We start from the raw sequence: 560,632 nt of genomic DNA, 5'->3' as shown, positions 1-560,632 counted from the left end.
AATCTGCTTTTCTTGTACCTGCAGTGGGACAATATCAGGACCAGTTCTTGAAGACAGACCCAACCTGGCTATGAAGACAACTCATGCAGCCTACGTGGATCCGGTGCAACCTGCTTGTCTCGTACCTGCAGTGGGACAACATCAGGACCTGTTCTTGAAGACAGGCCCAACCTGGCTATGAAGACAACTCATGCAGCCTATGCGGATCTGGTGCAACCTGCTTGTTTTGTACCTGCAGTGGGACAATATCAGGACCAGCTCTTGTAGACAGACCGTACCTGGCTATGAAGACAACTTATGCAGCCTACGTGGACCTGTTGCAACGTGCTTGTCTCGTACCTGCAGTAGGACAATATCAGGAACTGTTCTTGAAGACAGACCCAACATGGCTATGAAGACAACTCATGCAGCCTACGTGGACCTGGTGAAACCTGCCTGTCTTGTTGTACCTGCAGTGGGACAACATCAGGACCTGTTCTTGAAGACAGACCCAACCTGGCTATGAAGACAACTCATGCAGCCTACATGGACATGGTGCAACCTGCTTGTCTCGTACCTGCAGTGGGACAACATCAGGACCTGTTCTTGAAGACAGACCCAACCAGACTATGAAGACAACTCATGCAGCCTACATGGACATGGTGCAACCTGCTTGTCTCGTACCTGCAGTGGGACAACATCAGGACCTGGTCTTGAAGACAGACCCAACATGGCTATGAAGACAACTCATGCAGCCTACATGGACCTGGTGCAACCTGCTTGTCTCGTACCTGCAGTGGGACAACATCAGGACCTGGTCTTGAAGACAGACCCAACATGGCTATGAAGACAACTCATGCAGCCTACATGGACCTGGTGCAGCCTGCTTGTCCTGTACCTGCAGTGGGACATTATCTTCTATCTCGGCACTGTACTCTTGAAGAAAGGCCTAATAACTGTATATGGCAACTCCAGTCGCCTGGGCAAAGAGGTGGCTCATGTGCCTGAGCTGAAGTTTTTCATGTACAATAGGACCATTCTGCCTTTAGCTAGACCTTCTGACCCATGAACATTAACCTCTGGTGTCAGGTTATCCTTGTCCCATGTTGTCTTCCTAGTTGGGACACTGTCTCAGATTACTCTTGCTCCAACGTTGTCTTCCTAGTTCTGACAATGTCTCAGATGATCCTTGATCATGGATACAGCACCGTCTTAAATAAGCACGAGTTGCTGATTTACATCTCATCCAAATCAGTGTTTAGAGGCAAAGCACATTGCTGGCTGTATACTGGTGGTACCATAGCTCAAGCTAATTCAGACTGAGTCTCTTGTTCAATTGTGCCTGCAACGGGAGCCTACTCAGGTGGTGACAATTGTCCCGATTGTGACAACAGTCCTGGTTGTGACAACTGTCCTACAATTGGATACAAAGCTACCCCTGCTCTGCACACGGAAACTTGCGATGTCCCCTCTCTGGGACTTTTACCTCCTGCACATCTCCCCGTGTGTCTGCGGGGCATTGGAAAGGAAACAGCTGGGGAATTAAGGAAATCAAGAGGTATGTGGCTTTTCTATGTTTTTATTCTAGTGGAGTTTTGCGTAGTCCAATAATTACATGTACATGGGAATACATGTATCTGATGACAATCTAATTATCCGATAACAAAAAATATGAAAAAAGTAGAAATTTTGGCAATAGGGCCTGTTTACGTCATATCGTGCGATAGATGATACCCTTTCACTAATAACCGATTAGAGAACTTCAACTAAGATTTCAGCAAACTAATTAGTATGCTACATGTTGCGATGTACAAGCATAAGTTGAGGCAAAATTATTGAGGCAAAACTAGACCAATAAAGATGGACTAATTTGGAAAGTAATCAACCACACCGATTAGGAGAATTCTCTTGAGAAGAGAAATGCTCATTTGAAAATTACTCTAGTGTGAATCTTCGAGGATAACGCAATAGACAGAAAGATGTATAGTTTGTCATAGATGAATATAAAGAATATCACAATATATACTAAGAATGCACTAAAATACAAATATATAGTGATCATGATGACATCAAAGGTGGAGGGTCTCGAGATGATGCCGGCACTAATTCAGCCTAGCACTAATCCATAGCCAGTTCAGAGGGTGGTTCCCTGATGTATTGGAGAATGCAGACAAATGCTCTATAACCCATTTATTCATATTTCAGGATGTATACATTGTATATGCAGCACCATCTCACGGCGACGGTGTAATCATCATGACCGCTATCTAGGCATCAACTCAAAAAGTCCACCTTCAAAGTGATCACGGGTTTATGAAGAATGTCAATGAGAAACAAAATAAAAGATGGTCAACTTCCTCAGGCAACGAATGAGACCACCAGTCTTGTTCTTGCAATCCACAGTGTTCTAGCAGCGAATTCATATTTGGGACGGACGCACCTTATACTTCCAACTGCACTTCATTATATTCTTTAATCAGTCAAACATTAAAATGAACATACATAGAGTGAAAACAGCCTGTGCTTAGACTCGAAGGACTAATTTGACTGGACTGCATTTCAGACAGCAAACTGACAAGAATCATTCTTAAACAGGTGAAAGACTTTTAATTTTCATATCCCCGAGTGGGTTGTTTTAGGAAGGATTAAAGATATATCACACAGAAATATCAATTACAATACATAGGTAATGCCCAGTAGGCCCTAAACATGTAGGGCCAAATTCATAAAGGGTGTTTAGCTTAAAACAGCGTTTAACTACTGAATAGACAGATTCTGGCCCTTCATGTGAATCTTCACAGAATATGAATAGGCCCTGAAACTGATTAGAGAGAAGTTGTACATGTCTAACCCTTAAACGCCCTTTATGAATTTGGGCCATTGTGTGTTACTTAGACTATCCTAGTCAGTCTTTTTAATCACAGCTTACTGTACAAGGCAAGAGAAAAAACTACCTTTTCTTCAAAATACCACACGTTTTTTTCAAGTTGACAAAAACATAACAAGTTTTTTTCCACATATACCACTGAGATCATCATAAATTTGTTCAAATCAATTCTAATTGTAAGGATGTTCGTTATGATATGATTGGTTTTATTGAAGAGCCAATCACACGTGTTCAGTTTCTAAACTAGCCCTTTGTCAATGAGTGATGAAATATTAAAAACAACCACCTGGGAAGTTAAGACTGGACACTATCATAGTATTAACCGCTATTATTGGATGCGGGTAGTCAACTTACAATGTATCCAAGTCTAATTTTAGACAAACAAATAACTTGAATTGTAACAACAAAAAACTGTAGTACACATAAATTCTCGTAAGCACCGGTACTCTAAATAATTTTCAACCGAAAATGAAAACAAACAATTAGACAGACACATACGATAGAGTAATGGAGAAGAGCATCGAGTCAAAAATGTTAATCATTAAAGTAACGAGCAGTTTACGATTGATTTAAACATTATTATTCATTACACGCATGGAAGTTTGACAATGATCATTTTTTGGCAATATTCAGATTAATCCATTACATATTACATTTACTGTTCATTACATATTAATTATCATAGGCCTTCGTAGAATGTTTACACCGGTGGTTCTAGTAAGACTCTGGATAGAAATACTGGTCAAAGCTTACACCCATCCAGCTAATTTCAAAGAAATCTTTAATACAAAGCACAAACATATATAAGGCACCATCATTCAGAAGGTGTAACATGCTGATGGTTGAACGTATAAACATTGAAATTCAATCACAAAATTCCCTAGACCTTTTATTGATATATGCTTCTAATCCCGGCCTACGATACTGATAAGAATGGCCTTGTAGTCACCACTCGTGTCACCCTCAATCATTTTCCATAGGGTTTTTTTGTACTTTGAGAGGAAAACTTGCTTGATGTTCTTTAGATCGATCTGCAAAGGAAAAGAGAGATTCAAAGTAACGATGCTCGACCTAGACCTCATGTCTCATCATTGAGGCTTTAGGTCTGCCCTAAGTCAAAACAACTTCTGCTTTAGATCTGCATGTAAGGCAATAGCATGCACAACTGCAATTCCTTGCGCGTAGGTATAGGCAAAATGTCTAAAATTTTGTGATCGCGTTTTTTATGATTTGAGTCCACAGTATGTTATGTGTTTGAATCTTGAGGCATGCATTGGCATAGGCACTCAACTACTAGGAATATCATCTACAGCTTTTCTGGAGGACTGTGGAGAGCCACAAATAACAAATCAACGATGGTAATCAAGACATCCAAATCTGTGTTCTCATGGATTATAACCTGGGCAAAAAGTTTGGGCAGATATTGACAATGTCTTACCTCAGAGCGAGACACTACGATTCTGATCAAAGATGAGTCATCTGTACCGGCACCAATCATGGCTTTGTAGAGACGATCAGCAAAATACTCTGGACGACTCCTCTGGCTCATCACTTGAAAATGAGACAATTTCATCAAAAAGACTGTAAAAATATTCTGAAAGCATCTTTGAGGGTTCATTTTTAGAGTATGATATTAGAAGTATGTCATAGGCACGATAAGTGCAATATATCCTCCCTCCCAACACACATAGAACTATCAGAAAATACAGAAGTTTATTTTGAATAGTTTCAAAATTGCCCCAGTCCTTACCAAGTGCTTCGAATCCATGCTGCAAGTCAGATGACATTTCTCTCTTGATGGAATTCAATATGTCACGGCCGCTGATCTGAAAGTGTTGTTGATATGTCTTAGTTTTGTGCAAATGCCTTATTTCTCAAATAATCGCTCCCAGGCAGTAGTGTATGGGTTAACTTGTGCGCACCATTAACATTTTGGTCCACAACAAGTTTATATCAATCAGTCCTGGATCTCTAGTTCATGTTATGGCTCAATCAGAAGCAGATATCGATATTTGATATTATTTTATTCGAAAGGCCAATGAAGGACTGGAATATTTGTTCTTTGAAAACCACAGTGAATCATCAAAGTCTGGGTTAGAAATGTATGCTTTAATGCAGAGTAGACCAAAGGTTTTACTGATGGCACGCAGCCCCTTGCATGACTCGAAACATTTTAAGATCAAACTGCCCACCTTTGTGTATTCCTCAAATGTCGCCTTGAGTTGATAGCAATGTCGGAGTGCCATGATTCTTAGGAAGGTTGCCTCATCGGTGCCAAGCTTCTTCTCTCCGGCCTGGTAGAGCTCCTGTGCTTCCTTTTGAGCTTTGGCTCGATCCACGACAGCCTCGGGGCCTTGTTTGAAGAAGCGCTCCCATTGTTCATTGGTCAGCTCTTGACGGTTTGCCTGCAGGAAATGAACTAGTTGTATGAATCGCTGATTGAAAACCGGTTGATTCTTCTTCTGTGCTTGCTCCTAGGCATTTGACACATCAGTGCAAAACTAACAGGGTATTACATGAATGAAATATACCAAATAGCTCACAAAATCAGCTGGATGTATTGGAGGATTAGATACCAAACCAGGTTTTGTATCATACAGTGTGAGATCTTTCGTAGTGTGCAATGGCATGAGTACCCAGGAGAAGCATGCGATCCAAATGATAGTTCTCCATGGTTGACAGAGATGTCAGCTTACAGACAGTCTGCACATACTGCGTCCAACTTACCTGACAGCATGATATCAAAAGTCGCTTGAAGTGACCGCTTGTATCACCCTCGATATCTTTTTCTAGGTCGCGCATGTAATCTGAAAAGTTAATAAAAACTCATGAGAGAATATTCTACATTACAAGTATAACTCAACACGATATCCATAGTTCCGTGCAGAGAACCAATGGTATGGTCTCAGCAAAACATTACACAGTGATCCTCAGTAAGAACACCCCTGATCTTTGGACTGACAGAATTTGCTTGTATCAGTACAACTGGTACCATGTGTCACTGAAGTCTCCAGCACGGTGCCATAGCAATCCAGAAACATCAACTTCAACCTATTTTATCTTCAAAGGAGGTTACTTTGTATCCAATCCCCTATGTGGGATACTTCGCTTACTGCTGTATAGACAACGATAAAATCTCATGAGGGACAATGTCCCATGTTGTCATCCCAAGTACGCAGACTTACTTTCTTTGTAGCTCCTCTTGATCTCCCTGATCTCTGAATTCGTCCTGGTGCACAAGATTTCTATGAGGACCAATTCATCTGTCCCAGCACCCTACAAGAGAATATCATGCTTTTATTCTTTTTTTCCCCAAAAATATAATAATCCTTCTGCCGCCAGCCAGGTTTGAACCCAAAAACCGAAAATAGGCCCGATATATACAAAGCTTGCTATTATCCTCAATCATTATCATGGTACTGTATTGAGTGATCACATAAGATGAGAACAAAGAGGCCATCATAGCTGCAACCACTCACCTTTATAGCCTTTCTCAAGGAATATGCGTCATAGAATGTTGTCTCCCTAAACAAGGCAATCATACACTCCTCAAAGTTGCCACTCAGTTCTCCTCGCAACTCCTTTATCAGATCCTGCAGAAAAAGACACAGAAGACATAGAAAGCAATAAGTATTTGTTTACTAGAGGTAACAATGGCCGACTTGAATTAGACCTCAAGTTGAACGCAAGTCCCTGGAATCACTAAGTGCAAAATCCACCCTTGTAGCTGAACTTTGCAAGCAATATGGCAGCATGATTACCATGGTGCTACCTGGCACGACCAAACCTCACTGCTCCGAGGCTTGGTCGCGTAGCAAACAAAAATCGCAGCAGTCCTGTGCCTACCTTGCCGACCATGGTTTTGAAAAAGCTTAGAATCTGCTGTCTTTGGTGGTTTGATCGATTTGCAACGATATCTATGATGGCCTTCTCATCTGTGCCTGAAACAAAATAGATGGAAGACACATTACGTCTATATTAAGCACTAGATGGATGACTTGCAGACACAGTGGTGGACAACAAAGGAAACAAAAAGGTCACGTTTCGTTTGACGTTTGGTGCGAGACTTTCTCATTTCTTGATAACTCAAAATGTCGGACATGGCTTTTACTGGATTTTTTGACCAAATTCTTAAAACATTGATCTCACCAGCTCCTCTCATAGCTTTACGCAACTTCATGACGTCTTCTTCCTCATTGAAGTAAGCAGCAGGTTTCATGGTTCCTTCGTAGCGCTCCATGCCACCGTAGACCTTCAGCTTGCCCAGAGCTGCAGCTAGGTCAGGATCCAGACCGGCGATGTCACCTCCTGTTGGTACTGGGCCCTGAAATCGAACAGTAACCATTGATGAAAATGAAGCCTAGTTATCCAGGCACATGCTTGAGCTCCCTAGCCAAGATTATGAGATTCTGCACTTTAGAATATCACTGAATTGTGTACAGGATGAATGTGACCACCAGGTGGAACATGTTTTATTTCAACTCAGTAGCCAAGTTCCCTTGAAAAGATGATTCCCTTCCTGTAGGATGACATAATCTAAGCTTACACTTGGCTGAGTAGGCTGGTGTGATGGTGGTGGAGGTCTTTGTGGCTGTGATGGAGGTTGTTGTTGGGCTGCCGCAGGGTGAGCCACTGCTGGCGGTGTACTGTACTCTTGACCTAAAACAAAAACAACCTGTATGTGATAGAATAGGGACAAATATGGTAGGCCTATAGCCAGCAGATGTGGCCTTTAAGGAAGAACATAGTCTGTACATGTTGTTAAGCTTTCAACCATTCCAGGCCTGATTCTGGCAATCAATTTGACCATTAGGCCAGTGTGGTGTCTGGCTCAGTCTTGAGTTTCAGGGCAATCTGCCTCCATGTCCCACCACTGAAATGTGATAATGAACACTGTCGAAGTTGACGAAATCAAGCCAGTCTGGACCAACCAGTGGTATACAGAGGATGACCATAGGATGCAACCCAATTGGTCACAGGCACAGATTTAAGAATCTGATGCTGTCCTTAAGGGCTGAGAAGACAAATCCAGGCTGAAAGATGTATCAAAGAACTTACCTGGGGTACCTTGCACGTATGGGCTAACGTTTGTCTGAGGGGGTTGCTGGGCTGGCTGCTGATATGCACTGGTTGGAGGTTGTGCTCCATACGATGGTTGGCCCCCAGGTGCACCATACCCTGTCTGTGCCCCAGGTGCACCATACCCTGGCTGTGCTCCCGGTGCACCATAGCCTGGCTGTGCTCCAGGTGCACCATAGCCTGGCTGGCCTCCGGGCGCTCCATAGCCTGGCTGGGCTCCGGGTGCTCCATAGCCAGCTGGCTGCGATCCATAGGAGGGTGTTGCTGAATTGTAAGGCGAGGCTGGGTAGGGTGTGGACCCAGATCCTGGGGCAGAGCCTCCTACACCGCCAAATCCTATATCTGCAGAGCCCCCATAGCCTCCTGGTTGTCCGCCATATGGTGGCTGAGAAGGATAGGAAGGATCAGCTGAAATGAAAAATGGAAGCAATTTTGTCAAAATTCAACTGTCTGGAATTCGAAAACTGAACAAGATTGGCTGAAATCACCGATGTCTCTTTTCTAGGTCTCTCAAGCTCTTGATCATGAACGTTCGGTTTTCAGGGTCAGAGAACTTTGCTCCGAGTGCCAAAATCTGTCTTGTCCAGTGTCAGGTGGTTACACCACATACCTTGGCTTTCCTTCCGTCCCCAGGTATGCTACCAGAGAACTATAACCGGTGTGACATAACTGACAGTCACCACCTGGCCCAGAGTCCAGAGACCACGCAGTGGCATTTGACATGATATGTTGCAACCTGCGGATTCTGCTCCAAGAGGGACTTCGTTGTCACTGGAGGCAGGACTATGGTCGCAGTCCAAAACAATACTGGTGCTTTCAGTCGTAAAATGAAATGGGACCGATAGCTCAGCATTTTAATGGATTTCTACAAGGGAGATATCTAATCGACAGTGGTCAAAGTCTCTCATCCTTCAACCTTCTGCGTGAAATGATGTTTCTAGTGCATATAGATAGAGCTCCATGCTGTAGCAAGGGTCAATGTCGAAAGTCATTTGGAGACACAAAAGACCCTATGATAGATAAGGTTCTCATCTTGCATCATATTTAGGAAAAACCAAATAACTACCATTGAGATGTCAAAATAAATTTATTAATCATGATTTCCCAACATAAAAAATGACCTTAGTAACTTCTAACGTAGATCAGTATAAACCTCGAAGCCATCAACCGTCACATACCATCGTGGTTCAACTAACAGTCACATCAGTGCTTCTAGCCACGGCTTGAAAAAGTTGCAGAACCTTTTTTTATACATGAACATTATAAACAAACTAACAAATCAAATTTAGAAATATCTAATATTGCACTCGCTACAATAACAGCAGAGTAATAACAACACCTGCCATAAATTTATTCCAAGATCATGTAAACTTTCTTTAAGTCTCTAAATAAGCATACGATGTGTTCAACTATGTCCCGTGGACAGTTTGTAACATGATAACATGGTCCTCATTATGAGGACCCAGGACCCAGCTATCATGTTACAAACTGTCCAAATTACATTATAATTTGCATAGCAAGAGTCTTATGTTGATATCAATAATGTCAGTAACATCATCAAGCAGTTAGTATCAAGCTTGTTAATATCAAAGTGTCCTAAATTATAGAATTGTTTGGCATAGCAGCAGTTAGCAGTTTCACAGTCCAATAAATTTGAAAGATTTTAGTCTAGTGTTTAGTGCAGTAGAAAGTGCCCGCATCTCACTGCCCCGTCTAGTACATACGTGGGCCAGGGGGCGGGGGATCTGAAAGGAATAAGACAAGTCTTTTAGATAATTGTCTTAAGGGGGACCGCAAGCTCCGTGCCCACACCTGGATTAAAAATCATGCTGCCTAATCGACTGGCCAATCTGGAGTGGGGAATATAGTGAGGTAACAATAGGCCCACCCAATCTTTTGTGGCCGACGAGTTGAGGGGTAGAAGGAGTGCAACATACCCCCTCCCCCCAGAATTTGTTTAAGAAAAGATTCAGGTAAGTCTATTGTGGACTGGCCCGCAATCGGTCATTCAATTGGGCAGGTGAAATGCTGGGAAAATGTTTTGGTGAGGTCAATTTACAGAGGTAGTTCATAGCTTAACATTTTCATATCGAATTCAGGTGTTAATTTTCTATCTGACGTTCGCTTGTTTGGCAGCCAGACTTCTTGTCTTATTTTCCTTTCAGATTTTTATCATGGGACGGTCCAACTTGTTGTCCGATGAGGCAGTCTGATCGATTGACCAGTTGAGTTCCAACCCGCATCAGTCAACCGTTTCCGAAACCGGCAGATGATTTGGAAAGCCATTATACACAATCAACTGTCAGTACATATTTGGAAAACTGACAAGTACTGCGAGATACAGTCTGCATCTGCGAACTAAACTTGATATATGTTTGCTGGAGGACAGTTTTTCTATTTAAGTAAGGATGTCCAAATACTCCTGAATTTAACATATTCTTGTGTGCCTTATTTTGGTGAAATGAACTAGCTTAAAGCATTTTGGGAAAGCAGCGGATTATGATACATTTACCTGCAAAAGGAATTCTCAAGCAAGCAGAAAGAAGAAAAATGCGCAAGCCCTACCTACCACTACCGTAACGGGTCATTAATGCTTGTAAAAGGTACCGAAATCTGCACTTCATGTTTTGGAAAGGTAAATAATTGAATATGTTCCAAATTGCAACCGAAATAATCGCACTATGAGTAAATAAAAAGCTTTGGCAACCATTTGATTCAGAGACAACTCCCGCATTCAAATAAGAAGTTGATCTGAATAAACAAGCTGCCAAATCTTAAGTCTCAACTGAAGCAGACTTTTCAAGATGTGAGGAAAGAAAACCAAATACTACAGCTGGACTTTTAGTGTTTGTTAGTATTCTAGACAATGAAATGAAAGCAGACATCTACGTATCATCGTATACTTACAGCCTGGGTAACCAGGTCCTGGGGGTTGTTGGCCCGGATAGCCACCAGGTTGGCCAGGCATCGTGAAGGCAGGCGCTCCACCCGATGGTGCACCTAGAAGAAAAAATGAGTTCAAGATAAGGAGATGATGGGATGATTAACGTTTAGTGTCCGCTTCTCACACATCTGACAAGAGAAGCATGCTCATTTCAGGTGCAAGGCATCATATAAGGTCAGACTACTGGAAGTATTAGTCTCTGATGATATTTCCCAACTATTCATTTTATTCATCTTCCCAGTTAGTTCTGTAACCACATATGGGCCAAGATTGAGGTAACAGCCTTGGCCAAGGAGGAGGAGTACATAACAGTCTACTCATCGATCACAAGCAATGTAGATTTGTGTCAGGTACATAGGGTATCAAACCAAACAGTTAAGCCTCCCACTAGACCACACAACCCATGTCTTGGTAATCAACACTAAATGACCTAACTACAGGCTTTAGGTAACATGCCACAGACTAGTACTAGGAGGCAAGCAAATTGAGAACAACCCTGGCACATTATTTTCTTTTCCACTTATATACAATACTATACAACAGATTATGTTTTTTCAACAAGCATAAATATTGCAGGAGAAGGTATCTAGGTCATGATGAACTGCTCTCTACTCGACTTTCTAAGGCAGGAATTCAAAACACAGATTTGGTAAACACCCACAGGTTTTAAAGTCGGAACCTTACGGCACTTTATCATTCATGAATAACTTGAAATAAGGGCAAGTGGTGTGTACAAGTGTGCCACATCTTCATGTATTTGCTCGATACAAACACCTGGTGGTTCAGTGTCAGTGGGGTTTATTGCTCTAATTTATTGTCTGAACACAAAACATAGATTTTTGAAATGATGAATACATAAAAGTGTTTTCGAGAACAAACGAAGCAGGGTTTCAGGAAAGAGCTTTTCCCTCATACCAACACAGAAAGCAGAGCTTGTATTTTTTTACATAATGCATGTACAGAGAACTAGGAAAGGATAACCAAAAGCATATGAACCGCAGACAGAGACACTTTCTCCAGGTCTCAGGTGGCAATTTGATACTACAGTACCTGGTCCTGGTCCCGGAGGGCAGACCTGAACTGGTGGCACTCCGTATCCGGGCTGGCCAGGGTAACCCGGTGCACCTCCTGGGTAGGGTGCTTGACCAGGCATGGCTCCTGGGTAAGCTCCGCCTTGTGCTTGACCAGGATAGTGGCCTTGCTAGAAAAAAGAGAACACTTGCTTGATTACATACCTCCAGGATACCCTGGTCCCCCTGGTGGTGCTCCGTAACCAGGCTGGGATGGGTAGCCAGGTGCACCACCATAGGGTGGTTGGCTGGCTGGGGCTCCTCCTGGATATCCTGGGTATGCTCCACCAGGAGGTGGGGCCTGTTGACCCATGGGGTAACCAGCCCCTGCTTGCTGCCCAGGGTAACCACCCTGCCCCGGCTGAAAAGAAAAAGAAAATACCTTTTTTCAATCATTTGTTTTATGACGTATGATGATAATCAAACTTTTATATGATACTGTATGCTCTCTCGTCATTGACATTGAGAAATGTTTTAACATGGAGCCCTAGTGTCATGGTCCTTATGGCTTTCACTGGTCTTCACATCTGCATTTGCACAAAGTGGAATTCATTTGCCTGATGATACAACTGCCAGTACCAGTCTCATGAACTCAAATGTTCGCTTCATAACACCACACTGACAGTAACAATGACTTGGGTATACATTCAAAACAGGCTATATTAACGATTATTGACCAACCTATTAAGATAACTATTGCACAAACCATGTCAGATTGTAATGACTATAGTTTTGCCAGCAATTCCTTGCTGGGCTCTGGTTGTGTGTGGGGGAAACACAGTGCATTTACTAGTATTAGGTCACACAACTTATTGATCCAATGATCACTGCATATGAAAACGATACAGTATATCTGTTGGTGTTAATCAACAGGAAAGATGGTTGCACTGTTGTATGCATGTGGGATACACTGACCACCCTGCCTACCTCATACCATCCCATCCCACCCCACCCAAATCCTCACGCTATGAAAAAAAAGAGGGCATTGTGACATCGTTTATCTATTGAAACATAAACACCGAAATGCCAAAAACATGCAGGAAACCGCTCCCTCCCTCCACAAGCCGGCACTGAACAGAGGCATTACCTCGGATAGGAACCACACCCACACCCATCTACCCAAGCCACCCACTTCCCACAAATGATTGACAATCCTGGCCATACTGAAATGGCAGTGCAGTACAGACATATACACACCATTACACACAGAGCTGATAGCAGGAAGAACACTGTAAAATCTCAGTAAATTATTTCATTCCCTGATCATGACATTGCAGAATAACAGGGAAAACTGAGTGTCATGAAATGGTCGACAAACCGTGACTTACTAGATTGTTATTGTAGCCGTAAGACATTTTTGAACAGGAATCAAGATGCCGGCACTATCCACTGCACTAGACCACTACAATGCACACCCAGGATAGCCTCAACACCAGATCTAGATCAATACATGGACTATAAATAAATGTTACCAATACAGTGTAGTATAGTAGTATGTATGGAACTGTTTGTACCCGTATGTTAAAACTGATAAAAATACACCTGGTTGTGTAGGCCTATTGCAAGCCAAGTGATTATATCATGAATATTAACTAGGTCAAATCAAGCCTAGGTCAAATCATACTCGGCCCACGAGATTAGAGGTGATGAGTAAAGTTCATTGGATTAGCATATAACTTTGTTAAATTGCACATGCTCGGCACCAGCCAAGGCTCACGGTGATTAGCATGCATGAGAAAATGTTTGTTATCCCAAGGACTGGTGGAATAGGAATTAGGTAAAGAGTTGCAACCATGACCGATGATAAAGAGTGATACTCCACGCAGCCATGCAAATTGTCCCACAAAAAACAGGAATCATATGAATCTCATCCACCACAGCCCTTTTTGTTACTAACTTACAACATATCCTTGATGACCACCAATGCCACCGTGTCCATGATGGCCACCATGATGACCATGATGGCTACCCTAGAAATAATGTCATGATGACATTATTTTTTCAAATCAAGAGCAGTATGCAGTATGTGCCCTCCACACCCAAGTGGGGAATGTCTGTTAGATTTTAGGGCATGCTGCTGAAACATATCCTGAAGAAAATAGCTTTGTCAAGAAGGTGATTTATGTAAAGCAGATATAATTTACAGACCGTGCCATTGACCCAGAGGACAGCGGGAGGAGAGGAGTTAAAACCATAACTCACTTTCTTTATCAATCTTCAAGTTACACTCATGCCACAGTGTTTGCAGTTGTCCGCAAGTCTCAATACCCACTATACTGATAATTCACATTTTGATGATCACAAAAAAACATACTAGGTAGAAACCACTTTTTTAAAGGGCAACAACGAACTTGACCTGCTGGCAGGAAAATTCTGCAGAAAACTATGAAACCCTCTGCTGGTTTTATACCTCACAATCACAGATACAGGGCTGAAATTTCACTACGACCATCATGGCAATAGCCATAGACAGCAGAGTTTGGGTGGTGATTCAATCTCCTTTGAATCTGGTTTTGGAGAATGATTTTCAGGCTTGACTGACAGCAGCATTTACTGATTTGAAGCAGTGGGTGTGGGCAGAGAGACTTCAGCAGGAGAATATGTCAACACTATAACCAGAATATCTCTAATGAAGACAATGTCACACATTGTGCACAGCCAAGACAGGTCAAGGCATGATTTTCAAGAGAAACCCGTCACCAACTTACATGTCCGTGATGACCACCATGACCCCCTGCATGGCCGCCTGCATGGCCAGTTGGATAACCCTAGAAATAGTGCAGATACGAGGACATGACAACATACAAACAGTAAAACAATGAGCATTCTAACAGCAGAATTACAATTACACACATAACATAGATGAAATCAGAAGGAAATGACATTATTCCCCCTGATAAAATACGGTTATAACAAACACATACATTTATGCACAAAAAACCATGCAACTCATTCAATTATTGACATCCTTTCAAAGTTTCAATATAATTCATCATCATTACCATGGGACTCATGATAGTTTTGTCAGTCTGAAAGTTTCTCAAAAAATCATCCATCCCAAACCAACTTTGCTGAATTCAAACAAAAGCAGGGTCATACAATTCAACCACAGTTCTTTTTATGAAAAAAAATTCCATTGGCATTGAGACAAATTTAAATCTCATACTTGCATCATACTGAAACTTGGAGTGGCTGTGAAACAACATTCAATAGATCAACTATAATAAATACTTTACCATTGGGTAAGCACCTGGCATGCCAGGCATACCAGGTTGCTGGACGGGATAACCCTGATGAATCAGAAACAAAACAATTTTCACAATTTTAGAAAAAGATAAATTTCGTCCAGTTTGGACTGATGGAGTTCACGCAGTCACATGAAAACCATACAGAACACTATTGAACGATCTTCTTGTCAAATTATTTGCTCTAAATCAACCACACAACATGTAATCTCCTTGAAAATCTAACTAGGCATCATTATCATGCATAACATGGTCACATGAAATGAAAGTTACCACATGGCAAAACTATAATATGTTTGTAATACAGATACAAGATTATTTCTTACCACCGACAGGTTCTGACACCACAACTCTGTGGCAAAGCTTCCATGACCAAACTGAGTAACTTATTCTTGGAGCCTGATATCAACTGCAAATTGGCATTGAAGGACCAACATGCAAAGAGAGGTAAAAAGTAGAAAAATTATAAAATTATCATTACCTTTTTCTGTAGTTTCTTCAGCTTTTTCTGTTCTTTCTTCCACCTTTTCTTTTCATCATCTGAGCTACTACTGCTGCTGCTACTTGATGAACTACTGGAACTACGACGATGCCCTCCATAAGCGTGCTTGTCCTTCTTTTTCTTGCCCATGATGATTCTATCATGAAAATGCGACAGCACGAGATATAAATATAGGGAATAGCCTAGTTGAAGCCTTCAGTTCCTAATTGGACCTTTTGCAATCCCCCGGCAAACCTTACCCGTTTGAGATATATATGTTACCAGTCATTGAAATCTTTCATATAATGTAGCAGGACTTAATTTAAATTGAGTACCGGTACGCTGAGTTCTAGTTAGTAGGCCTATAAGTAACATGCATCACCACGCCTGCGTAACTTGCAACGCAAGTCATGTAATGATGTTGCTTAGAAATAACAATGGCCAAGATGTTCTGCTCAGGTATGGTGGGATGCATGCCATATCGTGGGATGGGCTAGTGGTGGGAGAGTGGGCGTGGCACCAACAGAAAGTAAACAAATGCACATGCACCGTTGGTGTCACTGTCAGCATGGAATGGAAGTGATCAGCACGAAAAAACACATCATTTAAGTACAGACTTAGCATGAACGTAAGACTGAACAAGATATATACGGAAAAAGAGTGCTGGTGCACTTGTATACCACATATTTATTTATTTTAGTTTGATAATAAGCGTACCTGAGAAGTTTTGGATCTGGAAAATAACAGAATCAACTCTGCCCAAATGTTTAACAGTCGCTTGCGTAAATGACAGAAAAATAGCCTCAAAACTTTGTTATCCAAAATAACTATTCATAGTGCAAATTTACACTTTGTTGACATATTTTTATTTTAAATTGTATCAAAAAGACATTGAATTAATTTTTGCTCATGATTATTATCTTTAAAAGGTTTATATACATAAATTTGTGGCGTGTTTAAGAGTATCGCACCATGAAATGGAAAATGGCGGAAAGCATGCCACCCTCTTCATTTTTGCAGTCACAAATCACCCGAAAGCTTGCGATTGAAAAGCGATACGTCAGTGACAATTAGCTCTACACCAAAAACGGTTAACCGATATCATATGAGAAAAATATTGAGATGATCGCTGAAGAAGTCGAGATGTCAACAGCAGCTGAAGAACAGAATGGTGATCTTGAGGATCGTCAACTTCCTGTCTCATTTTGTGAAAAACGTCATGTGGAGAATATCGAGGGGACAAAATCCCAAGCACAGACTTGGAGAATGAAGGAACGGGTATGTCCCAGTTGTAGTATGGGCCGTAGTAATAGTAGTATGATCTGTTGGCATCAGTTTCAAACTTCAGATTCAGTCTTCAATCGACCTTTTCGAAGAAGTCGTTTGGGCGCCGACCAGTCAAGCATTTCACCTGGAACAAAGGGCCACAGTGGCTTATGGTATTGTCCGAATGTAATTCAATAGATCCACATACCTTGCTGTCACTTTTATTATATGTAGTATGTATGGGGCCGTGTTCATGCACCGGTATAATACTTGACTCGACTGCTATTATGTTGAGATCAAAGATGAGATGAGAATTGATACATCCAATATTTCAGATGAAGACAGTCAGTGTGGCCCTGGTTCTCTGCTTGAATGTTGGTGTTGACCCTCCAGATGTCGTTAAGACTTCTCCATGTGCGAGATTGGAATGTTGGATTGGTAAGCTAATGACTGAGCTTTCTAATTGTCTGTACCAACGGACTCATTGGCTCACCTCGTGAGCCTATGCAATGACATGGTTGACCACTGGTGGCGTAGTTCGCGCGGCACGATTCGTAATCACTTGAGGTCTGGACTTAAAACTGGACCATTTCATTTTAACAAACATAACATCTCAGGATTATGAGAGTTGGTTACTCTTGAGTAAAACAATACTCCTACTATTTGATTTATTTAGGTGTAGGGCCCCATAATGATATGGTTTCCTTGAGAAGATGCGTCTCAAATGTTTTGAATTTTTCATCTTGCACCAACATTTGATGGGTGTGTTCCTTTTGTGCAGCATTTGTTGATGATGAATGATATTTTTGTTTTAGATCCTCTGTCAATGAGTCCACAGAAGGCTCTAGAAACGATTGGGGCTAGCTTACAAAAACAATATGAGAGATGGCAGCCAAGGGCAAGATACAAGCAGAGTTTGGACCCAACTGTGGAAGAAGTGAAAAAACTATGCACCTCCCTGCGCAGAAATGCTAAGGTAAGGATATCTTATATGCCGTAATTTCTCTGGCAAAACCATATTCAGTTTGCCAAACGGTGCAAGATTTTCATTGCCACAGGCAGCTTCATGTATCATGTCCTCTGATGTTTGCCCCATATCCATTCATGCCATTCATGTATATGTATCTGTTCTATTTTTACAGGAAGAGAGAGTCCTTTTCCACTACACAGGACATGGTGTCCCCAAACCAACTGTGAATGGAGAGATCTGGGTATTCAACAAGGTTAGTACAAGAGCTCCTCCTAGCCTTTGTTAGTTCTGTGGATGTGGTCAAGTTGGGAGCTGTCAGTTCCCCACAGTTGGGCATTGGTGGCCCTATTGTCTGGTCAGGGTTTGGCTCTGCACAATCTCACATCAAGCAGAGTGAAGTCAGGAAAGATGGGTTGCAGGGGACAGAACAAATAGTGGTGTTTTTTGGTAGAAACATGGTTGATTTGGCCCATTTTTCTGATGGTGCTTCTTATTTTACACTAGTGCCTTTCCTTCAAGATGTGGATTAATATCCAGTTGCCATCACCAATTCCAGGATTGCTACTCAAAATTGCATCTTTATATTTTTCAGAGTTACACCCAATACATCCCACTGTCAATATATGATCTCCAGACATGGATGTCTAGTCCGTCTATCTATGTCTATGATTGTTCAAATGCCAGTATCATACTCGAGTCATTCAAACAGTTCCAAGTTCAACGAGAGCAAGAAATTGAGGTGGGTAAAAACGATATTGATAAAGGAATGGGGAGTGTGGTGGGGTAGTGGTAGTAGTATCCAACTGGTAGGTTGTTTGTTCAAATCCCAAAATTTTGATCATATTTGTTTGTACTGTCATCCAGTAGATGTCAGGTAAAATCAGTCGTCACTGATTGACAGAGGTTTATGGACCCTCTTGGCATTGCTATTGCCTGGCATATTCTTGACCAAAATCCTTCAATTGAAATTCTAATAGGTACTGCCAACTAAGTGTGTTTGCGTTACTAGTGCATTTGGCCAACTTTGAAACATGTGCTTTGCATGATGATCTGCTTCTGACTTAGTTCAAATATCCTTGGCTTTGCATTTCCAGCTTGCAGCCAAAAACCGGTCAAACAGCCAAGACACGCCTTTGGTATCCGTCAAGAACTGTATCCAGCTTGCAGCATGTGGTCCGAATGAACTCCTCCCGATGAACCCTGAACTTCCTGCTGACCTCTTCACATCCTGTCTCACGACGCCCATCAAAATAGCTCTCAGGTGGTAAGTATTTCAGTTTTATTGAATTGGAGGTGAATGAAGTCAAAATGCTTGTGGAATACGCTTCTTCACCAGTACAATGAACTTTTTCTCACTCTCATAAGATGTTTTTTTAGAACTTAATATTGATGTTTGCTCTTTTCAGGTATGTCCTCCAGAACAAGGGGAAACTTGTTCCAGCAGTGGACATAGAGCTGATTGACAAGTAAGTGGTGTTTGTGCCAAATGGGAAATACATCCAGTATTTCAAAAGAGAGGTCATGTCATATCCCAGTTGTTCTGGATGAGTCACCTTCTTGGCCATCTCAAACATAGAAATAACTAGCATTTAGGCAAGTTCATCCAGTAATCCCCACAGCTTGGCTTCTAGTTCCGCTCCTTGTGGGAATGTCTGTGTGAGGACTTTTGAGAAGTGGATCGTCTTCAGTTGATTCTACAAGAAAAAAGCATTGTCTTTATCATGTATTCGCCTTACCCAATTATGTATTTATTTCACCTCTAGGATTCCTGGCCAGCTTAATGATAGGCGAACCATGTTAGGAGAACTAAACTGGATCTTTACCGCTATCACTGACACTATAGCTTGGAATACATTGCCAAGAGGTAAGAGTAAGACTGGGTCTATTTTGGGAAACTTTGGGACCATTTCTGTGTGTGACATCTGGCAAATGATGAAAGCCATCAGTTCAGAAAAAAGTCAGGTTGTGGGCCAAAAAAACAGTTGGCTCAACTAAGTGTTATCTCCTTCAGTAATCGTAGCGTGACTCAACACCAACATTACTGCTAATGCCAATTGAGCCATTTGAGGAAAACGATGAAGTAATTGTTTTGCTTCTTCAGAGCTGTTTCAGAAACTGTTCCGGCAGGACTTGTTGGTAGCTAGTCTATTCCGCAACTTCCTTCTTGCCGAGCGCATCATGAGATCATACAACTGTACACCTCACTCGAGCCCGAAGCTGCCTCCAACCTATCAGCATCCCATGTGGTGAGTATGGCATCTGAGTAACTGTAACTCAGCTTCATGTTTACGTACACCCCAGGAGCATAGATCTCATCTTGGCTTGCTCAACCTGCTGTAAAAGATTCTCAAGGCTGACACCCACCACGATGTATAAGCCTCACTCTGTGGTAAGGTGTCAGTCTTGTTTCTGAGTAAAACTGTCTTCGGATGCTGTGCAGGTGCATCCTGATAAAGACGAGGAAATATTGATGTGGGGTTTCTTCTTACTTCAGGCAAGCATGGGATCTGACCCTCGACCTCTGTCTTTCACAAATGCCAGGCATACTGGAGGAAGGAGCAAGTTTCAAACACAGTCCATTCTTCGCTGAGCAGTTAACAGCCTTCCAAGTGTGGGTGTCTTATGGTTCAGATGTTCGAAGTCCACCGGAGCAACTTCCAATCGTACTGCAGGTGCTGCTCAGTCAAGTCCACCGATTGAGAGCCTTGGAACTGTTGGGTCGATTCCTTGACCTTGGACCATGGGCTGTTAGTTTGGTAAGTTGCTTCCATCTACCTCCTCAACCATTTTCCGGCTGCTTGATGAGACTGCTGCCTATGATATTCGTCTTTGGCTTTTTGAAGTGAAATGGTTCAGGTATTTGGGGGGGTCTGTCAGGCTCCTTGCATTCATGGTGCCGTCTTGTTTTTTGCCTCTCTTAGCCACCAGAATACACGTACAAGCATTGTCAGGCATTCAATTTCATATGGCAATTTTGGTACATTTTAGGCCCTGTCTGTAGGCATCTTCCCTTATGTCCTCAAGTTACTCCAGAGTTCAGCAAGAGAATTGAGAAATCTACTCGTCTTTATTTGGGCAAAGATCATGGCTGTGGACAGTGTGAGTATAGGAGAATGTTGTGTGCAGTGATTGATTGGTGAGGTAAATGCAAGGAAGACTCTTGCATAAAATGGTTTGGGTCAGTGTGTTCTAGATGCTCAATCATCTTTGTTTGTAACGTCTGCTACATTGAACTAAAGTGAAAAGGTTCAACTTTGTTGACAAACATGGGATTTCGCTGACATACTGCTGTTGGAAATGCTCCCGCTACCATTCTTTTCCTGTTGTAAGTTTTAGTTTTGATTTCTTCTTTTCTTTGCAGTCATGCCAGGCTGACCTGGTGAAAGATAATGGACACAAGTACTTCTTGTCAGTTCTCTCAGATTCCTATATGCCAGTAAGTATAAAACAGAGCCTTTACACTTCATCATCATCATCATCTGTGCCTGTGAACAGGATTGAATAAGATGTCACCTGGTGCTTTTGTGAGGTCACACAGAATACCTTGGAGGAAGATAATTAGCTTATAATGGACTCCTCTTCCTTGACCGAATATAGAGTAAAAGAAAAATGGCTACTTTGAGCTCACAATACACCATTTGAAGAAGAGTTAAATACTTCTTGTGTACACAAGGCAAAAGAGACAATTTCTCTATTCCTGATTACTTGTTTCAGGCCGAGCATCGGACGATGGCTGCATTTGTCCTCGCAATGATTGTCAACAACTATAAAATAGGACAGGAAGCGACTCTTCAGGGCAGCCTCATCGCGACCTGCTTAGACCAGTTGACTGATGAGCACGACTTACTGAGGCAGTGGCTTACATTATGTCTAGCAAAGGTAAGGACATTTCACAGAAATTATACGGAAACACATTGGCCATCATCTTGAGCATCTAAAATTGTGACATGATGTAGCTGCTTTTGAAGCTCATGCGGTGGTCCAAGTTAAAGTGATTACTTGTCAAAAGGGTTATATTTCAATAGTAGACCCCCATAGAGGATGGTGTTACATAACAGTCCATAGTGTTGGTGCCTAGAAGTTTGATGACCTCGGCCCCGCTGCTACTGAGACAATTCACAACTGTTGATTCACGGTTAAAGAGTTCAACTGTGCTCTCATTTCAGGTTTGGACCAAGTTCGATCCTGCCAAGTGGGTTGGCGTGCGGGACTGTGCCCATGAGAAAATGTACGAGTTATTACAAGACAATGTACCTGAGGTTCGGGCGTCTGCTGTCTTTGCTCTGGGTGCATTTGTCAACAACAGTTCAGAACGAGGTGACCATGCCAATAACATCGACCACAATGTGGGAATGAATCTGATATCAGTCGTCAGCGATGGAAGCCCTCTTGTCCGCCAGGTACGCATCGACATTTTCAACACTAGCAATGACGACCTTGTCCTTGCATTCTGATGCATCTCTCTAGGTGGCGCTGCAAGCATTTCAACTGTCAAATCAAAATACAGATTATCCTGATAATGTTGACAAGGTTTTGAGGCCTGACTAATGATTTCCATCAATACTCACATTTCAGGAGCTAGTTGTTGCCTTGGCTGGACTTGTGGCACAATTCGAGAACCAGTTTGCTGTCGTCGCCCACCAGTTCTTGGAGGAGGAACGGCAGCGCGACCAGAACAATCCAATGGTGGCAGCGGTGGCTCCAGGTGGGTGGAATGTTGTCACTAACGCTCCCCTAGGTGAGTGCTCCCATTAACTTTTACTCCTTTCTATCCGTTTTTTGAACCTTCTAGTAGCAAATGTACTGTAAACAGCCAGTTTATGTGGACGTTTTCTTCTTTCTGTACTTCTTTGTGTTCGACTGGTCAAACATTTACACTGTTGGTCCTCAAGAACGTGGCAGTGAGACGTTTTATTTTTGCAGATTTTGCAAATAACCCAATTCACAAAAATGGTAATCTCTTAAATTGGAAGAACTGAAATTATCTGCGAAGAAAAAATCAGGAAAATTAAAAAAATTCAGAAACTTTCGCAAAACACAAAAATAAGTGATGCAAAAATTGGCGGTTTGCAGTACATATTGCAAGTATCACTGTTGGAGTGACCAGATGACAAATGGAAGGGATTTAATCACTACTGTTGCTTTCCTCTACTACAGGCACCAGGGTCGAGTTTCTCAAAACATTTAACTCAGTAACTCATCAATATTGTCTTACATGAGTTTCCCAGGAAAATGTATGTTTCTGGTTTTCCACTTTGATTTCAGTTTTCTCACTGGTAAGAAAGTGTAATTGGTTGATAAATATTATGTAGAGAAAAGGAACTTTATTGTCATGAAATATAAGAGAGGAAAATGTTGTTATATTATGTCCCTTCAGTACTGGTAGAGCTAATGCTTTGTTGATAGAGATCGGTCCAGGCAGATTACATGCTGTCACATTTGCTAGAAAAGTAGATATGCCCAATGACCAGAGTATTGTTACCTGTTCAATGCCTTTTAAGTTCTGTGCGATAGAGAGACGCTTATTTCACCTACAGGTACCTTACCTTCCATTTGGGAGGTGTGGTCCCTGCTGAAATCCTGGTGTATAATACATGTATATTTCTTACTGTGGATGCTCAGTTTATTCATTATTGCGTGGAAAAGGAATTCTTTTAGATAAGTGAGGAGCGCTATCGGCCTGTGTCGATACTGTGAAGGCTTACAATGTATCTCCACTTGAGCATTTGATGATGCGTTTTGCAATTTCAACAGGCAATGGACTCAAGTCGAGCATAAATTGTTCAAGTGGAAAAAGGTCGTGATACCAAAAATCCATCGCCAATAAACTTAAACTGAGCACATGCACAATGCTTTTACTGTCTTAGCTATTGTCCTTCATTTCTTCCTTGCTTCATTGTACATAGGTGTACCCATGTTCTTGCTTCATTTCCAGACGTAACATTGAGTACTTTTACTTCCTCCGGCATGCGTAGAAGCTCATCTAAACCAAGTATCAAAGGAATGCTTTCACTGAGCCCTAGTATGTTTATTTATACGTTTTCGATAGACAAAATGTCCTATATTTGTGGCAAATCTTGTTTTATTTTGAATGATATTATACTGTAGTTTCTTCTGGTGAGGGCATCAAAGTTGCTTGTAAGCTGATTCATACAAATCATGCCGGAACTATTCCTAACCAGGCAATTTATACCTGCGATAATAAGTCTTGTGCAAAGGTCATATGATCCCACGCTACAAGTAACATAATATACATGTATGTATAAATTGTCCGGTGCAAAATGTCGGGTATGCATTGTGTGGGTCTTGTTGCTGACAAGACCTTTCCTCAAGGTCTGTTTTCTTGGCGATAAAATTGTATGATATCCCAGATGACTGTGACAATGTTGTTTTGCCCAAGCAGTAACTGTGTCTTTCACTTATTTTCAATGTTCACTAAGTGGTATGTCTATCTTATCATGTTCATTTTACAATTTTTGTCTTCCTTGTAATTCATGATCATAAATTTGCATAATGTCGCTTTCAGCCAATCAGATGCTTCTAACTAGTCCTGGTCTAAACTACAGCAGCGGCAGTGGAAGCAGTTTTGAAAGCTCTGGGAGCGGTACGGAAGCCACACCAGTACCGGTATTCGAGCGGATGAAACGTGTAGCATCAACGTCATCAATTACGGGAATGGTCGGCGGGAGCTATGGAAACGTCTACACAGCTGTGTGGAAGGCGTTGTTACAGTTGGTTGTGGACCCGCACCCAAAAGTGGCCGACTTAGCCAAGACTCTTGTCAATAGTATCAAGCTGAAGGCGACTGTGTCCGCCATTCCTAAGCAGGTTATACAGCGGGAATCAAACTCACACTCTGCCCCATCTAGTCCTTCTAATCGACCTGCTGTTGTTCTTCACTTAGGGTAGGTTCTGATTCAATTTATTTCATTTTTACCATGTTTACAGTACTAGTAGTGGAAAGCCCTTTCATTTTCCGGCTATTTGTGTAACTTTAGAGATATCCTCTCTAATGGTCTGCCAACATAAAAGAAGCTTTCATGAAGTGAAGTTTGTTGGAACTGATGAAGATATTATGACCATGTATATTCACAGTCCACTTCTTGAATTACAGCGAGAGCCCTCCCCCTCGGAATGACCATGTGCCAGAACTCCGCAAATTCCACAAGAAAACAAATCTGGATTCGAAAATTGACAAAGACTTCCTGAAACCAGAATTTCATCCTGAGATTCGGCGAGGTTCTTTACAGGTTTCATCAGCCAAACCCTACCTCAACAACCAGAGACGAGGATCTCAAGATTCAAGGACCAGTGTGCCTGACGGGGCATCCTTAGCGGAAGCTATGCAAGCAAATTCTGTCTTGCCTACTACATACTCAACACAGTTCTCTCGCTCAAGGAAGTTATTTGATAAGGGGCCTAGTGTGGTACGTATGTTTGTGAAATGGAGTGTTCCACAGGGTAGCTCCCAGGAATGTCATCTAAAATTTCCTTCCTTCATGGTTTAATCAATTGTGAAAGTAACTTGGCCGTCAACTTGTAGCTGTCATTCTTTGTGGAAATGTGGTAACATTTCAGTTGATATGGCAAGGTCCAAAACATGGCTCCAAGTTTGATTACCCTACAACCACTCTTATCATGCTCATGTATTTGTGCTTGCGTTTCATCCAAGGTTGCGGACGAAGAGCCACCTGTCTTACCCGACAAGAATGCACTCCCCGTCTCCACTGAGCTATTTGAATGGTGCTGTAAATACTTTGCTCAGCCAGTCATGCGAGTCCCAGCAGACCAGGATATCGAGAGCGCCCGCTATCATGAGAAGGAGTTTGGATTTCTACGGAATGCTCAGGTCCGCAAGAGTGCAACATATGCCCAAGATCGTGCTGGTGAGTTTGAGATATTTCCTGTAAAGAAGTTCTCCATTTCCTTTAATGCCGACATACGAGTCCAAAGATGTTTCAGTAATTGCTGTGGGTTTTGTTCTACAAGGGATTTAAACCACAGGTAGGGATGCATACCTCCAAAAGTTGTATAGAACCTTTTAACGATGTGGTTGAAAACTAAATCCTCCTGCCAAACACTCACTCCATCCAGTATTACTTTCACTTGGACAGTTTGAGACCTTCGTTACAGGCAATCACAGCCCAGTTCGGTGTACCGTTTTTCCATTTCAGGTTTTAGTCGTCTGGACGATCAAGTGTTCATCAACCGCAATACATGTGTGCCAACAGCTGTCAAGTTCCATCCGTACGAGCCTTATCTGGCCGTCTCCGATAGGGAAGGCATCAGTATATGGGAGCTTGGACAGGGAACGAGAATAGACTATTTTCAAAACCACAATCCCAAACACAGTCGCATTACCATGTTGGATTTCATCAATTCTCATGAAAAGGCAATGCTGCTGGTCGGATCAGGTAAGACTGGTTGAGTACATTAGGTTTAACCCATGAAGGGTTTCAGTGCCTCCCCCCCCCCCCAAAAAAAACCCGCAGAAATATTCAAAGGAATTAGTTTTGACGAGTCAGAAATCAGTTTTAATATTGTTCAACCTAAAGATTATCAAATAATCTGGGGTTTGGAATGTTTTCCCGCCACTCTTGGTCGCACATCGCATTTGCAAAACCTAGCTGAAGTCTTGGAAAGTGATAGGTTAATTTTTCATGTTGCAGATGATGGTGCTGTACGGATATGGAAGGATTACTGTAAAACAGGAGAGCGGCCAGAGCTGGTGACTTCATGGCAAGCTCTCTCGGACATGTTACCCTCAAATAGAGGTAGGTTGATAGTCCAAGGTTGGCACAATATTTCTTTAACATGTAATTATGTGCGCTTTTTCCCATCAGCCTGGTGCTGTGCAATCAATTGAGTTAATCTGATTGTCCTGCCCTATCTAAGTGGATATTGACTATGAAATGTTAACTTGGAAACAGTTTAACTTAACCCTTCGTCACTTTCAGGTTCAGGTCTAGTCGCCGACTGGGCCCAGCAGACCGGATCACTGCTGGTGTCCGGTGACGTCAGGACTATCAAAGTCTGGGATACCCAGCGAGAAACGAAAATTCAAGATATACCTACTGGTGCTGATAGCTGTGTGACGAGCCTTGCAAGTGATGCGGCTGGAAAATCTCTCGTTATAGCGGGCTGTGGGGATGGATCTGTACGCCTCTATGATAGGAGGCTGGCTCCTAACGAATGGTGAGTCCAGAAAGTGGTTTCAATCTATAACATCCTTCTTCTCTATGTCGCCAGCTTGTAGAAATCAACTATGATCTGAGTTTTAATTAAGCATCGGAACAACTATCCCAGTGACACCTTCTTTCCTTGAACTGTATGAAAGGCAGTTTAAGTTGGATTTGTTACTGATATGTTTCACTCTCTGTCTGATCTGTGTATTTCACTTCCAGTCGAGTGATGACCCTGCGGGAACACAGTGGCTGGGTGATAAACGTGCATCTCCAGAGGGGTGTCAATGGCAAGATCATTAGTGGAAGGTATGTGGCACGATAAGACATTGCAACTTTTCGACAGTCATCAGAATTCATGTTTGCCTTATTGATATAGTTTCCAAGTTTCATTTTGTAAATAGACTACATGTAGGAGCTTCCTCTGTGACTGGGCAGGGCAAAACATCTGGTCATTAGCAAGGATCCTGCCTAAGATTTATCTGACCACCCAATCTATCAGCAAGTGAATTTACATTGAGGATAACAACAGAACCAATTGTAGCATGTTTCATTGCATCCTCTTTCTGACTGTCTGCCTGATTCATTCATCTTTGTTGATTTCAGTGTTGGTGGTGATATACGCTTCTGGGATCCCCGGTTTACGGAATCGGTAAAAGTGATCAACACAGCTCAGCACCTGACCTCGTTTCAAGTCCATCCATATGCAGACGTACTTGCATGGTAAGGCATCACCTTATTGAGTTTTCCTTAGGGCAGTTATTCGATGCCTTTTTCAATTAGGCCTGTTGGTAAGATGCCAGCTAGGTAAATATCTGGTGCAAACTGCCTTTTCGCCAGGCACCTTATTTTAGAGCTGGGAGTTTGGGAGTGAGCAATTCTGGCTGGCCCTTTCATCGGAGAGCTGAAACAAACTTCATAACATCATTCATGCATTATCTTTCAGTGGCTACCTCAACCAAGTCATCAACGTGTTCAACCAATCCGGAGATAACCTCAGTACGATCAAATACCACGAGGGATTCATGGGTCAGAGGATAGGACCCATCAGCTGTATGTCGTTCCACCCTTATAAGGTAAGTCACTAAAGTAAACAAACCAATAAACAAAATGTGCCATCTGGGTTCATTGTCTGTGGTGGAACAGTCAGTCATTCAATCCTAACCTGTGTATGCCAAAATTGAAAGTCACTTGGAATAATATGTTGTTTCTATCCAAAAGTTCTCAAACTATTCATCTGATATGAACGAAGTTCAAAATTCACAAAAAGAAAATGCAACGAAAAATTAAATTTAATGAAATTGCATGTACTGGTGCAGTGTTATCAAAACACTAAATAAAAACTATGCCAAAGATCTAATTAACAAAACCATGAACTTTAATAGCCGCATATATTTCCCAGTTTGCATATCTAACTCCCTCCCCGTTTTCTGTTCTGTGTAGGTGAAGTTAGCAGCTGGCAGTACCGATGGGTTTATATCTGTCTACTCGACTCCGGACACAAGGAAGCGATGACGTCTTGAAAAACCGTAGGAACTACACAAAGCTGTACAGATTTCTGAGCATGTATTTATTGGATCTAATGGTGCCATGCTAGAGTTGTGAACTGAAATATTAAAGGGAGACTATAGGCAGGCACCAGGTGGGCCTGATTAGGTTGCCAATAGGTGTCTGTCTGATCCCACAGTAAACACTTTCATTTTAGTCACTTTGAGGCCACAAATTGGCCCCATTCTCTCAGCCTTTAGTACCTCTTTAAGTATATCAGTTCAAAGTGATGTTTTTTCGAGTGTTTGGCTTGCTGATTGTATGTATATGTTGTAAAAATGTAAATAAATGCATGAAAGGTGCTGCTCTGTTAGTGGAATGTTTCGAGGTGTTAGGGAAGGATGGCTCGTTGGGCATTTTAGCATTCGTTGGCATTGGGACAAAATGTGTGTGACCTCATATGTTATGTTTGATCATGTTACTGGTATACTTAATGTGAAACTATGTGTACAAAATGTTAATCATTTTGGGCATTCCTTAGGAAAATTTGGAAATTGTTGAGAATGTCGTCTTGAAGGTTAACGTGTTGTTGTCTAGTTATGTTGTGTTTGTGATGTTTTCATTAACATTCAATGATCTACTAGAAAATTGTGAACTTTGGATGCAATGTGACCAGTTTCATACAACAAGACCATCAGAAAGTCCGAGTAAGAGGTCAGTCTCTAAGTTTTAAAAGAAAGAGGGTGTCATTATCTGAAACAGTGAAAGCAAACATTTTCCCATTTCGTTCAAAATTATCTTTATTTAGATCCACAAATTGTAGCCATGACCTAAAGTATCCAAGTTACATATTTTTATCTAAGAGTTTATGGTAGTGTATGTATTATGTGTATGTGCAGGGAAATCTGTGTTCAATACCATTGGGAGCCCTGTCTTTCAATGTTATGTCAGATCGTAGAGAGACCTCGAAATGCTTGATCCTTATTCTTATGTAAAAGAGTTGTACATGGTGTAAATAAAGATTAACGATCTCAGTAAAATAGACTTTGTTATTCTTTCAATTGACGTCCCTGGTCAGAGACCCATCATTCCACAGTTTGGTATTCTGTCTTTGTTTTGGTGAAGCAGCTGTCTCCAACTGACATTAAGACGACAGTATCCTCCAAGTGAGAATCCTTACTTAAGGCAACTGTCTCCAACAGACATCAGGACAGTCACCTCCAAGGGGAATCCTTCCTTGAGGCAACTGTCTCCAACATACATCAGGACAGTCTCCTCCAAGTGGGAATCCTTACTTGAGGCAACTGTCTCCAACATACATAAGGACAGTCTCCTCCAAGGGGAATCCTTACTTGAGGCAACTGTCTCCAACAGACATCAGGACAGTCACCTCCAAGGGGAATCCTTCCTTGAGGCAACTGTCTCCAACATACATCAGGACAGTCTCCTCCAAGTGGGAATCCTTACTTGAGGCAACTGTCTCCAACAGACCTGAGGACAGTCTCCTCCAAGAGGGAATGTTTCCGAGAGGCAACTGTCTCCGTTTGAGGACAGCCTCCACCATGGGGAATCCTTCAATCCTAAAGGTAACAGTCTCCAACACACATCAGGGCAGTCTCCTCCAAGTGAGAATCCTGTCTCCAACAAACATTAGAACAGTCTCCTCCAAGTGGGAATGCTTCCTTGAGGCAACTGTCTCCAGCAGACATCAGGACAGCCTCCTCCAAGTGGGAAAGCTTCCTTCAGGCAACTGTCTCCAACAGACTTGAGGACAGTCTCCTCCAAGTGGGAAAGCTTCCTTCAGGCAACTGTCTCCAACAGACTTGAGGACAGTCTCCTCCAAGTGGGAATCCTTACTTGAGGCAACTGTCTCCAACAGATATCAGGACAGTCACCTCCAAGTGAGAATCCTTCCTTCAGGCAACTGTCTCCAACAGACATCAGGACAGTCTCCTCTCACAACATCGGAGACGTTCTCCAAAGTGAGAAGCGGTAAATTCTGCTTTGGATATGTATAGTATTTGTGCTACTGTATACTTCGCCAGCCCGTGGCCTATGCCATCAGTCACAACCTCACAGTGGAGACTAATGTCTCCAGGAAGTGTGCACAAATGGAGGAGGATCGGGAAGGCATAAGTGTCATTGGAAAGAGCTACTACATCTGTCTTTGAAAGGTAAGGGCCAAAACCATTTCCACATTGGGACCCCACCCCAGGAGGGGACTGTTCCACAGAAGTTGGATGAGGTGATACGCTTCCCCCTCTCTTCCCCCAAGTCGCTCTCAGGAAGGATTCCCGTTTGGAGGAGATTGCCTTCATATCCCGATGTCCATTGGAAACAGTGCCTCCAGGACGAATCACCACTTGGAGGAGATTGTCTATATGACAGGGTTCCCGCTTGAAGGAGACTGTCCTGATGTCTGTCTGAGACAGTTGGCTCGAGGAAGAATTACCACTTGGAGAAGACTGTCCTCATGTCTAATGGAGAGTACAGTTGCCTCGAGGAAGGATTCCCGCTTGAAGGAGACTGTCCTGGTGTCTGTCTGAGACAGATGGCTCAAGGAAGAATCACCACTTGGAAAAGACTGTCCTCATGTCTAATGGAGAGTACAGTTGCCTCGAGGATGGATTCTCGCTTGGAGGAGACTGTCATCATGTCTGTTGGAGACAGTTGCGGTCTATGTTGTTCTTTGTCTCTGTACGGAACACACTCATGTCTGTTGGAGAACGTTGTCTCGAGGAAAGACTCCCACTAGGAGGTGACTGCTGTCTGTTAGAGTACAGGAAGGATTCCCCTTCGAGGAGAATGCCCTCATGTCTGTTGGAGACAGTTGCTTAAAGGAAGGATTCCCCTTCGAGGAGATTATCTTGACGTCTGAGGAAGAATTCCCCTTGGAGAAGGGTGTCCTGATGTCTGTTGGAGACAGGTGGCTCAAGGAAGCATTCCCCTTGGAGGAGACTGTCCTCGTGTCTATTGGAGACTGTTGCCTCAAGGAAGGATTCCCCTTGGAGGAGACTGTTCTGATGTCTGTTGGAGACAGTTACCTCGAGGAAGCATTCCCCTTGGAGGAGACTGTTCTGATGTCTGTTGGAGACAGTTACCTCGAGGAAGCATTCCCCTTGGAAGTGACTGTCCTGATGTCTGTTTGAGACAGTTGCCTCAAGGGAGGATTCCCCTTGGAAGTGACTGTCCTGATGTCAGTTGGAGACAGTTGCCTCAAGAAAGGATTCCCCTTGGAGGAGACTGTTCTGATGTCTGTTTGAGACATTTGCCTCAAGGAAGGATTCCCCTTGGAAGTGACTGTCCTGATGTCAGTTGGAGACAGGTGCCTCAAGGAAGGATTCCCCTTGGAGGAGACTGTTCTAATGTCTGTTGGAGACAGTTGCCTCAAGGAAGGATTCCCACTTGGAGGAGACTGTTCTGATGTCTGTTGGAGAGAGTTGCCTCGAGGAAGCATTCCCCTTGGAGGAGACTGTTCTGATGTCTGTTGGAGACAGTTACCTCGAGGAAGGATTCCCACTTGGAGGAGACTGTCCTGATGTCTATTGGAGAGAGTTGCCTCAAGGAAGCATTCCCCTTGGAAGCGACTGTTCTGATGTCTGTTGGAGACAGTTGCCTCAAGGAAGCATTCTCTCTTGGAGGAGACTGTTCTGATGTCTGTTGGAGACAGTTGCCTCAAGGAAGCATTCTCACTTGGAGGAGACTGTCCTGATGTCTATTGGAGACAGTTGCCTCAAGGAAGCATTCCCCTCGGAGGAGACTGTCCTGGTGTCTGTTGGAGACAGTTGCCTCAAGGAAGCATTCCCCTTGGAGGAGACTGTTCTGATGTCTGTTGGAGACAGTTACCTCGAGGAAGCATTCCCCTTGGAGGAGACTGTCCTGATGTCTATTGGAGACAGTTGCCTCAAGGAAGGATTCCCCTTGGAAGTGACTGTCCTGATGTCAGTTGGAGACAGTTGCCTCAAGAAAGGATTCCCCTTGGAGGAGACTGTTCTGATGTCTGTTTGAGACATTTGCCTCAAGGAAGGATTCCCCTTGGAAGTGACTGTCCTGATGTCAGTTGGAGACAGGTGCCTCAAGGAAGGATTCCCCTTGGAGGAGACTGTTCTGATGTCTGTTGGAGACAGTTGCCTCAAGGAAGGATTCTCTCTTGAAGGAGACTGTTCTGATGTCTGTTGGAGACAGTTGCCTCGAGGAAGCATTCCCCTTGGAGGAGACTGTTCTGATGTCTGTTGGAGACAGTTACCTCGAGGAAGGATTCCCACTTGGAGGAGACTGTCCTGATGTCTATTGGAGACAGTTGCCTCAAGGAAGCATTCCCCTTGGAGGAGACTGTCCTGGTGTCTGTTGGAGACAGTTGCCTCAAGGAAGCATTCCCCTTGGAGGAGACTGTTCTGATGTCTGTTGGAGACAGTTAGCTCGAGGAAGCATTCCCCTTGGAGGAGACTGTCCTGATGTCTATTGGAGACAGTTACCTCGAGGAAGCATTCCCACTTGGAGATGACTCATCATGTCCGCTGAAGACAGTTGCCTTGATAAAGCAGTCCTAGTAGGAGGAGACTATCACGCTGTCTCTTAAATGCTATGCACTCATGGACAAAATAATACAACAGAAACAGTTTGACATGCTTTCCCTCATTTATTTCTCGACGGGTCCTCGAGTACTAATCATCATTTCATATTGCCAGCCCTCATATTGCCCAGTCATCTACTATATTTTCATAACTAAATAACTAGGTTCTAGGTAAGCCGGACATATTCAATATAGATTGCCAGTTATATGATACATATACAAGGTTTCCTCTTCTTCTCTGAGACAACACTTTTTAATTTTTCTCTCATTACCATATAACAGCTATAGTTACAGTACGTTGTATTTCAACCCTTTCTACCAAAAGCATCTTCAGGAACTCAAACAGTATTTGAAATAGATGTTTTCCTGGTCATCTTGGCATTAGGTACATGTGGATCATCCTCTCAACCTATCACCTTGCATAGTTCTTTACGTATTTTTATTCTCAGTATTTTACTTATTGTTCTGAAGTTTAGTAATGACACTGTATCAGTTTGAGATGACCATAACTTAAACAGTGCTGCTTTTGGGGTCACTGGACACTTTGTTTCAGCTAACATAGTTCAGTTATGTAATTGATCTGTGATTTCTGTTGGGCATGCCAAGGATTGGTCTTTTCTTGAGTAAACTGTTTTTCCGTCTGTATTTACAACTTTTATACTTATTCGTTCATATCTTTATAAGTTCAGATGCATAAGATCAATAAATTTTGTTATCTTATCTCAATCTGTTCCCTCAATATTTTGATCACAAGCTTTGAAGATGCTTCTGGAAAGAAGGGATTAAAACTGACTCTACTGTTTTAACATCACATAGTACAATATATATCACATTGTGATTATCAAGTTTTACAAGTCTGATCAATCTATACAGGAATCAACAACACTGGAAGAATAAATAACACTACAAACAAGTGTTGTCAACACCTGTGCTATAATCCATGTTACTCAAAGTTGAGAGTATCATAAGTTTGTGACAGCATAAATGCCTATATTCCCACTTGCTGTATGTGATTTAGAGAGCGTCTGACACCCAAGGTTGTTGATATTTCACGCCATGTTGTCTCCGAACACCTGTCTAGGCCAGGGTGCCTAATGCCCCATTAATCGTTATGCTTTTAGGCCTTAAAGTGCTTTTTGGCCGAAAGACAGTTCCTAACATACTTGTCGATTACTCTGAGAACACCATGTTCCCATAACACCATACAAAAGCTATTTAGGATCACAAAGAAACCTTTTCCTGCTCTCAACTCTGAGTGCAATGGACCAAAGCTAGGCATCACAACTGCTGGTAATCTATCCTGCTAGACCTATAGTCTTGTCGGTGGGCTGAATCAATAGGCATTATCATATATTGAACTGTTTGAAATTTAACTTCTTGAAATGGTCAAATGTTCTTTGCACAAACATAAATCAAGAGAAGTAGTTCAAATTCAGTCAATACGACATCACAAGTATTTAGTTTTTTCAATTTTTGGCTCATGACAGGAGAAGACTAAGTATGATTTTTCAATTTCGTTGATCTGATGAAATAACACAATTTTTATTAACGGATGGACTATAATGCTTCCTACTCAAGACGTATGAGCATCTACATTACACAGTGATCAAGGAATCTACCACACTTTACAGTGGACACCAACATAACCTGCACAGACCTGATAGTACATAGTTATAGGTCTCCATGTCTAAATCTACACACAAATCCGACCAAGTTATGATGCTGTCAACTGACTACATTATACTGCACTAGTATATGTAGGCCTACAACACCTTTATATGCTCACAAATTAAAAATATATTTCATTACTACCGTGCCAATTTGAATATTGAGCATTAAGTATCACATTTACCACCCTAAGGGACCTTACATGATACTAGACTACAAACTACTGATATTTACAAACTGAGTCTATGCATAGACAAGTATTGAGTATTCTTTCGTTATATTGTACACTGACATGTAGGGTACACTGATATGTAGGGTACACTGACATATAGTGTACACTAACCTGTCGTGTACACTGACATGTTGAATACACTGACTTTTAGAGTACACCGACCTCTCGAGTAGACTCATATGTATGCTAACAATATGATACATTTATACACATCCTGAACTGATTTTAACACCGAGTCATAAAAATAATCAATGCCTATTTAAAATCTATATAATCACTGAGGACATTATGCACTCACTACATAGAGGTTCCAAGAGTTACTCTTTGTAACGATGTCAGATTGATAAACAGAAGGGAACATCAATGGAGAAGGAGCTAGGTGCCACAGTTCAATAAAATCCAACAAGCAGTTAACCCTCTAGAGCCTGAAACGTTGCAAGCAAAACATTCACAAATGGATTGCTAGAACAATCTGTTTTCATATCATCGACTGCGTCAAACTTCAGAGGAAAAATACAACAACTCTCGCTGGAATTACCTTGCATCGAATACCCATAGTGGCCAGCTACTTCATGTTTACAGTCAAGTACCTCACAATATTAACTTTAAAGATGGTCGACGATCTGACATAAAGGTCTATGAATGCATAGTATTGTCAGTGATGACGTATCATGAACTGTATACTAGGGTCCATGAACCGCAGAGTAGATCCAGAGATGCAACCAAGAGAGATACAACTAAATATTTAGTCTGATATTTCTCTTGACACAACTTAGGTAGAACATCACTTTCCCAGTGTAAATCACCTGCCCCAGGTAGCAGATAATGGGATAGCCCGGTGCAAATGATATGTCCCAGTAGCAGATAATGGGATATCCCAGTGTAAATCACCTGCCCCAGGTAGCAGATAATGGAATAGCCCGGTGCAAATCATCTGTCCCAGAAGCAGATAATGGGATATCCCAGTGTAAATCACCTGCCCCAGGTAGCAGATAATGGAATAGCCCGGTGCAAATCATCTGTCCCAGTAGCAGATAATGGGATATCCCAGTGTAAATCACCTGCCCCAGGTAGCAGATAATGGAATAGCCCGGTGCAAATCATCTGTCTCAGTAGCAGATAATGGGATATCCCAGTGTAAATCATCTACCAAAGGAAGCAGATAATTCAAAAAAACTTTTTTCTGGATCAACTCGTGCGGTACAGATACAGACTGAGCAAGACTAGTATTGCTATTATTTACTTTGATAGACAAATCCAAAATTATGCTTAATGATGACATTAGGAATGCAAAAACATCATGATAGCACGTTGGCATCTATATTAGTAATCATTTTATAATTGGTTCTGTGATCACTCGACTAATTTTGGATGTATCCATCTATTGTCCTGCATAATCAACATACTGGTATTACTAAACATATACATGTATGCAAGAATTAGTTTTCTCAATCACCCAAGTCCTGTAAATCTAGGGTTGGGAGCACTCCGACATATTGGTATTATTGCCCATCGGTAAATATATGCATTCTATACTAAATACAATGAGTCCCTTAAGTTGTTCAAGAACCCAGGCTAATCTACTTCTTAATTCGTGTATATGAACAAAGTGACATGCATTTTTTTATCCACTTTTGTGGTCCTTTTGGTGTTACTTTACAAATTATCAACATTTTTTCATGACACGAGACAATTTTTACATCATAATAGTGATTATTATCTGTCTTTGTTTATACATTTGCCACAAGATTTCACCATGGATCACTCGACCTAGATCACATTGTATACATTGTATTGACGGTCACACATAACATTAATACATTTTCATATAAAAACATATTCTACTATGTACACGATTGTGACCACATGAGCTTTTTCTGTATTGATAACTCTTTGGAAATTTCACCATCCTATTGTATGGCCAGACCCTCTCCAAATGGCTGACAGCTTTTCCACCACAAATACGGAGCTAGTAGTTCACATTCCAGTTGAAGCCAGTCATGGGTAGAGTCTTTCAGTTGCATACTGTATGTGAAATCAGTGGTAGACATTTCATCAGATCATATCAAACAAATAAACCCAAGCACAGATTTCACAGACTTTGTTGCTTTCCTGAAAATATCTTCCACAAATTCAAATTTTAATGTTCCGCACTTGTTAAATGCGTATCTACTATTCACATTAAAGACACTTTCAGGAAAACACAATTTTTAAACAGCTATCATAGGTTATGCAAGAAAACTCTTGTGGGATGTATCTGCCCCGCTGGCTTACAAATCACGCATTTCTGGCGGTAGAAATGGGCATATGCTACAGATTCTTAAAATAATGCTCCATAATTCATCATTGTAAGGCTGTAGATGCAGCTTTAGACCGACCTTGGATTTTATCCAAAATCATACACTTATTGACTATGACCTAATAGGTAGACAACTGAGAAGTATTTAATATATTTAATAAAATCTGAGATCAACATACTGTTAAATAGAGCAATTGATAAATGATATGTCATAAGTAGAACAGTGCAAATAAAACAATAGAATACAAATTGATAAAATATAATTTGATCGCATTTTGATCGCATTTTGAAATGATATGTTTATATTCATGGTGGGGACTGGCGAGAGAGACGAGAATTAACTTTGCAAAGTATTTTCAAAAAATTTCCACATGATTACTTTCGATTTTATGCTCTGAAGTTGTAAAATACCTTCAGGTGCTTATTTTGATCAGTCACAGGTTCGAGAATTTGTTAAACAACTATTTGGAAATTGATTCAGAAACAGCACGGGGAGTGAAAAACATTCACATTTTCAGACAGTGGAACCTCCTTAGCGGACACCTCTCTAGTAAGGACACCTTCTCTATTAAGGACACCTTCTCTATTAAGGACATTGCTTTTGGTCCCAAGTTGGTTATATCCATTCCTCTCACCTTTGTGTTAAGGACACCTCTCAATTCAGGACAGCATTTATCAGTCCCATGGGTGACCTTACCAGCTACTCTACATGATGGAATGTCAATGATCCACTGCCAGGGAAATATCAGCCTCTGTGATATCTGAACTGTCAGTTCTTCATCAGTCTCTCTTTAAAGCCCAAGAAACAAAGTCTATTCACTGTCATAACATAACAATACAAGTAGTGAATATAACAACAAATAGTTCTAAACGCATATTTTCAAACAGATTTACATCGGTTAATGGTATCATCAGCAGATACATGTACATAAAGCCATCCATAATGTTTATGTCAGCATCATTATGGCATCTGTTCTGACATGACCTTTTAGCCTGCCCCGATTGACACACCAGTGATTTTTGTTTTTGCGACCTGCAGCAATTATTGCTGTAACAAGCGATAAAAATATCGCTCATCTGCGGGTAAAATCAATAATTGGTGGGTTTTAAATTGATTGCAAGTTGCAGGTTCACAGAGATCTTGTTTCTGTGTCGTCATGGAGTTGAGCTACAAAAACCGACATTACTGATATACAGGACTAGTTACCGTGACAACCACAGAAACAAGGTCTCTGACAAGTGATGACTACACATGGAATGTCAATCAAAAATGTCTCTGTTTTGATATGATTTGATTAAGAGCAATGATTATCACCAACCATGGCCACATGCATGACGACCACAGAACCATGTTTTCATCAAACAAATGGTCCCCCTCAAATTTTTTGACCATTTCTTCAAATCTGTCGGCTGCCCTCTGTACGGAAGGTGAAATCATCTATTATTTTTAACATTTTATACTGCATCAATGTGCCTAAGCCTATGGACATCTGATAAACATTGCCAATTGCCTCTTTTTACTGCCTTAAACACGTTGCTACAGTAAAGTAAGTCATATAACCAATAACATATCCAAGTTTACCAACATGGCCAAAAAACATAATCTGACATTTGGCTCAGCATACATGTAGGACACAAGTATAAGGAACAGTATCTTGAAATAATGCATGGCCGGCACAAATTTAATTTACTGCATTCCTGTACAAAGGGCAGGTCTTGTACAGATCTGTGCAAACACACAGCTATCCCTGGTGCCTCCTACCCAGAGACTCGATAAAAACTATGCAAGTGCCGCCAGCCAGCATTATCTCCAGAGACTCCTCATCATAAAACCGTCCATCTAAAACTATTAAACTGGTCAACATCTGCCAACGGTGTACATATAGACACATATTCATGGTACAAAACTAGTCACTGAACCAATGCAGCAATATTTGTCCGAAACGCATCGATTCAAAAACCTTGTTGCTCCTAACGTCAATATTCCGTTATAAGCCTGTCGTGTCTTCAAACTTCTTGTTGGGGGACTCATCATCCGGACTGGCGCCTGGAACAGACATGCGTTTCCGAGGCATATCATCGATCGGCGATCGGTCCCCATCCAGTAGGTCTTCCTGTGAAAATTTAAGCGCAGGGTTAATCTGTCCATTCGCCATTGAACCTTTCATGGAATTAAGAACTGTCATCTCACCCTCCTGTGGTTCTTTCAATGCCAGCGTTTCCTCAGGTATATTCACTATACACATGAATATGTCATATTTCTTTGGGAATATTCCTTCCTCGAAAGCATATTTCAACGGATAAGACACAGCTACTATAGTCCCGAAGCTGATTAACATACTCAACACCCGGAATGGGAATAGTTGTTCATTCGTTTCCTCGTTATACCAGGGATATTTTATTAGCGGTGGCATGTGAATTAAAGGCTCACCGCCCCCGAATCTGAAAAATATGCCTAAAATATATCCAGCAAGAGCACCGTAAGTGTTACTTCCTTGTAAGTAAACAACTGAAACGAGTTGGGGGAAGAGAATTACGAAGACGAGGTCGGCGCATAGGTACCACAATCCATATATGGTCGTGATCGTAATCCCCATGGCAGTGGCAAGAGCTCCAACAGCAAAGATGGCACCTCGCATGATCCAGATGATCTCTCTTTCAGATGCCTGCAAGAAAAGAAGTTCCAGTATTGTAACAACGAACATTACAAGAGCAGTCGGATTTCACTGCTAACTACTTACTGCTTAGACACTATCACTTGCACAGGGTCACTACTTGATTTGTATTTCAAGACCTTAGGGCCACATTTCCTCATGCAGTAAGGGGAACCTCTCTTAGTAGGCCACCTTCTCCAGGGACAGTGATATTGGTCGCAAATAGGTCATTTCTATATGATTTGACCTCTGTAATCAGGACACCTCTCTATCAAGGAGAGCATTCGTTAGCCCTAAGGGTGTCCTTAATAGAGAAATTCTATATCGTAAGATTCTCACCTTATTTCGGAACACACACTTGTAGACATTCCTGGCAAACATAGCACTGGCCGAGAGGACAGACGAGTCAGCTGATGACATGACGGCGGCAGACACAGCACCAAGGCCAATGAACGATACAACCTTTGGACACAAGTACTGCAGGACCATCGGCAGAACCAACTTGTAGTGTTCGTCTAACAGCGGGTACTCTTTATCCCAGTCAGTTTGATTCCAATCTGTAATACAGAACCTAATATCAAAATCTTTCATCGCAAATGTAGCAATGGTTTGCATGCAAAATACATAGCACCTCATTTTGGTGGCAGCATTTCAGTCCATTAACATTTTCTTAGTCAATTTGAAAAAATTTTCATCAAAGGGGGATTTGGATTGTTGTGTTTTAACAGAAGGTGAAACAGCTCACTGTAAGTTGGCTACCAGGTCTATAACGCTGGTGATATTATTCAATACATAGCTTGCCACGACTCTTCCAACTGCCAAATACCAAAAATACTGGCCATGATTTTGAGTCATAACAAGACTGACCTGTAGATGCTGCGACTGCACCAATAAGGACAGCTGGGATTGCCATAACAACACAGCCCACAGCTGCAACGTAAGAGAGAATCTGGGCACGGAAAGCTGTCTTGGATGAAAGGACCCTCTGGAAATACACCTGCAAAAAAACAAAGTCAGAACTACATGTATCAAAGTGTCTGTGACTGTATCTTCATCTTCTTTTTCTTTTATAACTACTCTTAGTGTTTAACAAGTTCAGTATCAAAGTTCTTAGTCTTGTTGATGAGACAAAATACGCTGTCACCCTCAGATCAGCATTCACTACCCAGTTTGGTCTTGGCATCGAATTTTGATGCTGAACTTGCGTTTTCATTCCCAAAAAGGCATAGGAGAATTCCACATTAAGGACTCATGCATCACTATTGGAGTTTCAATCCAAAGATATCACTTACCTGCCATGGAATGCCTCCAAATATAAGTACGAGACCAAAATCAATATATACACCACTGTAGGCAGGGTCAAGCGTGCCGACCCAAAGATGCGTCGTATTCATGATGGGCTGGACTGCAGGGTTTGTCATAGCAAATGGTACACACAACCACTGTAAATCAAATTATGTAAGAGTTAAAGTACGCTTTCCATCCATCACGAAAATGTACCTCCCTTCTCCTGTTCATTCATATAGTTTTCAAAACTCTGCCTCTGACATAGAAGTATGTTCAGTTAGATTGATATCTGCTGACAAGCTGAGCGATTACTGGTTTTACCACAGACAAAGATATCTTTTTCACACATAGTAGCGATTATAATCACAGGTCAGAGCAAACAGAAATCTTGTGTTTGCGAGGTACTATACTCACCAGACCAACGAGGATACAGAAGAGCTGGACCACGTCAGTGTAAGCGACAGAGTAGAGGCCTCCGAAGAGCGTATACGTGATAGCGATGCAGGCAGAAATGATGATTGCTGTGGTGTTGTTGAGGTCGATAATGACCGACAGGGTGGCGCCTGCAAATATTCAAAATCAAGTGTCATTTTTAAAATCACGAATGCTTAAGTTTCTTAATCAAATATCAGTTGGCAGAAGGATTGGCTTCAATCAAGAAACTGAACAGGAATGGTAACATGTAAGTAACACCAAAAACAGCTAAGAGGGTGAAAACATGGAATTTATTGGGTTGGGTATCTGATGTCATTTCCTAACTCACCGAGAGCAGAGAGGATGGCAGCAGACCAGAACACTTCGCCAAGGAGGGCAGGAATAAAGAGAAGACCTCCCATCCTCTCTCCGTACTTCCTCTGGAACGGATCCAACATTGTCACATAGCCCTCGGAGCGCATCTTGTTGGCGAAGAACAAACCACCTGAAATAAGAACCAGTAGGCCCTATGAACATTTGTAATGAGGCTGTTATCAACGTCAATTGGAAACAAAGCAATCATCAATGTTTTGGCATTTAAACTTGGTCTTCTGGAGAAAAAATTTCCAGGATTTTCAAGGTAGATCTGATCAGTTCTAAGCAAATTAGAATATAATTTTTGGTTTTTTTACAAAAGAAGGAGCGTATGTACTTACCAAACACCAAACTAAGGGCATAGCCAAATGGAGCTTGACACCACACAAGACCGTAGCCAGGTTTGGCGATCACTTCAGCTGTTCCATTGATGTATCCCCCTCCCACCCACGTCGCTAGAAAGAGACAAAGCAGAAAATGGGTTAATTATAAATACAGAGATTTCTCCTGATATTGCTGTAACTGAAACAGAACTGAACTAAAATTCAAATCATCTACCGAATTGACATGAAGGTCAACAGTAAATGGGGAGAAGCTTGCCTAATCCTAGCCCTATATGGCAAGTTTAAATGGTAGTGGGTTAATCTTATTTTACAGAGTTACTGAGAACCTTTTGACATTACAACTGTGTCAATTCAACCACCAATCGAATCGAAAATTCTCGAGTCGTATACAGATCAAACGACTGCAGCTTGCATTACATTCCATATCCACAGAGAGCTAATGATCACCTTTCACTGGCGATAACCCACAATATCATTTGCATATTGACGACACCATCTGTCACCATTCAGCGGAGATGATAACAGGAGTTTCTCCACCTTCGAACATCACCACCACCGCCATCTGAGGTCATGTGACCTGAACATCAATTTCACAGGACGACATGTTCAATTATTGGTGACACTTTAATTGCAGGAGAAGCCCGCCTGTAATTTGGAAAGGGAATTCTGCACTGGTGCTTTGACTAGAACTTGATACTATAGAAGTTTGAAAGCGTAGAAAGTGAAAGCCCCCCAAGTTTGCTATTGGTCATTTTTCTGTGATATTTGTGAGCGAAAGCAACATAAAAAGACTTCATGTTGATTTCTCCAATGGATTGGGTTGAGAGTTTCTTCATGTGATCTTTTGAATGTTTCCGTGTTATTTTCACACCCCCTTCCCCCTACCACTATCACCACCACCATCCCCATCCCCCACTCTTCTTGCATCACTCGGCTCCATTCTCGCACATCACGAATGCACAGACGTCACTGACGACTGCAACGTGACAGCCGTATGAATGATGGTACAGCCACTAATCCACCTCCGTTCATCAGACTCATTCAACCTGATTCGCTAAGCCAATTTACTCAAGTAGCATTAGTTCTCACCAATTTGCTTCATCTATATTCATCCACGATGTAAATAGCTTTGTCTATGCCTCTAATTGCCAGTTTCTCAGTACAGTTTTGCTTCTGTCTGCTTTTTACAACTTTTATGCTATTTCACTATCCAAGACCAAATGAAATCGCTGCTGCCTTCAATTCACATTCCTCTGGCACATCCCAAAATTGACATGCATTGGTGTTTTGCCATTTAGTCAATGGATTTCCATTACTCGCATAAACAGACTGATTCCGGCCCCCCCCCTTCTTGTCCTTGGCTAGAAGATGTCATCATATTACCATTCCAGAAACCAACATTTTGATTATGATTTTCTTGTACTTAATCAACATAAATCATTCACATCTGTGTTCACTGTCAATGAAACCAATAGAGAAAATCGAATCGGAGAAATACGCAGATCTGCGCAGCAAAAAACATTCAAAGTTGACAAAATCAATTCCTCTCTCCTGCACAATGTACTAAATCACCAAAATCAACAGCGTGTGGAGTCAGGAAATTCAATTCATCAGCATCAGATAAATATAGTGCATCTTAGATCAAACATTGGCTGATGTTTGAGCAGTGTGATCATCACGTTCCTGGCGTCCTGACACGGCAAAAGTCTTCCCGCCATTGATTTAATACATGGGGGATGATAGATGCAGTAACGACACCATCGACTCTTATCACGTACAACATCAGAATACTAATGAACAGGGATCATTCATTGTTCACGACGCGCAGACTCGACACACTTTCTACCCATCGTTTACATCTACCCATCTTCCATTTGGAAATACCACGCCTATTCTAATGAAATGGTCCAGGGACCATGTGCTCACCTTGGGTAATGTTAATGCATGTCATTTGCAGTGGATATGGGAGAACAGTTTTGGTCATTGATGTCAATTGCCGTCAGCTTTACAATAGGGACAACCAATCAGTTGCAAAGTGCAAGGCGAGGACCAAGTCCAAGGGGTACGATTTTCTTAGCCCACATTGATTATAGCGAGTAAATACTTAACAGATGCACTGATTTTTCAAATTTTCAAAGCAAAAATCTTTTGGGGCTGACGATGTTTCTTAATTTTGACGACGACGACCTCAAGTTGACAAATGTAAAATTCATGGACCGCACCCAGAACCCCTATTACGCTTGTGTGGTTCATGTTTGCAGCTAGAAATATACACAAACAACATGAAAGACGTTACTAAACACACACACCTTTGTGATACCTCAAGCAAGAGAAGCCTTTGTTCTGATACTTTATGAATGCAAATACTGTAAATCCTTGAGATTCTTCCATAATTGATCAGCAAATTTTGGCAGATCAATTCAACAAATAATCAATGATTTAAATAACCGATACACAATACAGAAATTGGATATTGTGATATGTGCAAATAAGATATTCTTCCTTTGTTTAGGTCCCACCAAATCCTGTTATCCCACTCATGCAAATAAAAGTTAATTGGCATGATGATCATATTTGTCATGGGGTTATTGATTGAACTCAAGGGGATGCATTGTTATAAGCAATGGATGATTCGACTCAAAGAGAGGATCAAACTACAAAAACCATTCATCGTCATGGCAATGAAGGCAGGAGAAAGGCATATGGGTGTCTGAAACTGGCATGGTGCTCAGTGTGCTCAGTGTGAAATGAACATCAACAGTCAAATCAAAAGTCTTCAATTGTTCAAAACTGAATGAAACATTGCAAGATAGAAATCGATTTTTCATAAAAGGAGCTACATGTAAGACTGCTCAGAAAGAAATTGATAAAACTGATTGAATGAAATCATTGATTGTGGGGGCAATTATGGACAAGCAGGGGATTCCATCTAAAATTTACATCGCACTCCATACAATATCCAGTTTCTTTATTGAGCCATCCCTGCAGACCATTTACATCAATGTCGAGATCAATATTATGCGCGCTATGTGTTGTGTCCCGACTTAAGGAAATCGCTCATGAATCTAGTTGGTTCAGATGGACTTAACCTTTTGAACTCAAAATGGAGACGTGGCATTGCATCATTTATTTGTCTTACAACTGTTACTGCTGTGGTGGCAAGCTATATTTCCAGCAACTACTGAAAGGTTGGGGAATGTTTAGACTCATCAGAGTTGTTCTCGGAGGTCTGTGGTGCCAGAAAATAGGCGATGACCAACCCACAACAGGGACGTCGGATGACAAATTCGTCGAATTTCTCATGTCATTTGGGCTGCCATGACATACTTTCTGAGCAATCTTATTCCTTCTAATCCACCCAAACACTAGCAGTCATGAATTCTACAAGCAGTGTATGACCGGTGATATACAGCTGATTCTACTGGTATTCTAATTATCCTACCCTGACAGAATCCAAAAACTTTTCCACAAAATCAGCCACGCTCTGCCATCGCATAGCCCCCCCCCTCTAAAGGCTGATGTACATACGTGGTACACTCAATAGAGTCCAATTCATCTTGTGAATCTACACCAGCCATAACCGCGCCAAGCCCCTTTGGGACTATCTCCATCTAGAAGCACTTGATTTGCCTATAGGTTTATCAATAAGAATCAATAAGACTTGCTCATAGCATGCTGGCCAGTTATTTGTACTCGTCATGTTTGACATCGGATAAAGGAAATCAAAGATGTTAACTTTACGTTCTCAGGGTGAAGATCAATCGTGGAACATGCACTTCAGTGTTAGTGGCCAATTCAAGATAACGAGACGTGGATTTATGAGCTGGGAGTCTGTAAATTGTAACTTTTTGGCAGACGTTAGACCTATCCTTTGTGAAGTTTTCCCTCAAAAAGTAGTACTGGTCGTCAAAAAAGATGTTGTTTTTTTTTAGGTACAACCACCAACCCAAGCTTGAATCAATGAAAAAATATTCTCAAGACATTTGAACAAATTCAAAATGGATGCCATGGCGGCAATGTTGAATAAGTTAAAGTGCACAATATGACAACTTATTCATTAAGACTTGTCCCTGAAGTCATTCTGGTCTGAACCGAAATCTGTGTTTGATGACTGAGCCATGACAATGACATGATCGCCATTTAACCTGATCGGGGATCGCTTTCCAACCACAAACATCATGTTGTCATGGTTCCATCGCAAGACACACCAACAAAACTTGTTTGCGTGGCCTATAAATCACAACCTTATTCTCATATCACACGTCAACACTTTTCAGGCCACAATACTCTCTACTATTGGAGAATAGTATTCCCAATCCCCATCTCCAAACCTGCTTAAACTGTTCTATAGCCCAGCAGCATTTATTGTCTACATGACCCCGTCAAGACCTGCTACCACACTGCACAATCGTATCAATCCCCAAGAGAGCCATGCAACGATCTAAAGTATCCGCAGCCTTTTTATCAGCGGCTCATCTCGCGAAGCATGCAAATAATACAGTGCGCTGTCAGAGTGGATCCAGTTTTCAAATTGTCTCCAATCAATTCTTGTCTGAGAGATCAGCAGAATCTAAAACTTGTCTTCCCTATTTGAATAATCAATAAAGCAAACCATTGCTTGTCTCCTTGGTGGAGAAATCGATATCTTTGCCGCTTGATTCCTCTTATGAATTGATGAAGAAAAGTCATGATCTGCGCTTATCTCTCTTGATGGAGATTTCAGCGTCATTACATCAGTGGTATCAGAATGAAAATTTGGCTTGAATAGCTTAACTGGGAAAATTTAATTAAGATTTGGGGAGAAAACGATGGCTAGTCACATTTTGTGATTTCTTGGATGTCAACTACGAAGAGGGAGGGGGGGAGGTGACCGTCTGGACACACGGTTATGAAAAAGGCCAGGCCCCAAATTAAGTTTGATTCTTCGGACAGACTGATGAAGAAGAATCATAATCTATGCTTACATCTATCATGATGGAGACAGTGTTGTTACGTCAATGGCACCAGAAGTATATCTGGATAATGGAAATTTAGCTTGCATCACTCAATCGGAAAATTACTATTAGAGACTTTGGGAAGAAATCATCCAATTTGAAATGGCAGGCTGGAGAGATACTGAGTTTAAGTGCACAGAGTTCGCCTTGATGAATACCTCAATATGGATCATTGAAGACCATTGGCAAGAAATCGAACAATTTGTACCAGAACATGATTATGAAAGTCAAGTGTTGAAGTTTCTTCAGTATTTTCAGTCGATTGCCTTTACTTGTTCTTTCAATGAGTAGTTCAGGAGATCTGGTTTCTGTGATAGTTGCCCCAGCGAGCTTTGCCTCCTCATTGGTTATAATTCTTTGCAGTGAATAGCCCTACACTGTGACTAACAAATGATGTCGTTAAGAATGGTAATGGCCTCGTCAACTCGAGGGGAGAATAGGGGAAACTTCCTGTGAGCCATCCTAACAGCGAGATGAACCGTAAATGTGAGAACCTTGAAGGAACTGTCCAAACTGCTTGAGTGGAAATCCTGGGTGTGGAAAGGTGTAGGAGTGAGTCACCACATCAAAAGTGCCAATCCAGGTTTGGCTGTTCAAGATACTGACCCTTAAACGCCTAGCACTTACAAAAGACATACAGTACTTTCTCCAGCAGGCTCATCCAGAAATTTTTCTGTAAAAACCAATATAGGTAGCCATTGTTTCCATGACAGTGAACAGACACAGAAGGCGTAAAGAGATACAATGTATCATTCATCATACCACTGTACAAGTTTATTGGAAAATGGATGCCTGTTTTTCACAATGTTCTCGCCTTTAGCACAACCGATATGGCTGTAAAAATAAACATTTGGGAACGTTACCGGGTCTACAGAAATCATCCAGGGATAGCAAACTATGAGCAGGTCATCCAATCTGAGAATATTTCATCTTGATAAACGAAGACAGCGTCTTGATCCATTGAAAGTGACACACAGCGAGATGCCAAGATTCCGGGCCACACGCCAATTCATTAACTGATACAGCCTGCAGATGTTAGCATATTCTTCTTGCAACCCGGACCTCTGCAAACATGGCGGCTCTGATCAAATAAGATCCGTCCTGTTTGGCGATTAACTGGTGTAGTCATGATCAGTATCGATTGGGAACACGGTTCACTTGTTATCGGCTGATAGAAAAGATTTTCATGGCTACCCCAACCAAACAACCAAATAAATAGCAGATGCACCAGATCTTCATGCAACGAAAACCACCACCCCATAACAGTGGGTCTGAGGACAACCTGTCTTTGGTAAAAGAGCCTCCATGGTGTTTGAATATAATTTCCATTTGTCCCACTACCAGCTGATAGCAGAGAAAAGTTCACTGTAATACCTATATTCTGCTAGTTCCTAAGGAGACCCTGTTCCTCACGACCAAAAAATCAACTTAATTCTACAAAGACTGCTCCAACAGTCCTATCCTAGTAACAAAGAGCCAGCCTGCCCCTTTAAGGCAACAAGAAAACATGACTCTGCAAGACATGATCATGACAGGCTTAGGATTTTAGCTCAAACCGACTCACTAATGCTAAGGGGATTTCCTCTAAGATTCTGATGCTTACAAGATATGACAGGGCAAATGCAGTAATATGATTTTGAAGCAATTACAGTCAATGGTATTGACATATGTAAACTGGGATCACTTAGAGGGGTGAGAGTCAATCAATTTGAGCCGTTACAAGGAATGGCTTCCAAAATTGTCACAATGCTGCTCTAATGCGTGTTTATCGTCACCGATGACTCAATCCCCAAAGGATTACCTATAAGAGGTGATTGATATGCTCGGTATCACCCACTGTAATTCCATGATCTCATCGGCTCACTTAAACTGGCAGTTATTGGCTGGAAGCAGTCTTAGTGAATTGCTAGGGCTGGAAAAAGGATTCTGTTGTCCCTTAAGGTTAGGTAGAGGTTGCCAATCATTGGTGTAATGATACTCACTGAATACGATAAAGAAAAATACAAGCAGAGGGTAACCAACATGGTGTTAAAACAATTCAACTGAAATACCAGTTGTATGTGCCACCAACTTGGGAGTGCCCCTGATTGTGGCTCATTCATGTGGCACTTCAGATATATTTCAAATGCGATTTCTTTCTTCAAATAATGGATTCGAGCTTATTGAGAGCTAGGATATTCGATAAAGCATAACTGGTATCAGGTGGAAGCTATTTCTGGAGATGGCATCTGATACAATCGCTGAATAGGTCTCGCTACCATTAGGACATAAACGAGTTGTGAATTAATCCCCACCAATGTGGCATCGTGTCATCAGAACCATCTTTTTCTTGATGAGTGACGGCGAATGGCTGGGGAAATCAGATGGTGATGTGATCAGTGGGATATTCGTGATAGTTCAGCCAAAGGAGGACATGTTCTGAAAATTGTCTTTTTAAAACGGAAGACAATGCCAGTCTGAGTACTGAACCAAGATTTGGGGTGAAAACATCAAAGTCTAGTTGATTGAGAGGGAATATTGTTTTCGTGATATTTTGAAGAATTACTGCCAAACCAGCATTGATATAAAATTTTTGCTTTAACATCTAGCAGATTATGTATCTATCATCAATATCCCGCACAGTTTGCGGATGCAGACCACTTCAAAAATACCTTGTACCCAGGTATAACAGGCTTTTCTGTCCTATACATTCATGCTCATGAATGGTCACATGGGCCCTGGATCCAAGGCCCCTTTTTGAGTTTGATGGCAGAATTTTGCCAAAATTTGCCATATTTTGGAAAAACCCTTGAAGCGGTTGGAATTTTGAGCTGATTTTTGCATGCAGCATCTGTACGACATCAACAACTGACATGTCTAGATATCAATTATAACAATATATCATTTTGGGATGGATTTTCAGGGCAAACACGAGCGACGCTAAGATGCTGAAAATCTTGGAACGTAATGATAGATACATATTCTGATTGATGCTAAAGCGAAATATCGATATCACAGCTAATTAACCATTTATTCTTCTAAATATCACGAAATGACGACTTGGACATGTTCTCAAAATATCAACATTTTTGAAAATTTTCTTTTGACACAGAAGATAATGTCAGTTTAACCCTTCAAGAAACAGGGATGGTTTGAAGAAATTCAGAAAAATCATGATTTGACGAAAAAGATACATGAGTGACTGCACCCCTAGAAGATATGATTAGCCACTTCCTCATTGCAACCTTTTTTCAAACCTTTTTGCGTCCTTTACCTAGCAATGCAATCATTACTCCATCAAGATTGGAGAAGACGTGACAAAGGATAAGCGAGACCTATCAGAGGATCGAGTCTTGCAGAATGATTTTCGAATCACCATGACAAAATGATTATAGACTAAGGTAATGAGTATCTCAAGGTTGATCACAGTAATGCCATTAACTGTTGATCAAGATTTCCAGAATCATTTCTCAAATATCGCACAAGCTGAGAGTGACGACACTAGAATTGCCTGAAGTTTATCCTTTGTTCATGAAAGTCACGTGCGTTGATTATCACAAGAAACATTCTCTGAAAGTCATCAACCCAAAACTAATGATACTGATTTGTGGACATGAAGGCAGGAGGACCCTGGCGGTCCAAATGGTGACTGAAATGCATAGTTTGGAAAGTGGGCCAGGTTTGAGTTGTGATAAAAGTATTCCACACCCAGTTGTGCAAAGTGATGATCGATTATGTACTTTGAGAGTAGAGACATCTATTGGTGACTTTGTGTAACTGATGATGACCAACCTAGTGTATGCTGTGTCCCTTTAAACTCATTTGGATTAGGTTAAAGATACCGGCTGCAAAAGATTCTGGGCTAGCCACTCGTGTAAGAATCAAATTCCAGATGAAGGCAAAAAAGCCCTGTATCTTTACAATCCAGCAATATGGTTTCAGACACATGGCCAAATTCTTCACTTTTTATCATTTAATACTGTGAGGAGGTATCCCTCACAATTATCTTGATGAGGTTCTGGAATCAAGGGTATCGTAATTACACCCAAGGGACCTCATAATGAAAGAGGAGCCACATCCGCTTCTCCCCTCATGAACAGTCACAACGCCCACATGACATCAGCTATACTTCCTCTTTCCAAGACAGCCATCACCAATTACGGAATGCTGAGTGGGAATTTCTTGACGTTTTTTTCCAGTGCATGTCATATTACGATGCGTCTTTTGTAACAGCCTACGGCAATTGAGTTACAAGCTGGAGTTTTTCAACCCTTGGGGCAGTAAACATTTCTTTTCCTATTCTGATCGACAAAGCATCCAAATGTTTTAACACTTTGGGGACCAATGTCTTCTTTCTACACTTCTGAGAAAGGTTACTTAACTGGCAGAAGTCGCTTCTTTTTAGATGCATCTTGAAATCCCAGTACATGTAGTACATGAGTGTGGTACTCAGTCTGTATTTTGCCCTAGGGCATATAACATTTGTGTTCAGATTAATAGTTTCATTCACATGCACCACTCTTACAGCAGTGGACACCCACATACGTTTCCTACCCACAAATGTTTCTTAAACGAGTAGCCAATTTCATGCAGTAAATCAACTCAAATCCCAAGGGCTTCACAGAAATATATCACTTCATCATGAAATATATACTGCGTGTCTCCATTACGATTCCGTGGAAACAAATGCGGACTCTGTCCCTGAAGATACAATCACCAATACATGAACGGTACAAGTGGTCTATAAGAGGCTACTGGAATGTCTTGTGAAGAGGGGGCAACCACGGTCTCACTGGCTCTGCATGCAAACTATAACATCCCACATTAGCTTTTCATAATGGAATTCTCTCTGGCAAACGGTTCATTTCCAAGAAGGGTGCTAGCTCAGGGATTGTAAGTAATATGGTTGTTGATAAAATGATGAGAAGGTCGAATCAGACTGAGCTAAGACACATATTCAATTTGATAGCACAAAATGAATCTCGTTTTCCGATGCATACTCCACTGCTTATACTGGTAGCTATAAATGCACCGAAGCACTCAATCGATTAACCTTCCAGGTCCAAACAAGCCACCAAGAAGTTAAACGTATGTGATTTTCCTATCCAAAAAACTGTTCTTGACTACTAGATTTGTCATTTTCATACCTGAAGTCAACCAAAAACATTGAAGATGAAGACATTTCAAAACCTACCTGTCATTGTGAACACCCCGACTAACAGGCCAATATTTCTGCCTGCCAACATCACATCTTCGCTGTCTGCGTTGGCCTCTGTTGACTTTGACTTCCTGGCAGCCCATATTCCAACGAATAATATCAACAAGTAGAAAACTATGATAGCGATCAACCCCCCAATGTTCAACATGGCTGGGGTAGGGTGGTGGCCTCAAATCTGGAAAGAGAAGAGAGAAAGGCCATGTAAGTTACAAGTATATCAACTGAGATAAAGACTGATGAAGGACACTTGGAGATGACATTGAGTTTATCTTTCCTTTCGGGATGGGCAATGAGACCTGCCATTCTCCTGCCAAAATATAGTGTTTTGAGGACACTAAAACGTCCAGTCAAAGTTTAGCTAGGCTTGTAGCCAACTGCTGTTGTCTTCAAAACATCATGAAATTATCTGTGGCGAATGAGGGAACTTCATACACCCACAAGCAGCATTTTCCTGTACAGCAAAAAAAAACGACATTTCACATTATAGGTCAACCCAACATTTTACCCACTAAGATATCGAAAGGCAACTACTATTATGCCATTCTACATTGACCATATCCGGGGCCGGCATTACCCCTTTAAGGACACATAGACAGTAACCATGTCTTGAGGGCAGTGTCTGGCTGTTGTCAAATTCTCCATCTGAAGCTGTTTTCAATCGATACGTGATAAAATTATTGTTAGATTCAATAACCAATTGGAGAAATAAAAGGAAATATCTGGTTATCAACTGGATTGCCCCGAGCTGAAAATAAAACCACGCGGAGGGAAATCGTCAAGAGAAGGGCTAGATGAATTGCATCTGAAAGTAATAAACTTTAAATTATCATGAAATACTGCCATCAGCAATGAATAAAGATGCCATCTTCAAATCGATATGATAATGATGATAATGGCAGTTTTTATGGAGTGCTTTTCACTGACCAGGGTCTGTACAAAGTGACTCACAACAATTGTCACTATTAAAGGTTGAATCTAATAGATGACCCTAACTGGAACCTGGCCTAACCCAAGCCTCTTTAATCAGGCAAAGACACCAATTCAATTGTCTCTTCATCAGACTAGGCAATCATGTGGTGCGATTGACTGTTAAGGCATCATTGACTAGGAACAGCATGTTACCATGGAAACGGCACTCATCATTTATGGAAATAAAGATAAAGTTCCGATTTTGCTCACATAGATACTATGCTCAACTGGGGATACAAATAACCATTTGGGCACAACCTTTCTGGCCACTAGATCTGCCTTACTATGAGGTAATTATAACCTAATTTCAAGCTATTAGATGCTGTTCATCTGCAATTATGAGTAAACAGCCCTGGGGATAGGAGAAAGGGATTATCAGTATCCTGTGGTAACATCTACCTGGAACATCTTTCAGCTAAGTCCAGACTCCCTGTCATCCCTCCACGAGACATCATTATCTTATCATCATCAACTCCACAAAGTTCATCACAGGAGCAGTCACAAAAGTGCGTACCAGGGAACATGAAACGGAGACATTGGAACACCACATCCATAAGTTCACAAGGGATAAGTCTATGGATCAGCAGCCTAAAAGACTTCGCCTGATTACCATAACAAGCAATGACTGATAGAATATGTTAGAAACTCAAACTACCTTACCTTAATAGAAAATAAGCTGGCTCAAAAACTGGATGTTGTTGTAAAAAGAACTCTTAAAATCTTTGTGAGAGCTCTTGTGTAGTGATAGTGGTTTATATTGCCAGAGAAAGGCGGTTTCACAGAATTACAAGAACAGGAAACCATCTAAAAATAAACCTTCAAATCATGTTCATTTTGCCAGTTATGATTCTAAGAAATCCTGAGATTAGCGAAATGAGCAGTTGTCATTCATCAGTGTTGGCTTCACACAAAGCAACCTTGAGATTAGCGAAATGAGCAGGGTACTTTTGCCAGTGTTGGCTTCAGACAAAGAATCCAACAGATTTGCGAAAAGAATATTCCCAGCTCTGAATAAAATATGGCCAATTACGTAAGGGGTGAGAATATGTTCTTGAGCATCAATGGTTATGCCATGGCTGGAGAATGAATTATAGATCTGGCTAATTGACCATGGTAGAGGCAGGGAAGGCATATGAGAATTGACAAGAATGCAAAGAAGAAAAATCCTTATCATAAACTTTCAAACCTGCTCTCGTTCAATTCTATAGGTAAAATTATCAATATCAGCACCTAAAGGGAGACAACAGCCAGGTTAGATTAAGTTATTTTAAGGGTCTCTCCTATGAGTTAATTGAAGACAACCAAGTAGGCCCCGAGCTCCTGCCTGTGGCCTTATTGGCCTTTTTGGTGTGAGATGCCCAATGGCCAGATTTTTGTCATTTAAGCATCAACATTTTAAAGCCACTATAGTGTATAGCCAATACAAAAATATTGTCAGAGTGGATTTCTTAACCCTGCATAACAAAGAATTATGATCAATTGACTCAACTCCTGGCAGCCTGTATAGCAGTGTGCTCTTGTAAACAGTGCACAACACCCTTAGAGTGAAAAACACTGATTGCGCTCACTTTCAAATGCGAAAAAAAAACTTATGAATTATCCAGTTTAATTTAAAGAGCATTTGAATGAAAAATCTCATCCGTCACAGACAGCCATCAAATTGTCAAAACGGAACCACAGGCAATATATTGCTTTGAATTGTAGCTTGGTAGGAGTTTTGATAAGATTGTTAATGTGGAAATTATTCATAGGAAGACTGCATGAGGGCAGGATTAATGTCAAAAATGAAAAATCAACAGAGAGGCTGGAGAATGGAAGATTTCAGTTTTTAGGTTCCATTGAATGCATGATAAGGTGTGAAGAGCCTACTTCTCGTTTATTCCTTTTTTGCTTCGTAGTCATGACAACCATTTTGTCAGCTAGGTGCAGAATCTCTAAAAAGTCAAGATTTTCAAGACAGTGTGGAGGTTTTTATGTGCTTGCGGCCCTAGTCCATACAAGCAGCGATTTTCACTGAAAATGCAATTCTCTGACAAATGTCAGGTTAATTTTTCTCCAGACAGTTGTCTCATCAGTCAACAGCTTCAACTGTCGCAGACAGAATACACAAAGAAAGTGCTAAATTCATCAAATTAGGCTCATTTTACGATTGAGTTTGACTAAATTTCCTTGATTACAGAACTGGTGCATGATTTGAAACCAGAAGAGCTGATCACATTCAAGTCTTTAGAATTTAAAAACCTACAGGTTTGTTCTGCACTGCAGCTTTTTGAATCATGGTACTCTTGTGGGGTGGGGAACATACCCAAAAATCTTAATTGGCGGCCATAACTCCAACAAGGCTATCAGTGGCATACAACGGCGTGGCAGTTAATCAATAATTCATATAGAAATGATGAGCCATGCGGAATATTATCAAAGCCACAACTCTTCCATGAGTTATGCAAAGGTTTTGGGTCAAAGAACACTAATTGTCTGTTTCCGAAGTGGAATGCATGAATGAAACTGGCGGTTCAAATAAGAATCAGAGGGGGAGGAAAATAATGAAGAGAGAATATGGTGATATGTGATCATCATAGTAGGTCACAGTGACAACATTTCTTGCATGCAGGCACTTTAGGGCCTTCAAAAGGTTTATGGTATACTGATAGTTTCAGTGCACATTATGGTATCAACTTGTTACCAGATCCTCTCCTGGGATTAACTCGCGTGATCGCAACCACTGCTATCTGGCACACCGAGAACCAGCAACAACCAACGTCAGCGTCAAGACTGGGAATCGAATCTGACATAATACACAAGTCCCCTGATATATTAAACCAATGAATGTGAGACGAATTCGAAGAAAACTGGCATCTTTAGTCGCATGTGGGAATCAGATTAGCCCAGTGACATCAGATAGCTACGGTCTGGTATTAATCGTAGTAATTCAATTTGAGAGTTTGCAATCGCATTACCTGCAAAGTGGAACACATAAACGTGTTCATTATCACAAATATAGATCTAGCAGGCACAGGATTGATGAAGGATTGATGGGGGCATAAGGCTACAAGCTTAATAGGTGTCGCTAGTTTGGAGAAGAATTTGAACCTTTTAGGAGTAAAGGTAACATTTCTTGCCATAGGGGAGACAGAAATTGCCCACAACGGAGCGACTCTTGATGATGGCAGTCCTGACTCTCAATGAAAGATAGGAAGATAGAGGGTAAAAAGTTAGCCTCAATAGGGAACAAGCAAAACAACGGCCACCATTATGTTGCAGTGTTGTCACTAGGGTATAGCATTGTTGTAAGATGACATCAACTTTGGTCAGAGTTCTGCTGCATTTTGACGCAAACCCTAGTGAAAATCAGAGTATTAATGAATAGCTGTAATGCTCTGTGCAGAAAATTCTTGGCAGACTATGTCAGACTCCCCAATTACCACAGAGCATATAACGAGAAAGATGATGAAAAAATGACCTGTCATTTCTGCGGGAGCGTGATCAATCACTCTGAACAGATGAATAGCAAGAATGAAGGAGGGAACTGGAAGTGATATCAAGAAACAGCGACCTGAATAATTTATGAGGGATAGCAATGGATCAGGAAAGATTTGGTCATGACCAGCATTTATCGGGGGCTTAAATAATACCCTCTCTGTCATGGGTTTCCAAGTCCCAAGTCATTGTGGACGACACGTGTTCACCGAAGACCTGGCACAAATGTGACCTGTGACCTTAATTTCGGTTTCCTTTTTGGTTTAGCAGTGAGCAAAATGTTTCATTATCCTAATGGTACCTTTGTCATCATCGACCCAAACTTTCTATGGCTAACCCTTACCAAAACCCATGCTGGGAGCATTTGTCAGGGATTCTGCAATCAAGCCAATCTGTGTAGTGGAACACATGTACAATTCCGAGCTCAATCTATTATTAAGTAGAACTACGATAGATTACACAATAATGTAAGGAGAAATTGACTTTCACTTCATTGGAAAAGAAATCCATTCCAATCAAGAATGGATGAATTATTTAGGAGGCACGGTCAATTTTATCCCTGTGATAATCCAAGTAGCATGTACAATGTAGTGCTATGTTTACACAGGAGGAATGTTAATGTCATCATTACAACACAACAGGGTGACTGAAGGATTGGCTTCCAGTTTCAATCAGTATGACAAGAGCAACAAGATTTAATAAACTCTCCATGAAGAGAAATTAAAATTGAACATACAGTGGAACCCCAGTAACACGACCACTCATGGGACCGAGGTTTAATGGTCGCGTTACCGGGGCGGTCGCGTTAGTAAAGTTGAAAATCTGGGGACAAGAGGCATATTAGGTTTTCCCACCATAATTGTAGACAAATTCTAGACGACTGCCTCAAAATTCCTATGGTTGATATACAATGTCATCGAATTTAGCATCAGCGTATTACAGAAATAAATGGCGCTCCCTCCCAACGCAGCCATACATCATGAACCGGTTCATTAAGCAAATCCAATCTTCTTGGGCTGTACTCTGCTGACGTTAGCTTCCAATGACCTATAATTTGTCTACGGGTGACTTGTTGCAAGGCCCCTCTGTCCAACATGCATGAGTTGGCTACTGCTGCATGATATGCTGTAAATATTTTACTGAATATTGTCATGAATGGATATTTTGAAGTCTGTGGACGATGGTCACTTATTCTTTCATATTCTTTCCATTTTCAGGGCGTCATCATGGATTGAGGCTGCAATGTGCGAGGTTGCATTGCTTAAAGAAGTGACGTAATGACGTGATGACTGCTTAATACTGTGTTGGACTGATGCAACTCATTGGCAGTAACCAGAATGCCTTGGTCAACAACACTAAAACAAGCCATCACCATTTGAAAGCTGATATGAGCAATTCCAGTCTCATCTGTCAAAGAAGGAGCTGAAATTAGAGTGTCTTGAATTCCGTCTCTTTGTGAAAAGTGTAGTGGTAATATCCTCATTTGATGAGAGCTCGCCGATGAAATGAATCAGATTGCTTTTTATCGAGTGTTTGAAGGAATGGAACAATAAAGAAATATTAATCAAAAAAAATGTGCTTATAACATTTGTTCAGTGTTTTCCCTTGCAGGCCATCAGGAATTAGCAAAGGCTGCTGGGCCAAGCGTGTCTCCCCCAGCTCATCTGATGACTCCCCGGATGAGCAGAATCCAAAGACAGCAACTAATGTGAACATCTCTCCTTCCAAGACACGTCATCCGAATACTGCGACAAGCCACTCTAATCAATGTGATTAAAATTCTGTCCACATCATCACTCGGCCACTATCAATGTACAACCAAATCTCGAGATTAGGTCCTGTTTTCATTTGAGATTCACACTTGCTGGTAATGCCCATGTTAAATCAATAGGTCACCATTGGAATTCTGATCAGGGGACAGGAATCAATAGAATCTGTCTGACTGGATCAAGGAGTTGAACACAGTGTCATCATGGACTTTTAACCTATCAAAGTGTCCACCAACACTTTTTCCAAATGACAAGCAATGTCACACAGAAAAAAAGGTGTTCCCTTCTAAAATTTATCATATTGATAGATTTGAATGATGGTATAAAAGGAAATTCAGAGATATCAGCTTGCAGATGCATTTCCTTCTAGCACTTACTTGACCAACCGTCAGATAGGGGTTCAATCAAGAGATCAAGAGAGTTCTAGATCCAATACTTTATGACCATGAACACCTAAACACACTCCAGGTGACTCGAGAGCATAGGGTACATTCCCTGAGCATTTCAAACCTATTTCATATGCTCACGAACTTCCAATTTACTTGTGGAGATTGTGTTGCCTCTTGGCGATCGCCTCAAATTGAATTATCATCATTTTCAATACAATCTAATAAAGTATGGTTGTTAAATTTCCATATATATGACCTTATACATGATGTACATCACCTTAGACAGAGCAGGTTAATGAGATTTTTTATCATGATTGTACAATATGACTGGGTGTTTCAAAAAATACTTGCAGCTTTTGACTTGTTCTCCTCAGATGAGTGGTTGGAGCAATTTACTCCCCTCAATGGTCGAATGACACCATGCTTTTAGCAGCTAAGATTGTGAAATCAGGGGAACATTCTGTGAGAACCTCATTTATCAATTTCATATGCCGCTTACGCTTCAGCAGGCTGCAGTGTTAAGCGATATTTTGGATTTGATGATATAGCTGTGAACAGGGAAATATTCCGATACTTTGTGGTAACAAGGAAACACTGTGCCTTGTTCTGGCTGCAGCGGTTACAGTTAGGCAACTTATGCTGTGCTTAGTGTTAGTCTTCACTAACACTATCACAACATCCCTTTCAAATAAAATCGTCACCCTGTCATCCTGAAACCAAATATACGCCTGATGAGACAGCTTTCCAAGAATCTATAACCGAGTTAAATGCCAAGTTTGATTTAGAACTCTTTGGTGTTACCCACTCTTTGAAGTCAAATTATACCCTCTGCACAGAACATGAAAGTGCGACTCTCCACACAGAATTTGATAGATCTTTGCAAGCTAATGTGACTACTGTATATACATACATGTTTGCTTGTACAATGATCAATACACAAGATACATAAATAAATGATGTACAAAAAAGTCACCTCTTTAGACTTGTGTATTTACAGAATGCCTATCCCTATTTCTGAAAACGAACTGGCAATTAATTGAACAATTTCCAAATGGAGGCTGAAATAATTTAATATTCTTATAAGATCATATTTTTTGATCATTTTATTGATGATTTTGATGATTTTGATGATTTCATACCATTCGACATTTCATTTCTTTCCTGGTTTCACCCGGAAATAAGCTACCAGCGCAGATATGAATCATATACAGTACCATAAACACATAATTTTTATTGATCAGGAATTTGCATGATGCACTGGAGTTTGTCGTATCTCAATTATAGAATATCACTCAGATACGCCATAGTGGAGATTTTTACACGCGCTGTTGAGATCTGGTGTATCATTGGTGTTGATATTTCATCAGAATTTTATGGGAGAGCATATATAGCAGAGGTGTTCATTTTTCAATCGAACTTAAGAAGCGGAGATGTAAATGTCACAATGAATTTCCACAATATTTGTGTAACATAGATTTTAATAGATATCACACTCTACTCAATCCTGGACTATTTTGAAATAAGCTGTGAGATAAAATGTAAAGGAATAGAATGATGCAAAAATGTTTCATGAATCTTTAAAACATCATTTAATCACCTCCCAACCTTCATATGTAGTAAAATAAACATGATTACAAACCTTTTACTGAGTTCATCCACAGCTCATTAAGTGTCTACAATCCCCACTGAAATCCTGGTAAAAATTGCACTTAGTTCTTATATCCAGTAATCGATGTATTTCAACTTGAGAAAACTTTCTGTAAGCAATATATTTCGACTATGTTTTGAATTGCTTCATCATCTCAACTGGTTATCATTAGGAGCAGACTACTAAACACCAAAGGCCTCATTGAGAAAATGGTGAATATTCGCACTTGGTACTTCAATCCTGTTAGCAATCTATTTTGACTTGTTTCATCACGGAACTGATGAGCAAACCACGAAACACCATGCAAGTGAAGAGAAAAGTCCATTACATGTCCAGAGTCATAACAATAATCAAATCAGGCAGAATTCCAGAGGCAATTGGACTCTCAAGAGACTTGCCAGCAGAACACAATACAAACACATTAATAAATCGTCTGCTTGTGAATGCTGGCACCACTCATCAATATTTCAAGCCAAGACACCAATCGTCTGCTATAAATAGCATTGGATGCTTACAAGCAAAACACTTTGTAATTAGACCAAGTGGACCACTTGGTCTAATTGATAATACTATCGATTATTTGTTATTAGACAATCGTCACCGCTACAACAAGGATATATATCATCGCCACCGATACAAGAGAAAGGTGTTTGATTAACTGGCTCCAACCCTAACTTTCACTCACAGAAAAAGCAACTCCGAGAAGATTACAACAGTCAAAACTGACAAATTTTCGCATTTCAGGTAACCCTCATATGACATCCAGTATCAAATTCGTCAAACTGCTGAACGCCAAAGATAAATCGTGTTGTTGGGTTAAAATGCAATTAATGAAAATACCCTTAGGATAACAACATACTTCTTGAAGAGAACAAAGCACTTTTTACTAATGAGAAACATAGAAAATTGGTCAACGAGATAATTTGATTTCCAGAGATTATATAATGATATGCAATGCTCAAGGGTGCAAATCGCTATTTGATGCCAATATGGTTATTCAGTCAGCAATAAACAAAACAACGGTGTCTATGAATTCATGGAGCAAATCAGTGGTGGATCCAGAGGGAGGTAGAGAGGGGTACATCCCCTTCTGAAATTCACCATGAATTTAGGTGAACATGCCCTAAAAGCGCCTCCATTTTTCTTTTACAGAGGCATCTTCCATTTTTCAGACTCTTGGATCCGCCCCTGTACATCGTTTACATGTCGCCAACTGGTAATCATTGCCACAGAGCAGTAACTAGACAACCTTACCCAGCTTGATAAAACTTAGGTGTAGTAACTTATATCGGTGTACACAAGAGCATGCTACATATTGGTGGCAAAATCGACAATTGCAGCTGAAAATACACTAACGAACAGAGTCATACATAGGATGAAAACACTTCTGGCACTTCCGGGAAAATCAATGCAACATAAATACTAAACATGTACAATTCTTGAGAGCATGTGCCCAAATACCAGAAGGTCACCACATGAATATTTAATACAGTCTCTTTGACACATGGTGGGGGTGAGGCTGAATCGATGGCTAATTCAAGCCTTGGACAAATAATTGGCACCTACAACAGATGGTCGATATGTGTGTGTAACACATATATTAGCATTGTAGCCTGTGCCAAACCAAATTTCTATCCAAAATCACAAAAAGTTGCTGAATGGTATCAGGAAAAGTTATAATGCCGAAAACCTTGGTGAGATGCCTCTGTTTTGGTCTAAATGTTTGCTTCATCCTCGCGGAATCTGGTGATCAAGTTTGAAATCAATTTTCTAAACAACGTAGACTAATAAAATGACCAAAGAAAGAAGCATTCACATGCCCAAAATAACAAATCAAGTACATACATTTTATGTTGGCGCTACTCTGATGTGATCCTAAGATAACCTCATCAGAAACAATCAAATCATACTTGTCTTTATTATCTGCATCGTAACCTCTCACTCACTTGCTGAAGACGCATAATGTTATGCGTGTGTGATCCTTTGCAAGATAAATTCAATTATTGAGAAATTTACCAGATAGTTGCCCATCAAAGTTAGTGTCATATTTCAAAATAATGGGAAGAAATTTCCACTCATATGCACTGTTTTCGCATTCTTCAAGACTGCCAACTCCATGCTCATCTCCCACGCAAAGGAACCTCCTGGCCGGTTCCGCCAGAAAAAGTCCTGGCACCACTTGATAGACAAACTGTGGGAAACCAAAAGCAACAAACCTGAAGACGATTGTGGTCTTTTAAAGCGGTCCTGTCGTGAGGCAGACAAAGGAATTTAAATAGCGATATGAATGAAATGTCATGTAACAAATACTATTGGATGTTCTGTGCCAGACATGATAGTGGCTGATCTTTTCGTTAAGATAAACTGTTGGCAAAAGAGGACAGTTTACCCAAAAGAGGACATTTTACCCCAAAAGACTATGCTTTTCAGCAATATATCAGAGCTGAGCGCACATTTTAGCAAGAATTGATAAAGACTTATCTCTTGATATCAGCCATGACAACGACAATGACTAAACTGAGTATGATAAGCAGTCACGACTCCCCCATCAAATCAACCTCCCAGCAGATGCAGCATGAAATCAGATTACCTTTTTATGTTTATCTTGCTGACAAGATGTTGTCAAATCAAATTGGCATATTGGATGAAAATTTCATGGAATGAAGTATTCTGTCATGCCTTGCCATTGCATGACTAAATCGTGATTGGAAATAATTGGATCAACAACTGCTGTGACATTTTATCCATACACTTTTCTTTGTTTTAAGTCAAAAAACAACGTTTTCAACCTAAACATCTTTGCACTGAAGTTACTGGACATATAGATTAGCCACTAACTCACATGCGATGTTCTTCCGGAAGTCATTTTCAATATATCGCATGTCATGAATAAATTAAGACAGAGTCAATGGTGTGAGGATTATTTGTCAAACAAGCCATAATTGGATTGTGTTTGCATCAAACTACAACTGATTGAGTGTATTTTATTATTTATTTATGTTATGTATAATAAATCATGACTTGGATAAATAAGGAAAGATTTCTACTACACTCCATAAGTCATTTTGTAATCAATCAAGAAGACACCATGTGTTCTGTTCAGCTGTGAAATCATTTCCAAGTTCTGACAATTTTCCTTAAAGAAGGGCAACTAATGATAGTTTTTCATTTATCAGATGTGGCTTCCAGCAGGACCCGTACTTATCTTGTAAAAATATCCACTGCCCTTTAACATTAAGTGTTAATGATGTTCATCTTGACATGTCTAGCAAACAAACATCTATTTCCATTGCTCTACCATCATCTAATGTTCACCAATTCAGCCACCAACTCTCTCCTCTGCGGTGTTACCAACACAGCAAAACTGCATACAACAAGGCGACAAATTTGTCCACAGATTGGCCAATTACATGCGAGACTGGCTCAGACCATACCCTGTGATGCTATTCCACGAAATGCCAGGCCTTTGGTTTGAAGACGAGTGCATTCATATTACTTGGGGTAGTCGCTCAGATAACTTCATTTCTCAGCAAGTTTATTTGATTTGATTCCTGTTCCAATGGATTGGCTGGTATTTGCGCTGATGGCACAAATTAGGTGACGGTGGCTGGGAAGCTGCATGTGTCAGTGCTATAGAGTCAGGATCCTAACATACAGCCAATATCATAGAACAAGAAATGGGTTCCCAAATTCAAATGCACTGGACATTTTCCTTTACAGTTCTTGGACATGCATGTGATCCATGAATCGCTAAGGAGTACAAATCTTTGCCTACTATAGCCCTGGGTCATGGGAGGTGAAACTGCCAGTTGGGGTAGAGGGTCTAAACATCAAAGCCAAATTGCAGCAACATGATGGTAATTTTCTGTAATCATGACAAAATGACCCTGAAAGATGGAAAATCATGTCGTGGCAGACTGGATCCAATCTGATGATAGTGCCACAGGAAGGCAGACATGACCAGTACGCTATATGGCTGATTAACACATTGAAGGCTAGAAGCCTTAAAAAAAACATTGCTTTGCCGATTTAGCGACCCCAAAGTAAAGCTGAGATGCCAGTGAAGATTCAAACCAGATATCTTTCCCATCGGTGTCATTGAGCCACTGCTGATGAATCAGACACCCCATCAAAGAATCATAAAGCACACAGGAACTGCTTTGACTAGTGGCTCAGAATCATGGCCATAGACACAGAATGATAGAGACCAAGAGTCCCGGGTTAAAATCCGACAGTTGTGTAAGATTTTTGGCAGGTCTCATTGTCTAATGATGACTAATTTTCCTTATGCCACAAAGGTGTATAAATGGGTACTGGTCAGAAATCCCCAGTTTGTAGCATTGAAGAAGCAGCTCATCTTAGTTCTTCTGAAAGGTTTCAGGATAGATTGGGGTTAAAGTGTGAAGCTGGATGACAACCTCCAACTAACCGTAGCCAACATTAAACAATAAATCTCAACTTCAACTTCAGAATATTCCTTTATTTGCTGACATTTTACCACCATTTAAAAACACAAAATTCAGTTGTCAATGAAAATGTAAACTCAAACTTATCAAAGAAACATTTCCATGTAATAACCTGATCTGCACATCTATCATTCCACGAGCAATGTCAACAATTAGCTTTATCAATTGATGTACTTTGAAGAGTAAGAATGAAACGTCTTGATGTTGTATGATACAGGCACTCAATCCTACATTCTCCCCAGGTATACTCTCTTTTATGTTCAATGTGGAGGAAGTGAATTTGAAAGCTAGACTTAAGGAAGAGACATCTTTGAAGAAATGGTTTTAGAGACAGACAAGTGAACTGGAATATCTGACATGGCAAGATGCATAAAACAGACAACATTTTATAATCCAAGAGATTAATTCAATCCATACAGAGAGACATGATGACATTTTCCTAATATCGGAAAAACCAGTTATCATCAACTTTGGTTTTGTCATAACTGCAATGATAAATGCCACGAGGACTCTAATAATGTGTATCTGTCCGCCTGTACTTTGTAATTCATTTACCGTTTATTCACAAGAGATTTAGCGGCACAGATTGAAGCCAATTTATTACCAATGGTATTTAGTGCTATTTTATCGCATGATAGCATAAAACCGGATGAAGAATGATGACGAGGTGGCTGAAGTTGCTCGACGAATGCTCCCAGAAGGGATGATTGATGCATGCTCCAGTCTGGTCTCTAAAGTGTGCCACAGAAAAGTGATTCTATTGCGGAGACACTAATTATTGCTCCGATGAGTGATAAAAGGACAGTCATCCTTGAGGGTGAAAATTATCGAAAGCATGGTGATGACCAATTCTAGTCCAAAGAAAAAAGGAAACCGTCAGTCACAAACAGACCTTCACTTCGTCTTATCAACTTGATAAACATGAAAGGGAAACAGAAGGCCCCGACAAAGTCAATGCTCTGACTATATGAGGACCATACTGAAATCAATGCTTTGAGTTCAATCCAGACACCGCTCACAGAGCCACCTCTTTGATTTCCCAGTCTTTTGTACCTGGGCAAAAAGGCAACCAAAGGGTCCAAGGATGAAACACATACACAATCAAGCCACCCTATATTCAAGAAGTAGGGCATTTATTTTGCCAAAAACTGGAACAAATATGTCTTCTTTGAAAACAACTTTTCAAACTGACTCTCTCTCTATCTGAATGCCTATCAACTGCCGGTCCCACACAGATAATTGATGAATAATATGCAGGAAATAGCCACCCCAAAAGGACATGAAGGTATTATTTTCTGAAATATCAGCCAACCATCCACTATAATGTCAGCGTTTAGTGGCCTCACCCTTCTCATAGCTGCAGGGGGAGTTCTTGCTGTACAGATCAATGGTCAGCCATTGTGTGATGTGTGCCCAATAATGATCAAGACATTCGTGACGAAATATGGCTTGTACATGGTTAGCCGTGGACATGATGAAGGACGTGTTCAGGAGTGAAGTGGTAAGCTGTGTTTGAAGAGAGCAATCAAGTACAAACCCCTTTACCAATAAGACGTTACCATTATATGACTCATTTCAAAGGAACCCTAACTCCAGAATTGTTGCTGTAATCCTATGACATCTAGTTTGATGTCTGACCAAACCCCAGAATTGCTGCTGTAATCCTATGACTTCTAGTTTGATATCGCCTATAGTGGACTTCATACCTCCGGCAAAAATCCAATAGGGTTACAACGCCGGTAATGATGACGATGATGATGATGATAATAATGATGATATCTGACCCAACCTCAGAACTGGTGTTGTAATCCTATGACTTCTAGTTTGATTTCTGACCCAACCCCAGAATTGTTGCTGTAATCCTATGACTTCTAGTTTGATATCCGACCCAACCTCAGAATTGGTGTTGTAATCCTATGACTTCTAGTTTGATATCTGACCCAACCCCAGAATTGTTGCTGTAATCCTACAACTTCTAGTTTGATATCCGACCCAACCTCAGAATTGGTGTTGTAATACTATGACTTCTAGTTTGATATCCAACCCAACCCCAGAATTAGTGTTGTAATCTTATGACTTCTAGTTTTTGCTTGCCATTTATACAACCTGATCTAACTTTTTATTCATTATCATAGCCAGATTCATATTTGCCCTGTCACACCCCAGCATTCACTCCCTAATGTGTCAATTTCCTGCTACAGAAAACATCGCCTTCCTGCAGCAAACACCACGATTCAATAATCCCTTTAGCAATGAATGCTAATTCTTGCTGGCGTACTGAGTGTAAATGTTCCCCGTAGCGAAATGACAGATCAAATAATATCCATAAGTAGCAGGAAGGATACAATCGAGTGTATATTGATTAGGAAAAATATGCACATATCCTTTCATTGGCAAAGAAATATCCTACCTTTTTCATTTACCTGTTTTTATTGTGGAGACGTTTCCTGAACAACAATGAACAGACGGTATTGTTGGGATACCGGACAATAGTGCTGTCAATCTATCACCAGGTCTTATGATACAGAGTGAAAGGTTACACTATACAACATCCCGCAATAATTGGATGAGGTGGCCATCGATGGAAACCTGTTGCCCAGTGTTAGTGTGGAGGTGAAGGTGTGGTTAGATAATATTGTCTTCTTCAGCATTGACACTTCAACATCAACTTCAGCTAAAATCAAAGAAGAAGACAAAAAGTCACAGAAAGAACATGTGCCATTAGCCAGTAAGACACACAGCCAAGAAGACAAGAACAGCAACAACATCATGCACTTCCCATGTGAACTTGAATTTGCACACCTCCACACAGGAAACACATTTGCTGAGATACATTACACAAATATTCTATAAAAATCCAAAGACATCAAAGTTGTGTCATGCATACATCCATTTTCACCACGTGGCAGGATCTGTCTTTTCATTAGTATACTTCACAGTTTGCATCACATGAGATGGATTTCAATGTTATTGATCCTTTTCTTTAAACACCATTATTCTGGCCTGAAACTCAATTAGTCTGAAGATCCTAAAGGAAAGTTACATTGTAATTAAAACAACCCAGCATCAGATTTTCTGGGACGATATTCTATGGCAAGATGAAAACCAATTATATTTCTCAAATTTCAATTCATCATGTTTCTTTGCCTGTCCCTCACAAAAACAATGCACTAAAGGGTAAGCTGCACTTGTTCATTGTATTCCAGGTAGGCTTATTGATTCTGTTCTAGTCTACTGTTCACTGAATAACTGAATATTTCAAGGACTCTATTTTGAGAAGTTATGGCCCTACTGGAAGCCATTTTCTTATGAACAACCAACATCTTTCAACCCGTCTTGTCCCTTTAACTTGTGTGTTTACTGCTGGAGACCGTCTAGCTTCCTTTTTGAGTAGGCATACGTGTTTATACATATCAACCACACCCCTTCAATATGCAACTAGCAACAATAACAAGAAAACTAAATATATGGCCTTCTCATCATGACATGCACCATCAAGCATCTGTCTCATGATAATGTGAAAGCAACATGAAACCAGTCATGCTTGTAAGGAAGTAATACCTCTTTAAATGTCATGGCGGTATCAGGCTACCTCACTATGATCATGATAACAATAGCGATGTATAAGACACCTGACATTGGGCTCCACAGGAAAAACGCCATGTACATCTATAGGTTGAGGGATCATCCTAAGTCTGTTATAATCTTTTGATAGTATAACCGATATGATGGAAAAATGTATGAGGAAGGTGACTTGAGCATCAAGAAAAAAAGAAGATTCAAGATGGGTAGAATGACATAATGTAGTCCTGTTTTGACCATGGCCCAAGACAATACGCAAGATGGCCAAGAGGCTAGCTCATTTGAAGGATCATCCTTAGTCTACTATCTGTTGTTGTTGAGATGAAGGAAAATGGTGAGGGAGACTTAAGTGGCTAGAAAAATTCGTATAGATATAAGGCCATACTCAGCTCTGCTTTTGATGAGGCTAGCTAGGTTCAAAGATAATCATTGGTCTACTATGCTCAGTTGATAGCATTATTGAGATAGTGGAAAATGAGAAGGGAGACTTAATTGTCCAGAAAAATCCAAGTCTATCAAAGGCCATCTACTTAGTCTTGTCTTCCCCGGGATAAATGAGGGTAGAGGTTAGCTCGGTAAAAGGATCATCTTTAGGTCTTCTGCTGTGACAGCACTGCGGGTAGTATTGCTATCACTGGAGATAAAAAGTTGAAATCAGGGAAAAGGCGACTTGAGTGTCTACGAAAAACATACTCATAGATCAAATACTGTACTCAGTTTTTCTATATACTCCTTCAGGCAAAGGCTGTTACCAAGTGTAGGAACAAGGACAGTGTGCCAAAAGTCACTAAGAATACTGTAAAAAGTTTTGATGGACAATTCTGGTGATATCAGATGTTTCATAACTGGTTACTCTTACAGGGTTACGATATAATTATAAATTATTTGAAATAATAGCCCATAAAGGGTCAATACAACACAGGATTTATTATATTCTTTACCCTAGTTCTAGAACGACGTCAACACAGGAGGATTAAAGGAAAAACATCCTGGTAACAACACCAGAGATTCTAGGTTGCTAGAGGGTGGATCATTGCTGGTCTGTCTGGCTGTACAACTACAAAGATATCAAAGGATATTTCACTGTGTATGTTTGCACGTCATCAATAAAGCACCTGCAGTGGAGTTTGCATGCATCTTTATCATGATTGTCAACATTGACTACAATAAGCAAGATGTCTTGCCACCCATACACAACCACTGCCAACATGCCATTTACCACCACAAAGAGAACATTGGTGTTCTTTTGACCAATAAAACACTAAGAATTGCTGGTAATAGACTAGTTTGGACATGAAAGACACTGCCAACGCATTGGGAACTGCCAGTGATTTTTTTAACATGCCAGTATTTTTCCTTGTAGAAGGCTAAATAAAAAGCTACCATGAGATGCTCTCCTTGCAAATAAAGAAACATTGGCGGAAGAATGTTGTGTGCTTGGAGTAGCCACAAGGAAATTAACACTCCAATACAAATGACAGTGGGTTGAGATGATCTCATTAGGTGTGTTCTCACAAAACCTGAAACTCAGCATCTTTTTGCACTTGCATCATACTGCTCAGAGAGAAAGGCCTTGAGTGCTTAGCAGGACTTCCTCAAGCCAGTAACATATAGGGTCCCTTTAGGTGTAAAGAAGCACAAAACACTAGACATGAAGTCCAATGCAGCCAGGATACTAAGTTTCAAGAAAAGTCCTTTACCATTTTCCATTCGACCCACATAGGACAGCTCATAGCTAAATTATACTTATACTTGTCTGCCAAGGTAATTTTTAGTGGATTTGGATATACCCAGTCTGTTTCCATATTTAAATACTCTCCCTCTCCCCATCTTCCCACCTCCGCCAGGCCCACACATAAAGGTATGATGCAAAGTGATGGGTAGATCTTAAACATCCACCATGCTGGCTGAGGAAGATTTTTTCACCAAAGTGAAATCTTTACTGTGATCATGAAAACAACAACCAACAAAGTCTCTGGGCTCTATTCTCAATATTCCCATTCTGCCTCCATTGGAAAAGCTCTATTGTCAGAAGCCCACACGTTATTGCTATTTTTATCATTATCAAACAATAATTGGAAATCAATTGGGCTTTTTTCCAATATGCTGCCAGACATATCCAGTTAAAACAAGTTTCAGGTACAACAACAATTTGAAATTTTTTTATTTGATTTTAATTCAATTTTAACTGCTGCAACAAATTCTATTGATATCGGCCTGAACATGGGTAGCTAAACAACAATTGGGTCTTTTTTTATTTTGGGCCTTATAACTACCAGTACTACTTTTAGTAAACTTCAATGTGAGCAGATATGATTTGATAACCACATCTATCACAAATTTTAGCACCAGTAGATACACCTCAAAATAGCAAGGAGAATACTTCTACTTATTTCAGTTATCATATTATGAGTCATATTTAAATAAGATCTGAATGGCGGTAATGTCAATTCTTGGATTGAGGAATTCACTCCAACACCCATCAAAGGGACCCCAAGGCAATACACTGCTTCATGATACGTGCAGAAAAAAAGTCCTTCCATTTTGTGTGCCCAAATGAGCCAAGGGCAATCACATACCAGAGCTGCATCAAATATCAGACCTGAGTTCAGAGGGTTTTGTGATAACTAAACTCTTTCCTTTTATCTCTACCCCAGGTGATATGATCACAAAAATCACCATTAGTGTAGGGTATCAGATCTGTAATAAACAAAACTGTAAATAAAACAGCATTCTGAATTGAGAGCTCTAGACCTTAGGCAAATCGGGAAATTGAGTAGTCAGTAATGCAACATAGGTGGAACTGACCAAAGTGGTCTGCAGGGTAACCCATAGCTCTCTCTATCACAATAATAAGCAGCAGAAGGAAGGGATCCCAGTGGATTTCATGAGATAGATAAGCTTTTCAAAACATCATTTCCTTGCTAAAAATACTGTATTCGATACATATTTTAATCCATACATTAGGTGTTTACCTTTAACAATTGAGTGCATCTTTCTTCTGTGCTATTTCACTCCATTGGAAAAACTATATTCATGGTCTTCTGACCTTTCTTGAAGCGCTAGACAACCCAGTTACTTAACTATAACATGACCAGGAAAAATGGCCCTGTTTGTACTGTGGCACTATGACAGGATTATCTAACAGTTTCTGTATCGTCACTAAGTTTGATAGGAGTAAATGCAAATGATTCAAACAATCACCATCATACCATACACATTAATTTGTTATTTTGGACAGAATTCTCTAAATCCTAATTACTCATCAAAATTAGATTCAAAATCCAAGTACAATGTGAAACTGGTCTTCCTGAGAGAGTCAAGTGTTGAACATTTCACCAGGTACATAATGCCCTGGAATTCGTGACAACCTGCATTTTATATTGATAATCTCTCCACTGGTATAACCCACCCTACGTTATTTGCATAGTGTCACCTTGAGTAACTAGTCCGGTTACTCCAAGGTGTCACACAATAACCATAGTGAAGCGCTACTGTGTAAAGAAATCTAACACCCATATAAAAATGAGAACACTTACTAGAATAAAACTGGGTCCCTAAACGAAAATTCTTCCCTCGTTTTGAGAATCCACGCTGGAATTTTAAAGAATAGAATAACAATCTGTGCTTATATTATCCTTTACGACTGACGAAAGATCTTCCCCTGAATCCTCGTAGACTGCGTATGCGGGAGAACGCTACCGTGCTGATAGCAGTGCTATGATGCTAACATCAAGATGAACGAAGAAACCTCGCCTAAGGTGTATATTGATCACTGGCAATTGTTATACGTATGTCTCTGCGCTGTATTTTAAACGCGGGAAAACGGATTAGATAGTATGGGGGTTTATGTGAAACGGTTGCTAAATGTACCTCATGACCACGTGGTAATAGGAGAAGTTCATCCTGGGATAGATGTTGGGTGAAGTGATCTCTATTCATTCCAAACTATCTGTGAACTGATGTAGTAAAGGGGGCATGCTATTTACGTACTTATGCCAGTTGTGATTCAACTACATGTATATCCGTTTACTTTTTCACAAACGCCAGGCGATGCCAATAATTATAGTCATTTAGAACGCATGCTGCAGGCTGGCGTTGTCAAGCTGGTGTAGCACAATTTTTCCGATCGCTGCATGTTTATTTATGGTATGTGTGCACTGGGATTGTCATATGAGAATATCATATCACGAATCTAACGACAACAGCAACTTCTCTCTGGTTGATTGGCCGTCTATCACTTTATCACTGCTTCCAACAAACAAATCACAGTGGGGGGAAACGGCAAAAATATGAATAGCCAGTATGCCAATAGAGTTTACTCTCCAAAAACAATTCTGTCCTCCCTCGCAGAAAGCATTAAAAATCTGCACACATCCCTGTCATCGACCGGCCTTCAGATTTGGAGAATATCGCACCATAAAAGTCACTTATAGATTGAGTATGCCAATAACGAGAGGTAATATTTTCCATTAGAGACTAAGATAGGAAAAGTAAGAGTCAGAGCAGATGTGTGAGTGGCGGCCAGCATCTGTATTGCTCTGTAAGTGCTACTTTATGGTCCACATCTTGCCATCTCTTCAACACATTCTGGAACCACATGATTTTAGGCTACAATATACAGGCTAGTTCTAATGGTATATTGTGGGTGATGCGGATGGTGACCTTTTCAGGCTGGTAACTGTCTAAGATTCGAAAACCACCTGCCTACTCATTAAGTACCATGCTACTCTATGGCATACATTTTGCCCTTTCATCTTTAACACGTTTAGGAACCAAAGGATTTCGGCTGACAACCATAAAAAATGGTTTAATGAGATTTATGCGAAGATGAACTAGGATGCTTCAACTGATAGAAATATAGCACAGCACAGAAAAGAATTTCATTTGTTATAATCTAGTTCTTTACCAAGCACAAAATAGCATACCAATTCTGATCCACTGAAATTTACTGATTTCGCAGATCACGTCATGAGAGAAAAGCCACCAGAAGTACTCCTATCCTTCACAATCTCACCAACCACTTTCCTGTGCATTACCCCGCGCTCACAGACAACTCACTCTTCTCTAATGAGCGTCCTAATGACAAAATAGGCACACAAGAAGATCACTGCTGTTGAAAACCAAGTGGTTAGATCTGAGAGTCGCTTTGAAGTTTTCTTTCTCTTCACATAGAAAAAGTTGTCTCACATTTTGTGACGAATTGGAAGCTTTGTTTCTGAGAAGGAGGAAATGGTTTTCATGGCAACATCCAGGGGCTTTAAGTAACACTCTGGCATGAATCTCATTCTGGCACCAGTGGTTTTCAATATTCTCCGCCTCTCGATATTCCAAACGAGGTAGGAGTATCAAAAACCTGAATCTCAGGATGCATGAATCTATGATTTTAGTCCAACGGAACTGGGCACTGCAAACCCACTTTAAGGGCAACCTCGGGTAAAAGCCAGACTCAAGTTACACGAGGTTGCCAATGTAAGTCTTTTATATCTCACTGCAGTACATCAGCACTATATATACTCACCCCTGTACGAAGAATCATTTTTTTATCACACAAATCAAACTAGACCCAGCTGCCTATTAACTGCGCATATTATTTTATTTGTCTCCCACATACCATCAATTTGCACCTTTTCCCTGATATATACAGTCCCCTTTTAGTTGGAAACATTGATCATAGACAGGAGGCAAGCTTTTAATGGTAATTTTGGGCCAACATTTGGTGTCCTTGTTACAGGAACTTGCATGAAATTGAAACAGCGCATTTATCATCTGAAACGAGGCGAGAAACATCCACTGAAAACCAGAATTATCTGGCATCTATGGCGAATCGGAAACCAGCCATTGTGATGTCAAACAACATATCAATCAGTAAATCAATCACATAATCAATACATAGGTGATGTGGTATTGATCAGGGGATGGATGAAGCTTTCCTGCTTGGAACAATTCATCGATGTTGTGATCACATGCTAAGATGTCGGAGTTAATTGCAGATACTTATAGGTTAGTTGTGGGAGTTACAAACATTATGGTCATTAGAACATTTTTCTGTTAGACCAGGCCAGTAGCATTAGAAGGGCAAAATCTCCCTTCCTCCCACGTACAGCAACTTACTCAACCAAAGTGTAATTTAGAAATGATCCAAAGACACCTGCTATTGAAGGATGCAATCGCCTCACCGTTGTCTGACAACACAATATCTTGCCGTTTTATTTCAGCGCCGACTCCTTCCATTAGCCATATAGGCAGATGGTCGAGGGTGTGCATTAACGGGAAGTTTTCCTCTGGCTAGGTGATTAAACAGAAGCACCTGCCGAGGAACACCCTTATTCCTTAATAGGTAAGGGAACACCTCGCACCTTGACAGCACTATATAGCAACCTTCTTTCGTTGACCCTCGCGATAAGACACCAGTCCCCATCTCTTATACTGACTGATTTCGACTCGTTCCGGACTGAACCTCCACAGTAACTCGTGCTTCTTCCTTCAACCACTCCTTATATTGACAGTATCTCCAGACAACCTGTCCATTCCAAGAACGAACCTTTGTATTGTATTGATTTATTGGTTGTTGTATGAGACTTTGAAATAAAGTGTGTAATCAGATTACAATAAATTCATAAGCCAAAGGTTGCTTAAGAGTTGCAGACCACTCCTTTTATTGACATTTACCACCTGAAATTCAGTACATGTATATTAATTACTGTATCGGTTATTCTGTTTCTTCTGATGTCTTTTTTTCGTATGAACTCATTTGGAGATGGGGCTCAAATAGCAGAGAGAAAAGTAGTAGACGTATCGGTGCAGAGAGTGCAGTGAAAAATTATCTATACTTCTTCCTATAAGCCACGGATATTGGAATATCTGAGAATTGCCTGACAATCCAAGGCTCTTCTTAAATCTTGCCATGGAGATATTTTCAGCTGAACGTATATTCCTGTACTCTTCCTTGTCTTCCCTTGAATAATTATAAGGAATCACCATCAGATAAACGCTGGTCATTTTTATGAGTCAATGCAACTCAACACGTCCGTCAAAACTTTACAACGTTTTTCCCTTCGTCTCCTCTCATGGTTCATCCTGGCACTCAATAATTCATTCGCCGCCATCTCAGTATACAGTGAACAGCCAATGGTGTGTCTTTATGAGACGATTGGTCCACGAAAGCGATCGCAATTCAGCTTGATTGATCTTAGTCTTGCATTCGGAAGTGGCGGCCATATAATCGAGGAGTTCGCTGTGCCAAACATGTCGAGAAAATCAATAGGAGACAATGGTGCACAAATATAGAATGGCTGAACTTATCAGAGGATTTAACCATCTGGAAACACATTCAAGACTCAACTTGCCAAAAGGGTGCAACTGCTAACTGACTATCTAGGTGTCACATTAAGATAACGAAAGGTCTGTGTCCTGTATTGCAAGGGATGTTACCAATGACAAGAACTGCTTCTTACCCCAGTATACCTTCTGTTTTGAATAATGAGTTCAATTGGGGGCTACATGTGAAGGTGTTTTACCACAAAAGTGTTTCACGTCAGATATCTGGCACGTTGCCTTAGCTATTTTATGTGACATTAACAGGGCTTATGTCTTCTAAATCTGTTTGTTAATCTCCAGTCATGGCGGCTGTATGTCTATTTAATGAGCAGGACTAAATATCTTGGCCACAAAAATCAATATAGAGTCTACTAATGAATACAAACTTTTCATTAGGACTTTCCCGGGTCTTCAATCAATCATAAACGACCCCAGACTCAAAGAGATCCTACTGCGGCTGGATGCTGTGTAGTATGCAGGAACTCGTCTTATTTGTTTTGTGTTACTTGTGTAAGATCACAATCAGTCTCCAATCCCACAATCAGAATGCACAATTTGGCACGCTCAAGAAATACTGTGCAGACAATAATTTCAAAACAACCAGTCTGCAGAAACTTCTGATGAACAAAACACGAGTTATAATTTGATAGAACTAGAAGCATGTGGGACCGACACTCAGCTGCTTAGTCTATAGCGTGTTACGTGTACTTGGTAATACTGAGCAAAATAACTTTTTTAACTGATTTTATTCATCTCGCAGGTCTAAAGAACTTGATTATTTCATTATCTTGCAGCAAGGGCTAAAGAAAGAAATAGTTTGCAAGCTGCCTTTGAAGGTCTACATTTTTCACTTAATGAATTTCTCAAATGCTGACTAAAAGGCGTACTTTAATAGCACAAACACTTCTACTCTAACAGACTTATAGAGCATACACAGTATTTAGTTTGTCACCAATTGAAAATTAGCACATTTTATGAACATTTTACGGTACCAGTGGGCCTACTATGAGTATACCGAAAACGATTTCACTAACGCAATGAACGAAGACATCCTAACAACTCCAAACCATGAGACAATCAGATAATAATTATTATAGTATACTCACTTATTTCAAAATATAAATCCTGAGATGAAAGTTCATGCGCTGAAGCCGATGTGAGAGATATCCTGCCAAGGCTATCCTCAAGTGTTATACCGTATCCTGAACGAAGCTAAGCGAAGAGTAAGAAACAGTTTGGTTTGGCCCCCCACCACAGACAACCATTCATGTATGGAGAACAAATCAAATATGTAATGAAATTCATCGCAGAATCCAACTCCGCACAAGCTCAAGTGCAGCCAATCAGTGACTAGGACGGAGAATACGTAATCAATCGAATCATGTTATGAGGCAATTTTGAAGAAATGAGCTATGGGATGGCGAAAATCGTGAGAAGATGCTGGCTCATGTCGGTTACAAAAGGAAGGAATCTACTCAGTCCTTGAGAAGCTAACATATAATATTATTGATCAGATTTCTCAAGTCCACATCTGATTACATCCATGCATTCATTTAACACTTGACATGTTTTTCACTGTGATGTAAAATCGGTTGTTCCCTGGAGACATTTACACAATGGCTTTACAGCTCGGAAGCTTATGTCATAGAAGAAAAAAGCTGCGCATTGCTACTTTTGTATTAATATATTAGTCATTTTAGAGAGAGGTTGTAACCTACTGCAGGATAACAGGAAGAACTGATGGAAAAATAGTAAATTAGCAAGTAGAACTGGTATCAATTGAAACCTATAGGGAAAGTTGCTGGCAAAATCTTTGATCGAACACAATTTTGCCAAAGAATGGTGTACATGTACTTGGGCTTACTGAAGTTACCAATTACTAAAAGGCAGCAGAAATGAAAATGAGTTTAAAGCAAAGACTGCTATTTCCAAACAAACCGTTGTTTTGACTGGTTAGGTCTCGAAAGAAAAACACAGAAGCAAGGACTAAAACCCTACAAGTTCAGAATTGACCAAATACAGGACACGGTTGAATAGTTCCCATGATAATCAACCAACTTCAGGCAAATTTCACCTACCTGAAAAGTGTCATCAAATGTAGGCCTACGTCGTCTATCGCACTGAACAAGGATTTTCACATTATGTACCAACACACCAAAACCTTTGACTGAATTGTGATAATGTTAAACAAGCCAATAGGCCCACAACCCATACAATCGAACCCGACTACAACAGTCCTTAACAAGTTCAAAGGAATGAGAAGAAGGTCTGGCCCATTAAATTTAGTTCAAGAGAAAAATTGAAAGTTTGTCATGATACATAGACCAACACAGATCATAGTTTTTGTAGTCTGTAGAAAGCCATGAATACCATGGACCTTTGTACAAAGGACTGGTGCTTCAAGGTCGTGATAGGCCTACCGGCAATGACCCGTAAACCAAACAGACAACGACAAGCAAATATAGTCGAGAATGACGTCACCAGGCGACCTCAGTTTACTGATGAATTTACTTTATGAATAAAATAGAGACAAGATTTTTAAAGGTTAAATCCAATGCCAAGTTGTATAGACGTATAAAGCTAGCATAATTGAAAATGGCGCAGTATTCAAATAGTTGAGCACCTGAAACATATTGCCATCTATCATTGATAGAATCATTTTCTAGACTTTGCTATCCTCAGAAATCAGGCGACTATAGGCCTACTGGCCAATGCTATATCATTCTGCTATCGAGTTGATATATCTATATGTTAGCATGCAATCCCTCTTCTTCTCAAACTAGTAAAACAAGTAAGAGAAAGTATCAAATGACTCGCATATCAGGCTGGCTGACGGCAACCACGTTCTTGTGACATCACAACCGCCGACTTCGTTATTCAGACTGTAAACATCTGCATAACAGATCAATCGGACAGCCCACAGTGGAATCTTACCGATTTGCATCATCGAATCGTCCCAGTGACGTCAGTGGGCCAACACCATATTAGGCGCGACTGCATGGATCCGCTTGATGAGGTGACAGGGATATCAAGGATGTTTATCAAGATCTCAGGATGATCAATTGGGATGGTCTCTTGAGATGGCTGGTGGAGCGCAACTTTCATATTATACAGGACTTGTGATGTGGTGTGTTTGAGACACACAGAGTCTCCTCCATACGAAGACCGCGAATCTTTGCATGCTATGTTGCATGCTGATAGAGTCAACCATGTCATTTTCTTCACCAGTATTATATATCATTCATGAAGTCTAGAAAATCGCCATTTATAGTACATAAGTCAAGTTTTGAGCTAAGAAGACCCAGAAAGAGCTTAGTGGACAGAATGTTTGAGTTTATGATTGTTTTCACACACATAGACTGAAAAAAGAAAGTTTCAAGTTCATCTTACATTCAGGAACCAAGATAGGACATCATGATTCACACACATAGACTGAAAATAGGAAGTTTCAAGTTCATCTTACATTCAGGAACCAAGATAGGACAACATGATGGCACGACAAAAGCCTTTCTGGACCATCAGGGGTACTCCGTCCGTTACCTCCTCGTGTATCGGCGGAGTGGATCCATAGTTTGAGGGTCAAGATGGACAAAGCTCACCAGCTTATCTATCAATAATGACCAATTCAACTGCCAATTTGCATTGGCTCAGACTTCAGATTTATAGTGACCCACTAATACATTGATCAGGTCTTTCCGATATTGTCGCCGATCACCCCAATCATTGGTAAACTGCTAAATCCTTAGGGGTACCCCTTACTGTCTATCTGAAGTAACGGTTGACGATCACGATCCATCATGGTTGAATGACAACGCAGAAAATCTCGGCTTTTAGGGCAACCTCTTAGTTGATCATCGCTGATGGGAATGCATGCTCAATAGACTGTGAAAGCAATAGCGCCAGTACTGAAAACAACCGTCCTCTGGTGGCAATATAGGGCTGACTGGCGTTCGGTGATATGGCGGCAATTTGCAACGCTAGGAATGAGGCAATTGAATTTGATGGTACACTGATTAACTGTACAGGCTGTTCGATGGTATCGGAGTCGCATTGCCATTTTCACCACTAAATTTCCTGATTTTTTACAAGGTGTTCAATGAGTAGGCCTATAACGGTTCCAGGGATGCTGACCTGACCCAAATGCACAGTGCATGTTGTATAGAAGAAGAGTAACCTGATCCTTAGGTTAGCACTATCAATTCAGGCCGTTAGCATTCAATTACTTTGTGTCGGGCAATTTGATTGGCCACCCGTGTATGATGGTGCGTGCGACGGATTTCCTGGCCCTTTTTGTCGGCGGTGAAAGGAGGAGACTTTAGGACTGATAGTCGGCATGCTTATTTGGTACTCGATGTTGCATTTTATTATCTGGGACTGTAGCTGGCATCGCTTAGCTAATCGTGTCGTATCTGGTACTGGAGGTGACATTGTCTTATCTTGGACTCCAGGCTACAGTGTCTTATTTGGTCAAACGAGGTGTAACTGTCTTATACGGGACTGTATCTAACAGTGTCATATCTGGAACTGTATCTGACAGTGTCTTATTCAATCCTGGGGGTGACAATGGGTGATATGAATAAAGACTACTGGCAAATGCTTTTATCTAAAGCTCCAATGTTCTCATTCACACTTGGCCTTTCTGTACAGTATTGAAGTAAAGGTATTTGCTAGTCTGTATTCATTTCGCCCCGTCTTTGAAGGTTTTGCAAGTTTTTGTATAAATATCATGGTAACAACCAAACTCGCTCCAGTGCCGAAATATAAAAATTCGTATGAAACGAAATCAGCGCCTCTAGTGTCAAGATGGCCAACTGGCAGAGCGAGGCTGGCTGGAGCGAAGCGACTGGGGGCGAAAAGGTCAGGAAGCGAAACAACTGCGAATCCCTCCGACATCCCTCGATGTGTATATCGCGGATGTAACAAATCGCAAATCCTCACAAGAGGGCGCCACTGAGGAATGGTCCTTGGAAACGGATGATGCTTTGCCTTTTTCCTGCAATTTTTAAACCGATTTTAGGTGCGATTTCCTCCCCAAATTCTACTCGATGCTGATATAATGCGTAGATCAATCATATAAGCATTTGATATGCTAAACCCATGGGTCATTTAGTCTCAAATTCAGAACATTCTAACATTGCTGACCAAGAAAGACGAAAGTCTACGACTGCGTAGCCTAATATTAGGCCTAGGCAGGGCTAGGCCAGGACCAGCATGCACCCATGCACTTTGACTTTACTTTAGGGCCTAGCGACTTTAGCACCAACCAGTACCGTCAGGCACTCCCCCTGCCACTACTGTAAATCAAATGAATCTACTTTCAGAATGCCTGCCAACGCCATAGTTTATGTCCATTATGGTCCATATGAAAGTTGTGGTGTTGTGGATCACAGGGAGTCCAGACTCGAGGGCTTAATGAGTAAGTATTGGGGAGGAAACTTAAATCTAATAAAACAGCAGCATGTGTCAGCCGTGTCCCACAAGAAAATCTATGCCCGTATCTGGTCAGACATTAAGTTCTCGCCTTTCGGAGGCGGAGGATTAAGGCTTTTGTAACCATAACAACTGTTTGGGAAATTATGAGTTAAAGGTTCTGATTGCTTTGTTATCATGCACTCGAATATGCCCTGATGCTTGTAGGTCGCTGATTTGTTGTTGACCGAATCATAATTTCACTCTTTCTCCTCAGCTGTTTTAAAGGCAGATGGACACAACCCTGAGCTGGTTAAGATGAATGACTGGAATGTAGTTGAGTTATGGGTAAATGGAGAACGAATATTCAGCTGTGATATCAGAGAATTAGATTATGGTAGGTTAAATTGTCAGCAGGCAAGCTTTCGTTGTATGGCCAAAAAATGAATAAGACTGTCTGCATTGTAATTCACTGAGTTCAATATTTTTCAGTATGGTCATTACAGAGTGACAGCCATGGTGATGTATTACCATCAAAATAATTCACGTTACAACTCCAGTGTCCACTGGTGAACACACATATCCAGTAGTTCCAAGAACAAAGGTTTTCAGAATGCACTGTAATTCTTTCAAAAACGTATAAATGGAAATATCTTGCAGCAAGGAGACAGAGTTGTTACAATCATTGGAAATCTAAGATGTCGACAAAATCGAAATGAGGTGTACTTTTCTTGTGGTATTGATCTTGAAAAAATAATAAAATGTTTCTGAAATGTATGTTTATCTTTTTCCCTCAGGTGGTGATGGTAAACTTGATGACATTTGCAGCAAAGCTTTGGAGGCAGTTGTGGAAGCATATTAAGGACCTTGATTTCAATTTAATGTTTACACAAATTTCATCTAAAATTGCTTATCTAAACATCACTTTGACATTGTTGCCACAAGTATGTAAACTGTACCACGTTGATATGTGAAGTACATGTACATTAAACTGTCTGCTTGCGTTAGAAAATATTTTTACATGTATGATCTTTTGATTTTCTTTTAATTCGGCCACAGTAGAACTTTCAATGTACTTTTGATATTGCTGCTATCTAAATGTTGTTTAGTAATGTACACTCAATATACCATGCAAATCAGGATTGTTATTTCATGCTATAATAACTGTAAGTTTGATAAAAGTTATTTGGTGCCTTTGTAGGAGGTTACCTTTAATCCTCAGTAAATTTGTGTCTTATTTTAATGATTTTGCACATACTCTCATGACTGTGATATGTCTTTCACGCACTAGGTACACTTACTAGGTTTCTACCAGCCATTTTCTGTATATTGTGTAAATAGCTTTTATTTTATGAATAAAGATGTCAGTGATCAACACAAAGCTTTTGGTTTTATGTATTTTTATCTTCTTGGTGAAAATATTTCACCTTCTGTCACCAATAAAAGAGCGTCTCAGCACAAGTGTAGTGCATGGGGTGGTCAACCAGTGAGCACATGCAGCAATGCTATAGAGGTTCTTCACGTGACGTCCTGACGCGACGTTTTGACGACCACCTGCCAATGCATTTCCTTTACGTCGTGACCACGTGAGACGGCCAATATGGCAGTGCAAAACATTTGGCAACGTCATCATGTGACGTCAGTGAAGAACCTCTATAAGCTGCTCTTGGCGCAGAACATCAATCAAACTCGGAAATGCATTAGACTCTAATATACAATTTTATTTGGTTCTATCTATATAAATGTATGATTTGGACAGCAACTAGTCAGGCAGTAGTTGTAAATAGTGTCTATAATGTGGTGTAAAATATCTGGAATCATCTAGAGTAACATGGGGATACAGATGAGGTGGATCGTGAATTACTGACAGCTAACAATTTCTTGGCTTGATGTTTTTGTACAAATTTGGAGTCCGCCAAAACTGGTCAACAGGATCTCTGTCGCCTTACACGAGTGAAGGCATTCAGTAAGTCAATCTACCTCTGCTTTTGGAGAGGGAAAGAAAGGGTGTGTGGTTTAAACCTTGGGAGAATTGACCACATCAAAATTTTCATGAGCATTTGTGTGATTCAAGAAATCACCATGTTCCGTTATTGTTTGAATTATCACTACCTTTATGAATAAACCTCTACAGTTACTGCTTCTCTCATTATATTTAATGTCAAGATACTCAACCAACCGATATCCATTTCATTTTGATAAAATCCATTTTAGAACTCTAATCTTCACTTGTTTTGTTCAGATGAGAAAGATTTCAATGAATCAAGAACTACAACTAAAATGACATCTAAAACCAATAATCACAATTGTAAACTACATGTACAATGAAAACAACAAATGTACCCAATGATAAATATTCTAAAGTTAACAGTAAACCAAATAAAACTAGCACTCAACATTTCAGCAATGTCACAAACCAACTAACATTATCATTTCTTACATCACAGCTGTTGTGCACTTGTACTCAATCCAACAACAGGTTCCATAAATAGCAGCATAGTTCATTAGTTGTTTGGTTATGAAAGGGAAACAAAGAACTACATCTCATAAATAGTGGGTCACTATATTTTTTTACAGCTGAAGTCCCTGGTGACCTGTCACAAATATCAATGATACCTACCCAACAACTTTGCTGTTACTCACATTTCTCTGGTGTTTTTATGTCAAGTGCAAGTTTTTCTAATGGAATTGATGTCATTCAGAAATAAACCTGTATCAGATTTTGTGCCAGATTTTGTGCTGTCTTCCCCTTGTTTCACACATGCACATTCATCTCCCGGCACCATAACAAGTCTGTCATCACTTCCCCACAACATATATCAGTGTCTCTTACTTACCTAATGTACAGCCCCCACGACAATCAAAGATGTGACAATATTTGTCAAATAATTCAACGAGTATTTCTGCGTATTCAACTAACTTTCTTCAAACCTTATATTTTCTTTCATCGTTACCCACTGGTAAATATGATAATGATGGTAAATTCCTTCATACACTAAAAGCAATTTTTTCCAATATACACTGGACTTCTATAACCAATTCAGTTCATTGTTGTAACATGCAACAGAAACAGTAAAACTAAAATCCCTTGGATGATATGGAATGATATTCTAATAAGCTTCAGGGAGAAGAAACCACCATAAAGCACCAAAACGATTCCATGTAATTTTCTTTGTACACTACGCCTGCGCTTCCCCAATAAGAAGCAACTATAAGCATATGCGCACTGTCATTTATTATGCAAAACTGTGAACCAAGTTTAAGGCACTAACAGAAAATTGCACCAGCCATTTCACCATTATGATCCATCAAGCCCCTTGCCTTACAGCTATCTTACTTTATACAACTCAATACAACTCTATCCACATAGCCAAGTGAGAAGAGTAAGACACTTAGCTGCCATGCAAAGTCAACAACTTGGCATTACTTCATTTTCCTTTAGAGAGCTACAGTACTGAAAGTTTGGCCCAAGTCAGGCTCTAAACCAAAGAATTAACTTCCCCGACTCACTAGACCTCCCATTCCATTTGAGAGGAATAGTGAAATGGAATGTGAATAAGATGAACATTGCATGCAGACAGTCTTTCTGACATAACTTAACCTGTGAATAACTAACTGTACCCTGCACACTATTATCCCTGATTGAATACACCAAATATTGTTTAACATCAAATATCAATATACAGATACAAACAAGGTAACCTATTATTGTGAGCATTTTTCATCAATTTAAAGTTGTATTATTGCTGGGTATCGTTGCTTCAAGTTTATGATGAAAGGCTCGAGCAACATACAAACAAGCAATTTAGAATTTTGTTTTTGTCATGGCGTGTCTTTGAACAGTCAACATTCGGTTTTTTTAGAATCGAGGAGTTTTAAAATCAATACGAAAAACGTTAGACATGTATGTTCTGTTCAGTTTGAATTATTGAACCAAATGAGTACCAGTTTTGATTCTAATTCTGAAACATCATGCAGCCAACATCACTTCAAACAAATATAGAACTTGAGTAATTTTGAACAGGGAAATGAGGATGCCATCTCAGAACAGTCATAAGATTGCATATGATTGCCAGCTTTGACGTTATGTTTCAACTGGCACCTCAGTAGCGGTAGATGAGGGCAGCAATTCCGCCTGCATAACCTTTTGATTGGTCTCTGCATTCATCTTGTTTTCATAATTTCTGATATCGTCAATGCTCATGCCTGGAAAGAAAATAAGATCAATCAACTTCGTTATAGGTTACTCCTTCAAAGTACTGATAACCTAGAAATATTCGTGGCCATTATATTTCACAGCTTTGACTGTTTGAGCAGTGTCCAACCCTAAATTGTAAACACTTTGCAAGACATGTAATCCAAGTATCTGCATAACGATCTGTATAGGAAAACATCTTCTCACGACAAAATCCCATCAAATCAAAACAAATGATACTCACCAAACCATTCATCGATCCAGGAAAACGCTTGTCTGTGTCCAACAAGTAGAATATCCCTAACAACACTGTGAGTGAAACCCTCAACTCTCGTTTGGAAACCCCAAAGCTCAAACTTCACTTCAACTGCTTTATATGAACACATTATCGGATCGGTGGCATCCTGAAACAAAACAAAGAAAGTTGACTCGGGTGACATATGATGAGTACATTGGTAAATCATTGGGCAAACATCATGTAAGAAACTTGAATAACACAGGGGTTTGAATAACACAATACATAACACCAACACTATGGAGCTGGGAAATAATGCAGAGAACTCAGCTGACAATCTTTTAAAATTTTACTGAGACAATTAAAGCTATTCTTTCAATGTCATCCCCTTTTGCCATGATGACCTACAGTTTGTTGTTTACAGCACAACTTTTCTCCAATTTATGCTTCATAAGTGACATCAAATTCTTACCCTCCAACCTGGTTCCAATGGTCCTCGTCCTGTTTTCACTGACTTGAATTTTTTACAGTCCTGAAAAATATAATGGATACAATGACACCGAATGTAGTTTAATTTATAAGGTATTGAAAAACCCTTTACAACTTCAACACCTTTTTAACATTTTCTCTTTTCTCCCGCACAACTCACGTATAACACAAATGACTTCAGATAGTTTTGTCAACTTTCCTGACAGTCATTCTCATATTGGAAGGACTTGATTGTATGGACAGAATACTTACTTCAGATTCTTTATAATGTTTCTCAGGGAATTCATCATAGGCAATATCAAGGTGAACCACCTCTCTCTCTAACTGATCCTCAGGTAAGTTCAAACACTGAAAAGTAAAGTAACCCTTTAGCACTGATTGAGGAGTGATACAATGTAAGCCCTGCATCTATAGTTCCTTTAAAGTCCTTTCGACAAATCATACCACAACAAGTTAGTTTCGTTATTCTGCAAAAACGAAACAAAACATAACTTACTTGCATGTTGTGTTTATTAGTGAGCTCACATCTATAATAGCCATAATTGCACAACAATCACCAATGCACATCACTACTAAGCAGGAAGTTGAAAATTACTATCAATTAGCACTTGGCAAAAGGCCCATCTGTTGTGCTATTCAATGTATGTACTTACATTTTCTGATGATCCATTGTTGTTTTCATAACATGACTTGATATGTATACTGAACCCAGGAACCACTGAACACTGAAAAAAAGAATTGTGTAACAACTGAATTGCACAGTTCACAAGAATAGATATTAGTCAACAACCAGTTTCAGTAAACATTTTTCTTGTGAACACATGATAGGGCCCTTATTAGTTTGACCAGAATCTGACAGATTTCCTGTGCTTAAGTTATAGAGGGACTTTCGTACAAGCGTTGTAAAAATGCAGGTACACTGTTCATCACCTCAATGTACTTGACAACCAATACAAGTCTCCACAAAAGCACTCTGTCTCCGGCTATGAATCGCTGCTATAGTATAAATACAGTGCATGACCAGACTAGATGGATTTGAACCCACAACACTTGGATTGTGGGTTGGATGAACTACCTAACTACCAAGCCACATTAACTTTGACCATGAATATATACTTACAGTATATTCTGTGATAGTAAATGGATAGTAGTTCCAGGCTTTTTCTGTTACATAACAGAACACTGGCAACATTGCTTTAATCCAACCAGGTAAACGACTGAAAATAAGATTTAACAAAGTTTATCTCATCATTGATCATACACAGGACTTTAAATAGATAAACTCACCCATTTTCTCCTGTAGTAAAGTGCAAGTTCACATCACATCAACAAGATGATATCATATTGTGCAAGAACACCTGTAACACATCGATTCCTGAAACCTTGTGGCCTGTTCTCGCTTCTGTAACACATCGTAGCTGTTATGAATTGACCGCCAATTGAAAATGAGCAAACTCGTCAACTTTCAGCATCATCACAAACGTTACACTGTTCACTTCAGGTACATAAGACTTACCTTAGTAAATGAATCCTTTTCTCTGTGTACTGGCCCTTGCCATGCACCGGATCTTCAGTAGGTTCATTCTTCACCACTTCCACACCATCACCTTTCTCGCTTTGCTCATTACTATGCTTCGCTATCATGTAAAGTTGACCTTTATGATACTGAAATTGAAGATAGATAAAATACATAGAAATTATTTTGTGGAGGGGATTTTACACAGGCAATTGAGTATCATGTGTCATGTTGCTGACATATGTCTATAGTTACAAGAAAGGCCCCTGGCCCTCCTCACTAGCCTATCCTCGCCTGTGTTCAGTGTTGTACCTCTGCATCGGCACACCTAGAGTCTGGACGTCCTGGTCCCGACCTGTACCGTTACCTGGACGTCCCTACCTGGTGTGGACAGCAGTATGAGTATGGTGGTGGTGCAAAATTACCAAAAAAGTCATCATGGCCTATTCCATCTCTTCCTCTTTGGCCATGGGATGAGCAGGCTCAACAATCAGCCAACAGAATAAAAAGCAGCTCGATGATAAGCTGGGCTGAAGTTAAAATTATCCGATAATAGGATCGATAATATATATAACAGTGGGATAATGTTCTATTCCCGGACAGTAAAAATCTGATAACAAGCACTAAATAATCACCTCTTCCACTGATATTGGCATACATATTCGATATTCTTTCAGAAGCATGGTGTAGGCTATTCATAACCAGTAAAACCTATGAAGTGAAAAATCGGTCCGTTATCACTTAAGGATAATTGATGAAAAATGTCACATTTTGCAAATTATTTTTGCTTGTTCGCTGATCATACTTGGTCCCCCAATTCTGTGGCGAGGCCTCGTTTTGGGATTTGTCGTAATACGTCATTAGAGCTGAAGTCTAATAATAGATGGGGATGACCACGGCGTACATCAGCTGCACATTGTGTACATAGTGCATGGTTGGTGTAAAGTGAAAGATAGTCCCTCAAATCATAGAGTCCTTCGCAAATATTTTGATTGTTCATTACTTCTCAGGACCTGTAGCATCTTGACGAGATAAACCATTCAATGTGAACTCCAATGATTGTGGCCATCTGAACTTGGCGATATGAATTCATAGTCATAATGGTGAAAAAACAAATTCAATGTGAAAGTGATTTATATTGATTTATACTGTTAACCATTAAATGTGAATTCAATGTAAACTATACAACGCTTGTGGTCATCTGATAGATTTGGATTCATACTAGTGATAACCCATTCAATTTATCACATGCTGAACACCCCATCATTGGGTCACTAGTTTGTTGCATGCATGTTAAATGCATGACAATATTTTAAACAATACTAGTTGAAGTGTCGGAGCACCACCAGGCAAGTAAAGAAGAAAAGCAAATTTAAATCATTTTCTTTTGCTGGGACATGTCAGGCATTCTTGCAGGCTGTAGTCAGAGTCACAACATGGTCTCATGTGGGACATTTCACAACATGGTCTAATGGGAATTTTTAATGTCAATTGTCACACATTCAGTTTCTTAACAAAATGATAGGACATTTCAGGCAAAGGATCATTTATCACTCTTCCGAGTCATAGGACATTCCAGGCCAAATACCATCAAAATGTCTTTATCAGACAACCCATAAAAACAAGCCAACTCGTTCTCTGTAATATATTTTATCATGTATTGTTTTACACACTGCATGATTACACGAGCACATGTTTCACTGAGCTCCGTCACAGCATTATATCATAAATTAAAAATTTAACTATCTACAGACAATCATAAATAACCTAAAAAAATGCTGTAGCTCTTTCACAAAATATAAAGTCCCAACCTCACACTTGTTGAATGGGTATAAAACTTGTTTCGGTACAAGAATAATTCTTGACCTATCTGATTATAATTTAGGCAATCTACTTTTTTGAAGCGTACAGAAGCCTATACAAACACAGGCACCCTCCATCAATCATCAGTCTTGATACTGCACCAGTAAACAATCCTTCTAATTCATCCCACATCCACTGTATTGTCACTTTCACAAGACTACGAATTATCTGGCAGGAGAGCACCTGACTCTGATGATCGCCTTGTAATCAAATACAAATAACACTTTTGTTTCCATGGTCCTCAAGGTGTATTTTGTGCAAAGTTATCATCGCTGTCAGGTTTTGGACTGTCGCCATCTGTGTCACTAGTGACTTCTAAGTAGGATTCCTTGATGTACTCAAATAAGTTCTTCTTCGGTTTCTTGAGTTTGGCAATGAGGTTAGCATATTGGATAATCAGGGCCCAACAATCACCTGAAATTACAAGGCGAACAGTTTAGCGATAAGCAAGGCCTCAGGCCAAAAATATAAGCAGCCTAATTGGTAAATGTTACAACTGCATTTAAAATTGAAGCCAAGGTGGTCGATTAAGAAGAATCTTGAAGCTGACTCCTTACCAACAGTGCAGTCCTTAGCCACCAGGAAAGTATGAATGTCGTAAATTTCATCCATGTGAACTGGATCTCCGAAGGTAAAATAACAGATATCGCGGCTGCTCTCAGCTGCTGCCATGATCTGAATGAGTGCTGAAAAAGGAAAAGTCCAAGATTGTATAACAGATATCCACCATTTATTTAGAGCATTTATATAAAGAACTTTGCAATTGCAATTTGAAAACAGCACCTGAGTTGCTGGCTTTGATATTTCATTGTATAATCACAACTTATTTTGAAGAAAGAATTCACCCTCAATATATTCATTCTGTAAGAAATTGTTTACTACACTAGAGGAATGCCCGCCTGAACCAACAATAAATGACAGACGCAAGTTATTCACCTTTTAACATCGCATCTCCCCCAAATGCACCACATCCCCACTTGCCGGTCGCAACGGCAGACCGGTTCTTCATTGGCACATCCGGCTCATGAAAGGCACAATAAGCCTGGAAAAAATTGGAATACAATGTTATCAATTATTTCAAGAGAGGCATGGACAATCTGCATGTCAGTCAGAAATGTTAATCAAGGCTGGAGGATTTCATCCACTGTGGCAGGGAGGGAGATGAAACTGGGTGGCCATTTCAGACTCTAATGACAGCCCACTTGTGGAATCAGCCACCCAGCTTTTGTGAATGCCTTACACCTTCCCTCATGGACATCTACATGTACTTACTTTGTTAAGTTCTCTTTTAAGGTTTGAAAGTTTGAACTGATCGCCATAGGTTCTAAATGGCAGGGCATCCATGGCAACGACGTCAACATACTTCCGCCCCCAGGAATCACTGAAAAAAGATGACATTTTCATTCCAACAATCAGATGTCCTCATTGTCACACCTTACATGTAGGTCATGACTTCAGAATGCAAATACCCCTTTTCAGTCCTTGTTTACATCTCATCAGGACTACCACTCTCATACAATGGCTAAAGTATAAATGTCAATAGCAAATTACGATACCTCTTTAAAGCTACAGGTATTCTCTTCAGGCAGATCAGCTGACATACCCCCATACTAAATGACAGTATACAGTACAGTAGAAACTCTGTGGCCCTTCCAAACACATTGTTCTGGCTAACTCAAGTGATTGGAACTGAAATAAAAGCCCCTGAGAAAGGTGTTTACTAACTCATAATTGAGGTTCCACTGACACTTCTTTCTACTCACCTCTCCGAAGGGTCCTTATAATTGCCTGTCCACTTGAACGAGTCGGCATATCCTTCGTACCGACTGAACTGCTCACATCCCGTCATGACAAGACATTCATTATCGTCCAACTCCTCTGTGAATAAACGAGTCAGTAACATCTCTGGGCAGACAACAAATCGTACTTCCTCCTGAACCAGACCTCTGCCAAGTGCACCACCTCCAATATATTTATTGGCAAAATCAGCCTGTCAACAAAAGACAAAGTAGAGCATGATCATAGAATAAGGCATCCTGGCCCTTCACTGTGCTGTCTCAGACTTCATTGTGCAACTCAATGTGCAGAGTAAGCTACAGAGGGAATATCTCTGCAAGTTTAGGATGATAATAAGGTTCCAAGTTCCGTTCTAGGTCAGAGTGCTTCCCTGTGCGATTGGGCAGGTTCCTTCTTTATAGTTGCATCACAAAATGTCCAAACCTACTCTACCGTAATTTCTTCAGCTCAACTTACATGTAGCTCAATCTTAAAATTGCTGCTGAGAACCTCACCCAGGTAGCTAATTTATAACTAAAGCGCGATCAGAATAACACAATGCCAATGGCATACAGTTTCTTATACCATCATCAGGTTCTTAAATTTGATAGAAACTGCAGTGATGAGTAGTTAGCTCGTATTGCCAGTTCACAACCATATTGTGAAAACCAACCTGAAGCATGCCAGTACCATTGCCCTCTATCGTACCATGTGCCGACACGTACAACCGTGTTAACTTCCTTACGCTTGCACTCCACTTGGGAGCATCCCTGAGCACCTTCCGTGTAAATGTGACAATTCCTTCTGGAGCTGTAAGCAAAAAGATACGTGGAAGGGATGTGGTGGTGTACTGATAGAGGCATCCCCAGGACTGTGAGATTTCTTCTCAAAGGGTCAGTTGGTCTAACTATGGGCATGGGTTTGAATCCTTCACCTGGTTTCTCCTCGCTGGTCATGCTCATGTGAGCATCAGACACACCATCTAAAAGAGCTATGAGTTTCTTCCTGGTGTTGAGGCCTGCATGAAGAAAACTTGCATCTAGCAAGTTGAACAACGCAAGCATTTCATGAACTACGTACATGTTCCGTTCCACAGAAGCTTACCTGTAGGCAATACTCTCTTGAAATAATTGAATATACATTTCAATTTCTCAACTTTCCGCCGACAGTAACCACTTTTCTGCCCCTGATATAACCTGGAATACAGAAAATGGGGACAGATAAGTGACTCACTAAAGAACAAAGAACTATCCTGTGAACAATCTCACAAGTTTTGTACACTAGTGTTCCCACCAATTTAGACACATCACATGGCATACAGCAGAGTTATAAGAAATCACTGCAAGCTATGATCTTCAACCATGCAATTACAGAGCATTGAGTAGCCCCAATACAGAAGCTCACTTTGGGAATGGGCAATGGTAGGTACCAAATGCACAACACCACAAGTTCAAGCAATGTGACATCCTCTGCCTACGTACCTAATGAACTGGCTTCACACTTACCTATTGAAGTTGATGTCTGGGAATGTTGAATACTCTGATTGTTTTTGTCTTGTGTTTCGACGAGGGAAGGTGCAGAAGAAAGCATTGGCAAGAAGGCAAGATACCTGCTCCTTTGACAATGATACACTTTTTGCACTTTGCTTCTTTAGCAATGGAAGTGGCTGAAATGTAAAATGTCCCGCACATATAAGCACCTATCATACGGTCTCTGCCATCCTGGTCTGTTCATTCTTGTGGAGGCAGCATAGTGGCGAAAAGTATAACTGAGACAAGAAGGTGTCATGACTTGTGTTTGAAACATATTTCTAATAGTTTCTTCTATTTTAAGAATTAACACAGCACTGGCGGATTCTCTCTTCTAAAATCAGAACTTGTAGCTAAAATGTTGGCTCTAACCAGAGGCACCTTAGCTGGACTACATTTGGGCCCATGCAACTGGATCATGCCATTCTATATCTCGACTGAAAAATCGAGACTGCTGTCGCGAACAACCAGACTGTTGATATTCTATCCTCTTACCTGCGTACAAATATTTGGTAGGCGAAGTGCCAGCTCCACCATTTTTGGAAATACTTGTTTGAAGAAGAAATTACTCTCCTCTGCCTCTAATAACTGAAATGATAACACATACATTTACTACTCTCAAGATTAGGATAGTCAAGGATCCCACCTTAATCAAAACAGTAACCACAGAGGTTATCAGTCCACACCCCCAATACATATGGCTTGTAATGAGGTCCTTGGAAGGGCGACATGAGTCAGCTTACGAGTTCTCGCAGTAAATTGTAGTTCAGGATTTTGTTCAACTCTTTCCCTCAAACATGACCGAATACAAGCATGTTTTTCAAGGAAATTGCACCTTAGAAGAAGATTTTTGAAGGGAATGAAATCTACATACCTCAGTGAAGAATGTATGTAAACCTGAGAAATCCCACTTATTTTCATATCTTGAATTGTATGCGATAATGGCTTCCTGGAAAAGAGAAAGAAGACTGTCAAAACAAGAAGACGGTCCTTATTTCTGCGTTTGCATTTTGTGTGGTCATGTGAGGAGTCCATCAAAGGCTCCTCACCTTTCTCACTTGATACAGGGTATTCATCTTTCTTGACAAAGGCTCCAGGTTTAAGGATTGTCTGACAACAAAATGAGTCACTCCTCCACTTTACAGCAATGGAAAAACCCAGACAAAAACAAGCCTTCTTCAAGTTTACCTAAGGTAACCTGAAAAGCCCTGATATCAGCTACAGCTTTTAAAAAGGAGTTTCAAGTTCGAGGTCATAGTGCATTACAGGGCAGGACTCACCTCCACATCATATGATGAAGTAATGTTGTCTAGTAATGCTGTTCGTATGAGGTCCCACCGGTTCTTAAGTTCTTTCTTCCCGTCCTGAAGTGATACAGAAACACATTTACAAACCGTGGATCGTTTCTTGTGACAGGCAATCAGTGCTAACCCAGTACCCCTCCTGGTCAAGGGTTACGACTAGTTTTGTTGAATTTTACATAATAGGGAAGCAATCTTTAGTTGCACAATGGAATCAATGCTTTAGGCGTTTTATCGAATTTTGTTCTCACCTTTAGGACCGGATAAATATTTTCATTTGAGCATGGCATCCGCACGTGATCAGCATCCCAACTATCTCTGTATGCATCAGGATACGGACGAGGAGGTCTACCAGCCTGGAGGTGAGGCTGCAAGAAGAGCAGCCGAGATAAGAATAGAAGTACCAAAGACAACTGATCAACTGGTACTGCGCAAATAAGAGAATATGGACATGGTATCTGTTTCGAAAAGCAATTTCATATTCTACAGGCTTATAGCTAAGCATCTCGAGGTTTAGGTTGGCGATGGAGATGACACCATATACCCACAAATACATGTACAACCCTGTCTTCAAAAGATGTAAGCAAGGTTTTTGCATGATTCAGGAATGCAAGGAAGATTTGGCTCTATATTAAGCATATGTTTACGATGGATTCATTCTAAGGTTGCCCCATCCCTTTTCACCATCACTCTTACACTCTCTGCCATAATCAAAACATAAGATTAAGAAATGTCAACTTCAATCTAACTTACCCTAAACAGAACTATATGAGATGCAGATGGTTGCAGGGGTGGTAAGGCCATGGAACAGGACGGAGTCACATTCATTTCAGTATATGGAAAACCCTGGAAATTGTGAGAATACATGAAGTTACATTCCTGTACATGAAGTTACATTCCTGAATTAGAAGAGAATGTTTCTCACTGAACCAAAGGCAAAAACATACTGTTTCAACATTGCCGTTACATGTCATGATAGACCTATATACAAATACTATAAATATCAAATTTAACCAAATTGGCATGCATGATAACTTCACTATGGCATTGTGTATAACTGCATTCCTATTTCCTTAGCCACCAGTACTAATAGGAATGGCGTTCACCTTCAACAAGAAAAAGTACCAAAACTGCTTACTGTTCCTTGCAAGTCTTCACCAGAAGTACTTGACTGTGTAGCACACTGCTGCCATGATCCAAGGGAGTTCTGGGAATCTTCTTGGTCAGTTGTCTCCGAGCTGAAACATAAGCATTGGACATTATACTAGTCAGTTGTCATGGACCTGCAAGTTCATCGAGAAATAAAGGAAATGTTTTCTGTTCAGTTGTTTGAAGCTGTAAGATACGAAAGTGGCTAACTTTATTCTCTTTATTTTGTATCATGACATAAAAGGTTGGCACATAGTGGCATATATTTTAAATGAAAGTGTTCTCAAGTCCATTCAGTTTTGTAGTTTCACCACGTCTGTGGTCTTGAGTAACAAGTGACTTACTCAGTGAATAACAAAGGTGATTCAGCATCATAAGCGAGCGTTGCACTACACTCTGATTGTACTGAATCCGACTTCGATAGTCCAGGGACAGGCAAGGCGGCAGCAGCAGCAGTCGCAGACCTTGTGCCATGCGAGGGGGAATCATTTGTTGTTGACTTGAGAGTCTTTTTCGGAGTCGTCACCGGGCTATACGTCTCCCTGGAAATATCAATTACAAAATTTCATAATATAATGTTGATGGAGAAACCAACAGATTACCCATTTTACCAACAATGGATTACTGGATTAATCCATTGTTGATTTTACCTATCGACAATTAAGAAGATAGCTTTCCTATGGTCCAACTCTAACACTAACACTGAGAAGACATCCAGAATTCGTTTACTTTTTCTTCATAACTGCATGTCGTAAAACTATAAAGCCGAATAAAGTAAAATATGTGCTTCAAGCAGCTAATGATGCGAGCTTTAGAGACCTCATGAACCCCTCTCATAACAATTTCAATCCATTGCAAAACAGACTATTCTGAATAATCTTACTCACATCTTTGCTCTTTTCTCAGCAGCCTTAGCTAACACATCTCTCTTCTCTGTATCTTCTTTATCCATAGTGCTTGGATCTTCACAACTATCACTGTCGAGATTTACCACATATTCTGAAAAAATTTCAAGGCAAAACTGCAAACAAAGTACAGTGGAACCCCGGTCGGCGACCACCTCAGTAACGCGACCACCCCGCGAACACGACCAAAATTCTCCGGTCCCGAATGGTTTTCTCTCTAATTCTCATTAACTGGCCCTCGCTAACACGACCACCCCGGTACCCAGACCGCGACCACCAGCTTGGTCGGTCCCAAACTGCAAATTAACCCCGCTAACGCGACCATGAGGCCTAATTGCCGTAATCAACCATGACCGCATCGTATCAATTGGCACCTTCTCGCAAATCCGTGTTGATAGTTAGCACCTCGAACACAATGACCATGGGAATCCATATGAAAATAAATGATGTGTAAGTGAGTTTGATCAAATGTAAGCGCAAATAAAATGAAGAATAAACTTTCTTTTCGACTCACGGTTTGTTTTTCATCATTTAGTATTAAATGATGTCAAGAGGCATGCACACGTAGTTTTTAGGACAAATAAATTATGTTGATTAGTAAGAGTACCGATACTCAAAGTAAAGAATGCTTACTACGTCGTAATATTGATAAAATACGTTTTTAAAAAGATGATTTAATCAGTACCAGTTCAAATTGGCTGAAGTTAAAGCAGGAAGACATCAGGAAGAATTCTCAACATCTTCTCACATCACCTCTCTCAATGTTAGCGGGAATATTAGCTTGACATCAAGAAGGGCAGCTGCCGATGGTGTGAATGACATGCTTGCTCTAATTAGCATGCTCAAATTTTAATGTAATGTTTGGTCTAATTAGCTCTCGTCAGTTTATTTACTCATTTACATAAGTTGTAAATTAAACGCAAAACACTCAAGAAAATGATTTTTTATTCGTGATATACACACAAATTATCGAATCACCCGGTGGCGTAGTCATTAATGCATGTCAATGTACACACAGCATATCTGCTAGGACGATGTTTTGGCGGGAAAACCTACTTATGATTCTTAAATTCACTAACGCGACCACCCCGGTAACACGACCACTTCGGCTTAGTCCCTTGGGAGGTCGTGTTACCGGGGTTCCACTGTATTAGATTCCAGCAACATCTTTCCTAGGAACAATTAAAGAACGGTGATAGAGGCCAACACACAATCTTCTCACGCCATGGCAATACAATATCGAGCAACGTTACATTTCACTGAATTTCAACTTGTAAACAAGAGTATGGCATAGGTGGCAACTTTGATAGTTTGTACCAGTTGGAGGAAGCTGTTGAGAGCCACAAGAAACCAGCTGCAAACAAAGACCATGTCCACATGTTTGCATAGCATGGTTCAAGCAATCTTTCATTCAAGTCAACAATCAAGACAACAACACCAACCTGATTCCTCTTTGACATCAATTTTCTTGTGAACGTTGAATGAAGCTAAGAGAGAAGACTGTTTTAATTTCTTCTTTGGTGGCTCACTCATTGTGCTAAGTGCTACATCCTTGGTCCATCAGGGGTGACTAGATTCTGAAAAGCAGAACCTTATAATAATTAGTAGGATGGAGTGAGAAGAGAAATATGATTATTATGCAGATGCTGCCCTGCCTGAAAGTGCCTTGGCAGTCGGTGCCCTCTTGTTCCGGCTCCAAAATCCCATGGCGTCTTGGCTTTGTTTGAGCCTCTCAAAAAGGCCAACGGTAACGCCAAACGGATATACGACACTTACACTACAGAGTTGGCCCGGAAGTTGTGATGGTACGCTTTAGGTAGACACTGGGAGACTGCTTAAATGTGGAATCGGGAATGATTGCATCCTCGCTTTACCAGTTAGGAGATTCCACATTTTTTAGGCTAGCAGTCTCCCATTGTCTAAACCGTGTGAAATGTTTTCGGCACTGTGCGAGTTTAAAACGTACCGTCGCCACTTCCAGGCCAACTTCTTAAGTGTCCTATTATTGTCTGAACATAGCCTACTGTCACAACTTCCGGGCCAACTTGATAAGTGTTGTATTCAAGGCCTGTGCTGTATCAGTGTATGTGCATGTGAATAGAGTATTATTGTGTGCATGTATATAGGGCCGTACAGTAGGACTAGGACTAGGAAAGGTAGGATGTAGGCGTACCATGATGGAGTAGGCCTACACAGTCTCCACTGCTGTCTACTCTAATGGATGGATTAGCCTACACGGCTAGGGCCTACTCGAGTTACCCACTCCTGACACCATGTTGGCATGTAAAATTGAAAAATTCCATTTGTAAAAATAAAATATGTGAAAAATCATGTTTTTACCGACAGTATTTTCACGAAAACAGATCGGATGGATTCCTCATTAGTTTGTGTATACTGTATGTGTCTGATTTATCTAAAATGGTATGACGTTGATATCAAAAAGGAGAATAGGACCCAAAATTCAACCTAAAGATAACCATTTATAAGACTGTAAGATGAACTTCGGATTACTTCCTGTCCGGGCTGCGCAATGGATTCCGAAAATGCAGACAATTGCGCATAAATGGATTGGGTCATACTAAAGAGCGTCAACCAAGTTCAGAAGCACAGTCCGACTGAACGTATCCCTGGCGGGCAGCATCTTCGCCGACCAGAGTTGGGCCTGGAAGAATTTCCGAGCCCAGTGGAAAGAGTCGCAGAACCCTTACCTAAGAGCAGCAACCCAATGAAGAGAAGCCGTTCAGAACAATGTATGTGGTCAGCTTATATTTCAAAAAGTTTAAAATTTCCCATGGTTTACATTTTGGACATTTAGATATTTTCTTGTAATGATACTCTTCTATGGTATGATATTTAGAAGTATATAAGAGAAGATTATGGGCGGTTTGGGCCACAGCAGCCTCGGCGCCACCACGCGGGGCCTAATGGTATTAAGATCAAGAGGTGAAGGCTTGAATAGCTCCTGGGTGAGTTTACAGTAGGGGCCTGCAAGTAGGTCCCACTGGTGCTGCCACATTAAAGGTTCAGACAGCTCCTAGATGAGTTTTCAGAAAGGGCCTGTAATCCATTTTTAACCTTTAAATAACATAGATAACGCCAACTTAAATTAGGTACTTTCTTAGTCTCCTCTTGGCTCCCCCAAGGAGGCCAATCAACAACAACAACGTCAATAATACAACAGGATGCCGCAGCCTTTATTAACTACTGCATCGTTACTAACTCAGCAGCCACAGGTTACAGGATATACAGCACCTTTGGCTGAAAACATGGATCATAGTACAAGAACCAAATTGAACCGGACAAATGCAACCGAAAAACGCACCTTGCGCCTAAAAAGCCCTTAACCTAATGAAAAAGAAGCCGTCTTTCAGACAAACAGCCAAGCCAAGATGAACAGCCAGTGCCACCCAACCCTAACTCCCGTTTTATTTTTTACTTATTTTAAGGGAGGGGGAGGTGGAGCAATACAAATGCACGTCCATAGGCGATTGCCACACCTCTCAGCTGCTCTGCAAAGACAACCAAATACAAATTTGAACATTTGTCCGGAGCAACATTAACCATAGCAAAAACTTACTAACACTAATATAGTACTATGGCTATAACCACAAACAAGGCAAATTGCCCAAATGCTATAAACATATTACTGAAGAAACTTGGTTGTGACTACGACGGCTGCTACGAAAAAACTGGCGCCACTGCACCGCCCACCAGCACTGATCACGTGCCGCACGCGCCTCCAAGGCAACTGCCCCGCGGAGACAACTATTTCCCGCTCCATGCTGTGCCGCGGGAAACATCAAAATTATACATTTTGTACTTCATTATTTACATCATACATTTTACATTTTATAAACAATATTTGATTGAGAAAAATGGGTGAGAAAAGTAATTGCCTTTGCTTACCCTTTTTATCACATTTGAATGTTTCAAACCTTTCAAGCCCAGTGCCCATTTAGAGCTGCTATTACCATTAAACTGTGCATTATGCTCACTGAGCCTCTGAGTTTTGAAATCTGATAACAAACTTTTCCCAAATAAAGCAAACAACTGGGTTCAAGCAAGTTTAAAACCAGTGATAAGATTGTATTTCAGCTTGGCCACAGTACCCTGAGTGTGTCATCTTCCTGGAGTTGAGATAAAGACCAGTGAGTGCCTAACCTTAGCTACGTTGCGCCTACACCTACTACACTCACTAGTCTCAATCATATCGCTAACAGCTACACTACAAGTGGCTACGGATGACGGCACTAACTGCCAGTCATGAAATAAACTAATGTTGTACTACTGCTATCAAAACCCTGTAGGCCTAACCCACCTCTAATCTAGCTATAATGACCAACATTTACCACTAAAGGAAAAAATTGTAATGCAAAAAAAATTCTCTGCAAAAATTTAAAAAAATTAAAAATGATAAAAGATGTGGGACAAAGGAAGATGACACAGTATTAAATGATAAAGTTATCAACATACTTTAGTGGCTTATTTGATTCACAGACTATCTGAGAACAGGAAGGCGCTCCCAAGAGCATTCAGGCTTGAAAGGTCTAAATTACATTAGTTTCAAGGGTGCAAAACACACTGGGCCACAGTGCAAGATTATGTGCAGTTACATACAGGTGATCTTCAAGCATGTAGGTAAATCACATTTTGGAACAAATCGTGGAAGTTGCAATTTGAAACAAATATGTGACCAGCCACGCAAAAAGGCCGGTAGGGACCAAATTCATGAAATTGAATTATTAGTGGATTGTAATACCTTATAACATGTAATTTCAGGATAACTTAGAATGTTTTGAAAATTTTTATTAATTAGCATGTTATGACATCATATCCAAGATTTCTCCGCTCGCCATTGTTCAAAAACTCTGTCAAATTTCACACTTTTCATGAAATAAAAGAAAATTTTGTGGACAATTCATATGCTACCACTCGAGTCAATAGGGGATTCCCTGTGATGTCAGCGCTCGAATTGGCACTTGCCTCAAACAAGAGCATCGAGGGGATTGTCCTGCTCTGTATCAACGTGCATGGATAGTTGTTTTATCAGGTTCGTTCCAAACAGTATTCCTTGTGTTGTAGCTGCAAAGAGAAACACTTGACACTTTCAAAACCAGTTTAGACAATCTCTGGAAAGATAAACGTTTATATTTTTACTACAAGTGAGACCACTTTCCCACCGTACTTTGTTTTTTTCGTCTTTTTATAAAGCGCCTGGTCTATTTGTGGTTTTCTGTGTAGGCACCATATTTTGATATACAAACAATAACAGAGAATGACCAGTTTGATAATGACTCTCAGTATAAAAGACAAGGAATGAGGATACCTCATTAAAGAATTGAGATGGAAAATAGACTGTATTGCACTGATCTTTCACAAACCTTATAAATTGAAGACCCAAAAGGGCTATAAAACTTCCACAATGATGGTGATGAAGTGATTTTTCTTCGTCAGTGGTTTTGCAGCGTATCCTCATCAAGGCAAGTCTTTCGAGACGATCTTTGATGGGTTCTCCTTTGAAGTCCTATGGAATGGGGATCTCAGTAATTCAGATGTGACCCTAGGCATTAAAATATTAGAATAAGAATGACGCGTTCAATTTGGAATAAAATCTCAAGCAAGACTTTTCAAAACTCCCTGGAAATCTCTCTCCTCTAGATCTTTACAGTGTTGTTGGAATCCTTTTTTGATGTTCTTGAATATATTAGATGGTTCAGCAGAAATGTATCATACACATATCACATAATATCTCAGTCATTGCTGTAAACTTCAATCTATGGCAATAAATTGCGGACTATCTACAACTTGGTGGACAAGGAATGAGGATATATTAAAGAATTGCCTCAGCATTGTCTGGGACTCCTACCTTCTCTTTTTTCGTTCTTGCCTGGCAATGCTGCAGGTCATCCTTCCTTCGATTGAAGAAGCTGCCTGATATGATACAAGCGTACAGTCACACACAATTGCAAAATAACCTACTGGTTAGCCAGATTTATGTTAATAAAAATCGGCAAAACGTGATCTGTGAGTGCTATTTTAAAGCTACGCATCTTTTGTCACTTTACAAACTAACATCTACATCATAATCTTACCTATCCTCGAAACTCGACTGCTTGAGCCATTTCCTGACCTCAGGCATTGTCTGGGATCGAGACTCCTACCTTCTCTTTCTTGATTCTTGCCTGGCAATGCTGGTCATCCATCCTTCGATTGAAGAAGCTGCCTGAAATGATACAAGCATACAACCACATACTACCTAGTGGTAGCCAGATTTATGTTAAAAATCTGTCAAAAGTGACCTGTGCAATGCTATTTTAAAGCGATGCTTGAAACCTACTGGTAGCCAGATTTATGTTAAAAATCTGCAAACAAGTGAACAGTGCATGCTATTTTAAAGCCAGCATCTTTCGTCACTTTACAAACTAACATCTAAATCTTACCTACCCTCGAAACTCGACTGCCTGAGCCATTTCCTGACCTCAGGCATTATCTGGGATCGAGACTCCTACCTTCTCTTTCTTGATTCTTGCCTGGCAATGCTGGTCATCCATCCTTCGATTGAAGAAGCTGCCTGAAATGATACAAGCATACAACCACATACCACCTAGTGGTAGCCAGATTTATGTTAAAAATCTGTCAAAAGTGACCTGTGCAATGCTATTTTAAAGCGATGCTTGAAACCTACTGGTAGCCAGATTTATGTCAAAAATCTGCAAACAAGTGAACAGTGCATGCTGTGTTAAAGCCAGCATCTTTCGTCACTTTACAAACTAACATCTAAATCTTACCTACTCTCGAAACTCGACTGCCTGAGCCATTTCCTGACCTCGGGCATTGTCTGGGATCGAGACTCCTACCTTCTCTTTCTTGATTCTTGCCTGGCAATGCTGGTCATCCATCCTTCGATTGAAGAAGCTGCCTGAAATGATACAAGCATACAACCACATACCACCTAGTGGTAGCCAGATTTATGTTAAAAATCTGTCAAAAGTGACCTGTGCAATGCTATTTTAAAGCGATGCTTGAAACCTACTGGTAGCCAGATTTGCAAACATGTGAACAGTGCATGCTATTTTAAAGCCAGCATCTTTCGTCACTCTACAAACTAACATCTAAATCTTACCTACCCTCGAAACTCGACTGCCTGAGCCATTTCCTGACCTCAGGCATTGTCTGTGATCGAGACTCCTACCTTCTCTTTCTTGATTCTTGCCTGGCAATGCTGGTCATCCATCCTTCGATTGAAGAAGCTGCCTGAAATGATACAAGCATACAACCACATACCACCTAGTGGTAACCAGATTTATGTTAAAAATCTGTCAAAAGTGACCTGTGCAATGCTATTTTAAAGCGATGCTTGAAACCTACTGGTAGCCAGATTTATGTCAAAAATCTGCAAACAAGTGAGCAGTGCATGCTATTTTAAAGCCAGCATCTTTCGTCACTTTACAAACTAACATCTAAATCTTACCTACCCTCGAAACTCGACTGCCTGAGCCATTTCCTGACCTCAGGCATTGTCTGTGATCGAGACTCCTACCTTCTCTTTCTTGATTCTTGCCTGGCAATGCTGGTCATCCATCCTTCGATTGAAGAAGCTGCCTGAAATGATACAAGCATACAACCACATACCACCTAGTGGTAACCAGATTTATGTTAAAAATCTGTCAAAAGTGACCTGTGCAATGCTATTTTAAAGCGATGCTTGAAACCTACTGGTAGCCAGATTTATGTCAAAAATCTGCAAACAAGTGAACAGTGCATGCTGTGTTAAAGCCAGCATCTTTCGTCACTTTACAAACTAACATCTAAATCTTACCTACTCTCGAAACTCGACTGCCTGAGCCATTTCCTGACCTCGGGCATTGTCTGGGATCGAGACTCCTACCTTCTCTTTCTTGATTCTTGCCTGGCAATGCTGGTCATCCATCCTTCGATTGAAGAAGCTGCCTGAAATGATACAAGCATACAACCACATACCACCTAGTGGTAGCCAGATTTATGTTAAAAATCTGTCAAAAGTGACCTGTGCAATGCTATTTTAAAGCGATGCTTGAAACCTACTGGTAGCCAGATTTGCAAACATGTGAACAGTGCATGCTATTTTAAAGCCAGCATCTTTCGTCACTCTACAAACTAACATCTAAATCTTACCTACCCTCGAAACTCGACTGCCTGAGCCATTTCCTGACCTCAGGCATTGTCTGTGATCGAGACTCCTACCTTCTCTTTCTTGATTCTTGCCAGGCAATGCTGGTCATCCATCCTTCGATTGAAGAAGCTGCCTGAAATGATACAAGCATACAACCACATACCACCTAGTGGTAACCAGATTTATGTTAAAAATCTGTCAAAAGTGACCTGTGCAATGCTATTTTAAAGCGATGCTTGAAACCTACTGGTAGCCAGATTTATGTTAAAAATCTGCAAACAAGTGAGCAGTGCATGCTATTTTAAAGCCAGCATCTTTCGTCACTTTACAAACTAACATCTAAATCTTACCTACCCTCGAAACTCGACTGCCTGAGCCATTTCCTGACCTCAGGCATTGTCTGTGATCGAGACTCCTACCTTCTCTTTCTTGATTCTTGCCTGGCAATGCTGGTCATCCATCCTTCGATTGAAGAAGCTGCCTGAAATGATACAAGCATACAACCACATACCACCTAGTGGTAACCAGATTTATGTTAAAAATCTGTCAAAAGTGACCTGTGCAATGCTATTTTAAAGCGATGCTTGAAACCTACTGGTAGCCAGATTTATGTTAAAAATCTGCAAACAAGTGAACAGTGCATGCTATTTTAAAGCCAGCATCTTTCGTCACTTTACAAACTAACATCTAAATCTTACCTACCCTCGAAACTCGACTGCCTGTGTAAGTTTCGGTCATTACGGCTCCTGAGTGAGTTGATAGTAAAGACAGTTTTAGTAGCGGCAGACATGGAATTCGTCAAACGACGACCACCCATCCGAAGAAAAGGCGTTGAAAAGTGTTTTACTAGGGCGATGAACATTTAGAATGTACAGTTAAAATCTTTGCTGTAGAATATGGAGAACACACGTGTAAAAGACACTGACGTTAGTTTGGGCTTCGATCCCCAGGGGGTGCCGTTCTCTCGCTATTCGAACATGGATTCTGGTGCCATGAGTCTTCCAAGTGGGGATGGGAGCTTCCGTTCGAACTGTAGTGACAAAAGTATTAAGCTGAAATTTCGTCAAAATAAAGCTGAATTGGAAATGAAGAGAGTGCAGTTAGAAGCAGCACACAGGAGACGTAGGGAGGAAATAGAGCTCGAAGAGCAAGAGAAATTGCTCGACATCCAGGTTAGGGCGTTGGAGAATCAGATGGCGCTAGAAATTGAATTCAACGATCAGGACTCTAGAGCAGGTGATTTTGAGTTCGAGAATACTAGTGTACCAACGAACGTCATGACTGCTGATGGGTTAGATCCCATGTGGGGAAATCAGGAGGGTCTGATTGACGAGCCAAATGTCAGGACTGCGCCGTCTCTGGAAATGGTTGGCAGTATGGTTCAACAACCGGACACTGTTACTGTAAACTTTGTAAATACGAGCTCTGATGGCGGGCCAAATGTCAAAACTGCGCTGTCTCAGGAAATGGTTGGCAGTATGGTTCAACCGGACCATGTTACTGTAAACTTTGTAAATACAAACTCTGATGGCGGGCCAAATGTCAACACTGCGCCGTCTCTTGAAATGTCTGGCAGTATGGTTCAACAACCAGACACTGTGAACTTCGTAAATATGAACTCTGATGGCGGGCCAAGTGTCCATGATAGAAAACTAGGACCTGTTGTACTGGGAGCGGTCGACAATATTGGCGAGCCAAATGCCACTGCGGTGGATGGATTACATGCAGTCGTAAATCATTTGAGGCTACTGCAAACTCGCCTAGAATTGCCTCGGCCTGAGTTGAAAGGTTTTTCTGGCGATCCCTTAGATTACCCAAGATTCAAAAGTTCTTTCCAAGCAAACATAGAAACCAGGACTCAGGATGATGGTGAGAAATATCAAAACTTGAGAAAGTATTGTTTCGGAAAGGCGAATGATGTGATTAAAAAGTACGATATGTTACCACCAGGGAAAGCTTTCGCAGAAGCAACGAATGAACTGTATAGACAATTTGGGCAGCCTCATCTTATCACTCAAGAGTTCCACAGGAAGCTGAAACAGGTTGTAGACATCAAGCCGGGAGAAAGGCATGAGTTGAGGTCATACTCGGAGTTGTTGGAGACAGCTCATCTCTCGATTTCAAGTGTCGGGAAGGAAACTGCATTGGATCATCCCAGCTACTTAGTTGACGCGGTGTCAAAGTTACCACTTCACGATCGCAGAGGATGGCTAAAGAAAGCATCGGATCTCAGGGAGAAAAAAGGCGAAGTTTGCTTCAAAGATGTTGTTGACTTTGTAAAGAAAATTTCTCTACAAGTAAATGACTCGGAGTTTTCGATACTACTTGATAACAAGAGAAGCCATACTCACAATAGCACAGGGGGCGCCAATGTCAAGAAGACAAGTCATGATCAGAGTGCATCGAAGTCTACCTATTTCGTGTCGAATGGTAACAAGAATAATGGTAATGGTAATGCCACAAGAAAGAATACTGGTAATGGTAATGGTGCAAGCAATGGTAATGGTAATGGTGCGTCATTGAAATGCTCAGTCTCGGGTTGTTCAAGTGAACACAAGATTTGGCAGTGTGATATCCTGAAGTCAAAGCCATGGAAGCAGCGGATGGAAGCTATAAAAGGCCAGAGATTATGCTTCAATTGTTTGAACTTGGATGATAAAGTACCCCACAGCTTGGTGTCTCAATGTCCGTTACCTAAAGAATGCAAAGTCAAGGGTTGCAAGGCAAGCAGGAAGCATCACACCATCCTACATTTTGATGAACAGACGAAGAAGGACGATGTTGATAATGCATGCACAACCACCAATGGCCATAATGTCTACTTCCCGGCATTTCCTGTCATCGTCAAATCACCAGTGACAGGAAAAGAAGTAAGAACGTGGGCTGGTATCGATTCTTACTCGAGCGCATGTTTTTGTGAAAAGTCTCTACTCAATGAACTGTCCTTGGAGTCGGCTGAACAGAAGATATCGTTGAATACGCTGCATGGATCTCAAGATGGCTATAGCACAGTAATTGAACTGGTTGTTGAAAGCTTGGCTGAAGGAGATCAGGAGCCTATTACGTTGAATGAAGTCTACTCTTGGGATCAGCTACCTATCGGTGAGAAACACATACCAGACAAGGCAGCATGGATGAAATATGACCATCTCAAAGATCTTCAAATCTCAACTGCACCTACTGAGAGAATCAAAGTTATAGTTGGCAGCAATGTACCAGAGGCTCATCAACAGCTTGAGTGGAGGCCGGGACCAAATCGAGGAGATCCTGTTGCTGTACGCTATAAAATGGGGATGGACCTTACTTGGTTGGATTCCTCATGGGAAACTAGACTGTAACTTCGTCTCAGTTGATAAACGCTATGAGGATTTAAACCAGAAACTGATACAGATGGCAGAATTTGAATATGCAGGAACCAGACACAATTTCAAGAAACCAATTTCTGCAGAGGATCTGAAGGCTAGGGATGTCTTGGAGGAAGGAACATATCTATGTGACGGACATTACTATGTACCTATTCCGTTGAAAGATTCCTATAGTACGATGTCAAACAACCGTGAGTTGGTGTACAAGAGATTAGTCAGTGAAGAAAAAACTGAAAGCAGGAAAATTGGTTGCAGAAAATAAAACTGAATACCAGGCATACTGTGACATTTTCGATGATTACCGTAGGAAGGGTTACGTAAGAAGAATACCAGAAGAGGAATGCGAGACTGATGATGTTATAAACTATGTTCCCTTTCATCGTGTACTACACCCAGCCAAGCCGGGCAGACTTAGGATTGTCTGGGATGCAGCTGCCAGATATGAAGGATCTTGTCTGAATGATCACATATATTTCGGGGAAGATAACATCAACTCACTGCTAGGAGTTCTTCTGAGATTTCGCACGGGCGGAGAAGTCGCCATTCAAGCTGACATAAATTGTATGTTCAATCAAGTTTTCATCAGTGACAATTTGAACTTATGTCGTTATCTATGGTTTGAAGACAACAATTTGGATGGTGAGGTAGTCGAGTTTCAACTTCTTCATAACTTCTTTGGAGGAACTCATGCACCAGGAAACGCCGGCTATGCACTGCAGAGAACCTGTACGGACAATGTTGATAAATATCACCCAGAAGTTATCAAAACAGGCTTATAGACCGGCAGCCCAGGGCCCTCGGGTTAGTTGAACTAGGTACCAATATCTGAGTGTGGGAGTGGGTAAAGGGTCATCTGAGATGAATAGATGTGGCAGTCTGCCGGGTACCACCCGTTGCATGTGGGTCTGGGGACCCCCTAAAAGGACCTAAAAATGGTCCCAAGATAGTTGACTGAGATACCACTTGTAACCAATAACACTCTGTGCTTACTACTAAACATACATCAAAAGTCCTAAAGACAGACATTTTTCGCGTCGCTAAGGGTCCGCCAGACCCCCCAAAAAGGGCCAAAAAAATGGGCTAGCATAGATGAGCGAGATACCAAGTAAAATTAATGCCAAATGATTAAGCACTGTCCACTGTGTGTAAAACAGGTTACTCCAGATAAATTGTCCGTTGCACAAGCAGTACCAGACACCCCCAAAAATTGACCCCTCGCCCCCAGAGTCCAACTAGGCTAGCTTAGATATTGTAGGTACCAACTGAAACCAGGTTTAAATGATCAATCACACCATTGGGAATACAGAATTATCAATGGCAGACAAAATGTCCATTGCTGTGACCCTGCCAGACCCCCCCAAATAGGCCCTGGGGTACAACTAGGCTAGCCCGGGTATTGCAGGTACCAGCTGAAACCAAGTTTAAATGATCAAGCACACCATAGGGAATACAAAATTATCAATGGCAGACAAAATGTCCATTGCTGTGACCCTGCCAGACCCCCCCCCCCCCCAAATAGGCCCTGGGGTACAGCTAGGCTAGCTTAGATATTGTAGGTACCAACTGAAACCAGGTTTAAATGATCAATCACACCATTGGGAATACAGAATTATCAATGGCAGACAAAATGTCCATTGCTCTGACCCTGCCAGACCCCCCAAATAGGCCCTGGGGTACAACTAGGCTAGCCCGGGTATTGCAGGTACCAGCTGAAACCAAGTTTAAATGATCAAGCACACCATAGGGAATGCAAAATTATCAACGGCAGGCAAAATGTCCATTGCTATGACCCTGCCAGACCCCCCCCCCCATAGGCCCTGGGGTACATCTTGGCTAGCCCAGATATTGTAGGTCGGATGTGGTCGTTAGATGTATACAAAACTACAAATATCTCAGACAAACTAAAACATATATTTTTTTCAAACATCTAGCTACATGATGGCAATGATGCAGGCAAGGTGATAAAAAAAGACATATTGAGAAGTATGATCTCATAAGGAGTTGTTCTTATGTCTCACTTTCTTTCAGCGATTGACTTAACACTGGAGCAAACCGTTAACAGGGATGCTGCTTCCCCGATGAAGGGAATTGTTGGATTCCAGAATTCGACCAGTGCAATTCGTCGTTGGTGCATTACCTCCACCCGACGAGGAATGTCTGTAACCGAGCTGAGGCGACTGACAGGACTCCTACCAGAAGAGCAACCGAGAACACAGCTTCGTCCAAGTCGAATTAAGAAGGATAACCGTCAGGCTCAAGTTCTTCTAGATGCAGTGACTGAATCCGGTGACCCATTCTCTGGACCTGCCTCCACGTCTGCAATCCTGCTGAACATTGCCACAGGAAAGGGAGCCTCTGCTACAACCCAAGAGTACCTCACAAAATCTTTGCCAACCGGTCATGGACTGCAGAAGAAGTTTAGGGAGGAGTGTGTTGAGGATAGCTCCAGATTATTGAAGCCAATAAAGCGGAGAAAAGTGAATAACTTTGCGAGTGAGAACACGAAGACCAAACGATCAGCTAGTTCTAAAGCCATTCCAGTAGTCAACAGTCAACGGGACAAGTTTATCCGGATGCTGGTCGTTATTTCTCAAGAGACCAACTTCGACCTGGAACATGTTGTTAGCTACCCCATCACCGATTTTCCACTAGCCATTGCTCAACCTGATGGTTCACTGCTCAAGACCACGAAAAGCAAGCTCTTGGACAAGCTGGAGTCGATGCAAGACGGAATGACAACACTGCCTCACATTGATGCCACATTGATTGATGGTGGACTGCTGCTTCACTCATATCTTTCAGCTGTTGGAAACATATCCTCATACGGGAATCTTGCAAGAGGTCTGTTGGGCCATGTTTGCTCAAGCATTGCGCATGGACAAGAAATTCATGTCTTGTTTGACAAGTATCTGCCTTCTTCCCTTGAAGAAAGTGAAAAAAAATTACGTGGGGTTGAAGATCAACCTTTCATCATAAGTGGTAGCGAGCAAGCTCCCTAACAGAGTTGCCAGAAGTTGCTGCAGAATGGCATTTTCAAGGATCAACTGGCCAAATTCTTGATGATTGAGTGGCAGAAGGACCAGTACGGGGCCATCCTTGGAAAGAAGACACTTCTCGTCTCGTATGGGGGTAACTGTCTTCGCATAGTATTCAGTCAAACCAGCTGCAAGATGACTGTCAACTCTCCAGACTCACTGCAAGGAAACCATGAGGAAGCAGATACCCTTATAGCATTCCATGCTGCCTCGGTCACTGGTAGTCTCCTCATTCGAGCCTCGGACACTGATGTCATCGTGATAATCTTGGGGCTGCTTGGGCGGAATATAATATGAGTGGGATACCACTGAAGTCGATCATCATGGACTGCGGTTCAGGCAACAGCCGCAGGTAAATTGACATAACAAGCATTGCCAATGCCTTAGAGTTGAAACAAGCCGGACTTTCAGCTGCACTGCCTGGCCTGCACGCCTTCACAGGCTGTGATTTCACGTCGTTGTTTTACAGCCCTACGAGCTGCTTGAGAACAACAACGATGGGAATTTGATCAAGTTGTTTAGCAGTATGTCATCCAGAGAAGAACCAAGCCAAAAGAAAGCGGAGGAGTATGTGTGTTCCCTGTATGGAATGAAGGACGTGAAGGAAGTGAATCGAGCAAGGCACAACAAACTGGTTCAAATGACAGGAAAAATTAATCAGGTGAGATGTTCTTCAGAAAATAATTGGAGAATACAATAGTAAGTTTACAGATCTATAAACCTTAAAGCCCCACCATTTCGAATCTCCTTTTATATGAGGCCTTTCCCCTTCAAGACTATGTCAGTACCGGTATAACCGGGTACCAAGGATATCCGTATCCTTCTCAATCGAAAAAATGTAATGTTCATCTACCAAAATCTATCATTGTCAATTCTGATATTTCAGGAAAACCCAATGGCCAATGTAAAAAAGGTTGACCGTGCGCTACTACTACCGTGTGGAAAAGCTCTGTCAAATAAGACTCGCCGTGCACATTATGTGTCTATTGTCTGGGATAATGCGGACTCTCCACAACCAGATCATGATTTGGACCCACTGCAGTACGGATGGAAGGATGAACATGGATATTACACACCTGATTGGTATCCTGGGCCTGCAGAACCTGACAACCTTTTTGGAGGTGATCGTAGGAGTGAGGGAGTTGACAATACTGATGAAGACGCCGGCGGGCAAACTGAAGACTTGTATGATGATGATACTGACAATGACACGGATTCTGGACCAGAATGGAGTGATGACTCAGACAGCGAAAGTGAGATATAAGAACAACTCTTAATGAGATCATACTTCTCAATATGTCTTTTTTTATCACCTTGCCTGCATCAGTGCCATCATGTAGCTAGATGTTTGAAAAAAATATATGTTTTAGTTTGTCTCAGATACTTGTAGTTTTGTATACATCTAACGACCACATCCGACCTACAATATCTGGGCTAGCCAAGATGTAACCCAGGGCCTATGGGGGGGGGGGTCTGGCAGGGTCATAGCAATGGACATTTTGTCTGCCGTTGATAATTTTGCATTCCCTATGGTGTGCTTGATCATTTAAACTTGGTTTCAGCTGGTACCTGCAATATCCGGGCTAGCCTAGTTGTACCCCAGGGCCTATTTGGGGGGTCTGGCAGGGTCAGAGCAATGGACATTTTGTCTGCCATTGATAATTCTGTATTCCCAATGGTGTGATTGATCATTTAAACCTGGTTTTAGCTGGTACCTACAATATCTAAGCTAGCCTAGCTGTACCCTAGGGCCTATTTGGGGGGGGGGGAGGTCTGGCAGGGTCACAGCAATGGACATTTTGTCTGCCATTTATAATTTTGTATTCCCTATGGTGTGCTTGATCATTTAAACTTGGTTTCAGCTGGTACCTGCAATATCCAGGCTAGCCTAGCTGTACCCCAGGGCCTATTTGGGGGGGGGTCTGGCAGGGTCACAGCAATGGACATTTTGTCTGCCATTGATAATTCTGTATTCCCAATGGTGTGATTGATCATTTAAACCTGGTTTCAGTTGGTACCTACAATATCTAAGCTAGCCTAGTTGGACTCTGGGGGCGAGGGGTCAATTTTTGGGGTGTCTGGTACTGCTTGTGCAACGGACAATTTATCTGGAGTAACCTGTTTTACACACAGTGGACAGTGCTTAATCATTTGGCATTAATTTTACTTGGTATCTCGCTCATCTATGCTAGCCCATTTTTTTGGCCCTTCTGGCGGACCCTTAGCGACACGAAAAATGTCTGTCTTTAGGACTTTTGATGTATGTTTAGTAGTAAGCACAGAGTGTTATTGGTTACAAGTGGTATCTCAGTCAACTATCTTGGGACCATTTTTAGGTCCTTTTGGGGGGTCCCCAGACCCACATGCAACGGGTGGTACCCGGCAGACTGCCACTATTCATCTCAGATGACCCTTTACCCACTCCCATGCTCAGATATTGGTACCTAGTTCAACCATCCCGAGGACCCTGGGCTGCCGGTCTATTACGTCACAGTTACGTTGATGACGTAATTAGGTCAATCGATAGGGAGACAGCATTAGAATCATTGTGGAGCAGATCTTCAAGCTGATGGAGGAAGGAGGCTTTGTACTTGCAAAATTTGTGACAAATGACTCAGAATTGCTTCAGCTAGTTGATCCTGAGAGGAGGGCTCCATCAATGCAAGACTTCGAATTTGAGCAAGCTACAGATCAAGATCACCATGAGAGAGTGCTAGGAGTTGGTTGGAATGTAACAGAGGATAGCCTTGTTTTCAAGACCAGGAATAAGGAGAGGCCTTTTAGGACACTGCGGAGAGTGCTGCTGAATGTAATCAAGGGACAAGTTACAACTGAGGATCAGCTAGCAACAGTTGTAGCTGAATGTGAACATTTGTACAATAGTCGTCCTCTATGTGCAAACAGCTCAAGCGCCAGAGATCCAGCACCAATCACGCCGAATCAAATTCTCAACCCTGAACCAGCTCATGCTCATCCACCAGGAGTCTTCTATGAAAGAGACTTGATTGTGAGAAATCGGTATCGCCAAGTGCAAGCACTCATAAATGCATTTTGGGCACGATTCCGAGTGGAATACTTGACATCACTGCAGGAGAGGACGAAAAGCATCACACCAATTAGAGACTTTGCTGTGAATGATTTGGTGATGTTGTGCGATGAGATAAAAATAGCTCATCGGGGACATTACCCACTTGGGATTATTGTTGCTGTGGAGCCATCCGACTATGGCAAGCCAAAGCGGAATTTATTCAAGACTTTAGAATTACCATTCAAGAAGTTAAATATAAGTTCAAGAAGGAAATATATGTTCAAGACTAAAATATGTTCAACCTTGAATCAAATATGTTCAACCTTGAATAAAATATGTCCAACCTTGAACAAAATATATTCAACCTTGAACAAAATATATTCAAGACTCACGTGACCATATTCAAGACGCACGTGACCACAAAATTGATGACGTAGAGCGTAGAATCTGTGGTACTTCTAATGCGTTCTGTTTCACGACATAATTGATTGCCTGTATAGTCTAAACACTCAAACATGTTAAAAGACAACGAGAATCTGATACAGTGGTGTCGGCCTTAAGAATGAAAGGTGAGAGGCATTGCGCATTTTGAACCTATAATTTGCCTGATATGTCTGTGAAACATGTATCGACTCTGACATTCACTCGGCATCCATGTCATGATGTGTAGGATTACAGTACATGTCAGGTGTAGGCGGCTAGGTACGTGTACAACCATGTGTCAAAACCTCTTGCGAACAATTCGAGCTCCAAAACGCAACACAAGTACCATGGGTTCGGGAAAGTCCGTAAAGCATCAAAACATGAGCAACTACGTCATCAATGTTGTGGTCACGTGCGTCTTGAATATGGTCACGTGAGTCTTGAATATATTTTGTTCAAGGTTGAATATATTTTGTTCAAGGTTGGACATATTTTATTCAAGGTTGAACATATTTTATTCAAGGTTGAACATATTTTATTCAAGGTTGAAAACATTTGATTCAGGGTTGAACATATTTTAGTCTTGAACATATATTTCCTTCTTGAACTTATATTTAACTTCTTGAATGGTAATTCTAAAGTCTTGAATAAATTCCGCTTTGGCTTGCCATATCCGACGCTGATGACATTGTGAGGAAGGTTTCTGTAAAGACAGCTACTGGTACATTTAAGCGACCAACCAACAAGATCTGCCTACTGGAAGCCGCAGAAGAACGGGAGACTCATATTCGTTAGGTTTGAGTCCACTAGCACTGGACATTCGTTAGGTTTGAGTTCACTAATACTGGACAGACGTTAGGTTTGAGTCCACTAGCACTGGACAATATGCAAGACTGAGGATGCGATAGGACGCTTGAGCTATCGTCTCCACTCTAAACTGTGGTTCTTTTGTTTTTAAGGCAATAGCTTACATTCTCATATCATAAAGGAATAAGGTCAAAAATGACTTCCTTACATTGTGATATCATAAATCAATGATGTCGGAAAGGGCGTTGTAAATTTGTGGTGTTGTCTGGATCCATCATACCATAAATTGATAACGTCTGATGATGAGCTTATTGGTTTATGGTTCTTTTTTGCGCGTTAGTGTACAATCAGCATAAAGTATGGAACTGTGTAGGGGCCAAAATAATGCCCGTTCCATAAAGTATTTGAATATGGAACTGTGTAGGGGCCAAAATAATGCCCGTTCCATTTTGATTAATATTTTTTGCCAATTTTTATGGCTTTGTGTTCAAAATTTGTTTTTTGAAACTTTTGTCTTAAAAATGAACATTCATTTGGACATTGTTGCCAAGTTGGCACATTAAGAGTAATTTGGACATTCCCTCCACTGCGAGGTTTGAAATAATCTATAGCTAGATGATTTGGGCGGAGTGTAAGTTTCGGTCATTACGGCTCCTGAGTGAGTTGATAGTAAAGACAGTTTTAGTAGCGGCAGACATGGAATTCGTCAAACGACGACCACCCATCCGCGCATTTGCCGCAACAAAATCCTTCCAATTTGACGTCGTCCAGAAATATCATCAAGAAAATCACGAAATATATAATGAAATGGTCCAGGGACCATGTGCTCACCTGTGTCAAAGGGGAGGCTATGGAGTCAGTGATTCTGACATTGGTAAAGCTGTATATATCATTTTATGGTCAGACCAGCAATTGTCAATGATCCCTGTATGGTGCACATGATGTGCATTTGTAAATACAAGGTCTAATTTGGTGTGGTAATCAGTTGTTTCTTCAGTGACTGGGTCAGGGGTGGGGTCAGGGGTGGGGTCAGGGGTAGGGTCAGGGGTGGGGTCAGGGGTGGGGTCAGGGGTGGTGTCAGGGGTGGGTGGGTCGGGGGGGGGGGGGTGAAAAGGGGCAGGTGAGCCAAAAAATGAATGCGGAGGATATATGATGTAACACTGCAAGAAGTACCTGCCATATTTTATTCAAATTTTTCAGACGTAGGCGAGTAATCGCATATTTTCATTGTTGACCTTTGGCCCCCTATTGGCCAAACCGTAAATCGTATGACGCCACGATTCAGTCTCTGAGTAAAGGTCACCCAAGGGTATATATGTACCAAGTTTGAGTTCAATAGCCTCAGCGGTTACAAAACGTGCCACCATTGACTAACAGTGGTGCCGTCGGCGAACTTTGACCTATCTTACCTTGAAAATTAGGTCAAATCAAAAACCCGGAGGATATGTGATGTCCCATTAGTAGAAGTACCTACCATATTTTTTTCAAATTTTTCGGACTAGTAATAAGGGAGAAAACGCATTTCTTCATTTTTTACCTTTGGCCCCCTGGTGGCCAAACCGTGAAACATATGAGACCGCGTTTTAGTCTCTGAGTAGTGGTCACCAAGGGGTACATGTGTACTAAGTTTCAGTTCAGTGGCTTTAGCGGTAACAAAACGTGCCACCCATGTCTAACGACGACGGACGACGACGACGGACGCTGCGTGATGGTAAAGGCTCACAGGTGAGCCAAAAAGCAAAGCCCTAGAGGCAATATAGATTTTAACCCTTGTAAGAGAAATACTCGAAGAATATAAAGACTTTGTTTATTCCGAAGAAAAGGCGTTGAAAAGTGTTTTACTAGGGCGATGAACATTTAGAATGTACAGCCTGAGCCATTTCCTGACCTCAGGCATTATCTGGGATCGAGACTCCTACCTTCTCTTTCTCGATTCTTGCCTGGCAATGCTGGTCATTCATCCTTCGATTATAGAAGCTGCCTGAAATGATACAAGCATACAACCACATACCACCTAGTGGTAGCCAGATTTATGTTAAAAATCTGTCAAAAGTGACCTGTGCAATGCTATTTTAAAGCGCTGCTTGAAACCTACTGGTAGCCAGATTTATGTTAAAAATCTGCAAACAAGTGAACAGTGCATGCTGTTTTAAAGCCAGCATCTTTCGTCACTTTACAAACTAACATCTAAATCTTACCTACCCTCGAAACTCGACTGCCTGCGCCATTTCCTGACCTCATTCATTGTCTCGGATCGAGACTCCTACCCTCTCTGTCTTCATTCTTGCCTGGCAATGCTGGTCATCCTTCCTTCGATTGAAGAAGCTGCCTTAAAAGATACAAGCATACAGTCGCACACAAATGCAAAAATAACCTACTGGTTAGCCAGATTTATGTTAAAAATCTGCAAAAAGTGATCTCTGCCTGTTATTTTAAAGCTACGCATCTTTTGTCACTTTACAAACTGACATCTACATCATAATCTTACCTATCCTCGAAACTCGACTGCCTGAGCCATTTCCTGACCTCAAGCATTGTCTGGGATCGAGACTCCTACCTTCTCTTTTTTCCTTCTTGCCTGGCAATGCTGGTCATCCATCCTTCAATTGAAGAAGCTGCCTTAAAAGATACAAGCATACAATCACATCTCATTCTCTTTACAAACTAACATCTAACCTTACCTTACCTTACCTTGAAGCAGGATCGAGAATACTACCTTGCTGTTCTCCCTTCTGTCCTTGGTTAGGGTTGATTGTCATCATTGGGATGAAACATCAGAGGAGAGGGGAAATCTGGCTCTGCACTCGAACTTTGTTTTTGATAAACAACTCTTTCATCATACGATACAATCAGGATTATATTCTTTAATGTGCCAGGATGGGGGTGGGCTGGGGTTGATGCATGGTGAATGCAGTTTTAGTGCACGGGAGGGAAGGTGTGTAAAGTGATGGTTGGTGCAGTGATAGTGCTGAAGGATAAAGGATATATTCCTGACGATATCAACAATGAAACAGTTGAAAAGATAATAAGGGAGTATGAGTGTGTACGAGTCATAACCCGAGCAGACCTGAAAAGAAGGCGTGAGTGGGTCAATTAAGGTGCCTAATATGTAGAGTAAGGGCACTGGGACATGTTTGATTTGGTACTAAATATATTCATAATGATTCATGTACACAATAAACTTTCTGTAATTTTGAGCATAGCCATGTAAATACAGTATTGGAATGTGAATAGCAAGAGTTGGCAGAAAGTGAATGGGGTTATACCTTTCATCTTGACCTTAGATTTTTGCTATACACCTACCTCGTTGACAAATATCATGGAGTATATTTTTAAACCACATGGTTCCGTCAGGATGTGGCATGAGGTGCAGGCACCCAGGTGCAATGAAAAGAAAAATAAATTTATTGGCCAAAACACAATCTTTGCATATAAGGCACGAAACACAAATACAAATGTACATTACTATCAAAATATCAAAACAATAAAATTTACAACATGACCACAATCCCACGTTGCTATCGTTACAGCACAGCTAATCAGAGGTCTAAAAGCGCTCTAGTTTTCTGAAGAAAACAGAGACATATGCGTTATGAAGACACAGTGACAGTAAACACACAAATAATGCGGCAACTGCATGTACATGTAATTTCAAACAAACCAAAAAATTGTAGTAACTGCTATGATTATTTACAGGACTAGAAATATTTAGGAACGTATTCAACATTTACGTTCCTAATTTTGAAAGCTTTGGTTATAAAATGTCCCAATGATGACACGACATGAAAATCTGTAGATGACATTGTTTTTATGAATTTTAAGTCATTGGGAAGATTGCAGTTAGGCAAGTTGAGTCGGGACCGTTGATGGTTGAAAAGATTACATTCAAACAGGAAATGAATCTCTGTTTCAACTTTATTGCAGTGGGGGCACAATCTTTCTGCAACCGGGGTGCCCGTGTATCTGCCAGACTCAATTTTTAATTTGTGATTACTTATCCTAAATCTAGTTAAATGAATTCGATCAATGGTCGGTAGCATCATTGATAGATAACTTTCATATGTGAAAGATGATTTGAATTGTCTGTAAAGACGGAGTTTGTTTTTCTGTGCAGGGTTCCTACGTACATCATTATACAATATGGAATGCCATTCCTGTTGGTACATATCCTTTAACCTCATATTAAACAGAGAAATATCAACATTTGACACCTGGAAGTGGAGGAGTGACTGCCAAATGTTCCCAAGGCCAGAAAGATTTAAAGACTTTTTCAGAGTGCCAATCCATGAAGATTTAGGATACCGTTTGACATTATCTAACTGAGATTTGAAGGCGAGTTTTAGGAGAAGATTATTGTTATCAACGTCAGTTACATGTTCACAAAAACATAAAATTCTAGTAAGAATAACAACCTTCAAAGGATATCTCCCAAGTTCCCCAAGCACAACAGCATTGGGAGCATATTTAGAGACACCTAAAACCTCTTTGCAAAATTTTAATTGCAGAGAATCAATACTGTTATTTGATTTTAACGACTCAAAACCCCATATCTCGCATCCATAAGATAATACTGGGAGAACCATTGCATCAAATAGCTTCATGGATAAATGCACATCTTGCGAGAGTGATACAGGTTGATCATGCTTCAATTTGAAAACTGCCTTCCTGGCTTTATGACATATATCCGTTGCAGAGAATGAACATTTGCCAGAGGCATGAAATTTGATACCGAGGTAAGTGTAACTGTCTGCTACCTCAATCACATAATTATTAAATAGATACGCGTTTACCATGTCACACCTTAATCGTGGACTTTTAAACTCAACTACCTTTGTTTTGGATCTGTTCACTGTCAGATTCCACATACCGCAGTACTGTTGAAGGCTGGCTCAAGTTTTATTCAAACCTTCAGCAGAGGAGGACAGTAAAACCAAGTCATCAGCATATAGTAAACAACATAATTTATAATAATCAAGTTCGACACAATCATCACTATTTGATAACAAATGGCTTGGCAGATCTGACAAAAATAAATTAAAAAGAGTTGGACTCAACGAACAACCTTGCCGGACACCTCTAGATGTTCCAATTTTGGGAAGGAGACCGTCTGCCAGTTTAATTTGTGTCGAGCTATTTGCAAACATCGACTGAATAATATTGTACATATTCCCTGTAACATTGCACTTTTGGAGCTTGTAGAGCAGACCAGGTCTCCAAACTGAGTCAAAAGCTTTGGAAAAACAAAAAACATGAGAAGAGACCTGTTTTTTCTTTAAATTTGTATTTGTCTTGAAGAGACTTAAGGATGAAGGCGTTGTCCGAGGTGCGAACATTTTTCCGAAACCCACCTTGCTCTGGCGGGATATGACCATTTGCATTTAAAAAACATGTCAGCCGAGTGTTGACTAATTTAGTGAATAATTTACCAAGACAACTCGAGAGGCTAATACCCCTATAATTATTCGGGTCTTTTTTGGTACCTTTTTTATGTAAAACAGTCATATAGTCATTCGCCCAACTGGAGGGAAAATTTCCGGACTCAAGAATGGTATTGAACAGCTTACTGAGCGGTTTGACTAACTTTGATTTTCACTTGAGCATCTCATTGAGAATATTGTCTGGACCACCAGCCTTACCATTTTTTAGTTGTTTCAACTCCAGAAGTATTTAATCTGAAGTTATTGGATAATCAAGTGGTTCTGGACCACTTTATAATTGCTCCTTTCAAGAGCTTCAAGTTGAGCAACAATATTTTTCCGGAAGGGGTTTAGTTCCAGTTCCACCGTGGGATCAGAGAGTATACCTTTAAAGTGGGTAAACCATGTATCTGGAAAAACATCATCTCCAGGTGACCTTTGTTTGGTTTCCAATTTTACCTTCTTTAAATAATCCCAAAATAATTTAGAATCTTTTGCCTCCAACTGGGATAAATCATTCTTCAACTGGTTCAGATTCGGCCTATGCCTTTTTCTTTTCTTTCCCATTTTCCTTCTTCTGTGACTAAGGCGGTGCCTTAAAATAATTTAATACATTGCGGACAATTTTGTTATGGAACCAGTTGAAGAGCATAATATTCTAAAAAAATTCTAAAAAAATTGTGTACCTTTTTTACCTATTTATGCCATTTGGTGTACCTTTATTTCCAGTACCTTTTTTCCGGTATCTTTATTTCCAGTACTTTTATTTTCTGTACTTTTATTTCCTGTACCTTTATTTCCGTACCTTTTTTTCCTGTACCTTTTTTTCCTGTACCTTTATTACATAGATTCCTTTGGTTCACACTCCATTGAGGCTAATTAGTTCCAAGGAGGACTGCCTAATTTTGTTTGTCAGCCAATGTTTACTTGGGTTCAGACTATGGATTCTCCTGACAATTTGGTTTAGCATGTCTCAGCCCAAACTACATGTATCTTGTAGAATAACATGAAAATACCTTAGATACAAAACCCAGGGATGAGCTGAATACGAAATCCAGGGATCTCAAAAATGAGCAGAAAGATTTTCTCTAAATGAAATGGCCAAGGGCCATTGTGCTCACCGATGAATCATTGGAGCACCTACCATAAAAATATCATCGATATTCTGCCGCGGCATGATTCAAAAGCCAAAGGTAAGCCAAAAACCAAGATGGCGGCTCGATCGGTCACGTCGGTGTACACTTCGCTACATCATCAATATTGATTTCGAAGTTTGAATAAAATTGGACGCTTTAGAACATGATATTAGGGCCTAAACAATCAAGAGAGACTTAAAACGGCAGATAAACAGTGAACATGGAACTTACATCAGATGAGCTTCGTCAAATTCCACGAAACCCACCTGTCCCTCATGAGAAATCGGGAGCGAATGAGTTCTGTGCTCTTTCAAAATTCGCAGTGACGTTGTATAGACATGCGCAAACGGTTAATGGTGACAGAGACATGCGCAAATTGTCAAAGAAAAGGATTACCAAACTCCCGGATCAAACCTCCCAAAGTTGTCGGCCTCTACGCGCAAGGGCAACTTTAGCCCAGAGCATAGCGCGTCGGACTGATATCGTTGCTAACTGTGCGTGGGTTCGAATCCTGGTGGGAGTGAGTTTTAAGATACTTACTTTTTGGCGTTTTTGGGCTCCGGCCGGTCAGTTAAGTTTTTCAGTATGTTGATTCATGGCTATGATGAAAAAACCTTGGTGGTTAAGACTATATAGCCATCAATGAACTAGACAATATTGCCAAGAGGCTTAACCCGTTGACTGCCAGCTACGAGTTTACTCGTAGTTGAAGGTCACCCTTGGTGGCCGACTACGAGTAAATTCGTAGTAAGACGTAGTACAGTAACTCCTCTTCATCGTTAATTTCACCCCATGGGACATTTTAACAGTATTTTTGCCCTTGTGTCAATAGTTTAGTGTATGGGCAATGAGAATAACAAATAATATCTCACGAAAACGATTTTTTATTAAAAAAATCAAGTTACAATATCGTCACCAGGAAGTCATGTTACAAGTAGTGACCATGAAGCCTGTTTGTCCCTGAAAGGCTGTTCATTTTCCTGAAAAAGTTCTTTACTAAAGAAATGGATGGAGAACCCTTTGCATAACATCATATATTCAACAAAGTATAATTCAAAAATAGTGCACATTCCCGTGCAGATTTTCGTCACCATGAAGGTTGGTGTCATCAAAGATTCCAAGTGTACGCGGTTCAAAAATATTGTGAAGGAAATTACTGTAAAATAACAAAATATTTTGAAACACTTTCAACATCTCGTACATCATGTACATAGGTAACTACTTTCTCCACTCTACCAACTTATGCCAGTCAAACAGTGTGAAAGTGCCTGAAACAAACATCCACACAGAGAGCCGGTTTGTCTTTACATTTTGGACAGAAGTACCTGGTTTCTTTTCTGATACCCCGTCGTGTGCAGACGCGGCAAGGTTTCGTTGATCGTTGTTTCTTCTCCGATGGTGGAATCGAATTCAAGTAGTGAAAGGGGTCCGCATCTGCAACTGCTACTGGTGGTCTCTCTATGCGTTCCATAACTTCTGGCCCAAGTAAGTGCTTGATGATGGTGTCGCGAAACTTGAGTTGGCGCATTGCGGTGCCAGTTTCAGCAGAATACAACATATGGGCATTCGACACCCAAATCTCAAGCAAGTAAAGCCCCATCTTCTTGTACTATCTAATGGTTTTGCGAAGAGCTGAGTAATATGACAGCATTTGATCAGATCTGTCCATACCAGACATGCCCTTATTGTAATCGCCTGTTAGGGCACTAACATTGGAATGGCCAAGACGGGGTCAGTCGTCCTTGATACGTGTCCTTGATATGCTACACAAGTGTCTTTGCTTTGGTTTGTCTTTATTTGCGGTAATAACCGCCCATAGAAGATGTCATAGTAGATATATCAAAAATATTTCTCATGTATCTAGATTTGAAAAGTTACATTGTCTTAATAAATTAAATGATTCTTTTGATGTGATTTTCTTGATATTTGTGCTTTAAACCTGGCCTGGTTGTGACCGTCTCATCTCTCTCACCATAACTATTGTCAACACGGTGGAGCAGCCAGGACTGATTCGGCCTGGCTGTGACTGTCTCATCTCTCTCACCATGTTGACAACTTGGCAGAGCAGCTAACAAGACTGGTGTGGCCGGGCTATGACTGTCTCATCTCTCTCATCATGTTGCCAACTTGGCAGAGCAGCAAAGCCTGATTTGGCCTGGCTGTGACCGTCTCATCTCTTTCAACGCGGTGGAGCAGCCATGGCCAGGGCTGATGTGGCATGGCTGTGACTGTCTCATCTCTCCCATCATGTTGTCATCACGGTGGAGCAGCCAGGACTAATTCGACCTGGCTGTGACCGTCCCATCTCTCTCATCATGCTGTCAACACAATGGAGCAGCCAGGACTGATTCGGCCTGGCTGTGACTGTCTCATCTCTCACCATGTTAACAACTTCGCAGAGCAGCCAACAAGACTGATGTTGCCGGGCTATGACTGTCTCTCTCATCTTGCCAACTTGGCAGAGCAGCCAAGACTGATTTGGCCTGGCGGTGACCGTCTCATCTCTCTCATCATGTTGTCAACACGGTGGAGCAGCCAGGGCTGATTCGGCCTGGCTGAGACTGCCTCATGTCTCTCACCATTTTGACAACTTGGCAGAGCAGCCAAGACTGATTTGGCCTGGCTGTGACCGTCTCATCTCTCTCGCCATGTTGTCAACACGGTGGAGCAGCCAGGACTGCTTCGGCCTGGCTGTGACTGCCTCATCTTTCTCACCATGTTGACAACTTGGCAGGGCAGCCAAGACTGATTTGGCATGGCTGTTACCGTCTCATCTCTCTCACCTTGTCAACACGGTCGAGCAGCCAGGACTGATTCGGCCTGACTGTGACTTTTTCATCTCTCTCACCATGTTGACTACTTGGTAGAGCAGCCAAGACTGATGTGGCCTGGCTGTGGCTGTCGTCAGGATGGGAAGACATTGACACAACCTTCAAAAGGCCCTTTAGCTGTACAAGACAACATTACACTTGCGTTCTAGATGGGTGATACAAGACAACTGATTTGGGATTTTGGACGGACAATGGAACAACCAACCTCTGCCAGCTGGTTATCTGATCTCACGAGACTGGTAGTACCGAATATCTACCTGACAACTCTTTAAGTACAACTTGAGTACTACTTGGCACCACAGTCATCTTAGCTCTTTCAGCCCTAGCCGATTTTGACGCAACAACTCCAAGATCCCAGCCGATTTTCATTAAAGACAGGCCCAAATTGCAGGAAAAAATGGTAACGACTGTCACGAAATCCGATTCAACACCCACGCCCCCTGTGGGCTTAAATTGAACCAAATATCGTCTGTGAATTTTTACTTGAAGCTCAGATGTCTATTAGTTTGAGTTACAACCTGAAGATGGCTCCCCAATCGCATTTGAGATAGCTGCTGTTGTCCCCAGTGCATTTGCGCTTATCTCTATTGCAAGGTGGTACATGTCTTCAAGAGAGCATCGAGACAGCAGCGCTATCCATTACAGGCACTGGTGTTGTCCCCAGTGGATGTGAGGTTGTTTCTTCATGATGAGATTGTGACATTCTTCAAGAGCATGCATTGAGTCAGGAGTCTTTCCATTGCAGAAGACCCTGCCGTTGTTCCCAGTGCAGGCAACGTAGTCTCTGCATGGACAGGTTGTGACTGTCTTCATGGCTGCATTGACAAAGCAGCTCTTTCTATTGCAGGACACCATTAGATTGTACCTAGTACCATGGATGTTGTCTCTATTGTTTTCTTCGAAACCAAGTCAAGACAGAAGCTATATCAATTACAGGGCACCTCTGCTGTCACCCGTTACACATAGACTTTGAGTACCTCATGTACCTGGGACAGCAGACAGACTCCTCAGACTCCTGAAGAGCTCCCGGTACTCTTAAAGACAGGCAGAACTAACAGACTTTCGTATGGTCCTACATGTACCTACCCAAGAAAGACACAGAGTACCTCATATACCTGGGGAGCATCAGGACTCTTCTGACTTTGGTAGGGCTCTATTGAAGACAGGCCCAAGTATCCCACTTGCCAACTCAAGTAGTTTACTTGGAGTAGCTCATGTAACTGAGGTACCTCAGGAACCAGCAGCAACCTTCAGGAGTAACTCAGTCCCAGTTCTCAAAGTTTATTTCAAGGGGTGTATCACATTAGTGATCAAAATAGGACAAGAGACAAGGTTATCATTTAATGCTTTATTTCCTTGCCAAAGTACATCATGGTGTTATTATACACTCATATACATGTATGTACTCGCACACTTCACATACAGGCCTAGTACTTTTTCAGGTTATCCAACTCAAATACATTAATACATTTGACCTGTACAACCATTAAGTTAAGTACAGATGATATTAGAACTCCAATTTACACATTGAAACACAAGACACATTATTCTGGTTTTCTTTGATGGTTCTAAGAAGCATTTTACATCTTGGCACTTTAAATTAATCACCATATTTTCATTTTCTAGAAAATATCATATTTCTCGCACACTACTTGACTGCACATGAAGACAAAAAACTTACAGTATCCCACCCTAGGCTTCCAAGACTTCTTACCAAACGGCTATCAACTAGCCTGTTATACAAGCCAAATTAGCACATTAGTTTATACATATTACTTATTCTTAATGGAGCTTTGCCCAACCTGACAGGTAGGGACTCAGTCAGGAATGAAAGATCCAAATGCAGATGTGTCTATAGATAGTCCCTGCTTGATGCTTGATGGATACCGCTGGGTATTTAAAGCAGAAGCTACTAATCTGTCAAAACTGCGAGGACATCTATTCACTGAAAATGCATACCAAAGAGCTTGTTCCCAAGTAACTGCTTCACGTTAGTACATGTACCTCAATAGATCAACAGAACAGCATTCTACAACGCCATCCTCTGGCAAATGGATTAATTTTTCCCTTATATAAAAGTTTCACCCGATACAGAATGGTCATTTGTCTATTAATGTCCAGGTAGTGGTTAAATATGTTCAACAAACATGTCTTGTATCTGCATAGCTATTCACTGGGCAACAACACTGTTAGACAATGCTATCAGCTAGCTTTACATGAACATTCAGACTACTCTTAAAGATTTTCTCAGGAGAGAAAGCCCTATCATGTGACAAGAATCAGTGATCGTGTCAATCAATATCAAACCTAGCAATTGGCGGTTTTACCACCAGACAAGATTTGTTTGTCACTACACATAGCAAAAAAATCGCTTGTTTGCCGGGCCCTTTAGGCTATGTCGATGTCAGGTGTGCCAAAACAAGCTTACTTTGTCTAGAATTCAATTCTCTGTCAATTGCATTTGGTCTCTAGATCCATGCACTTGATTGGGAACAAGGTTTACACAACGTAGTGTTGGCCATCGTCACGTCACCATGCATTTTTACATTACATGTAACGTGAAGTGGCGGATCTCTTCGTAAACGTGGTTCCCAATCAAGTGCATGGACCTATAGTAAGCGAGTTATGGGCAAAAATAGACACCGAGGCCAACTCCCGAACGCATCGCCCGCCTGGCGGGTGATGTGTTGCGAAGGGGTCAACGGACCCACTTAGCATCTGAAACATTAAATGTACAGAGCAATGCTTTCGACCATTGCTTAAGTTTACAACACATGGTTTTAACAATAACTGTAGCATTACTTACAAATATGTACACAACATTTATTTGGCGACCCATGAAAGCATTTGAGATTTCAACTCTGGTTCAGCCATGTTTTGACAACCAAGGGACCGCTAGCAAATACCAACTTTGTGTATCAGACTTCCAACACTCCATCTCGGTATCATTGTCCACTCTTTCTATTACACCAAATTAACACTGCACTGCCTGTTCAAGAATAACCCAATAAGTACAATAGGGTTGAGTATTATTAAAACTAGTCTATTGTCCCACACATATAATTTTGGCACTCGTTACATTTTCTTTCAGACAACAAATAAGATTACATTTACCATGGTCACTGGTATATATACAGTTTGTTTTCCCTTATTTCTAAAATTTGATTCTGATTAAAGCCCAGGCTTCAATGATATGGAAAAATGCAAATGTGGCATTTTCTTGTCTTGAGCAATGGTATTGTTCTTGTATCCCCCCGACTGAACACAGCAATTCTGACTGAGGCAATGAGGAACTTCTGTACTGAAAATGACACAAGTCAATAGCAGTTACTTTGTTAGAATGACATCTTGAAAGGCAATTTTCTTCAGATTGTCTCACATAAATGCTAGGAGATACGTATGTCTTCAGTGCGGCATAACACTACCAAAGAAGAGGTGCATTTCAAACGAACTCTGGGAACATTCCAACTTTTCCTCCTATAAGATGAGTACAAAGTGATTTCCAAATTCCAGGTCACCTAATGACAACCCACAGGATACAGCACTACAACATGAAGTAACACTGTCAGGCAACGTCAATACTACAGATAGGCAAAAACCGATCATTTCTCATACTGAAACAATTTGAAAGTTCCAGGAATCATTCATTCATTAATTTCATCAAACCTTCCCAAAATTCCTGCTAAATACATGTATCTAAAGTCCTTAAGCTTTGAACTAAAATTGCATCCATAATTTACGATGAGCTTTAAATGTGACCACTCATATCACAAAATTAAAGTGTTGTACTCGATGACATTAACTTACACATGCACTTACACACTGATAACATTTAAGTCTATCTTTTGGTCGCCAGGAATTTTACACTGTAATGATTAACTCTTTGCATACATTCATGTAATGTCCCAAAGTTTACACACATTATTCGATTATGTACAATTGGCTTCAAGCCAGAGGGTATAAGTTACGTAAATTCCTCAGAATTGACATCCATGGTTCGTTGATCCGACTGCCTCTGTCCTATTGCCTTATCACAACATCCTCATGACTGTTACTGGTGGCGTCCCCTCAGGCCGTTACGTTGACTTCTGACTGTTGTTGTAACCGTAATGAATTGAAACAACTCTGACATACTCGTACTGGCTTCAGGATACGTAATCGTCTGATCTCCGTTTCAAACCGACTGCATCTGTAAACAGAAAGTGTCACAGGTTAGTTAGACACTGATAGTCAGGGCAAAGAAGGATATTTTTGAAGACTGACGGCAACACAAACCATCAAACCTATAAGACGAGGGTCCATCCTGGTGTCTTCTAACCACCAGGCTAAGATGCCAGCCAAGAGGGATCCCCACCTAATCGGCTTTCACTGAACCTAAGTGTTTTTCCACTTACCTGGAACAGAACAACTGTCCACAATTGCGGCAATGGTGTCTCCTCTCCGAGAATGTGAACTTGACCCCGCAGGCAAGACAGCTATCACCTCCCTCATCCTTGACCCAGTGGTCAGCCACGACCCGGCCAGGTTGGTCCGTCACTGACCAGCTGTACACTCGACCCTTAGCATCACCCACATATACAGTTTTGTGGTCCCTGAAACATGATAGAGGTGATAGTAATCTTTGGTAGACTTTCACTCAAAAATGCATGTAAAACTGAGGCACCCACCTCAGCTTGAGATGAACTCCCCCCTAGCCAAAGACAGAATCACTAGCCTAATAAACTCAATTGGAGCCAAATAGTTGTGGCACACAATAAACGTTCACTACCATGAATGCAGAGAGACTGGTGCCACCTAAGATCAGCTACTCACCTTGATACAGCTATGGTAGTAACCGCTGCAGGTTCCTTGTTATCAGTTCGTTCAAAGGCAGTGTGCATTGTTAACTTACTACGGAATATCAACTGTCGTTGCCACTTGAAACCTGGAATGACAAGTCAGTTGACCTATTGTCTTAATCGCTGAAGAAGAACATCAGTGTCCCATAACATATTTACCAAATGTGGACATTAAATTTTCTTGCCAAGGAACCCTGAGCACTGGCAGGATGCATTAGTTTTTTTACAAATGCAAAGACAATTTCAAATACATAGTTCTACTATAAAATACTTAAATGAGGCGCTGGTCATCGTGTACTCACCATCCCGTAAATGATTCATTGTGTGTCTTGTCGGGTTGAACTTCTGGATCTGTTGTTCCATCGTCTTCTCTGCTTCCTTGACTTCCTTCTCAGAAACTATTTCAAATTCTGACGACGGCGTCACAGGGCCTGTAGAACTAGTCTCAAGATCAGGCACTATTATTTTCAGGTCACCACTCGCTGTGCTCATGCGATCAGAGTTTGTAGAATTGAGATTTTTACAATTTGGATCAAACACGTCAGTGTCTTCAAATTCTATCAACGCATCAATGGCGGTATCCACTGATACTGATGATGCACTTTTATTTACATTTAAACTGGGATTTTCGTCAAACGTCAACAAGTCGCCCAGATCTGTCCTTTTTTGTCCGAGCAGCGGCCCATCAGATATGAGACTACGTCTCCGGGTCAGAATGTCCGCATCAGCAGTGATTTTCTGTAAGTTTTCCGCATTACTGATCTCCTCATAACGTCTATCCAGAGTGCCTTCACTCTCCGCCGACGATCCCAACTCAACTTTTTGTGCTGCTAAGTATTCGTCCTTGTTGAATTCCTTCATCTGGGCTTTTAAGAGAGCGACCTCTATGGACAGAGGGCCAGTAGTAGCATTAATTTTGACGGGTGATGCATCTGGGATATCCACAAGCTTTTCCTCCTTTTCTTTAGGTTTTTCACCTTCTTCCTCAGGAACTTGAACGAACTCGACGCTCCACATCTGTAAAACAGAGATTGGTTGAGAATGTGATGAGATGAAAACAAATTTGTTTTTCATGGACAGCAGGAAAGAAAGAGGTCATACAAAGCTGATACTTTTAAGAACACAGAAGTTTTTATCTATTTTCATGAGGACCTGAATCTGTCGGACAATGACAACAAGAAACTAACCCGCACAACTCCATCGCTGCTCCCTGTCATTATCACATTGCGTACGTCCCACTCACTGATCTGTGACATGGCCACACATAAGATCTGTTGATTTCTGGCTGTGGCAGTGTTGACGTTAGCGATCTCCTCTCCGTTGATACTCCAGACGTAAAGATATGTTCCAGCACATGTGGCAATGACACCCTGGAAGAAGATAATTGAATTTTTTTTCATCGTACATTCTTGTCAATTGCCCCTTAGCTACTATTTCCACCTTTATCAAGTGATAAAGGAGCATTTTCCTCGAACACCTCCAAGCCATCACCTACTTCAATAAGCTAACTCATGGCCTTAGAAGTTGACTCCATATCAAAAGACCTTTGGTACGCTCTTTGTGATACTTATGGTGTGATATTAAAATAGCAAACCACATCTGGAAAATAACATGTTTGAGTATTCATCTTATCCCAGACCAAGAAGACGAAATTGAAATTTCTCATCAGCCACTTACAGTAAGTTCATTAATGGAGACCGCCGCAACAGGAGCGGCATGGCCGTGGAGCTGACGCACAAAGATCAGGCGACACATATCCCAGATGATGCACGTCCTGTCACGTGACCCGCTCACGATCATGTTGAAAGCCACTGAAGCTGCGAGACACGTCACAGGTTCCGTATGGCCGTACAGTGGCTGTTTTAGGATGAGTTGTCGCTTGTCTTTTCCATGGCCGATCTCCCAAACGTTTACGACAGTACTTGAACCACCTGTGATGAGCAATCTGGCACTTGGGCAGGCAGTGCAGAGGATGTCTCCATTGTCAACATTCTCAAAGACGAGGTTTGCCTGCAAGTGAACCAATGGGTTTGGTAAAAGGGGATACACAAGTGGACAGAATCTCCATTACCGCGGCTGTTTTGTTCAGCAGCTTTGCTACTGATGACCAGATCATCTATCAGCACCAACATTGCAGAAAAGGTCATCAAAATAGTCCTGGCTTCTTGGCTTAAAACAGTTGCAATAACATAGAACCTTTGTTTCACTTAGGGCTGAGGTGACATAAATCATCTTAATGAAGATTATCACGACTGGACCTACCTTGTCTGAATCATAGTTGCCAATCCTTATGCTGAGGTCAGCAAATCCCCAGGCAAGGTACCGGTTGTAGAGTGGCGGGATCAGGACCTTGTTTTGCTCCACTGCCAGGATTGTGCGGTCATTGTGCACAATCTGGCCAACTGCTCCTTTTAGCTCTGTGGAATAAAGAAGGAATCTTGCAATATCTTCATCAGATCTCAGATTACAACAGTGAGTCTAACCATGCCACTGCTGATGTTGGAAGACATCTCATCTGATGTACTAGGAGCAACCCTGTATAGTTCTAGCAATTGCTTATCGGGCTAATTTCAGTAGTAAACAAGTTTACTTGTCTAAACTACTTCCCAGACCACAAAACTTATAAATCACACCTTTGTCAAGAATGACACCCACATGTTTTGTTTAGGTAATGTTATATTCGACTATACAGTAACATACAATGTCACCAAGGACCTCTAGACCTACCTTTGATGGGTTGCATTGTTGGCTTGAGGTTGTCCAGGTTGTGGAAGAAGAGTTTGTCAGCAAAGCCTTGGATCAGTGGCCCCATGGTCGGTGCATCTAAGTTACGGACATTAAGCCGTTTCTGTGGATGTGGTTTTTTGAAAAGCTGAAATTGATGAATGAGAGATGCAGGAACCTTCAATATGTGAGGCAATAAGAGATGCGTGTAACTCTCATAGCCTGGCATTAGAAATAGGAGTGAAGAGCACCTTATCAGTCCATTTTTGTTGGCTGTGATTGGAGAATGGGACTATAAACAACACACTTCCCCAGAATCAATTTATACTTGAATCCAAAATTCCCAAAAACATCTTCAATTGGGCATGTTTACCATATCATATCGATGGATCCCTCATTACTTACCGCCTTTGGTATTTGTCCAAAGTTGTTGATGAATCCTATTGTTGCGTTTTTCTTCAGAGGATCATCAATGTTGTAGATGTCTACATTGCCCTCGTAGAAGAGGTGATGAAAAACATTTGTCGCCTCAACTGCGGGCGGACCCTGTTGTTTGTAGCCGAATATTAAATCAATCCACTCATGGAGGTGAGCGCTGACATAGTCACATTCTAGGGCCTGAAAGTGAAGGGATAAAAGTTTTATGAAATAGGAAGGATCCGTGACAATATTTACTGTATGCCCTAGCTCCTTAATATACATTTGAGAGTAATACCTGATGCTCCACACAGGTGAGAGATCATTTTATGGGCCTCATAGAGAATATTTGACAGTGAGGTCTCTGAAAACTGTATGTATAATAGTATGAGGTAATTTTCTTTCCCCCTAGCTCCTAAATAAACATTTGAGAGCTTACCTCCCGATGAGCCCTGATAAACTCTCTTGGGTCATCCTTGGCCCACAGAGGGAGCAACACGTTATCCAAAAGCACGCCACTCTGCTTAGCACCAAAATCAAAGTTATTTGAATTGACTAGAAACTGGGGAAGGTAGAAGAACTCTGGTATGAGTTCCTTGACATCTGCCATGTTGTGTTTGGAGGCAGAGAGCCAGCCTTCCTTGATACTGTGGAACATCCGATCTGCAAGGTCAAAGTGACCACCCTGGAAAGATATAAACCACAAGCATACTATAGACTCCATTGAGTTGGTGGAAACATCACTTGATGTACTCACTTGTACTCCTGGTACTCACCGAGTAGACGATGAGGAAGTATTAGAGTTACCATAATACACTTACAGCCAGGTCATCCTGAGAGGGGTGAATTTTAATATAGTTACTGCCCTTACAGCCCCAGACTATGTATGTATGTCATGGCATAACATCTATTAAGTAAGTCGCTGAGAACAACCCTATGTTTGGCAATACTACTGTATCTGTTGCCATATTGGAAATCAATACTTGCCTGTAACCGTAAGAAATGTTGAGTAAATGGCTCCATCCTGACTAGATATGAGGCGACGATCATCGCCGAAGAGTAGTGGGTACCATAGTGATATGGTGGAGTCTCGCCTGAAATGCAAACGCCAAAGTCAGATGACAATCAAAGATGAGAATCTTTCCATACACCAGTCAAATGATGTGAAGGGAACATCCAAACCAACACGTCTTAAGAAAGGTATCAGGTGTTTGCCATTGGGTTTGATCCCGAGGGACGCATTTGGTGAGGTGGTCCTTTGTATTCTTGATCAACTAATTATTGCATTTGCCATCATCAGGCATTTGAAATAGCAATGAATAACGGTGTTGTGCCTAATCGACGACATCTTTACAATGATTTGTTTTCATACCTTGCGGATCATCCCAATCATGGTACCTCTTCTGGAACTGTTTCAACCGGTCTGGAGTTTGAGCTCCCATAGGTTTAGACAAGTCCCTGAAGGTGGCAGCATTGTAGAGGTCAAGTTCCTGAAGTAAGGAGAGTAGAATAAGGTCCTCACTGCTTACTGAGTGAATGCTAAATCCCTAACATTCATTGAAAGGCAAGTCACTTTGCACACTAATGACGGAACGACCATCTATTGAATTTGCTGATGAAACCTAATTTAGTGTCAAAGAAAGCTTTTTCTGGACACACAATGCTGAGTATTAATTTCCTGCATGAGGGAAGTAAGTCTGTTGTCACAATCCTCGAGCTCAGCCCCTGTAAGAAGTTTAGAAATTGTGGGAAGATTATTGGAACCCTCACCTCTGAGGAATAGTCGGCCAGGATCCACGGGAAAACTGGATACTGCATAAGATCGTTATACGATCGGCCAGCCAACGTGTTCAAATGCATCAGGTATTGGAAATTGCTGATTTCCCCACGCTGAAAAAACGAGAACAATGTGTTTCAGACATTTTCTGATAAACGTCTCGTTTACTGTCACAAATTTCTCCATACAAGCTTCACCCTCACAAGATCAGAGCAGAAGTCAAAAAAAGTCCAGGTTATGACCAAGATTCAAACCTCTTGCCAATCCGATGTGAACATTAGACTTTCCTATTGCACTCTCATTACAGTCCACACATGGAATTATTACTACTTAGCATCCCAGTCTCAGCCAAGATTCTCTGGGATGACAAGAGGCAGCAATAAAGTGCAAAACAGGCCCTTGATCAGGGGACCAAGTTGTGACCTGTGAACAAAGTACCTCTTGATCATAGGCCTGACACTCTATGACAGCCATTTCCCCCCACTGTCTGCTGAGAAGGTGAAATATCTCCATGATGATGGGGGAGGGAGACATTGAGCACTTACCTCCCATCTCTGCGTAACTGATTTCTCTCCAATCAAACTACTGATCAAACCAGCACTGAAAAGGAATGGACACACATCAATACATGTCTTTCCCAACTAAATTTTCATCAGTCATCACTGGCTAGGATAAGATTCTAGGATATCCTCTTAAACTAGTCATTGATATTTCAAAATACCTGAAGTTCTGATGATACAGGACCCCACCAATGTCTTATCTAGCAAAACTCACTTGGTAGCAAAAAAAGCTCCTGACTGATATAGATAAGTGACTCGTCCATTCATATCATTCAAGTCAAATAAATGAACGAAAACAAACAGGCAGGAATTTCTGCATCGGCTACGCTTGGGGGTTCTATGTCGATAAGTGACTTTCAAATCACAACTTGAATCTTTTACAAAATTCAGTTCAGGTAAAACAGGATGTTTTCATATTGGATTCAGTATTAAGAACGTTTTCAGTTTTCAGTTTTGTTAGTACTTGAGAGCATATTGATATACTTTTTAAAGAAACAAATGACAAAGCAGTGCGTGTTTTACGGCCAATTACCATTTTCTGTGACACCCTGTGCACCTAACCCAGGTGCCCATTGTCAAAGCAAGTCAGCTGTGAAGAACACAAGGTCAAATATGACATGGATTTCTCGAGGGACACCTTCAGACCAATCACTTACCCCGGTTCTACTTTGGCATTCTGCCTCTGACCAGAGACAGATTGTTGGGCGTTATCAGTTATCGCTGTGGCAACACACATAAATCTGAAAATATAAATGAAAGACACAGAACTTATTGATGGGATGATATAATGTCAGAGCTTATCAAACATAGGAGAGCTATCGCTGACTTTCCCATTAGAGAAATGGGGATCATGTACTTGTCTGATTGATTGTCTAGATGTATCTAACATATTTTAGATCAAAACTTGATTTATCACCCATTTCTCTTCACTTGGTATGGGTGTAAGTATACATGTTCCGATTGAGTAAACCGGTCACCATTTCTTTCATCAGTTACATTTTAAGACATAGAAATCTGCCTCATGGTGTATACATGATAGTTTATAGTGAGAATAACGTATGTCTTCCCTGGTTGCTCTTTGATGCCAAAGAAACTGCGACATACCGTCTGCTTCTCCACACTTTATTACCATCCACCAAATCCTGGCAGACAATCATACAATTGGATATGGTTATGCCGGAGTCCATATATTCTTAACAAATTGTTTGAGAGAAAACATTGGAGCTTTATTGATGAACCCTCTGGGTGCTCAGTCATCCACTTATATTTGTTTAGGGGTGCTGCAGTGAAATGGCGCCAAAAACTGCATGGACATCACATGCTTCAGATGTCCTTAAATTCAAATGTCAGTTAAAGACCTGGCTGTACGCGAGGCACTTTGAGGAGGCAGCGCCTTGAGCACGATTTGTTCGGTGGAAAGGCGCCCCACACAAATTTTATAATGTATGTAATGTATGTATGTATGTATTATTATAGTATAGAAATCAAACAATCCTCGACGTTGTCACATTTCATGAGTCATGTGTCACAGTCCACTGAATCAATACTGAAATAGTTTTATACCTTCGATTTCTTTTTTCTGGACAGACTATAGCTTTTCATTCCAACTAAAAATCATCACCCATTCTCTCCAGCAGCAGACACTTCCGATTGGTTGCTGGGTATGAGGATGCTAGTGCAGGTGGACCAGGTGGGGAGGCGCAATTGTGGCGGAGCATCAGATATGCAGGATCGTTATAAGGATGACACATTGACCACATGAAGCAGGAAAAGGGTCACTAATTTGGGATATTGCACTGTCAAGTATAATAATCAAAAAACTACTGGCAATTTTATAAGTGTACCAATCAGTGTGATACTTTGAAAGACTTGTTCAATAGTTCCTCTCTGTGGCACTAGGATTCAGGTATGTGATATTGGACATGGATCAATGTTACTGGACCTAGAGGCAAATAAGTCTTAGGATTTATACCAGTCACTGGAGATAAATTGACTTATCATCGTTGTAATTATACAACTGTCCTCAGGCCGGACTGGATATTTGGAGATACTTTTTATGATAGGTGAGTGTCAATGTCTGACTGGTGATCAACTACAGCTATTGTTCAAACACCAGAAACCAACCAAATGAATGATGGAATCAAATAACAAAGCCATCCACACCAGAAAGACCCACGGGTAATGAGTTATTGTCATTGAGATCATTAATATGACCATGTAGCTCACTGATGAGAAATAGTTCCCTATCCATCTTCATCCCACAATCAGGTGCTAATTAGCCACACCAATAACATGCTCATTAACAGCGTCTAGTGTATCACCTGCATACAATCTACTCCTTTTGATATTTGTTGACTTGTTCATTCAAAACACAGAGAGATAATAATCTCTTCTGAGGTTTGGCCATGATCGGATTGGTGTGGGCAAGTATCCATACTTGGTGTGAGAGATAACCAAGAATGACTTTTCTGGGTGTAACTATTCGATATCATCTCACATCCTGGTATATAGTCTGATGAACCATAGAAGGCATTATTCAGGATGACTGACCACATTTTCCTTGCCAAAGGCACTTCGATAATGAACTCAATTCCTTCCCTTTCACCATAATCTAATCATGACCATATTTTGGTCAGGGGGAATAGGATCTTTGGAGGGGGCAGAACACCTGAAATTCTAGTTCATTGCCGATATATGTATGAGGATATTGGCTTGACAATAATATTTCTGAAATGCGTGGCAGCTCAACTGCCAATTTTAAATTTGATCCAAACCATGCCAAAACTTGTGCTCGACCATTATTCAGGCCAGCCTCCAGGGAAAGTAAGAAATTTTCTATCAAACTTTCCGATAGCGAGTTCAATCATACTAGAAATGTTCTGCGTTAATAACTGCATAATCACTTCACAGTCAAGTGCCGTGACTTGGTGATAAGATAGCTTAGACGCCAAAAGATGATACAAACAAAGTGGGAAGCATGCGATAAGTAAAAAGATAGAATTACAAAACACACCTTAAAGTGAGTTTTAACCAGAAGTCTTCGTTCCGGTTTACTTGTTGAACAGTCAGTAACCATCAAACGTATGTTAAAGGGATTTTTTTTCTTGTGTCTCAATATGAGGCCTTCCCTATTTCGTTTGGTATTATATAGATGTATACACCTATATCTATAGATTCTCAAGACTTGACACAACCAGAATCGAGAAAGCCTCCCGGAAATCATATATGCGTGTTAAAACTTATGAGCACTGACATTGTATTCATGCAAACTTACACGCCACCTTCAGGATATTAATACACACAATTCATTCCTGTGGACATTTTTTCGCATGTCTTAATGGACCAGTCTCATCGATGTGAGGCGTACATGTGTTGGTGTCAGTTACATTTTACCACCTGTGGTAATAACCTGTCACTATAGCTCAAGATTTGATGACCATAACAAAATCAATACTGTTCTGGATGCTGCCTTTTGCACGGGAGGAGTCTATTCCAGAGTAAATCTGGTGGTGTTCATTATATGGTTTTTTCTCCTTTCGCCATATTCTAATCATGACCGTATGTAAATCTTTGGGGGGGGGGGGGGAGGGCAAGACTCCACTTTACACATGCTTTTCAGAGGCATTTGGGGGGAGTTGCCCCATGCCAACTAAATACGGCCATGTGAATTGCAGACACTTAATCAAACATCACACCATCACATACAAACAGTCTCAAATATCGGTTACCAAATAACTGGTCATTAGTAATACCAATAAAAGTGGAAGCAGCAATTTTAGACTGTTCCCCAGAGAGGTGAGTGTCAGTCAAGTTTGATTCAGTGCAGGATGTAATATGGTTCTCCACAGTAAACAAGGGTACTTGACATCATGACCACCCCAAGGACTCTCATAAAAGCTTGCATTAGCTTTTTTTAGATGATCAGCCATTCAGAAAGGACAGCCACAGTTCAAATGTACTGAACTAGCAATGGTAAAATGGCGCTCAATTACAGCCACAAATTTACTACTTGCGTGTTTCTCAACCATCGCCTAGCATCTTTACAAATCTTGTGAATCAACATCATGATGACCTGAAGAACCGTTTTGAAATAGAACTGATATGAAGTAAACCTGACCAGTATTAGATCTGCAGTGATACCAGAAAAGTCAGGAATTTCCAATGAAAGCAACATTTAACCTCGCTATGTGTTGATATATGTGAAATCTTATTTCTAACAAGTACTAGAATGTTGAAAGAATGGGGATTGATGAGATTCTGGAGCAAGAATGCCGCCTTCACCGGGTCAGGTCAGAAACTATCACAGTATCAAGGCAATTGTGCTGGTGGAGAGCAAAAACAACATCATATGTAGCAAATGTTTCCAAATAACAGGCAGAACAGCTTTGCAAACATTTTTGAACATCCAGGCAACAAGGTCTACCATTCACATCAACTAACTTTCAGAAAGAGAAGAATGGTTTTTCATTACAATCCTTAACATCCTCTGACCAAGGCCATTTAGAATATCATTTTGATGAAGTCTGCCAAAGCAGAGTCTTTCTATACAATATATTGTATAGAAAGACTCTGGCCAAAGCAACTACGCAGCAGAACTATTTAATCAAAATCATGAAAATAATTGAACCTGAACTCCAGACTATACAATACTGATAGATTGAGCCAACCAGCTGAGACCTTGAAGGAGTAAGAGGCACCTCTTGCTCTAATGATGCCAATAGCCATTTCTCTTATCTTATCCCAGCAGCGGGTAAAACTTGAAGTCAGTGCATGTATACGAGGTCACTCCAGATAACACTTTACACAGAATCTTGATTCATTTGATTCCAAATTCATCGATATGTATCTGACCTTGAGGCAATCAATGTAAAAGCCAATGTTGATTAATTATTAAGATATTATTAAGAGCGTCAGTAATATGAAACCTGACTGCCTTTAACTTTTTTACGATTATCACCAATTAACACAAAACTTATAACTATTACTTATGACGTAGCAAACAATTTGCGTTTATCAAGAAGGAATCGTCTTTATTCATCTTGCTACTATTTTATCATGAATTAACAGCTATCTTTATCATTAGCGGGGATTCATTGTCATTCATTAACACCGCAATTATTCATCAACACATTTCACACTTTGAACGATAAATAAGCGTTCCTTTGTTCCACATAGAGGTGATCTTTCTACATGTGTAGGGTAATAGATTATTATCATTAACACCACTATTATTGATTATTACTAGTCTAAATCAATATTTAACATTTCACACTTTAGATGGCCTCCTTTTTGTCAAGATGCTTCCTATTTATCAGAGGTGATAGATTATTATCATTAACACCACTATTATTCATCAACACTTTTCTGGATAATCATTTAACACACTTCCCACCTTGCATGATATAAATATTTCTTCTCTTGTTCCAGGTCACCTTCCCTCAAAAGTCACCAAAGAGTATACAATCTTGGCAGCCTTCATTCGAAAGACCACCTTCCTGGACAAGGTACGAACATAACAACCGATGTTTTGATTGGATGTGAAATTCATGTTGTTTGCCAAAGATAACGAACTAACGATTGATTCTAGATATCACAAAGGACGAGGTACATGTAAGAACCAGGTCACCGTTAGTAACCAAAACACAGGAATCCCTGATCCGCCAGATACTTCATACAACATTCCAAGAACGCGAAAATCACACAGGACTTGTTTTTTCTCGAATTACACTTCTTGTGATACTGCAGAGTATCAATCAATTAAAAGAAATTAGAATCGACTTTGCCTCAGGATGAAATCCGGTACTGCCAGCAGGCATAGCGAAATAACTGACAGCCGTTTCCTTTGAAATTGAGATCCGATTGATAAGATTCTGTTGTACTGGAAGGTATCCGAAAATAAATGCGTAGCGAGGAATGGCCATTGGAGATATTCAATAAACTGAAATTAATGTGCACTTCTAAAAGGAAAATTATACTTTTAGATATCACAAAAGGATTATTGGCGAGTTGATGTATTTAGGTTGAAGTGTGTGTAGAAAGATGACGTTTTCACTATAGTTGGATTATAGTCTTCAATTCGGCATTTAAAGTCGTGTGACTTTCACCTGCATTCATAGTGGTATCAGAGTCTGTGTAAGGAATACCTGTACATATAGTTTGGATTGGTTTGACTCAGACAGTGTGGGAAAGACAAATCAGGAGCCAATTTTGAACTCATTTTTGATTCACAGTGATCTCGCAAATCATAAACTTGGAATTGTCACAGTCAGAATATAAGGTTAGTCATGAATCTTACAGTTAATACAAAACTCATGATGGTCATGATGAATACAACGGTCACCATGAGTACAGGTACAGAGGACAACAGAGGAAACTCAGTCACCAAACCATTCGATATATTTATATTGTTAGTGATATGTGTCTCTGGAGTGATAGGGAACATCTTGATCCTTGGTGCCATCCAAGTGGAAAAGGCCTTAAAGCACAACACTGCAAATGCCTTCGTCTGTAGCCTGGCTGTCTGTGATTTCATAATAACGGCGTATATTGTGCCATTTTTGCTGGCAAATGTTATCCAGGGGCGTGATGTTTTGGAAGACGTGTCCATCATGTGTACGATTAATAGTTTGCTTGTTATGGTCACCTGCGGGTTGTCCATTTATTCTATGGCAATGATAGCGCTGAATCGCTACTTGTTTATCTGCTGGCATACCAAAGCACGTTCCATTTACACCTGGAGGAATACGACAATAATGGTGGTACTGTTGTGGGTTCTCATACCACCCCTACCTCTAGTGCCAACGCTAGCTGGCTGGGGAAAACAACAATTCAACCAAAAGACACTGTACTGTCTCTTCGACCATTTGAACGTTGGTTACACAATTTATTTACTAGTGTTGGGCATTTATATCCCAACTATAGCTGCTGCTATATGCTATTTCAAAGTATACCGTAAAATCCGAGCGATTTCGATAAAGATGCAAAACCATCGAACTGAGACAAATAATGCCGCTTCCCGTCGAACTCGTGAAACACGGGTAATTCTAATGCTGTTCACATCCCTGATGTGTTTCCTTCTTTTCTGGGCCCCATATGGCATTTCTGCCTTTGCCGACATCGGCGGACACACCAACAGATATGTACTCAAATACTCTGCTTGGTTAGCGCTGAGCAATTCTTGCCTCAATACTGTAATCTACGGCGCAATGAACAAGAACTTTCGGAGTGGATACAAAAAGATTCTCTGTTTCTGGCGGAAGCATGATGCAGTGGACAATACTTCGTCTAATTCCATGAACAATGGTACCCAAAGGAATATGCAAAGTGATCAAACACAATCAAAACTTACTGCGACTGTCGAAACGAAAGCTTAGAAGAATTATCCGTAGCTGTTAACCGTGAAATTTAGGCGAAGAAAAAAGTTGATGTATAAGTGCATCTTTTTGGATGTAATACTAGCTTAGAAGTTTCAGACCAGGTACTAGAAATGTTGTAATCTCAGATGTTTTAATCTAAGCTGTCCGGTGCCTAACCAAATTATGTACCACAATTTAACACCGAGCCAACATGGACCATGATTTCACCCCTTATTTATCTATTTTTTTATCATTTGTGTCTTATCATATTACAATATAAACTGCATGCACATTCTCTTTCTGCTCTCTGTCCAAATACACTTGTCAATAAATTCATGATTTGCTCATGTCCAGCGTCATCTGTTTTGTTTGTGATATCCACTGTACCATTGATGATGTGAGTGCATCAACGAAGATATACAATAAACCCAAACCACAATTCCCTGCAAAAAAGGGAGCGCGGGGGGAGGGGGGAAGGTCAAAACTCCCTAGCTGCATGACCTCAGGGGGCCTGGCTCTCCAAAACAAGTTTGGTGGCCAACTTTGTGGAAGCACTATGATTGTTTACAACTCCTTCCGTCAGGACTGTAAGACCAGAAATCCCAATATAAAGTTAACACCAAGGTAGTGTCGACACTGTTTTGAACAATCAAGCCTGGAGAGAAAAGCCAAGAAGGACGGAAGGAATCTTACCGTGCATGAATCTTGTTGCGGACTTTCCTTGGGAAGGCGAGCAGGTAGTTACGTCCATCGGCTGAGAAGACCTCAATGGCGATTGGCTGGAGGAGATAACGCCGCTTGTGAACCTCTCGGATGTCTTCATATGCAAATTTACTGCATCTGAAAGGTTAGAAAATAGCAGCGTTTGACACTTCAGGCTTCAACAAGCAAGTCTGTGGACAAAAATGTCTTATTCATTTATACGTGGTCCTGAGAGCATCATACTGAAAAATACTGATGATGATGCAAAAATGACTCGGCAGCATATTTTGTAATCTTCACTTTCAGATCAAAACAACTTAGCCAGTTACATGACTGGCCGTCAACTTCGACGAGGAATCTCCAAAGACAAATTCCTACTTACAACCGCTTCTCCGTTTTTCCTGAGTTGGCAGTCCTTGGTATGATAGGATCATGGAGCCTAAAAAGAAGACAAGAGAGATCAAGCAAACAGGCCAACCACTACAAGATTGAAAACTGTACAAAATCTTCCGAACCATCACAATCATAAAATTTCAGATTTTTTGCAACTTACTCGGGTGGTAGATTGTCAATGTCTGTGATTTCCTTCGTTTGAAGCAACGTGAATCCATCAATGATATAGAAATGCTCCCTCCCGAACAGAAGCAACCCCTCACAGGTGTCCAGTCCCTGGATGCGAGCACACCGGTACATGTGACTGATTTTCTCTCCATCTTCCAATAACCTCATGACCGTCTGGTTGTCAGTCCGGTTTTCCGTCCGTTCCTCCGATCCTCGATCCTCTGGGTCTTTGTTATCAGGATTATTGTCCGGATTGGTATCCGTTTCAAAGACTTCATCATCTTCGTTGCCAGACTTATTGCTATTGACGCGCTTGTAGACGACTGACTCGAGACCGCTACTACCTGGCTCCACCTCCTCCAATTCCTCCATCTGGTCCCCTTCAGGAATGGTGTCCGAGATCTCTTCTCCGACCAGACTCCTTGCACGGCACCTTGCGTAGTACTCCTTACTATGGAGGCTGATTGCTACTTTGTACTTGGTGGGTTTCTAAACGAGGAAGAAAATATCATTCAAAGCATCAGTCAACATGAAAGTTTCATTGGCTGCCCAAATATTAATCAATGTTTTCATGTACATTTTGTACAATGCGAAATGAGGGAATGATTAGGGTTAGCCCCAAGAAATGCTGGTTTGTGCTGAGGAAAGATAAAGCGTTGCCTGTTCCTTACATTGCTGTCTGTTTCAGGCCTGAAAGGATAATGGCGGTAGAACAAGCTGTTTCTCATCATCTTCTTCCTCATGCGGAATGGCCCTTCCGTCATATCAAGTTGCCACTTGTCCAGCCTTGACCCATGTGGCGGGCCCCACAGCCCTCGCTCACGGAGCAGGTCCGTCTCGGTCTGTTCCCACTCCTCCAGCAGGTATTTCTGCATGTACTGGTGCCCCTGCTGGTACTGTTGGAACTGGAACTGGACTAGGTCCTTCACAATGGAGACATGCGTGAATGTCCACATATTACTGTCCTGAAACCAGATAATTTTAAAGCCATTAATGGCCAAGAAAGGAAAGGAGAACATGCAAGGTTGGTCAGATTAAACTACTCAAGTCGCTAATAGGGGTCTCACTCTTGTACTCACCCTTGTACAAGGAATAAATTCATCGCTAAATCAAGCATGACCCAATCCCCTGAGCATATTAGAAACAGGAAGACCACCAATCTGACCGCCTAGCACTTGCCTATAGTCCCCCTTTAATGGTGCATTATTTTCTAAAACTCCTGCATACCTGGACAGATGCTGGTGATGCTCTGATAGGTAGGTCCTTCTTGGGTTTCCTTGTGGCCAACCGTAGAACACCACTACCAACTTTCTGTAGTTTCTGTAAAGAGAAGACCAATGAGACCAATAATGAAGCCAATGCAACCAGGATTTTCTCCGTAATGACATAAAGTTTTCGTGTTCATTTATGAACATTGACGTGACAAATGGACTTACCCCACTGACAGATTGGATCTGCGACTTGATTATCTCACGTTCCGTGAATGTCGACTTGCGTTCACTTTCTACAAATGCCACCCACATCCTTGCAGCTGATTCGAAGATCAATGGTCTGACCAAATTGAGCTCAGGTGTGCTGATTTTGGGTGTGTCCGAGTTGGTGCTCAATGTCACTTTGAAGATTTCCTCAAGCGCCTGAAATTTGAGAAAAGTAATCATTCTACCAGTGAAAAATAAGAGTCCTGAAGAAGATACGGTAGTGTCACAAGGGACAGAGGAGGGGAAAATCTGTGAAGAAGTCATATTTAAGGGACTGTGTAGAGCAAGAAATATGACTTCCTGATCATGCCAACTCATACGGAGATGTAAATTCGAGTTCACTAAGGATTCATGCCGAGAACTATTGCTTTAAATGAAAGAGCATGTAACCCACTCAGTTATGTAGAGTGAAGCAACGTAATCAGTCAAAGAACACATACAGGTTTCTTGCAGACATACAGCTCCTCCCACACCCTGGTGGCAGCATTGGCTATCAGTTGTAGGCCTTCCTGTGTCCCTGTGCTCTCACCACTCTTGGTGATCTCAATCTCGTCCGCATCAGGATCGATATGCCACGTTGTCGTCCTCAAAGCCGAGGGAGATTCGATTGTATTTACAGTGCTGAAAGAAAACCATTAGTAAAGGTACATGAATTCCTTCTTGCCCTTGCCAGGATCTCTAACTTTGTAACAAGACCTACATGAGGCAACAAGGCCAAAGCATCATTAGCAAAATTGGATTGATGAAACGAAATCACCGCAGAATAAAGACCATCTTCTGACTTACCTTAAATTAGAAGGGTCATCAGTCAACTGCAGAAGGCAATAGCAGAGACATCCAATGAACTCTTGGTCATAGTTGCCGGGCCCGAACACCAGGCTTCTGTTACTGGTCAGCTTGTGTAACGAGTCCATGATGTTCATCTGCTCAGCGACATTGTACGTTGGCCGCGAAAGCTGGTAAAGGATGGTTCGGTTTAGGCATTTGTATATGGCATCAAGGGAGAGACCAGAAGCTGAAAGTTGACAAGAAAAAAACAAAATTAAACTGATGTTCCTCATACATTTCAAAGAAAGCAATGCAGTTATACCATGTTGATTCATCAAAGACTGACCATTCACGATCCTTCAAAATCACACCTCCCAGGAACTTAACATTATTGACTTACATTTTCTTTTGGCCTGTGATATGAGTTTACTGATGAAGTAGAACACTTCGTTGGCATCGCGTATGTAGGCGCCCTGCCACAATTTATCCACAACCCTGGCGCTGAAGTAGAAGATATTGGTGGCCATGTTTGCGTAACTGCCCCCAGTGGCAACGGGCAGAGCAGCCTGCTCCCCCATCAGGGCATCAGCAGCAAGGAGGTGGTCCATCAGACTTTTCATTATCTCCGTCTTGAATTCCTTCTGCTGAGCTCGGGTTGCATGATCTGGAGACGCCTGCAAGGAAATGCACTTGATTTTAAACTTGTGCAGAAGTAAAAACATCTTTTCTTTCAGTCATGTTCAGCATGAAAAAATGACTCACCAGTGTTTAACCACAAAGGAGCTGTTAATTTGCAACTGGGGTAAATGGTACAGTTAACAGCAATAGAAATGGAGATCATTGAATTACCTCGAGTAATATGTCAATAACTGGTGGCTGCTTGGTCATAGATAATGACAGACTGTCAACTACGATCATCCGTAGAAAGTCCATCACAAACTTCCTTGCCGGGTGCTGGGTAAGGTAGCCGGTTTGTCCACCTCTATCTGCAGACTTAACAAGAACCATGGTCTCGTCCGACCCAGGGAATGGCTTGAATTCGTCTATCGGCGACGACAACTCGCTGTTGTTCTCTGAGTTGATTCTGTAGGGGAACAACGTTGCAGCGAGGCCACAGAGGAACTCGCTGCTCATACAAAGCGGGACGAAGTCTGACTGATTGTGATAGAGGAAGAGGAGGAACTGCATCAAGGTGACAGGGTATTCTCGGAGCCAGGAGCCATGTTCTTCAGTCTGCCAGGCCTGGAAAGTAATCAAGAGATTCAGACTATAACTAAATCAAACTCATAAGGCATCTACGTGTCTGGTATGAAAAATACTGTGACCGAGGACAAGGTGATGTTGACTACTGCACAACAACAACTTCTTTTCCAACTAACATTTTAAGTTCCAACAAATAAAGGCCAAGTGGATCAACACCAGGTTACTTAACACACCTCATGCAACGTACTCCGAAATCTTGATTTATTTTGTTCAACATGGGCCAATCATTGCAAGAATGACTAGAAATGAACTACTTTTGTCTTACTTGGTTTAGCATGGAGCGAATCATAGCAAGAATGACAAGTGTTGCCTCTGGGCATATGTCAGGCTTCGCCTCCTTTCTGTTTCCAGTCATTGGCTGACTGGCGGGTACACCAAAGATGTACGTCCAGACTGAATCAAGGTCGAACTGAAAGCAAGAGAAAGGAAGATGAAAAACAAACTGGTAATAGGGTGAAGGCATCCCAACAGGGAGTGCTGACTTTCACGAGGGTTTGCGTCAAAACACTGACAGAATAGATGTCATCGCTCTGTCACAACAATACAGTACCTAGTGACAGCCCGTGACATGAACCGGCAGCCGTAGTTTTGCAGGTACCCTATATAACCGTCAGCTTATCTCTAGGAAAACTGCTCTGAATTAGATGCCAAGGAACGATGAGATCAATAACTGAGATAGGATTCTAAGGAACGGTCATCTTCCTCTGGTATGAGTATACGTAGGGTCTCTAAACATGCTAATCAAGAAGGGCCAGCGTCACCATCTTCTGCAACTAATAGTTATAAAATCTTGAAGAAGAGCAGGTGAGAAAGTGATGTCATTCGAGAAACATCAAATTTCGAGAAATGTAAAATATGGCAGATTTCCAAGAAGGTATTTTTTCAGACAACATTTTTTTCTCTTGAATACAAAATGCAGAGCGAATGCTGCAAGTGGAAGGTGCAGCAGAAGACAGTAATACAGAGGTAATAACATTTTTCTTGATTAAAAAGGCAAAGAATTAGATTTCAAAAAGGGAAAAGTTAAAAAAGATTCATTCTTGAAAAGAAATTTGAGCATGCCTTGCATCGAAATGAAATATTTGTTTGAGAATTTTATCCTGTCAGTTTTATTTATGAAGTGAAATGCCTAACAAAACTAGCAGACGATTTCAACATGCTTCAATCTACATTATACACAATGGGTTGTTAGTCATGTTAGTACGAAAAACGGCCTAAACAACAACCAACTGCAGATATCTATCAATAACAAAACAAATTTCATCATTTACTTTTCATTCTGAGCATCGGTACCATGCTGCTGGTATTAATAATCTAACCCACAAAATCCTTCTTGTCAAGCGACACTAATGAAGGTCAAGGAGGAAGTATAATTCAAATCTGAAATATACATCACTGATCAAAACATAACAAAGACTACTAAATGTATAAACTAAAATGCATCATCAAAATGTGGTTATCAGAGTCATCCTTTAAGAATTTTACACTGGTGCCCGCATCGAAATCAGCATGAACAAGAAGTACGAGATGCATACAGTTTGCCAGCTGAACATACAATGTAACATATAAAGTGAGTGCAGCCCCAAAGAATAATCATGAATTCAAATAAACTGCAAGAAAATAGGAGACACATCATAATTTGCCAAATCTGGATATCTTAACAGAGAGAAACTCTACAAATGCTATCCCAGTTGACATCAGTTGCTTTCAAATGTAACCAATGATCACTGAACGAGTGGAAACAAACAAAGTGATAATAACGCACCCCTACAAAACAATCGAAAAACCAGAATATGTATATTGTGATTGAGTGTATGATTAATACATTCATAATACTAATCTAACACGAAGTTCCAAAGTTGCGGACACTGATGGAAATAACAAATGCACAGTGCAAGGAAAATATAAGATTTGTTCTAACTACTCATATCAACAACTGTTCATTCACAAAGAATGATACGTAGTGCAAATCTAATTTGTTTCAGGTTGGTAATTTTTCATTGGCAAACTGGCGGGATCATCAAAATTTCACAAACATGAAATTCATCCCCTGGTTGAAGGTTTAGAGTAGCAGAAAGGAATCGTCAACATGCAATGAGACCTTCTCTAAGGTCTGATGTCTGACCATATCTTACAGCTGATATTCCTCAGTAAGTGCAGCACTTGACTTGGTTGAGCAACTTCAGTTAGAGTCAGTGTATATATTCTCATATTAAGAGCCACTTACTCTGCATTATTACATGTAAAGCGATCGAAGCAGACATCGTTTTAATAGAAGCCTGTAGCCACTAATGCAATTTCCATCAATGTTTTAACCTCGAAACTAGCTAACAGTATTCCACACAGTGCCAAACATTGAATTACCGGTATTTCTTTTTGACCAAGCTTTGAGCATGTTGTGGAGAAGTTAGCTGATCGAAATCCTCCGTTTACCTGCAGCATTCAAAGTGTTTATCTCAGGGGAGGTCCGTGATTGGGAACAGTTTGTACAAATAAGGCATCGAGCTACACACTAAATCATTTGCAGCCTTTTGCACTTAAGATTTAATTGCAGAATTGATAGATTATATACAATTGACTAGATACTTTCCGTCACTTCTCAGGTTGAAGAAATTGGCCCAGGGAAAGATACAGAAGAGCTCAAAGTTATTGTTTGAACATGTTGTTTCTTTCACGTTATTCATGCCAGTATAAAGCTTGGAGAGTAACTGAGCACAGATTCGTGTTGTCTCAGAAAAAGGGCACAGGGTTTTCAAGTTACTTTAGTTTAGGAGGGGTACAGGGAAGACGGAGAGGGGTATGCAATCCAAATAAAACGAAGAAGCTTTTCCAAAAAACAAGACCCAGTTGTGACACTCTCAATACCAAGATGTTTGAAATATGCCAATTAACCAAATTATTGCCAACCCCCCCCCCCCCCCCATCACTTGATGCCACTCCTTTGTGAACAAGACAACAGCAAAAAGTTGCTGCAGAAATAGAGTCCAATTATTAAGGGCAAGATAGGAAGAAAGCATACTGCATAGTACATATAACTGCAATTTCAATTTCCCGAAAATAAAATCACGATGCACTGGAATAACAGTTCACATTGTCAAACAGGGCGATGGACTGCCTGAGCATGGTAATAGACTGAGATGTCCTCAACAAACGACAATCATAAAATAATCATGAAATGATGACATGCACACTAATCTATGGGTTACCTGTTTGATCAGAGCATCCTGTGTGGAGTGAGAGGCACAGTGAGGGAAAAGGGAACAAATTTAGAATACACACAGGTGGACCTGATCCTTGGAATCTACTGTCACCATTAGGACTGGACCAGATTGTAGCTGGTCACCACTGGTCGTCCAGGAGTAAACTAGTTGTAGCATCCCCACTGCAGATCATACAAGAGTGCAACTGCTGATGCACCCTCTTGTCGACCCACAAATGTGACCGTACCAGTCAATCGTTGTGACAGCAAATTCCAAGCTCAACACATTGATCGAAATTGGAATTGGCAAAGATGAGGAGAAAAACTGAGGGCATTACAAGCATGTGGAGACTGTGTTTCGTTGTCACAAGGTTTAGTTTTCATTAGAAGAAATTCTATTTTGACTATGACTTCCCTCAGTTCTTCGGTGGCTAGTTATGTTTGTTTGAACAAGCCTGGCTAAAGCACTTGATTCGGGAGCCTATTTTACTAACAGATTGACCCTACTGGTTGGAATTGAAGGCGACACTGACCGTAGGACCCAACCAAAACATGGAGATGTTAAAAACTGGAATATGCACAGCTTGGGATATGTGTTACTGATACCTGTATAAGTCAAATACCAACCTGAACTTTCTCTGGCATCTCTTTCACTTGCTGTCCAAGCAGTAAAGCCATCAACAGGAAATACAGTTCTGGGACGTGGGCGTGTTTGGGGAGTAGCCACTGGAGTGCTGTAAAGCCAGGGATGTGACACACTTCTTGGTTCACTTCACGCTTCTGACCGCGAGGAATCTGGCTACCGATGTTGAAGCCAGCTGAAATAGAGGAGAGATCTTTTCACTACTGTTCTGTCAACGAGATGACTACGTTGGTCCAGATAACTTTGACTTGGTAGTCTATATCTGCTCATCCAAAATTTCAACTTTAGATTGTTTTCAATCTGCAATTGCTCTTAAATACTTGGAGCAAATAAGTGAAGTTTCTCTTTAGAACAATGCAATGCAGATACTCTGAAACTGACTGTCCTGAAATATCTTTCTTACCAAGCAACACCCCCATACGACTTTGCAAAATGCTCTCAGTGTCACACAGCCAGCCTCCACCACAGCTTCCATCACGGAACTTGGCCAAACCACTTGGCACACTGAGCATGACCAGGAGGATCCTGGTAGCAAGGACAACGCTTGAGGAATGAAGATGGCCCTGCATGAACAACAGTAACCAATCGTAGCCAAGCACTCGCAGGAGCTCCTCGCACACTCTGGAAAGAGAATGGAAGACATTGAGTTACCTCTTGAAAGAGCCTACACCAAAATTTGATCACCCTACTTCATATAAATCCAAGAATTTGCTGTATTGAATACCTAAGGCATCATCTAAATATCACTTTCACTGACCACGGCCTGCATTAAAGCACTTTACAACAACTGTCAGGTCTCCACAAAGGAACTACAGGATATCAGTAGAGTTGTTGGAAACAGTAGATTGACAAAATACACCCAAAGTACAGTACTTACTGTTGGTTGCCCAAGTTAGTCGATGAGTTTGTGACTAGCCTCAGAACCATATTAAGACATGTATTCCTCAGACGTATAGCTTGCGGTGAAACAAGTCCCGAGTAACTTGTTGGAACTGGAATGGTTATATCGTCTGGTTGCTGGTCGGTCGATGCTTTTTCTGGTTCTCTGCTCTCCGTTTCGTCAATGGAGATATTGACCTCACTCACAGAGAATGTGGGTAATGTCGACACAAGAAATTGACCAAATCTGAAAATAGCGATAAAAGAACTGAAATTTAAAAATTACTGGAAAACTTATAAAAGAGTGCCCATAGCTCAATGGTAGAGCAGTAGACTGGCCATCCAAAGACCTGTTGTTCACAAACCCCAGGCTAGGCAACTTGATCTTTCTGTGTTTCATTCATCAGGGAGTTAGAATGTTCTAATATAAACATGTTCATCCAAACTTAACGAAAAAGGACAAGAGCAAATCTACTGCCACCATACTACATACCGAAGTATAGATTTCTGGTCAGGGCAACTCGTCAGAAGGACCTGGAGCACACTGACAATGGTTTGGATGGTGATGGCCGATAACGTAGAATCCTTCAGGATATGCAGCAACTTGTTCACCAAGCCTACCTCTCTCATCAGCTTCAAATTACTCTGGAGCTCACTGAAAAGAAATTGATAATAAAAGTTTTATTTTGGCAGTCCATTCCTATCTGTCCAGCCAATCTACCAAATTATTACTTCTCACGACTAACTTCATCTTCTCTTCATTTGCAGCAGGGAGGCAAGCTAGTTCTGATCATGTGCCAGTCTTGCCCACACTTACACCAAAAACGCCAGCTTTCAAATAGTGCCAAATTTTGGGGTGATTACCTTGATTCTGTGAGAAGTTCAAAGAAGTGTTCATAGAGAGATCTCTGCAGATCACCAGGCGCCTCGTGCCAGACCTCTAAGTCACACAGAAGGTCCTCAAAGGCTATTCTGTTGGGAATGACGGTGCTCTCTCGGCCGCTGTCCACCGTTCCGACCAGCGAGAACGTCAGGTGAAGGATATGGCTGTTCATGAGGTGACGCTTCTTCTTGAATAACATGGCAAGGGTCTGAAAGGAAATTTTCTCAATTTGAACTATCACACCTTCCTGCAGTTATTTAGTAGACATGTACTACAAACCAATAATGCTGAGGTAGCTGACACTCTAAAATCATCTTGATGGTCAAACGATTCAGCATCCTTTTGTCACAGATTCACAGCTTTTCGATATGCAGAGGGTCAGAATCGGACTGTTCATTGGAAAGTCACCAGCCCTAGAGGGAAGTACTCTAAAGACATGGATTGAAAACAAAATATCTGTACCTGGTAGCCCCTGGTCCTGATCATCTCTCTCATGGCCGACTTGTTGTTGCGTACCACACAGACCAATGCCTTGACAGCTGCATACAGGCCTTCTACATCACCCGCCATGGCAATCAGGCCTAACAGGGCACTTGTGCCTCCAACATTCTCCAGCATCTTTGCAACTGGCTTCGGGCAGAAAGTACGGACACCTAAAAGAAAATACATCACAAGTTATTGTCTCAGATGCTCAGAGCGTATCAGGTTACACCTATCAGCTACCTGAAATTTAGGGCCATCATTAAAACTGAGGAAGATCCTACATTGTTCTATGGATGCATCAGCTTGGTTTATAACTTAATAGGCTCTTCTTCACTTGGACAATTCACAAACCTAAATATCCCATAAGTATAGCTCCAAGTGATCGTGCGGGTCCGCTAAGATGAGCCGCTGCATTATGGAGGATTCTGATTGGTGTAGCATTCTCATGGGCTGACATTGAGAGTTGCTTTGCTATTGATTTGCTGTCGATCTTGTTGTAGACTTTGCGTATCTTGGCGATTGTCATCAGTGACATGGTATGAGCATGAATTGAAAAGATGACTCGATCCTCCGATACGAGGGGGCTGACGGTATCACTATTGTCTGAAATCAAGAGAAACAACGTGTTATGACTAACGAACTAATCAGGGATGGTATCGTGACTGAATAAATCTAGCATTATTGAAAGTTACTGACACAGCAGAAACATTGGATTGTTTTGAAGGTGTGCTACAACTCCTTGACCTGTCACACAAATTAAATGTATCACTGCTATTCATAATAACAAGACCACACAACTCCAAACTTGACTGAAGATGTGATGCCAAATCATACTAATATGATTGAATGAAGAGCAGATACACTCAATGTCAAGTACCCTAACCAACAGACTCCTCCTGGCACTTACCAAAGACTGGAGCCTGGAAACAACCAATATAGTTTGGTCCAAGTCCATAGATATTCTTGAGGTTACTTGCTGAGAGGATTTCTTCAACAAGATGGCAAGGCCCCTGCCGCCAGATGAGCTTTGATTGTTTCCTGATCTGTGGTGGCGTACCGATGAAGGTGAAAACTGACGTAACCGCGGCAGCACTTGGATTACCACCGCCACCTATGTTTGGAGAGATGTAGTGAAGCTGGAAAGATAACGATCAAAAATGATTTCTTAACAAAGATAGTTCTACTCAAGTCAACAATACACCTGCAAAACCTGACTCGTAAACTTTCACCTTGTGCAAAGTTGATTCACCAGATGTATGTTTAAAATTTATAACCTATCAGAAATTATGATACTGAACTAAAAGTCTTTGATTCAATTTTGTTATAAGTGATAATGAAATATGGAAGATGGATGAAATTAAATGATGCCAAGAAAGATTTTGTAATGATATAAATCACTTTGTAACAAAATATTCAAAGCAATTAACCAAACTAATGAAAAGTGAAGCAAAATGGGCTACTAACAGCCTCTTTGAATTGACCAATATAAAATATACGTGACTTTAAAATGTGACTGTGAATGTTGAGCATGCAAGCAAAATCCGACCAAAACCAACTCTGTTTAAACTGATCACTTCTGGAACATGTATCAGGTTTTAAAGTTACATCCTCATGCCAAGTCCTGACCAATGTACACCAGATTTCGAGATGCTTTGAGAGGAAAGACAGACAACCAACCACCTGTTTTGATGATAATTAGAAGGAAAATAAGCCCAGCACCCTGGAATAGTTTTCGAGTATGGATGAAAAAGCTGGAGAAGAGCACATGTTAAGTTTTATGAGCTACACCGCAGCGGGCAATTATTATCATGCTATTTTCTTCGATACTATCGCTCTACCATCAAACGCAACAAGCCCCAGCCTTGATGAAGGAAAGGTGATATTAGGGCTGGAAGCATTAAGATAGTGCGTTCTAGAAAGTGTTCAGAAACAAATTACCGGCGAGGTGACTCCCTTGCCACTTCCGACATAGGTAGGTATGTAGAGTAACTGCAGGAACATTCAAAAATATTCATACTTGTTCTCTCCAGTAAAAATTTGGTAAAATTCTAGCCAATGGCCGATATGAATAAAGTCTTGCAAATGCTTTTACTCCAATTTTGGAGTAGAATGGCCTAGAGTAAATTTACATGGAGATTTATATAAAAGCATTTGCTAGTCTTTATTCAAATACCCATTACCACCTAATTTGTGTGGCCACAAATTTACTTCATTTAGTCGACCAAGCAGGTCCATTTCAAAGTCTTGAACTCAACCAAGTTCTTATACACCAACAAACCCTAAACGTTCGCCTCATGCCTTATATTGGTGCAGCTACTGCACAACTTAAAAGGACACAGTACCACGTGTCGTATTTACCTTCTGCGTGGCTATATGTTCTCCATCAATGTACACACTGATGCTGCTGTTCTTCATGATACCAGCTCGATGAAATATCAGTCCCAGGTGATGCCACTGCCCCTCCTGCGTCAACTCATGGCACCAGAATCGCACAGTATTCTCACTCAGGTTGGGATCTTGGAACTGCTCTGCAGCTACAAGAGATTTTTAAAAGGCTGTCAGAGTACTGGGTGAAGACACTTTTTTCTTTTAAGATCTATCATTTCTGGTACATATGACTCGTATAACTGGTCAGTAACTGTTGGTAAGCAAATATCTGCTGCATCAAGACTTAAAGTCATCTATGCCAAGATGAAAGTAAGCAAGACCCACCTTGTGTTAGCATCATAGTTTCCTGCGTCGATGCTATTAGTGCCCGGTCCCGGGGCGAAAGATACACCGACAGACAGACAAGATTTTCATCACGGCCTTGGATAGTCCGCACAATCGTTAGTAAGCGTACTGGATGAGCATCAGCAGGTTCTGAGAATTTATCCACGCAGATCCAAGTCGAGAAGGAAAAGCCATATTGAGGTGGGAAGACACGCTCACCTACAAACAAGGACACCAGATCAATAGTTTGTTACCTACAGTATCCCAAAATCCTGACTTGAGACTCAGAGGAGCAGTAAACTTCTGTTCTTAACTTTTGGTTTACAATGAATAAGGGGCCAGGTTCAAATAAGGGCATTCTCAACCCACGATGAACTGGCATAGATTCAGGAAAGTAATATAGCTGGCTCAGCGCAGTCCCTTGAGGAATCTGGCTGCCAGTACTGCACTACGTTACCAAGTGCTCAATGCTATATACTTACCAGTTCCAATTCCCCCAACGATGGAGGTGTCAAGGTTTCCAACCATGCCGACGCCGACCACAGACGGCGTGGGAGGACCCTGGGGAGCAATACTGGGCAAGTAGAGGCAACCAAATCCTTCTGCGTTCATATCAAATTCTACAAACGCAGGGGTCAAGGTCGTGCCATGGAGGCGAACATCTCTTGGAGTTGTCATGGATACCAAACATTTCACCCGCGTCAATGGGACTTGTCCCCCGTAGAGTTTGAAGTTGCGGCGATCATTGTTGTTTTCGATGTCTTCGGTGTCATTCCTGATGGCATCAAATCTTTCGTCCAAGTCGTTACAGGAAAGGGGAGAGCCCAGCCGAAGAAAGTCACTGATTAGAGAGAGAACATTTTATGAATCTGCCGAGCGGTATAACCTACACAGGCGACAAAGCTCCAGAAAAGCATCTGCGAGACACACTGGCAGATTTCTAAATATTAATATCTTGTGCTGGAGAGTTAGAAACAGGAAGACAGAACAGTGGAAAAGCTGACTTACACAAGATCCTTAGGTGTCAGAGACTGTGCCGCAAGCCTTTCAAAGACGTACTGCAGCGGTGGGTGAAGGGGGTGAGCTTCATTATACAGGGACACTTCACAGTAAGTAAGGAGTTCATGGGGGAGCCCGGCCTCGCACATCACTTGCTGGTTCCTCTCCTTCTTCATGAGGGACTTCAAGACCTCTGCCGTCTGCACTTGAAGCTCCAGTTCAAGCTGAAATGAGAAGTTTATACAATGAAACAATTGACATTATCAGGAAGATTGTGGGCTCTCACCGCGACAATCAAATGACCATGGACTATGATTAAAAGTTCTGGGCAATCTAGGATATTACCTGTTTCGCAGTTGGGCACTGTATCGCGGGCAGTAGATGAAGAATTGATGTGACAGCACCAGAGTGTACGATGATTGGATCAGGCTGCATAGCTGACAAGGTCAAGGTCAAACTCCCCGTGCTGTTCCTCTTGCCAGCATTGGAATTTGAACTTGCTGATAAGGAATTCTGTGAGACGTCCATTCCAGACACGACTCGTTTGACACCGGCTGGTTTTTGTGAGAGTGCTGGAGGTCTGAAATTGAAGTAGATATCACATCTCAGTTACGTGTTCATCGGAAAAATCAGAAGGCAAGCAAAAGACCCAACCATGTGAGAAACAGGAGTAGCTTGTGATGGACTTGCAATTACCCCCAACTGGCACTGGCACATAAAAAACTTTCATCTTGCCTTGGCTGAGGAATAATCCCAGGAGAATAACAACTCCAAGTGCACCGTGAATGTTGAAAAAGAAGAAGACCCTTACCTATCGAATGCATCCAAAGCCATGTCATAAAGATACCTCATCATACGGCAGGCAGACACCAAAGTTTTGGGGATATCTTGTGGAAGCCTGGGAAAAAAAAGATGAGAATACATCAACAGTGATACTCAGCAATCGGCCTGGAGATCCTGCCGCCAGGATGTGCCTACAACCACCAGCCGTCTGCCTTCCACCAGATGCCTGGAGATCCAGCCACCGGGTTTTTCCTACAACCATCAACCTTCTGCCATCCTCAAGATGCCTGGAGACCTGCCAACTTTGAGTGATACAGGTATACTTGTGCTGTACTGCACATGGTAAGTTTTTAACTACTAAATGTCATATTCAGGCAAAGCACTTTGATCAATTCTGATTTTCTTGCTACATCTAGAAATAGTCGAAACTCACCTGCTTTCCTTCATCAGGCAGAAGAATTCATCAAACGGTGGCTCGTCCATGAGAGTCCAGTTATCACTGCAATTTTTAATCTTTGAACACGTGGTGAAACAGCCCAACAACCTGACTGCCTCAGTTAGGCTTCCATATCTGACCTCTGTCGTGAAGAACCTTGCATTGGCTGGTTCATAACGCATTGCGATTGTCAAAGTGCTGAAGACTGATTTCAATAACATCAGGATGTCTTTTCTAGAAACTGCAAAGAAGATGATGGGAAATTTCTACCAACTTTTGATGCTGGAAAATATATTCTAATCGAATCTGCATGCACAGGCTTGTGAACCACTGTCACTTCTTTCCACTTACATAATTTTGCCAAGTGATAAAAACTTAGGCAGTTTTTAAAGGATTTAGTCCACAGCGCTTCAAAAACAAGTCTCAGTTAACTCATCATATTCCTGGACAGGAAACCCATTGTGCTAGGTCAGAAGAAATGGATCTGGATCTGACCTGGATTCAAACTCTACACATAATGGTTGAAAAAATCCATACTCACTGCCTTCCCAAGGAGACTTTGGTGGATCAGCAAGGCAACCCTCCATAGAGACCAGAACAGACATCACATACACAAATCCTCCAACCTTACGGAACACAGTTCTCGTACGATGGCTCTCCCTAAGACAGTTCAACAATGCCTGATGGTTGGAAATGATAAAACATTTCATAAAATTGAAATCTATAAAATTCATTCAATATATTGACAAATCCCAAGACGAGAGCTAGACATGAGACATTCTACGCAGCTATATGTACTAATGTCCACCGGCATTTCTTCCAAAATGTCAGGGAAAATTGAAATTGGCAATACCTTAGGTCAATTTCCAGAAATATGCATGATTTATCAGTAGGACAAAGACCCCCTTCTCTGTATGAACGTCATCACCTCCATTACATAAGCAACAGAACTTACCTTCAAGACATGGGTCTTAAGTTCCAGCGCCTCAGTTGGAGCAGTATGCATTAGTCCAAGTAACGTGCCCATGTCGTCATCACCACCGTTCGATAAGATCAGTTGTTGTATTATGCTTAGAGCTTGCTGGCGGCAGACGAGATAGGGTACCATGTTGTGAACACAACGGGCACCACCACATTCTCTGAAGACGACTGGAAAACAAGATGATGTGCTCAGTACAGTTTCCTGAACAAATTCATGAGTGTCTACAGTTATGCCTTCAACTGACAGTCACTCCTACCGTGATACTGAAATTTACTTGACTAGGTGATTGTACCGCATTTCTTCTTGACAGCAATACGATGAACACCTGAACATACTGATTCCAGGGTAATGTCACACTATCAGCATCCCGATCAAGGGCCTTGTTTTGTTATGAATACAACAATTTGTTGCACTCACCAGCATTACTTGAGTTTCCATTTAGTGTAAGAGAAAGACCATCCATCGCCAGGAAACCCATCTCCTGGTTTTCTGCTGAGATAGGCTCCACGTCTTCTGTAAGAAAGAACATACCATAACAGTTTAATTTAACCTTCAGATCCTACAGCAAGGCCAAACAGAAGAAGGTTCTTTCCAAAGTCTTAATTGCTCTAGGGTAAAACAATACTGTACCTTCATCGCTACTGACATCCTTGAGCAACGCAGCATACCGGTGGAGACAAGTAACCATGACCTCCAAGAGACCCACTTCCCGGAACACATCCTTGAAGATGCTGTGATGGCGCAGAATCCTCAGTAGTGTCTTCATGCAGTAGATATTTGTCTCAACAGACCTAGGAAAGGAACATAAAAGCTTTAGTCTTAATTTGAATCGCTTTGAAAACAAGACGTCTTTTCGGGCAACTGCTTTCGGAAAGATCGGTTCATTCCAAGACTCGACTAATTTCAGAGCTGCCAAAGGAATGAGAGGATGATATCTTTGGACATGAAAATTGGCCCTGTAACTTTATCTGAGGCCATCATAAAAATTTCAACTTACGTTTGTGTTTTGACAAGAATGCTGAGACTAATGAGCTCCTTACAAGGCACGAAATTCAAACTGAAAACCAGGAACTCGAGGATCTCAAAAAACTTTTGCTGTATTTCCGGAGGCTTAATGTGTATCTTTTCTGTGAACTGCGAGAGAGTATGCTGAGGTTCCAGGATGAAGTAATTTGCATTGTCCTGGTGGTAAATGCTGTTGATCACATCCAGTATGGTGCTGCACAGGTGCGTTGTGTTCGACTGAAAGCAAGAAGGAATTTCATTTACTTACTTACACCTTCAATAAATGCCTTTGGTGTTTAGTGGAACTGACACACAGTTAACTCTAGGTCCCGATAGTTTGGAATTTGAATGCAAAAACAGCTGTCCAAACTTGACACCACTTGATCACTTAACAATCACTGGCAGTCTTCATCTATCTAACTCATTTTTTTCATTGCTCTTCCACCAAGAAGAGGATCATCATCATCATGTCCCGCAGCCATGCGGCCATTGGGGTGACCCTAAGCTGTTAACGACGCAATACCACACGGTTCTGACAACCCTCCACCAACGAGAGGATAAGAATCGGAAGTAGAAGACGTTATGTCAATATTAAAGCAGACGTTTCACCTACCTTCAAGAAAACTGACTGAAGCACTTGAAATGCTTGGATGTTCCGTACACTCACTCCTAGAAAGAGGTAAACAGACACATCAATGGTTTCATTTCAAAGCAGAAAAACATTCAGATAACACTACTCATGACTGGTGGCCATCACATTAGTAGGTAAACCTTGGCTGAATGTCACCACAAGCCTGTGGTACAGTTGTCAAAGACATGCAATCTAGGGGCGATTAGAAAAAATGTGAACTAAAGACCACACCAAGTGATGCTGAAAACACACATTTGATCCGTAACTGAAAAAGGACCATTGACGGCATTCAAGTTTGCAATCATGATATTTCATTGCAATTTTAAAAGCACAATCAAAACACACAAAAACAATTCTAAGATAGGTCTCCCAGTTAGATGAGCACTTTTCAAACTTTGGTGATTCAATGGTGAATGCCTATGGGAAGGAAGGTTCTAGACTCCAGAGCAGAGGAATGGACCAAGGCACCGCAGCAGCAGTAGTAGGAAAGCTGAGGTCTGTAAGGTAGGAGTCGTTACAAATGGAATACCGTAACAGGATTAACAAGTTACCAACAGCTATTAGCCAGACAGTGTGAGTATTGCAGATGGAAACCATGTACCAGTGCTTTGAGGAAAACAGAAACATTGCACTGGTTGGACCACTTGGCAGATGGTTTATCATTATAAGTAAAACTGCAAAGATTCAGAGGCACCTTTAAATCTCAAACTTGGAAAATATGAATATTAGAAACTTCAAATTGGGAAATTTTGAATAGATATGCACAGGTGATAACAAAGTGCTCTAAGGAGGGGGAGTCAAACAAACTTTTAGCTGTGCAGAAAAAAACCCAAGATTATGCAGCGTGGAAGCCATTCTGATTCGGGAAGTACCAGGTTATGGTTATCACCTGACATACAAGGAGAACAAATCAGGATTACGAAATAAACTCACTAACTAGGATTCCTCCTTGAGATAGAAAATTACATTCATTACATTTTCAATGCTTGATCAAACATCATCAAAGAAGGTCAATCGGAAATGGCATGAGCATAAAACGCCCTGGAGAACAAGCAATTGGCTACCAGAGTTTGGTACAGCTGTCCTGAAGAATGGAGGGATGTTGTCCAGCTAAGTTAGAAGCTCTGAGTCAAATTACAAGAAAGTCATTTACAAAAACACCTTTTGCCCTCCATCCGAGTGGAATCAGGCCTTCAGCATATTTAGGATGTTTGTACACAGGGGTGCGTTTGAACCTTAGACTAGTTGGTCCATTAGCACCCTCAGGTAAGCCGGATTCAGGGAGAGCTGTGCCAATCTGCTAGCTAACTGCTCATTTCCTTGGGCATTGAACAGAAATATAAATGATTTTTCAAGTCAAAGTGCTGTAAACTCATCAACTACTTGCCTCTGCCGACTGTGCAATATGAAAACATTATTTAGAAAGAAGCAGTGTTAGGCTCGTTATAGTAAAGTGGGGTGGGCATGCAAGTGATCTCAACTAAGGACGATTTTCTGTGTTAAATCACAACGAATGTTACAAAATTTACACCGACCAAGTACACTCCATATATGTAAATTTGTTCGCCCAACACAATTAACTAGCCATGCCTTACAATTAGTTGTTAGGGAGGGAAGCTACATTTACATGCATGTCTCAGTGCAGGTTCTATCTAAATCTAGTAACTTAAATCTTGCCAATTTAGAAACAAACTGAGTAAGAGGTGTCTGAAATTGGAACAACTGAATTGAGTTCCAGCTGAGTTCTCTGGCAAGCCACACTGCATCTTTGTAGATAGCAAGCAGCTTAGGCAGAAGACAAAGTTAGAAGCAAGTGAAATTAAGTAAATACTCAATTAGGAAAATCCCGTTTACTTTGTGAGAATTTTACGCTTACAGTATTGCCAACACAGACACCTACATATTTACAACAAACAAACCAAATTCAATCTCTAGTTTAACTTTAAAGGAGCTTACCTTTGCCAGAGGGTTGTGGTAACGTGAAGCCCGGCATCTGGAATAATGACCCTGTACTGGCAGTGCCTGGCTTGAGCTCAATAAATCCACACGTTGTCAGCGAGCCAACAATTAGCACCAGGTTACGCAGAGCTTGTTTAGCTTCCTCTGCTTCGTCCTGCTCCAACCTGCAACAAGGTAATACGCTCAATCAGAAATTCTATAAGGAATCGTTTTCATCACCAAGCACTGCTACGTTTAAATTTGATGGCAAAAATTTAATATCAACGCATTTGGAATGGAAATTATGCCGGCAATGTCATTGGTCGTCTAATCAAAACTGCTCAGCTGTCAGGTACCTTAACTTATGTCCAAAACTCCTGGTTTGTGCCCCAGCAATCTTGATGAGACAACCAAGGACCACCAGCTCGGTATCAATTCCTTCAAACCTTATCTTTGCCTTTGCCAAATTTCTCACAGTTTTAAACAAGATTTTCATGCCATTTCACTTACCTCAAGAGGAATTCCGACAGAAATATATACCCATGACAAGCTCTGAAGTCATCAAGGAGAACCTGCGACACTTCACTCGAGTCTTTCAGGAAGCAAAATACTGTCACGAACATCTCCACGATTTCCAATGGTGAGAGTTCTTGTACTCTCTGCATGTTGTATATACATAGTGCCACACAGCCTTTCTCTGAAAAAGAGATGAATATTTCAGAAGCCAAGGTATCTCTTTCATCTATAAAGTTCAGATATGTAATCTGTCGATCATTTTTCCCAGTGATAAGCGACAGCTGCAATGACCTGTGATATCATTCCCATGCAATGTCGACAGCAACGCCAACTAGAGACATCACTTTACCAAATGAGGTGCAAAAATAGGCAAAAGCGTCATCCACAAAACTGGCCAACCAAGGCCAAGTGCAACATCAGCTTTTACTATAGCAAGGCTAGCTTATATTGCTATGCAGCCATTGCTTCCTGGGAGAAAAAACATATATTCTGTATGGCAAGATACTGTGCTCTGTTCTTTTGTTCCCAAATTCTGGTTCTAACAGAAATGATGACAACAATCAGTTTCGATTTTCACTGGGCTAAGAAGGCTCACCATGAATATATTGCACAACTGATGGAGTAAGACCATGCCGAGAAAGTGTCATGAGAACCTCAGCGGAGCTCTTCCGCCACGGCACATTATGCGGCGGACACCAACTGGTTATGGCACTGAACAGTAATGTGAGATCATCCTTCAAAGCAAGTTCTTCAGCCGGCGATGCATGGCTACACAGCCGGATCTGAACCTGGAAATGAAGACAATACGGATTAGAAACAAATGGACGGTATTAAAGACATCCACTTCCCTCCTGTTAGTGTTATCCTACACATCAAGTTCTTCAGCCTGTGATGGCATGCTTGCAAAGCCGAATTTGAACGAAGAAAGCAGTAGAGTTGGATGAGCACAAATGATAGAATATCTGCTCTTCCCTTCGCCTGAAGATCTCCCTTTCAACAAAAAGTTTCAGCTTTTTCTACAGACAACTTGATCGATCCTCCTTTTATTTAGCCTAAGCTGTTGCTGGCACCAATTTCTACCCACCTGCACAAACACTTTCTGCAGTAGGATTCTGCGCTCTCTGGGTGTGAAAGCACACTCCGGTGTCTGATTGGAGTCGATCACGTCAGGTAGGTCAAAGAATAGATAGAGACATTTGACAAGAGTCGAGGGTAGTGATGCAGCTGTCATGCAGTCGATCAGACTGGGGGAGCCGGTTGAGAGGAGGTTGATAACACTAAGTAACATCCAGCCATTGCTAGCTTCTTCTGTTGATTCGATTTCAAGAAATTTGACAATCGCGCAGCTTGCCATGTCTGAAAAGAATCGAATGTGCCAGATTAGATTTCTTGAAAATATTGGTGTAAATTAACTGTTCTTCACAAGTCAAGATCTCTCATGGCCTATCTGCATATAAGCATTTTATGCTGCATGTCACACACAAGTCATTTGTGCAAGGGTAACTCAACGTGAATTAACAGAGGCACTGTACTTGACATGAGACAAGAAACTCATTTGTGGCAACAGACAAAATTCATTCTTGGTTTCATACGCAAAGGGTTCCATCCCAGTTTCATACGCAAAGAGTTAAATCACTATCTAGCCAACCAACCAAGTCACAAGATGAATGACCAATATCGACAAAACAAACATGTGTATCTTTGATAATGGAAAACAAACGCATAATGGAGCCAAAGGCACGAATTAATCAGTTATGTACGATGCTGAAAGTGGTGAGCTGACTATCAATCAAACCTATCAGATGACGTTTCAATCACAAATCAATGAATATTGATGAGATTGTGTTGTCTGCATTGACTCCCAATGACGTTGTCGTGACATCAGATGACTCAGTAAACAAGGCATGATAGCCAAATCAACAAACAAGAGACGCTTACAGTAACGATGTGAGCATCTTAAGCAGTTCTTGAGAGAGTATTATATCCATCTCTACGTTGCTCTTCTACTCAATTATTGTCAGAGAAAACTGATCTTTTCGGATATGTTTTTTTGCAGACACTTTGAGAATGTAACACACTGATCATCTCAACCAAGGCCAGGTGCAGTAGAATTGATGGTCAGTTCTTTATTCTGAAGCTCATAAACCATGCCAAAAGCATATGGCACAGAAATATTTCTCCATTCCAGCATTGATCATTATGATAACAATAACATTAGTATAACAATGCATACTGGTAGGCATTATCAAATGATTTACTCAAGCATTACCTGTGGATTGATTGGAGGCGCGCCGTCTGATTTCGCTGACCATCAGTTTAGATACGTGGCTGCAGAACTGAAGTATATCGCTGAACTTCTCTGTCATATCACTGGAATGTGATGAGCCAAACACCTGCAAGAAAACAAACAATATGCATCAAGAGAAAAAGTACAAACTGAACTGGCTGTCAGAGGGGTGTCTCAGTGATGGTAGAAATTGCATTTTGTGACAATGATGACAAGACACAGATTTTCTCACTGTGTGGATCTTTAGCCAGCACTAGCATAGGCACTCAAGTTCTCGTACCTGGAATCTTTCATTCAAAGGACAGTTGGGGGGGGGGGGGGGGGGGTAGTCATCAAGTATTACATGTATACTGAGTCTAAAAAAGATTACTCACCTTGATGAAGAGAGGTAACATTGCATACAGCTTTTCCTCTTGCTCCTTCTGAGTGGTCCCGCCGGGAGGATGGCGGAACTCGTTAAAGAGTTTGCGGAGATGCATGAGACCAAGGACATTGTCATGACTCTGCGCAGCTGATTCCGTGACAGGACGGGTGTGACCACCCATTACTTTACGCATTATATTCATAACGACGTCTGATTTTCTGAAAGTAGAAATAACATTCGACATATTTACCCATGATGGAAATACATGCATGAGGAGCAAAATATGAATCAAAGAACGTTTGAGAGAGAAGCAACATTCAAGAGTTAAAGATCCTGTAATGCCAAAGATACAAGTTTCTGTACTTGTCAACATATTGACCTTTTTGTAAAATTGTTCAAGTACATGTAGCAGCAACATGCTGTAAGAAATCGCCTTGCAGCGCGAGATTCTGTGGTCCGATCCACGAGAGCTTGAGTTAGCTTGTACGTAGATGATATTGATTATTTTAACTGTTTCTGTCATTCACAGATCTTGTGTAATCCCTCGGTTATTAGCAGTCAAGCGACTCACTGCATTAAACAGGATGCAGAACACTATGGAAACCAATTAATTTATGATACTGTTCTTGCAGCCTCAAACTTTTATCCCGGACGTGTAAATTCTATTGGACTAGTTTGAAGTCCAACTCAAAACAGAGTGTGTGATGTTTAAGTTAGTGTCACAAATCATAATCATTACCAAAGGAGAGTTAAAATCAGCAAAACTAGGAAGTTCATACACCGTTTACAATAATGAGCCAGGCTCAGACTCGTGATATTGATACATATGACATGTTCCTCAATAAGTCAATTTGATAAAGACCAAGTATGTACAAGCTCTGTATGAACATGAACAACTTCTCACTGGACCATTAATCTACTTGCACAGGCAATGAATGACATCCATCTTGTTAAGTTATACAGTAACTGAGTAATGGCACAGAATAAATAACTTCTTGATACTGCGTTCTAGGAAATATCCTTTCCTTATGTTATCAAATTATTTCAAAGGGACATTCGACGGAAAGACTCGCACACACAAGATGTTGCAAGCTGATCAGGCGAAATCCAATAGCTATTCTGTCTCCATAACCACACATACTGGGCTATCCAGAGTTTATAACAAGAGAATAGTCTTTACTATCTTTTGACATTGCTGACATCACAAATTTGAAAAGAAATTTCCTCAGGAGAGATTTTTCAGAGAGCACAATCATAATATTAACCTGAGTTACATCAGAACTTGACACCCTGATTAAAAGGAATTGTAAAGTTGACAAGAGAAGAAAGAAAGACAACTCAAAATGTCAGAAATGGCATCAGGTTACAATGAAACATGGCACAGCTAGTTACAAACAATGCTTTGGGTCGAATTCAAAGTTAAGCTTGATGCAAAGACTTGATGATACTCATGATTGACTCAACCCAGAATTTGGGAGATTGCCAAAATTATGAATTAATGAAACGTCTTTTCACTCCAGAGATACTAACATTTGATCAATCCCAAAGAAACCAAATTGCTCAAAGAGGTAATGACATTGAAGACATCCAGACTGTTAAAATACCATCAGGCAGTATGATGATTGAAGTAGAATGGGACCAAGATCAATGTATTGATTGGAATCCAATGGGAGATACGATACAATCTAGCAGACCAGAAAATATGCGTCATTATTGGAATACCCATGCTGCTTACAATGCTATCTGCAGTCCTGACTTGTTTTGTATAAAATTCTGCTGGCAAGAAATATTTCTCAAGGTTGGGGTGGAAAGAGCCCAGAGGATGAGCACTCATGTGACTTATATCAAGAACTAATAAATAAGACTAGTCATTATTTATTGTTGATAACATGTACCACTTGCAATGACTGAGACCAGCCACCACAACAGTGATGTTGACAGATAGGGATACTCTATCACATAATGTAATTGAGTATAACAGTCAACGCAAACAGTAATGAGGAAGTGCCGTGCAAACAAGCAGTTTTTGTCACTGTGAACCTGCGATTATAATCGCTGCTATCTCATGAGCCTATGTGCAACTTAAGATCGCTTGTCCGCAGGCAAAACCAATAATTGCTACGTTTGATATTGCCCACACAGATTCTTGTCACAGGCACCTGCAATGACCACTGCAAGAAAGATTTTAGCGGCAAAATCATTTGATAGAGGAAACAAAAAACAGTATAGGCAATGATAAAGAGGGTGAAACATGAATATGCAACATCATGGCATGGCCATGTCAAGACTTTCATCAATCAAGAATGTGGGACTTCCACTCGGTGTCAGATCGATGACCAATCAACATAATCAAAGACTCTGTAAGCCCAATGGCCTGTGTTTTCTGATCCAAGAAAGCATGACTATTATCACAATAGGTGTGTGTTTTGACCTTTGTCAATAAGCTAGACAATGGGACAGTTAATGGCGCCAGAGCCATATTTGTCATGCGTCTTTGACCCTGTAGACCTACTGCAAAGACGTAGAGTTTTCCCAGTCCCAGGTAGTCTACATGCGCAGCGTGTACTATAGGCGTCTGGAAAAGGGCCTACCTGAATCAGCTGATCATAAGTCTTAAATTCCTGCTGTGTAGGAAAGTGATAATTGGTTTGACAATCTCATATCCGAGACTCTGGGTCTCTCGCGTGGTGGGGCATCCAGGCACAGTGCCCCGCAGTGGGAAAGTACTCAGAAGTTTCTCAATCCAACAGTAACAACATGGATAGTCACACTGACATTGTAGCAGATTGCTGACAACACTAACGTTGCGTGATAGTTGTATCACCAGTTTTGCGTTATAGGGGCCTACCGCCTTTCACGTCATGCCATTAATTCCCGTTAAAAAGTTGCGATAAAATACTCACTCCTCTCATGACATGGCAATACATATCGCGCAACATTACACAAATTTTCAGACAAATATAGAACCATCACCATGATGATGTATACTCACTACTCAGTCATGTCAGTATTAATTAGTAGCATTCTCTACTCTACATTCAAGAAGGCCCTAGTAGACTAAGACTAGGCCCTAGTGTTGAACTTGAAGTACTACAAAGCCAAAGGAAAAAAATATGCTCTAAATAATGGCTTAGACAACATACACACCCAACATACAACAGACTTACTGATAATATTACATGAAAAATCCATTTCATGGTGTGGGCTGTCAACCTCAGTGTCATGTCAATTCATTTCTCGTTGTATACATACATGCATGTAGGCCTACATTGCAATGCATTTGTAGTGCATTTTTCTTGAGAGCGACTGCTGATGAGGAGGGAAAAGGTCATCGTTTGTCATTCGCCGAGCTTTACTTGCAGTGCGAATGCCAAATTTGAAAAGGTCAAGACGTAATTACCTCAATACTTGATCATTAAAGATATATTTAGTCGCAAGGAATCCCTTTTATCTGTATTTTTGTCATCGTTTTTCACAAAAATAGAAAACTCCTCGGCCGAAGGCTGCCATATTTGTTGACTTCACGGCGCATGAGTGAATAGACATGACGTCATTCCCGCAATAATTTAAAGGGACACTCGGCTCATTTATTATGTGGATTACATTGTCACAGCATCACTATCGGATGAAACAATCTGAGATGAAGAAAATGTTGGCTCTGTTAGTTTGCTGCATTGCTGCATTCCTTATACTTTTTCAGGAGTGCTAGTTGGGTCATATAGTCGTTTGGTTACATCTTGGAGGAATTATACTTGACAAGTAATACTTGTCAAGTATAATACTTGAAGTTTAATTCCTCCAAGGTTACATAGTCACAAAAACGAGGAACCTAATACCATGATACTGTACTCACGTCACAACCAAGGACGGGTCTGAGCATCACATGAATAATCAAGATCATGTCATAACATTAATCTTATTTCAGGGCTGAAGTGATAATCTTCAGTTACAATCTCTGATAATTGTTTCACTGTATTGTTTAGAGATATCATCTGGGTGGTCCTTTAAATATGGGAGACAATTGTCAAAACTGTCTGTCAGAAGTAGCCTATGCTAGAAAACTGCTGGTTGGATGATCCAGGTCTTCGGCTCTTTTTGGCTATGAATGGACTCAATGACTAAAACAAGTGCATGGGAGGATATCAACCACAAAGTGCCCATGTATTGATACATCCTAGTCCAGTACGGGTGCCATGGCATTCCTCCCGCCTGCATAAGTGCCTTAAAAGATGGTCTTTGGAGGGAAGCTGTTGCAGCAAACATGCCTAAAGCAGTTGAGCTTTCATCTTTACATGGTGGCAGGATGGTCTTGGTCATTCCACGTGTTGTCTCCACCTCTTGTTGGACTGACACAATGGTCCTTAGATGTAGGAAGAAAATCCCAAAGAGCTTTTGTAGTCAACTCATCTCAACTTTCTGGATCCTTGGAACAAAAACTTCAAATCCTAGTTTCAATTAAAAGGTGTCTTTATTATCTTCACATTGCTGTCAATGGTTTGACAGGATATTTAGTCAATATAGTAGCACATACAGCCCTGTAGCACAATGTATAAAGCCGGGGAAGTCACAAAGTCATTGCATATATAGAAACTGTATTAGATGTCCAGATAACCCATTTAAGCTTTCATTAAGAACACACATTTTGCCTGGTGAGTAAAAGTTCAATTTTGTAAATCCATTTGAATGTTTATGACTTCATCTGAGACACAATGAGTATCACTTTTGTTTTTCCATTAATTTTCTCTGTTTCCTTGCGCGTTTTTCCATGACGGACGCCATCACTCCAGGCAATAAATTCCTCACATAAACAGCAATGCGGTGGGCAAATGGAGCTTGTAGGATATCAACCTGCTTTGTCCTCACAGCACTTAAGATACCAGCTGCAACATCCTCTGGTAACATTCCAGTCTTGGTACTTTCATCCATCACTGAAAGGTCAGCATTAAATTTTCAATTAAAGGAGGAATAGGAAGGGACTATAGGTTAAAACTGGTGGTTTGAGGTGACAGTGTCACAACCACGGTATTGCTGTTTAGACTGTTGACCATTGAGACACAATCATGGACAATGTCACAACCAGGTCAACTGATCAGATCCTGATTGACATCCATCACTAGTGTGTGACGGTACAGGATTGGGCTTGTTAAGGTAAGATGAGATGAAGTTACCAATTGATACTTACCTCCATAACTTGAGCCATCACCTGTCATGGCGTTCAACGATATATTTGTTTTGATGTATCCTGGGCTCACAATGCACACCTGGATATTGTGTTGAGCTGCTTCTGCACGAAGACAGTCAAAGAATGCTTGCATGGCATGCTTGGAAGCAGAATCTGTAATAAACATGAACCAGTGTATGCTGGCAATCATAAGCTTAACCTAAAACCACACATGAATAGTAAACTTTGGTGGCATAGTGGAAGAGGGTCCAACTAGTGATCGTAAGGTTGTGGGTTCAAGGCACGACCAGCTCTCAATACTTTCAACTGGCCTGAAATGGTCAAGTGAAGGAGCATGTGTGCTCATTGGTTTCTACACAAAGATTTCTAGATTATTAGTGTGGATTCTGACATCGAATTTGGTTTCAGTTATTTCTGATTTCTTAGTGTGTGGTCTACTTACATGCTGATCTGAATGGTATTGATAACTTCCCCTGAATACTGCTGACTGCCACAATATGACCCTCTCTCTGCTCTATCATGGACGGAAGAAGAGCTGAAAAAGACAGGTTGCCCATTTTAAGGTGAATACCCAGCAGACACAGATCAACGGTAACATGTTACGTCAAGAGAACTGTTTACAGCACACCCAAATAAGCACAGACATGATTTAGAACCATCGATTCAATAGTCTGTGTAAAAGCTCTTATGATAGAGGGAGACACTGTCTATCTGCTCTTGTAAACAACAATGTTTTTTTCTTCAAATATGCATTAATGTCCTGTGTGTTCTGAGCCCTTCAACTATAGAATATCTACTTCTATTTATCTAAAATCAGCAAGGAACTAAACAGCAACAGCAGATTCTAGAAGAGGGTATGACATTGACCACAATGAAAAATCCCATTACTACTCACTGCAACAGACAAACAAGACTACCCACCTTTTGTAAGTGCAACATGGCCAAAATAATTGACAGCCATCAATTTCTTTTGGACTTCCAAGCTTGTTTCCAAAATCTCCCCTCGGTAACTCATTCCTGCATTGTTGATGAGGATGTGTACATTTCCATGGCAACCAAGAGCTGCTTGTGCTGCTTTTGCTATGCTGTCAAAATCTGCCAGATCCAACTGAATTATATCAGGATCAAACAGTTTTTTATTCTGTAAGTGAACAAAAGAAATGTAAACTATTTCATAAAATACAAATTTAAATTAATATCAATTTAAAGCACAAAATTGGCAAATTTAAATGTACCCAACCCACTCAGAATCTGATAAGTCTACAAACTCACAAACATCGGGATTGCTTCAGAAGTTCAGAGTCTTAGAGAATAGCCGAACAACTCTTGGAAGATTGTCAATAAGATTTTGCTTTGAAACTGCTTACGAATCTGTGTTACAAAGTCCTTAGTCTCACAGAGCAAGAAGGAACATTTTAAACACACCACTCAATATACTTACAGGCACATCCAAGGCAAGAAGTTCTTGCTTGACTTTCTCCAGTGCATCAAGGTTTCTTGCAGCAAGAATGACTTTAGCACCAGCTTTGTAGAATATCACAGCACAGGCTGTAACAATGAAAAGAAAATTTACTACGCTTTCATAAAAAATTAAAGACTGAATATCTAAGTGTAGCCAGCAACAGACCTTGATAGCTAGTGACATCTCTACCAAGGACCGATTCTTCCTCCAAGATAAAAATAAACCAATGGCTAAAACTGCATGAACTGATCGCATCTGAATGAAGAACCCGTCATTGACACAGCATGCTTCTATCATTTAATGTGATTCATGATGAGCATTTTTACATACCTTTACCAAGGCCTGAGCTTGCACCAGTGATGAGCACCACTTTCCCACGGACATCCACTTTCACTTTACGCTGTCGAAAGTACCAGAACAACATGCACAGTGAACATGGAATGAGCACACTTGCAACAGTTGACACGACACTTGGCATCTGAAAAACAAGGAATCACATCAGTACACCAAGAACGCATGAGACGTTGTTCGATATTGTATCACAGCATTGTGAGAAGCATTGTGAAATGATGGCGATATAACTAACCCACGAAGTGGCGATACAATCATGCAATGTCGTTAAATGTATTACCTGGAATAACTGCATGCGTACGAATGATGCGACATTTGTCTTGAATCTTGCTTGGCGCTGCTACAGCTTAAAGTGCTGTGGTACAGCTTAGAAGCAGTGTCATCATTGGCGAAATGGACCAAAGTTTGCGAGGGGCTGAGTTTCGTCCAAAAATAGATCTGTTTACACACTACGGCAATGCCAATGCCAATGGCGTATTGCAGGTACACGTCAACGGGTCATTGATTGTCGGACGTCAGTTCGCCAAGAAAACCAAAGGAATCGAAGGATTCATTGAACTCATCAACACATCATTAGTTTTCAGTGAAGTGCAACTGTATTCCTAGGTAAATCACTTTGGTATATAGAGAGTAAGATTACAATTAACTCACGTTAAAGTTTGAGTTCCGGGGAGGTGGCGTTGTCAGTACGTTGGTTTAGGGGCGCAATAACCTAGCTTATAGCGAGCAATTAATACACTAAGATTTCAGTGATTAACATAATAGTTGCAAGTATTTGGCATTTTAGACTCATATTTCGTGCTATAATAACTACGTTGTAAACATAATGCTCAAAATTGATTCATGAAAAAGTTGTTAGGGCAATATCAAGCAAGCAGTAATGGAAAAAAGTGTAATTCCATTAACTGAATATTGTTTTTAGACACTATAACATTTTAGGCCTACTTTTCCGTAAACCACGAGAACAATGTATGTGAAAAAAACAACACATATAAGTGAGGCGCCGAGTATACAGTAATTGTAAGGTAAAGAAAAGCTCGGTCTCTAAAGTCTGGAGGTCCGAAGTCCGTAAACGTGGCGGTCACGAGAGTGGCTTGTCCTTACGGATAGATCGAGAGGGCGGTTTGGGGTTCCGCCGACGGTGCTCGCATGCATTTGTCGTATCCCCGAAACCTTTACAAAGACAACAAATCTGGTGGCATCCATGACGGTATAGGAATTGACGGTGAAGTTACAAAAAATCTGGTGGCATCCAATGACGGTATAGGAATTGACGGTGAAGTTTCAAAAAATCTGGTGGCATCGAATGACGGTATAGGAATTGACGGTGATGGATCTCGTGGCATATCGGATGCGCATCCGATGACGGTTAGTTTTATACTAGTATGTAAGTGCAAGCTCTAGTGAGCACACACAACTGTTGAAAGGCTGCTCCACCGTGCTGACAACATGATGAGAGAGATGAGACAGTCACAGATAGGCCAAATCAGTCTTGGCTGCTCTGCCAAGTTGTCAACATGGTGAGAGAGATAATGAAGTCACAGCCAGGCTGCATCAGTCTTCGCCGCACTGCCTAGTTGCTAATATGGTGAGAGAGATGAGACAGTCACAGCCAGGCCAAATCAGTCTTGGCTGCTCTGCCAAGTTGTCTACCTGGTGAGAGAGATGAGGAAGTCACAGCCAGGCCACATCAGTCTTCGCTGCACTGCCTAGTTGTTATTATGGTTAGAGAGATGAGACAGTCACAGCCAGGCCGAATCAGTCCTGGCTGCCCCACTGTTCACAGCATGATGGGAGAGATGAAACGGCCATAGCCAGGCCGAATTAGTACTGGCTGCTACACCGTGTTGACAACATGATGAGAGAGATAAGACAGTCACAGCCAGGCCAAATCAGTCTTAGCTGCTCTGCCTAGTTGTAAATATGGTGAGAGAGATGAGGAAGTCACAGCCAAGCCACATCAGTCTTCGCTGCACTGCTTAGTTGTTATTATGGTTAGAGAGATGAGACAGTCACAGCCAGGCCAAATCAGTCTTCGTCGCACTGCCTAGTTGTAAATATGGTGAGACAGTCACAGCCAGGCCAAATCAGTCTTGGCTGCTCTGCCAAGTTGTCAACATGGTGAGAGCGATGAGACAGTCACAGCCAGGCTGCGTCAGTCTTCGCCGCACTGCCTAGTTGCTAATATGGTGAGAGAGATGAGACAGTCACAGCCAGGCCAAATCAGTCTTGGCTGCTCTGCCAAGTTGTCTACCTGGTGAGAGAGATGAGGAAGTCTCAGCCAGGCCACATCAGTCTTCGCTGCACTGCCTAGTTGTTATTATGGTTAGAGAGATGAGACAGTCACAGCCAGGCCGAATCAGTCCTGGCTGCCCCACTGTGTTGACAACATGATGAGAGAGATGAGAGAGTCACAGGCAGGCCAAATCAGTGCAGTCTTGGCTGCTCTGCCAAGTTGTCTACATGGTGAGAGAGATGAGGAAGTCAAGGCCAGGCCACATCAGTCTTCGCTGCACTGCCTAGTTGTTATTATGGTTAGAGAGATGAGACAGTCACAGCCAGGCGGAATCAGTCCTGGCTGCCCCACTGTTCACAGCATGATGAGAGAGATGAAACGGCCATAGCCGGGCCGAATTAGTCCTGGCTGCTACACCGTGTTGACAACATGATGAGGGAGATTAGACAGTCACAGCCAGGCCAAATCAGTCTTGGCTGCTCTGCCTAGTTGTAAATATGGTGAGAGAGATGAGGAAGTCACAGCCAAGCCACATCAGTCTTTGCTGCACTGCTTAATTGTTATTATGGTTAGAGAGATGAGACAGTCACAGCCAGGCCAAATCAGTCTTCGTCGCACTACCTAGTTGTAAATATGGTGAGACAGTCACAGCCAGGCCAAATCAGTCTTGGCTGCTCTGCCAAGTTGTCAACATGGTGAGAGCGATGAGACAGTCACAGCCAGGCTGCATCAGTCTTCGCCGCACTGCCTAGTTGCTAATATGGTGAGAGAGATGAGACAGTCTGAGCCAGGCCAAATCAGTCTTGGCTGCTCTGCCAAGTTCTCTACATGGTGAGAGAGATGAGGAAGTCACAGCCAGGCCACATCAGTCTTCACTGCACTGCCTAGTTCTTATTATGGTTAGAGAGATGAGACAGTCACAGCCAGGCCGAATCAGTCCTGGCTGCCCCACCGTGTTGACAGCATGATGAGAGAGATGAAACGGCCAAAGCCAGGCCGAATTAGTCCTGGCTGCTACACCGTGATGACAACATGATGAGAGAGATGAGAGGGTCACAGGCAGGCCAAATCAGTCTTGGCTGCTCTACCAAGTTGTCTACATGGTGAGAGCGATGAGACAGTCACAGGCAGGCCGAATCAGTTCTGGCTACTCCACCGTGTCGACAATAATTATGGTGAGAGAGATGAGACAGTCACAGCCAGGCCAATATCAGTCTTGGCTGCTCTGCCAAGTTGTCTACCTGGTGAGAGAGATGAGGAAATCACAGCCAGGCCACATCAGTCTTCGCTGCACTGCCTAGTTGTTATTATGGTTAGAGAGATGAGACAGTCACAGCCAGGCCGAATCAGTCCTGGCTGCCCCACCGTGTTGACAGCATGATGAGAGAGATGAAACGGCCAAAGCCAGGCCGAATTAGTCCTGGCTGCTACACCGTGTTGACAACATGATGAGAGAGATGAGAGGGTCACAGGCAGGCCAAATCAGTCTTGGCTGCTCTACCAAGTTGTCTACATGGTGAGAGCGATGAGACAGTCACAGGCAGGCCGAATCAGTTCTGGCTACTCCACCGTGTCGACAATAATTATGGTGAGAGAGATGAGACAGTCACAGCCAGGCCAAATCAGTCTTGGCTGCTCTGCCAAGTTGTCTACCTGGTGAGAGAGATGAGGAAATCACAGCCAGGCCACATCAGTCTTCGCTGCACTGCCTAGTTGTTATTATGGTTAGAGAGATGAGACAGTCACAGCCAGGCTGCATCAGTCTTCGCCGCACTGCCTAGTTGCTAATATGGTGAGTGAAATGAGACAGTCACAGCCAGGCCAAATCAGTCTTGGCTGCTCTGCAAAGTTGTTTACATGGTGAGAGAGATGAGGCAGTCACAGCCAGGCCAAATCAGTCTTGGCTGCTCTGCCAAGTTGTCAACATGGTGAGAGAGATGAGACAGTCACAGCCAGGCTGCATCAGTCTTCGCCGCACTGCCTAGTTGCTAATATGGTGAGTGAAATGAGACAGTCACAGCCAGGCCAAATCAGTCTTGGCTGCTCTGCCAAGTTGTCTACATGGTGAGAGAGATGAGGCAGTCACAGCCAGGCCGAATCAGTCCTGGCTGCTCCACCGTGTTGACAACATGATGAGAGCGATGATGAGACAGTCACAGCCAGGCCGAATCAGTCCTGGCTGCTCCACCGTGTTGACAACATGATGAGAGCGATGAGACAGTCACAACCAGGCCAGGTTTAAAGGACAAATATCAGGAATATCACATCAAAAGAATCATTTGATTGATTAAGAAAATGTAACTTTTCAAATCTAGATACATGAGAATTTTTTTTGATATATCTACTATGACATCTTCACTTATATACTTCTAAATATCATACCATAGAAGAGGTTTCATTACAAGAAAATATCAGAATGTCCACAATGTAAACCATGGGAAATTTTTAACTTTTTTGAAATATATCCTGACCATGCACACTCGCTCCCCCGAAGTGATGTCACACTGCCTGAAGGGATTTGGGTCATATTTTCCCTAAACTGCTTCTCTTAATTGGGTTGCTTCTCTAAGGATTCTTCGACTCTTTACACTGGGCTTGGAAATTCTTCCAGGCCTGACACTGCTGGCCGCTAGGGTTCGAATTCCGTTGTTGGATGTCAGCTTATCGGCCGCGTCGGAAGGAAATAAAACCACTTCAGTGTGGTGGGCAAAAACTGGTCTTGTGACAGAGTTTACTACAGCGCACGACACAATGCAATGCATTACATCGTTCTTCATGTAACTCTCACTACAGATTGCCAGTGAAGTTAGACTGAGGCGAACTACAGACTTTAAAACCTGCCGGTTCCACCCATTAGGGCAGTGGAGCCAAGGGAGCGAAACGACTGGGGGCGAAAATGTCAGGGAGCGTAACAATCACAGCGGCCGTCTCAGCGTCACCAAGCGGAGGCTAATGGTATTAGGCTAGGCGGCGCTACCAGCAAAACGGAAACCATGCGCAATTTCGTTAGAATTTTGAACAATCGTGCGCAGATTCATTGTTGATTACTTTTTCTCACGTTTTGTCTTAATGTAGGAGATAAAATACCAAAAATACTCATTCCACAAGTCATGAACGGGTGTCCCCACTTGAGTGCGTTTAAAGCATCCAAGGGGACAGCCCCTTTCCGTATTATTCACTCTAATTTCGTCTTCTGCGCTACAAGCGAGACGAGAAAAAGGAAGGTGAGAGCGACGCACTGTCCTGACTCCTGTGAAGTGTGACTCATTTGACATTTCATTTTCAGTGCCAGTCTAATATATACGTACGTCATAGTCGTGCCAGTGGTTTTTGATTGTTGTTTTGTGTTTAGGAGGCTGTGCCTGTGCACTTCAGGCATGCAAGATGATCCCTCCCATCGCCGATGCCACTGCCGAGTGCCAAATACTGATATATATTATAGGCTTAACGCCGTAACGGCCTAAGAACTTGATAACAGTCTCTTAGTCTTAAACCACTTAATGCTGCAAAAAACATTTTCTTACCTTACTGCTCTGCTCGGCACTGATTCGTCTTCTTTGAATTTGTCTCTGGCAATGCACTGTTTGGATTGTGAGACACATTAAAGTCTATGGACAATCCCCTCACTGCACATTCTCACTTCTTCAGTAACAAGTCTCTATTCTTGATTTTCAGGCACGGATTTGTCTTTGTCACACTTGTCATGAAGTCAAACCTCGGCTCCACTCCTGCCTCTACTGTGTTTTCTTCGGATGTTATGGTGCTAAGCATATACATGAACATGCCAGAGCAAAGAAGCACAATCTTGGTTAGTGTTTTATCATATCATCATATATCATATCATATCATTACCCGACGGAGTCCACTATAGGCTACTGTCCACCTATGTAGGATCTTTTACTTGCCCTGGCATAGACACTCAGGTACAAGGGACCACGGCTTTTAGTCTCATCCGACAGACCCTCGAGTATTTCATACGTTAATGTACGTATTGTGAAGAGCCAGGAATTTTAGTTCCTTGAAAGCCACGCCGGTTCATCCAGAAATACAATCCTGGGTTCTCCCCGGGATCGAACCCGGGCCCTATTGCGTGGTAGCCAGCAGTGTTAACCACTAGGCTATGGGGCTCTACAAAGATTTAGATTTGTATGATGTCCTTAGTTACCACCTGATCCCTGTCTAGAGGAGTCAATTTTTGACTGCACACATAAAAACTATGTCAATCAATGGTCCTTAATAACTTTTCTGGTAATGATGATTATTGATTAACTAACCTAATTGTGCTAGTTTTGCCCTTATGCCAACTTCTTCCTGCTAATTCGTCTTCTGTGCCATCATGAAGTAACATTTGTTCTCACTAAAGATTTATTGTTTTCCAGCTCTTGATCTAACCTATGGTGCTGTATATTGTTTCTCCTGCAAGGACTATGTCTATGATCGAGAATTAGATGAAATGAACAAAGAACAGGAATCACTAGCTTCAAAATCACTTGGTAATATCCCTTACGTTCAGGTTTTTGATGCTAAGTGCCTTAGTATTGCACCAACTGCTCGTGTCACTGCATCCACTGCTACTGCAAAATCCAGATACATGTATGAACATGTGGAAATTATTCAGATTTAGTATACTAGAAAGCCTATTGTAGGGCAGCAATCCAAATCCAACAGACAACATTACATCTTTGAGCACTTTCCCTTCAGGCATCCACACAGAAAACCTTGAAATAGTGCGATGTGGTTGTGGTATCATTTTAAAGTTTAAATTTATATTTTCTTTAGGAGTTAAACTCTACCCGCTCACACCATGGGATCCAACTGAAACAGAAATAGAACTGCTGCATAGTCACAGAAAGAGGAGACGAGTCACTGGGCAATCAACTATAGGTAATGTCACTTGATTGAATGCTTTATATGGGGAATCCCATACTCAGATACTGTGTCAGACAAAGTCTTTGAAGAAGACCAGAGAACTGGCGTTTGTCTCTAATCCCAAGCTGTTTATCTACATACAGCATTCTGATCTGTGCTTGAATCCATCATTTTATTACCTGACTAAATTGGGGTATCGTTAACTGGGGGATTTCCTTGATGTCTGTAAGTCAGGTATTTGTAGGAATTGGGGTCAATAAGATTGCATTCCTTCATGACCGTACATGAAGATAGAACACAATGAGGACCTCAGATGGTACTCCAGTGTTTTCCTTCTCCGTGATTCTGTTCACTGACACTAATTCCGACTTGAATTATCTACTTCAGTTTCAGGGAATATTTTGTTGACTAACTCAATAGCTGCTTTGTACTTTCAGGTTTACGAGGATTGATAAATCTGGGAAACACATGCTTTATGAACTGTATTGTCCAAGCACTGGTTCACACACCATTGCTACGAGATTTCTTCTTAGCTGATCGCCACAACTGCCAAATGTCTGAAAGGTCACGACAATGTCTCGTTTGTGAAATGTCGAGACTGTTTCAGGAGGTGTGTACTGTGAAGGGCTAACATCCTTTTTGACAGTTTGGATATCTTTAATCAGTACTGCAAGTCATTTTGTGGTCTTTTAAGAACTCTGATGAATAATAGTGGCAATTCATTACCATAGAATATGGAAACTTCAAATTAGATTTGTTGGAAATGGAATTTTCCAACCTACACGAGCAAGTTTTGTATAAAAAAAAATGTATCACCCCACATGTATGTTCATTGACAATGTCAACTTATCTTCCATATAATTTCAGTTCTACTCAGGAGTTCGCACCCCTCATATTCCATATAGGTTACTGCATCTTGTTTGGACCCATGCCCGTCACTTGGCCGGATATGAGCAACAAGATGCACATGAATTTCTCATTGCGGCATTAGATGTACTTCATCAGCATTGTAAGGGTAGGCATAAACATGTCTCTGCCATCCATATCTGGATGCTTGGTGCAGACATGTGCCTGTTGCACTTCTATTTAGTAACCAATATATGTTGCCTTACATAAATGTTTGGTCTAATCTTTCATAACTGCTAACCTACTAAATTTTGGACTGCCTGCTCCTTTCTTGAATCCTAATGAGAAAAAGTGTAAGCCTTCAAAAACTGTTCAAATCCTGCAATTTTACCCCATTCCAGACTTGAGTTTGGATTTGGAAACGGAAATTGTTTAATGCTTTCATTATACCTGTCCTGCAGATTACTGGACTTCGTTAAATACCTCTGAATGCTGGGCTTGTGTTTGTACTTTCTTTGGTTTGTTGTATGATTCATCAAGTGAAGTATAATGTCTCCCAAGGCTCTCCCATCTTGTACAACTATTTGTATGAAATATGGGGCCTGTAAAGTGAAGAACTCCTTCTATCCAATTTGGAACTCAGTCTCGTGGTGTATGTATTCCAGATCAGATACACGTAACTTATTTATATTTCCTTTGGTGAACCTAACCATACATCTTTGATAATCTTTAGCTTATCACTGACCTGATATGGTGTAGCCACATAATGTGGCCACCCCAGAATATCATAAAAACTCACAGATAACAAATTAGTGTACACCTAACCATTCACACCCAGTACCATTGTAGATCTGATACTACACAGTTCCTCATACTGATAGTGGATCATAATTGTCTTCACAGTGATACATGTCTTTTTGGTTCAACTTCATCTTCATAGTACATCTTGAACAAGTTAGATGTTCATCTTGCTGATGAGTGATGAACCTTTGATTGCATGTGGTTGTAAAATAGCTTCTTTTATAAATAGTCAAAAAGTCTCGTACTTTGTTTTCAATACATTGGTTTGAGATAGGTTGCAGTCAAAATTTAAAACCGATTTTCCAAAAGCGGAGCCAAATTTGACATTGAAAAAAATGTGAGGCAACTACTGCAACAGGCATATTGTCTAATGGTATGCTTTCTGCAAGGTAAATATCATCGTAACTTTTGTGCAAGGTTAGTTGTATGTAGAAGACAGGAATGTATCAACAGATCCAACCTAGTTATTGCTTCAACCTGCACAGAAGTTTTTTTATTATCAGAAAAAAACATGCGCAACAACCTGATAGAAAGGCTGATAAAAAGGGCTGGGCTCGTTTGGGTTATCAGTCATGATAAAAAAAAGTTCATTCATTGTTCTCTCCATTTCTAGGGCAGAATGGCATATCTTCCAATAATCCACATCACTGTAACTGCATCATCGATCAAATCTTCACAGGTGGATTACAGTCCGATGTTACCTGTCAGTCTTGCAAGTAAGTACAAAGTCTCCCTCTGCAAGCCTCCATCAGGTTTAGGTTGACCAGATCTCGCAGCTCAGTAGAGGTGTCAGGTTTTTCCGCAGTCCTAAGCGTACGTGTCAGGTTGTATGGCACTAAGCGTTCCACGAGGTATGCTCGGGCCTGGTCGTGTAGGTTTTTGAACACTATGGTGAGAATCTTGGTATAGCCACAGAGAAAATCGAAGACTGAGAAGAAGTGAGAAAAAATATTAGACTGCAGGATTTGAGTATGTCTTTCTTGTATATTTTCAGTCACGTCTCCACCACCATCGATCCATTCTGGGACATCTCACTGGACCTTGGACCAACAGAAGCCATCCCCACAAACAGTAACTACACTGGCTCTGGGTCTGGTAAGAGCCAATGTATTGGTGGCTGTTGCAATGCAAGCTTAAATACTGTGGCTCTTGCTATGAACTTATCACATATTCGCATGTAGAAATTAGAAAATTTCCTTGCTGGTTCATGATCATGAAAAGACTGACAAGTCACACTTTTATTGCAATTATTACTTAGCTGATGCCTAGATGTATGCCAGGCTGTGATTTTTCAGCAGATCTACCTGGGTGATGTGAGCTTGTCTCAAATAACAGTTTCATTGATTTTACTGAAGGACACTGGTTCTGAACATTGCATGTCGGATTTGGACCATCATTGGGATGTTTTCTAATTTCTACTGGTGTGTTTGTGACGACATACATATATCTTCCTGCTTGTTTCTTGTTCTGTTCATGTAAATATCAACAAGTGTCTGCCATGCTGCTGGTATAGTATCGTGCAATACAGTATATTTACACATGAAATTTACACATTGACATCAGCATTGCATGCAGTTGTTGATGTATTTGTTTCAGTGTAAAGTACCCTACGTAATTTGAATGTGAAAACACTTGATAGTCCTGGTTGTAGGTTGGAGTTTTCTTAACTTTTTCTGTTCCCTCTGCTTTTACTATGCTTTTTGAGTGTAGTTCTGTGATTCATCTCATTCACATGGATGAAAGTTCCAGATCCAATAGTTTTTAACCAAAAGAAAAACATATCTTTTTAAGTAGGAAACACAGAATTAGAATATCAGTCTTGGATAGTCAAAAGTTTCAAATTGACAAAAAGTTTTTTCAAAACACTTTTGTGGTTATCAGAATTCTTTTGGCATAATTTTGTTTTCATTCCACTCATGCACATATGGTGATGATACTGTGTAGTAAAATGCATGCTGTCTATTCCTTGTGGCTGGTTGTTTGCCTTTGCTTTCTTAGTTTCGAGAATGGGAGATGTTATCAAGCAATCAGCTTGTGATGTACAATTTTTTCAGACAGGAGTTTTTTGGGGTTCTGAGATTTTTCTGATTACTGCAAAGTTTCAGGAAAATTACATACTTCAGGCGTTCTATAAACCTGCTGAATGTTTATCTTTACGCTAGCTTTAGCTGTCGACATGTAGACATTGGTCTTTCTATTGCTGCATTTTTACTCTTGAGGTCTGATTCCACTGGACCATATATTGCCACTGAGGTCGCTGCTGGGGTAAACTACATTAAGTCCTTGCGATCAGTCAGTGATGAAAAATAACCTACTGGTGACGACAGTGGGAAAATGCCCTTATGGATTGAGGCATTTAGACCCTGTGACCTAAACTTGTTTGCAATAATCTACTTATGATTTTATTTTGTTGTTTCAGATTCCAATGGAAGCTTTGCTAACCTTGATGAGCCTACCTCACTAACAATGTGCCTGAAAAGGTGAGAAAGCTTAGGAGTGCTGATTCTACACTGAAGATGCAATAAAGTCAACTTTTTCTAAAAGCATAAGGTTGGGAATGTGTCTGTCATTAAATGAATTTCTTGATTTGATGCTTGACACTGGTGACAGTGAGTGAGTGACATGTCACTTGTGACCATGGGCGAGTCACTTCACTCCTTTGCAAGATAAACCGGGGGTTCCATTTATTATGCTAAATAAAGATTTTACAACATTTTAGGTTTACAAGACCGGAACATCTTGGTAGTTCTTCCAAAATCAAATGTAGTAATTGCCATAGTTATCAGGAATCCACCAAACAGCTGACCATGAAGAAACTGCCAGTAGTTGCCTGCTTTCATTTAAAGGTACAGTGCCTCAAGTGATTGTTCTGTAGTCTTTAACTTGGATGAGAATGATCTGAATGAATTACTGCTGTTAGATTACATTAACAATTCATTAACCATTTTGAGTATACTAAAGTGTAAAGTGGTGTGATCTTCTCACTCCTTCATGGGCACTGACACAGTGGAACTGGGAGAACGTACAGTTTGTGATTGGAAGGTCATGCATTCAAGGCTCTACTAGTTCTAATTTGTACTCTAAACTGGCCAAAATTGGCCTAGTGTAGTGCAGTATGTGTGCTATTGGGTTTTAAAGAAAGCTTCTGGAGGAGGCTTGGGAGTGAATGTAAAGGTCTTTGAGACTTGTGGAGTATAAATTGCTTTATAAGAATTTACATTTTCGTTTCATTTTGGCTTTCCTTTTGATTGCAGCGTTTTGAGCATTCCACAGGATATCACAAAAAGATCTCAACTTTTGTATCTTTCCCTGAAGAACTCGATATGACACCGTTCATGTCTTCCTCGAGAAGTAACAACAACGGCTTTGTCAATCAGGTTATTCAGGAATCAGCCACAAGTCTTTCATCTGAAAATAAGTGAGTACCCGACTATATTTACCCAGTCACCTCAAGCGATTAGTGTACTAATTTCAACCATCTGATGCACAATCCAACTGTTGATTATTTATATCTCAAGTCTCTGTGCCACTATGTTTTCAAGATGATCTGAAGTGAGCCTGGTATATGACTATGAGCTACTCTCTTGGGTACTTTAGAGTACCTCAATTGAGACCTATGATGACACGGTTGTTGTAAAGTGCTTTGAGACAGACTTGGGCAGTGAAAATGTTAAGGCTTAGCGGCCAATGATGTTCCACTTAACTTTGATGTATGTTCTTTGATGTCACTTTCATTGCACAACTGACAGCATGTTACTGCCCTTTTGTTGTCCTGGTCACATTTCTCCCTTTTTGCCTGCAGGTATTCCCTCTTTGCCGTCGTGAATCACAGTGGAACGATTGAGTCTGGACATTATACTTGTTTCATCAGACAACACAAGGACATGTGGTTCAAGTGTGACGACCATCTGATCACAAAGGCAAATGGAATGGATGTGCTCAATAGTGAAGGGTAAGTCTTCTCTGTAGTTTAAATGTCTGAATGGCGATGTTTCTTTTCTGAGTTCCTGCTCAAATGACTTTGGAAACCGTGTTGCTTGGAGGCCTCGGCCTGGTCATTTGTTGGATAATGTTCAAGCTCTCCATAACTCAAACAATTGTATCTGAAAAAGATAATAATCCTCAATTTGTTTGTTGCAGGTATCTGTTATTTTATCATAAACAGATTCTCGAGTACGAGTGACGTCTGCGCATGTGCGCTGTTGCAGCTGTTGTTTGTGCAATCTTCTGTGATCAACTTCTTCAGTCAAGATGAACTTTTCACCGTACTTGAGGAGGGCATTGGAGGGATTGGTAACTCTACCTTGACTCACACAAGAAAGCTTTCAGGCAGTGTTCTTGCCTTCTCTTGTCCCTGTTTACCTCAAAACGATCTTCTACATGTGTTGGTAAAATTGGCAACTTGTACTGTCTATGTTGTTATTAAGGTACACTCAGTCAGCAAACTTTGAGATGGTGGCTAAATGAGTTTATCATTTTAATGTTGGAACAACAAAGGCGGACCCCATGAGTTGACCTTTTGCGTACTGTCCTTGCCTACAAGTATTCTATTTAGTACCAGAGTGCTTCCATTATTTTTATCTTTCATTTTTGTGTGGACTACCATCCTAAATTTTGCTTGACAGAACCAAGTCAAACATTTAACAGTCAGGTTGACGGATTTTGGTTCTACAGAATTTCTGCTGGAATTTCTACATAGAGTTGTTTGTACCTGTAGAACGGTGATATAATTGCCAGTGCTACATTCTAACTATGTTTGATTTGATCCTTGACTATGGTCTAGCCCTTCTGTTGGTCCAATCTTGCTATAAGGCTGTGAGGACATGGCATTGTGGGGTTCTCATTATGCTATGCAATCCAATTTTGCTATCCAAGAAGAATTCCATTGCTAATCCTCAACTGTGAAGAATGCTGGGCAGATACAATGTACATGTATGCCGCCTTCTAATTCAACAGAGAATTAAGACTAGAAAACAAATTTAAGTTTAATGTGATTCTTCCCTTGATGGGTATAGGGTTTTCTTTCCATCCAGTATTTCAAAAAGCTGAAACACATCACATTGTACATTTGGCTGACAGTTTCACTATTGATACATGTAGGAAAGGATGTCGGAATTTTGTCAATCCGATCTGATGAGGTGTTAGAGGTAGGCAAACATTTTCGCAAACATTTAACTAGACATTGTGATCCGATTTTTGCCTGTATTTTTGATTCGCAACTGCTCAAAATAACTATTTATGTCTATTTATTGTTGGTGCATAGTAGATGTCGATGTCTCAAAGTTTTTGTACTTGCTTGGTGATATATTTTGCTCTTTTGTCCGCGGGTTGGACACTAATGTATGGTTGTGCAAATTGCTAGCTTGTGATGATTACTATGTGAGTAGATATTGAGTAAGACAAGTGTATTAGGCTAGCATGAATGTTGTGACGTTTGTTCAGTTTAGCTGGATGATCATTGCCTTTGCCGTCACCTCTGTATGGTGATGGAGGGAGGGTTAATAGTAGTTGTGAAAGTTGTCTCTATTTCATTTTTTGATGGCTTGGTGGTTAAATTGTCTTCTTAGGAGAGATTTAAATGAGAGGTGGGAATGAAATCTGTATGAATATCTGTCGTGGTATCAGTCAGATTTTTGCCAGAACATGTTCTGCGCTTGCGGTAAAGGGCTCTACTGGTACTACATGTACATACTACATGTACATGTACATGTAGGTGGAGTATAACGTTTTTGAAAATTTATTTTGTTTTCAGTTGATATTTTTATGCTTTAGTTATTGTTATATGAAATGAGTAATCTACCTCATTTTGTATTGCTTTTATAACTAACCCTGGATAAAGCCTAAGAACTTGACAACTGCCTGTGCATACTGTCCGTATGTACATGTTTTTTTGAGTGATTTTGTTTGTATTTATCCCGTCAGATGTTTGTAATTCTCCATACTGGTTGGTTTTGGTTTTGTTGGTTTGAATCTGTTTTAAAATGCCAACACAAAGGATAACACTCATATTCGCTAAACAATTTAACTGTTCATATCAGTGAGAAATATGTCGTCATATTATTCTCAAACTAAATTTGAAAAACTAATCTAACATTCATTTTTGTTTTCTTTCCAAGTCTCGGATTGGAAAAGGGCACTGTTCCTGGTGTGTGAGCCATCTAAAGTGTGTAAAATCCAAGTGACAAATAGTATTTACATTATATTTCTAACCAAATTGTTCATATTTCTCTTTACTTCTGAAACATTGATGATTGAATGGCTGACAACTTTTGTCAAGGTTGAGTTGTCCCACCGATATTTAAAATTCTACCTTTGGCTATTAAAAATATACTTATAAATGTCTAAGTGCATGGATTTCTTGTATTCATGGTAGACTGTAGCTGTGAAGTTGAAAGGTTTAGTGAAATACATATCCTGCAGCTGTACATCTAAAGAAACACAGAGAACCTCACATATACATGTATTAACAATGGGATATTGGGGAGGCGGCTCTTCTCCTGTATCTGTATCCAAGAAGATACATTTATGTTCCTCTTGGACCTGGGTATAAATATTGATTGGGGTGTTGCTTACTGCTCCCAAATGCTTGGAAATTGAGCAGGGTTCATAATGGGTAGGTACACATGATTGTGTACCTACTGGGCCATTGTCAATAAATTTGCCACAAATTCGGTAGAGTTTCCCCGGCTGCAGAATAAAATGGACATGACACTGGTATTCACTTCAGATTGGTGGTTGGAATTATTGCAAATCTGCAAGTACAGGTAATGTAAGAAACCTGCATAGTTTGGAGGAACTATCACAGAATTGCCGAGGTACCAAAATAAAAGTTCTTTACCCGTCTGCTGATGCTCATTCGCAATGAATGAAACATTTGATGTCAATAAATGTATTCATATATAAACTTGTTTGTTATATGACTGAATTGAGACAGTACCCATACTGTTGCTGGGTGGTTGAAATATTGGGTACCATTAGGTCAATAGCTCTCAAATTGACCTGTCTCAAAGATGGATATTGTCCCCCCCATTAGACTGTTTCCCAGCAGAGCTCTGGAACTTATCTGTCTCAAGGATGGTTTGTTCCCCCCCCCCCAAATACACCATCGCCCAGAGCTGGCACTGATCTGTATTCCCCTGATACACCATCGCCCAGAGCTAGCACAACACTGATCTGTCTCTAAGATAGGTTTTTCCCCCCAACAAACCACCCTGAGCTAGCACCTATCTGTCCTCTTGTGGGCAGTGACTTGACCTCTCCTCACATACACGGCCAAACAAGAGGTGGTGCCCTAGAAGACTGCCACACCAAGTCGCCAAACCATCCTCAGTACATGAATACCAAGATCATGATGGAACAGGATAGGCCCATTCATATCCATGGAAACAGTGTGCGTCCAAAAACTAGATTTTTGGGGAGGATAAAAGGTATGGTGTATCCGAGGAAGAATCCATCATGAAGATCGATCAGTGCCAGGACTGGGTGATGGTGTACTAGGGGAAGAATACATCAGAAAAGGTGTCAATTTGCCAAAGTTTGCTATCAACTCTCCAGAGGAGTGGCATATCTGAATATGCCTCAATATGGCAGTGTAAATCCTTCCTCATCCTTGGGATTTCAAATGAATGTAAATGCAAAAGAATAATTGCTTCAAAAGTCTGAAGCCCAAAGAAACTTATTTCACATTCATTGGCTTCAGAACTGGTCACGAAGGAGAGAAGAGAAGAATCTTTTGTATTTTCTGTTATTTATATTTTACCACATTTTTTTACATTATAAAACAGAAATAGAGCTCCTTTTGTTTACTGAAAAAGAAGAAAGGGAGGCATTAGAGTTAGGTCGAATTACTGGAAAGGTTATCTGATTAAAACTAAAATGAGCCACAGCAGGAAAAATCACTTGAACATTCCGTATTAAATCTCTAAGACGTGGATCTTTAAGTTAGACAAAGTACAAACAACACAACAAAGAATGCATACTCGTGTAAAAACGTAGGGTTGAATCCACTGAGTATTGTAGGACACAGGTAAAACTTTTACATTGTACCACTCCATTACACGTTATTCCAACACTAGAAGTGAGCGAAGTTAACTGGTTTATGAATGTGTCATACCTTCTTGCCACCACCAACTTTAGCCTTGGCAATTCCCCGGACCTTCTTTTGCCTGTTCTTCTTTTCTTTTCTCTGTTTTCTTGGATTCTTAGCTTTATCATGGAGTCCATGCTGCAAAATAACCCAAAATTTATCTTGATTAGAAATGTGCACAATAACAATACCACATTCCACTTATTTCTCATGCGGGAAAAAAAGTCTCAACTGCGCATAAATTACTGATTTTGATAGAGTTTCCCCGCCGGGCCGTGACAGATCATATACCGATACAAGTTTTTAATGCAGATCTTTAAAAATCACGGGACCCAACTTTTTGGCTTGTTCAGAGACGCAATATTTTTTCATCTTTTTTTGGGTTTTTTTCAAGTTTTGAAATGGCTGAAACAAAGATATATGTGGTGGATGGATTTTTCTTAATTTTTCCTTTTGGTGGACGGACATTTGGAGTAGTGGATGGGCCCGACCACTGCTGACCACCATTGGCAGAACCCTGGTATTGGTTCTTGCTCTTCTTTAAGGTAGTTTACTTACTCTAGCCAATCGGAATTTAGGTTCGAACTTCTTGGCAAAATCCAAACTGTCATAGATGAGGGCAAAGCCAGAGGTCTTGCCGCCACCAAACTTTGTGCGGAATCCAAAGGAGAAGACTACATCTGCAGTGGTTTTGTACATGCGTGCCAGTTTTTCACGGACCTCGACTTTTGGGACTGTAGCCCGGCCAGGATGGAGAACATCGACCACCTGAAAAAGAGTATTCATTAAATTTGGTCAGCAGTCAGAACAAACACAAGAAATCCCAGCAATTGCTAAATGTTGTACGATCACATGGCCCAGAATAATCTATTAGTTGAGCTAGCATTTTGTCAACTATTAAATCTTGTACTGATGCCAACCCCGATTTTCTTCAGGCTGGACTTCCCCGGACTCTCACTCTCAGTCTCAGTTGCAATGCTTATCACCCAGCAGAGAGAGATCTGGGCTGAATTCGCACATTTCGGAAATGATGATCTCGATGAGTTTACTCTCTAAATCGAACTGGATACATACCATTTGCTTCCTGCTAAGCAGGCGATTGGTCATGAACTTTCTTGTTCGCAAAGTGACAACACCCTCACTCTGAAATGGTCCAAAAATGGATAGATTAGCATAATCATGTTCTTTGAGGTTCAGTCAGGTGGTTAGTTCACGAGTTGTTGGCTGCCAAGTGCTAGTGCTAGCATTATCATTATCTACATTTTCAGACTCGACTGGGCCTGGACCTGGCGAGCACAGGCAGTGAGGTGGAACGACATCACCATCGGGATATGCGGCAGGCAGAAAATGCATGCGGATCTCGGTCTGCAGACTGGGGATTCATACAATCAACATTCAACATACACTCACTACACGATCTACTACATGTACTACGTCAATGTACGCTGTGGGTTGCTGGATGAAACGTACGAGGGCTTTCGAAAATCACCATCAAATAAAGGGTCAATCGGACATTGAAAATCTACAATTTAAGTACAAAGATAAAGATAAATAAACACAGTTTTTATCTAAATGTGTTTTAAGGCCAGATGATTCTTAGATGGTGAAGATATAGACAGATTTGTATTGACATCTTGAAACGAACCATGTTGACGATCCAATATGGCTGATGAAAAGAACGAAAGCGAGGCTATATTAGGTTTTGCAAGCTTAGGTCTCGTTAGGGAGTTTTTCCCGAATGTACGCGATGATGACGTGTCCCAACAGGACGTAACATCTAACGTAACATGCTGCATAAGGTCTTTTGCAGTAACTTCTCCAAGACAAGGTCTTATTGAATCAAAACAGTTATGTTAGCGACACTCCTTTATTTCATATTATTTTTTGATTGAAAAATGAAGAAAAAAAAGACCAAAATAACCCCCTTTTCCTACACCCCCGACCCCCCCTAAAAATTCCCGGCGTTGGAACAGCTTTATTTTCTTATTCAGTGGCTTTTAGTGGAAATTATGACATTGTGTGCTAGCTAACTGCTTCTTCGGTCAACTGCCATGATGGCATCATCCTAACTAGACCCCCCACTGCGTTGGAACAGCTTTATTTTCTTATTCAATGGTTTGGTCTTTTCAGTTCCTACCTTGCCCTGAAGATGGCGATGGTGTAGTTCTTTCATGAAGTCCATGAGACTCCGATAACCAGCTCAAAGAGGGAGGATTTGGGCCACGCAGATCTTCGTGGTTCGGCGCTGAAGGTGTTAAACCATGCAGCCAGTGTAAATGGGTTAACTGTAAATTATCACTATGGTTATTACCACTCTTAAGAGTTCTGTTATGGAATACTTATATCAGGCTAAGGATATCAGTAAAAAGACGACGTTTAAATAAACATCTCAATACTTTTCGTTTGAAATATAATGTGGAAGTCCACGTAAGTGAAACCCCCAGGGACCCCATTGGAAAACATCCCAGAAACAATGTACATGTATATGTATAAACGTCAGCAGTCCACCTGAGATGCCGGTAGCCAACACCCCCTACATTTTCACAATCGACCATTCCTACTCCATTGGTGTTCTGGGCTGCTAGCATCATCAACGAGCAGGGGGCATCTGTTATTCTGGCCGTAAAATAACAGTGTTACGACCCCAATCCCTGGAAGGATATAGAGGAGACAGATATAAGAAGCAGTCACCTCTAGGAACAGGAACTTGCCGTTAGCAGGTCGAATTTTCGTCGAAAACTGATGCGGAACCGAGCTGAAGCATGACTCAAGAAGACAACCAGCCTCCATCGCAAAGCCCACCACTGACCAAGTCGTCTCAGGTTAGAATTAAATCATGTCATAATTCTTTACAGTAATTTTCCCGTATTCTGCTAACTCTTTGTAAAGAACAGAATCTCTCTAATTGTAGCCTAATTTCGTTAGTTATTTGTGCCAGTTTACCGAATGCAGGAATTAATTTTGCTAATGAGTGAATTTATTATTTCAACTTGGCGAGCTGTCCTAGCGTCTACTGCGGGAGTTTAAAAAAAACCGATAGCAAGTTATGTGTGCGGTATTTTGGAGTGGTTCTGCATTCATTTTGTCAGTAATATATAATGTTATTTATTGGTATGGATAGTTTGTTCAGAATACGAGTTGTTTGTAATGTATCATGGTTCAAAGTGAAACTCATAATTTGACGACCATGCTGCCACCTCCTGCTCCTCGAAATGTGGCCAGATCCAATAATTGGAGGGGTGTAACCAGGTAACCAGGTAATCAGTCAGTGTCCCACCTGAAAGGATGTCCTACCATATGTTATGATGGTGCATATTATGGAGAATGTTGATTAAGATCTTAATGGACCTGATAGAGAGTATCTTATTTTGGTCCCTCAACAACTCTTGGCTTGGCTTCACTTGAGGTCCGGACTTGACGACATCAGAAAGTTACATTGGGCCTGTGCCCCCTGAACATGAGTCAGTTAGGAAAGACTCCAGCAGTGAACTTGATCTGCATATGGCTTTGAATACGCAAGTCCTTTTAAGGATGTAGAGTAGAACTGAGTTGTGAAGGTTCCATCGATCCCAAAGTTCTGGTGAACCTACTGCAAGTGGGGAAGCAGGGAGAGTCACAACCCCACTATACCTTGCCATTCAGCCTAGTTTGCGCCCCATTATGATATCATGAGCGACGTATTCTCCAGTAGTCACTTACTTGACAATCATCATACTGGGAAGCTTTTTCAAAACAAGTAATTTGTGGACAAAAGCTATTTATACTGGCTGTATCTCATATAAACATAATGAATTCATAGAAACAACCACCTAATCAAGTTGCAGAACATGATTGCAGTAGAACCTCTTTATGAAGGACTCCCTTGGACTTGGACTTGCTGTCCTTTATGAAGAGGTGTCCTGATAATAGATTGGAAGTCAAATTGAGTGAAAAGACCAGCTTGGGACCAAACTTTAGTATCCTTTTACAATAGAGACGGTATCCTGCTTAATAAAGAGGTGTCCACTAAGGTTCTACTGTAGTTGTTTATGTTCTAGTATGCAATTTCGCCATTAAATTATGCATAAGCTGTTACTGTATTGAGATGATTTGGAAATGTGGACATGGTATTGATTTTGTCTGGCTAATACTGGGATGGGTGTGTACATTGCTACTGCTAGCAGCTAGCAGCTAGCAGCTTTGGGGTTGTGATGTGGAATTTGAGCGCAAGATGAAAAGTATGTTACATGGAATGTGTTTGTTGGTTTTCTGTAGGTCTCCTCAGCACAGGCCAACTCCTTTGTGAAATACTAGTCTGACAGAAAGCCAATTGGTCCCAAGGGAGAATCCAAAATACAATTTTCTGTTATGCAGCTTCAACTCAAATGTAAAACTTATCTCAAATTCCAATATTTTGATGATTATTGCAGATTATCATTTCCCCTTCCCTCCCCTTCTTCAGCCCTGCAGTTGACCCACTGTCACTTAATTTTTGTTCAATTAAATCTGAATGAGTTGAAAAGATTGTGCTGTTGCATTTTGTACCATGCCATAAGGGCCCTACTTGTGCCTTGGGTTGCGTAATGTGATGGATTTATATTGCTTTACTGCATGTGCCTTATGATACGGCACAAGCTGGTGTAATAAAGCTGATATATCGATGTAAATATTCCACCTATTACTAGGTTCCGGATAGTGAGTGGAATATTGAACGTGTAATCTACCTTAGATATGTTATCACTATTATCAGGCCTGTGCATTAGCTAGTAATAGTACAAGTAATTATGTGAGGCTTGATGCAGTGAAATCTAAAATGAAAAGCTCAAGCAGAGCCTGAGACAACCTGGTGGATTTGGACAACTGGAACTTCACTGAACTAGACTCTTGAGAGGCAACTAAAATTAGTAATAAGCACTATAGCCTTCCTCTTAATAGTCTTAAAACAAGGGCAGATTATGCTTCTTTGGGCAAACTTGCTTCTTATTTCTTGCTGGGAATCCTGTACATCTTATCCGAGAGTGTGTGATATGATGGGATACCTCATGTTTGCTATCTCAATACCCACAGCCGCCGCAATCATTTCTTACACTGTTTCATGTATTTCTTGTACCTGCTGCTACTGGTTTGCCTCCCACATCTTCCACCTTGGTGCATTGAATGTTCATACTGCGCAGCTAGAAGATGCAAGTCAACAGATTCTTTCCCAAGAGAGATGGCTTTCTTGAATATTCTGCCTGATTGAAGTATAATAGAAGTAATTGAAAATGCTGTGAAAATGGTCATGATGTCTGATGATACCTTGTAAGGAGAGGGTTGGAATTTGCCCTTTGGGAACAACTCCTCTGCTTTTGATGTGTTTTATAAAAGACTTATGAATTTCTGAAGTCAACAAATGTTGACAATACAAGTAAGTATCTTGATGATCAATTGCATCTTGGCATAAGTCTTTGAGATTGCAATTTCCTGCCGATGATCTTCACAGTCTATTCAAAGGACTGCATGCCTGTCTGGTTAGGTAGGATTGGACAAAAATGGAGAACAGTTACTAAATACTACACTATAGCAACCCTCGCAGGTGATGCTCGTAGCCTCTGTATTGGGAATCGAGGAAGAATGTGCATTGCATCTCTGGGTTGTAGAAGGTCTGAACATGGTTTTTCTCAAATCACTGGTGAAGTCTTTTAGCATAAAAAACAACCAATCTTCACTAGATGCAATACGTCGTTACACATTGCTTTAGCAAAGCAACACTCCTAAAGCTCGCCGATATTCCAATTGTCCATGGTCACACTAGCATCGTATACACAGTGTATGCATGGTGTATTGACCCAATGCTATGTTTAGCATTCCATCTACATCTTCAGCTATGATATTGATTTTGTATCAGACAATCCTCCATTGGCATTGAGGGGGGGGGGGGATTTCGCTCTTTGTCATGGGTGACTCATAGATCAGCATGAGGTGGTGACACCAGTCATTGTAACTCCAGTTCAGACAGTTCTCACATTCATCATTTATTGAATTTGCTTCCTGTTCTTTCGAATTACTAGACCCATTGTCTTCTGCAAGATCTGTTAACCCTTAGGAGGCAGCCTCCGGTTACTCATTGTACAAGATCAGTACAAAACATGCCATTGTGTCCATCTGAAAGCTGAAGAACCAATTCTGTTTCAAGTATGAGTGCATTCTCAAGAACTCCGTAGCTATTCCTGTATCCTATCACATGCTAGCTTTTGCATCTTATCCACTCCCTTTGCAAAAGATAGCGGACCGGTGTATGTGCTCGCGGCAAATAACAAGCACTTTATCGAACTGATTTTCAATAGACCTGTCTTGCCAGCCACACATTATCATGCTTCTCAAGAGTCAGATGCCGTCTCTGCAAATTAGGACGGTCTGAGGTCAGTTTCTCTAACGAAGGGCTGGTCAGATTACTATTTTAGAAGTGAAGAGTTGGTCTGCCCATGTCATGTTGGTCCACTCATGTCATGTTGTCCACCTCTGTCATCCGGTCACGTAAACATTGTGACCAGGGTTGACTTTCATCATTCATTGCAACTATACAGCACTGGAACCAAGTTATTCTTGTCATTCCTGGTTACCATGGCAACTGATTAGGTTTGATACTGCGAAATTCAGTTACATCTTTAGCGCTGATTCATGGGAGCTGTGTGATGCAGTTTTTATGAGATGATGGAGATGGCTTGGTTATCCGTTTGTAGTAATGAATAGATTGTAATGACAGTTTGATAATAAAATATCAGCAAAAAATGGGGAAACACTCCAAGTTGCATGGCAAATATTTGTTGCTTGATTACAGCTCAGATGATGCTTATGATATTGATGTGAATATTGTCATATGTTAGCAAATGCTGTCTTCAGCAGTTATGCTGGTATGAGGACATTTTAGTTTTTCATTATTCACCACTTGATATAACAGTACAGTGGTCCTCGGCGTATGTTGTGGTGGTTGAGTGCAGTGGATCACATGCACTAAATATGCACATACTCTTTGAAATATTGGCTTCATTATTTTCATAACAAATAAAAAAAATACTATTCTCGTGCTGGTATCATTTTACACCAAGTTAGTACTACTGTATAAAGTACCAAGCATACTGTATTGTCGATTGTATAAATTTCTAATTGAACTGTTGGCCAGGGAATAGTAAATTCATTGATTTTCTATTGTATATTTCAACACTTCTATGAATAAAGAATCTGCCAATGCACAATGTATGTTATGCTTACATGTATTGTGCACATTGCATGCATCAAATCTGCTCTAAATTGGATGTTGAACCAACATTATGATTGATATCGGGTGGAAAAGTAACTGCAAGGGCAAGGATGAGTAGGCTTCAGCACAATGAAAAGTTATTGAAATTAGTTGTGACATGACAGAGGAGCTCGGAATGTATTTTTAAGTGATACAAACTACTTGGAGCCTCTATATTCAATTCAAGTTGTAGTAGATCTTATGTTAGAAGTCCTAATAAAAATATCGCTGCAGGAGTCATGGATGACTATGTCGATCATAACATCATTTTCAATGAAATTTGGTGGTGATACCCTATGCATTAGAGCCATCCAAGTGTAAATAATTTGAAACAGACTACATGTATGTGCAGAAGTACTTGAAAATAAAGTTATGTCCCAGAGGAATGTAAATAAGTTCTTGAGGAGGCGTCTTGAGCCAGACATTGATGACATATTCCAAGTGGCTAGATACATATTATTCACTATCCAGGGAAATAATATGCTTTCCATCTTTTTGAGAGTGCAAAACATGCCAATAATTGGTACTCAACAAGTCAACATAGAATAAAGTAGGAGTTGAAAGCTTTTGCTTTCTCCATTTGGCATGTAATAAGGTTTGCTCCACGCAGCAGGATTGTGACTGTATGCCTGAATGCACTGGTTTGAGATGGAGATCAATATAGTGTTAAAATACACCAGTTGTACGGCAAGGAAAACAGCTTGGAATATGCACACCTAGCAACACATATTGGCTCCTAGTCCCAGTTTCAGCTCACGGTCCTCCATCTTCAATCAAGTACAACAGGATCATTTTGAACTGTCCCTCTTTCCTCTCCCCCTCAGGGTTAAGAATGAAGCAACAGACTTTTTGGGATGGGCTTGGGGAGATACATTATCGATTCCATTCCTGGATTGTTCCGGTATGGAAGGATTTCCGATGAGCATCTTTCATTGAAAATGCTTGGTGCATTGTATTGACTTTTGGTTGTCTACATTATTTCAAAAGTCCGTGCAATCCAGCTCCTAATTATCACTGTAATGATATTGGTTGGGCACCCATCCAAACTGAGAGGCAGCTGTATGTGACAATATAATCACATTAACTTGCTGATGACCACGTATGATGTTTCGCCTTCCCCAGGGACCCATTCCTGGAACATTTGGAAAGCCTTCAATTCTTTATTGGGCCTCTATTTGATCAAATTTTAACCCATAGAAACTAATCACGTTGATACACATGATCTCACATGCAGCGTACAGTTTGTATGTTGTAGTTGATATTGTCTTGCGGTAGCATTGCCGTCGTGTCATTCAAATGTCAGTGGAAAAACATTCTCCTGTTTTAGAACTCACTTTCCAAGATTACTGTCGGTTCTCAGGCTGTCTCTTCTGCAATTTGCAATCTTAATTGACAGTTTGATAAGTTTACTTTATAACCTTTTGTTTTAAAGACATCCTATTTCCACCTGCTCTTCCCACTTGCAGTCACTTTTATATGAGTTCTTGGCTTCCTCTGAATGACATTTCGAGTTCTGACATCACAACTCTGAGAATTTTAGGCAGAGTTCTGGCCTGGATAATGGATAACCCCACAAAATGTTGAGATTTCATAGTCGATCTCAGAGATTTTTCTGTGTAAGGGGGTGTCTGGGCCAGGATTGCTGCCCCCTTTGCCTCAGTAGCTTTGTGTAATTTCTCAAAAATCAATAGCATTATTGCAATCTTGTAATCATCACAAGACTCTGAATAGCAGCACAGAGCTTTAACACGTTAAGACATCACACTGATTATTGGGCGGTGCAAATGACGTCAATCCTGTAAGACTGCCTGAATGCATTGATGTCATCAGCAAACACTATAAAAAGAGATTGTAACCTTTAGCATTATACACACTGAAAATCCAGCACATCTTGTTTGGGATTTTCCAGTCGCAAGTTGCTGTGAAGACCTGGGTTTGGAATGTTAACTGTGTTTGAAAGGGGCTTCACAGGAGGTGGAAGTGCAAAGGGCTTGATCCAAAACACCTCGACCACCTCGATTTTGCATTGCCTCGTCAAATGACTAGTCGGCCACAATGGATCGAACATCTCCACCGTCTACAATTTTTACAAAGACTGAGGTTTTCTCCAGCTAACACACACAGTTCTGTTTTGTCATCCCCATCATATCAGTAAGCTACTGGCAAGTACTGAAGCTCAGTAATACGTAGTCCCAAAGTTTAAATGTTCTAGTTTATAGTTCATACAATTCAACAATTACTTTGCACCATCCGATGTGAAGTCAAATGTACTGTGAAGCCTATCTTCTTCAGTAAAAAAAGACACTGCACTGATTCAGACCCCAAAAAATGACTCCAAATCACAGGCTTCTGTCAAATGTTGACTCTGTTCTTCAGCTTCCCTTTTAAATTCAGATATTGCGGAACAACTTCAGATAAAATTTCCTCAGCATCTATTGTTATAAAATTGATATTACAAGTACATTGCCTTAAAACTGGGAACTGATGGTGAAGTGGAAAGTATAGTGTTAGTCAATGTGTGTTTTTAGTTTGATTAAGGGCAGATGACACGTGTCAGATGTAATCATTATGCTCAAGTATTGGTTATTTAGTCTAATGAGTCTTCATGCCACATTGTCATTGTAATGAAGTTGATGAGGCTGTCACATCAATAAGAAGAAGCGATGGTTGAAGATGCTTATGAGTGAGAGTGGGATGGTGCTTTCAGGAGGTCCTGAGAAGGTCACTCCTGATGACATATGTAGAGGATCCATGTACCAAAAATGCCTGACAGCTACGCGAGGTGTGTTTTTTTTTGGTTGGCAAATTGTGACCTGTGCAATTAGGCAAATCGGCCCCGTCTTTCAATCAGGCCCTGCAGTCACCCCAGGACAATTATGCTTCAAAAGATACCCGCCACCTACATTTACCATAGGGCCCTTAGCCCCCTTATCATCAAGTCTCTGCTAGTGTTAGACAGACATAGGCAAAATGACAGCTCTATGCACCCAGGCAGTGTAGAAGTATCAATTTCTGTGCTTTTAACACTGAAGTGTGCATGTTCATAATATAGACTTGATCCTACATAAACGACTCATGTCAATTTTATCATCTTCTATTTCAGGTGAGTGTCATATTTGGATTAAATATCTGTTTGATGAGAATATCTCTGATAATGCTTGCTGATGAGGATGCCTGACATAGTAGAAGGTCAGATATTATTTTAGTCAAAACAAAAAGTAACGAATTACCTTTTTTTTGCCACTTGCTGTTTATAGTTTTGTATGGTCTCGCCATTCTCATTATGCAGCTTCCTCATTAATATGCTTTCAGTTACCATAAAATGCAATTACGCAGCATATAAATCATGAAATGTTTGGCTCTATTGATAACTCTGATACTGTATTAACATTGGAAAATGAATTATTGTCTCGTTGTTAGGGCTTCCTACGGTTCGTTGCAGTCTGTTGCCTTGGCCAACATGGCCAATGGGGTTGGTAAATGCTTGTCTCATTCAACCTGCTGTGCTCTTATTCAACCCCCCAGTCCCCAGCTTCCATGTACATGTACTTGAGCTTTTGGTTAATTCTTACATGTGAATATGAACATGGGAACATTCAACTTACTACACAAGAATTAGAGTTAACTGTACCCTATACCATCAATATTTGCTTAGACTAACTATTTCACAGCATAGGTTTTGAGCCAAGGTACCTCAGCAAAACCCCTACTTAACCTAGAATTTCTCAGCTGAGTGGGTGCTTTTGAAAACATGCTGTGCAAGGTTTAGGTGTTTAGGTATGGTTGCAAACTAAAAAGTTGTCAGTCGTTTGAGCTGTGAAGTGTAAACCCTCTGCTGAGGTGGTGTAGGCCTATATTTCCTTTGTCAATCAGAGGCTTTGAGCATTTACAAGTTCATCGCCTGAATTTTAAAAAGAGTGACGTGTTTATTATGTTAAATTGAAAAATGACTGTTTTTAAAAAGTGTGAAGTTTCCTGTGTCCACAATAACATTCTCAATGTGATATCCCATTGCAATGCACGTTTGTGTGCGGTTATGCAGGGACCTGTCTGAATGGTCACAAAAGTTTGCCCAGGACACTTAGTGGTAAAAATAGATTAGGTCGGGGAAATTTAGGACAGGTATTGTATAGTCCATACCTGTGTGTCATAGTGTACGAAATAGTCACTGAGGTGTGGCCTATTGAGATTGTCCTGGTGTAGTTCAGTGGCCGGAGACTAGACAGGCGCAATCCTCGTGGGCAACTGTAGCGTCAGCTTGCCTGATTTAGAATTGATTTCTTCACAATTTTGGGTCAGTTTTAGAGGAATAGGACTTCTACACCTGTAGCACCTAGTTTGGACATAGGACTAGACTGGGATTAGAGAAATAAGCATGGGAGAACGGATAGATGATGAGGTATGTAGAGTGAACACAGACTTGTGTGTGTGCGTGTGTTTGTAGTTGTACTCCTAAAGGTGCCGGTCAGTGGTGTCTGTGCATCTGGGTGTGTTAGTGGACTGGCCGTGTATACTGTGTATGTAGAAGTGGACATGGACATGCATAGTCTGTGTATGTATAATTGATTTTATATATCATTAGAGCTTAAAACAGCATGTCATTCTGTTAGTTTGGCGGCCTATATCAGGATCTATTGATCGTAGGTGAGATATATTAGTGGTTATGTGATAATTAAAGTTTAGGCCTACATGTAGTTCCTGAGATAATGACTCAACTGTTCCTCCTGGAGTTGATCCGACCTGTGTTGTATTCACCACATTGAACAGACTGAGATTGGCTTGTCCAAAATTAACTCTTGTATATATAGTAATGAAATTGAACATGCGTCTTATTTCAGGCTACAATACATTATGTAACAGTTATAGATCTCTTCCATTCATTCATTCAGTTCATTCATTCAACCACTAAATTAAAATGTCATTTGCATTGTTCAGCTGTGACTGGGCATTGGGTAGTAAGTCTTTCAATATAAATGACTCTGGCACCTAATTGCTCAGTTAGCTCCCCACAGTTTTGGGGGTCAGTCCATGCATTGCACTTGCAGTGTGTGTAAAAATGGGTGTCTTCAGGGCTACCGCAAGGAGTGCTCAAGGATATGATTTCCTAATTAGTGAACTTAGCATGCTAATTGCTGATTCATCAGATCCTGATACTGCAATTTCATACAGCTAAGGTTGTGCATTGCTTGTGCATCATTCATCTTCCAACACGACACTGAGTTGCCATTAAGAGAAGGCTTCTGGCTTTCCAGACAGAAGTTAGCTGATAAATTCATTCATTAATAACCCTAATCTTGAAAAATGTTGATATGACTTGCATACAGATGAACTCGTTTGATAATCTAATTGGGACAAAATAAAGATTGAGTTACAAAAAATCTATGGAATTGGAATGATAAACTGAAAATCTAGTAGCTCAGTTGGTTAAAGCCCACAGCCAGTCTCATAGGCCTACCCTCTTTGGATTTGGACCTGAGCAGTGATTTTCAAAGTTAAACATAATTTAAAGGCAATATCCCAAAGAAAAAAAGGCATGGAATTATTACATTAGCTATTACATGAACAGTTGTGAAGCTGCACACACTATCTAATTCATTTAAGCCAGATTAAGATCATCTATACATTTGTGAAAGATTCACATTCTTTTCCTTCGCAGCTAAATGTCATCTCGCTTGTTTTGGTGCCAGTTGAATAAGCCGAGGCCGTGTAAATGTCGCTCCATGACATTTAATCAATTGTGCAAAGTGATGTTTCATAGAAGTGTTTCTTGCAGACTTCACTTCAAATCAAATCGAATTTGATGGAATAAGATAATGCACAGGATCATGTCATACATTTATATCGAAGTGGTCATAAAGTTGATTTGATACAAAATGAAGCTTGTGACCGCATGTTGGCTTAGAATATTTGAATATCTTCTAAGCTAGCGCCAAATTCAAGATGCCAGCCTCTCATTTTTCCTATCATCTAAATCTGCCTATCCCTGGCTACTTGATATACACTTCATCTCTTCAGCATAATATGCACATTTGATCTCTTGAGCGGGAAACATTTCAGGCTGAATGTATTGACCGTCATGGAGGAGGCTCTGGATGCATATGGCATCCTGCAACAACTGTTCACACAGTCTAGGGCGATTTTTGGTGCAAATTGAGAAAACCTCATTCTTGCCTCTGCTAACTCGATTATGCTGACGAAGTGACCTTGACCTTCATCGATCACAGAAGCCCTTTCTCAAGAGCTTGATTACAGACATGTGTAATCTGTAGTAAAGTGGAATTGACACAGCTGTGCCAGTTCTTGGATTGGCACACACCATTGATTTGGATGCATGAAATTTCCATTCTTCATAGCAGTAGTATAGTATTAGTATGTTGTTTTCGATCCACAATGTGGTGGATCCGTGTGGTGGATCCATGATTTAGGCGGGAAATTCAGGATTCGTTAAAAATAGATTCTAGGCGGGAAATTCAGATTTATTTTTTTATTTTTATTTTTTTTTAAATTCAATTTTTAAAAAATTTATTTTATACTATTTTGCACATTTACTTCACAAATTGCACATTTACTTCACAATGTACTTCTCAATTTCACAGCTAGGTGTGAAGAGACAGCTTCAACATCACCATGTTAGAGGTTACTCCCGATGTTTGGTTCCTGCTACAGACAAGCAGAAGTCGATTCTTCGAAGCGGCCGATGAGACAACCTGGTACCTGCTACACAAAGATCGTCTGCCAAAGTTCCCCTGAAGGACTACCCTTCCAAGAAAAAAGAAAAAAAAAGGTCCTTCTTAGGACCAAAAAAGGCCTTTCTAAAGGCCACCCAAAATATTTAAAAAGAGATCAATCGTATTGATGCAAGCTTGTAGTAGTATGGGCTGTTGTCACTTCAAAATTTGAATTTCCCGCTGATCTGATTGAAGCGCCCTCTTTTATCCACTTGAAAACTATTTCTCAAATTTCCCGCTGATTAAAGCACCCTCTTTTATCCATTTGAGAACAGTTTCCCGCCTAGAATCTATTTTGAGACGAATCCTAAATTTCCCGCCTATATCATGGATCCACCACACGGATTCACCACATTGGAGCTCGAAACCAACATACTATACTAATCATAGCATATCCTTCAATATTGGCTTAGAATACCATTATGCACTGCATTGACATTTGATTTAGTGCCCAAAATAACAGCTCTGACGCCATTGATTTTAATCCATCGAGAACTAGCGTAATTTGAGGCCAACGAGAAGCTCCCAGGCATCAATCGATAGTCAATAATATCGACATGTGACATTGCGCTAGCCTATTGTCTGTCAGTATCTTTTTGACACTAGGATCACGAGGGCCGGGCTTCTTGTCAGCTCTTGTTGCTTATGCCAAAGGTTTCTTACCAACCATTAAAACGATCTTTTGATTAAAAGTGTTATATGTCATGTTATAGGGATAATTGTTTTGATTGAACTGAAAGTTATCAATTGCTTGTTTCTGAAAATATAGCTAAAAAGGTGAATAAGTGCAAACAAAGGCTTCATCCCGTCATATTGATCTGTGATAAAAACTTTTAAAATCCTCATGCTTTCTATATAATCTGGGATATTTCCCATACACTACCGATACACATGTCTACATCAGGCAAACAGTTGGCAAACATGCTGCTAATACTGGGATATTTGCAATATGTCTCGTTTTATTGTATTGAGAAGAAATTGCCTGTAGTGCATGTACATGATGTGTCGTTAGAGGCAGAGGAGACATGCCCGATCAATAGGTATCATGACTAAACTTAGTTCTCCTCTTACATTTCCCAATCCAGTTAGATTGGTCACCATAGCAACTTAATCAATGGGGACCGTGAACTTGTATTCTTTCTAACGACACTTCATCAATAACACCGGTTAGAAAACGAGATATGGCAAACCTTGCCTTGCTCTGTTGCAATGGGGCAGTTTAAAACCGATTCATTTTGATGTCTTAATCAACAATGACCTTTAACACGTATGACAAATTATTTCTTCTCTACTGAGGCTAACATATTGACCCCCAAGTCTTGACAGTGCACGGAGTCTGGTGTGATCCTACATGTATTTGAAGAAGTGAACAAAGATGAGAGGCTACAAGGGACGTGGTATTGCCACGAAATGGCATCCACCTTCCTCCCCTGACACATGTGTCCCAATAAGGTCAACAGTCTAACAAGAATTTGGGGTGTGGGGGCTAGAGGTCATCAAGAGGGCGGTGGCTGACATTCTGATGAGGACAATCCATTCCTACAAAGATTGAAATAGACATTTGTTCTCAAAGTGAAACTAAAATGAAGAAGGTTTCTGATACCAGAGATGACTCTGCATGTACCAAACAAAATATATTGATGCCACAGGTGTAAGCCGATCTGTGTCAACCTGTGGTTTTTTTCAAGTCTATATATCATGTTTATTCTTGTCCCAGTGACAAAACAAGTATTTAGGCAAACAGCCGTTCAGACATAAATAAGATTCACTTCATTGCGTCTTTTTTGCGATACAATTAATTGTACAGAAAACCTGGGGACTTTGGCAGTTGGCATTCAGTAAATTGTAAAACAGATATCCTAGAGATTGTGGCGATATTCAATGAAATTTACAGTTAACCAGGCAGTATGCTGGTATTCAGTGAGTTGTACAGTATACCTGGGACTATGGGGGTATGTTTGTTTGCCAAAACAAAAGTACATCATATCTAGGTCGTTTATTGAATCTTGCTGAGACCTGTTCAAACGTGGGTGGAAATGAAGTGTTTTGTCGCTGTTCAATTATGAAAGTCATCCTTTTGCCAATATTGGAATTATACAGGTTATCACGTCTTGTGTCTGGGGACATTCTATCATAAAACCTGGTATTTTGTTTATGTTTTATTACTTATATCCTATGTACTTGACTCTTCTATTTGACTTGTGATGGTCAAAGCTTTCAGTCTCATCCTTGCGATAGCATCACAGAAGTGTTTCATCTCCCAGCAAATTTGGGTTAAGTCTTGCTGTGCAACGAGGATCAAACTCACTACGAAGAACCTTTTCAAAATTTTAGCTTAGCAAGCAGGTTCCTCGTATAGATAGCCTGCGTTGAGCATAAATCCGGCAGCTTTGCATGGATTTATTCTTTATTTCGGCTGTATGAGTAAAGCAAACAATTTCCCTCCTGAGCTGGAGGTTAAACTTCCATCACCGAAGTGTTGAGCCATTGTTGTTAGAGAAGCATCTGTTCCTTTCTTTTTGTAATCATGATGACAGCTCAAGTGCCCTCTCCTGATGACTGACACACTGTGACACCTCAAGAATACCCGTCTTACTTGTCTGTCTACTAAATAAAGGCTTGTTTAGACTGCACACCCAACCCAGTGGTGCATCTTTCACTATTTCCGTTACTTGTGGCAGGGTTTGATGTACTATTATTGGTTGGAGTTTCGTGAACAAAGTTCCAACCGCATTGGCAATAACAGCAGACGAGACCCCACTGTGCCTTTAAATTATATTCAATACTTCATCGGTGGCGTACACACACGCGTGATAAATTTAATGTATGCATATGCTACATGTATGCTTTAAACGTGGTACAATCATTCTCTGGAAAGATAAAAAAATGATATATGAAAGTCTGTGATAAAAATCATGGGCTGGACAATCAATTTTGCATTGTATCATTGATAAGGCTGTGTATTAAAAAAGATATACAATATAGAAATGTATGTGCCTTACAGAAGTTATCTGCCTGAAAATCATGTATGCATATAATCATGCTTGATTTTCAGGTGATAGTTTGACTTCCTGATTGTGACTGTCCATATTCTGACATAATCTGATACAAAACCGTGTCGTTGATCTATAGGTTGTGACATTGTCTCTGTCTCTGTGTATTGGTGATGGGTGCAATACCTTTGGCAAAACAAAAACTCTTGACACCATTAATTTCTTTTCAGTCACCTCAACTAACATAGATCCACCACAAGGTACATATTCTTGGTGCAAAATCTACAGAAATATTTGCCAATATAAACATATCTTACACTTCAGAGTTTGCCTGGTGTGTGCTCTGCCTTCGTAACTCAACTGAGGTATTTAGGTGGATTGACATGTTAAACAACATTGGTAAACATGGCTGTATGTTCACAAGTATTGCCAATCATGAGGCTTAAGTCCTTTGGTAAATCACTTCATTTATTTGTTGGAATTTGAGATTTGAGATTGAATTGATAGGATTGTTTTACTTGAACACCCCAGTGTTTGTTCAGTATTTTACTAATTTTGGTTTAGGATCATGTCATACCAAAATATGTAGTATAATATCGCTATCAGCGGTGTAGTGCCGCAATGTTTTATGAAAAAAGCCTTTAAATAGTCCTTTCTTACACTTCAATCAAAACAACATATTGTCTTTTATTGTCAATTTGTCTTGAACTCCTATATGTATGGAAAAGTAATCATGACATCATGTAGACTCCTTGGTTTAGAATTATCACTACCGACATGAACTATTTCAGACTTTAGCACCCATATATCAGCCACCACATACCTTGCGCCAAGCTGTTGATTTCAGCTGTCTCCCCACCTTTGGCTGGAGCGGCCTTAACTGCCCTAGTCTGGCTAGTTGAAATAGCCAGAATTCCATAATGTATGATGCATCTCGCTAGGCTATGGATTATTCATCGTCTATTATGGAGCAATTGGCGAGAATATTCAACGCATACGAGCTACAGCACTTGGAGATCGACATGGCCAGGCTAACTCTACAGTGACTTCTGATTTGCCATAATCACCAGTCTTCTGTCTTCTTGCATTCAAATGTCAGACCTGTCCTGCTCTCTCAGGCCACTTCGCTATGCTGCACCTGCCTCAGGCATCTGTAGTCCACTTTAAGGTGTCATGTGAGCCTTTCTATCATTGGGGAAAGAGGGGGGCTACAGAGAGCTAGCAGCTCGATACCAAAGCTCTGAATTGAGTTGTTGATCATGCTGGGCAATATTGATAGATTTGCATAAGCGATCGACCCCACTCAGAGCCCATCATTGAATAATTGATTCTGTTTCTCTTGAAAATGAATGAAGCCATACAAATACTTGAAGAAAGATTCATGAATCCAATCTATCAGGTTAGGTTTGCAATGGTAATTTTGATATTTGCCTGATTGCCATTACAAAGCATAATTTACCAAGTTCCAGTGTAGAGAGTTGTTCTGGGATGCCTCTGTAATACAGAAGTTGACAGAGTAAGCTGTACCTCCCCCTCCTCAACGACCCTGTACGGTACTATGCATCAGTGCCATGCTTGCAGCAACTGAGGCTTGTCTGACTGTGACTGTAGCATCTATCTACAGATGATGGTGACATCGCTTATGATAATTCACAGTGTGTGGACTTTGGGCAGCTTCAGTCCTTGACAGAAACCCAGCCAAGCCTTCCGTGCCGTTGCAAACACCAGTGCTGTTGATCATACACCCTACCCAATGGTAAAGTCAAAAACTGTAGCTTCTCGCAACATTATCATGAAGTCCCTGTTGGTTCGACTTGCAGAAATCTGAATTTTTCAGCGTTTCTGAATAGATGTTTTGAGTCATTGATTCAGACAGATAGCTGCGTTCGTTGCCAGAGCTCTCCGACTAGAAGAATAATCTGGATGATGATGAGGATGAAACGAGCAAGTGGTTTGGATGTTTTTTGTGGAAGTGCTGGTGATTTAAGGCAGATGTTCTGGGATGGATTAAACAGCTTCTAGAATAGCATCTTCTTCTTTTCTTCTTCAGTGCCAGTCAATTCTTCTTGATGGCAGCAAGTCCTTATCCTGATTGAACTAGATCAGGGATCGTATATTGGGCAAATAAGTAATGATGGAGTCGTAGACTCCAACTCCATCTTTGGCCAGCCTTCATAAGCTATACACTATTGTACCAAGCTGAGATAATCCTAAATCACAGAAGAAACCCATAAAACTTGGAAGTTTAAAGATTTTATTGCAAAGCGAGATACAGTAATGGATATGGCGAATCAATATACTTGTATGGATCTAATGGAGATTGCTGGCAATCAAGAAATCTGATTTCCAAAACTCACATAAATGGATATGGAATGGACTGCATTGCCATGGAAACTAACTGACATGACTGCTTAGACTCATCAAAGGTCCCTGGAGTCATTAGTAGTCTTTGCCTTGCTTTCTGGATGGGCCAGGCTATTGGTACATGTCATGAATTTCATTTCGGATTGCCTGTATCCATTGTGTATTGGTACTGGAAAATTGTGTATGAATAAACAACAGTTTAGGTGTAGTACACTTCATCATGTTTTTTCTGAATAATCTGTGCTTTGATGTACAGCAATACCCACCATATACAGAGTGAAACCAGTTTAGTATACAACACCTTTGAGAACTTTGAATCAGTGCCACAGTCGGCAGAAGTTCGAACAGTATGACTAATGATAGGCTCACAGATTTTGAATACAGAATGTGGTGTCGGACATCTCACCTATGCCAGTGATGGTGATGGAGGAAGAGTACCAGTGAAAGACAAACAGACCAAGGGTGAAATTCGTCAAGTGTCCAGTTTGAGCTGTAAATTCAGTGGTTTGGTCAATTACATGTTGGCATACCACAAACTGGCGGTGCTGATCAACAAATTATGTAATGCCGACTTGAGTTGTGCTTCATTGATGAGGATGGGTAGTCTATTTCTGGTGCAAGATGTTATTGATGGCCATATTGATTGATCATGGCACGTCTTATCTCCCCCAACAGAGCTATATCGCAGCATTATATTGCCCTAATCATGGTATGTCAATGGTCAAAAAAGCATCTGTGGACTATCTTAGAATCTGAATCTGTATTCTGGGTATTCCGGGAGGAATATAAAGCAAAACTCATTTGATAAAAGCCTGATAGGAATAATTCTCTCTGGTGATAGTAAGCCAGCTTTGATGTGTGGTTTTAAAGCTGAGCCACATGCAAAAATGATATTTAATGTGTTAAGCCATATCAGAGAGTTCTATTAACTCAACCAAGAGGGGGTTTGTTTATGAGGTTTAGCGAGTGAACAACTGATTCTCTGCATCAGCTTATTAATCAGTTTATTAGGGTTAGAAAAATTTTCTAAGTCAAAATATTTTTTCAATTTTTTTTTTTCTGCTCAAAATGAATCAAAAGCATCAAAACTTTTTTGACTCTTAAAATTTTTTCAAAATTTTGAGCTTGTGAAAGGATTTATAGGGTTAGAAATTTTTCTAAGTCCAACTTTTTTTCACTTTTTTTTTCTGCTCAAAATGAACCAAAATCATCAGTCCCAAAACTTTTTTGACTCTGAAATTTTTTCAAAATTTTGAACTTACGAAAGGCTTAGGGTTAGAAAATTTTTCTAAGTCCAAATGTTTTTCACTTTTTTTTGGTCATTGGTACTGCCCAATCCAGTGGTTGTGGTCTTGGTACTGGGGTGGTCGTGTTACCAGGGGCCTTGTCATGGTAATAAGAGAGGAAACCATTCGGGACCAGCGATTCTTGGTCGTCTTAGCGGGGTGGGGTGGTTGCCAACCGGGGTTCCACTGTACATTTAGAAAAGCTACATTAAGTAAAACTGTTGCTTGCTGTCAGTTTCTCGTTACACAGGAATCTTTCGATAATATTAATTGTCTAGTTTTATGAGTAATGATGATTCAGATAACCTAGAATGTGACATAGATAGGATAAAAGGGTCCTTGGGATAGTTATATACATGTATTCCTCTTGGTCTCACGTAGGTGTTGGTTCCTGATTGTGCCCACACATCCTACCTTTTCTCAGAGCTGATGAATTGTTCTCGAGTGTTGCAAGTTTACATTGTACTTCAAGAGCAGTTTCACGAAAAGTATTTGAGGACATTTGAAGGGGTTTCTGTCTGTAAAATTGTTTCTATGTACGACAGCATGACAGCTGAAGGAGTAAACTACATAGTTCCCAGCTCATTCTTTCACACCTGAGTGTTCTAGTTACCTTTAAAAAGCTGTCATCAGTCACCTTCTCAGACTTGGATGCATAGATCAAGGTCATAGACCCTACCTTTACAGAATTGTAGGAGAGGTTGCATTAAAAACTAAATTCAGGTCACCGAAAGTTGGCAAACAAGTTTGTAACCTCAGGTATTGTCCTGATATCTCAATCTCATGAATTATAAAGGAATAACAAAAAGACCATTCTGATTCAAGCTTTTCATTACTCACTGATAGAAACGTTAGACTTGTAGCTTTGGGCTTGAGTCAAAAGATAAAGGAGTGAGGTTGGAGTGTTGTTCCTGATGTGCTGGCAGTATCCTGTTGGTGCTGAGCATTGCTGTGGGTTGGTTGGATGTACCAGAAGCATATTTTTCGTCTGGAATATAACTCTGTGCCTTTCGACGGGGTGTAAGTAGACAATTTTCATTCTCCCATTCGAACTTCTTGGAACATTGCGTAGCATTGGGATTGGATCAAAAGATAAAATAGCAAATCTGAGTTGAAACAAAATTGGAAAAATGGAATGACTGATTGTATGTTGGCATGCTCTACGCTTTGCCCTGGTACCAAGCTACCAAGACACAGTTGGTCCTAAAGGATGCTTGCTTCTTCTCATCAGAGTATAGTAAGGCCCAGAATGGTTCCCTTGATTGTAAATCAGTTGCAGTCTGCCACTTTTGGGCCATTCAACCACAGTCTTATGGTCTTTAAGTTGCTGGCTTCTAATGAACTGGGATGCAAAAGATTGTTTTAAGAACTTGATGATGCCATCCTTTGAAAACAGGTGCCGTGCAGTGGGCGAGTGCTGGACTTTCCCCCTTGAGCAGCTTGATAAGTGACCCAGTGACTGATCTGCTGAACCGGGCGGTGACTCACGCCTCCATCAATCATGATCAATGACTTATTGGTGCTCCTTATGGAACCTGGTCCAGAGTGAGACCAATCAGTGGAGGAGAGGAAGATGCTTGGGATTTAAAAAGGAGCATAGTTTAGCCGACAGAAGTAGTTTACTCTCAACCCTTTGAACCCTTTGTTGATCAGCGACCAAATATTGTGATGGTGCTGGAAACACTTGAGGCAGTTTTAGGGATTGCACCAAATCATTGGGTGAGGGTGGTAAAAAGTAGACAAAGAATCAATTGATGAAACTTTGTTCTGGTTTAAAATTTTAGGGCATTTCAGCATGTTGGCCTGAACCTATTTGGCTGTCACTTGGTGATTGAACTTTTGTTCCGGCATGATAGCTGACCTTATTTTATGAAAGTTAAGGCAACTTTTACAATCAATAAATCTCACTGCAAACACGTTATCAGAACAGATGATTTAAACCATCAGATCTATCTTCTTATGATCTACTGAACTTGGGTCAAATCTTGACATGAACTTAAAATGTAAAGGCCTCAAAATTATCATACTTGTATCCTCTTCTCATTTCATGGTATCAGAAAATGTGATTGGGTCTAATGCCAATGGCATATTTAATGTATTTGAGTATCCTGAAATAGTTTCGTGTTGTGGTGAAGCCATACTTCTTGGGTCGTGAAACAGCAGTGATACAGCAGTGATACCCACTTATGGGACAAGTAAATCCAGAAGATGAAATACAGAGAAATAAAGCTTTTGATTTCTTACATATTGTCCTGATTCCAAGTCAACGACAAAGTTTTCTGACTGAATATAAATCTACTCAAAATACCTATTCTAAAAAGTTTCAACATGTTCAATACAAAGTATCATATAAATGTGAATGAATGTAACGTGTTCAATACCAGACAGATGAATGTCGAAATGCCCAGGGTATTTTATTAACTCATTCCAAAGCCATAATGCCATATGTTCCAGGCCGGCTTGACTTCAGTACGATTGAGGTCAGCACATGAATATTGATTATTCATAACCGATATTCAAGTTAGACAAGACCACTGAGTCATGCTCTAATACATTCATATTCTTTATAGAAACTCGTTATAATTTACATAAATATATTTATTTACCTCCTTTAAATACTGACTCTTCATATATAAGAGGCGTGAATTTTTATACGTTATAATGATACCTAAACAAATTCAGATCGCTTTGTCATATTATTGCTTTAAAAGAGGGAGGCATGCATCAGTCAGACATGTCCACGTTTTGTTTACCCTGCCCTGGAGAGGATTCTATCAAACGTGATATATTGACTTAAAATATTCCACCTAGACATGTCAAAATTCATTTTAAATGATCAACAAAACATTTAACATTTGGCACGCGGCCTCAATCAACAGCTTTTACATGTTTATCATATTGGTACCGTATGTGTACGTAAAGCATGCTAAAAGAGGATGATCCATGAGGGCCCCTCCTTTGGTTTTCATTTTCGATAACTATAATACCTTCCTCCCCATTGATTTTTAAAGATATGATTGATGCTGTGTTGTTTTTCATTGAACACACGGTAATAATGAGGTAATAGCTGGAACCTGTCCCAATATGATTACATGGCCATAGCTCTAGACGATTAAGTACTGTCATTAAATGATGCTGATTGACATTCTGTTCTGGCAATGTGAGGCTGTGCTTCCATCTCGAGGATAGTTGTGAAACTAAACTTTGTCGGTTTATGATTCATGCTATAGATTCATATAGAGAATGGCTCTGACAGATACCTCGCTTTGAAAATGGTTCATCCTTGTTAAGACAGATGTCAGTACTGTTGCTCTCATTTGAGATGAAATAAACATAAGCTGATTCATCCCTTCTGTAGCCTACCTTTATAGCTTCAAAAGTTTGGCGATGTTCCATAACTTGTATTGACATTATATATGTTCATCACTTTTTGTCCCCATAGCAGGTTAATCTAGTTTCTGTGCCACATTCAAAAAGTATGATGCATCTCTTATCTCTAATATAGTTCTTATTGATCACCCCAAGGGGGCCGCTGATGGGTTCTTTTCTGAAGACAGCAATGGATACATTACACCTTATTGAGACATAAGTGACCTACAAGTACCATGTCGACCAAAATGCATTGGATATAGTCCTTTGCTTTACCTACAAGGTCAAAGAACATTATGAGACTTTATGAGACACCCTGTAAATTATGAGATGAAGGCCTCCACCAAGTGCCCCAAGCCGGTGCTTAACCTGATGAAGTCTGTTTCAACAAAGGTTTATCAGAAGTTACTCTGCATCCTTCATACGATACAATACCAAAGTAAGCTTCAGTATTCAACAACTTGGATCGGGCCTACTAAGGTCAATCCTCAGGTATCCCCCCCCCCATTGGAGGTGGCCCAAACACCTTCATACCGCTGTTACTAACATCACTGCTATTGTTTTTTTCAGACCTCACTCCAGTCTGTCGGTAATTTACTGATACACTCTTGCCCTCTGGCCAGGCAAATTTCTTTCAGGATTGAGTAGACCTGTGTATTTGAAGTTGTGTCGATTACTTTAAAAGTGAGACTCAATACTTCAACCATAATATATGTGCAATGTCAGACTGGGTCTGCCTTTACCTGCTAATTTGACATGGTTATACCCTTAACTCAATTCTTCTTTTAGATATGTCAAACCAAAATGAAACCATGCATAGCCCGAACTCCGTACGTTATTGCACATCCTGTTCACCTGAATATTGCTCTTACAAATATTTGACATTTCAGGTTCCTATTCTTGGATTGTTCTTACAGTACAAGATACTTAACATGTATTTTTTTCTTCTATTTACTAGGTAAGTGTCGGGTTTTAAGTGTCGTATTTATCTGACGCTCATATTGAGATTTCCGCCACAACCACTCAAGCGTGATGGAGGAAGATGAGGTAGGTTTGCTCTTCCCTTAGTAGGGGGCATCACTATGTTTGTACGCTATTCACACAAGAGGGGAAGGGGGGTGTACTGGGGCTTGGCATGGCACGCTTTATGGTCAGTGGTGTAGTTTAAGCAAGTTCTGCCTTCAATCTGATCTCATGTTAGGTTCTTTAGCAGAAGTATTTTACGAATTGATTTGTAATTGACAATTGCGAAATACAGTTCAAGAGTTTCATTCAAAAAATCAGAATTGGAAATGAAGAAGCAGAATGAAATGCAATATATCTCTATCAAATAACATCGTAAATTTTCTCCCGTTAGGCTTTCATACAAAATTACAAAATTGATTTCGATGTAAAAATATGTATGTATTCTTGCAACAATAAAAGATGCATAGATTAGGAAAACGTTTTGCAGCCATATTGATCAATGTGGTGTCATAGTTTGTTCAATATGAATGCACTTGGAGTTTGTAATTTCATATAAATGTGTCAGTCAGAAGGAGGAAGTGATACTATTTCGATTGGATGACTCGGGGTTCAATAAGTTTAAGTTGATATCTTCGTTCTTGGTTCGAAAATGTGTTACGTGACTTCTGTTTTCATGTGTTTTACTAATGGCTCAGATTCAAGTTTTAGTCAGATCCTATATGTAGTAGTGGCTGGCATAACAATGTGTGTACCGGTTCTTCCTGTTGTTGGATATATTTTGTGATGTCATATCTAATGGCACCACAATCAATGAAACGAACCTTGTTTGCCAGAAATCCCAAACTTGATAATTGCACCAAGTCCCCCAAATCACGTCTAGCACCCACTAAGTGATAGATTGATGACAGTTTTATGTCCTCACAACATTACAGACCCTAACACTATAATTAGCCTTCGATATTAGGTCTGTCTGAAACGTGATCACTAGGACCATATTGGCAAGTTGTTTCTACAGAATGAAATTATGAGGAAGTTTTCCATTCATGTGGTGCTTCCCTCAGTTGTGTCTCGTTCATTAATCAATGGGACATTTAAACTTGTTGTGTTTCAGAGCCACTGTTACTGACTGTCAAAACTGTATTGATTCAAAAGTTACCTTGTCTGAGATTATAGGTCTTGGTTAAAATTGATGGATTAAATTTTATGAACTGTTGACATGTTTGAGCCAGTTGTGATGATTGGATTATTAGCACCATCAGCAGTTTATTAGAAATTCTCATACAGCTATGGCCTTCTGGGACTGCTACGCTAACTACTTTAATTGACTGCAGTTTTGGAGCTGCTACTTCTTTTATGGGCTGCTGGAGATGAAGGGCTTCTTTCAATGCTTCCTACAGTTATTTAAGTTGTTCGGTTTAGGATCTCTGGGAGCTGGGGGTCGTTAGGGGGCGCTGCAACCTGAGGTGCTACTCTAAAGTATTGTTATGGATTGACTGAGTTTTAGCAATATGATATTGACAATTTGATTAACGCCCTTTAGCTCCATATGAGACCTTGGATAACATTGATATCGTTGTTATTGTAAGATCGATGAGAAGGAGGGCCGCTGTAAATGGAATAGAAGCAATGCAAATGGAACTCCTCAGCAATAAGTGAGAGAAACCAGACGGATTAGTATCAGGTGGCAGATGGATTTTATTGTTTGCGTGCTCAGTGACACTGATTCTGCTCAGATTCGGTATGGATGTACAGTTGCTGGAAGTATGAGGTCTAAACTCAGTCGACGTCTCTGTGGACAAGTTCAGTTGATTCGTTTTGTGCTGTCTTCATATTCACAAGTTTATAGAAAACGTTGAATACTTGGAATTTCCAAAATGGAAATCAAACTTCTGATGCTGAAATGAAAGTGAAGGCCACTATTGATCAAACCTTTTCAAAATTGCTGCCAATTTCTCTTTCTTTGCTGCCAATTTAGGTGTTTTCAAAGTTTTTGGAGCTTCATAACTTGATAATGTGCACAATTATGTCACCAAATAAATTTCAGAATTGGACCAATTTCCCTCCTTCTATCAAGAAATGTGACACAGCATATCATCCAGTTCCACAGGAATTATTGAAAAATAATTGTATCAATTAACTTGGCATATTGATTCATGATTTCCATGTCAGAATAGCAATATGTCTGGTTAATCTTCATCATAGTTTGCATGTTATCTCCTTAATTGCAAGTGAAATCATCCACCCTGTCATAAAATGAACAATTGCTGTGTGATAAATTAAAGCAAAAAGTTAATGGACCTTTGAGGTTGGAGGGCACGTTATGGATTATTTGCTTGGGCGGTTGATATTTATCATCTACATGTAACTGCTGTTGGAAATGATAGTAAAGTCCCTTGGTAGACTGCGGAAAGGACAATGACCACAGATACATTAGAACGAATGGCTTCAGATGAGATTTTTAATGCACAGTGATGAAATTCATTTGTTGCCTGTAGCATGTATTGTGCCTCGATGAACAGGAAATTTGATGTTTGATTGTAAAAGTGAGTTATGGATCTGGACTAAGCATTTCATGCTCAGGAGGACAATATTGTAGTGGATTTAGTCAGTCTTGTATGAGGACTGAATGGAACTCTAAACATGATGCATTTGGGATACGTTTTTAACAACCAGGCAAAGACTATAAATGTAGCTGTACTTCATGTGATCATTGGATGTGCTGCTTCATATGACAGGATGTCATTAAAATATGACCCAAAAAACCTTTGGATAACCTTACAACTTACGAAATGGACATTTAGCTTTGGGACATGCATTGATCGGTCATTTGAGCATTTGAGTTATCTTTGTTGATGGCTTATTGATCCGATTGTGGTTGCTCAAAAAAAATTGTCACGAACTTGGCATTATCTTTAACTTGGCAATTGAAGAAGATAGCAAAAGTTAAAGGTATATTGCCAAGGTAGTAACTTCACTTGTTTTCAGCCACCAGGTTCAGTTGCAATGAGAGAGTAGTTTCTTTTAATCAAGTTCCTTTATAAGTTGGTGTAGCAGCAATTTTGGAAGGACGGTTTGAGGACTTATTTGGAGGGAAAGTTCTAGGTATAGAAACCACTCAATTTTCGTTCCATTTATTACATATGACATCCAGGCTCAGTCTCAACACAAAGTGTTAATTCAAACCAGTGGAGAAACTGATCCTGTGGACCACTTTTTAACCGATCTTCCTTCTTTCAATAATACAAAGGTGAAACTACTTCAAAATTCCTTCGATTCCTGGTGTGTTGTTGATAGAAGCAACTCCAATTAATCTTCTTTCAAATGTGTTTTCAGTTCCCCGCATTCGTTTGAAATTTTGCGAGTTGAAAAGTTAGGATAACCATTTTCCAGTCCTTGTCGATACTTGCCGTCTTAGGTGCAGATTATTCCAGTTCTCCTGGAGGATTTGTTTTATTTTTTGGCATTTTCTATACTGGTAACCGAGATAAAAAAACAGAAAGGCAATAATGGATATCTGCCGAGATTGACTGTAATTTCAAGTAATTTCTTGTCTGAAGTGTGGATGGATTTTCTTAGCATTATCTGAGGTTGTCAATGTTCTTTTCAAATTCTAGCTTTACTGCTTGACTTCTCTGGTCCAGTTCTGTGCTTCTCAGGTTGGTTTAGGTCGTTATAGCCTTGGTCTGCCTTCTCTGTTGATGGCGAAACTAGCTTTTCAAGAGAAAGCTGAATGTAGATGTCGTTATAGCTTGATCGATTATTGATGTCTTCAAAAAATTTAGTTTAGTTCCGTTTTAATTGTGCATTAGTTGCAAATACCAGTGTTTTTCAGATTTGTTTTGGAACTCTTTATTTACAAATTCCGACATTCCAGTTCTAATTGCACTGGTGTGCTGAGAATAAATCTGTTGGTACGACTCTAGCTTGGGGTATGTTAGCAATCAGTTTGGTCCATGCTAGAAAGCTTTATTCTACACAACACACATGTAAACAAGATGGTTATTTGAGCTAATGGGTAACACAATTACTTGTAAATATTGTTGGCCCTGCAGGTATGATATTCTAGACTGACATATATCTCAGTGGCTGGTTTCATTAGTTGAACACCTCCATGGATTCTGACTTGGTTTCAGGATTCCTTGTACCATGGGGTATACCATTATAACAGTGAATTTGTATATTCATTTCGCTGGTGAGAGAATAACAATGAAATGAAATGAAAATATATATAGCCCATCATCATCTTTTAATAGTTGACCACTCCGTCATCAGATAGAAGCACATATTAGTGACAATTTACCGATCACATTGTATGTTGGATAATGCTGTCAGATATTGTTAGACGGGAACTCTCGAACTCAGTCATACAAGAAGAATATCACTTCTTCTTTTCCTTTGCTAGCAGGAACTTCTGAATTGATTATGAAGTCTTAGTTCTTGGAACAGTTCTCATCTTGTAGGCAAGTTCCTTCAGGCTAAATCTCCTGGCCGACACTGTGATGTCTTAACAACTTCCCAAGCATGTTCTCCATGGTTGAAATAGTCTTATAATGATAATGCTGAAGAGAGGAATATCTTCTTAATAGTCTCGTGAGGAAGATGGCGCACTGTCCCATGAACAGACTTAAAATCTGTCCTTACAGTGTTTGACCGCTCTAATAATGGATGCTGTTGGTCACTTTCAGGTAGCGTCTGTACTACAGATACCAAACATAAACCGTGATGTAAATGGCCATTCAGCCCAAGACCACAATGACTGTGATAGCTAGGACAGCTCACGCAAAATTCACTCTCGGCTTGACATTTGAATGAATTCTCCCGTGTAGATAATCATGATGTTTTTCTTCATAACACATCACCTGAATGCTATTTTTTCATGATTTCTCGAAAAGCGTGCTTGGTAAGTGGCAATTCTTGTATATTTATTCATGGTAAGCGGTCAATGGTAATTGCAAGTGTAGGAAAAAGAGGCTCGGGCTTATAACATCTGTTACATTCATGGTGAATTTATAATGATTCCAAAGATGTAGAAGCCGGAGGACATTCTCGTGCGTTATGATTTATTGGCTATATTTCGTGTTCATGTTCATCAACGCCAGATTTATTTCTTTACCGAACTTCTGAGCTATATGTCTCCAGACAAAAAAATACGTTTCCAAACTTGTGAAATTATGGAATTCAAATGTTTTTCTTTGTTGTGGTCATGTAAATGATAGTTGGTATGCATGTTATTGCCTTGGGATTATGTCAGACGGGGCAAACGATAACTACTTCTAAGATCTCGGAAAGCATCGGCTCGCTTTTGATATCCAACTTAGCCGAGTAGATTTTGCTTTGATACAGATTCTCAAGTAGGATGGAAAATGATTCTTTGTGCTTGTGCTATGGTAAAAAGTTGTATCTGAAAGAGGAGAACATGCTGATTGGTGAGAAAGTGAAGATTACTTTACCATTTGGATTCCAATGAGATTGTATTTGGATGGTGAGCTGGATAAGGACAGAAGGAGAATTGGAGATGCAGTTGAATACAATTTTGTCCCATTCTGTACGATTCTGGACTATCTATTTCAAATTCGACTTCTCGAATCAGCCAGTCAAATCCTTCCTCTTGTTTTGTGAGGTGAAATTGAAAGTCTGACAAAAAAATATCAGATTCAGACTCTTGGTGTTATCTGGGGTTCTTCTGAATGGCTTTTCCGGGTAATAACTTCTGATAAATTGTTTCAAAAGGATTGTATATGGACATGTATTGATTGGAGACTTATAGAGAGATATTCCAGTGTGTTTGAAAACCTAATAAAAATCCACTGATTCCGGAGCTGTAAGAAAGTATATTCCCATCAATGGAGTACTAATTATGCAGTTGATGCATGGATTTCTCAAACTTTGAAAGGAAAACCTAATCCTAATCATGCCTAAAGGCCATGAGGATTCTTCAATGACCAGGAGGATGAACTTTGTGTCAAGTTATCATGCCATGTTAAACTATGAGTTTTTACGATTACTGTACCTTTATTTGCAATCAAAAAAGTTCAATTCGGATGAGGAGGATTTGACCGAGTCTGCACCGTTGGCTGATGCTGACACCTTCAGTATGGTACACTTTGAGGTAGGTCAGTTATTTATGTTAGCAAGTCTCTCAGTTATCTCATTTGGAAAACAAAATGGTAACATTCTGGCAAATAAATTGTATCATAATTTCTTTTAAAATTAGGCCATTGAAGAAGTCCAAAAGACGTTGATGTAGTGAATACAGGTCCATAACTTGTAAAAAGTAAAAATCAGGCAAGCAGACGAGATTGGATTCCTGACTCCAGTGACTTTTCAGTTACAGTCCTTTGAATAGCGATGACAAGCCTGCATCAGATATAGTTGTAACATATGCTATCGCAAGTACAGTTTTGCTTCCTAAACACAGATGGCTTTACTAGATCTATTGGTGTCTGGTTACTATCAGACAAGCAATTCCTCTTCAGTCCAAGAGGAGGCAGCATTGAATGTTCGCTATCGCATCTCACTATTTGACGTCTGAAGATTTCTGTCAATATTTAGATGGGACAGGCTGTAATTGAACCAGCGTCCGATCATCACCTTGAGTTTGATTTGTCTAGTTTTGGCTGTGATGAAAATTGAGCTCCACTGTGGTAGATGTCTCTTCTTCATGCTGCAGTAACATTGCCTATTGCTGCAGTGCACCAATTCTGTCTTGGGTAAAACATATGACTAAAGAATTGGTGCGTTTTAGGAACTGTGGTGATATTTGTAAGATCTCCAAGGATGAATACTACTAAGAACACAGATCTCTGCCAACTGCTTCATTACTGATGAAAAATGTAGTGAATACTGCTTTACATGTATCTGCATACATATCAAAATGCCAATGATGCTTTGATTCTGGTCCCTGGCTGCTCTGTGAGAACAAACTGCTACAAAAAGATCATGACATGGCGCTACCTAATCTCAATGTATTCACCAACAAATCCCAGGAATTATAGTGACTGAGTCACCCTCCCCACACTAAGCAACAGACTCGCTGAGTATTGATTAATAAATGAGATATAGCCGATGGTTGTCACAATGGCACGTTGCATGTTGCCAAACCAGGGGCTGCGTCTGATAGATTATTACAAGCAGACGATAGATTATTGCGGAGCAGACATCTTTTTATTGATCCGTCATACACGAATGAATCAAACCATTCATCCAGGCCAACTGGAACCTGAAAATGTGCGATATTAATCTCAATATGTGATTATCATATAAGATGGCTGCTGGCCCCGAAACCCCACCACCCCCATTTAGAATGGTGAGGACCACCAATGGATGCATCATGTGGAGCATAATTTATTTCTGACAAGCCGGGCATGCCGGCTCTTACGGAAAACATTTGATTTCTTTCTTTCCTTCCAATACAGATAAAACGCATATCTGAAACGATTTTTTACTAAAAATAATTATTCCCGTGTGATAATCACGGGTGTGACTTGATGCGGTGATGAAATTTTAATCAGTGTTACAGTCTCACCGTGCTGTGTTGGGAACTATACTGTTGCAGAGGAGTTCAATTGTGTTGATTTGGGCGTGCATGTCATTTAGGGTGTTCTGGTAGACTATTTCTTTGGAAACAGGCGAAGACAAGGCAGTGAGATGGCTACCATCGTTGCTCAGGCCTCGGCTTGCCATGTTCTGGACAAGAATAAGCAGGTTCAGACTCGTCGTCAGCCTGCTGGCCCTCGAAGACCGTCTCACATTGAGTTCAAAGAAGCAGCAATCTCTGAGGTATTTCCTTTCCAATCTTGTTGTTGGGCCAGAATATATACACTAGTATGTGCAGAGATCTTCTGGCTTGCTTTCTGTCGATGTTGTCAAATCATATTGATGTTGGTGGTATCTTATACTGGTGAAGCTCATCAATGATAGTTCTTCTCAGAGAAACAGCTTTCTGAGACTTCCATCCTGTGGTCATTATGAGTGTCAATATCAAAGAGCTCCTTGGTGGATGGCTATATATAACCTCATCTCAGTAGAAGATGGTTTTATTCTTATGGAATGTGAATACATCTTCACTCTTTCCGTGAGAGCAGTACTATTTTCCCCACTCACTGGTGTAAACTATAAAAATGTTTTAAAACAGATTTAAGGTCAGCAATGTAAACCCTAGACCCCGCCTAAAGCTATAGAGACATAAATCTAGAGCTATAGAACTACATGTTTTTATCATCGAGTTAGGATATCTGGTTATGTTGGGAGCAAGACCTTGCCATTGCTTTCACTTTCACTTTGACAAGATCATCTCCTAATTGGCAAATTCTAATGTATTCTTCTTATTATCGTTGCAGGTATGTATTCTGTCGAGGAAGATATTGTCAATGGTTTGGCGACAGTGTTGAAACTGTAAGGTAGGAAGCGGAATACAGATCATCAGTTTGGCATCTTGGCAATCTTCTAGGGCTTTGTAGTCAGATGTCATTTCCCAGCATTAATCTATGGATGAAGCTAGACTGTCTGCCAGTTGTCTTCGAACACAACTACTGCTGGTCTACATGTTGTTGCCATCGTCCCAGTTTCTATCGTGTTCTATTATGCCAATATATCTAGCTCTACATTTTTAGTGTGACCTAAAGGCATTGGCTGTCAATACTCGGTATTGGGTTGGTCACAGATGCGGCCACAAGCACAAGATGGTGGCCAGTAGCACCATTATGAAACTGATTGTCGCTGCAACTCCCAGCATGTTGGTCAGCTTCAACTGAATCAGCAATCACAGAGCCTTGGCAAACACCCATATCATTTGACCACCCTAAACAGGCCCTTTGGTGGAATAACAGCTTAAGCAATTGCCAAGACAATCAGTCAAAGTAACATTCATCATAATGGTAGTGTTTGGAGAAGCCAACTCTGTAATGAAGTATGTATGCAGTATGAACGATATCACACTCCCAGGGCATGTGTTGAGAGTATTGATCCTGCACACAGGCCAAGTGACCTTGATCAACAACAGATGGTATAATGCGCTGATATATGTGTAATCCCCGATATTCTTGTTCCCCTATGACAACAATGAGTAATTCTGCCTTAAAGGGGATGGCACCTTTTATCATTATTTGTCCTAGACCGGTAAAACTTATAAATTTGATAGACCTAGTCCTTATTGGCAATCATTGCCGGTTGACAATCTAGGTCGGTGTGACCTACTTTTTGGTGTGAGTAGGTCATAGCTGATGTATTACCTGTCTGAATAGAGTTGCTGGCTCAGCATGTTGTTTCATTGCATATAAAAGAAGGATGACAATTCTTAATAGCAGTTATCACTCTTAGACCTGATTAGTAAAAAGGAAAAAAATGATAATGTAAATAATTGACAAGTTTTTACTGGCGCTCATTCCAGCATAAGAGATTACCAATAATACTACAGAAAAAAAGCTTTCCAATCTAGGATTGCGGCTCATTTGACCCAGCTACACCATGCTTCATTGGGCATTGCCTGGTTTCTCAAGATAAAGTGCAGTCCACCGTAAATGTACTGAACATTGAAGTGCAGGATGTTGTAAATTTTTTACATGACATGGACTGTTGACTCGATACGGTGGCTGGTTAGTTTGAAACTGTTCGCCTCATTATTGATTCATGCTTGCCCATAATTAGTTGAGCTATTGTCGTGTAACATGCAACATTACACCCTGACATTTCGCATATAGATTTCTTGAGCAGACCAATTCTATTTGGAAACGATCTTACTCGGTCACTCATTTCATCCATTAAAAACATGCCATCAACAGAAAGTTTCAATATTCTGGGGCTAATTAGGGTCCTTGCGCATCTCAATGTTTTTAATACATAAAGGATGGTATTTCTAATGCAATGTTGGAAAGCACTTTGGGCACTTCCCTTACCCTGACACCCATCCCTGCATTTTTCGGTTTACACGTACCGATAGTTCTTAATGTACAATATGTTCTTTAAGTGTAAAGGTGATGTATGGGTCTCCAATCAATAACCTAATTGATCTTAATCTGAACTGTATCAACCTTGTGGCAAGGTCACCTTGATCTATGAATGGGGTCCTTGTTTACCTCTTACCCCAAATCTTAGAGATTGAGAAGCAATTATCTAAATAATCAATCGTGGTCTCTTTGAGCGATTCAATGATTCAAGATGAACCAGAGTCTTGGATGACCCGTTAGAGTGGTTTTGGGGGATGTTTTATGTATGTAGGTTAATAATGTATGTGACAATGGTCTGCACTAACACCATATTTAAAAATGTGAAATATGAATTTTTCAGAATTTTGAATATTTTTTCTGCTAATCCTAACCCTGATCCTGAAAATTTCAAAAAAAAAAGTCCAAAAATTTTTTTTCCACTGGTTTTTTTTTCTACTCAAAATGAAGCAACATGATCAGTCCCAAAACTTTTTTGACTCTGAAAATTTTTCAGAATTTTGAATATTTTTTCTGTTTCTTCCATGGTTCATTGCCTGTAAAAATCTTCTTTACTCCTAATCCATGAATCAAGTACAAATAGCCTAAGAATAAAATCATGTTATTGATGTGTCTGCAACAAGGCATAATTATTACGCAGGAAAGGATTGATTTTCTAATTCTCTCCCGGGGAGATTGCCTGTGGTAATGACCTGTTCTGTTTAAGGGTGATTAATGAAAATGTCAGACGGACAGTCTTGTGATATTGTACGATAGAGTGTTGCTGATTTCCCTGGTTCAATTTCATATTGCTGTAGTGTACAGGCAATTGTTTTATGTGCTGTTAAGCAATGTCTGTAGCCGATTCGTAATGCAACTGGACATGGAGTCGGGAGATGAACAGTAACATGCACAGGTGTCAAATGTTGACCTTAAAAATGGCCCTTGCCATGCGCCTTCTGAAACTGATGCGTCTAACCTGATATTTGCCGACTGAGATCAACCTGCACAGTTGTAAGTTGTAAGTTGAAAGTCTTCACAGATCTGTTGAAAGAGAAGCAGCAGATAAAACCATTGCTGTATGTCTACATTCCCATTGTTGCTTCCCTAGGCTGTGAGCCATCATCACAGAAATAGACAACATGTATAGATATCCCTAGATCTAGAGCAACATTTCCCAGGTTACGACGTAAAATTGTATGGACATCCTCAAAGCATCTCCTCGAGATAGCTACAAAGCATCTCTATAGATACATTCTGTGATTCTTCATTCTGAGATTCCTCATTGGATGAGGATCTATCCTTAGATGAAGACATTACCATCAGCTGATGAGCTTGTTATCACTATTCAGGGATTGTCTCTTGGACATCTAACATTACTATCGTCCTGACTTTTAGCTCCATTCCAGACAACTGCTGTTAGGTCATCATGGATTGACTGGACTGTCTGGGTGACCCGAAAAGAATGAAGACATTACCAACAGCTGATGAGTCTGCTGTTGATTCCCAGGGTAAGATCTGGTATGATTGGTTATGCAGTAAGAATAACCAAGAAGAATTTTGATTGGTTAACTGAATGAGACCTACCGATTATCCTATGATCCTGGCTCAGATTATCAAAGCACCCCTCAAACTGTCGAACACAATCTGATGTTCAGCAGCGTTCTGTGCACCAAATGACATTGTACCAATTAAACCCTCATAGCACCGATAAGATTGACAGCTAGCAGCAGAAAAAGCATCAATATAGATAGAATCGATCTGACATCTCCGATGTCCTGACGAATCGATGGGTGGGGTCAGAGTTGTCTAGACAGATCCAGTTGCATAACCAATCATATTACCGGATTACAATGTCATCATCTTGTGCCAGTTTATCTTAGCTGTCTCCGCTGAGAGACACTGTGGCGACCAGCTGAAATTTACTTGGGGGAGGGGGATTTCACTAGTTGGCTGTGATGAACTGAGAATAAAAGTTATATCCTTATGTTGTACAGGGCGAACTACATTTGTTGCATTCTGTGCATGTTACAAATTCAATGCAGTGTTTGCTATGTTCAATGTTTGAAATCTTGTATTGTTACATTATCGACAAACTGCATTTGTGAATGGAGGTGTATGCTGCCTCTCGCCATAGGTAAATACCAATACCATCTTGAACCATATGCAAGGTCACAGCTCATCGCCCACTCAAAATAGTCAGATAAGATATCATTTGGGATATCGTCTTCAGCCGCCACCCACTTCCGATTCCTCCTATTACCATGGTAACCTAAATGTATTTGCCCCTAATTTATCATGGAATGTTTGTTTTTTGGTAACTCTTCCTTATTTGATGATCAAAGCCAGCAAAATCACTTTCACCATCAACGTTGGTTACCATGGCGACATATCAGTTCCATGTCTTATCACTAGATGGAGACCGGATGTAAAGCAAGAGAGATGACTACATTTGCATATCTTGTTCTCGTGTCTGAAGGTGAATGACCAAGAGTATGCTTTTCCCCTACCGTAATAAAAAAACGGTGGCCGTTCTAGTAATAAAGAATTTGCCTCCTACTCCCTATTCTACTTGGTCACACCAACATTGTTTGGTTTGAAAGCAGGTGTATTGCCGAATTTGGTCTTGTTGGCCAGGACATTATGTTAGTACCACCAAACTGATGTTCTGCCGGATCTGGCTGTGAGGGTCAAAGGGGTAGTGTTGAAACCTACCAAGGTACAATTACACCAGAGAGCAAGGAGAAAACCGAACCAACATGGTTGCCTGATATTGTGATCTTTTGTTAATGGACACGGCATGCTATAGCTATGTGTAAGATCTTTCGTCTTACCTTTGCTACATAATTTGAAATAGCATCACCTGAGCATACAGACTAGAACTGGCAAAGCAACAGCACCATGCAGAATGTTGGTGCTAGTGTGGAGGTCAAGGAATATCAGTTCAGCACAAGGTTGGGAATTTGTAGCTCTAACATTTAGCCAGTTTTGCAGTATATAGATGCGAGACCTGCAGGACCACAATGACTGCAGACATAGACAGTACATGGTCATGGTTTGCCGCAGTTGTTCTCCAAGCTGTCTGTAGTTCCATTATTATTTTCTACATGGCACCACCAGTCTGTCTGGCTCAAACCAGAGTCTGGAAAGCTAACCGGAAACCCTCCAGTCATTGCACTTTTAGTGGTTCACCATATAATTCCATCAAAAGGAACTGTTGTGAAAAAAAGCTTCTTGATAATTGATGTTAAGCTTTCGATTGAAATATGATTAGCAGCAAGGATGGATCCATAATTAGATGTGATGGAATTCTAATGATATTTTCACTTGCTTTTATCTTGCCGTAGAGGAGATCATCAGATCTTTAAAAAACTATAAAGGTCAGATTAAGTATGAATAATGGCGATTATATGTCTGAGGCTGCAGTGCATGAAATCATGAGGTCTGAAGTTTCAGGCTTCAGTTCTCTGTACCGATGATAAGAACAGTCTTAACATGCTGAATACCTGTTGATTTTGTTCTTTAATTAAAGGTTTGTTGGCTGGTTTATCAACCACTCTGCTTGTTGAATGCTATGTAAAGATTTTTAAAAAGTGTACTAGTTTGATTAATATCCGTCATTGGAGGAGCACTGTCTGATTTCAAAAAGTAATGCCAGCTTTATGATTTAGGAACAGTGCTATAATAATTGATACCTTGCAAGCTGAAAAGTAATAAATTCAATTGAAAAGGTCACCTTCACTGCCCTTCTATTCTCCTGAGCCATGAATTCTTCTGGAGAATATCAATTTCAATTTGACTGTTAGTGAAATTGATGAGTTTGTCATTAAGCATCTAAGTTCATTTCCAGAAGGATATATTGGCAATTTAGTTCTGGGGTGGGAATTAAGAGAATTGGGGAGGGGGCCTTTTAAACGTCTACTGGAGGAAACAAGACTTAGAAGTGAATGGTGTCTGAAATCTTAGAAAACTATGTTAGTATCCATGTTCAAAATGAAGAAACCTCATCAGTCCAAATTCAACCTCAGTCCCATGAGTGGTTCCACTGTTGTTACTTTATAGCAATTTCTGATAATATTCTGTTTCCATTTGATGTCTCTGTCTCGGAGCGTAATTTTGTCGTTGCCAACAAATACTCTAAAAATGGATTTCCTGACAAAATGTGTAATTATCATCAGCCCTTAGCATCAGAGTGTTTTGCTCGAGGGAGCTATTTCTAATTGATTAGGTTATTCGTCCATAAATTGTGATGTAATGGTTCTGGTGTAGTCAATCCCACTTGATGCGTTGTTCCCTCAAGATGAAGGTAGAATGGCTCACTTAATTGGCACAGAATCTGTTGCCTTAAGTGGCAATTTTTTACTGGCCATAAATTCTGTGTGTCCTAGGGCGTGTTATGTATTATGCATCCCTGAATATGGTGATAGAATAACTCATTTGGTCAAGAAGGATTTGCTGCATGGGTTTTTGCTATCTTTGACCTAACTAATCTATGCATGACCACAGCTCGCATCATGCATTATATAGGTCGGTGACTGTGCCAATCTTAGTTGACACGCTCAACTTCACCAATGAAGTTATGGTGTTACTACCCCAAATCGATACTCTGTAAAGGGAACATGTGGTACAAAATATGTCTCAAGGGGCGTCGGCCGCATGCTATCCAAGTATTCAATGTATGGAACATGTCTGGCATGAAACGCCAAGGGAATATGAGAATTTGATGTGAGGAAGCTTTTAGGTTTGATTCGAAGAATAGGCTTGCCGCCAAATGTCAGGCATATTCTGATGGATGGATGTCAGAAATTCACTAAATCCCAAAGCAACCCATGCTTTCATTAAGATTGAAGATGCTTCCTGTGTTAATTGATCCCAGCAGAAATTGGTCTTGCTGACATTTCCTCGGATGTGCTTGATAGAAGAGAAGTATAAGAAAAAGCATTGAAGTCGACATGATGAAATTGAATTTGATGAAAGTTCAAAATAGCTATTTGGCCTTTTATCTGTTTGCTCCATGGCAATTTTTCCATCATGGTGCCAAAAAAGTTAATTTATTAAATCCATTGATAGAACTCCATCAGAAAGTGTCTTGCTCTGTTCACTGTGCTTATCTGGCATACAGCTTATATCGAAGATGTTAGTTAGATAGGAGTCATCTGCCATTTGAAAGGTCTTGAAAAGGATAGGTATTGTCAAGGGAAGTGTCTCCAATATAATACCTCCTAAATATCATGTGTCACCTCTCTTCGACTCCATTGAGTCTGGTTCAGGTTCAGACAAAGGGCCATCAAGGCACTTTGTATTCCATGAAACCTTCTTGCAGAAATGAGGAAGCCGACCTGGCATCCTGACTTTCATATTCTAGGCCCATTAAGCACCCATAGATGAGAGATTGTTATTGCAGTATCATGCAATGAGATTTTCTGCCATGAGCTATAAAAAAAGATCACTCCTCTGGGGCTGTCATAGTGCAGTCATTGCTGGCTTTGATATTGATCACTGCATGCAGAGAAGGCCCCTGTGTTGACCATGCACTGTAAACAAGAGATATTTATCACATGCAATATAAAGTAAAGCAGGTCGCTGCAACAAAAAATTGCATTAGCGGGGCGCTTAAGGTAGCAAATCTCTGCACAGCTAAATCAAAGTGATGATTTAGACATGCGAATAGATCAACTTTGTGCTGACAATATTGTGATAGACTACATGCTAATGTTTGCTATCATGTGTGACATCAGCGCGCCTGATGATTCATGATCAGGGTTAATCAGCAAATGCATGGTGCGTTCCTAGGGGAGATTTACAAACTGCTGCAGAGCCAGAGACTTGCAAGGTTTTGTAGTCTCCTTCTGCATTCACTTTATCAGTAATTTGGCATCAATTGGGCTAGTTGGGCCAGTGACTCTGTCATTAACCAGAAAGAGGACTCTATCACAAGTTACTCTTTTTCTCTCTTAGATTAAACCGTTCACTTACTTCTACCTTTTGTTTAACGAGTGTGGCAATCAAAGGAGTGTGAATGTATCTCCACCCAACAAGGCTATCCTGTATAGTCATGAATTAACTTCAACTGGCCAGCTCATGTCTTGAGTGTTAAAGAAATCAATAACATTGTCAAAAAGGAACCATCTTTGGCATTTCCAATAACGTCTACAAGAATCCCTGCAATGACAGCATGGATTAAAAGATGTAAATTGATGGAATCTCTTGCTGGTGAAGTGTGGTAAATTAGCGTCCGATGATTCTGCACGGAGTTTTGTCTCCAGGGGTCTGAAAGAAGAGACGCCTCTTAAGGCACTGATGGCGTCGCTGTCTTGTTTTTCAGTTCTCGCTGTGTGAAATATGTGATTATGATTACTACTGAGAGATTTGTAGCAGAATCTGTCACATTCAGTGCTGTCAGAGCATGAAGTTGGGGTGGGGGGGGGGTGCTTCTAAACGGCTCTGACATAGCGACATAAATTTGAATCAATTGGCATTTTAAGTCTGTTCTGAGAATCCTATGAGAGGGTTACGTGCTTGTGGCAAAAATCATTCCAGATTGTTTTGTCATTCTCAATCAGTCGCCTTAATTCCAATATTGGCTGTCTGTACGCCCCAGCAAAAGCAGCCACTGCCTCGAGTTTAAGGAACACCATTTCTGCAAAGGCCATCCTCAAAACCTACACATTTTCCATCAGATTCACACATTGATCAATACTCCCTTAATAACTCTACACTCATTATCACTTGATTGTTTTTGTTTAACACCCCGACAATGATTGATATCGAATGCGGCCCTATATGTCCGACAGACACAACAATGGAACTATAATATCTATTGATTCTTCCACATTTGGATGAACAATCGAGCAAGAAGTATGCCACACTCCCGATCTCTTCCACCTCATGTTAGATGTCGTGTGATTGGCTCATTTCTCTCCGTTGAATAATTTATTCCGATAGCCAGACATGTCTTGTGTTCATTCAGTACATGTCATGAGCCGGCTGTATAAGGTCTGGTTATGTAGCTTCTTATTGTTGGCTTTAACTCTCCTGCTTGCCTTGGAGAATTATCTGGTGTTGGGATTCAATCATGGGTACAATGGATACTTTCATTGAATCTAAGATGATAGCATCGCAGACGACAGAATCTCTGTCAGGAATACTCCAGGTAGACCATGAACAGGTAGGTGAAGTGAAAGCATCAGGTGGTGTTGCAGTTGAATTTCAATGCCACACGCAATTAGATATCGTTAAACCAAAATGTTACTTCAGTATGTATAGTCAAAAGACAACCTCTCAATATATTTGCTTCTTTCAATGTTTTAGTGTTGCAGATTGTGGTTGTCAACTGCTGTTACAGGTAGATCTCAATTCAACACACTTGTACTTGTGTTATAGGCATGTCAAGTCAAATAATTACTTTGATTTTGAAGGGTCAAATTGATTCAGTCTGTCAGTTTCCTAGCTCAGTTTAACTCATTTTTTCAGATTGATTGCATCTATAGATGCTAAGGTGCTGGATTCTCGAACACATAGTCATCAAAGTTACATATGTATCTCTGATCAAAAGTGAAACTGCTTTGATACATAGCCATCCATTGATTTCACCTTTTTGGACGATTGCAAGCCTGTGTATTGTTATATTATTTGCCCTATGTCTCATCTTTGATTTCTTCCTTTCATGCTGAAAATAGATGATTTTCTATAAATTTTAATAGATGATTTTCTATAAATTTTATTGGCGGGATGATCTCCTTGATGATGACGTCAGCTGCTTTGACTTTCAAGAGAAGCTTCGATATGAAGACTGGTCTGGTCAAAGTCCAAAGACTACAGCAGCTCACCCAAGGTCTTCCCTCGAGGTTTGCCATTGAGTTGAGAGCTCCCTGTGCTAATAAACCAACTGGAGCTTCAGTTAACCACCAATTCCATTTGACTTCCAGCCAATTCCCGTCACAAGATGGTCTAATTACCCATTAGCAACCAGAAGTGATTGCCCTTGGGGTGCATTACGTTTGTACCGAACTTGAAACACGATGCCATTTGACCGGAAATACCTCCGCCATTTTCAGGTTTCATTCCGAGTGATAGTGTCCATTCTTGGAGTTTCACTCCCCACTCACCAATTGAAAATGAAAATAAGAACTAATTGGCAACATTAGGAAGCCCCTGGGTTGCTTGGTGTTTCTCTTGTATAACTTTATGACACTGTCCAGTGTTGTCGGAGCACAAGTGAGTATTGGGTAGGCAAGTTTGGTTGCCTGTTAGAGCACCAGACGTCGATGTTTGATGTGCAATCCTGAATACCAATTGAGGCTGATCATAAAGTTAGTTGCAGCGTTTGAGATAAGCACTAGGAGATTCTGTGCCCTATAAAGAAGATACCATTCTTAAAGCACCATCCAATCTTCCCCCATCCAACCTAGAGCTGAGCTGATCCCAAGATATCTCAGGCTGTTAAGGTATGGGGTCATTAATTAACTGATTCATTTGATGGAACGCGCCAGGTCTTCAGCTTACCAGTCGAGCTCTGGTATCATAGATAGGGGAGATCATCCCTGAGGTATCCTGTTGGGTGGAGGAACTGGGACATTAATTACAGCATTTGATGGAATACCCATAGAAATCATCATTCCATCATCACAGAGTAAGCACGTCCTTAGTTTATAGGGTAAGGAATCCCTTATGTCAATGGTGATGAAATATCTCTGTTGGGGTATGATGTTATTATTAATTAGGTTTTTGAGGCAATATTGAATGAAGGTAAAAAAAACAGCATCCTATCTTTGCAATACCTGCAGGTCCACAGTTTCCCTGTTGATGGAGGTGAAGAAGCTTCACCATGATTGGAGAGTTCATTGCTGAGGTGTCTTATACCAAGGAGGTATGAGGGGAATAATGAGCTTCCCCACCCTCAGAGAGAAAGCAATCAAAGAGGTCATGTATTGGCTATGGGTATATAAATTTGTGTCACCAATGACAAACGTCCAATTAGAGATACCTCAGTTGATTGTCTTACCAAGGATAATGCAAGAGCTTGAAACAAAAAGGACCATCTCTCAGATGGCTCTATTTCAGTTTATATAAGCACTGAAGTTCAGAAATGATAAAGGACGTGGTGAAAGACTATGTTTTACCTGCTATTCTATCTACCATTGCAAGCAATGATGTAAACTATGGTTGCCAAATCGATTGCTTTGTTGGTGCGGTAGACTCAATTTGCCTGTACATAAAACTGATGGAATAGTGTACCACTTGGTTGATACCCCGGTTTCAGTACTTGCCCGTACGTGTAAACAACATCATCACCATGATAGCTCACCTCCTTAATGGTAAATGTGGGAACTAATGGATGATTTGTGTTTGAGACAAAGTAAGATGTACTCCCAAGGCACTCGTCTAGGAAGTGGGAGTGTTACATTGTCTCCTTTGAGGGTTGTTGCAAATTGCTTTCAACGCAAAACACGCTCTACTTCTTAGTTTCCTTGGGCAGACTCTCAGTGAATTGGTTGAGAAAAGATAGTGTTGTAAAAAGCCACCTTCTTTCTTCCCTTCTGAATGTATTGTATTGCATACTGTATGGTACTGAAAAAGCCTGCTGTGTGCACTTTAAAGCAGCAAAAAGTGTCCCTTTGATGGTTCAAACCTGCTGCTTCAGGAAATTAGCTCGTCTTCTCCTGCTTTGACTCTATATGATGTAAGTAAAATGTTATACTAATGCTCAGGTCAGACACTTGAACTTGTCTGAACACAAGACATGGCATGACCACCTCCAATGTTTCTACCCCGTCTCACTTGCTAATCCAATCGGGAAAAGTTTCCTGAATCCGCTGCCATTTTGATACGTAACCATTTGTAAACTTGATGTCTTGAATACATAGTATGAGCAAGCACCTCAGGGAGATTGCGGTACATACTGTATCACTTCGATGAATAATTTGCACTGTCAGTTGCCTCCCTTTGGGTGCTAACTCCTGCATCTAGATTTGGTTTGATGATTGATGTGTGTTTGATGTCTGTTGTATCTTCCTGATCGCTTTTATAGTTTAACCCTTGAAGGCAAAAGTCCATCCATCGCCTGTCAACTGCTGATTTCAGATGAGCCCAGAATAAAATGAAAATTTTCTCTTCAAACTGAACCACATCAACAGTTAAGTCCAGGGATTATTTGATAGCTGGTGATTTAGGATATCTCTGACATGGGCGTGATTTATTTAGCATTTTCCCAGTAAAAGTCCTGTCGTCGCGAGGTCAATTTTGCCATTTGGATAACTATGAATCACGGATGACCCTAGTTCAAAGAATTGGATTGCACTAAACTACCAGCCATCAGTATCATGAAAATACAGAAAGCCACTGATTGTTTTGTCACTTTTTCTCGCTGTGTATGAATAACGGTCGACACTCAAAGAACACTCCATTGTCAAAGATATATCAGTTACTTCCCCGCCGTCTTTCCAATAACACTTTGGAGAAGGAGACAACGTTTCCTCTGTAGAAGAATACTTGTCCCTCCTCTGCCAGATGTTGTCAATGATGCATCTCCCGCACTTCCTCACGACCCCTCCTCATGCTACCGGGGTCCTTACGGACATATCTGCCTACGTGCTGTAATTGCATGTGAAGGATCATCAATTAATGTCAGCAAATATTGTTTTTTTCTCAATGGTGGTTAAACCCCATGTTGCTGTCATTTTAAAATGCTCATTTATCCTGATGGAGCACTCGCGTGAGATACGGAAAACATTGTAGTGTCCTCTGAGTATTGTTTAGGCGGAGCAAGAGTGTATAGCACATATCCTGAAGTTTTAAGTTTCAACTCGCCTTGTCATGCCTCTGGGTTATGATTTGAACATGTTAGACCTACCCACATTTTATCTCGTTTTCCCTTGCAGTCATCTTGGTGCGTTGTATGATGGTTTCAATCACTCGGCGAGGTCCTTATTATGTGGCAATGTTTAAAACCTGCTACCAAGACACGTTCAAAAAGCCAGGGAAAACACTGACTGTTCCTTAGTGCCCTTGGGCCATACCCTAATCACCTGCTCCCCACTCCTCGAGGAATATTGCTGCCATTATCAGTCATGACTAAAATCTCAGAATTGGTTTCTGATGAATATCTTCAATTTATGGTAAAATGTTTGTGTGAAGTACCCCTCAGAGACCATTACGTCAGCAGGATATAGTGTGAATGTCCAATTAACAAAATAGTACAAATGTCTATTTGACTTTCATGCAAAATTGTATCATCAAGAACCATAAACTGCCAAATTTGCAAGCCCCTATATTACAATTTGTTCTGTGCTTGAAATGATGGGCTGTTCATTAATTATGTTTTCCTTACCAACCCATCACCAACATGGCAGAATGTTGCTTTCAAGCTACTTTGATGTTCAAGATTTGACAGGAGAATAAATCAAATGACAATACAAGCAATTAAGCTGAATTTCAAATGTGATGATTGCATGGGAGGCTGGTGAATAGCTAATTGATGGCAACATCAACATGTTGACAAAATGACGACAGAGTGATATAGAAAATGTGCAGATGACAGCATCGTTACTATGGCAAAGAAGTGACCATGAGCAGCAAAAGGATAATGTTAACTGCAACGCCGCTGAAGCTGATGTAACGTTGCATCAATTCGACAGCATTGCAGGTTGTGACATAATGTATCAAATGACATATAGAGTACGTCAGCTTCATTTCTTCTTGACCATGTTTGGAGAAAAGTTGGCATTCTGGACAGTATAGGAAGCAGTTGATGTAAATAGGGTGAGAGGGTGAGACTTCATCAAATGTGAGAGAAGTTTGTACCAAGCAAACTCAAAATCCACCAGAGAAGTTCTTATTGACCATGCTTGAAGAAAAGTTGGCATTCTTGACAGAGAGATGTCTAATTTGGTTTAATTGGATTGGGTGGCCTATGGCACTAAAAGTATTATACAGTCCGCTGGGAAATAATAGCCATATTTATCCACCTTACTTAGTTCTCAAGACATCTGCTCTCGCTAATGTTGAAAACATGTCTGCCATATTGATGTGAGCAAGCAATTGATGTAAATGTCTAAATAGCTTTCTGAGGCATGTTCCACTGAAGATAAGAATTTGCCTTGAAATTGCTCTTTTTCATGATGAATCCCTCTCTTGAACATAAAACCAGTCGTCATACACAGTACACTCTCACTGTCAGAATATGAAGCCAGCTAGCATTACACTTGGGTGGTCATAATGTGAAAACCAGCCTTTACACACAATATCCTCTCAGAGCTACTTCACTGAAACTGAAAGTGCTACTCTCATAGCAGTCATCCATTTAGTTAACCATCTGCAAAATGGCCACAGTCTGGTCATGCCAACTTTTCAATTAACTATCACCGTGAAAAACACGGCTTCAGGTTTATATTGTGGCATGGTGATGGGGAGTCTCATAAAAGAGGATCAATTCACCCCGGAAGACTTCTGTAGACATTAAACATTGGCGATTAACCACAATGGCTGTGAACTCGTGCAGCAAAACTGAATTAACTGGCTATTGCCAGAGCACTATTCGTTTTCCTGCGCAGCGGAGGTGATAAAGAGTGACAAATACCTTGTCAGTTCACTCAGCAAATTTTTTACTTTTTACTCTGCTCACCACATTGCTTGATGTCCAGCTGAGTGAAAAAACTTAGCTGTTCATCGTCATTAATGTTGATTCAGCAAGTTTTCTCCATAGTTGCGTGCTGCATATCTTAGTAGCCAAGTGAAAAACTGAAATAATCATCGGTATTATAGAGTCGATTGGTTTGCCAAGTTGATTCCAGAAGTTAGCTTCGTTGTTGAAAGAAAAAGTAGGCATTCTGAACTTAATCCTAACCTACTCAAGAACATGGATAGACTGATCCTGTTGAAGATTAAAACGCAATGCCATCATATTTCAATAACTGGAGCACTTGACTGGCTAGCTCTCATAAAATGATCAAGAAAGTTTCATTAGTGTACAAGATATTGCCTCTAACTTGAAAAAATTAGATATTGGACAACTAAAACGAAAAAAGCCACATTGCTCAGCATGTTGCAGCTAGTCATTCATCTGGTAGTGTCTGCTCATTCCAGCGTGAAAGAATCGTTCTTTTAATGAATCACCCTCACTCTGTCACTCTGATGCTGCACATGATGGCGTCCACTAGATCCCCTTCAACAGGTCCATCCCATCATGTTGAGCAATGGAAATGTAGCAACGTCGGGAGTTTGTCATATCTCGTATACTGTCTAAGCCGGGGTGTTATCCATTGAAGCGCATAATTGGAATGCCACATTTCGCCCCAGTCACTCTCCTTTAAAGGGATAATGTTCTCATCTTGGGTTCCCTAGAGGAAAAATTTATCAATGAGTTTGATCAGTTTTTAGACTCAATCCCAAGGATGATTTGTCATCGCGACGGATGAGCTGAATTTATGCCTGAAAACATTGGCGCTGACTAATAACATGATTAGAACTCCATTTTGATGCAGAAACATGATGTGCTGACAAAAAACCAATACCATACTCCAGGCTTCTTTCAAAATTTCAATAAACAACAGAATTGCCTTCTTTGATGAGAATCTTGCCAAATTAGAACTTGAATAGAGGTAATTTGAGATAATTCGCAGCAAGTTCTTGTTCTGCCAACCTGTTCATCAATGTGTTCACCAAAAACACATTGATGAACATGTACTTCTCCTGTCACCTCTCTTGACCAAGCAAGTCACTGTGTCTCCTTGTACACTAGGACATTGGGTGATATGAATAAAGGCTAGCAAATGATTTTACTTCAATTTTGTACAGAAAGGCCAAGCGTAAATGTACATGGAGTTTTAGATAAAAGCATTTACTACTCTTTATTCATCTCACCCAGTTAGCTATATGAGCAACAGGAAGACTGGATGTCATCGCCTATTCTTTAATAAAGTGCTGCCTTTACTCAGGACATCACAAATTTGTGATTAGAAAGAGTTTGATATTGAATCCATCCATCATATAAAACTCTTTGTGTCAAGGTGTTTGTCAACTACGGATGTTGGAGCTGTGCAATCATCAAAGAACCAAACTTCTTCAGTCAATGTTGCTAATCCATTTTGCCACAATGGCACAATTTTTATACCCCTCGGAAAAAAACGCTCTTTGATAAACGACCAAGATGAGTCATTCACAGAATGTACCTGTTGCTGTTGTTGAAGAATCTTGTACTTGAAACTATTAAAGAGTGGGTGTGGCTGCTTCAAAAGAAAATCATATTCCTGGTGGGTGTTGCTGGGCATCAGCTGAACTTATATCTGCTACGTCAAGTGTCAATATCGCATTTGGCCAGAGTTGGTCATTTATATATCTTATTGATCACTTCAACTGAGAGAAGAATTTGCATTGCTGGTTCTGTCTGGAATAATCTCCTTTCAACCGGCTTGTTCATGCCTAGCTTTATTCAAAGCCAAATGTCCTTCTTTGTTCCTATCAGACTGCAGACTGAGGAAACTGGTTTCTCGCATACAAGACAAAGGGCACCTGTTGTCATTATACGAAATATTGTGGCAAGGATCTTCTCCCAGAGCTTATGATGGCTCGGCTTGAAGAGTCAACCGTCTGATATCCCCATTCTTTAGGTGAAGCCTCGCTTTCTTCCTGAGACTCTCTGCACTGACATGTTCTTGTGGCAAATGTACCGATATTACACCAGAGCTGTGATCCCTTTCCCTGGTAGGCCGAAGTGAGAATGTTCAGTCTGGAATCATCGCCATTTGTGTGGTGAGCCTGCCCCTTCCTCCCTTTGTGCAGTTTTGATTGCTGCAAAGACTCGTCTCTTAGTCAAAAAGGAAACCTGTTGAGATTAAACAAAATTCCAATATTGCTCCATGTTCTGCTGAAGCTGGTGATTCATTTCACTGATCACCTCAATTGATAGATGGATTACAGCTGTCTGGAACATCCAGCCATTGGGAAGAGAGTTCACTCTGCTTGGCCAGCAGAGCGTGAGGAGTGTTGGATTGGTGAGGTGATGGAAAGTGGATCAGTTGAGAGATGTCTGCTGGTCAGGTAGCGCATCGACGATGATGGATGTGGGGGATGGGGGATAAGATCATTGAAATATATCTCGGTTGACTCTTGTCATGACTGGCCACGATGATAGGGAATGCACGATTTTACTTTGCTTGCCGTGATGGCATAGCTTGCCAAGTTTGTTCATTTTGGTATTGCTGAGGAACACATGAGGACAGCACCAGTCTCTTCATTTGCCTCCGTAGTGAACACTTCGTCGAGGTTTCTGCTGGTAAAGATTATTTTAATGGTGCTGTGCCCCTGAGCTGAAGTATTATGAAATGTGGTTGCTTCCAGCTGCTATATATCAGTTTTGCTGTACATGTATTAACTTGGTGGGAAGCTGTTCCCGACATCCTCATCAACACTGTATCTCCTGCCTTAGGAAACGCCCTACTATCTACCAGTTATGGCTAACGACACCTAGATTCTGGTCTACATGGACAACAACAAACCATCGGGGAAAGAATCATCTTATTGACTAAATTGAGCATTGGTGGGTGATTTGGAATGTAGGAGACTCTCTATCAGCGATTTGGAGAAGGAATCACCTGTGTTGGCTTTGGTGGACCTGGGCCAATGGTAATACTGATATGGGTCTTTCTTTCTGTTTCATGATCCATACTCTTTTAGTGTTGCCTTTGAGGTTGCTATCCACTGTTGTCTCATAAAGTGGTCAATGTAGCAAACATTCCCATGACCTTACAGGCAATACGCATTGTAGCATAGCCAGTGTAAAAGAATGGCAAGAAAAAGTTACCACTTGACCCTGGTGGGTCAGCCATAAATCTGAATGACAGACAGAATGTATAATGGTCCAGGCCGCTGCAGCTGAAAGCAGTATACCATAATTTATATATACATGTAGGTAATAGAGGCCGATTCCCAGTTCATATTGATTTGCAATTTCCGCCGCCAATTAACTTTTTCCTCACATAGTGTTATTCCTTCACGAACATCAGACATGTTCACCTGAACATTCTGGTGACCTTCTTCTTGTCTATAAGTTTGTCCTGAAATTAAATTCCAAAATGAATACTCCTGTGTTTTTTATCCTGCTGATAAGGTGACCTGAAACAGTGAACTTGATGCTTTTCGCATACCTTGGTGCACTGCACTTTGACAAGCACACATATTTAGTTTTGTCGATTCCAAAGCAAAGGAACACAGCTTCCAATTTAGTTCTTACTGTGGAATTGAGTTCTTTTACCTTGTTATGTGTTTTGGTTTCCAGTGTGATTGACCACTGTTGAGTGTTCCTGCCAATTTGAAGCAGAATCTTATTAACCAGCTGCTTTGGAATTTAATTAGTTGGTCTGGCCCTGCTGAGTGTAGAAGTTTCTGTTCATTTCTGAACAGTTCAGACATTGATATTTCAGCAGTCCATGTGGTTGTTTGATTTGAAAGTTTGTGCTGGATTTTGGAATCCCATGGAAGATTGTTGCTCTGACTGGACCGAAGTTTGTGTACCTATTTGAGACATCCCAGCGTCAGTTCAATTCTGGATTTACTCAATAATCGATTTTGTTGGTTTGAGTTTTGGATGATGACTTCAAACTCTCTGTGGGTCAGTGCTGTAATGATACCACGAAAGGACAACCGATTCGACTTCCAGCTATAAACCACTAGTTAATAGCATTTTATTCTCTGTTCGCTTGCTGGTAATTACAGCATCATTGGTGCTGCAATTATTCTCGTGAAATTGTCATCATCCCTTTGGATATAATCGGGACAGTGTAGCAGTGCAAGTAGCAGGATGGATGGTCTAGGAGGTGGAATACAGCTGGGGACATGGGCGGTGGATGAAACGCTCAGTGATGCTGGGCATTACGTCGAAGACGGCCTACACGTAAGTCATTTCAGTTGATGGCATGGGTTTATGAACTTTCTTCTGCTGCAGTGTAGGCAACTTATGTAGACCGGCCTTACAGGCTAATGATTTCTCATGGTCAGAACAAATATCAGAACCAAGGGGTATGTGCAGAATGGGCTTCTGTCTCTACGTGCTTCCCTGTTGCTCTTTAGTGGCCGCACCAGCCCGGGTGAATGGCCAGGCCAGGTCCCATACTCCTCACCCTTCGTGGTCCTCATTGGTTAATAAGCAACCTACTTTGCTCTGTATCTGTTGATAAACAACCTACTTTGTTCTCCATCTGTTGATGAGCAATATACGTTGCTCTGTATCAGTTGATAAGCACCTACTTTGTTCTCCATCAGTTGATAAGCAACCTACTTTACTCTCTATCAGTTGATAAGCAACCTGCTTTGCTCTTCATCAGTTGATAAGCACCTACTTTGTTCTCCATCAGTTGATAAGCAACCTACTTTACTCTCTATCAGTTGATAAGCAACCTACTTTACTCTCTATCAGTTGATAAGCAACCTGCTTTGCTCTTCATCAGTTGATAATCACCTACTTTGTTCTCCATCAGTTGATAAGCAACCTACTTTACTCTCTATCAGTCGGTAAGCAACCTACTTTGCTCTCCATCAGTTGATAAGCAACCTACTTTGCTCTCCATCAGTTGATAAGCAACCTACTTTGCTCTCCATCAGTTGATAAGCAACCTACTTTGCTCTCCATCAGTTGATAAGCAACCTGCTTAACTCTCCATTGCATTGATAAGCAACCTACTTTGCTACCAGTGCAGTAAGTGTTGTACTGTGGAATGATGCATTGTGAATCATGGGACTGGCAACTTGCACTTGACCAAGCAACTACTTCAGTTTTCCTGTGATATCATCTTACTCCATCTCACCAGACTACTCATCATATAGGCCTGCATGTATAAGCCACAGTAAGCAGAAATAATTTGCCAATCAGTGGTTATTGTTCACACAAATATCAGACATAGTTTTTGTCTCATTTTCCTCTTCGACTTGTTATGCAGTTCGCTGTGAAGTAATCCTCATAATGTGCATCAGTGTACATATCGCTGCACAAATGTACATCATTTTTACCTACACTTGAATTGGAATAGGCGACCACTCTACTTGATACTGGGCTAAATGTTTCACCACCGTAGAGGAAAAGCAATAATAACCCAAGGATAATTTGGCATATTAATATTTCATTGAATTGGCCAAGTTATGTTAATTAGGTCAGCATCTATTATCGAAGCTTTTTATGTGATGATTGATAGGAGATAATTTCCTTATAACGTAGCGATGTGACCTGCCCAAGTGATGTCACAACTGCTTCCTTTTGTATCACACAGGCAATAATGTATCACAAAAGATGATGTTTTGTGAATACCATTGGCCTTGTGTGACTATGGCACTGGATGACGATTGACCCAGTCCAAACTGTAAGCAAACAGCACTGAAGACTACGCCTCCTTCCAGATCAGCGCCTCTTGCAGTGGAATGGCAAATGCGTTTTCTGTTTGGAAGCTGTTTTCAAAGCGGTATGCATAGTGTTACACCTAAACACCTAACTTTGATGCAAAAATGTGAAAATTCTTCTTGATTTTTGCAAAGTAAATCATTCAACGAACAATCTGTAGGCAATGCATCCACCAGATATGGCTTCCAAGGTAACATTGCTGTTTCGTAACTTGAAACTGACATCTTCTGGCTTGTGGAGGTACGTGTTGCTATTTTCGTCCGCTATGCCTGCTAACAGATAGCACCGGAAGGTAACTTTTCAAAGCCACCACCAGCCATCTTGGATGAAAGAGCTGGGCTCTTTAGTGCTCAATTTAAATTTTCGGTTTTCAAAATTTCGGGTAAAATTGGCTGGTAATACTGGTATATTTTAGTTTAGGATCTAACTATGAAGAAATATTTCAATATCAGAGTAAGTTTCTAGAACGTTTTTTCTGCATCTTCAAGATTTGTTTAATGTTGTGGCTGGGCTCTCAATAATCCTGCATCACCCAGGTATGTGCAGGGATTGTACATTCGGATATTCACCCCACCTTTACTTTACCTGACATTCGCACTCAAAGTGCAGTTTAATGTATGTGATATACGGTTGTTTTATAAATATATTGAAACAGATTCTAATTGGCTACATGTTTCTTATTGATTAGGCTAGATATAGGGCCTAGTTGGTGCCTACAATCTTGTGTTCACAATTGAGCAAGGTCAACACCATTCTTGCAAAGTCAAATTATTTATTTATTTTTTAGGTTCTGACTCTTGCCTATCACTTCATCAGAGGTTACCATAATTTAGTAACTAGAGTCAAGATATCTATCTTCATTCTAAGCATGAATCTACTTGTTGACCTAGGGAAAATGGTAACAATGCATTCATGCCCATGCACGTCTTGACCCCAAGGATTTGCCATCAACTGGGTACTGAAGTTTGCTTTGGGAAAGAATGGAGAGAACACTAGGAGTCTGGAATTGCTGATCAATACGGACCGTCTGGACTTGAGAACATGCTCTTGAAATTTTTGCTGCTCATCCAATCATCCAATCCAATGCTGAGACACTGAAGGGTGTATTTTACTTTAACTGTTCCTTTCACTTCTGATACTTGGCATATGATATCTCGAAACTGGCAAACATAACGTTATGTCCTATGCAGCGCATGCACAGGTAGGTAATGGGCAGTGCTATATAGTTGCAAGGAATCTCTTCCAGACATTTCTTGGCTAGTTAGAATGTTTTGGAACAATATTATGAGCAAATACTAACCAGTCAATGACTGCTCAAGGAACCTCCATCTGAAGTGTTAGCTTGAAAGGGTGTACAGAATCAGTTTTTTGCTGCAGGGCAAGCTGTTGGTTTCCTTGAATAAGTTCAACATTTTGAAAAAATTTCAAAGTCAAAAAAGTTTTGGGGCTGATGATGTTGGTTCATTTTGAGCAGAAAAAAAGGTTGGGGGGAAGTAAAGGCCTTGACAATCAGTTTTTCAACAACATCCTGATTTTGAAGTGAAAGTGACCTGAATCTTGAGGTCAACCAATATATGCATCCTGCCAGCTGGTATCAGCCCTAATTGCTCTCAGGACTCCAGACTTGAGGAACATTGAGGCCAATCAATGTGAGTGAATCTTTTGATCTGCTTACACCGTTGTGAGCAAAGACCATGACCAAACATAAGACAGAAGTGTTCTGTGCAAAACATAAGTGGCACAAAAAGCATCTGCTAACAAACCATCATTAACTTAAAACCTTTGCAAAGGAATGCTGGACTCCTGAATTCTTTTGTTTTGGCTGTTCTTTGGACCAGTTTGCTTCCTTGGGTGTCAGATATTTGAAATGTATTGGCCTCTCGGGTTTTCATGCAGATAACTACTTCAGAGCAGGGTACTCTATATGAATACTCTTGGGGGATGAATTCCATTATCTGCAATTATATCGACAAACATGTTCCGAGGGTTGGATATGTTATGGTTAATGTACCATTCTATTGCCCGTAAGTTGAGTCTACTATTATGGATTGCGAGGGAGGGCGAGGTTTGACAAGCTAATGGAATGAGGCAGAGGCAGTGTCTTACTTTTCAGAAATGGGGTGTGCGGTGGCCACATTGATCAAATTCGATTTGCAGGAACTAACATCCCATCCTGAGGCAATGATGCCCGATTCACTTGTGGTCTTTGATATAAAGGATGATCATCATCTGTCACGGAAAATAACATCCCAAGACACTCCATATATGTATCCCTTTTGTCTAAGACCCAAAATAGACCAAGGGGTGCATACCTAGGGCGCATTGCTATCAAAACCTTGGAAGTCAAGATGGCCAACTGTTCTTATGCACACAAATGCACATACTGTACGGTAGCCCCCACAGTTTGTCTCACTGTGGTGTTCTTGAAGATATAGCCATCCAATCTACAATGTGTCCTCATTAGAAATTCGGTAAAGTGGATCATCCATTAAAATTGGATGACAGTTGATGAACAGATGATGAGCATGCCTCACACTTGTTAAGGAGGTGGTGAATTAACTTTTCAATACAAATCAATTATGCTCTACATAATCTCATGCTGGTTTGTTTACTTGTTCAGGCTGCGATGCAAATGAAAACGATTTGCTTTGTTTTTCATTTATCGAAAATTTTTGTGAACGCTCTTCCAAACATTTGAGTTAGCGCCGCATAGTGCAGTGGAGACTGGATATCATATCTCTCAATTATGCGTCGTACTTGGCAGTATTCTGCTCGGACGGTATCCGAGGATTATTATTCTGAGGTCATCTTGACCAATCTTTCACGCTTCTGGTCACATCTTGAGGTAATAACTTATTTATCTATTCATCTGTTTGAATTGTATCTTGGCGGCCATTTTGGACTTAGGTGGCCATGTTGGATTTGACTGCACCCATATGATGCTGTCAATGGCAGTTGTCTCAGTGATTTGTTTTACCGGTGGACAAGCTGATGTTTACATCGCACTGACAAAAAACTGCTTCTTTGCAGGATGCTTCAATATGCATTCCACCTGATGGAATCCTCTTCCTCCACTTGGTTGGAAAGTGGTGAAATGTACTATGCATGGCTATCTTTTCACCTGGCTGAAAGCAATGCTTCAAGCTTCTCTGCTTGTCTTAACTCCTAACATCAGTCATCTACCTACTTCTTCCTGCAGTTGACGTCAACTGAAGATTTTACATTTGGTGTAGAAAATCATATGGGAAGGTACAGCTTTCTTGGTCACCTCAAACTGAAGTGCATGTTACATTCTCCAGGGTGTTTTTCTCTTCTCTGTTCTGTTTTGTACTTGTCTGCTGCTTGTCTGTTTGGAATAGGCCTACCTTCAGAATCAAGTGTTATTTTCGTGGTGAGAGAAAAATAAAGCAATGATTCAGAGCTGAGCCTGAATGTGGTATTTCTGTTAGCTGTATATATTTCATGCTGGAGGGTGTCTTCATCTTTAAGACTCAATGATCCTGTGGAATGCTATTATGCTTGTGGCAGTTCTGTTAGTAATTGTATAATTATGCGGATGCTCCCCTTTGCTGTTGAGATCTAAATGAAGTTTGCTTTGAGAAGAGATGTGCCCACAAGTTTGTAAAAAAAATCCTTTTGCTGTTGGTCGGCTTTGATTTGAGGCAATGATATGACAATGTCTGAATCTGAAAAACTTGGACTACACAAACAACTGCATAAAACAATAATCAATTGTATAGGTCTATAAAATATCATATGCCAATGCACCTGCCACAGTTCTTGCACAATTTCACATAATTTGATGCATTCACAAATAACCCAGACTAGAAATTGTCCAATTGCAATTCCAAAATATCCAAGTTTTGCTGCTGTGTTGCGGCACTTTGCTTAATTAGATGATTTGATGTAATGGAAATGAGTGCCTCAATTAAGTGCTGGATTAGACAGTTGAAACTTGGCTGATAATTCAAAATGATGGGCCAATCTTTGGCCAAAAATTGCTCTGGTTTGTGGGTCACAAGTTTTGTGTAGGTGTCTGTCATGCTGTATTAAAACTAAACCTGAACTGGGACATTGACAAACATGTGATGTGTTTTTTTTTGGTCTGTTTTGTCGAAGGAGGGCTAAAACTACATGCAGAACCTCCATTTACAGATATATCTGCACAACTTTTGTTCCAAAAACAGTTCTCGTCATGTTGACTATCTTGACAGTCAAGAGCTTGTCACAACACACTTGAATTGAAGATGCTTGGAGTCTATAAACGTATTGGAGCTGCTTGTGCATGTGAAGATCTGGCAGGGCCCTGCAATGAAAATTGTGCTCTATTCAGTCATCAGTAATGACCTATCTAGAATAAGAGTACATCTTCAATAAAAAAAGTTCCGGAATGATGGTAAAGGTTTCTTGTAAAAAATTCCGGAATCATAGTTATATGACCTGCATCAAATAGTATTATCAGCGTTTCAATATTGGAGCAGTGATGGAATCTTTGATAGTGTAGTCGCTTCCCATCAGTCAACCTCAGTGCAAATATGCAAGCTGGCTTTGATACATACAGGCTGGCCATAGATATCATGTTCATGATTGTACATGACATATGTTGTTACCTAGGCCAGGCTGGGGCGATATCATAAAGCAGAATATGTACACAGAGTTGCCGTGTGATTATTTCATTACATCTAAAATCTGTCACTGGGGCGTATTGGAGGCAGTTTCTGTGTGACAATTTAATCAAAATTTCCCTAATTGGGTATTAATGACTTCATCTTGGAGATCTGACTTTGACTCCATGGAGTCTGCTTCCCATTTCATCCAATAAATCAGGGAGTTGATTCTTTGCCGGCAAATCGTGTTGTGTGAATTAGGAGTACTTGTCTATGTCTGGCAGTACACTCATCTGATCTCTGACAGCTGTGTGCAATATTACCTTCCTGTAGTATACATTAATGTTGGGATCTGCTACATTGAAGGTGCACACCTACTCGTCGACTGATTTCAACAAGTTTCACAATGTGCTGTTGGACTCAAAATATGTTGGAAAGCTGCTGGAATATCTGTTAAGCTCAGTCTAGGTTTCTGAATTTCGCCTCGACCGTTTCTTTCAGTTGAGCTTTGATATTGGGTAACATGCCATTATCATTCAAAAAGAAGGTAAGCTGTCGTTTGAATGATCTTTTTGGTGTTTGGTTGGCCTCTTCAAGCCAGTCTCTTTGGCTCAGCAACCTTGTGTTGCATGCAAGGGGACTAACGATCACCCATTCTGCTCACCCTGAACCCGGGTTTGTCGCCTCATATTTCCTCCTGCAAACTTTGTGGGACCATGCCGAGGGCGGCACTGTTTACCAATACAATTAACTCTTTTTGTCTGTAGATATTGCTGCAATGTCTTCTTCAGGTTTCAGCTGCATTTATAACACTTCATCCTATACGTTCACCCCTCCTCCCAATTTGAACCACATTGCTATGATGTTGATCTATTTCTCTTTGCAGAGTGATGGCAATGCCAGTTTTCTCCGGGCTGCAAGAGCAGGAAACCTGGATAAGGTTTTGGAATACTTGAAAGGGAGTACGGATATAAACACAAGTAACGCAGTAAGTAACATACATGGAAATGGAAAAAACAGATTTCGGAATTTTTTTGAGAATCATTCAAAACTCATCCTATTTGTAAAAATGACAACTGTTGGACTGTGAATTTGATGAAATAAAACCCTGTCAGTTCCTCATCAAGCTCTTCAGTGGTGGTCTTAACCTATACTTTAGGTTGGACTGTATAATATATCCTACATGAGTTAATTTGAAGTTCAAAATGCTTGAAAACTGCGGGATGAGTTTTGGTTGATTTGTATACTGCACAGCCCTTGCATGGGGAGAGTTACTAGTAGTTTTCTCTAATCACCCACACTTCGACAGTTTCCCCCTTCAATTGATGGTTTATGTTTAAGGCACTTTTCATTTCTCGGCTTATAGTGATAGTATAGCACTTGTTTTTCTTTGAGATTTCATGTGTATCGGGTCATTTTAAGTTTTTGGGAATCTTATGTTACAATCATTGCTTGGTTGGCAAGTATAGACTAGTAGAGTTTGGAGCCTTAATTGTCAATAAAACTTCATTGAGCTTCTGATGAAAATTTGATTTTTGATAAAAAAACTGACTGTATACTGCCCCTCCAGGATTGAAGTGTCTGTGTTGTAGATTGGAAAATGTTTTACTTTGTGGTATTTAGGAACGATATGAAGAGATTACTCAGTTAATCAATGGTGTTTTCAATAAGGTAGGTTCAGACAAATCAGAGAGGGTATCCCTATCCTACATGTCCTAATGTAAAAATCAGGTGCCTTTCCCTTTGGTGGTGGATCCATGTACAGTATGGCAATGTGACTGAAGCTTTGCCTTATTCTCCTGTGTTGGAAATCAGTTTTGAATCATCAAAGAGTTTCTTTTGAGAAATACGATATAGCAATCAAAACTCTGTTCTGGGTGCGTGGTCATCTAACGGTCTATCTTCAGGAATAGCATGATTTTCTCACTGTACCTTTACCGACAAGCGACAAGCATAGACTAGGAGAATCTATGCCTTCACCATGTTAATTATTGTTATAATCTTGTGTCAAAACATGCTACATATAAAAACTGCAATATTTTGAAAAAATGGAATACTTTCTGGTTTCTTCCTCAAAGAACTTTGCATGCAACTACACCTTAAGGTTGATTTGACTGGTTTGACTTGCCCAAACCAAAAAGAATTTATGTGTAATGATTGCTTTTGGTGCCTTATATCCCAATCCCAGCCAAGTCGTTTCGTCAGTGTTTGCCTGATTTTTGCCCTCTTCCTCCCATTTGTTGAATCCCCTTGCCCTTTGTCTATTTCACCAGAAAATGGCACTCAGATATCGAAAAATACTAACTTTGCCAGTCTTTGTTAATGCATGACAACGAACGAGCAAAAGCAGAATATCAATACCAATAATTTGTCCCAGCCATTTGAAGCTTTTTATGTTCGGTGCCATTTTCGCACAAAATGCAGTAGTGTCCATTGAATTGGCATAACAGTTGCCATGACATATATAGACCACCAAGGTTGACCTTGAAACAGTCGACCTTTGTGTCCTTTCCTCTCCAGGCCTATGTTACCTGTCCTTCAAATGACCTTGCTTCATTTGGTGTTAGACCTTCGTAAAATTGTGGTTGTGAAATATTGAATGTTTATTCATCATTTTGAAGTGAAATTTTGTAACAACTTTTTTTGACCATTGATTATGCGTTGTCTTATCATGCCCCTATGATGTTTGGCCTCAACAGGACTGAGGTCAAATATTATCATTCATATCCTCAATATAAAAGTTTTCTGAAGAAAGATCAGATGGTTTGTTCTGAATATTATTCAAAAATTTATAATATGCCCCTTCATGTGCCTTGCCAAACTGCTGAATTCTGTAGTAAGTGTTGACGACTCCCTTGGTAGTGGCAGTGATCGATGTTCCTGGACACCCAACCCATTTGTATAAATAAGCAATTAAATGGGGTATCATGTCTGTGTTTCACCATTTATTTACCCAGTTCTAACATAACCCAGGTAATTAAGAGAATTGGTAATGACAGTATGCTGGGCATGTTTGGCTCATCTAGGCAAGAGATTGTGGATAACATTGTTGGTGAAATATTCATACTTTCGACTTCCTCACTCAGTTGGCTGCCAAAGAACTCTGTGATATCAAGTATAACATGTTTTATTTATTTATCTTTCAGAATGGACTGAATGCACTCCACCTAGCTTCTAAGGAAGGACATGTACATGTTGTAACAGAATTATTGAAACGAGGAGCCAATGTTGATGCCGCTACCAAGGTGTGTATGAGAGGTCTTGTCGTGGGACCCGAAATCACCAAAGAGCAATCTGCCCAAAAACGTGAATTTTTGATAAATGACATTGGTTTTACACAATATATATTATACAGCAATTCTCCATTCGCACATGGGATGGAGTGGGGCATTGATTCAGATAACAGTTTATAGCAAATGTTTTCTATAAAAAGCAAACAGAAATGACTAATTTATCTGTCAAACCACTTACAACTTTCATCATCCCACGCAAAACCTATATACTGGTGAAGTTAATCATTCTGTGAGAGGCACATGATGTATTCATTCATCAAATTACATATCGAGCAAGTATGAAGTTACTGATCCATATTTACCTCAAAGATGACCACCCACTCATTGATGTCTTCAAACTGGGCCAATAATGTGGGGGAGGTGGTTGCCAAGGATTCATTAACATGAAACAGACTGATATTGTGGGGGGGGGGGATTGCCAATGCTTCACCTTCTTGCAGGAAGTATGTACTCTGTAAGATTTGGTCTCTATACTTTATGTCAGATTCCATTAACACGGAAAACCAACAGCCAGCCATTACCTGATGAGCCATATTGTCTGTAGCACAGCGGACTTGCATTCCATGCCCTATCTTATGACAATTGTCTTTTATCTTGACCGCTGGACAAATACGGAAAATATCATAATTTCCTCTCACCAACAGGTCTGGGATGGTCTTTGAAATCAGATCTTTGAGACATGTCCGTGTCTGGGTCGTGCCAGAATGTCAGCAAATCCAATACCCCTTGGTCAATAATGGACCCAATAGTATTGATTCTAGTCATGATGGATTAGGAAATATGATATTCCCTATCTCGACCTCCCAGTCCCAGGTTGCTGTTTTGCTTATTCTCCAGATCTCTGATGAATTCTGCACTATCATGGATGAATTGAGAAAATTACCCTTGATATTTTCTCCTACACTCTAAGCAACTAGGTCATTCATGGTGGTTGATGATAATAAGCTATTTGCTCTAACATACCAGTATCATGGTTAATAGTGTTAATTCTTCAGTAAAAAAATGTTGACACAAGTGGCTGGATATGTGGCATTTTAATGAGTATCTGTTGCAGGGATGGCCTCTGATTTAACTATTGATGTTGGTCCAAATGTTGCATACTTCTAAGAGATGTGAATCTTATAAGCTTGGCCCAAGAGGACTTTCCAGCAGTTGCAAATCGACAACTCCTTTAGTCTAATTGTTACTGTTTCCTGCTTATTTGACCATCTTCTTCCCTTTTCAGAAAGGAAACACCGCCCTGCACATCGCCTCTTTGGCTGGGCAGTCGGAAGTTGCCAAGACACTGATCAAGTTCGGAGCCAAGGTCAATGCTCAGTCACAGGTAAGCCAAACAACAAGCAACACTTATGCTGCTCACCAATTCCATTACAGTACCACTATAGCAGGCCTATTTGGTTGGAAACAGGTTGGAAACTGGTTTTGTTCCTTCTTTCTCCAAGGCGCCTATTGGTGTCGTGCCACTGTATCCCAGCACCATCAGACCATAATACAAATAACTTCAGATCAATAAGAACCTTGTTGAGTTGGTAGTTGGTCCCTCCTCTCTCCGAGGTGCTGATGGGTGCTGCCACTGTATCCCATTCAGACCATGACAAAAATAACTTCAGCTTTTATAGCTAAATGATGAACCATACCGATAGCCTATTGATCTCGTTATTACGACCGAGTATTGAATGTCGATTATGGTCAATCAGTGAACTAGCCAATAAATTTCAGCATATTAGCGACCTCAGCAATGTCGACTTTTGTCATTGGCAATTTCACAAAATTGAAAGGAGTGTGTTGAATGGGGTAAATTCGTAGTTTAGGTACTGGGTGAAGCTAGGCCATAGTTTATGTAGATATAGCAAGTGATGGATGGTGCACTATTAGTGTGTTGATTTCACAGTCAGCTTCACTCAGTTTAGTCATAGGAGATTTCACTTCATAGTTTGCAAGATACTCACTCATGGAGTCTGAAATGGCACCAGTTTTACTTTCGCGTCTGAAGGACTACGACATATTTAGTGATGGGGGAGGCAGCTTCATTGGGGTAAGGTTTAACATTGGATGTAAAGTATCCATTAATAGGTTTAGTTCAGGAATATCTTGAGTTGGTAGATATTCATCAACTGCAGTCAGAGCTACAGGCATCTGAGGCTGTTCACTGTGACTCCGGGAGAGGAGGCAGAGCAACACAGCCTGACAAAATCATTCATTACATATTCGTTTTGCATAGTTTTAACATCAATGTTTCCTCTCCTCATTTCAGACCGGGTTCACCCCTTTGTACATGGCAGCACAGGAGAACCATGCTGATGTGGTCAAGTTTTTACTGGCACATGGGGCAAGCCAGAGCTTAGCCACAGAGGTAAGTATGACAAAACATTACTCGTTTTGTGACTTGGGGTGACAGAGCCCCCTGTTCCAACTTATCATCCTCAGATGAGTTGTAGGTTCTTGGAAAGAAAGGCAGACCAAGTTGGTAGTGGCTCGATGGCATCATATAATAGACCGGTGTTAAGTGACTTTAAAGGAGCTTATTCTTCCTTGTTTGAATTGTTACTGCTGCAACTACAACCTCATCCCTGCTAAAATTTTGTATTTGCCTTCCAGGATGGATTCACTCCTCTTGCTGTCGCACTACAACAGGGCCACGAGAAGGTCGTTGCCGTTCTACTGGAGAATGACACTCGTGGGAAGGTCAGGCTACCGGCACTTCACATTGCTGCCAAGAAGGATGACATCAAAGCAGCGGCACTGCTCCTACAGAATGAACACAATGCCGACGTAACATCTAAGGTAGTTTTTCGATTCTTGGTAGTAATAGCCTTGGGGAAAACACTTGGGGTTTGAAATTTGACTGCATTAGTTGTTGTACAGAAAGTGAGGAAAGTGGCAAACAAGAAAAAAAATAGAATCTCATGGAATGAATCATTAACAGACACCCATGCTGGTGCATATTTTGTTTTATGCCACTTTAGGCAGCAAGATCAGGGTCGTCCGATTTCTTATGAAATGTATATGCAGTCAAATTCCACAACCGAATATTGCCAGTTTTGACCCCGAAATGCTGATCATTAGGGCCAGATTTAGTCGCGATATTAACAACACAAACAGCTTTCCAGTTTGTATAAAGACTTTGACCCATCATGCAGCACATTCCGTCCGCGCCTCTCCGTGTTGAACGCTGGATGTCGGATACCAAATGTACAATAGCTGCACAACATGTAAAGCAATTGTGGCTTCCTAGATAGCATATACAGCCACCAGCTTCAGTAGTACTCATACCAATACTAATAGTCATACTTGGCCTGAGCACAAATTTTGCCATTCCATTTGACTTATTGCATGGTTTGTTTTTCCCATTTTGAAACATTTGAAGCATGTTTTAAGCGAATGCACCTTTGAACATTTTATACACTAAAATGTGCACTCTGTGTGTTTGTCTCCGCTGTTTAGATAGCTACAGATTTAGGTGACAGATTTAGGAGCCGATATACAAATCAAATCAGATCAGATAATTTTATTGTTGCCTTTATCAAAAATGGCATTCAGTATCAGCAGAAATATGATAAACTCTTGCATGACCAATCTGTAGCCAAGTGACAAAATTTTGTGACCAGGCCAGAATAACAAGTCAAGCTTTCAGGTACGAATTGTGATTTCCATGTGAAATGACAGATCAAGAAATAATATAGATGAAATATCATGTGTTCATTGTGATGATGGCTGAAATGAGGCATTTTCTCCCTTACAATCTTCAGATGTTTGGATGAAATATCCTGCCCATATGATCTACCGTTTTTTTTCGCCATGTTCTTTAAACTCGGAGGCGTTTCCCTGCAGAGCTCCCTACCACATCCACGGCATTCAGGCGGTGCCATTCCCCAGTGCAAAGAGTAATTAATCCTTTATTGCTTGCTCGTTGTCATAGTAACCTCTAGAGCAGGTGATGACTGGTACACAGGCTGATTTGTTCCTGTCTGGTTCACCCAGAGTTGGACAAATTTCCTTGATATTTTATATAAAACCCAATATATCCCCTATGTTTCAGTCAAAGTGGAGCAGAATTTATATGTGAATACAGCCTGGGGAACTTGGATCGTCAGTTCAAGCAAGAATTAGCTTGACTACTGCTTCACAATTTCAGAGTTGACCGCGGGGCGGGGTCTTCATGTTTAAAATTGAAATACATACAGGTCCCTCTCACACAATGCTCATTATGAAACTGCAGCTAGCCCTACGAATCCCATATCTCTAATGTAGCATAAATTACACTACCCCTAAAAGACAAATTATGATGTCAGTGGTACCCCTAAACGCCCTTACTACTTCGGAACTGCCTATGTAATCTACTTAATGATACTAATATCAAATACAGGGTTCTTCTCAACATCAGGCTGTTTTCAAAGACATTTTCCTTGTGGACAAATTTCATAATTTTAGTTATTGAACAGCAAGGCTGAAAGCACTTATCATTACAGTCGATGTTGATATGAGCCCTGTCATGCATGAAGTTTTATGGGTTAGAACCACAAATCTGCAGATTCATACAACATCGGAGATTTGTTTGTATCATTGAATCCACGAAGGGATTTTCCTTTGCAATTTTCATATGTCTGTGTCTCCACCTCCTTTAGAGTATGTTAGTCACCCTAGCTTTAGGGAAGAACCATAACTGAGTCTGATTTTGTGTGAATCTGTCAAAGAAGATGTGGCTGCACCCCTCCATATGATTGTTTCATCTTTGTGCCTTTTACAGAGTGGGAGCTTAGTTAATGACACGACCAAGGTACTAGTAACCATAGCATCACACACACACTAACATCTATGTCTGCATGTGCTGCCTCTTGTCCTGTCTAGCCAGCTTGTCTTCTTTCGTTTCTGAGCTGTATTGTCGTTGTTATTGTTCATCATACTGTCACATTTAAACAACTTATTCTACAGCACTACTTCATCGATATGATCAAGAATTAATGAAGACTACTCTTTATCAATTCTTTGTATGATCCAATGTGCTGATTGAAATATTTGTTTGCTTGGAGTTAATTTGATCAGTGCGATAATCAGTATAATTACTGTACACTTTCTCACATTGTTTTTCCCTGCCTATAAACAGTTAAAGATTGATCAGTTTCTATTTCTATTTCGATTGCTTGTATCGAAACACATCAATATTGTGATGCAATTGAACTATCAGTATTGTAAAGCAACTGAAATTATCTATTTTTTCTCTCTGTTTGTATGTTTTTTTCACCAATGAATGTTAAGTGTTAAATGATTTTGTGTTGGCCTGATTGTTTCATCAAAAACTTGTGTCTTATGTAGTAATTTGTCTAATAAACAAGTACATGTTTTGCTGTTTTAAGTTACAGTGAAAATAAAAAACAACTAAATTGATAAAGTCTGGTAGAAAAATCTGCAGTATTTGCATAATGTTCTGTTCCCACCTTTAGAGCTTTTGGCAGGAATATCATGAATGGGTCAAAAATCCAATGGAACTGGGTGCTTGAATAGCGCTTGGCTTGAAGGGTTTAAACCTTTCAATCCAATCAGATGTAGGGAATGTAGCACTTTTGAAATCCTATTCCTAAGTGAAAGTGGCCAAGCTTCACAGCACTTCACAAATGAGTGATTTCAGTCACTGATACCTGCGACGAAGACATGACATTATGACAGTTACTGTGATTTGATGAATCGGTGGCTGTTTCCATTCATCATGGTCATGTTGTCATGGCTACGTAGCAGATTGCAGCATTATAGATCGCTTGTTTGCGGAGCACACCAGAATGCCCATCTCCTGTGGGGCATATACATGCAACTTCTGACCCTAGATATCGAAACTTGCATGTGGGAATCCATGTGATGTTTCAGTTCACTTATGTCACAGCACCCCTACGTCAATGTTAGTAATTCTCCATTTTGTCTTGTGCTTAAGCCGTAAATGTCTGTTTCTATGCACTGCACTTTTTGTTTGCCCCAGAATTGAAGTAAACTTTGACTATTTCATCTATCTATATGGTCTACAAGGCTTCAATTCTTGATACAGAGTTTGATGATGTTTGCTGTGTAAAGTGTCGTGGTACTGTGGCAGAGCATCCGATTTATGATGAAAAGGTCGCTGGTTTAAGACTCTGTCTGTGCCACCCTGTACTTCCAATTGGCCTGAAATGGCAAAGTGTAGCCTGTATGTGCGCTCCTGTGCTTCTTTAGAGAGGTTTCGTATAAGGCGATGGTTGAATGTAAAGAGCTTTGAAGCAGGACAGAAATATACAAGAAATTCATTGAATAAATGTATTATAGGCAGAGAAATACCACTGGAACAATGAAAGAGGGTGTGATATTGACATCAGAAGACAAGACTTCCAAGCCAATGTTTGGCAAGAGTCCAGGTTCATGTATAAGTGGTCCTTTATTGTCTTAAAATCGACATACACATTTCTTTCATCATTGTCACTAATCACAATCTTAGTCATGATATCATAAAAGTCATCAGCTGTTATTCTAATGCTTGAAATTATCACATCACTAATTGCATAAATTGTCTTTTCAGAGTGGATTTACTCCACTTCACATCGCTGCCCACTACGGAAACGTCAACGTAGCCACCCTACTGATCGAGAAGAATGCAGATCCAAACTTCCGCGCCAGGGTAAGTCAGGCATCAGAGGCCGATGACTGTTTTAATGTACCGACTCATATCTGATAGAAATTTGAATGGATCTGTTGGAGGAAAATTCAGTGCAAAGCCAAAAAAGATTTTTTGTTAGAAGTGTTTTTTTGCAGTTTTTATTGAATTTCTATCTATGGGTCATGTTGTGAGTTGATTGCACCTAGTTGCTTTGTAGTTTGTGTTCAGAGAAATAGTGAATGGAATTGTTAAGTCAGTAGTGCATGCTGCGGAGCCTGCTATATTAAATGGTTGTAACCTGCAAGATCGAACAAAAAACGTCTTTTGGAGAATGCTCAAGTGGCTTATTAGAAACAGGGCCAACTTTGTAGTTTCCAATCTGTACTAGAACAGTGTGTCTGAAATTCATCGAAATTTCAACACCGGAATAATCGTATTCCCTTCCACTATCACGTACTAATCAGCCTGATAGGAATGGCGTAAGTAATCATCATTAACCAATCACAGTGGTCTAAAGTGTAGTCAGCATGGGGGTGTGCAGACTCGCCATATATTGACTGGGCACGTTGTAGATGGATGTTTTTTCCAGACTTCGATAATTTTGGTTGGCAAAGCATTCATCTGCAGTTGAATGACATGGTGATGACCCTCTTGCTAGTCATATACTCTGCCCCCATGTAATCATGAATAGTAAGGCGTCCCACTCCATTTGCTGGCTGCATGTTACCACTGCTTCCATATTTGCCCAGGGTTAGGCGTAGGGGGTCTGGAGGCTTGAGATATTGACAAATTGATAAATACATATGTGGCCTGAGGGCTTTGTGGTTGAAGCATCCACTTCGTGGGCGGAAGACCGAAGGTTTGAGCCCTATTGGTAGCTCTTAATTCTGATGCCGCCAGCTTGGTCATATAGGATACAAACAGCTTTCTCACCAGGCGCCTGGCATTAGAGACCGGAATTTGGAAGTGAAGAGTGTCTCCTTAACTAAATCTGGCTGGCCTTTTCATTAGGAGTGACACTATGATAAACTTTACCTTTACATTTCAAAAGTGCTTTCCTCGCTGATGACATTATGTAGAGAATTGGTTGTTTGCTTATATCTGCTTCAACATTTGATGAGTCTGCAGAATGTTGTGCATGGCGCCTTTACAGTGTCACCTCAGGGATAATGTTGTGTGGTTGAATGTGCCCCTAAATTTTATGGAGTATGTAACCTTCAATCCAAAACCAACCTCTTAGCCTTATTGCGCTTCTCTTATGTGTGTCTCTGCAGTGGGTTTCTTGGAGTAAGTTTAGTACAATTTAGCTTCCAAACAAACCCCAGAAACCTGCATGTTTCCTCTCTGCCATGTGTGTTTGTAACACAGTTCCACTGGCGGAATCAGGGTGATTTATATCTAAGTTAGACTAGCTGGTGGGTACCTCTTTCATATTCAGTAGTAGTTGGTGATGGATAGTATAGTTTGGGACTAAATGATCGGACAGGATCTTGCAAGTTGAGGACTCTAAGGATTCAAAGATGTTTTGTTGCTGCAATTTTTGTCACGATTTCCTCTGAAATGATAGTACGAATAACAGCGTATTGACCATGCTCATTACTAATCAGATTAAATCACGAATTGCTTCTCCTCTGACTGCCTTGTGTGTTGGATGTTTCTTGCTGGTCTCTGTTTCCTACCAAGCCCTTGAAGTGCGCCTACCTTTATATACACTGTTTGGGTTGGGATTTTGAATATCCAATGGAAGAAAACCAAGATATAGTTTCAACAGCTTCGTTTAAGAGCTTTAGAACAGGTTTTGCTCCAAATTCTAAATGAATTGAATGTAAAACAAGAAGAAGGTGCATCTATTCTAACCATCTTAATTTCTCCCTTTCCAGAACGGTATCTGCCCGATGCACGTTGCTTCAAAGTGGGGCAAGATCAACATGGTCAATCTGTTGATTGATAATAACGCCCTCATTGACGTCAGGACGAGGGTAAGTAACATTTTGAGAGGTGATGTAGAGGATTCGAATTTAAGCCCATTCTCAATAGATTTTGAATTTTGTGGACATGATGCCTGACCTTGATGTGATGTTGTGGTGATTTCGATTGGAATGAAGATACATGATGGATTACAATAACTTACATTTGGAGTGCATAATGGACAATTCATTTGGATTACCAAAGTTGAATGCCTAACCATTGCATGAAGTGCGTCTTAGCATATCTGATGTGGTCATGATCAACCATAACTGGACCAAGATGATTCACATCGCTTACTGTGGACAACGCAATTGGAAAGCTACGGATTACAAATCTACAGAAGGATCAGGAAATACTTCAGCTATGTCCATGGAATACTTGTACCCTCATCAACAGTTTCGTTAGTTCTATTCTGTACACCAATACATCAGCATACTCAAAAGCATGTTCCTCAACACTGGATGTGCGTTTTAGTTCGGCAGCTCATCTAACTGAGCTGCTAGAATTCGATTGTTAAGCTGGCAGTTGAAAAGATTCCGATATGTCTTGTTGAAAATAGGTCATACCTGATTGGCCAGGCAACGTTGTCACATATTTGTTTTCGTCTGTTGTTTAAACCACCAGAACTGATGCACCGCTTCATAGCACTGGAAGACAAATCTTGTATGTTGGGCATGAATGTTTCTACTACTGACCATCCATCTTTGTCATCCTTGTCATCATCGTTCCTAATTGTTCCAGGATGGTTTGACGCCCCTCCACTGTGGATCTAGGAGTGGCCATGAGAACTGTGTTGACATTCTACTCGAGCGTGGGGCACCGATCGCCTCAAAGACAAGGGTGAGTATTATCTCCAGCATGAACAGCAACTTAACGATATGTCCAAGAGTCATTGTGTCGAACCCTGATTGGGGTAGCTTTGTCCGCTGAGGTTGAGCTCAGTTGCTGGGTCCTGTTGGCAGTTCCTTGGTACGCAGTAACTTTGTTGGCGACCACTTCCAATTTTGTTATTCCAATTCTTTCAGAATGGCCTCACCCCGCTGCACATGGCTGCCCAAGGAGACCACGTAGACTGCGCACGTCTGCTTCTCCTGAAGAAGTCACCAGTAGATGAAGTGACCGTAGATTTCTTGACCCCGCTTCACGTCGCCGCTCACTGTGGAAACGTCAGGATTGCCAAGTTGTTGTTGGACTGGAAGTGTGAGCCTAATGCAAGGGCTCTGAATGGCTTCACCCCGCTGCACATAGCGTGTAAGAAGAACAGGATCAAGGTGGTGGAACTCCTATTGAAGTATGGTGCATCCATTGAGGCCACCACAGAGGTATGTACTCAATATGATAGTGACAACATCATTTGATAATCAGTATCAGGTGGAAGACTTGACAAAGACCTTTGGTACTGATCATGAAAATTTAACATCGGTATTCCCTCCTTTCCAGTCTGGCCTCACTCCATTGCATGTCGCCTCCTTCATGGGCCACATGAACATCGCCATCAGCTTGATCCAACATGGTGCCAACCCAGACTTCCAGACAGTCCGCGGAGAGACGGCGCTCCATCTTGCTGCCCGTGCGAACCAGACCGACATCATCAGGATATTGCTGAGGAACAATGCCCAGGTTGATGCTAAAGCTAGGGTGAGTGTTGGGAGATTCCCCAAAAAGTCATTGGAAATGTAGTTTTCCGAGGAGCAGTAACACATTTGGAACTGATAAAATAATTGTGCAGCTCAGGAAACTTATTGCAGTCTCATCGCTCCGGAGGTGGAGTTGTTCTGATTGAAAATGTTTCAAGAGTATTGGTGATTTATCACACATCAGTGTTCGACTGACATACATGTAATACAACCTTCCATTTCATTCTTGCAGGAACAACAAACCCCACTTCACATCGCCGCACGCCTTGGCAATGTCGACAACGTGATGTTGTTGCTGCAGCACGGAGCCTCCCCCAATGCTACCACCAAAGACTTGTACACACCACTTCACATTGCCGCCAAGGAGGGACAGGAGGAGGTTGCCACTGTCCTGTTGGAGCATGGTGCGTCACTCGACCTCACCACTAAGGTATGTCAGAAGTTCACAATGAATTTTGGAAAATTGTTGCAAAAAGCGCCCTCTGAAGTGGTCTCTCTTTCTCAGACCCCTTGATCCACCCCTGGATGATACCTTGACTCAACAAGGGGAAGGAAGCTGTGTCCCCTGCTTAAAGCAGCTATGAGGGGTTCGAAATGGTGTAGAATTGATTTTTATCTTTGTCTTGTTTCTGTTTCCAGAAAGGATTCACACCCCTGCACATCGCCTGCAAGTATGGCAACATCAAGGTCGTACGTCTCCTCCTCCAAAAGGAGGCCAATGCCAACGTACAAGGCAAGAACGGCCTGACCCCACTTCACGTGGCCACTCACTACAACCACGTGAACGTGGCACTACTCTTGATGAACAAGGGCGCCTCACCCCACTGCACCGCAAAGAATGGCTACACGCCCCTGCACATCGCTGCCAAGAAGAACCAGATGGACATTGCTACGACTCTCCTAGAATATGGGGCCAAACCTGATGCAGAATCAAAGGTAAGCTCAATCTACCTTGTCAGCATTAAAGTTTAGTTGAGACGGGGTATTCTGTTGCATTCAAGGTTATGCGTTTAATGGAGAGGGCAACTCTCCATAAACTAAAAGGTCATGAAGGTTGACGTGACACTGAGTGACAAGGCACCATCTTGCTTCCGTCCACCAGAGATTCTTTTGTTCAATTCAATCCCTATCTTCTCCTTGTTTCACCATCATCCTTTTGTCTTGTTTCAGAATGGATTCGCGCCACTCCATCTTGCAGCACAAGAAGGACACACTGAGATGGTGGCATTGCTCCTCGAGCATAAGGCCAACCCCAACATCCCGGCCAAGAACGCCTTGACCCCAATGCACTTGGCCGCCCAAGAAGACCGAGTGCCCGTAGCGGAGGTGCTGGTTAAACACTCATCCGACATTGACAAACAGACCAAAGCTGGTTACACCCCGCTGCACACCGCCGGTCACTTTGGACAGCAGAACATGGTCAGGTTTTTGTTGGAACATGGCAGTAACGTCAACGCCACAACAAAGGTTTGTAGAAATATCACTTTCATCATATCAACGTTAAAAATAACACCTGAAGTTTGATTTCTTTAGCACTGTAGTGCTTTTCCGTGGAAGGTGCTTGTGTAATGTGCTTAGACATTGCGTAGTCTTCTAGAAGATGTCAAGGAGCAACTTTTGAGTGTTCACTATTGCTAGGAGCACACTGAGGTAATTGTCTTGAAGATCATGTCGCGAGGTCTTTAAACAATTAAACAATAGTTTACCCAGCTCTACTTGCCTTGTCTTTCCTGACCTTAGATGTCTTTCCTCTCCAGATGGGCTACACCCCACTCCACCAAGCTGCTCAGCAAGGACACGTTCAGGTCTGCAAGCTGCTTCTCAAGAACGGTGCCTCACCGAACGCCATTTCAAACGTAAGTAGAGAATCAAAGGATAAATTGGAATTGACATTTGAAAACCATTGTCTTCAGATAATTTCATTACCAGTTGAGGTGTATCTTGTTTTGAATTTGACATTTGAACACTATTGTCTTACCACACAGTCCTGTAGCCTACCTGAGGTTGGATTGCAAGTATTCTCAATTGAAATACTGCAACCACTCTACTCAGGAAGGATGAGGAGGGATTCAGTAAAAACTGCTGATCAACTTGGTGCCTGATTTGTATTCAAATTTCTCTTTGTTCTTCCAGAATGGCCAGACGGCTCTCTCGATCGCCCAGCAACTTAACTACATCTCCGTGGTCGAGATCCTGAAGGGCATCACAGAGGTCACCGCGACGATGACCCCTGGCGAGGAGAAATACAAGGTTGTCTCGCCCGAGATCATGCAGGAAACGTTCATGACGGATTCGGAAGATGAAGGAGGTAGGTGGTGCTACTGCAAAGCTATTTATGTCGTAAATTTAGAAGTCGTCTTAAAATACTTTGTAATATAATTTTCTAGAGATAAGACTATAAATTTTAGATTTGGAATTCATTAATAGTTTTTCGCTTTGTTCAGATTGACACGTGTATGAAACCGACAGATTTTATAGAGAGAAAGTGAATGTTTCCTAGATTTCTTGCAAATCGCAAAACTAGGATATGAATCAGTAATCTCATGAAATATACATACATTTCTAATGAATCAGTTAAAGTAAAACTTTCGTCTTAGTTTTGCTTTCATTTTATAAGAAGGTTGCTAAGATGCACAGCTTTCTCTGTGGATACGTTGATGCTTTGTGTGTCTTCGTGATCTTTTGATTTCCTTAATGTCGTATATCTGTATGTTTTGTTTTCTTTGCTGTCTGCACAAGTTTTCTCCAACCAAAAGTGTTTTCAGTTTTTTAGCAGAACTGTACCATGTCTGACGACTCAATGTTGTTGGCTATTGTGGTCATTCTTGGTGCTCATGTTGCTTCAGTTCTATGCCAAAATGCGCACAACAAAATGACTGTCTGGATGCAATTAAGCTGGTTGAGGAGTGCCTGTACAAATGCCTATTTTGCCTGTAGGTGTCACAGACACACCTCGGATACAATATGTTTAAACGTTTGTGTGGAGGAAACTTGTAGTGTATGACTATAGCTGGGTTGCCATTCTTGCATGCTGCCTTTCTTCGTAAAGTTGCATATGACTATGCATCTTGCTGTAAAGTTGTGGTGCATGTAAGAAGAACAAAAAGTCATCAGAAAAAGAATTCACTTTTCATCTTTGCAATAAAGAGAGCAATATCACGCAACAGAATTATGTCAGCTGTGGGCTGATACTCTCAAATTTATGAAATCGTGAATAACCTATGTCAGGGTCATTGTTTGAGTTGGTCTCTTGTACATCTACACGCTCTGTCCACATGTTACACTCATGTACAGTGGCCAACTCCAACATTTATTTGCGGAAGAAATCTTAATCTCAATCCTACATTTGTTTTTAGATGATTCCTTTTTTGGTAAACATCTCTCAAGAAACAAAATGCAAAACGTTTATTTTGTTTCGTATTATTTCGTGTGTTCTCCTGTTGTTTGTGTGTGTCACTTCCCTGCACCACCTTCTCGATTTAAAAACCAGATCCTACCAACCACGATTACTGTACATCGACTCAGTTCCTCAGTGCGATTAATCTTGACAGAAAAATCGAAAATGAAGAACAAAGGATGGAAAGCTATTTCTTGATTTTGATATACCCTGTAGCAAGTATCTTTAATCCATACTTGCCTGTACATAATACCTCTGTATTGGATGGGTCGCCTCGGAATATAATTTCACCTGCCTCTTGAAATTTCCCAGGTGGATTTCTGAATTGTCACAAAGTCAGTCTATATCTGTGAGTTGCAAAAGTCGAAACACATACCTTTGTTGAGCTCTATGCCATGGAATCTACAATGGATTGTGAGACACGAATGGACTGTGAGACACGAATGGACTGTGAGACACATATGGATGAGCAGCCGAAATGCACATGCTCACCAAAAGTTCGCCGACGTTCAATATTGAGTCCCTTCGTGGACATCCACTTGAAGCAAACTCTTGAAATGGGCATCTCGCTTAATCAGAGCCCAAAAGATGAACAGAGCCCGAGATTGGCACGTTCATTATCAAGCCCTAATTTGGATGCCGGATCAAGCAAGAGTTCGAAGACAGATCTTCGGAAAAAGCACAGTTTTAAATCAATAAAACAAAGCCTCAAGATGGACTTGATGTTCAGATCGAACCAAAAACTGGATTTACGACTGAGGAAGAGCCCGAAGATGGATTTGAAACCACCTTTGAAGCAGCCTCATAAGGCGGATAAGGGACTGAAACTGATGGCGTGTTTTAAAAGCACTGAGAAACTTGAGCGTATGTGTCATGTCTTGGTTGGTCGGGTCTGGTGTGTGCTGCTTTCCCTGTTTGCTTAGTTTATTTTGGTTTGGAGTTTGAAAACTTGACTTTGTCTGTCACTGCAAGGAAATGAAACTTTTTAATTTCATCTAAAGTCTCGGTTCTTTTGGTAGTTACCTACTTCATGTAGCGAGGCTCTTCCGGTCCACTGGAGAAGGGTCAGTTCAAAGTCAAGTCTTCAAACCATTTTGTTGTGTTGGCATGCAGCGTATGATAATGGTCACTAAGGCATGATATCAAATGGCCTAGCTTGTTACCATGGTTACCATGTGGGATATCAACATAATCTGGCATAGTTATTGGTGGATGCGTAGTGGGAGTCAAATTAGCCTCTGGCATGTTTGCAAAGGCACTTAATAACTTATCAGAAATAAAAGTGGAGCATAAAGATTCTAGGATTAACCACCAAGTGTAGGAATAGTTTTGATGGATTGATGTTTATCTAAGATTTTATTCTTTCTTTAGTTGCGGGGGAGGGGGGAGGGAGGGAGGGAGGGGGAGGGAGGCCGAGCATATTGACATGTGTGGTTTTGGTCGAAACAATATCCATGTTAATTTTTTGGTGCATGTGATTATCTTTCTTTTTTTCTCAATGGTTAAAAGCTTTTTTGATATATTCAAAGTGTTACATTATCATTTGAAGTGGCTTTTACTTCTGTCTTATTGTTGTTGGTCTATGTAATGTTTATGATTTTCTTTATATTTTGGTATTGCGGTTTATCACTTTACTATTGCCTTGTCGTACACACGTTATTTTCTTGAATTTTGTTGACCTCTATAGTCAATTGTGTAAGCACCAGCTCAAACAAATAGTCAGATGTCGATCACATTTAGCAATTTTCAGGTCATTTTTTAGTGCATTTGTTGAAATGGGAAATATTTTGATGTTTCTACTTGATTACCTATTGTATTTCTCATTTTTTTTGTCTAATTGAAAAAACATTGAAGTTAAGGCTAGGTATCTGTCAGATAAATTACACAAACTTTTTAGGTCTATTGTTTTTTCCTATTTAGGCATTTTTTCAGGGATTTCTTCTCTAAATAGGTGATAGGGGGGGTCTAGGTGATATTCTAATAGACATGTCTGCGTATTGATTTTTTTCCCCGTATTTTATAGTTGTTGTTTCTTTAGAGTAGGACAAAAAATTATTAGGATTACAAAGGATTGTTGCCTTTCTTGTTATTCATTCTTAGAGTATTCCATTTCAGTTCTTGTTGAATTGGTTGAAATTAGAATTGTTAGATGCTAGAAGTTAAAAAGAGGCTTTTTATTTAGTTTTGAAAGACTGATTGATTGATTCCAATTATGATAAAGTGTCAATCATCTCCCATTTGAATCCTGTTATGATAAAGTGTCATGTATCTCCCATGGTTACGCTATATTAGTATTGTCATGGCCGTAGGGTGAAATACTGCCTGCATGAACCTAATAAACTGAGCAAAAAATATCATGGGTATAAGGTTCAATATTGCATCCTATTATGTAGAATTCATAGTACTGCCTTGAATGCCAGATTTATACAGGTTGTCCCAAAACAGTTACCATGTGTGTGTTTCCAATATTTTCTCAGGGATTTTAACTTCCTTTACATGACCAAAGGATAAAACAGTTGTCTTTCTAAATTGGCTGTTTTCTTAGGCTAGCATAACTTTGGTGACATCTTATGTAGCAAAATGCATTCTCTTTGATGTAATCAGTAGAAACACTTGACTTCATATGGAAGTACTTTTTGGGACAAGCTGTATATTTCATAGTTCATCTCAACTCAGGTTGATGGTTCCTACTGTAGATACCCTGTGTAAATAGAAAGATTAAAATAGTCGACTTGAGTTGAGGTGGAAGTCTTCATATTAGTGGTGTATAGAAATACCGGTAACCTAACCAACTGCATCTTGGTCCCAATTTTGGTATGTCAGGCATTTTCTTGTAAAAGTGAGGACAAAGTGTGAGCAACTTTATAAGTGGTCTCCTGCTTTGAAAATGTGACTCACAAGCCCTTATTTGCCTTATCAGATTAATGATCATTGGAATGACTGCCTGCTGGTACTGGTAGGTTTTGAAAAATCCTTATTGCTCACAAAGGGTTAAAATGCCTGAATGCGAAGATGGGAGTATTTTTGAGGCAAATTGATAGTATTCTCCTGTGTATGTATACATAAAATTGTATATCATTGCTCAGGAATTACGATCAATTAGGTGTGATTTTTTCCTGCATAGAAAGAAACCTTGCAGCTTTGGGCAAGGAATTTTATGATATCAAGATTGTACTGCTATGTAAGATAATCATGCATTGTAAGATATCGCTTGGGGACCATCCATTAAGTATACTTTATGATGGATTAGGGATGGAGTGAAAATCTGTTGGTGATCAATATTGCTGTTCGCCTTGAACAAAATTAGCTAATGGTCGAATGAAATTATCCCAAATAAGATGGTCTGAGACTAGTGAACATTCTTGATTGTGTTTCTCGAGTGGCTGTGACAAGGGAAGCAATACAGTTCACCATACTTCATCGATGGTCCGCCATGATCATGGAAACAAGGATTTCTCTTTGGCACAGAGGGCACTTTTGAATTTGAATGAATACATCCCAAATTCTGTTTGACAAATAGTCTCATGAAGTATTGCCTCAGGAATGATGGCTGGTTTGAAAGTTTGGGATGTATTCAACGGTGGTGGAGCTCAAACAGCTTGATACCATGCTGCATTGGGCTGGATTGACACAAGTGCATCTGCAATCTTCCCTATCGACCCTACTGCACCCCTGTACCTATCCTTGTTTGAAAATACCTTATCAGTTTGATTTTGTAAGAGTGCATCATTTGGCACGAGTTGCATGCTATGATATTAGGTGACTGACACTGAACTATCCTCCATCTTTATACAAGGCAACTCTCTAGCTTAGCAGGCTCCTGCACGTCACCAATGCATGTGTCAAATGGGACTATTAATGTCAAAACTTGTTGGCAATTTTTGATTTTTGGTCGTATCCAACAGATACCTCCTTCTCGGACACTAGCGCCACCATCGACCGCCTTTCGAGACGACATCATCACAAGTATGGCGAGAATCCCGATAGCAGCATTGAGATGGGTACATATGAAATACTCACAATCAAGTTTTTGTTTTGTTTGTTTGTTTGCCTTCACTCCACCTTACTGGTCTTTCCCAAACCTCCATATACGGTATTTTTGCCAAATGATGTCTCGATTCAAGGGCAACTGCTCAGGGGACTCAAAAAAGTTGTCATCTTATTTTGGGCAGTTGTAGAAACCTAAAAAACTAATGTTTTTGCAATTGTGACATTGAGACAAATATGCTGTGTCTTTGTGGTGGTTTAGCTCAAATAATGCTACTCCATTCTAGATGTAGTTAGAGCTATCAGCAGTTTGCTAAGGGTTTGAACAAGCCTATACCGGTTTATAGTATTTGTAGATTTGAATTCTACAACCCCGTGCTATTCATAGTCTGTAATAGAGGTGTTTGCTATTCATGACAGTACAGTACTGTGTAGTAATGAACAAGGTCCATTACTGTACTGTACTATTCTTTCATGAAAAGACAACAATTCTATTGGTATTGCTAACCTTTAAGAGTCATTTCTGTCAACTGGTCTCATCTTTGATTATGTAACACTTGTTAGTGTGGTTTTGATGTCTGTTGATTAAGTGTGGTTTTAACGACACAATGTAACATGTCTTTAATGTGATTTTGATGACAGCATTTTAACAGACTTGTCATTTGAAACAACAGTATATGTGTGAATGGTTAACAACATATTGTAATGTATGAACCCATACATCTCTTCTTGCGAAGACTGGTACATGTACATTTGGTGTCTCATGATGAAGAGAATGAGTAGGATTCTACTCATCACCTTCATGAGACCAAAATTACCAAATATGAATGCATTCCTTTGTTTTTGACCTATCATCATGCTTTTTCTTTTATGTTTTGTTGCATATGCCTTAATGAAACCATTGCCGAGATTTCTCTCAAAACAACAAAGTTTGACCCTCCAATATATAATAGACTCCCATCATGCACCTCTCCGAATCCCAAGATCAATCCCCACTGAAGTATAATCGCCCTCTAGTGAGCACGGTGGCATGACACCTCGTAAAAAACATCCTGAGTCCGCTTTCTCATAATAAAGATAATGGGACACCATAATACTGTATGCTCTAGTGATTGAAAAAAAAACTTGCCAATGAGCTATTAATTAGTCACACTTTACATTCCTAACCTTGATTATTGTTTGATTTGAGAGTTTTGTTGGGAGAATCTGGGCTACACCTAGATCTGAAAATATAACCTGTCATGTCTTGGATGTCAAGTTATGAGAAGTGACCCACGTTTCAGTCGTTCAACATGAGTGTTTGGAATTCATTTCACTCCTTTTAATTCAATGAATTCGAAATTTGAAAGAGAAACATAGATGTAATCAAACATATTAGCCAAACAAATATCGTCTGCTCCAAACCAGTATTAAACATGTGCTCCGTAAATGTCGTTTGCTACTCTCCCTTTGGACTGATAGTACATTGCCTTGTCCTCCCCGACCGGACATAAATAAACGATGACAACTCATTGAATGGCGGGCCTCGCCCATTGCTCCAGGTGCAAGCAACCTGCAGCTCAATGATTAAAAAAGATTTATAATCTCAGCACGGCAGTGCATGAATTGATCTCGTATCCGAAACTTCTCTTGTATCTCTATAGGACTCTTGTATCTCTACGGGAAAGTGTCCTCAGTATATATGGCATGATGGTGGAATTCTACACAGCCTATATCACAGGCTGTGATGTTAGTCTAAGAAATCTGGCAATGATTGAGGCATAACCCCTTGAGCGGAGTACCGATACTCGGGTAAACAAGATATTCAGGCATCGGAGTGCCATGGTTTGAGAGTGTGGCAAGGGAGGTGTGCTTGGTGATCACGGGAGAAAAAATGGCAGAGTCCGACACTTCTGTGGATTATGTTCAAAATGGGGGGCGTCAAAAGCAAACAAAGGGGTCGTTCTTGAAGAAGCTCCAGTCAAAATTCCGTGGAGGTAGGTTTTAGAATCGCATTATTGGATCTATCAGCAATGGTTTCATTTAGGGAGTATTAACCCTTTGTTGAATAAACTCCATCTTAGGTCAAGGTTGCTAAAGGTCACATTGCATTGGAAAGGTCAAGGTCATCATGTGGCTCAATGTACTGTGACCTTCACCGACCTTGGTTTGTGATTGAGTTCAGCTATTATTTTCACCTCTTATGCTTGTTTCATTTATTTTATGCAAAACTGTTGCCCCTTTTCAGAAGATGGGCCTTCCCATACCCGACGTCTTGTCAGCACCTCCAGCGATCAAGTATTTTCAGAAGATGGTCCACAAATGCGACCACACAAAAGTATGCAAACTTCATTATCTTTAGTAAATATAAAGAGCATGAACTAATACAAAGAGCATGAACCAGTGGCGGCCATAACTTTTGCCAAAAATTTTGAGACAAATTGTCAAGTATATTTGAAACTACTTGCAATTTTGTAAAAGTAATGACCGCCCACTGGCCATTGTAGTTTTCATCCCAACAATGTCAGAATTATGAGTGCAGTTTCGAATAAAACTGTCCAGAAATGTCCATGTATACACAATTCTGATAAAGTTGGGTTGAAGAAATAGTGATAACAAGAATTCCCTCCCCATCTCTAACACATAACACTGTATATAGCTAATACATTTGAAACATTCATTTGAATCTATAAAATGTACAGGAACTGAACAAGTAGTTGACCTTTCTGCACGCTCAACAACTTATCCTGTGCAGCCAATCTCTCGGCAAATGCAAGACAACTAACATCCCATCCCGTTAAAGATCTCATGGGTCTAGCTGTCATAGGGCTCGACTCCAATCTGTACCCAACTTAGATAGTTTTATAGTGGCTATTTACCGGAGTTCTCATCAAGGACTGACATATACCCAAAGATGAAAGCTGCGACTGCCATACTGAATCTGTATCCCTTCAAAACCTTTGGTCTCGTGTCTTGGTTTTGATGTCTGCATCTGCAGACAGGACATGTAAGGTATTGTGTGGAAGGCCCTACTGGTCAGAAGAGTGACCCCTGATCCACTTGTCATGGATGTTGACCTTGTTCACTAATGGCATCATCAGTGGAATGAAACACCATGATGAACTCACCATCAGTCACACCCTGCAGTGACTGTGTCATTGATGAGGTCATTGCAGCATTGGTTTCCAGCCACATGATTGCCTCAATATGGCGACCTCAGATGGTTGATCACAGCAAAGGGAAAGTGACCTTATCCAGACTGGGTACATTTGGAAGATACACCCTTGATCAAATCGATAAGATTCGATCAAGGGTGTGAGATATCAGACAGTTGGAATTTGTTTGAGTCTACAGCTATTGAATAGGACTGATAGAAATGAGCCATTTGGGTTTGACAAAATGGTCAGACTTGCAGTGCGGTATTGATCACTTGCAAAGAGAGGACTTTGAAATGAATATAAACAGGCTTTTGATATGCACCCAACTTTAGATGAGCTTAAAGGGAGCCTTCGGGCTTGGTTTACCAAGTTGTGGAATTGGCTCAGCTGTCTCACACATCAAGGCAATTCATGCGTTGAATCGATATGAAATTGATAATGGAGGGCGGGTAATTGGGTGACATTAACAGGAGACAGTATTGACATGTATGCACTCTTATAGACTGAGATGATGAAATGCCAGAAAGGCAAAGTGTGAAGTACCGATACTGATCCTAATATACTGCATCGAGACTTGCTCTCCAGTGCTATATTGGTGGGACTCCTGGCCTGATGACTGCCACTGAGGTCATCCTAGCATACCAGGCCGTCCATAGGTTCCTTACCTTGCATCAGATAAAGTGCCTTGACCTCTCGTAGGCCCTTTTGGTGGGGCTACTTCCATCAAGTGTCAGATACATTGAGGAATAAACTAGGGTGCAGTGGTAAAAACCATGATGTTTTGAGTTTGTATGTAGCAGCTATATTCCCCTTAACTTGTGCCCATTCTAAAAAAGGACTCTACCGCTTGCTGGTCCTTGATCCCATTTCCTATAACACGTACATTGTACAATCCATTGATATTTGGTAAGTGATATTCGTCTACTCGCCTCCAGTATGACCGCCCACATACTAACGCTAACACAAATGTATTTACCGACCACTAAAACATGACCTAGCCTACATCAAGATGTCATCAATTTTCCCATTACGTGGTGTCTGAAAGGTGCAGCTAAGTGGAAGAGTCTAGCCATACTCATGTTTTCCTGAGGATAACGCCTCATTGTGAGGAAAATGGCAGAACTCCAACTTCTAGAGTATATGATATTCTTGGCAAATATTTCGGGTAATCTGTTGAGATCCTGGTTTTTTGCTGGCTTGTTGTTGGCTGTGTGTCAACTCTAAGTGCTGTGATCAGATTGTACATTTCTACAAGCATTAGAAGTTCTAGAATTTGAAGGCCTTATACATTGGCTGCACCTTTTGCGATGCAGGCTGTAAACCATTTTGACACCTGAATATTACTAACTCCCTTGCATTGTTGGTTGTGGGTCCCTGTCCACTTGTATATACTTATGTAATATTCATTTCACTTTCAGTTTATTGAGTTGACTTAAAGTTCTCTCATTTCAATGGTGAATTTTCACTAGAATTTATTGTAATGATTGAGTAATGCCATCATGTAATTTAGAGTTAAATATGTAAAATGATGGAAGAAGGTTCATTTTAATAAGAATAGACCTGTTATAAATAGTTTTGCTCAAAAGTGACATCACTGTCTGTGCAATACCACATTCCATTACCATATCTGAAGAGCATTTCAGAGACAGTTGATCATACAAATTACAAGGCAAAACCCTTGTAGCTGGATTTTATGCAATTTCTGCTAAGTCAAGATGTTTTTGAGATGCGCATCAGGCAAGTTTCTTGAATGAGGTATTGCGGGCACGAAGATGCTACCTTTGACCAGTAGAGTGAAAAAGCTTGTTCATGATGTAAGATGAATCTGTTGAGACCCTCAAATATGAAGTTGAGGATGATTTAGATGATGAATTTGTTTGTCAAAATCTTGTAGTGAATTGTAAATTTCCATTGAATGTTTATCATTGTGTTGGGTTCTTATGATATTTTCTGCCCATAAGGGAGGAAGAAACGTCTGGACACCTCTGATGACTTTTCACGGATGATGAGCAAGTCAACAGAAGAGATCGAGCGAGAGATGGACTACGGAGCTGGGCGTATGTTGAGTACTTCATCGACCTTTGGCCGCGACACCCTTGGCCCCAGCAGAGATACCCTGCAGAGTGGAATCAGTAGTACTGGTAAAATTGGCTACTTTGCATATTTTAAGACACCAGAAACACTTGGTTCTGGTTGTCTCAAAGGTGAAATGAGTTCTTACCTTGCTGGTTCTCAGAAAATGTTGGACCTATTTCACATCAGATATTTTGGTTTTGTGTAAACTATCCTGCAAATATTTGCTTAGATTTATGGTAAAACTTTCACTGATGTCTCATTTGATGTAAATCGGGTATCAAACCATTTTTTTAGAGCCAATGCAGGTATAACTAGGGTAAAATGGTACATGTACATCATCAAGTAACTTACTTGGTGTCGGACGTTGGTCCTATTCAACCATTTCACGTGTACTGCGTAAAGACTTCAAAATATTCAAGGCAGTGATGTGATGTTCTGTGAAATGTGGTATGCAATTTGAACTTTTCTCTTTCAGAAGGTATAAGTATCAATTTTAGGTTTAGTTTGTGAGACTATCTCTCGTAGGCCCAAATTCAAAAGAAATCTCGACTTTTGTTTTGCTATTCACACTAGGCCCAGTTTGAAATCATATTGATGAAATGCGTGTCCATGTTACTCATGTTGTAGGCCTAGCATTCAATTGACTGGTCAGATGGTACTACCCAACAATAGCCTATTTGAGGTATTGCCATCTGAGCTCAGACCAGATAACCAACAACATTAAAGCAGAACTGTCACATGTATAGGATTTAGGCTTTGATTTACACGGTATCAACATCAACTTATTCTTCATGCAGGAAATCGAAGAACTCATGGTGGATCTGAGCATGATGGCGCTTTTGATCATATTGATAGTATCAGTAGGTAGCTTTGTGGTTGTGGGAAAGCATTGCAGTTCACTTCATCATGCTAAAAGTATCTTTCTCTCAATAACCAATAAATCATATTTTCAAGTCAGGATTCTGGGAAATTTATTCATATTTTATAACAATCTGGCTTGAATTTCTTTCTTTATTAAAACTTATCATATTCAGAGGCCAGTTTCTCAGTCAGTGTACGTGTTAATGTTGACGTTATAAGACACATTTCAGACAATATCGTCAACTTAGTGAATGCTGACTGAGAAACATGGTCAACTTGTAAATACATGTATTCCAACATCATAACACATCGATCTTCAGTGTCTGTCGCTTTATAACTAATTAAGTTAGATTTGGACCTGAGCTTGACTGGGAATATCTCTCTCAAACTTCACCAGCAACTCAGAATAAGGAATGAAGAAAATTGAAAGAGACTTGTCTGCGAAGATGTGATACCCTGTAATCTGACAGTTTGCATTGACAAAATCATAGCCTGGGATTAGAAGTCATTGATTATGGTCATGCGGAGCAACACACTATTGCATGTTGGTGTCTGTCCGAGTTGCTTTTGAGAAATCTTGGTCCAGCTTCCAAACAAATTGTTCAGGGTACATCGCTGGCAGCATCTTTGATATAATACTTCAGAGAGGATGCTAATCTTCTGCATCACGTTGTTGCATGTGACATCAAACATATTCTTTGTGGATTCGATTTATTTCGCGATTCTTGAATCTGCTGTGCTGCAAAATTTCAAAGCTTTCCTTTTCATGTTTTGCTCATGAATTGCTGTCGATATACTGCATGATTCTGCTGCTGCTTGTTTTGCCAGGTGAGATTTAAGAATCATGGTGGAAAATGGGAGGGGAGGGGGGAAGAGGATGATAAGGGTCAGGCTATTCAATTGACAAGCATGAAATCATCACTTTTAAACACCTTCCTCAGGTTTGTTTTTACTCAGATATGTCATATTGTGCTTGAAGTCTTGTCTTTGGCTGCTAGTACATATCAATCCCACAGTATTGTGTTGACATTACTGGTGGCTGTACAATTGCATCTTTACCTACAAAGGAATGGTAGTCCGTGGGCAGCTATAATAAGTCCAGGGGATCAGAGGTCCATGATTCTGCTTGGCTTACGAAGGTTGTCTTTCTAGCAGTAGTAGTGCAGTCTCTGCTTGGAGTGTTGTGTCCTCTTTGAGTTCAAGTCATTTTCAAGTCATCTCTAAGGAGAAGGGCGATTCCATTTTGTCCACTTCAATGATCAAGAATATTTTAGGAGCAGTTTCAGAGTTTGTGTACTGAACATAGCTTTCATGTTTGTTTTCACTAGTTTTTTGTGTGCATATAGTCTATGTAGTCTGAAGGTTTTATTTATGAGAAAAGAAGACGGTGTATTTGAAATAGAAGAATCCTTCATTTCAAATACATATTTGTTTGAGCTGTAATCATTTCATTTTCGAAATATCAATCAATGTTTTAACCCACCCTGTTTAAATAAATGTTAAAAGACTATCTATGCAGTTAGTTGTTTTGGATGATATTTTTGAGTTTTGTTCATTTCTTCCAGCAAACTTGCCTATTCCCGTACATCTAAATTTTTCATCTGTAAACACAATTTTCCCTATTTTTTAATCATATCCTTCAGAATTGACTAACATTTTGAAATCTCAGACCAGAAAGTGTCTCCTGTAAATCTAATTTCACAAATGTCTGTTTCATGCGAGTGTTTATTTTCACTTATATCAAATTAATATTCATGATGTCTTTCTCGATCAACCTTAAATCCTGAATGATTTCAGATTTCAGTTTCATATTGACACCTTTGTACCCTCTTCCTGTAGTAAAGGTTTTAAATCTCATCTTTGTATGATTTTTTTAGATTCTTCATAATCCCGATAATTTGTTTCAAACTCCTCGACTTTTACATTGGTTTTTGTGGTGTTTTGTTTCCCTTGAACGTTTTCAACACAACACAAATCTCCCAGACCCACTTCCATTTAGAACCTGATGCAACACTTTAGGTCCCGGTTGTGAGCGTTTTTTTCTGCATCTTGGCCAACCTACACCTGCTTGAAATATATAAACAGATATGAGACTGAATCATTGATGTGGACCTATGTGTCATCAAATGACTTTGAAGTATAAAAAGGTCAACAAGAATATTTTTCAAATCTGAAATTTGATGACACCATGATTTTTCATCACAACATAATCTTGTGCATTGTGATTGTCATGTATTCTGTTCATGCTACATGTATATACACCTATAGGCCTCTAGAAGTTCGCCTTTCAAATTAGAATTTAATTTGACTGTGAATTCTAATAGTCTTTCATCCAGTCTCATGCCTGTGTTTGTTCTTGATCCTTGGTGTCTGTGTGTATTTCATTTTTAATCAAATGGAACCTGCTTGCAGACGATACGTTCCAAGTTACACATTTTCATCAAATTGCTTCAGTGATTGTAAACAGTGAAATATGATTGCAGCAGACGCGGTTTGATCAATTTTAGATTCTACAGTTATTTAAATCCCCGTTGTTTAGGTGATGATTTCATGCCTACGTCACCATTATTTGGCCGGCCTATCTCCGAGCAGCATGTCTACCTCCCTTATTACGAGGGGATTAAGATGCAGTCGCGTAAGTTTTGCTGTTTCACTCCACAGCAGAAGATAGCCTTTTTATCCTCTGGAGATTTCTCAGATTTTTCCATCCAGGCCTGGATGCCGAGTTTTTAAATCAACAAATTTACACACACACACATGCACACAACCCAATTGGGCTTCTCTGGGTACAAACTATTGTCAGTCTGTAATCAAAGTCTTCCATCCTCTTTAGACAAAGATATCTTAGAAACATGGAAACATTTACCTAAAAACCTACACTTGCAATTATGAAATATGCCTCCGTAGACATCTGTTCCCAGGATTGGGTTTATTTGTAGTTCATCCCTCATTCAATGTTGGTGGCGACTTTACCTGACAAACTATTAACTCATGTCTCATGTGAGTGAAGAGACAGTACTAGACATGAAACTTTACTGATATCTTGAGATGTAGGATCTGGTTTATACCCTTCAGTCCTCTTTGGAAACAAAAAAAACCATGATTGCGTTCTCTATATGAGATGTGAAGATGATGGTGTCACCACTACACTGGATGGCAAACACATCGTCTTGGATGATGTAATGATATTATTATGTCAGTTCAACAGCATCGTGCACTGTGACACCACGAAATGAAGCAGCATAGATTTACGTGAGCGTGAGTGGTGTTGGACTGACGTACATTCTAACATCCTCATTTCGCCATCTGAGGTCACATGTTTGCTGTCCAATATGACAGGACTACCCATCATCTACATTCCTACCAACTCTACACAACTCGGCATCCAGTGTCCCAGCGATAAGCCATAAACTTGCACATTCAGTGTCTTAGCTTAGTTGGCATGTCTTGCATGTTCTCCCCATCATTCATGATCCATATTCCTCCCTTTTGTTTAGCATCACGTAGTCGACGTTGTCATTTTGTCATGTCTTCCTGTGTTGTGTCGATCATCAGTTTTTTTTCACATTATTTCAGTTTGATTTAGATTTGTATGGGCCATAATCGGTTTTGAACAGAAAATGCTCACATAATGTTAGATATTTCAGGTTTGATGACTAAACCTCACTGTTCGTCTGATTCTCTTTGTTTTCCTACTTTTTGCTACCTAGTTGACCACAACATCCAATTTCAATCAGAAATCGTCAAGAAAATTGGTAATGTGACAGAGTGTTGCCCTGCTGTCTTTGGAACCCAGATTTAGATGTTGCCCAACACATCCTCCTCGGGTCTAGGTGCAGCGATGCTGTAACCTAGATTTGAACTCCAACCCCCCACACCTGCCCCAAATGATATGCAATTGCTAGGACCACCGTGAAATGCACTAATGTCCAATGCTAACACTGATTTCCCTACTACCTATGACCTAAATGGACTGTCTTCATGTTCTGCTTGTGCATTAAAGTCCATCCTTAGACTATTAGAACCCCTCTTTAGGACCACCTTAGAACCTCCATGTCCCTGATGTTATCCTTCTTGGTAGGAGCGTAGAATATTTTCTCATCTCAGTGTTGCCCTTCTACAGTTCAAATCACAGTCATTTCCAGCTGTGTCTTCTCCTTGTTAGGTTCTTTCTGTAGCTCAGTCAGTGTGAGACTGAAAAAACTAACTAGGGTAGCCAAGTTGTTGACCGTATGGTGCTACCATCATGTAACTGATGTGGAACTAACACAATGTGTGATGGTTCTATCCAGCTTCATTTCTTAATCCAAAAACACAAATAGTTTATTTCAGTCTTAAGTACTTTAATGATATTCATTTGTTAAGTTTAACAGCTGTTTTGCTTATGGCTCCTGAGTCTCTGGGTGCCAAGTACTTCAGGATGGTGTTGCTGTTTCAGCTAGGGACATCTGCACCGCCCACTCCTTCAAGTCTTCTTGCCTGACACCTCAAAGACTGATTTGAGTCCCAATTGACCAAGCTTATCAAATCCCACTGTATCATATCTCTGGCTAAAGATATAGATTGTACTCCAAGGCTGTGGATTGACTCCCAATTGGCCAATAAGTCATCCCTCTGTCTGACACCCTTCAGGTGGCCGGTTGTTCCCCTTCTCAATGGACTGTCTTTTCTTACTTATAGATTTCCTCTTGGGCCATTGTTTCTTTCATAAGATTTCTACATTACATTAGGAATTGCTCTCCGGGCCAAACAGGATTGAACAATCAAATTTGAGTATGAATTGAAATTTTACTGATCATAAATTGAATTGAGGTTATTGATGGACAGCTGTATTTGTTTTTGCATCAAGTCAAATTGTAGCCACTTTTCTGAAATGGAAGACCCAGAATCTGCTGGAGTAGCGTTTTTTTGTTGGCGGTCAGGTTAATATCCAATGTGCCTCTTCTCTTCCATGAATTAAATTCTCAAGTCTGCCTGATTGAGCGTAAGTTGTAATTTGATGAGATTGATGAAAATGTTCATGGCGTGTTGGAGGTAAAAAAATGACATTAACTATAGCTAATGATTTATCAACGCTTCGAGGATTAACGCATGTGCTGAGAAAATTGTCGCCATTGTCATCTTCAGATTGTCCAATCAGATTGCATAGGCGCAGGTGGAATGCTGCGTATTTCATGCCCTAAATCACAATAGCTGAGAAAAAATGCCTGAAACCATCTCACTGCATCTGCGATGCTGCACTTTTAGGCCATACATTATAGTCGGCTCTTCTTTGCTAGTCTTGGTCTTATCTTGTCTTCAGTGTTTGTGTCTAAGTCACTAACAAGCTCAATTAATGGTCACCATGTGAAGGTTCAAGCCATTGACACTACTTCATGAGATAGTTACATCAAGTTGTCTTGTTGGGAGGAAAAAGGTTATGAAAATGACATCATGGGATAGGGCTCTTGAGCTTTCTTTGGGGGATTGTTACAAGTACCATACACAGTCTTGGCTGAAGTCTTTTACAAACATGCAAAGTGTTTTCTGTATGATTTGCTTCATCCAGAAATAAAGGCAGACAATTAAACTCATCTGGTTGATATGCGAAATGTTTTCCTCCTTCAGTCAGTTCAAAATGTTGAACAATTTTTGACTTTGAAAAATCTGAATTCACCATGGTAAATCTCAATTCACCATGGTTTCACCATGGTGAATTGGGATTCATTTTTGTAAGTGGGGGAGGGGGGGGGCTGCTGCTTAGTGTTTTCATGTTGGTGCTATCAACTATGCTTCTTCATTCAATCTGGTAGAAATTTCTACATAGAGCATTATAGTGACGAATGTGTAGAATTATTAGCCGTTGCGGTGAAATAATTCTGTAGGAAAAATCAAATCTTTCAGTACAGGATCCGTGATTCAGCGTTTGATTATTTTGATTTTTCGTAATTTTTTTGCCACAGGAAACTATTCAACTGCCGATGCAAACGAGCCTGTACATTTTTTCTTTCATTTCTCGCAAACGAATAGCAATTTGATTACGTGGCGTAAAACTCATAAGTTGTCCACTTGATTGGATCCAATGACGCAGCTCGGTGCTGGAGTGTTTGCTGTAGAGAAGAGAGAGCGTAATGATCTAATCTCTTAGAACAATTTCATGGATTTTATGCATTGGAGTGCTTTACTTGTGCAGCAGCTTGTGGCTTTAAGAAACGAGCGAGATGATTTATTTGCGGTTGTAAAAAACAGAAAATGACACTTTAGCAAGTGCAGTGGCTTCATTTGAAGGCATGATACAGGTTCATTTGCGTCAAGATCGAATGCAGGTTTAATAATTTTCTGTCTATTTCTGATGTGTTTATCCTTTGATATTGGAATCGTCTGCACTTTGCGTGGGCTCCTCCGTTCCTACATCGATGCTAATTTTGTTTTTTCTTAATTATCTACAGGTGAAGACACAATTCTCGGCGATCAGTCATATTATCTCCAAGATAATGAGATGAAATACATGCACGATGATTCCATCGTCTCCCAACAGGTAAGCCCGTATCTATTTCACTACCATTTAATCTCATCACTGTATTTTGGTTCACTTAAATTTTCATATTTCACCAAATTTTAAGGTCATTCCCAAAGTTCAAGGTCTCTTTAAATGTCATAACTTTTTGAGATATCTTATTGCCATGTATCATTGTGTATAAAGGCATGCGATGCAAGTTCCAACATCTAACTTGATGAATTTATGACATTTTTCATGATGTGTCCAGATCAATCCATTGCTCCATCATTTTCATGTGCAATGAAAGCATTCGGCCACATTAGTATCTTTAGAAAGTGTACATGACAAGAAAGCCTTGAGCTGCATGGGCAGATTGCATGTGGTCTATAATAGAGATAATGTCCTTGTAGATATCTCTATCTTTGGTGCTACTACATGTGTATGGTGTTCCAAAAAAGAACAACAACAATAGCTCTGGAGTACACTTTTTCGTGAACCATCTGAATACATATTTTGTTGAAAAGATTTGTTCAGTAGAATTCCATGCCTAATGAGAAAGTTGGATGTGAACATAAAACCCTTGAAACAACTAAATGTACTTGTCTCGGGAATAAGTTTGAAATTTGGTTGAAGTTTCTCCTAAATATTTGCCAGTGGTTGGTAGTGGTCACCCCACCGTCACCCTAAGTGTAATGTTGTCACTTGAAGTTCACCCAATCCTTTGCTTGAATTTAGTTGAAATGTCTCAATTACGTTGACACCTTCTTGGGAGGGTTTTGTCGTGTCACAGTAGAATATCCTGGCCTTCATTTCGAAGTACAAATGACAAAGAAACTTGGCCCTTCACTTCATGCCTTTCTTACCACAATTTTGAGATTTTGCCAGTTTGATTGAAGCACTGATGTCTTATTTGTCCTGTTGACATCTATTCGACAAACTGTTTGAGACAATTACAGCTTTAGTTGTCTTCCTACATGGGATGTTTCAACTATTGTTGTATTCTCCTGTGTACATTTCATACGGGCATGATTATGGAAATTACAATATTGTGTTTGTAGCACACTTGAACAAACACTTTCAAGTTAAGAGGAAGCGTTCATGCAATAGTGCTCTGAGCCATGCCACATGGCGATAATGGAAGATATTGTGCGACAGTATTTTCTTGTGAGAGCATATGGAAGAGATACATGTTATGCTGTAAGAAGTATGGACTGAAATATCGGTCTGATAACGTCGTGACGTAATGTACTACAAATGCATGACATCTGTCATTGCCACTATGCTGTGGGGATCCATTTAACGCCATAGAATGGTATCTCTCCACAGCAAAATGGTTAAGAACTAAAGGCGTAGGTTGCTTAGTGTTTACAAGTGATTTTGAGAAATATATATTAGTTAACATAGCACATCAATTTTCACTTGGAAATCTAGGACCTCAGTGCTTCAACTTGGGTTGTTCAAATAAATCGCAATGGCCTATCAAATAAAGTTGATGTAAAAAGGTTTTCAACCACGTAAAAAAACTCCCTCTGTGCCATTGAGAGGTCTCCCTGTTATTTCTCGATCAAACTGGTGCAATTTGAATACTTCTGAAACTTTTCTTTTGTCTGTCATCTCTCAACTTTCCACTCAAACTCTCAAGTTTGTTCAACCTTACCATGTCAAAATCACCTGTATGTACTGATATGTAAACAGCATATCGCTCTTCAGGGGATTTTGTCATTCTTGGGTGAAACAGACCTATCTCTGATTTTCTTGATATGAATGATCTTGATGTGTTTCTGTCACATAGTTGTGCTGCCTGTTCCTTCCGACAACATTCTCTGTCGAATTCTCGTCTTTTCTTTTCCGATTTCTTCTCTTTCTATTGATTGTGCACCCATGTATTTTGTTGTGTGGAGATTCCCCCAGCTTCCCGTGTCCTTCCATGCCATAAAGGAAGCAATCTGTTGAATAATTTTGGAAAGGTGTTTTTGATCGTGACAGATTGGAGATGTATTCCTATTACTTTTAAAAGCATGGGTGTAAAGAACACCATATGTTAATTCCTCCAGTTGTCATTATCGTGGTTTTGAGAATTCTGCCAAGTTCTGTTTTGAAAAACAAACATTTTGGCATGTCTTCACCTAAATGATTATGTGAGGAAAGATCAAATTTCATAAAGGCTTGATATGATCCTCATGATATGTTGTTGTTGAAGAAGTTTAATCATATCAAGCCTGCTTTTTGAGCCGGAAGGAATACCTGAAATTAACCTTCGAATTTGTAAATTTGGGAGGAAACTATGGAAGGACCGTTGATTGACTTTGTGATAACTCACCTGGTGGAATCTCCATCCTATCTGTCCAAAGCATGGCCCGTCGGGCTCCTGTTCAGTGTTGTATGTTTAGTTATAGTTTTCTTCTGGCTTTGTTGTGTACATCAGACGCACCAATTAGATGAGTTCAACACATCGGTGCCCTCGATGGGCTACGAAGAGACGCAGTTCCACTTCGGCAAGGCTGACCAACATGTGGATACAAAGGCACCGAAAGCGCAAGCGACTATGGACGGCTCCTTCGAACGACCTGTCGTCTCCGCCACTATGCAATCTGGCCTTGAGAGCCAGGCACCGATGAACGGCTTGCTTGAAGAGCCCGTTACACGTGCAAATCAATCTGGGCTCCAGAGCCAGCCGAATGCCCAGTTTTACGGCAGGGCTGATCAGAATGTGGATACAATGGCGCCCAATGCGCAAGTGACGATGAGCATGAACGGGTCGTTCGAACAGCCGCCCGCTACCTTGAACCTGCAGTCAGGCCATGAGCACATACCGTCGGCGTCATTCACGGATGAGGTAAAACCAGAGAATTTTTACTGGGGAATTTTGGATCTGGGTCCCTTCTCTTGTCAATATTATACAAACTTCCATTAGATGAGGTCAAAATTAAATGGGTCAAAACTTGTGTTACTTCAGTTGAAGCTTCACATTTGGTCGTGACCTGATTAGTGTGATGGTTCTCACCGGGAGGAGTAGAAAATACTAAATGCTCCAGGGAGTTTCTAGGATACCGTTGACTGGCAATATTGGAAAATAGTTTCCCATATTGTCTCTGTTATTTTGCAAAACGGATGACATCCTGATCTAGGGGCCATTGTATTGATAGTCATTTGTTTACTTTGCTAATTGCCTTGTGTTTCCAAATATTGATTTTCATATTCACCTGGTGATGTAAGATATTATTTGTCGTCTTTTTTGACTACATACTGGCCTACAGTGCCATTAGCAGCAAAACTCATTTGACAAATAGTCAGAGGTGACATAAGGGAATTGAAAAGCTGTTAAAAACTTATAATTGGTATTTTCACAGCCATTACATTATGACAGACTGATGGCACCGGATAAACAATCAAAAATATCAGCACTTTACTTTTGTTTGTCCGTTCACTTGAACGATGGTTATGAATTTACCCCTATTTTGACGTCATCTGAATATGTATCATAATTTCTATAAAGTTCTGTGATCCCTACCTTGTATAAATCCTTTTCCGTTAGGGGAATGAGATGGTGTGTTTAATACAAATTGATTTCTTTTGTATTGAGATAAATAAAATGTTCTTTCTCTGATGTTACAATAATGTCCTTATCGGTTTTGGGTGTAATTACTTCATATTGCCATGCCCTTGCAGATATGAATCAATCTCGGCAAAAATTTCTCTCACATAGTGCTGCCCCAATGGTACTGTGAGCCCCATAGAATGAAGAACATTCCAAGACTACTGAAAGCCAGAGAAAGGTCCAGCTTGAGGAGCTGGTGCCTTGGGCAACAGTCCAGCAAACTATCAAAAAGTATCGTAATTGGAGAGCAGGCCGGATTTGACATACCGGTACCCCTGTAATATGTCAGCCTTCGACCTTGTCCCCAGAGCGCTTCTGCTGTATATAGTGTACAAAACTTTATGTACAGATCCACTTAAATGCTCTGGGGACATGGTCAGCAGTAAATGCATAAATGGAGTCTGCAGTATTGGAAAAACCAAAATAACTGACTCCATGGACATAATTGTTGAATAATATTAGAGAAAGTACCTGATACCATATTGGTGAGTACGTGAGTGAAATTTATTGTCGTTCATCCATCTTAAGAGAAATATGTCCCTAGGAAGCATCTTGAGATATAGCATGCACTCCAATGGCCAACTATCTTAGACTGGCTTCTCTATCTACCAATTGTCTCATGATTTATGCAGGAGTTGGTGGCATGTCTCACAGATAAGCGCTGGCAAAAGCAAGGTGTGGAATATGGCCAATTTCCCACAAATCAATGTGTGCATGGTGACAAAATGATGATAAAACATCCCCTATATTTTTAGTTCTTTCTTAATTTGATGGTAAGTGTTGAAGTGTTGAAGTGGTTGAGTGAAATATTTTTTAGAAATTTGTTTTCCTTAGAGATTGTCTTACAAGTTGCATTTTTGCCACGTTTGTCTTGAGATTTGCCACTTCCCCACCAGAACTTGGGTCTATAAATATATAGCTTTTTCAGGGTGAAATTGACTGTTGGGACTGATGGTCATACGTTTTGGGAAAAAGTGGAGCAAAAATATGTAGTGTCGACATTGTATAATATGTGGAGTTTACTGCTACAGGCTATTCCAGAGCTCTTTCCTGTACCCTGAGTGATTCTATAATCATCAAATGCAGCCTTCTCTAAAAAAATAGTTTCCTTAAAACGATATCCATCGGTCCTAACGAGTTAATGGATGAATCGTGTGAGAGGATATGACAGTTATCCGGCTCTTGAATCTTCTTTGATGTTTAATCATAGCATCTGCCACAAGGGGACGCCTTGTATCTGTGTATGAAAAGAATGCTCGTCATGAATTTGGTATGAATCTCATACACAGTGATTGTTATCCTACAGAAACCAGCACATAGGTTGGTGCATAAAATTCATCAACGACAGGGCCATAGTACTCTATATAAATAGGGATTTTCAATTTATCATGTTTGAATTCATGATCAGTTGTTGTACCCAGATATTAGCCCATTTCTGTGAGTATTTGGATGTTGTCTGCATGACTCTGATGAATGCGTGCTCCACCTGATCACAAACTTCTGCTGATGTACTAGAGAGGATAAATATTTTGATAAGATCCCTTATTAGCCCAACTAGGCTGAGAGTGTGATTGAGAGTGTTTCATAAGCTCTGAATGGTCGTGATTCTATTGATTTTATAGGCCTCTCATGTTATATTTAGGCCAGGGTGCCTTATAATAATTGCTCTAGAAGTGATGGTTGTCCTGGTGGTATAAGTTTGCCTTTGTACCTTCAGGATGGTGTGTTGGCTTTTTGACCTTCTTTTTCCATTAACTTGATTTTCACTTGACTTAGTTTCATTGGTCAGAAAATGAAGAAGCATCCCCATTGCCCAGGAACCCATCCATCTTGGAAAGATTTAAATATCAAAATGGCTGCTGTGTCGGCCATCTTGCATTTCATGTCAATATAAGGATTGTCCTCACCCTGTGCATACCAATTATTCAGTGTATTCAATGGTATTTCCACTTGCATCTAGCTCAGACAAATCCAATGATACTTCCTGTTGACACTGAAATCTCGATCCAATTCTATAAACCAAAATTGCATTTTCTTTGTGAGATGAAATCTAATATATGGTGCACCTGAAGTTAATCAAGCTAATAGTTGTTATGATTTGTGGATGATTGCAATGTTCATGTCTGCTCTGAATCATCTGTGAAGTATGCACCTGATCAGAAGACTGATGGGGAACGATTAGGATGGGTAACTGTAAATTATCAAAGATGGAGAAATAGAAAGGAACATGTAGAAACATTATAAAATGCATTACCATTGCCTTCTAGTACTGCGTCAGATGTATGGTTGAGGAAAGCAGCTGACATTTTGAACTTCTGTGACATTACACTGTGACAAATGACTATGGCTTGTGGACCCCCTAGAACCACCATACCCCACAAAGAAATGTGATACAGGTTGGTTTTGTTCACTGCCATTATTAAAACGGAGGGACTGAAATTCTTGTTTTGATTGTTAGAAAGTATAGATGGCAGCTGTAGCACAATTGGGTGTTGTCCCAGTGTCGGCTTGCATGAATAAAAATAATACCAGGATGTCTGGTACATTGTGAGAGTTATACCAGGCCCGACATCCTCTCTTCCTGATTTATAATGTCATGGTCATTACTGCACAATCATTACATTCCAGAAAAATGTCCTAGTTTTGTGACCTCACTGATATATGACTTTCAGTCAATATTTGTGGCTGGTCTTGGTTCTTGGCCGCACATCTCATTTCGATTGCTCATTACCCTTGGCTATGTTATGTCTCTGTGTATCAATGGCAAAATGGCATCAGTCTGTCACAGCCTAATCAACTGTAATCAACGATTGCGTGACAACAACATTAAATTATTACCAAGTACTTTGAATAAATTATCGAGGGGTCCTAAACAGCAAACATGAAAGTGATGTGATGCTGGCCTTGTTCAAGCTTTTGGTTTTACATCAATTGCCAGATCTGTTTCCTGTGGGCTTTGATCATTCTGTGAATTCATAATGGGTAGTGATGGGTACATCTATCATCCTGTCAGTTAGAATCCCATGTTGATGCTTTTTCATTTCACAGAATACAAAAGTGGCCATCTATTCATACAGGTTCAGATGGCAAAAAGAGCATGTTTAGCATGCATAGGTCGCTTTTAAGTGCATGAAAAGCTGCACTGGAAAGCTGTTCAAATCCTCGGAGAATAGCAGTTCCATTTCTGAAAGTTACAGTCCATGATTTTTAAAACCCCTTACTTCCATACCTGCTGCCTGTAAAAAGTGACCCGCCCATGATTGACTGAAGTTTTTAGATTGGTTGTGAGGGACCTGTCAAAGCGTGACAAGATCATGTGCAATGATTCTTGCTGATTTTGTGGATGGAGAGTCATAAATGTCAAAATTTTGACATATTTACTGGGCCACATTATTTGCTACCCACTTTCATTATAGTCCACCATTGAAACTAGATAAGATGGCACGCCATTAATGGCACTATTTCATTTCGATCTACACTGTTTAATTGGGTTCCCTGCTGAGACTGTTAACCACACCGTGATATTAGAGTAAGCATAGGAACTCATAGACAGTTGTGGCTTCTGGTTGTTGACACAACTCCTCCAAACTATTGATGACAGACTGTCCTCATGAACTATCTTCATGAACTATCTTCATGACCTGTAACCTCTGAAGGCCAGAGCAGTGGGAGTGTTGAAGAGCAGGAGTAAGGAAGTAGGGGAGGGTTTGTCAGCTAGTGTGGTGATTTCTGGAATAGAAACGGTAGGTGTGTGAGAAAGATCTCGGATATCATGGTTGTGCATTCTTGATCTATTCTGCTGTGTCATTTTAATGGTGTTAATTTGTGCTACATGTACCACTGTATATTGGCTGTGACGACTCCATCATGTTCGTGTATGTGTGTGTGTGTAGGCAATATATATGTATGCTGGCCATCTGTCATGCGTTGTATCGGTGCCCTGCATAGCTGGGTCAATATATATGTGGGGTCTGTTTCAGCCACTCGAGTTGTGGGTATAGAGTATCGTCTTGTCAAGTGTTATGAAACAAATCAAGAGATTTCATTAAGTTATATTACTTTTAGCAGATGTCTACTCAGTGTAGTATGCAGAACCAATACTGCACCACTCCACACTTTTGAGAATTATTCGCTTCTTCCGGATGCCCAGCTAATAGTGATGTTGTCCATACATCGCTAGTTACCATGGTTGCATTATGCAATACTGTCAACGAACTGAAAAATCAAAAGTCATAGCTTGAGATCGAAAGGCCAAATGTCAAGTACATGTTCCAGCTATCTCTGTAGACTTTGATCCCTCAAATAGCATCGTCTGCTACCTCAGCATCTAGTATTTGGTGTTCTGGGAGAGATCAGACCATATCAGTTGCGACCTCCGTGAATCATGTCGGGGGGGGGGGGGGGGCAGTGTTCAGTATACATCAAAGTGTCCAATTAAGTCTTAAATTGACTTGAATGATTTGGTTTCATTAGCAGCAGGTATCAAGCGACACACTGACTTTAAATGTCCTCTTCTGGAAATATCTAGTTTACATGTAGGCCAATTAAACATGTGTGATCATGTTATAAGGTGTCCTTAAATGACATGTCATGCTGGGTATCTTTATTCTTTGATCAAATCCTAGAAGTTACTCAAGTCATAATACATCCCCTTTGATACCTTTGTCAGTCTATTTTGGGCAATGGTGTCAGTACATCTTCTCCTATGAGCCTCCTGCCGTGCAGATTGTACTGTCAACACAGGCAAAGTGTCTTCAGGCCTTTCAGATTTTCATTGCAGCAAGAAAGATTGACATTCTTCAACTACAAAAAGCAAACAACCATGTTCATAGCAGACATCACTTTCTAGAGAACTTGATTGTGATTAAGAACTTACAGCACCCTTGATGAGCATAGGAGTCCATCATGTTTGAAGATATGTCACTTTAAAGTAAACTATAAGGTTCTACACCCTTTAAAGTCGTAACCTTAACTATGGAGTATGGTATTTGTCATACTGCAGATACAGTCATCTTCTGCATTCTCAAGACAGTAAAAAGCATCATTGCACATTGGAGAGACAGACCTTTCATGAGTTATTGATACAGTGTATATATAGGCTATTATCATTTCTGAGGAAGTAAATTACCACCATACCAGTCAACTTGAACCTCATGATGTTGTGGCAATTAAAACTTCTTTATAGTCCCAATTTCCTTGATATAAAACATTAGCAATTTGATGGCTTTAACTCTTTCATTTTATGGTAGTGGTGGATCCAGGACAGTTATTGTCCATGAAGGCATGTTCGAGGGTGAGGTTTGGGATGTAGGCCTATCATTTAGGTTCTTCAGGGCAGGGGATACTTGGCTTGCACGTACACTGTGATGCATATTGAAAATTGCAGAGTGCATACATTCTATGATAGGCTAAACTCTAAAAAAAGTTGATATGGGCCCCTAATATTTTTGTAACTCTTGTGGTCTGTTGACTTTCTGTTCATCTTATCTGTTGTGATAGCCCACTAGCCTATATTTTTGAGTAGGCCTTGGGCTATCCTGCATTAAATTCCACATTGGGAAGTGTCCCATAAAATGTCAAATGACCCCAATTATCAGGTCATTGAAAATATTGATGTTGGCCTGTGTTTCACTGAGAATTATGTGACATTCAGACATGCCGCTTTCCTTTTATCCTTGTGTCCTTGTGCAGGCACTTCACTTGGCATTTGATTCAAGTGCTGATGATGAAAATGCTTGTGTAGTTCTGTCAGCTTGTGTCATCCACTGGATGAAAGTCTATGGTTGGTAGTTCCATTGATTTGATCAATGAAGAGTCACGGGGGGGGGGGGGGGGGGGGGCGGTAGGCTAGAAAAGGACTTGAGAGCCCTTATACTGCGCTATGACTAAAGTTTCACTCTGGGAAGGCTACCAAGTTATTCAAATGGAAATAATCCCATCTTAGCATGTTTAAAATAATACTTCATGGCTTGTTAACCAAGTCATATCAACAGGGGGAAGGCTGTACACTTCCACGTAGGCTACATGTACCTTGGATAAATACTTCAGTTGCAGGTGGATTGAGTATGTAGGTGGATTATGTAAGAGATTATGTATCAGAAGTTGGTTGTCTGGTTCTGGAGGAATTGGATGTAGATAGGCTAGGTGAACATTGAGGAGGAGGCTACAGAGCTCTTGACCTGTACAGTTGCACTACTCTATTGGACTAGACAATGTAAGATGTTGTAGAAATATTCTAAGCTGATTGTTACAGAGGTTATTGTGTCTGGAAAGGCGTGGTACGTCGGTGAATAGATTCTAACTGGGACTAACCATCTGTATTCTGGACCATCAAGTATCTATATAGTGTTTCTGCTTGCTTTCTGAAATTCTAAAATTCTGACCAACTCAGATCTCAGAGGATCGCACACCCATCATTGGAAGTGCAAATCTCCCTTTTGAACTTTGTTTGCTGCATGTACTTTTGGTTCGGTATCCGGAGTTGCAAACCCACTGGAATGCTTTCCATGCTAGGGGATATATTGTAATGTTATGCCAAATTGTTCATTCATAATGTTAGTCAACATTTCGTATTGACACGAAGTTATACTGAACAGTATACATTTGGAAAGTGCTATCAACGGCCTGTTACAGACATTCGGGGGTAAATAATGTCTGGGGAGAAGGGTTATGTGTCAGCCCTTGTTGGCTAGCTTTGTAATAACTTGCCACAAGTGTTGTCCAGTAGCTTGAACATGCATCATGACAGTAGCATGTTGCATTGGTTTGGAGAGGCAAGAGATATCAATTTGGACAGAATAACCCTGCATTGATGCTGCCAAATTTGCCCTTGGTAATTACATACCATTGAGTAATGGAACACCTATCAATGGTGTTCCCCTATCCCTTGTCTTTTTGATGAGTTTTGCACATGGTGGTGCGTCAAATGGATGATCGCATGATCTGACAAAATGGTGGCCTTGACGATCACACTTTCTTACGTCTTATCAGCTATGCTTTTGATCTGCGGCAACAGTGTATTGTCGAAGCTAGGTGATGCAATTGATCAAAGATAATTGATAGTCTTATTTGGATGAAATACCAATAATCTAAAACATGGCTCAATAACTGAAATCCATCGTACTCTTTGCTCTGGCATTGACCCTTCCAAGAAGAATCTACCAGCATGGCCCTTCGTATCGATTTATACCTCCATGCATCTTATCTGTTAGGTGCCATATTGTTTTCATATCCATATTTTGTCAGGCGTCTGATGCCGGTCCCCTTGTGTCTCATGATCTCAAGGTTAATCGTCTCCTCATCACATTGTGTATGATCAGTTTCCATGGAAACAACGCTTCTAACAGAGCCCTTTGTTGCATATTCTTTTGCAGGAAAAGACAGTTTTAACTAAAGGGTACAAAATAAGATGTCACAAGGCACCACCTGATCAGTTTGAGAGGCTCAAAAACCTCCCTATCTGGAATTAAGCGCATTTCCTATTTTGCTCTTCTAGCAAATCAGCTGGAATCGTATTAGGCTACTATAGACCCTTTTGTTTTTACGAGCTGATTTTTATTGTCACAAAAGTTTTTATTACATTTAAAGTGGACAAATTCTCCAATAAAGCCAAACATGGAGTATCAACTCATGGGTACTTGGCGTCACCACGGTTGAAGGTGATCTGACCAGGGACATATATTCATCATAGTGAAACCTCATATGCTCATCAGGGCTAAACGGAACCCTCCAAGTTTCATTAGCAAGCTCGATAATGAGCAGCCCTACACCTACCCCACCACCTTTCTGCTTCCATTGTCAGTAGGGTTGGTTAGCTCTAATTGTATCCAGCCTGGAGCAAATTGAGCCTATTGTCATGGCTCGTGTCCCTGGCATGCATTGTACCGACTCACAACATCGCCAACAGATGTGTGTGGATTTGACGCGGTACTTGTTGTGGAAAAATAGTGGTCAGCGCAAAATCAAGGATTACATTGCAAAACGGATAGTTTGAAAAAACGGATAGTTTGAAAAAATACCCATAACGTGGATATTCAATGGATAATTTGCACTAATGAGGTTTGGCTTTTATCATCATTTTTCTGGCATCTGCGCAAAGGTTCATGAATTGACATTGGGATAATGGCTGGGGCTCATAATGGTCTTTGTGCAGGGGTTTATATGTGAAGGTTAAACAGGTTTTACCAGGAAGTGGGTTTTCCCATTACACTGCTGTAAAAAAAACTATGAGTTGATGATGTGTTGCTTTTGATTATCGCTGGGTGTTGTGTTTGCCTCTGGTTATTAAAAATCAGCAGCTATCTGGCATGTCTGGTGTCTGATTGCTCTGACAGCCCATGGAAAGAGAAAGTTTTTATCACAATCAATCATTGATCAACAATAGAACAACGATTGGCTATTAATTCGCTGATCAGTAATCTAAAAGTTTGCTAAAATATACAGGAGCAGTTTCCCATTGGATGCATTTTCCATCAGGTTTCTCATGAAATCGCTAAATACTTTCTCTGCTAGATTTCTCCTATGAATGTGTATGCAGCGTACTAAGTGGCCCTGTGGTAGTTGATCCAGCTGTGTACCATTAATCGTGAATATCATATGAATATGATCAGTCTGCTGCAATACTAGAGATTATGGGAGATGGGTTGAGATTTACAGTAATGGATGCATTAAATGTCCATTTAGTGCTGCGTTGTGCCAGAAATGGCCTGGTGTGTTGGGATGCCTAAAGATACCACACTTTGATATTTGAGTGCATCAAGGTCAAGTGTCTGTGCTACCCCTTGATATTTGAGTGCATTGAGGTCAAGTGTGTGCTACCATTAGATAATTAAGTGCATCTAGGTCAAGTGTCTGTGCTACCATTTGATAATTGAGTGCATCGAGGTCAAGTGTCTGATATTTGAGTGCATTGAGGTTAAGTGTCTATGCTACCCCTTGATATCTGAGTGCATCGAGGTCAGGTGGCTGTGCTACCACAGAGTGATATATGAGAGAATCAAAGTCTAGTAACTGTGCTGCTAATTTGATATTTGAATGTGCGAGTGCTACCCTTAGTTTTAGAGTGCATTGAGGCCTAGTGTAAGAAATATCTGTGCTAACATTTGATATTTGACTGCCTTGAAGTCAAGTGTAAGAAATAGCTGTATGTATTCATCCTACCGGTAGGTAGATTAGTCTTGAAACTCATCTGTATTGTCTGAAACAATCTCTGATAGACCAAATGTTGCCAATATTTGATTGTGAAAATGAAAATCTGTTCATTCCTATTTTCTACTTCTTCAGCCACTAGTGGAAGAGAAATTTGACCAAATTGAAGCAAGCCAGGCCTACACCGCTTGGACACCAGCGAATATCGAGATGCACCAGAAACAGCCAACTGCGGCCATGCAGGATGGACGAGAAATGTCCTCATACAGTGGCACCAAGTTCACTCCATACGAACCTGACAACGTCCAGGTGGAAAGGATTCCAGTCTTCTCAGGGTAAGCTTGAAAATGATGACATGTGTAGTTATTTCCCTGTACTTATCTAAAAGTCAAATTTCTCAGACTAGCCTATTGGATATTTGAAGCACTTGGCATGAGTCTGATAGTGTCCTTGGTTTCTCTAAAGCCTTTTGCCTGTGAATGTCACTGTAGTATTCTGTAAGTGCTTGGATTTCCCAGATTATGAGCTCATATTATCAATGTCTTCTGGTCTTAATTCCCCTGCCTTGAGGGACAAGGGATGGCTAATTTTGTCAGGGTCAAGATCAGAGTTGGTTGGCTTCCATTAACATATGCTGGATACTGGATGCCTTGAACTTTCATTCACCCCTCTCATGTTTACATGGGCTAATCTGTGTTGGTAATCAGAGCATTGGTCTGTTCATTCATGCTGGACAGATATTTTTGATTTCCCCTGCAAGTATGCAACTCCACTTGCCATACTTACATGTAAGCTCTGTTTATCATCATACTTGATGAGAGAGTAGGAATATTAGATTGGCCTGATCTCTTTAATAATTGGTGGCCCTTATGACGATTTGGAAAGTTGACCATCCCTTCAAAAGAACACCAAGAGCTGTGACCTCTGACTTCCCCACTACCTTCAGAATTATTTTTGGCATGAGAGGTGACTATTAGTTTCAGTTGCATCTTGGTATGGGCAGTCTTAGATGGCCATCTAACTAAAGTAAATGATGGCTATGAATATATTCAGGGGGAGGGGGGGGGTTGGTAGTGCTTAACAACCATGCTCATAGTATCTGATTGCCTCTAACTGTCACCTTGTGCATTTTCATCAGTTTCGCATGGTGTTAATTGTTCAAAGGGTCCAAACTTGCATAAATTCTTGACCTTTCGGACCCAAACTTGCCTCTGCTTTTACTAATCTGCATTTTCCTTTCATCACCCATTCTTATTTTCTAGCAAACTGAAATGGAAGAGGTAAAGACTGTTATAACACCATGTAGTTCTTCCATCACTGGGTGTTCTTTTCATCAGTATCAGATTCTTCCTTGAAGTTTAGCAGCATTCAGCAGAGTATGGAGTAGGCTCCAATGAGTGCTGTTTGCCTCCCTTGAGAACCCTTGGATTAGGGAGGGCTGTTTTCACGGAAGCAGACATATCACTGAAAACTCAAGCCTGATACTACTTTGATAGTTTCACACTTTTTTCACCGTATGTGTCCTTTTGCTTGAGAAAAAACTCATTGACAATTCTATTCTGTATTTTGCTGATGCCCTTACTTTCAAGGAAGCATTACACTGTAGGCTACAGTGCTTCAGGCACACCGCTAATCATTGCTGTGGTGACAATATTCACCGGGTGTTGTCTTTTTAACTTGATTTGTGACTTGAACTGTGCTGTGGATATAAGTGTTGTATTGTCTCACTTTACTCAATGAATAAAACCTTTTCCATTATTCATGTTGTTCTTGATCTAACTATCAGGTCGTAGGTTAAACTAACGCAATATGTAAAAGTTTTGTGGTTATCATGTTACAGTATATTATAAAAGTTTTTGCATGTTCTCCATCTAAACTAATAAATGCAAATGAAGATCTTTCTTGCTTCGCTGAAAGTTCATATGAAATGTTGGCGGAGTTGTGTACCATAAACTTCGGGGACATTTCTTGTTACGCCTCATTTGCATAGGCTTCGGCTGGCCTAAATATGCCACTTGGGCGATCTCTTCACCCATTGGAGCCAAGAGGCTATAACTCTTGGTATGAAGTCAGGAAAGGTTAATGAGTATACAACTTGATAAATTACCATATAAGTCATGGTATTGGAAAAACCTCATTGTTACGATATATCCTGTTGCATTAGATCTCAGATATCATGGTTATGGGTTCATCTATGGATTTGGCTGGTTCCATGAAAGGGCACTGGTTTGAGGCTCTCCACTGGGATGGGCATCTCAGAAACAACGAATTTGTTATATATGGAAGAGTCCTGTGTCAAGCATGGCGGAATTTGCTCTGAACGCTGCTTATGTATGATTTCAACGGCTAGTACAGTTCAAATGTTACTGTGTGTTGTAAACTTCTAACCTATTTTGTTCAAACTATGACTTGTGATATCTGTTTTGTGTATGAGCCTCTTCTCTCTCAAGAGTTGCACGAGACAAACCCCAGATCCTACATGCATGATACCAGACCTCAATAGAAAACATTACCGGAAGAGAAAGAAAAGAAAAACTGCTTTAGATTCAGACCTGTTGTGTCATTGATTTAACTATACCCTCCCTGCCTCACTCACTCTAGCTGCTGTTCCAGCACAACCATTTAGAGCACAGCTAGTGATAACTTAGATGAGGCTGTAATAGCAGATCTTTCACTGGCACATACATCACATCTTTTAGAGACATGTTTCATATATGACTTCTATAAAGCTTTGTGAAACTTGCCCTGAGCTGTCAGGACGCCTTCTAAACAGCAATAATTGGTATCGTTATATATGGTAGCCCCTCACCCCAAGTTCAAAACCCCTGCCTAAACTGGAGTAAAGGGGGCATTGCGTTCTCAAAGCCTTGTGTGTCAAGGTGATAAATCGTGTGTCGTTTCTTCCAACTATGATAATAGTCTAAAACTCTCTTGATGTGTTAATTTGAATGAATGTTTTCTTACAATTATGAATGACTATTTGCTGCTAATTCTCTGTGTTAATGTACCTGTCTGTCTCAAGATCTCATCTGACTTCGTGCTAGGTAAACCTTATATAAAATCATTTGAAATAACACTGAATAATAAATTCAAGAACAGGAGGCGGGTCTACATTCTATCCTACTAACGCATGTAACGGCAGATTTCTCAATGATGATTACCAAAATTCAGCTGGGAGGATTTTCCAAAATAGAAATATGGACGATTCCATCTGAGACAAAGACTAGCTAGTACAAGTGCTGGTTATCCTTCAATGTTTAACATCTGTCAAGCAAATGTATGCCTTAAGGCCTAAAAACCAACTCTAAACTGCAGAAAGGGGAAAATTTTGTTACATACAATGCATCCTCACCATTATGATCTTAAGCAGCGGCAGAAGTGTTCATCTGTGTGTGGCTTCTTCAATGGAACTTCTGATACCTATTTGACTGTGTATAATGCTCTATCATCTTCTCTTCCAGTTTCCTGATCAGCTTCATGGTAGATGCCCGCGGGGGTGCCATGCGTGGATGCCGCCACCAGGGGGTGCGCATCATCATTCCACCAAGGAAGGCCTCCATGCCGACCCGTGTCACGTGCCGCCTCGTCAAGAAAGAGAAGTTGCTACACCCACCACCAATGATGGAGGGAGAGGGACTGGCTAGCAGGCTGTTGGAGATGGGACCTGTTGGAACCAAATTCTTGGGGTAAGTGTATGAATGGATAAAAGCCTGCTGGGGTATTGCTCGAGTTGTTGAATTACTGATTAGGCTCACAATGTCAAATTCAGTCAGCCACATTTGAGCCAGTTCTTCATCACAAGCGGCTTGAATTGTTGGAAACTGTAGTGATTAGCAAAACTGCCCTGGTCTGAGCAAAAGCTGAAGAATGAAGTCTTGATGTCATTACCCGTCTTGTTCTAGAAGTTGGGATCGCTCCATGATGTCATTTCATTGCTTGGTTGGACTTTCATCTTTAATATCACTAATGGGTTTCTTCTTCTGCAGACCTGTCATCCTTGAAGTGCCACACTTTGCCTCAATGCGTGGTAAAGAACGTGAGGTTCTGATCATGCGTAGCGACGACGGCGAGAATTGGCGTGAACATCCCATCGAGGCCACCGAAGAAGCTGTGCATGAAGCGCTTGGAGGTAGCTTTGAAGGTATGTTTTTGAAGTACACGTAGATCAAAGGTCTCACTCATCCCATCACAAAGCTTGTTCCAGGGAACAGAGGTCATTAGATGATTGAGTTTAGCCAGATGTTGTCTAGTAGATGACCAGAACTGGTCTCGTAGCTGGTGGTTTTCTATCATAGTAGCCTTTCAGCTTTGTGGAAATGAGTGCCTTCTCTGGAGAAGGCGGAATGAGAAAATCATCATAACTGATGCTACCTGACCTTTATATCATGGCTTACTATATCAGCACTTACTCTTGACATGAAAAAGCTTGTTATATCATGTTAACTGGCCTTTCTTCTACGCACAGCTTTGGACATTGAAAGTGCCTTTGAAAAGACGGGTAAAAACAGTTATTCTGGGGAATTTGGTATTTGTATGTGGTGCTCTGACAAAATCATGGTTTTTTAGTCAGTGATATTGATCTCATGGTTTGGTGTACATGTATGGTTCATGCATACCCTGCTCAATCCAAGTACCTTTGCTTTGTGGTCATGGGTGTCCATGTCAGCAAGGACATTAATGGAAATGCATGTGCTCCATGGTTGCAGTCCAAAGGAGGAGCTAACTTTTATGAGACTATTAATATTGCCTCTCAATCTTATAGATTTGATCAAAATCAAGGTTTATCTCTAAACTCAAGAGTAGCTTCCCTGCACGGGAGGGGGAGCTACACCACTTGCGCACGCAAAGGCCAGTAGGACTTGGAATCTTCTTGATGATTTAACATCTGCAACGATAGCTAGTATGGTTTGTTACTCACCGCATCCTTTGGAGGTGCTGGGCTCTTTTTCCAGTCTTGATTTTATCATGTTGTGTTCACATTCTCTTGAAACCATTCTCATATTGACGCATTTCATCATTCCTTCCAGATCTTGAATCTGCAGAAGACCTGTACCATAAGCGCATCACCCGCATCCTGACCACTGATTTTCCACAATACTTTGCCCTCGTCACACGCATCCGTGAAGAGAACAACAACATTGGATACGAGGGCGGTATGATCAGTTCCACTGTCGTACCACAGGTTCAGGCTGTCTTCCCAGAGGGCGCTCTCACCAAGAAGATCAAGGTTGGGCTACAGGTATGTGGGGTATTGGAAGTGACCCCGGTGACTCAAACTTATTTGGTTTGGTGTGTCCTGTTGGTGACAGGAATGTGACATAAATCAAGAACAAGTTGACATTGCACCCCCATAGCCATCAGTGGTTCTCGTTTCCCTATCCGTGTGTAAAGAGTTAAATTTCACTTTCAGTTTTGAATTACCAAAGATATACAGTCTTTCAGTTTGTTCATAACACCAGAAGTAAATTCATTCTCTGAATGCTGGACTTAGATGTGTTCATTGTTTTTCGCCACTATAGACAGATGCATGCTAACCATGAATGCTTCCCTTCAGGCCCAACCTGTACCACCAGATCAGGTAGCAAAACTCCTTGGCAACCGAGTTGCGGTGAGTCCCATCGTCACCGTTGAGCCACGTAGGCGCAAATTCCACAAGCCGATCACTCTGACCATTCCGCTGCCAAAGGCCTCTCAAAAGGGCATGATCAACCAATATGGCAGCGATGCACCTACGCTCCGCCTACTCTGCAGTATCACTGGTAAGCGTAAGTTATCATTTTGCCTGCTTAATCTTGCTTTCCAGTGACTGCATGCCTTGTCTTAACCAAAAGTGCAACAAAGCAAGCAAAACCAACGCATCTCCTGTTTGTCCTTGATAACCTCTGTCAGGCTATCTTACCCGACCACTATTCTGGTCGAAACACGCATGGGAACAAGTTAGCAAACAGCTCTTGAACTATCGCAGCTACATGTAAAACTACCAAATCTGAACACTGACCAAAAGCTATCAATTTGAAATGCAGCCCTGAAACATTTATTTTTTCCCTCTGTTTTGGCCTCTTCTTCATCCCAGATATCACTTACCCAAATTTTCATTTGCAACTTTTGTGAGGTAGTATTTTTTTTCCCAAATTGGTGTCAAATATCAGACAGGCTGGTCCGGTTGTTGTTGATCTTGGCTATGTCCAGTTTTGAAGTATTTTTTGGAATTGTTTGTAAAATCTTGTGAGGTCTTCTTGGAATTTCAGTCCAAAAACAAAGTTTTTGTAAAGATTGTCAGTCAAATCTTGTGAAGTCCTCTTCTTGAAATTTCAGTCGGATATTCTCGAACACACCGTATGTCTAAAAAGTCACTAAGATTTTGTCAAGTGTGGTGTCTACAGTAGTCGTGATCATAAGTCCTGTCCTTGGTGGTGTACTTGGATTACTGTACCATTATTTGCACCAAAATCACACAAATTTATTTCGACAGACACGTCTATTGTGATCTTGTCACTCAATAACTTGTTCCTTATTTTGCTGAGCTCAATGTTTGTACTGTGACTCTGAGACATGGCAGGCAGCTAGACGTAATGACAGCGCTCTGCTCTCGGCCACACAGGATTATCACTGACTTTGTGCATGTAGCGGCTAGCTAACATATGCAATGGAATGGCGTGTATTAAGATGTATAAATATATTTTTTTACGCAGTAAGCTTGGCTAGAATTACCCTGTTAACAGTGCTGTCCATCTATATGAAACTGTCACATGTGATAATCAGCTACAATACGGATTTGACAAACTTGTTTCCAAGTGTTTATTTGATGGTGTGTTCTTCCTCTCCAAACTTTTGCTTTGCAAATGACTCGCACTACCTGTTCTGAGTTATCAGAAGGTCGACGTGTTCCAGGCACATACAGCAGATCTTTCTGATGATTCATCCATGAAAGTCGATTTTTGGGCAGGCGCGACTTAGCCCTAAAAAATGCAACTCCAGAGATTTTAACATGTATTTATGGACTGCGTTTTTTGCAAGAAAGAAGAAGTTCTTTGACTCAAACCCCTGGCGGAAATGACCTTCTCACATCTTATATCATCTGATATTGGCAAACAATATTTCAGTATTACAAAATTAAGACTTACATGTAGCCGAAAGATCTAAGTGAGATATTTAGCTTTCTAGTTCTGCATTACCTTACCCACTTGTCCTTATGTCTTGTGGTGCTACGGGGCTAATTTGTAAGTTTTTCCTCTCCTCACGTCTTTGGAAAGAATTAAACGTAGCATTTGCAGTTTTATAGGGTATGACTGGTGCATTGGTTATGCCAAAGGAAATACCTCTCAAGGGAGTGTAATCTTATGACAAAGCGAGCATTTTCATGGACTTAGATAATCGCTTGTGCCTTTGAAGTAGGGTTGGAAGATTCATGGATGAATCCATTTGCCTCTTCTTTGCTCCCTGACTTTGAAGGAGATCTTATATCAAAACGCAATACCTCATCCCCCCACGTTCTTTAAGTGATTTGACATTTGAATGTATAAACACTGAGACATAGTTGAAGATTGATGTTTATGCTTATCATATAGGCCAAACTTTTCAAAGGTCTTGAAAGGGCCACATTTAGATTATGGTGATGCCTTGATACCTGGTGATACCTTGAGACAAAGATGTGTTTGAAATGTGATTTTTGTTAGACAGTGACTTTTATTCAATACTCCTGGAAATTGAAATCCCATGTCCGGGTGAGATATCTCTTACCTCTCTTATGAATTAGATATATGAGATCTCCTTTGAAAATTGCTTTTTCTCCTGTTCTACCATGCAGCCATGTAACTTGATCAGTCTCCCCGAGTAATCAAAACCTGACCAATGTCTCTGCTTTCGAACCAAACCTATGTTTTTGACCAGTTTATTTCTTCATTCATGTGTTGTACGATATATATGACATTTAACATTAATTTGCTTGTAATTTTAACTGCTTGACATGGTTGAATGTAGGTAACTCTCTGCAAGGTATTCATATTACTGTGCAGGAGAACCGAGCATGCTTTGCTTTCTTTACATTCTATCTCTTACACCTTTCCCTTTCTCTTTATGACCATTTTCTGTACAGTGGGTAAGGAAAATAACTTTGTTTTGGCATATTGATCATGATGAATACAGGTTGATGACCTTCAGTCATGTATTACCATGACAGGCATTGATAAGACCGGTCTTTAAAATGGCACGCCCTTGAGCATATCTGCAAGAAAACCAGTAAAATTTTCATTTCGTTTTGTGCAAAATGACTTGTCAAAGAGTTAACAAAAAGTTCAAGTCATTTCATCTTACATCATTATCGATAGAAATGTAGGAATGATAACATTGAAAAGTTATTTTCTATTGCCTGTGTAGTGTCCTTCCTGCATATCGTCCTCTAAAGCCGTGAAGTGTTGTAGGCAGACTTTTAACGCGACGACACTTGTTGTCTGTGCATGTATCTCGTCTTCCGTAGCTTTATCGTTTATCATAGTTTATAATTTTCAGATGCAAATTTCCCCAGGTAGATTTTGAATGGCATGGAACTCTATGACCCCAAGAAGATCATGATATCACCACAGAATGTTGACATCGCATGCTCCCTATTTGTCAGAATGCGCACAAATGTTGCATGACCGGCGCAAAATTGCATCAGTGTCGATTTTTCGAATAATATTTCATTGCAACAGATTTTTTCTCGTCCCTATAATGGCTCTAAGCCAACATTGTCTCGTCCTGTTTCAGTCAATTTGAATCAAATCCCTTTATACTGCAGGCCCTAGAAAGCTCCACAAGCAACGAGAAGGTACTAAGGTTGTCACCATTTCAAACATGACCCATCCACTGTTGCTTTTGATCGTTAACAATAGATTATTATGTCATCCCCTGGTTGAGGGAATCTGAATCCTTTTCATAGTCTATTGCTTATCCCCACAATGGGATTTATTTTTTCCTATTATTGGTGATAATTATCATTACAGAAATAAGTTTAGCTTGAATGGAACTGGGCAATGTCAATTTGTGAAGGTTCTGTTTGAGCAGTTACCCCAAATCCAGAACTATGGTATAACCATGCTGATACACAGTTGGTGAATGGTGACATTTGTGATATACTGAAACCAGAATGTTCGCATCAGTGCTGTGCAATGTCTGTTTCATTTGCCCTATAAATTTTATGACGAAAAGTTCTTTTCATAAAATTGCAGTGTATTTTCATAATGGATATTTTATTCAAATGTGAAACAAATTGAATAAATATATTATCGAAAATATGTGATCACTTCATCATTTGATAATGGAAATGATCAAATATTTTATGATTTACCTCCTTTTCTCAGGCACTCCTCACTTCTTTTAGCTGACCACAATGAAATCAATCTGTGTTTGCCTGCATGGCATAAAAAATCACAGAACACGTTTGAATAGTGACAATGGCTGCTTAATAATTCTTTTCAATTATTAGCACCCGCAGCTTGTTGGTCTTATGTTCACATGTTTCTGTGTATTTTTGATTTCATTTGGTGGAGGTGTTTGGAATGGGCAAATGGAATAGCATAGACAGTATATAGATCCCTGTGGTGGTCCATGGTGTGACTTCATGTAAACAGAGAATGCTAAGTTGACTTCATGTAAACACAGAATGCTCGATTGACTTCATGTAAACAGAGAATGCTTGATTGACTTCTTGTTAACAGAGAATGCTACATGTGGTCCCATTACAGTTGACTTCATGTGAACAGAATGTTTGTCACATTGACTTCATGTAAACAGAGAATGCTAAGTTGACTTCATGTGAACACAGAATGCTCGATTGACTTCATGAAAACAGAGAATGCTTGATTGACTTCTTGTTAACAGAGAATGCTACATGTGGTCCCATTACAGTTGACTTCATGTGAACAGAATGTTTGTCACATTGACTTCATGTAAACAGAATGCCAGTCACATTGAATTCACATTAACCGTCAGCTAGTCACATTGACTCCATGTGAACGGAATGCTAGTCACATTGACTTTATGTGGACAGAATGCTAGTCATGGGAACATTGCCCTATGACTCCATGGAAAAAGAAGAGTTGCCCATCAGCAAAACAGAACATTTTCCCTAAGTCTGATCCCTGTCCCAACAAACATAAAATGCATGTATCCACCAACATAAATCCATTCAAAGCAACATTATTTTCAGAAGAAAACAAGAAACAAACCATTTAAAGTATTGTACACAAGCATACCAGCTAGATTTTAAGCAACCTTTTCTCATCTTTTTTTTATGTCACACAGGTGTTACCAAATCCGACTCTATTTTGTTGAATCGGTGGCTGCATACCAACATGTGTAGGTGATATTATGATCGCTCCCAGTGTTCCCCGGGGAAGTTCCCAGTTTTATAGTCATCTTATTTTCAGGTCTAATGCTGAAACTTTCGAAATGGCCGCAAATAAGAGTGTTTTAGTCACCTCAGAGCAGTCTTGGTTGCACGCCAGGTCTATGTAGAGTGTTTTGCACAGCTGGACTCTTAGAAGCAGACTACTCTTTTTAGCAAATGTCTTGGAAGATAGTCAACTGTCAGGAATGTTAGTGCTTTAACGTTTGTAAATGTTAGAGTGCCTTTTTGGCAACATCACACATACTGGTATCTTTGTGTATAGGTTGCCTTTGTTGGAGCATTTCTATTAGCTGTAGGCTTCTGTCCAGGCCGGTGATGATATCATCGAAAAGTGAATGTGTTGGTGAGGACTTTAGCAAGTTTCTACACAGAAAGTTGGATAGTTTTAGTGGTATATTGAAAAAGTTGACCATGTCAGTGCACCATTGCCAGATAATCCTCCCCGGCTGAATTTTCCAACTGAGGTGTGACTTCTGAAACTGGGACTTCTGTCATTGGACTCAAATGTCCTATCAAATGACACAAAATTTGACCTAGATTTTCATTTTAAGTCATCAGAAATATATTTTATCTGTCATTTTGGATTTTGCTTGAGAATCATATGAATATTTCAATCTTTTTAATTAATTGCAGTTTGTATTTTAATAACCGTTACAAAATGTGTCTTTGTAAGAAATCATTAAATCTCTTACAAATATCTTGCCAAGTCTTCAATAATGAACCATAGACAACACAAAGCGACAACCATGAAGTAATCACAATTTTCTAATGCAGGGAACTTCCCCGATCAATTTCTAAGTATGATTTTTCCAGTAGTCTAGATCTACTGCCTTGTTCGACTCCTCGGTTTTTATACCCGATTATTTTGAGATGCATTTTTTTCAATCACATTCTTCATATGTAGGGTTGTTGGTTGGCTTGACTGAGCCTGAGCATGACGACATACCGAGTAAGAGAACGAGAAATTTGTTTATTGGTTATTTGGTGATCTGTACTAATGACCCTAAACGTTTTGAAGACAATTGTCTTGATATACTCTACCTAACTTAACCTTGGTACCATATCAAGTAATACCTAACAAAGAGTCAATGCAAACACTTGTATTCTAAAATACTGGTATTCTAATTGAACAATTCTCAAAATATCATTGGTATGGTGGTATTCTATAAAAAATGTTCAAAGTATCACTTCTAAAGATTTATTCCATGAACTAATCCTCAAAATCGGTTTCCTGGTATTCTATAAGTAACACTTGAAAATCGCCAAACTTGCTAATCGTTGTACTAATAAATTGGTAATGGAACCTTATCTCACAGTTCCAGGAGATGTCCCCAGTCGACCTGGTAGGAATCTTAAGATACTGTCATGTAGATGGTGCTATAGTCTATCATGGCATTGCCTTAAATGAACATGGTGGGGCCGAGGCCTGTTCTTTTACAGGTTATGGTGCCATGAACTGTCCAGGCAATGCTGTAACCAATTTTGGAAAAGCTTGGTGCCTTACTTTTTTCAGGGCTTTATTGTAAATACCATTGCCATTGGCAAAGCTTGCTCTCATGCAATTGAGGAATTTTGTGCCATGTAGGTGCTAGATCATGGCATCACTGTGAGTTACTTAGGTCAGTCTTGATGCCTTACTGAAACTGGTTGTAAGATGCTAGCTTTTTGCTTTAATCTTCAATTGGGGCCGCTGTAAACTGGCATGAGATTGCTGAAAATGACCTCTGTCTGTCATCTTGTATGCCATGTGAAATGACCTTACTGCCACAACAATACTGTAAATGACTTGAAAAACTTGATGCCAATGACTTCATTGATTTGAATAGTAATACATGCAATGAAAATGCCTTGGGTTAAGAACTGTCTACCTCTGGAATGTGTACAGCTTGCTTGAGAGCTGTTTTCTCTTGTACATATCAAAGAGCTCTCTGGCTCTTGAATCCAGCTTCTTTCTTGAAACATCTGTCATTTCTGCTCGAAAATGAAAATGCTTTTATGATGTGATCTACTGACTCATATTATTGAATTCGAGTATTTTATACCTGGTGCTGGTTTTGGTCTTGCCTTCTATCAGCAGTTGCCATCTACATGTAGTGTGACTGTAAGCATTTTTACAACTGTAAAAAGCCTTTTATTGCTTGCCATCCCTATCATAGTCTAACAAAATCTGGGCCAACTTTGTAAGAAAAGCCCTCAGTAAGTTTAGACAGATCAGACTTTAGCTAAGTTAAACCAACAATTCGAGAATGTGATTTTTGGAAGGATTTTGTGTGAATTTTACCTTAAAAAGATCTATAATTTTCAAATGTGTGTTCAAGTTTTTGTTTATTTTATTAAAATAATTGGAAGGCAAATGAGACAAAAATTAATCAAACAATCACCAGAAAACATTTCCATACACAACAACCAACCGAATGAAACACCTTTGATATTGTCAGTCATTTTTTGCATGGTGACCTCAGTCCTGGTGGTTCCAAGTCTTGACAATGTGTGAAATCTTCTCATATGACGATTTGCCTTGTTTTGTAGTTTTGTGATTTTTTGTGTGAACATTTTCGCGATTATTTTCACGTTTATCACAGTTATGTTTTTGCACATATATCAGTTTAAAAAAGCTTTCTGGGATATGAGTAGAACTGCTCTCTTGATTTTCCTAAAGGATGTTTCATTGAGGGCTTCAAAAGCTGTGCCAATGTTGGCATCACTGGGCCATTATTGGAACCAATTAGATGTGGAAATGATAGATACATCATTGAAGATGACAATGAATTCCCCACTCAGAGTCATATGTGATATGCAGCAAATAAAATGAACACACGTTTGAATATTAAAATCTTTGAAACTTCATATGTATATTTATCTAGTATTCATTTGACTTTAAGATATTAGATGGACCAGTTTATTTAGCATGATAGACTACCCTTTGTGCCCTTCTACATTTAGTGGCATCCTGCAAAACTGTGATTACTGTGTATCTTGATCACTATGAAAAGCATTCAAGATGATGAAGATATTTGCGGGATTCTAATGACAAAAAGGGTACTTAATCTGTGATATTGCCAGCCATCTTGGTTGTCAGCAGCTCAATGCGTTGATCAGACGGCCATCTTGGTTATCTCCTTACTGCATTGATCAGGCAGCCATCTTGGTTGTCTGCTCAATGAACTGATCAGGCGGCCATCTTGGTTGTCTGCTCGAAGAACTGATCAGGCAGTCATCCTGGTTGTCCACTCAATGAACTGATCAATCGGTTGTCCTTGTTACCTATCCAATTGGCCAACTGGCCAATTTGTTGTTGAAATGTACAGCCATCTTGAATGCTTTCGTGTCATATTCCGACCATCCCCCCTTTCATCAGACCGGATCTCATCCTTAGAGTGTGTTGTTCTGTTTTCCTCTAGGTGGGCCCGCTCCAGCGCAATGGGAGGATGTGACAGGAACAACACCACTCGCGTTCGTCGATGACTGTGTCTCTTTTACTACAGCCGTATCTGCCAGGTTAGTGTTTTGTCTTTATTGATGAGAAACTTAAAATGAACACACAGTGAGGATATGTCCTCATACACTCAGTTCTTAACCTGATGTGAATTGCAAAAATGGTGAAGAAGTCTTGTTTGCTTTCAAGTCTTGTGTTGCCTGTGCAATGCTTAATCTCTTAATTCACATTCAAGGTTCTGGTTGATGGATTGTCAAAATATCAACGACTCAGCAAAAATGGCAACAGAGCTCTACAGGGAGGCCATCTGTGTCCCGTACATGTCCAAGTTTGTTGTGTTTACAAAACGCCACGACCCTCAAGAGGCAAAGTTACGCTGCTTCTGTATGACGGACGATAAGATGGAAAAAACCCTGGAGAGTCAGGAACATTATACAAAAGTTGCAGAGAGCAAGGATGTGGAGGTGAGTGAATTTGAATTGATTTTTTTTAGTTTGGAATGCAGTCTAAACTTTGTTGTACGTGGGTGATTAAAACCACCCCTCATTAGGCACAATTCTAAACTTGTTTACTTCATTTAGGTTTTGGATGGCAAGACCAACTGGATAGAGATGGCAGGCAACCTGGTACCCGTGACCAAGTCTGGCGATCAGCTTCACTTCCCCTTCCATGCATTTAGAGAAAATCGCGTTCCATTTACGGTCAGGGTCCGAGATACAAATGCGGAGCCGACAGCGAGAGTTGCGTTTATGAAAGATCCAAAAACAGCACGTGGGGAGGCACCACAGACACCTGTGTGCAGCTTAAATATCAAATTGCCAGATTATGTGAAGGTAAGTTAGTTTATTTGCTGATTTCTATACTCCTTTTTTCGTTGAAATCGAAAACCCAGGGCCTATGGCTGTGTTTAGTATGGATGTGAAATGCATACCTGACCCGACAGTGACATTGGAAACCAACACAAGATGTTTCAGACACCTATCTTTCAGTCCCTAAATAGTCTTTCTTGACAGGTTTTCTTTTGTTTTCAGATGGAAGGTGGCTCCATGGAAACTTTAGATTCAGAGGCAGCATTAGAACTTCGAAAGAAATATTCCTTCTTAACGGGGGATGAGACAAGTAAGTACAAGCTTTAATGGCCTGGATCCACTACAGTGGCATGGTCCTGAAACTGTAAGGTTTTCACAGGCATTTGAAATAATTCAGAATTTTATGAATTATAAGTTATTTGGGATTTTACAGATGTATATTGACTTTAATTGATTGTTTGTTTTTGTGTTTTATTTGTAGCCAACACAGAAACTATGGCAAAAATGGATTTGAGGTTAAGTGAAATCGCGTCCACTCTTCAGGGAGATTGGGTCATCCTCGCCAAAAGACTTGGAATATCCGACGAAGAAATAAAAGGCATAAAAAATCAGTATAATACGTTGAGTGACCAGTGTCTGGCCATGTTACTCCTTTGGCGACAGCGGTATGGAGACGAGGCCACAGCGAACGTCCTAGAAAAAGCTCTGCGCGATATCAACAGGGAAGATGTGATTAGAAAATGTATATATAATGTCGAGTCGATCGACGACGACTTGGAAAAAGCTTTCGCAAAAACACAGATGGATACGTCAGGTAGGTTTAGTGTGTGAAGTCTTTTCATGTATGGCTCGTTTGCCACCATTAGTAAGATTTAGTGATATAGTTGATTGAAATTGGCAAAAGTTATACTTTGCTTTTCCAAGGTCAGTGGTAAGAACTGGGAAATTTTCAGGTCAGTGGTGGAACTACCACATCTTGTTGTCATTCAACATAAGTAGGGTACCTGGGATGGTAACCTGCAATAAAGCTATATCTTGGCATATACCAGTCGAATGGCATGACTAGACTTAAACCTTGTGTGAAACATGCAGGGCCCAGTGCATGTTTTGGTGGTAAAAGAAAGGAAGTACCGGGTAACCCACCAACCTTAATATTACTCGGCCTTCTTTCTATCTTCAGGTTTTGATGCCTTAAAAGAAGAATTAGGTCCTTCCAGGGAATCAACAATAGAACGAGGCATGTCGTTAGATGTACAGTTTGATGAAAAAGATTTGATGAAGGAGTCCGAATCAGCTGGAGAGGAGAGCACAAGTTCACGGGGGTCCGTTGTCGAAAATAAAGATTTCACCAAAGGTATGTCCCTGCATATATTAATGCAATTGATTTTATTGTTTTCAGGTGCTGTGGAGGAATGTTTGACTCATTCAACCCGGTCTTGAGCAGACGACATCATATGTCCACATTTTCTCAAAATCTAAGGTTTGGCTTGGTGATCACTGGGTTGATTGAGTAAATATTTCATCCACCCTGTTGTATTGTATTTCGAGTGGTAAAGTATAATTATGTCAGTAATGTTGTATGATTATAGTTTCTCTTAGGTGCCTGCTGATAGGATAGTGAATTATTATCTATGATATTGTTGTCATGATGTGTTATAGTAATGATGATGTTTCAGCGCGTTTTTCCTCGACAAATCTCTATATGATGATTTCATGTTGTGATGTCAATAGAGAATGACCATATAGTTTTTTAACGACGTATTGTACAGAGTGTTTGATATTATGTGTTATGATGAATTGTTTTGTTATCCGATTGTGTGTTTGGGTGTACAACACGATTCAAGCCCCTTTATTCCTTCCCTCGATGGTCTTTTGCTGCTATGTGCGGTTGTTGGTCTGTGTGAGTCTACATGGATAATGTCTTGCAGTGTGGGAAAATCTCTACACAAAGTAAATCTCCTTTGTAGTGAGGTTACCCCCTGTGCTGATACAGAGTGAATGTCTGGACATAAAACGGATTAAATCTGTTATCTTCTAGATTTAGTTGTCCCAGTGTAGATCAGGACCATCTCTATCAAACTACTAGGTGCCATATGAAGCCTATCTTCTGAGATTGATCATTGATATCAAGATTCCAACAGAACGTTTCCAAGGATTCCAACAGAACGCTTCAACGTGCACCAAATAACTAACTTTCACATCACAGTTGCTCTCTTTTGCCAATAGCAAGCCCACATGTATTCCCTGCTTATAAAACTTGGCATTCAGCTTGGTTAGATAGAAGTTCAGGGTGTATATGTTAGAGGTGATTGCGTCCTAGGAATGCCATGTGTTAGAACAGAACTGGTGTATGTTTGCTGCTAATGCCATGGTTACTGGAACCAGGTGTCCTTGGATTATTTTCTATTTGATATCACCCTTCTGAAATCCTAGCCTGTCACTGAATGAAGGTGTGATTTGGAAGAAGAAAAGGAACTATATGACCACTCTATAATTGTGGTTCAAATATTACCTTGAAACTTCGATACCACCAACTATCAATTCAGCTAAAGACTGCTGAAGAACAGGCTCAGGTCATAAGATAGTATGAATGTTCCCACAGTACCTTGATGTTAGAAATGACTGCTTTGTGTGAATGTGTGCATGTAGTTTTGTTCAAAGTTGGTAGATCCTTAGAGAGGGTGATGGAAATGGATGTTTGTCTCCATAGCCCGCTTACCCCAGTTTCATTTCTTTGTTCTACCCTGCTGATATCAGTGCATGCAGATAGGGTTTCTGCCTCAAAGGGACACTAAAGGCTTTCCTCCATACTTATGTGTTTAAATTGTGCAAGATTTACACATGAAGTTACAAAAGGTTCTGTGTGGAAAAGCAGAATAACATAATGTGCAGGAAATGAATGAATTCAGACTTTTGCATCAAAGTGTTAAAGTTGTTCGAACTTCAAAACTTGTCCATCTCTCTTTGGCAGAACCCCTACATCTTTTTGTTTTGCTTTTAGTGCTTTCTATGCTACTAAACTCTTTCCCGCTGTGTTTAGATGAGGATGAGGTAACAGAGACATTTAGAGAACCTGTGAAGGAAAAATCCGATGAGGAAAAACTCAAAGAGGAGGAGGAAAAAGAGGAAGCGTATCGTCAGTTGATCGAGAAACTTGAATTGTTTGACGGGAATGAATCTGATGACTACCATCCTCATGAATCAGCAGGTACAGCGCTGATCTAATCCCTAAAAATCGTAGATCGGTGCATGTCTATCAATGTCTATAGCATGATAACTCCTTACCTTCCTTCTCATAGCATGAAATGTCCCCTCATCAGTTCAGATTTGTGTTTTATATTTGGTTGCGTTGTTAGGTTGTTGTGTGTTGTTACGACTTTAGTTTCAAGGGGACTATCTCAGATCAAGCCATTAGGACTCCAGATAATGAAAATAAATGTACATTCCCAATGACAACTACTGGTACTGTCAGGGTCTTAACTCGGTATAATGACAAATCTGTCTACAAATTTGACTTTATCTGAGAAATTCCCTGATTGTTTATGATATAAATATGGTACTTGATGTGAACATGATTACCTAGATAAGGAAATTTATGTCAGTGTGACAGTGTCTGTATCACCTTCCCAGTGTATCTTGCTGGTGACACTGGTCAAGGACATGAACTTGCTTGTCTGTCTTGACTGCATGGCTACTGGTTATTAAGTGGTGCTCGGTCAACCAAAGTCCATCTGCTTATTACTTAAGAACCACAACACCATGAATGATTCCTTCATTCATGTCATCATGTCAGCATGAGATCATATTCTTGTTTTCTTTTCATAGAATTTTGATATAGAATAGTTACTAACCTTACTTCTTTCACACCCATCTATACTATCAAATGAATGTGGTTATAGATTCCTTGAGGAACACAAACATCAAATTGCACGCACTGTTTGAGTTGGTGACAGTGAAGTTGTCATATAACTGAAACAGTTGCACTTTGATATTCAAACTTGTTCCTTCAGTGTTTGAATTATTGCATGTAGAATCCTAACTCCGATCCTCTTGTTTGTGCGTCTTGCATGCTCCTGTCGTCTGCTGCACACAGTTTGGGGGCAACTCACTGGCAGCTGCTGAGAGGTAACTGGAAATTACCAATTGATCAAAACCAGTTGCTCTGCACATGGAGTTGCCCCTCAATTGCAATTGATCATATGCAGCAGATATACCCACCTCAGTAGCAGGGTCATCTTATCCCAAGTTATGAAGAGCCAACAAGATTTTGTGATTCTGGCTCACCCAGGCAACGAAATTGAGTAAACCGACTGGCAACTGGAGGAGATGTACAGGGGTTACACAACATGTGACATAAAATTTCCACAGGACGCTGCTGGTTGGTCTTGACCAGTTGATTTGCCTGGGAATAGCTCATGGTTTTTGTCTGTACATATTTTGTAGTTGCCCTTGTCATTTTTGTTCCATTGATTTGGGATCAAATGCACTCAATAATGAGGTGGAAGTAGATATGTCATAGAAATTTATTTTGGTATGTTATCATTTCTTTAACTGCATGTGTCAATTAACGTTTGATTATCTCTTGGAGTTGCTCTCTTTTAAACTACCAGACACACTTGCTAACTAACTATTAGTAACTTGCTCTCAAGAAAATATCTGAGGTCCTGAAATCTTTCTTAGTTAAGAGACTTGAATCTTGTTAGATCTGTATCAGTGTCTATCAAAATTAGTAATTCATGAATAATATCATATAGTGCATAACCTACAATCTATTAATCTGAGTTGTGTATCAAATGTAGTGCTCTTCAGTGGTTGAGGTTCTTTTAAATGTAATTATTGATTGTTATCTAAAGGACCAGTGAAAAGAAGTTTCTTTGAACTAATCGCACTATTTACTGCATTTTTCTCAGGGATGTTGTTCATGTAGTACAGTGTTTTGTGTCGTCCCCTTTATTGTGACCCCTTTATTGTTCCCTGTGACTCAAAAAACACCTTTGATGGGATTCTATGTCGCCTCAAATCAGATTGATCAGTCACATTAGAAAGAGAGGAATTTGCTGTTCAAAAGCTAGGGTATAGTATGGCAAAGCACTAGTGATACAAATCAAATGTAAATCAAGTACAAGCGCAACATTATCATGACATGGGATGTACACTGTACTACATGAAGCAACTTCTCAAAGTGTTCGCTTGACTTTCTTTGTTGTTGCTTTTCTCTTACCGACCCCAACCAACTGCTTGCAGATGATGTTGCTGAGGATGAACTAACAGAAACAAAGAAAACAGAGGAGGTTGAGGACCTGATTACAAAATTACAGTCATTTGAACAGCAGAGTATGGATGACCGTATGTCAGTGTCGAGTGAGGAACATGACCAAGGTATACAATCTTCTTGGTTCCTTCCATAGCCAGGTGTCGGATTTTTATACCCACTCACTTGTTTTATTCCTAATGCTTATGTAGGCCAAGGTCCAGGGCGTCTCCTACCTGCTGTCGAGCTCATCATTAACCCTTTCTGTGCTGAAGTTTGTGTTTGCTACCAATCTACAACCATCATAGAAGCAAAAAAAAGTCCAGACTAAAACTTCTAGACATGCACACAGAAAGGGCTTTCAATGCTGCCTCATGCAGAATGACATCTACTCACTTTGCATGATAAGCATATGTTGCCAACATCACCATCCTTGATAGTTACCACTCCTGAAAGATGATGTCCATTCAGCTTTCTTGATCAACATCACTCTTTTGTACTATTCCTTCTTTTGACCCAGATGTCTCACTTTCTACTGGTTTCTGCCACTACTTATCCATTCCACATCGCTGTATACATTTTACCAACTCTCAGAAAGCTCATCCTGTCACAGATTTCTCTTGGGTGGCGGGTATTCCTCTATCGCAAACACTTCTCTATACTGTTTTCTCTATGTAATGTTGCCTGTTCTCGAGGTTACATGTACCTCATTTAGTGCACCTACTTCTATTGGTTCCTTTATGCAGTGGACCCCTTCTTTGGTCAGAGTGACCAATCCATCTATCTTCCTTCGAAGAGTGCAGCCGCATACTCCTGGGTGCTTTCATACAGTCTGCCCCTGTCTATGCGGTAGATGTACTTCTTTCCTCTTTGTTTTCACATTGGCTTCTTCTTTTCTTGCTCTTCATCTTCTTTTCAACTTTAGTGGTGGTTTTTCTGTTGCTTTGCTCTCTTCGGCCTGTGTGATTCCCAGTTTATATAACTCTGAAAAGCTTTGCTCCTACTTACCACTTGCTACTCATGCAGCACTGCACTTCCACAACTCCACACTGGCTTGATTCTGTATATCCTGATGAATTGACTTCACTTTGCTAATATCTTCATTTTCAGTTTTAGGGAACACTGTCTAGTTTATTTTTTGTGTTATCTTCAATTTCACATGACTTGTGGGTTTACTGTAAACTTTGTGTTTACACAATCGGATTCAGTTAGTATGAAAGTATTTTGGAGTTCTCAACAGGGCCGACCCACTGTTTAACAATTGACAACCAGTTGTCTATGTGGATGGGTTATTGCATGCGAAACAGCTCTGACCTGCTGAAGAATGACCAGTCATGCTTTGATGACCTCCCGTTGCTCTGTCAAATTAGGTGCAACAAACTCGTAGAAATCATAAAGGATAACTGCATGACAATTGACAATTGATAACCAGTTGTCTATGTGGATGGGTTATTGCATGCGAAACAGCTCTGACCTGCTGAAGAAACACAAGTCATGCTTTGATGACCTCCCGTTTCTCTGTTAAATTAGGTGCAACAAACTCGTAGAAATCATGAAGGGATAACTGCATGTAAACTGAACAAGAAGTGTGTTTATTTACAGATGATGATGCTACCAAGACGCCGCCATCAACGCCCACAAATACTGACAAAGATGGCAAAAAAGGTAGCGCCTCATTAATGTGACACTTACTCATTTCACTGCTCTTCTTAACACAACCGTTACTGGTAATAACTCATCACTCTGTCATTAGCAGTAATGACTCACTCTGTTGTTAGTGGTGCTGACTCACTCTGTCATTAGTGGTAATGGCACACTCTGTCATTAGTGGTAATGACTCACTTTGTCACGTCAATGGTGGTAATGACTCACTCTGTACGTCATTAGTGGTAATGACTCACTCTGTCATTAGTTATGGTGACTGGATTTGACCTTACAGCAAAGTTACTGTCTTGGTCATTTGTGGAAGTGAGACACTTTTATGTCATTTGTTGAAATTAACTCGATATGTCAACTTGCTGTGCACTGTGTATAGGGGCCAAATGATCAGTTACTGTAATTGTCTTCTGAGATCAAGCCCTGCGTGCCAGCTGGTACTTTGAAGCTCTTTCCTCTCTTGCTGAAATAGTGGATGTTGAGCAAAGCCAAGCAAACCTATGCCTGGTGAACATGAAAAAAAAGAGGGAGACCGATCGGTTTCTGCTTCTGTTTTGAATATGCAGCTCCGTGCCTCGGCTTCCCTTCCCTCCGTGCCTCGGCTTCTTTTAGCTTGGATGACCTGGTTTGATGGTGTGTGATAGCTCTGGTGGTCAGGTATTGGTTTACCTCACACCTTTTGTCCAACAGTCGAGATTACCATTTGAATTGTTCCTCATAGTAGTCCATGCAAGATCATTGCTTTCACTGTGGTGGATTATCTTTTAGTCAGACTTGGCCCTTGGTCTGATAGAAGAGAAGTGTGCCAAATATGGTGAGATAGCTGCTTTTGGCCCCTTGAAACAGGTGGCTATCCATGCCACATGTTCAAATTCATAGGCATGCTTTCTCTCCTGGTGTTGGTGTTCTTGAGCAGATATCATTTCAGGGTTACAGGGTGAGCATTTGCTGTTGCTCTTGGAATGTGTGCATGTGGTTTATTTTCATCACTTCTCTAAAGAAGAGTTCCTGTGATGTACACCACACTGCTTTTTAAACGAGCTCATGCAATGTTTACACAACAGCTTCAAAAATGAGCTCATGTGGTGTTGCAGAGCAACTTTCAAAATGAGCTCTTGTGGTGTTGCACTCATGGTGACCTGTCTTGTCATGGTGTCATGTCTTCTACTCTTAATGATCTAATGATCTTGTCTCAATCGATCAGTTCTTCTCATTTGGATATGAGTTGAATTGAAATGAATTGCCTTTTGGGAGTATTCACCACAGGGAACTTAACCAGTGGCAAGGTCATTAAGTAGTTGTGTCAAATGGACATTTAATCTCACAATTTTGAAGTGTTCTGTGTTGACCTGCACTTGTGCTGTCTCTGTGGTCTGTTAATATAACATCTGTTGGTCTGTCTTTATAGTGTGTCTTTGTTAGTAAAAATACATGTTTTGCTGGAAGTTTATAGAATTCTCTCATGGTATTCCAATTGAAAGAAAATTGTCATTAGTTTACATTTAGGAATCTTCAGCTATATTCGGTTTCAATGTAGTTCTTGTTTCTACATGTAAATAAAATAACTGATGATAGATAGATAGATTGATACTTTATAGTCTAACTATAAAAGTAACGCAAATCGAATACCAGTTTCTGTGAATGTCAAAGACAAGTCTGTTTCATTGATGGATGGATACCTTGACCCAATATTCAAGGTTTTGAACATTGTCACAGTGTTTTCTGTCTCTGCACTAGCTTTGCTAGAAACAAATATGTAGTATTTCTTTTTTTCATTGATTGTCATACTCTGTGTCCCTTAAGACATGAACTTATGAGAAAATCTAATGATATTGATGTTTTTTTTCATCTTTTTGTATACATGTAGTTGTGGAGTGCTAAATGCAAAAAGTTTTTGTATATTTTTTCCAATGATTCTTTCAAATGATTCTAAAAGAGTTGTAAAGCTTCAGTTCCTTTCTTTTCCTGCTAACATAGGCCAAAAGAAAGAGGAGGTCGAGGAAAATGAATACGTGACGGAAACAGAGGAATGGGACGGTGATAAATATGTCAAAAGGAAACGAATTACTAAAACCAAACTAGTCAAAGGTAGAATAATCTTGGGATGTTTTTCAGGTTTTTGTGTCTGTTAGGTTTGTTGTTGCTGGTTCCCTATCCTGTGCTTATAGTCGTGATGGTGCAATGGTCTCGCTTATCTCGGCATGTTCTGAGAGTTTCTTAAAGAATTGGTGATGCTCTATAAGTGGAGCCACTGTGACCATGCTATAGCCACAAGTGGCCAAATTGCATCCAAGTCTATGGTGGTCTCCTAACTGCTGAATATATGACGAGAAATTGACTGTTTTGCCGAAAGCAATGTATTGAAGGCTTTGAAATTGTCCTAGCCTATGGGAATGGGGTTCCTCTAGGGAATGTTTTCATAAAAACTTTCATCAATGTGTTTCGCATGCGGTACATGGCTCTGATTTGTATCAGAAACTGGCCTACATACATGTGTATCTAAGTTCTATCATGAAAGCTTTGCTGGGTAGATTGGGATAAGACTAGACAAAGGATGAACATTGATAATGGTCATCTGATCAGCACTAAGCCTGGTTAATTATGATCACTTCAAAGTTTATCAGCATCGTCATGTCTAGCTCCCCCAGCCTTGGGGCCATTGGGGCCATTGGGGCGACCGGCCTAAATTGTTTACAGTCTAGCAATGTCTAAATTTGCCAAGAACCTAATGTTGCCAACCTCAAGAACAACTTTCACATGTTCAAGTTCCGTATAAGGCCAGTGATAGGAATCCGTTTGTTTACGCTTCTAGTTCAGTGCAGTGGATGTCGTTCACATTCACGTTATCAGCAAGATTAAGCAATTCTTGATTTTCAGAATAGATGGTGCCATGGTTCAAGCAGTTGCAGAGATTTTGGTTGTTTTTCTTTTATTTATTTGTATAGTATTTTGGTTAAGTTTTGTGTAAACTTTCCAAGATTGTATATGTCGACACGTGCTGATATAAAGTTCTTTTGACTTGTTCTCTGACCTGAAAATCCAAGTCAATTGAAGTTCTAGTATAAAAATGTCCTCAATCATCTGACCGAATGTGTTGATTTTGGGAAGTGTTTTGTTGAAAGTCTAGTTCTTCAGGTGCAAGTCGACTGACACACTCTTGGAAAACTTTCTGACCATTTTACAGATAATTAAGTAGTTTCTCCCTTTTTCAGCAAGATCTTCCTGTAGTCTATACAGTCACGCTATGTTTAATACTTTAATCCTAGTAGTTCACATTTTATCTCAGTAGCAGTAATGTAAACCCTGTGATCACTTTAGTCTCAAATGACAGGTTTTACAGTACAGAATTTGTACACATATGAACAGTACAGTATCAGTGTGTGTATACAGTACATTGCAGTACAGTTCAGTATGCATACACATACTGTGTAGATGCTATTAAACCGGTTGAAGGGTGCCTGTACAGAAGGCCTATATTACGTGCAATAGGTGTTGGTGTGACAGTCACACCATTGCATGCAGAGTACAGAATAGTACAGAACAGTATGTACTCACACATGTGACTATATAATGTTCTTTTGTCTGTTTACTGTTAGAGTAGTGTATTGTTTAATGTCACACTTCACATACATTATTTTATCAGTTCAAAATCCTTTCCTCATCTTTCAAAAGTTATTTCTTACAATTCCATTTTCAGATAAAACACATTTTGCTTGTTATATATCTCCTCTCTGCTTCTGTACAGCATAAGTTTGGGAGAAAGGCAGTTTGGGGTTCCGATGGTATTTCACCTCCAATGAATTCTTCCCAAATACTGGAATACGAGTTATAATCTGCCTCTGTTCTCATGATCTGAAGATCTGTGATCTTGGGAGGGGAGGGGTGAAGGATTCTTTGGATGCTGGTAAAGTCTTGACCATGATATTGGAATAGCCATATTGCCATACTTTAATCAAAATCAAGGTTTTGGGGACTTCAATATATCTATATCAATGGTTTTCCGTCTCCTCATTTTCAGTTTCTCAAGTTCCTACCAATGTTGATGAGGTGGCTGCACGTCTAGCTGACACAGAACAGTGGCAGTCACAAGATGACATCATCGCCCCAGAAACTCAGATGTCTACAGAGTCTGCGCCTTGCTTCGCACAAGGTATGTCTAGCGATCATTAAGGATAACGAACGCATAGATGTTGCACACAATATCAAAACCTGTCCAAATGCACTGTGACAGCAGACCCTTGGATTTTTAGAAAATAAAATTTGAAATATTTGATGTATCTTTAGAAAGAAGCACACATATCTGTGGCAATGTTTTAATTTCAAGTATTTAAATGTTTGTAAGTGTTACAGTGTAGTCTGTCGTGATGTCCTGTACCTCAATATGATAATTTGTATTAAGTGTCTTGCAGTTTTTTCTGTAATTCTCTTGCCTTGGGTGCAGTCAACTTTAATAGTTTCATGTAGTACTTGCTGTAGATTTATTTCTTACTTTCGCTTTGAATCTAAAGTTGACACCAGCTTCAATTTTCAGGTTATAGAATGGATGTGGAGAGATTTTGAGTTCCTGTTTTCAATGCAGAAGTAGGGCATGGCAAAAAATATCACAGCGTTAACAAATTTTTATCTGCTAAGAAATGACCAATTTAGAGTTGTCATCAGTGATAACCTGGAAAGCTCGAAATATCTCCACATCCAGATGTATTCAGTTGCCTTCGCTTCACCAATTCTACCCTAGCTTTGCATATTCTAATGATCCCTCATTGATCAGTCCTTCCTGTATGCTGTGCTTTGCTTTATACTATACCGTTGTTCTAAATAATTATCAAGTTCAGAAGCCAAGCATATTGCTTTGTTGAAAAAAACAACTAATGAGATAATTCATATTGTTACTGACCTTTCCCGGGCTAAGGCAAGTGCTTTATCCCACCTTTACCCTAAAATGTTAAGTACCAATACCAAGCTAAGGAAAACATTGAAAAAAAACCTACAAATTTGGCTGTTCCGTCCCTTCTGAGATAAACAAGGATGTAATCTCCATATAGATTGTAATGGTTGAAAGGATGAGTGTGTATTTTTGTGGAAACAGTGATCAATAGAAAAGGTTAGAAGATGAAAGTCTCAGAGATATTATACTGAGTTGTTGGGACTCGAAAGATGATAAAATGGACATGAACTGTCTGTGAGGTGAAAATGTGAATATGTGGACCCCTGCAAGAGTGTGAAAAAGTTATTGGCATTTGCACTGGAGCCTTACTCACAAATGAATGCATGGCAGGTTCTGCACCAGTCACTGCACGATGCTTCCTTTGGAAACACCACTGCAGTTTTGTTCGAGGTATGGATGTTTTTGTTGAGTGTTGTTTGAATGCTGCTGTTGTGATTATCATACACTCTAGATTTTTCCTATTAAAGTTATCATGAGCTGTGTAGCTTGGGAAAGTTTAAAGATCCCTATCCCCTGGGGTGGAAATTAGAATAAAGTATTTCATAAGGCTTGGTCTCGTCTGAATATCGAATGGTTCCAGCCCGATTGTAAACCTGGATCTGCACATACTGAGAGAAGCAGCTTAAGGGTAGAGGCATAGTGTTCCGGAACGTGCCTGGTCAAGACTCCCGAGTCACGGATCCTGTGCTCCTTGGCTGCTGCCAGCATGTTGTTCCCCTTGTAAATATTTCCACTCACTATCCTTCCTGGAAATATCGCGGTGAAAATGTCTGTCCTAACCAAGCTAAGTCGGCGGCAAGATGATTTGAGTGAGGTGGCATGGATACCCCTCAGTCTAAACTTGATTACCCTCTCGCAGCTTGATCCTTTACTAGAGACGGTGTGCTCCTGACCTGTCGTCTGCTCTTCCTTCAGTCATAAACTCATCTGCTTTGATTGTGATAAGTGGCAGCTCACAGCCCAACATGTGCAAGATTGTATTCTGCCCCTTGATGGATTTATTCTTCTTTTACACACGGTTGTGGTTTTAGTTTTGAGTTGATTCAATAAGTGCTGTCAGCATTTTAGGGAGTTTCTCAATATTTTTGGTCATCTTTTGTTCTTTTGATTTATGCTGTCAGCCCCAGGTTCATTCACGAATATGTACCCCTACCCATCTAAGGTACTTGAAAACCAGCCTGTACATTCAGCGCTTAGGACTTTGGATCTCTAAGTACTATTAAGGAGGTTAGGGGTACTGAATTTGACTGAACTTTAACTTCATTTCAATCCTGTTCTTAAATCTTCACTGTATTGTCATTTTATTCCAAGTTCATGAATTTTGCTTTCCTTCAATTCAACTGAATTTTTTTTCCTTCTCGACATCTGGTATGCCTTGACGAGAATGAACTTTCTAATGAAAGGAACCACTTGAACCACTCATTATAGTTACTTAGACCACCGCTACGTATGATTGTAACAAGTAATTGCACCTAGCTGCCCCTTGTCATATTGCGCCATTCATTTTAACATCAAGTGCAGTCTAGAGGCCTTGCAGCATACTAACAGCCCTATGGAGATGGATCATGCAATGCAGGGACATGCACAGATAACATCTGTCGGGTCCATAATAGCTATAGCATCAACATCGCAGGTAAACACTTTTGCTATTTCTTGATCTCTACACACGTCTTGCAAGATAAATGCTTTTAATAACAAGTAGAAGTGGCATCTTATGAAAGATTGCGGTGCCTAGCATTTGCTTCCCTATATCTGACCAGCTATTAACACTAGACTCAATCGCCTTCTCAAGATTCTTGCAAGCAAACAGTAATTGTAGTGGCTACAACTTGAAATAATGATGCCATTTTAATTGAGTATTGAAATGATAACAGTCTATGCAAGACAATGACAACGAAGGATGAAAAGTGTTCCGTGGTGAAAATATCTGACATGAAAATTCATCTCTCGCATTTTTTACCCACCCAGTGATTGTGTTATCGTAAACCCACCTCTTTGGAGATGTCCTCTTTAGAGATGTTTCTCATTGGGAAGCATTATTACTTTCCTTTGTCTACTTTCTGTGGGGTTTTTTCTATTTCAAAAACTTCAAAGTTGGGCTTTTCAATTTATTTCCTTAAAACTCGTATCATGGCATCAAATCTTGCTTGCTTGAGCTTTACTGCAACATAACTTACCTCTAAAGATCCGAGGTTGGAGATTCCCGAGCTAGGCAGCTCTTGCCTGCTTTATTCTTATCAGATTAGTGCAGTTTGTCTTTCTTGAATTGTATGTGTTGTTCATTCATTACCACCAACATCATTGCATGTTTTTTGAGGCAACTTCTCTTGGTTTGAGAAATCCCGTATCAGGAGAACTTGCCTCTCGTTGCATGTTTGTTGGTTTGTTGCATGTTTGTTTGTTAGATAATTGACTGGAGTTCTCATTCTTACTAACATTTCAGAAGTTCCTGGAGATATCACCCTTGACCTCGAGCCAGCCAAGCCAAGATCAAGAACACCCTCCTCCTCTTCCTCCTCCAAAGCGGAAGCTGATATGGAACAAGATGAGGAATCTGCAACACCTCTTGAAAGCCCGGTGGAAGATGTTGAAGAAGTTGAAGAAACTCTGCCTGATGGAACTGTCATTATCAAACGCATTGTAACCAAGGGCAAGTCTGTCACTACATACACCAGTGTGGTCTCAGAGCCTAAGCCTGCACCAGTACCAGAGCCTGTTGAACCAGTTGATTTTCACAAGCCTGAAGATGAAGGTGACTTTGAAGAAGAAGTCCTTCCTGACGGCACCAGAATCCGCAAGCGTATCATCAGAACCAAGACCACAAAGACGATCTACATCACCAAGACAACCACTGATGGTCGAGAGTATGAAGAAACCGAAGAGAGACCACTTTCTAGAGATTCGTCAAGATCTGCTTCGCCAGCGGGAGACAGGCCAAGCACAACTCTTGATGAACCTTTCAATCAACCTGAAGAAAGAGAGGGTGAACTACCTGAATCGACACAAGTTATGGAAGAAACCCTGGATGATGGCACCTTAGTCACTACTAAGATATCCAAGTTTGAAACAACAAAGGTCACCCACGTTCATCGACGATCGATCACGGGGGAGGTGGAGGAGGACATCTGTGAAGGGCCTCGATCGGAACCGGAATCTGAGGAGGAGGAGGAAGGTAGACCAACAGATCGAAAAACTTCTCATTCTTCTTCTTCAGAGCCTGAAAGAATAGAAGATGAGGTTGAAAGGCCACAAGAATCATCACAGATCTATAGTGAACCACCTTTGGAAGATTTTGGATCCCAGGAACTTATTGATGAAAGCATCAAGGTCCATACTGAAGTCGTGAAAGGGGAACCAGAAACAGAAACGGATGTGCAAGAGTTTGAGGAAACCCTACCTGATGGTACCATTGTCAAACGCAGGGTCACCAAGACTCGCACCACACAGGATGTTACGACTCGTATCACTGCTGAAGGTTATGGAATTGAAGATGCAGAAATTCCTGGTCTGTCACAAGAAGAGTTAGAAAATGGTGAAACTATTGAAGGTGAACCGGATACTGATACAGCAGTTGAGGAGTACGAGGAGATGCTTCCTGATGGTACTTTCCTAAAACGCAAGGTGATCAAAACCCGCACAACACAAAGCATCACGACCAAGACAGTTTCTGATGAGATCACTGAAGACGCCCAAGGTAAGCTTCTTTCTTCTCTTGAATCTAAAACCATTGAACCCAGAGCTCTCCTTACTAGAGATTGGCTTGACAAACACCATGATACCGAGTCACCAGTCCTTAGTAAAGAAGAAGGCCGTATTCCAGCAGAAACTCCAGCAGCTGATGGTAGCTTCCAAAAACCTGAAACTGAAGCAACTTTGACGCTAGCAGACCAACCCCTAGCCAGCTCACTAACTCTTCAAGAGGGAAGTGTAATGCAGGCATCACTTCCCCTTGAGCCTGGAGCCAAGCCATTTGATATGCAAGCTTCAGTGCGCGAATCTGCAGAAATAGTCCGGGCTTCAATGTCTAGTCCTGAAAGTATTCCTGAAGAATTAATTCCATTTATTGATCGTATTGATGATAAAACAAAATCTGACATTGCCATTCTAGAACAAACTTCCATTGACAGAAGCATTACTGTTGAAGGAACACCATCTATTGTCGTAGGTAGGAGCATAGGGATAGAGAAACCATTAGATAAGGACAAACAAATATGTATTCCAGAACCAAAAGAATTGAGCACTAGAGAGCCCAGCTCTCAACAATCTCTACTCCAGAAACCTGGAGTAGCAACTGAACCTGAAACTGTTCAGATCGAAGTAAAACAAATAACTGAAACACATGAAATAAACAAAGATGTAACATATAAGCAAGATACTAAGGAGGAAATGATGCCTCCTGTCAAAATGTATGAGGGTGAAATCATGCTAAAGGATGCTGAGGAACCTTTAGAATCGGAAATCCTCGAACCGATGGAGGTGGAGGTTACCTCAAGTGAGAGTGAGAGTGAAAAAGGTGACGAGCCCTTGGACTCTGAGATTAGCAAGTCACCTGAGCAGAACCAAGTTAATCAGCCAGATGAACCCATTGATGATAACGCCAATGTGCAGCAGACAGTGACTACACAAGAGATCACTACAGGCACTGTTATCACCGAGATTACCACTGCCGAGTTGACAGAGGAAGAAATTTATAGGATCGAGAAAGCACCAGAGCAGAAGATGTCGCCTGAACCTCTGGTGCTAGAGGATGAAGGTGAACCAATGGAAATAGCATCATCTAGTGAGAGTGGAGGTGACAGTGAGTCTGAATTGCCAACAGGCAAGAAAAAACCACCGGATGAACCAATTGTGTCTCAACAGATTGAACAACCTGAACCAGGCAAAGATACTAATGATGAGAAAATGCCATCTCAAACTGACACGAAGGATGTATCTCTTGTGATTGGAACCACTTCACAGGAGATTACTGAATTCAAGCAAGAGGTTGGCAATGAAATTGAAGAAGGCCTGGTAAAAACTGAACCTGAGCAACCAGTTGAACCAACTGATGAAAAGCCAGGCATGGTTGAAAGTCCTGAATCATCTTCAAGTGAATCTGATGGTGAGAAAAAGCTCTCGCAGGTTGATGTTAAGGATGTAACAAAGGTTGTTCCAAGTACAACTGAAGAAGTCTCTGAAAGCAAACCTGAAATTTTCACTGAAACTGAAGTAGGCCTTGTAAAAACTGAACCTGAGCAACCAGTTGAACCAACTGATGAAAAGGAAGACATGGTTGAAAGTCCCGAATCATCTTCAAGTGAATCTGATGGTGAGAAAAAGCTTTTGCAGGTTGATGTTAAGGATGTATCAAAGGTTGTTCCAAGTACAACTGAAGAAGTCGCTGAAAGCAAACCTGAAATTTTCACTGAAACTGAAGTAGGCCTTGTAAAAACTGAACCTGAGCAACCAGTTGAACCAACTGATGAAAAGAAAGACATGGTTGAAAGTCCCGAATCATCTTCAAGTGAATCTGATGGTGAGAAAAAGCTCTTGCAGGTTGATGTTAAGGATGTATCAAAGGTTGTTCCAAGTACAACTGAACAGGTCATTGAAAACAAACCTGAAATTTTCACTGAAACTGAAGTAGGCCTTGTAAAATCTGAACCTGAGCAACCAGTTGAACCAACTGATGAAAAGGAAGGCATGGTTGAAAGTCCCGAATCATCTTCAAGTGAATCTGATGATGAGAAAAAGCTCTCACAGGTTGATGTTGAGGATGTATCAAAGGTTGTTCCAAGTACAACTGAAGAAGTCACTGAAAGCAAACCTGAAATTTTCACTGAAACTGAAATAGGCCTTGTAAAAACTGAACCTGCGCAACCAGTTGAACCAACTGATGAAAAGGAAGACATGGTTGAAAGTCCCGAATCATCTTCAAGTGAATCTGATAGTGAGAAAAAGCTTTCGCAGGTTGATATCAAGGATGTAACAAAGGTTGTTCCCGGTACAACTGAAGAAGTCACTGAAAGCAAACTTGAAATTTTCAACGAAACTGAAGTAGGCCTTGTAAAAACTGAACCTGAGCAACCAGTTGAACCAACTGATGAAAAGCCAGGCATGGTTGAAAGTCCTGAATCATCTTCAAGTGAATCTGACGGTGAGAAAAAGCTCTCGCAGGTTGATGTTAAGGATGTAACAAAGGTTGTTTCTGGTACAACTGAAGAAGTCACTGAAAGCAAACCTGAAATTTTCACTGAAACTGAAGTAGGCCTTGTAAAAACTGAGCCTGAGCAACCAGTTGAACCAACTGATGAAAAGGAAGACATGGTTGAAAGTCCCGAATCATCTTCAAGTGAATCTGGTGGTGAGAAAAAGCTTTCGCAGGTTGATATTAAGGATGTAACAAAGGTTGTTCCTGGTACAGCTGAAGAAGTCGCTGAAAGCAAACCTGAAATTTTCACTGAAACTGAAGTAGGCCTTGTAAAAACTGAGCCTGAGCAACCAGTTGAACCAACTGATGAAAAGGAAGACATGGTTGAAAGCCCCGAATCATCTTCAAGTGAATCTGATGGTGAGAAAAAGCTTTCGCAGATTGATGTTAAGGATGTAACAAAGGGTGTTCCTGGTACGACTGAACAAATCGCTGAAATCGAACAGGAAATTCCTACTGAAACTGAAGGCCTTTTAAAAACGGAACCTGAGCAACCAGTTGACACAACTGCTGAAAAACTAGACCAAGGTGAAAGTCCCGAATCATCTTTAAGTGAGTCAGATGGTGAGAAATCTCCGTCACAAGTTGATTCAAAGGATACAACTTTAGTTGTTAAAACAAATACTGAACAAATCACTGGCATTGAACAAGATGTTGGTAAAGAAACCAATGTAGAACTGACCAAACCTGAGGTGCCAGTGGAGAATGATATCTCTGAATCAAGAGAACCTGATCAACCAGAAACTGAGACTTCAAAGCCTGGGGAAATAAAAGCCATTGACTTAAAGGATGTATCCCTGACAGTAGAAGCTACTGCTGATCCACTCGCGGATATCAAACGAGAAGTTGATGTAGAGAAGGACTCAGAAGAGCCAAAGCGACCTGATGAAAGCAGTGAGGAAGCAGTGCCAAGAGAAATTGAGAGGGAGTCTGAAACGTCATCTGCAGGTGAATCTGAGGATGAGAAAGAACCATCACAAGTTGATGCCAAGGACAGAAGTTTAGTTGTTGAAACAATGACACAACAAATTGCTGAAGTAAGTCAAGAGGTTGGGATTGAAACTTCTACAGCGATTACTAAACCTGAGGAACCAGAGGAAATTGAAAAACCAGCCCCACAAGTTGATGAGGCAACTGTAGAAGAATCTGTTGATCCTGTGGCTGAACTGCTGCATGTTTCTGTGCAAGAAAGGTTGGATACCAGTCCTGTGGAAGAAATTGAAGAAACTCTTTCTGATGGAAGTGAGCCTCAGCCAGTTACAGAATCAATCAATGAAAGTAGGGATGATTTACAAGTTGATACCACTGACGCCATTGCAAAACCAGATGAACTGGAGAAAGTTGAAAGCAGCAGTTCTGAACCTTCATCCAGTGAAACTGATGATGAAGATAAACCAGCACAGGTTGATTTAAAAGATGCAAATCTTAGAAGTCTTGAAACAACAACAGAACAAATTGCTGGTGAAATGCCTGATCTGTCTTCCAAGCTAAACGAACCCGAAGAATTTCTAAGACCAGTAGCACAATTGGCAGAGGAACCAGTTGAAGAAACAGTTGCCTCTGAGCCTGAAACAGTACCTGTTTCCGAACCTGAAAAGATAGATAGTAGTCTGGAATCATCATCAGGTGAATCTGATCAAAAACCCAGGGCTTTAGCCTTTGATAAGGAGGATGAGACCTCAGGTGTGGGAACTGCATCTGAACAAGTCCCTGAAGTTGAGCAGGCAATAGCTACCCGCACTCCTCTAAAGCAATTAAAAGCCTTGCCTGGTGAACAACTACCAGCAGAACCAGAAACTGCTATTCCAGTTGAGGCAGGCACAGAAACAATTACATCAGACTTGTCAATGACTGTTGATGAGGAAGCAAAAGTGAAAGTACTACCAGATATGGGTTTGGGTAACCAGGAAATCAAGACCGAGGTTTCAAAGATTACATCAGTTGAAAAAACTATCAAGGAATCTGAAATGCCTGATATTGACAGTGAACCCTCAAGAGTGACTGTCTGTACTGAAGAAGACAAACCAGTTGTTGAACAGACAACAGAAGAAACAAGTTATGTTCAACCAGATGGTACATCTGTTCTTCAGCAAAATATAACAACGATTACCACCACTAGGGTTTCTGCAAGTTTGGAGTTTGAAGGGGATGTCTCTGAAGGTTCTGTTATTGTCACCAATGTGCTACAAGAACAGCCATATCATGTTGATACCAAGGATTCTGAGGAGCCTCTAAAAGCAGAGGCACTAGTTGCGGAGGAACCATCTGAGGAAACAAGACTAGAACCTGAACTGTCTCAAGTTGATACTGAGGTACCACAGGAGCCTCAAAGACTGGTAGCACAGGTTGCAGACATGCCATCTGAGGAAACAAGGCAAGAACCAGACCCATCTCTTCTTGATACTGAGGAACCCCAGGAGCCTCAAAAACCAGTAGCACAAGTTACAGAGATGCCGACTGAGGAAACACGACCAGAACCAGAACCATCTCATGTTGATACTGATGAATCCCTGGAGCCTCAAAAACCAGTAGCACAAGTTGCAGAGATACCAACTGAGGAAACAAGACAAGAACCAGAACCATCTTATGTTGATACAGAGGAATCCCAGGAGCCTCAAAAACCAGTAGCACAAGTTACAGAGATACCAACTGAGGAAACAAGACAAGAACCAGAACCATCTATTCTTGATACTGAGGAATCCCAGGAGCCTCAAAAACCAGTAGCACAAGTTACAGAGATACCAACTGAGGAAACAAGACAAGAACCAGAACCATCTATTCTTGATACTGAGGAATCCCAGGAGCCTCAAAAACCAGTAGCACAAGTTACAGAGATGCCGACTGAGGAAACAAGACCAGAACCATCTGATGTTGATACAGAGGAATCCCAGGAGCCTCAAAAACCAGTAGCACTAGTTGCAGAGATACCAACTGAGGAAACAAGACCAGAACCAGAACCATCTGATGTTGCTACAGAGGAATCCCAGGAGCCTCAAAAACCAGTAGCACAAGTTGCAGAGATATCAACTGAGGAAACAAGACAAGAACCAGAACCATCTATTCTTGATACTGCGGAACCGCAGGAGCCTCAAAGAACAGTAGCACAAGTTACAGAGATGCCGACTGAGGAAACAAGACCAGAACCAGAATCATCTCATGTTGATACTGATGAATTCCAGGAGCCTCAAAAACCAGTAGCACTAGTTGCAGAGATACCAACTGAGGAAACAAGACAAGAACCATCTAATGTTGATACAGAGGAATCCCAGGAGCCCCAAAAACCAGTAGCACAAGTTGCAGAGATATCAACTGAGAGAACAAGACAAGAACCAGAACCATCTATTCTTGATACTGCGGAACCCCAGGAACCTCAAAGAACAGTAGCACAAGTTACAGAGATGCCGACTGAGGAAACAAGACAAGAACCAGAACCATCTCATGTTGCTACAGAGGAATCCCAGGAGCCTCAAAAACCAGTAGCACTAGTTGCAGAGATACCAACTGAAGAAACAAGACAAGAACCAGAACCATCTCATGTTGATACAGAGGAATCCCAGGAGCCTCAAAAACCAGTAGCACTAGTTGCAGAGATACCAACTGAGGAAACAAGACCAGAACCAGAACCATCTTATGTTGCTCCAGAGGAACCCCAGGACCCTCAAAAACTAGTAGCACAAGTTGCAGAGATACCGACTGAGGAAACAAGACTAGAATCAGAACCTTCTGATGTTGATACAGAGGAACCGCAGGAGCCTCAAAAACCAGTGGCACAAGTTGCAGAGATATCCACTGAGGAAACAAGACCAGAACCAGAACCATCTAATGTTGATGCTGAGGAACCCAAAGAGCTTCAAAGACCAGAAACACTAGTTGTAGAGGAACCATCTGAGGGAACAAGGCCAGAAACACCTGCATCTTATGGTCAGAAGGTTGAAATTATTCCTGAACCTACTAGGAATCTTTATGGTGAGCTTAGGCCAACAGATTTAAGCATTCAAGGCACCGCAGTCCATGAACAAGTTGCAGTTGGTCAACCTGAAGTCTGTGCTATGACTGAGGAACTTGAAGAGCCGGAGAGACCAGAGGTGCATATTGTAGAGGAACCAAAGGATACCACTTTAATTGTTGAAACATCTACTGAAAGAGTTACTGATGTCAAACATGATATTCATGCTGTATCTGAATTGGGCCAAGTTAAGGAAGAACCTGTCAAACCTATCGAACCAACTATTGAAGAGCCTGTGAAGGTTGAAAGTAGTTCAGAACCTTCTTCGAGCGAAACAGATTTTGAGCAGGAACCACTGCAAGCTGTTGAAAAGGATTCAAACTTAATTATTGGGACTACTCAACAAATTGCTGAAATAGAACAAGGGGTTAAAGTTGATGTAACTGCTAAACCTGAAGAACCTGAAAGACCGACACTACACGTTACAGAAGAACCAAAGGAAGAAACCATTGCCTTGGAAACAGAAGTAATGATTATTTCAGAACCAGAAACATCTGATACTGATGATGTTGATAAGATGGTGATGGAGATACAGGTATCCGAGCCAGTAGAAAGAACTTCTGAGTCACCGCCAAAACAAGCATCTGAATCGGAAGCAGAAACATCTGAGGAGACTGCTGTTGTGGAAGAAGTGACCAGCAGTAGGGCAACATCTGTTTGCAGCTCTGTGATAACAACGAGTAGGGAGTCCACTACAGAACCTGAGAGTCATGAGCCAGAGTCTTCAGGCACAGAACGAGACACTGATACAGAAAGAGAATGGACACCTGTACCAAGTAGCAGGACTACAACAGAACCAGAATCATCTGATACTGAGAAAGAGGAAGGAGCAGATACTCCCCCAAACAGTAGGGGAACATCTGAACCCATTTCTGAGATTACAACAAAACCAGAAAGTGCTGAATCTGGACCGACTGATACTGACAAAGAGGAAGACAGTGAAGTCAAACTTAGTAGTGGACCTGCTTCAGGAACTTATTCAGATGTTGCATCAGAAACAGAGAGTACTGAGCCTGAAACCTCAGAGACAGAAACCTCAGAGCTGGTGCTTCCTGAAACTATTGCTGAGGTAACTGAACCTGAGTCGGAACAGACAGAAGTTGAGGAAAGTGAATTGGAACCATCAGATGCTGAGGGAAAGGAACCCAAATACATTGTTGATGTTTTGAAACCATTGTCTAAGATAAGCTCATCTTCCAGTGAAAGTGATGGTGAGCCACCCGAGACTGATAAAAAGGATGCAGCTCTGGTAGTTGAAGTTACCAATGAACAAATGACTGAACTGAGACATGATGTTAAAATTGAGGCAAGTGAGGTAGCTACTAAACCTGGAGAACCTGACACACCTGTACCACAAGTTGTGGAGATAACTGCCAACGAATCTGTACCAAAGGAACCAGAAATAACTGATACAGAGAGAAAGGAACATGTAGAGCAACAACAAGTTGTTAAGCCCAAGTCTGAGGTTAGTTCCTCTTCCAGTGAGAGTGAACCTGAGCCTCTGCCAATTGAACGGTCTATGTCAATTGAACGTTCAGAATATCAAGTCATTGTCAAAAAAGTTGCGGTAATTCAGCGATCCAGTCCAGATGTTGATAGAGTACAAGTTGATTTGGAAGTTACTGATGGCAAATTACCATCTGAGGCCATCTGTGAATCGCCAACCTCCTCTGAAAGTGACGAAGAGAAAAGTTCTGCTGAAGCTGATGAACTTGAGTCCGGCAAACCTCAACCAATATTAATGACAGCAGATGTACTAGTCGCAGATCAAACTGCTCCTGTCTTGCTTTCTGAAACTGTTGAGGAAATAGAAACCTCATTTACTAATGAGTCCACTGAACAACCTGATATTGTAATACCAACAGTGGATGTACCAGTCACTGATAAAACTGCTCCTGTGCTGGTTGCTGAAACTGTAGAGGAAGTAGAAACTGTAGTCACTGATGAGTCCAGCGAACAAACTGATATTGTAATAACAACAGTAGATGTTCCAGTCACTGATAAAACTGCTCCTGTATTGGTTGCTGAAACTGTTCAGGAAGTAGAACCCACAGTCACTGATGAGTCCACCGAACAAACCGATGTTGTAATAACAACAGTGGATGTACCAGTCACAGATAAAACTGCTCCTGTATTGGTTGCTGAAACTGTTCAGGAAGTAGAACCCACAGTCACTGATGAGTCCACCGAACAAACTGATGTTGTAATAACAACAGTGGATGTACCAGTCACAGATAAAACTGCTCCTGTGCTGGTTGCTGAAACTGTAGAGGAAGTAGAAACTGTAGTCACTGATGAGTCCACCGAACAAACTGATGTTGTAATAACAACAGTGGATGTACCAGTCACAGATAAAACTGCTCCTGTGCTGGTTGCTGAAACTGTAGAGGAAGTAGAAACTGTAGTCACTGATGAGTCCACCGAACAAACTGATGTTGTAATAACAACAGTGGATGTACCAGTCAAAGATCAAACTGCTCCGGTATTGGTTGCTGAAACTGTAGAGGAAGTAGAAACTGTAGTCACTGATGAGTCCACCGAACAAACTGATATTGTAATAACAACAGTGGATGTACCAGTCAAAGATCAAACTGCTCCAGTATTGGTTGCAGAAACTGTAGAGGAAGTAGAAACTGTAGTCACTGATGAGTCCACTGAACAAACTGATGTTGTAATAACAACAGTGGATGTACCAGTCAAAGATCAAACTGATCCAGTATTGGTTGCAGAAACTGTAGAGGAAGTAGAAACCACAGTCACTGATGAGTCCACCGAACAAACTGATGTTGTAATAACAACAGTGGATGTACCAGTCAAAGATCAAACTGCTCCGGTATTGGTTGCAGAAACTGTAGAGGAAGTAGAAACCACAGTCACTGATGAGTCCACCGAACAAACTGATGTTGTAATAACAACAGTGGATGTACCAGTCAAAGATCAAACTGCTCCAGTATTGGTTGCAGAAACTGTAGAGGAAGTAGAAACTGTAGTCACTGATGAGTCCACCGAACAAACTGATGTTGTAATAACAACAGTGGATGTACCAGTCAAAGATCAAACTGCTCCAGTATTGGTTGCTGAAACTGTAGAGGAAGTAGAAAGCACAGTCACTGATGAGTCCACCGAACAAACTGATGTTGTAATAACAACAGTGGATGTACCAGTCAAAGATCAAACTGCTCCAGTATTGGTTGCAGAAACTGTAGAGGAAGTAGAAACCACAGTCACTGATGAGTCCACCGAACAAACTGATGTTGTAATAACAACAGTGGATGTACCAGTCAAAGATCAAACTGCTCCGGTATTGGTTGCAGAAACTGTAGAGGAAGTAGAAAGCACAGTCACTGATGAGTCCACCGAACAAACTGATGTTGTAATAACAACAGTGGATGTACCAGTCAAAGATCAAACTGCTCCGGTATTGGTTGCAGAAACTGTAGAGGAAGTAGAAACTGTAGTCACTGATGAGTCCACCGAACAAACTGATGTTGTAATAACAACAGTGGATGTACCAGTCAAAGATCAAACTGCTCCAGTATTGGTTGCTGAAACTGTAGAGGAAGTAGAAACTGTAGTCACTGATGAGTCCACCGAACAAACTGATGTTGTAATAACAACAGTGGATGTACCAGTCAAAGATCAAACTGCTCCAGTATTGGTTGCTGAAACTGTAGAGGAAGTAGAAAGCACAGTCACTGATGAGTCCACCGAACAAACTGATGTTGTAATAACAACAGTGGATGTACCAGTCAAAGATCAAACTGCTCCGGTATTGGTTGCTGAAACTGTTCAGGAAGTAGAGACGATCGTCACCGATGAGTCCACCGAACAAACTGATATTGTAATAACGACGCTGGATGTACCAGTCACAGATCAAACTGCTCCTGTATTGGTTGCAGAAACTGTAGAGGAAGTAGAAACCACAGTCACTGATGAGTCCATCGAACAAACAGACAGAGTGCGTGACAGTGATGTTACTAAGAAGGTGGATGCTGATGTTACAGTCGTGCTCGGTGCAGTTACTACTGCAGTAAAGGTGGAGCCAGTATCTAAGGATACAATTGAACAGCCTGATGCTAGATATGAGGAGGTCACTGAAGTTAGAACTTCTGTCGATTTAAGACGATTAGACGAGGAATATGAATTGGAGCCGAAAGATGACCGGTCCACAATTATAGTTAAAACAGAAATGACTGAACCAGATGTAAAGGTGGATGTTGATAGGTTTGGGGATACTTTGCCCGATGGGTCTAAGGTTTATAAAAAGGTGACTGTGACAACTTCGTCTAGCTATGCAAAAGCCAGCTTGATCTATGATGGTTCAGTGCCTCCTGGGGAAGATGAACCGTTTGAATGTCAGTTCTTGCAAGAGGTTGAACCAGGGCAGATCCCAGAAATCAAAACACCAGACTCTACATCAAGTGAAGATGACAAAGCTAGAATTGATATCTTAACTAAGCCAGATTCATCAGAGACCACAGAAGAGGAGGAAAGAGCTACACAGGGAAGCCCTGAACAGACCAACTCGTACCTCTCAGAGCCTTTAGAAACTCCCGATACGATTTCAAAGTCATCTTTAACTGAAGAAGAAGATGACGAAGAACCTTCCATGATGATTAAGTCTGTCTCTGATGACACTGAGCCCAGTGATAAAGCAATAACTATTGTTGAGCCTGAAACTATCAAACCACTCATGACTATGGGGCTAGAAACCCATGATCCAGAATATCTTGCACAAATGGAAACTATGAGATTAACTGGAACGAGTATGTATTTGGATTCAGATGCAACTGAACCCAGTGATAAAACCCAAGTTGCTGATTCTGATGCAGTAAACCTGGTCCAGGAAGCAGGATTGGATATCCAAGATCCTAAATATGTCGCACAATTAGAAACAACTGGGTTACCAAGGACTAGTATGTACTTTGGTGGTGATGTCCCACAGAATGCTGAACCTAGTACTGATAGAACTGATGGAGTGGTTGAACCGGACAATATTAAACCAATCAAAGCAACTGGGCTAGAAACACAAGATTCAAGTTATCTTGCAGAATTAGAAACAACTAGGTTAGCAAGGGCAAGTATGTACTTAGATGGAGATGTTGATGTAACTGAGGTCAGTGATGAAACAGAGAGAGATGTTGATAAACAGGCTAAGGAATCAGGATTAGATACCAAAGATCCCAGATATCTTGCAGAATTAGAAACAACTAGGTTAGCTAGAACGAGTATGTATTTGGATGGAGATGTAGAAATCTCTGTAGAAGGTGTGGCAAGGGATACTGCTACCAGTGTTGGTGAGAAGCCAGAAGAACCTGTTGCTCAAGTGGCGAGTCAAGTGCCTACTCAATTAGAGGATCCTAAATACACAGCTCAGTTAGAGGCTGAGAGGTTGGCAAGGTCTAGTCTGTATCTTGATGAAGGAGTCCCTGTTCATATGGTTATAAAACCTGGTGAGTCAATGCCTGGTTTAGAAATAACATCAACTCAAGATGATGTGGATACTGAAAGTAAAAAGGCGGAAAGAAGTAGCCTGTACCTTGAGGATTTGGTAGCTGTGGATGACTTTGGGAAGTCTGTTGAGGTCACTAGCCAAGCAAAGCCATTGGATGGAGCTAGTCAAGGGAAAGTTGTGGATACTCCAGTCAAGGTCAAAGTCAAGACAGTTCAGTTTGTGTCAACATCTGAAGATTCCCCATCCATCGTCATCCCACCAGATTATGGGAAGAAATCACTTCCTAGTGCAAGTGAGCTACAAGCATCATTATCCACAGTTGTGATAGAGACGTCCCCAAGTGATACTGCTACGGAATCCTCTGTAGCTGGGTCGACAATGGTAACACCAGATACAGAACACACAGAGTCTGTCATTGTTCACGAAGGGAGGCAGAGGTTGCATGCTGCACAAATAACAGAGGTTGAGAGTAGTGAAGATTTTAGTCCATATGTCTTGCCAATGTCAGAGCGGGGTGAATCCTATATAACACAGCAACACTTGCCAAGGCTTAGTGCATCAGGTGAGGTTATTAGGATGACAAGGCGCAATGTGTCGAAGGAGGGAGAATTCTCATTGAGGCGGTCATTGGAGAGAGAAATCACACATACTGCAGAAGCTGAAGGATTAGTGCCTCCCTTAGCTCATGACGTGCTGGACATGTCTGGGCGGAATATCTATCTAGTTTCTGTCAGTAAAATGGCGGCTAGTCGGCCATATGGTATGGATTATCCAATCAGTTGGGAGGGACTTGATGACAGGGTCTCTGATCGTGGTAATCCTTATGCGGAGAGGACAGAATCTGTTGTCAGGAGTCTGGAACATCGGAGGATAGATTTATCTCATTTGAGTGGAGAAAGAAGAGAGTTAGCACATGGTGAAATGCGCAGTAGTCGGAGCTTTGAGGAACAATCAGTTACAACACATTTGGAGAGCACCCGTACAATAAGAAGTGAGGAGAGATCATTTAGAACTTCGCATCTTTGGATGAGCGAATCTGGTCAAACCACGAGAGATGAACCAGCTGAACACTTTAGCTTTGGAGGGGCTGAGAGGGTTGAAAGTGATTTGCATGGTCCGAGTAGGGTGCAACTTTTCCGAGATGTTTTGGAAGGAACAGTGCAACATGACGACAGCACTGGTGAAGATTATATAGAAATTGCCGAGACTATCCAAGATGGCGTGGTGGTGAGGAAGCATGTAGTCAAGACAAAGGAAACGCGCGGGACAGTCACTCGTAGTCGGTGGGAGGAGAAAGAAGCATTCCACCAGAGCGACATTCCTGGGGGATTCCATTTTCAGACCGATCTGGTCCATGATGAGCCACATGAAGAAGCAGACATAGAAGAGTATGAAGATGTTCTCCCTGATGGCACCCGTGTGGTTAAACGAGTAAAGACCAAAACGAAAACCCGTCGAGTGTGCACAAGACTATCAGTAGAGGGCGCAGAGGACTCTAGTGACTCAGGTATACCAGTAAGCCAGAGAGCATTAGAGCTAATGCAGCATGGCTAGGTACAGCATGTCCACCTTTTTTGGAATGGCTCAATTGAATCAGTACAGGAGGTCCAGCTAGCTTTGCGTTCCTGGTTTCATTGCTTCAGCATTTAACTAAAGACTTTTCTGCAAATTTTCCCATTTTAAACATGACTGCTTTTACTCTAGTTTTAATATATTAACACTCCTTAGTGAAATTTCTACTACATCCTGCATTACAAGTTTACTACCATCAACTTTATGTGTTGACCATTTCAAGCCAACAAGGAGAAGCTCTGATATTTCGTTTACTGTTAAGATGCTTACGCTTCGTTTATAAACACTTCGTGTATACTAAGCTTCCGCCTCACGTCCACTAGCACTGAACACTGCTTGCCGAAGGCTGTTATTAGTAGTAGGAGTCACTTTCCTAAGGTGGGTTGGAGGAAATTTACTTCTTCCTCAGGAAGAGAGACAAGCCAAAATGGTATTGGACACCACAAGGATGTATCAGGTACCTGTGATATGGTACTGATGTTGGCAACAGAGTTCTGAGATAGAACTAATAACTGTACTAGTAATAGCAACTGATAAATGTTACACCAGGAAGTGTGATAGAACCTAGCACATGTTATCGTTAACTCTTAGAATGTTGGTGTCTAATTGATCCATATCATTCTCATGTCATATCCATTAGTCACTGACCTGGCTGCTCGGTTGATGGTTTGTAAATAAGCTTGACTCATCTTGTGAATGACGAACCCTCTTCTAATGAATGACGAACCCAGCCTACCTGTTCTGTATACCTGTGATTAAGTCAAACAGCATCATGATGAAACTATTCCAAAAATGCATGAAGTGATGAAAAAGTTGATGAATAATTCTGATTAGGTACAAAACCATCTCATTTGTGGTTTACATTAGAGAAACACTTTTATATTTTGTCTAAAGTTTATGATGGAATCGCTGATGAACGGGAAGTTGGCTGCTAACTTGCTCCTAGTGTGTTAACCTTGTTGCAGTGCTTCTATCCAACTACCTTTGGAAAGACTTTCCCGTACGTTTACTAACAACAACTGCTGGAGAAATGCTGCGCTGCTGTCGCTAACTGTCTTCGTGTAACAGTGATTAGAAATGCCGAAATTTTCCGTGAGAACGACGTAAATGCTACGAGCTCTGGTTTCTATGGTTGTGGTTTCTTTTTTCAAATATTTCTGTATTTTTTCCTCGGCAGGACTGTGAGACTATTTACGTCCTCGTGTACTTTTTTTGACGTTAACTGGTTATTTCAATTTCAGTACATGTATTGAATACATTCTACTTCTTGTAGAATTTGACTATCTTGTCTCCATCGACTCTTTTATCTCTCTGAGACTTAAACTAAGATTGTACTTCTCAAAAACCAGCATTTCCTCCTCTCTTTACTCACAGTCGTATTTGGGTACCCCAGTCTTGTGGTGTCCTTGTGGCAGCTCAACTATCGTTTACATCATTATAGATTATACACATGAATAAAAGATGATAAATAACTTACCTTCACTTAGTTTCTAGTACTTCTATTGTACGTAGAACTACACATTTATTGGTACATCTGATGTACTGTATGTTTGTTCCCTCCATGAGGTGATGGGTTTAAATTGTTTGACATAATTAGACACCCTGGTTAAGGGAGTCGACAACGCCGACAACACAAAACAATGTAGTACAATCACAACTTCCAAACTTGTCACTCTTGGTGGGAGAAAAAGAAGTTGTTTACTTTGTGTGAACAAGCGTGCCTTTGGCTGAATGAAGCAGAACTTTACAAGTACAGTCCTCATTTTCCACTTCGCAAGCCAAGGCGTAGCACATCACTTCACCGTCCATAGCGCAGCTTCATGCCACGTCTATATACAGTACATGTAGCTGCTATGAGCACAGATTGATCCCCCCCCCCCCCCCGACATCTTTCACGATAGTTGAACACCTTTTGCAATGATGCACACAAACGTGACTCAGATATAGGTGACAAGCAGTTCTTTAGTGGTTGAAACTTGTTTGTACTGTTTGTCCAAAGCACGTATAGTTAGTCCATGAACACATTACGTTTGTTTAGTTGGCAAGTTAGTTAGATTTATGCGTTATGGTGAAGATTTTGTCAACCCGTTAAAAATTTGATATTTTGTGAATTTTGCATGGTGTTTACCAAGTGAACTTATGTGAAGTTGTAAGCGTGTCCCATTCAGGTAGAAACAGTGTCCATTTCGAATGTTAGATTAACCCCTCCAGGACAAAATGACTTTTAGATTTTCTTAAGAATAATGTTGTACTGAAACCAGTGGCCAGAAGGCTGTTCTTGGAAACTTCGTCATGATGTCTTAAAGGGGTTATATGATGTCACGTTTACTGCCCCTCCGCACGTGGTGTCTTGACAAAATCGTTTTAGCCTATGGAAAAAAACTTTGTCGATGAGGTACCAGGTTTATGAGCAGGTAAAAATCAAAAGAAATCTGTCTTTTGAAATATGAAATATATAATTTTGGCAAATTTTTGTGAATTTGTTGATCATATTGTCAAGAGACCTTATCATCGTACTTGTACATTACTGTGTGGGATTTTTTTCTCAATCTGAATTAGAATCCTGGCCTATTTCACCTTGCGTGGGTTAAATACATAAATATACACATGGTCTGGCAAAAAGTGGATTAACTTCCATGATGATTGAAGTTGGCATGAAGTGATTGAGATAATAAGACTGTATCACCAATCATTTCAGCTAACTGGAATAAGTGTGTTGCATATTCATACAACTTTACCAAGGCTTACTAAGGTGAAATAGGCTGCATTTTTCAAACCTTAGTTAACAGAAGCACCTGTGTATTTGTGAAGATAAATGCATTGGTGTTTGCGTAACATAGGTGAAATAGAATGCTGTGTATGTTCCCACAGGGTAACTCTCACTCTGGTGATGGTTTCTTCCTATCCTCCCCATCATATAACTCAGCATCTGTCCATGTCCATGTCCTGCGGTGCTATCTTGGGCATCATGTACGCCATTTTAACAATAAAGCTTCGATGTTGAGGACATCACCTATTCGCGCAATTATTCTGGACCTTCTGTGCGTTTACAGAAATTTGGACGAAAGAAATAATCAGCCATGATGCATAAAGCTGAAGTGGCCTTGCAACTTCATTGCCCACATTTTCTTCTAAAATATTTTATTATCTCATTGGTCTTTCTTCATATCTTTACTCAGTTATCATGATATGAATAATTTGTCTTGCCCGTCTGTGTTTGCGTAGAATTTCTCATCAAACATCCAAATTTAGCCGAGCTGTAATAGCTGTAGAATTTATTTATCAGGTATTGGTAAGTAAATGATTTAACTATGAAAAACTTACGTTATGGTTAAGAAGTAATAATGCCTAGTATCATGCTAATTTAAGGTATTATCTTTCTGATGTCTTTTTTGAGTCTGTTCCAGACAGAAATGGTACAGCCGATTTTCTTTTACAAGGAGGTGTTTCCTTCATTTTTGACAATGTGGTTCATTTGGATTCTCGGTCACAACCAGATATTCTTTCTATTGATTTCCCTCTCCCATCCAGAACGACCTGTTTACCTGTTCGTTGTCTAAATGTCTTTTGTTATCAATATTGTCAGCTTCTGATTCTGTTCTAGTGTGCTTCTCCAAATCCAGTATTTGCCTTTCGGTTTTTGGTTATTCGATCTCATTCCATAGAATAGTTTGACCTTGCATGCAGGTCAAGGTTAACATACTTAATCTTGACCAAAGGTGAAGGTCAGTTTAATGCTCATCAGCAATGAAGGTCAAAAGGTCTGGGTCTAGTTTTGACCTTGACAATACCGACCAAGTTTAGGTTGTGAGGTGTTGTTTAGTCATCTTGCCGTTTCCTCAAATAAGTAGTATCCCAGGGTCTGCTCGTAAAATCTTGTCTTGCACTTGTTTAATATGATGTTGTCCTTTGCGTTGTTGTTCCGAATGAGTGTCTGTGGATGATTGTGTGGTGATTATTTTGAGAACTATGTGGAATCTTAGAACTGTTGGCCAAAGATTTGGTTACAGTGCTTTCATTTCCACGTTGCAAGCCATCTATATCTGATTTCATCCATCAACTTATCAATCATCTCTCATTGATCAGAATTACAGTTATCGGTATTTTGATCCTATTACTGCTTCGTCAGGCAGGAACCATGACAACTGATGAGGGGGCAGCACTTGTCTGATAATGACCAGAGTGTCCCAAAAAGAGGGCAAGGTACATTTTTGTTGGCCTGAAGAGGAACTTGACATTTTCTGTCCTGGACAATCAAATTTCTTATATGTATTGTTTAGCATGAGAGATATAGGTAGTGCTGCCACCTTTGGTTGTTATATCTCTATATAGATGTTGCAGTAATAATAACAGATATTTCCACAAAAAAGAACTGCTTTGAATGTTTCAAGTCCATGTGACACCAATGTTTGTGCTTCGGTGCTGTTCATGTCCAACTGAGTTTTGTTTTCCCCATTTTCAGTCAGTTTTGAAGATGAAAGCCCCGGTACCCCCGTCATCACGATCACTGAGGATCATTCCCTCCCATGCCAGGAGGACGATGATCATTTAAAATATTTTGGAATAGAGCAGACTAAAGGTATACTCTACTGGTGAATTGTGTTGATGATCTTATTTGCACAAGCACCAGGGCCTTAGTCTTTATATTCTGTGAAGTTTGTGTGACTTGTTATTTTTTTAGTCTGGATAGACTGTATTATTGGTGTGTTTTAAAACTGACCACAGGAGTTTTAGATCTTTTAAAGACCCAGAGGCAAGGCGATGAGGACTTCATATAGATATCAATAGAGTTTGAATCCAGTCATAATGGCCGCTGACCAAGGTCCGTCTCGAAGGGCTTTACAACAACTATCAACAGGTCACTATTATATAGGTCTCAGCAGAGGCACTATTGGTTTTGAAAGATCTGATGCTGTTACTGGTAATGATTTTGTAGCAAACAGATCACTAATTGGTATTAGTGTCAGCATCTGTTTTGTTGTCCCTTCTGTAGAAGAAGGGCTCTTTTGAAATGTTTGGATTGAATGAATAAACTGCCAATACTTGCAGTTTCCACCCTCAAAGAGTTGAAGATTTCAGCTAGTTTACTTCAAGCTGTTATTTTCACCCTGTCTGGTTCTGGGTCTTTATACCGTGTAATAAAGTGAAGATGTCTATTATTTTTCACACAACTCCAGTATAATCAGGATAATCTACGTGCTCCATTTCACTGGATTCAATTCAATGAAAATCATTGGAAAGATCTCAAATATCAAACTGACGAAGGGCCAAATTCAGTTGAAGTTGTTTCATTTCATAATATTAACAGCATGGTTCTTTCGGATGCCCCATATGCAAAATTATTTACAAATCTTGGCAAATCGAATAATTTTCGGCCGTTACTATTAAAATATATGTTTGAGCAAGTATTTGATCACTCATCAAGTCCAGACCTGTTGTTGAAAGAACATTAAATCAATTCAAGACGAATTGTTTTTGTGCTGTGCATGAATAGTCGCTGTTGGTTTAGGACACTGTTAGAATATCAATTATGTATGTGGATTTAGATAAAGTTACATTGTGGAATCTGTTAGATGTTGCTGGTTGTAGTGGATTGGAGTGGTTTCCTTGATATTTTTTTTTCTTTCTTTATATGCAATACAAAAGTTTGGTTTTAGGCAATTTTTGACTAAAATTTCGATAATTTTTTGCAACAATCATTTACCTGGAGATATTCTTCTCCTTCCCATAGTCCATGCTGTACCTTGCAATGTGAGCTTTGTTCTCACTATGGCTTCCTTTCCAAATATCATTCTTAGAAGGTAGTAGGATTGAGATGCATTGCATTGAAAATTCTTAAACTAATCAAGAATTTCATAGATTCGTAGGTGAAGAAATATTATAATACTTCACTGGTAATAAAACCAAGGATTCCAGTGGGTAGCGACTTGACTCGATTTGGTCTTGTCATTTTCGATTTTTTACTCTAATATTTGGAATTGTGGCACAGGCTTTGTCATGACAGCTTGTAGCTTGTTTTGGTGTCTGAAACTTTTTGTATAACAAAAAACACCTGAAGGAAATAATTGGCCATGAAGAAAAATATTAAAATTAAGAACCTGAAATCTCCTTGTATTGCATATTCAAACCCTGTCTCACGTATTCTCTTCTGATTTACGATTGACTACTGGTTTTTTAGCTCCAGATCTCCCTGCCTGCGCAGATGTGAGGTCCACATTTTAACTGCAACCTTTCCATTTCACTTTTAGACCAAGGACAGCAGTCTACGGAGCTCGCGGAGGAAGAAGACGAAGGTACTACTAGAGTTGTGACCTCTACCCTAAATCTAGGCTAGTTTCTTGCATGAGGCATACGATATATCGTAATGTCAACAATGTAACATCAACTTTTCATAACAACAATATCTTACATTCTTCTCTACAATATGCATGTAATGTGACAAGACAAGGTGCATCAATAAAAATGTTCACAGAAATTCCCTGGATTGTGTAATTTTCAACCAAAGTTTCAATTCAAAATTTATCAATTTTGCATTCATTTAGACGATATTTCTTGAATTTTACGGTTGCTTCGCTGCACTCTGCTGATAGACATTTGATATATTTTGACACATTTTAGACGACACTCTGTGCCGCCAGTCAGCTTTGCCATTTGTAGAAATGTGATTATTACAATCTCTTATTTCTCTTTCTTTTATTGTCAATTCATTGTCCCAAAAATCTTCTCCTAGCACCCTCATTCCACAACTGTATCCTACCCAGGGGTGTTCGTCAAATTTACCATCTAGTTGAGAACCATTGGGGTTGAGTGTGTTCTTGCTATGTGAGGCAAATTTGCCTCCCTTGTTCTTTTGTGGTCAGTGCAGAGAAAACCTTACTCGCTTCTTGCAGAGAGCCCTTAGGGTTGTCACAATGTGTTGGAAGTTAAATCTTCTATCCATCCAACCATCCATCCATCCAGTTGGTGACCTTTTGGGGGTAATTGTTTTGGGGGTAATTGCAGTGTGCTCAAGCTTGGTGTTTAGGGCTTATCTACCGCATTCATTGTTGGGATGCTTTGAGATTTTGCAATGTTCTGAAGCTGAATGTGTAGAGCTAGACAGCATTAGAGATATGCAAGTTGTCTACTTACTCTGCTGGTTATTCATACATGCCTCGTACTCACCTTGTGCCACTAGTTCATTTTTTGTGCCACACTGTATCTTGTAAAATGTTTAGATATATTTACATGGTAACATGCTCCAGGTGTCAACTGATCTGAGAAGATCAGCATTTAACACCAAGGAAAAGTTGTGTTGCAGATTTTTTGTGGGTGCACAATAACAGAGGGCATCATGCTATCTGTGTGGACACATCCACCCTTATTAAATGACCGTCAAGGGTCAGCATCTGCTCACACCAACTGGCAAGTGCCTGGTGACTTGAACAGTATTTGATAAAATGGACACCCCTGTATTTTCCATCAAATTTTAAATGTCTTGACAGGCCATGACATAGAAAATATACTCATCGTCCCCAGCTTCTGTACATCTAATGAATTGCAAAACTACCAAACTACTTTCCCTCTGAAGAATAGATTACAAACGTCATGGCCTGTATTCCTCTTTTTGTGACTTGTTCATCCTGAGGTACCAGTCCACACACACTTGATTTTGTTTGTGGACTGGTTATAGCCTGCCTTTTCTTCCATTGTTAGTGTCAGTCCATGCCATGCTGAGCCTGCAGAAACTGACCTAGAATGCAAGTTTCCATTATGTACTGAATATCCAATAAGAACATTTGGTTTCGTAAATGTAAAATAAGATGATGACAGGTCGTGTAATGAGCTGTGGGATGAGATTGCTAGGGTTGTTGACATTTTTGACTTAAAGGAAAATCACAACTGCCAATATTCCCTTTTACCACGTTGTGAAGTGCCTTGGGCATTCTTTCTGGACTTTTGTGTACATGGGTGATGGGACACTGTCAGTATGCAATCACTGGGTTTATTGCATGTAAATTATGTTACAAACATCAACAGTAAATGTAAGGGGAGCGGCAAGATAATATTTTGTACCATGGCTTGATATAGAGGAAGGGTTGTGACATAGGAGCTGTTCTTTGGCAGTCTGAGGAAAGTTGTTTCACAGTGCCAGCTATTTCTTGTTGTGCAACAGTCAATAGTAGGGGTTTGGGGTCAGGGCACTGCAGTTCTTTTCTGTGAAATGTTAATTTGTCTTTTTGCATGCTTATGGGGGAATACTGGCAGGTTTTGTAACAAGAGAAACAAACAGAGCAGCAGTTAGACTACAGATTTACTTTTTTTTTAACTGCTCAGTCGAAAGCAGGGTACGAAATTTAGTTGCTCCGATTTTTTTATCAGATGGCAATCTATCCAAACAAACCATGTTCTTTTTAGTGTTACTTTTCCATCTGTGTTAGCCGCAAGTGTTGGGAATTTCTGTGAAGTCATTGTTAATTTCAGCCAAGCCCAGTTGTACGCCAGACGAGTCATTGTGTGTCAGCTTCAGCATGTTCAAGGACACAGCCATGTCATGCTGCCATGTCTAATCTATATTCTGTAGCATGAGATAAATATGTTCCTTGGCAGCCATATTGGATTTTACTTCAATTTACCTGGCATTTTCTGAGGTTGGGATTTTGAGCATGATCTAGAGTAGTAACTTGCATCATTGTTAAAGTGTCTCCATACAAATTTTGATAAAAACTGGTCAAATTAGCACAGATGCCCCTATATTATTGTATTCTCAATAGATTGAAGAACTAAGAGAACAAATGAAAACCAGTTCGTTATGTTACAAAACTCCTACAGGAAGAAACGTTCCCCAAAAGGTTAATGCATATTCCAATATGGCTGTCATTCTGCTGATAATGCATGTAAGTGCTTCTGATTTACTTCCTTGCTCAAGCTTCAAACTAATCAAAAAACCATCCAATTTGATAATTTCCATGCCCTGTGTCAACACATCACAATGTGCAGCCTCCTGTTAAAATGTCCAAGATTTTTCGTCTTTTCTTCTCTAGGGTAGTATACTCTGTCTTTAGCTGCTTTGACACTCCTCACAAATGCTTGTAGTGAGCTTGCTGCTTGCTTCGCTTCTGCCTATCACATGTTCAGTAATACGTACCTGTCATGACTCAAAATTAACATTGATGCTAATGATGTTGTTCCTTCTCATCTTTTCCATGCTTGCTCCCCTTTGGATCACGGGATACTTGGAATCAACGTAAATCTATAATTGGTGCCATCATTTCGCCAATTATTCACCTCATAATTAAACCTCATTTTTGTGTGTAATTGAACAATAATTCCTTATCAAAATGACTACTTGTTTTGTTGCTTTTGGCTGACTAAAATGCTATTTTCTTTGCTTCGTTGATTGGAACCTTTTGGAATGCAACACCTATAAAATATTAGAACCTGAACCTATGGTGATTGAAGAGAAGAGAAAAAGTGTCACAGAAATTGTGACCATATTTGAAGACATCGCTAAGCGAGAGTCTGAGGACTCTGAGACTATCATTACCAAAGATGACAGTATTTTGGAGGAGGGCGAAGAAAAGATAAAGCTTGATGAAGCAACAACTGAAAAAGTTTCAAAAGTAGAAAGTCCTCCCTTGGAGTCGGTTGAAACGGCCCCAAGTGAGGACACAACTATCTCTGCTGCTTCACAGGTCACGGTGCAACCCGAAATTGAGGAAAAACAAGCTTCCCCAGTTGAGGCTCAACCATTTAGTGTGACTGAAAAACAGGAGGAGATAATTGAGGAAGTGATCATAGTGACCTCTTCTGAAGTGTCTGAGTCTGCACCTCAGATAATGCTGGAAGAACAAACAGATGAGGAAATGTCTGCTCCTAAACCTGACACCACTGCTCGTCAAGGAGGTTTGGATCTTCCTGATTACCACATCACCATTACTGCTGCCACTCCAGAACCACCAGGTTCAGAAGAAGAAGACTTGTCAAAGGGAGACGACCTACCAAAGGAAGAGATGGAGGAGGACGGTGTTGAGGAACAGCCAGTGGAGATTGCAAGCCCTGAAAAGGAAGCCGTAGAAGGTGATGACTTATTTGGCAGTGATGATGAAATGGCAGAAATAGATGATGAAACAGCAAAGAAGTTCCGTGATGTAAGGCTTCATATTGCCATGACTGCGCCATCAGCCTCATTAGAATGTCACGACCGATCACGTACCCCAAGTGATATCTCTGACACTGAACATTTACAAACTGATGACCTTCCAACTGAGCCTGAGGATAGGCCATTATCCCCTAGTGAATACACTATAGACCCTGAGGCAGACACTGAGCAAGAAATAGCCCAGCTAGAGCATGAACCAGAAGGAAGGATATCTGCTGACACCTCAGAACAGATCTTCATTGAACAGAGTATAGAGGCACAGCGACATTCAACTAGCAGCTCACCTGTGATTGAAGACCAGGAACGACCTCCATCACCCTCTACTATGACATTAGTGGTTGAGAAAGAAGAAGATGGGACTGTGGAAACACCAGAAAAGGAACCTATTCCCGAGCCTGAACATCTGCCCGAACCGGTGGAACCTCTTGAAGATGGGGATATTAGTAATGATGTTAGTGTAGTTATATTACATGGGGCACCCAATGATGTTTTGAAAGAAAAGTATGAAGCTGATTCTGAGGAAGATCTGCTTGAGCAGGAATCTTTTGACCAAGACATGACTGAGAAAGTTGATGAGGAGCCGGAAACTGATGAAAAAGACTTGTATGAAAAGGAATCTGAGGTTCCTGACGAATCTCATGTAATTGAAAAAGCTGAAATAGAAAGCCCTGAGGAGGTGATAGAGCCAGCAGCGATGGATGAAGTTGAGAAAACCTGGTCTGATGAAAAGTTTGATGAGCCACAGGGTTTTGAGGAGCTACATGTAGAGCCTGAAAGGCCAGGGCTATCAATTGAGGAACCACAGGTAGTTGGGGAGCCTAAGTCTGAAAAGCCAGAAGAACCAATTGAGGAACCACAGGCAATTGATGAGCTAGAGTTTGAAAAGCCAGAAGAGCCTATTCAAGAACCACAGACAATTGAGGACATAGAATCATCAAAGCCAGATGATTTATTTGAGGAGCCCCATGCTACTGCAGAACTAGAATCCACAAAACCAGAGGAACCAATTGAGGAACCGCAGACAATTGAGTTGCTTCAACCTGCAGAGCAAGAAGAACCAGTTGAGGAACAACAGACAATTGAGGAGCTTAAATCTGAAGAGCCAGAAGAACAAATTGAGGAACCACAGGCAGTCATGGAGCTTAAATGTGAAAAACCAGAAGAACCAATTGAAGAACAGCAAGCTACGGAGGACCTGAAAGCCGAAAAGCCAGAAGAACCAATAGAGGAACCTAAAACTATTACTGAGTTAGAATCTGAAAAGCATGAAGCACCAATTAAGGAAGCCAAAATTATCATAGAACCTGAATTTGAAAAGCCAGAGGAGTCAATTGATGAACCAGAATCAGAAATAGTTCACGAAGCAGAGTCTGAACCTTCTGTTGAGGCAACTCTTGAGAAAAAGGAAATTGTGGACGAACCAGAGTCAGAACCTGTGGTTGAGGAAACACCAGAGGAAAAAGAGGTTATAGAGGAAGTAGAGTCTGCACCAGTGATTGAGGAAACACCTGAGGAGAAAGAAATTGTAGAGGAACCAGAGTCCAAACCTGTGGTTGAAGAAACCCCAGCGGGGATAATTATTGTTGAGGAACCAGATTCAGAACCTGTGGTTGAAGAAACACCAGAGGAGAAAGCAGTGGTTGAAGAGCCAGAGTCTGCACCTTCACTTGAGGAAACACCAGAAGAGAAAGAGGTTATAGAAGAAGTGGAGTCTGCACCAGTGATTGAGGAAACACCAGAGAAGAAAGAAATTGTAGAGGAACCAGAGTCCAAACCTGTGGTTGAAGAAACCCCAGCGGGGATAATTATTGTTGAGGAACCAGAGTCAGAACCTGTGGTTGAAGAAACACCAGAGGAGAAAGATATGGTTGAAGAGCCAGAGTCTGCACCTTCACTTGAGGAAACACCAGAAGAGAAAGAGGTTATAGAGGAAGTAGAGTCTGCAGCAGTGATTGCGGAAACACCAGAGGAGAAAGAAATTGTAGAGGAACAAGAGTCCAAACCTGTGGTTGAAGAAACCCCAGCAGGGATAATTATTGTAGAGGAACCAGAGTCTGCACCTGTGGTTGAAGAAACACCGGAGGAGAAAGAAATTGTAGACGAACCAGAGTTTGCACCTGTGGTTGAAGAAACACCGGAGGAGAAAGAAATTGTAGACAAACCAGAGTCTGAACCTGTGGTTGAAGAAACACCGGAGGTGAAAGAAATTGTAGATGAACCAGAGTCTGAACCTGTGGTTGAAGAAACACCAGAGGAGAAAGAAATTATAGAGGATACACAGTCAGAACCTGAGATTGAAACCAAAGAAGAGAAAGAAATTGTGGAGGAACCAGAGTCAGAACCTGTGGTTGAAGAAACACCTCAGGAGAAAGAAATGGTTGAAGAGCCAGAGTCTGCACCTTCAGTTGAGGAAACACAAGAAGAGAAAGAGGTTATAGAGGAAGTAGAGTCTGCACCAGTGATTGAGGAAACACCAGAGAAGAAAGAAATTGTAGAGGAACCAGAGTCCAAACCTGTGGTTGAAGAAACCCCAGTGGGGATAATTACTGTTGAGGAACCAGAGTCTGCACCTGTAGTTGAAGAAACACCGGAGGAGAAAGAAATTGTAGATGAACCAGAGTCTGAACCTGTGGTTGAAGAAACACCGGAGGAGAAAGAAATTATGGAGGAACCAGAGTCTGCACCAGTGATTGAGGAAACACCAGAGAAGAAAGAAATTGTAGAGGAACCAGAGTCCAAACCTGTGGTTGAAGAAACCCCAGCGGGGATAATTATTGTTAAGGAACCAGAGTCTGCACCTGTAGTTGAAGAAACACCGGAAGAGAAAGAAATTGTAGACGAACCAGAGTCTGAACCTGTGGTTGAAGAAACACCGGAGCAGAAAGAAATTGTAGATGAACCAGAGTCTGAACCTGTGGTTGAAGAAACACCAGAGGAGAAAGAAATTATGGAGCAAACACAGTCAGAACCTGAGACTGAAACCCAAGAAGAGAAAGAAATTGTGGAGGAACCAGAGTCAGAACCTGTGGTTGAGGAAACACCTCAGGAGAAAGAAATGGTTGAAGAGCCAGAGTCTGCACCTTCAGTTGAGGAAACACCAGAGGAGAAAGAGGTTGTAGAAGAAGTAGAGTATACACCAGTGATTGCGGAAACACCAGAGGAGAAAGAAATTGTAGAGGAACCAGAGTCCAAACCTGTTGTTGAAGAAATCCCAGCGGGGATAATTATTGTTGAGGAACCAGAGTCTGCACCTGTAGTTGAAGAAACACTGGAGGAGAAAGAAATTGTAGAGGAAACACAGTCAGAACCTGAGATTGAAACCCAAGAAGAGAAAGAAATTGTAGAGGAACCAGAGTCAGAAACTGTCCTTGAAGAAACACCCGAGGAGAAAGAAATGGTTGAAGAGCCAGAGTCTGCACCTTCAGTTGAGGAAACACCAGAGGAGAAAGAGGTTATAGAGGAAGTAGAGTCTGCACCAGTGATTGAGGAAACACCTGAGGAGAAAGAAATTGTGGAAAAACCAGAGTCAGAACCTGTGGTTGAGGAAACACCCGAGGAGAAAGAAATTGTAGAGGAACCAGAGTTAGAACTTTTGGTCGAAGAAACACCCGAGGAGAAAAAAATGGTTGAAGAGCCAGAGTCTGCACCTTCAGTTGAGGAAACACCAGAGGAGAAAGAGGTTATAGAGGAAGTAGAGTCTGCACCAGTGATTGAGGAAACACCTGAGGAGAAAGAAATTTTGGAAAAACCAGAGTCAGAACCTGTGGTTGAGGAAACACCCGAGGAGAAAGAAATTGTGGAGGAACCAGAGTCTGCACCAGTGATTGCGGAAACACCAGAGGAGACAGAAATTGTAGAGGAACCAGAGTTAGAACTTTTGGTCGAAGAAACACCCGAGGAGAAAAAAATGGTTGAAGAGCCAGAGTCTGCACCTTCAGTTGAGGAAACACCAGAGGAGAAAGAGGTTATAGAGGAAGTAGAGTCTGCACCAGTGATTGAGGAAACACCTGAGGAGAAAGAAATTTTGGAAAAACCAGAGTCAGAACCTGTGGTTGAGGAAACACCCGAGGAGAAAGAAATTGTGGAGGAACCAGAGTCTGCACCAGTGATTGCGGAAACACCAGAGGAGACAGAAATTGTAGAGGAACCAGAGTTAGAACTTTTGGTCGAAGAAACACCCGAGGAGAAAAAAATGGTTGAAGAGCCAGAGTCTGCACCTTCAGTTGAGGAAACACCAGAGGAGAAAGAGGTTATAGAGGAAGTAGAGTCTGCACCAGTGATTGCAGAAACACGAGAGGAGAAAGAAATTTTAGAGGAACCAGAGTCAGAACCTGTGGTTGAGGAAACACCCGAGGAGAAAGAAATTGTGGAGGAACCAGAGTCGGCACCAGTGATTGCAGAAACACCAGAAGAGAAAGAAACTGTAGAGGAACCAGAGTCAGAACCTGTGGTTGAGGAAACACCCGAGGAGAAAGAAATTGTGGAGGAACCAGAGTCAGAACCAGTGGTTGAGGAACCACCAGAGGAGAAAGAAGTTATAGAGAAACCAGATTCAGAACATGTGGTTGAAGAAACACCAGAAGAGAAAGAAATGGTTGAAGAGCCAGAGTCTGCACCTTCAGTTGAGGAAACACCAGAGGAGAAAGAGGTTATAGAAGAAGTAGAGTATGCACCAGTGATTGCGGAAACACCAGAGGAGAAAGAAATTGTAGAGGAACCAGAGTCCAAACCTGTGGTTGAAGAAACCCCAGCAGGGATAATTATTGTTGAGGAACCAGAGTCTGCACCTGTAGTTGAAGAAACACCGGAGGAGCAAGGAATTGTAGACGAACCAGAGTCTGAACATATGGTTGAAGAAACACCTGAGGAGAAAGAAATTGTAGAGGAACCAGAGATGGAACCTGTTGTTGAGGAAACACCAGAGGAGAAAGAAATTGTGGAGGAAGCAGAATCTGCCCTTGTAGTTTGGGAAACACCAGATGAGAAAGAAATGGTAGAAGAACCAGAGCCAGACGCTGTTGTTGAAGAAAAACCAGAGGAGAGAGAAATGGTGGAAGAAACAGAGTCGGAACCTCAAGTTGAGGAAACCTCGGAGGAGAAAGAAATTGAAGAGGAACCAGGGTCAGAACCAGTGGTTGAAGTAATAACGGAGGAGAAAGAAATTGTTGAGAAACCTGAGTCAGAATTTGTGGTTGAGGAAACAATGGAGGAGAAGGAAATTGTGGAGGAACTAGAGTCAGAACCTGTAGTTGATAAAACCCCTGAGGAGAAAGAAATCGAAGAGGAACCAGAGTCAGAACCTGTGGTTGAGGAAACACCTGAGGAGAAAGAAATTGTTGAAGAGCCAGAGGCTGCACCTTCAGTTGAGGAAACACCAGAGGAGAAAGAGGTTATAGAGGAAGTAGAGTCTGCACCAATGATTGCAGAAACTCCAGAGGAGAAAGAAATTGTAGAGGAACCAGAGTCAGAACCTGTGGTTGAGGAAACACCAGAGGAAAAAGAAATTGTCGAAGAGCCAGAGTCTGCACCTTCAGTTGAGGAAACACCAGAAGAGAAAGAAATTGTAGAGGAACCAGAGTCAGAACCTGGGATTGAAGAAACACCCGAGGAGAAAGAAATTGTTGAAGAGCCAGAGGCTGCACCTTCAGTTGAGGAAACACCAGAGGAGAAAGAGGTTATAGAGGAAGTAGAGTCTGCACCAGTGATTGCAGAAACACCAGAGGAGAAAGAAATTTTAGAGGAACCAGAGTCAGAACCTGTGGTTGAGGAAACACCCGAGGAGAAAGAAATTGTGGAGGAACCAGAGTCTGCACCAGTGATTGCAGAAATACCAGAGGAGAAAGATATTGTAGAGGAACCAAAGTCAGAACCTATTGTTCAGGAATCAGTAGAGGAGAAAGAAATTGTTGTAGAGGCGGAACTTCTAGTTGAGGAAACACTAAAGGAGGAGAGTAAAGAAATATCTTATCAAAAAGAGTACTCTTCGAGATTAGTTGAAACAGTAAATTTTTCCACTACCTTCAGGGAAGAGGTTGGCGAGCACACCTTTGATGATGTTGAACCTTTCATATTGAATGATGAAGTTGAAAGAGGGGAGAAATTGACACAGAAATCAGGTCCTGACCCCCTTGCTGAGGTTGATGACCGTGAGTCACAAGTAATTGGTATTGAAGAAACTGACTCGGAACCTATGATTGAGGAAACACCAGGAGATCAAGCAATGATTCAAGAACGGGAAACAAAAGCTGGAGTTGAGGAAACTCCAAAGGAGAAAGAACTTGTTGAAGAACCAAAGTCCGAACCAGTTATGGAAGAGCAAATTGTGGAGCAGAAGAAGCAAACTGATATTGTGTATCATAAAGAAGAAACGGTTATGACCAAGTATGCGTCTACAGTTGTTGAAACAGTTTCATTTTCAACTACATACGAGACTGAGGGAGGGGATCAAATATTTGTGGATGCTGAGACAATTGAGGAGTTCAAGGGGGACGAGTGGGAACATGACGCTGAGGAAACACCGAAAGAGCAAGAGATTATTCGTGAGCAGGAGATAGCACCTATCACTGATGAAACACCAGAGAAAAAAGAAAGTGTGGAAGAACCAGAGTCGGTGCCTGTTGTTGATGAAATTCCGGAGAAGGAAGACATTGCTGAAGAACCAGAGGCAGAACTGTTAGTTGAAGAACAAGAAGTTGTTGAAGAGGACAATGAAATATTTGAGACACAGAAGTTGACCTCTGAATACTCTTCAAGGGTGATTGAAACTGTCACTTTTTCGACTAGTTACCAGGATGAGGTGGGTGAGCATACTTACGAGGATGTTGAACCGTTCATTCTAGATGGTGAAATCGAAAGAGGGGAGAGATTTACCCTAGAAGCAATGAATGCAGCTCTGACTGTTGATGAGCCTGTGGTTGTGGAAGAAGCTCTGGAGGCTGAGATTGAACATGAAGTTGAGACAGAACCTGAAACGAGTGATGTCACTGCTGGAGTAGAAAAAGCAGCTGAAACCAAATCACCAAGAGAAGACCAAACAGAAGAGAAAATCATGACCACAGAATATTCATCAAGAATAATTGAAACGGTGACTTATTCTCAGTCTTTCTTGGAGGAGGTAGGAGTTGACCAATTTGAAGATGGTGATTTTGAAGCTTTTGTCTTTGAAGAAAATGTTGAGAGGGGAGAGCAGTTTGCAACAAAGCCTCCAACAAGTCCTAAGGACAGGGAACCTCCTCTCCGTCCCAAAGAGCTGGAAATTACCAACCTGACTAAGGAACGAATAGACTCTGAAGCAGATCTTGAGATGGATCCAATCGCCTTTGACACGGTGATAGTGTCGGAGAGGGACAGTCTAACCTCACCCAGTGACAAACCACAAAAGATAACTTCCCCGATTAGTAGCAAAAGTCTTTCACTTATTGAGTCTCCAGTATCTCCAGTTCAAAATGGAGATGTCTTTGAAGATCTATGTGATGAACCAGATAAGTCTTCCATATTTGCGGATGAAGAAATCTCTGTTGAGCGTACTGAAATAATAATTCAGTTGCCAAAGAGAATGCTGATTGAGTCGCACCAAACTTTCGTGGAATCTGAGGAAAAGACCGAAACTCGGGAGACAACGGTCTTAATCACAGACACATCTAAAATTGTGGCTGATGATTCCTGTGAAGCAGCAGAACTAGTTTCACCTACTGAACATGAGCAACTTGCAGCAGACACACCTGCTGAATGTGAGGAGCCCTCCGAACAATCATCTGATACCAAAGGGGAGACCAATCTTCAGCCACTAACCACCAAATTAAGCTCAGAAACAACAGGTAGATGTTCATTACAGTTGTAATTTGAAATGCTTTTCTTTGGTTTTTACTTGTAAAGTACAATACAAGCTTGAGCTTACACAAGTAAATTGATGCTGAGGTAAATTGCTTTGCTTTAACCAGATTGCCTTTACAGATGTCTAACAACCTATGCAGCGGAGTGAGCAAGGTAACATGTTAGTCGCACAATGTAACTTGAACAAAGAATCAAATGGGCAGCCACTTGCACCTAGCACCCAGCTAGTATGTTCTTTCTCTTCCTTTGTACACCACTCCATACTAGAAACCACTTCTTTCTATGCCTGGTATGGGATGCTTTCTTCTGCCTTCTGTAGCCTAATTGCATGTCTGCATGATCAAAGTACAAACACTGATACCTCTCCCGGTTTCTTTGCTTCATGAAAGATGGACCCCAAGATGACAGAAATGATTCCACGAAGTTTTACCAAAATGACGCTCCCGAGTTGTACACCATCCACGAAGATTCTATTGATTCAGCAGGCGAGCCTGTTGTGTTCCGACCACAAGAGCAAGACGAATATGGACAGTCAGATTTTGGTGCTAGCGATTCAGAGTCAGAATCAAGAAGAAGAACAGCTACCTCTCCAGAACCGATGCGCTTAGACTTGTCGTCAATGCATCAGGTCCCAATTGATGTGACGTTCGAGTCTGGCCTAGATGCAATTGGAGATGGAGACACAATTCAACATGACCGTTTGGAGAGATCACAATCTGTTGAAGTGGACCTACCAATGCGAGAGGGTAGAACCCGGCACCACTCCTCGCCAGACTTTTCTATACAGCATGAAAAGCTATTAGATGAGCTACGGGCAGCACACTTAGACAAAGGTACCTAGGCCTTTGTCTCCTTTAGCTTCCGCCAATTCCAAAAACCACCTACCCAATTAAGAATTTTATTTATTTGCACTTTGCCTTTTTTGCAAGAACACCACTTTTCCTTTCGTTGCTTTATTTAGCCCCTGTGCACTCCTGTCATTTAGTTCTTGTTCAAGATACGTTGCTATTATATTGCTACTACATCATCACAGCTGCTAAATTTCGTGAGTCCCCCCATCTATCTTTATAAGATTTACTTTATTGGGAAACTTTTTGCACTTACATGCAGTCTCACTTTTGTCTGGTTGTGATCCCTTAATACCCTTGCACGGAGGGAGGTACTCCTGTTGTTTGAAAGCTAAACACACAGTTTTGATATTATGGCTACAAAATAAATTCTAGCCCTTATGGCTGAATGCCCTTTTCTATGCATGGCAACGTATTACGCATTGGATTTTCAGTTCAGACCTGTTCTTTTTTGATGGAATTCTTGACTATCTGAACTTGCATGCAAAAAGCCATCTTTTGATGTTGTAGTCTATTAAAAAACAAGAGACTTCTCATGCTTCTAAGTTTATGTGACCAGATGGCTAAAATCTCTGCTATGTCAGTGATTAATTGAGTTGGCTGAAAAATATTGTTTTCACTTCCATCCAATGCAGGATATCAAGGGAGATGAAACTATAATGAATCTTTTTCAGAGTTATCTGTTTCTACTTAATCACTATATCTTGTCCTAGAAAAGTTTATTTCTTCTTAATCTTTCCTTAAGCAGAGGGCCAGGCCCTAGAACGGGATGAAGTGGCCCATGTCGAAGATTTGCATGAAGGTAGAGGACCAGTTTGAATGAAGCTGTTCACATCGCTTCTTAATCACTATTTGTTTGTCTACATACATATCGCATGAGAAGCCATCTTGAATATCTATGTCAGCAGTAGAGATTCTCTCGAGCATTATTCATAAATATTTTGAAGGACTTTTTGGACGCTAAGGATTATTCAGGACTTAATGACTAAGACAACTGGTAGAACATGTGTTAGGAACATGAAGTACTGCCATGCTGATACTGTTGTGAATTGCACAATAACTGAAATTCTCAGGAAGTTTCATTTTCTGTTGAAATATTTCTCACTGTCATGAAACCAATCTTTAGGCAAAAGGAAATCAGGGCCAACACAAATTTTTGTTCCATGATCCACATGTTTCCTTTGAGGTATATATCTTTAACATGATATTTTGGGCAATTCCCCTGGTCACTTCTACTGCTGACGTAACCTTCTCTTGATGTATTTTGTTCTTATGTCACTCTTTGACCATTATTATATGGACAAGATGGCTTTTCATCTGAAGAGATGAAGTCTGTAATTAATTTCGAGTATCTTTGTTTGCAGGTTTCTTCCAAGATTGATGCAGTGTATCATGCATGTCTGCATGGCTTGGTCTTGCTGCTAATCCAGTGTTGCACACCTAGACATCTTTAGTTCCGTCTTTTCATTTTGAATAAGTTGAAACCTCCTACTTCCCTCATACAGAAATTCAGTCAACATGCATCATGCGCTGTTCACATATGTTGAGTTTGTTGCTGCACAGTTTGTTACATGTTCTAATCAATTAACCCCTGAAACAGTCTGCCAAGCTGCGCCTCATGACCATTTAAAATGAATGTGAAAGAACGATGACGGTTTCATAAACGCTCAGCATTTTGCTTCATAACCGTCTATGCTTTTCGCCACATCGGTAGAAATTAGATTATATTTTGACTACGATAACAAACTAACATGTTGCTTTTTCTAACCTGATTTCTCTAGTTCCTATCGACCATGCTGTGAGTGAATTGGAATCAAAAACGGAAGAAAGAGACGCTGAGGATCAAATTTCCCCTAAGGCTAAGGGCTCTTTTGACCTAGATCTTGATGCTTCATCTTACCCTATCACTGAAACCCCTCCCGATAAACCTTCCTCTCCTGTTTCTTCACCTGACATTTCACCAGTTCATGCTGATATTACTGATATTACTAAACTTAGATTTGGTATTGGGCATTCGCCTACAGAATGTATCCCTGAGGAACCTGAATATCTTTCTTCTGACTTTTCTCAGCCTGAGCAGCTGGGAGCTTTTGATTCTCCAACTGAAGAAAGAACCATTGGTGTTCCTTCTTCTCACTCTCCCACTGAGCTGCAAACATCTGTACCTCCTAAAGACAGTGCAGCAGAAGGCACCACTACTGCTGCTTCAAGCTCCGATATCAGTCGTGCTGAGCTCTTGGCATTTGACAACATTGGTTTTGAGGGCAAAGAAACCATCGATGATAAGAAGCGTGCAGAGATTGAGCGACATGCAAAGACTGAGGAACAATCACATGAAGCCCCCTCTCCTGAAAAGATGGCTATTGCACCAGAATCTGAGACGAAACCCCTCGCTGCCACACATGAAGAGAAACACGAGACAGTACCCCAATCATTGCCATCACCAGCTGCTCCTTCTTTTGAACCCCTTCCATTGACTGGTAAACAAATCAGACACGATGTTGAGGCAAAACAGAAGGAACAGGAGGCTATACATCATTCCCGCATTATACGGCAAGTGTCGGAACCTCATGAAGACATCATGAAATCTTATGAAGCAACAGTTATTGAGAGTATCCTTGAAAGCAGATCTCATGAACCAGGACCGTCACCTACAGACCGCACTATGCATGCTAATGCATTCCGCATTGGTACTACAGAATATGTTTCTTCTGATACAGAGGAAGCCCGGGATAAGTTAACCAAGGCAGTCATTGGTGAACTTCCTGATGAGGAAGAAGAAGATGTTCCAGAGAAAACACTTGACCTTGATCTTGACCTTACACCTACACGTGATCAGCATACTACTGTCATTGTTCCAGTTACAACCGGGGAGAGCTCACCCGAGAATTCACTTGACAATTCTCCCGAAGCAGATCTGTCTGATGTTTCTGCAAACCCTGCTCTCAAAATGATACAGGAGTCTCACATGGAACAGGAACGGCAGTCTAGGCCTCCAATGTTGAAAGAGTATTCTGAAGACGATCATACCAAGTCAGGATCATTTGATTCAGAAGAATTGGAAACCAGCTATGACAACATACGAGAGATGCAAGAGGAATTAAGGAAAGATTTGTCAACTTCAGTGGAGCCAGAGGTTACTGTTTCTGAACCGACTGAGCCTGGTGAGAAGCCTGCATCCCCTACTGCTGAGGAAGACATTTCTGTAGAAAAGAAACAAGAAGTTCTCATGGTGTCAAGAGACTTCCCAGAAGAGCAGGATGTAGAGATACAGAGGCGTATTTCAGATGAACAGATCCGTGATGAACAACTTGAGACAATATGTGAGGAAGGAGGCAGCACTGATAGCAGTAAAGACAGACCACAAAGACCTGAAATTCAGAGAGTGAAATTTCAGGATGATTCCAAAGGCAAGGACATGCCGCCAAGTTCTGTATCAAGTGAAGATATGGCAACATCTTCCTCTTCTGAAGATAACCGTGAGCCAACATTGTTAGCAGCTACATACGATCTAGACTTTGGTCACGTTTCTCATGTTGTCAGTTCATATGATGTTTCTCCAGATAGTGTTGATAAAACTGTTGCTATCCCGTCACAAACAAAAGCCATTCTCTCTAGCCCAGAGGATGAAGTATTTGAAGCTGAGTCACCACAGAAACACAAGGCTCCTCTCTTATCCAAGGAAGTAATCACAGAAAGCATAGAAGAAGGTGAAACTGATCAATCAGACACAACTGAGTCAGTTCCATCTACTCCTGCAACCGGATCAAGCACTGGGAGTCAATCGCCAAAGAGTCCTTTTAGCAGATTTGAACGTCCGTTGGAGGAGATCTCTGAGCAGGAGCATGAGGTCAGAGCCAAAAAGGAAATGGCTACTACTGCAGATGAATCATTTGAGCTGGTTACTGAAGAGGACATGGAAGGGTATGAACAATACGAGGAAGAGATGCACAGATTACAGACAGCTGCAGAGTCAACACCACAGTCTTCAAGTGTCGTCCCACCAATATTTACGCCAGGCACAGTTGAAGAAGCAGAATCGCCAACATTTGAAGTGTCCCCAGTAAGCAGCAGTGAACAATCAGACAGGGGCCCAGTGTCTCCTTATGATTTCCCTTCAAGTGAACCATTGCCTGATGTAGCCCAAGCATCAGCAGGTGTTCTACCTACACCACCCCCTGAAATTGAATCTGAAGCTGTTGATGAAACACAACCCGAACCTTATCTCCACACTAATGGGCCGACAGAGATTGACTATTCACCTGAGTCTCCACTTCAAGCTACATTCCCTGGTCCATCAGAAACTCTTGCTACTGATGACCAAGACATTAGTGGAGTTGAATCTGAAGCAGCTGTTCAAGAAGAACCCATATCAACAGAGGAGGAGCCAACAACTCAAGCAGCACCCATTATTATCAGTGCACCTGCTGATGAGCCTCAGGTTACAGCAGAAAGTGAAGAAGTAACACAACCGAGTGAACCAGCTGTGATGAGTGGAAGTCTGGGTGATGATATATCAGTGCCAAGTGTAGATAGGATGGCTGCTTCAGACGCTACTCTATATGATATGGAAATGCCAGTGGAAGAGGTCACAACACAAGCTGCTGCACAACCTGTTGCAGAGGAAGAAAGGGATGAGACTCCACCATTACCTAGTCCTGATGATGTAAAAAGAATGCCCGTTCCATCTGTACAAGAATCTGTTTTACAAGAAGGGGCTCAGAGTACAGCTACGGTAATACCAGAAATTGACTATGGCACACTGTTTGGTGAGGCCACTCTTGATGATTCAAAGTATTCTGCTGTTCCCGAATCACTCACTCCTGATCTGTCGAAACGCAGAAAGAAAATAAAGGATCCTACAATAGATGACTCTTCCGAAAGTGAAACTGAATTGCAAGAGGTTATGGATCGCCAAGGCATACAGGAGTCCCAGGAAACTCAGGAGACTGCTGAGGCAGCTAAGACAAAAGAGGAAGAGCTCGGGGCATATGGAGGTACCCCATCACAAGGGCCACAGAGCGCTCAACTAGCTGAGGATGAGAAGGATGAACTTGAGGACTTTGAGGACTCAGAAGACTCACCTGAACCAGAAATAATCCAGGTTATGTTGGCAGAACCAGTTGAATCACCAATGGAAAGGCCAGATGTCGAATTCTCTCTTGTGGAAGAAGACAGGCCTGACTCAGAACTTCCAGAATTCGAGGAGCAGCGGCCAACATCAGAATCTTCTGCATTTTCCTCAAGACCTGAATCTGACTTGAGGGGTTCAAGTGGAAGTAGAACAGATTCGCAACTACGAGACCTGAGAAGTTCTGATGATGATACCAAATTTGAAAAGGACCAGCAGGATAACACTGAGTATGAGCGCCCACTTTCCCCCATTCCTGATGACAAGGCTTGCATAATCAATGATGACGATGACGAAAGTGAACCAAGGGTACATTTTCCATTTGGTGCTCTTACACCTGAACCAGAGCCTGCAGAACCAAGGAATGAGAAACTGGAGCAGACAGCTTCCGAATTTGTGCATACTGTGATTCAACAAGCTCAAGACCAAATGTTTCGGAATAATGAAAACATCACAGAAGATGCACCTGATGCAGAGCAACCCACTGAAGAACCTGTGGATTCTTTTTTAGACTATGAGGTGCATCGAGATAAACCTCCGGGTCCGGATGAAGAAGAAGATGGGATATCTGAACCCACGACTGAGGTGCACATAGATGACACTGATTATTTTGCAAAGCAAGGCTCTGAGGAAATTCCAGATATTACACTCACTCAACATTACCATGAAGAGGTAAATGAGGAAGATTATCCCACATCTTATTACAAACCGGAGGAGGAGAAAGAAGAAGAGGAGTCTTTTTTAGTGGATGAACCAGTTACGACTGAAGCCGAGGATGGGAAGGCCCCACTGGCTCCAGTGGTAACTGGGGATGACAAAATACTACAGGTGAGGGAAGAAGCTGGATCAGTTGGGAGTGATGAGGTTATTGCTATTCACCGAGACATCTCGCCACATTTTGGAAAAGACGACTTGGGTAAAATGTTTGAAGATGCTTTTGGTGAGAAGGTAGAGGTTCAAATGAAAGATGAGCCAATGGAAGAGGTCATGGATGAGCGCAGTCTAGATGAGATGGCAGAAACTCTTAATCTCGATCTTTCTTGGAGTACCAAATCAAGTGAGACTGCTTCTTTAGTTGATGAGGAAGAGCAGACAGAAGAATTTGTTAAGCCAGATGAGTCAGCTATCTCTATAGATGACATGAATGCCAAACTCGAAGAGATAGTTTCAGCTCCGGAGGATGTCCATGTATCAAGTTCGGAACCTGACGTCATTCTTAAACAGACTGATGACTCAGACTTAAGCAAGATGTATCTAGAAGAAACCTCAAGAATCACCCAGTTACACAGTAATGAATCTGAAGACACAATCACCCATGAGAAAGTGAAGGTTGAAATGGTTGAAACCAGAAAGCAAGTCACGGTTGATCTTACAGAAACAAAACTGTCAGAGGTGTTCGAAAGAGAAATTGAGCGGTCTGCTGTTTCTCAAGCCCTTTCCGAGGTAATGGAACAGGGGGCTAGTTTCTTTGAAGAAAGGTCAATTCCAGAAATGGAATCTCAGTCAAGTGAGCTCACCGAAGATGAGTTAATTGAAAGTTTGAGGACAGAGAAGTCAGAAGATGAACAAGAGGAGTCTGAACCAGTTGAAAGCCTTATGCCACACCCATCTGCTGACAGAATCGAAGATATTACTTTACTGCCTGCAAGAGCAACAATAGACTACACTCGATTTGATGATGCACAGCATGTTCATGAGGCCGTTCAAGTCCCAACTACTGTAAGTCTGGTCCATGGTGTCGATCCATTGTCTATTCCTGGTGAGGACGAAGAAGAAATTCAGCCAACTAAGGCTGATGTAGTTAAATCAGTAGATCCACAGTCTATTGGCCAAGAGGAAGAGGAAGAAGTAATTGAACCAACCAGAGCTGAGGCAGTAAAGTCGACAGAGAAGTCAGATGATGAACCAGAGGAGTCAGAATCAGTTGAAAGTCTTATGCCACACCCATCTGCTGACAGAATTGAAGATATTACTATATTGCCTGCAAGAGCAACAATAGATTACACTCGATTTGATGATGCACAGCATGTTCATGAGGCCGTTCAAGTCCCAACTACTGTCAGTCTGGTCCATGGTGTCGATCCATTGTCTATTCCTGGTGAGGACGAAGAAGAAATTCAGCCAACTAAGGCTGATGTAGTTAAATCAGTAGATCCACAGTCTATTGGCCAAGAGGAGGAGGAAGAAGTAATTGAACCAACCAGAGCTGAGGCAGTAAAGTCAGTAGATCCATCATCTATTTCCCAAGAGGAGGAAGAAGTAATTGAGCCAACTAAGGCAGAGGCTGTCAAGTCAGTAGATCCATCCTCTATTGGCCAAGAGGAGGAGGAAGAAATAATACAACCAACCAAAGCAGAGGCCGTCAAGTCAGTAGATCCATCCTCTATTGGCCAAGAGGAGGCGGAAGAAGAAATAATACAGCCAACGAAGGCAGAGGTAGTGAAGTCTGTAGATCCATCATCTATTTGCCAAGAGGAGGAAGAAGAATTAATACAGCCAACTAAGGCAGAGGCTGTAAAGTCAGTAGATCCATCATCTATTGGCCAAGAGGAGGAGGAAGAAGAAATAATACAACCAACGAAGGCAGAGGCGGTGAAGTCTGTAGATCCATCATCTATTTGCCAAGAGGAGGAAGAAGAATTAATACAGCCAACTAAGGCAGAGTCTGTGAAGTCAATAGACCCATTATCCATTCCTGCGGAGAAAGAAGACATTCCTACTGAGGCTGCCATCGTTGAAGGTACGCTTGCTGTAGAATCGGTCCAATCAGAGCAACCCATGACAGGTGATGAAGTTGAGGTTGACCAAGGATACTTTGTTGAGCTTGAGACTGTTGATGCTAGCATATCGGGCTCTGAAGCATCTGAAGATGTTGATTCCTTGATCGAGGATGTACCTTTAGGGGGAGCACCGGTTGAGGAGCACCAGGAAGAAGAAGATCCTGATAAAATGCATGAACATGTCCACAGAACTCATTCCTTTGAAGAAGTCCCTGAGGAATCATTCTGTGGTACAAAGACAGTGAAAATTGAATTCAGAAAACTGTCTGCTACCCAAGTTGAAATTGTCCAGCACACAAAACTCCAAACAACACATGAAGACATTGAAGAGGCAACTGGTGCTGAAGGGCTAGAGGAGATGAGAACTTCTACAACTACAACCACAACAACAACTGTGACCAAAGCTGATATTAAACGACCAACAGGTTTGCCTACTGAAATGGCTGATGATGATGAATCTGACGATGACACAGATACCGAACAGGAGAAAGCTGAAATCAGTGGTATTGCAGCTGATCTTATTAGTCCAGAGGACATTGAGGAGGACTCTTCCAGTGTTGACAGTTTCACTACCGTTGTTGCAGCTGATTATGATGAAGAGGAAGAGGACCGTTTAGCCGAGGTCTCATCCATGAATTCTTCATTTCACTCTGATGTCCATGGTGCAGTCTGCACAGAAGAACTCCCACAAGCTGTCATATCGATAGATGTTAGAGACAAAGAGGAAGAGGATCAGAGTGAGTCTTCATCGAGTAGTGACAAGTTTGAAATAATTGATAAATCAGAGTTGTCAGAGATTGATGTCTCAACAACAATTCTTGATACGGAAGGCTCAGAAAAAGACAGGTTCGAAATGGTCGAAAAGGAGGATCTTCTCGACTCTCCAAGCTCAGAAAAGGCTCAAAGCATTCCTAGTTTGCCAAAAAGCATTCCAAGTTTACGAAGTAGCATTCCTAGTTTACCAAGTAGTATACCTAGCATTTCTAGTTTACCAGATCTACCAGGATCGTCGCCAAGTTACACTGCCTCGCCAAGAGATCGTTTCTTTGCTAAATATGGAGAAAGTGATAATGCATCAGTGTCATCGTCAGTGCCATCATCTTTGGCTGAGTTTGAACAAATCGAGCAAGAGCTTCATCAACAAGAAATCTTTCAGATTGAGTCGTCAGAATTTGATGACATGGAACGCCTAACTCGACCAGATAAAAACAAAGAACAAGATAACATATCTGTCACATCCTCTCTCATTGAATTTGAAAGTCTTGAGAGAGAAGTCATGCAGTGTGAATCCACAGAAAAAATTACACCAGAAACGCAGAGTAGTGTCGGTGCAGGATCAGTATCCTCTCTGGCTGAGTTTGAGAGGCTAGAGCAGGAGTTAGATACTCATGGCGAGCGGAGAGATTCATATGACTCATATGAACGTAAGAGCCTTCAGTCCTCAACTTCATCCCTGTCTGAGTTCGAAAGGATTGAACAGGGGTTGATATTAGGCGAAGTAAAAGCTGAGGCTCAAAGAATCGTTGATCTCTTAGAGAGTGGTGAACTGCCTGGACCCTCTGGTACAGACAGTGGTAGTGGTAAAGGCTCATCGAGTGATCTTGATCAGAAACCTTCATCTGACAAGTCGGACTCAAGCAAAGACTTGCCAGCGGTGGGGGAAGACTTCGTTGAGGGCGTTGATCCCGCCAGTTGCAAAGGTGAGGTGGACGAGGAGGATGAAATGGACAATATTGTTCAACAAGCTGCAATGAATGTCGAAGGCTTTGAGAAGTTAGACTTGCCAGATGGTACAGTTCGCCATACTACTGTCATGGAATCATCTTTCATCTCGACGGATTCCTGTACCTGGAGTGCTGCCAGTGGCTTCAGTATGGTCTCACAGGAGACAGTCAGGTCTGCTGGTGGCAGTGCAGAGCTCATCCAGATGCCCATCAAAGAATCCCCAGAAAGAGAAAAGGACGCTGACGCCGACTCACTTGATGGAGATTATGCTAGCGTCGTGGCAGTTCAGCCGAAAGAGATAGACATGGACCAAGATTCACTTCAAGGGCAAGACGAGATTGCAAGTGATCGCAGTTTCTCACAAGAAATAGACACGGATTCTCTTCATGGCCAGGACTCAATCATGCAAGCTTCAATTGATTCAATAGAGTTTGATCAGAAGGTCCCTAGCCTGCCAAGCGATCATATTGACACTGATTCTTTGCTCGGTGATGTTGCAATGATCAAGTCTATAGATTCTTTGGAAATGGCAAAATCGGCTGATGCTGATTCTTTGCAACAGGACCTAATGCAGCAGTCCGTTGATTCTCTTACGGCAGATGACAAGAAGGACGCGTTTGTCATGATTAAATCTGCTGATTCTTTAGAAATGGAAGACCCTGCTACTCACAAGATTGAGGAAGGAATGGTCTCATCGGTTGACTCCCTAACTGAGCAGAGAGTGCCAGATGTCATGACTGATTCATTAGAGTTAGGAAGCAAAGCCAAGGATCCTGAGGAGCGGTTTGAGACGGATTCACTTGGAGGACAAGAGGATCCCATGCTGACATTTGGAGAACATTTTGAGTTGCCTCCACCTCAACGACAAGAAAGTGTCATGGAAATGTCGACTGAATCGGGTGCTTGGAGTCACAGTAGTGGTCTTTCTCATGAAAATATTAAATCATTAGATAGTAGTCAAGACATTATGACGATGTCATTTATGTCAATGGGTGAAATAACTGAAGAAGTTGAATCTTCAGCCACATGTAAGGTAGAAACAACTCGCACCGACACAAAAGTTTCGAAATCTGTTGTATCACGCCACACAGAAGCCGAGATAAGGCATGTACAGGTTCAACAAACAGAAAATATATTTCAAAGTTCTTTTGTTGACCGTGAAGGCAATATACGAACAGAATCTAGCACAGAAGAAACACAGTATGATCGGGAGGGTAATTTTCGAATAGATTTCGCTCAAACGCGACAGAGGAAGGTTTTTAATGTAACTGAACTTGAGCATCATGAACATAAGTCTGCAAAACGTGAACTTTCTGAAAGTAGTAGTGATGCATCAATGCGAGAGGTTCGGCCTTTACTTGACCCTCAGTCTCCTGATTCTGCCTCTTCACCCACTTCCGACTCCTCTCACTCTGACAACTGCTACTGCGGGCCAGAATTATCAGCAGCCGCGTCCAGCAAGGTGGATGAACCCACAAAACCAGGAGGTAGTACTTGCTCTCTCCCCTCTGTCGCATGTGCTCACTGCATGTTTGCAAGTCTATACTAATTTAGTTTTTTGTTCCTTCTGTTGCAGGTTATTGTCTGTGTTTGTTTATTTCAGGTTTAGTTCTGCTTCTGCACACTGGTTTGAATTGGCCAGTTGGGTTCATACCTTTGCAGGGTCTCGCTGCGACCGAAGCACAGGTTATCAACCTTGAGACCCTGGTTTTGTCCTAACTATTTTTTTGAAAAGATTTTTTTCCCTTGTCCTTGTGTATTAGCCATGGCACCATCCCTCACACTAACAAAAAATATATCTGCAAATCTTCTTTGAACATGAAAATTTTCCCTGCTTATATTCGTAGTCACGGGAAGTATTCTAGAAGACTGGCTCAGTTCAGACCATGCACCCTCATTGTGTAATAATGTGGAGTTCTCTTGTTTCAGGCTAATGCACACCCCACTTCAAAAAATACTCAAAATTCTCAAAAAGAATTCAAGTTCACAAATTTCTCATGATAGTAGATTTAAAAAATCTCTCCTGTTACTGGTTTACAGCACATCACTTATGCACTTGTAGACCAAATCCTAGTGACAATGCGATGATTGTATTTGGAAGATTTTTATTGACATGAGAGTGAAGAAATCTTAGGACAGAACTGATGAATGATTAAAATTTGAATGTTGCTATGGAACTGCATGTCATTTTTTATACACTGAGGAAAGCACAAAAATCTGTCGATGAAATTGGCCTCTTAATGTACCTTTCCTTTTTAAGCTTATTTTTTCTTTAAGCTTGATGTATTTATAGCAATGCAGTTGTATGAACGTACACAGACACCCTAGACCCTCTTTTAGAGAATACTACCTCCATTTGTGGGTTCAGAAATCTTGGCTGTGATCCATTGAAACCCCTTCCCTGTCTAACAAGTAACTCTTCTTTCCATATGAAAACAGTTGATACTTTGCAGGTTTGCTGTAATTGTATTCTAATAATCTCTACAGTGTTTCCAGGCAGGTGAAGGTCATGAAATGACCTTCAAGAAGTGAAGATCACAACTTTTTGTGGTATCCATAGCAACTGGTATTGATGGTGGTTTCTTTGGTGTTTTGACAGTGAATCATTTACATTGTTTACATCATGTCACAGTCTTAATCATTTTCATGTCACCATTTAATCAGATCATCATGAAATTTATTCGGTGTGCAATGGAAGCTGGGGTGTGCATTATTTGACTCCTTGTCTCTTAGTGTTGTTTCCCAGTGTGAGTTATAGCTTCCAGTAACAAATGCCTCATTGAGTCATCAGCCAAAAGGTCTTGTGATGACTCAGTGAGAAATCCGCTAGAGTGTATTTGGTAACAGTATTGTCCTATCCTGTGGTCAGTTCTTTTTTCATCATTTTCTTCTTTCAGATAGCTTCATTTCTTCTACAGCACCCAGTATACTATTGTGTACATCCAACAGCTTTGTGCATCACTTTATTGTCAATTTCAGTACGTTACACTCTCACTTTCTGACTTGATTTCAACACTACAGATTATGTCGATTACGTTTGCTTCATCCCCGTGTAACTGTGTCAGCTTTCAATATATAGCTATAGATGTTTGATGGAATCATTTTACACTTGATGTAAGAGGAATGGTCCAGGTTCGGATTGTGTGTGTGTACCATTGTCATGGGGAAAATGTCTTCGATTTTGAAAGGGATCAGGTATAAAAGCATGAGATTTCATAATATTGTTCTCTCCATACATAGGTCTCTTATCTTCTGGTGCCAACATGTGTGATTTGTTGTGAATGAAATAATTTTTACGGCAACCAACTTTAAGCTGGAGCAAAGTTCTATTTTGACACTTGGCATCAACTTGTGAAGAAATCTTTGAATATCTTTTTGAAGGCACCTGTCTTTCTGAGCTAGCTTGTGATCACTTCTCAACCTTAGATATCATTGTACCTGGACCAATTCATGTTCTGTGTGTTATTGGCTCACCTCACTATGTGTCTTTGGTGTATTTAGTTCTTTCTCCAATCATTATGTGTGAACCTTTCCTACGTTGTTGTACGAGAATGAAGGGGGACTGACGCTTAGTTGTCTTCTTTCATCCTCTTTGTTGTGGTCATATATTCTCAGATAAGCTCACAGCATAGGTTGATGTTATTGATAGATTTAGATTATGATCAACCAAAGTTTTGCCTACTGTTCCATCGCCTATAAAACTGTTTATGAAACCACTGAACATAAGTACTGGTGAGGTGAGACTTATAAGTTCTCAATCCAAATATTCCAATTCTTAATTCTACTCCATGTCCTTCGGTCTGCTTCTTCTTTCATTCTAGTGTTTTCTCATAGTTAATAGTGCAAAAATGGCAAAGTTATTGGGAATCCAAGGTCCGATTTATCTTACCCTATTAACTTTATTCACCCATTATCATGGCATGTTTTCTAGTCTCTCGGAGTTGATGTTGTTTCTTCCCATGATTCATTGCAGAAAAAGCCACGGTGGAAGCTGGACTGGTCGAGAAAGGTTCTTGATGATAAATTTCAGCCTTGTTCTTTAGTTCTTGCTAAATTTGTATCCAGTTGAATGTTGATGATGTGACAGCGATGTGCTTGAAAGAAGTTGTGTTGAGCCAAACAAATTATTTATTTCTTTGGTAAAAACGTTTTAAACATGTTAAAAGAATAATCGACACATTTCAGATTTTATCGCTACCATCCAGCTTTCATTGAGCTTTTGATGTTCTTCTAGATGTTGACATGTTCAGTTGTTTCCCTCTTCCTATCAGATTCAGTTGAGAATGTCTAAACAAATACTGTGACCTCAAATCGTTCATCCTTTCATGATTCCCTTGGCCTGGCATGTTTCTTGAGGATTTCGATTGATTTTTATGAAAACTTCATGATCTTGTGTTCAGATTTTAAGAATAGATCAATCTTTCCATCACACTTGTATATAGGTTTAGATAAATGTGGTGTTTTCAAATCTTTTATTCTACTCCCATGAGCCTGGAAATTCTTCAGTATTTTTTGGGTATTTTTGCCTCCCACATTATTCTGATCTCATTTGTATGTTCTTGAATCAGTTTGTTCTGGACAGGACTCGTTCATATGTGATACTCTGGATTACAGGTATTTCAGCCATTTCAATGTTCTTTTTCTCATCTTCCGTCCATATTCATTGATAGGTACATTGGAACCCTCAATATAGGGACAGTCGGTGGTGCTAATTCAAACCTTTTGGTTCAATTTGCTGTTGCCTCTTCAGAGTCTCCACTTTTGGTCAGAGGTCAGTTTTTTATGGCTTTTTCCCCCATTGGTAAATGTATCTTGGATACAATTTGAAGTTAACCGAAGACTTTGGAGTATTTTGATTTCATTTTTAGCTCACCTCTTAGCAGAGGTGAGCTTATCCCATACCGTGGCGTCCGTCGTCCGTCGTCGTCGTCGTCGTCGTCGTCGTCGTCGTCGTCGTCGTCGTCGTCGGCGTCGTCGTCGTCGTCGTCGTCGTCCGTCGTCCGTTAGCAGGGCACGTTTCGTAACTGTTAGAGCTATTGAGTTGAAACTTGGTACACATGTACCCTTATGTAGTGACACCTGGGAGACCAAGTTTCGGTCCGATTCGTTTCATGGTTTGGCCACCAGGGGGCCAAACGTTAAAAGTGAAAATATGCAATATCTCCCTCAATAGTAGTCGGGAAATTTTGAAAAAAATATGGTAGGTACTTCTAGCAAAGGTGCATCATATATCCTCCGGGTTTTTGATTTGACCTCCTTTTCAAGGTCACAGAGGTCAAATGGTGTAAATTGGCCGTTAGGATGTAACGATGGCACGTTTCTAAACTGCAATGACTATTGATACCAAATTTGGTACACATTTACCCCTTAGTCAGCTGATCTCAGGGACCGAAGTTTGGTCCAATATGATTCACCACTTGACCACCAGGGGGCAAAATCCAAAAACCTTAAAAATGTGATTATTCCTTAACTTCTCGCCCGATTGCCACCAATTTGATATCATGGGTACATCTAACCACCATACAGTATATGTCACACAGGTTTTTAATTTGACCTTCTTGTCAAGGTCACAGAGGTCAAATGGCGTAAATTCGCCGTCAGGCCGTAACAATGGCACGTTTCTTAACTGCAATGACTATTGATCACAAATTAAGTACACATGTACCCCTTTGTCAGGTGATCTCAGATACCGAAGTTTGGTGCGATCTGATTTGCCGTTTGGCCTCCAGGGAGGGGGCCAAATCCTAAATTCTTCAAAATGCCATTATTCCTAGTAATGACTTGCCCGATTGGCACCAATTTTATATCATAGGTACATCTAATTCTAACAACCATTCAATGTGTCACCCGGGTCTTCTTTGATTTGACCTACTTTTCAAGGTCACAGAGGTCGAATGTACTGTAAATTGGCCATTTTGGGGAAATTGTAATTGCTTGGACCTACATCAAACCTAACACTACATGACACAAGACCATGCTCTTTATCCATCTTTCCTCCACATGAGGTGAGCACAATGGCCCTGGCCATTTCATTTCCAATGTTTTGAATCAGTAGGCAATTCAATTTCAGCCAATTGTTCATATGGTTATCCAGAAATTTCAAAAATTAATGCAGGGACACTTTTAGACTTGCACAGCAAACATGGACATGGACATTGTTGCGAATGCTTATTCTTTCACTAATTCATCTGACCATGTGTTTGTTTCTATTTTAACAGATGAGGGTGACCAAGAGGGTGCCGCTGGAGGGGAAGTTCACACTACCAGGTGAGTTGAATCTGGCCCTTTCCCTTCAAATTCAAAAAGGCCTTCCATGACCATGAGCCCTCAATTTACTTTGACCTGAAAAGGGCCAGCCTCGCAATTACCAAAATCTCAAAGTTAAAATGTCATTGCAGAATCATCTGCAAAATCAATAAAAAAAAGGGATTGCTGAGTTAGAAAAAAGATTTGCTGAATTTCCTTTGTTTAAAGCTTCAGTTCTATATTTCCTTTTTGGTTGCATTCATATTTCTCTTGCTTGGTTTGAATAGAAAATACCATAGTTTTGAATTAACCAAAGAATGCGTTTTATGTTTGGCATGAGAACTATTTCTGTTTTGTTTGAAAATTATTGAAAATGTCTGTGCTCTATGTAATGTTTAGAAGGGTTTGTTGAGAAGAAAGACTATTCTTTTGAGAAAGAAATGTATTTCATGTGTGAGGAACTGCAGATGGTAGTATTTTGAAATGAATGGTTTAATTTTGAGATTTTGATAATTTGGATGAGAGGTCTCATTGTTAAATAAAGAAGAATTTTCATGAACTTCATGTCAGATATGGTGATAAACTTGATCATGATATCTCTACAATTCTGTACTCTAAATTTTCCATTGTACCAAAAATCCTGGTGAAAAGGAGAACCTCTGGCCTCAAAGGCCCTATAGTTGAGCCATCGCAGACTCGCTTGATTTTTCACTAACCCCAGTTGTTTCTTTCTTTTAGCATGACTGCGCAGTGAGATGCGTCTCAAACCCCACAGAATGATACCCCCAGCAAGTAAGCCACATTTTAGTCCTCTCACTATTCTAACCTCATGATAGGACACCATTCTCAGTCTCCATATAATGTTACTTAGAAGGTCCTGAAGTGGGTGTGCATGCTTCCTAGCATGTCCAATTTTAGCTCTATTTTTACTGATTGTAGTTCTGTTAATATCATGTACAGCCAACTGATGATGACACCTCAATTTCAACTGATAACTTGTCACATCTGGCAGTCAGAACTATTGAGCATGTATGTTTGTTGAAGCACTTGGCGATTGCATGACGTAGCTGTGAGCTACTGTGTCTTATAAACTAAATGTCTAATCTTAATGCTTTCAGAGTTACAATGAAGAAACAAGTCCATAAGAAAACCGTCATTAATGACGATGGCTGTGAAGAAACCGTCATCACTGAAGATTCGCATATTAAAAGTGACGGTGAAAGTCCAGAGGAACTTCATGTGCCAGTGAAAGAAATCATGGATGAATTCCTTGAGAATAAGGGACAGTTTATAGCACAAAGACCGTCATAACATCATGTCGTTTAGGAGTTTCCTAAAGGTGTCCCGCCCATTTTAAAGAACTGATGAGGACTTTAAGATAAGAATTTCGAAGCGACCATGACAAACTGGTGAAATTAGATTCAAATTATGAAATCACTGAAGGTAGCCCCTAGAATGCTGATAAGATGAAGTTTAAGAGCTTTGAAGGAAGTCGGAATTCTTTAAAGTCCTCATCGGTACTTTTTCAACTGATGCAAATGTCTGGACTATCACGTTTATTTAAAGAACATGCTGTAATGGACTTTTTAGATCAAGATAGTTTTCAACTCTAACTTCTCTCTCAGTCAAACTTTGTTCACGACTTAGAAATGTTAATAGATATTTTTAATCGAACCATTGTACTCTCTTGGGAACATTCGACGGTAATGTTTAGTGTGTCGCCGTGAATTAATTGCAATGTGTATTCGGCCTCAATCCTAAGACTTCTTGTGGAACGCCCTGGAACAAATAATCAAATGTTCGTTTCAGTTTTCATATGACATTCGTAAACTTTCGTTCGGGTAGTTTTATGCAAAACAGCCCGTTGTCTCCCATCACGGGGTTCTTCGAAGTCTTAGGAGAGATTCCGAGGCTTTCTATTAAATCTGATGTTTCTGTATAGTTGCCCCAAAACATCACGTTTCAATAGCTCTGTGGCGCCAGAATTTAAATTGGTAGGCACACGTTTACCACAATGGATGCCATGATTTTTGTATGTAGTTTTAGTGGCTGTAGTTGTGAGATGTAACATATTTTATCATGTCGATGTCATAAGAAAGCATATTTGGTGTAGTCGCGAACCCTAGCCTATCACACAAGAGGACATATAAATGCACTGTTGAACTACAGTCGTTCGTTCGCCGTTCTCTTATTATTTTCAAATGTTAATTGATAGTTCATGTCAACGTCATTATATTGAACCAATCATGTGATACTAACTTTTATTAGTCATCATGGCGGTTGGCGTCTGAAGTAATGAGCAATTTTATAAACCCCCTCTATAAAAATTTATAGTGTCTGCTGAAGGTTTTATCATGCAGTTTATTTTGCTTTTAGGACTTGTAACTTTTGGTTAGGGAGAATTGAACTATCGAAACATTAGTATTTTATCCATGTAAACCGCTTTCATCAAGGCATAAATGTATTTATATACCCGACTTATAACATAATCGGCTACTGCACCCTACTGCATTTGCCATGTCAGAAGGGGTCGCTTAATGGCATGACTTACCAGATTTATCGTGTACCATAGCAGCGTTTTAAGTTTACTGAAATTTGTACTTCAGTGTCATTATCATGTCCAAAAAGTACATGCTTTGCTAGCATATTCAAAGTGAACTGACGCAATCCTTAGCTTAGGCACCCCAGATACTCATCATTGTGCATGATTAGTCTTTGCTTGTGATAATAGAGGTCGTACCCTGCTTAAGTGACCAGTTTACACCAGACCTGTTTCCATTTCAAACAGATTGTGTTATCATGTGATGCAGCAAGTTATAATGTAATTTGTAGGAATATTTAAATTCCAGTTCATTCATCACCAATGTTGATTTTGGCCGATCAAAATTATTTTTATTTTTCCTGAATATTTCCACGAGTGTTATTAATGAAAACCAATATTGAAATAAGGAAAAGCTCCCCTGTTTGAGGATTTCTTACCAAAGTGACCGAATTTCTGTAATCGTTCTTTGAACTTTCAAAAATTGGTGCTTTCTGGGATACCCTGTATAAGTGTCGTCTGCCACAACTTGGTGATGGATGAAAAGAGAGTCCCAAGCACAACTTGAATACGCAGCACCTTGTTTGCCTCTACGTCACATTCTTACTCACTTGGCACTTAATATTTGAATAGAAATATTGCTGTGTGTTAATCGTTGAATATTCCAGATACTCTTACAAGTTCAGACTGTAAAAATTAAAAAATTCTTAATTTGGTGGATGGGTAAAATGGACGATTTTACAATTTTGGCCATGTAGGTTGTGCCTTCATGGCAATGCCCTGTAATAGGCAAGCTCACTCAAATTTCAATATCTTTTGTAACAAAGTCCTTGATTATGATTGAACTTATAAGGCGTGTCTGGAGTTTGAATTATTTTGCATAAAAATGGTTGCATGCATTATTTCGTTTATCTCAAACTGTGTTTCTAAACATGGCAGTCCCCAGCAGGCGTACTGTTGTATGTACATATGAATCGCAGAATGAGCAGCTTGGTGTGAGTAGAGAGAGCCGTTGCTTCACCCAAAGTATTGACATGAAATGCAAAAAGGCATTGTTGTATACAGGTCCTTGGGACAAATATTGTTGTCTAGCTCATATTATCTGTGTGTGAACCGCTATCAAATTATCATATCAGTGATAAACAAATTTCACATTCTCCCAAAAATCTTCTGATTGAAACTTCATAAATCATTGTACATGTAATTAGTTTTCCCTATGTCCCTGATTTAGCAATTTTTTAGCTATTCAAAGATAATTTTTACCAAGTTGGCTAAATGTCTTTTTGCGGCAATTAGATATTTAAGCAATGTCAAAGATGGTATGTGGGTTCAGTATGCCGACATCAATGATTCACTCCCAAAAGTATGGTTGTCCAATTGATGTTGCAATAAAGCTTCGTTAAAAACTATAAACGAATCGCTTTTCATTCTGTTATAAATATCAAAATACGTCACCGTCCCAATTCATTTTGTGAAGTGCTGTCAGTTTACCATGGTGAACTGTGGATTTACCATGGTGAAATTGAGACACATTTTTCCTAAGGGTAAGGAGGATGCTTTGTCACTCAATAGTAGAGACCGCCAGCCAAGATGGGGTTAATATTGCCATTAAAGTTAAATACTCCCCCAAACAATGAAAATTCCTGCAAAAAAAATATTCCCACGGTCCGAGCCAAACAGGCTGCAAGGGTTAATAAACAACCTTGTACCCAGGTTCAAAAAATGAAAATTACAGGTGTTGTGTATTAAGAAATTATTATAACATTTTCCTAGGAACAAGGTTTCCATTAACCCTCTCATTCCGTTTGGCTCTGACCGTGGGAATATTTTATTTTGCAAAATTTCTGCCTTATGAAAAGGATACACCTTTTTTTCTCAAAATTAACCCCCTCTGTGTGGAATCATTGCCTATCAATTGTACTTCATAAGAACGTTCCTTTTTCACATCTTTGGAGCACAGAGGCAAATGGAGGATGCTGCGTCACTCAATACAGCATTACTTGACAGTCTAGTCGAGACCACAAGCCCAGATGGGGGCCAACACTAATTTTGAATGCAATAGGCCCAATGTTAAACGGCCATGGACGAATATCAGTTCAGTTCTAGTGGACAGTTGCTCATAGCCAAGACAATGTCACAACCCGAAACTAATCTACATCAGACAGACAGGTGTCGACCACAGGTTGCAACGTTGTCCCAGTTGCACCACCAGAGCAAGACTCATTTTCGAGATTTATCCCGCTGGGTCTCCATGCAAAGGTACAAGGCCAAACTTCGAAATAGTTTGAAGACACCTATCTATCCATAAATAATACAGGATTGCAAGTCACAACACGTGAGGCGCTTTCAAGATAGATTCTTGTAATGCTGCTTGATTTTTTTCAAAGCTCTGGCAGTTCTGCCTATTCACTCTATTTCATTTCTTCTGCACGTCCAATCCTGTTATGTCATGTCATAGTAAAATAAAGCAAAAAAACAAATTGCACTCACACAATTTAACACTATTTATTCCAATAACTAAATATACAAACAGTGCACAAGCTTAAATCACATACAGCACTAGGCCTACTCATTGTAAAACAGAATCACAAACAAGCAAGGCTAATTTACAAATAACACGAGAGAGTAAACCGTTTGAAGGAATGCCACATAACTATCAGGCATTTTCCCTCTGGACCACAATGCCAAGACGTTGGTTCCTCGCTTGAGAAGGAACTTCATTGCTGATTCACATCTGTGTTTGTCCTTCAACAGTGAAAACTAACACACTACTGTTCTTTCTACCCATTAGATGCGAGGTAAAATTAGCAACACTAATTTACAATGGACATGAAAGAGTATACAGTTTGAGGGAAAGCCACATAAATATCAGATAATTGCCCTCTGTATTAGTGATAATCAGACTGGCCTGAAATTCTCATTATCGACCACTCCTCAGTGGAAATGAATCCAACAAAAAATGGGGTCATTGTATACAGTGGTACTGTATTACCCCGATGAGAAGCACTTTACTGATGTCCCCCACTCTCAACTAAGATATTTGTGCACGTACCGGTTTGACTACGGGCTGAAGTTGACGATGTACTCCTGACGGAGCCATTGGGTGCTTCGCCCGCTCATTGACCGAGGCATGGTGACCTGGAGACAGTGACCGGATTAGCACTAGCTGGTCGAAGGACACTTCACAGGGCGTCAATTCGCAACTTCTCATCATTTTTAAGGCGCTGCCTATTCACGTGGACCAAGTTTTACCCAGAAACCTACTCCTTACGTAGCGTGGGGTACCAACCCACCGCAGATTCAGGAGTGTGCAATGGTTTCGGAATATCCTACACCCAATTGTGCTGCCCATTCGCAATAGGTTTAACCACCGCCATGCCCTTCCGACATCGCCATCTCTCAGACGGTAACAAGAAGGTGCAATGGGGCTGCAAATTTTTCCCAGAGGGGCGGCATTATGATTATTTCAGACCGATCAGAGTGTCACAAGTTCAGAGCGAAATCACCTGACAGTTATATGGAGTTGCACCAAAATGCAGACTCTTCATTTCATTTGTAAATAGGCATCGATTATTTTTGTTACATTCAATGGACCCAGTCCTACAATCTCTGGAAGAGCCAAGTCTGCACATAATTACTGGTATGCAGATTTGCCCGCGAGGCAGAAAAGACCTGAACATTGCCACTGCTTTAGGAGTGTAGCAACAATATTGCTTCAAAGCAAGAAATGAATCTGCACATATTTACTGGTATGCAGATATGCCAGCAAGGCATCAAAACCTTCATAAGCTCTTATTGAACAATTAATTCATAAAATTACAAACAGGATTTATCTTACAACTGTACTGCTCCAAAGAAAGAGCCAAGTCTGCACATAACTACTGGTCTGCAGATAAGTCAGCGAGGCATCGTTGTTTCAAGAGCACTCACTGTGCCCCCCCCCTTTTAACAGTTTGTCAGTGAATACGTAGCTTCCTCTTTTTCTACTACTGTAATATGGTGGCATATCTCTCTTGGACAGCCACAGTGATATCCATGCCCACTATCTACTGCTGTTATGTGGTGGCACATCCCTCATCGACAGCCTTGGTGACGTCCATGTCCCCGATCTTGAATCAGGCTGAAAAGAAATGAAATTGTCTGGGGACCATGTGCTCACCTCGGGTAATGTAATGCATCTCATTTGCAGTGGATATGGGGGGGAACAGTTTCTGGCTAGTTTCACCAGTTTTGATTCCATTGAAAATATATAAAGGGATATTGATAAGAGTACATAGATACATAATCAAGGGACATCTGAAGTCCTTACAGAGATAATATTTGTGGTTGTGACATTGACTCGTCTTCAAGGGACATCTGAAATCTGAACACCTATTCATGGTTGCGAGACCTATCTGCAAGGGACATCTGGACACTGAAATCTATTGATGGTTGTGACAATAACCTCACTTCAAGGGACATCAGAAGTCCTTACAGAGATATTATATATCTGCTGTCATATTGACTCGTCTTCAAGGGACATCTGAAATCTGAACACCTATTCATGGTTGCGAGACCCATCTGCAAGGGACATCTGGGCACTGAAATATATTGATAGTTGTGACAATGACCTTACTTCAAGGGACATCTGAAGTCCTTACAGAGATAATATTTGTGGTTGTGACATTGACTCGTCTTCAAGGGACATTTGAAATCTGAACACCTATTCATGGTTATGAGGCCCATCTGCAAGGGACAGCCTCATGATTAACACTGCTAGCTACCACGCAATAGGTCCTGCACTCCGAAGACAAAATGGTAAAAACTTTGAAATGTTTCATAACCCTGTACAAAGTTAGTCTTTACCTCCCCCCCCCCGGAAGGAGGCAAGAATTCAAGTTTAAATCAAGTCAAGGTTTACCTCCATTTGATCTTGATCATGCTTTGTCTTGCTTGGATATGGAGATGGTGGTGTGGTGAATTGAATCCAAAGCTCGGTACTTGTTATCATATTTGTTTGAGGAACATCTCTGGCCAGGCTGTCTGCAATTAACAAATTTAATTCTAGTTTTTAAAGATGAATATTAAAGTGTATCTCGCAAAGTAGTGGTGAGGTCAAGAATTTTTTGCAGCATGCAATAGCTGAAGAAATCAATCCTATTGTCCCAATTTGAAGTTTTGCAAGCATGGGTGGGAGACCAGTGATTGTGGTTGTGACAATGACATTGAGCTGTCCTCAAAGAGACATCTAAACTATGAACACCAAAGATCACTGCAAGTTGTAAAATTGGCTGTCTTCAAGGGACATCTGAAATCAGAACACCTATTCATTGTTGTGAGACCCATCTACAAGGGACAACTGGACACTGAAATCTATTGATGGTTGTGACAGTGACCTTACTACAAGGGACATCTGAAGTCCTTACAGAGATATTTTTGGTTGTGACGTTGACTCGTCTTCAAGGGACATTTGAAATCTGAACACCTATTCATGGTTGTGAGGCCCATCTGCGAGGGACGTCTGGACACCGAAATCTATTGATGGTTGTGACAATGACCTTACTTCAAGGGACATCTGAAGTCCTTACTGAGATAATATTTGTGGTTGTGACTTTGAATCGTCTTCAAGGGACATTTGAAATCTGAACACCTATTCATGGTTGTGAGGCCCATCTGCGAGGGACGTCTGGACACCGAAATCTATTGATGGTTGTGACAATGACCTTACTTCAAGGGACATCTGAAGTCCTTACTGAGGTTGACTGGTGGGCAAGATTTTTTGAGAAAATTGTTGTCCAAAGAAATGATTGTTTGTTCAATGGAACATAGAGGGATGGTCAAGTAGTAAAAGTATCTCCACTCACAATTTGTTCCAACTTGTAAAAGGTTCATAATCTTGGAGAAAATCCCTTGCAAGAACTAACTTTTGGTCACCAAACAATATAATAAAAGAGGCTCCCCAGGGGCATCTCTTCCGCCACAAATTTAAAAATCAGAAAAAATCTGCATGAAAAACCCATGCCTGGTGAACAGGCCTTTAAGGGGAGACAATTTGCCCCCTGCCCCCTCTAAATATGGTACAGCATCCACCTCCACAGGCCAATTTCCGTCTCCGCGAAAACCAAATTTAACATGCATGTCCGTCATGCACACAATGCATGTACTTCATGCACACAGCGAACACGTGCCGCCGAAACCTTGTGTTCAGTTATCGCACTGGACTGGCCAGTTTCAACATGATTTTCACTAATAAAAATGGTCAATATCGCCACGAACTTCAGTTCATCAGACGCAGAATTACATACACAACACAAATATCTGCTTGAGGCACTTTGATGACCATCATGGAACAATAAAACGATGTTTTTTTCAGTGAAAAGAATCTGTGCGCTGGTGCGGGCCGCAACGCCGCCATCACCACTTTTGACCACCTGCACAAAAATCCTTATTATTACCCCGATAACACAAGAAACTCAAAGAAATCGGAACATGGATGTGATTCGATACCTTATCCATAAACTTACCATCCAAAAGATGTATTTATTTGCGAAATAGATGTAGAATCAAAGAATTTAACGGAGAAGTTTTGAAACAAAAAAGCCGCCGTACCGTCAGGTTTTTTGCACGTGCTCAGACGATCGTGAGATGACGTCATCAATATCGGGGTGAACTACTACACTCCCGACGCAGTGGACCGGCCTCGTTTCTCATAAGGAGACCTAAAGAATGGACTGCTCATGGAGTCTAGGAACTTGCCGAGTATTTTTTCGCAGCCAAATATTCATGCAAAAATAATTGCTCGGGTATTACTTGACCCCAGATCAAATTTCATTCCCTGGTCATTTTTGTCTCTAGACCAATATTTCGTCCTCAAGGGGCTAATTTATTTGTCTCTATCACCTTTCAGAATTCAGGATATTCAGATATATCTTTGAGACAATCTTTCCTCGGTGTCTTTCCCCGTCTTCTAATAGCGGAACAAATAAGTTGGTTGTGAAAATGTCGTCTTCATGACAGGGCTGAAGCCAAGTTTGCTTCAAAAGGCGCTTCGGCATTCCAGGTTCCATCTATTTGTTCTAAGTCTCACTAGCCTCATTATTTGAGGAAAATACCAGTTTTCTCTGTGCACTCACGCGGTGAGCAGGCCCCGCATGCTATTTATAGATCAAGAAGATGTTGACATCGACTGGTTCCTGTGAGATTGCACATGTTCTCAAGGTAAAATTTCGAGGGCAAAAATCTCAAACAAAAGCCGCAACGACAGCCTATTTTTATATAAAAGATTGAAATAGTCGCCAGTTGGCTTTCTCAAGGTGATGAGTAGATGTGTATGAAAATTCTTTTTCACCACCCTTGTTAATCTTTGAAGTTATAAGGCATAGAGGTGAAATTTTTCAAATTTGCGTTAACATACAGGGTGTCTCATGCATTGTGCTGCATTAGTCTATGCATGCCTGTATGTCTAGACGACGTTGAAACTTGGCCAGATGTATTCTACAAGATACAAGCTATTCAGAAATGTATAGGCTTGTGTGAGAGTAAAGTACTGCCAATTTTACAGCCGCTTGAACAGGGGTATGCATGAAATGACGTCGCGTCATTTTGGAGGAAGGTAGGCCTGGCCTCCGCACCGGCTAGTGAGACCTTACATCGCTTGTTGGCTGATCGCTGTTTGGTTCCCCAATTCTGTGGTACGGCCTCGTTTTGGGATTTGTCGTACAAACGTCACTGGGGCTGAAGTCTATTAATAGATGGGGATGACCATGGCGTACATCAGCTGCACATTGTGTACACAATGCATGGGTGGTGTAGAGTGAAAGATAGTCTCTCAAATCATAGAGTCCTTCACAAATATCTTTGATTGTTATTGCTTCTCAGGGCCTGTAGCATCTTGACCACCAAGGTTTTTGCATCTTATATCAAGATTTAAACCCCGGCCCGGGTTTAAAGGGAGTATAAATAAGGCCATTACAATGATTTACAAATCTTATGTTGTTGAATGTTGCAGCTTCCAGATGAATGGCCTTCATTCTGTGATAAAAATCCTTTCAACTGCAAGTGACTCCACTTTTGAAACTTACAACGGCTCCTGACAAATTTACAGCAGGCCCTACTGCATGCCGTACGTGTCAGAACTTTAGTTTCATGGTTTCCCGCAAGAAGAATGAGAAGGTCACCTGACATAGGAAATTTCTTCAGTCCGTCAACGCATGCGCCTTGAACACTACCACTTACCGCAGAATTGGGGAACCAATAAATGATCAGCCAACAAGCGTTTACATCCGGGACATCGTCATATTTTCGTGAGAGCAAAATCGTGAAAATGGAGTGTCATTCTATAGCAACCACCAAACTTTAGCTGAACATCAGTAATTTGCGTCCGATTGATACTTTTTCAAACAACGTGGTAGGTTTAGAAATATGCATGTGAATACAGTCTTCACATTGAACTGGTTGCCTTGACTGAAAAACGAAGGAGATGAATGACGGATGTTTTTTTGTGTCTTGAATTGAATACATACATGGATCTTTGATTCTCTCTTAGACGACTAGTGTCAGTGATGTGTGATAGCCTATATTATCCACTCAATCCAGTTCTGAGTTCCAGTTCAGTAGGCCTATAAGAGTAATCCACGTCCACTCCCTGCACAGTACAGGACAGTCAAGTGTCTCTGTTTTGTGGTAACTAAATAAGTTTAAGAACAAATTACTCTTTGTGGGACTGACACTCGACTCGGGCATGGGATTTTTGGGAATGAAATGTGTGAATCAATCTTCACCTTGGCTTTGGCTTTCCCATGTTTGCATCAACCTTTTTTTAGAAGATTGTTTGGGTGCTGACCAGTCTGAGTCATGCGTTTCAAGACAAATGTTTCACCTGGAACAAGTCAAAGGGCAACAGCGACTTGTGACATTGTCTTAAGAAGTTAAGTCGGCTTTGGCCTTCTTGCGTGTTCCGAGTGTGCGCATTTGTTTTGTTGGCTCTGATTTCGTCTTTGTCCAAAAGGCTATTGCCTAATAGTAATACATGATATGAAATTATTCAAGACATGTACTTATAGTCATACTTTTCATACCAATTTCTTCCAGCATCTACTTATCCGTCCAGAATGGCAGTCTATTTTGACTTCAAGCTCCAGTCCAGCCATCATGGGAATAAAACAAATATTGCTTGGCATGAGAACCAAACAATCCTTGCAGTTTCTTCATACAATGCAGCAACAGGTGGATGTGTTAATCTATATCAAGATGAGGCAAGTAAACTATTAATTCTCTACAGACAAGGAAACATTTCGTCCACGGTACTCAATTGATAGTTCATTTGACCCTGAACACTGACTGGGTTTTGGTCCTCCAGTACCTGCATTTTGTATCTGAATGAAGCCAACTGCCTGCTACCTTTTATTTCCTAAATCTGCAACAGAGAGATCCATCATTTGGTTCTTATTTAGGTCATGTGTTTGAAACTTAATTCTGCTTATAAAATTTCTATATTGTTCCTGTAGGGAGAAGTTCTTCCTCATGGGGAATTCCAGAGGTCCAGCCCCCCGACCTGTGTCAGATGGCATCCAACAAAAAAGATAGTGGCCATTGGTTGGGATACAGGCGAAATCATTGTTTGGAATGAACATGAGCGGGAACTTCATGATGTGCCTACGGTTCATCGCACTGATATCAAAGCCATGGAATGGTCTTCGAGCGGGACTCGTCTACTAACAGGAGACTCGGTAGGTATAAAGGCAAAACCTTTCCAATTTCAGTCTATTGAATTTTTTCACATGGAAACTGGCTGAGTAGCTGCGATTGATTAAGAAAACTATGTGATGGCTGTCTGCAATTGAATTATAGGTTGACTCTTCTTATGGCCACATAGAAGTTTGTTTTTCAAACCTATTTCTGTGTTGTAGTTCTGTTGTGGTCTTGTGGATCTCTGGTGTATTTAATTGGGCCACAACTTTCGCTAGCGATCCAAGACAAGTAAGATTGTGATGTGTCCGTACTAGATACAATCATTTGTTGTTTCAGAGTGGTTTTATCCTAGTGTTTAAAGTGGATGCCCGGGGGAGAGTACAACACATCCCGTTATGTCAACACAATGTCCATGAAGGTGTCACCAAAGTTCTTCTCAAACCTCTCCCGCCTGTTGACCCAAACAAGTAAGTACAACTACATGAAAGCTTCCTTCTAGTACTATTTCATGGTGTTGTTACATCATAAAGCATCCCTTCCCTTGTGCAGTTACTTCCAAACCTTTCTCATTTCTGGAGAGAACGAATGATCATGTGAAAAATCAAGATCATGATCAAGGTCAGTGGATTGCAATAAATGAACGTAATATCAGTTGTATCAGTATGACTGCGGACTGTTGGTTTATCTTTAGATTTGTAAAGAAAGCCTGCTTGCTGTTCTCTGTCTCAACTGCATTTTATTGCCATTGGTTGCAGTGATTTGAAGGCCCTGGCAAGAGCTGCAGTCAGTGGTGATGAAAATGCCTTGGATATGTTTACTTGGAGAAGAGGAAAAGATGGAATGAAGGGACCATCTTTGCTGCCTTCCGAAGCACAGTCATTCTTCATTGGCTTAGAAAATGGTTAGTGATCTCAGTATGAAACAGATTATCACTCACAGCCAGGACTAGGCCATGTGGGTTTTGATAGGTCTGATAGGAACAGTCCTGAGGAAGTCATTGTGAACAATAGTGAAATTGTTGAGAGCCAGTTACACAGTTAAGAGCGTCTCGTGGGTTTGAGCCTTATTGTATGGTCACAACTGGCCTGAAATAGCCGACTGTAGAGCAGTCTGTTTGAGGTTTCTGCAGAAAAGGTTTCTGTATAAGGTAGGGGAATAATCATAAAGCACTTTGAGAATGTTGTACGTATAAAAGTGTTCTACTTTCTTCTTTGGGCAGTGTTTTAGTTAAGTTAGCAATTCCTGTAAAAACTTTCTCCATTGTGTCTAGTGTGGTGCATTAGATGAAATCTAATCAATGCAAAACTTGCATTACAGGAGGTGTTTCTTTCATCAACGAAGCTGGAAAATTAGTGAATCTTTTCACTATTGATGAGGCAGTGAAGAAGCTGCTTTACTATGAAGAGAAGAATATTTTGGTTACCATCGGGGAGAACCTGATCCTGAGTCAGCACAGTGTCACGACCGATGGTGATGCAAGAGAGATCATGAAGGTCAAGCTGAGTGGGAAGGCCGCAGAGGCCGATGTGATCTGGGCTGGAAAGGGTGTGCTTGCAACAGTTTCAGGTGAAAGTGTTGTCAGGTGAGAGCTCAAAACTATTTGGGAACATTTTGACTTGCATGCGCTGTCATCCTTAACAGCATCGACTTACGTCCACTGAAATTAATTATTAAAGAATACAAATTTAAAACCTTTTTTATGGTCTAGATTAAATAGTCATTATATTTCACTCATCTTCTATCAACTTTATTGCTCAGAGACAGACATTACCATGGTGTTTATCTTTGAATAATAGCAAATTGTGATCATAAATCTACCAATCACTTTCTTCAATCTTTTCAGGCTATGGGATATAGATAGGGAAGAAAACTACATTCTGAATGCCGATACAGTGCTGAAAAGCACTGGCGAACAGTCACAGAGTTATGGAAGAGACACTCAACTGACATGCGTTTCTTACTCCATTGCTAAGCAAGTCCTTGCAGTGGGAACATCGTCGGGGACTGTCGCCATGTGGAAATATTCCTCTCTAGGTATACCGGGGAAGAAAGCAGAGCCTGAGGACAAGTGGCATTTTCAACCTCCGTCAAATATTGAAGGAAATATCTTGCAGATTGAGGTACTTTAGTTCCAGTGATATTCAAGAACTCATAAAATATCATGTCCGAGGCTGACACATTCTGTTTGTTTGGAAGTTACTCTCCCCTGAACATACTGAGTTGAGTATAACACTAAATTCTCATTGAACTACAGATCATAAATCACAAACAAGTCTTCACCAACCAGCCCCCGATGTCTTGGATTAAACATTTGGTTTCTTTTTCAGTGGGGGCCAAGGAACTTACTAGCTGTCAATGCAGTAGAGGTGGTCTACGTCCTCAGTGAACAAGTCATGAGTGCCCACTATGCAGACCAGATTGCTGTCCTTCAAACTGGGCCAACAATGCTCTCAGTCAATATCTTTGGGACTGGCACTAACCTGGAGGTGAAGACAGATTTTCAAGTCAAAGGCACATACACTACCAAGGTAAGTTCATTAAAAATGCTGACAGGATTTCTGACATTGGGCAAAGAGAGTGCATCAACTGTTCTTGCCAGAGTAGGTCGTAAATATTGATAGAAGCTTAATAACTTTTCTCATACGGGAATACACTTTTTCTTACAGGAATTCCTAGCTGTTTGGAACAACAAGAAATTCACAGTCTATGAATACACACCAGATAAATCAGCGATACGTCCAACTGGCACTTTCGCCACTGAATCTCATCTGAACTGCCTCTATGAACAGAATGTATACACAGTTGAACCAGGCAAGGTTCAAGTCAGAACACATCAGGTACGAGGACAACTCATCTGTTAACATTAATGCAATACCGGTTTGCATTCACGTTGAAAAATCAAAAGTGTCTTGAGTGCACAGAATCTTTCGTTTTTTTCTCGGTTTTTTGGACTGATTAGAATCAGAAGTTTAAAGTAACGGTCCACCCTTCCATGTTTGTTGGAAATTTTATCACCAGAACTCTCATCTTGCCACTTTCAGGGTACAGTAAAGCAGCTTATCAGTTTCACCGAGTTGGAGGGTGATCCCATCTTCTTAGATATCTGTGGTAATTTCCTGGCCATTGGAAGTGAGGGTGGTTTCATAAAAATCTATGATTTGTCACGAAGGTAAGTCGACACGTTGAATATGATTTGATGTACTTTGAGATGGGAGAGATCCCTACTGGCAACAAAGTGTAACTTAATCTGACCTACCTGGCTGCTACCTGCCGACTCTCTTTGAAACCATTGTTCAAAATTCAGTTTGAAGTCAAATTTTAGTCTGTTAGCCTATTAGTTCATGAGGTATCTACAAATTCACAGACATTGTTTTAATCGTTATTGTTTCCTAATTTCCAGGGAGGCCAAGCAACACGCCAGCCCAAAGAACCTGCACGATGTGATCCCAGGCTTCGGCCGCATTGAATCAGTCCGCGTCAACTCAACTGGTAACAGAGTGAGCATCATTGCCTCAAATCCTGATGGGTCACCAGATCCCAAGCTGTATATCTGGGACGTTGAGCTAGACACGCTGCAGTTCTTCAACTTCGAATCTGGGAAGGGTGAGCAGGATGACTTCGATACCCAGACGGCAGATGATGAATACATTTCCGCTGAGGAGAGGTAGGTGTAAAGGCTCTATCCCCCATTCAGTGCATTCACTTTTTACTGCAACTTTGCTCTTCAACGTCATTCTCAGAATGTACATTATGCACAAATCAGAATTCATGCAGTTAAAATGAATGCATGTTTTGTTCCAGAGGAAAAAATCAGGCTGCAAAGGACATTGCCGGGCGTTATCCATTGTCACACTATTGGGATTCCCATGAGTCCAAGCTGTTGGTCTGTGAGGCTAAACTTCTGCGTGGTAAACAACAGAAAGAAGACGAGAACAAGGAGAAGGCTGCAGTGTCGTTATCAAAGCATGTCATGGAGGATAAGGTGAGCAGTTTGCTCGGGTCGCAAAGGTCACTTCATGAGTAGTGCTTTATGTTTCATCAATGCTAGAGTTTTGTCCAAGACTTTTAGTAGTTTACACTTCATTGAATAACTGAATGTGTCTTCAAAACTTGTGTCAGACTCAGATTGTGTAGACTTCATACATCTTCTTGCTCTTATTTGTAGATTGAGACTATGATAGTGTCTCTTTTTTCCACACCCGAGAATGGAATTCTCCTCCAAGATAACTTTGCAATGAATCTGACATACAGTGGACTAATTGGCTTGGAAGTGCCCTATTATTATTTCATTAAAAAGGTATGTTCTTGTGATGATTATTGTTATTTCATTTGGAACTAAACTTGGAGGCATTGTTCGTGTGAAATGCCTCAAAATTGTGGACATGCAGTTGGTCAAAGTGGAACTGACCTGGTTCTCAGATGTTGAGACTTACATAAGAGTTGAGCAGATGATAAGTCACAGCATAGTCAGACGTATGCAGTATTGAATTCAGCTCGCATGCCAGTTGCATTTGATAGACAAGTAAACTTGGTGCTTTACAAGCATTGCTACTCACTATAGAGTTTGCTCACATTCTTCTCTGTGTTTGATGTAGACTGAAGAATCCGAAGATCAGACTGCCCAAATCACAGACAGGCCACAAACATCAATGCCCAACACATTATCGAAGTTGGTTGCCCGGTGGACAATGAGAGATTTTGTAGGATTGGAATACAGTGACAAGAACACAAGAGATGCCATGTTGAACTTCAGTTACTACTTAACCATTGGGAACATGGATGAGGCTTTTAAAGCTATCAAGTTAATCAAAAAGTAGGTGATTGATTCGTCATATTTTTGTGCTAAAACATAGGGATTACAGAATGCCAAAGCATCTAGCTGGTATGCTGACTTGCTATACCTGGCTCATTTGATACTGTATTCAATCAGGTAGGACAGGTTTTTTTCAGTCCTGTCACCATTGTACTCAACTTGAGTCTGTAAGAGAAAAAGTTCTAGCTGGCTGAGCTTCAAGCAAAACCAGAAGGCCTCGGTTGTCTGCCAATGTAATCTTTTGAAAAATCATGTAGTTGTGGTGAATGTCAGACAGTTAGCATTTGAATAAATGTTTGTGTTGTCATTGCAGTGAATCTGTGTGGGAAAACATGGCCAAGATGTGTGTGAAAAGTCGTCGACTTGATGTGGCCAGCGTATGTCTGGGTAATATGGGCCATGCTCGCGGTGCCAAGGCACTGAGGGAAGCCATGAAAGAACCGGAGTTAGATGCTCAAGTGGCTGTCTTGGCTATCCAACTGGGACTCACAGAAGATGCTGAGCGCCTACTGAAGAACTGTCAGAGATATGATCTTCTGAATGAGTTCTACCAATCCACTGGTCAATGGAATAAGGTATGTTCACTGCCTTGACCTGTCTTAAGGTTATCTGCAAATATAAGAGGGGTATGATCTAGTAGTCATGGTGTTGGAGTTCTTATCTGAACATCATCCTGTGACTTACCAAGTCGCTTGTGACCTTGGGCAAGTTGCTTTACCTCTATTTCCTCATCCTCTGTAACTAAAATTGCAATGATTGATTTGGTTATTTCAGGCAATGGACACTTCAGAGATGTACGACCGAGTTCATCTTAGGACAACCTATTACAACTATGCTAAACATCTCGAAGCGAAGGGAGACATCACATCAGCTGTGCCTGTGTATGTATTTTATCTCATTGGTCTAGCCACCTAGTGCAAATGACAGTACTGACTTAAAAAGGATTTTGTGAGCACTTTCACATAATGTACATGTACACACGAGTGTGGAGTACAGTGTTTCTAGGTCCATGATGCAAATTTTGCCTCCCCTTCCATTCTTACTCTAATACTTTGTGTTTATTGTTGTCTTTCAGTTATGAGAAAGCTGATACCCACAGATTTGAAGTGCCAAGGATGCTGTTTGAGGAACCTCAAGCTCTTGAAGCTTACATCATGAAAACCAAAGACAAGTAAGTGGAAATTATTGGCTTTAGTGTGTATTCTTAATCTGTGATTAACAGCATCTTCCCTTGTTTCAAACCCCAAAATAGATCACTCTGAAAGAGGTGACGTTTCATCTCATTTTCTGTTTATCCTTTTCCTATTCAGAGCTTTACGTAAGTGGTGGGCTCAGTACATGGAAAGCACGGGAGAGATGGAGACCGCATTACAATTCTATGAGGCTGCCCAGGACTACTTGTCTCTAGTCAGAGTGTATTGTTATTGTGGGAATCTTGAAAAAGTAAGTCAGTTGTTCTTACATGGTCTTTCATCTTCTGATCAATGACGCAAATGAAGACAGGGCAATGCACCTAATTTTAGTGTTAAAACTAGAAGCTATTACCAACCTTATGCACTTAAAAGACCAGAGTGCATTCTTTGAAGGGTTACTTAACTGAAGCTCTTGTTTTGTTTCTAGGCTGCTGAGATCTGCAATGACACAGGAGATGCAGCAGGCTGCTATCACCTCGCCAGGCAGTATGAAAACCAGGACCGAATCAAAGAGGCCATCCACTTTTTCACCAGGGCGCAAGCCTATGGAAATGCGATCAGGCTTTGTAAGGAACATGGCTATGAGGACCAGATGATGAACCTTGCTCTCCTTGGCAAACCTCAGGATATGATGGATGCTGCCAGGTATTATGAGAGCAAACCAAGCTCACAGGACAAGGCTGTTATGCTCTATCATAAGGTATGTATTCATCATGACCTTCTTCTGCGTTCAGTATCATATCAATATTTTATGGCTTAACTACAGAATCAGGCCTTTTTCTCTAATAAAGCTGCTAAGCTTTTGTCTCCACTGATACACCATTTGGTCATGTTGCCAGTTGCTTGATGTCTTTGTCTCAAGAGTATTAACAAAGGTTTCCTTGTTTCTCTTTAAGGCTGGAAATCTACCGCGGGCTCTCGACCTCGCCTTCAGAACAAGACAGTTTGGTGCATTGCAGCATATATCTGATGACCTTGACCAAAAGGCTGATCCAGAGCTGCTACAAAGATGTGCTAACTTCTTCACTGAAAATGGACAGTATGACAAGGCGGTGGATCTGTTGGCCACTGCCAGAAAGGTAGGTGTGCATTTGCTGAAAACAAGCGAAAATTTCATCCATTTCTAAGTTTTATCGTCTGATCGTGAAAGTATAGAAAAAGACTTGGCTCACCTCTGAAACAGGCATAAACTTGTTCGGCAGAAGAAGACAGCTGATGAGTAGGAAATCCTTAGTTGAGGCCAGGATATACGACAGGCATTGTTAAATGTTGTGGGTCTAATGGTCAGTTTTGAGAGACATGCGGTTTGGCAGATGCTCTTTGACCCATGGGATTCCCATCCCTAGTATTTTGTTGATATTTGCAGGTAAGTCAAGGTAACTATGAACATCGACACTTGAACCCTTTCACCCATTTCTAAAGTTCTTTTTTATCTTCCTTCAGTACTGGGATGCCTTGAAACTCTGCTCCGAGCAGAATGTCGTCATCACTGAAGACTTAGCAGAGAAGCTTACACCCCAGAAAGCCACCTCTGAGCCAGAGAATGATGAGAGGATCAAGATCTTGAATGGTATTGCCGAGGTCTGCATGCAGCAGAGGCAGTATCATCTGGCAACCAAGAAATATACACAGGCTGGAAACAAATTACAGGTGAGATTCTCTCGGGTCATGAATCAGCTGTGGCCCTGGTGTTGTTGCACCTTTAACCACTGAAGGGGTTGAATTGGTTTTACTGAATAAGATTGCTTTAAAGATTTAACCCAAGTTCAAGATTTGTTGTCTCTTCTGATTTTCTAGGCAATGAAAGCTTTGCTTAAATCAGGCGACACAGAAAAAATCATTTTCTTCGCTGGTGTATCAAGACAGAAGGAGATCTACGTGATGGCTGCCAACTACTTACAATCATTAGACTGGAGGAAGGATCCTGAAATCATGAAAAATATCATCGGTTTCTACACAAAAGGCCGAGCTATGGAGTCCCTGGCTTCATTTTACGATGCATGTGCTATGGTATGTATTTGTATGATGGTCTTCGATACCTTTGCATGTCCCAGCATTCAAATATAACCTCACTACATCACTGAAAATGTCAGAAAATTTAAACTACTCTCTGTGACCTGACGGTTTTGTCTTTGCCCTTTTACCCATGTTGTTACTTAGAGAAATAAGTACGTACATGTATGTGTAGATTCTAAATTGTACTGATGTGCACCCTTTTGTGATTCCAGGTTGAAATTGATGAGTACCAGAATTATGACAAGGCTTTGGGAGCACTTGGCGAGGCTTACAAATGTGTGACGAGAGCCAAGTTGAAGAATCAGTCACAGCAGGAGGAGAAGCTAACAAGTTTGAAGAACAGAATTGATCTCATCAAGAAATTTGTTCAAGCCAGGAGGTAAGTTAATGGAAACTCCATGAGTCCTTCAAAGCACAAACTCGGTCTTCTCTCTATCCAGTGTCTTATTTGTTCAACAACCGATGGTAAGAACTGTACATCTAAATTTGAAAATAAGAAATCTTTACGTCACACAGACCATTATCAGCTTGGACTCACTTAATACTTTTCAACAATACAGCAAAGCAAAAGCTGATACTAGAGTAGATGTGGTGTCAATTTTTTTTTATTGACTGGAGTGAACGATTTATTTTTCAGAGTGTATGATGATAGTCCAGATGAAGCTGTTAAACAGTGCCAGATCTTATTAGAGGAACCAGATCTTGACCAAGCTGTTCGAATCGGTGATGTCTTTGGTTTCATGATTGAGCACTATGCAAGAAAAGAGAAATGGAAAGCGGTAAGTCTGATCGATTAAAGCTGATTGTGTCCTTGGGCGAGACACTTTAGATTTGAAGCTCAACAGTTCCAGTTTTCTCAGTTAACCCTTTCAGCATTGCACTATTCCCTTTTTCCTTCTTTCCAGGCATACGCTTGCATGGAAGAAATGAAAAATCGTATACCAAAAGTGAACATGGCATATTATGTGAACATGCGAACCATTGAGTCGATCCACAGGGCACTGGATATCCCACTTCCTCGAGGTCAAGGACCTGATAAGATAAACGGCATGAACGGTTTCGGTAAACACGACAATGATGAACTAGACGGGGAAGAGGTTCAGGAGGATGTTATTGATGAAATTGTTCCAGGCGGGGACGATTATTGCTGAGACAGTGAAACTGTTGACACTTTTCCTTTGTGTGTTATAACCTCTTAAAGATTGGGTCATTTCATTTGAGGCTTGAAAAATATGTGGGATTTCTATGTACTGCACTGGTGCCCCTGTAAAGCAAGCTATGTAATGTGTCTTGACCCCGGATTTGTTTTAAGTAAGTGTATTAACAATCTTGTTCAGTTATGTCAATACAACAATAATTTGGTATTGTCTCAATTCAAATCTCATTGTGATCATGACCTGTTGAAAAAAGGAAACTTTAAGGAAAATGGTTATGTACCTGGTAATCTTTTTTAGCTTGTTCCCGATATCCTTAATTCTCTGGGCAATTACTAAAATAATGTTGTAGCTTTAAACTTGCTGGCCCTGTTGTAAGATACATGCATATCCCACTTACTCTGACGTCAAGGCTGAAATACATGTAATTCATAAAATTGGAGTGTGCTTCTTACTGTGATGTCAGATGAAGACTGTAACTGCATCACAGCAGTTAATGATAATCTTGTTTTTTATTTATTGTTTAGTGAATATAACAGAATGTTATTGGATTTATTTTTGTAATGACAGTTAGCAATGATATCAAATTGATTACCTGTGTGTTTGTTGACAAATTTCCCTCCGATTTAACAATCAAAGCGCCGTCCTGTCACCATTTTAGAATGCTTAATAAAGCATTGATCAATCAAAAATTGGCCATCCAGATCTGAGAAGGTACTGTCCATGATAACTTTCCTGCCATATAAATGTGTTGTGTTCATATTATCATAACAATTTCCAATGTTTTTCTGTTCTAACTGTCCCAGGTGATGAAATTTTGTGTTGTTCCCTTTCACGACTCGGAATGCTCTGCCAATGTAGAGAAGCTCTGTCCATACATAACTTTTTAACTCAAATCAATGACTGAACCGTACAAAGGGAATGTACTTATGCAACACCCTGTGCCATCTTCAAATTCTCATTTAAGGCTACATGTACCTAACTTTCTGTTTGTCATGATTAACCAAAACAAATTTTATCCGTCCATATTTGTATTGGCTTATACTTTGTTTCATTTGGAATCTTTGATCTGTTAAATTTGGGTTTTTTTGTGCTTGGAAATTGCAGAGAAGTAATGGCTCTACCAGGGTTTGCTATTTGAGGATAGTCTTAAGTCATTGATCCCTTCCGTATTACCAATAATTGCCAATGATTTCCCTGAATTGGAGTAAACCATTGTTCGGAGGAAAAAACCCCATGGTTATTAGAAATATTGAGAAACAAACCATACCTGTTGGATGGGAGGCATATCTCATATTTCAAATTCTGTGCTTGTTAGCTTGGGCACTTAAGGTTTCCCATGACTGCTGCAGCAAATCTTTCAGGGCAATAGTGCCAACACTGATAGGTTGATGGCAACAGTTACACAAATGTCATCTTTGCATGAAGCATTTGAGATGTCAAAAGGTAAAGTGGGGTGGTTATTGCCTGTGGATCGAAACCATAAGGGCTATCGCAAATTGAGGGTGCCTTGGACAGCAGAAATGGATAATCCATTAGATATGTTGTATCAGACCCACAGGATTTTTTTCTTGGCACAAAAATGCACTGTTTATTTATTGATGTATGTAGAGAACAATCATAGCACAACTGTGGACCAGCTTCTCAACCTATCTGTGGTCATGATGCAAACATATTTGAATGGATGCTCCTGTGATCGATATTCGAAAAAAAGATTGGTGAGCAAATTTTTGTTTTAAATTCCAAGAATGTAACATAAGTACGTGTGCATGTATATCTGCACGTCTGTGTATATAATATTTCATACAATGTACATGTAGCTTCTCTCAATTTTTCATGAAGATAAAGGTTTATTGATTTACCTTTAATATTGTAGTTGATGTTCATTTTGTATTGCTTTCATATCAGTCTTATCACTTCACCAAATGATACAGATCTCTGATCATTTATAAGAGATTGTGTTTCTAATATTGCATTAGAGTGAACCATTACATCTTCAGTTCTTATTTGGACATAAAGAAATTGATGCATCCAACACATTTGTTTTTGGTGGTCTGTTTGGTTAAAAGAATTCTGGAGAGTATGTTGTTCCTATCATTTCTGGAAACTGGTTAGTTTTCAATGGAACACCCTATATGATCAGTCCACGGTTACAGTGGAACCGTTCTATTAGTATATATTCAACGACAACTACGACAATGGCTGCTTCTGAAAATTCTGACGGACAAGAAATAAGAAAGGCATTGTTTCGTTCGCCTGCCCATGAAGAAGTTCATGAATCTGGTGCGTACATTGAAGAACTATACATAGACTATCAAACCAACCCTAAAATCGACGATAGTAACGAAACACTTCTAAGTTTAAGGGCACTTATCATTGGCAAATTTGAAGTATCTTAAATGTCGGATGTAAAGCATTTGGTATCTATTATCGGACTCTCATTCATGGAATCTGGATGTCTAAATATAGTTTCAAGCCTACTAAAGCTGGGTCATTTTGGCGTCTTACGCTCCACTGTCATCCCCATAAAATGAACCTTTTTTTACGTTTTGTGGATACCAAGGGCTTGGGTAGCTTTTCCAGCTAGCTAACGACTGCCACCTACTTTCCTGAATGATTTTATATCCATTTTCAGGATCCTCCGTTACAGAAACCCTAATCAACAAGGTGATGATCGATTATGACATCGAAAGCAGCCTCAAGGGATTGCAGAAAGGTATGCCTTACTCCTCTGACCATGATATTTCGTGAATTGCATGGGTCCGCTAACATAACAAAATATGTGAAACCGCAAATGATGAACTTGAATGAAAGCACTTGACTAAGAAGATTTCTTCTGATATTCAGAAGAGCTTCTGTCCATGTTCACATGAATCTGTTTTTGTCTTTATTACATGTTTATTAAATTTCAGATCTGCATGACCAAAGACTGAAACAGCTCAAAGGCAAATTGAAGGACATCGCTGAAGACAACTGGAGATATCCCTCCATTGATAAACTGATTGGAATACAGACTTGAGAACATGGTAAGACCTGATTACATGAAACTAGGATTATCAGAGTTACATGTAGAAGTTTTCCTTTCCAAAAAATCATCCAGTTCCAGTTGAATCTTTGCTGTTTTACTCTGCGGGATGCGTTTGACATTTACATTTCTTTTACTTACATCTTTATATTTCATTTGCAGGATGGCTGGCTGTCACTGCAGTTACAGAATATGGACACTGCCAACTTGTTACAATAGAGTTACAAGAACTTTCATAAAGGCAGGATTTATTTTAAGGAATACAAGACAGTTGGGGATTGATATTTGATGGAATGCTGACTTTTGTACAAGTAAACAGGGAAACTAGCAGATCTTTTATGTTACATCAGTTCTAAAGAACATAATGCTTTGATGTGGATGGACATTGATGTCCATTGACTGTTCCCTTAGGATCTGATCAGGAGTGACCTTCTGTTGTAATGATCTTGCAAGGACAAGAGTTGTCTTTTTTTCAGTATTTACTTAGTGAATTGTGCTAAATTGTCGATAGTTTTGCATAGTAAAATAAAAGTAATATATTTTTTAAATCAATTTGTTAAGACACGGTCAGAGCAATTTTTAGCTTCCTCCTTCATTGAATATGATGGTCCGCCTGGTCCTTAGGTTTCATGTGGTGACAAACTGTGTAGTTTGGCTGCAATCATCATAGACCTAAAAGTAACCATATTGTGACATTGCTACAGCCACAAACAGGTTGCAATATGGTGTCCAGAATGTATAGGTAGTGACATTAAGATCTTTGTGATGAAAAAGTGCTGTGCTCCAATGGTTATGCCCGCAATTGCTGATTCGTATTGGGTAATATCCTATGTGAAAACAGAAGGTTCAAAAGTGGTCAGGTTGTGACATTGACCAGCAGGCAGCACAATAGCCCCCAGTTTGTTCGAAATTCAGTCGTCAGATTGGGACATTCTGAGCGTAACATGATGGTGACATCGTCATAGGCATGCGATGCCATAGTCAGCCAATTGTGACATTATCATGATTATGTATGTCCTACCATGGTCTTTAGGAATACCTTTATCTTCATGCAGCCTGTCTTTCCAAGGATCTTTATTTGATTGTTCCAGCATTTAGTTATTTTCGGGAATAGTTTGTCTGTCAATATCGTTTTGGAGTGTACGTCGGATAAATCAGTCTTTGTCCTTCAATGACTACCAGAAATCGCATCTCAGTAAGATCCCAGTCTCTGGGCCCTGCTAGACCATCTTTGGTTTGCAACCTTGGCAGAGAGAGGTTTTTTACCAGGACCCTGAACTTTGTCCCTGCTAGCAGTGATCGGACAAGTCTCAGTTCGTCATCGTTGCAGCCTGCTAGCACCAGGACATCTAGGATGCGTTTTCGTTTGCTGGTGTCGAAGGCTCGTGACATGTCGATGCCAATCTTGTGGAAGTCCCTTTTTCTTGTCATCACCACTGATGTCAGCATGCGTTGGGTCCATGCGATGTCTGCGCAGCTCCTGCCTCTTTTGAAACCGCTCTGGTAGGGCCCGCTGAAGTGGTCGACCTTGTCTCTGATGCGACGCAGCGTAATGATGGACATGATCTTACGTATGCTGTTTAGTAGGGCTATTTGCCGGAGGTTCGCTGGTGGTTCGGCGTTTTTTTGGCTTGGGCAGTGTGATAAGTGTGCCTTCTCCTAGTGCCAACAAAATGACACAAGACATTGGCTAGATGCAGCAGGCAAGGCACAACCATGTCTCTTTTGCCAGTTAAAGATTCAAGTTCCAGAAGTTTTCTTGCCGAAAATGTGAGAAACAGTCTGCCAGAGGATCTGGTCATTTGGATTTCAGACTTCCATATTTCCAACATTGGAACGTCCTTGTCCCGATGCTTGGTATTGTTGAACTCCGGCCGCAGTGGACCGGCTTCGTCCCTCATCCTATAAGACAGTATGAATAGAATGACGAAATGGACTGCCCCGGAAGTCTAGGAAATGTAAGCCCCTTTCGCAGGGTTCGTCTCAAAATCCAGATGTCCACTGATCATGAAGAGCAGCTAGCATGTGAAATCTTTCTCATAATTATATTACCGTACACCAAAAAAGACGCTTGTGTACTGTGGGCATATAAGCTTACTATCCGCTTGGAATAGTCCAGCCGTAACTGAAACCAAACGCAGGTACGTAAGATAAAGACCTATCTAGATTATCCATAAGATAAGATAGATTGTACGTGCCGTAATGTACTCGCAAGCTTCACTTGCTGTAAGTCTGGGTCATTACTACCTGTCGGTTGTTGACTGTTTTGGGGTGTGGTTGCACCCGGGTTTTACTTGAGCTGAATCAGGCTGAACCTTCACATGGTTATGCTATTAAAGTGAATGGACAAAGCTGCTTTATTTCGAGGAATAAATTGTAAACTGTTTAATTTGATCTCAAATACATATTAATCATAACGTTCTCTTGTCGTCGTTGATCAGAATTTCCTTCATTGATTTTCTAACCTTAAGCGCTCGGCCAGTGATACGTAGCCGTCTTTGTCAAAGTCAAACCTCTCCAGCCATCTGTCAACCCTGGCTGAAAATGACCCAAAACAAAACAAAATATTAAGTTTAAAAAAACTGTAGATTGAATTTATATGATGATTTAATGAAATATATTAACCGATAAAGTGTATGACGATGTCATTGTCAACTATGGCCGGGCAAAATTGGTAGACCTAACCTGTATATACATACCTATGTTTATTTCCATTAGTTGAGAGAATTCCGGATAAATGTGAAACGGTAATGTAAGCCTGTGTGCTACATGCTCATGAGACGGCCAATTTCCAAAAAATCATTGAAATTAACCATAATGTCTTGAAAAGATCTTGGAAATTGACAGGGATTTTTTGTGAGAAGCGCCAGAATACCATGCCGCTCTACCGTCGTTGTGCTTATCAACTATCCTTCACAGAACTGGATATGGATCTTTCTCGTTCAAGCCGAATTCCCAGCGCTGGTGATCGTTGCTTTCAAAAGCGCGTCCAAAACGTAGCTTGGCAGGCCTACTTACCTATCATGTCTTCTTCATATTCATCAGTTGTTTGCTTTTCTCTCCTGCCGTAGTTGTGTTCCGAATAAATCTTAAAAACCTCAAGTCCATCCATTTGGTTGTCCTTATTCAAATCGTGGACTCTGAAAAATGACACAAACAATCAAGTAGAACACTAGTGCGTCAATTCTGGTCATCCTTTTCATCCCTGCAATGGTAAACAAAGTGTGATAACGCATTAGGAAGCATCGGACTTCTTCTATTTTGCTTCCGTTCAAGGCCAAAGTAAAAATTGCTTTTTTCCCAGACCTGTGGAAATTTGAGAAACTGCTTTTTACCATAGTAGGGCTGTATAGTTTTTATCCAAAGCAACAGATTCTGAACATTATGAGGCTAGAAGATTAGACAGTAAGTTATTGAGTTCGGTCAGAAGGTGATGGTCATTAAATGACAATTATCACCATAACTTACCTAAACGTGTAAATGGCTCTCTCTCTTGTTGACATCGTTTTCAGATCCAATTTATCACCAGTTATATCCTTCAGGTGTTCTTTTAAATGTCTGTCACGAGAAAGAAGAAGATAGGCATGATATTTATAACCCGCTGTGAATGATTAACGGGCCAATGTGACCGTTGACTTCAAAAATACAATAAAATAAAGGCAGTAGTTTTGCCATCTTTGTACTTACTCTTCGGCTGCTTCTTTTGATTCGTTGTTGATGTCATACTCTTGGTCACCTTGGTTTTCGTGGGATGTACATAACTGTCCATACAGCGCCATAGGAATCAACACCAAATATATAAACTGTGCCATCGCCCTGTCACAAAGGAAGCAAAGATGTCACTACATTTTCGAGGTTCTGGAAAAGCGACGAAACCTTGCTGTAGCATGTTATTAGTGAGAGGTTCAGGGCAGGAATTTAGATGGATACACGTACAAGTTTGCGTACATCTTTCTGTAGCATTATCTAGCATATTAGTTTAAGATCAGTAGGCCTACTACATAATAAGGAGCAAGTTCATCTCACCAACGTTCTTCTCCTTACTTCTTGTGTCCTTGACCCTTCGACATTTTTGGCTGTGAAACGTTGGATGCTTCTCGCCTGAATGATAACTTAGGACCTATCTACTTGCAATTATTTATTTTTGGAATAATGGATAGATGTAATCTTCCGTTGGAAAGCGGAAAGACATCTTCTGATGGCAGCGGGTTTTCCCTTCTAAGTTTTGCAGTGGCAGATTGTTGCTGTACATATATATATACATGTATATATATCACTAGAGTATTCTTTTAAGCATCAACAATAAATACATGGTAGACCAACTCACCTCTATTATATCACTTGTATCCGCGTCTCCCACACTGCGACCAGCAAAGCACGACCGACTGAGGTATGATATATTCCAAAACCTCCACATCAACAATTTTATTACATTTTCCGCTATAAAGACACGACGACAGCTGATGCGACGGATATTGGCTGCTTGTAATTGATTCGTTCATTCTCCTGCTTACACGTCCGTCTGTCCAGTGCTCATCTCATTGCAAATGCAGGTTTCGCGGCTATCTTTGTCATCTTGTCATTTTATGAATGGATAGATACATCAGAATTGCAAAAGCGAACTGATCAATAAAAATTAAATTCTTAACCCATTCAGGTTACTTTATACTAGTACTTTGTTGACATTGTATAAAAATCTGGTGATTCTTTGGCCATTCTTGAAACACAAGGAAAATAACCTAGGAATGTTAATATCGGTTCATGAGGTCACTGTTTCGTGACGGTTCATAAAATGCGACAACTTTCAATAAATCAAAGTAGGCCTAGGTGGCTTTTGCGCAACAAGCAATTGAGTACCATTCAAGTTCGCATCAGGACGTAATACTTCTTTTGGCTATCTGTCCATTCTCAGCTATTCGACCATTTATAAGGGAAAGTATTGCGACACTTACATGCGCAGTGAAAGTGTATGCTTTAGTTCCTCACATGATGATAGAACGCTGAAAATTGGGAATTGGACGCGAGCGGAATATAAGCATCTGTAAGCATTTGACATCTTCGTGATGATACCAATGCCGCTCTTTTGCGTGATTGTTGCAGTTCAGGCACGCTTTATATCAAGTTACCAGCGGGCCACATGTGATGGCGTTTGCAATTGGACTCCCTTTAAGTCCCTTTAACGTGTTTGTAATCGATCAATGAGGAGGCAGCGCCACCGTATCGACAATGTGCGAGCGGTATCGATTGCTGAGTCAGAGCGGATATTCCCGCCATGTATTCCTGATATGCTCGCTTCCTAGCAACATTAATTATTACCACCATTGGCCACCGAGGACAGTGTCGGTCTTTCTGCTTCATAAAGCTAAACATTCACTGGATATAGCAGAACTGTTAGGGATTGCTAGCTTCATACTTCGGAGTATATTCTTCTTTGAAGTGGCTGGGGTACCGTTGTGGTGTCATTTTGCAGCTTCTGCTATTCGACTTAGGTAAGTCCACAACTTCTTTCCGTCCTAGGTCAGATGTGTAGTATGTTCCTACAGCAGTTTTGAAGACAAGTGGATGCTAATCCTGCACAACGAATAGGTCACGCATATTTCACCATAGATGATCTTACAAGATGACCACAATCATTATTTATCATTGACCAAATCTCTGAATAATCAAAAGCAAGGAAGTCAGTTAATTATTTGTGTATGAGTATAGTTTTTACGGAAATTTCATCAAGCATTCATTCGCACAGGTCAAATCGGACCATTAATAAATGGCTAACTTTTGAAAGTGTTTTTCCAACTTTCCTCCATGCGGTAAGATGCATTGCTGTCACATGTTACATACAAGGAACATTACTTCAAATATTGGCTGTCTTCGGTCTGAAACTCAATGTATGTCATTGGTAGCCTGATGTGCGGTGTGCATATATTGTTATCGATTTGGTTCATTTTAAAATGCTAATTGCCATTTTAAGCTACTGATGTCAACAGGTGGACGCGCACGCACAGATTCCCATATATACTCTGCAATCGCCGCCTTATCGTTTTGTACCAATATCACAATCACTCTTATGGATGTTCCGTTTCGCTACCTGGTGCGCCTTGTCCCAAATGATGTGCTTTTAGCATGGTATTCGCGTTTAGATGGATACTTTGTCGCTCCCAGCCGGTGACACAGAGCCCATCAGCCAACGATGTCCCGGATATATTCTTTGCATACCACTGTATCCCGCGGTTTTTGATGCTGCTAACCCCCCCCCCAACCCCCCCTAACCCCCCCCCCCCCCTATCACATTTAAAGCAATAAGGAAGAAAAAACCCAGCATGTCCAACTCCGGGTTAGTTTGTCCAAATATCGTGCACGAATTTAACAGCTATATATCACTACGATGTTTAGCTTAATCAGTTCATTTCAAATGGTAATTACATTTGATTTGTCGATCGATGTGTCATATAACTGTGCCAAGTAACGTCAAATGCATAAGTAATACAATTCATGTAACTCTCCATTATTCACAATTTGTTTTCAAGAGCAATCTGGTTAGTTGCTGGTCGCCTGATTAAGGGAAACATCCACATTGTAGTTGATATGATCAGGGTGAAGCAATTGCTCAGAAAGGGCCGATGCATACAGCGCTGCACTGCTAAAAATAAAGCTATAATTTGATGAATCCTTCTGCCAGAGTCCCTAAAGTACAATAACCGGACAAATGCAACACGCTTCATACAATATTTCGTCTTTTATTGTGTAGTTGACATCCCCTGGTTGCGTGATTTGAATTATTCTGTTTCTCTTGACAACGAATCCAACGAACCCGGGTCGAATATAGATGTCCTCTTCTCCTTGTATGTTCCTTTAGAATGAGAAGTGATTCGGCTCCGGGGCGAAGATTTACATATATAGAGAGCTAACCAATGCATCATTCTATCATAAAGACGGTATTCTTTCTTCAATCGTATACCGCTAGAGGCTTGGGACCACTTGGACCTGTACTGATTTCATAACCTGCCCATTGACTTCGCCGTTCGCCCAACTTAGTCCAAATCTACGCTGTAGAGTTGGTTTTCTGATCATTCCAAGGAGACGTCATTCTGTTCCACTGAATCTCTCGAGCATTATTTCTAAAATATGCAGTGTCTGTGAATGCAAAAACTGATATTGGTCCTATACTACCGTGAAAAAGACACATTGAGTTGCAACCATTTCTTGTCAATTATCACCATCACATATCGAATATCACAATATTGTGTTGCCTTCTGTCTGTTACTAATAGTTCATTCATCATCGCATCGTCAATGCAGCATAAATTTCTGTTTGTACATGGCATATAACGAGCCAGGTTCATTAGTATAAACCATTGTTTCCAGCAAACCCCTTTTCAGTCTCGTGGACTCTGCGCTACATCAACATAGGGGGCATCCTGGACTAACATGCCAAACCAGTCGCTTCAATAAACAACTCGGATTTTTAGTCCCAGCCTCAACACCTTAGTTTGCTCTAGTTTCCCTTTAAAAATATGACCATGGCTGGGAAAACGAGATCCAGGGGGTCATGGTTGGTGTGAGGTAATAGACAACAGTGCATTGAACGCAATCATATCAAATAAAGCCCCTTAAGTTTTGTATGAACAAGCCTCCACCCTGACAGTTTAGGTATACAATGCATGCATCATTAGTCGCCGGATGGTCTCTCAGATTGCGTGTGACAGTTTGCATGACATTAACTTTTATGTCATCCCAGCAGCATATGTCACATCCAGAAACCAGAGACTAACATTGCGGGATGTCAGTGATTAACTGACCAATCTTGCTTCAGTGGCTTTCCGTACTTGTTTATCTGTCCCACAGTTTATGTCACATCCAGAGACAGATGCTTACACTGCAGGATGTGATTATTCATCTTGCATCTGTGGCATCTATCTGTCCCAAAGCGAATGTCACATCCAAGTTAGGCCTGACATGTTGCGGGAAGAACCCTTGCAAGGTGACATTCGCTTTCCTTAACTACTCTGGCAGCGTATGCTACATCCAGAGACAGGAGGCAGACTAAACACTACTGCGGGATTGCAGGCACGATCATTGCAACAAGTGATACCGTACATGGGCCACATTCGTAACGCACATCCTCGTTGCTAAGGTGAGATGACCATGATAAAAGATTACCCTCCATTATACCGTTACTGGGGATGGAACATAACTATGCAATTCTATGACAGCTAGGATGTGATGGATGTGCAAAGCACTGGGTGTGCCGCCATACGCGTGGAGAAAGGTAATATCAATATCAATGACGGGACGGGGACTTTTTGCAGGAGAAACAATCTATGGCATGAGAACGGTCATTTAGTGGTATTATAATTTGATATTTTATTGGAAGGCTGTTACTGCCACATGGCTGTGTCTCTTACCAAGCAAAGGCAAATAATACGAGGCTACAAAGAATGGCATCAATATCATCTCTCTTCTTTGAGACTGAAATTATCAGTCATACACTGCTGCTAGAAGCAATATGCTCTGGGTGTGCAGGTGGACCTGTCCTGTGAGGAACAAGTTGATATAAGTGGTTGGTGTTGTTATTGCGCTTGCTGTTGATATTGGCCATGAACGGACATGTTACGGGTATATAGCAATATCAGTGTCGGCTTCTTTCTCAGAAGGCTTCGATGTCACTTACTTCTTACAACCAGCAATATATAGCACAAAGTAAGCAGGTGGACATGCCATGCAATAAGCAGGGTACGCTATCGTATCGGCGGGAGGATGGGATATGCGATTGTCTATAATGACAATATCGTATGATTTGAACATCGGCTCTTTTCATGTAAGGCTTTAACTGTTTAGCCTCAGATATTTGATGTGCAGGAACACATGGCTTTTCTGAATCCGGCTCAAATTGACCGATTACTATCCATATTGATCTTGACAGTTTGGGCAGATTTCCAATAATATACATTTGGTATCTTGGCAAGTTTTACTCAGTATATATCATTAGCTGATATTGGCTATATGGATTTTGATGGTTTGAAAATGATATCAGATGGCCTCGAAGAGCCCCTATAATATTATGTTTCAGAGTTAATCGAAAGCGTTGGCGGTTATATCATGAAACACAATTATACCGATAAGGTAAAAAAAGACGGGTTGACTCTCAATGGCTTTATTACATGTATCTCAACTCGGGTGAGCATTGTCTGAGGGCATACTTTATATTGGAGCTATTGTAAGAACCTGCATGGTAATGATGTTATTTTCTATAAGCATACAAACATTGTAAAAATCTCATTCGCAGCAAATGTTCGACATGAATCTCGGCAAAATGTATAAGGATAGCCTTCCGTATGAATTTCTGATATCAGAATATTGGACGCTCTTTTTATTTGAATCAACACACATCGCCAGACGATAACTTCTGAATTATGCATTTACTCACAGAATAAGAAAACTCCTATCTGTTTCTGTTGTTATGATTATACCTTGGTACATTTCTGACGACTGCCTTGCTAGTAAGTAGGGATTCAACATGTTCTGTCAGAAACCGTCATAATAAAGGCAATACAAAAGTCAATACCACGGTCAGTTGCTATGACATTGGGAAACGGCAATGATAGCAGCGTGGATTCATTCTTGTCAACCAAAACACCACACGTCGATTTATACGAAAATAGCAGTAGTCTATATAAAGGAAACTGCGAGAATCTAAAAAGTTGTTTTCGAAAACGACAATGATGGAAGTAACATTACACAAAGCCAAACAATAAAAATACCAATGCGACAAACACCTTCACAAGAAAAAGTTCTCTGCCAAGAGAATTCGGATGATAGCGTATTGACGTACGTGTGCAACACAATAGTTGCGTTGCTTGTTGTCCAATGTTACTTCCATCATTGTTTTCGAAAAACAACAGCTGACATTTCATATGGAGATTAAAGAGGACCCTAGGGTTTGGAACACAAAATAAATCCTTGGGCGGTCTTATCAGAATCGTGTATTGCCACGTTGAATTTGATTTTTTGCCCACTCGCCATCGACCATATACTCCGATCAATGCCCCAAGTCGAAGAGGTATCCGTTGGTCATGCAATATAACTTTGGAGTGCATCATGGAAGTTCATTAATAAATTTATCCTTAATTGTCCTTTTGAAGGGATGAAAGGATTCTTGTAAGAACTTTTTTTCACCTTGGGTCTTTACCTCTTTGATTTGGTTTAATCTATGGCCCCAGCTCTTCTGCAAGCTCTTCTGCCACAGATACACAAAACAACCTTCATTATGCACTCTGTCTAGCTCGATATGTCGCCGCAGCATCAGTTACGATTGCTACTGTCTGATGAAGCCTTATTAACAATGTCTGTACATATTGCGAGAATCTTTGATCAATGCTATCAAGAAATACACCTTATTATCGCGTCCTTAACTCGGCAAGGATCGATGCCGTATGCAAAAAAGCTTCCTGGACTGTTTAATCATTAATGGGTCGAAGATCAATCAAGTCCTCCGTGTTAATATCACGAAGACGCAGAGGCTAGCTGTACTTAACGGGGTTAATTGAGATAGCATATTGAGACGACTTGAGGGAATTACTGGCATGGCATGTATGGCCATCAGGGTTGGCTGCAATTGGATTCATTCCAATTTGATTGAAAGAAAAATATGCTTTAAAAAGGGTCACTTCTTCCTTTATTTGAATCGAACATTGCTTTTTGAATATGTATATCGTCTTTTACGACATCCTTCCAGTCAACATGAGCCTTCTCTCTGGTTTAACCCAGTGCCCCGAAGAACTCCCCTCCCCCTATACCTTATTAAATTCTCAAAAATCTGCATTTCTCAAATTTATTGCGCAGAAGTATTGGTGTGGTTCTGACAGGCTCACACTTTCTGATAACATGTAAACAACCATCATTTCTAAAGTTATGATGGTACCCTCAGTTGTTCACGGAGCTAACTATACTAACTGACATGTATATGAAAAGTATATTACATGTGCCAGCCTGACTGTCGCTAGATTTACATATTGTAAGATGTCATGAGATCATTAGGGATAGAAAATTGCTTTTTGACCTGACATTGCGAAAATCACATTCATATATAATGACGGTTATCATTACACAGCATGTGAGAATGGACCTCATGTAATAGATCGCGTCATCTTTATATATAGACAGCATGTCGAAGTAAAGACTGATTGCGCTTACCGCAACATGAATTCCATCTATATTTAATGCACTAGGCAAACAGCCCACACCTCTTCTGGTCCCCTGTCGGAGATTCAATTGAATGTCGTATAAGGTCAGGCTATCATAGCTCATATGGTTAGTTGCCAAATGATACTAGTAGATTTTTGTCCAAGGTCATTCGTTCGCAAATTAGCCAAGATACCGTCCAATGTCAGGCAGTAAATCAGCAGTTTACGAGCCGAGCTCACGACAGCAGTAGTCTCCACTTTTCTCGAGCAGAAATGAGCCTTTCTGCCCTATTCGCAAATCAGAATATTTCTACCACATTTTTCAGTGCAATGTAGGTTAAGGGCTTGCGATTATCCAACACAGACTAATACACAGGAAGGCCCAACAGTTTTACTTCAGGAAGGTATAGTATGGAGCCAAAACGTGCCGGCGAAATGAAACTACACCGTATTTGGCCATTTTCTTCGCGTTTTATATCAAACATTTTGCCGACCACTCCTATATACTAAAGCAGTCGAGCTCGATCTACACACAACACATCTGAACGCTCAGAAAAAGCTGATAAATCGAGTGTACTTTCAAGCCAGGATCCTATAAGCCAGATAAATTGACAAACGATCGCTCTCTCGTGATATTGTTTCATGGAGAAGCAAATTTTTCGTGAGACGCAAGCGGGTACGCTCACCCGCACTCCTAGTATGTAAATCCGCCTTGTGTAACGAAGTGTAGTTTAAATTTAAAAAAAACCCCAAAAAACGCGGTGTCTTTTCTACAAGCATTTGTATTTTGAGTTTTTATTAAATAACCTCTTTTGAACAACCGGCCTTGCTTTCTATAACGGTTATGGGTAGATATTTTATGTTCGGAGAATCATATATCATCTTAGTTGATATTCTATCAATAAACCATTGAATATTCTGTCATCCACACTTGGACGCACTAAAAACACTCCAAAGAACTGTGTCGTCTTTTCTGACATCATGGCTGATCTGCTCGTGATTTTTATGAAAGAGGGTTTGATCTTTAGAGTATCAAGAATCATATCAAGGGGTCGGGCATCGGAAGTGATGGGGCTTCGTCAAGCTTGAACCATTCATCCCTTGGCACATTTCACCGTTATAGCAACTCTCTAACTGCATTAAGGAGAAATGAAAGATGCCATGTTATGCTCGAAGATCAGTCGCATTTATTGGATCAGACACCTGTCCCGAAGTTTTTCTGCAAATCCAAAACATTTCAATACGTTTTTCATCCTACTACTACTACTACTACTACTCCTCCTACTACTACTACTACTACTACTACTACTACTACTACTACTACTACTACTACTACTACTACTACTACTACTACTACTACTACTACTACTACTACTACTACTACTACTACTACTACTACTACTACTACTACTACTACTACTACTACTACTACTACTACTACTACTACTACTACTACTACTACTACTACTACTACTACTACTACTACTACTACTACTACTACTACTACTACTACTACTACTACTACTACTACTACTACTACTACTACTACTACTACTACTACTACTACTACTACTACTACTACTACTACTACTACTACTACTACTACTACTACTACTACTACTACTACTACTACTACTACTACTACTACTACTACTACTACTACTACTACTACTACTACTACTACTACTACTACTACTACTACTACTACTACTACTACTACTACTACTACTACTACTACTACTACTACTACTACTACTACTACTACTACTACTACTACTACTACTACTACTACTACTACTACTACTACTACTACTACTACTACTACTACTACTACTACTACTACTACTACTACTACTACTACTACTACTACTACTACTACTACTACTACTACTACTACTACTACTACTACTACTACTACTACTACTACTACTACTACTACTACTACTACTACTACTACTACTACTACTACTACTACTACTACTACTACTACTACTACTACTACTACTACTACTACTACTACTACTACTACTACTACTACTACTACTACTACTACTACTACTACTACTACTACTACTACTACTACTACTACTACTACTACTACTACTACTACTACTACTACTACTACTACTACTACTACTACTACTACTACTACTACTACTACTACTACTACTACTACTACTACTACTACTACTACTACTACTACTACTACTACTACTACTACTACTACTACTACTACTACTACTACTACTACTACTACTACTACTACTACTACTACTACTACTACTACTACTACTACTACTACTACTACTACTACTACTACTCCTACTACTACTACTACTACTACTACTACTACTACTACTACTACTACTACTACTACTACTACTACTACTACTACTACTACTACTACTACTACTACTACTACTACTACTACTACTACTACTACTACTACTACTACTACTACTACTACTACTACTACTACTACTACTACTACTACTACTACTACTACTACTACTACTACTACTACTACTACTACTACTACTACTACTACTACTACTACTACTACTACTACTACTACTACTACTACTACTACTACTACTACTACTACTACTACTACTACTACTACTACTACTACTACTACTACTACTACTACTACTACTACTACTACTACTACTACTACTACTACTACTACTACTACTACTACTACTACTACTACTACTACTACTACTACTACTACTACTACTACTACTACTACTACTACTACTACTACTACTACTACTACTACTACTACTACTACTACTACTACTACTACTACTACTACTACTACTACTACTACTACTACTACTACTACTACTACTACTACTACTACTACTACTACTACTACTACTACTACTACTACTACTACTACTACTACTACTACTACTACTACTACTACTACTACTACTACTACTACTACTACTACTACTACTACTACTACTACTACTACTACTACTACTACTACTACTACTACTACTACTACTACTACTACTACTACTACTACTACTACTACTACTACTACTACTACTACTACTACTACTACTACTACTACTACTACTACTACTACTACTACTACTACTACTACTACTACTACTACTACTACTACTACTACTACTACTACTACTACTACTACTACTACTACTACTACTACTACTACTACTACTACTACTACTACTACTACTACTACTACTACTACTACTACTACTACTACTACTACTACTACTACTACTACTACTACTACTACTACTACTACTACTACTACTACTACTACTACTACTACTACTACTACTACTACTACTACTACTACTACTACTACTACTACTACTACTACTACTACTACTACTACTACTACTACTACTACTACTACTACTACTACTACTACTACTACTACTACTACTACTACTACTACTACTACTACTACTACTACTACTACTACTACTACTACTATACTACTACTACTACTACTACTACTACTACTACTACTACTACTACTACTACTACTACTACTACTACTACTACTACTACTACTACTACTACTACTACTACTACTACTACTACTACTACTACTACTACTACTACTACTACTACTACTACTACTACTACTACTACTACTACTACTACTACTACTACTACTACTACTACTACTACTACTACTACTACTACTACTACTACTACTACTACTACTACTACTACTACTACTACTACTACTACTACTACTACTACTACTACTACTACTACTACTACTACTACTACTACTACTACTACTACTACTACTACTACTACTACTACTACTACTACTACTACTACTACTACTACTACTACTACTACTACTACTACTACTACTACTACTACTACTACTACTACTACTACTACTACTACTACTACTACTACTACTACTACTACTACTACTACTACTACTACTACTACTACTACTACTACTACTACTACTACTACTACTACTACTACTACTACTACTACTACTACTACTACTACTACTACTACTACTACTACTACTACTACTACTACTACTACTACTACTACTACTACTACTACTACTACTACTACTACTACTACTACTACTACTACTACTACTACTACTACTACTACTACTACTACTACTACTACTACTACTACTACTACTACTACTACTACTACTACTACTACTACTACTACTACTACTACTACTACTACTACTACTACTACTACTACTACTACTACTACTACTACTACTACTACTACTACTACTACTACTACTACTACTACTACTACTACTACTACTACTACTACTACTACTACTACTACTACTACTACTACTACTACTACTACTACTACTACTACTACTACTACTACTACTACTACTACTACTACTACTACTACTACTACTACTACTACTACTACTACTACTACTACTACTACTACTACTACTACTACTACTACTACTACTACTACTACTACTACTACTACTACTACTACTACTACTACTACTACTACTACTACTACTACTACTACTACTACTACTACTACTACTACTACTACTACTACTACTACTACTACTACTACTACTACTACTACTACTACTACTACTACTACTACTACTACTACTACTACTACTACTACTACTACTACTACTACTACTACTACTACTACTACTACTACTACTACTACTACTACTACTACTACTACTACTACTACTACTACTACTACTACTACTACTACTACTACTACTACTACTACTACTACTACTACTACTACTACTACTACTACTACTACTACTACTACTACTACTACTACTACTACTACTACTACTACTACTACTACTACTACTACTACTACTACTACTACTACTACTACTACTACTACTACTACTACTACTACTACTACTACTACTACTACTACTACTACTACTACTACTACTACTACTACTACTACTACTACTACTACTACTACTACTACTACTACTACTACTACTACTACTACTACTACTACTACTACTACTACTACTACTACTACTACTACTACTACTACTACTACTACTACTACTACTACTACTACTACTACTACTACTACTACTACTACTACTACTACTACTACTACTACTACTACTACTACTACTACTACTACTACTACTACTACTACTACTACTACTACTACTACTACTACTACTACTACTACTACTACTACTACTACTACTACTACTACTACTACTACTACTACTACTACTACTACTACTACTACTACTACTACTACTACTACTACTACTACTACTACTACTACTACTACTACTACTACTACTACTACTACTACTACTACTACTACTACTACTACTACTACTACTACTACTACTACTACTACTACTACTACTACTACTACTACTACTACTACTACTACTACTACTACTACTACTTCTACTACTACTTCTACTACTACTACTACTACTACTACTACTACTACTACTACTACTACTTCTACTACTTCTACTACTACTACTACTACTACTACTACTACTACTACTACTACTACTACTACTACTACTACCTGAACCTTGTGTGAAATAGAGCGAATTTTTATTTCACACAAGGTTGAATACTTAGCGGAAATGATCCCAGTGTATCTTCGTACAGTGAGTTTTTAGAATGTCTTGTTCGTGACTACATGACACAATTTCGATACAAATTTCACTCTCAATTAGCTGAATTTCCTTTGATTGCCGCCTGGTAATGGCCTGCTCCCTGACTGCACTCGGGCTATTGGATTTTTCAGTGCTTACACAATTCTATGCTGCATTATCGATGTTTTTACGCACTCTCCGGACAATATGGTCAATGGCAGCAGTATTATCTGATGTTGCACAGAAAGCGTTTTAAAATGCAACAATAATATACCATGCATATAGAGAGTACAGGTATGCACGTACACTTGTATCTCTAAATCTGCTGGATGTGGAGTGATCCAATTTGGTCGACTTCATCAACTTATCAACACAAAATATCAATACATCACAATTTTAATTAGAATGGATAATATCATATAAACGATCATACACTGATATCCCATGGGACACGCGTGAAGGACTTAATTTCCTGTCCACATTTCAGTTTTTTGCTGCTCGGAATAGGAGAGGAAGGGGCGGGGACAGAGTAAATTGTGCACATTCGAATATCTAATTGACGGTCCCTTAAACGGATGGCTTGCGAAGATAGCTTTCCCTTTAGAGCCAACGTCTTAAATGCAAAGTCGGTAGAAGCCTTAAGTGAATAACGACGAAGTAATCAGCAGGGTTAAATCCAATATGGTTAAGCATGTCAAGTTAAGAGTTATTGCGATATAAGGAGTTGGGGGAGCTCGACAGACGTCGGTAATTGACACTGCAGTCTGAAGAAGAAATTGCCATTCCGGCATATAGCTCTACGTGTCTTGAGGTAAAGTTGTTATTTTGACGGGGGATGTTTGAGAAGGTCATCAGACGGGTCTAATGCACTTGTACGTAATTTTCAGCAGCTCTGAACGCCGAAATGCACTTCGCTCTGATTGAATTAGGTTCAGTTTGGCAGGAATCAGCCAAACTCATTTTGTGCGACCATGCCCCGTGCTGCAGTGAATGTGCATTTGTCAAGGAGCCTATACCATTGGAAATGTGGCTGTACTCGACCATTCTAAAGGACGGGCCACCAACAGGACAAATTGCTAATAGGAAGACTTTTGCATTTGCTGACTGGGGAGGGGGCCAAGGAATTGTCGTACATTTTATAACCTCATGCCAAGACAAAACTATATGCGTGGTCAGGGCAGCTCTCATCACAAGCTGTATTCTGTATAAACTTGTCGGCATATAAACGACCGCGAGATGCGGAATGCGAATGCTCTACCCCCTCTCCTTCATAACATTGTCAGGATTGTGAAACACATGGACCTTTATCCCGATTCAAATTAAATCCATATCTAGATGGTGAACGAAAATTAAATCCCCACACAGCAGCCTGGCAATGAACGAGATGCCATCAGCAACACGAAATTGTTGTCCAACACTTAATGGGTCTGTTTTCTTCTCCTGTAATTGCATCTTAGTTTTTTATTGTTGCAACGTGACTGATGATTATGGTGTTATGACTACCGGTAAAGAACAATTGATTTAACGTCCAATTCATACATAAATCTAATTCGCCGATAAAAATGGCTGGTTAGAAGCTACACAACTGAGGATGCTGTGATTGGCATAGTTGAGCTTAATTTTCTTGCCTTCGTTGGCGATTATATTTGAAATATCTAGCTCATTTTACGTGATGGACAATGGGTCGTGCACCGACTGACCTAGATTTCGGTTGTCTCCATCTGTCAGAGACACCCTCGTTGCAACCCAAATCAAGCTGTAATGAGGTCCGTAATTTACATCGTGTGACTTAAAAAATGTATGGCATTTCCATTTAAGCCGACTCCGAGCCTTGAAATCGAGAATCAAGAATTAAATGCCTATTCTCCGTGGCTATAGCGTTGCCCCATGAATTAAACATCACAACTGAAATTACCCTGCCATCCCTCTTGGGATCAAACCTTGATTGCTTCGGCGAACCCATGATGTAAAATCAGCGTATATCACTGAGTAGCAGTGATAAGGAATGACTAGTTCTGATGCAGTATTGATGGTTTGATTGCTTAGTCAAAAACAGGAAATCGACCGACCTTATCCGACACTTTACGAGAAATTAAGGTTTTTGAGTGCATGGCCTGGTGCTTGAATTTAGTTTAAATCTTCGCACACGCGAACGGACACCCAGTATCAGTTATAGATCGATTAAACCTCATTAACCCCATTCAACATAGGCCTTTGATCTTAACTGCCTTATTTTTCTGGTATTTTAACAAGTTTTTTAGAAATCCGACTATTCAGGGAAAAGTCAGACAATGTCGGACTTTAGTCGGATATATCAGGAAAAAGTTGATAACCGTTAAAAGTCGGAAAAAGCCAACTACTACATGTAGTTTATTATTATCCCAAGACATCTGAGTGGCATATTCTACTCTATACTCGCCTCGACGTCGCTTTTGATGAAGAGTAATGGTAGGACATGACATGATATGATTGAACCATAAACATTAATGACGCCAGTCTGTTCAGAATCAAACATGGCATTTATTGCCACCTTACTCAGGAAGCCAGATCAGCGTATATCACGTTAAATGTGTGGAATGGCATGTATGACTGTTATTCGAGGTGAAAGTAGCATAACGTTGTGGGTTACTGTACCTAAACAGTACTGGTGACCAACTGTACTGATTAGACTCAAAGCCAAGGCAAAAAGTCAATCTCTGGCGGACTTAACGTAGGTTATACCTAACGTCAACACGTCAAGTCAGGCACTACAGTGTTATCTGTTTACAACAACTGGGCTAAGTTTTGTAAGATATTGGATCTCCTACTACGATTTCTTAGAGTAATGTACTCGAGGTACTGTCATCACCTTACTTGTGTCTTGTCTTGTTAGTGTAACAATTGTATTTTCTGATTAAAGACGGAAAACTTTCGAAAATCATTCCGTAACAATACGCAAAAAACACTATGAGAAATAGTTCTCCTGCTTCAGAAAGACTCACATACTCAAAACTGAAATTCATTTCCTAATGAAGACTAACCAGTTGTTATATGAACAATGTGAATAAACCGTATTGGAAAGTTTTAGCGTATGGCAAATCCTCGACGTACTGTAAAAATCGTATTTGTCTCCTTATATGCGGAAAATACTGAAAGGAAATGAAAAACTTAAACAGCAGATTGGGCAATTGATTTTTTCCTACAAGTTTTGTTAGGGAGGAATTGATATCTAGCTGATAAATTAAAACCGGCAATCAGCTAGAATTCAGTTAATAAAAAAACTGGTTTATTCATAAATACTTTGTAAGCTCAAAGAGTTGATTAATAACTTAGGCTCGCAAAGCCTACATGTACAAATGTTAAAGTTGATGTTACTTGGTTTAGTATACCAGGGCAATTAGTATAACGTTATTAAGAAGCGGTCCCTGGTAGGTTGGTAATCTCATTGCAAAATGTGCCCCACGTGCATCTTTAGATCCAGCATCCCGAAGGATCTTTCTTAATCAGGACAAATGTATACCATTAAACATCGCACTGTGGTTATCTCTTAATCATCGATTGTTACAATGCAAGAGGGACAACACAGTCTGGATTATTCTCATTTTGAATCCCAAATCGCTCGTCAGCGGCGCCACTTACGCTTTTTCCGGATCCGGTCGTTTGATGATGTTGGAGTGAAGAAGTCGGCAGTAGTTCATACATTACGGTTGAAGAACCAAAACCTAATGCATATACCGCCTGAAGAAAACCGTTAGCATGTTCATTTCGAGAGAATTTTAAACACTTTGTATCGAAACTCGTCGAAGATTTCTTCTGCATTCATATTGTCCGACGATTTTATTGGAAGTTTGGAAAACCATAAATTGAGGTTATAATCTTGGTACTTGATACGTAGCTTTCATATCAAGATTTCCTATTTAAATACTAGTACTACCCGCGTCGTAAATACTCATTTCCTATCCCTAGAGGTCGTTTATTTCTGTTTTCTCTTCACGATAAAAATACACTGTCCAATCGATTGTTCTTCCTTTTTCTTTAGAAAATAGCTAAATAAATGTGATATGAGATTGATTTTTGCCAGGTTGGACTTATATCAGTGGATTAGTACTCAAAGATGACTCTGTGATCTCCTTTTGTTGCCTGTAGATCCCTTATAATTAATAATTACCTGTATGAAACCCGAAGTCTCGTACATAAAGCGCCAGGATGCATCAAATGAAAAATACATTATTTACTGGCTTCAAAGCGCTATCTGTTTGAGGCAATGAATTGTCGAGATGACATTAACGTTTTGTTCTGACAATGGTTAATAAGTGTATTTGATATTTTGAGTGATCTACACTACAAAGACATTGGAAAGGCGATATCTTTGCTGTTTGAGGGTGTTCAAGGCGGACGATGGTTATCCCTTGGGTATTTCAAATGGCACTGACTTGCACTACTCACAATACAGGTGATATTAATAACTATCCTTTCAGAGAAGGTTTCTAGAACTTACCACTCCTACTTGTTAGTCATAAGAGTAGAAGTTTTTTCAGGTCTTTTCCTGATGTCGTTTTTGAGCTCTCTAGGGCTCTAAGTTGAGTTCACCTTGAACGTTCGTAAGAAACGATGTGATGCTTTGGCCCTGAAGGCCAAAACCGAGGCGACAGCGGACGTTTTAGGAAAAATTACGGCTCCACCCGAGCGATGTTTGGTGCTGCATGGTAACTACGCTGTTTTTGAATTGTAAACTTATCCAGCTCATACGGACTTCGTTCAGTCAATTATAGACATAAGGATGCATTTCGGCTCTTCTAATGAATTGAATGTCTGATTGGACTCCAAGGTTTCTCTGCTGTGTGTACTTAACGAGTCTTCTTCATCCACTATGTTCTCGTAGGTGCGCTTGCGGAATATTGGTGTGGACATTCAAGTTGAAGTAATTCCAAGCACTATCTCTTCAGTGAGAGACAGCGGCATGGAAATACATTGCTTTGTTAGTGGGAAACCTGAGCGTCTTGTCAATCTGAAGGCGACCGCATATCCACCGAACAATTGACTCTCCGTTGGGATCTATCAATGAATTGATCTATTACTTTCTTTGGGAAGCTGATAAGTACACCGTCGAGGATGTCATCTTTCCGATACGAAGGAATCAATCTTGACCGACGTTTTTTCGTCGCGTCTATAACAGATGATATGGGCAACATGGCATACAATATTCATTGAGCAATTCGTGATATCAGTTTCCAGACCAAAGTCGGTTGTGAATGACGGCCACTTAACAACATATCCTAGCAAAGGTGTAAAAATATCAAAAGGAGACAAGACTAAAATGACGAAAAAATCCAATGTGAATTTTGAACATCATCCTATGATATATCTAATGCGAAATTGTCGAGTTTAACAGCGAAAAAGGATGTTCAATAGATTCAAATTTAAAACTATTGTACCATAACCCAACAACGAATGACGCATTCTGGTACGGCTGGTATGAATTATTCAACAGTGGAATTCTCAGCTGTTTGCAGATCGAATTCCCATGCGGCAGATGTAAAGTGTAAGGTTTTATTTTTTTATCTAAGTGTCTAGTGAGAAACGTTGTTCTTAGAAATTCTAGACATCTCTTCCATGATGCACAGACTGTTTTTTTGTCCGGAAATACCCCAAAAGTTTTCCCCTTAGAATGGCAAACGTTGGTTTTTTATTAAATTCGAAGCTAATCTGTAGGATTGGCACAACGTCGTTTGGGCACAGATTCAGCTACCACAGTTGAATTAGACAAATGTAGTTTCTCAGTGAGATGCGTTAAAACGTTGTGACAGGGTCACGATCAAATGTTGGTAAGCCCATTTTGACTAGCCGTCCAGATGTGGGCACCCCATATCCTCTGGATGTTATTCTTGGCCTACATCGGCCAAGGTTTCAAATAACCAATTTATTTCGTGTATCCTCTGAGGAAATAACACGCTTGGCTCAATTAGATCGAAGCTGGACATCAAATCAAATAGAATTCGCTGGGGTAGACATCTTGGTTCTAGCCGGAGCAAAATAACTTCTGCTGTATTCGATTAACTCTAAACACAAAATCCATCTTAAATGTTGAAAAAACGAGTACACTCTGATGTAAGCTTGCGATTTGTGGTGATGGACATGTGCATCAATATGCAATACTATGTACATCGGACTTCGCCTATAGTCAACTCATCGTTAGTATATACACGTACAATACACATTATCTTAGCCCAATTCCGTTGTGGCCGACAGGACGCTGAAAAAGAAACATTATGGAGAGTGGTAATTACACCAGGACACAAGATATGTCCTCTGAGTCATTCTACTTTAAGGTCTGGGGCCGGTTGCACAAAAGTTATGGTGATAAAAGTATGTTAGTTTATCTTTTTATGTTAAAGTCCCTAACTTAGGGGTGTATACAAAACCAAGACCTAAGACATAAGACCTAAGACCTAAGATCCCCCGAGGTACAAAACTAAGACCCGGGGAGGCCAATTCCAAACTAAAATTTTGAAGAAAAATATCAGAGTCTTAGTTTTGTACATCAGGGGATCTTAGTTTTGTACGTACAAAACTAAGATCCCCCGAGGTACAAAACTAAGACCCAATTCCAAACTGAAATTTTGAAGAAAAATATCAGAGTCTTAGTTTTGTACATCAGGGGATCTTAGTTTTGTACGTACAAAACTAAGATCCCCCGAGGTACAAAACTAAGACCCAATTCCAAACTGAAATTTTGAAGAAAAATATCAGAGTCTTAGTTTTGTACATCAGGGGATCTTAGGTCTTAGGTCTTATGTCTTAGGTCTTGGTTTTGTATACACCCCTAACTTAGCGTTAGCTAACATAACGCTAAAATTGAGTTTCACAAATCAATGTTAGGCCCAATGTTAACTAACGCTACTTTTAAGTAAATCAATGTTAGTTGCTAGGGACATTTCCCATAATGCATTTGGTCCTCATATTGAAAGCAAGACATGCAAGATGGCTGCCTCCATAGAGAATCATTCATCTCAAAAGACAAAAAGGGAGAGAAAACCAAATTTTTCACACTCAGAAGCCGAAGTTTTAGCCGATGTTGTCATAAATGAACTTGGGATCTTGCGATCCAAGTTTTCGTCAGATGTGACAAACAAAATGAAAAAAAACAAATGGGATGAAATTGCCCTAATGGTTAGTTCCTTGGGAGTGGCCACAAGGACCGGGGATAACTGCAGGGAAAAATGGAACCAGCAGCTTTCAAAGGCGAAAGAGATCCATTCCCTGCAGCAAAAACACCAGAGAGGGACTGGCGGAGGGGGAAAGATGCCACAGGCCGACCCTACACTGCAGAGAATAATAGAAACATTCGAAAAAGACGCAGCATTCAGAGGCATCACTGGTGGATTTGAGTCTGCAGGTAGGTACACCAGGCTCCGATTTAGCCTAATTAGGCCATAAAACGCTATCTACTTCTACCAGCATATATTTCTGAACATAGGCCTAAGCCTTACATAGGTCTAGATTTCATAGCCTGATGTCAATCTTCAAAAACATTGGTGGAATTAAGCTCAACTCGGCCCTACCCTGGCTAAGTTCAAAGTATGTCGTCTGGTGCCTGCATCGATATTGGCACTATGCCAGCCATTTCTGTTGGACTTCCTGTGTGTATAGCGACCATGTGTACATGCTGACATGACAGTGCATGCATGCATTTTTCAAGCGGCCGAAAGTACAGCTTTTCATGACCGTCACTTAGAAATTGTACCATAGTAGTTGACTTCATAGCTCTATAAATCAAATTCATCAGCAGATAAGGTAGTTCAACTGCACAAAAGTACAGAAAATGTGGTTATTCGCTGCTCCAAATACGCGCTTGCAAATTTCCCGACTCCATATTTCTAAACGCACTGAGCATGCCCAGTAAGTGTATGGAACGCAAAGTTTGCAAATAGTACTATACAGGGTGAAACAGAAATAAGTTCCAATATAAATATTTTGTTAATACTTTTAATTTATTCAATAAGTCATGTGAATTACCTCAAAGAATTAACAAAATGATCGCAATTGTACACATTAGGCCTATTGTTAAGCTGACATCACCCTGTTTTAATGGAATATCCATAGAAATTTGGATTTTCAATGGATTTAATTAGAATTTATTGATTTTTCCCGCCAATTTATGTGATTCATTCCCTTTAAACTTTAAAACTTTCATTTGTTAATATTTTCAGTAACCACACCTATAAAGGCTACAGCAGCAGTCTCCCTCCCTGTTACATTACCTGATCTGGCTGGTTGGACTCCTGGTAAGTTTAATTTAAAGGTGCTGGAAGCTCGATGATAAATATGCCCATGTCAATTAAGAGCCGAGTATTTCTTAGACTATGATACATTACATTGGTACCGGTATACAATGGAAGAAATACAAGTAGGCCTACTGAGAAACAGAAAGCGACTGTAGTGACCCGGTTAGACATCATGCGTCTTTAATTTAGAAATAGTAAAATTATTTTTTATGATAATTTCATTTAATTTTTCAGTAAATCAAGCTGCAGATGTTGATGTCGACTGCTCAGATGCAGTGGTTGTGGCAACCTTTGATCGTCAACCACACGAAACACACATAGAGGGAGCCACAATAATTCTTGGTATGCTATTAGATACAGGTTCGGTCTTTCAGTAGGCTATTAGGCCCGGGGTCTAATACTGCATCGATGCTGATAGCCTGGCCCACACCTCATATATCAAGGCATTTGCATTTTGGATATTTGAATCTATATTTGCCAGAGTTTTGGTTGCAAAACATTTTGTGACCTTTCGTGATTTGATATTTATCATCATATAGGCCGAACTGTCATTTTTTATTCTAGATTCTCAACAGACGATGACAGCCACTGCAATGACTGCCCCAAAATCTCCAGCCAAAAAGAAGGCCAAACTGTGCAAAGTCACTGGTGAGTAGTTGGGACTCTAGAATGGCGAAAGCCTTTCTTGATTTTAAGCAGTCCCTACATGAATCAATCAAATGTGCTAAAATGAGCTCTGGCCGTTCACAAAGTGACAAAATTGAAGTGCTGTGTGATCCATTTAACCCGTCATAATTTGTTTCATTCTCTCCTAGGTGCCAGGAAAGCACATGCGAAGGGTCTGCTGACAGACGCCATGTGCCGACAGAAGACTCAGCAGGATGTATTTAACATGCAGCTTGAGGTCCTTGAGGCAACTCTTGTTACGCAGAAGGCCACAACACGTACTCAGGAAGTTCTTCAGAAAGAGGCTGGCCTTCGAATAGAAAAGCTACAGCTGGAGATTGCTCTTCTGAAGGAAAAGGAGTTCTTGGGTCTGTCGGGCATTGAACTGTAAATTTATGTGTAAATAGTATCTATGTTTATAGGATTTGAATTTTTTAAATATTAAATATATTAAATAGTAAATATATAGTAAATATCAAGTTATTTAAAACACAAAGGGAATGTATCAAAATTAGAAGCTACAGTGTCAGTGACATGATGAAAATGTTATGCCACAAACAGGGCCTGATTGTCCACCATTTTGTTTCAACTAACTCCAAAATAGGGATTTATCTTGGGGTTAGGAGGTCAGTTAAAGTTAGCGTTAACTTAACGCTACTTTTAAATAATTTTCTTTCTTGCAACCCAAATTAACTTTTTGGAGTTAAGTTAACGCCAAGATAAACTAACAGTGATTTTTAACTATTTTTTTCTTTTGTGCAACCGGCCCCTGGTGTCTTCTGACCTGACTGATTATCAGGTGTTAGCCGGCCCTGGGACACAACAATGAATTAAAAATCCGATAAACATAAACATACAATGTACATGGCACTATAGACGATCGCGAACTGATGAATAGAAGGAGTTGTAGGTTCAGAGTCACCTGCTTCGATTGCATCAAACTATTGAAATGAATGGATAGGACTATTCCCGATACATTAAAAAAGTGAAAACAATCTTGAGAACATAAGACCACGGCGGAGATCGGGCTCGAACGCTTCGACCACCTGATTTGCATGGAAGCTGTATATGTCTCATTGCTCAAAATTGCGGGCTGTTGCCATCAATATAGAATTATCATTATCACGAGAAGGTTTTGCCTTGTTAGAAGTTATATAATCTTCTCATACTATGGCTTGGATTAAATCGAAATATCTGAAAATATGTCCCATATTCGTTTTAGATATCGAATTAATTTTGGCAACTGATAGAAATTTTGTGATAGCGAAATTTCAAAAAATAGAATCCTTCAATAATTTCTATTTACTTGCCTCCAGAAACCGAAAACCTCCTAATTTTAATCTTGATATACATCAACCAACGATTAGCTTATTGGTAATTCTTTAAATTGATGGACATTTATTTTTAATCCCTCATAATGTTGTGTCCCTTAGGACAACTATAAGTGCTTCTTTGGATCGTATGTATAGAGCTGCCAGAAGGGTTCAATCGATTTTTAACTTTCGAATGACGTTATCATGCACTAATAACATCAACAAGTAAGATATTAAAACTATTGATTCCCAACAACAGCTTTAGAGCCATATAGTGTTCGCCTTTTGAATTATAGCCGAAGGGTTCCTGACCTTGGGAATACCACTGGCGCCCGAAATTGCTCCGCCTCTCTTGATTGAACACATATTTATACCAAATATTGTCCGGATTTGTGTATTGGGCGAGTTTCGTTTAGAAGCTGCGATGCTGACATATTATCCTTGATGAGTCTTCGTATGGCCGTTGATTCAAATCGTACATAGCAACTCCTTTTCCCTACATGTTTTCAAAATCTGTCGCGAGCCTTAATTCTTTTTCGTCAAAGCGCGATTCGGTAACTTACAAAACACTCACTTCTGTCTATCAATGCATATGCTCGCCATCTTCTGAACGCGACCGGGGCCTTTTTGACGTGGATCTAAATCAGAGCACTCGGTGTTCATTTGAGGGATTCCCTTGTATAGGCACCAGCACCGAAGCAACTATACTCCTAAAGCAGTTGCGAGTTTCAAACGCCAGTCTTTCCTCACGTCCAAAATGAAATAAGTTCTAAAAATGTGTTTTAAGTACTGCTTGGAGACTGTCCAATGCAGCCCTCCACTGCAGCGCGGGTGCGCAAGAAACTAAACCATCGTCAAGAACTAATCAATATCAAATTAGTAAGGTTCAAAACACTTTGTATCTGCAGGTTTTCCGCTGGTGAAGTCAGGAAGACAACATGTCTAGGAGAGGACAGCATAGGCCTGTGAGGACACTGAGCATTCAACGCCAACCGTCTACCGAAGAGGACAGTCGTGGTGATGTTAAGTACAGCTTTCTGCCGGCTGAGCTAGGCAACCCAAAGTAAGCTAATATTTTGTTATCGGCATGTAAGTTTTTAACACATTCGAGTGCAAAACTATTTCTGGCCATCCCAAATATAACAGCAGCCCATCCCGAAGTCCCGTCTGCCGAAGATAAAACGCTATCATTTCCCTAAATGGCCTTATTGATCGAATTAATCAGAACTATTTTCTTTGCTGTACATACTTATACCGAGTTTGAGTCAGTTTGCTATTGTTTCTATCAACAAGTCAGCCAGTGGTTGCAAGGTTTATGGAATTTCAAAATGTAGTTGATATGTAATCGAATTTGCGGAAACCTGTCAATGTCGCGCCGCCGGCGGAGTTCCCCTTGCTGGGAAAGGCATTTCACTTACTACAGTGAGGACCCGAGGTGGTTTTGTTGTTTAGGACACGTGGATCTTACTTCTCCGGAGGGCGAAACGTGAGTTCTCTTTTATAAATGAGCTGATGAACTTACCTTCAACAAAGCACTTTTGTACAGTTGTAAATAACGCAAGTTTTATACTTGATATGTGACTAACACTTTGGAAGGTCACCTTCTTCGTTTCAAAGAAACCACCCGTCGAGCTTGCGATCCATTGAAATGCAGACACACTTAGTCCGCTTTTTTGGTGGGTCGATTTTGATAACTGAACGTCATACCCGGAGTCTTTTTATCGCTGTAACTTGGGAACCGTAGCTGCAAGCAATATGACCTATGTCTTGTATGCAATCTGATAGTTAAAGGATGCGCACGCAGCCGACCTCGAAATCGAATCAATCGGCTGAAATAGCGTCAACGAATGAAAATGTACATCCTATTTATTTCGGCTAATGGAAATGTCCTCAAGCATGTACACGTGTAAACTTAGCTGCATCAAAAACGCCATAACTTTTATTTAACAGTATATTGGATACCGGTTCGGCCAAGCATACTAATGCATACTTATTCAATAACAATCCACATAGTGAATGCTTAATCCAATTTCTTATGAATAATTAATAGCTATATCAAATCCCTCCCCGCACTCGCTGAACACGCAAACTCACTTATGTTCCATACTTGGCTATGAACACTGATACATGGTCCCCATGACATGAATTATAGTCATTTTCGCAGGCTCTGGTAAATTGTCTTTCTTTGACAGTTTTCATTAGATTTGGAGTGACGGATGTGGTTCGTAGAGTCACTGCTTTCATATTGTCAATTTCTGCGTGTCAGTTTCTCCCGGTGTAGTACCTTCCCTTCTCTCCACTCCAGTTCCAACAGCAAATACGAAACACTGTTTTCAGCAATAAAGTGCAGTAAGTATCAACGCCTGCGATCTGAGAATTTTTTCACAGTCCATGTGTGCAAATGTTATCGTCAATTTTCTTTGTCCCTTTAACCGGCTATTTCACGCAATCGGCTCTTGATAAACCTGTGTCATGGTTTAAAAGAAAGCTGAACGCACACCCACCGGTTCTTTGGAAACCGTTGCATGTAGCAATAGACAGCCAGGTTGCACTAATGGTCTCCTGTTGTCTAGTATCTTCATTGGGATTTTGAAGAAGTATCATCGGTCTGGTTTCGCGGAATTACCTTCTGGGGAAGTAACCAGGTTGACTTACATGTACGTCAAAGAAAGGTCTGTGTGTCTGAGAATAGTTTGTCTTTGTGTGATGAGATGCGTCCGCTCTTAGTAGAATTCTTTACGATAAGCTAAATGCATATTCCTACTTGCGGAGTCTTCAGATTCTTAGATGAGTACCTCTTTTCTTTCAACTTTCAAATACATGTACAATAGCCACAGTGACGTAGTAAAAGTGCTCAATGAAATATAAGTTACTCTGTAGACCATCGTTATTTTTCTAGAATTGTATAATAAAATAACATTCTATATACGCTTTTTGATCAGCGCACACTGCCTCACTGTGCCTCTTAAATCTCATTTGGTCCAGGTATTCAATAAACAAGGTGATTTCCATTGATCTCCGCTGACACTCAATCACAACTCAATTATAGCTTATTTGTCAAAGCCTTATGAAATACCAGTGTGCTAGAATCGATATGCTAAACTGTGTTGAGATCCCGACACCATATCAGCCAGGTGTCGCTAAATTCAAATGAAACGCGGTCGACTAGCACACTCTCTCATTCTAACTGGTTCTTATTTCATTTCCATATCTTTGTACCTCGCCTTTCGAGTAATCTCAAATGAAACTAATCCATCAATCTATCGAAACAAAATTGTCCTACGCATTTCTCTAAACCTTTCCAAGTGTTAGACAAACATGTTAATTTGACGCGATTGCATTGTATTTCTTGAGATGAATGTAAAGTTACTTTATTACTTACATGTGGATACAGAATAGAAATCAAAGTCACTTTCACAACAATGATAATACCGTCAATCTACCACACATTGGCATTTCTGACAGATTTCAAGGCTGGTATCATCCGGATTGCGCCGGATTAAATGACACAACAAGGAGATTAATTTCGTGATGGAAATTGATATACATTGTATGGAATGACAGTCTTCAGCTGCCTATGCGACAGATCTGCGTGATATACATGTACAGTGTACTACGATTAGATTTGTTACTAATGCATTTTGCAAACGAAGTTTTCTACCGGTTGTGGTCTGAAATTTCAAATGTTGTTGGTGAAGTCGTCGAAGCAGAGATGATATTCACCGCCAGGATAATGTACCGCCGACGCTTGTGGTGGTTTTTGTCCTATTTGCTTTATTATGTATTCCAGTCGCATATCTCATCTTTGGGTCAGGGATACTGGTCTATTAATCAAAGGAAACCTCCCATTAAGTTTCTGCTCGGAAAAATGCTCCTTGACCAATATTTTTTGGCCGAATGAATATGTATACTGACTGTTGAGTGTGCCCAGACTCAGCTGTTACTGGGGTGGGGTGTTTGCGCGGAGGGTAGTGTGAGGGCCCTCTTTGATCCATGTGTGAGAGCATTACCATTCCCGAGAGGAGAAACAAACGAATGAATCTCTGTCTATTAATAATAAGGTAATATTTACATACGTCTTCCTTCGTCCTTCATAGCTCTTTGTGAGGCTTGTGAAACCTGCCGAAAGACCACGCTCTTTTAGTAACAATATCTGGAGCCAGGCAAACAGGAAAGGACCATTAGGTTTTGGCTTGTTCACTGTCAAAGAGATTACGTGTAGCTTGGGCTCTATACAACTGCGGCAGTTTCTCAGTACACGTATATAGTGTACAGGAACTGATTACAGTCATGTTAACGATCTCGTCAATCATCCCTCACCCTCACAGATGAACCCCGTGATTCAGTGATTGCGAGACAACGCCAGTGTTGCATTTCTGATCAATTTCTCATTAACGTAGAGCTTTGACAGATTCTGTCTATTTTTTTCTGGTTTCGGCTGATGCTGTGTGTTTATAGCACTTCGTTCAGAAAAGTTGCTGGCCGCTATTGGTAAAAACTGCTTCGGGTTCAGAATGTTTTTTTGTTCATATGTTAATCCTGCATTACCAAATGTGATGAGCTGCAATGCATCTCGTAGATGTGCACAGCGGATTTCCTTGTAATGTTAATGCAAACGCCTTCGGTCTGCAAAGTAGACAATGGAACACAATAAAGAAATAATCTGATTCAGTTATACAAATGCCATCTCGACTACTGTAACAGTTAATTTTTCATGAACAGCCACTCACCAACCAACATTTCTCCCATACATGCAACCATACTGAATAATTGCATAAATCTACTTGCCAGCAACGTCAAGGGACTTGAGCACAATTTACTGCACGCTATTTCTTTGATCTAGGCAGTAGAGCCGACCGCTTTAACGGCGTGCTCCTCAATCAAGTATCGATAGAAAAGAATAAGCCCCTCGAGGCCCCTCAGGCATTAGTATGAACTCCGGGAAAATGACAGCGATTAGCATCAAGTGGTAAGCCTGGTGACTAGTCTTTGGTCATCTTAGCTGATGCTGGGAAGAGATCTTCCATACTTTTTCATTTAAAATTCGTTTGCTTCAGAAAATACCATGCTATTTATGATAGAGTAATATCATAATATGGAAAGTAGCAGGCAGACGACAGACGAGAGAGCAGCGACCTTTTCTTGTATCGGTGTAAACGACCGAAAAACCCCAAAAGAAAAGCATTATCAAGAACAAGAATGTGTTCCAGGCGAACGAGTTCTGTCAATTTCAGCTTGTCCCTCGCGGATCGTTTGCACCTGCTCTCATTTTCGATTCCCAATAACTCGATTCGTCACTGAAAGTCAACGGATTGGTGTTGTTGTCCAAACCAATCAAATGGCAAATGGAAAAGGTTACTTGCACCTGCTTTTGGATATAGACATAGATTGGTTGATATTTTTCTTGGTCATTTACAACACTGTCAAATGATGTCCATGCCATTAACAGTTAGTCGTACACATCACGTAAAAGCTAGTCGTACATCTTCGTATAGCTAACATTAGCTGCCTGTTATGTTTCAGTGGTAAATGGGTGAGAATCAATGCACCAAAAAACGCCGAAGTTTAGACGCGCTGGGAGAAACGATATAAAACGCTACATATGGCCAATAACGCTTTGTCTGAACACACCTGTAATGTCAGGTTGAGCATGTTTGTTCTAAACTACCATCTACCTGTCCCAAGACTCGCCTACGTGAAGTGTAGTGTTCACAGTTAATAGTGATAGGTTAGTGGCCCGTAACCATGGTGAACCACTGCACAAATAGATTGAGACTGATATGATATGGGAAGAGAGTTTGAAATGACCGTGCCAACCAACACTTGTTCAGATCAGAGATTTAATGTTGTGAAGCTTGGTTTGACGAGTTCATAGGGTACAATCAACCTTTCATTCTACATGTACATGTAACATTTCATTGACTTGCAGTACATTCTATTCGGAAGCGATAGTTTAGCCCCGCGCCATCCGGACCAGAAGTAAACGACGCTGAAGAACTGTCGGTTCAGACCGTGGTTGGCATTGTTGATCTTGACTTGCTTGTATAAATCCTGTCTTGCCCCTGTCCTTAACCATGCGATATTCCCCCATGGCTAACTATCCCGACGAGCAATCCCTTGAGCGCGACAAGCGAGGACATGGTCCTGTTTGCTAAATTGGGCTAGCTCTTTGAAGAAATCCAGGCTCTATATAAACTGTCTGAACTCGGTATGGCCCCTGGTGGTCTCGGAAATAAAGTTTAAGTCGTACTGCGTATTGAGTCCTCTCCATCAGAGCCACCAGAGCTTCCAAACATATTTATTACCGCAAAGTGTCATCTTTAGAAGCCAAGGCTTACGCCCAGTTATCTGTTCTCATCAGTTAATCTGCAAAATTTTGCAAACGTCAAGAATGCAAACAAATATGTGGTGCTTTTCGTTACGCGTTTTCTTACCATTGGCTTGAGATAGTATATGGTTACTAATAGTCATATTACTGGTCACCTCCATTCAAACGTGGGTTATAATTGCGAATGAATAGCTAGCCGATTCATTTTCTGCAGAGCTGTTTCTAACGATATCCCGTCGGACCAGCAGCTACGATATTCGATCGCAAATAGGGTCAGTCTGTCGAAAGTCCGTAGCTGGCCAGAATCGCAGTATGGATACACTGCTTCAATGGACCCGTTTCCTCAAATCAGCTGTTCATGTCACATGTCACAGATAATGTTAACCCTTTGTCCTTGATAAATGCGGAGTACTTTGTATCATGTATGTCATTGCTGACTATAGATTCCATCAAATGATGTCAAAGCCTCATCGTGCCTGATGGTTTTTCTCTCACAATCAAGTTAGGTTTATTGGAAGTAAGCTGCTCGCTTTAGACAGGATATTTACCATCGATCAGAGTATCACGATAGTCGCCATGATGATCCGTCACTGATGGGATGTTATTGGACACCATCCATCAACCCGAGATGGAGATAGGTCAGTCGTTTGCGAGATTTCAGCTGCTTTGGAAGCAATTCTAATCGGGAATCGACACAAGTTTGGCGACTTGATCGATTCATACGCTACGACAAAACTCTTGTCTGAATGTTTGTCCAACTGGGGAACACCTCCACAACATTTTCGATTGTACACCTATTGCTGATCAGTGTGTGTTTCTCTGGTGAAATCTCTCTTTGAAATGGGAGGGTTTCACCTCCTTTGATGAGGAAATGTGTTGCACTGGTATCTGACTGGTACACTTCCGGTAACGCCCAAGTCTTTTCCATATTTTCTTATTCGCAGCGCACCTGGCCAGATCTGTGTAATTAATCTTACTTCCCCGGAAAGAAATAATAATGGCTACCTTCCGAGAACAATATCTTACTGGTCTCCTGGCAACGCAATCCAAATAAATAAACCACTAATTCTGTCGATTTATTCTGCCCAACGCTTTTCGTTCTATTCTAGCCGCAGATATAGATAGTATTTCAATGCAATCAAGGTGCGTTTTTGATGCGATATGACGCCTGCAGGTATTTTACGAAAGACTGTCTTGTAGTGAAAGTTTTATCGAAATATTTTCATTAAAAGTCTCGAAAATGGTGTAAGGTATTGGCTTAAATGCAATCACAGTTGAAAACACAATGCAGTTGACGAAAGGTTTCATATCGATTATTTATTCAGAAAAGTGGATGATTCTCTATCGGCACGCCAAAACGAAAGTTGCGTTTCGAGCCATTCACGTCTACTTATATAAATATTTTCTATTTCTCATGCGCTCATAGTCATTACCTACACGTACACGTCTAACGCTTCCCTTCCGTCGTATGCACCTGCCCATGTTGGTGATGAAGAGGAAGACAGCCGGAAACGTAACATTTCCAATAACACCAAGCTGTGAAATTCATTAAGAATGTAATTATTGATCTTTACCCTGGCGACCCCGCGGACATGGTGATTGTCCCAACAGTGATAAAGCGGCAGAATTCGTATCGTACGTTTTGTAATGAGTGGCCAGTGTCTTCGTGTACCAGCAACAATTGGTTAGCGGAACTACTTTGGCTGCTTTTCCCCGGTGTCCCAGAAAAAAAAGATGTCCCCTGAAAAATTCAGCTAGCGGAATTGGCGACGAATCAAAATTTGCAACCAACCTATCATTCAGAACCTCAAATCCTTGGCTCTGTTGTAAGCGAGGACATCAAAAGGGGAAGCATTTCATTCAAGCAAATTCCACTACAATTTCAATACTAAAATTCGAATGCTTAAGTGCAGGAAAAACGAATCAATGCAATCAATAAAATTTGCATTAAATCCATTAAGTTTTAAGCCGAGTTGATGCTTCTTATCAATGCTTTATGCAGTCATGTTATCACAATTACCAATTCCATGATTGGTCTTGCTGATATAGTTACCTTGCCAACCACCAGATTGCATCGCTGGTCTCGGGAAGACGCGGGTTACGATGAATAATGAATGTGGATGTGACGTTTACCAGTTAGAATCTCATTAAATATTACTTCGACTACAAGTATGTATGATAACGAGAGGCCCAGTTTTTGCATGTTTTGCCATATTTTAAAAGTCAATGTGTATACATCATTGTTACATCAGAAATATGCAACATATAAAATACCGTATCTTGACATTGGTTTTCTTGAGAATCTTGGTTGCCAACAAACATGTCTACTCATCCGATGAGGTAGAGCCATTTCTTAGTTATGGGATAAAAAATAACGAAAAATAGTAATAACATTAGACTTGATTAAAAAACTATACATCTGACATCAAGATTTGCTTAGAGAGTTCTTAAAAGCCATCGGGTGTTTGAAGGCGCCCAAGGTGACGAAACTGATCATCTCTCTGAAGCTCTTTCGCATTCGTAATGGCGGCTACCATCAAAGGAAGCTATTCTGCAGTTTCGTACTTCTTTCTGCTCCGTTTTTAAAGGCCTGCTTTTGATGCTATTTTCTAATGGTATCTTGGTGGCAATATTTCGCGAACTCGTACACAAACCTTGGAAACAGAAGTACTCGCGGCTGGTCTTCGCGAAAGATCCCAGTAGTTGCACGAAAGAATCGGAGATGGCGCACAGAGAACAGATACTGCTTTCGTCGCTTACCGTACCGGTTGCATTTGACAAAGCCCATTGCTTTCGATGAGAGGCGAAAACTTAACGGATAGCTTGTCGATCGTGGATTTTGGGTTACACACTTAAGTTGTGAGAGGATATTTCAGTGTTCTAAGGCTATTGAACTGGAATAACCACGCGCTTGAACCAACTGCGCTCCGTTCATTTAAAAATTGAAGTTGAAATTTTCAAATTGGGTGAATACGAACTAAATATAAATTCTAACAATGCCGTTGTAGACTGATAAATACAAATGAATGAACTTGAACGGCTCAGGCCTTTTAAAGACAGAATCACAGTGAGGTATGGGGGAGCTGTTCGTGTGTTGTTAGGGTCATGTTGTCATCAAGGCTCGCAGTACTGTAAATTCCTATTACATCATTGGTCAAATACGTATCATCATACAGTGTTTATACATTAATATCACCACTCAGAAGTAACCAAATGCATTATTTAATAAACGTGCCAACACCTGGCAACTAAGACACATAATTGATAAGTATTAATTACATGTACATGTATAGGAGTCTCCGTGTATCTGATTCTGATGGTCTGGTATTCTACTGACACTAACCTGACGCCGTTATGCTAAATTTACGGTCAATATCGACATACCGCGTTATCTGACCCAGAACTTACAGATCGGAGTGTTGCCTTGAAACAGGTATTTGGATACGTATAAAAAGGAGATGACATCTTTGCAACGCCAAACTAGCAAGAAGAAGGTGACGCGAAAAAGTGGCCAGTTGATTATACGATGGACACAAAAATCACGACCAGAGGCAGCTGGAGGCCAGTTTCCGCCTCCTGGACTAAGATTTAATGCATCATCGGAAAAACTGAAATACAGGTAACGTAATAGTCATCATTCATAGCATCCCGGAGCACCATTGGAGTTTAATCAACATTCGAACACCATGGAAACCAATTGTAGGGGATTATCGTCTTGGCCTTCGAAGTTATGACCAACATAATTTGGTCACTTTTTCTGTTGATATCATTGGTCACCAATTCAATTTGCTGGCAAAAGAGCATAAATAATTATGAGATTTAGGAGATGCCAAAGGTAACATTGGCTATGGGGTCTAGGAACGGCTCTGATAAAAAAAGTCGCATTCTATCGCTTAATTGACAAAGAGGAAATGATAAATACACGCTGTGAATTCATCCAAGTCTTAAATTAACTTCCCCTCATATTTACCTTGGCTGAAGGAATGAAACACACTGTGACGATGTCCTAAGGGAATAACAGGTGACATTGCTTCCCTTCTTATCGAACACCCCATAATGACAGCAAGCGATCCTAGCGCGGAGCCCAGAGCGTTTCCACGTTTAGTTAGCTTAGCTAATAGCCACCACGACCACAGCATGGAAATAAGGAGATAAACCATGTTCGATCCCGATTGACAAGTCGGCGATCTCCGGTGCAGGTCGGAAATTCTAGTGATTTAAAACTAGGCCTCACTGGATGATATGATCAGTTGATACTGGGATCAACTTACATCGGTTTTCAATGGCCTGGTTTTGTTCTTTAGCGTGATATGTGTACCTGTGTTGATATCTAGGCCTTATTCTTTAATTCTTCTGTGTTATCTGTGCATTGGTAATTTCTGCTAACGGATGTATAGACTTCGAATGGATACAAATGTCGTTGAGGGGAAGAAAGCATGATGACATGAGCCGGTAAATTTTTCTTTTTGTTTACTGAGTGTTTGTTTCACCAAATAGCAACTGATGACATGTTACATCTTAGAACATCCAGCACAGCTGATGTTCTGTACCATCAGCTTTGTTGCACTTAGCTATAAAACAAGTTATAGTATCACTTCCAATCGAGAGTCACATCATGAGTTTTTCTTAACTGAGAAAAACTTGTGTCGGACGTTTTGTACCAACATATTATTGTTCAGCCATCACGAGATTCAGTCGTTACGCAAATCTTAGCAATAATGTGCATGTACGAGTACGCCTCTCTATGAACACTGCTATGTACAATTACATCTACGCTAACTTTTCTTGGATATCAAAATGAGTAGTAAGCCAAAACGTTATTCTATACTAGGTCTATGTCTTACGCAAGGATGAATTCCTGTGTTGTCATACACTCTACAAAACAAGTTGTTGGGATAGAGGCCCTATATAAAGGTTGTTAAATTATATGAGGGTTCTGTTGTTATCCGCTCAATGTCAGGCCACTTAGAAACAATATTCGGTGATTTGATAGGCTATCGAACTGATTGTGTTATACCTAATATTACGTAGATTTAGATGCAGATAGACATATGTTTTTTAAAAAGTGGTTGCAATAACACTATAGGCTCACTATTGCAATAGCATGGTCAATAAATCATTTTCACAAGTTGGCCTACGTGTGTCAAAACAATGATAAATCGATGGAAAAGTCACGACATCAGGTTAATCAAATTCAGATACTTAACAATGAACAGGGTATCGGTGAAAAAGTACAGATATTAGTTCTTAAGTTTTGGGATTTTTCTCTATCTGGATTCTTGTAAGATTCTTACATTGTGCTTTTTTAGTCTCAGTACAAAGCAAGCTGTAAATACAACTTCATTGAAGCTGAAATTTCGAATGCGATCAATCAATTTACCAACTGACACTTCACAGTTGGAAATGCGTTCTGGAGGAAAACGTCAAAAGAGGCGTATGTTTAGCAGTATCAGAAAGGGAAATTAACCAATTCAGTTGGGAAATTAAAAGTTGAAAACTCAATAGTGGTAGTCATTTATTACTTTCTAATGATTGTGCTCCGCAGTATGATTGTCTTGAAGCATAGATTAACACAGCACAAGTACTTATAAAGTTAAATAGTAAATTTCGATGTTTCCTCACTATAGTTTATTATTAGACAAAGATGATTCACGATATTTACTTGCTCGAAAAGAATGACAGTCAATTCAGCAGGAACCAGCATATCGTTTAGAGTACGACACATTCCCACCATATTGTATATTACATCATCTGAAACCTGTACACGAATAACGCCCAGTGCCAACCGTTCGCTGATCCACTGCACCTTCAGGTGTAATGCTCGATTACATTAGAAGTACTCTGGCCTACAATGACACCGGACATCCCAAGTGTGCTGTATGCCATCTACGTATACACAAGCAACTCGCTAGATGCCCTTCAAACCTGCACAGTATTACATTCGTATCGGTACACACACCAAGAATATCCCGACATGAAATGTACAGACCAGCCAGCAGCTACTCGAGCTTGGCACTCGATTACCGAAAAACCTCAATCCCGAAGCACTGTTATACGCTGTCTTCCATACGATCTCGCGATGTCCTTTAAATTATACTACACATTATCTACCAAATAGCACCTACATGCTCAATATATCACTAAGATTCACCAGAACAGAAGATCGGACCAAAATATCATGACACACAAAATTCGGAAATTCTGTAAACTGTAGGCCTACAGCTTACACACAGAAGTCACCGCACACACATGCGTTCACTTTGCCCGCTGACCAGCAACTATTAACATTGAATACATGCATTACGTTACGTCATCACTTTTGGTGGGTTTTTGTGTTCAGAGGATTGGAGAGGTTTATAATCAGACTGTGAAACGGAATCAATTGGAAATTTAGTGAAGGGCCAAACTCTTTGTTCGCGGGTAGTTGGTTGATCATGATATTTTCATGAAGTGTGATATGTAGTTAGAGGTTAAAACAGTTCAGTGGTTTGATTGTATTACATTTTAAATTTGCAACTTTATGATCGTGATAATAAAATTGTTTCTTGACTTTCTGTAAGACTAAAGGGGGTTACCTTCGCTGGGCTTTCTTGCGTTTTATGGCTTTGTACGGTTGCCCAGACAATAAATTTCAAAGAGGTGCTTTCAACAACGGTGAAAACCTAACGGTATCCCTCTCTCGTCACGTCATAGGAGCCGGGTCTTAAAAAACCCTGCAAATCGCCAAGCGAGCAGGTAATCCGACAAAATATCGTGGCTATTACCAAGTCTCCTTTTTCCAGCCACGGTCAAGTGGCCATTACATGTTAGTATGGTCAATGGTCATTTAGCCGCTATCATGGGCATGACGATCAGCATCAATCATTCATAATGGCCGATGTTTTCGATGACTTCCCGACGTCTTTAAGTATCATCCTGCTAAGTAATCAGTTGCGTTTCTTTCCTAATGGTCAAAACAACCTCATCAAGAGTTGACGCGGTTACTACTTAGTGTCGTGGATGTGTTTTAGACCAGTCAAATGCAATTTGAGTTGTTATGCAGCTTCTGATTGATTCTTGATATGTAATACAGCATTATTGACCAATCAGAGCCATGGTTACAGTTAACATCGTTTTACGCAATGGTTATGCCACCCATTTGCTGTTTTTACTCTCAAAACTTTCTGCTGTGTCATGCGAACCGTTTGTTCGTCTGTAATTGATTTATTGTCTTTGTAGAGAACTTGATAAGAAAACAGCTCCTTGCGACATTAAAAAAGTATGACTTTCCGTGTAGGGCACATTTTTGTCACTTCCGAAGTTTCTGAAGTATTTTTTCCTGGAACGCTTGGATACTTTCACCATAACTCTAGTTGATTAACCATTGAAGCCACTTACCAAACAACCTCTCCAACACCTGCCTCTGGGTTTTTCAATCGGCTTTGCAATGAGATGTCTCCGGTTTTTAATGGCATTCTTGGCGGTAAAATATGGGTGTACATTTAGGATCTCAGTGCCACGCAGTCTCTGTCTACTAGGAGGTAATCAGAAACGGTTTTGATTTCGTGATATTGATAATGCATTTAGAGATCCAATGTCGTAAACATACAGTATAGTCATTCTACTGTGTCTACAGTTCAGGACAATGCTCATACATGTATATTGGTCAGATATTCAAAAACCCTTCACAAACATGTTACGTCATGAAAGATTGATGCTTTGCCCTAATTTGGTTGTAACACGACCCTCTCAGGTCCGTGGTTGTAATGGGTCTTACATCAATGCAACTTCATTACGCTACACTTGTAATTCGTACATAACATAGACTATCATGCTATCAATGTAATACTGATATGTTCTGTAAACGAGCTCGTGAATAACAAAGCAGATGTTTAGTAATCTGAAACTTATGTTTCTTCCTCATGTTCTTAAATGCCAAAACGATGCGTGATTATTGTCGATAGGGCACGAACGGGACCATATTTTGCATGTACAAAATGAAGCATACAAGTCGTGGCAAGCTCATAATAGTTCAAACATTCAAAATATTTTCTTCTGGCACAGTTAATGGAGTTTGTGCTAGTCCAAAAGACGGCTGGCTATCGGAACTATGACGCTACATTACATTACAGAGTACACATGTAAATGTTTTTGTACGGTGTTGTTGAGTTAACTGCTCGCATTTTGGCAATGAATTATTTTAGGAAAATATTACACCCTTGCAATCATGTCATGAAATATGTTGTGACCTTTGGGGATTTGCTTGGCTCTCGCACGATATACTATACGCCATTTACGCCATGATGCATTTTTCAGTCTACCCGGCGCAAATTTCTATGCAACAAAATAAACATTTCTGGTGTTAGCCAATCCTCGACCTTTTGAGGTTCGCAACAAATATAGCCTTAAGCATCATGTGAGAAACATCTTGGCGCCAAGAAACTTCCTTTTACTCATAAAGTTATTCTTTTAAAGTTAGTTTAACCGACTGCAAATGCATTTGGGGAAAAACACCCAAACGCATCTTGACATGCTTTAAAGCACGCATCGTGCACAAAAATCGACGCCAGCAGACATTGAGTCTTCCCATGTCCATTGCTTTCTCTTTGGTGATTCTCCATCGGGAAATTAAGCTAAGAAAAATAATGTTGTTGTTTGGCGCCGTAAAGTGTGTTTTAATCCCATCGGATTCTCCTGCAACGGGTATGTGCCTGGCTAATGGGACTTTCTATTACCCCCAGATTGCCCATTTGCTTGCCTGTACAATTCACAACACCTGTATTTGCTTAAAGGGCGTTTCATTACATAATGGAGTTGTATGTAATAATTTCGCAGAACGTTAAGTTAAATTTCTCAAGGAAAGAGTACGTTCATTTCACATGTATTGACATTATTTCCCCTCCAGAGTAAAATACTGATGGTTACGGAGTCGCCATAGAACCTTTCTCAGTCTGAGTTGAAGGTGACTGGCCGACCGGTCTATATGGGCCGCGATTATCCATTTTTAAAAGATAAAGTGATAGGCCTAAGTATCTTTTTGTGGAACCATAATTCATGCAAAATACATCAGACGTATTACTATAATATCATTTGGCAAATCCTACTTTTATACCTAATCTGTTCTCAAACTTTCATTCAAAGCTTGGCGAAATCTGTTTTTCGGTACTTTTGATGAGAGATATACTTTTATAAAGAAACGTTCGCTGTAGTTTATATTCGTGAGTGTGTTCATTACGATGGCGTGTTGAATGTAAAATGTCATACGCTTATGTCTTGCCGTAACTGCACAAAGGCCTTTAAGTATACTCTTTGTGATACCAGGTACCAGATTGGCCGATCACAAGCAAATCTGGCATCGGCATAAAACCCTCAACCTTTACAAGTTCAGCATGGCTGAGTTCTCCGTGTATAAGTTTGACTACGAACAAAATATCAAATAAAACCTTATATTTTCTCGAAAAAATTTAATTGTTCGGCAATGCAATATCCAACGTGTTGACACTATACATGTGATGTACATTTCTGTGGCTTCAGTTTGACTTACGGTAAAAATATCGATTAAACACGCGAGGCCATATACATGTCTCCCCTTCATTATTTATATCCCTCAAGCAAAACTATACTAAATTAAATCCACGCCCGTTATGCTCGACTCAAATGGGGATAATTTCATCCTTCGAGCATGGCAACGCCGATATAGTATATGCATAGTATCCTACTTTCCTCCATACATATTATGACAAACATCGCCCAGAGTCAGAAATTGACATCCTTTATTCTCAGTTCAATAATAGCCTTAAATCTATGGCTGATGCCCATGCCAAATTGGTTAATCATGCTCATAAGGCCTGACTCCACTGAGACAAGGCATGGCTGTTAGAAGCTTTCGTTGGACATACGATCAGGGATCAGTTTAAGAGCTTTTTCGACTTCCATTTCACTGTGTTCTTCGTACATTAATTTACGTTCAGTTGTCAACGGTTACACTAATTGCTGACATACCGCTCAACACCCTCGAATCCGAGGCTCAAGACAATCCTCTTGACATCTATTGATTTACGACAAAGCCTCTTGCGTTGGAGGTTAAGTCGCCATCGTGGGTTGAACAGAGCTCATCGATTATAGGTGCTTCTTTTAACGCGGTCTCTGATCCTTAACTCTGTATCCTCGGAGTGGTGCTGATGTTTACTCACTTTGGTGATTGCATGAAGAGGAAACTTGGCCGTGATGGGACAGTCTGCAACTGAAGCAGTTTAAAATCGTGAGAAAATACTGAACACCGTTAAGGAGCACTTTAGCATGCGAGATGACGTAAATTTACGTCGTTAGGGCGCTATGTGCATTGTGGAAATATAAACTGCCTGTCATTTACGGCAGACCTGATAATACATATTGTCATTTTTTGCACTCCGGGTTAACAGTCTGCGAAGTTATTTGTTTGATTCCGTCACTATTTGAAAAAGGGGAAATTTCATTAGACTGTCCATTACGCAGGACAAAACTATACACCACGTCATAGCAGAAACACTTACAGGTCAAGCGATTTTTGATGTGAGAAATACACGCTTTCCTATTGAATGATACAATGGCTTATCGACCGATCATGTCAATTTTTGTCTATCAATAGTCTAGTGGCGACAGGCGTTACATTATATCGGGAAAGGGTTACTTATGCACTTGGTTGCTCTAATCGGATGGCTCGCTTTGCCTCAGGGTAAAACAGGTTGGAAGCTATATGAAAGTGCAACACGGTAACTATCTCAGCTCTTGACTATCGAATCTCAATCAGCGAGGGACAGTGTTCGAATTGATAACCCTCCCCACACGTGAAAGAGCCTAAATGAACTAATATTTCCGAGCTCTATCTTATTTAGAGGTCGGCGATAATCTATATAATCGGAGAGTATATATTGCATGTAACAGAGATTGGAGTAACCACTACAATTAGGCACTTTTTGGTCGTTTTCAGACTTAATTAGCGCTAATGTTGCGGTACTATTCGAAATAGGATGGTGCCCAGAATAACCCGGTAATCTGTCGTAACATCTTTTTTACACTTTGTTGTGGTTTTTCATCGTCACCCTTACTATTCAACAGTCAGACTGATATTTGAAGTTCAAAACCAAATGACTCTTTCAGCTTTGTAATGAAATACATTGTACTTGCATTGAATCATTGTTGATGCCATCGGTTAATGTCAATATCAGGAATAACGATGTGACTAGATTCTGCCCTAAACCGTTATCTTTTATTACAATTACAAGAACAATCCACTGTGACTAGAACGACGTCATTCTGGGGTAGCCTGTAAGAAGAGAAAAACTTGTCAGAAGTAAATCGTTTTTGAATCCCTTGGAATGACGTCTGCTTGGAAAACACCTCGTTTGACCCAATGACATTTGAATTGTTATTCTATTACTTTAATTGATTGTCAATAATGACGAATAATTTGGAAGTTGCTCGGTTGAAGGCTATAGGAATCCTCCCAAATAACTACATGATTGTGCATGGGGAATACCTCTGATGACAAATTGTGTTCAATTTATTGATTTTGTATTGAAATTCATGTTTTGATATTTCTCCCATTGTTATTCCGTGGGTTATTGCGTCACTGATATACTAATAACATGCGAGATGTTCCCATGGATTTTTGCCAACATTGAATTACTGAGTTTCTTCAAAGGACATGTGTTTTCTGCACTGTTTATTAGCTGACTAAATAGCACAACTAAATATAAAATTGGGAAGAGTAAAAGGAAATGTACAGGATTGGGAGATGAAACATGTTCTTGGTCATTCTATGTAAATACCAGGGCTTACTCTCAAATCGTACTGCAGCAAAAAATTGACGGTGTAACCGGCGCTTACCGTCGTTAGATGAAAGGAGAACATTAAGTCTGAGAGAACAATATGCATAACTCCCATTAATATCTTAAATATCAATGATCAGCACTGCCTTTTATGTCACAGATTCATTTAATTAATCCAGGAAAATAGTTCGACATTTTACTACTTGTAGATTTCCAATATGGTAAATCACTTCCTGTCCTTCGTCTGTGTAGTTCAGAATGATTTCATTACTATTGATATATTTTATCAACGTTTATTGGACTGCCTATTGAAAAATATATCATCAATAGGCCTTATTATCTATTTTGTATTGTTCTAGCGGAATCCGTGTTATATATGTAACATTTCAAAGATACATCCACAACAAATCATTGAAAATGTGATACAATATATTTCCTCAGCGCGTCAGACCTCCCACACATACTCAGTAGGAACAGAGTCTCAATGTTTACATGCTGTCAGTGAAAGCCTTTTCCAATAAACCAATACGCAAAGTTCGATTTAAATACGTCGTGTTTGAATTACTAGCATTGAAAATAACGTTGATATCTAGTTCAAATCAAATGTCGAGTGAAATATTATTTCAAAATGTATAATGGGCTCTTCAGAATCGAGAATCGGTGAATAACCATCATTATTTATGCATTTTGTACGTAGTTTTCAAAAAATCTGAATAGGTAGTACTGGCTACAATGACACGTTGTTTCTCAATATCGGTGGGCAAAGCTTCACGATTGGACTCACGACAAGGAACTCTTTAGGAAATTCCGGCCCGAGGAGTCGAGATCCGCAACTTATAACACAGAGATGAAAACACGTGTCAGTTGGGCTGGCCTTTTAGTCTCGATCTGAATGCACCTGTGCTCGTACGGAACCTGTTTTTAAAAACTGGTGTGATGAGATGCATCTGATTTCGACCATATACCTATAACAGTCCTAATACGTTAGTGGTGAATATCAGCTTCATCATCTTCGGCAGAATCAAGTTAAAACTTTTCTATCAAAATCTATTCTCAGTTATTTTCACTGCAATGAACTATTTATGTTAGGTTATTGAAATAGATATCTGCATTGATTTCATTGAAGATTGAACTCCCACCACCACCCACAGATAAATCAACTGACTTTGTGGTGGAGGCTGAGCAATCACCTGTGGCAACGGCGTTTATCAGACCGGAAACTTATACTTGTATCACAGATGACTGCACCTTTCACATTGCGACAAAGCTCCTGACCAACTTGTGACTTGCTTATCAGTAACTTTTCATGAGCATCTGCCTCACAGGGCTGAGATCAGAGGAAGATATGCGTCAGAGGTTCAATAGGTTACTAAGATACCAAAACAAACAAATGGATGATGTTAAACATCAATATCATCATGTCTAGTCATTGCATACCTTTGTCAAAAATGATGGAAACTACGTATTTGCCTTTTTTCTTTTGTTGTGAAAGAAAATTTTATTATGCAATATCGACTTATTGATCATCAATACTATTAAGCACACACGATCTTACTTTACTTGTATTTTTCCATTTATTTCGTACGATATCCAGGCACCAATCCCCATCAATTAGATACTTAATGCCAATCCTTAAGTGCGAGATAGTCAAAAAATACGACGCAGACATTGTGTTCGATTATTTAGATAGGGATTGACTGATATTGTTTATTATCGTTCTTGCAGCGTAAACAACTCGAAACTCACCTCTTTGATATAGTTGAGCATCGATACATTAGAAAAAGCGATTTTTTGGGTAATAAATGCAAAAGATGTAGAAAATGCCCTAGAATAATTGCTACGAAATCGGGCCATGTGCCCGATATTCAGCTTGAAATGGATATTCAGAACCGGTCTTACATGTAGTTCGGTGGAACTAAAGCATCTATCAACGCTATTATAGAGAAAGGTATAACCATCTGATTATGTAGCAATGGAGTAGCTACACACTATAGCTGTACTCGTACAACAGCGCAAAAACCAATTTCAATAAACTGCCATACAGGATTAGAAGAAAGAAACTGTTTGGTGAACGCCCTTAAGTTCGGTTTTTGTATCGGAAATCTCCCTGATAATCGATTTCTACTCATGATAATCATTTGTTCGTTGGAGGGGCATACACTATACGACCTGAAGTAGCTGCTCAGACTGAACCCTGGCATGACAGATCAAAAGTTCATTTTGTAAAGAAGCTTACCCAAAGAGGATAACATAAAAAATATACCATATTTTTTGATGATATGTAAACGTATGAAAATACCATGTTTCAATGAGTACAAAAACCCCATTGCTTTCCAATACATGGAACCAGATCACTTTGGATTTATCTTATGACGGCGTCTTACTTTATTGGTTCTTTGAAATGAGTAAACGCTTTAGTCCTTAGCGTTAGCAACATTGTCTTCATCCACACATGCAGCTGTGGGACACTGTGGCAGTAGCATGCGAGGGAATTAGTAATTGTGCGTTTTCCATCCAATGAAGATGAATGTTATTGCTAGGAAGGACAGCAAGGCAAATTGTGACTCACTCCTTTGTTTGGTTTACGAGACAAAACAATTGGCACGATTGGTATGTACAAGTGCAAATAGGCTATTTTGCTCGGTTGCTTCAGCGATATTTTCACACATGTTGCTGGTGAACAACATAACGTGTCGTACTGACCCTAAGGGTTATGTCTTTCAAAGATACGTTGCAATTAATACTCCGTGCGCGGAGGGTGTGATCAATAATGTCTCAATAGAATAAAACCGCAAACCCTATATCTTGTGAGCCTCCATCAACATATCAAACGCCTTTAGAAACGAGTTTTCTTTCAGAAAGGAATGAATATTGCATGCCTGCGTACAGGATATACCATATTCATGTCAGATGAAACATCAAACATATGGGACGACTGCATGGTAATTTTGTTGAGGTTGTGTCAATCATACAATGCAGCTTTGGCTTGGAACCGAGAAGATCAGGTGACTGCCACCCACCAAAACACAGTGTATATATGCTCACCGCCGTGCTCTCATGAATCGTTGACTCTGCTTTGTTGTACGTGTTGTATGATCATGGTGATACATGTGTGATTTGTTCAAACAAGACTATTGTATGAATAGTAAATTTATAGGGAAGCCCTTTCGCAACATTCGACCTCATATTTTTCAGCCAAGTAAGCTTGCAATAATGAAGAATCAAGGAATTCATTCATTTAAGGTATATATTGTGCCGTACATCGAATTGTACATCGGCTTTTGTGAAACCATAAACGCGGCAGAAAATGACCTTGGAAGCCCAATTAACCATTGAGAAGATGATTTTATTATTGATATACCCACGGGCTTGCGTGTGTACCTGCCATAACTCTTTCATCGTCTAATAGACTATCCAACAACATAGCATCCAGTTTCTACTACCATCTATGGAAGGAAATAGATATAAATTATTCTGCTTAATTTATATTTCCCTCGTTTAATGTTCCGCAAGGGCAGACGTTGATCATCTGTGTCCAGCTGATGATAGTTTTAGTGCAGCTTCTGTAGAAGTGGATCATTTGGGAATTATAATGATATGATTCCGAGATTGCTTTGCTCACTGTCGATTCCTGGATATTCCTAAAACAAAAACAAGTGTTTATATATGATTGTCCTTCAAATGTAGAGAACTAGTTGAAGAGTTGAGCATGTAAAATGTACATGCAGCATTAACAGGCAAACCATGGTTACTTAGATAAATGTCCACTGTGCAAAGCAATCTCAATCCCTGCCCATCTTTCGCCAATGTTGTTGTTTTTCAGGCTGAATCAGGAAGTGGAGCATAAGTTTAAAAACACCAATTAACCAACTTTTCCCCCACACGCAATATCCGGACTAATCACACGCTCTAACGCTTTCTCTTTCCAGGGTGCAGGAATCTGATGGAAGCTTCTTCGAGAGTTTCACCGCCTTATCATGGAAGCAGGAGAACAGGCGCCTCAGGGCAGCAAATGAGGTAAGTGGTCATTTAGATGGTCAGAATAGTGTCGGAGCAAAATTCATGTTTGGCAGGTTTCGCAGCTGTCACGGACATGAGTTCAAACAACGAAAGGTTTGAAACCCAAATTCGTGTTCGTGCTGATGTATTATGCAATTTACGATGCTTTTTCGTGGGAGCTCCAAGTAAAATTTCTGACTCAGTGGACGCTTCCTCCATCGTATACTGTAAACTACCAGACAGAGATGTCCTTAGTCCATTGAGAGTTTCTCTTGCTAACGGTTTCCCTAGCGATATAAACTAGAAGTTTAGCAACTGCAACCGGTCGATCAACATATTGAAATGTGATCCGAAACTAAATCTCTATTACATAATTACTAAGTTCGATTAAGGTTCCTTTTCAAAAGCTTGATTTTGAGGTCAATCTGGTTCACAAATCGAATTTGAATCATCTTCATCTCGAATATCTCAGTTGGTTCACACTGATGAAGGAGGCAAACACGAGGAAATCTATAATAGAGTCACCTGCTCTAATTATCTGTAACCTGAATCTATTCAGATACATTTCACCAGTTAAAGTGATCTTATCCCGGGATTCTGTCTCCGTGCCTTCATAAGACAGCATTGGGACGAGTTTTGCAATGAAACTCCTCATAAAATATCAGGGTTATCCTGGGATTAATTTGTTCTTCTGAAAGGACAGGAAGTAGAGAATATTATTTTCACAGCGCCGAGAAATTTTTGGAATATTTGTGTGAAAATAAGGTAAAAACGAGATCAATGCATTGGAACGAACACCAATACATGTGATTCGGATGACAGGCGAGAAGTTAAATGTAAATGATAACATGTTCCTGTTACCAAAGAGATACCCTTCAGGTGACATGACATCAAAGGTTTATCCAATGCTAACAATCAATGGCTTTTTCACTGCTACAAAATTGGAAAGTTTCCTGTTATGTCACTCATTTAGCAGTGTTTGGAAGTTTCGACATGATTAGAGTTTTACTAGCTTTTTTGTTGACCTTGACTGTAGGCAAAAGTTCGAAGGTCTAAGCACCATGAGTTATACAAAAGGTTTTGTGACTGCTTTTTGTTTTAGCATGATATAGGGAACGAGAAAGCTTGTGTGAGTAGTCATGATCATCCTCTGACACATTTTCCTATAACTTTTGGTCCCGTCAATACTATGTCAAGAGATTGTAAAAGGTTTTACCAACATTGCAGAGGTCCGGTCAACAATAACATGATAGATTCGTTAAATTCTGTAAGAGCATAACTAATTCAGAGATAAATCGATTGACCACTCCTTAACGTGATAACAGTGACGAACAGATCGCTCCTCTGGTATCCTCTGGTGTAAGTTACCAAAGCAACATATGCTGCTGCCGCTGCTGTTGATATGAAACAACGATGTTAATGAGATTTACCGGAAAGCCTCGTGGTGTAAGAAATTGAATGTTTCATGAGAATGACCGAGGAATTTCTGCTTTGTCCTTTAACCCGCTATGGTCCTTTTACTTTCCCCGGTTGACACCGCTATGCGATTCCCAAAATTTGTCGGGTTTCCCTGGCGTAACAGTCCAGTGATTTGACACAGGCCATACCGTGTGCGTGTGCATGTGGTTGGGGGGGGGGGGGGGAGGAGGACTGAAGGAAATAAAAACGTTACCATTATTGTTATAACAGAGGCTCCTTGTCGTCTTGGGATGCATGATTATCCTATCCATCTTGCATTTGTAAGTGGAAATGTCACGACGGCATGTTATTTAGTAAAGTACACCGACCTTTTGCGTGACAATAACGAGATATATCGTTCTTCGACTCAGTGTGTTTTCTTCTTAATGCTTCCAGTCAACACATTGACTAGAATCGAATGGGGACCGTTGGAGTTAATAATGATAAGTGAAATATTGAAAGAACCTTGGAGTAAAGCATTTATCGGAATTAGAGAATCCTTGAGTGAGATAAAGATATTGGCTAGGGAGTGATACAATATCCCAAGATCCGTTATTGTCGGAAGTTCTTGGCGTCTTAAAAACTTCCAGGAGAGTCGTCACTTGACAGATTTTGTTCTTAAGCGACAGCTGCTGTCGGTAATGACCCCTAGACCAGCTACTTATACATATAAGTTAACGTTATCAGAGATGACTGAGCTTGACTACAGGGATCAGACTGACAGCGATCATTGGCAGATTACACGTCGACAGATGCGCCTAAAGAGACAGGAATTGATTTTCATGGGTTCTATCACACGTCCTAAACACACGCGTATATGCGAGAAAAACCCCACCTCATAAGCCGCGATTTCACCACTGTAAGTTTAGTTGGTATGCGATGAACTACATGTATCGACGTATTCACAGTAACTCATGCAACCATTACATACGAAGGGTTATTTTCTGTATGGTTGAGTTCAATTTTCGCAACGGACATCAAGTTATGATCGATGAAGACACTGAGTGTTGGATATCTTAAGAGAATGATTAGTATTGAACATGTTACCTACTTAAGTTCACTGAAGTACCTTGAACAACCCATCCATCACGAGTCCAGTCGTCAGCAAGTTCTTCAATGCTTCACAAACTTAATCGTGTTTTTTTACCGGGCGGCCCAGATTGAAAATGCTTTGAATTGCGTTTCTCATCAGAACCTAGTTGACACAAGAGCCAGAGCTTTTTATTGGTTAGCGTTGTAGATGTTTCCAAACGACGCTAGGCTGGGAACCGACCAAATGGTGCTTTTAAAAGTTAAACATAATCCTTCTGGCTGAGTGAATTTTATATAGGTGGGATTGTCCCGTCAGCAGCAAAACGTAATACTCCTCGAGGTATTTTAATATACTTTTGGATTACCTTTTTATTGCCTCATCCCGTAGATCTTGCGAGATGCCACCTTCTTTTTGTAGTATCTTTTCTATGTGAGGCCTAATATGATTTGTTAAGCAATTATTGGGTACCAGAGGCCATATCAATAGCACGAGTATCTCTGCTGATCTCGTCAAGACGTGATTGTCAATGCATACCGATGCATATGATTATATCAATTTCAATCGAACTATTTGAACTCTGGCAGCCGTGGTTGTCGTGCTAAACTCACCGTCTAGGGTTTCTGAATCGTTGCTGCAGTGTTGTTTGATACATTATGCTTGCTTGTTTGATACATATGACACATGCAACCGTACTAATGAACTGTGGTTTCTCAGCTTGTGTAAGTAGTTATTCTCATCTGAGTACAAAGTATTTCAATATTTGTCTACAACGAAGTTGATGAGTCTTATCAAAGACTTCCTGTCATTGGTTCACTACATGAATCTTGTCAAATGCTACCCTGTGATTGGTTTACTACATGAATCTTATAAAAGACTCCCCTGTGATTGGTCTACTAAATGAATCTTATCAAAGACTTCCCTGCCAGTGCCAATGGTCTTCCAAATGAGTCTCATCAAAGTCTTTCCTGTGATTGGTTTACTACATGAATCTTATCAGAAACTTGTTCGATTCAGGTAGACAATGGGTTGCTGACACCAATTTATCCGATGAACACAACGCCATGCTTCGGCTTGGCCTTTGTATCGATTTCTTGCTACTTAATGAAGCGGTCTTTCAGTGAAACTATACAATACAGTAAACTAATGAATGAGCATGTGAAGACATGCACATGACAAGGGCGTTTAGATGTTCAAACTTGCAGGGTACTGTGATCCATTGTCATCAGTGTCGTTTATCTGGTTTGTCACCGTTAAACCGAGATACTTGATAGAAAGGCCATTAGACACGCTGCCATACGTCAATAGTCAGTTGTTATCTTTCCGATCCGATTGATTCCGTTACTATTGACAGGGTTTTCAGACAAATAGAAAGCAGTGTTTCATCAGAATCTAAATACACCTTAAGCATTGAAGGCCTCGGGGTTAGTTTTTGGTATAGCCGTCATCACCTTAACCCTAGCAACGTATCAAAGCAAAATAGCTGTAATTTTAGTTAATTTCAATATGATAAGGTTTGGTTCCGTAGTCAGTTGACGTTCAATAAAACAAAGGAATAGCTGAGTTGATCTCGAACAATAGAACTCGGTGATGGTCCCTCGAGCGAATAAATCGCAGACTAGGGTTCTTTTCACTCGTCCACCGACAAATCGACCAATACAGTGAATGGTATGGTATCAGTATTGGGTGAAGTCGTTCTTTGCGGAACATCAGCCCAAGTATGCGATCGATTTTAACCTGCAAATTGACATCAAACCAAGTACTCTCATTTGACATGGTTTTAACTCATGCCATCTCTACCTGTAGGATGAGAAGGAGGCAGACAAAGCACCGCCGTCGGAGTTGCTATTTGGACCACGACAAAAGATTCATCGCTTACAGGATAAGGAGGTAAGAAGTAATAACCTTGTTACTACATGTTGTAGCTTTGACATCACTGAGCGCTCGTTCATCTGTTTGGGCGGACAAAGGGAGTCAGGGTGAAACCATGCCTTGTTCTCGGTGTGATGGCATATCTAATCGCATGGAAACAAAACCGAGTCTTCAAAAAACCTTATTTCATATTTCTTCTCAATTACTCTTGTAATAATGAAGCATGGTGTCATAAAAAAGTGACAGTTGATGTAGCAAATCATTTTTTACTGTCCCCAAGTTTCCAATTTCCGTCTGATATTGCCAACAATGACGCTAATAACAGTTACCCCTGATCGTGGACAAAGTATAATAGAGGTTCGTGGTGATGTAAATTCGTTTGAAGAGAGTTAAGAGAACTAACGATAAAACCATTAGGATAACTGTGAAGGGATCGAGCTAACCTAGATATGTTATTGGTTATTGATAGCTGACAACAAACAACCCCGGGCTGGGGAAAGCTTTTACCATGTTTACCTTATTGTTATTCCTTTACTACTTGAATGAGAATCTGAATGTATACACTGATATTACTATGAATGTATACACTGATATTAATGTATCTGAATGTATACACTGATATTACTATGTTTGTAATCTAATTCATTTTTTATCATTTTTTTACAGTTCGAACTCCTATACATTGAGGTGCTGTACACAATAAAACATAAGATTGGAACCACGAGTGGTGGTCATCTGCCTTTTATCCGGGATCTCTACCTCTATGCCCAAGATGCCTTTGGTATATCTCCCGAGGAGCATGCAAGGTTACTGGCGAAAGCTAGTGAGGAAAAGGTATCGTAACCTTATAAATGTAAAACTGCCACATTTTCATTGGGTTTCAATTCACTTTGGCGAATTTTGCGAATAATTTCGATTCGCTTACTTTTTTTCTTCAAAATTTTGAATTTGCAATAATCACCCAATTAAGAAAAGTTACAAGTATATTATATTGTATTTTGGGTCCAATCTCAAAGACATCTATCATCAAATCTCATGAAGCTCGTGAAAACGTTTTTCATCACCTATTAGAAAACGATAGTAAAAAACGAGAACAGATTGTTTCGTTAAAGGAATTTAAATTGGCGTCATGATAGATCTTTTGATACCAGGCGTAACCGTTTATGCCTCGTAACCCCGGAGTAATCTCATTTAGCTTTATTACGTTGTTATAAAAACGGATCCCGGAGTTATCTAATCTAATTTTATAACATTGTCAGGTCTTAACTTTGTTATAAAATACGGGATTTTATTGATCTGGAAGAAATCAAGATTTGTCTATGCTGTCTAAATGGATGGCGATTTGCATGAATGCTTAGCAAGCATGTGAAAGAGTGACTTTGTACTCCTGATGATGGTAGTTGCAGAGGTGCAGACTGATGGCTTCTCTCTTTTCCACCTCACGAAGCGAAAATACTTGCTATATTTTAGAATTCTTACAACAGTGTTTAACCGATATTTACAACAAAGTGAGCTTTTGCATTTCAAGGTAAACATTGATACGAGCATGCTTTGAATGATTTCTTTGTTGTTACGACTATCATTTGCCTAACAAAAGGCATTCTCAGTTCACAAAGGCTGCAAATAAACATTCTTATATACATGTATATTATTGATGTGATAATTAGTAATAAGAAATAGAAAAGTCAAAGATAAAACACTTTCTAAATTTGAAAATAATGGCGGCATGTTGTGAGTTTCATTTTTAAAAGGCAATAGTGGGCGGCGAAACGAGCGCTCTTTAGCATCTGAAAGATCGCAATTTACTAGGTATACTATATTAATGTAAAAATTTTTACCATTAAAATTCCTTTTACATTGATTCAAATTGTTGACTTGAAAATGTACCGCGGCTATGTATTACGAAAAGGTATGTATTAGGGTGTATCAAACCGAGCTATTACAGTCCACATTAATCATAATGAAATACAGTTCACCCTGCACTACCCTATGACTTGTTCCACTTTCAGGCGCCAATTGTCATTTTGAATTGTACAGTTGTTGAGGGAAAGGACCTTGAGGCTAAAGATGCAAATGGTATGTTGGCCTTTAACCCTGACGTTGTTTTATCAGGAACCCTTATTTGTATTTCTATCAACATGAAGTTGTCGACTAGCGTCTACTTTAGCTATTCGGTTATGAATGTCCAGATCGTGCCAGACAATTCACCAAAACCTTCGTTGATATCTTTTGCGGCTGCTCTATATACAGTATTCAAGGGCAGGAAGGCACTGACTTTTGCTACGTGAACGACTAAATCCATGCATGACAGTAACACACAAATCATAGCTACCCAAGGATAGTCTAAACAGAGTTAGTGATGTGGGTCTGCTCCATTTTACATCCTATTGTGTAGAATGGTGTTGATTACTGATGGCCATTTGTCTTGATTACCCAGTAATGTCACTTGGGTATTAGCAGCGATGGTCCAACCAATATGACCTTCACCTTAGTGTCGTACTTCTGACTGTGTCACACTAGCAAGCAAATAAGTTGCTTGGAAGAAGACTGAAATCAGAAACTGAAATTTCGACTTCAGACAATATTTTGTAAGTAGTAGTATATTGGATAGTCTTTGACATTGGACTAGCCCACATACTACTCCCTACAATAAAAATACGAAAAAATACCAGTAAGTAGTATATTGGCTTGTCCAGGATTGGAATAACCTATATACTACTAAGTGCATGCAGGTCATGTGCTTGTGTGTATGAACAATGCTTCCTCTTCTCTGTAACAAACCACCCTGATTTCACGGCTGATCACATGTTTGTGTCGTCTCTGAAAGATGGAGTAATCCCATGAGATTTTCGCTAAGCTGACTTGTGTCAGCTCCAAATGAACTATAATTGGTGATTGATCGGACTCGTAAGGATGGAGACTGATGCTCCACCTAGAAAAGGAGTGGCTTCTCGTCTACAGTTATAAGCTTATAATGTGTATACATCACTCTGAAAGATCATGGTTAGAATAGTTAACAGTTCACAATTCCCAATGGCAGATATGCCACTGCAGAATGGGACGTCGTCTCATTAGCGTTTACCAATTCGGCATCCTCATAGAATATGTTGGAGTTGGTAGACGTCTTCTCCTATGGTGAGAACAATTGTAAGGTTATTCCCAAGTATTTGATGAGCTTCTTTCCCATAGCAAATCAGTCTCAAACCTTATCGATGTGGGTTCAAAGTAACTTCTACCGCCTGCTGGTTTGAGATGTCAGTCTATTTTTGCATATCTCTGACATTAAGCACAGATGTAACTGAAAACGCAGTATTCCTTCCATTTACTGCCAACAATAGCTCATGTTGTAACTCATTTTACCTACAAATTAGTCATCAACACATCATCCTGCCATAACAGCGTAGCACTGCCAGTTCATCACTCTTCGAAAAAAGGCCACTTTCGTGAATTACGGTGGGCTTTTATGAACCGAACAATTTGCTGTCATTTTTCATTCGTTATTTCTCCAGGCTTCAGCGACCCCTACTGCATGCTAGGTATCATGCCTGGTCGCAAGGCCTCAGCCGCCCGCCTAGATATCAACGAAGGAGGCACATATTCATCGGACGAGGAGCTAAAACCAAAAGAAAAGAGAAGTGCCCTCAAGAAGTTCTCTCAAAGCATAAAAAGAAAAAAGGAGAAACACACTGTCGTTAAAGACATCTTACCAGCCAAGTATATCAAGTCCACCACGGTGCAGCCATGTACCCTGAATCCAAACTGGAATGAAAAGTTTAGATTGTAAGTTAAACACGAACTCTACACCCAAAATGACCTTGATCTTTTTCAAACTTCCTTAAAGCTATCATCTAAAAAAACAACTGAGGTACTTGGTTACATTCATCGATTTCATTTCCGAAGGTAAATCGCAAAACCTGGGAAAGCTATCGTGATATGCAGTATTGCCGGAGATCATATTCATAAACCTGTGGATCTTTCATGACATGATCGACTTGCCTTGGGTCTTATCCGTCTTATTCGGATAAAACATTGTTTTGATCAGCTTGACCTTATCAAGACAAGGCCAGTTTCACCTTGAAGCAAAAGCAGCATTCGTAACTATGGCGTAGTAAATATATTGGAAAGAGAGTCCGAGATAAACGTTTGATGTTTTTGCCCAACACAAATAAGCGACCTTTTTAATCAAAGATGTGTTTTCTCTTTCAGCGATTTAGATGACCCTAAGTCGGACAGACTTCATCTTGATATCTGGTAAGTTAGGCATATCTCAAATCTTCATTTGAGGACATCCTGAACCATTGCTTACAGTTTATGTTGTTGGTTCACAGACACCACCTGCTTTGGGATTTATTCTCAAACACTTTGCTAACAGTCGAGTTCGAGGTATTTTAGAACAGAATTCGATATTGATACTTCACTGTTGGTATATATTGGTTGCATTAGTATTAGAATCCGTACTTGGTTGCACAAATGGACCGAGACGGGATGGGCTCAGCTGATTTCTAGGTCACATCAGAAAACAACCACACCTCAGATTTGACCAAGGTGTCAGAGCATACTCGTCAAAACGTCATCTATATACCTACATGTACTTCTATGCGCTTGTGTATACTAAGACAATTTCTTTCCTAATATACATATCTTATATTGCACACTATACCTGTGTTAAAGGACATCCTGGGACAGTATGGTCTAAGGTTTTATACAATCACCGCTCCTTCAGATAGGATGACTGCGCGCCTTCTGATGGATGGGTTCGTTAGCCCTTCATTGATTGAGTGTGATTAAGGTGCATGCGATCGTAATTAGGTTATCGATGAGGTCCTTCCTATCTTCTGCGTTCTCAAATGGTCGTTTCTAAAGGAATTGCAATTTCCCTGCTGAAAGGGCCCTAGTCCACGCTACTTTGTCAATCCCAATTAATGGCAAGACCAAATTACAGTCGGTCCAAATGACGCACGCATTTGGCTTAATAATGACTTTGTGGTCATTTTGCATCCTGATCCAATAAGAGTGTTTTGTGAACTGTTTGTATAATATAAATACTATGATGAGAAAGTCAATTTAAACAGTGAAAGATTAAATTAACTTGTTGGAAATTACATTTTGCGTTACTGGAACCTCTGGAGGTCCGGAACAAAATATTCGTATTCCGTTGTTATCTTGCTTACCAGCAAGTGTCAATGAATTACTTTAAGTGTCAAGATGTTTTTTATATATTTTACAGCTCCTCTTTGGGCAATAGAACTCTTTCTATTCTTAGTCTTGTTTGCTGTGGAGTATTTTGAACATTCAAGGCATTCAGTGTTACCCTACTTAAACTGGGCAGCAACAGTGGCTTGGGAAATAGTCTGAAGCACATCAGTCACAAATACGGCTTCGATAAAGAAGGTTCTATTGAGGTGTACATAAATTCACTTGGTTTAATGAGTGATAAAAATTTCCCATAGGCCACAGAAAGAGAAAGACAGGTTGCAGTGCAAATAAGAGAGTTAATAAAATTAAGGAGACATGCAGTTGACATACTGACAACCATTGAAAGGGAGGAAATAATCCAATATTTATGTGTAATGTAACAAATGTTGGCACCCGTTGTAATATTATGTAATTGATATCGAAATAGACTTGTAATCACTTGTAACCACTGCACCCAGCACTTTGCACACCATAGCACTGTAAAATATGTACCTTTTTGATGTACGAAATAAACATATATATATATGGAGTATTTTGAACATTCAAGGCATTGTAGCTAAGTGATGTCGTAAATTGTTATGGAGCACAGACTCCCATAGAAGAAGCCCCTGGCGTACTCCTACGACCCACACTGTTTACTATTGGATATGATGATAACTCCTTAGGCTCAATATGGTATCACTACTGCGCTTACAATGGAAATGCACAGAAAGTATAACAATTAAAGAATCAATTTTGCAAGAAATTTTGATGATTGCTAGTGAGCTGTAGGGGAAGAGGGGGCGACTTCATTGATATGACGTAAAGACATTACATCTACCAAATAGAAGATGCATATATCCCTCGAATGTATCCATTGGCCCTCTCGCTCCTGTCTATAGCCCCATTTAAGTCATTGTCGATTTCTTTTCTTCGAGTTCGTTGCAGAACAGTCTATCTTAGTCATGTTGCAGTAAATTTCATTACCAGTACATGTCTATGTCGAAACTTCAAAAACGCAAGTGTATTTCTTCACCACAGGAAAACAACAATATCTACCCTGGTCTTTGTTTGTGATAAAATTTCACGAATTTCCGACGGGCAAATACAATTAGAATTGCAATTGCAATTTGTGTTTTTGCTTTATCTATTAAACTATTGCCTAGGGGGTTCAATTTTCTCTGATGAGGAAGAAATCCCGATATCACAACCACGACCTTTGGCGAAACTATTCCTGGGCTTAATTTCCAATCTGATAAATTAGTGATAGTGCCAATTCAAAATGAAAGGTATAGATACGTTAAAGTTCCAGGTTTTAAGAATCTGAACAAGCAAGAAAAATCGGGAGTCGATAATCGTCCCCTTCATCATTCTGTTCCAAATGTTCATGTGCTCAAACATCTAGGATTTCATTTGGAACTGTCAAGGTCTCCAGTCACTTCACCACTTCGTCTTCAAAGCTCACGATTAGCCTGAATGGCATACTCACCGTTCCCCTTCGCAGTTAGTCGAGATGAGTCTGAACTAACTACGTGTGTATCATAATCCAAAAGGTGAAATATGTATGTGTATCAACCTGCTTGAAATCTGTTCACTTTCAGGGACCACGATGAGGAGGTGTCCGTATTCGATGCTGCCAGCAAACTGAATGAGATCCAGAGCTTGAAAGGCCTCGGGAGGGTGTTCAAGCAGATTGCCCAGTCAGCGCGAGCCGGTGAAGATGGTGCCGTTGATGACTTCTTAGGTTGTGTTAACGTACCACTCGATGTAAGTATTGCGGTGAATTTCTAGAAATCCTGGCTTGTAACGTTTTTTTTCTCGTGCACAAGTCTTCCAAGGTCTTATTTCACGAGTAATCATTACATTTCTTCATATTCTTTGCAGTGTATTCCATCAACAGGTATTGACAAGTTCTTTGACCTCGAAGGTCGATCCAATAGGTCAAATGTTCAAGGTCAGATCCGCCTGAAGTTGAACCTTGCCACCAGGGAGGACAGGGGAGTTTCTGAAGAGGATAACTGGACGGATATCAAACAGCATGAAGATCTTTACTGTATCTTTATTGAACACGAGATAAGGAAATACCAGGTGAATATGCTAACCAAATCAGACATACGTGTATATTTATCCCCTTGACCGGAAACGGCTATGGTTGGGTAAAATGAGAATCTGTCTTCTTTCCTTTTACATTTGATCAAGACAAAACCCGAAAAGGTCGTCAGATTACGGCAAGAAAAAAATAAATCAGTAAGTCTTCCTCGCCGTGATTGATAGTCGGCCCAAATAACATGTTCCCTTTATTGAGTAATATGTATTAAAGTGATGCTTTAGCGCAAATCTGAACGATGTGAATGTAAACGAGGGCACTTGTAGCTTCCAGACATCCCAGAAAGCAGAATTCCTTCCAACAGGTTTAAGATACAGGTGCATTTTAATTAGTTACTGCACCGGGCATGAAAGTCACTGCTTATGATTTTTATGGGGAGAGATTTCGGCATATCAGCGCAATTTCCAAGCACTATTGCACCCATTATCCGATTTATTTGCTTTATCAGAATAAGATAATCGCCATTTGTCAATTAATGTATCCGTTCAAGTTGCTCTAATTACTGTAATTATTGCTTTGAAGTTTTCATCCGTCACATTATACCAAATTTGAGGCGTAATCAGGAAGCGATCGAAAAGGAACGTGTCGGAAGCGCGCTTGCTGCTATCATTCCCTGTTATACTTTTAGATTTTCCAAGTTAATTCCATCTCAACTTGTGGGCATCATCATCTCGTCAATTTACGCCCAAAAGGTTTCTTTTTTCTTCAAATCCAATGTCAATGTTGCAGACCATAATCTCCTTAGAGAGTAAGTCCTGCCGTTTTGTTCAGCATCGGATTAAGGCTCATCACTAAAGGTCAACGGTCGCACGTTACACCGTACAAGGAGTTCTGTTTTCATCGGATTGTTTCTTCTGGTGTCTAAGATTAATCCCACATAGTGTCTCTTGCTGGTCCTTAAGAAACTGGCTGTCCAATGAAAGCTGCACGGCTGTTATGCGAACCATTGATACTCATCACCAGAAAGAAATTCGCAAACACTTAGAATTACAATATAAAAACGATGTGTCAATGGAAGGTTCCAGAAGGATATTTCTTTCTTTTGTTCTTTTTTTAGTACCACTTCTCCCCCCTATGGCGAGGCCGCCGTACCTCAGTCTCAATGGCGGTATGAACTGTTAGCTGTGTTGATGGTATGTGTGGTTGTTGGTCACATACAGGGTTTAATGTTTAAACCTTCAACTGGTCACATAAATGAAATAAAAGTATCTAGGAAATGTTTTGTTGTGCATTCCTCTCCGTCGTTGGGTGAAATCATTCGATCACGATCCAAAAATATTCACATCTGCTCACGGAATGTCTCGGGCTGAATGTTTGCATGCAAAAAAAGGGCCCACCCTCTTGACTTGTAACTCACTCTCTTTATCTGATCACAGTGGTGTTTCTCCTTATTGTAATGCTTTTGGGTCTCTACAATCTTCTCTGCAAGTTGAAGTTACTATAGTTGAAGTCACTCCAGCACAGATATCCAAATTTACATTCCAACAATTTAATATTTTTGTTTACCCTTCTCGATATTTCTTTTCGAACTTTACTCGTTGTTTATGCTCATCTTGATGTTTCGAGTGGGTGAATCATTCTGATATGATGTTATCCTATTCTTTTGTAGGATGCAAAATACAGATGGGATGGGGAGTTACCCCAGGCGGCGCAGACTATCCTTCACCAACATGCCATACAGGGAGACATTACTGAAGTGCAAAGGGCCATGTGGTAGGTTTACATCTTTAACTCTGACAACCTTCTTTCTTATCTTTTGTATTCTGGCCGTAAAATCCTTATCCTCATCCATTTCAGTCGCTGGGCGGCCTACAGCAAAAAGCATCTGGAACACCCCTTTGACTATGAGGTGCTGTACAGGCTGCTGGAAGATTTGGATTCAGTCTGGGAGCCTAGTGCACTATCCAGGGAAGAGGTATGTAGATGACAATGATTGGTATATGACGAATTTCGTCTAAATGCTTGGTATGCAGATGCAATAAGAAGGCAATAGAAGGTAGTCATCGCCAAGTAGACGAATATGGACTAAAAGATTCACAAAAAGTGAGTTTATTTGAATCTTGACTGCTTCCTATTTATCCGAGAAATGTCAATACAGTGCCTCATTTTCTGTGTTTTCTTGGTTGGCGTGTTTGTGCTGAATAACTCTGAATCTTGTTTCAGTGGAAGTGGACATCGTTTGAGCTGATTGGATTGGTATTAAAATTTTGATACTGCAATGTTTTCACGAAATGTTGCGTCAGATTCACCGCAGAAACCACTTGTTTATGATGATTCTGATTGATAATACGGTACTAAAATGACTTGATATAGACTTCCAGGAGCACAGCCAAGTTGTTCTGTCTGAAATGAAGAGTACAAAAATCAGAAGTTAAACTTTGAATTGTCTTTTCTTGCTCGAACTCAAGATGTTGGTAAAAACCTATAGAATCACTCAACTTCGTTGTGACTGTTGATGTTGTCTTATCACACGTGGTAGTCTCCTTCACACAAAGTAGGCCTACCATCAACCTGAAATCTTCAGTCGCGTATTTCTCAACTTGTTTTGGTGACAACTCATTTTATTGATCAAAATGGTAGTGCAGTTTGCAAGGTTTAGAGATTAGGATTTCAAAAGCATTCGAACCTACGACCTCCGGACTCTCGGGTTCGTTATTCCACGCAACAGCTTGACTACTGGTCCTTTTCTACTTCTTAACCCTTTCATTTCTAAGGACAAGGACGAGGAAGGCAATGAGGAAGAGAAAGAAAGAAATGCAAAAGTAGGGATGTGCGTTTATAATACGATATCAAATTGCACAATAATTCTTTTGTCGAAGCAACCAAATATTTCTGCACGAACGACTCATCAAAAATCTCACATGTTGATACTGTCACGATATCTTACCAAGTCTGTCAAGATGAAACTTATGTATCACAGTGTATGTCCAACTGATCTTTACTCACCCCCAACATGACAAATTGACTATACACAGATTCAATCATGCCCATGGTTATTTTTGCCTCCTGTGCCAGTTCAGTACTAGTACTGAGTCATTAGAAGAAGGCGATTATCAAGACAATACAGTATCAGTTTGAAGTAATTTACCTGAAGCTCTTGAATTGTGCAGAATACTGTATTTCAAATAATTTGCAACGTCATGCCTTTTTTCCAACATCACACAGAAATCGCCATACGGTACGAATCGACCAAGAAAGACTCAAGTAGGAACCATCAGATCATTTGTTAAAGATTTGACTTGCACATTCTTAGTCGCACTTGAAGGGTTTAGGGTATCCACAGCAAAAAATGGCGAGATGAGACATCCATGTCACATTAGTATTGTATCCACTGAGAAATTTAGCGAAATGATTTATAAGATGAGGATCCGATCTTGCCTTTTTTAGCTGTGTTTATTTCACCAACTTAACATGGCTGGATCAATATCGGCCCCTGATTCTTTATGCTGCACCAGATCTGATGATGTCAATTTGGTGTCGTAAACGTTTCCTTTTTTCAACAGGCTATCTGACTGTTGCATTGGAGGTGACCAGGAGGGAGATGGAATTGTCTCATTTTTTTCGTGAGAAGGTCTTCAGATCTTGAAAGAAATGACATAATGGTCTTATTAGCGTCTGATGACCATTTATTGATCTTTCGTTCAGGCTAATTGTGCTGAATAGCCCTACAACGGCTGTTAGTGATACGAAGATCTAGCCATGTTGCGTTTGCAGCTGCAGAGTGAAAGAGTTTGCAAAGAACAATGCGCATGCGTTTGCTCAACTCATTTTCAGTGCTGCGGCCGCTTTTTTGCGTGACTTCCACTTCTTTCTGATATCATAATCGATAACTTGCAATTAGCGCATGTGAACGTAGCCTATATAAGTGCATGTACATCACCTTTTGAGTGAAGAGTCTTTCGAGTGAAGTTATTTTTTGCAATTAATAGATTTAGGCACTGTAGACGGATTTCTAATGGAATGATGATATTCTTTTCACAGGTTTTGGACACTTAAGTGAAATAGCATTTCCAATGAGATATTTGATTTTCTCGGCATTTGCCATGTTTTTCCTTTCAAATTGCACTGATTGCAAACTGATATAACTTGTATTAAATCTGATAAGAATCGCAAACATGTGATTGGGATCGTGGATAGTTGCATTGGTCGATCGACATAACATCATTCTTAGCTCAGCAATTGAGGGTTGGTGGAGGAATCATTTCGTCCTCTTAAGAATTTTCCAGTGGCTTTGTATCAATTCAAATGCATGCATGCAATACAATCGTTGTGACTATATTCTGATGAGGGTTGGGTTTCAGATATTACAGGAAAGAGACTTCCATCTGCATGAATAGAAGAGCACAATTAGTACATGTTATTGTTATTGTTACTGCTGTCGGAGCTGTGAGGTCTGTAATACGGATCATGTAAAGCTGTTGTTTGATCAGCGCATGAACATTGTCTTGTAGAGTAACGTCTTCCATTTCCCAAAAACATGAATCTGATACTTTTGCTTATGATATGGGGGATGATCCATCGAACGTGTCGGGATGTTATGAGCCGACGTGACTTTATAAGAAGTTGTCGACTTTAACGAGAAGGATGGTTGGAACGCGAAGGAGGCGAGACAGGAAACTAGTCGACAACCCATATTTGGCCGGATCAAGCTTTATCACAATGTTCCTTCCTGGATACTCTACAGTGTCTTACGTAAAACATGGATGAGTTAGCTGAAACATTCCATGGAGAGGACATATTTCTTTATCATAATAAGACGGATCCTAAATTAATGACTGCAGAGATAGGATTCTTTACGAGGGAATTGATCAAATATCAAAGCATGCAATAGCTTATCTAATTGAAAATGAAAGTAATGTAGATGTATTGATCACCCACTGCATGTTATGTAGTTATGAACACAACCCCATCCTAAAAATACTTATCGTCTCATTGACTCTATAGCATAATCCTCATCATCGGATCTCGTAGTAGCTCAGTAACAGTTACTTTTGACAGGTTATCAGGTCACGAAAACAGTCAATTCATTCAACGTACTTTGCTTAAACACCTGAATATGTACATACATACCTATTATTTCAGCTCTGTATTTTACAAGCGCGGACCCAGGCCCTTTTGCTGCGGGTTCTCTCTATGTCTGCCGCTAGAGTGGTTGTACAACGTTTTACAACGCCAAAGTTTCCAGTAGTTCTGTAATTCCTCATCTTAAGGGATGTTCTCTCAAAAGTTTACGATGATCCATATTAAGTGAGAGTTATGTCTGTTTTACAGGAAGAATCTCTGGCTGAGTCTTTTAATCTATTCATTGAGTTCTGCCTTGGCCTATTACGCAAGCTTCGTCAAGTGTTCCCGGCAGCCAACAGAGCAGCACAAGTCAGGCTAGATTTCATGCTGAGGTTCGTACAAATTGAAGAAAAAAATTGTGACAAAACAATGCACTCCAAGTATTGAATATCGAAACCAAGTTAGTTGCTTGGACGTCTGTCACAAGGAAATAATGCGTCATTACCAAAAATACCTGACAAGAAAATCATAAAACTGAATTTTTTTCCCTAATCAATTATTGTCGACTGACGTGTGCGCAATCAAACTGGTGTTTTATCGAACATTTCCAATTCGCGTTGATAACCAATAATGATATATTTATACATGATTTTTGTCATCATCATGCAGGTGCCTTGCTAAAATATACCAGATGAGTGTGTTCCGCAAGTGCTGTCCATTCCAGAAAGAGCTGCATTCGGAAATTGTGGCAGTTTTAAAGGTACGATCAATAAGTCGTTTTCAAACAAACCCGTTCTGCCAAGATTTTGTAAATTATTGAAATTGTCTGACGCAATATAATTTATAATTTAAGTCTATTTGGGTAAAGAAAAGAGATACTTCATAAAGGAAAATGTACATGTAGAATGAAATACTCCTTTCACAGAAAATTCTTTGGTCCCACTTTGACGTTTTTTCTTCATTTTGCTGCTGACATAAGTCATATGATTATAATTTTCAGAAAGGAAACCTTGAATGGTATGAGAAACAGTATTCTATCACACGACCACAGACGAATGTTAAGGTAGGAACAGTTGTCAAGCTCTCTCATTGGTAATTGACTCAGTGATATAAATAAAGAAAAGGAAGAAAACTTATAGGAAGAAGAAATATTTGCCTAAATTAACTACATAAGAGGATTGCTAAAACATAGTACCGAAATGATATCATTCACTTTTAACACACTGACATATTCTAAGTAATGTTTTTTTTAAAACTTGAAATTGTTATTGTGTGGCTCGTTACCAATATTTCTCTAGATTTGACTTGGCAAGTTTTGAGCCTTTCAAATTTTTCAGATTGTTGTAACTCATTTCGTAGATATTGCCACTTTGGTTACACTGCATCGTTTTCCTTTTTACTCTAGGGTGAAGATGAGATTGTCGTGTCCCTGTCTGAGCTGACCAACATTATCAACACAGACTGCCAGAAGTCTCTCCTTTACTATGACAAATCCTTTGAAAAGTATGTACCAACATTGAAATGTATCAAGCAGGCGTGAACACGCAGTATTACAGAAAAGTGTCCCTAGTATGAATTGTTTTGTAAATATTCCGAACGTGGCCTGCTTGTAAATATGATCACAAAATCTAATTTTGGCGTACCCTTCTTCCTTTTATATCTATACTACAATAAATGAGATCGAGATAATTAACGAAAATTCACTTCATTCCTCTGACTAATGTTTCATAGCATTATTTTTTCAAGCTTATTTTTATTCTCCAAACCTCGCAATTGGTAACCTTCGCTATGTGTAGACTAGCTCACTATTGACAGACTCGAGGTGAATAAAGCGACTTCCTCTCATTGGAGATTGCGTGAACTAAAAATTCGAGTGCCTGAAGCTAGTCAACGGACATGATTTAAGGCGTGGAATGCCATTACGACATCAGCCATGTGTCAGAAACAGGTCCACTTAGATAATTGAAGTGACATGTTTTCCATTTCAGCTCTCTTCGTGTCTTTTTGTAACATTGCCCCGAGTGATTAGCGATGTCTTAGATAATTAACTTAATCAGCTTGTTATAAGAGACGAAAAAGTAGTAGTATCATCAGAGATCATGTCAGATACTAAGACTTAATATACATCACAGATGCACATCTTGTTAAAAATAAAATGTTGTGGATACACGGGGAGTCGAACCCGTGACCACCAGATCGCAAGTCCAGCATTGTAATCGTTGAACCACAGAGGTTTTCATGTTAGAGTGGAGATGTCCTTCGCCTGTAATAGCCAGGCTATGGCGATATGAACCGTGTGTGAAATAGAGCAAATTTTTAATTCTCACAAGCTTCAGGTCACCATGATGTTGATGTTTTGGACATGTCTAGGAAATTCTACAGGTTCATTCAGTTTTGGTGAGATCTTCGTTGCAGTCTGAAATCAGTGTGTACTTGAGTTTGTAAAGTTCAGGTTCAGGGGTTTTCAAGATAAAAATGATATTGATAATAATGATAATTGACACCAAGCATTGCCCTGGCCCTGGGGCATCAATTATATCACCTTAAGTTCTTAGAACATACTTGAATGTCAACTTGATAATTTCAGAATCGGCAATGTGAAATATTTTGGCGTTCTCTACAAGCAATTGGAGAAAATGGTGCGTATCATATCGTATTTTGTTTGTTTGTTGTATTTATCGGCATTTATACTGGTGTCTAAACTTTCGAGCGCGCTTGAACCGGGAAAAGATGTGACTGGGGTGAAATTGAAAGAAACCTTGTTTGAAATATGCAAGCTTGGAAGTATGTATACATACATATGTACACGGTCATAGGTAATTGACGAGCGAGTGATATGCGTACGAAGTTGCAAAAGTGTAAATCTATGTATTCATTGGTAGCGATATGTTAAAAGGTTTTATGAGAAAGAGGTGACGCATGCACCATATATAGTGCAGCATGAATTGGGCATGGCTTCTAAAGTAACGTACATGTAATACTGTTGTGTTTGCTACCATAGTGGCGCAGTGATGAATCAGTTCGGTGTCGTAATGTGCGTGTCACTTAATATTGTACATGTATACCAGCAGCTTTGTTTATTTCATACTATCGTTTTATTGCATATAGATATTATGATGGAGATTGACATTAAAAATTATTATTTGTAAGCATTCTCGCAGAAAGAGGGTTTCTGATGTTATGGTAACTTTACAAGAGCAACGACTTGCTGTAAATCTAGTACCCTCGTTAATCGTCTATAGAATCTTTTAATATCTCTTATGACGATTTCTTTTCACACTCGGGGTGAATATTCCTTCGTCATACAGCACATTTAGCCTACCTGACGAGAAATTCTGCACGACCAACCCACTTACCGAAGTTACTACTCATTTATTTAAGCCCATACATGTAGGCACCATCTCGGCATTGGAGGATTGGTCTTCCCGGTGAACACGCTGCGATGGTTAAATCTAAGACACGCGGCTTTGAAGCCTAATTTATGCTCTATTCACGAAACTGCTGTGGGAAAAGGGTCGTCAGTTGCATTCTCTATGGCACAGAAGTAATAGGCAGATTTCGCAATCCTTACGAAGAGTATGAGCGACGAATGATTAGGGATATACATGTATCCTGCGGAAAGGTTCTTCATATCGTCATAAGATTTTAGATAATTTCATTTTGTGAGCACATTGTTGTAATTTGCATGACTAACCCGCCGGTTTATGTTTATGTAGATCTCTGATGATATCAGCGCCGGCCTTGAAGAAGAGGTAGAGCTAACTGCTATCCAATACTCGTTTTCCTGTTGATGTTTTCCAGCATGTACACACACGCTTAGTGTGTCGTCGCACGCGTTTTAAGTGGCCTCGTTCCCTTGCATATGTATTCATTGACCTATACTCATCAAATGGGATGACCAATCATACGAATGATGGTATGGATCTCAGTGATACTAGTACGCTTCATCAGTTTCTCTGTAAAAAAACCTTCATTTTCCAAACTTTTTTTATTTCTCTGTAAAACTTTTCGGGAGTTCATATTTGTGTTGGCTGAAAAAGATGGAGGATTGTGGTCCTTATCGAAGCAAAACGTAGACAGGGGAACGATGTTGCTTTTTATTGACTGTGTCAGTCAGAGGGTCATGGAACAATACTTGACGCCAACTATCAGAGAAGTGGTAGACGTCTAACCAGAGATGGTGAATTTGCGAATGTTAACCCTTGATGAGTGAGGATGTAGATCACTTGACAAACGGCAAAAGGCCGCCATGTATCAGTTGGTCGTTCGTTCCTTATTTCTTAAATGACCTTTTGGCGAGACTTTTCATGTCTTGCAGTTGCACGCCACCTTTTTAATATGTCGTTTTAATATAATAGCAATTAGTGATTATCTAACCATTGTTTAAACTGTTTTGACTGTTTTGATATTAACATTTAGATAGTTGATGGTTATCCTATACTAACCGCTAAAGATGAACAAAATTATTGTCTCAGAATGTTGTCAGTATACCACTACCAGAGAGGCCCCTCCCTTGCAGAGACATAACAAATCTTACCTTTTTCTTAAAACTTTCATCTGACAGCTTAGTTAGGAAATAGTCATGAATGTCTTTTTTGTCTTTCTGTCTATTTGTCTTATTAAAATCTCGAGGTAACACGAATAGAGGAAATCATGCTTATTACCAAAACCAGATGGTTACACACTGAAATTCTTCCATTTTAATAAGAATTCTTCATTAAAATATTTTTTTCGTAATTCCACTTTCAACAAAACACCTGCTTCCCTAGCTATCTATTAAGTGGATACTTCGAATGCGCGCTGGTAATGCTTCTACCTTCCTTCATTAGGACTGGTAATGCATCGTTTTGAATGCATTTTTATCACATCCTTTTCATAGAAAACATCACCAACGTCTCTACACTTTGCCCGTTTCATTGGTGTTGGTTGGTTCCAGGCCCAGTTTGTGGATTGTTTATGTACCTGCATTATAGCATGATCGGGAGATGGTAAATGTGTAGCATGGATAGCTGATTGAGGTTTCATCGACCGACAGCAAAGAATTCAAAAGTCAGGTCGAAACCTAGCCGAGGTATTGGATGCAATGGAGACTGCGAATACTTCGAAAACAATTTCTATTCAAAAACACCTCAAACTTAACACTGAAATGTTACTTTAACTGCTTTTTGACAACTTCCATTCGTTGTTCCAATCCAAGTGTTTGAGGTTGTAACTCGAGGTGCAGTGTAAAATACATCCAGTGTGTTTCGAATAGCTTTTTAAAGTGCCCTATTGAACCTTTTTTAATGGAGTGCTTTCTTCAGTGAAATGTGTTGGGTATTTGAGCAAGAAGGTTGAACTTCGAACCTCGTTCGACCACATACTAATTTGGGTGAAATCCTCTGAGCATGCCTCATCCATGTTTCTTCCAGCTTGGTGATGACGTAAACAAAGAGATGGACGGTGTAAAATTGCCCAAAAGACCGCCATCTGCATCCGACCAGGCGGAGTTAGATTGCCCCGGGGCCCATCAGCAAGGCACGCAGTTATTTGAGCTATACTTGGCTCTGCAAGAATTCACAAAATTCAGGGAAAATCTCCCTGCGAGGTTTGTATTAAATGCTAATCTGCATTTCCGTGCTTGATGACACAATCTTTTCATTCGATGGTTTGAATGTATTCTTCAATAATGTATCCATCAAAAGAAGTGATCACTATAGAAGAGTTCTATTTAGTTGATATTGCTGCAGAATTAACAGTTTTTCACTCTAGCAAATTCACCAACTGTAGTCGATGAATGAGTCTTACATTCATACTTCAGTGAAAGAAAATCGTTGGCGGTGTCCCAACATTACGAATGGTTTAAACCAGCCGTGGAAAGATGGTTGCCGATGGCCAAACACAAACTGATGCAAAGGATCAAGAAAGCAGTAGAGTTGGACAAGGTGAGGCATCTATGAGTAGATCCACAAACATCTGCATGCTTCTGTATCGCTGAATCACGTCACAACTCGTTACATTTGGTGATCTGTCAAACATGTCTCTGGAGTATCAAAAGCGATTATCCATGGCTTGTTCGGTCAAGGCAACATGTTTTGTCACGTTTACATGTAGGTGAACGTGGAAATAGTTTTCAATTATTTGAAGTGAGAAGCGTACTACTTTCCATTGTCCTCCATTTGTTTACCCACAAACTGACAGCTCAAAGAGAGACATTTGATGATATGAATAAAATTTAGTAAATGCTTTTACTGTATACTTCATGTACATTTCCACTTTAGGTATTTCAGGAGAAAACTGAAGTAAAAGCATTTGCTGATCTTTATTCTTACTACCCATTTTCTGAAATGTTTTCGTCTAACCATTACGCAGGAAGTCTTTCTAAATACTTTAATGTATACAAGATCAGTGATTATCTAATCTTTGTACAGATATTCAGAGATAGATCTTCACACATCGAGGTAAAAAGTTAACATTGGCTGGTTTTTGAGCTTGTCACGTTTTAACTGTCTAACCTCTTGGATGTCAAAATAATTTCTGGTGACATTTTAATATTGAAAGTTTACTATAGTATCTTTTATCTCAGTTTACGCATTATGAACTTTCTGTTTAACGCTGAATGAATGAATTCTTATCCTGTCAAAAGCTGTATTGACCTTTATCTTGTATCGAAATTTGAATGAATTTTTCCAAAGGCCCTCTCTTTCCAAAGCTAATTAACTTCCATTTTCACGCGCAGCTTTTTGCGACACGTTATCTTGAATTGTTATATTCAGACTCTCACAGGATACCCTTCACTTGCTTACATAATGCCTTGTGTTCACGCTTAATATTCATGTTAACTGTTTTTCACCTACCCTCACAGGAAATCAGACACGAGGTAGAAATTTATACTCACTTTTGCATGGCATCCTAAAACCTTAGACTCTGCCCATTTAGTTGACTATTACCCGGACGTAGGAACAACTGGAGCTGTGATGGATCCATTTATGTACGGCCAAAAGGCTGTTACTAGTCGTGACATGATTACGTTTAAGGCGAGCAGCTTACCTATTTGGGCAGAGTACACAAATATAAGGTTTGTATGGTCACCACACAAACAGGCGACCCTGAAAGTAAAATGGTAAAGGTAAAAAGTTTGCCGTTGTTGCCCATTCATCAGACCTTATATTCGTGTAACTAGTGTATTTATCAAAATAACCAAACTGCATTTCAGAAATACAAGTAGAACGTGAATATTAAAGACATTAAAGTAGACTAAATGATCATAGACTGGCTTAAAAAATGAATAAAACGCATTAGATAGTTTGGTCATTTTTATATTCACCCTTCCCTGGTCACTTGGCTCAATAAATCATCATCTACTTGTCTTATTGCCATGATGAGGATTTGAGCCATATTTGACTGTAGATGTCAACACGTAATTGTTCGTTTCGTTGTGTATATACATGTATGTATTATTAGATATTCCCTCAACATTGTACCAACCTGTAAATGTTAATTATATTTGCCTCTGATGGTTTCGATGAACGCTTAAAAACCCATGGATGATGTATATAATAAACACTATTTGTATAATTATTACATCAGAAATACTGTGTTCATTATTTCCATATTTCATGATTTACTGTACCTTTAACAATACAATGTGTAAACTATGGTACTTTTATTCTTTATCATTACTATGTGATGTGTATCGAAGTGTTAAAATCTCAACTCTAGAAGATATACATGTAAGCATAAGAGTAAAGTAAGTAACCTAATGTAAGTTAGAAGAGTCTGTTAACGTAAAATAACGTCATTTTGCTTTTTACCACTTTTGCCAGAAGCAATATTGAATAGCAATATCGACCAAGCGCATTGTCTTTCAGATGTCTGAAGTGGAATCGGGGGTGAAACACAGCACATCCGCAGTTGACGTCTCTTGCTGCTTCGGGCAGATCATTGAGTTCTGGAGGCAGCTCTCCTGGCCAGATCTACCCACCGCATATCCATTTATTACAAAGATCACCGACGTAAGAAAAGCTTTTTTGTTGTTGTCTATCCCTGTATTAACACTACTGGTACGGTGATGGAGGATGATTATCAAACGTGTTCACCGAATCATTGATTAAATGTTACGAATGAAACAGTTCTCATGATGTTTCATCAAAAGCACCTTGAAATCGATCAATGTCAATCGAACCAACAATAATTGCCTGAAATTGCTGTTTTTCATGATCCCCTCCCTATACACGGAAGCTTTATTGCACTTTTCGATGCAAGAACAGCTAACCACGACATTTGACATTTACTCAGCTTGAAACCGCCCAATGTATTTGCTCATGACGAACATACACTGGCTGGCCTAAGCCTGACCCTTATGAAAAACAGTGGTTCACTTTTGGCTAACTTGCTTATCTAATTGAATTGGTGAGGAACTATGACTTCATATGGTTTCTCTTTTCATTCTAGGATATGTGTGTGGGTGCAACATACTATGCTGACCTTATCCACGGCAAGCTGAAAAACGCTGGATATTACGATGAAGTTGGGCAGTTTGATGTCACTGAACAGGTAGGTATAACAGCGATGATCCCTCTGAAATATTAGTATGAACATGTCTATGTAATCTTACATCCTGAAACAAATCTTAATAATGGAGATTGACCTTAAACGTTTTTTGATTGACAGAATGCATTACTTGGCAAACTTGGAACAAATTCCAGTCATCGATGGACATCAACAGGCTAGAATGGTCGTTGGTTGATAATAATCGGACCTGTAATTATGTGCTGTAATATTAGTTTACTTTCGATATATAAATTTTACCCAAAACATGGATAATTTGAAATATAGCGCCTTCATGTTTAACTGATGGATTATTTAGAGAAAGCTTGATCTCCAGGTGAGTGAAGAATGGTTGATACTCTGCATAATTAACTTGCATTGGGATGGTGATTAAGTTTGCCAAATCATATCTTCACCACGATCAATTTTTTGCGTAAAGTTCACAACAAGTGGTGAAGGGACAATGGCATTTAACGTATTGCATCGAGTTTTTCCTTTGAAGCACACGTAAATACCGGAATAGAGTTCGAAAATGATTCAATTGGATTGATTATACATGCACGTGGACGTTTTAGAAGATGAGGTGTGATTTATACGACCTCATCCTTGAAAGCTTTTGCTCATTTTGTGTACAAACCGTAGTTTTCATCGATGCATGCATTAATCTCTCTGATATTTGCATTGAAAAAGCTAATATTGCACCCCTTCTTTTATAAGTATTATCATGTGAAAGAAACTAAGACAGGTGGACCTCTTACGAAATGTCCGCCTTTCGTAAGGAAATAGAGAATGCATGCTAACGGTGTTGCCGGTGTCACCGGTATCGCAACTGTTTTAGTCCGGACCAACAAAATATACAATTTGTACGATCATAATCTAATGTATCGGCCTCTAGCCATAAATCTCTCAGCAACCAGGGACCAAAAGGGTAAAAATTTTAAAACGTGGGCTACCTTCACTACCATAGTGATTCATCATAAAACGTTCTACACAAAATACTTTATACAGTTCAGAGAAGGCATCAGTATTTCGGCGCTTCGCATAGCAGAAGCTCGATATATTTCACAATGTGCTTAAATGTTGAAATTTGTACTTTGTCTTCTAGCTTTGCATAACCATCAACAACATAGAACAAGTGCGCAGGGCCCTGAAACCCTTGCCAGAGGCCCTTCAGTTTGCTGAGGTGTTAAGGGCGATGGAGCGTGTCAAAGGAGAGAAGGCATTCAAACAGGCAAGACAGTCCCTGATGGGTATTATCAGGGGTGCTGATGATGAGATGGTGAAAAAGATCAAACAAGTGGTTGACAGGGTGGCCGATAAGGTGAGAACTCTTTTTGATTAATATCTACGATTTCTTCATGATGCTACGGTTCCCAAGTTGCTGACCTATATATACATCTATTGTTGTTGCTGAACTATATGAATTTAATTTCAGATGCGGCCAGACCTCAAGAAGGACGTGTTCCACTTATGCTGGGCGCCTGAATCGGTTCCTGCTGAAGATGTAAGTTTAATTGTACTTGGTTACAAAATTGAAACCATCAAAACTACCATGAGCAATTTCATATTGATGAGCAACCAAAAATACACATGCATACTACTACTATTTACTACGAAGGGGTGTACCAAAATTTTGACTGTTATTGACGTGCTGACTATTATTTGATACAACACAATGTAATACAACATGGACTCATCATTTTGATGAACAACACGATTTATGCATGCTTACTACTTTTACCTACCATACAGTGTACTAAAACGCGAAACTTATGTTATATCATATTACAACAGTGACTTACAGTGCCAATATCGATATTTTACCTGTTATTTGAACATTTCCAGGCAATTGGTGATCTGATGACCTATCTGGATAGTAATCTCCTTACATTAAATACGAATCTCCTTAGGACCAACTTCGACCGTATATTACACTCAATCTGGGTGGAGTGTCTGGAGGAATTGCGTGACGTCATTACAGCTGACGCTTCAGAAGAAGATGTACGTATATCTGATAATTCGAAAGAATCTCAAAGCAGACTTGATTTCCCATGCAACTTTTCCCCTTTAGTCCATAAGCAGTGCTATGCATGTAGTGCGGTTACATGGGTTATTGAAAATAGACTCGGACTACAAATTCGGCAGACATTGATCTCAAGCTGGTGTTAAGTAAAATAGTTTAGTGCATTTCCAAAATTTCCACACTTTGATTTTAGCGAACAAAGCAATTCTACAGACGGATGTATGATTCACTGTCAATTCTTGTTGAATTCTTCCACGCCAACGAGAAAGGTCTGAAGATGTCGATCATAAAGGGACCAGAATATGTGGTGAGTAATATCATCAATCAAGTGGGCTCCACTACTTCTAATAGCTCCCATATACCTCCTGCAGTAACCGTCAAAACATCAATAAATGCATCTCTCGATATGTTTGCCCCACATATAGGCCGAAACACAATTTATGGGTTTCTCAGAATGCACTATTTTTTTATTCAGCCCAAACAAATGTTTTTGCTTAATTCAGTTACATATGCTTTACTTTCAGGCGGTTGAGCGACTACTGCGTTTCAATAAAGCAGATACTGGAGAACTCGAATCCATGTATTTCATAGAACATTTACAATTACAGGTATTTCAAAAACATTTACATTACTTTATCGTTACAATGTCGATGTACAGCGTTCTTCGAGGTGCAGTCGATGATGGTTATCGCATTGCCTTTGGAAGAGATTTCAAAGCACTGTCCCTTCACTAATAATTTTTATTGGAAATTTGCCAAGAGCGAGTTATTGCCCAGAATCTTGGCGATTTATCGCTGCCTTAAGGTTACCTGTTAAATCATACACACGGTATAAAGATACTGAATGATTCTTCAACTCCTTCATAAAGTCAGATGATGGAGTGCTGGGTCACATGATCGATATGGGGAATACGGAGAACAAATGATTTGTAAAATCTGCAGTGCTTTTAGCATATCGTTTTAATATTTCAGAAAGAAACGGAGACAACCAAGTTTGGTACTCTCAGCACACGTGTCTATTACAACTTCGATGCTGAAATTCTGTGTGTTGAAGTACTCAGTGCTAAAGATGTCATTCCATTGGACACGAACGGTAGGTGTTAGTGTTTACTCATTTGATTTAGATGTTGACACAAGGTTACACCAATGAAGATATTATATTATTGACGAGCAACCGCACACACAAGATATCGTTTCTGACATCACAAATTAAAATGGCTGAAAATATCATGGTAACCATTCCATCAACCAAAATAAGACATCAGCTTCAGCGTATTATGTGTTTTGAGAAATATACTATACATTATGTTTAAACAAATACCGTTTAACAGTATACACCAATAATCCACAACATAGTTTTTTAATACATCATAGCCTAATACCCTATGTCACACACTGATTGTGGTACTTTTTCGCCATTGACCTATGATCAACATTATAAAGGTAGCGTGGACGTGCTCTCTCCCGGCCCATAGAGGTAGCATTTAGATATTTCACAAGATATTGAAAATTTGCCGGTACTACATGAAGCCCATACACATTAACAAGCATTTCCTGATATGTATCTAGCTGAATGCAACGAGGGCGAGAAAAGAGGTGGGTATGGTAGCCTGTTTGAAATGCACGTATAGATGCATGGGTTCACACTTAAATTTTAAACTGTTGGACAGTACTAACTCTTAAGGATTATTTATGCCAATTTTGCGTATCAATTATGTTTTTGTTGATATAATATTCTATAGATGGCAAAGTTAATGCACCAGTCAGCTCGGCGGGAATCTTTTTATGGCCGCAATGCACAATTTCATCTCGCATTGTAAATCATTTTCTTGTGACATGTCTATTGCTATCAGTAATCAAGTTTAAAAGTGTAAAGGAAGGCATGCGATGGGCTGAAGCTAACTACAACTCTGTGTTGATATCTTCTCACCGCAAACTGGATGATTGGCTCAAATGCTTGCTGGGGATGGAACAATGGGTGCTAAATGTCCAGGCAAGGAAGAACCCTTGTGAGTTCATGTCAAATTGTTAGTTGTCATTACAGCATCGGAGTTAATCCGGGTGTTGTTGTGATTGGTTAGGTTCTGATCAGAAAACATCACACGAGGTTAGGGCAACAATCTAATCCTTGGTGGTATCATCTGCTTTCTATTGCAGGCCTGAGTGACCCTTTCGTCATGATCGAGTTGTGTCCCTCCTCAGTGTTTCCTAACCAAACGGTACAGAAGACACGCATCATCAAGAAGACATTACATCCACTTTTCGATGAATCGTTTGAGTTGTGAGTACGCGGGTGTTGCCAAATTCCTTTTGATTGTCACCTTTTATAATGTTTTTGATTCAAACCGAATATGAATGGGGAAACTGTATCTTTATATAGTACATTTCGATGTTGATTTAGGCAAATCAGCACACGTTATCAACTAATCTTTCCTTCTTTTTCAGCAATGTAACTGCTGATCAGTGTAAAGAGTCCGGTGCCGTGGTTCTGTTCACTGTCATGGATCATGATATCATGTTCACTAATGACTTCGCCGGCGAGGTTGTTCTCTCTTTGAATAACATTCCAGGTGTCAATGGGGAGGAGGTGACAGGATTCAATGCCCTGAAGTCTACCACGAGTCCTCTGATACAGGTCAAGGAAAAAGGTACGATTTTTCACACTATCATGAGACAGAAAACTAATACCACTCCGGTCGCCATATGTTTCTGGTCCGTATAATCATGCCAGCTTCCCAGGTCGAATATATTTGAGATTTTATTCAGCGTCGTGTACACTTGCGTGAACAATCTTTACAATATTGTTATAAGATTTGTAGTTAAAACTTAACTAAGAATCTGACAAGGATCTTGCCATGAATGTACATGCACATGCACATAAAACCTACTAGATCGTTATTAAGAATCATATACGAATGTTATCTGAATTTTCGACATGGGTTCTCTGTATTAACAAGAAGCTGCAGTTCAGAACACTCGGCATACTTATGGTATGAATTAGAAGCATAAAAAACAACTAACAGTACGTAATTTCCATGTTTCTAATTTTCCTGATTAATGCATTTTGTTTGTAGGTTTTGGACCTTTAGCTATTCTTGAGCAAAGAGCGACGGATCCAAAGGCACAAGAATTCGTGAAGAAGCGAAGAGCAATTGAAGCCAAAGTTGCAACATAGTGCAATAGATCAAAGTGCAATCAACCAACAATACATCTATATCCCCGCGAGAAACAAATGGCCACTTTTTTTAATCTGCAAGGCACCATCTTTGGTGCCTCATTACTTGCGTTCCACAGCAGGCGTTTCTATCGTTCCTAAAGTATGCTCAACCAAAGCCTGAGTTCATTAGAAATGATCTGTTAGGCCTGCTTTGGGAGGATGCATTACTAGTAATTTGTTCACATATCGTTTGTTATATACACAGCACAGTACTGCCCACCGTCGAACAGTGTCAAATTTGAGACTCTTGATTTCGTCACATATATATCGGTGTACAGTATTATATTGTACATTGTCTGTATAGGGGGCATAAAGAAGGGTTCTCGTTATAAATTCAGCTATACGCCATAGATATCGATATTTACGTAAAAAGTTTCACCGCACTGGTCTGTGTAGTTACTGCACGACACTTCTGTTGAGTGCGAATTTCATGCGGGCTGAATATGATCGTTGTGAATACACTCTTTGATGAAATGAATTTTTTTTTAGCTTTTCAAGAAAAGAATCCTTGTATCGGCCAACACAATACAGCCCTATTTCACGGAATCTCAAAAAAAAACATTTTGGTTCTGGGCTTAAGGTTTTTTTTCACTTTGCTGAACAACCCATAAGAGGATCATATTTCTGTTGGCCAAAAAACCATAGGCCTAACAGGTCTTTCAGAAGCACCAAAACCTTTATTTATAGCGTGAATAAAAGGCAAAAAGGATGATGAGATGCGGAGTACTTGTATTAGAAGTATAATATGCCAACCTTCCAAACAGACGGTCTCCATTCTTTCAAGTGCTCTTCCACCAGTTTAAACTTTAGACAAGTGGATCATGTAGACGAATCGACCTATTTCACTTGTTATTTGGTCAGACATGTCATTTTTATTGCCAATATAATCAACACAGTGAGAGGGCGTGGGTAGTTCTTATGCATCTTTAAAAAACTAAATCCTGACAATGAGACGACTGGCATAGTCCTTATGTACTTTTTAATCATCACACTGTTGAGACGAGTATACATGTAATTTGTATCCAAATATATAAGATGCGTACATAGTTCTTATGTAGCTTTAAAGACAAAATCATGACAATGAGAAGACATACATAGTTCTTATGTAATTTTAATTACCACACCGTTGAGTATAAAATGCATTTCAAATATATACAATGCGCTTATTTGACCAAGTATATGGATTATACAGACCGTTAGCGGTTCATCCATTTTTCAATTTTATAAATAGTTAGAGTCATTAAGACAGAAATTTAAAGCAAATCCTGCGCAGTGTGATATTCAAATTACACAACTGTAATGTGGTATTTTTTATACGACTTAGCAAAAGGGTAGACAAACCAGCACAGCGGTGTAAAAGATTGAATGACCGGTGTAGCATTTCAAAATGTCATACGATATAGCCTCCCCCTCCGCGGACAAAGGTTGATATTATGTGCTTTAACCCCTGAGGACCTAAACTGTAACCATACAATAGAGAAGGACCCTTTTTCAGCTGGTGGGTCATTTAAAACGGTTACATCGGTTAAACAGTGAAAGAGGAGTTTGCTTTTTACCACCATGCGCAGTTGATAACACGGTTGTTATGAAATAATTTTATGTCGTCCTTTAAGTGTCTCTTATTGTAATATTTATATTTATCTATTCTGGATATTTTGTGATAAAACGGGCAATGTCTTTATTTCTTTGGGATATCATTTTACGGGATACAAGCCTACCAAGGATCTCTAGAAAAATTCAGAAAAGAGGTAAAAGAATCGTTCTTTAACTACATGTAATAAAACGTGTCAGCAAGAATGATATCAAAACGACTCCAGTTTGAAACTAGTTTGTATCTCCATTACTTGGGAGTGCGATTATGACAGCTGCTATGATCGACAAGCAATGTCTCTCATCTGTATGTTAACTCAGTGTTTATCGTTGATGGCAGGTATGGATGTGACTGAAGGCCAACACCATTAAAAACGATGGAGACATTTATTTTGTCTGAAATGAACTTCAATTTTATTAAGTTACGAATAATTTGTGTAATTCGATTTTAAACATATCATAAAAATCTTAACTGCTTTTTAATGTCGGCCAATCATTGTGCATATTGTTTATGACGTGCGTTGGCAATTCGCATATTTGTAGAAAAATACATATTATCAAGTATATCATTATTAGATATTGAATACACCAAGCATTTTCTATAAAGCTTAGATGCATGTATTTTAAATTATGCACCGATTTCATAAACTAGCATTGAAACCATGGTGAATGATGACTCCAGCATTTTCGAGCTTTCGCTTAAAACACGTGGAAACATGGCCCTGTGATTGCTTGTTTGGTGTATGTTGGTTGCCATAATCTCGAGAATGTTGATTCGTATACTGAAGTCATCCACCCCAACAAAGCATGCAATTTTCATGCTGCTTAGGCATCTTAAACTTAGCCTATCTTTATGGAGAAAGGTACATTACAAATACAATAGTCGACACGATCAAATACATTACAGTGATCTACAACGGTGATGAACATTTACTCGGGCTTAACTTCTTTACAACGGAATTGGATTTTTATACTCGCTGCTTTAAAATAATTGATGAAGTCCTAAAATTATAGTGTAACAGTTGCTGCGTGTGCTGACAAAACGGACAATAACACGTACATTGTGTGCCATCATCCAGATAGAGTAGAGACTACATTAGCAATTAGGACGCTTTAACACAGATGGACTTCCCTATGCTTGTACTGCAGTGTTACGTTTTGGACGACAGAAAGTTACATGTATATTGTAAATACACATACAGAAATTAATATATTACACATCTATCATCGATTTTGTATTGTGACCTGTTAATGCTTAGATAGTGGGAACACCACATTTTGATATGCACCTGCCTATATTGTGATGATGTGGCCCTTTTTCCGTCATATTTTAAGCACGAATATTCATGTACAGTACTTAGTATTCTGTTGTATATGACCCATCTTTCGTACAACAATCTAGGCTTACTTTTTGTCAGGAGTCGACCGACCATGGCAATCACCACGAAGCTGTCAGCCCGCTGAAGAAATGTTCAACAATTTGGTGTCTATATTCAGCAGGTATTACATAACCGTATGTTGCTCTCTGATCGTGTTGGCCTATAATTCGATAGATGGAGCTCCGCCACGATATGCCAACGTGATTTGATAATTTCACATATCCTTCTGAAGCTTGATGGTTGCTGAGAAATTTCGTTTGCTTCATTCAAATTCCGTACAAGAATCCTAACTTATAATACTTGAATCACGGGACCCTGCGATACAGCACATGATAGTTGTCTTAGATAAGAAAGCCATAAAAATTTGAGGAGGGAAAATTACATGCTGATTTACGAGATGCCTTTAAGTCTTAAATTTTATACAATGATTTCTATATAATGTAATGTACACATAACTGGGCTATCACAACTCTTTCATTGGTTAGTTCATTGCCAATGGTGCATAAAACGAGGCTAATCATGAATCTTGCGTGATATGACATGATATGGTATTGGCGTGTCGGGTTTGTGTTGAAACACTCCCTGCTTCTACATTATTGTCAGTATTTAGGTGAAAGGTCGTCGACAACGAATTTGATCGTTAGTTTGACGAAAGCTTTAGACCCTTTTGGAACCTTGTGTGAAACTTCAGGCATCCTATATTTCCCACCATTATCTGTCTCAAGTGTCTCTGGCTTAGACATGTTAGACGATAACATGATTTAGAAGGTATGTTTGCAAACAGTAGACATATCATAGGCCTACATGTAGGAGGACTATTGCAGTTGGAAATCTTTGCGTATTGACGTTGTGATGGATGTTGCATCAAAATATGTTCATACTAGAATTCCATGACTTTTGTGGCACTCTCTTATATTTTGATCACAGTATGTATTGAATACAATAAAAGTACTACTCCGAAACTACGGTTTGTGTTTATTACTTACTAGACGTTAAGAGGAGACCATAATGTATATAGAGGCAGGAGCCAGGTAGGTCAGTTTCGCCTGTCAGTGCATAGAAACTATTCACGCGTGTGCGACGAATATATTTTATGCAAAACTAAATACGAACCAGTCCGTAACTAAAGTCTGCCGAAGATGACCAAATTCACTTTCGAGCCCCCAGTTAGTATCATTCCTTTAATGCATTCGCGATGCGTTATTGTTGTGATTGCGTAAGGATCATATCTGATTCGTTAAGCACATCAACAGTTTTGCCAGTTGGCAAATGGAATACAGGCGATCCAGTAAGAGAGAGTAATCGAGTTATCTGCAGAACCAGCCACAACTGCCATCTTTTTATAACGGACCATATCTTCGTTACTTTGCCATTCCTTCAAAAATGATATGTTCCAATACACCTCGTTATTCTCTGGCTAATATCACTGCTTGGAATGTAATTCACCAATTAACAGTAGAAAACATCTGTCGGTCGGACCGTACATCAGTGTATGGTTTCTGTGTCCAAGACCAAATGCAAACAAACATTTGTTGATCGTCAAAATCTTTAAAATTTAAGGTCTGAAATGACGCGTCTTAGGTTGGTAGTTAGGAAAATATTTCGGTAATTCATGCAAGCTAGTACAACAACCAGTTAAAAGTTCTCTAAGTGTACCTCCGGGGATCACATTAGTTGTGCCTAATGTCTATACGGTAGATCTATTGAAGTGCAGACTTTGATTGGAGATATTTCGATGACAATCCACTGTTGGTTTATCTAACAATAAATGCCTTAAAAAAATATACGCGATTGTTGTGCTGAAGTATGGGCTGGGAATAGTTAAATACTCTCACTTGGTAGGATGTGCGTGCTTAGAGAAGGATGATCTCTTAATGAGAAAAATTCTAGATATTGATGGTGTTCGCTTTGTCCACATCGTTTCGACGGACCTGTGACACTGGATACCCGGGTGAGTATGGCAATCATGAGCACGATGTAGCAGGATACCTCGAAGCGATTTCGAAGTTATCAAACGTCTTGACCACATACTGGGTGTCGTGGAAAGGGACCCAGTTTGATTTGACCAAAACTGAGTTGCAGGCCAAACTTGGGAAAGACGTACTTCTACATCCTGCACTCTTCCTGCTTGCCATCAGCAATGTCAGCGCCACTGTGTACCTCAAGCCACATTATTCGCCCGACTTTCCAGCTCTGACACTCTGAGGACGCTTTTCCAAGGGATATAATTAGCTAATGCATTGTCAATGAGAGCCTAGATAGTATTGGTGTTCCGATTTTAGTGTCAAAAATTCTGATCAACTAGTTTAAGTGGTGAATATTTCAGCTAGATGCATCCATTCGTGTCATTCCGCGAACCACTAATTTCTTGATCATTTCAGTACTGTGGTCTCTAGAGCAACAAGGACAATGACCTCATGGCATACCTACTTAATTCCGATTGTCTTCAATCTACACGACCATTCTCTTTGATAATTAGCTATCTCAGAAGATAGAAATTGACCAATTAGCATTAATCTGCACTTTTATGGGCCTAATAAAATAATAACAAGTGAAATGCCTGTTCATGTCCGTTGTCAATAACCCCGTGGGTAGGTGGTTAAGGCGGCATAGTGATAAGTAGAATAATGACATATCAACATGGGTAAAGGACAACGCATAGATTGTTTCAAAACGAAATACTTAACTTTTACTAGTGACGGGCCTCTACAATTCAGATTTGTGATGTGATTAGATACCCATACCATTCGAATGTCCTGGATTGTGATACGCACCGATCTCAACAACCTCATTTGGAATTTACACGATCAGGATGACCGGACGGATGAACATCAAGCTAGCTGAGCTATCCGGGTCCAAGTCTGTTACTGGAGTGCATCCGATCTATTCGAATCGGTAGGTAGGCTATATCGAACTGCTGGTGAAGGTTTTCTGGCCCTGGCGCAATGGCTAGATACTGAGAACCCGGGAAGACGACAACCGGCATAGAAGTTTGAAATGTCCCAGGATAGAATGTCAGGGGAAGAAGGCTTCTGTTGTGTTCTGTAATCTCTGAGCTATTGGCGGTCATGGCTTCTATAAAACCATAAACAATATGAACAAGAAGACAATAGGTTTTTCCAAGGGGATATTTTCTACCTCTACACCGGTTTAAGTTAGCACATCACGAAGACGATCGTGACCAGGATTCGATCCCACTTCCTCAGAGGTATCAGGCACAGACGTACCCAATGAAGTAGATAATGATTACTGCATTTTGAACTGCTGTGATAATAACAACCACCTCGATTCAAACGTTTCAATATCATACCATGTCTCTTCTGTATGTCAATTTCCTTTCTACATGCAGTTCCCGGCGAACGAGTGTTGGGCTCGGCCTACCAAGGAGCTTGACAGCCCTTCCAAGGCGAAGCAGCGGCGCCAACAGTCTCCTGAGTACATCAGCATGGCGGAACCGGAATACCAACACCAAGGTACGTTTTTTGAAACCTGCTTCATCACAAATACACATCATCATTGTTTGATCCACACGCGTTGATATTTAATGAAAAATGCTCTGATCTCCGGCCAAGCAAACATTAACCCCTGACACTCGAGGTGATGACACCTGGATATTTTGAGCTTTTCGCTAGGTGTCTCTGCTCCACCATGTCACCGAGCAAAGCGAGTCCAAAAGTCTTGTTTCACCACTTTTGCAATAGGGTTCGCAAGACATAGTACATTTTCGTTAAGAAAACTAATGGATGAAATGGGGGCACTCTTTGTGTAATTATTGAAAGGAAAGATATAGGCTGTATGAATGATTGAGAGTCTATCTGGTCTGATGTGTGTACGCCAGAAATAAGATGACCCCAAGATATTAAACTTACCTTTGTGCCATAGGTCATTGAAAAAGCTTTTGATAAATAAGTGTGAGTACAGTATGTCAGTTCGGAATAATTATTCATTTTCAATGAAAGATAATAACATTGACACTGGCACGATAGGGGCGGTTCTTATAAAAACTTGAATACTTTCATTGGCACTTTCTCGTGTACTGTAAGGAATCTTTGAGAGTCGTTAATGCATAAAATCATGATGGTGAAAGCGAATAAATTGCTTAAGAATTGACTTGCATTTGTTGACACTGCTGAAAGTTTGTTTTGGATTTTGAGAGTCTCTCGCTCCTGTGGCATTACCATCTAGGAATAGTTAGTTTAAACTTTATATGCGCTGACAAAATATATATATAAGTGCTTTTAAAGGGTAGGTACCAGATTTATTTTAACATAAACATTTCAGAGTAGAACATTAAACAATGAATACGTATTTTCCTTAGAATTTGCTTAACGGTTCTTTAAGGGCTTTTATTTTACCAATGTCTTATCCTCACTTTGTTTGATTTTTTCATCTGTTTTGGGAAGCCCTATATTTTAGACGTCTGGTGTCACATACATTGGTCAGTATCCTATGTATTGATTTTTGAATAGCAAAATCATTGGCCCTTATTTCGTTTCGTTTCGAAGTCATAACACGAACCTTACCATGGGTGTGAAATAACCCGCCACAGAGATTTTACTCGCACTGCTAGATTCTGGATCAAATATGCCCCTTATAAAACAGGTGAGCCGCCGTCAATACTCGTTCTTTGTAGGTTGTCAACGCATTCAAAATGGATACCTTGCAAGAAACATAAGCTTCCACCCATGGTTCAGGTATAAAAGAAACACCTAAGAAACACTTATTTAGTTATAAACTTGCCTTTCAGAATGGTCCATCAGGGCACGCAATGTTTGGAAACAGGCGAAAAAGCTTCGAGAATATCGGAGGGCAGAAAATAGAAACAAGGTAAGATGTTTCAACTCATGGCTACGAACAGCCCACATTTCTGTTTTAGCTTCCCAAGATGTCATCAGATACGGACTTATATGCAGATGGCTGCAAGATATAATTGCTCCTGTTCTTTATGCAATATCCTTGGTTATCACAGAGATCTACATTTTAATCAAACTTTGTCTTTTGATTGGAATGTGATGAATAAACATTTTTTTACCGTTGGTTTGCATAATTGGATTACGCTCGAACTAAGCAATAATTAACAAGTTGAATTTCCACCTGTTGAATATACAACCGCAGACCTAATTTTATATTCACATGTAAACATAACTAATAATTAAAGACATTTTTGCAATGCTCACTGTGCCAACCTGAGGTTATCCAACATCATTGAACCAGACTTCTATCATAGCAACGATAGGGTACAGAACCCCGGAGTATACCTTAGTGTAACTGTGAGGGTCGACCTTCCCGGGAGTTAGGCGATTATGTGGGAATAGTGAACTAAACTAGGAATATATTCGTACCAATCGGTTTGATATTTTTAACAAGGAACACAAGTCTTTTGAAAGCTTTTTAGAATAAGATGAGGGTTTTCAAAGTGCGCAAAAAGGTTCTTAGCAAAAATGTGCATCCTCCAGGACAAACGGCCAGGAACGTTGCGCGTGCCGATGCAAGTGCGGAGGAACAGGGCCTGTGGAAACTTCTGTACAGCACTATGGCTAATATCAGAACGTAAGATCATACAATTAGATGTTGAAACGTGTTAAGTTGTTATGATAATTGTTTGATTGTTTGGCAGTTGAATGATGCGGTGCTATCTTAAGTTTCCATTTGTATGTAGTTGAGTGTATTTGAGTTGTTTTTATTAGTATAAACTGACAAATATCAATACTTCATTGTTCTCAATGTTCGTACTTTCGTGCCGATTCAAAGAAATCGGCAATTTTCTTTACGAAATCTGTAAATATCTATAGTCAATTAATGGACCGCAATTTTTTCTCAACGTAATTTTGCAATTAAAAAGGACGCGTAATACAAGATGAACTATCGGGCGAACTTGAACTAGCAATATATCTATTTAAGTGTTCGGTTGTTGATATTATCAGGCCTATTGCTTGGTATGATAATCTCCCAGTCTTTCGGCTCTGTTGATACACGACTGACTGTACAATAAGATATTGCTGATGGTCGACAATGAAAACAGGGATTATCTTGATGCCACATTGTTCCCTTATTGAACCAACACTGTCGTGATATTATCCTGGCCCGGGGGCAGTAACTAACGTACCACGATATTGGAAACCACGTCTAGTTTATTCATATTTCTTACAAAGGACATAGTTTTGTTTTATCTCCGTATCTGAATATCCCAAAATCGGTACCACAAATTCTTTGGCCTTTCCAAGTGATCAAGTGATATTCTCTTGGCCTTTTGGCGATGATAACTCTTTACGATGACCTCACCAAGAAAGCTGAGGTATGTACCATGATTAGAACAGGTAGATTTGATAGATTCATGATTTGGAGACTCCCTATTTCGCGTCCTCGGTACACGTATATGCTGAACAAATCTTAAGCAAAGAAGCCTCTTGGGACAAGAAAGATTAGTGTCTAGTCAAGCACGGATAGAATTGTACTCTCCGTGGCGGAAATGATAGGCATGCATTCGGGTTTTTTTTGTTTCGACTAGGCCTAATCACTGTCTATGAGTATAAATCTGCAATTGTAGTCAACATAGCTGATTAGGAAACTACTGACTATTGATCTACACTAGGACGATAGATAGAGTGGCTGACAAGGAAATTTCATATGAATGGATCATAAAATACGCATCAAATATCACGAAAGGAAGACATTTCAACGGTTGATTATCGTTTTTTTATTATAACATTTTATCTTTTTTTTCTGGTAGTGGTCTGGTGGTTATGGATACCGAGACAGACTACTGAAAGTAATCTTGTTACACAATGTTGCAATGAGTTGCTGAGTTTGATTTCATAACCTGAGATGGTATTGACTCTTGCTTTTCCTTATATACACTCTTACTGGAAAATGATCTGAACAGGTCTCAATATGCAAATCCGTCGGCTATAAGTCATTTTTATTTGACAACGGTATACATTACTCAGTGAAACCATTATTTTGGTATGCAGAAGGGAAAGTCGTGTCGGCACTTCTCTTCAAAGGAGTTTGAACTGTTATGGATGATTTATGATCGATGTAATGCGGTCTCCTTTTGTGAAAGTTGCTATTAATTGACGTTACCTGCACTTGGCGGACCAATGATCTCTTCAGTTTGAAAAAACATGTTTCCCTCAATGGGCATAACTGCTTTAAAGGATGTCTTCTGTTCGGAGTGCTTGAGGTTTTCGGGTCGTTTGACATGTTTACACGTTAAGCCCTACGTGGTCTTTGACTCCAGTCGAGAAGAGGTGATTGGAGTACGAACTAGGAGGAGCGTAAACAGTCACAGCGGTGGCCACGAAAACATTAACAATCGATTTGATATACGTTTAGAAATCGATTGTGTCAGAGGATAAAAACTAAACATTTGGTGTCGTCCGCAAAAGGAACCCGTGAAGACTAAACTGTTGGGTTTATCAGTTAGCTTTCAAAGCCAAAGTAAAAGAAATTTGACCGCCTGGGCTGTTGCACAAAACCATTGGTTAACCTACAAGTGAAAGTGACCTAAACAAAGTATCATGCCTCATTTGCGAAGGGAATCTCTTAGAGACGAAAGACAAAGTCGTCATTCTATCAAAATGAAAGGGAATTTCAACAAGAGACCCAATGAGGATCTCTCCTCAGGATATGGGATAGCAAACATAACTAAAATTGGCACCAAGAATATGAGCTGGGCACATGATAGGGAGGAGACGAAGACAAGGTAAATAGAAAAACTTTGTATTTCAATTTTTTTTATAATATGAAGACATCTTTTCTATTCCCTTTCCATTTCCATTGGTGAGAGACATATCAACCAACCGACCACAATAAGGCATATTTCCCATTTTGAGTGAGAAATGAGCTATTCTGAACTTCTTGCAGTGCATTGCCAATATTTATTCGCTTTCTAAATTCCAAGTGCACTGGCAGTGTAACAACAGTTCTTAATATCTACCAGTAGCAGGCGTGGCATTTTTTAAAGAAATCACCTGCGCTAGAAAGATATATTTATATACACAACCTAGTGACCAAAATGGCAGAAAAAGTTTCGAATTAGATAAAGGCCAAATAAAATGCTGATATTTTTTATCTGCACTAAAGGTTTGAATACACGACAGCTAACTTTTTATGTTTACAGTTTACAAATATTTCCAAAACTGAACAATCAGTCTGCGATTTAGTCCAGATTGCCCTTTGTAATTCGTGTTAAGCAAATATGAAAAGGTAAACATGACACATGTTTCTACAGTTATATGCACTGTTGTCAAGAACTGCTGAGTGTTCCGAAAGATAGTACCAATTTGACTTGGCCGATCACGTCAGGAAGTGGTCAAAGTTCTGCTCATCTTTAATTTCGGAACATACTGTCATCCTCAAAAAACTGTGTTTCTTGCTTAAGCAATTCGTTTGCCATAAAGGCTCACAAGCACAACAAACTTTCTCTAATTTGTGCGCGCTTGGTGACCGCTAAAAGCAAATTGCAGGCATGAAGGCACTTCTAAAGCAATAGATCGCGATGATTCAAAATTTGTAATTCGGTAGCATTGCATATAGAATACTCTCAAACATTCAGTCCGAGGAATGTTTGAAAACTGGGTCAATGATTGTGTGTTGTCAAACTGCCTGTCATTGTCGAATGACTTTACCTTAAGTACCATATCCGCCAAAGATTCACTTTTGAAAGTTGTCCTGTCAAAATGTATATCTAAAACCCCAAAATATCTTTGTAGGTCAAGAGCTGGACAAAAACGTCATGTTTGTAAGCGGCATCATAAGAACCTTCCGTAAAAGCACCCACCATATTTGTAATGGATCTAACGATGATACAATTATATAAAAAATAATCGGTCTGAACGTCTTGGTTGCAGGTGCTTTATGTCAGCCCATTCTCCGTCAAAATGCAAGAAACGCCGCGCAATAATATTCTACCAGTGCATTGATTTATGTACATGTACTAACAATTTAAAATCAATCGAATAAAAATATAGCCAGCTAAGTCAGATAGTTAGTCTAAGTTTATTAGTAAACTTATTGTTCTTTCCCAGATAATTGTCAGTTCGTCAATTAGTGAAGTACAAACATTCTAACCACAAAACCATGTCAACCATATCAATAACCAACAATGTTAACTTGTTGACTTTTGATAATCGCGACAACATCAACCTTATGACACCAGAATAACATTGCGCACATAAAGCGTTTTCTGAACATAATTGAATTGTGTAATGATTTTGGTTTTGATAATAAAGGATATGTTTACCCACTTTGAACAAGTCGGGTTAATTAAGTAGAAAAAGTAAATTTGTCAAATATTGTGCATACAAAGGTTTGCAAATGTTCTTGGTGGATGTAGCCTGGTAGTGCTGGTCGAGCCGCAATACTTGAGTTCGAGACGTTCATTCAACTTCGTCGTTTTGATATACTCTCAAAAAATTCTCAATTTGGACCCAATATTCCCTTTTTTTCTTGATTTGGATTCTTCAGAGATTGTTCATGTACGCATATGCCTGAACAAGTCTTTACAGTTTCTGTCGAAAAGTGAAGTTTGGATATCGCCATCATTATTGGAAAATTTACTAGGTTGTCACGTAGTCGTATGACCATCTAAGACGCAAAGGAATACGTTTTATCAACACCATCATAACTAAAACGCTGGGAGGAATATGACATTGCGAAACGGTTACCGTAAATGCTATGGCATCTTCTCATAACTATGTAACATATGTGTAACCAGATCCTAATTAGAATAGTTCTTATAACTTGTTGTTGCTTTTAGTTGGATACCAGATCACCAACTACATGTAAAACGATGCAATATGCATTTATAAACAGCAACTCAGTAACCCGGAACTCTAATCACTGTCAATAATTTTGCATCCATCACTCTTAGTTAATTTCGTTGCCTGGATACGTGATGACACAAAATCGTGGTTACAAAAATACTCATTTTGTAACTATTGTCGTGGCTCTCCTTACGTATAAATGTAATTTGTTTCTTGCGTGATCTCATCAGTGTTCGATATTAAATAATCATATGTGACTGGTGTAACACAATTAGACACGCAAGTTTGTGTGTACCTTACTCCGTAACTTTCTGAGCATCACTTACCAAGGTCAGGTTCTTTGCACCGGTCCATTGTTCAAAGGAACAAAGGCTTTTGGTCAGGCAGGGGAACGACATAAATACGCCACCAAATTCGAGGATAACAAGAACAGGATGGCTACCCTTGTACGGACCATAAACTCAAAAAAATTGTGCTATTCTACTGAATATATATATCGATTCCGAAAATAACCTGAACACGATAGGGAATGGCGGAAAAGAAGAAATTCACGGTGATAGCCCAGTGGCTAAAGAGGTAGGCTGTTGGCTCATTTGGATAGTTTGCTCTCATAAGATTCAATTGAAGATTGTTTGACCGTAAATAGGCAGTTTATCTTCTGTGAAGCATTTTGCATCAAGTTGATCCTGTATTTTAGCAACAACAAATATTATATTGTCTAGTTTGAACTTTCTATTGACTAAGACAGTTACGCCATGTCTGCCTAATAATATCGTTTGGGATTATAAGGTATAACAAAGATTTCCAAAATATCTTATTAATCCGGAGATAACCCATTATACACGGTATGACACCAAATCATATGATACCAGGACAACTATTTTAAGTCACTCGACATGAGGTGCACAGCTAAACCATGTACTCCGTCATTACAGTGTATATGCTTACTTCTAGCGGGTTTTTTTGAAGATATCTTTTAAAGATATCCAAGTTCAGGCCAAATTGCTACAACATAGCCATATCTTGGCCATCTCAAGGCCTCTTTTCATATATTTCCGGAGTAAAATGTTCTAAGGGGAAGATTCTAGGATGTTGAATCATTACGCAAGACGTGGGACAGCCCGTGGTATAAGCATAGACTATGCCGGACTTGGGATCGGGAAGCTGTTGACCAATATTCTGAAATTTCGGAAGCGGTAAGATATTTCTTGAGAAATCTTATCCAGTCCCACTCAGCGTTCCTTGTAAGCCTGTATAACGTTTATTTTTTTAGGATACCGCACCACTCAATTGGAATTGCAGGAAATCAGAAACGCTTAGAAGTAGACATCTCACTTGTAATGACATAATAAATATGGGGAACGCCTGTCGATGCTTTGAAAAAGTGCTATCCGCAATTTATTTACATGTATAACAATTTGATAATCGATGGGTCAAGGCTGCAGGTTTTCAAAGCACAACTCGATAGATTCATAACCTCAATAACGCAAATATCACGTTTTGTCAGATACTCAATATTAGTCGGAAGAACTCTGAAATAAACCACACTCTTGGTCCATTACCGTGAATTCAACATAAAGGTCTATTGCTAGGTCCATTAATGGAGCTTTTAATGCAATGTGTTGGCTACGTCTGGTGGGTCAGTTTTGATTTATATCTGCCGAGTGGATGTCAGAATGGCTTGCATCCTGAACGTGTGTTACTGAGAAAGAGAGACTTGTGAACATTTGAAGGTTTTCTGATGTTAATTTGCTCTGGATTTAGAAGTAATTCATTGAAAAGCATTGTTTCTAATAGGACCAAGTCGAATAACTTATGGTATTTGACGAAAGGATAGTATTTTAGGGATGGAAGAAGCTCTTGAACGTGCTCTTTCAATTCTTTTCGATTTCAGGTCAGTAATACAGTTTAGCAACATATCCGCCTTTAATAATTGATTTCAGCAGATATTAACGAAGTATTAGCTAATTTACAGCGGCGATTCGAAACTGGAAGGCCTCAGTCTACGGTAGATGACGTAACACTGTTCGCGTCGACTTCACCATAACCATGGTAACTCAATTTCTGTGTTAAGTCATCTTCTATTACATGTATAACCCCAGCAATCATCGTACTAATCTTATCATTCAGCTTCGACCGCGATGGCGTCAACCTTCGCCTGGAGGAACAGCTAAAGCTGCACCACCTCAAGAAACTCGAGGATCTCTTCGAGAACTTTGAGATCCCTGCACCAGATGAGAGCATACCACACTACAGGCGAGTGGTACGAGAACCAGGCTGTCTTAACGTCGACGAATTTCGACTGACCATTGCAAAGGTTTTAGGCACCGATGACTTCAATGACCAGTTGGATAAACTATTTTCCAAGGTATGACAAATGGTTTTAATGAGAGGCAACTGGCAGCAAGCGTGGAATGCCATACAGATATAGTTTTTCAAAAGCTTTCAGTCTTAGTTGATCGATACCACATTACTCCCCCCCCCCCCACACACCCCCACAAAGTAACGTGAATGAAATTAACTCAACGCATCTTTTTTACTGAGTTTGATACTTTGGTGGCCAGAATTATGTTTCTGCTCTTTGCATTTCCATGATAAATATTCTCACTGAAGCCTGGAAACAATTTTCTTCATTTCGATCCTTTCTTAACCAAGGTTGTTTGCCAACTCCGGCAAGTTTATTCCACGTATAAGGGATGTTAAATTGAATTTTACAGCTCGATACGTCGGGAGATGGTTACGTCGACTGGGGGGAGTTTTGTACCTACATGCTGCTACAATACCGGGAAAATGACTACATGCGGACGAAAAAGGAGCTCCCTTTCAGATCTGAGCCAAAAATACGACACAGTATCCACAACAGGGTAAGTCAGGGGCAATTTTCTTTTACCAGCCAGGTACCCATTACAGAACTATGATATGCGTCGATATCTTTTTTTCTACACATTGGGCCTGCAATATGCATACTGTGACATAAGTTGGTCTTTAACTCGTTGGAACATAACTCGATCGAGTATCGATCCTCCCCGTTGTACGTCTCACTGGCCAACTTGGTAGAAAACAAGCCAAATAGAAAACCTTTTGAGCGACTTGCAAGTATGATGTGCAGTGACGCGGAAAATAATGAATAAAACTATTCTTGCAATAATAATTGTGAATAAGTAATGATACGTTACAGTGTTATAGCGTAAATAGAAATTGATATTCATTGGTTACACACTATTTACGGCTTGATACGTTACTGAAGTTTTTGAGATTGTACAAAATCCTCAGTGGTAATTCACAATCTCAAAAATCAATCGGGGTTTTTCATTTTATCAAAAAAACTAATAGTCGTGTTATGCATATTTATGCTTGCCTGAAAAACCTTTTCAGAAGCCCCAGAATCTATATTTCTAAGCGTGTTGGCGTATGTGCACTGACTACATGTTGCCTTGACAATTTCAACTCATGCACACAGTAACAATTTTCATCCATATAATTATTGTAATTGCACCATTAGCACTTCTTGTGTTTTTTTCCAGCAAGAAACAACGACAAAGATACTCTCAATAGATAACCCAACGCGTTATGTTTCACTCAGTAAAGTAAGTATTAATCAAGAATTATTAGAAGATCATTAGTAGAAAATTTTATAGCGCATTTCCGTGGTATTAGAACCTTGCTAGAGGAAATTGTCTCCATGGAAATTTGGCCGAGTGTTTAATGTAGCCGACAAGGCTCTCTGTACGCCTGTAACTAATAAGGATGGGTTTTAGGTACGTCGCCATTGGAAGATCAATGCCCGTAGCAAACGTTTTGGTCATGGTAGGGGGGAGCAAAGCACTCATTTTGGCCTCTGTCAGTCTGAACATCAGCCAAACTCGCCATGAAAACACGTTTTATTCAGTGACCCTTTGGGGCGTTTGGCCGCTCCGCTGCCCAGTTATGGCCCGGTGTCATTGGTAGAAAGCCTTGTCACGTGAACTTATTCATTAATTCAGGAGGGCGCAATATGTGTGTGGGATGCCAACCACCTCTATTTGATGTCCAACTACACCATGGTCCAGGACGACGAGGACCCAATGGGGAAAAAGCGCCGCTTCAAGATGTGGGTGACCGATGCCGTCTTCATGCCAAACTGCCATAAACTGGCCATCGCCACGACCAGTAGGGACATCAGGTTCTACGAGACGGCCACGGGAAACTTCTTCGAGGAGTTCCATCTTTATGGTAAGTCTCCCGGTGAAGGAATAAATATAAGCCCTCTTGAAATTATTTTTGGCTTAGAATGACTTACATCTAATCAAACCCTCACAAGAATACGACTGTGGCCTAGACCTCTGGTGTTCTGTCGCTCAGGTACGGGAAATTGCAGTGGACGAAGAATTTGGCTACAAAGACATGCAGCCCCTCCCCACTGAATTTTGTGCATCCACTACCACACACGGGTTGAATCCATCTGTAAAATTAACTTATTTCAAAGAAAATAGATTAGTTCGCGGGGTCCCTGTAATGTAGATCCATCATCTTTCAGCTCTACCAGACGTACCAAACTGCCTCGACTATTGGTATGACACAAAGGTAAGACAACAAACTACGAGAAATCTTAGCAATTCACCACATTTTTTCATCCTTGTATAGTTACGGACCACATGTCCATCATCTCCCTGTGTTCGCATCGGTAGACTAACTTTCATATTTGATAAAGTTGGATACCTTTTTCAATCTCAGTACTGATCGTCGCATTCTTACATTATTGACAAAACCTTGATTGGTTCTCCCCAAACGCACCAAAGGCTATAATTTCATGTACATGTATTCTCCCTTTCAGAATCCCAATGGTGATTCGTTCCTTATGTGGGGTGACGACTGCGGTGCTATTAGTCTTATTACATTCTTCAGACCTGTTTCACAACTTTTTGAAACACCCTTCATGGAAACTCATGGAACACTCAAAATATTTGTAAAGGTGGGTTAGACTGTTTTGACTGATGTACATAGTATACACTCACCATTGGCACTGTGTCTTGCCAAATTTAATGTTTGAGACTCGGCTGAAAACCTAGCTCCTACTTCAGACTTCAGTATCCTATTGTAGAGTCTTGAACGGTGAAACGATTTAATTGTCAGTTGAACTAGAACAAGAACTTTCGATCGATTTCTGTGTGCTGGAGCGTGTGTAACCGAGGACAAAATTTGGCGTACACGGATACAAATTTGAACATTCTTCTTGTATTTTGTGTTTGTCGTTTAAGTGCAGTTAAAACATCTTGATAGAATGTGCTCAAACTGGTGAATCAATATCACTCTTACACCAAAACCTAACAAATTTTCTTACTTCTTACGTTTGTAAGCTCTAACTGCCTGCTACTGACATCTCTTTCCTACCTATCACTAGGACATCCATAAACACGCCAAGTGTATGTTGTACGAATATGTGCCCGACGTCCACCCTGATGTGATCAAGAAAGTCCAGTACATGCCAGACAATGAACACATCATTAGCTGTACATCTAGCCCAAAGAGTTCCGTGGTCATTTGGGATGTTCTCAGGAGGAAGAAAACTTATATATTCAAACTGACAAAGGTAAAGAAATTCGGCCGCGGTGTTGATAAACTATGCTATTTCATGGCTTTAAGGCTTTCGTCCCAAAGACTCCGATAAATCGTAGTCGCCTCAAAGTAAACATGTCTGCAACACTTCGGAAAGAAAAAATACCTGGCACGTTTTGTAATGATTGTCAGGATCAATGAACCTTTTCCATCTTGCAGGGATGTGAAACCTTCGACTACAACAGACAACTGAATGTCCTCGTGACCGGAAGTGCAGATCACTTAGTACGACTCTGGAACCCGTATGTGCCAAACAAACCAATGGCCATTCTGATTGGCCATCAGATGGGAGTTATTGATGTCGTCATACACGAACCTTTTGCTCAAGTGTTTAGCTACTCGAGGGACGGGGTAAGCTCATAGATAATTATTAAGTTGGTTCAATGGTTTAATGAGAAGCAGAGATAGCCTTTCAGATAAAGAAAAACAAAAACAAACAAATTCACTTGTCTCGTTTGTTTAATTTTTTCATCATTTCCATAAAGGTATTGATAAAGTATGGAAAGAGTTACACAATGAAAGTTCGCTTGATGGTTGTCTGTTATCATCTGATGATTGCAATGTGCGTGGAGTGACAAGATCCAAGAAGATATGACATTACTCCATCGCTAGTGAGCAAGACGTTCCATTCATAACGAATACATGTAGCAGGGAAATATCCTATGTATTGAAGGTGAACATTGCTTATTTGAGGAATTAGTTCTCAAACTATCGATTTCATTCGCAGGTAATAAAAGTATGGGACGTAAAAGAACATAGCTGCCTTCAGACTGTCACACTTAAGTTCCCCAGCAGTTTCACGGGTCGCCTTCCCGAGCATGGATTCTTCCCATGTAGGCTACAACCCCCGCCTCAGAACGCCTTCATAGTTGGAAGTAACGACTACTTGGCTATGCTCAAATGTGGCCAAGTTCGTGAGGTAGTCAGTTTTCTGCCGACGACCCATACCACGCAACTCTGTTGTGCCATATATAATACATATTTCAAGCAGGTATGTACTTAACAAAGAATGAGATGAGTTTTCAGGCTTGCGAATGTTGGAATACTTTATTCATGAACGTTCCTGTTTTGACTTTTCTTCTGACAGATATCGACCCAATCCAGAAATATACGTCCAGTCCCAAAGTTTGATAACGACTTCATGATTACTGCAGCTATAAGAAGAAAAAAAGACAACAGCAAGGGATATATGTATTCGTGTCGGTTTTTCATTTTGCTGAAGGGGAACATACCTGCGTTGGTCGAAAAAATTTCTAACGGTTATCAAAAGCGCAAACATCTTTATTTCTACATGTAAGAATGAGAAGTTATCTGGTTCCCTTAAACATTTCAGGTTGTGACGGGTTCAGACGATTCGACGATAGCAGTGTGGGACATTGAAACGGGCGTTAAAGCCATCATGTTTACTAATGCACACGGAGATGAGGAGATTACGTGTATGAGCTTTGATGGATCGGACAGAAGGCTCATCACCGGAGCACGAAATGGAACAGTCAAGGTAAGACGAATATCAAATTCGCACTCAATTCTCACTACAACTAAAGGAAGTCACGCACTCTCTGTCAGATCTAAATGCAAAGGAACGATGCTTGTTTAAAAAAAACTTATTTCCAAATATTGTTGATTTTCTGACTGTTTTTAAAAACATTTCTATTTCAGATCTGGAACTTCCAAACTGGACACAATTTGAACAAATTGGAGCCAGTGGGCGACCTCGAGGTGACGGGCATTGTCCCACTGGCTGAGAGGCGCCTCATACTAACAGTAGGCTGGAGTAGACTTCTCACAAAATATGACGATGCTGACCAAGATGTACGTATGATGAGCACAGTTTCATTCACATTTTATTCAATTACGTCTCTGTAATTGCTTAGTACATTTCATTACTTCACACCAATTTCCTTCAAGTGACCTTGGGAATGAGCTATGTAGTGAAAAATCCCTCAAAGGTTTTTGAGATTTTGAAAAACCTTCATATTGTTCCTTCTCGCCGGAAAACCTCCACGTGGTGCATATTGTATTGACTAAAAAACCTTTGAACATGTTGAATGTTTTTCAAAAGCTCAATTCACCATCAACGAGGAGAGTATTTACAACTTCAACTAGTTCATCGTAGATCTTGCTCTGCTCATTTCAGAACATGTACATCAAGGCCGACATCTCGTGGAAGGAGGGTCAGGTACACGAAGAAGACATCACAGCCGTAGCATTCCTACCCCCAAATCTCCTAGCGACCGGAAGCTTCGACGGGGCACTAGTAATTTGGAGCACGGAAACGGAAAAGGTCTTCTTTAAACTACGAAAAGGACAACAATCTAGAATGTAAGTGAAACAGTGCTAGACGGTGTTGTATGTGACTGTACTAAATTGGATGACTTTCGTAAATTAGCTCACTGTGAAGATATCTACCAACTCTATTTGTTTTCCTCGTAAAAGAGTTCTACGAGTAATGTCCTCGTCGATCTTTCGTGCGAATGTCTTAACTTCGAAACAATCATAAGGCCCCAGGAGTCTGTCCTCGGCCGAACTCTTTGAAATGATTTACTCTCTGTTTTAATCTATCGCTCTCTCGCCATGCGTCCGTAGGGTGGAAATGTGTGCCTCCAGTTTGCATATCAATGATTTTGACTAACATTTAACGCTACTCACATCACAGGTCGAGGAAACTCCGCGAGCTTAATGTACAATGCGGTAGCAGTCGTCCTGGAACACGCCCATCCAGACCGAATTCAAGACACAGGGCCTCCCACAGCCGGCCGGAGCAAGGGTAAGGTGATTTAAACCAAATTGCGTCGATACAGGATGACGACTAATCAGTATCTGTTAGCATGAACGGTGGTAAGAAATTAAGCGAAATGATGACGAATCCAAGCAAATACACAGCTTCCTACGTAAGATATCGATCTGTACTCAAAATGATTAATGTCTAGCGCTTTTGTCACATCCATCCACTCGAGCAATCCGTTTGTCTCCATTGTCGTAACACTGTCGTTATAGCTAAGAGTGTTTTGTTCATTCCAGAGAGCCTGTACCCATAGACAAACTCCTGTTCCTTCCCGGCCGCGTCAAGTCCGCCAAGAGGAACGATGGTGCAATACTAATCTCAAGTGAGGCCGGTGTTCTGCGGTTCTGGAGTGTCTACGGACAGAAACATGACATCGGGTTCTTTTACGCGCCAGACAGTGCGGATGAGTCGGTCCTCGCCATGTGCTCCAACCAATCCAATAGCCTCCTCGTAGTTGGAGATACCCAGGGTCTTATCTCAGTCTGGAATATCGAAAACTACTGTACGGAACCACTCGAAGAGGTAAGGGAGTACCCTGTCGACCCTTAAGACATCTAGTCCAAGTCATTTAATGCGTTTGGTTATCATTAAGGTTCTAACTGCATTGGAAGGACCATCTAAACTTTAGATAATGCAATATTCCCCATCCAGTCTTGGTTTCTGAACCGAGACGTGCTTCACCATTTCCGATCGTATAGTTGTTTGGATTTAACCATGCTAATTTTTTTCAGACTATCACGGAGCGGCCTCCCCTGATGTGTTGGTGGAGGGCCCACGACTCTGCGTTAGTTAGTGTAGAATTTATAAGTCACGAAGACGGCGAATTCGTTGTTTCATCATCTACGGACAAGACAGCACGGCTGTGGAATCTAAAGGGTCATTTTGTCGGAACATTTGGGCAGGTACGTGTGTCAGTAAAATTTAAGTGAACTCTCAAAACGTTTCTTGCCAAACATGTTTTATAGGCCCATGTAGCTGTTGGTTGGTTTTCAGTCTCTAGTCAAACCTCCAATCGCATACATAACGCATACAGTCATCTTCACCTTGGTAATTCTTTACTCATTCCCTCTTTCAGAAAGACCGATGGAATCTCAAGTCTAAGAAATCATGGACACATCCAGACACGCCTTGGTCAATCTTAGAGCAAAGAGGTAACTCAAACATACATAATTGTACACTTACTTACATACTGTTTCATTCATGACCTTACACCTGATGTCACACCCCTACAGTCGGATGTTTTGCCTGGAAACTGAAGAACCTCCCATACTATACTTCCCGCCTTTAAATCAAGACACAGAAAAAGGCGGAATGATGACTAAAAAAACATTTTCTCCCCCTCTTCGGCTTAACTATATCCTGGCCAGCTTTCCAGCGCGTACTCTACGTACACTCTTCTTTATTTTGCACTCCTTCTGTCATTATCATTATTTACAGCAGTAACGCCTGACGAGGCGGGTAAACCGCATACCGTTGATGGTGAGATATTTCCCTGTGATGCTTGAATTGCTTCCAGTCTTCTGTGTTATGTCATTGCGCGTTTTGTGTGATTTTTGTGTGATTCCGTGTTCAGCTGCTTTAGCGAGCTAGTTGCCTTGTTCATGTGTCACTTGTGTCGTGTTTTAAATACCGCTTCCTTAATGTAGTATAGTGTTGACCCGTTTACTTTGTGCGTTACCGGAAGCCATCCAAATTCTAACTGATCTGGAGTAACAACATGAAACACATTTTCTATGAACAACTCTGATATCACGTACGGTATGCCAATATTCCATAAACTAGTCCATACGTTGTTCTACCTCACCTGATACAAGCCACGACCCGAATCGAATTAAATCGTTCATTTATGGAAAGTTCATCATTGTGATTTTTAACCACCACTGACATTGAGGTAACTCTGTTGTGTTTTAAAATGTTTTTAGGAAAATACAATATCAAGACACTAAAGGAGGATGACAAAGAGAGTAGGCCTGCTACATCAGGAGAAGGGGTTGATGAAGAAAACGAAGACGCCAACGTGACGGAACAGAAGGAAGAAGGTGAAGAGGAGGAGGAAACCGGCGGGGCAAGAGAGGAGAAAACAGTGGACGAATTCTCAGAAAGACCTAATATGGTATGTGTTCTGTGTGGTATCCGTATTGGTCAGACAAAGAACCTTGATTTAGATCAGTGGCAAATGCATTATAAATCGTTTATCTCCCAAGTGAACCTTTTGACTAGCCTTCATTTTCCACAATCAAGTCGATTTTTCTGGTCTTTCGTCAGACAACCTTTCTGATATGAAGTACGTGTAAAACTTGAAACTAAGGGAGTATAACGTTTTGACATTATCATAATATTTCCCCTATAAGATACCCTATTTATTATGTTATGTACCATATAAATTGCAGTTGCTAACAGGTCGCAAGGTAAGCTTTACATGTCGTTTCACAGTACAGAAGATGTTTCCAAAGAAACGGAGTCCGGTGTAATTCGTCTTTGGCTCAATTTTTTGGCCCAACTTTCACAAGCTGAATGTTGGCGAGAAAGATGACCCAGGGGCGAACAATTGAAAGAAAGGAAAAAGAGTAGTATGTAGTCTAAATGTTTAGAATAGATATTATTTTATTAAACTAGACTGCACCAGATGAACCAGATATTCCCCAAGCAGCATCAGCGGCGAAAAGTGTGAGGATCGCTGAAGAGGAGGACATCGATGTGGAACACGAAATCGAGAATTTCAGATTGAAAATGCGGTCTCATACGATTGCTTATCATGGTCAAGGGGCGAGAGAGAAAGTAAGTTTTAAAACACGAAAAGTATTTCCTCACTTGTCGTACTGAGGAGCGGAGATGTTGGAGTGTAGTGTCCAGCAACGAGAGAAGCGCTGAGAAAAGGGATGCGTAGAAACATACACCTTTTGAAACCTCAAGCTCCTTCTCGGCGAAACCCTCACAACACATCCGCACGCATTGGTTCTGTTTTATTTGGTCAACACACCGCCCAATTGGGCACATGTAATAAGATTCGAGATTGCCGCGCAATTGTAGGATCCTAAGAATGCGCAGCGCAATCTTAAGATAGCGCAGATCGGTAAAATGCGCGGAACACATACAAGCCTATTGGCTAACTACCATTGTTGAAATGCGAACAAACGCTATTACACAACGTATAACAATAGAATTAGTCTGAGGTCACTGGTTTCATTTGCGTAGCTGCAGTAGTCGTTATGCATGATAAATACTTATGATTTCTTATTTTTTTGTGTCTTTTAGTATCAAAATATTAAAGAAGGATTTTTGTGACAAGACTTTTTTAATGATGACCCAAACTCCACTCCGTAAGATTAGACTGTGAATGATTTGTCGTTGTACTTAGTAAACCGAACCGCACGTTAGTTGAAAAGGATGTCCATTGTCTTATTCTTTTCAGACGTTACTTGGTTTCAAAGTTGAGAAGGACTTCTATCGACAGAAGCTTGGTCGGATGGAGCGGAGAGAACACTTTGGAGGTATCGACTCCAAGCGGACTTCACGGATGGGAGGGAAGCTGTGCACCGCTTACCATGCTCTTAGCACTCCGGTAAGTCACGAAGAGAGTATGGAGACGGTCGAATTAACGCTGGTCCTGCGATATAAGGGAATCAAGCCATGTTATGAAAAGCTTGCATTGACATACTTCGAGATACCGAAAATAGTTGATGAAAACAAGCTAGGAAAAAAGACGCCAAGTGTGACTTAAAGCGATGAGACTGCATCCACGAATTGGTAAAAAAATACCAGATTAGAAGGGCAATAAGCGTTAATGATCATAAAAGGGGTTGATATTGCCACTCACAGTCTTTCAGCTAAACGTTTCAATCAAATGAATAATCTTAGAAGGCTATATCAGATATAAAATGTTGCTCCGCCATAGAGAAATGAGCGGCATGACTGGAAAACGAGGCGAACAATGATGATAATAAAAATTATAAATGTTTTTACAGGAGGTGAGTCGAGTCAACCTCCCTCGGAACCTGCCCGTTACGCCACGGATGGCTAGTAGGGGCTACACATCAACCAACATAAACGAGGACATTCTGAAAACGATGGATCTCAAATACCACTATGATGCGAGTAATGACATATTTGAAGAGACAGTACTTAATGCTGAGAAGCGAACCAAACTTCCGGCCATCAGCAATAAGAAGGGTCAGACTAAGGTGACATTCAGTAGGAATGAATCCACCAGTAAACTTACAAGGGGTTTGACTGTGTGACGATGCAGAAGCAAACTACATACCGTAAGCAGTGTATGACCGGTAATACACTGCTGATACCATGCATACTGCAACTACGTTTTAATCGATGTATTAAAGAAGTGACTGTACACGGAGTACGTAGTCGATCCTTAAAGACTGTTCAAGCTATTGTGTACCTTTTCGATGCGTCCAAGGAAGTAAAATGGGGAAGACCTCATGTTATCAATTTACAAGAGGTTATACATTTTGGGTAAATTTGTCAAACGTCAAAAGCTTTCTGTGATAAAACAACTTCGTGGGTTGAGATAGCTGTCTTGTTTGGATGCACTTGATTCATTAAAATTAAACACGTTGTATTTTTGATGATGAAAATATAATAGGACCTGACTGAGTTAACCAGTGAAGGCTGGTATTCACCTGCTACTGGCTTGTCATTCTTTCATGCTTGTGCGCTAGCCAATCTTTAATATGGCTGCGTAATAGGCCTTCCCTCCACCTGCAAGTGGAATGTGGTTGTCATACTCTTTTTTGCACTTTAAGGAATAAAGTTTCATAGGTTTTACTAAATAAAACATTCTATATATCCTTTCCTGTGTTATGAATTAATATCGAAGCTTAGGAAGTGGATCACCAACTCTAATCATATTCATGATTCATGTTTTCAAAACATTTTCAGATATCAAATTGTGGATAAGAACAATACGTAAACAAATCGGCAGTATTAAGTGGTATGGGCTTCAGATCTCATCCGTAGGTAGTTACCGTAGGTAGTTGCGGGTAAAAACTACCAATTTGTGCCAGAACTTACGCGTATGGAACATAGTATGAGAAGCAATTAACCTGATCAGTAAGGTGAACTACCTGTATTTAATGATTGATGTTTCGAAGATTTTCATGAATGTAATAAGTGCTCACAAATCAAATTAAGGAAACGTTCGCGTAAACAATAAATCATTATTTCGTCAGACAAACGAGGCCCCCTCTGTTACAGGTTATCACCATGGCACCTGTTCGTATTGTTACTGAATATACTAATATCCCGTGCAAAGGATATTACAATTTTGACAACAATATTCGAGACCACGCAGGCGCAGGATTTCACCATGATTATCAAAACCAGAATGCGGATCGGTAACGCTTGTAAGACTACCAGCAATTGCCGAGTGTTTAATTTCCTTTATCACCTCGAAAGAGACACCGTTTCCCAGATGGAAGGGGAAATTAAAAGCTAAAAAGTATATTCGCAGGGAATCTTTCATCAAAATGGACAATCCCGGGCCTTATAGAGGCATGATGTATGATTGTATGCCGTACACCTCATTAACTGGTTTACTTGCTTCATGTCTGACCAGAATCCTACCAAAATCTAAACGAAACATACCAAAAAAGATTCAAAATAGCCCGCTCCATGTAGTGAATTCGACGCGAAAACCAATCCCCTAGCTGTTGATGCAAGGACGTCGATGATTGCGGGAGTTGGGGTGTCGAATCAGTATTCAACGTAATCAATCTCGAGTCAGGCGTCTTGCTACGCACTCACAGTATTACATTAGACACTCTCCGGCTGACCTGTTGCCGAGGAAGATGATAAGGTTCAGGTCAAAATAAAACCTGCTCAAGACTGACAGCTTTTAGCAACGGGCAGAAAAGTAATTTCCTTAGGCCCCACGTGTTCTGGCGTTCTCTCACCTTCTGCCAATTTCCTGCAGAATCTGTCGGGTGCCACATAAGAACCGTACATAAGACCACAGAAATCACCTGATCACCTGACTCTAATTCTCTGTTTGCTACTGCTACTGCTATTGCTGCTTCACTCTCGATCAGGGCTGATAACGAGAATCCAACTCTAAAGGTGAGTCTAGCTAAAGATATGAATGTTGTCCAGGGTATGTGACTTGTCAGACGGGGATGCTCGATGTCTATCGCCGAAATTACTGGTCCATCAGTCTACGTCGTTTCTGTTTACTGAGCTTGAGTGCCAAAAACTTATCACTATCAGCGTATATGTCTATATGTATTGTCCAAGTATCTCAGCAACATATAGACATAGTTGAGATCTTATTCAGTGTTCACATTCGATACAAGAATTCTTGTGAGAATCTTGGTTAAGATCTTAACAAAGAATCGTGACAAGAAATCTTGTGAAGAATCTACGTTGTACATGGGTATAAACTGAATAAGAAATAAATAAGAATCTTATCGGGATGTTCGACCTCAGAGAGCTCTTAATCACGCCTTTTGAGTTAACATGAATCTAGGAATCGTCTGATCTATTATCATATGGTTTTCAGAATTAGAAGATGACGTCATCATAGAAAGGTCGTATTTGGAAGAAAGAGCTTTTCTTCGTTTTTTATATATTTTACTGCATTGATAACTGCAAAGATTTGTAACTGCGCATTTAAACATTTTATGTGATCTTTTTCAGATGTTCAGCTATTCACTCTGTTTGACTTTGGTTGCACTGATAATTATCGCCAGAGATGTGTCTTGTAAAAAAAAGAAATGTCCGAAGAAGAAATTGGAGGAATGTACGGAATTCTGCATGGTATTTTGTGACCCAAACATGAGAGTTTACGACCACGCCGACAATGAGGGATGTGTGGCCCACTGCTGCCGGAATGGTCTCCCGAGTGAAATGGAAGATGCAAACATCTACTGCAAATTTGAAGAACGCGAAAGATTATACTAAGGTTTCTGTGATTGAATGTAAGACCCTGGCCCAGATGCAATGAGTGTTTCATACGGACAAGGTCTATCCCAAATTTTCTCTGTATCAGCAATAGAATAAACACATCACGATGTTAGAATGAATCATTAAAACCATCCTTAACGTTTTTCTTTGATAGTTGATAGCTTAAGTTATCCTCCCACGCTAACGACACGAGAATGATAAGAGTATGTAGTCATGGAGAATTGCGTAGTGTGATGTTTATGGGAAGGGTCAACATACGTCTTAATCTCTTTAAACTCAGCCAAGAACTGCATCAGTTATCCTCAACCCTATGTCATCGATTTGAAGCCTCCCCCTGGATCCGAACATATAAATCCATCGTCCAAATCCCAATATATTTCAATATCAAAATCATTGAAAAAGTCATTAGGATGGATTGGGTTACCAATATCCTCAAATTGGAAGTCTCTCGTGACGGGGGTAACGATTTTCTAAGTCCATCCCGGACACTCTATCTGAGGACATTTCAAACTTTTACACCGGTATACACTGCGTTGATGTGCTTTTGATCAAGAATAAATAAGCACTAGTCTTTTTTCTTGATCTGACGTATGTACCGTACTGGCGTAATGATGAAATACACTTTCTTGGTGATTGTTCTCGACTAATACGATCACAATGACACGACCCAGGGGTTTGGAGTGTGGGACCGTACATCGTACGAAAGCGAGACAATCTCAGCCAAAGAGAGGTATTTTCTATCGCCTGCTTCTGGAAACAATCGTCCAAAGTCCATGTCGAGAGTGTTCAATTGTGACGGCAAACGTCTGTCAGTTCAAAAGGCTATTCATCATGTTCATGCTCAGAATTGTCGATGTGTTCAAAAATGGCATTCTTCTTCGGCCTGGTAAGATGATGGGGCGACCGGACCGCGCCCATACGGATATGCGCCATTACGGCCGGCTATCTCCAACATGGATCGAGCCCATTTGAATATCGTGATTTGTCAGTCAGTAATTAGTATGCTATCAGAAAACTAATCAAAGCAACCAAGGGAGCCTACTTGTATAGCAAATGTTTGCAGTTATAGCTCATTTCATGCCTCGGAGTGCTTCAACAGTTGATCATTGCCATATATTACGACAGGTTCAAAGGCTTGTATCCATTACCGCGCCATCAAAATGAGAGAGTTTCCATCCATCTTGGCGTGTATTTGGATGGACATGGCACAGGCGCCTCTGATTCTTGGCTAATCATCTATTACTGACAGGATGCCTAACATTCACGTAATGAGAGTGCCGGTGGTAACTTAGTTTTTTGGCAAATGGGCGACGGTGTGGTAGAAAAATCGGTCCTTTCCAGGAGACAAAGCCTTGTTATTCTTTAATCGCTTTGAGGTAGTAAGTCTCTAGGATACGTTCGTCTTTGGTTTTTGGTTATATCGGCGGACGGCACTGCTGTGTTCCGTTTCTCAACAAGCCCATGAAGAGTTTGGAAACGAGGTGGCCGTTTTTAGCAACTAGAATATATGATCTAAAATGACACCACAATGAATGGAATACATTTATTTCTGCAACTAATATAATTCAACTTTACAGCGGGCGAACCGTATATTAAATATTCCCGCAAAACATGCTCTCAGCTGCACCTTGAGAGATTGGCAGCGAATGGGTTCATGTTTATGGGCGGTTATTACCGCAAATAAAGACAAACCAAAGCAAAGACACTTGTGTAGCATATCAAGGACACGTAGATTGATACTCCTATGTGTGCCACATCAAAGACATCTAACGATGCGAAGTCAACAGACGGCGCCACCGTCTTGGGAAAAGTAAAAAGGACATCGACAACTTCAGGTTTTTGTTGATAAAGCGACTAGCGGGAAAATGCACATGTGTTGTTATGTCACTATTGCATCTATTCGTAGTAGACTGTCGTATTTTGAGATCCCCTTTCTTTTCAACATAATCAATCATACTAGTATATCATAACCATGGATAGAGATAAGTTAGAAAACTGTGTCAACCTCCTTCAACTTTTTACTTTTCCCAAGACGGTGGCGCCGTCTGTTGACTTCGCATCGTTATCTTTGACGTGGTGTATGGTCCAGAGAGATATTGCGGTCATGTCTTATCTGTGCTGTGTATGGCTCATGAAAACAACTGTCTATCCCAGAGAGGTTGCGGTCTAGTTTTATCTATGCTGTATCAAACAAAAACAAAACATGCATTCCAGATGTCTTCTATGTGGCACACATAAGAGCATCAATCTACGTGTCCTTGATATGCTACACAAGTGTCTTTGCTTTGGTTTGTCTTTATTTGCGGTAATAACCGCCCATATGTTATGTCAACCAAATGGATATTTTGTTTGTTGTCCCTCTCCTCAAAATATCCCTCGGCATCAGTTCCAGGCTGGTAGCTTCTACATCGGCTTAGGCGTAACTGATGCTACGCTTGGTTGTGGTAATGGCGTAGATTTAAGAGATCGCTCCATTGAGCCATACCGAAACCACCATACGATTCTCTCTGTACATATTCACACATTCATGCATAACAAATAATGTTAAGGAAAAATATAAAGAACGGTTTCAATGCTTCATTCTTACATCGCGATGCGTTTATTCTATTGCCTATACAGAGAAAAATAAGATGGAATGTATGCACTATGCAGTGCAGCACTTACATCCTTGTCCGCAACAGTCAGCGTATTTACATTCATTCCCGTAAACCTGAGTGGGGAAAGCATACTGGCAGTATCCATCTCCGTCTTGGGGGGTAGGAGGGGGACCATTTCGGCAGCAGTGGGCCAAACATCCCTCGTAGTCTACCTGGTCGTATTCAAAGCTATCTGGGTCACAGTATATCTTGCACTGATAGGTACACACATTGAAATCGTCTCTCCGAACACAGTTGTCTCCACTGACGACGTTACTGACGGCAATGATCAACGCAACCAAAGTCAGTAATAATACTGACAAGTTGGACATCTGAAAATATAATGCAGAAATGTTTATTTGCACAGTCATGACAGTTAACATGCAATAAGTTTACATCAGAGGTTGTGATAAAAATAATTAAGATACCAATTTTTGGTTCAGTTTTGGAACACCTGCCTTTATGCCCGAGCATCGGGTTGGTTTGGGACCGATCGACCGATGGTGCCTTCATCCAATTAAGCACATTCATTTCCGTGATGTACAAGGAATGAAGATACGCATTATTGGTATGATTCTAGTACCGGTGGCGGTACGGGCGTGGGTCGGGACTCGACCACAGACCCACGAGTCCATGGTCAGCATTACCGGCAACTAAAGAAGACATACAACACAAACCGTCCAAATTACAAATGGTGGTTAATTTCAAGATCATGAGTGATATTGGGCGGACCAAAGAACGCCAGTTTTCCAAAACGTTCTCGGTAACTCGTCAAAATAATGTGGTCGTGTTGATTCCATAGAACATAATACACGTTGGTTTCCGGTTTCACGCAAATCGCCAGGCACCAGTCAAAGGTCAGACAGGGGACCCTCTGTTAACCGATCGTATAGACTGATATAGCTATTTCAATATAACTTGACGAAATCGCGGTCCATCCGCCTACGCCATTTCTATTCACTGCTGTTAAGTTAAGCTGCGGCAGTATAGAATGCGACAAGCGATATGCCACTTCGACGAAAAACATTGAAATAGCTAGCTCGGTCGGTCATCAAACTCATCGAGTACCACCATTTGACTACTTACCATGGACAGCATCCCCCATTTCTGCTACAGACTTACCTTAAAGTTGGATTCTCGTTATCAGCCTTGTCGAAGAAGCAGTAATAGCCAACGAGTCGAGTGATCTGGTAATATGGTTGATGCAATTCTGCTGCCTTAAATACGATTCTGCCGCGGCGCCCGACAGATTCCACGGGAAATTGATGGAAAGGGAGAGAATCGCCGAACGCATGGGGCCTAAGGCAATAAGCCAAAGCCGCTTCCCACGCTAAAAGCTGACATCGGTACTGATTTCGCCAGAGTCTTTGACTCTGATTTCACCTACCAGATTGAATTCTTTAAACTATGAATACATAACTTGCCATTGGCCAGAACGTCAACATGACACATGGACAGCGAACTTTTTGAGAGAGGCGTAAAATATTGATGATACGAATTTGATCTAGTTATAGTTTTTAATATTTACTACAACGTATATAACCCTAGGTTTTTTATATTTTGCTCTATGACCCTGGCGGAGGACTCTTTAGTCTTGCAGCGTTCAATCTCAGCAGTCCACTTTATTCCAAATTTCTTTCTTTAATTATTTATAATTACTGAAAGCAGACGTATGATTATTGGTCCAGGCATGGGAGAAGGGCCAGAAAGTAGACATTCAAGCAAACGTTGACAGTTAGAACTCAGTTTATATGTATGCCTCGGGTACTTCTACCATTGATTGCCATTACGAGCCATGATTCAAGGGATTAACGACCACACTATCAGTGAAATCAAGTATCGATAAATTATACTTAGTGAAGTAAATATAGAAATAACTGAAGTAACGATTGCAGCGTTTAAACTGTTTTGAACATTAAACATGGAAAAAAACGAGATATCCTATAATGATAATGACGGACCCCCCCCCCCCCCCCCCCCCCCCACATGGGCGAGTTTTAATCCATATTGGCGTAAATTCGGACGGGCGAGCCACAGGGACGTCATATATGCATCGAATTATGCAGCCATTGATTAAAGAAACCCTGCGAATTTTGTTTTGACATTTGAAGTTTTAATTTCCCATCACTTATTGTTCGGGTTAACGGTCCTATTTGCAATTGGAGGTGGTGGAGGAACTCTTATTCTGTTTAAATTGCCAACTCGTTGTGAAAATCTTGCATCACGTTCTCGCATATTGTTGAAAAACTTTCAATATCCGTGTCACCTGTTAAACAGAGGATATTACCATCAGTAACAATGTGAATGGGTGATATTTGCCGTGGGGTGCCTTGGCTGGCTGACGAAACAATAATTTCTTGCTTACGCGAAAGTTTTGTTTTGGAGCATTTGATGAATTCATGAAAATGTTCTATTCAATTTCCGGCACACTCTCCTCCGATAACTGCATGTGAGCCCGGTAGTCTAATGTTTCGGGGTTGGCCGCTATAGCGGTCATGGGGTCCCTGGTTATTCCTCACTGTCAGCGTGAGCCTTTGTCTACTAACAGGACTAAAGGGGCCATTTATAGGAAGAAATAAGGGGCGCGTATTGGTAGTCTCTAGTAAGGCAACACGTCATTTTTTCATTGAAACGTGTTTCAGCATATCAAATTCCTGGCATGAATTCATCCCTTTTCGACTAGCTGTCCACAGCGGTTTGCTCTAGAATTGATATGCTTAAATACACGCAGTCAGATCAGAAACTGGGTGTTGATGTGGCCAAAAACTATTCAGTCACACTCAGACTGGCCTGTAGCCAAGGAAAAATGTCAGGTCGGAACAAAACCTGCCAACGACTGACAGCCTTTGACAGCGGGCAGAAACCCTACATGATTTCCTTTGGCTCCAAGTGTTCAATCATTCTCTCACTTTTCTCCAATTTCCCGCGGAATCTGTCGGGTGCCACTGCAGAATCGTATATAAGACCACAGAAATCACCTGATCACCTGATGACTCTACTTCTCTATAATATTTGCTACTGTTAGTGTTGTTGTTGTTGCTGTTCACTTTCTAACAAGGTTGATAGCGTGAATCTAGCTTCAGAGGTAAGTCTAGTTGAAGGGCTGAATGTTGTCAATGGTGAACAGTTAGGCAAGGGGTGGACTGATCGTGGGCCGATCTAGCTAGCTATTTGGAATGTATTTCGCCGAAATCGCAGGTCCATCGACTTGACTGGTGACGCATATTATACCCGGTGATGTATGATATCCCCTAGTTTCAACAATAAAAAACGTCAGGCAAGGTTTGCAGAAAAGCTGTTGAGTGAACCTGGTCTTCAATCGCCGCTTCAGCGTAACTCTACTTGTACATGTACCTTCCTGGTCTCTGAGAAAGTTGACGCCCAGAAAAGGGCAGGCTGGATATTTTCCGATCTGGAAACATTTTTGCATTCGGATGTTGAGCCATGCACTTAGGAACGAAGTTTTGTGTTGTGGTGCTTGAAAGCATCCACTGCAATTCAGAATTTCGCCACAAGGGAAAACTGCGGCAGTCATTTACGCTCGAAACGAGGCTATGGATGAGAGGAATAATCCTGGATGTGCGAATTGCAGAACAAATCTTGGAATTGTCTAATTAGTTATCATTGTTTGGTTTTCAGAAAGTGATGCAATCAATGAAACGATTGAAACGGGGAAAGAGAAAATTTTATTCTTTTCTTAGTTTCTACATTATACGACGAACTACTTATGTATGCATATAATTTCTGTTATCTATTTTCAGATGTCCAACTTGTCACTTTGTTTGACCTTGGTTGCACTGGTATTTATCATTGCCGCCAGAGACGTCTCTTGTAAAAAGAACAAACATTATCCGAAAACGAAATGGATCGATTGTGAGGAATTCTGCAAGGTATTTTGTGACCCAAACATGCACGTCTACGACAAGGCGGACTATAATGGTTGTGTGTCCCACTGCAAGCGAAATGGTCTCCCTCGTAAAATGGAAAATGGAAACGTTTACTGCAAATTCCGAAAACAAAAAAAGGAGTAATGTTTCTTTTAATGTTAGAACGGTAATTTTTCCGAAAATTTCAATCTTATATTTTTTCTGTATCAGCATCAGAATAAATACGCCATGTTAGAATGAAGCATTGAAACTCATCTCCATGTTTTTCTTTGAGAGTAAAGAGTTCAAATTATCGTCAGGCCAAAGATGACGATAACGATCCGCTAGTATACGTCGTAGTCTGATATCGAAAAGGTCAATCAACCCACAGCTTTCAAATTTTACACATGTACTACGATTAGTGCATGTTACACACAAATTGTCAAATGTTCAAAGAAATAGCTTGCACACATGTTGCACTGTACGGAAATTAAAACGTTTTGTCGAAAATAACTAAACCATGAATTCGTAATTTTATTCCAGTTCATTAAAGGCATATCATGCAAGTCTGTCTCGCATGACGACTCTAAAACATCTCAAATAATACAATTTTGCGTGAAGATTCCTTGACGAGATGTTATCCATTATAATTCTAAAACACTCTGGAGCCACATATTTCCACGACACCTGATTGGTTATCGTGTAGCTGACGTCACTGAGACATTGTTGAGGTCGTCATTCCTGCCTCTTTGTTGGCGAGAGCCGTTGATGCAGGTTTCAATGTGGTGCCTGTGCCACACAGCCAACATCATCCCACCACCTGATGTTGTCAATTGGACAGATTGTTGACACCATCCTTTCATGTGCATAAAGTACTAATGACTTCAATGTTGAGGTTCGCTGTGGTATCTGCTCGTCCTCTCTGTCTATGAGTTCTGCTTGTAGGGGATGACTTCCTATATTGATTGTATTCAGACAACAAAAACTCAATTCAGGTGAACTTTGGATCACTCAGAGGTGGCCATCAAAACCTACTCGCATGTCATGCATTTACATGACCGGAATTTATTCTGCAGTTATATTATGCCCCTTATGCAGTTGGGTATATCGGCGCACGACACTGATGTGACCGGCTTCAGGTACATGTACGAATTTTAACAGCTTCCAGAAGAGTTTGTGACAATGTGGTTCTAAAGACACCATTTCGGAAAGACAGGGGATATTTACACGACTGCCTTTGCGAAAATGACCTTGCTTCCACGACATTTTTTGTTAGTGGTATAATGCCCGTCTGTGTACGTGTCCGTTGCATAATTCTAGATAGGGGAAAGGCATGATATTGTCAATTGTTATGTCGTGAAGTTCGGCTTATTTATCAAAAATTTAAAAAATAAATTCACTCGAAAATGATAAGAATCACGGAAAGGATCAGAAAAATAAAAAAACGATCTCAGCAAGATTCGAACCCGGGATGTTGGCATCAAAGGTAGGTGACTTTACCATCAGGCCACGGGAATTCTATAAAAGCTCTCTTACTTCTCATCTAAATCTTGAACATTGCTTTTCACCCAGTGTAGTAAAAGTATTCAGATGCAAAATGTCGCCGAACGCCATTTCGAAAAAAAAAAGATAATAATATATAACGATTTGATTGTGTGAAACTTGTCGTGGATGGAGTGTCATTTCGGGCTTGCGTCCCCGACTCAGTCGTGGAAATAACCACTTTGTTTCGGAAAAGACACTATATGACTGACCAAGCCTCAAAGGTCATCGAAGAGCCATATTCTCATTGCTTTTTTGAGAGAAAGGGATGGACTTAGTATCTCCGTCACGAGAGGCTTCCAGGATAAGGATATTGGTTAACAAAACCACCCAAATGACTGTTTAAACGATCGTGGTATAAAAATATATCGGAATACCATTTCTAGGGGAACTTGCAAATCAGTGTGTTCTGGCACAACTGATGCAACGCTAGGTTGATGACAGAGAGTTTAAGAGATCGTTACGTTAATCCTGAGCACAATCACAACTCTCAGTATATTTTCACAGTTGGGCCTACATGTTCTACATGTATAACAAATAACGTTACCGTTATCGCAATCGTTGGCGTGACGATAGCTTAAACTCTCAAATGTCAAAGAAAAACGTGAAGAATAGTTCCAATGCCTTAATATAACATTACGCGATGTGTTTATTCTATTGCCTGTACAGAGAAAATATAAGACAGAATGTATGCACTATGCATTGCAGCACTTGCATCCTTGTCCGCAACAGTCAGCGTATTTACATTCATTCCCGTAAACCTGAGTGGGGTTAGCATACTGGCAGTATCCATCTCCGTCTAGGGAGGTAGCAGGGGGACCATTTCGGCAGCAGTGGGCCAGACATCCCTCGTAGTCTACCTGGCCGTATTCAAAGCTATCTGGGTCACAGTATATCTTGCATCGATAGCGACACACATTGAAATCGTCTATCCGACAGTCGTCTCCACTGACGACGTTACTGACGGCAATGATCAACGCAACCAAAGTCAGTAATAATACTGACAAGTTGGACATCTGAAAATAATATATCGCAGAAATGTTTAATTTGACAGTTACAAAGTGACGAGATGGACAATCGAAAGCATATTATAGAACGTAATTGTTCTATTCCTTATCACATGATAAAGTTTAAAATGATCATTGCAGAGACTCCGGTGACGTACACATATATTTTTTACAATCAAAAATGCCCTCAAAAGACGACATGGAATGATTATTTTATTGACATTTCCTACTATATACCTTCCAATTATCACTTTATACAAATAGATCGGCGTTAGGTCGCATGCTTTTCTTTCCTGGTGACACTATAAAGCAAAATAGTTGCAACCCCGTAAATGCGCTATAAGTCCGATAATAAGTGACGGTGACCCGTTATAAATGTTTCGCCAGCTTCGCCTTTTTGCCGCTACGCGGCGCGTTGGGCCCTTGCGTCCAGCCATTTTAGATCTTCATCAATTCCTTACACAAAGTTGGATTGTTTCTTCTTCTGAACGGAGCGATCGACCACCCAAATATCACGAGATCTCGCAGGGAGGCACCTGGTTTTACCGAGCTGCATTCGGGTATGACCATTGCACCGGTGACGAGAACCATTTAGGCCACTTTTAATGAAGAACTTGAATCTGGTATTTCTGAAGGGTGTGTAGATATTACATTATACCATGCCAGTGCAGCTTAAAAAATGATAAAATAATCACTCGGAAGACATTTTCACCTTTGGTCTGTATGATGGCCTCCCAACAATATTTTGAAAGAGTTTGAAAGAGTTGTGGTGTTTCTTAGAGTTAGACTGGCAAAATGGAGTCACTATAGTTTCACCTTAAATGTCATACACTCGTCTGGCAGTTTATAGCGGAAAGGCTTCTTAAGTGCGATATTGATATTGAGGTCAGGATTCAACCGGTCGAGATTCGAGATTCATTCGGTATGGGCGTGGGTCGGGACACAGACGCGGATCCATAAGTCCGTGGTCAAGATAACCAGTCAAAGGAGATCACACAAACTCAGCAAAAGGCGGTAGATTTTAAAACCATAAGAGGTATTGGGCGAAAACAAAGAAAAAATTCGAACTTACAAAAAGTGACAACTCAAATAAACTTTTCTGTATAATATCTTTTGCAGATGATATGAAAATTGGCTAAGGTTTGAACTGTTAGTTTCGTGATCCGTTTCTTTTGATTTCCGGGCACGGTTACCTGTCAGGCGAGGATCCTCTTTTGAGCGATCGTTGTTGCCCGATCTAGACATTTCACCGTATTTCGACCAAATCACGAGTCTATCGACCTACGTCTTTTCTATTCACTGCATAGCTTTATCCACTCGTATTCCTTGATCAACTTATCTTGTGTCTAATGCGAAGAAAAACGTCCGGTACAGCTCGTGGTAATAACAATAAAGTATTTCAAAGTCACTCTATTATCTGGTGTAAACCCGCGTGAAAATCAGTAAGTTTAGTTTACCGAGATTTTGTTACGCGTGGAGTCAAGCGTCGGCAGACAGAAACGAGCCGGAGGCCGATGGAGATGCGACTATTTGGACGAAAAAGAATGAAATAGCTTGATCCATTACCAGCTATTGCGGGCCTAGCACACTCTGTTTTGAATAGAGGGAGACTCCATCATTCCTATTGTTTGAGATTGGAAAGGTGTGAATTAATCTGGCAATTAGCCTCCTGTGCATTGGTGCATACAAACACTAAAATGTTTGGTTTTTGCTGATTTAGGGTCAAATAAATCAGCCAAAAGTTTTGAAAGCTTCACAAATGATTGTTGCAAGGAAGTACTTTATGATAGTTTGCGAAATTTTGATTAATTCTAGGTGGAAAGTAATATTTTTCGCATATTTGTTGGGAAAAAAATTGAAAATCCTCCAATTTTCAACCCCCCTATGGACACTATGAATTTTTCTCCAATAAAGCTGAAATCTTGGGAATATAATCCTAAGAGTTATATCAACCACGTCTGAAGTCGGGAGTTTGTATCAAATGTATAGTTTCGGAGCTAGCGCAGCTAGAAAAGCCCCCAAAACCCACTTTCTCAGGAATTTACACTACGGGCTACGAGTGAAGCATTACAGATTTACCAAAATTTTCAACCTATAGATGGACACATCGAATTTCCATCCAAATCACTCCAAATTTTGCCAGTAAATACCTAGACATATATAGAATTGTGTCAGAAGTCGGGAGTTGGGATTATTTTAACACCCCGCCCACAAAGCCAACTTTATTGATATTTCCTATGCATTTTCCATTAGGCTTGCCAGGACCAATTAAGCAGGTGCACTAATTGGCTTAATTGGCTAGGCCCGCAATAGCTGGTAATGCGGCCAGTCTGCCATCGAGCATCCTTGTCTAACAAGTCATCCTTGACAACTTTCACACCTTCAGCTATATAGACTCACCTTTGGAGTTAGATTCTCGCTATCAGCCTTGTTTGAGACAGAAGCAGCAACAGTAGTAGCAGCAAGTAGAGACGGGACGAGTCAAGTGATCAGGCAATTTCTGCCGTCTTATATACGATTCTGCTGTAGCACCTGACAGATTTCACGGGAAATTGATGGAAAGGAGGGGAAATTGGTGGAAAGGAGGAGAATAGCCGAGCGCAGCTGGCGTTGGTATTACCGGGGAATTAGAGAGTTTTCGCAAAGGGCCCGAAACGCCAACGTGAACGCCTATCCCATTGTTCAATCAGCTGATAACGGTGTTGAACAATTGGACAGGCGTTCACGTCGGCGTTTCGGGCGCCTCGCTAAAACTCCCTATTTCGATCCTCATCTACCGGTCAGTCTGAGAGTGAGTAACCGACGTGCCCTGCTTCATAATTAGAGTGTGGCAAGAAACATCATAGTCATCTGCGAAGACATGTGGAGAATAATGCCAAATTGGTAAGAGTATAATTTTAATGATTTGATATCTTGGAGATTTTCATGAATTCAACGAAAGCTCCAAAATCATATCAAGGCAGGTTTCGCGTGAGCAAGAAATCATTGTTTGGTCAGTCGGCCAAGGTACCCCATCACTAAAGCATCTGTTCACATTGTTACTGAAGATAGTAATATCCTCTGTAACAGGTGACAAGGATATTACAGGTTTGACAGCAATTATGAGTCAGTGCATGCGCAGGATTCACAATAGGGAGCTTTCACAAATCCCCGAAACGCCAACGCGAACGCCTATCACATTGTTTGACCTCCTGATAACGAAGCCGAACAATGGGATAGGCGTTGGCGTGGACGTTTCGGGGGATTTGCGAAAACTCCAGTGAGGAAAATGTGATGTATCCTTGATGGCTGTCATGTTCTCCGAGATTCCTAAATACTCTTTCATGACCAACAGACTTATATTTGCGAACTATTTATAAAACACAGTTAATCATGAAAAAGGTGTTACATGACATAATCATGGAAATATATGGGCAAAGAAATAACAATAGGAACTTTTTATGCTTATATCTCTATTTCTAACATCGCGATGTATTTATTCTATTTGTTTCAAACAGGAGAGACGGAATGTCGGAGATTTCAGTCGTATTCGGATTATGCACCTGGGAGTCAATTGCAGCATGCGGTATTGCTGCAAGAACCTTGACAGCAACTGGATGATGATTCACTTCCCTCATGACAACCGTGGTATTCACCAGATTCATAACCGGACGACCAATAAGCAAGGCACTGTAAGGGTGAATCCTCACTGACCAGGTTGAGATCTGTTTGTAAGGGAGTTTCAGTGGTACCCTTCTCGCAGCAGTATGCCTTACATGCAGCTTGCTCACCTTCGGTAAAAGTAGATTCGAAACAGCCGTTCTGCTGACACCAAGCCAGACAGTCGTTCCATCTGGCAGTCTCACAAGTGCCAGACACACCATTGACCTTAATCGTCGCGATCACTACGACCACAACCAACAACAGTCGTACCATGTTGGACATCTGAAAGAAAACAATAGAGATGAGGGAACAACTAATCTAAAATATTCATCCACTTGATTATGCATGAAATTGTATCACAATTTATATAACAGCCCAAAGGTGTAGGGTCCATCGTTTCTGCTGGCAACCATCCCAAAGCCGGACGACTATTCCATGAAATGGTCAACTAAGATTTGAATGCTGCATCATTTTCTAATGTAATTTTGGTTTGGTGAAAATATCGGAGAGGACTTTACAGCTTGGATTTAACAACAGCGGGAAACGCCGGCGAACGCAGGTGGTGGATTATATTTGATGTAAGTTTATATCGGCTCGGAAGTTTTAACTGACCACTAAGCCTGTAGAACGCGTGAAACTGCAACCCGCTGTAAAAATTATCGAATCTTGCGCGCGCATAAGCCAGAAATGATAAAGTTGTATACAAAGTTCGTTCATGTGATGGCCCAAGACGTGGATTAGTGACTGTCATCACAGGCCCGATTTAAAATCATTGTTCAGTTGGCTGTTATCAACGAAAACGTTGTCAGTTCCATTAATTTGAAAAATTCGACCCTCTGTATCAGAGTCTTTCAAATAAAGAAAGAAGCGAACGCAAGGTTTTAAGCGGTTTTCGGCCAAAACATTGCAATCTGGTAATGTAAGGGCAAATGGGCATTGTTTGTCAAGTTTTTGATGGAATCCTCAGGGAAAGAGAAACAGTGGCCGAGTCGAGCATTTTCAAACCGGTGTTCGGTAGATCAGCAGAGTGGGGAGGTGTCACCTAATTTTTTCGTAGAAACAGCAAAAATGTTTCTCAAAATAATCGCGTTGAACTTGATTTGAACTTATCTAAGAAATATGAAAGAAATTTTCGAAGTCGCCCAACCTACCTTGGGAGTTCGATTATCACCGAGTCAAAGCCTTGATAGAGACGCTGCGAGTCAAGTGATAGTTGCAATTTTCTGCGGTGTTTTATAGGCTTCTACGGCGGTACCCGACAGTTTTTCAGGAAATTGTTGAAAAACAAAAGAATGGCCGAACACGAGGAATGAGGTTCATGTGATTCTTGACTTTTGTTCTAATGTTTTGAAAACAAGCGGAAATTTGAACTATAACACAAAAGAACAAATTCTGGGGAGTTATGACCACTGGCGATGGACACAACCCTCGGGATATTCGAATCTTATTTCGGTTTATAAGAAGCAATACCTGTTTGTTCCCGACATGAGGCCTTTGTTAACTTTTTAGATCAACAATCATTAATCATTAATGAGACAAATTCAGAACCCTTATTAGAATAATTACAACTAAGTTGCCTGGCGGGCTTGGCTGATTATGAAAATCAATTCTGCAATAAAAATCGTCGGAACTGTTTATCTTATTGATTATTCAAAATCATGATTAGAGTTATCAAGAATTGTTCTGGTCATCTTTTTCAAGAATAAATAAAGACTTGCCCATAAACCAGTAATATTCCTTCGTGGTGTAGCAATTCTCCCTCCGAAGACGTTTTTCGTTAGTTTTTCTGATCGTTCTCCGTTACACGGAGCCAACTACTACTGATCTCATTTACTTGTAAGTATTCATTTTGATTTTGGACGTTTCGCGGTTCAAGGCTGCTGCTGTAAACTGATATATACATTTGATCCATTGAAGCGGGGTCCCACGGTAAATTTCTTGGTGGGGATTGTCCGAATCGGTCTGACCAACGGCAATTGTTGTTGATAATAAGTATATACAGTTTCTGGCCCATTTGGAGTAGTTTTGATGCGCGGAATAAGCGAGGAGAAACTGCGGGGGAGTTTAACTACTACATGTTAGTCAGATGGTTTGCACGCCGTCTCGATTTACACGTTATTCGCATTGAGCAGACACTGGTGAAATTATTAGACTCGTCCGTTCCTCAATAATCTTGACCCCTAAGTTTTTGACTGCGCTTAAACTCCTATATGAACGGAATATTACAAACCGATACAAACCACAGGGAGCTTCGATGTTCATCCACGGAGAAACTACCTGACATGGTGGGTTTCAAAGCGCTTATAATTATGCTCTCGCGTGCAAATAGAAAATAAACCAATGACAAAATGACCGAGAAATAAGGCAACCCACCGCATTCATTCGCACTTAGATTTGTGGCCGTCTTTGCTTGTAGTGGTTGCCGTCACTGCTTTATTTCAATTCGGGTTTTCGGTTTTCGGACGAAGAATGATTTACCGGCACCGTACATCTGGTTGTAGTGGGTAGATTTCCTCTCATTAGTGGATCTGCTTCGGAGCTGATTGTGTACTAACTTCAGTACTTATTTTGCTTAAGGACGACGGCCATTATTGGTTAAAATAACCACTTCAATTTGATTTTACTTTGTTATACCAGGTGATAGAGTACCGTCCCACTGAGTCCAGCATATGGTGAACTTGAATGATCGTTACTACATTGCACGTCTCGTCTTATAACAGTCAATAGTTTTGTTAAGAGTACAGTTAGATACGATATATCGATATTTTAATGCATAAAACAGGGAAGTCATCTTTACAAAAGCATATTATTTGCAAGCAGAGTTGATATGTACAACAAATTATCATATCATTTTTTTAGATGTTCCGTGTCAATTGTGATAGTATTGTTATACCCGCAGTTACATCCCGCCCGCCGCTTTTCGGTTGCGGCGCTCTGACTGATAAGGTTTTCGTCTATGTCATAAACATATACCTGAACAATTTCCAATAAAAAAATAGCAGGCGATGCTGAGCTATAAGCGTATTGCGCGCTTCGTCCGATTGATCATCCATCACAGTCTGGTAATTAGAATTGATAAGTCAAATCCATGCACGATAGATTGGGAGGATTTAATGGCAATTTATATGCTAATTTAATTACAGCATGGATGTCCCCCGTTTGAGAATTCGACAGGTCTGCTAGATGAAGCAATATTCAATAGCTGATTGTGACGGATGAGAAAACAACTACCAGGTTTCAGAAGCTGATATAAAGGAGGCTCTTATTCAAACAGAGTTCGTTCTGTCGATCACGGAAAATGATAACTCCTTTCCATTTCAATTATTCCGTAGCAGATTTCAGATCCATTTCACACTGTATAATGACCCAAATCTGAAAAGAGCCGGTTCCGATCTTGATATATTGAATTGTTTCCAGAAATACTGCTATTCAGATTTGGGGCATTGTGACACTGTGCTTTTGGCTCGATACATCCGAGGGTTGGGGCTGATTTATGCTGTGCGGGATGTTTTTTTATTACGTTAGAAATGAAGCTTCTGTCCACGACTACTAAGCTCAAGCACAGAGTAGTTCATGCTTTGCCTGACCACAGCGTATAATCGCCATCGTCATCGTCATCGTCTTCCGCAATCATCAGTTTCACCCAGCCTTAATCTTCTAGTCGGAGATCGGTTTGACATAAAACTCGATACCTGAGCTAACTGTTCCTCTGCATGATGTAGCTACTTTAAACGCTCATCACAAAGCGGCATCATAAAATGGTCTCACTTCAGTTTATGTCACAGAGTGATCCAAGACAGTCAGAAGAACATCAGATTGTGATATGCCAGCAGTCAACATAATCTAGACTTGATTCCGACTGGATTATTGGATGACTAAAACGCGCTTTAGGGACACGGAGCTTATGGCAACTAATGCCCGATTTGACACTCAATTACGACGCAATGACACTCCTACATGATATAATAGACCCTGTGAGTTATCACTAGCATCACAGTCGATGTTGTTTCCCCTCAGATGCATTTTGTGATTTAGATAAAGAACACAAAAAGATGGGTATTCACAAAAGTATTTTATTCAAAACATACATTATTTATATCTTTAGTTCTTACACTGATCTTATGTACCGATTATGCTTGCATAGACTGCCAATCCGGTGGATCTTGACCATCTACTATCTGAACACTGCATTGGCCAATTCGTTACACATGTCCCCGCCCTTCTGCAACAAAACGATAGTTTGGTACCCATCGCCCATATTGCATTCCGGGCGAATAAGAAAAAAACGATGATTATTTAGTTCCAAAAGTCTGTTGGTTCAAAATCGTCCAGCAAAAAATGTTGCTGATGATCTAATGCTTGGTGACCTATACTTATAATTGCGTTTATCTCGGAACAGTATTCCTGTAAGTATAACGACATTATTTCAATTGCCTCCCAACTGGCCAAATTAAGTATTCTAACCATACTCGCATTGGACATAACAGCCTTTGGGAACAGATAAAAAGGAAAAAATTATGGATCCTCGGACATGTCTAATGGAGTTAGTATATCATATGACGGCGCTTTCGCTGTTTCGTATGCAGGCAATGTACAGCTCTACCCTAGGCATCTATAATATCCTTTTTTCCATTTCTGCTTCATGAAATATAAAAGATAATGTTGTTCTCGGAGAAGTCGGTTTGAATACGTAGTGGGTGATTCTATCTGCACGCGAGGCATAATCGCTGGCTTGACAAGATAATGCGGTCTTATTAGTTATAGAGAAGCTATTGGCCCACCTCTCGAATTGGCAGAAGATGTGGTTTGTCATCTTCCTCCATTACTGAATAAACGGCAACTTTTACCTTTTAGTAAATCATGAATAAAATGCGTTCTGGTGTTGTGGACAACAAAATATATTTCATAACATTTTATTTCATCTCTAAAAACATATTTGAGTATTAAGAAAAAATAACACCTCTTGTCGAACAGAGCTAGCATTGCGATGAAATGTTTGGAAAGTTTTCAGCAAACGCCAACCGGCAACATAATGAGCAATCAAAGTGTTAAAATTATCCGTTTTATTTCCTCCGTCACGACGTGGGTCGGAGTATTTGTGTTTTTGGTTTATCTATACAGCGCCGCCTAGTGATGTCTTTCCAAAGCTTATACATCAAAGATGGCGTCATGTGCGTGCCGGTGACCTTCCTGTTTAAAATAAAATCACAAGGTTCTATGAGCGGACTTCCCCAGTAGGTAAAGCCTTCAACGTTTCTATGTTCCACATTAGCTATTCTAGCTAAAACTCCCGTAATATACGCATCTTCTATATTGATCAAAGGCACATATTTGGAAGTTTCAAACAACGTCCTGGCAACTGCTGTCGAAACGACATAGCTGTTTCCTGACATATAAGGCGGATATGTTGGCAAGGGATACCTCTCGCGAGATACACCCCATTTACTGCTGGCGTATCGCATCACAGGAGCATTGGTATTAATGGAGCCCATTATTTCATTATGCAGCGGGAATTTAAACAGTAATTTCACGAGATAAGGCACATTGATTATCATATCTTCGTCAGATTTTAAAACGAACTCTACTGTTGGGCAATGCGTCAACGCCCAATGAAATCCAGATAGCACCTTCAATGTTAAATTCCTATAACTGTCTGTAAAATTGGTTTGGACAATATCTTTAAACGTCCTATATTCCTTTTGGATATTTCTATTCCAGAATTCATCCTCATGTCTCCCGACTAAGAATATTAACTTTATGCGTTTGTGGTACAACGCGATGCTGCCCCATGTGTCTCTGATAGCCTGTCTGTAAGGGAAGTTCTCATGTTGGGAACAGACGAGGATAAGTAGAAAGGGTTTCTCTCCTCCTGAACACAGACTATCATTTGTGATCATGTACCTGTAATAATGAGGATTCACCATGGTGTCTTGCTTCTTAAAGTACTCTTCTTCGGAAATTGTTGGCAAAGCTTGTTCCAATTCATCACCGTCATCTAAGGTATACATAGCTGTTTCGTCCCTAAGCGCTGATTGATCTATCTCTCCTTCTCCCAGGTCGGGTAGCCCCCTGCCTGCCCAGGACCCGGACATCCCGTCATCCGAGCTGTTAGGCTTCGTCTTTGCAGCGGCCAGTCCCCTCATCTTCCTAATCGCACCTTGTAGTACCATATAATCCTTCGCATTGAGCTTGGGTGTCATGATGCCTTTGAGAAGCGCCATGTCTTCTCGTGGAATGTTGATCTCTGCAGGGATTTTGGTTACGTCGGACGGAATGTGTTTGGTCCGCTTTATTGTTTGTGACTTTGGTGCGACCCGCTTGACGTCTTGGAGGTGTCTCAGCCTGGCCATTAGTTCAGCCTCGTGGCACTGCTCCTAAAATTGGAAATGAAAGCAAAATATATAGTAGGCAGTCAGCGTTTGAACATGTTGTTGGAGACCTTTAATAGCTGCGGCAAGGCTACGATCAACTGCTCCGAAAATCCCACCTACGGGAGGATACGGAGCGAAAGTAGACTGCCGTCCTTTCTTCTTCATGACGGTCGGCGTTGCTTCTCATCAGTCGACCGTTGGAGAGCGATACGCCATGAATGTGCCACTACATCGATATCCTAATGCCTTCCACATCTCAGACATCTATCTGTTGAAGCAAGCTGATGATAGTTTCACCGAGTTTCGATAGCGGCACTGCGATCATTTCACAATAACTCTATTTAAATCGGGCACAAAGACGACGTTACTTGAAGTGACTTTTTATATGATTCCGTGTCAAGCGCTCTACCTTACCTGAGGCTGCGTCTGTTGTTGGAGGACGTGGACCGCCAGGAAGACAGTAAAACATAGCATGCCTCGCCAGGCTGCCCATCTTAACTTCTCCCATCTTCGCATGGTAAACATATCGGGGTCTGAGAGAACCTGGAAGATACAAGCGGAACGAAGCATAATGAGAATGATGGGTGGAATAATCAACCCTCAGAGAGTAATGACCATAGCCCGAATAAGAAGAATTGCACGTGACGTGAAATACACTGGACGGTGATGGACTTACATGTAAAGATTTGGGTTGAACTCAGCAATGACTATTTCATACGTTTTCAAATGAATTTCGAATGCGTTTTTCCATTTCAAATACACGTATAGTAGACAAATCATTGCACTTTCATACTAAAAAAAGCAATCAAAATGACATGTACTCATAGTTTTGAATATTTTGAAGTCCTTGGTGGAGAGGCCTCGACCGTTAAGAGTCTTCTTCACGAAGTACCCTTGGCAATTTTTGGCGAAAGGAAACACTGACATTGGGTTCCAAACGCGAGATGCAATTCCTCCGAACTGCATAATTGTATTGTGGTGTTCAAATACAAATTTGCATATTAACTAATGGCGAGATTTTTGTAAGCGCGTGATGTTTCACGATATTTCGCCCTCCGGCTGTCTATTTTCTTTTTGCACCTGTGCTACTAACGAGTCGTCGCCATTCACTCCTCAAATAACAAAGATGTTTTGCTTAGGTGTATCTCAATTTACACAATGTGTTATCAGCACGTAAAGGTCCTATTTGAAATAATATCCTCTGCGAGCACCATTGATATGCCTTTCTTCGGTGTCTGCAGGAGTTGCATTGCTTGAACATATGGCCCGAAGGCTTAAAATACACAATGGCGAACTAATTTAACTAACCGCAGACTGAGAACTCACACATGACATCTACTAATCGTTTCTTCAATGCTTGTGGAAAATTTGTTTTTATCTTTATGTAAGTAATTTGAAATATTGAGTCAAGTGTAGCAACAGGCCAAATGCCCTGAAAGTCGAGATGTTGTCGATTTTCTAAGAAAGCGTAAAAATGCGTGGTGTATTTTCAGGCAACACTTGTACGTCAAAGCGGAATGCGATTAAGAAAGGCAAATTCATTCACTTGATTTTTTCCTGCTTATAGACTTGAATCGTAAACCGTTTCTCAACCTGGACAGATTCACCAGCTATTTGGAGATATCTGTCCATAATGTGGTAATGCATGCAGCTGCCGAATGTAATCTGCTACTACGCTACCATGTTATACTATCATAGTCGGTGCAATCTAAGTACATTCTAAGCTAGCTGATAATTGATTCTCGTGTTTTGCATATTTGGTGGAAATTGAAAACCGAGCAGCAGTTTCCTTTGAAACGGCATGACTGGAATTGCACAAACCAAGAGTCAACAAATTAAATGGACACAGATGAATGCAACATCCGTTCAGCCCACAACTGACACTTTTCCATTGATTTCGATTCGAGTAGAATGCATTGTACTCCGTGATCGCAATGCTCTAATCAAAAAGCGAAACGCAGTCAAAACATAATAAAATAGTCACACCGATGAATAAAAGATTAAAAACTAACTAGCTTAACCGACGATATGCAGCACTATCAGCAAATATAATCTAAAATCCACTAAAAGAGTAATTCTAGTTCCAATTTTCAATTTTCAATTTACATGCACTCTCACTGATGGAAGTTCTGTGTCACTGCTTAGTCTCCATATGAATTAATTATCTTTTCAACTCTTATATTACATTTCCATTAATTTTTGAAGCACAGCCCACTGTTGCTGCATCGCGTCAACCATAGACTAAAATGCCCGGTAAAAAATCGATGAAACTCCTAATTCAATCGGCGTCTACTTCAAGTTAGGTTAGCCTTTGAATTTGAGATTTCCGAATGCTACTGATTAGGGAATCGAGGTATAAAGTTTATAGCAATGTGTTAAGCGGTCCAGATGAAGTTGTTCTTTTGTAGTGTAGACCTATACATGTACCTGATGCGTAACATAACATAGAGTGAATGATGCAGATATGTGGATGACTGTTTCATTGCTTCCACATATCAATTAAACCAATTTCACTTAAACAGAAATCTGAAGCTGTACGAGAGCACTAACAAACCTCAAAATTTTGTTCAACGAACTCATTCTGAGTGTGAACAAAATTGTTGGCCTCTGTTTTTTTCGGTCAGGCAAGAGACTGCTAGATTTTCCTTTCGTTCTTTTGATGACAAAAGAATGCTTTAACCAGTGCTGTCCTCAACCGCGGCATGGGTGGGTAGGCGAGGCCGTTTCCACACTTTTGCGCCAAGGTAATCTTGTCAAAGTGAGGTCAAAGGTTCATTCCACAGAAGCCCTTATGCTGACCCGGAACAAGTACAGAAATCGTCATTCAATACCGAAACTTGTAACAAAATCTTCTTGCCAAATTTCCAACAATGAAACCGCTTGAGGAAATCAGTGGCAATAATGACCACATATTGTTGTGTCCCCTTTTAAGTCGCCTCACGCCTTCAGGCTGAACCGAACACCATTAGAAGCGACATGTTCCGCGGCATGGAGTAAACATCTCGTCGAACATCTAAGATACAACCGCATTAGTAATCCGTGGAGAAATTGGCATGAATGCCGCAATTCCCGCTAGAGTAACCCGTGGAGAATCAAGCATGAATACCGCAATTCCCGAAAGCCAAATTCGGCCGGGGAAGCAAATATCGGATTGGACAAGCCACATCAACAGGCTATTGATGAAGGAATCCTATTAATCTGTTAATCTTCCTCCATTGGCTTAGAAGAAGTATGGTTAGGCAAAAAGATAACCAAGCGCGACAAGAGACAGTTGAAGAATTGCAGCAACTTTCCTAACGGAACGGTGTGAAGATCGTTAGAAAACTGTTGCTAAGGTGCACAAATCGTTCATGTCCTCCGCACTGTGACGCCGCATATTGCCGAACGTGTCAAGATAGCACGGCCAAATAAATAGAAGAAGAAAAGTCAGAAGCTGTAATAAAGAAAAGAAGCAGATGGACTATAAATGACTTAAGAGCTTAGGAGATGCCATTCAGTCGATACCGGCAAAGACATCTAGACGTTACTATAGGGATTGGGTAAGCGTGGAATTGATGGCTACTCGCTGCCAAGTGACCAGGCGTCCGTTGAAGGACCTGATGGTTACTTGATGCTCGGCGTGCTCGTCAGAGTGTGTGGTAAGTGTAAGCCTCTCGAACAGGTTGAAGGTCAAAGGGTTAGTTTCCTCTGGTAATCATGGCGATGGCAGGTAGCTGGTGAGTGCAATATGTTGTTTTGCCATGTCACGCCCAATAAGATTGAGAGGTAGCTGTTCTCCGATGCGACGGACCAGGCATGACTGTGGATATCATTTCCAGTCACACAACCTTTAGCTCCCAAGCCCTGGGTGCAGGGCAATGACAACCCTATACTATAGAAGAGAGAACGCAGACTGAGGAGTGAGCCGTTAACGTCAAGAAGTGAAATGATTTGGCGATCCGTAAGGAGTTTTGTATTTGAAAAAGTTACCATACATTTCAACTGAATGCAACAGATGAGAACAATGGCATTGGCGACAAAAGGACTCCGCGTTCATCCAGAAGTCTGAAGACCTTACTCGCTGCTACTGTCCACGGCTCTTGCAGTTGAGTGTACATTCATACCACTTGAAGATATTGCCGTGGTCACTGGCAATCATGCCAAGTTGATATCTACAACGAAGGCAAGACCCCACATCGTCTTGATAAAGGTACATTAAATGGGAAAGTGGTGCTTGGCGTGGTTGTTGGAGAGCCTCAACGTTGTAGTTCTCTTATCATCTGAACATGCATGTAGTGGTTTCCTCCTATGTTAATCAAGGTAATTGAAAGCAGGCAATCGCGAAGAGTGGACTGCAGGGGTTGAATTGTCTAGTACGACGGATGTGGTGGGTTCTTACTCTGCTGACCATCACAATCAGGTATCGTCATTTTGTGCTTTTTATAGTACGAATATCGAGAGCTGGGGCAAGTATCTTGACAAATAGCAGAAAAATGACAATGTTCAAGTTGATGGTCTGCGCGGAGAAACATAATCCTTTTTTTAGAATAACATTACGAAGATAATACAATACAGAAAGCGGTACATTTATACGCCGAACAACGTACACATTTGTATGAAATCAAGTTGTCCGTTTCATTCTACTCCGAAAATCTCAACCTTAATTTCAAAAACAACCAGTGCAGCCGGCTCGTTCTTGGCTTCCAACCGTAAGCTCGGGTTTAATATTAATCGAGATGGAGAGTGATGGAGGAGACTCGTCTTGCTTGAGAAGGCGGGTGACAGTATGTTTTATGCAGTCAATAATCTCCCTCAAGGCGTTGCCATGGTCTGTGATTTTAAAAAGGCTCTTAAACGAGTTCAATCAAGGCTGGGCACATATTATAGGCGCTGTACAATAGTCCAATTCATCCGTAGGCGTGACATTCTGTGAGATTGTGCAGTTCATTCGAATAGAAAATATATTGATGAGCAAGCTTTAGAGAGTCGAGGTGCTCTAGCCTATAAATTAACAAGACATAGATATACGCGTACACGTATCTCAGAAACGAGATTAAATCCTCTCTTAAAAATGGCTGGTTTTATTTTTAGCGAAGCCCGATTCCTGTAGAATGTTATGATTATCAGCATGATGGTTTAGGTAAACTGACTGAGACATACCTTCGACATTCTCATTAGAAACTTCAAAAACTCTTGTTTACCGTGGTGGAAATTGAGAGCGAAAACAAACAGGTTGAAAATTACCTCGCTATTAAAGGCTTCACCTTGTAAAATTGAATTCTTGTCTGATAAATGTCAGGGGAATGCCAAATGCCTGCAACAGGTGTATTCGCTAGGTGAGAATACCCATAACTCGTTAGTTTGACTAAAGTATCTTTTCTGTTTTTGTCGATAAAAACCTGGCGTCTAACCACTGGTGAATTATACGCTGAGAGAAAGTTAAAAGGCAATGAATAAAAGTTAAGCCATCATTGCTTTTATCACTCGAAATTCACAAAGTCACGAATAAAGTCATCGGTCGTCGCCCCAGAACACACCGAGTGGCGAAGCACGATCAATGGAGCAAGCGAGCATCAGGATACAAAGTCATTGGTCCTTGCCTGACACACCATGACGAAGCAGCCTCTGAATAAATATTGATTAATGAAACCTAATCAGCAGAATAATTACCAATCAGCAGAGATCGATAACTTGATTGTGGTTTATATCTCAACATGGCTGACAAGACTGGAGGAGTCACACTAGGTATTGATCCAATTCATCTATCATGGCCAAGACGTTGGTGCTGCTTTACCTGGAAATGGATTTTGGAGTAGGTGGACTTCAAGAAGCAGCTACTGGGGTATCGTCCGAGGTTATTCCGGTTCTTTACGTTTTCTTTCTTCCATTAAAAGTGCTCACTCGAAGCAGATAAGAGACCGCCTGGTGCAGCAGAGCATTGTAGACCCCAGGAGAATTCGTCCTACCCTATTTTTGGAGCCGTCTTACCTGAAAATCGATTTTGGCAGAGCTGAAACATGAGGAGGGAACTATTCAGAGTACTATTCCGGATCATCAAGTCTTTCCAAAGGATTTTAAAAACCTCTGTGCACGATCTGACAGACAATTATCCAGGCCATACAGTTTGTTAGAGGAGGCAAAAAAATTGCAGAACTGCATCACACCCATATATGCGGAAGTGTAAACAGTTAATCGTTTCCAACACACCAGACCTGGAGAGACATCATTTCTAAATCAGTATGGCATGCTGGCACACGTTAATAAAAGTGCCAAATCAAATAAGAGAATATCATAGAAGTAGAATATTCGATGAAGCGCGACTCTTGCACGCTATCACCACGGAGGTTTTTCAAGACTCCTGACTTAATCCATAGTGTGAGAGCGACGGGCCGGATATTAAGGTGAGCATAGTAGGGGGCACGTAGTCATAAATGAGGACATCTCGGGAAGATATTGAGTACATTGCATGACAGAGGAGATGGGAGGAAGTCAAAACTGCTGTGACGAACTCGTAGACGTCGGAGAAAGTATTGACCGCTTTTCCACTGCTGCACTGATATAAGGACTCGGGGATTTCTTCAGTTGCAGATTTGTATCGTTCTATGGCATAGCTTGGTGGTATTGGCCTATATATACAAAGCATCGATTATGTTTTCACAGACTGCTTAGTGCCAGGTCAAAAATAATGTTACACATTTGAAATATGTGTTAGTAGGAATTATCGAGAAGAGTCAACAACTAAATGTTTTTCCGTGTCCAAAGTAACTTCTCTTTCAGATAAATCGATTTGAATTATGTCACATGATACATGGACTTTATTTCATAAGAGAGAAGTGCCACCTATTATCGGTTCTTGAAAGAAACAAAGCATGTCTATACAGCTAAGAATGGAATCAAGTAGAACGTCCATGACATCTAATTTCATCCAGTACATATGAAATTTCATCCAAAACATATGAAATACCATCAGTGTGGGTGAACTAGCAATATTTCGGCAAAGTATGCATTTTTCGACAATCCTGGCATGTGAATATCAAATATTTGTACCAGGCCAACACTCTGGTGGTCTGAAGGACAAAGAGGCACAAGAATGCACTTCGACATTGTAGAAGAGGTCCCGCAGTGCTGTAGATTCATATTGAATTGCGATATGATATCATTGTAATGTACGCTAGGGACGAAGGCGACATGAAAGATAGACATTTCCTTCGTCTTTCGCCAGCCTCTATGCGTTTCTTTTCCCGAAGGACACATGCTTTCTAAGCTGTGTTCGGAAATTATAGTGTATTCAGAAACGTCGGGAAAGCAACGGAATTTTTTGAATGCTTTTGTATAAAAAAACTTATTCATATTATTATTCTGGTCATATTGATTGAATATTGTTGGAAAACTGAGGTCGGAAAAAGACTTATGACTAGGTTGATGTTTAATGGAAGTACTCGTCGTATCTTTCTATACCCCGCGACAGTAAATTGGTAATTCTACAAGTGCAAGTTGTAGGCAATCCAAATACAATGCACGATTCTCTCCTGGATGCTTCAATAGTGCAATTTTATTTTCCAAGTTTTGTCACACTTAAAAAAATCAACATCAGCGTGGTATAGCTACAAACTCCGCAATAGCCAGGAATATATTTTAAAAATCTATACTCCAAGGGCCGACCTTTGTGGAACGGACATAAAGAGCTATGAGATCACGTTGGCTAATGTGTGGTGGCGAAGCCCGGAAGCAAAAGGCCATTAACGATCGACAGATTGCTAGCCACCTCGGAAAAAACGACCACCAGATCGTGATGTGCTGCTTAACAATGGTATTATGTAGCTTCTCTGCCATTTGAAATATGAAATAGGAGGCAACAGAATGGGAATGAAATGATAATGATAATGACAGCCTGGTTGGATACTTTACTGTACCCGCAGTGCTGCGTGCAACATCGTCAGGGCATTTTTTTAAACATCTCTGTTTTGTTCGAAAGCTAGAAATAACATTGCAAACAAATTTACCTCGCGTTACGCGCGTGTATTGCACGCCCAAGGACACGACTAAGCCCAGTCTACAAACACCGACCGCTCTTATCTACAAGAAGCTAAAACCCTACTCAGACTATACCAGTTCCACTCTACAATCGACTAATATCTAAAAAGCCTGTTGCTGCAAGGCAAATTGAAACACAGAAAAAACCCATCAACCAATTGCCGATGGATAATGGTCTAGCCGATAGCATTGTTTATCATTTTGCTTTTCATCACACGAAATTAGCCGGCAATAACAAAATGAACGGTGGTGTACATTAATTGCGACTATGTCCATTCTTTTTCATTAATGCGCCAAATCAAACTGGCTAACCGAAATTGCAAACAAATGCTATCTGGTCAGATTGCCATTTATTGATGTGGTGCGTGAAATCCTTGCCTCGATCAAGTTAATATTGATGGATCTACAGGTACCACTCTCCACCCATATCCGTGTGTGCCCCCATCGTGCACTTTGTAATAGCGCACTGTACCTGAAGCTGGTCATAGCGACGAACAGAATTAACCATGCAATCAAAGAATATGATCAGTAATGTAATGGAAAAGACATTAGTTGCTTGGTCATAGGAAGCGAGGCGGATAATTTGTAACTTCATTACCTATCCCGAAAAGGACTTTCGAAACAAATAATGAGTATATCATACAAATCTGGCCAATCTGAATGTATTACATCAAGAAAACAAGAGAGGTCCGGCCGTCAAGGTTCGAAAAGACTGTCATTTTCCCGTCGCAGTCTTCGACTTCAACGCTCTTTACCTACTACATTTTAAAGGTAAGTATCTCATGACACCGCAACATTCCCTTTAAAGACACCCACAACCACCTTTAACACCGTAGTAAAAAGATGATGATACGGACACGAGTTCGTGATAAAAGGGAGAACATTGAAAGGCGCTATATCTGTGGAAGGTCTCGAGGTAAAGGGATGTACAGGCATCAAACAAACTTAAAAACCCATTGTAAGCATCAATGGTACAGAAATGTCATAGCCATAGTAAAAACAGGTTACGCGGCCGAGAGACCATGGTAAATAGGTAGTAACTTCAAAGATGTTGTAAATGGGGAAGGTCATTGGGTTACTAGTCATACATCGACATCAAAAACGATATTATCAGTATAAGTGTGAGACAGGGATAAGATTTTAGGGAACGGTTCAAAGACTCAATGATGCAATGACTTGGTAAGGTCATAGATAGAGAGATCTCAAATAGAACTTCTAATCCTTGCAGACAGCAAGATGCTCAAAGCTTGATTCGAAGCAAAGAAAAACGTAATATGAAATCGCGGCGATAGCTAAAAGAGTATGCTACATCAAACCATACTGGATCTAAAGACTCTCTCTTATGCCTTTGATGCAAACAACAATTTAAAGCCGATTGTGGAAACTGACATCGTCGCTGGAGGTAATTTTATCAACTGGAGAACAAGCAAGCGATATTCTCGGTATGCTGATTGGTTAGGCGTGGTTAAGAGATGCATCAGCGTTACCTAGACAACGAGATTTCCAAAGCTGAACCTGCCTGATATTTAAGAATGATTGCTTTAGAGTTCAGACGTATTTCGGATATTGTTATCAGATTTAACAATCCTTTGTCGATATCTTCAAAGATATGGCATTTTTTATCTAGAGGCTTTTTTCGCGAGTTGGCAAGTGAAGCTATTCTAAATATTTGTCACTTATAGGACTTCTCTTCCTCTATTATTATTTAAATCATTCGCGACGACGAATGAAAGCTATCTTGGATTGAAACCATATGAAGGTAGAATAAACAGATGCTCTATAATTCATTCCTCCTCCCCATGTTGCTATTCAATAATTCTGAACGAAAAAAGGGTATTCACGTACTAGGTACTGTATAATTGCCGAGTTCATTTACATGTACGTCATGTTGCAAAATGAATATTCGAACGTCACTAGCAGCTATTTATTGATAAAGGAATGTAAGTGACACTATAAAGGTCAAATGAGTATGTATTTCAAGGCATTGACTTGCAGGCTGCAATTTGTAGGTCAACCAATACTGGTAAAGAACAAGGATTTTTTAAACCAATGGAGTACCGATTACCCGTATAGTTCACCTAGAAAAACAATATGAATATAGATTTGTATTTCTGATTGTGGCAAACACGTGGATACAAGCACAAAATGCTGAATCAATACGGAATGATACAGATATCATTGGAAAATATATGTTACACTGCAGTTTGGTGAGAATTTGAAATATAAAGAATACTAGTACATTTTATATTACTGAATTGGCGTTGTCTACTGTGTAAATAAATAAATAAGAGCCGGAAAACAATGTCAACGATATTTCTGACGTGTTTGAGCCATGACATAGCTCACCAATATGCATACCATTTACTGAAGGAGTTTAACGAGCCCTTGGACAGTTCGTGTCATCCAACATTGTTTAACAGAGAGATTAGTGCTAGTGCATCCAAGTACAGTCTATCCGTTGTCGTATGTAAGTCTTCTATCGATTTTGTGAACTTACATATGCCAGCCTCCCAGAGGGGACGTGCAGTTAACAATATTGAAATACACTGAACAATGCATTGTGATATCCGCTAACAGTACACACCGGAACTGACTGTCATCCGTATAGTATGCTGTAAAACTTGCCAAAGGGATAATGATAATGCTTCCAGTATAAGTCAATGAATAATAGTACGCGTTTTTAAGAAATAATAATACAAATTACGTTATAAAATTGGTCGTGTCATTAGTAACCTTATCTCGGCAAACGTTTTACTCCCTCCATTTCAATGTCCCCTGATACTGCAGCTATTAGCGCAATCTCATGGTTCTAACTTAAAATGGAACTACATTGTACATAAAATAGAATTCACGTTTGTCGAAACTAAGTTTGCTCAATGCGTAAATAGAATTTGCGCTATAGACATATATGTCTAAAATAGAATTTGCTTATTACCACTACAGAATTTCTGAATACTAACATAATATGCTCAAGAACAGAATAAACTAAGATCACGAGTCATTCATTAACGTATACCTCTTTATAGGTGTATGCACTTCTCGTTAGGAAGTACCCCTGAAAGTATAAATGTGCGGCTTGGCAAATGATGCAAATATTCTATGAATTTGTAATCATTAACTGATGTACAGACAGATGCACTCACGTTTACATGTATCTAGGTGTATTCCAACCTTCTCATAGTTTCTGCATTTAAAGTGGGTAGCTCTTAGAAATTATTTCATTATTTTCAACCTCAGCGTACGTTATTATTAGATTTGTTTGTCACTCAATTTGATGGAGAAGCGGGACCAGCCATATTCTGGTATAGCAGCGAAACCGACGCACTTGTCATCGAGTGGGGCTCGTACTTGTATTTCTGCACATGTCAATTTCCCTTCAAACCGAAATCTTCACCTATTTCATGTCGACACACATTCATACATGTGTTAGAGCAGTTTATAGAACGGGGAATATATACCATCACCAGACGAATGTTGTTTCCTTTGGGATACAGTAATAATTGAGTTTCAAAATGTAGAAGATGCCTCACATTCACGGCTAATACACTCACACAATACATCTATACCTGTTGATGAAACCCATTTAGATTCCTCTCTTTAAAGAAAAACAAATAAAAGAAGCGTATACGTATTATTGAAATTTTCGATATTTTGCCCCGGATGCCTATCCAAACTACTTATTTACGCATTACGGAAGCTCTCCACAATATCCTAATTGAACTTTCAAATGCAGCGTATCCTGTATTAAGTTTTTATCCGTAGGTGGAAATAAAAGCTAAATGGAAACGCTCCGACTTCAAACGGTGACCCAAATCAATTCGTTACAATGATCAAGGTCCCTTTATGACAGCCATCTCAGCATCTCAAAGGAGTGAGCTGTTTGTAGTGTTATTGGGTTTCAGAGATGCGGAATTCCATAGAGAACAATGGCGGTGGGGAACTTCCACAGGAACAGTGTGATAAGCAGTAAATGACGTCATGTATGGAAACGTATTGACTATTCCCCGAATCTAGGTCAGTCTGAAACCAAACCCAGTATACACAGGCCTGCGGCATCATCAAGTGAAACATGTTCCTGTCGTTCCTGAATGTTTCAAGTTCAAACAGCTACCATATTGATGATGCAAAACATTTGTTATTAAATTCAAGCCCACGTATCGGAGATAAAACCTTAACTCAGGTCACGTTTTTAGATACACCATTTGATTGCATGCTGCAACGAAGGAGGACAGATTTCCTCTCTGACATCGTGCAACCGCTGTGATTTTTAAGAATTGTGTAACAATTTCCCCTATTTGCCATCTTTGTGTGATCCCTTTGAATAGACCATTCATGTGTGATCCCTTTAATTGGGCTATGACGGCGCTTGTTCCTTTGTATTGTAGGCTTTCTTTGTTGGAAGTACATTGTATGAGGTAATTGCGTATTATGTCTGCTGAAGTGTATGGTATGACAAGTATGAAGTCAGATGGGATTTTGTAGTTGAGCTTCGTGCATGTTGAGGATTTCTGACTGTTTGTATGTGTTGTGAGGTAAGTGATATTTTGACTTGGTATTTTCAAAAGTGAGCTTTCTGATAGTCATTTGAATTGACTCACGGTCTGGAGACAAATGGAGTCTTGATGAGATCAGTATATGGTTGAAGTTTTATATATCCCTCCAAGTGAGGATCTCGGTCCTGGTCTCAACTCGACACTAAGTTCTTTCATAACTACATACAATTGTTATCTTCGAATTTGGCACCTTCACATTATATTGTGGCTGAGGACTTATCAGAAATGGGATATATCAAACTTCGATCGTTCGCTGTTCACCGATCTCTCCAAGACTCAATTGGAATGACTATCAAAGACCCGACCTTAATCAGTTCCATCAAATACCGAGTCAAAATGTCACTCACCTCACAGCACATTCAAACTGTCAGCAGTCCTCAACATGGCACCAAGCTCAGCTTCAAAATCCAATCTACATCAACGCTTGTCATACGTTACACAACACCAGACCTCCACACAATTTACCACACACTTCCCAAAAAGGAAGACTACTATGTACAAATGACCAAAACATCATGAATTGCTACAACTTGTATCTTCTTTTTCTACTTTCTCATTAAAGCATTACGTGAACATGTAAATAAAGAATGATTGTTTTGGTTGTTGTGTTATTAGTTTCTCTGTTTCGATCTTCTTTACTAAACCGTGTACATATGATGCGCTACTTAAGGGCAAATAGATGTTAGTTTCCATCGTTAGCAGCTAAAATGCCATGCTTTGGTGTAGACTGACACGCCAATGAGGCAAGCGTAGGGATGACAATTGTGATGTGGACTGTATAATAAGTTCTAGTCCATGCCGCCTCAAACATAGCGGTCCCAATGTGTTACTTCCTCTGCATACACTAATTGATAAAACACGAACCCAGACGATGTAAACAATGGCATCATCATATCTGCAGTGCATCACGTTGCAAATGATTTGTAATGACAACGATGGTAAAGAAAAACGATAATTTGCCAGGTACCGGTATCATATTCCATCTACTTCATAATTTATATCAAATCCGATAATAAGCAGCATACGTTATCAAACCATTGTATTTTTAATTCCTTACGTGCAAACGAGATATTTTCAGGCGATAATTCTTCTTATGTCCTTTATAAACTTCCCTCTTTAATGTAAAAGATAGCAATGATTTGCTCGATGGGATCATTTTTCTGTTAGATGAACGCATGCCTGGAGTATATCCAGGATATGAACATTGATCGGATATCCCCCTAAGGGCATGGTAAGAGAACTGTCATCAAGGTACAGGATGCATTAATGCACTTAGTGCGGAATTGGGTAGCTGTTTCACTCAGTGACTCCAGCTAGGGATTTGGGGGTGTTTGTTCAGTTACCGCTGCAGATACATGTGTGACAAGCTGGATGCCACATTGACACCCGGGAGGAAGGGGAGATTATCTAGCCAAGGGATCCCGAAGACCTGTGAGTGCAAGAATACTCAAACTCAATGTTATCAAGCGTGCTTCCACATCTAAAATTATTTCGATACAGCGCCAGGACAACTGTGATCTCATTAGCTGTGTGTCAGCTGGATGCATGAAGGACTTCATTCGCTTGTATGGCTTGAATCAACTAGAGTTTCCAATTAACCTGGTCAAAACACGAAATTTCATATCTGTCTGGTCTGGTAGGACCCTGTTACCAACTCAGACAGTCCCTTCAAACAATCTAGTCCCCATTGGGATCTATACGGCCGATATGTTGATACTGACTTTTTTTAATATGATATTTTTCATAGGACATTGATCATTCTGAATACCACAACCGTTCAATGTATCGGTCATGCACCAATAAACTGAGACTTTGCATAATTCACCAGTAACAGATTCATACCATAAGCACTGAAATTAATTGAAAATGGATGTGCGATAGACCTCTGTATAAACCCGACTCGTTCATATCGAGTAATCACTTACATGTATTTGCAGGAATGGTTTTATAGTTGCAGTGTGCTGGCTGACTGTTGCATTGGGACGACTTTGATCGAACTAAACATTTATCTTGACTAAAGTGATTCTTATGACAAGACATGATGCATTTAGCTTATTCTTTAACAAAATACTGGTACCGTGTCATCACAATTCTAGAGGGTTTTTTCAGATTTACAACAGTATTTTCATTTTTCAGTCTTCTCAAGGCAAAAGGATTTGAATACACTATAGTGTTAATATCGAAACCAATTTTACTGTTTACAAGTACACCATTCCTAAAGATATATTCATATATCACAAAACGTGTACACAGTATCCACTGCAAGACCTCCAACATGTACAATAAAGTAAACAGTAGGCGAAGTCATAACAACGGGCAATGTTGATCTGTTGATCTCGAGCTTTGACACAGTTTTCATTGGATCATCAGGAGATACAGCTGCATGACACGACTAACATGTTAGCTTTGCTGCACCAGTGCCTCTGTTAACAAACAACCTATGACGTGCGATGCACTTAGTACTTTCATCGTGATGCAGAGTTTCGAAGTTTCGTGTGGGCGTGGTTGTAGAATCTATAGATTCGATAGGTTAGTTTATTTTTACAAACGTGATTATGAATATCCATTTTTTTAAGAAATCGATTTTTCCTTTGTGGCGGTTTGTGTTGGGTGGTGTGATGCAGATGTTTTTTTTGTGCCAAGAGGTTGATCTACTGATTATGACTCTTGCATGTAGATGCATATTCAGCACTAAAGTTCATGGTAGCATTACTGTCAACTCCTGCGCTATCTTTGCCCATAGATTAAAGTAAATGATGAAAAGCAGTTGCGATAAATTCTCCAGCTTGCCTTGCACAACTAAAACATGCCTCTAAACAGATAAATATTAAAAGCCACACACGATAGACTAGCTACATGTGTATAGCTAAAGTCAACCAATCACAGTGGAATATCTTCCAGCCTCCAGTGATTCTTCTTCCTAACGCATTAGCACATTAAATAGTCTTTAGAGGGCACATGGCGCCCAAGGTAGCCATTTCCATAATGTATAAACATTACAAATCGACCCCTGATAAATGTACCATCAAAAATCATTGCCAGGGGGCGAAGAACAAATCACAATTACGCTAACTGCTTATGAGTTTACCAATGTTGCGCCAAGAAATCGAGTTAATAATGTACATTCTATCAAGATTAGAACGTTAACCAAGAAGATCTGATTGATTCGAATATTAAATGTATATAAGACTTTCATATTGCTTTGATAGTTTTCCCAAAGGTTACCGATTCAATATGTTGATAATATTCAAATACTGATTGTTAATTTGATAATGTTTCGAGGACGAATGATCGATGTGTGTTCCTTTGGGTAGGGCATGTTGAAAAAACATTGTCTTTGACTTTGAAAATAGAACCGCTTATGGTTTGCCGCACTGATTTCGTTATGCGCAGTTAATGCCATTATTCAGGAAATGATACATTTTGACAATTTTATGAACTTAACCGATTATGATTCGATGCAAACATGCAAGAGAGTTTTTTCACTCACATTCTTCGATGGAATATCTTTGCTAACAATTGAACTAGAGGTCAAATTCAAATGCACTGCGCTGAATCCTATAAATGTTAAATCAATCGATGCATAATGAAAGCCTTCACCAATAAACAAAGAGCAAAACATACTGTAAAGTTGATATTTTTTTCGGCATTGCCAGAATAAATGGAAAACGTATTGTATACCGTATCTGTTTCGATTTATAAACACGGTATCTGCGTACAAACACAAAAAAATATTCTTATTTCAGCATCATTTTTATCATCGGTAAATGCGTCCTAGATATAAACGTGTATGCAAACATACATGTGGAGAACAAAGAAATCATACGCAGTTATCTGAAAAGAATCGACGAATGATATCATACAATTGTCGAACCCTAGATGCGCTTTATAGCTATGTAACATTGGATTATTGGGAATAACAAACAAGGGCGCGTGATATCGAAAGATAACGTGTTGAAGTGAGCATACCGTGCGTACACGGATTGATTTTTTTTTCAAGACTTCGAAAACTAGTTATATCGCATTCGAGTGTTTGTTGATAATGCACATCATGCCTTGGTTATCGAAATTATTTTTTTTAAATAAACGAAGTTTAAGCAGTCGTCGGGCGCTGATCACATTAGACACATAAATGTGAGAGAAACAAAAATTACAGACCGCCTGTTCAAATTAACCTTTACGTTGAGATAGTAAACATACCTTCCTTAGTTTTGCTGTTGAACATACATGTTTTATAGGAATTTGATTTAGATCAGCTGTTGAAATGTATGAATTACTAGATGTAAAGTTGTTATGAGATAACGTTGTACGATAACAAACCTGTCTTCATGGCGGATGTGTAGGCCAACAGATCCCATCCTGATGTGTATATTCCCTTCATTTGCTAGTACCGATGGTGCCGTACCGATATTGTTTAATGAAAATAAACAATGAACCTTGCGCTGAAATCCCTAGATAACTATTTGAAGTAAACATGGCGTGCACGCACGAACATTACTGTGCGTATGTTACAGATCATACCTCTCTAGGTAGATCACTATTGACAGGTCGATAAGTGTAGGCTACAGGTGAAGTAATTGACAATATGTAGGTAGAATGCAAGTGAAGGAAGAACTGCACTAAGAAGAAGATTTCTCAGGTGCTTAGATTAGCACAGGTTGCCTGTATTGCTTATAAATACGTTGTTGAAAGTGATGTCGGCGCTACTACAGTGAGATGAAAGGCGTCAAAACTTTTTTTCTTCGAGAGGAAGTGACGCCATTCTGGACATCATTGGCCTATGGTACAAATGTACATATGACAAATCTTCAATCTTTAGCAACCACTGATTGTTATTATGGTTATCTCGCGTCCCGTTCTCTGCCGGTATGTACAACTCGAAAACTCCGCTGTTGGCATCAAGATAGTGAGTTAAATCAACTTGCACGCTCCGACATAAACAAAATCTTACGTCCTGCTTCCACGAAAAGAGCTAAAGTGCAGAAAGTAAGCCTGAAGGTAAGAATTTTAACGAAAGTCGTGATCATTTGATAACGATCTCGCCCATCAATCATTTTTTGCATTATGGCAAAAGCAAAGTCGTGCATTTCTTATCATTCAAACCGCACCTCCGCTTGAGCGAGCATCACTTCTGAGTATCACGCACGATACACTTCTCTGCCAATACATGAACAAACTCGTGAATATTAATATAGCAATTCTCAATAGAGTGAAGGAATTGCCATGCAGACAGACTTATAAGGGTCATTAAGGAGATATCTTAAGATAGTTGTACGGGTACATGTCGCTATAGATCCTAGCTACGGATTAGTCCGCCGATGCGAAATGATTTATTGGCAGATTCTTCGACTATCTCTCTTGCTAGAAATAACAGATGGTATGACACATACGCGTTATCACAAAGTTTGAGCTGAAACATCGATAATGTTTCCTCTGTGACACATTTCAACAAAGGCAATAGCACTGCAAGGTAACCGTCACATCGATATGACTAATCCCGGCTTGCACCTTCATGCGATCGCTGCACTTTCATGATGTGCATTAGATTGCGCGTGAGTACGAAAGATACGAAAAATACAGTAAGATAACGGCTAGCGTACTATTCTTAAGAGTCACCCAAAGACGTTTTATAACTGAATAGTGCATTTTTATTGTCATTTTGTCTCCTTTGTTGGCTTTGACATCGCTTGATCGCGTAACATCTGACTGCTCTCCTAGAATTTGGAATACCAAAATGCATTCACCATCACCATGACCGTATAAAATAAATTATGCAATCGATTACACGGCATAATGACACCAGTACCATCTAGCCAGTGCCATTACCACTGTATAGTCGAACTAGAGTCTGCGACAGCATTACACCGCCATCTTGACAGTTGTTCTAATCTGCTTGATACTACATTACTTTGTACACCATGTCCTTGATACTGCTGGGAGGGAAACAGAAGGACAAGTAGTGTACACTAGCTATACACCACGTCGTTATGGGCATTATTACAGTTTACGAGCAAACACTTGCTACCAATATCAAGTGGTCAAATTACCAGATAAAACCTTACAATCGATAATGTTATGATCATGAGAACTCTTGACCTGGGTTTTTTAGCTACATGTAGAGTGGCAGAATCGAGTGGTGGAAAAAAATCTCGATCTTCATCGTGCATGTCATATCAACCCTATTGTAACGTCAGCCATCACTGTAATTATTGTTCTATGTCATTTTTCTTCTCTGCACTTTTGGTGAGTGGAGAATAAATAATTCAGTTGTTCAAAAAGATTGGAACAACGATAAGATATTTTCGCCATTTGCTCGAGTATAAAGTTAGTAAGTTTTTTAACTTGAATGAAACTAAATTCTTTAAATGCTCGTTTTTTAAGAAATTTACACCAGGTAATTTTGCATACCAGCTGATTAGGCATGTATTGTCTTTAGGTTGGCAACGGTATTAACGCCAATTGGAACACCTGAGGCACGTTAGCATCAGTTAGGAAAATTGGAACGGTGGGGGCTGGGATAATTTGATCACTGATGGCTTAACTGATAGCTGTTCACGTTTATATGGCTACGCTTAACCTATGATTGAACCCTGGTGAGGGGGCAAGAGCGTACAACTTACCCCCGTATAGCAAGTGGAACAGTTTTAGTATGATTTGTCTCTGTATTACGCAGAACTTATATTCTTTTTCACCCAGGTGGATTCAAATTATTTTCCCACAATACTTTGTATACAACGAACTTTGACTCGCACACCAAACCTTCAAAGACAGTATCGAAAACCGTCTGATGATTTAGTGACATTTTTGCTAGATAGATCTGGATAAACAGTGCTCGTTTGTCACATCCGTACCCCAGGATCAGTACAAAGCTAGCCTTCTTAGTTGATTTATTCCATCGCCGTTCAGCATACATACGCGTGAATCACACGTGTCAGGAATCAGCTTTCCTGAGAGTTAGAGAATAATATTGTGCTGTCGCACTATAGATAACAGTATCGACCAAGGGGTTTCCATTACTACGTACACACATGAGTCCAATGCATAACTAACAGAAATCTGTAAGCGACGTGAGCTGAAGTTAACTGCGCGTGTAATGGCCGTTAATTAGTGTGACAAACACAATTGGTTTCGTCATGAGATTGTGTAATTTATACCTCCAGGCGCTGATGATGGTAGTAATGATTTTCCTACAGCTCGAAAGTTCATTAGGCATTGTTCGTGACAACACACCCGACTGGCGTGGTATCCGGAGTAATAAGATGTTGGCTCAGTGCATGGTCTATAGAATATCAAACAGAATATCAAGTGAATGTGCAGGTAGATTGTTTAGCTAATCTTTTGTTAGCGCTGCCATATGCATAAAGCGATTTTCGACAGACTCAACTGTGCAATTTTTCTGCAGCCCAAATAAGTCAAACGATGCAATTGCAAGCCCGAGGCACAATTTCCCATTCCACAAAAACTCATGTGCGAGATGAATAAAGAATATGCTTTAACAGAAACCTTCGTATAGACGTACACTCACGTAGAGAATCGAGGTAGATTTGTTCATACCCATGTCTTCTTTTTCATTATCTGTTTCAGCTTGGCGTATTGCATATGCCTACTCCAGAAATATATTCGATTTCAGCATCTGTTACGACAATTTCTCAACAGCAATCTCGAGATTGAATTTTAACAAGTGTAGTGGCAATACTGCCACCAGTTGGAATTGAAATATTGATTCTGTAAAAAAACCGGAATAAATTCACCGCAATATCTACCAAATTGGTATCATTGGCATCAAGTTGGTGGTATGTGACTGCGATGTGGACTACTTATATTCATAAAAAGAAAGAAACCTTTAAGAGCAACTCAGCGTGAGGTTTATTCTATTAAGTAAGTGACTAAAAGGTCAATCCACGATATTAAGCAACTATATTGTTTTTGCGCAAACCAAAGCTGTGCAAACCATTGCTTTTGCTTTAAGACATCGTCTAGTTTTGCAACGAAACTTGTTATTTTTGCATCATCAAGGTTTGAGTTTTGATGTGGAGGCGGCAAAAAAAGGTAAACAAAGCCAGAAAGAATGATAATCAAAGTAAAAGGTGAATGAAAATTTTCAAAAATAACAAAAGGCACAGCCTCAGAACTTACCTTATTGTTACATCATTCCAAAACCACAACAATAAATCCTACGTTTTCAAACTATTGGGTAGCTGCAAGAGTTAGCTCTATGGAAACAGATATATAGATGTGTCTCTATTGCTAGTCGCTGCACTACTGAAGAGCAGCGCGCGGCACGGCTATTGATAACGCTAGAGCTGGCGTCGAGGGGTACCCAGCCACGTGACGGCTGAACTTAGCTACTTAACCTGTCTCACCTCGCTTGGGGAATACTTCACGCAGCAAGAAGACGTTGCTAGGGAAAGTATCGATATGATTGACCATGATTTGTATGTGAGTGTAGTTATAATCAAGTGACTGAGAAAGCTGGCCACGTTCGGCGTCAATATTGTAGAAGTAATTACCCGGGTGAAGCTGTCCGAATGTGCCATTGGCTACTTAGTGTTGGCTTGAAGCACGGTGCGTGGAATCAATCTTCGTTCATCGTTATCGAAATTAGCCAGATTTAGTAATATTTTGTCGCGATTATCCTTTGAATGAGAAGGCATTCGGTCAGCATGTTGACAGACCCAGCGAAAAACATGCCAGGTCGGATGATGATGAATATATGATGCTTTCTCAGTCAGATGAATCCTCACGTTCATAATTGGTGCATAAGTATGATAGCATCACGTAACGCTCCACACATTCGTGTATCTTATCTTCTCGGCAAGCGTGGTAGAGCAGAAACATGATTGCAAGCGATTCTGACATCATAAACCATCTGTCTACAATCTCCATACAGCTATTAAACGAACTATCAAACGCACTGCTTTGCAAGAAAGGGTTGGTGTCAATAACTTTTGCTGGTGTTTTTGCGATTACTTGGTCTGTAAAACTGACATTTGTCCAAGGACCGCAGCGAAAAGATAAGATCGCTTGCCTTACAAACGTGTGTTTTAACAACAAAATGAACTTAATAAGTCAAGCTATCAGTGCATTCAAAAATTCTTGTGAACACTTACCAGCAATTGCACTGCGTATGTGACTTATCCAAGTTCATTGACTCAAGACTACACGGAATATACCAGAGGATACTTACACTCAAGTAAAATGCAAAGCTGAATTAAACATCTAACGATAATGCTAGCTTTGGCAGTGTTTCCAAAGGGGAAATGTTCTATGAATCATTAGAGTAACACTTTGCATGAATCGATTCAAAATTGCTCATACAACCTCAGAGAAATTTCAATCTTTGAATTCCAGAGAAGTTGAGTTGCACTTTGAGAGAGTAAAAACATCTTACGTTTAACATAAATCAAAGGCTTTCCTTGATGAAACCCATCATGATCTGATGGTTTGCTCCTGCTCGGTCTGTTTACATTCCTTTCAGCCCAGATCCCAACGAAGGATTATGGATGATTTTATACCAGCATCAGATTCTGTGTGAAGCTGTATACACGAGATAGTTTACTCATCTTAACATTCCTCAGTGGCGATCGGCCGGGAAATATAATAAGGTGAGAAAGTGCAACAGCATGGTGGGTCAAGCTTTTTTAAGTTGCAAAAGCTATTATCTCAGGCCTAAAAAGGGAGTTCATAACAAGCGTCAATAAGTTGAGCAGTGCATAGTACCAGCGGCTCTAGGGATGACTCCAGTGAAATCACCGAATGTAGCAACCCTGCTTCACCGGAATGTACTTCTGGTTGTCCAAACAATAGAAATATGTCTTGTCTTCGAATATGTTGAAGACTCGGAGGAAGCTTTACTGTAGCACTGACTTGCCCTTGACTTGCCTTGCCCGTTTCCGTGGCCATTCTCATCAGTCAGTCAGTATCCGGCTGATACATGATGCATGGGAGTTGAATAAGGCGGTAGAGTATTGCTAGCGAACGTTTAACCCAAATTTGGAGAGCAAGCACTAATGGTCAATGTGAAACCCTGAGAGCCAATGCAGCTGGTTCATTCATTAAGTACGATCATCCATCTCACTACATATTACCAACGTCACGACTGTGGTATCGGACTCGGATAGCCTTGTTTGCCAAAGGTCTATGGCTAACCGAGGTTGGATAACGAATGAGTGGCGATCCACTGACCGGGCATAAGTTGCTCTAATGTCCGGCAAACCTTTGGGAGGTGTAATATTCCTATTGGTGGATTGCCTGCAACCTGATGAAGGGTATATGAATGCCATGCTATATAATCATAGGATGGGATGGCGATCTTAAGGTGTATTTCTGTGATACAACGAAACCACCTGCTGAATAGCTTGAGAATGCTATAATCTTATCAGTGGTGATCATGATGTAAAAGGGCCCGATGAAGAGTACCGTATAGATAAAAGCTAAGCTAGAGTATGGGATAGGCTTTTAGTGGCAATAGAGGGACGGATACTGAAATAACTTCTAACTGCTCCTTTGGTATGCTTTATAAAAAAATACATTTCACAACTTGGTCCATGCCATCAATAATAAATACAAAAACATAAATACAAAAACACATAACATCAAAAATGAGAATATTAAAACTCGACGAGACGGAAATATGGCATGAACAATAACTTTAGATGTACTTCAATGCCCCTCGAGGCACTTTATGGTCATTCTGTGGCAATTTGGCAGACACTAAAGTAGTCCGATTATCCTTACGGGGCCTTCCAGTGCTGTCGGATCCTAAAAATTAGCTACATTGACCATCAAAACTAGATTCTATAGATTGATGCATTCATCATCATCCTCCCTGAGTGAATTCAATTATTCTTTATCTTGCCCATCCGATCCACGCAAATTGACGATGGATTTTATCAAACTTTCATTATTGTAATGTAAGATATCATAAATTGGTAATCTAAATGATGGCGAGCTGACAGTGAGTGTTTAGGAAAAGCATTTCCTTGGCTGTACATCGGTGTGGGAGAGGGGCATAACAATAGCACTGCAATTAATGGCCACGATATTTAGCTCAGGGCATTTCTGGCTGAATAGCAATGATTTTTCTCCGCAGGAAGTCTTACACAGCCCACCCCCCCGCCACCACCCCCACCCGGACGCGTTGCTATGCTTGTATTAAACAGGGACATGGACGGAGGACAGGCATATCACCTTTATAGAACGCGCAGACATGAACATCATCAGTATGAGAGATAGATAAGTAGAAAAGTACGCTGAACGCCATCGTACATTTACATGCATGTATACCTAGTGTGTTGAAAATGTTCGCAAACTTAACTTAGTGGCCAGACATAATAATGCAGTAACCTTACTTCCAAATTGAATTAAAATCATAACCCAGAAACACAATTCAATTAGTTTCAAATTTTGTCTGCTCAATGAATAAAGGAAAAATATTAGCTTGCTGCAGGGTTATAATTAGGCGCAATCTCATTCCCGCTGACTACGCGGTTTGTTATTTGACTGTAATATTGGCCAAATGGAAGCAAGTCTACTATGCTTGATAATTGACATGTACTTTTGTTAGTGCCTTTAGCATACTGGCGGTCGCAATTAACTTAAAAAGTGATGTGAACTTAACGCAGTTCGGGCATTGAAGCAAACATTTTAAAAATAAATCAGGCGACCTCGAGCCATCAACTTGATATGACATTCTTGTAATTGGTGTGTACAAATCGATAAAAAGTAATACGGTTTTCATACCTGCCAAGTTTTGTCATTTCAGGTATTTGGTACGAGGAAGGATATGACGTATGGGGCAGTGGTATCAAAATTCTTCATCCGCTGATTCGTGGTTTCCAACCTGGCCAATGGCATCCTAGATATTTACTTTGAAGAAGGAATCAACTGAAGCATAACCACGTGGAAATGGGAATACGTGTATTTCTCCTGAGGAATAAAATCAGCAGAATACATTTATTCCATTCCTTACCATGGGTTCTCCAGACACCGATTTCGGTAGATTTCGGCTTCAAACGATTTTTTCTGAATACCGTAACAGGCAATCGTACAATCACGTACAAAAGCAAGTACTTCTATTACTCCCTTGGCGCAAAACAGAAAATTCAATTTATTTTACGGGTAGTAAGGTTGGGTTGTTTCATCTAGCCATAACCAAGATATATTCGTGTCTACCAATGATAATTTGTAAAATTTTGTCTCATATATTTTTCAATTTTGTTAATCGTCAATAAAAATATGTATTATAAAAAAAGTAAAATTGGTAAAATCCCAGGGTTTGTAAATCCTTTATTGATCATACTATAAAATATTTCATCGATTGTATTTCTATTCCATAGTTAACTGGTTTCGAATTTTTCGTGCCTTGTTATTACTACATGTATTTACCTACAAACATGTACTCAAACATATGGTAACATTTCGAAATTTACTACAGTCACTGATATCATTTCTCAAGGTGAGCCAATTACAGAGTTTTTTTAAAGTGAGTACTCGAAAAAAAATTACGCCCGATCCATGTGCATGTTGAGTTAGCTGGACAAGATAAGATACATGAGTGTGTGCCATATGTAACTTAATGCTGGTGTAACGCCCCGTATCCGCTGGGACCGATTATTTTCCCAAGGTACAGCAGATACAGAGATACGTCAACACTCCATTTCCAGGCTACATCAATATACTGGCAACACATCTGGTAAGTGAACGATATAACTAAGATCTCAAGGATAGGAATGAGAGATACAGCTATATTTAACACTTCCATCTGTAGTTCATTTAATATCGCAGTTAAGATGCAGTTCAAGGCTGTAACCATCCGCAGTTGTTCCTCTTTTTCAGGCCAGATTAAGGTATATTGTTATGTCGAATTACAATTGATTATTTTGAAAACTGTCACATTTTCATGTGACAAACTTTTATTGTGATGAAGGAGATGTTTTCATGTTGGGTAACATCGCCACTGCGTTACCCTGGCAGCCGACCACTTGCTTGACATTAAACATAAGCCCACGTAACACTGTTCAATTGTTTGCCTTAGTGCCAGTTTTTATGTCTTTTTATCTATCAGAAATGTCAGAGAATTGTAAAGGGACCAACCTAAATACCCTGTGTTGATTGCTACACGTACCAAAGAAAACACGGGTAACATGAACTAACCAACAACCTAGAAAGTAGGCCTACTCTGAACGCCGTTCCAGATGTGTTAACAATATTTGCTAAGTTAACTTTACTAAGTTACCAGATATAAGAATGTAGTAACCTTACATCCATGAAATTAAAATCATAACCCATAAACACTGTCTTCTCTTGTTTATTGAATGAAAGAAAGAACCTTACCTGAACACCCACACGCGCTGGGTATAAACCAGGGTTGGAAAACACGCTTCTGGCAAACGATTTCTTTATCCAACAAGCGATTTATAGCAGAAAGTGATCAGAGGTTCTTCGAAAACAGTCATCTCTATCTCCCAATAATCTCTGGTCGAGTATTAAAAGCTATAAATTAGTTCAAGAAGTATGGCCATATTATGGTCTGGTTATCAGCGAATTGTAATGGGATGGCTACATGTCTTGTTGTGGCAGAGATTGATATACCCCGAGGTTAGACAAGGTGAATTGCTTTTACGTTTCAGATGTTTAGTGAGCTGTACACAAATCTCAAAATCATAAAAAATAACATGAAATCGAACTTAAGAAGTTTCGGGCAGTGTATTGGTTTACATCAAGCGATTTAAAAATATCCCGTGTCCTTAAATGTGATAGAATATGAACTTCCTTGCACTTGCAGTGGGATAACTGTTCGAGCGAACTTCGTAGCACCAATCATACATATCGAAAAAAACTTCGATCGGTGGTTTTTCTGCCAATGATTCATAAGTGTTCGAAAGAGGTGCTCATTACCTAATTAAAGGTTCCCACTGTGCCACTTTCAACCTGTCGCGGATACCACAATTAGACTACTGTAAATATTGCCCATGGCACCCCTGATTACTTGAATAAACTTGGAACAGATGCAAACACCAGCCATTTTGAATACCCATCAGGTTGTAGGAGTCAATGTTTCACAAGCAAATGCGCCCAGCTGCTCTTTGTGGCAGTTTCCTTTCGCATCGATGTAACTATAGGAACAAGTTTTATTTCTGTGATTCCCCATTGGTAAAAGGTAGGGTACGTTGGACTGGAGTTAAAGGTTCAGACTTCCAAAGAAAGAAAGTTATAAGGCTTATCAATGTCGTGAAAGGCATGTTTGCCAGATTCATTTCTGATGTTGTAATGCCCCGTCTAATAATCACCTTGAACCACATCCTCATCCTCGTGTTTGTAGACTGTTGTTACTCAACTATAATGAAAAAGTTATCAAAAGATGCGATAGCTCGATCCCTGTTGGATCAACAAGACGAGGCAAGTCAGACGAGGCAAGTCTCTAGAAATCCTTTAGTATTCATTTAAGATGCTACATAATGATAGGTACGATAAACATCTGTAAACATAAAGGGGAATATTTGGCAGCCGATATAGACACTAAAGCTTCGATAGTTCTAACATGATCCACCTGGAGAAATAAATGTAACGAGAGGAATACGTATTCACTCGATCTATACATGAGTATCAGAAAATGCCTCGTGGTTGTGCAAGCATATCTTAACTCGCCGCACAGGTTTTGTTTTTTAAAGAAATCATATGGTTATGACCCTTTGAACCTCAGCAACTACATGAGGTGAGGCTCGTTGGTTTGATGTAACTTCTATGGCAACAGCATTCAGGATAGTTCCTGGGCTCGCAATCAAAAGGTGGATCTCCGCCTACGGTTTCTTTGTATGTTAAATGAAGGCCTAGTAAAGCGACTGCTTAAGTGATAAATATACCACAAGATACTGTAGGTGAATGAAATAGCTTGCAGAAACTATGATATCATTGCTCAAAGATAGAACACATCATTTTTATTCCTGTTTGTTGCTCATCATCTTCTTCGTTTCTGGTGATGAATGCTGAAATAAGACTAGTGATTCTGCATTTCACAACAATTTGACAGCTCGAAATTGGTAGATTATCGCAATAGCGCCTTGCATTTGAAGACCCCAATTTCATTATCAATGTCTACGAGTCTGGAATGAAATGTCATCTCAGCGTCTTACGCGAATAGAATTCAAGGTAGATCATTAAATTGTTTCGAGCATTTCTCAGCGAATTAGCGCTCATTCCATGTCAATTCCCCTGAACTTTGAGGCTTACGCGCCCAAGGGTGAATGGGTATTGACAGACATCCAGAGCCAGCCACTAAGTCGAGCAGGTGCGGTGTACCCGTACTCATGATTGCCTTTTTCTTCACCAACTGCCTTTGAAGAACGTCGATAATGACCTAGCCTTCTATCAGCTATTGGCCATTTCGGTGTTATTTGCACCTGGTTTTGCGTTATCGTCCTGCATGTAGTCTTATGATAGTATATATACAAATAGCTTCTTCATTTCAAAGTGCACGAACAAAAGTTGTTGATCTTGTGTTGTTATCACAAATCTACCATCATTATTCGACGAGGCAAGCAACACTGAGATTGAGAAAATGACGGGTGCGGTGAAACCCTAATATGTCAAGAACTTTATATTCCCGTATTTCAAAATTAACCCGGTGTGGTAAATTGATAAGATTTGATCAAACAGACCAATGAATCCGCTGTTGGAGAATTTCTAAAGAGCGGGTAGAGCAAGTAATGGAAACGGCGCAGACACTTTGTGTCGACTGAATTACCCAATTTGCCATCTCGAATGGCAAATTACGTGGAATCAAACCAGAAAAATCAAGACGGGTGCAGTCACTTGTAAAGTAATTTCGGCGCCAGTAGCCTGTGAAGGTGCTTTCTGAATCTCAATTGCTTCAAGTGCAGTTGATATTCCTAACGAGTTTGTCTAAGGTTCCTTAATTACTGAATACATTTGGGCTTTCGATTTATTATGAAGTGAAATTTAACCCAGGTTCTTTCACGCAGAGTCACGTAAGCGTGAGCATATAGAACCAATGAGTTCGTTGATTTGATGACGCTGCATCGACTTGAAGAAACTCGTAGAGGAAAATCTTACAAAAGGCGTATGATATTGTCAGCAATTTTAAAGTAAAACATTACTGCTTGAGGAATAAAAATATAATATCACCAGAGGATCACATTACTCCGGCACCGCGTTTTCAGGATGTTGCGCTCGCTTCATCGCACCGTAAACCACACTCACTTTTTACACAAGAAACCAATAAAAGACCATGTTTTCCTTAATGAAATTTCTCCGCTACGTTCTGTTTGCACTTGGAGAAAACGTTGTCAAATGAGATTTTGCAACAATTTTCAGCACGTGGGTGAATGTAACACATGGAACATGGATTTGTTGTACTTGAAAACATCTTTATCGGTGAGGCTGAATTCTACATTGCATACTTCTCGCAAAGACGGGAACGTAGAAACGTATATCATTGAAGCATCTGCAACGAAATATATAATTCTAAAAAAAATTCTGGATGTAACGTAAGAACATCAAAAGAACGCACAGCATTATTGGTTTCTTTCCTATTTTGTATAGTTCATGTTCATGTATTGGTCTTATTTCCTGTTAACAAAACCGCCTGACTACCCAAATTGGTATGTCTTTTTCGACGCTGGAATATACCGGAAGGCAGATGGTTCTATGATGTGGCTATTGTTTAGTGGGTGGGCACCTGCCAGTAGACAGTTGTATAAACAAGAATGGAAAGGTATAGCTGCATGATGATCATCTTGGCCTATCGGTTTTGTAGCATCGTGCTTATTCACTTTGCTATGGGGAAAAAACTGTGATGTGTTTTTTTATCTGCTGCGTTTGTATGCATAAGAAACGTGACTAAGAGATGATTTTCCGAGCTAAATGTGTCCCCAACTCAAAATTTTCATTTCTAACTTTTCATTTCTGAAATGCGATTTGAATTTCTATGGTCATAACGAATAATCAATGCTTACACCAGTGATAATGCAGATAGCTAAGTTAAGTGATCCATTATGCAAAATGAGACGGTAAATCTAGACCCCCTTGACAACATTTAACACACAAAACTGCTACAGGCTACACTAGTTTTTGAATAAAACAAAAAAAGATTTGTTGCAAAGTCATTAATTCACGTCAGCAAAACAGCAAACTATCGTTTTTGAGATTGAAAGCACACAGCAAGAGACGAACAGCCGTATGGCAGAGAAGAAGGTTGAAATCCCAGTATCTCTATTTCCCTGTAGCCACGCGTTGTATATCAACAGATGATACACTGAGCACAAACAATGCGTTCGCTTGGGATGTCACATCTCGTTGCTTTGGTGCCTTCAGATATACAAATAGCAGTGTACATTTTCACCAATAGTCTGTTAACACAAAGGATAACTGTCTGAGGAATTGATACCGAACTGGAGGTGTTTGGCGAGTCAGCGAATATTTCATGTTCGGTAACATCTAACTCTTCATGGCATATATCAAACATTTTTCAAAGTCAAAGGTAAATGATAAAGGTCGGTGGAAAACGCGTCTTTACGTTTAAAGAAATTGTCAAAAATCAAATGAGGGACATGATACCTCTTTCAGACGTCTTCTTCTATGTTTTAACATTTACTGCAGCAACCAAACAGACGATGTCTCAGTCAGATTCAATCTATTTTCTTGTTTCTGATTTCTTGTTTCTAACAGCAACAAGGGTTCTTTCCGCTTTCTTGTTCGTGTTAGCTATTACAATAGCCTGGGTATCCTCTTTTGAAGATTGGCAATTTTCTCAGATACGTGCTGAGCCATTATCTCAGATTATCGAACAATAGTAGAGAACAAAGCAACGATGTAATTGATGTACTCGGTACTATTAGTTAATTGATGTTCTCCTTTTTCTCCTTTTTAGATCAACAGGGTATTTTTTCTGTCCACGTTTTGTTACAAACAAGCAAGAATAAAGTAAAGTTAATTTAGCCAAAGCTTCGTCGATGTTGATTTTCCGTCTATTTCGTTTTTCGCCAAAGGGTTCTTTGAAGACATGTCATTACAATGTCTCGAAGTGAAATATTTTCTGGATTGTATCCAAGCGAACGGTCACTAAAAAAGGCAGATGATCAATTATGAAATGTATTCCTGTCTGTTTAGTGCGTATTTTTCAAATTCATGTATAAAGACAGAGTTATGGTGACATCGACAAGAACCATTTCTAGTCCATTATCATGAATCTCGATTCGAATCCGCGACCGCTCTACAGCATTATTCCCTTACCTAATATATATACTCTCTCAGTTTCATTACTACGAAACCATGGCTATCTCAGGCTTGCTGGCAGGTAGACTAAACCGCTGTATGATTTTTCAACGGCAAAGGAGCTCCCTTTGTTGTACATGTACCTGCATGCTTAACTTAAAATTCCCATTTTTTTCCTGAAGTGAATGGAGAAGAGATATCCTCAGCAAAAAAACCTAGAACTTGAAAAAAAAGCAAGCAAGAAGGCACACTTATCGGTAAGATTATGAAGCTATGCTAAGACTTTGATCCGTACAAACCCCATCACTGCTCAGATAACGCAGCAGTGTTTTCTCAGGCAACAGATCGGAATGGTGATTCGAGAAGCGGCGTGTTTTGGGTGAACCGTGACTCAACCCCTACTGTTTGATAACAAACATGGTATCGTGGCATCTCCGAGCGTGCGGTTGGTATAGAAGGAATTCCCGCCGGTAGCATTTCCCATTCTTCTACCACGCCAGACAAAGGATAGAGTTAGATATTTTACTCAAATTTGCATAAAGCAATATCATTTTAAAAAAAAATATTTTCCTGCTTTTGACAATTTTCGTGAGATTAAAATGATAAAAACATAAAAAGTGTTTTCCTATTTTTATAATCCCCTGGCAGTGACACAATTCTTACGATTGAAATGATAAATTGGTTGGAATTAGCCAATAAATCATGCAGGTGCTTATGTTTTCTATCAGGTACGAGAAATTAGATTGATATCGCAGAAAACCATAAGCCATTGTGAAAAGAACTTGGAGCGATATTGGCGGAACTTCGGAAACTTTGCAGTAAAATTGATGGAAGACGAAACGATGCCAGACAATTCTTTCTTTCCTTTTGATAAAATGGTGATACTTGATAAGTGATACTGACGAAAGTTTTAGAAATGTTGCTATTTGGTCCAATGACAAATGCTGCAAAATTAGCACATACGGCAATGCATCAAGATGGTGCATGTAAGATCAAGAGGAAATAACACTAATGATAGCAACCGACAGCACATCAACACCAAAGGTACCCCATCTCAGATCCATCCTATTCTTACCTAGCCTCTCCTCTCCCGATAGAGAAACCTGATGCAATTGCCAATAAAGCATCACAGTATTGGATTGGGCCAAATGATATGATTCCCAATGGCAAATAGCCTACAGGGATAGACATCTCGCTGGTGTCATCTCCAAAGCTGATTGTCATCACATCCATGATAATAACTGCAAAGATCAATAGACCTCGTGTATCAATTCGATAGGATCTTGATCTCAAAGGTAGAAACGCGCCTCTACATTACCAATATATGTGAGTTAATCATTGGGTCGCTTGCACGGAATGATAACAAAGAAGAACAAGTTGACTGTGATGGCATCACAAGAAGAAAGGATTGGTTGGTGATGGTAACAAGGAGGAGGCATTAATCTCTTAGAGAGTGGCTTCGGTGATTCTACATGTACTTGATATTCTTTGCACCTTTGGCCATAATCGAGTTTGCATACAGCGAGATGATTGCTGACATTATGAGAAAAAAGCATTGGCCCATGATGACGAGAAGAGCTGTTGCGGTCGCATCTACACTGGGTTTTTTAGGTACTAGTAATAACATGTTGTCCCATGCAGATCTTTCCACATTAGTTTATGAAGTTCGGCCTGGAGCTTGATAGTTGAACCATCCACGTCTATCACTTCTTGTATTCCTTCGATCCAAAAATATATGTCGACCAGGCCGGCACTTGAGCTGATTTGGCTATATCATTTACTTCTTGTTTACAAAACCAATTTCATTTTCATAAATCCCATTGCCATGGACAATTCTATATTCGTGAACCACATCAACTGTATGTGACAGTATGAGCTACCACTATCGTCTTCCCAATACCAAGACCATTCATTAATAAACGAAATGGCAACATTAACCAAAAGCCGTCCAACAAATTGCGGCCGAGACATTGTATTCCCCAATCGTGGTTTCTGTCTGCCTCCATCAGTGGATGATAGATCATCAGTTAGCCAGCCGGTTGTACAAAGAAAACCAAGGAATGGCGATACTCCCACAGCCAGAGGTTAATCCCTATCTTGGCAACAAGATGAGCTCTGAATGTGTCAGTAGAGTGTCCGTTTCTCCTCTCTTCTCTTATGAGAGGTGGCAGAGAAGCTTATGGCCAGTCTCGAATTTGGCGATTTTCGTTCAGGCAAAGCAATGGATCCACAATCTTATCACATTGCTTTTAGAAACCATGATCCGAATTTTTCCTTCACATCCACTTCCAAAAAGCAGTGCAGGCTACCTCTTATCAATCACGACAGTCGTAAAGTTACTTTTCATCCGGAATCCATCTGACATCCAGCCATTCTGAAGGAAATAATGACCCAATAATACGGTGCATCACGCAGGTAACAGGATAGGAGGATAAAAGAAATGAGATATTCGTGCTGGGGTAGCAGAAAACTATGAAAAAAATACAATGGGATTTATACATCAAGTAGATAAAAATCCTGACTGTAAAAGTAAGATTGACAGTGTAATTATTTTTGTAATTATTTCTCTAGAAGTGGTACAGTTGGGAGTTGTCTCTGGACTTGTTGCCGACCAAGGATTTAAGAAGGCCAAACTCCCAAGTGTGGCAAAAATGCTTGTACTAATGGTGTCCCAGATGCAAAGACAGAATACATATGGTATTAAACGGCACGCTCTGTTCACACGAATCAAACATCGACATGCATCAGTGAACTTAACTCTCCTTCGTCTAACTTGTATGCCAATGGTTCGATACACGTTACATTGCGACGATAGTAAATAGGTAAATCAGAGTCTGTAACATATATCTTTGCCTCATGAGGATAGAATGCGTATTTGGTGATAATAGTGTATTCAGCGCGGTGTCTCATTAATCTAGAGTTAACCTTGTTCGTAAGCAGCGCCAGGAGACTTATGGCAACGTGGAAAGCTTACACAGCACACCATCAGTTAGTGATGGTAGGAGGGTCTTACCACTGGTTGCCAGCAGCGATTGGGAAGACGGTAATTTCTGATTGGAAGTGACAGGTTTGACATTGTTTATGCAAGAGTTGGAAAAAGGAATACCTTGTCTAACTCGGAAATTCCGCCAATTGTCATCATAAATGTCTGTAGCATCATATCAGCAATTTCAACAGGGTGGCATGTTGATACTTAATGCCTGCAACAATGTATGAAGCACTCTCAGCAAAACCTCGAAAACCTGGCAAACATATTTACGGTGCCATAATGTTAGCCTATAAAAATACTTTTTAGGCATGTTATGCATGTCGAGAGACAACTCATAAATATCTTCCATAAACATACTCTTAAAACAAGAGTGCAATATAGATTTTGTTCGGAGGATCTGGGAATCAGCCTTGTCCACGACAACAAACATGAAAAATGCATGTAGCATACTGAAGTTGTCAACAGTTGTAATCAGACTGGTGATACTGCGAGTCTGGAACTAGAACACCCGAATGCATTGGATGTTGGTAAAGTCGGGGATATCGTCGACCATTGCCGCAACTTTGAATGGCGGGAGGCAACGTAGCTATTTTACCACTTACGTGTAGATGTTGTACTTAATATCAAGAGAGTATAGGTTCAGCAGTCGTAGGGAATAGGCACTCTCTACCCTCTACATGTATATGTAAATATTGCTATAAGGAACACAAGTGTTCCAACAGTTATTCTGAATACGTTATGGGGTAAATTCGGCACATGTAGTTCGTAGTAAGAAATGTTAATTATACAGTGGCTATTTACACGGCCGTCAGTAATATTGCTGATCAATCATAGTTACTTACCAGGCTATTATCAGCTGACTCTCTCCTCGACTACCAGTAGGCTGATCATCTTCACTACACACCTTCAATATTGTAAAGCTATATCAATTTCATCATTAGAATTGCAGCTCATCTACCAACAGAAAACAAACAATCAAAGGTGATAATGACTCATTGTGCTACTATCCAATATTGGATGTTCAAATAGCTCCTTTTCTGGAGTACTTTTTTTCCTTTAGAAAGAGTGTCTGAACCATATCAAATAATCGTCAAGAGGTCCGCGTAGCCCCGAACAATATTCGTTGGAATTATCCGCACCCTTGATGTTCAAAAGCATTCTGTAACAGTTGAACTCCATTTATATAAAGCCTATCCGATGAAACCAATCGGCCATCTTCCAATATGTTCCTGGCTTATAATGGCAATCGATTTGAAGTTGTCCGAACCGGTATCAATCGAATCATCACTTATCACACGCTCGGGTAGACAAATTGAGATGTCAGACATCCAGCATACTACAAACGGTAGTCCCTGGATATTTTAGACTGATGTTATCATTATGTGTCCCCAGGCAAGCGGTCCAGTGGATTATTGGAGAAACAAGCTATTGTCGTTTAAAGCTTGCATTCCCACAACTCATTTCCTTTGAATAGAATAGCAATCCTTTGGCCACCAAAACAATTAATAAACCACAGATATTTTGCCATCAAATCCCAGGTGTTATGTATTTTCGTTAGTTTTTTTTAAGTAGACATGTAGACGATGCTGTCCTATGTAAGATCGAATCCCTTAGCATTCAATGTCCTTGATTTTCACCGCATGGAACATACACATACCTCGGATGGACATGTACTACATTATCAGATATTCAACGGTTCAGTTATCGTTTTCTTTGTGGGCGCTCATTGTCTTTGGCAGAAAAAGGGAATTATTCCCTTAGTTAAACCCATGTCCTAGGATATCACGATATCCCTGCAAGATGGCTGATTTATCACGTTGATTCACAACAGAATGCTGAAATGTAAAATCGAAAGTCTAGCACGGCCGATGCTTACAAATTCACTTAGTGTAGCCTACACTCAGTGCACAGCGTACATGTACGTACGTTCAGAATGCAGTCTCACTTGCTGAGTATGTTCCTCGAAGACATATATACGTCTGGTAGATGGCCTGTCAAAACAGTGTGTTAGATCAATACAGACTGGCGACCTTCACAGCTGTGGGCAACTCATCCATAAATAGGATTACAGTAAAAGTCAAAACTGTTTGCTAGTCAGTATTACCAGAGGCTACATTTGCATCATATGGAATGCTGATGTTGCTGCACTGTCATTAATCAATGCAGTAAGCCACAGAGGTCGACTGGATGTTGTCCGCGTTGAAGCAGACACTGCGGGATTTATCTTACTTTGAAATTCACTTGCACTGTCAGGGTATACGTGTTTACTTGTACACAGCTCTCTAGAATGTCCTTAGCTCAGACTAACCCCGGGAGATCATGCAAAAGAAACACGGAATGGTGATACCATCGCAGCTATACGTAGTGCCTAACACTGCGATAGCAGAAGATGTAGCTGATATATACGATGAGACAATGCGAAAGCTAGGGAACAGAATCCTGCCAGACGGTTCTGTTGTTGAAAGACTTGTAGAGTATCGAAACTATCAGCTCCCTCCCAGAGGACGTTGCAGGATAAGATGACTTTTGTACACCACACCAGCTCACATATAGAACGAATTACATCAGCATATTCCCACAGACGCTGGTGTTGCAAGCGGCACTCTCATTGTCGTTAAACATAGTTTCGCCATAACTGCATCAGACATTTGGCAATATAAGCGGCATTCTCGATTCGATGCAACACCAGTGATCTATCGACCAATTAGTGCAAACCAGCAGCAGTTTTTACTTTGGTTACCACAGCAAAATTGATATTATGAAACGTGACAGACACTTTCGGATATGAGCCTGTTGAGTTATTTTTCCAGGAGCAAGAAGAGACACGAGAATCTCGTCGCAAAAGGATGCCATGGAGTCATTGAGCCTGAAGGGTTTCTGTTTCGCCTATCACATTACACAAATTGAGAAGTCTGACATTCAGCCTCTGGTATTCTTTTCATGACTAAAGTGCTTTCGGTAGAACTATTTTGATACCTCCCTTCTGTGTTCTCGATGTACTAGAGTCACCTTAGCTCCCAACTCTCCCTCTTCTTCTGCCTTTACGTGATGTTTATACTTAGTACCATCAATATCAGTTTACTAGTAATCCATCCGATGACGTGACTTGCCTACAAATGCACTTCACTTTGACAAATGATATTGTTTGCCTACTTCAAAGCAGAAAGGCTTGTCAGCTACAAAGAACACAAAGAGATTAAGATCCTGCGCCATTAGACGATTGTTTTTGATCAGTCTTTCTAAGAGACATTCGACTGACAAAAACGGGAAGAAAGGGAAGGGAGCATCATTTATATCAAAAAGATGGATAATGAAATGACTGGAAACAGTCATGGAAATTTGGTGTATTTTCAATTTTATATTGTTTAAAAACTCTACCAACATCATGTACTTCACCTACACCGAAACGTTTTCTCTGCCAAAGTGCGAAACAATATTT

General features: G+C 40.4%; 21 protein-coding genes and 6 long non-coding RNA genes across 72 annotated transcripts; 13 read left to right on the top strand and 14 right to left on the bottom strand.

The window, feature by feature from the left end:
• Positions 1-1,542: 1,542 nt before the first annotated feature.
• LOC135493787 (annexin A7-like) lies at positions 1,543-16,474 on the bottom strand. 10 transcript variants are annotated; one of them, XM_064781362.1, is made up of 17 exons: positions 16,403-16,474; positions 15,686-15,842; positions 15,196-15,249; positions 14,668-14,727; positions 12,125-12,320; positions 10,853-10,945; positions 7,925-8,353; positions 7,413-7,525; positions 7,016-7,190; positions 6,713-6,807; positions 6,346-6,459; positions 6,052-6,142; positions 5,594-5,673; positions 5,059-5,271; positions 4,617-4,692; positions 4,305-4,417; positions 1,543-3,897 (listed from the first exon to the last, which is right to left on the bottom strand). In XM_064781362.1, the coding sequence occupies exons 2-17, from the start codon at positions 15,833-15,835 to the stop codon at positions 3,772-3,774; spliced, it is 2,178 nt and encodes a 725-aa protein (XP_064637432.1). In that variant the 5' UTR covers positions 15,836-15,842; positions 16,403-16,474; the 3' UTR covers positions 1,543-3,771. The 10 variants fall into 10 exon arrangements, with proteins under 10 accessions (XP_064637432.1, XP_064637441.1, XP_064637457.1 ...); XM_064781371.1 differs by lacking the exon at positions 12,125-12,320 and adding an exon at positions 11,940-12,090; XM_064781387.1 differs by lacking the exon at positions 14,668-14,727.
• A 203-nt stretch (positions 16,475-16,677) lies between these two features.
• LOC135493838 (regulatory-associated protein of mTOR-like) lies at positions 16,678-29,620 on the top strand. Of its 4 annotated transcripts, none has more exons than XM_064781460.1 (26): positions 16,678-16,963; positions 17,287-17,389; positions 17,767-17,927; positions 18,094-18,174; positions 18,514-18,660; positions 19,016-19,185; positions 19,328-19,387; positions 19,685-19,785; positions 20,023-20,167; positions 20,416-20,677; positions 20,910-21,020; positions 21,283-21,357; positions 21,636-21,800; positions 22,088-22,321; positions 22,497-22,626; positions 23,857-23,943; positions 24,448-24,826; positions 25,036-25,348; positions 25,594-25,807; positions 26,096-26,335; positions 26,591-26,695; positions 26,879-27,116; positions 27,326-27,412; positions 27,710-27,826; positions 28,050-28,179; positions 28,547-29,620. In XM_064781460.1, the coding sequence occupies exons 1-26, from the start codon at positions 16,808-16,810 to the stop codon at positions 28,616-28,618; spliced, it is 4,083 nt and encodes a 1,360-aa protein (XP_064637530.1). In that variant the 5' UTR covers positions 16,678-16,807; the 3' UTR covers positions 28,619-29,620. The 4 variants fall into 4 exon arrangements, with proteins under 4 accessions (XP_064637530.1, XP_064637522.1, XP_064637545.1 ...); XM_064781452.1 differs by having other exon boundaries at positions 22,497-22,659; XM_064781475.1 differs by lacking the exon at positions 23,857-23,943.
• A 3,590-nt stretch (positions 29,621-33,210) lies between these two features.
• On the bottom strand, positions 33,211-78,428 carry LOC135493769 (high-affinity choline transporter 1-like). Of its 4 annotated transcripts, none has more exons than XM_064781331.1 (10): positions 78,327-78,428; positions 72,468-72,522; positions 52,605-52,803; positions 42,435-42,548; positions 42,068-42,223; positions 41,719-41,867; positions 41,310-41,459; positions 40,885-41,014; positions 40,357-40,574; positions 33,211-40,029 (listed from the first exon to the last, which is right to left on the bottom strand). In XM_064781331.1, the coding sequence occupies exons 3-10, from the start codon at positions 52,774-52,776 to the stop codon at positions 39,352-39,354; spliced, it is 1,767 nt and encodes a 588-aa protein (XP_064637401.1). In that variant the 5' UTR covers positions 52,777-52,803; positions 72,468-72,522; positions 78,327-78,428; the 3' UTR covers positions 33,211-39,351. The 4 variants fall into 4 exon arrangements, with proteins under 4 accessions (XP_064637401.1, XP_064637411.1, XP_064637420.1 ...); XM_064781341.1 differs by lacking the exon at positions 78,327-78,428 and adding an exon at positions 77,355-77,509; XM_064781350.1 differs by lacking the exon at positions 72,468-72,522.
• A 2,705-nt stretch (positions 78,429-81,133) lies between these two features.
• Positions 81,134-83,038, top strand: LOC135501401 (UPF0728 protein-like). Its single transcript, XM_064793547.1, has 4 exons — positions 81,134-81,265; positions 81,570-81,664; positions 81,935-82,054; positions 82,455-83,038. Exons 2-4 carry the CDS (start codon positions 81,571-81,573, stop codon positions 82,517-82,519), a joined length of 279 nt encoding a protein of 92 aa, XP_064649617.1. The 5' UTR covers positions 81,134-81,265; position 81,570; the 3' UTR covers positions 82,520-83,038.
• Positions 83,039-83,342: 304 nt separating this feature from the next.
• On the bottom strand, positions 83,343-88,899 carry LOC135493758 (cytoplasmic phosphatidylinositol transfer protein 1-like). The gene is made up of 8 exons (XM_064781312.1): positions 88,728-88,899; positions 88,093-88,241; positions 87,697-87,793; positions 87,230-87,301; positions 86,829-86,924; positions 86,560-86,619; positions 86,097-86,256; positions 83,343-85,863 (listed from the first exon to the last, which is right to left on the bottom strand). Exons 1-8 carry the CDS (start codon positions 88,773-88,775, stop codon positions 85,742-85,744), a joined length of 804 nt encoding a protein of 267 aa, XP_064637382.1. The 5' UTR covers positions 88,776-88,899; the 3' UTR covers positions 83,343-85,741.
• A 570-nt stretch (positions 88,900-89,469) lies between these two features.
• LOC135501276 (poly(ADP-ribose) glycohydrolase-like) lies at positions 89,470-99,104 on the bottom strand. 2 transcript variants are annotated; one of them, XM_064793424.1, is made up of 18 exons: positions 98,960-99,104; positions 98,058-98,192; positions 96,598-96,709; positions 96,055-96,252; positions 95,700-95,799; positions 95,315-95,407; positions 94,813-94,929; positions 94,541-94,624; positions 94,135-94,209; positions 93,756-93,848; positions 93,237-93,397; positions 92,836-92,927; positions 92,405-92,541; positions 91,719-91,945; positions 91,228-91,336; positions 90,892-90,997; positions 90,513-90,641; positions 89,470-90,369 (listed from the first exon to the last, which is right to left on the bottom strand). In XM_064793424.1, exons 2-18 carry the CDS (start codon positions 98,146-98,148, stop codon positions 90,197-90,199), a joined length of 2,097 nt encoding a protein of 698 aa, XP_064649494.1. In that variant the 5' UTR covers positions 98,149-98,192; positions 98,960-99,104; the 3' UTR covers positions 89,470-90,196. The 2 variants fall into 2 exon arrangements, with proteins under 2 accessions (XP_064649494.1, XP_064649413.1); XM_064793343.1 differs by having other exon boundaries at positions 89,606-90,369; positions 98,956-99,104.
• Positions 99,105-100,729: 1,625 nt separating this feature from the next.
• LOC135501221 (uncharacterized) lies at positions 100,730-103,044 on the bottom strand. 2 transcript variants are annotated; one of them, XR_010449573.1, is made up of 4 exons: positions 102,708-103,044; positions 102,482-102,546; positions 101,997-102,175; positions 100,730-101,697 (listed from the first exon to the last, which is right to left on the bottom strand). It is a non-coding gene; the product is annotated as an uncharacterized LOC135501221 (long non-coding RNA). The 2 variants fall into 2 exon arrangements; XR_010449572.1 differs by having other exon boundaries at positions 102,482-103,043.
• Positions 103,045-111,191: 8,147 nt separating this feature from the next.
• On the top strand, positions 111,192-112,431 carry LOC135487993 (uncharacterized). The gene is made up of 3 exons (XM_064772370.1): positions 111,192-111,425; positions 111,637-111,828; positions 112,054-112,431. The coding sequence occupies exons 1-3, from the start codon at positions 111,192-111,194 to the stop codon at positions 112,429-112,431; spliced, it is 804 nt and encodes a 267-aa protein (XP_064628440.1).
• A 13,711-nt stretch (positions 112,432-126,142) lies between these two features.
• On the bottom strand, positions 126,143-169,501 carry LOC135493717 (WD repeat and FYVE domain-containing protein 3-like). Of its 6 annotated transcripts, XM_064781250.1 has the most exons (57): positions 169,393-169,501; positions 166,003-166,210; positions 165,611-165,734; positions 164,426-164,697; positions 163,937-164,129; positions 163,336-163,522; positions 162,844-163,010; positions 160,870-160,925; positions 160,249-160,493; positions 159,882-160,042; positions 159,669-159,764; positions 159,225-159,418; positions 158,811-158,949; positions 158,267-158,510; positions 157,862-157,948; positions 157,396-157,630; positions 157,060-157,274; positions 156,534-156,892; positions 156,052-156,270; positions 155,698-155,873; positions 155,278-155,328; positions 154,247-154,475; positions 153,691-153,942; positions 153,319-153,509; positions 152,838-153,064; positions 152,467-152,628; positions 151,972-152,220; positions 151,498-151,715; positions 151,079-151,269; positions 150,459-150,476; positions 149,617-149,685; positions 147,518-147,661; positions 146,839-147,231; positions 146,390-146,663; positions 146,008-146,236; positions 145,662-145,842; positions 145,180-145,377; positions 144,971-145,063; positions 144,415-144,708; positions 143,736-144,232; positions 143,565-143,621; positions 143,174-143,320; positions 135,782-135,865; positions 135,111-135,165; positions 134,559-134,678; positions 134,161-134,278; positions 133,776-133,882; positions 133,228-133,473; positions 132,777-132,989; positions 132,375-132,519; positions 131,910-132,064; positions 131,325-131,657; positions 130,835-131,017; positions 129,950-130,664; positions 129,622-129,733; positions 129,204-129,401; positions 126,143-128,998 (listed from the first exon to the last, which is right to left on the bottom strand). In XM_064781250.1, exons 2-57 carry the CDS (start codon positions 166,192-166,194, stop codon positions 128,878-128,880), a joined length of 10,830 nt encoding a protein of 3,609 aa, XP_064637320.1. In that variant the 5' UTR covers positions 166,195-166,210; positions 169,393-169,501; the 3' UTR covers positions 126,143-128,877. The 6 variants fall into 6 exon arrangements, with proteins under 6 accessions (XP_064637320.1, XP_064637344.1, XP_064637328.1 ...); XM_064781274.1 differs by lacking the exon at positions 149,617-149,685; XM_064781258.1 differs by lacking the exon at positions 150,459-150,476.
• On the top strand, positions 140,564-142,741 carry LOC135493752 (melatonin receptor type 1A-like). Its single transcript, XM_064781303.1, has one exon. The coding sequence runs from the start codon at positions 141,410-141,412 to the stop codon at positions 142,496-142,498; it is 1,089 nt and encodes a 362-aa protein (XP_064637373.1). The 5' UTR covers positions 140,564-141,409; the 3' UTR covers positions 142,499-142,741.
• A 940-nt stretch (positions 169,502-170,441) lies between the features above and the next one.
• On the bottom strand, positions 170,442-173,734 carry LOC135501160 (dehydrogenase/reductase SDR family member 7B-like). The gene is made up of 7 exons (XM_064793079.1): positions 173,639-173,734; positions 172,967-173,114; positions 172,616-172,722; positions 172,096-172,315; positions 171,617-171,709; positions 171,175-171,327; positions 170,442-170,920 (listed from the first exon to the last, which is right to left on the bottom strand). Exons 2-7 carry the CDS (start codon positions 173,112-173,114, stop codon positions 170,709-170,711), a joined length of 933 nt encoding a protein of 310 aa, XP_064649149.1. The 5' UTR covers positions 173,639-173,734; the 3' UTR covers positions 170,442-170,708.
• A 4,522-nt stretch (positions 173,735-178,256) lies between these two features.
• On the top strand, positions 178,257-188,164 carry LOC135493696 (ubiquitin carboxyl-terminal hydrolase 22-like). 3 transcript variants are annotated; one of them, XM_064781230.1, is made up of 13 exons: positions 178,257-178,447; positions 178,899-179,031; positions 179,603-179,716; positions 180,003-180,107; positions 180,530-180,702; positions 180,960-181,101; positions 182,353-182,455; positions 182,734-182,834; positions 184,159-184,219; positions 184,459-184,585; positions 184,994-185,157; positions 185,542-185,691; positions 185,880-188,164. In XM_064781230.1, exons 1-13 carry the CDS (start codon positions 178,334-178,336, stop codon positions 185,920-185,922), a joined length of 1,530 nt encoding a protein of 509 aa, XP_064637300.1. In that variant the 5' UTR covers positions 178,257-178,333; the 3' UTR covers positions 185,923-188,164. The 3 variants fall into 3 exon arrangements, with proteins under 3 accessions (XP_064637300.1, XP_064637308.1, XP_064637294.1); XM_064781238.1 differs by having other exon boundaries at positions 180,960-181,107; positions 182,734-182,810; XM_064781224.1 differs by having other exon boundaries at positions 180,960-181,107.
• A 1,305-nt stretch (positions 188,165-189,469) lies between these two features.
• On the bottom strand, positions 189,470-191,505 carry LOC135501100 (small ribosomal subunit protein eS24-like). Its single transcript, XM_064792948.1, has 5 exons — positions 191,471-191,505; positions 190,900-190,968; positions 190,384-190,593; positions 189,853-189,963; positions 189,470-189,544 (listed from the first exon to the last, which is right to left on the bottom strand). Exons 1-5 carry the CDS (start codon positions 191,471-191,473, stop codon positions 189,542-189,544), a joined length of 396 nt encoding a protein of 131 aa, XP_064649018.1. The 5' UTR covers positions 191,474-191,505; the 3' UTR covers positions 189,470-189,541.
• A 49,961-nt stretch (positions 191,506-241,466) lies between these two features.
• On the top strand, positions 241,467-376,259 carry LOC135493662 (titin-like). 8 transcript variants are annotated; one of them, XM_064781152.1, is made up of 54 exons: positions 241,467-241,597; positions 248,588-248,689; positions 249,325-249,372; positions 250,848-250,946; positions 252,220-252,318; positions 253,249-253,347; positions 253,593-253,778; positions 255,742-255,771; positions 257,533-257,631; positions 258,075-258,089; positions 259,491-259,589; positions 260,320-260,418; positions 260,604-260,900; positions 261,019-261,216; positions 261,448-261,645; positions 261,855-262,151; positions 262,386-262,682; positions 262,973-263,071; positions 263,349-263,523; positions 264,572-264,586; positions 268,518-268,613; positions 270,827-270,916; positions 273,698-273,877; positions 277,213-277,308; positions 281,102-281,190; positions 283,577-283,987; positions 294,032-294,231; positions 295,159-295,176; positions 297,358-297,582; positions 297,883-298,037; positions 298,362-298,394; positions 298,924-299,135; positions 299,451-299,655; positions 302,673-302,702; positions 305,600-305,626; positions 307,685-307,781; positions 307,955-308,183; positions 308,301-308,552; positions 308,751-308,838; positions 309,010-309,342; positions 309,709-309,882; positions 311,569-311,736; positions 313,773-313,907; positions 315,382-315,444; positions 317,413-317,523; positions 319,454-319,585; positions 322,824-324,074; positions 342,066-342,182; positions 343,852-343,896; positions 347,021-355,561; positions 355,967-356,410; positions 358,207-367,548; positions 372,280-372,328; positions 373,426-376,259. In XM_064781152.1, the coding sequence occupies exons 1-54, from the start codon at positions 241,505-241,507 to the stop codon at positions 373,616-373,618; spliced, it is 26,475 nt and encodes an 8,824-aa protein (XP_064637222.1). In that variant the 5' UTR covers positions 241,467-241,504; the 3' UTR covers positions 373,619-376,259. The 8 variants fall into 8 exon arrangements, with proteins under 8 accessions (XP_064637222.1, XP_064637230.1, XP_064637238.1 ...); XM_064781160.1 differs by lacking the exon at positions 264,572-264,586; XM_064781168.1 differs by lacking the exon at positions 268,518-268,613.
• A 6,856-nt stretch (positions 376,260-383,115) lies between these two features.
• LOC135493653 (intraflagellar transport protein 140 homolog) lies at positions 383,116-395,559 on the top strand. Its single transcript, XM_064781146.1, has 25 exons — positions 383,116-383,232; positions 383,916-384,079; positions 384,332-384,553; positions 384,852-384,982; positions 385,271-385,416; positions 385,833-386,097; positions 386,359-386,635; positions 386,843-387,043; positions 387,182-387,352; positions 387,557-387,684; positions 387,916-388,179; positions 388,317-388,497; positions 388,681-388,812; positions 389,111-389,328; positions 389,642-389,903; positions 390,103-390,209; positions 390,404-390,499; positions 390,639-390,771; positions 390,949-391,221; positions 391,418-391,600; positions 391,965-392,171; positions 392,319-392,531; positions 392,750-392,916; positions 393,175-393,316; positions 393,443-395,559. Exons 2-25 carry the CDS (start codon positions 383,936-383,938, stop codon positions 393,686-393,688), a joined length of 4,509 nt encoding a protein of 1,502 aa, XP_064637216.1. The 5' UTR covers positions 383,116-383,232; positions 383,916-383,935; the 3' UTR covers positions 393,689-395,559.
• A 322-nt stretch (positions 395,560-395,881) lies between these two features.
• LOC135501048 (uncharacterized) lies at positions 395,882-397,311 on the top strand. The gene is made up of 4 exons (XM_064792813.1): positions 395,882-395,974; positions 396,327-396,407; positions 396,604-396,717; positions 396,879-397,311. The coding sequence occupies exons 1-3, from the start codon at positions 395,890-395,892 to the stop codon at positions 396,708-396,710; spliced, it is 273 nt and encodes a 90-aa protein (XP_064648883.1). The 5' UTR covers positions 395,882-395,889; the 3' UTR covers positions 396,711-396,717; positions 396,879-397,311.
• A 1,754-nt stretch (positions 397,312-399,065) lies between these two features.
• LOC135500949 (multiple coagulation factor deficiency protein 2 homolog) lies at positions 399,066-401,155 on the bottom strand. The gene is made up of 5 exons (XM_064792698.1): positions 401,044-401,155; positions 400,404-400,532; positions 400,185-400,274; positions 399,735-399,856; positions 399,066-399,254 (listed from the first exon to the last, which is right to left on the bottom strand). The coding sequence occupies exons 2-5, from the start codon at positions 400,526-400,528 to the stop codon at positions 399,166-399,168; spliced, it is 426 nt and encodes a 141-aa protein (XP_064648768.1). The 5' UTR covers positions 400,529-400,532; positions 401,044-401,155; the 3' UTR covers positions 399,066-399,165.
• Positions 401,156-402,035: 880 nt separating this feature from the next.
• On the top strand, positions 402,036-480,240 carry LOC135493598 (BAI1-associated protein 3-like). 11 transcript variants are annotated; one of them, XM_064781069.1, is made up of 36 exons: positions 402,036-402,205; positions 424,688-424,842; positions 445,826-445,913; positions 450,190-450,273; positions 450,922-451,089; positions 452,265-452,331; positions 453,765-454,035; positions 454,462-454,506; positions 457,032-457,197; positions 457,315-457,518; positions 459,147-459,250; positions 459,335-459,452; positions 460,252-460,299; positions 460,703-460,741; positions 462,809-462,933; positions 463,211-463,301; positions 463,542-463,604; positions 463,947-464,044; positions 465,129-465,180; positions 466,258-466,293; positions 467,953-468,128; positions 468,342-468,465; positions 469,386-469,400; positions 470,392-470,535; positions 470,975-471,076; positions 471,390-471,407; positions 472,176-472,391; positions 472,506-472,574; positions 472,916-473,071; positions 473,287-473,400; positions 473,618-473,701; positions 474,065-474,185; positions 474,662-474,688; positions 475,250-475,373; positions 475,538-475,740; positions 476,167-480,240. In XM_064781069.1, exons 2-36 carry the CDS (start codon positions 424,718-424,720, stop codon positions 476,265-476,267), a joined length of 3,786 nt encoding a protein of 1,261 aa, XP_064637139.1. In that variant the 5' UTR covers positions 402,036-402,205; positions 424,688-424,717; the 3' UTR covers positions 476,268-480,240. The 11 variants fall into 11 exon arrangements, with proteins under 11 accessions (XP_064637139.1, XP_064637129.1, XP_064637168.1 ...); XM_064781059.1 differs by lacking the exon at positions 469,386-469,400 and adding an exon at positions 468,952-468,981; XM_064781098.1 differs by lacking the exons at positions 466,258-466,293; positions 469,386-469,400 and adding an exon at positions 468,952-468,981.
• Positions 409,476-410,579, bottom strand: LOC135496525 (uncharacterized protein DDB_G0271670-like; the record flags this gene model as incomplete). Its single annotated transcript, XM_064785888.1, has 1 exon — positions 409,476-410,579. A coding segment is annotated over one exon (1,104 nt), but the record flags the coding sequence as incomplete, so codon positions are not given.
• On the top strand, positions 420,344-422,977 carry LOC135500875 (uncharacterized). Its single transcript, XM_064792599.1, has 5 exons — positions 420,344-420,911; positions 421,726-421,800; positions 422,035-422,142; positions 422,365-422,448; positions 422,616-422,977. The coding sequence occupies exons 1-5, from the start codon at positions 420,431-420,433 to the stop codon at positions 422,855-422,857; spliced, it is 990 nt and encodes a 329-aa protein (XP_064648669.1). The 5' UTR covers positions 420,344-420,430; the 3' UTR covers positions 422,858-422,977.
• Positions 480,241-481,999: 1,759 nt separating the features above from the next.
• On the top strand, positions 482,000-502,221 carry LOC135493582 (WD repeat-containing protein 49-like). 5 transcript variants are annotated; one of them, XM_064781028.1, is made up of 23 exons: positions 482,015-482,173; positions 482,628-482,751; positions 484,026-484,105; positions 491,176-491,413; positions 491,763-491,909; positions 492,570-492,632; positions 493,029-493,257; positions 493,562-493,608; positions 493,859-493,996; positions 494,426-494,614; positions 494,800-494,991; positions 495,368-495,631; positions 495,974-496,138; positions 496,300-496,452; positions 496,778-496,962; positions 497,297-497,407; positions 497,662-497,947; positions 498,157-498,327; positions 498,501-498,576; positions 499,348-499,538; positions 499,816-499,833; positions 500,838-500,987; positions 501,391-502,221. In XM_064781028.1, the coding sequence occupies exons 1-23, from the start codon at positions 482,091-482,093 to the stop codon at positions 501,661-501,663; spliced, it is 3,573 nt and encodes a 1,190-aa protein (XP_064637098.1). In that variant the 5' UTR covers positions 482,015-482,090; the 3' UTR covers positions 501,664-502,221. The 5 variants fall into 5 exon arrangements, with proteins under 5 accessions (XP_064637117.1, XP_064637098.1, XP_064637078.1 ...); XM_064781008.1 differs by lacking the exon at positions 499,816-499,833 and adding an exon at positions 500,042-500,203 and having other exon boundaries at positions 482,030-482,173; XM_064781039.1 differs by lacking the exons at positions 482,015-482,173; positions 482,628-482,751; positions 499,816-499,833 and adding exons at positions 483,348-483,523; positions 500,042-500,203.
• Positions 502,222-503,330: 1,109 nt separating this feature from the next.
• On the top strand, positions 503,331-504,468 carry LOC135500826 (uncharacterized). Its single transcript, XR_010449522.1, has 2 exons — positions 503,331-503,497; positions 504,074-504,468. It is a non-coding gene; the product is annotated as an uncharacterized LOC135500826 (long non-coding RNA).
• A 2,439-nt stretch (positions 504,469-506,907) lies between these two features.
• Positions 506,908-508,165, bottom strand: LOC135500759 (uncharacterized). Its single transcript, XR_010449521.1, has 2 exons — positions 508,099-508,165; positions 506,908-507,308 (listed from the first exon to the last, which is right to left on the bottom strand). It is a non-coding gene; the product is annotated as an uncharacterized LOC135500759 (long non-coding RNA).
• Positions 508,166-509,974: 1,809 nt separating this feature from the next.
• Positions 509,975-511,113, top strand: LOC135500712 (uncharacterized). Its single transcript, XR_010449513.1, has 2 exons — positions 509,975-510,061; positions 510,738-511,113. It is a non-coding gene; the product is annotated as an uncharacterized LOC135500712 (long non-coding RNA).
• A 5,713-nt stretch (positions 511,114-516,826) lies between these two features.
• LOC135500659 (uncharacterized) lies at positions 516,827-518,231 on the bottom strand. The gene is made up of 2 exons (XR_010449503.1): positions 518,185-518,231; positions 516,827-517,315 (listed from the first exon to the last, which is right to left on the bottom strand). It is a non-coding gene; the product is annotated as an uncharacterized LOC135500659 (long non-coding RNA).
• Positions 518,232-521,090: 2,859 nt separating this feature from the next.
• On the bottom strand, positions 521,091-529,263 carry LOC135500539 (beta-1,3-galactosyltransferase 1-like). The gene is made up of 3 exons (XM_064792095.1): positions 529,178-529,263; positions 523,819-523,947; positions 521,091-523,407 (listed from the first exon to the last, which is right to left on the bottom strand). Exons 2-3 carry the CDS (start codon positions 523,927-523,929, stop codon positions 522,109-522,111), a joined length of 1,410 nt encoding a protein of 469 aa, XP_064648165.1. The 5' UTR covers positions 523,930-523,947; positions 529,178-529,263; the 3' UTR covers positions 521,091-522,108.
• Positions 529,264-556,509: 27,246 nt separating this feature from the next.
• On the bottom strand, positions 556,510-558,113 carry LOC135500619 (uncharacterized). The gene is made up of 3 exons (XR_010449497.1): positions 558,036-558,113; positions 557,311-557,404; positions 556,510-556,578 (listed from the first exon to the last, which is right to left on the bottom strand). It is a non-coding gene; the product is annotated as an uncharacterized LOC135500619 (long non-coding RNA).
• Between the last annotated feature and the right edge of the window lie 2,519 nt (positions 558,114-560,632).

Source organism: Lineus longissimus, chromosome 1 (assembly GCF_910592395.1).
Source record: "Lineus longissimus chromosome 1, tnLinLong1.2, whole genome shotgun sequence".
Taxonomy (NCBI): Eukaryota; Metazoa; Nemertea; class Pilidiophora; order Heteronemertea; family Lineidae; genus Lineus; species Lineus longissimus.
Note: the sequence above shows the minus strand (reverse complement) of the source record. Positions and strands in the feature narration are given on the sequence as shown.

Coding starts and splice junctions, on each gene's coding strand:
- LOC135501401 (XM_064793547.1), top strand. CDS start 81,571: ATGCCTGCCAACGCCATAGTTTATGTCCATTATGGTCCATATGAAAGT. Junction 81,665..81,934: donor CAGACTCGAGGGCTTAATGA/GTAAGTATTGGG, acceptor CTTTCTCCTCAG/CTGTTTTAAAGGCAGATGGA. Junction 82,055..82,454: donor TATCAGAGAATTAGATTATG/GTAGGTTAAATT, acceptor TTTTTCCCTCAG/GTGGTGATGGTAAACTTGAT.
- LOC135493769 (XM_064781331.1), bottom strand. CDS start 52,776: ATGTTGAACATTGGGGGGTTGATCGCTATCATAGTTTTCTACTTGTTG. Junction 42,224..42,434: donor TGCCCTTAGTTTGGTGTTTG/GTAAGTACATAC, acceptor TTCTTATTTCAG/GTGGTTTGTTCTTCGCCAAC. Junction 41,015..41,309: donor TTGGAGGCATTCCATGGCAG/GTAAGTGATATC, acceptor GTTTTTTTGCAG/GTGTATTTCCAGAGGGTCCT.
- LOC135500949 (XM_064792698.1), bottom strand. CDS start 400,528: ATGGCACAGTTTATATATTTGGTGTTGATTCCTATGGCGCTGTATGGA. Junction 400,275..400,403: donor TCAAAAGAAGCAGCCGAAGA/GTAAGTACAAAG, acceptor TTCTCGTGACAG/ACATTTAAAAGAACACCTGA. Junction 399,255..399,734: donor ATATGAAGAAGACATGATAG/GTAAGTAGGCCT, acceptor GGTCATTTTCAG/CCAGGGTTGACAGATGGCTG.
- LOC135493787 (XM_064781362.1), bottom strand. CDS start 15,835: ATGGGCAAGAAAAAGAAGGACAAGCACGCTTATGGAGGGCATCGTCGT. Junction 5,674..6,051: donor CAAGAGGAGCTACAAAGAAA/GTAAGTCTGCGT, acceptor TTAACTTTTCAG/ATTACATGCGCGACCTAGAA. Junction 3,898..4,304: donor TCGTAGTGTCTCGCTCTGAG/GTAAGACATTGT, acceptor TTTCCTTTGCAG/ATCGATCTAAAGAACATCAA.
- LOC135500875 (XM_064792599.1), top strand. CDS start 420,431: ATGTTAGTTGCTAGGGACATTTCCCATAATGCATTTGGTCCTCATATT. Junction 421,801..422,034: donor TCTGGCTGGTTGGACTCCTG/GTAAGTTTAATT, acceptor TTAATTTTTCAG/TAAATCAAGCTGCAGATGTT. Junction 422,143..422,364: donor GGGAGCCACAATAATTCTTG/GTATGCTATTAG, acceptor TTTTTATTCTAG/ATTCTCAACAGACGATGACA.
- LOC135500539 (XM_064792095.1), bottom strand. CDS start 523,929: ATGTTTACCATGCGAAGATGGGAGAAGTTAAGATGGGCAGCCTGGCGA. Junction 523,408..523,818: donor AACAACAGACGCAGCCTCAG/GTAAGGTAGAGC, acceptor TTCCAATTTTAG/GAGCAGTGCCACGAGGCTGA.
- LOC135493752 (XM_064781303.1), top strand. CDS start 141,410: ATGAATCTTACAGTTAATACAAAACTCATGATGGTCATGATGAATACA.
- LOC135493838 (XM_064781452.1), top strand. CDS start 16,808: ATGATCGCTGAAGAAGTCGAGATGTCAACAGCAGCTGAAGAACAGAAT. Junction 17,928..18,093: donor CCCTGCGCAGAAATGCTAAG/GTAAGGATATCT, acceptor CTATTTTTACAG/GAAGAGAGAGTCCTTTTCCA. Junction 22,660..23,856: donor TGTCACTAACGCTCCCCTAG/GTGAGTGCTCCC, acceptor CTTCATTTCCAG/ACGTAACATTGAGTACTTTT.
- LOC135487993 (XM_064772370.1), top strand. CDS start 111,192: ATGATTGAGTGGCAGAAGGACCAGTACGGGGCCATCCTTGGAAAGAAG. Junction 111,426..111,636: donor CCTCGGACACTGATGTCATC/GTGATAATCTTG, acceptor GTTGTTTTACAG/CCCTACGAGCTGCTTGAGAA. Junction 111,829..112,053: donor TGACAGGAAAAATTAATCAG/GTGAGATGTTCT, acceptor CTGATATTTCAG/GAAAACCCAATGGCCAATGT.
- LOC135493598 (XM_064781059.1), top strand. CDS start 424,718: ATGTCTAGGAGAGGACAGCATAGGCCTGTGAGGACACTGAGCATTCAA. Junction 468,129..468,341: donor AGGGAAAATCTCCCTGCGAG/GTTTGTATTAAA, acceptor TTCATACTTCAG/TGAAAGAAAATCGTTGGCGG. Junction 468,466..468,951: donor AAGCAGTAGAGTTGGACAAG/GTGAGGCATCTA, acceptor ATCTTTGTACAG/ATATTCAGAGATAGATCTTC.
- LOC135501160 (XM_064793079.1), bottom strand. CDS start 173,114: ATGCCAAGTGTCGTGTCAACTGTTGCAAGTGTGCTCATTCCATGTTCA. Junction 172,723..172,966: donor AAGCTCAGGCCTTGGTAAAG/GTATGTAAAAAT, acceptor TCATTGTTACAG/CCTGTGCTGTGATATTCTAC. Junction 171,328..171,616: donor AATACCATTCAGATCAGCAT/GTAAGTAGACCA, acceptor TGTTTATTACAG/ATTCTGCTTCCAAGCATGCC.
- LOC135493717 (XM_064781250.1), bottom strand. CDS start 166,194: ATGAATATAATGCGTAAAGTAATGGGTGGTCACACCCGTCCTGTCACG. Junction 160,926..162,843: donor ACCACAACCCTCTGGCAAAG/GTAAGCTCCTTT, acceptor ACCTCTTTCTAG/GAGTGAGTGTACGGAACATC. Junction 153,510..153,690: donor TATACTTATGGGATATTTAG/GTTTGTGAATTG, acceptor ATTTTCTTTTAG/GTGTCCGTACTTTCTGCCCG.
- LOC135493653 (XM_064781146.1), top strand. CDS start 383,936: ATGGCAGTCTATTTTGACTTCAAGCTCCAGTCCAGCCATCATGGGAAT. Junction 386,636..386,842: donor GAAATATCTTGCAGATTGAG/GTACTTTAGTTC, acceptor TTTCTTTTTCAG/TGGGGGCCAAGGAACTTACT. Junction 391,601..391,964: donor TGTTGGCCACTGCCAGAAAG/GTAGGTGTGCAT, acceptor ATCTTCCTTCAG/TACTGGGATGCCTTGAAACT.
- LOC135501276 (XM_064793424.1), bottom strand. CDS start 98,148: ATGAGTGAGCCACCAAAGAAGAAATTAAAACAGTCTTCTCTCTTAGCT. Junction 94,625..94,812: donor ATATTTATCCGGTCCTAAAG/GTGAGAACAAAA, acceptor GTATCACTTCAG/GACGGGAAGAAAGAACTTAA. Junction 91,946..92,404: donor ATGGTACTGGCATGCTTCAG/GTTGGTTTTCAC, acceptor TTTTGTTGACAG/GCTGATTTTGCCAATAAATA.
- LOC135493696 (XM_064781224.1), top strand. CDS start 178,334: ATGAACGGGTGTCCCCACTTGAGTGCGTTTAAAGCATCCAAGGGGACA. Junction 182,456..182,733: donor GTTACCTGTCAGTCTTGCAA/GTAAGTACAAAG, acceptor GTATATTTTCAG/TCACGTCTCCACCACCATCG. Junction 184,220..184,458: donor CTAACAATGTGCCTGAAAAG/GTGAGAAAGCTT, acceptor ACAACATTTTAG/GTTTACAAGACCGGAACATC.
- LOC135493662 (XM_064781152.1), top strand. CDS start 241,505: ATGGATGGTCTAGGAGGTGGAATACAGCTGGGGACATGGGCGGTGGAT. Junction 308,184..308,300: donor CAGAGAGCAAGGATGTGGAG/GTGAGTGAATTT, acceptor TACTTCATTTAG/GTTTTGGATGGCAAGACCAA. Junction 356,411..358,206: donor GGCAGCACACTTAGACAAAG/GTACCTAGGCCT, acceptor TGATTTCTCTAG/TTCCTATCGACCATGCTGTG.
- LOC135493582 (XM_064781008.1), top strand. CDS start 482,091: ATGACCGGACGGATGAACATCAAGCTAGCTGAGCTATCCGGGTCCAAG. Junction 495,632..495,973: donor ATAATACATATTTCAAGCAG/GTATGTACTTAA, acceptor TAAACATTTCAG/GTTGTGACGGGTTCAGACGA. Junction 496,963..497,296: donor AAAGGACAACAATCTAGAAT/GTAAGTGAAACA, acceptor CTCACATCACAG/GTCGAGGAAACTCCGCGAGC.
- LOC135501048 (XM_064792813.1), top strand. CDS start 395,890: ATGGCTGCTTCTGAAAATTCTGACGGACAAGAAATAAGAAAGGCATTG. Junction 395,975..396,326: donor TGAAGAAGTTCATGAATCTG/GTGCGTACATTG, acceptor ATCCATTTTCAG/GATCCTCCGTTACAGAAACC. Junction 396,408..396,603: donor CCTCAAGGGATTGCAGAAAG/GTATGCCTTACT, acceptor ATTAAATTTCAG/ATCTGCATGACCAAAGACTG.
- LOC135501100 (XM_064792948.1), bottom strand. Junction 190,594..190,899: donor TGCTTAGCAGGAAGCAAATG/GTATGTATCCAG, acceptor ACTCTTTTTCAG/GTGGTCGATGTTCTCCATCC. Junction 189,964..190,383: donor CTAAATTCCGATTGGCTAGA/GTAAGTAAACTA, acceptor GTTATTTTGCAG/CATGGACTCCATGATAAAGC.
- LOC135493758 (XM_064781312.1), bottom strand. CDS start 88,775: ATGCTTCTGAAAGAATATCGAATATGTATGCCAATATCAGTGGAAGAG. Junction 87,302..87,696: donor TTACTATCACAGAATATACT/GTAAGTATATAT, acceptor TCTTTTTTTCAG/TGTTCAGTGGTTCCTGGGTT. Junction 85,864..86,096: donor CTGGATCGATGAATGGTTTG/GTGAGTATCATT, acceptor TTTTCTTTCCAG/GCATGAGCATTGACGATATC.